Consider the following 576,716-nt stretch of genomic DNA (forward strand, 5'->3'; position numbering starts at 1 on the left):
TGTGCCAGCCCACACGAACGCTTAGGCAATCGACTGCCGAAGATTTATCGTCAAAATTTCCCGTTAGTAACGCTTACAGAGCACACTCCGCGTATCACTATTTCACAAATAAAAGAACCAGTCGCGATATCATCGTCGACTATAAATTATATGAAGCTCGTATGAAAAATACACGTTTCGATGTCCGCTTATTTATCGCTTAGCCTGAGTTATGTATACGTTATGTTAATCTCGCTTGTTATTAAATAGACGTTTCTATTAATATTAATTAGCTTCTGTCGATATTTTACTTGGATTCGAAAGATATCTATGAATATTGCGAGGTCTAGATTGAGATATCCATTGGGCGTCGTGTTGACGGAGTGGTATAGCGGAATTGGCGATATCGTGCTCGCTGATCTGCTATCGGTTCCATCGGGACGGTGGCTGTTCCACACTAGGAATAGGTTGAGTTCCCGCGTTGTTCCGCCGCGTGATATATCGTTCCGCATCTCCCTATATAAATCTTGAACGCCTGCTGAGGTACACGGGACATGGCCGTGCCGCAGCCTCGAGCTTCAAATGGAATTGTGTTTTTATTTATCGTGCGAATTGTGCCCCACTATCCCTCACCCGGTATCGCAGTTTATCTGCCAAAACGCGCAGTTGGATCGATGCAAATTTAGCTCTTAAGTTGCTCTGCTGTGTTCAAATGAAATACTGTTCATCTACTTTAACTTTGCATAACATAACATAAAAAAATTGTCTTGTAAAGTCAACCGTTTCTGAAGATGCTCACGTATTGGAATGGAACGTGCGTTGAGCTTATTTTGGAAGTTCATTTGTGTGGCGTATATAAAATATAAATTGCACCGTACAGATTTGACTGGTAGTTGTGGATTAGAGTAAATCAAGCTTATCTGATGATCATAATGACGTGAAGTCCAGCTATGTAACGCGCCTGCTTCGAACCAATCTGCAGTACTATTATGTTAACCCCAAAAATGCTACGGTCTCAAGAAAAAGGGGCATAAGTCTGATACACCTACAGTTCAAGTTTGCTAGTACAAAATTACTATCAAATCTACATTATATTTTCATTGGATGTATAGTTTTTTTCGTAAAGAGATTGTATGTTGTTTTGAAATTATATAGAGAAATGTAACTCATGCCCCTTTTCTTTAAAGGCACAAAATAGTTCGATATGGAACATTCTCATCAACTAATTTTATAACAAATCAGCGTTGTAGCTGTAGATAAACTGGAACAGAGTTTTGTAACAGTTAATAGGGTTAGAGGAAATAGTGAAAAATGTACAAATACTAATATTGATCTTACCTACTCATTACTTGCCACGGTGTAATTTCCTAAGTGGTTTCATTGATAAGTAGTGGGGGCAAAGTAAATAGGTGACACGTTAACTGCATTATATTAATTAAACGATAATATATTTTAAATTTAAGAGGTCTTAAAGGCCTTCGGCAGATTCTGACCTGTCTTTTTATCGTGTTTTAAATTTATAGGTGATTTTATCCAATTTAGCAGTGACGTGTTAACCAAGATTAAAATGTAAATATTTATAAAAAAAAACTAGTATGAATTAAAAACTGATGTACAACGTCTGTATACGTTCAGAAAAATATTAATGTCTAAATGGAAAAATAAAGAAGTGGACTGGCGTGACGTAGCGATACCAAAATAAACCTAACAAAATAAAATAACATTATGTTATCACTTACATCACATTTGAATCAAAAGGTATTGATAAACCATCTACTGTAACTCCATTCGTCCTCACAATAAAACGTTATGTTATACATATACTCGTATATAGTACCTTCCTTATTTGAAAAGGATTAACACAAAACCAATCCATACTATAGTAGGTAGGTAGTTACTAACGACAAATCAATCAATGATGAATGTTTACTACAGTAAATTAGACCTTACCTTTGCGATGAATAAGAAAATCTAACTATATACCGCTTAGTAAAAAAAAACAATGTGTGAGTTTGCTTACGTCACGTCAATAACCTATATACGTAATTTAAAAGGCTTTAGTATGAAAAATATTCCATGTTAGTCGATAGCTTAACTTATTCTTAGCTTACCTATAGTCACTTAAAAATGACAAGAATCAAAACTAGTTGTGCCCAGTATACGAATAGCTAATTAAATTAAGTAGTAATATAATTTATTTTAAGATACAGTAGTAGTAATATTTTTGGATTCCTATAAACATATACGTAATTCGTCTCCTGTAATTTAGTACTAATTGTCAAAAATTTGGTCGTGATTCTTTCTATTTTTTTTTTAATAATTATCGAATGAAAGTGCCAAATGCCAGTTTTGTATTTTTAATTAGTACAATTTTCAATTTATATTTAAACAGTTCCTTCAGTTTATATGCTGACGTTACAGTGTCATATTTTTTCCAAACCTATGTTTCTTCAACTTTTTATTTAAATCGTTATAAAGTAGCCTCAATGTCACTATGCAAATGAAATTGTTTGAAAACTGCTTCTTTGAATAGCGTTAACTTTCTGACTAAGTTTTACTTTTGTATCTACCTATGCGATTCAAAACATAGTCTCGGAGTAAATCTTTGTAAAATACAATAAGTTTTTATAATGGGCCTGATAAAATGTTTCACATGATAGTTATCTACTGCTACCTACGTACTTAGATGTTTTTGATAAACCAGTTTCTCTTTGGCTATTCTATATTTTCCTTATAAGAAAGAATCTACGTCTAAGTTTTAATTTAAAACTGTTATATATTATATTGTAAATATTAAAAACTTCTTATTTATGAAGCTTCTTTCATCGAAAGTGAATTTATTCGGAATTCAAAATCGTTTCACTTGTTTTTAAACTCACTATTTTCGATGGTTATACAAATTATTTTATTATATTTTGGGTTGATTTTCCAATCGTTAGGTAACCTAACTGAGTAATAAATTTGATAGGTAGGAAATCTACATCAAACGACTTTCAGTATACTCCTCAGATAAGGATTATTTAGCGATTAAAAATCAGCACTTTAAATTTCGTTATTTATTAATCGAAGCGTGCTCATGAAAATACGTAATTTTTGTCACCGGTCATACGTAAATAGGTAGGCCCAATTTATTGTAATATATCATAATAATTAATACTAATTAATAATAAATAAAAGAGAAATACTTAAAAACTCGAGGGAATCTAGTTAAATGATTTAAATGTTTGTGTTTTATGACTGTAACTGTGTGAAAAGTTGTGTAATATTATACAAGTATATATATTATTACCTATCATTATATGAATGGAAAGCGATATTATGAGTTTTTGTACAATATCGGCTATAGTGCGAGATGGATCTGCATTAAATAAAAATTCTGTTACTGTAAAACTGGCTGTATTTTTTTTAACCTCATCCGAAAATTATATTGTTAATGTCATAAAATCTAATCGGCCTACCTTGGCCCTAAGGTTGAACAAATATATCAATTATTATTAATAGGACAATTACCATTTTACTTTCTACGCAGTAGTTTTTATTAAAGTAAGTTATAATTACGATGTTCGCAAAAATATAATAGTGATAAGTAAAGTCAAACCATAGAAAGAATATTCCGTTCGTGAACGAATGGACGAACTTAGAAGTGGCGTTAATTTCACCATAGAAATAATTTTATTGATATAATTTTCTAAGTTTAATGTGAAATTAATCAGAATTATTATCATTGTCAACACATTACCGGCCTAATACAACGTACCGACGCACTAAATAGACAAGTGCAGATTGGACTTCACACGTCTTTGGTGGAAAACACTTCGACATAACGATTTCACGATATTTTCTGTTAAATCGAGTGATATTTTAATTGCTTTAATTAAAAACGGATTATAATATACGAACAGTGCGCGTTGCCAGTGATGACTCACAGTTCTGAAACGTGGTCTCTTACTATGGACCTCATAAAGAGGCTCTGGGCGACCAGAAATGAGGACATCCAAGTTGGGGTTCCAAGATGCTGGAATTGCGATCCCTCAGCGGAAACGCAGTGGACCTCCAACGAGGTGTCACTGAGAGCCGCGGCCCACGACCGGGTATTTGGGAACTCTCTACAAAAGGCCTATGTCCAGTAGGTAGTGGACGTCCATCAAGTAAAGTAATTGGTGAACGAGTTCTTTATTAGTTTTTCATCATCATGAAAGATTATTTATATTAGAAAGATTATCGTCATTAAAAACTCATTCGCCCGAAATTAATCACGACATTATTCTTTTTAAATCCATACTGCACGTTAACAAGATATAGTCAACGGTTTATCATTGTATTATTTGACCAAGCAATGTCATGAACCATATTCTTAAAGCGCAGCGATCGGACTTCAGATTTTGGTAGGTATAACGTCATTTCCATTTTTAATCAGCTTTTTATAAGGTTGCGCTAAGAATAGACATAAAATTATTACGACTTTGTAACGAGGTTCGGACGAGGTTGGAACCAGCACCGGTAGTATACGATTGGTATTTTCGAAACCTTTTCGAGTAACAAAATGCCGTACAAAATAATATGAGGCTTCGGCCGTGGCTAGTTACCACCGTAAGACGTGCCACTAAGCAATTTAGCGTTACGTGTATGATGAAATTAATAGTGAGTTTTATATTTTACCTTACTGCCATACCCGTAACAGGTTATCCCTTTACCAACTTTGACTCCATCTTATACATATATATTAATCAAAGGGAATAGGTGGCCTTAAACCTTAAGAGGTATATTAAAGAAGGTTAAGGAGGTAGGAGAAAACGATTTCATTACCAGGGGGCGATGTCAGGTTACGGGTGTATAGGTTGTAACCTATGGGAAAAAAATACCAAAAGTCGCACGTAGTCGCGGGGACTTGCTAGTGATATAATATAATAAACTAAAATATAAAGCTTGGCAGGTATAAAAGAGTAGCCATACTGTCGTGCCAAACAGGAAGTGTGCATGCGAGGCAGGGTGCGGGGTTCGAACCCTTGCCAAGCGAATCGCAACCCTATTTGCATACACTTTTTATACAAGCGTTTAAATGTTCTGAAAAATGTTGAACATGCCTATTTCAATTCTGTAGTTTCAGTAGAGTGATGTAAGGAATAAATTATTTTGTTACAAGTTGTAGGATTAATCCGATGGCCAGATTGAACCGGAAACTTTCGCAGTAGGTACTTTTTGATACTACCTTTTTAATATCTTCAACGATCTGTAAATGATTAAATGAGTTAAAAAAAAACAACATAGGTATATGTAAACATTTTGAGGAACATATTATCGTTAATGTGCACGAAAAATTACTCTAGAAGAGTAATTTTTGGGCACATTAACTTTAAAAAAAGACCTAACTCATGAGATATTGAACTATGACGCACGACGCTTTTTCTAATTCGATTGACTCAGACCGAATATCAGAAAGATATAAGGTATCAATAATGATAGTAAGCGGGAGCGAAAGCTTAACCGGCTCTCCCAAATCACGAAATTAAAAAAAACATTTATTTCATGTAGGCCTGGTATATCTGTTTTTAGTGACTACCACCGGTGAGAAAGGCTAGAGCCGGCAAGAAACTGAGCAGATTGCTCTTTTTCGAAGAAAAGGTTTTGCTTTTATACGCCAAAATAATTAAAGTAGGTATCCCGCATTCGGCAAAACCAATGGCAAAAGCTAGCTAAGAATTATTAAAAGTTATATAGGTATTCAGCCTAAAAACATAAGAAACACATTACGTCACAGAACTCATCTTCAGGGATCTTCCATTATTTACGAGCCGACTAAGCCCCATTTTTTATAAACCACGTAAATTTGTCTGCGGGCCCGCAATAAATCAGGGTGTATTCCCGGATTACCGTTAGAGTAATGACTCAAGTCCACCTGGTGAGGGACTGCAATTACTCAGCCATTCGCTCGACCGTTCAGATCCTATCCACTTTTGGGTCTTACGTGGAAACAGTCTCTCCTAGACAAAGATTAAAAGGATTTTTGAATGTATGCACTGAGATACAGTTGCTATGAATGTACACCTAAAGTTAACGTGACTTTGAATTTGATTTTATTTCTACAAAAGCAATTTATTCATTAAGAGAAAAAGTTGTTTACATAAACTAAATACCTACTTAGAGCAAAATAACAAAAATAAAAATGATAGGGCCTTTATCATTTACATTTCTGTAATTTTATTTGAAATTCATACAAAAATTACATATAAGTGAGAAGTATAATAAAGCTCAGTCACTCTGAAAATGATGAAGGGATGTTCAGAGTATATTTACATCAAGCAAAAGATCTGTAAAAGAAGTACAGTCAACGACACAGCTTAACGAAATGTAAAGCTGAAGTGCCAATGGGTGAAGCAAAAAGCTTGATTGGCCTGGTAACACAGTTTGATTAACCCTTCACCCGTTGTAAAAGTGATATAATAATCAAGTTTCATGAAGTACAATAAGTGCAGTTTAATATCTTGAAATATGAAATCCATTACAAAAGTCCAGCAACGTATGTCCATCTATAATGACGATGTGTCTGTTTAAAAGCGCTTATCTCAAAATGTAGATATATATTCGTGTGCCTTCATATATGCACAGACCATCAATGCACGTGTATAGTTAATTGAAATATTGAAAGAAGGCTTATATTCCCCTAATTGAAATAAAGCTGAATATTTAATTACAAAGAAACTAATAATTAACAGAACAGTATCCAAATACCATCAAGAAATACGCGTAACATGAAAATACTTAATTAAAGTACCAAAATCCGATATCAAAACATCAGAGCGTCACGAAACCCCACCTAATAAAGTAAGTCTCACGTTCCTAATTAGGCCGTTAATTATGAAGCTCTCATGGAAGCCTTAATTTCAACATAAAAGACTATCTAAGTCGCTGCTTTTGACCGGATTTTGTTACTGGGCGTAACGTAAAAGCTGTTTTATGGTTAGTATGATTAAAGAACCTCTTATCTTTTCTATATTTTATTAGGGGAAAATTTGGTGAAACTCACTTCTATTATAAATATGTAAATGTTCTTAGATATTTAAATATAATAGAAGTATTTAAGACAAATAACAAACTTGCTCTACGTCTCCGAGGCAACGTTTTAACTAATATGTTTTTGTAGAGTTATCATCCTACCTCTTCCCCCCGGACCTCGATTGCGAGTGAACGTGTCCACAGTGTGTTTTTGTACTTCTCATTAATTAATATAAAATAAATTTAGTGATAACTAATATTTCATAGTGTTCGTGTGCAACAAACGGATGCTAGGTGTAAGTGAGAAGCAAAGCGATAAGACATTTACATTTTTGTAAGCATATGAAACTGCCTATGGTAGTGTGCTGATTGGCATTGATTGCCACTTTGCAAACTTTATGCTACCCTAGTACATCTGAACAGAATATACGAAATAAAAATATCTATCTAAACGCAAAATAAGGAAGTTTTTATATGAAAAGAAGTTTAATGAAAACAATTCATCGGACTAATTAAATGATTATATAATTAAACTGATATCGCTCTTTAAATAAACTTGCTATGTGGTTATGTGATCCTGGTACTCGCAAGCAAAATAAATTAAATATTTGCATTCCTAAGCACCTTGCACGGATCGCTGAAAGATGGCTACTTACTTCTACTAACTTTATACTATCCTGGTACATATGAACAAACTGGAAGACTACGAACCTGTACTTACCATTGAAGATAAACGAATGAATTTGTTTTGTGCTCATATAATCCTGGTACTTTTACGTAAAATATTTGAAAACTCTGTTTATAATATAATTTTTATTAATACAAACTATAACCTAAAATAAACTATTTAAAAACTAAATAAAATCTAAAACGTCCTCGAAACCACCGCAGCGAGGCACAGTTCCTAAGATGCTGGCAGCATTGCCCCTTTGGATGGCCAAAATAATTCGTTGGCCAAGGTAACTGCCCGCTCTAGGATCACCTGTAGACTCGATAACCCTTTGAAAACTATAAATCTTTGATTAGGCTAAATTACTTGCGCACGTTAATATCTCAACTTATCTCTCTCTAAAGTCGCTGCTCCGAAGTATATGTTGATTGATTTAATCTTTTACATTTTACTCCTTTAAACCTCTGATACCCTAATACTATGGAAGCTAGCAAAATTGATAAATCCTTATCGGAGACGGATTTAAATCATTTTGTCTTATCATACTAAGACGCCACCAAACTTCGTTATTACACGGGCTAAAAGGAGGAGGGAAGAAGATGAAGGTTGTGATATTAAAAGCTTTATATGTAATCTTATGACGGAACAACAAAAGGTTTGCTGTGTTTATCAAATACCATAAACTGTAAGCTGGTGAAGAATGATATTAAAGATGTGTACCGAATAAAAGGCAAGAGGGAAGACACTAATACCCCTATAATAGTAGAAACTTCGTCTACTCTTATAAAAACTGATGTCTTAAAGATGTGTAAGAGTTTCAACATTGGACATAAAACTAAGCTTGCCGCCAAACATTTGGAATTTCGGACCAATACAGATACCCCCATTTTTGTGTCGGAGCAACTGACAGCGAGGAACTCCCGCTAAAGGCTAAGAAATTTAAATTCTGCTGGACAGCTTATGGCAAAGTCTACCTAAGAAAGGATGAAAGTTCTCAAATTATTACAGTGAAATCTGAGGAGCAAATACATCAACTTTCTCAAGGAGCATGACTAGATTTGTCAGAACAAAATGAACTTAAATTCACCTGTTGTAGCTTTATGCCTACGACCCTTTTTTTATCTTTTATTACAAATTATTTTAAGTTTCTTAACAAATGCACACATAATACATACCGCAAACAAAATTTACATTCACACTAACATTACATTACACACACTTTTATATACAGATTTTATCTCAAACTAACATAGACGCTTCTAATGCATGGTTGTAACTCCCACTTAACATCATTTGTTCTCCTTGAGACTGACATGAATGAGGTACATGATATACTCATGAACCTGAAGTCCAATAGCGCTACTGGCTGGGACAATATCCCAACCAGCTTTCTCAAGTTAGCTAAACAAGAAGTTGTCGCAATTATTGTCCACTTAGCGAATTTATGCTTTAATAAGGGAGTTTTTCCCTTACTTTTAAAGAAATCTGTTATAACTCCGGTGTATAAGGATGGGGATAAAGATGATGTCAATAATTATAGGTCTATATCAGTTTTACCTTCTTTATCAAAAATTTTAGAAAAACTCCTAAATATTCGGTTAATAAAATTCTTGAATAAATATCAAATATTATCAAATTCACAATTCGGATTCAGACAGGGAAGATCAACTGAAGATGCAGTAACTGCTATTACGTCTTTTATTGCAGAGCAAGTTGATTTAGGTAAAAAATGCGTCTCAGTTTTTCTTGATCTCAAAAAAGCCTTCGACACTGTCTCTATCCCGATTCTTGTGCGAAAATTGGAATTGATCGGAATAAGAGGAATAACGCTGGAGCTATTCAAAAATTATCTTTCAGATCATACTCGTTAAAATTGATCGACACGTTAGTAGGGATTTAAACATTACATACGGAGTCCCACAGGGAAGTGTCCTTGGCCCTACTTTGTTTCTAATATACATAAACGATCTGTGTGAATTGGAGAAAAGTGGAGCCCGTATTTTTTCATACGCCGATGACACAGCAGTCGTATTCACTGGCAATGACTGGGAATCTGTACGACGGGATTCGGAATTAGGAATATCGCGAATTGCTCTTTGGTTGAATAATAATTTGCTAACAATTAATACTCAGAAAACAAATTATATGTGCTATTCTTTAACCGAACAGAACCTAATATTAGCTTCTCTGTGAAAATTCATAAATACAGTTGTAGCGGTGATTGCGATTGCAGTTGTTCGGTTATCCAAAAAGTGGAAAAACTAAATATTTGGGTATAGTTTTAGATCAGCGACTCTCATGGCATAATCATATTGATTTAGTAAGTACGCGTATTAGAAAACTTATTTGGATTTTTAAGAAATTAAGGCACGTTGCTTCAACTAACATACTTAAGACAATTTATCTTAATCTATTATAACCTATTGCAACCCCGTTTGGGGTGGTGCTACTAAAGTAAAGTTTTTAAATGTAGAAAGGGCCCAACGTGCCTTACTTAAAACCATGTATTTTAAGCGTTATCATTTCTCCACTGATATTCTTTATAAGCTTTGTGACCTGTCAGAAAATTGTATATCTTAAACTCTATTTTGAAAATGCATAAAACAAGAAAGAATTTGATATATACCAAAAAACGTTTTTTGTATGTAACAAAACATTGACAGCCTGGCTGAAGACACTAACCTATGAAGAAACCGAGGCGCTTCTTCAGTTTATTTCTATTTAAAATGTAATGGATATAGACGCACTTAATAACATGTACACACACACTCACACACACGCGCGCACACACACAAATATAAACACACCATACACACTACTCAATCGTTTTATTTTTATTTTATCTTGTTTTTGCTATGGAAGAGTAAGGCCTCCTGACACAGGTATTTTGATGCTTACTAGGATGTCTTCACAACATGTATCATTTACAATGTAAGAAACGAAATAAACGATTTTTATTTTATTTTATTTTTTTTATATCATAACTGGAACTTCTTTTACGACTATGGAAAGGAAAATAAAATATTTTATTCAAATGCAGTGCATTTGCGTCATGAATGATCTTTAACAATTACAATTCCTGTCATACAATATTCAGTAAGCATAGCAAATAGAGCTATCTTGCGCGAGCGCATCCATATTTTGTAGTCGTCGGACATATTGAGTTATCTTAATTGGTACAAAACCCACCTCTAAGCAATCCGGTTACGACGTACACTTATTAGGTAAGGCCGCGGTAGCGCATTTACTTATTTGACTTTTTATTTAAAGTTAAAGAAACCTAGGTGCTCAAATCGCTCGTGCAAATGTATGATACGGTCAATATGTCCTGAACGTGCTCTAGTAAATACTATGCGGCTTATGAATAAACAAAAACCTATTTCTAGATTTACAAATCGAGCCATATTATGATTGATACCCTACTAGTTTAGTGGGTCGTAGGTGCTATTTAAGAATTTTGTTTTGATATTTGTATTCTTAATCAAAAATTACGAATTCTTAATCATTGATTTTTGAATTTTCCTCATCAGTTTTGCTAGTTCACGTCATTTGTGCCCAAGATAAGTAATCTGAATGTAGGAACTTGCTAGCTGTGGAACAATGTTCTATGAAAATTATGATTATGAGGCTAATCAAGGAACCGAAAAGAAATTCCAGAAAAATATGCAAGCGTCCTATTTTTACTCCCCTATATTTAAATTATTTTTTAACTATGTATACTTGCTGTATTACCTAGAAGTTGCTAGATTGATAAATAATCATACACACAGTTCTGAGAATTGAGTTTCACCAATAATTTAAGAGTTTTTTTTTTCAACCTTTAACATCGAGTCGAGTACACAGATTAAAAGAATTTACGTTGCATTTACAAATATTACCTTTTATATCGTGTATTGTGTAAGATTATCTAAAAAAAAAATTCTTTCTTTTATTTTGTTACTTTGTTTAACTGAAAGCGGTAATCTTTTTAAATATTCGACGACCTCCGTGGCGCAGCAGTGATCGCTGTGGATTTAAGTGGGAGATCCCGGGTTCGATCCCAGGCAGGGGAAATTTGAAAATTTGTTATTTTTGAAATTTATCTGGTCTGGTGGGAGGCTTCTGCCGTGGCTTGTGACCACCCTACCGACCAAGAGTAGTAACAAGTGCCGCTTAGCGATTCGGCGTTCCGGTACGATGTCGCATTGAAACCGATTAAGAGTATGGGTTTAATATAAATGCCATTCCCCAAAACATGACCTGTTACCATCCTAGACTGCATCATCACATACCAGCAGGTGAGATTGCAGTCGAGGACCAACTTACAGTGAAAAAAAAAAAAAAAAATTGATAATCTTTTTTGGCTATCTCGAGGAAGGTTACCTAACATTAGGCTACAACCTTTACATACAGTGCAAACAATATAATAGCGCTTCACTTTTTTGGACATTCTGATCGCGCATCTATATGTTCTTTAGTCTATGCAACATTCACGATATGTGAATGCATACGTGGCATTAAGCACTACGCATACCATTGCCTTAACGATAAATAAATAATCAACGACTGCAGATAGAGATCGCTGGCATCTGATAAGATGATCAGATGACCTAATTTGGGTCTTCCATAAATCATTCGCTTGTATAAATAGCAATTAAAATTATATGTTCATAAGAATAAATTATGTTCCTAAAAAAATAATTAAGAGTAAATAAGAGTAGATTCCAAATTAAATATAATATCATCCGACAAAGTGATTGCAGGCCGTGTCACGGCAGCGTTCTTTGGATCACCGAGGCGAAGATATCTTTAAACTGTGCCCGAAAAGGATAGTGACGTAAATTATTATGAATCATGGACAGACAGTTTTTACTGGTAGAAAATGAGTTGATATATATTTTAAAGGCCGATTGGCGCCGTGGGCAGATACCCTGCTTTCTAAGTCCAAGGCCGTGGGGTTCGATTCCCACAACTAGTTTGTGTGATGAACATGAATGTTTTTCGCTGTCTGGGTGTTTATGTTGGTATATTATTCATAAAATTATTCATCAGTTATCTTATCATCCATAACACAAGCTACGCTTATTTTGGGACTAGATGGCGATGTGTATATTGAAGAAGTGTATTTATTATTTATTTATTTATTTTATATATATTTAAGAGTGAACTTCCTTTTTAAATTTTCGTTAGGTTTAATGATTCTGTTATGATATGTGTAAGGATAAGAAGGCAACTTCGCTCGGCTCAAGGGGACTCGCTTTTCGAATTACGAAGGCTGTCCTAAAATAGTTTCCAATATATCTAACCGAATACTAAGTATAAATTGAGTCAAGGGAGTCATTACTATTGCCAGTAAGCTATACGCACGGTAAAGTCAGAGCTAATGTTCATAGACTCAATGCAACGACCCTTTTTTTTTCGTTTTGTTGTTGAGGGGGCTAATAAGACAGCTTTCACATCACAACCAAATGAGTTGATTATTCCAGTGGTAGTAGAGCTTTTTGTACTACCACCTACCACTACCACCTTGCTTATTTCTGCCGCTAAGCAGCATTGTTGCAATGTTGTGTTCCGGTCCAAAGGGCGTGGGTCATGGGTGTCGGTGTAATTACAGGAAGTGGCGTGCACAGGGTTTTTGACCAGGGTATGCATAAAGAAGGAAGATGGCATAAAATTGAAAAATCCTATCCCTTTATGAGTTATACAAAAATTGTAGGGTATGCAGTGCTTTTGTGCATGTATGAAGTGCACGCCACTGATTATAGGCATATGAGGCTTCACATCTACGCCTCAGGTTGATGGACACAGGGCAAAACAATGTGTTCCTTCCATGTCCTGTGAAGTATTGCTTTTGATTGTTTCCACTTACCATCAGGTGGGCGCTCTGCTTGGTCCATCAATTATTAACCATAAAAAAAAACATTCTCCTCTACACAAAATATAGGTTCATAGGTGAAGACGCCGCAAGAAGACGCAAGAAAGCAGTCAAGTCAAGTCAAATATTTCTTTATTCAAATAGGCACATAGATGGCACTTTTGATGCGTTATTATATACAAAATGTGTACATAGCAGTGAGTAGTGATGGCGATAACTACAATCGTAAACATAAAACTAAAGCTATGAGGGTTCCAATCGCGCCCTGGTCTGAGAAGAAGCCCACAACAAACTTAGCCGGGTGTTCTATTTGTTATCACCATCTCACATTGTCATTAGAAAATATTTTAGAAGCAACCTGGTTAGAGCAATTGTTCACACATAAGCTTTTTTATCGTTTACGTAATCCTTTATACTATAAAAGTAAGCAATATACTACTACAAATACTCCAGTCTACAGTATGTAGGTACTTGTATTAAGACATGGGTACAGTCGCGGACATGCGCTGCGAATCGTGCAAGCGCAGCGGATAAGATAAACGCAGCGCGTGCGAGGCTGGGCCCGTCGCGATCGCTAATTAAGTCCTTACCTTCACTACCTACTCAGTTCTCATGCAGCATGATGTTAAACTACACTTACCTACTTCACAGCACACAATAATTTAAGTGGTAGGTTACACAATTAATAGAATACAGAACCATCCATGGGCGTACCGAGGGATAGACAGACCTGTGTTGCAGAGTAGTTCCTTCCAAAAATTTGAGTACAGACTAGCTCAGTGCCTAACCAAATGCTTACAAACAAGCAGTATTGAATTGTAAAAACAAAACTACTAAAATTACAGTTTACAGACGGCCGATTGGCGCAGTTTGCAGCGACTCTGCTTCCCGAGTCCAAGGCTGTGGGGTCGATTCCCACAACTGGGAAATGTTTGTGTGATGAACATGAATGTTTTTCAGTGTCTGAGTGATTATATGTATATCATAAGTATATTATTCATAAAAATATTCAGTCAGTCATCTTAGTACCCATAACACAAGCTACGCTTACTTTGGGGCTAGAGTGCGATGTGTGTATTGGCGTAAAATATTTATTTATTATTTAAAATATTGTATGAGTGTAATGTACAATGCAAATAAATTAAAATTAAAAATTGAAATTGAGATTCGGAGACATATAGAGCGTAATTTAACTTTGCTCAGTAATGAGTATTTTAATGCTGCTGATAACAAATGGGATGGACGGCTTAACGTGCTCTCTGAGAAAATTCAGTATGCGTCAATTTTCTATTTCCAGATTGGTACTGTGAATTTTATGCCGTGTTGTGATGGCAGATCAGAATATGCTGGTCACCAACCTCCGCTACCCGCAGGTGTCGTACGAGGCGACTAAAGGAATATAACAGCGTGCAGCAGCATCCTCTGTACTGATACCATCTAATGCATTCTCCAACCCGTGTATCCAGCGTGGTGATTATGGGCAAACCCTCCCCTTGGGGGAGGCCTTTAGTCAGGCAGTGGACTATTGTCTATAGGCTATAGATGTTACTGTGAATTTGTTGACGAAATAACCCTATACGTAAAACTGTTTAACCCAACTTGGAAATTGACGCGACCTCCTATGTAACCTAAAATAAATAAATAAATAAAATATACTACGACAATACACACATCGCCATCTAGTCCCAAAGTAAGCGTAGCTTGTGTTATGGGTACTTAGATAACTGATGAATAATATTTATGAATAAAATACATAAATACTTATAATATATAGATAAACACCCAGACACTGAAAAACATTTATTGATCACACAAATATTGTCCAATCGAACCCACGGCCTTGGACTCAGAAAGCAGGGTCGCTGCCCACTGCGCCAATCGGCCGTCAAAAGTTTCTCCGAATAAAATAAATAAATATGATGGCCGATCGGCGCAGTAGGCAGCTAACCTGCTTTCTGAGTCTAAGGCGGTGAGTTCGATTCCCACAACTAAAAAATTGTTTGTGTGACGAACATGAATATATTTCAGTGTGTTTATATGTGTATTATAAGTATTTATGTATATTATTCACTAAAATATTCATCACACACCTTAGTACCCATAACACAAGCTACGCTTACTTTGGGGCTAGATGGCGTGAATGAATTGTCGTAATATATTTATTATCAAAAAAAACAATATAAGAATAACAGAAAACCTCAAGCTATAAAACTGTCAATCTTGCCCACATCAAAAATTTGCGATACCTAACAGTTTCATAAACGGTCTTTCAATAATCTGATTAATTTTGATATAAACATCAATAAAACTTATCTGTTTGAACAAACTCTTAACGCACTTTAACGTTACTTATTACTTTATGTGCGCCTATAGATCGCCGTGGCTGTAAGCGTAATCGGAAAATTGAAAGCCTTAACGATAATGTTGACGGCTTGTTGAGTGATTGTAGCGTAGGACGAGAGTTTGTAGGAATTATGTCTTTATATTTCACCCACTGATTGAATTTCTAAATTATGTATGAGATTTATCGCAAGTTTATTCAAACAAGATACAATTAAAATAAGAGACACAACTAAGTCATTATCTATATCTAGTGATTTAATTTTGTTTAGATTTCTTTGGCTATAACATTATACGTATGTTTTTTTTTCTTTTAACACATTTGTATAATTGAGATCAGTCTTGGACTATAGAGGTAATTTATGTACAGGTTTCGGTTAGGATGCATATCACAGCTATTGGAGAAGATTCCTATTTCACTTTAATACCACGAACGCCTGATAAAAAAATCCTTAAAACCCACAATCTCGCATAAGAGAAGCGTGATGGTTCTAGATACTCTGAAACCCTCTCTATTATAAGAGAAAAGGCCTGGGCCTAGCAGTTGGACAAAGATAGGCTGAGGATGATGATAAAAAATAGATTTAAAAAAAAATCTGAATATCAGTTATTACTTAATAATACGTTAGAGATAAGCCATCGGAGTACCTAGGTTGATCCCGCAATGTTAATTCGTATTCTTAAAAATTATGCACACTATAAGTAGATCCTTCTTGTAATGATAATGACAATACATTTAACAATGAGCACCGACATGGTACAAACAAAATACCTTTTTTAACAATATCCAGGTAAATTCTAAACAAAATATTTATTATATTTGTTATAACAATAACGAGTGCACGACCGCTGGAATGCCGTAGACAAAGCGCTCTTCGACCAACTCTGTCATAAATGCATGATTTACGCAATTACATTGCAAAGGAGACGATAAATTACTTTTCACTCCTCTATGGCAACCTACAGTGATACCTTTGGAGACAAGACATCATCTGCAAGTTATTTAAAACTTTATGTCATATGCATCAAAGTGTATTTTTCAAAAATCAAAAGGTAAATAAAGTTCTTGAGGTTTTAGTGTAAAACCCGATTATTCACAGATATTGTGCAAAGTTTACCACCCGCTAACACGAGGTAAAGCTAAAAGCTTAAAAATGTACGCTCGAAAATAATACAATAATATTTTTATGGTCGAATTTGCATTTACAGGTGATTTTAGATTGTTTATAGCGTGCAAACTCGTCAAACGATACGTTCCTATTTATGGAATTGCGGACGAAGCGCAAAATGCTGTTAACCCAAAAAAAGCGGGAGGTGTATCTAAATCAAAATAATAGTAGGTATGCAATTTATTTTCTACCATTTTCTGGTATAAATTAAATTTATTTTGATTCTTAACTGTATGGAAACCCTTTAACCTATAGGTAACTCTTGCATTCTTTTTCGACACTTCTACCTACGATTTTTTCGTACAAGAAGTGTCCAATTTTACGTGACATAATACATTATTGCGGTTAAGAGACTGTTTTACGCTTATGTTTTCTATGTTATCTTGGGTTGGGTTTCCCATATAAGAACATCGGAAAATACTGAATTAACCTGACTTTCGCAGTCATTTTCAAAATGGTAAATTCAACAATTTCCTTTTTTACCGGCGTAAACAATCATGTACAAATTAATTGGGCAGAATCTTAGATAGGTATCTACTTTATTTTTGATGATATGGAAAATGATAAGTTTTAATTCTAAATATTTATCTACTGTTGTTTTTGTTGCTACTTTTGCATATTGTAGGTAGTACCTGCATTTGCTCAAGGCACGTAGGTACTAAATACTTTTTACATAGTTTTCAGATGAGTTAATACTTACTTAATACGAGGATTCCGAACTCACTTAGATCTGAGAAATAGTTCAAAAATAATTTGTACCTATACTGTGCTATATATTTTTAGCTGGTAGTCTTACCATATGTTTATGATCACATTTATTTGACATCAACCTATTTATTTTATATCCCAAACAGTTATTTTTGAAATGTGTTCAGAGTTATTTTATGATTCCCGATTTAGATCGGGTAAAAGCCATACATTAACAACCTTACATGTGTCATAGTGGTCCATCACAAATATGATGCAATAATAATAAAAAAACGTGTGCGTCTTCGACGCCTGACAGAAGTGGTAAGTAACTATTTAATTTTAAATTTTTTAACTTGGTATTAGCGTTTCTTAAATTGTATGTATAATTAATACGATGATGTAAGGAAAGGTTATTTATTAATAAAATCTTTTGTTGATTAGAGAAAGTGCTGTGGGTTAAAGTAAGAAAAAAGGAGCCGGTCTACGTATGCGTGACAGAAAGAGAAGCCAGACAGACTGGCGCCGTAACGCGTTACGTAACGAAGCGGTATATCCACCAATAAGAAGTTATCACTTCAATAAAGTATCTGCGTTCGTATTTTGAATGCTTCAACTCAATTTGGCAATATGCTTAAACCGTTCATCATTATTCAACATACGAAAGTATCAACATGACAAGGCGAGCGGCATGCGTAATGTTTCTCCATACCTTCCTAATGTCCTGTCAATCATCGCTCTTCTACTGCCGTCTACGGAATACTAACACATTTTTTTGTTTGTAAGCGTTTCAATGCATACCAAGTTACTGATGCGTCACCTTTCATGGCTTAACATCTATGGCGCGAAAAAAGACTCAACAACGAGCTTTTTTATTACACAGGGTTCTGTAGCTGTTTTCATACAACAGTTAGAAAGTTTACAAAACTTTGTCATCATCATAATGACCAACCACGACTACGACTTCTTCCTCAGGTGCTTGCCCTCTCCTGGACACAGTTATTTTTTAGGGAATTCCAGATAGCACATTTTGATGCCGCTTAGGTTCAGAGGCTCGCTGCGACTTGTTTGATGTCAACCGTCCACCTCGTCGAGAACCTACCAACGCTGCGTTTACCGGTAAGAGTATAAGTTCTCCGAGCTATGTGTATTATTGCCACTTCACATTGAGGTATATGGGCATCACTGGTTCTCCTATGTAATTCAGAATTAAAATGCAATCACTATGCAAGTTTAGACTGCGCTGAATGATTCCGAAAATACGCACTGTATACTTACTTGCTGTTTGCCACCCGGCCAGGCTGAGCCTTTGTGTTCAAAATAAGAAATATCTCTAAAAACAAAATTGAAGTATCTAGCTCATATATTCTATACGGTAAATATTGGAGGTATATTTGAACTGCTAAGCGGAATCAGCAATGTCACCTGCGGCTCTCAGTTGTGGTTGTAAGTAGAAGGTATGCAATGATGTAGTCTAATATGACAGCGGGTTAACCTATTAGGGGTATAGTAGTTTATATTAAGCCATTAATATATAATAAAATAATAAATAATCCATTTCGACGCGGCAAAGTATCGATACGCTTAATGGCTTGGTGGCCACTTCTTTGTCTTGTTATAGGCCAGAGAAACTCAGTAATTATAAATTCCTAAATTAGTCGAACCTGGGACCATAGCGCTCAGTACTACGCTAGGGAGGTAAATCTTTAGAAAATTTAAAAATCACACAACAAATGTTTCCGGCCGTTTTTAATATTGTATTGTGTCGTATTCTTATCTTACCAAGGAATCCTAATAAAATCCTAATCCTATCATTTCTCAATTAATTACAAAGCACGATAAGTGTAGGAAATGACGGTGCCATAGCTAGCTACTTGTCCATAACGGGTGAGTATAAGAAAATTGACGCTTACATGTAAGTTGAAGGAAGTATCACCTGTAGGTGTTTTTGTGTCATGTGGAGAATGAAAAGGTACGCATGTCACTTTAGATTAAACAACAGGCGTGCAGGCAGGCGGGCAGACAGGCGACCAGGCAAGCTGGCAGGCAGGTGGGCAGTCAGCGGGTATGCAGGCGGGCAGACTGGCGGTCAGCCAGGCGGCCAGGCAGGCGGGCAGACAGGCGTGCATCTAGACGGGAAGACGGACAGACGTGGTGGACGGGTAGACTTGGGCAGTCAGTCAGTTGTTTACTCGTTTTGCAACTTTTCGTCAACAGCATCATCTAAAAGATTCAAGTTGAAACATTTTGGCTTTAAGCGTGCGGTATGTAAAAATTAACTTTTACGCAAGTAAAAACAGCAGTATGAGAATTTAAAAAAAAACAATGCCGTAAAAGTTCACTAGGTATAGACCAGACACACTCTTTTTAACCACGCTCTATCAGCAGAACTTAGATAAGCAGGAATGTTAAAATGATTTCCTATTAAAATACCTATAGATATTCTGAAAGCTAATTTTACGACAGCAAAGTAATGTGCTCACGGAATAAAAAATAAAAGTTGTAATATTTTTTATTTATAAATATTATTATAAATTACTATAAATATTATTTCAAACATTTTGATAAGTAACTAAACTTCATCATAATTATCATCACCAGCCTACCTAAGTTCAAAAGTGGACTTTCATGTCAGCCAATGAACGTCCACTGCTAGACATAGGTCTTTCGTAGGGAATTCTAAATACCACGGCCTTTTGTCGCTTGGGTCCATTGGGTCCTGCGACTCGTTTGTATTTTGTCCATTTCACCTTGGGACCCCAACGTAAATTCAAATTCAAATTCAAAATTTCTTTATTCATGTAGGCCTATCACAGGCACTTATGAAGCGTTCAAACATATTTGTTTTTTTTTTTTTTTTTTTTTTTTTTTTTTATTTTTATAGACGAGCGCTTGACTGCAATCACACCGGATGGTAAGCGATGATGCAGCCTAAGGTGGAGCGCGCTTGCCTAGAAGATGCCTATTCACTCTTGATTTGAAGCTACTAATGTTGTAAGAACTGGGGAAAATGGAAGCTGGAAGAGCATTCCAGATCCTAGCGGTGCGAATTAGAAACGAAGATGCGAAGCGCTTCGTACGCGTCCGCGGTATATCGACCACGTAGGGATGCAGATCCTTCCGGTGCCTCGCGGTTCGATGGTAAAAAGGCGAGGGGGGAACTAGATCAAATAGTTCTTGAGCACACTCTCCGAAATATATCCTATAGAATACCGAAAGGCAGGCAACCTTGCGACGATGTTCCAAACTCTTAAGTTTTTTATTGGCTAGGTCACCGATGAGCCTTCTAGCACGGCGATCAACCGAATCCAGGGCATCAAGCTGATACTTGGCAGAGCCATCCCATAAATGGGAACAGTACTCCATGCACGATCGAACTTGAGCTTGGTACAAGGTAAGAAGCTGTTCAGGCGTGAAGTACCGCTTGACCTTATTGAGGATGCCAAGTTTCTTGCCAGCTGTTTTTGCCCTGGATTCGATGTATTGTCCAAAGTTGAGGTTGGATGAAATATTGACACCTAGAAGCTCTAGACTGTCGGTAATAGGCAAAGATATACCTCGGAAAGTCGGAGTCAGGGGAAATGGACTCCGTTTGGTAGTAAATAAACACGCTTGCGTTTTGGTAGCATTAAATTTGACCAAATTGGCGTCTCCCCAATGTTTACATAATTGTAACGGGATGGTGATAACTTCGTTCGCCAACTTAAATCTAAAGCTACGAGGGTTCCAAACGCGCCCTGGTCTAAGAAGAGCCCACAACAAACTTAGACGGGTAAATTTATTTTTTTGTTATCACCATCTTCCAGAAAATTTATATTAAGCTATGAAGCTAGAGCAATTCACACCCAAGCTTTTTTATCGTTTAAATAATCCTTAATATTATAATAGGAGTACTCCGTGCTCCGAGCTATTTACCCCGCCCAATTCCTCTTTAGCTCCACAACTCGGTGAGCTATGACGTTAACTCTGGATTTTAAACAAACTATCATTCATAGCTCGCTCCATCTCCAGCTCAGTGACTCCGAGCTATCTTATGATATCCATAGTAAACGACCACTACTCAAACTTACTATTTTCAAAATAGTATTTATCGCAATACCTACCTAATTAATTATTTAACGACTAATTCCCAGTAACACTGCGGTAGGTTTCTGCCGGACTGGCAATTCAAATCGAAGTTTATATATTGATAAGTTAATTTGTTATCTTGAATTTGATCGTAAATATTACAAAGCAAGTCTGCGGTAGACAAGCCGATAGATTTATCTTGGGTTTGATAACTAACTGATCGGTCACGTCTACGGTGCACCTATCGACTGTTGATTAATTCTATTATTCTGGCGCCTTATGTGACGTCATCGTAGTATTGTTCGCAGACCGTGTGGCACATTGTAAGCAGCAAGTGAGATGGTGGTATTTAAATTTACATCATCAATAAATAGCCTATAACATGGGCCAGCTTGGTGGACTACGGCCTAAGCCTTTCTTATTGTCGGAGGAGACCTGTGACCTGTGAATATGATACTATTTATTGATTAAGAATTATCAAAAAAAATCATTGTGTTTCTCCAGAACACAATGGAGCAATGGAGCTGGACTAAATGCCTCTTCCAACGAGAGGGTTTACCCGTAATCACCACGTTGGTTTGATGATCGCAGTCGAAAGTAGTAGTAGCACAGAAGACTCCCTCTATCCTCCCTCCCTCTATCCCCGTCCTCCCTTATATTCCCTTAGTCGCCTCGTACGACCGCGGGAACAGAAGAGGTATCAACAGAAGAGGTATCAGAGGTATTCAGATCTGCCTATAATAATAGGTCCATTTCAAATTCATTAAAATTTTAATCATAAGAGTCCTATCTTGGCCTCATCTACACTTTCCATCAGGTGAGATTGTGGCAGTGTTTTTGACCCGGGTATGCATAAAGCATACCCGGGTCATATTTTCCATTTTATGCATGGCATAAAATGGAAAATATCCCCTGCAACTTTATATAAAATAATTTGGGTATGCAGTGCTTTTGTGCATGTATGAAGTGCACGCCACTGGATTGTGGTCAAGTTAATATAGTTTAAAAAAAAAGTTGTTTATGTTTCATTTACGTACATCAGATTTAGTACAATTCTGAGTGGAGTAACCACTAGCTCTTACTTCGTGTAACACCTATGAGCTACTGCACCGGATGCGATGTGTTCACGTACGCATTGAATATTTTTAGGCCAAAATCAGTACCGACACGTTCCGCCATTGAGAACATTGTCTAAGTTATCAGAATACCAATCGTCCTACGCCGAAGTGACAGTTAACTGTATTAATATGACGCGATGGTTTTAATAATACAACTAATAATACGAAAACTTATAATATCATTTACGCTACGCTAGGTTACGTTTGTTACTGTCAATTCTATTTAAAATCACAAAATTTTAGTGGATAAGTAATTAGTTGTTACGAGTCTTTATTTTGGTAGCAATACTGCAGAAAATACTAGTCTATACTTCTAATAAAACTGTAACTGGAAGATTTCTGTACATTTAATATATTTTGAAAATTTTAACCGGGGGATGCTTTATAATCGATACTGAGTCCAAAACAGATTTTTATTTCAGGCATCACGTGAAAACTACAGAACGAATTTAAATAAAATTTGGCATAGTTGTAGCTGGTATTCCAGGTCACAATATAGGATACTTTTTACCCGATAAACAATAAGTTTCCTTCGGGAAACGGGATGAAAATTTTTATCAATTTTACTTCATAGCTCCGTTAAAATGTAACCAATTTAAATAATTCTTTCTCAAATATCATACATTATTAGTATAGTGTATAGTGTGTATACACTTTCAAATATCAAGCATGTATTGTCTAATTTTAATGGAGATTTAATAAATATTGTCGAAGATAAAGGACATAACTCTTCACAGATACAGCAAGTCGCAAGGCATATGGGTCAGCGGTCGAATGCATGCGTACCATCTTAATAATATTATAAATGCTAAAGAGATACAATAATATAAATATTAAGTTTGAGTATATACCTGCGAATTTGTTTTTAATTATTCAAATTGAACCTATCGCTTAGATGATGCGACTGGTATAGAATAACTCGTACGGCGACGACGGTCCGCGAATAACATAGTTTGGAAATAAAACTGGTTCATGTAGGTAGCGCTGCAATTAGTTTATAGGTTTTTTTTAAGATATCAAAATGATTTGGTGCAGACGAAGTTGCGCGGGTCAGCTAGTATACAATACAATACAACACCGTACCGTATATAACATAATAGCTAAACCTGAGCCAGATATACCATTGCTAAGTTTTGTTTGAAATATTTTGTTGAATTACTTTTTTCCATACATCTGCGAATATTGAACCGAGCACCTGCACTAAAAGGTAGAACTGCTAACTGATATAATTCACACAGAGTATAATTTACTCCAACATTATATGTATGTGCTCCTCAATATAATTCACAGATTTAATTAAAATGTGTCAATAAACAGCACTAAAACACAACATTACGCCGACTTTTGCGCATAAGCCTTAATTAAATAAAATTGAAATGAAAATGCCAAATGGATTTTACGTGCTTTCATTAATGGTTCGCTTCGTATTATTTTCGAACATTTATTATTGTGTGCGTAATGCGAGGCCATTATTCATGTCTCGTTTAATAATCTGCTTAAAAACAACATGTTTTCATTAATGGCACGATAGGACTCCTAATAATATTCAATTGGCAGCGTCGGTTCAAAGCTCTTCAGTGCATGAACGAGAAGTGCTTTGCATTATTGTGTATTACAATTTTACTGAGAGGTTTAAATGCTTTTTTAATTATTTCTTAAATATCATTATCTATTACAGCATATAACTGGACTAGAATTATCTTCCAACAGAAAGGTTTCGACATAATCACCACACTAGACAGACGGGTTGGTGATCGCACTATATATGTAATATGCTGTCTGAGGAAGGGTCAAATGTATTATGTTCTGCCGTCAACACACAGCAATCAGCATCTACAAGCTATAAATGTCTCACAGCTGGGCACAGTAGTTTTTAATAGTAATAATTGACAGACCAAGCTTATGGCCCATTTGATTGAGAGGGGAAAACCGTCGACTATACGGCCGACTGGCGCAGTGGGCAGCGACCCTGCTTTCTGAGTCCTAGGCTGTGGGTTCGATTCCCACAACTGGAAAAATGTTTGTGTGATGAACATGATTGTTTTTTAGTGTCTGGGTATTTATCTGTATATTATAAGTATTTATATGTATTATATTCATAAAAATATTCAACAGCTATCTTAGTACCCATAACACGATGTGTGTATTGTGATGTGTGTATTTTCGTAGTATATTTATTATTTATTTATAAACAGAACAATTTGCAGAGCTAGTAAGAAACACGTCCTACAAACTGCCGCCTTTGACATCAACCTGAGGTGTAGGTGTGTTTAGTAATGTGCCTTCAATTACATTGGCAACCACCTTCCGACTGTTTCACAGTAATTATGCTTGGTGGTAGAAATAAGGAAAGCGGTTCTACTATTCAAAAAGCTTTACCTATTACATTACTACCTACTCTATCTCCTGTAGAGATAGGGATTTTTTTAGGTTGACTGTTAGGTTAGCTTAGAAGTTCCACGGTTGATTTTTGTCAATCAATATAAGGTAGGTTATCTCCATTATAACCGAAACTGGAGGAGATGGCCTTATAGATATAAACCTTATAATTAAATGAATTTAAGAATGTATGTATATTTATGTAAGGTTATCCATATTAATTTTTTATTATTAGATTGTTTATTAGTCTATTGCTTATAGTAATCATATCTTCTACAGTTTGGTTGCCTGGCAGATTTCACTTTTTAAAGAGACAACAAGTTTTTTTTGGTAAATATAGCATATATGTGTTTCTTAGTGTTCAAAAAGTATTATTTCTTCTTTCCCTATGCTCTCTGAGGTACGCGGGTCGAAATCCCTAGATTACTTAATCTAGGATGATACAAATATTTTTTCAACAGTAAACCCCAATACCTTACAACTATTAGCATAAATTTGCGAAATTCAACAAAGGACCAGCTGAAATTAATAGAAAAATTTAACTTAATATTTTAAATGCTATAAACAAATATGTGAAACAATTATTAAACAAATATTTAATTTATTCAACAAATATTTACTTCAGTCTGCGGTAAGACGCTTAATTACAATTGAAAAAAAAACATCTTTCAGGTACGCATCTTTGTGATATAAACGTAAAAAAACTTTTTACACTTATACTTAAGACTTTTGTGTGGTGGGAGGCTCCAAGTACGATGTCGTGTAAAAACTGATTACGGGAATGACATTAATATAACTGCCATTCCCCTGACAGGCTATCCCGCTACCACCTTAGACTGCATCACCACTTATCAGGGCTATCTTGTAGTTGTATAGAAAAAAGAAGAATATTTGTCACCTCTAGTAAGCTTAGAAAGGGTAAGATGATGTTATGTTTCTTTGGTAAAAAAACTATAGGCGAATGGCTTTTGTCCACCCAATTTTAAGTACTCGACAATTGTGGAGCATTTTTGTCAAATAACTTTACTGTTTAGTAGACAATGACTCCAGAACATTTGTTAGGGGACCCCGCAATTTTTTACGCGAAACACAGCAATGCGGTACGTTTCGCAGAAAAAAAGGAGAGATGAGAATAAACAGACGACGGCGAATTGCGAGAGAGAGCTCGAATTTTGAATACAAATGTAAATTAGTATCTCCACTAATTACCTCTGCAGACACGTTCAGGGCTATGTGTCTTACGGACTTACGGGGGACGTTTAATTTTTTACAGCGACTGGAAATCGGTCGCCCGTTTTCTCATTAGCTGCAAATCAATGAGTAATTTGTTGACTTTGGATGGAGACGTGACCATAATGTTTTTTTATGGCCACTTTAATGGTGATGTTATTGGGTCAACATTAAAATGTAATGTACCTTCAATTTATCTTGAAATTGAATTTGTTTTGCATTAAAATTATATAAGTAGTTTTATTAGGAAATATTCCCAAATATTCGAGAAGCAAACTTTGCCTTAAAGCGGTGATAGCCGGGTATTGCTTCGGCATTATTTTCGTGTACCGCGTCCGAGCTCCAGCTCCCACCACTGACTTTCCGGAGTTACGTGCGCTTTTAATTTAAGCCATTTAAATATCACTTGCTTAAAACGGTGAAGAAAAACAACGTGAGGAAACTTGCATGCCTGAGAGTTCTCCATAATCTTCTCAACGGTATGTGAAGTCTACCAATCCGCTCTTGGCCAACATGGTGGTACGGTCTAAACTCTTTCTAAGAGCATACGGGAGCCCTAAAGTCGGCCGGTAATGGGCTGATGACGACGAACCATCAGGTACTTTGCGGAAGTCCATGATGTACATAAAGTATTATGCTGAATGTGGTGCTTTTTTTTCTTTTAACACAAATCGCAATTTAATGTGCTTAATGCGCATCTTCTCAGGATGTTTTGAAATTGGTGCGAAACACACGCGTAGAGAGCATGTTTTTGAGGATATGTGTGTTGTTGCGCCATAAAAAAAAATTATATATGCACCAAACTTATTTGTCTCTCTTTTGCGAATTAAAGCAGATGTTTATTGGAAATCTTCAAAATTCCTGGATTATTAAATAAACAAGAAACTTTGCTCATAATTTTATACTGAAGTTATCGTCTTCTTTTTTGCTTTTCGGCTCTTAGGTCTGCCAATTACAGTGAAGCGTACCATATTCATGTTTAATTTTCAAACAAACAGGAGATGTGTCAACCCTCAAAGCCCCTCAAATCCCACATCATTCCCGCTTACATATTTAACGCATGGTCTGACGTCATCTGGCCCGTTACACTTTTCATCACCTAACAACTCACGCCGTTGTAAGTATGAAATTCACAAACGACTTTTAAACATTGCGACAATGTTAGGTCTTATTTACCAAGGCTTATAAATTATTTATAACCAAGTCATACAAAGTCAGTCAACCATTTATTTGGCTGTGCGCTGTTCTGTGGTTTTAGTATTAATTTCAGCTTTGGAACATCAGAGTATTTTTTCTTGTTAGTTTTTTCTATAACCCGTTTCAGTGAAATCAGTGAAACTGTGTGTGAGTAAGGTTTAACTTGTAAGGATATATAAGTGACACTATGGACTTTGGAAATATTAGCTGAGTTTATGGATACCAAACGGCGGATCCAAATGCGATTGTAAAATCAATTGTTGTAACCATACCTTCGTTTTTATTTATCTGTTACTTTTTTAGAATAAAACCTCCATTACAATCAGTAATTAGACTGTGTAGGTACCCTTCCAAAGTACAAACCCTGCTGAATGTTATTAATGCACTCGTTTAGTTAGAACAAATTAGTAATGCGTTAAGTTCTTGAAATTAACATTAAAATGCGGTACATCAAGACCTGTAACTTCTTACTGCTCACGACCGTAAACATAATACAAGCATTATAAGAATCCAAACGACACATTCTCATGTCAAGCTTCAGCAGCATTACCCATCATCATTCAATTAAAAGCCGCTGATTTGAATTCCTGGGACATTCTTAAATAAGAATTAGCGACCCAATTGGGCCGTGTAAACTAAATGGCATAAAATCACGTAACGGTAAACTCTCCGCTCAGCAAAAAGTGCAAGCTCAAGACTCCATTTGTTCCTCGTAAAATCGTAATTGCTGAGCATTTGAGGACACTTTGGTAGCCGATTGTTGTAAGACATCTAGTAGCATTTCACTCGCGGTTGTAATATGGCGATTCAAAGCGTACCTACCTCGAGTTGGTATTGTAATAATTAAATTAAAATCGTCAGGTGCAAAGCGGACGTGATAAAACGCTTCGGTCGTGCGTCGGTGTTTTTTTCATTTCTTTGATATTTTTAATGTAAGTGCGATATCATTTTATTGTGTTAATACTTAATTGTTTCTGTGCTGTTATTATCATATTCATTAATTAGGCCAAAGGGGCGCGTCTTAAGATGGTAATATGATAAAAAGCGGAATGTATATTCATATTTGTAATTGCTTAGAAGAATTTCGATTTAAATATAAAGTTTTTTAACGAAAAAACTTTATTATGTCTAGTTAATCAGTATTTAAGCTGGATACTTAGGATCAAATCTAAATAGTGTCGCGATACATGTCAATATTCTAGTTTACTAAAATAAACTTGCATAAATATAATCATCTCATTTGCCAAAAGCAATGATGGCCTAGTGCTTAGTATTTTGGCTCCTCGTTCTAGGAGACCAAGTTCGATCCCTGGCACACGTTTAGCATTTCAGAGTTATGTGCGTTTGAAGCAATTAAATATCACCTGCATTTACAATGAAGGAAAAATCATGAGAAAACCTGCGTGCCTCGCTCTCCATAATTTTCTTAAAGGCGTGTGAATTCTACCGATATAAACTTGGTTAGGGTAGCGTAGGGTAGTTAGTGGACTTTGCCAATAACGGCCGTGCAGTTTGCCGGTTATAGGTTTAGACTTGAGAATGATTTGCGACAATACTTTGTACATACCTTGGTAGGTAAGTAGGTACCTAGTTCTTGTAACTATGACAATATTGTTTTAACCAACAACTTCATAAAGATCGTAAGTTATTTCGCGTAAACCAATGACGGCAACCATGTTAACAGTAGGTACCGGAAAATAGCTCTATAGGTATTATTGAGCTGTTTTATTTTTTAAAGTAAATCCTTAATCATATGTCCTGAATGTAGCCGTTATACTCTGAACCCATGTAAAAGGTCTCGGAGAGCGCTGCCGACGGAAGTTTTTAAAACGTTATCATCTTTTAATTTTCTCTCACACAATTTCCATGTCCCGTTTACAGGCTTGATTTATTTAAAAATTATGCTCTAGGTAATTATTTAAAGGTATGCGATGTTAATAAAAAGTTCTTAATTTGGTTAAATGGTTTTTTTTTTAAATTAAAGTATAAAGCTTTTAATAAAACTTGGCGCAGTGATGACCGCTGTTGTCTTATAAACGGGAGGTCCTTGGTTCAATCCTCAGCATTGGGAATTTTGAGGATTTATAATTTCAGAATTTTGTCTGGTCTAGTCTGGGTCAGCCTTTACCAGTTACCATCGTACCGCCAAGAGATTTAGCGTTCTGGTATACGATGTTACTTAGAAACCGATCAGAGGTATGGGCTTATACCTCTAACAGGCTAGCCTGCTGAATTCTTTGACTAACATTATCACTTGCGACCAGACTAGAGACTACTTGCTGTGTAAACGGGTTACTTCGTATTAAAGTTATAAACAACCTCTTGCATCGCATAGTAACACCCGTATTTACAAACTTTACTCCTATCCTCCTAATGCGCATAACACAACAGCTAGGGAAGTTTTAACTTAAACAATTTCAATATCACTTGCTTTAAACGGTGAAGGAGAACATCGTGAGGAAACCTGCATTCCTGAGAGTTCTCTACCTGTCTACTAATTCGCACTGGGCCACCATGGTGGACTACAGCCTATGACCTTCTCATTCTGAGCGGAGACCCGTGCCGTATAGTGGGCCGGTAATGGGTTTAGATGATGAAGATCCATCCTATCTAAAAGTCTCTTAATCTCTCATCCATTAGGACTCAAAATCGAATCTCATGTACTTATTACCTATTTATTTATCTAAGCGCGGTCAAAGAACGCAACAGCTAGGTTGCGTTCTTTGACCGCGCTTATTGCGATTTTTCACAACCGTGATAACCGTATTCCAGGGATAAAAACTTTTATTTGAGTTTGATGACCTATGAAAACCATTTTTTTAAAAGTAATGTTTAATCATGTTTAGTTGTTTGAGTAGGCAGTATTTGCGGTCAAAACCATAGAACCGTCACATAATAAAACTTCACACTAAAAACGGAAAACCAGTTTTCATAAAGCGTATATGTTAATTTCGTAAATCACGGTATTGTTAAATAACATTCATGGCTACGAATAATAATTATAGAGTGCGTTGTGCTAATTATGTATAATTTAAGAGACAAATAATTAACGGTCTAGCTTCTAGCTAAGCTAGACTCTAGCTAAGCTAGACTAGCTAAGCTAGACTTTAGCTAAGCTATTCTCTAGCTAGAGTCTTAAGCTTTTTTAGAAGATTCCAAGCCACTCAAGATTAGATAAAGCTGCAGGTATAGCAGTTCATATACAATTCGATTTATTTCAGTTTAATGCTCACATCTTAACATTTTTTTTTTAATAATATTTGTTCATGTTTAGTTTGGATCATAATCTGTGTAGTAGCTACGGCGTATGCTGTAAGCTAAAAAATACTACTGAAGCCATTTTTAAGTTCAAATATTTGAATCTGCCAACTAGTTTGAATAGGCAGTATTTGCGGTCAAAACCATACAACGGTCACATAATTAAACTTCACACTAAAAACGGAAAACCAGTCTTCATAAAGCGTATATGTAAATTGCTTAAATCACGGTATTAATAAATAACATTCATGACTACGAATAATAATAATAGAGTGCATTGTTCCCATTGTGTCTAATGTAAGAGACAATTACAACGCGAGGGGCTCCGACACATAAATCAGGCGACGAAATTTAAAATTTATTTACAGCCAAATGTTAACTTAATTTTTAACGAATCACCGGTTGCCCATTTGCTTATTAAAAAAATCTAACCGCGGTTTTAAGGCTACGCTGTCCGCGTGATTCTGTATATTCTAATATCTATTGTTAAAAAACGCATGCAAAAAAGCGGTTATAGGCTGGTGGTTACGACTTCGAGGGGACAGAGGTCGCACGTACCTCTAACTTTTCGAAGTTGTAGAATAAAATAGAATAGAATAGAAAAACTTTATTGCAACAAAACACAATAGGAAAAACAGTAGGGTGCAAGGGGGCTAAAAGTGATCTTTTAAAGGCAACCTGAGCGTGCAAAGCCGATAAAAAAATGAAAAGTGGATGCTGCATAAAGTATGCAAAAAAAAAAATAACTTACATGAACATACATACCTACTAAATCTACGTAATAACTACAAAAATACCGATATAAATTTATATACCTATTCTAAACCTAATAGATATTTATGATATATATTTGCTATATTTGTGCTATTATAAACTTACATAAAACTCAATTTCATAGATAAGTTAAAATTTTTAAAGAGATGTTTTAACAGGTGAATATATTCGGAATGACGATGAATGAGTTATGTGAATTTTTAATTCAAGTCATAAAATATGCTTGCTTTTACTGTGAAGGAAAACATCGTTAGGAAAGTAACATGCCTGAGTATTCTCTGTAATATTTTCAAAAGCGTGTAAAATCTACCAATCCGCACTAGGCCATCTTGGTGGACTGCGGCCTAATGTAAGAACCTAATTCTGAGTATAAGTACGAAATATCGCAACATATCAATTAATCCCTCGACTTGTACTTTCAACAATGCCTACGTGTTCTCGACTTTGGTAGATCTAAATACGTATACTGATATCAGTAGGCAGTAACGTACCTAAAATAAAAACTACAGATATTTTTTGTCCGTTACGAGTAATCTCTTTTGCGTTTGAGTGGAAAGTTTATTTCTTTTACTAGGAATTTTCCACAAAAAACGTGCACATTACAATTACACGACGTACGTACGTATAAAATTCACAAATACGTAAATAGTAGGTCAACGTATGGTTGACAAACTTTTTTAAGAGTGATAGTCACGTAGATGCACGTAGTTTGAATTTTACCATAAACTAAACGGATTTAAAGGCCTGCTTTGTAGTTTAGACCTCGACTCCGTTAGTCGCTGTACTTTTTAGTAAATATACATGTCTTTATAAATTTAATGGTAATTTAGAGATATCGATTATAGAAAATGGAAACGTGTCCAATTTTAGCATGTTATTGTTCTCTAGTTGAAAGAGTTGTTCATGTGAGATCTTAATACGCTTAGCAAATTACAGCTTTATACCTTAGCACAACATGAGCTAGCTATGTTTGAAATCTGGCATTGACCTTCCTTTTAAACATCAGTAAAAGTTCAAAGATATTGATAATAAATTAATTCATTTTCTATTTTTTCAAATTGAGATTTTAGTTACTTTTTTAAGTGTTTCAGAACCCTGTCGCCCTTGTAAGTTGCTGTGCAGGTGCTGTTAAGCGTTTGCATAGGAAATTTAGCGAGTAAAACTACAAGTACCTAATTCGATGGAACTTTCCACAGTGAGTAGCGGCACAAATCAGCTGACCAGCACACCTATCATGGCATACGAGTAGTACGCTATTCATGACAATTATCTAAACTCCCACAATTTAATCTGAGTCAAACCGGCCTGAGCGCAGCGGGCCATAAATTATTACGTACTAAGAATCCTAATAAAGCGGCTCTGCCTTTTGTAATAAATGACGAAACAAAAATAAGGATGGAATGCTTAATGCACGAAAGAGCTCGGCATTATAAACAACGTGTCGCATTCACTTTGTCATTTGTGGCTACTTTGCATATTCTCGCTTGTAATGCAGAACGTTTCATCTCGAAAATTAGAAAAAAACACTGTATCATTACTACATTTATAGCTGTATTCTCAAAAAGTGCTGAATGAATATCCACAAATTTAAAAAAAAAGTGAAGCCCGGGACTAATGAACTTACTCGTAAAATATGAAGATGATAACCATTCCCGTATGAAGACAGAGGTTTCAATCATTGTGTACCTACTGCTTTAGCCTTGGATCGATGTTGGAGTCGAGAAAGTTAGAATAAGCAACAACCAGTACCTAGCTCAAAACCTTTTTATCAGGCGGCGTTACGCGTTCTTGTATATATTTTTTTTTGTATATTGTCGTAGTATATTTTTTATTTATTATTATTATTATAGGCTAAGTTGAAATAAATGAATTTTGAATTATGATTTTTTTTAACTAGAGGGCCACCAATCCACACTTGTCCTTAACCCCTTCTCATGGGAGGAGTGAATGTCTAGCAATTGGTTGAGTGGTAGGCTAAGGCCATGGCTAGTTACGCCCCTGCCGACAAAGACGGTACTGCGTAGAGTAGGTATAAACCGATTAGTTACTGGGTTTAATATACCAGGACAAGTCAGCCAACCACGCTGCCAAAACTTCCCATGTCCTCGGGAACATTGTGGAAAATTATCAAGCATGCAGGTTTCCCCACTGTTTCCTTCACCGTTGAAGCACTTACATAATATTTTATTGTTTAAAACGCTCATAACTGCGAAAAGTCATAGATGCGTTGGCAAGTAAAACAGAAGCCTGTAGTGTGTAGCTACGCTATCAGAGCTTAAAATCATAACTAGTGTGAAATTAAAGTAGTACTCACTCATTAATTCGATAACTACTATAATTACTACGAGTTAAGTAACACTTAGGTACAACATTTTGCTTTATGAGCGACACAAGCAATTAGTATTAGCAGTGTTTTGTCAAGTTGTTGTTCATTTATAAATAAATAACAAGACATTGATAATATGCTTTATCCTCAGTAGGTAACAACGTTAGGCTTAAAATCGCTTAGCTACCATTCCAATGGTAGTCTAAGATTAGACTTGGAAGATAGTTTTAGTTTTAACCAAGACATTAAAGTGTCGTAAGTAAAACCGCTTAAGTATCGGTACAAAACTTGCAATTAAATTCACTACTTCTCTTTGACGGTAAACATATTTGCTGTATCTTAAATGTGTATTTTAGTAGCGTCGTGTAAAAAGAGCTCTTACTTATCGACTTTAAATGGTTTTAATTAAGAATACTTTAGGGTAAGTAAATGTGTAATAAGAAATATGAAAATCAGTTCGAAACCTATGTACGGTCTAAAACCGATCTTGGGTACCTTTTTTTTAATTTGGACAAAACGCAGACTAAATCGTGGGAAACAGCCTATTAATATTCAAATTTTCATAGTTTAAATTCGCGTGAAAATTGCAAGCACTCTTATACTACCAGTTATCTTTTACCATGACACAAAAGTAGTTTTATCATATAAGCGCGTTTATCACGCGTTTATGTGAAAAGCATCATGCGATCTGTTTCCGATTTGACTACTAAAGAACAATTTACTACAGGGTAAATTTTGGTCTCTTATATTTTCTTTGCCCGTTCGTTTAAGATGTTTACCAATCTGTAGGAGACATATTTTATCATATCCACAGCGTAGTTGAGCGTACATAATTTGCGTTAAAGCTCCATAAAAATCCCGCATGAGAACAGCGGAATGGATAGAACAGGCCACATTCAGAATTGTGAAAAGAACTACTGAAAACGAATATAATACCCATCTGCGTATAAGAGAAATGCTTGAAATACAAAGACTGGTTTCTTGCGACACAATGTTTCTCTGGAAGCGCTTAAGTTACTGGCATTGAGTGAAGTTATTCTTTATGCTTTTCGATGATGCTGTGTCGTTAAAGGATCATTTTATTGTATTGTTTTGTTGTCTAGTAGGGGTATGACTACCATACTCCCTTATAGGTTAGCTCGCTACCATCTTAGACTGCATCATCACTTACCACCAGGTGAGATTGCAGTCAAGGGCCAACTAGTAGTGGAATTAAAAAAAAAATGTAATAACTATGATGTTATATTTATGTGAATCCTTCAAAAAGTTTATTAGAACTTAGTAAATAGTTTTCTAACTTAGGTAAGAGCTTTTAAGTTTGGTAGAAGCAATTGTAAACGACTCAGGGTATAAGGCATAAATCAGTGAATAAGATCGAGCCATCGAGAATTCGTAACAAAAAACAGGTAGGTACCTACTTGCCTAAGAATTGCCTCTTGTCTTCCTAAACCTGCTTAACAACTTGATCCTAATGCTAATGTTGATCTTTCTTCTCTATTCGTGGTACAGTTTACAGTGACTGCTTAGTAAAGCATTAGACTGTATAATGCTTCTTTACATTTTGTACGCGGAGACGTATTTCTAGCTAGATTTTGTATCTTTGCCAGCGCCGTGGAAGTATCTCGACGGAGAAATAGAAATATTGCAGTATCGAACGTAAACATGTTTACAGTTAGCTGGAGGATTAAAAAATACTGTTGGTAAACAATTATTCATTTCATGTAGTTTAAACTTATTTAAGAGCCGTCGGTATTTTCATACCTCGATCTTTTTTTGTTCTAAAGCTCATCAGACGAACGTTCACCATCATCATATCAAGCCGTAACAGTCCCAATGCAGGGCACGGGTTTGAGAAGAGCCGAAGTCCACCACGCTGGCCCAGTGCGGATTGGTGAACTAACATTACTATTTTACTATAAGTGGATTTAACTCATGATGTAAGGCTCATGTAAAAGAAAAGTAAAGGAAAAATATTTTTCTACTTAAATATAGGTGCCAGAGGGAGTTTAAGCTATACAATGGCGATACACAGAACTTGGTACTTAGATCTGTTTTAATTTAATATGCTTTGATGATTGATTCAGACACAAGGTAAGTTAATCTTTTAGTTTCTCTGAAATACGAGTTCACCTAAAGTAAAACCGGGGTTGGATTGTATTACATATACATTGTATGATAATCTTATGATTTTGAATATAGGGCGTTGTAGAGAACAGGATACAAGGGAAGCAGGACAAGTCTAAACAAATAAACTAAATAAAATTAATAATAAATAAATAAATATACTACGACAATACACACATCGCCATCTAGTCCCCAAAGTAAGCGTAGCTTGTGTTATGAATACTTAGATAACTGATGAATAATATACATAAATATACTTTTAATATACATTATACATATAAACACCCCGACACTGAAAACATTCATGTTCATCACACAAATATTTTTCAAATTTCAAAGTTCATTTATTACATGTAGGCCTAATATAAGCACTTTTGAACGTCAAGTCTGTCTGTTTGTCGAGGTAGAGTCACACCTCTCTATAGTTTCAGTTGTGGGAATCGAACCCACGAGCTTGGACTCAGAAAGCAGGGTGGCTGCCCACGACGCCAATCGGCCACAAATTATAGTTTACTCGAATAGTAGGCTACACGCAGACAAAACCGGCGCCAGTGCTAGTGTATTCATACCAACTACTCAAGAACCCACCTACTAAATAGTATAAAATAACTTTATCCTCTAAAAAACTAAAGAATAGTTGGGTTATGAATAGTGTGCAATGGTGGAAAATACGATCTAGGCACTTAAATCGACAAATGGCTACGTTGCAATTGACGGTGTATTAAACAGCTGCCTGCATGCCAAAATAGTACTGTATCCTCTATATAAGGAGGAGTTTTCATACACCGAGCTTTCGTATGCAACACATTGTTGTATCTACTTTAATTTAAACAAAAATGACGACTGTCCGTATACTTTCGATATAAATTTTATTTCAGATGGCTTTTACTTTAGGTCTCGTAAAAAAGGCTCTTTCACACTTTTATTATGTTTTATTTACTTTATTGATCATGCGCTCTGGAAAACGTATTGGTAAAAACGGTGAATGGAAGACTTAATAATTAACCGATTTAATTTGATTTTAGGTTAAGTTAACCTTACACAGCCTTCACAAAAAGATACAATTAATCATACTAAATATGTTTAAGTGAACGGATAATTTATGGCCTTTACGAAAAATGCCATTTAAAAAGTGTTGCGGTTAAGTTAGGTTATTTTTCTTTTAATTGTGGCTGGTTACCACCTTACCAACAAAGACATACGAGTACAGACCGCCAAGCGATCCCGCGGGTTCCTGTACGATGCTGTTTAGGAACTGATTACGGTTATGGATCTAATATGACTGGATACCCCTAACAGATGACACCGTAACTATCTTAGACTGCATCCACTAAGTGAAATTTCGGATTATGCTTGAATAAAAAAATATAAAAAAATTCAAATTTTTATTCAAGACTGTGTCAATGAATCAATATAAATTTTATAAAAGATCTCTAAAGACTATGTTTAATCTAAACCTATAATTCTACTAACTAACTAGAAATAGTTTTTTTTAGATGAAATAAACTATTGTGTAAGCTCACTAAAGTCGTCGGGTTGTCACGGCGCCTAGCGGGTTGCCAGCGCGAAACTTTTTCTTTGATAGAGTCCCAATAAATCTGCCCGAGACCGGCAATGCAGACTCCGGTGGACGTGCTCGCCGAATTTAGAAAATATTTGCACTTTTCTAAGAAAATCCAATTTTGTTTTCCACTTGCGATAAGTCAATCTGCAATATAAATGTTTTCTTGACTTCTATAGGATTTACCTATTGAATACTGAATCAGACGACCGTAACTTTTACCTGCTTGCTTCAGATTCAAAACATATTTTATTTTCAAAGACTTGTGGCAATGAGCGATTTGGCTGGCTACAAGAAAATATATCTTTCGATTTTCAGATAGGATAAATATTGGGAATTACCTAATAATTTCCATCCATCTTTTTAATAAATATTTAAGTTGCTTCGTGATCGAAGGACGAACAAATAAACACTAATTCACAATAATTATAACCTACACTGTCCCCTAGATAAGTCTGTAGGTATCTATATCTCCGAAGCGAATACTCTGTGTTAGGAAAAATATAATCCTTTTCTCTGACTAGATCCTTCTACTAGTAGATGTGTAGTATGGAAACACCAAAGCAGTTATTTTTGAAAACAGTAATATGAAAAAATTAAGATCAAACAAATAACTATTTATGTGATACCAAGCCCAAGGTACGGAACCCTCAAAACGAGTCTGACTCACATTTTGCTGGTTTTTTATTATTTGGCTTTAACCTGCTGCGAAATTCGTTAAACCTAGCGTGTAGCTATTTATCAAATTTATTTGAGTCTAATACATTCCCTAAATACAATATTTATGTATTTTCAGACAGTTTCATACTTTGTTCGCGATGTCCTCTCAAGCGCTATACACATCCATTTTACTTTGACCCGCGAAAATCTTTATATACCTCTCCTCGTTTCATTTTTATATACGCTAGGGATGCACGAGAGGTCTTGTTTGAGTGGTTGTAGAGATACGCGGAGTGGCGAATATGAATAATGCATTTTTGTTTTGGATTTTTATGAGTAAAGTTTTGATTATTTTCAGTTCGGTGGCAAGTAGGTAGAGGTATATCTCTATCTACCCTGATTCTCTATTATCCGGGAAGGCGTTACACTTCAATGTGCAGAACGAATAATTGGCAAAACTCTCGTTCCATAGGCAGCTGAAAGAATCGTTTTGTTTTTTATTTTGTAACTGTTTTCAATTGCGTACTGTACAAAACGACAGGTTTTCGTTTGAATCGAAAGCTCAAACGAAAACCTGTCGTTTTGTACGTCATGCATTAACAGAACTAATGTCGGTCAATTATACAATATACAATCGTTATTGCTATCGCCATTCTCCGGGACTGCCTTTGATATCCTGACTTTGTTATAAGGGCTAACTAACCTATCCTTAAAAATAAAACATGATCTCAAAAAAAAATCATATTATGTATTTGTCATGAAAACTTTTTGAAGTAATTTAAAGAATATCATGTGTTTATAGTTTAGTTTCCATGAAAATATTTTTTCACTTTTGTTTGGTATAAAATAATAAAAATAACTCAATTTCAATTCAATTTCAGTTTATACAGCACAATACATAATGTTACATATATAATACAATATCTAGAATTAATTTAATTATATAATGAAACGTAAGTACACTCTTTCTAGGATAGTTAATAAATTTAAGACCCACCTTTTTCCTAGGAGGCATGTTTTATTAACGTTTGTTTATAATTGTTTTCGTCGCGCCTACTGGGGGTATAAATCAACGGAATAGGGAGCGAACGGGATAATAAAAACTACAAAAATAAGTAAGCAATAAATCGATCCCGCTACATTTATCATGTTAGTTATTGTTCTGATAGTGTGTACGAGTGTGCTTTATTTTACCTCATTTGAGACTAAGTACTCGTATGTACAGTAGTAGTCTGGTATGTTTATTTTATGAATTATTGGCGAAACCTGCTGAAAAGGAAACGATCCTTGACAAGGACGACTTGGGAATCTATTCTTTCTTGGTTAGCGTTTGATTATGTTAGATAGAATCTTAACTTACCAAGGTAAAACACAAAAACAAACAGGCAGGGCAAACTTGAGTAGGTACCATGAGAAAATAATTTGCACAATTTCTATTATAAGACAAGAAAACGTGTCGACAAATTTTTCGTTAGTTTGTAAAAAAGCACTAACTAAGCGAAACAGATGTAAATATGTAAGTACATTCACATGTAAGCACATTTTTAAAATATTGTGAATCTGCAGCTACTTAAACACGCTGAGATTGAACGATTAAAGAAGTAATTAAGTATCGACGCTCATTCTGTCGTTTCGACTCTCAAATTTGCATGTTAAACGAAGTTTAAGTTTAGTTTTTATTTTGCACCCCGTATTGAGATGCTTGCGTGAGTCGCCTTCGGTTAGCATAAACAAATACAGGGGAAACATTACCGTAATACTTTAAAAATAAGGGTGATAATCGAATAATAACGATCCAAATAATACCAATCAATGATAGCCTTTTTAATTGTATTGTCAGCGTCAGGGTTAAGGCGTAGAGATTGCATGCTTTGATTTTGCAGTCACAATTTGAGTCCATTATCTTTGTCAAAACCGAAAGCAATGTATAAAAAGCGTCTTATTTTATTGATACATGTATATCAATCAAAGTCAATTTTTTTAAAGTAAATTAGTAGTTTACCCAAACTAGTTTTATAAAGCTGCTTAAAGAAAATATATTTTTGATTTATAAACTTACCAGCTTCTGCCCGTGACTTTGTCTGCGTGGACTTGTTTCTAAAGCTTCGTTCGTTAACAATTTTTAAACCTACCACGGGAACTATTGAAGAGATCGATATAAAAATAACATGTTCTTTTTCATAGCATAGGTGACATGCATACCAAATTTTAAAGCTGTCTGCCCTCGGCTTAGCTCGTAAGTACTTACTACTAAGTATAATGACTGCAAAAAATATAAAGATACCAAGAAAATTTAAGTTGACGAATTTTAATCAATTTACAGTAAGGTACTTTACTTTACTTTTTAGGGAAAAAATGCAATAAAGACAACCAATATCAAATCTTTTGCCAGATAAAAATTATTAGGTCACTGAAAATAAGTTCTTAAAGTTGCAATCTTGAGTTTACAAACTGATTATTAAGAACGATTGGATATACAAACGACACAGTACAATAATCTTTTTTAATTCTGTATTCATTATCATGTAGATTTGTTTTTACCAAAAAGGTAAAGGAACGTGAGAGTCGAATGTTCTTTAAAACTGAAAGACCACTACTGACAATTTTATTTACTTCCAACAAAAGCACATACAATACTTCAAAGAGTAAATAGAACAGTTTCATTTATTTTTAACTTTTTGTTCGTTGCAATTTAGCCTTGGTCACGTTAAGCGCTCTTACAGGGAAGGAAATAAATTACGTACTTACGTCGGTAAGCTATATTAAGCGACCCCAATTAGTCGAGATGTATGGTTATATAATATATATTTTGTTTTGAGGGGGAATCGATTCCACGTTTGCGGCCGTCGGTCAAGCATTAAAATATTAAGGGGCCTCCTAATCTACCATGATTGAATTTGCGTTTTCTACCCCCGATACGCGATACCCCTAACTCTTTGAACCGATTATACCTATTTGTTAAGATATGCATTCAAATTAATCCGACATAGATTAATGATTGGGTATTGCTGCCCCCCAACCTTCGATATACGAAAAATATCTACTACGCCGTAGTTAGCGTACTCGTTTGATCCTTTTTACCATTATTCGGGTAAAAGTTGCATATAGTTTTTACCTTTACTACGATAACAGTGCAGAGTTAACGTAGAAGTCAAGGAGTTACTTTTCTTCTGCTTTCAAAAGAAATCAGACTTATGTTGTAAAATTTCGGTATTGTTTATTTTAACTAAAATTAGTAGGTATAGGTATTGTATGTAAAGTGGTGACCATTTCAGTTACTAAACTAAACTAGATGGATTCTAAAGTCCAAAAATAGTGCTATCCTTGTCTGCAAAGAACATAATGGAAAGGATGGTAGATACTATTTTTAAATCTGCGCATATAAATAAGCTTATAGAAATTTGTGTACAAAACAATTGACTCCAGTGTATTCATCAGTTTGTCTTTCTTTCACGTAGCAACAGACCAACGGAATTTTGTAGATTTTTTACACAGAGATAGCTACAAATTTATTCCCAAAATTATACTGTGCCCAAGTAATAAATCGAAAGTGCAATTATGTTTTACTTAACCGAAAATTAAGCTTACTTTGCTATACTCCGCTAAAAGCAGGAAATTCTGTATGGTGTAATTTATAATTTCTTCAATCTTTATCCAAACAAATCTTAGGCAGTACCCTCACTTAATTTTCTTAATAGGTATGTCAAGGTTCTCCGCAAAGTAACGCATGCTTCTATCCAATATTGCACTTAACTTCTTCACATGGAACACTTAATACATACCTACAGGTTACTTTAAAGAAGATTTATTGTTTATGTTTCTTTAACGCAGCAACTGTCGCATTTATAGTATTTTACAATATTATATAGTTCGACGCCTTTGATTTCTTGGTAATCGTAAGACTTTCTCTTATATAGCGTAGTGACATTGTATCGGTACAAGGGAACCTTACTGGCATCTTTTATACGGGTCTTCGCACTACCCTGCACTTACCGGAAGATCTGTCTAGACGGCTTCACCGGGCCTCTGTATGATTATACTTACTCAATGGAAGTAGGAATATTCAGTCAGTCATCTGAAGATTTTGGATTAGATCGATTATTGACATCACTTTAGAACCACCTTTATAACTTACTAAGTTTATGAAAGTAATGTTCGAGTTACCACCGAGAACCCGTAGTATATTATAAGCATATGAAATAAATCTAAAGGCCCGTACACAAAGCGTGCGGGCGTCCAGATAGCGCATCCAGCGCCGCGGAGAATGAAAATTAGCATTTTAATAAATACACACCCTTTGCAACACACCGTCTATAAATCCAGCCTGATCTTTATAATCAAATTCAAACACATTACTCTTATTTTGTACGTGGAAAGCTGTGAAAATGGTTTGCTAGCTCTCCGGTTTTTGAAAGAAAATTTATACGCGCCGCCATTTACCGATATTTGGCCGATATATTCTGTTTAGGTTGTCGAACATTGTTATTTTGTGCGCTAAAAACTTTTAAGTAAGCTTACCTATTTATCAGAGAATATTTTAGTATCTCATAATAAAATAACAAAAGGTTACACGAATGTGTATGAACATTATTCATCGCTTACACTTAGCTAGATATGATTGATTACATATGTAATATACATATATACATATCATAATAGAATAAAATTACTTAAATGAGAGTTTGCAATTATGTTCACCAGAAATTTTGTTCACGAAAGCTTTGGGAAAATATATCAAATGTTTATTCTCCGATGTAAAGTCTCACGCCCAATTGACACTTTGATGTTTGGTTGTAGGAAACCTTGCTGAAATACTTTAAAATTCATTTCGAAGCCTTTCTTTTAAAATTTATCACTTTATCTTTGCCTATTCACATTTTTAAAGGCATAAAAAGTCAGTAGTCAGGTTCATTAGGAATATTTTCTAAAATTATAAAAGAATAAATGAAATTTATAACATAGCTGGTATTAAAAGTGTATTTGTTAATTCATCAATTGCGAATACCTTAATTATCACGAAATCTATATAAAAGAAGCATTGTATGGTGAGTAGATATAAGAAGGTAGGTACTTACCTATGTTTAAAGATACCCTAGAATCACAGCGATATTTCTCGACTTCCAGCCAATCGGAAGCTAATTACACTTTTACCATTGTCCTCTGCTGCACTAAATCGCTGTACGTTAATAAATTATAGTGATCGGGTGCAAGTTTCAGGAGGTCAGAGGTGTTCAGGGGCGGTCCGCAATTATAGAGCGCAGAGCGAGTCTCCCTGGAAGCGACCACGTGCTAGAATAATGTAGATACAAAGAATACTGAAAACTGAAAAAAAAACAACAAAGTTTAAAAATTATATTGTAAGTAGTTACGCGTATTTTGAGACGGGTGATCTATCTTTTATGCATTACGTTTTTAATTTTTTGGAGACTATTAAATGCGTCATCATAAAAAAAACTTTTTGATTTTTATGAATATCTTGCATCTGCATAAACATTCTCTACATTAGGCCTAATTTACAACATTTATTAAATAAAATATCGCTACCCCTATAAAACCTTAATTGTTCATAAATATTCTACTTTAACATATATTTAAAATACAAATAACTATGAGCTTAAAAGGAAAGAACCCGAAGCCGTTAATGAAGGAAAAAAATCACTTGACAATTTGACAAAGCTGCTACGAGTAGGAATGATATCATTTAGCTTAAATATTGGTAGCGGCATAAGTTAAATGAATGTACTGAGCCCTTACCCCTTACAACTTCAACTAAGTATAATGTTCTTTCTTATTTCATTATCCCATCAGATGTGGTGTGACATTTCAATCTAGATTTTACTCCGTTCCGTTATTATAATTTTATATAAAAAACCACAATTTTTAAATTTAAAACCACGTTACACACAAACATTTTTTACTCTGCGAAAATACATAAACTTAAGTAATTAAACCCAAGTTTCGATAACCTTGAACTAGGTACAATAAAGATAAGGATGTTAAATTCATGTCAATACATTGCAGAGAATCATTATACGAGTACTACAACTTTTAATTGAAAAAGATAATTATATTTCTCATAACTACTTCTTTGTTAAACTGAATTTAGGCGCTCTACATACGTAGACACTTTTGGTTATCGTCAAGGGGCTCTGCAACGGACATCAGGCTGTAAAAATTATGTTTCAGAAGATTTCTAGCTAATTTTACACGTTTCACAACGATCTTTCGATTGTAAGCAAGGATCAAGCTTTAGACCAAATATAATATGTAACGAGATAAATGAATTCATTTTAAGAGCCTAATGAGTACGTACTTTAATTTATCATGTGGGATCCAAGTACCGTATCGCAGATCTCAAAAAAAAATCGATAGTAGGTATTTTACACAGTGCCTACGTTCAAACCCGCATCTCATTACTGCTACTACGGTGTCCCAGTTTTCGTATTTTCGTTGCTTGTATCGCTAGAGAAAGTAGCTTGTTACAAGGGCCCCCTTTTTTTGTTTTGTGACTAATGGTTTACGTGTTAGTAAAAATTACTCAGTTGCTAGAATGACTCGTGCCATTAACAAATGGAATATACGTTTGTGCTGTGCCTAAAAAAATAATACAGTCACCAACATAGTAGAAAAGAAATACCCTTACACTTACAATAACAACCAAAGATACTGGTTTGATTGTTTATTTTGACTGGATTCAATCATAAAAAATACTGTTCACGTATAAGACTACGCATTTACATAAATAAACTTCATTCCTGATTCAATCTTATTATTTAAATGCTTACTTATTGTCTGCTGACTTTTGTGCATTTATTTTTTGTTAAGATTCATATACTTACCTATTTTGTACAATCAATCGTACATTTCGAACTCAGTCCCATCGAAGGGGTGGATGGATTGTTTAATCACTAAGTATCGGTAACATTTAGGAGTAACGTGCGATTTTAAGTTAAGCATTTATATATCTCTTGCGTTAACAGCGAAGGAAAATATCGTGAAGAAAAAAGTAATCTTCTCAAAGGCGTTTAAAGTCTACCGATCCGCTTATGGCCAGCATGGTGATCTATGGCCAAAACACTTATCATTCTTGGAGAAGACCCATGACCTCCTAGGACATAATGGGTCGATAATGATTACGATAAATTGTACATTTTATATTGTGCTACTAAGGTTTATTGACACTAATTATTATAATATATTCGACGGCCGATCAGCGCAGTTTGCAGCACCCCTGCTTTCTGAGTCCAAGGCCGTGGGTTCTATTCCCACTACTGGAAAATGTTTGTGTGATGAGCATGAATGTTTTTCAGTGTCTGGGTGTTTATATGTATATATATTGTAAGTATTTATGTATGGTATTAATAAAAATATTCATCAGTCATCTTAGTACCCATAACACAAGCTACGCTTACTTTGCGGCTAGATGGCGATGTGTGTATTGTCGTAGTATATTTATTTATTATTATATATAATAAGCAAACCCAAGTATCAATATTGCGGAAATAGTGGATTGCATTGTTGATGGCTGTAAACTATCTTTGCTCTAAACCCCTCCCTTCTATGAAAGATAAGGCTGGCAATTATGATTATGATGTTTTAATAAACACACTCCGCAGTAACGAACTTTTTCATTTTATTGCACATGAATTATATAAAATGCAGAGTTTTTGAAGCATTTTCTACTGTTTACCATGTACCAAATAACGTTACATCACTCAATATATACATATTGAATAGCCATATATATATTGAACCGAAGTACCTACTTTATCTGTAGGTACCAAGTTATATTCAGGTATCTTCGTATCGTCCGAGTCTCAAGCCTCAAAAGAACCCTTATTTATAACAAAATACCCACCGCCAGAATGCCATGAACAATGGCTGTTCAAATATCGTTAAAATTATTACTTGAAAACTGTTCATTAATTTAATAAGAATTATCAGCAAATTTGTTAAAAATGCTAATCGATTTAATAAATTATCTGTGACATATCAAGTTGAAGATACCAAAAGTTTAATTATTTACCCACTTTATAAAAGTACTGTAAAACAAGTATGGTAATTTAGTATGATGATATAGTTGAGTATTTTTTACTGTTTAATAAAAGTTCTTGTCCCTTCCAGAAGCCCTAGTCTACGTCGGGGCAGCGTCACCCGCAGTAGATAAAGTAAAGGCTCGAGGCGTCACCCCTTGATTTATGCAGCAGCCCTTATCCAAGATTACGATGACCGCGATCCACTTGCTTAACTTAATAGTACAATGTATATTGCTGTACGTGCTATATGTATAAGAAGGGTACTGTGTGTCTCTTGACTTTAGAAGTAAATGTTTACTAGCATATGTTACGTAGCTTTTTGCACAAATAAGTATCATTTTCGTCATCGTATCAACACATTACCAGACAAAGGCACGGGTCTCCTCCCACAATAAGAAGGGTTTAGGCCGTAGTCATCCACTGCAATATTATACAACCGTACTCCACCACCACAATATTATTCCATTTTTTTTTAAATAGACAACCATAAACATCTTAAAATTTTACTTTTTATATTGAGAAAATTTTATTAAAACGTATAACCGTCTAGAATTAAGTCAGAAATATGGTCAAAAATAACATATATTTCGGTATAAAAGAACTACTTACTTAGATTTTATAAGTAATTTATCTTCTTCCAACCTAATTTAGCAGCTTTAGCACCTTAAATAAATTGGAAAGCGATATTTATTTTTATTCATACTGCGCTTTTTACAAAATTATACATGTTTGTTATTGTTTTAATTGAAGTTAGAGATGTCAAGAAAGCATTCTTTCAGCCGCCGGATTATAGGTACAAAATAAGTTGAGTATTACGTGCTTAATAAATAGTCCTGCAACTGCAACACGGCCAGTGACCAGACGCAATTTTGCCGAAACATTGAACAAATTAAATGTCTGATTGCGAAATGTTTGATGCTAGTTCAAATCGCGAAAATTCAGACATTCCGGCATTTTTGTACGAACATTTTCAATTTTGTTCGCCTTTATAAAACAGCTCTACATACCTCCATACTGCACTAAAATAAACATAACTCTCTCTTAAAAACAAGCCACAAAAACGTATTTAAATAATAATCGTTACTAATACCTTTTCCCCAAGGCAGAAACATAAAAAAGACAACCATATGTGGGTAAACCATGCTTGTTACAGCATTTTATTTGCTCACATAGCTTAGGAGATAATGAAAAAAAATACGGGAAGTATTGGAGGGGTTTACGGCTAGGAATAAGGTATCCTAACCTTACGTGGCCTGATAATGCAACATAGGTCTTAATACGTACTTGATCCTGGAACAGACTGCTAAATAGCATTTAGGCCAGCAAGTAATTAATTTATTTATTTAAACACTTCATTCAACAACCAATAAAAACGGTTTACAAAGGATGGACTCAATGCTTAAGCATTTTCTACCAGCCAACCCATCGGACGTGCGAGAAAAACGAGCGAGTGTGTGGCCAAAAATTTTAGTTGGGCGTATAAGTACCATATGTAAGTAATACTATACAAATACTGTACACGATCTTCGTGCCAATAAATTAAAAAATCATAGGTCCAACTGTAAAGCATTTTTTCAATTACAATATTAACAGTACAAAAGTTTTCAGTCTGACATGATGATGATAGTGACCGGGATTGACGGCTTAAAGTGCTCTACGAGACCCGAAATTATAGTTAAGTTGAATATATTTAGACTTTAAAATTTTTACACAATAATTATTGAACCATGTTATTCAATGTTCGCGCCGTGCTATATTTCGCGTTCCACGAATGTCCATAATCGAATGTGTTTAAATCGTTAAATCTTCAACACACTTTTTACATGACGTGATTCATATCTTCTTCATAAAGCAGTCAACTATTTTTCTGCATTAAAAAAGACCGATCATCGGTTCGAAGTAAATAATTTGCCGATTTATATTTCACTACTACTATTACGGATTAGCTTTAAGGTTCAAAATTAAATATTATACCAATAAAAGGGATAATAATGGCTTCCCCACATCCGACCGTGCCGATAATTCCTCCGTTCGCTTCCCAATAAATATACCTCCGACATTTTGAAGTTGCGTAGAGCGGTATATTTCATAATAACCTTAGGCGAGACAGGAACCAGTTCGCCCTTCAAGCTCAAGCAATAAAGGGAATCCCTCTAAACGTGCCGGGCGTGTATGTCCCTTCTTATAAATATCAATTTATACGCCGTGTCAGTTACGTTAAAGCGTAGCCATTTTCAGGCTACGAATCGTCGGCAATACGTCTTGAAGCGCTCGCTAAATCACCATTATTTCCCTTGAAATTTTTACATAGAGCAGACCGCAGACTGCCCGTAATTACTGAGATAGATGTTTTATGGTTGGAAAGTCTCTATTTAAAACCCTGTTTTGCATTATTATTACTTTTTAACATCTCGCGTACATACGGATGTCAAGTTACTCTTTGACCGACTTACAGCCATTTAGAGAGGAAAATCTTTTTTATTAAATTAAAATTACAGACGTGCCGTGCTGTTCACCTATCTACTAGGCTGGCAATTTTTTTAATTGTTTACGAGGCAACCGTTTAAGTACCTACCTAATCGAATAAAGTATTTTTACAATAGAGTTAGGTACGAATTCAGAAGTTAGGAATTAATGATAACGTGTGAAATCGATTAATACAGGTAGGTCCACCGGGCCAAAAAAAGACAGGTAGGTAGTTACCACGGTCACTTGAAATACTTTCTATTTTTATTTTATAGTAATGACTAGCTTTTGCCCGCGACTTCATCTGCGTTGACTTTAGAATTGGGTATAAAGCTTCGCTCGTTAACAATTTTCAATTTTCCCTCGGGAACTACTTAAGGAATCTGGGTAAAAGGTAGCCTATGTTCTTTTCCATGTCAAAGGCTACATGTATGCCAAATTTCCGTTCCAACTCCGTTCCGTTTCCGTTCAAAATCCGATCAACCGTTTTTGCGTGATTGAGTAACAAACATCCAACCAGAAAAACCATCGGCTTCAAATAGAGAAAATACTTCCTTCAGCGGCACTGTATCCATCATGCTGATCGTTGATAGTGTTCCTGACTGTGTTCAGACCAGATGCTGCTTGGTAGCAGAAATAGCGACAAGCCCTGACACATAAAACTGTACTAATACCAAAGCCAATACTAATCTTCTGAAAAATATGCTCAAATATCCTTTACTCTCAGATCCGCAACAGAACACAAATTCCGCGCGGCGTTACACCAATTGCAAAACGCGAAACCAAGTTGACATTAAAATTCATTAAATACCGTTCCCGGCTTAAATTTACAGTCAACAGACAAAAATAGAGCAATATTTTAAAAGGATTTACGGTACAAATATATGTTAAGTTTGCCAGATATATTATATTTGGGGTTGGTCCCAAGATGGGTGGGGGTACGTGAAAACATTCGGCTACGTGCCTTAGCATAATGCCTTTGGAAGGGCGTTGAGGCTGCTAAGCTTCCGTAATTCGTCTTCCAGGAATCCCTAATTTGAAATGTGGATGAGTCGAAATACCAGGAGGTAAATAACGACGCCCTAACCCGCTTGCTATGAATTATATTAGGTAAGCTTTATATATTTAATTTGAAGACTTCAGATGTCGTAGCTATTACATTGGCATGCTTTCGAGTAACTATTACTAGCTAATAATTCTTTGATCGTATATGTTAAGAGCGTAATAGTACCGGATTCGATTTCAGTATGTGACGTTGTTATTCGCCATTTGTTTGTTTCAATTACATCAATAAGGGTATCAAGAGAAAGGGCTTGACTAGTGGAATACTATACACTATGATATATTCCAAATCCAAGATTGCCGCCACCACGAAACGGCGAATTAGATTTTTTTCCACAACATCAAATGCCCATATTGCAAAAATGTACCTACATTAAACTGAAAGTCGGGGGTTTTCAAATTATTATTTTTTAGAACGTGTAAATGAAAATCGAAATAATACTTCACAGGCTTTAGAGGTACTGTCTCTAAGACTTATCTGTGTAATCGTAAACCTAACAGTTGTTGAGTAGACCACTGCCACAGTTTTAGCTGAAAGAAATTAGATACACAACATCACAAGTAGGTACACATCGGGGAGCGTACTATGCGCGTGTCTGTCTTTTATCTTCAATAGGGTTGTCATAAGTAAACACTTATAACGTTCTGAATTCGTTTGTATGGAAAATTAATATGTCTCTTTTGATTTAATATTTTTACAGGGTGATTCCTTATGAAATATACTCGTACTTATGCATCCTTCAGCGTTATTTCGTAATTTGGTTACACGTTGTATATTATTAAAAATGTTGTTTCGCAATAAAGTTTCGCATATAAAATGGTTTAAATTTTAAATGGATCAAAATAACAACAGCGAAAAACTAAAAGCGGAGTCTAATGTTGAAAACGTAAGTTTTTCTTCATTAAAACCCCGGCAACGTCCGTGGCTTTAAAATTTTCGCCAAGTTGTTACAGGATTAGCTACAAAAGCGGGTGATATCTTAAATGTGAATCTGCTGTAAACAAATTCGTGCTGCCGCCCCGATTTATGAGTTTATTTATCATTAACAAATTATTATTAAAGCGGGTGAGTTTTCAGTTTTACTGTAGCCGCTTTTCACGGAATTATTTTCCGCTTACATTTTATTTTTTGGAAAATATATGTAAGATAGATAGATTTTTTTTTGTGTACGTGAATCATTTTTATATATTTCAAAACGCAAGCCTTGAGTTAGTTACCTACCTATACTTCTGAATTGTTTACTTTATTATCCTTATCATTCTCAGACTCATCCTCTTTCACTTCTGAGCACTAGCCTCCTCTTTATAGCAAACAGGGATTTTTAGCTAAAATCTTCCACGCTATGCGGTTACGGTGGGTTGGCGGGTTTTAACTGCTATCACCACATGGGTGTGATAAACATTACGACGAAGTAATAGCCGGGCTCGGGTATTTAAAATACTCTACGAGCACAAAGCAGGAATAAGACCGAATATCTAACAGTTTTTAATCTGACCCGGAAGTCAAACTCGTGATCCGTAATCCATCATGCTGGCCACTACTCTAACTAGGCAGTGTTGAAATATAATGGAATTGTGAAAATTATTTTGTTAATACCTTAATATATATTTAAAAAAATTATGGTCGAATTAAAATAAATTGTTTGGCATTAGCTTGGTCAAATTAACTAAACTATAAAATGGATAATTTAAAATCCACGATACCAAACAACCAAAACTGTTTCCATAAAATTTTTGAGAGTGCAAGTACATTTAGGTATACAATCTACCCATGATTCCTCTAAAAGGTAAATCACGAGATATACACGACCATTCCGTTAAGGATACAAAGGAGTCCCATCTGCTTCCGTCGCCAAGATTCAATTAATTTTTTACGGGAGATTATCACGCAGGCATAGAAAGAGAAGTGGACTTATTACGTGTCGAAAATGTTATAAAATGTTCTTTTGTTTTATTTATATTACGTAATAATTTAATATTGATAAATTTAATAAATAAATATATTACGACAATACACACATCGCCATCTAGCCCCAAAGTAAGCGTAGCTTGTGTTATGGGTACTAAGATGACTGTTGAATATTTTTATAAATAATATACATTAAATAATTACAATTACTTAGAATATACATATAAACACCCAGACACTGAAAAACATTCATGCTCATCACACGAACATTTTCCAGTTGTGGGAATCGAACCCACGGCCCAGACTCAGAAAGCAGGATCGCTGCAAACTGCGCCAATCGGCCGTCTAATTTAGCTATACTAGCGAGCGAAATCATCATCATCATCATTATTATCAACCCACTACCGGACCACTACACGGGTGTCCTCTCAGAATGAGAAGAGTTTAGGCCGTATACGCTGGCCAAGTGCGAATCGGATGGCTTCGCGGGTCTTTTTTAAACTGTATGGAGAGAACTTTCAGGCATGCAGGTTTCGCGATGTTTTATAGCTGTTTAAAGTTCGCCTCGAGTTGAGGATCTAACCAACATGATTTTACAACGAATGAAATTTTAATGAATTTAAACTTAGAGATAGATATTTATTACATCATCATCAACGACACCAAAAAACAAATACTTTTTTTTTTGCATATTAAAATTATAAACTTTAACTGTAATTTTTTAACACCATAATACGTCATTATCTAAATATTTCACTATATTTTCTGCAATAGCAGTCAGGTATTACTAGTAAATATCGATTAAAGTGACTGTGTGACGTAAAATTGAAAACATAATCGTAAAGCGACGTTTAACAATATTCAATATATAACCATGGCTGGATTAGGGGGTAAGATATTATTGTAATATTCCCCAAGAATAGATAAACGCTATTAAAAAATGCAATTCAGCTACAGAGTAAAAATTCAGATCGATTTAGCTGTTCAGCCGGTAACAAAAGTTATTTTTTCATCCGCATCAAAAGATGATAGAAGCTATTTCGTTGACAAATTTGATCAAGTACGATGCAGCGGTAGAGAAGAGAATAGGAAGAAGAAAAAAAAATATAATATTTTTCAGCCCTAACAAACAAATTATAAGTAATTATAAGATATCTTTTAAAAATTTATGAAATTTTGGAAACATTCAACCCGTTGTTGATTGGTATCTATCGCAATAACATTCCACTTGCTATCATGTTACGTAATACATAGTTCAGTACAGTTGTGTGCTTACCGCGGAGCTCGTAAATGAAAAATAAACATGCGTCGAGCTTTATGTGTTGCCGCTCGCGATGTTATACGAATTATCATTGTTTGCGAGTTTACACTTCCTTCATACTACTTAAACATAATATTATGAGGTGTTGCATTTGCAATATTCCTACAGAATAATGAGATTAAATGTCCAGGGTGTCAGGGGGTCCTCGTATGAGAGTCAAAGGAACGCTGGACATTGGATTCTTGGACCTTGGAATTTGACAAGCCCTACAAAAGAGCTATGCCTAGCAGTGGACAACCATCGGTTGATATAATGATGATGAGTTAAGTAATATCTCCAAATAAATCTTTTTTTTAATATAATAGTATTTTAATGGCATTGTTAAATAAAATAAAAAATACTGAGCTTCATTTTTTAGAGATACCACTAACAGATTTGTATGTTTTGTAAGAATGAGTGTGATGTAATGTAATGTGAAGGTGCTGAGAAAATTTAAATTACTTTAAAAGCTGCATGGTTCCATTTATTTTGTCTAGCTAATAACTTGCACATAATTATCATAATACGTGACAACTTATAAAAATTGGCCTTATTTCAAATTAATATTTTGCAATACTTCATTTGAAACAAGATTGAAATGCTAACGAGAGCATGGCCGAAGGTGAACTTCTTGGCTGAAATATCCTTTGAAATGGTTCAATATGAATACGAAGTCGCTGCTCAACTAGCTTATAAAACGCTGCCCGTTTCGTAAAATTTGTCGGGCGTAGAGTAGTTTCTTAACTACTAACAACAAATTCTACGACGGGTTTAAATTTAAAAATCTTTTCGGACACGATCACTAATTTGGAGCTATTTGGAAACTGTGCCATCTAGATCCAACTGACCACCATAGAAAAAGTTTATCTCTATTCGAACCACCTACGGGGCCACAAACGAGGAGAAGGTCAATTCTCATGATTGCGAACGTTTACGATCACTTCGGTTAACCCTAATGGTTACTAACCTCCGAGACTAGACGCTAGGTGGGATATATCTTTGCATTAAAAAAAAAAAAGATATCGCAGAGTTTTTAGTGGACTTCAATAATTAATGAGGTAATACTGGTTATAGAAGGAATAGTTTAACAAGTATGACAATTATTTAATGTCAAATACAACAAGATTTATTTTCGTGATTTATTAAGGCAATTATTTTGCATAAGTATGTTAGTTAATAATGACTATGGGCTAACTAGGAATGCTAATGCTGATGCTGTAATTATGACTACCTGTGCATTATATACATATGACGCATGGTCTTTAAAAGTCTTCCGTAATAAATTATAATCATCACGATCCTGTTGATGATCAACTGGGTACAGACCTCTATGGGACGGAGGGATTATGAGCTTAGACCCTCACGGTTCTCCAAGGGCCAACCTGCTTCTTTAGCGGCTTTTAAGTTTACTACCAATAACAAGACGTGCCATGAAGGCTTGTATAGATAGATTCACCATGATACTCTGTCATAATTTGGAATTTTATTTCATTATTTAGTAACATATTTGTCAACTTCGCCTTACGGTTAAGTTTTAGATTTTTTAATTTCTTTCGGTATTAAAGCTTATGTATGTGTGCTTTGAATTAAAAAAAAAATTCAAAATTCATTTATTTCAAGTAGGCCTAATTTATAAGCACTTATGAAACGTCAACCCTTTTTTTAGTGACTCTACCACCGGTTCGGAAGGCAGATTCCACTGAGAAGAGCCGGCAAGAAACTCAGCAGATTGCTCTTTTCCAACATCATTTTAAAGTTTAACAATCTTTAGAATTTTTCTGTTTTGTGAGAGATGGGAGCGGAGTGGCCTGCTTCCAAGCAGCCTTGTCGTTTAGGAATTCATCAATCGTGTAGTAACCACGATTTATTAAATGTGTTTTAATATATTGTTTAAACTTAGGTAAAGGTAAATCTAATATTACCTTCGGTATCATGTTATAAAAGCATATCCCCACAAAGGATTTCTGTACTTTTCTCAGACGATATGCAGATATCACTAATTTATGTCCGTTTCTAGTTAGTCCACTGTTTATATCGACTTTTTGTTTATAATTACTTATGTTTTGTTTAATAAAAATAATATTATTATAAATATATTGCGAGGCTACTGAATCCCAGTTATACTTTGCATTTAAAAAAAAAAATTCCCTGTTGGGGTGTCGAAGTATTTAAGCTTATATTATGAGGATTATTCTTTTATAAATAAAAAATTAAAAAACGCTAATATTTAATAATTGATAGTTTTTGGAGGAAGGTAATTTATAATGTTTGTTTATATAGTAACGCTAAGACGTGTTGAAAAAATTATATAGCAATTTTTTGTTAGGTACTTATTTTTACATTTTTTTCACTTCCCTAAGCTGTACAGTAATATTAGCTAAGAGAAGTCGCCCTCATCTGATCCATCCACCTCATACATATTCCACATTATTTATTCAATAACAAAACCCAGCAACTAATATCTTTATAAGCGCGCCCAAAACAAATTACCATAGGAAAGAGATTCAAAACTTTCCTACTCATACCCATTATAAGTTTCCCAAGAAAAACGCTTTTCGTACACACGTCGCTGGCAGTTTTTTCTCGGCGCACTTTTCTAAGTGCTATAAATCTTTCACGTAAATAATTGAAACGATATTTTATGCCAAAACATTCTGCGGGTAGGGAGATGTCGCGAACGCCACCTGCCGCCCTCTCTCCTAACTTGTACCACTTCCCACTTTAATTTGGTTGCGTAATGTATTTTCAATTACATTCAAAGTAGAGCCGTGATTTGTGGTTTCAGGTAAAGGAGATTGGAGGATAAATTCATTCTTTACCTAATTTAAAGATGCCTCTGACTGATAAACGCCGCGCGAAGATCGAAGGAAGAGCTATTGTTTGTAAACTTTTAATAGAATAGGTTTTAATTTTAATTGGATCAGGTATGAATAAAGAAAGCATACTTTATTGCAGACTAAAAAACATACAACAACAATATAAAAAGACACATTGAACTTAAGTTGTACAATTGGCAGCCTTATCGCGAAAATATAAGTTTACGATAAATTTTTTCCTTAAGTCAAATCGGTTAGGCAAAACACATAATTTAAAATGAAAGTTAAATGAAGATAACCCTTATCTAATACTATAAAATGTAGAGAAACAAGAACTAGATAAGTGTCTGTAAAAAAAATACTCAATAACATACATCGAATAGCATAAAAAATAAAAGCATTACGCATTTTAAGTGTATAATTTTTGAGATTCAGAAATTTTTTTTTCCAGCTCAGCCGATCTACGTAAGTCCACTGCTGGACAAAGGTATCTGGTAGAATCTACGGTCTCTCGCTGCTTGCGTCCAACAGCTACGTCCTGCAATTCACTTATGTTGGTTCACGAGTAGGGGTAAACCTATCAAGACTGTTATCCCGACGCAGGATCCCAACATGTCCTTTATACTATGTGAATATAAATATTGATATTAAAAATAAAGCTTTATACCAAAGCAATCAGATAAAACGACCAACTTAAAAACCACAATACACTCTGTATCATAAATTAAAGCTCAGTTTTCGTATTCGACGGTAAATTTATCATTTTGTTAACAATTTTTTTTTCCCATTTTGTGCATCTTGGATCACACTTTTGAACACCATTTATTTTGCCGTTCGACGCACCATAACGCTCCGCGCGCCTTGATGAAGGTATCGTTATGTGATATCTGATAATAAAACGCTCGACTTGCTTCGATTTGCATGTTTTGGGGTTGAATTTATTGCTTCATAATGTTTAAAGGACAGTCGGTAAATACTCAAGCATATGTATACACGGGCACGTTTTTTGCGATAACGCAATAGACTTCTTGTCGATTTATAGTTCTTGTAGATTTTTGACTACACTAAATTCAAGGGAAAGAAGTTCTGCAGAGGATCAGTGGCGTGCACTTCTTACATGCACAGAAGCACTGCCTACCCTAAATTTTTTTCACTTTCTGCAAATTTTCCCAAGTATTCATACCCTGGTCTGAAACCTTGTGCACGACACTGCAGAGGATTACTACTTTAATGGATAAGACGAAAGAGCTTTTACGAGCTCCCTTTGAGCTTCTAAGACAGCTTTGAGCATGACCGACAATCGGAAACAAAGACTTCCAGACTGCAATTTGCTAGCTAGCTCAATGGGCCAGTGCTTTGAGTCGATTGAAGAAGCTTGAAGGACAATAATAAGCTAGCAATCATATTTCAGACTGTCAGAGTGAAGAAATTGCAGTCTGGAAGTCTTTGTTTCCGATTGTTGGTCATGCACAAAGCTGTCTTGGAAGCTCAAAGAGAGCTCGTAAAAGCTCTTTCATCTTATCCATTAAAGTAGTAATCCTCTGCAGTGGCGTGCACAAGGTTTCAGACCAGGGAATGCATACTTGGGAAAATTTGCAGAAAGTGAAAAAATATTAGGGTAGGCAGTGCTTCTGTGATCTAAGAAGTGCACGCCACTGATCCTCTGCAGAACTTCTTTCCCTTGAATTTAGTGTAGTTACTCTCCTAAGATTCATTTTGAGCATTGAGCACGCTGCTCAAATGGGAATAAGCAGTCATAAGTGACTATTCATTACAGGAACATATTATAGTTACCTACATTACAGAACGATGAATGCGCATTTGGTAGAAGCTCGACTTCTCTTTCTGTGGGCCGAGTTCGAATACACCTCTAACTTTTCTAAGATATGTGAGTTTTAGGTAATTAAAATATCACTTGCTTCAACGGTGAAGGAAAACATCGTGAGGTAACCTGCATGCCTAGAATTTCTACATAATGTTCTCAAAGGTATGCGGAGTCCAACCGTTCCGCACTGGCCAGCGTGGTGGACTACGGCCTCAACCCCATCTCATTGGAGTAGACCCGTGCTCTGTAGTGGGCCGGTAATAGGTTGATGTGATGATGATGAAACAAATGACGCCAGCTTTATTATTATAATGACGATCATCTGATCTTATAGTGAAAATGAAAGAAACTGACGACTGAACGTGCTCCACGAGGTAGTACGCCTGGAACTACCAAAGAGTACCTACTTTTTACGTATTCAAACGTAATTCTGCACCTTTTCTCTATTTCCTATTAGTTGGCTTCCCTAGTCGAGGGAAGTCGAATATAAATTATGTCCGTAATAACTAATGGTTGCAATTCAGAACATCAAGAGATAAATGCCAAGTTTTTTGAGAACATAAATTAAGAAACAAACTGTTAACACTCCAAAATTATATTAACAAACCGTTAAACATTTTTAAAGCCTTTAATTTACTCACTCACCCGATGTGATGCGTGACTAATGAAGCGAATTTTTCTCTTTGTCGAGATTGTTTTTGTAGATGAACACTGGTTGAATGGAGGCGAATCTGTTCTATCCTTTTTATAAGTGCATTAAATTTTTACCCGGCAATAAGTCATACGTGTAATGAATAAGGGCGATTTGTTTTGGATCCAGTCTAATTTATGGACGATATCGGGGCTTTTTACAGGCGTTTTTCTCCTCATTCCGCCATTGTGACCGCCTTTTTCTGCCCCTTTATCCCGGGCTCCAAGTTTTTTTTATCGTCCTCAACAGTGACACTTTACGAGTTATTAATTGGTTGTCACGAGTTTATTTATTTCTCTATTTTGACAGTGGAACGTTTTTCGCCGTACATTATGGGGCCGGATTGAAAATCTATCATATTCAGGTTGTCGTAAATTCGCCGTGATATAGTGCGTTACACGACAATAACTCTGGGAATGCGTCGACTAGTGCGGACGGATGTGACGCGCGTTAAATAATGACGTTGGATATTAAAATGGCCGCCGAATATGGATTTTTGGTATTGCACATACCAGATCCACATAGCTGTGGTGACTGCGTTAACTATCGTAGGTACATACCTATCTATGTATGACATCTAGCGTTTCCTGAAGCTTGTTTTATGCTTCCACATAGAAATTTGCATTCAAACTTAATAGTTTATTTGTGATAGTATAAGTTTTATTGTAAATAATAAAACCTCATTCATACACCTACCTATAACCTACCTGTTGTACCTGAAACAAACCAAGCTTGCATATGGGTTTTAAGACGTAGCCCCGTTAATAGACTAAAGAACTCTAGGCTAAATTACATGCCTTCAATAATTATATTTTAATATATGCGACTGAGGCCATAAAGAAGAACAATGAATCGAGAAATACTCGTAGGTTGTAAAATTGGATTTTGTCTGTCCGTCCGTCCGTCCGTCAAAAGTTTTTATTGACTGACCAAGCAGATGGCCCACCTGATGGTAAGTGGTAATCCTTCGCCTATAAACAGAGCAAGGCTTTGCAGGGCATGCAACACATCCTACTACGTGCCGCCCCGTGCCCATCAACCTAAGGCGTAGATGTGAACCTTCATATGCCTTTAAATACATCGAAAACTACGCCATTAAACATCGCAACAATGCTGCTTAGCTGCAAATATAAACATGGTGGTATTAATTCCCCGTATGAGCTTTGCCACAAAAAGCTCTACTTTTGTGGCAAAGCTCATACGAGGTTATTCTGAATTTAATTAACTCAATATTTGTAATATTGAGTTAATTAACAGCTAAAATGCCAAATTTAATAAGAATATCTGTGGTCGAAAAACAAAATGTAATTTAATGTAACAATAAAATATATTTGAGTGGGCTAAAATACAAGCACAAAACCTATCCATCGATATTATACTAATACGAGTTAAACAATATAACTCCATAAATATAGAAGTAGTAATCGAAATTTAATAGTCGTGGACCAATAAGGTAAACTTTTTTCGAACAATTGTGATTACGTTTTGACGTCTTCACTGCAATTACACAAATGATAAAGATCAAAGCGCACAAATTCACGGTTGCTAATTGTAGTTAGTCGACATTTTTATTCGGTACTTAACTGAAAGTAAGTTTTTCTTGCTCGTTATAGGACCTGCACATGTCGATCCACCCTTTTAAAGGACGTACCCTAATTAAAAGGACGTATATAAGACAAGAGTAGTATATCTTGCGCTTCACATTAACTTAGTATTGTCAGATTGATCACATTTGTTTTGAATCATATTGATTTATATAACAATAGTTTTGAATATTTATAAGTGTAAAAGAACATTTTATTAACAATCAGGACAGCTTTAATTCATGTTAAATATTTGTTGACTTTTTTTATAGTGCATTTAAGGTTAAATCAAGTGCTGAAAGAACATTGACAATACCAGCGACATTTAATTTAATGGTAAGTGGTTTGAATTCTAAATTAAATTAATTAAATTTGCATTTCTAGAATTAAAAAATAGAATTCTAAATTAAAAATTCTGAAAAATGCTCATACAAATATAGTTTAATATCAATCGAAGTGAAGATACAATAAGGTAGGTTTTTTTTCGATAAACTGTGAACGGACGTATCTTTTAGTTTGTTTTGTACCGTCCCATCTTTGAGTGAAACTGCAAACGTGGAGTGAAATGCAAAACATACATTCTAATATCATAATCATTGAAATGTTTTATGGATATATACATTAGAACTAGCCAGGCAGTAAGATGATTCTGATAAAATCTTAAGCAACCAACTAAGTCTTTATTTGAACGGTTTAACTGGCTGGTTCTTGCCGTCTTTCACTTCAATTTTTTTTTAAATGGAAACGTTAATTAATACTTAATATATATAATACAAGTCGTATTTACTATGTTACCGGGTCTGATTCTGAACGGCAGGGGCAATTTGGGATTGTAATTTCTGAATTCCCTCTGGTCTAGTCTGGTGGGATGCTTCGGCCGTTGACAGTTACCACCCCAAACAACAACTAAGTGCCTCTAAGCGATTTAGCATTCCGGTACGTGGCGTAGAAACTGATTAGGAGTATGGGTTTAATATAACCACACTCCTAAGCAGGTTAGCCCGTTACCATCTTAGACTGCAGCATCTAATCTTTTTGTGGAAAAAAAAGTTGAGTTAAGTTTAGTGTTCAGCATCAGTTGTAGACTAAAATGGCAGAAATATTCAAAGACATTTTAAAACACCACGATACACAAAATTTTAGAAAAATGTTTAGTTTATTTATTGAGTTGGAAATATGATTCATATTATAATAGCAACGCTAAAAATAGTTCTCCAAAACATCTAAATCCGCGTAACAAACAAGCAAGCGGTGAGACGTTACGAACCATATCTCAAAGCTATCTCTTACGCAACACTAACATTCATAATGTATGTGCAAAGGTCTGTATGCTATTTCCCCGTCTTATGTAGCTTCTTTTTTTCCGCCATAAAGCATTGTTGGCTGCTTTATTCCTTGATTTATAAGAGACGTTGGAAAGACAAATAGCTGGATTGTGTTACAAATTTTTAAAGCCACATTTCGTTCCGCGTACTCGCGCCCCCGCTGTAATACGTTACAGGATTTGATTACTCTTGATCATTGTGACCACGCAAGATCTAAAACCGAGGTTATATAAAATACATAAAATTAAAATTTAGAAACCCTTAATTTTCCTCTCCTTTGGCCTTCGAATGACACAGACAGACAGACACACACATACCTACACAGATACGTCTAACTTGTAACACCCTCTCGTTTATGCGTCGGGGGTTAAAAACAGCTTAGTATTAAAATCATACTTATTCGGTCATTATCATAATTACCGGCCCACTACAAGGCACGGGTCTCGTCTTAAAAATGAGAAGAGATTAGGCCGTAGTCCATCACACTGGCAAAGTGGCGATTGGTAGACTTCACATGCCACGAGAAAATAATGGAGAACTCTCAGATTTCCTCACGATGTTTTCCTTCACCGTTGAACCAAGTGATAGTCGATTGCATGAATTTAAAACGCGCATAACTCTGAAATCTGAAATAAGAGTTGGGGTCCGTACTCGGTCCCCTCGAATGGGAGGTCAAAGTACTACTAAGCTACAGCACTAAAGATTCATAATATATATATGTTATAATGAATTGTTTCTATGTTTATGCAATAAAGTTTTCTAAATAAATAAAATAAAATAAATTTATTGCATACCCAACTTAACAGTAGATATTATTCTACAAGAACATGGTTCATATAAATACAAATATAAGAAATTTATGTTTTATATAGAGAAAGTATTAAAATCAGCGGTTTTGGTATAAAAGTGTTACTTAGAAGTCCTTATTAAAATGTGTTTTTCCAGTCTCCTCGGTTAGCCGATGCGCCACCTATCGGCCTGTTAGAAAGATTTAATGGGAAATTCTCTCATTTCTATCGGTCTTACGAAGAGATTTATTTCGGCTTCCTAACTTTTTTCCATACGATTCAGCCTTTACGAATTTATGAACGTACCTACTATGTTCGCATTTCTTATCTGAGCCCATCATGTAAGTTTTGAGTAAATAAACATGTTACACTTTACGCAAATACCTTTATTTGTGTAAAATTGTCATGCTAAGGCTCTAGGGCTAAGCTTATACCAAGTTCTCAAGGAGGTACGTAACAATCAATGTTTGCTAATCAGCCAACTTGGGAACCTTTTCGTTCTTAACTTGATCTCGTTTTATTAAAATACGGACATAAAAAAAAACCAAACAATATAATATTTGGACAAAAGCTACAAGACATTTGTGTAACACCACCTCATCATTTTGTAAACCTGAAAACTTACACTGGATGCTTCGGATCTAATAACCAAAATTACTAAGTAAAAGGAAACCTCCTGCAAAAACAAACATAAATGATTAGGCTCAAGTCACCGTCACTATCACTATCATTATTGCGACGGTATAAAGTGGGTGTAATTAATAATCTCAAAAATATCTGAAATCTTATATCCGGCGCGCTGTCACAGTTGACAGGACCTGTTGGATGTTTTGTTACCTTTTAGAAAAAAAAAATACCTTATAGTAATGGGTAGTTAATGAAATCTCTGGCCATTAATGATTTCGCCATAGACTTGCAAATCTAACCGGAAAACAAAACTAACCAATTGAATGCCAACACTTAACTGCTATCGCGACTTAATTTTTACCCCATAAACGCCCCCCACGAATCGCGATACGATATGGAAATTCGGCTCCCGTCGTCGTCGGCAATATTCGACAATATTCGGCCGAACGTGCGTCCCACGCTAAATTGCCTATTTATTCTTAACTTCATATATTACTTTACGCGCGTTGTCTGCGCAAAGCGATATTTATTGTTTGACCGTTATTGCGTCAAATGACGTATTGGTGGTACGTATGTGTGGGTTAAGGATGGCTTATGCGTGATGTGCAGGGTGGGCCAGGGTAAGAAAGCTCAATGCTTAGAAAAACACTGCGAAGTTTATCAGGTAGGACTTTGGACGTGGCAGAGACGTGCCGCCAAGCGATTAAGAGTTCTGCTACGATGCTGCGTGGAAACGATTACAGATATGGGATTCATATAGGTTAGCCCGTTACCACCTTAGACTTAATAATACCATACCACGACGTATGAGACTGCAGTGCCTAAGGGCTAACAAGTAACAAAAAATAAATAAAAGCAAACGCGTCAGGTCCAATACTCTTCTTGGACAGGGCCGCAATTGACAATGACTTCGTGAAGTAGGTACTAAGTGAAAAGAAATGAAAACTTATACCTTCTCAGTTATCATATTAATCTCAGTAAATGCCTTCCAAAGGCCTATCTAAGTGATGAAGATTCAAGATCAATTATAGCGAAGGCAAATCAGATAAAAAAAAACATTCAGATTAGTCTATCACATGCTCTACGTCATCATTATCGCCATGACAACTAATGGAAGTCCACCGCTGGGTACAGGTCTATTGTAGAGAGTTTCAAACTCCACAGTCTTATGTTGTTTGGGTCTAGCCGCTTGGCGATGGGAGCTACTTCGGTAACTGTTCCTCTACGCATCTACTAATTTCTAATTTTTATCGCAAATCAAAGGCTCTTGAATCGTTAGGACATAGTTTCGATCGCATTATTAGATGGTGACGAATGCTGTATTACTATTAATAATAAGACTATAGTGAATAATAGACACCCGTGCAGTCCAGGTCCCGTACGAAAATCTGAAATAACACACTTGTAGTAACAGAACTCACATATTTCATCCGGTAACCGAATGTAATGGCGATATGATATTGGGTGGGTCGCTATCTATCGTCTGCCAGTCTGCGGCTCGTAAATAACCAACATTCATTACTCCCCTACAGACAGAAAGTATTTAATACAAAAATCACTATTATACTCTTGTAAGTGGAAGTGACCATTATGCGAAGAAGCCAGGTTATTATACATTTTATGCTGAACGTTCTGTTCTCTTATTTATTTATTTTCGCAATTTTACGTTGTCAATTCTCTTGTGCTTCAATTTTTAAACTTAACTATTTAGTTAAGTTTAAAAAGTTAAAGGGTAACACCATTTCTAGACATTTGTCTAGAAATGGTGTTACCCTTTTCAACAGGATATTTGTATGTAGCACTAGAGGTCTTTTTGTGATTTCTGCCGCCAAACAGCATTGCTCTCTTCTGGTCAGAAGGGCGTGATTACCGGTGTAGTTAAACATGAGGGTTAACTCATACGTCTCTGATCGATGGACAAAAGGAGGTATACAACTTTTACAGAGATTTTCCTCTTACCGTCAGGGTGATTATCTCAAAATCAGAAATATATTATGAAAAGGATAGCACTACTTCGAAACCGGTTAATTTCGTTTGACTGCACTCTCACCTGGTGGTAAGTGATGATGCAGTCTAAGATGGTAGCGGGCTAACCCGTTATTATGGTAGTTATGGTAGTCATACCCCTATTCGGTTTCTACGCGACATCGTTCCGGAACACTAAATCACTTAGCGGCAGGTCTTTGTCGATAAGGTGGTAACCAGCCATGCCCAAAGACTCTCACCAGACAAAACGTCCATCAGCTTATTAATTCCTAGTCCCACTGCTATAGGCACAAGCCGCCTCTTGTTTAACGAAACACAAAGGCGTCGGCTACTATTCACATTAATAAAATACAATTAATGACTATGAGTATACTTAGTTAGACGAAGCTTTATAGTGGAAAGGGTTGGGTCCATACATAGCTGGGAGAACCGATGGACATTGGGGTCCCAAGTTAGCTGGAGTGGCAACTCCGCACTGTAGTGTTTATAAACTAGGTGGGCATAACAGCTGCAGCGAGTGGATACAAGGAGTATAAACAACAGCAACTGCTGAATTTCTTGCCGGCTTCTTCTCTGTAGAATCTGCCTTCCATGCCGGTGCAAGAGTCACTATACAACAACAAACAGACAGACTTGTCGTATCAAAAGTTACGACAAGTCTGTCTGTTTTCAGACAAAAGTCTGTCAAAATTCAAAATTCAAATGAATTTTGACTTTTAAAACGCTGGCGAGTGAAAATAACCTCAAAATACTTATGTCCGGCAGTGGACGTCCAGTGCTTAAGATGATGATGATGATTTAAGGTATGTGTGTGTGTTATGTGTGAGATCTTAGTGGTCTTATCAAAATCATCAGTAACCTTCTCGCGCTCCAGAAGTGCAATTGAGTTTGAAAGAGATACATTGATAAGAATATATAGGAGCAGACAAATCAAATGATAACGGCGTCACTATAGTGTTAAATATCTACTACTGTTGTTGCTAATACGAGTACTTGATAATTAACGTTAAAGCACGTGCACCCAAAGTACCATACTAAGACTAATATAAAATTAACATGGCATAATAACACTGTCAACGTTTGGAAATAGATGTATTTAGTAAAAATGAAGTCTGTAACTCCATCGATACAGTAAAAAAGAAAAACACCCATTTTACGCTTAGTCGAGAGAATAGGAATAAGTTGACAGGGACTTCGTCTCTGAATTATGTTTCTCAAGATAAACGACGAAATGAAGTCGCGACCCCCCACCCCCTCTTTTACCCCCCAGAAGGCGAAGGACATAAATTTTTAAGAAAAATCCGCGACGGTTTCGCTCCGAACGTGTGATTTGGATTATTAATTGAACTCGTTTCAGTTGAGCTTTTATTTTGTGTTTTGTTCTGTATGCACCTATTTAGTTTGGTGGCTAAACAAACTACACCAAGCAGTAAAATCTGAATTTATTTTAGGGTTTTGGGAAACCCATTCGTTGGCAGACATCGCGTCAATTTATGTGGAGATTTTCTCATCATTATTCACATTTGGAAGGGTCACTCAAAACATTCAGTTTTAATGTTTTCAATGTCCAGAAGGCTAAGTAATTCATCATATTAACCCATTACCGGCCCACAAGAGTGCAAAGGTCTCCTCCCACAATAAGGCCGTAGTCCACCACGCTGGCCCAGTGCGGATTGCTGGACTCCACACACTTTTGCGAACATTATCTAGAATACAGGTTTCCTCACTGTGTTCCTCACTCAAGTGATATTATAATTAGTTAAAAATTTTCTGCTGGGATTCAAACTCCCCTCCCCAAAAGTGATGTCGAGGTCCTAACCATTGGGCTATCACCGCTTATTTATATTTTGATATAATTTTAATAGGGAGCAAAGTAGACGACAAATTCTGGTAAGTACTGCCTTTCTCAGTTTGGGCTGATTACTGTATAGTCAATAGTTTTTTAAGAGTTAAAGAAACATAAAGGCATGTAAATAAACTAGAAGTAGTAGAGTCTAAGCAGCATTGATGTCGCAATTACGTTGTTGTTTTAACGATACGGGAGGCTTAACATCTACGCCTCAGATTGATGATCTTAGGACGGCATTTTGCTGGACGTTTCCCACATTACTCCAGGTGGGCATCTGCTTTGTCCTTCAGATATTACGATTCAGAAAAACCTACCACTATGAAACACTTTCCTACTGCAAAATGATGCCAATGCACGAAGAGATAAGACATTTCTAGCAAAGATTACAAGATCTGGAACTAGAAGTTTTTACCTATGAACTTTTTGATTTATGGTCAGGGTTAACGATAGTAATAATAAAAGAACTCAAATCACAAATTTATTGGAAAAACTATTAAAGAAATAAAAGTGCCATACCAATTCCAAAAATCATTCGCATAGAGACTATTATCTATGCTCAAACGGAAAGATATTTCACACATGAGTTTCATTAGGAAGACGCCAAACAACTCATAATCGCGTCGTTTTCGAAACTTCGTCAATCACTACACCCTTCCATCCATTCTTTTTTACTGTTTTTCTTACATTAATAACGGGCTTCTATCTCCTGAAAGAAATCTTCGCTGACCTGTATTATTGTCATAGGGTAATTTACAGCGCTCATTTATTTGCCGATGTCCCCTCTTATTTTCCGTTCGAGGCCAATCGGATAGACGCTACTGTTGAAAATTTTTCGTAAGCAGCTATACATCTTGTCGCGAGTCCTATCTTTGGGCGAACATTCGACGGCCGCCCCTATACTGCTGGCAAAGATTATGCGAGATATACGAACAGAAATGACAAACTAATCTTATGTTGTAAAAAACACATATAATAACGTCTACCTAATAAAGATATTACTAAGAGCTTTTGGGTGAGGTAGGTAAATTTGATTCAATAGTACCTTTATCTTTTGTATTTCCAACGTTATGTTCATCTATAGTACCTATGTATTTTTATTTTGTTATAGCGATTGTATGCGAATACAATTGTAAAATTTGTAATACATAATATTTTTCAACCCCCGTTTTATCCCTTTAAGGGTTTAAAAAAACTCTTTCTTAGCGGATACTCGCACCCAGCCTTCAAAATTCTAATATTCCTGACTTACAAAAACCAACAATTCCTCCTTTACATTTTAAATTTCCGACATCGAAAGTGTAATCTTTTTTTAAAGTCTTGTCACACTTTCTTTTAAAGTTTTAGTTATTAGCTTGAACAAGCTGTCCTTTATATATATTTCAATGTTTCGTATCTTATGCCTACTTGCATTCACTAAAAAGTTGTTGTTTTGACCTTATAAATTCCAATTTTGATTATTTTTAAAGGTAATAAAAATAAACGCCACCTCTGAGAAAATAGTAATAGGTATAGTAGTAGGTATCAATTAAAATTTCTTTTGATTGATATGTATTATAAGTATAATTTTTTTTTTTTGTAAAATGAAAGTTAATTTATAATTTACAGGAATTCATCCTTAGTAGTATGAACACTGTAAAGCTGATCATTATGGGTTGATAAATGAAATCTTATTGATTAAAAATATGTAATTAGGTAAATTGACAGCCTATTATAGATTTCAAACTATCAAACTATGATAAGTAGGCATAGTTTTATTTGTTATTAACTTGAGTTGAGCTGTATTTTAATAATTAGGCACAATATTGCATATTGCACAGACCTGTCTGCAAATTACATATCCTTAATTCACCCCCTTCCTCCCCGGTACACCCCCGATCTCTCGACGTAGCTAAAACCACTTGTGCCAATTTTCTCAGGGACTTCTTCCACTTTACTTGAGCTCTTTTATCTTCCAAATTTGATGACGTATCTTCACTTAGAAGGCAATTTAAAAAGAATTTATCGTTCATGACAATAAGATTCAATTTTCCTTGCTCTCACGGTATGATATTCGATTTTTTGCAACAGTGTATCGGTTACTTTTGTATAAGTTTGTTGGTCCAATCATTTTTTCCAATGTAGCCTGTAATGACATATTTTAGAGTTTTAACTGTCGTGATTGACTAAGGACTCAACATTTCAGATATTTTCTGCGAGGTAGGTGTCCAAATTGTTGTGGACACCACAGATATACTTAACTGTGTCTAATAGAAAAACTTTGCCACAGACCTTGTTAGATAGTAACCTACCTACATACCGGCAAAGACGCGATTTACCGGATCTTGGGAGGTGCCGGCTTAAAACCCCAGCTAGGGCAATTTGGGAATTGAAAACTTCTCAATTTCTCTATTAGTCTGGTGGGATGCTTCGGCCGTGGCTAGTTACCATCCAACCACAAAGACGTGGCGTGACTTGTACGACGTCGCGTAGAAATCGATTTAGGGGTATGATTTTATAAAATAACTGTCATGTCCATAAAGTTTAGTTCGTCACTATCTGAGACTGTATTATCACTTACCAACAGGTGAGTTTGCAGTTAAGGGCTAACTCGTAGTGAAATTAAAGAAAAATTAATAACCTTGCCGTAGAGTAACTCTTACACGACAGAAAAATTCATATCCCCTTAAATCGAACCCAAAGCCTCGTAATGTACTATTAAACACTAACAAAAATTTATTCAAGTTTTTATTTAATGTTGTTGTATCATCATCATATTAATTCACTTTTAATATATTAAATGAAAATTGTCTTCCTGTGAAGACCCAGAATTAGATATTAATATAAACAGGACATCCCACTATAAATTGTCAAAAAATCCGCTTCTAAGAAAGAAAAAAAAGCGTCAGAAAGTTTACAAAATATCTCGTAAATTGTGTTAAAACACCCTTTATGTATTTTTAAAACGTTGAATACATCACAATGAATCAACGTTCCGTATCACAACATTTGGTTGAGTCGTGATAACACAGTGAAAGTTCTGTATACATACTATACAGTGAAGAAACTTTCAGGTAGGTAGGTATATATTAATATTACTTTAATCTCTATATTTAAATCCAGACAAGGTGACTGCTTTTAAGACCGGTTAAATATAGTTTGTTAAACCGGTTAATTCCATTTTGCTCATTTAACTGATAGGCTTTAACTAGTTGACCAAGTTAAGGCAAAACTTTTTTCTTATAAACCTGTTAACTTAGGTTTATTGAACGTTAAGAATAATTTGGCTTCCTTAGAAACAATTTATTAATTTAAACGGCAAAGCAACGAGCAATATTTTATTCGGTTAGTTACCTCTATTACTGGTAGATTAGAATCGGTTCTGATAAACAAGTGAGAGACGATCTATGTTCGGTGTCCAAATAAAACACAAGTTTCGCGCATCTATTTCTTTAATTTTAGTTACTTTTGTTTTTATTTTCTCTATAATATGCGTGATTTAATTGGATAACACAAAGACAAGGTGATATGCCAGAAAGCGATAAGTTTAATTATTACTAGAGGTCTTGTGGAGTTATGCCTGTACGGAACCCCAAACAAGAGGAATCGGCTTGAGACGAAAAACTCAGCCAAAAAACTGAGTCATCTGATCATTATCCGTCCTACTTTTATTTCTTGTCACACGTAGGTAAATTATTTCCGAGCGTCATAACTCTGGGCCTCGACCTAAGGCCGCGGCCACACCGAGGCCAATAAATCTCGACTGTCAGGATCAGGTGACACCACCTTCTTTATGTTTTTTCCCAAGCCATTTTACGGAAAAGATAAAAATCTTTACATATTTTGACGCTGCTTTACGGGGCTTATTCTCAAATTACGCGCGTCCATTACATAATACTAAGAATGGACCACTTTTATAGGTGGTTACATGAGACTATCGTTAGACGAATATCATTTTTGTTAATTGTCCGTACCTGCGTAGGTAAGACATTAAGATTTCAGTAGCTATTTTACTAAGTTCTATTATTTTAATTTTTATAGAAAACAAATTAACTATATCAATTTATTATACAATTAATAAATCTAAGTACATAAAAGTCACGTTTACACTCGATACAGTGGATATAATAGGAGTAGACCAATTAGATAAGGTTATGTCCACCAATCCGCATTGCGCTAGCGTGGTGGGCATGTCCTAAACCATTTTCATTGTAGGAGGAGATCCGTGCCCTGTAGTGGACCACAATGGGATGATAAGATCATGATAAAGATTTTATTTATTGTCTATTTTTATCTAATTTGTTTATTCTAGCACTGAGCACAAGCTTCTTCTCTTGATAGGAATTTGGAACAACATATTGTCTTCTTAAAACATGAATACAACAAGACTGTGTTCAAGTTTGAAGAAGACAATATGTTGTTCCGACCACACATAATGAAGCATGGCATAAGTAAGGGCCACGAGAAGAAAAAGTGATTATAACTGGGACCGAAGCGACGGCATAACGTGCTCTAAGACGGCGATCCGATTATCCGATCCGATCCGATATCGGCACGGGGTTGGACAACTACTGTTTTAAGGGTTTCATACCTTTAAAAGAAAAAAAAAGTTATAAAATCACATTTCTGTTTGACCATCTATCTGTCTGTCTTTCAAAACCCTTTTTCCCACGAACGCATGGGAAGTATTATTGAAAATAAGTATAAAATACTCTGCAATCCCTTGTAGCTGTAAAAAAATCAAACTCATAAGTCATTCCAATCAAAAGTAACGCCTGTTTATGCCGCAAAATTGTAACACTCGCATATGGAAATATGCGAGTACCGATAGGTTACTGTTTTCCGACTTAGAATCATGAAATTTACAAGTTTATAGTAATTTAATACTTTTTTTTTTTTACATAAAAAATTCATTAAATTCAATCCTCGTGGTAAAGAAACTGTTTACATATATACCTAGGTGCATGTTTTAAACGGGAATGCGAGGGCATTTGGCCGTTTTTTTAATTATATCTGTATTTTAGCATGTTCTACCCAGCGGTGATTTGTCCTATCTAGATTCAAACACAATCTAATAATATGTTTGTTTCATAGATATCACTACTGCCAGCTTCCCTAGAGTTTCTCTAGCATAACGACTTATAACTGAGAAGTGTTGAAACAATGAAGTATTGTCAACAATTTGAAACACTGTCTTAATGGCGCTTACATTCATCCGTCCACATTTGCAACTTCGTCTACTACACAAGCGAATTGCGAATGTTTACAATCCGGAAAGGATTTATGTCACAATAGAATTTATGCTTAAATTGCAACCAAAAACTCGTAGAAATAAAGTTGATTATTCTTTATTCATATAAATTAAATAGAACCTAGTCCCTGTGACATACGCTCGCATCAATTGTGATGTTTACTTAAAACGGTCCTAAACGTAGCTGCATAGCTTTCTGAAAATGCGACGTAAACAGAGAAAAATTTGTGCTCTTTTTCATTGCGCCGGACCGACGACCGGCGTGAAAGAGTTACGGCGTCCACGAGCGATGTATAAAACATTAGTAGATACAGAAAAGTACCGAACTGACTGCCGTCTATGTACCGTACACCGCACTGGGCAAAACGAAAATATATTACTTTTCCGAAGATTTAGGAGTGTTTGGACCGAACAATAATGTCCGGCTTTTGTGGAAAAAGATAGATGGCGATGCATAGGTTACACGGAATGGTTTTTCTTTTGTGAGCGAATGTGACTTCAGCATTGCGATGTGAGCGGTACTAATAATATTTATGTAATGTAATAACTAATGCTCGCTTTATTGTACATACTCAATGGTGTATTTTATTTGTACTTAAGTGCAAATAATCATAGGATGTTAATTATCGGGAATTTTGTCACTTTTAATTTAATATGATTAAAAACTTTCCTCGGCATGTTTCCAACGCCTGCTCCCTCATTTCGGGCATATCATGCAACTCAGGAATGAGAGTTTGGAAAAACTTTTTATGACGGGAAACATCCAAGTCAAGAATTCCAGGGGCAGAACGTTTTGACAATCCACATATGATTAGATGCCTTCTCTTCCTCATCAGAAAAGTCAAAACCATGTAAATGTTTCTAAAGCACACCTTTAAGTCGTAGCAAAAATATTAATATATTCTTGTAAGATAAAAAGTAACTATATAAAATTTAATTTATTTTGAAATTATTTGCAAACGTTTCGAAAACCTGTAATAAGACAAACATGCACTTAGCTCACAACGTAGAAACTTTGACATACAAGAAAAAATGTATTAGCCATTGGATTTCCTAAATAAATAAATAAACTAGCAAAATAACTTAGCAACATAATGCAAAATCTTTTATGGAAGTAAAAATAAATAAAACGTTTCAAAAATTCTCGATGAATTTCTAATAGCAATAATTCTATCCCTTGATACGAAATTAATTGTTTTATCATCCGGCCTGAATGAACAGACACTGACATCCTCTGGGATTTTTTTTTTCTGTGGTGGGATTTTTAATAAGCACATCGCAAAAGATGCAAAATCTAAAAAAACAAAAATTCTAACTATAGATATATTAGAATAGTTTAGATACCTAAACTAGATTTTATGTCCATATGTTATGGTGTATATACTGGGTAGATACATATTGATTTTCGATCAAAACAAAAAATATCAAAAACATGTTACATAATGTGCTACTGTAATAATTTACTGTCAAATGTCATCCGGTTAATTTGAATAGTGTTGCGTAAAATCTTGCCTTAAAAGGGTACTTGAATCAGACGACATCCGTTATCAATAAATCCACACGATCTTATAGACCAGTTCACTTAGTGACATAACCATTAATACCTAAAGGTACAAATATTATTACGAGCTTCTATTATAGGTAGGTACTTCGATGAATTTCATTAATAATAAAGACTGGCCCCGGGCATTAAAGTATTAGTATCTATTTCTGATATAAGTAACTTCTAGATAAATTGATACAAAACATTTCAGTAAGTTAGTAATTGTTTCTTGTAAAATTTTAGTGTAACATCGACAGGGTGTATATATCACATTATAAAAAAAAACAAGCTAAAAAGTTGATAGCCTGCCGTGGCATTTCTGCCGCCAAGAATCATTGCTGTCTGAAGGAAGTGGTTTGCGTTTGTAATTAATGGCACATAAAGCTTAAAATCTCCTTACGCCTTAGGTTGATGGACCCAGGGCGGCTCTTGTAACTTGCATGCTCTGCGAAGTTATGCTCGGTTTTTAGGCGATGGTTTTGTGACATTTATTATCAGTATGGCCATCTGCTTGTTCCCTCAATCAATTATAATTGACATAAACCTTTGTAGAGCTTATACTCGAAACGGTTCTTAAATTATTACAAGTTGCCTGGAAACTTTTTCAAATTATATATATCAATTTATACTCAATTTCCCTGTCTTTTCAAAAACGAATCTCGTAGGCTTTGTCCGTGGCTAGTTACCAACCTACCGCTTTGGCAGATATTATGGTATCACGTTGCCAGTTTAGCACGCTACCGTCTTAGACTGCATCATCACTAAGGTACCTACTAGCAAGTGACAACAGTCTGTGGCTAAGAAACATCTGATGAATAAACAAAAACTATAGGAACAAACGTGAACAAAACTAAGTAATACTTCTGTAGATTGTTTTTTTGAAATGTACCCAAAGTTTCAGAATGCGATATACTTAACATTATTTACTTGATGTTATTTTAATTCTTAAAGAAAATACACAGACACGAGGTAAAAACAAATACGGTCTATTACACTTGGCTTTAGTAAATGCTATTCTACGGTTTTAACTCCATATACGAGCATGCAAAAAGGGTTAATATTAAGCAATAAGCAAAGTTATGAGAAAAATTCTTAAGCCCAGGTTGCATTTCTAACAGCAACAATAGAGCTAATCCCAAGATGTCTAGCACATGTCGTTCTCAGACCGATAATCGATTTCAAACGTACTTTGTTGATTCACACCTTTTTATATCGATATTGACACATGGTGATGAGATAATTATGCGGTTTATGTGAAGAAAAGTAATCGATTAAAACAAGTGGGTACATTCAATAGATCATAATTTTCATTATTATGAGTATTTTATCCCTAGGGTGGGGAGTGCAAAAACTTGCTCTTTGACTTTCTTGGATTCTTCATCTGTGGTAATTTGTTACCTACCGCAATAAAGATTTAGTACAAGTAAATAGAGTTTATTTCGTAGAAACTCTAACTTTGAGCTTCAGTATAAACTACTCGTTGTCCTATAGGTATGAGTACCATAATATCAGGGTTCCCGAAAAGATGTTTCCTTTAATTTGGTATCAACTTATCGATATTATAATTAAAGAGTGATACCAAGAACTTTGAATCATAACTGTAATTCCACTGTTGGTCGATTTCGAAACTTTTTTCGATTTTAGATATTGTTCCATAATACTTCGCCTTTCGGAGATAATTCCTAGAGTCAGTAGGTGCTTTTAGTGTACCCAATGAGCTTCCAATATTGTTTATTGACCTCTTCAGTCCCAGAGGAAGACAACAACAACAACAACAACCCAGTCAAGGGTATCCTGGACGTGGACTGGGTTGCTGTTGATTAACAAAGCTTTCTCGCTACCCACCATGGTTACAAGTTGGAACATCCCCTTTTAAAATATATGGTATAGAACCTACTCTATATTAGGTCGCCTGTTGGAGATAGCGCTTCGAGTTAGAAGGTGAACCCAGTATTTCCGGTGTGACTACAACGGTATACCGGTACATCTGTGTTCTTAAAGGAAGGTCCGCACCGCTGATTTGGTTGTGCATTAATGCGACAGCTTTACCATAATCCAGTCGCCAGACGTAACAGCTCCCTTTTTCCAATAGATATTGATATTGTTCTCTTATATTAAGTACTTCACCAATCGGTGATAACTCCTAGAGTTGGAAGAGGAAAAACTGTGTCTCAAAAAGGGGTCTTCCTCTGCCGTCTAGCAGACTGTGTTGCGGTTGTGCACGAAAGCTTGCCCTTTATCAACAACTGGTAACAAATTGAAACAGCTCCTACTTACAATGTAACAAAAACAACGTCGATGGACATAAGTCCTCGAGTTGGTACTTGCACCCAGTGTACCGAGCGTTACCAGTATGCCTTCGACAGTTTATAGGAAACTCTGTGGTCCTAAAGATTGGATTGCCATTGTCTGCGAAAGCTTTAGTGTGACTCAGCCAAGGGGCGACCAGTCGGAACACCCCAAAAATAAAAAATGTACATTATGATACTTTTTAATATAATGTCGGCGTAGGAAATATCGCTTCGAGATTGAAAGTGCAGCCAGTATCCCTGGTTAGCCTTTGACGGTGTTTATAAAGCAGCGTGGTACCAAAGCTGCATCGGTGAGCGCCCTGACTAGTTAGGTTTCCTAGGCGAGGAGTTTGATCAACTGCAAGTTTTTTTGGCCAATCGTGAAATAATATCCACCAAGAAAACATTTTCTGTTAGTGGGACTACAAGTAACTCGGTTTTAATTGTATTTCCTTGTATTTCAAATATACCTACTCGTTGCGATCTGGTTTCTTTGGCATACAGTATTGGTCTACGCGACAAATCAATCGTTAGCTTTCCATTGAGGGTGCGCGTACGCATCGTGACTTGAAGTGGAATAGTTGATTATTTCTACAGGGTCGTGCTGGGACACTTGTAGTATACTAATCTGCATATTAACTCCGTACTGTCTCTTTTGTTTTATGGTATGGTGTGGTATGGTATAGGTGCCTACATAGCTTGTAACTAAGTCAGAGGATTTAGGAGTATAGACGGGCAGGAATGCATATTGGTATTTAGTATTTATTGTATGAGGTGGCATTATCGCCTTAAGTATAGAATATCTAAAGGGTGTGTTAACTGTTATATAAACCAAGCTTCTACGTTGAAGATTCCGCCTAATTTGATATTAACCACGATAGAGAGAAATCTGCAAGGTGCCATTTATATTTTCTTCAATCTATACATAGGTACCACACCACACCAAACCTCATAGGTCTTACAAAACGCAGTCTCCATAAACGGTTGCATTCCGGCACTGGAGCATCCTATACACATGTTGTCTTTAAAATTCACATTGCTAAAAATTGTTACCTTACTTGAATCTTTGCTTACTTGATTGCTCATAATATTCATCTTATGATAGGTAGGTAAATGGCATATTCCGGGCTGCCACTCTATGGCAAGTAAATGATTTTATTAAATTATTTTTAAATAATACTTTGATTTTCAGTGTTACTATAAGTCCATGTATTAATAGATTGGTAAAAACAAAAATAAACTGGTCCTTCCAGCAGAAAATTCATTGGGTATCTGTGTTCATAAGTCATTGAACGAGAAACTGGATTTGTGTGAACTACGTCTTAATTTATTGGATTAAGGGTAAGTCTCGCCACCTGTGGATACGCCTCAATATAGATAGATACACTAATTATTTGTACCTACGTATCTCTACTTTTATAATGGACAAGCCATTGCTCTATACAAATCTGTTTCTCAATCATTTTTACCTATGAACAGCCCGGTAGATTTTGAAGTTGAAAGTATTCTAAACATAGGACCTATATGTACAACCCTATTGCTAATCCCTATGTCAGGCAACAATCAAGTAACACCTCTTTGTAAGTCCCATCAAAATTAGCTTAGCCATTTCAAAACCTTCTTTTGATTCGTGCTATCGCTTAAGTAAATATCTGAGCTATATAGTTATTTAAAAATCACAGACTGAGGCGAGATTACAATTTTATATATTTGTAGAAATAAAGATGAGATTTAGATTTACTGAACTAAAATTTAAAAATTTACTTTAAATAAGATTATTATGCCCACATATTTTGATCCATACAGAATGAACATAGAAATTGTGTGAAACGTAAACAAATATCTTTTACCCCCAAGTTATGTCCATTGAACTTGGTGTTGGGTTAAAAAATAAAAAAATAGAGTTTTTGAAATCCTATCCCCAAAGATGTTGAATAGGGGATGCAATTTAACAATAAATATCTGGCATAGACAGTCGTAATAGAAAAATCGTTCTTGCATTTGATGCTACATTAGTAAAAAAGAACAACGCCACTAAGCGCTATTCAACAACGTGAATGAAGGTTTGTGTAATAAAAATTTACTTAACAGAAGTTTTACGCGGACAAAGTCACAAAGAACCGCTAGTATTAACGCGACAAAAAAGCGAAATATTTACATCTCTAATATTTTATTACTTTAGATTTTAGATATGTGTGTGTTTAACTGACATACAAAACTAAACTTGCAAAAGGGTGGATATATGGTTATGTGAGCTAGGTTTTTGTTGATGTTATATTCTTTGGGTTAATCGTTTTAAATGAATGAGTATCCAAATGCGGTTCAGCGTGCCTTTAATAAATTGATCTCGTTGACATGGCTCAATGGTGATTTTATTCCTGGCAAAGAATCTATTAAATTGATGTTACTATTTAAATTACCCACCTGCAAATAACTGTAGTTATGCCTAGCTAGGTTGACAGATAACAACCAAGTCAGGAAGGTATATTATGCCAAAAAAATCATGTAAGAAGTGCCCACTACGGGAGTGATTACGTATATTACGACAGGCTTGCGACAAGAGTAGATTTGCAATTTTTGATATCTTATGTCATTTTAGTATTTTTATTGTATGCAAAGTGACGTTTGGCAGTACAGATCGCAAGATTTACGCCTGTCACAAGCCAGTTGTGAGATATGTAATCACCCTTCGGGTCTCCTCTCAGAATGAAAAGGGTTAAGGCCTTAGTCTGTCAGTCTAGCCAAGTGCGAGTTTGTAGACTTCACGCGCCCCTGAGAACATTATGGAGAACTCCAAGGAATGCAGATTTCCTCACGATGGTTTCGTTCACCGTTAAAGCAAGTGATATTTAATTATTGCTTTAATTAAAACGCTCATTAATCCGAAAAGTTAGAGGTGCCTGCCGGAGCTTGAACTCGGTCGTCCGGAAGGCAAACCGAAGCCTACCCACTAGGCTATAACCGCTTCTATATAAATTAGTTCTTTAAATTTAAAGAATTTGTTAAGAACTGCAAACGATGGAGTTTCTTTACAGGATATACTCGTAGGTCTTTTAAAGGGATTCGAAATTTTATCGAATTTTCGGATTTCGAAGCTCCACGTAACACCTTTTATACAGTATGTTCTCTTTGAGGGTTATATCTGGGTGATTAAAATTCCAGCTTGAGAGCTTTAGACAACATCCATCAAAAATTTTGCATATAAATAAAATACTAGAAGATCCATTATGCAAATTAATGCAAGATATATTCAGTTGTCGAAAGAGGCCGAAAAATTGGGATTTTAATATGTGAAAATTTGTATAGCAGTATGTTTGTATGGTATGTTTTCTCGAGTAATTAAAATCTGTTATTTTTCTACAGCAAATAACCATCAAACCCTAACATAATTACTATCACGTTTAAGCCTATTTATAGATACAAGTAGAATTATGTACGAACCATAATTTAATATAAGCAGAGATGTTTATAAATATATCCCTATTATTATTACTAATATTATAAATGTGAATGTAAGTTTGTTTGTTACGCTTTCACGCAAAAACTACTAAACCGATCATCATGAAACTTTGTACACATATTCCTGAAGGTATTAATAAGTAATATAGGATGCTTTTTATCCCGAAATTAAGTCAAGTTATTTTGGGAGAGGGGACGAAAGTGTTTGACGATTTGACACCATAACGCCGTCAAATGATAACCGATTTAAATAATTACTTTTGTATTTTAGAGTTTATAATGTCTGTTGAATTTTGCTCAAATTTCGTGCAGATCTGATGAATGTGATTGGAGATAGAGGACGGAACTCCTCAGCGGAGGGCAGCAAACCCGTCATTTAACGCTTACATAAAGTGCTGCCACATTTATGAGGCCCTCAGTGTTAGGACTAAATAAAAGTTGTCAGAAATGTTCTACGTTACCTTTAGCATATGAATCAACTAATAATGCGATTTCAATTCTTTCTCTTTGTAAGTGATAGGTGGAGCTAAGATTGATTAGACAGTTCTTTTTAGATATTGTTTATTATTTGAATATGTTTTATATAAGAATACACAACTTAAAAATTTCAGTAGAATTACACCTAAATTGAATGCCACATGTCTTTCGAAAAACAAACGCAGACGAAGTCGCGGGCAACAGCTAGTCTACAAATAAGTATGTACTTACCCCGTACCCGAATGTTCATGGTGTACCCGGTCTTAGCTCAATATTTATTATTAGGGTTAAGGGTAGGACACACGTAATGTGCCACCTGTAGAAACGCGTCAACGATCAAGACCATTAGTCAAGTATAGTGCAATTACAAGGCAATTGCTACTGTAAAATGGCCTGATAAGGACTCTATTATTGAATTTTTTGTCTGTTAATAGCTTTTGTAATTGCTTCCTTTTGGAGGCACGTTGATTTAGTGTCTGTTTGTACACGTTAGCAACTGCAACCGGGTTCGCTGATCATCATAATCACCTCAACCAATTGACGTCCACTGCTGGACATAGGTCTTTTGTAGGGAGTTCTACAAAACACGGTCCTGGGCCGCTTGCCTCCAGCGGCTCCCAGCGACTCGCCTGATGTCATCTGTCCACCTCGTTGGGGGGCGACCTACGCTGCGTTTACCGGTGCGGGGTCGCCATGCCAGCACCTTAAGACCCCAACGTGCATCGGTTCGCCGAGCTATGTGCCCCGCCCATTGCCACTTCAGCTTCGCGACTTGCTGAGCTATGTCGGTAACTCTAGTCCTTCTACGGATCTCCTCATTTCTGATTTGATCACGGAGAGATACTCCTAATATAGCTCTCGTCATCGTCCGTGACTCTGAGCCTTCTTATGAGGCCCATTGGGTTCGTTGTTACGCCTACATAATATATCACGCTAGGACCTATAACTTGATATATTAGGTATCAGAATAAAGTTTTCACCACCCATCTTCTTCCCGCGGGTGTCGTACGAGGCGACTTAGGGAATATAACGGAGAGCAGGCAGCAGCTTCGTCCGTGTAATAGTTTTAAATGACAATGTGAGATGGTGATAACAAAAAAATACACCCGGCTAAGTTTGTTGTGGGATTCTTCTTGGACCAGGACGAGTTTGGAACCCTGTAGCTTTAGTAGTAGAAGGTAGTAGGCTCGTTTCTTGGCTCAGATACCTATATAGATATATTAATGGGCGTTTATGATTTGTTTTTTGTCTTCGGCCGCTGCTAGTTGCTACGAGTATGTAGGTATAGGGCGACACGGCGTCTAGATACCTACTCATTAACTAAGAGTAAGAGTTCAACTAAAATCCCTACACCTTTATTCTTGCCTTTACATATTCGTACCTATAGACCTGATAATGATCCATATATGATGCTTAGTGGTAAGAGCTCCAGCATCCATTTCAAGGGGACCGAGTTCAATCCCCGAGATCGAGGTTCTAACTTTTCGAAATTATGTAAGTTTTTCAATTAAACAATTAAAATATCACTTGCTCTAAAGATTCATCATAATATCTTGAGGGTAGGTTTCCTCATGCCTATGAGTTCTCCATAATGTTCTCAAAGGTGTGTGAAATCAGACAAACCGCAACTGGCAAGTGTGGCTGGCAAGGAAGACCCAAGCCCTGTAGTGGGCCGGTAATGGGTTACAAATGATGATGATGATGACAGGGTAAGGATTTACAGGGTTTTTTACCACTATAACCGTAAAGTGAAAAGAAATCTTACGATAGGCAGTGCTTCTGTGCATGTATGAAATGCCTGCCACTGCCCGTGTTGCATTAGTATCAACCCTAACCACTATACTCATTATCCGTCAACAGGAAGAAAATTTCATTTGAAAATGATTTCTTTCCGATAGACGATAAGGTCTTAATTCCTAAAGCAACATGATAAGATTGTGATTATTGTGCCGTGTGTATCTTTGTTATAGAATATAATATCATCTCGTAGAGGCCAACCTAGTACCTACCTATCTGCTTGCATACAATTAGTAGGTAATTTAATTTTAATGTTTAATTTTTTTTAAGAGAGATTTTTTTTAAATCTTATTTAAAAAGATTAATAGTTGAAATATTTTAGATGATATATTTTTAAAAGAATGAATAAATTAAATTCCACGAATAAATAAGCGTTTAGAATTATATTCATATTTTTTCTTAAAATTTTGAATATGTATATTTTTAATTTATTAATTGACTTCTCTTACCCGAACGTTACGGCGCCATACTCTCGACTGCCGTACCCATTCTGACTGCACGCGCTATATTCCCCGCCCATAAACATGTCACTTCAGGCCGCATGCCGCGATTTACGACTTCTCACTCTAACCCGCCCATAACTCTGCCAAACAAAAGGGAAAGCTATACGATCAACACTCCCAAGCGGATAGTTTAATTTACACACACTAATGTAATGAAATGAGCTAGTATGCGACTTATAATGCAAGTACAAGAAAGTTTTTTAGATAAAACCTTATCCTGCATGCTACTTTAATTACTTTCAAACATAAGGCGTAAAACTACTTTTCTTTAAGCATAAGACAATGGTGTTATAATTGTAAAGCGTTTGGAAAATAAAGTTTAAACTTAGTTTTTAGTGAAATAGCTTCGATAAATTTAGCATATACTATGGAAACCTTGTCCTCAGAGCGTCAGCAGTAAAGTTAACCGTCGGCAAAGACTGTAATATTTTCATCTCTTTCCAACTCGCAATTCCCAGATAATAAATCTCGAAATGGCCGCATGTAGGTTACGCACGCCGTCCGCGATTGCAGAGGGAGCACATAAAGTATAGTTTTCTCTGTTTTATTGCGTGTTTTACTGCGCGATAAAGGAGACGCGAGTATATCGGTAAAATCAGCTGTTTGGGGTATGCTTCAAACGTGCTCAGGAATGTGGCGAACGAAATGTGATGTGCATCGACATGGAGTTTGCTCTACCTGAAAATAATTTTTATTGCAGATCGATAAAACCGGTGTGGGAATCCGTAGTGCAACAAGGTTAACTAATGTTAGCTATGAACTGCATTGTACGTGTGCCGCTCTATAGACCCGTTGTTATAGCGCTGCAAAGGTACTGCTAGAAGATTGTATCTTTTATATAATAGAAATTATATTTTACAGATACATATAAAGTGTTTATTTGAATGCAAAAAATATCCATTTGGAGTTAAAATCATTGTAGTTTGGTAGGTAGATTTTAAGTTTTTATAGAAGTTTTTAAGTAAAACTTCTTAAGGCGCGACTAGAGAGTAACTCAGATTTTTTTCTGACGAAAGTAACGCTTACGTCAGTCGTCTGTGTAGTTTCAGCTATTTAAAAAAAATAATTTGGATTGGTCGTAAGTAGATATGACGAATATGTCATATACTTACGACCACCCTTCTTGACTTATAAGCCAGCTAGTGGCAAATATCATAATCAATTAGGATTATTTATATCCAATATTTTCAAACGGATCAATTGTGAATAGCAAAGTAAATAAAAATTCATATATAAAATATATATATCATAATATACTAGTTTATTTATTTCTTTTCTAATAAATAAATTATCAATAACTTTTCAAACGATTGCGACAATCTATAACATTCAATGACAAGGTTTCATATTGACATGTGCTGATCTAACCTTCAATTTTCTACTCTCAATTATTCTACTATTTAAGAAATGAAAATATTTATAAAATTTGAAAGTGATATTAATGAATTTTAAGTAGAATATTAAATGTAATAGTGAATATTAAATGAAATGGCGGAGTCACAGGAACATTTTACTCTTTTTTCAATAAATAATTATAAAAGTTTTACTTCGAATGCACGTAAAGGTACACACACACACTTTTTTTAATAGTACATTATGTAACTAGTATGCATGGGATATTGTGTTTAACACTTAAGGTGGTATTAGAAACGTAGCAGAGTGTTTAATGACCGAACGCATTTCATACTTTAAACACACTTGAGAGGAAAAAAACTGGCTATAGTTTTAAATACTTTTAACAAAAATATTAACAAAATATTAATTACGGAATGCTATATTAAAAATATAATAAACGGATTTATTCGTATTTTAAACATTATGAATTTTGAATACTTTGTCAACGTTAATTCAACATAAATTTAAATTCAAGTTCAAATTGTTTTACTCATGTAGTTGTAAGTAGGTATCGTTCTTCGTCTGTATACCTACTACGGTTTATTACAAATCCCTTGGAAACCATTTGGTTTTTTAGGATGAAAAGTTGGTAACCTATGTTACTCTCCGTCTTTTTTTTCCTAACTCTATACCAAAATTAAGTTTATTGATTGCTTTGTTAGGAGGGTATAAAGGATAGACAAACAAACACTTCAGATTTATAATATTAGTAAAGATGTTGTAGTTTAAGAAGCACCAACTCTACCCATGTTCGGTTTTTGCATCCAGTTAATGCTTGCGATTTTTCGGTGGTGGTATTTTTCGGTATGGTGGTTCCCAGTTGGGGAACCTGCGAGGTAGGTAGGTACTACGTATGCCGAAACGTGGTCACTACTCGAAGACTTTTCGACTCATATTTCCATAGGTCCCCCGATAAACGTCAGAAGCCCATTACAACTAGGACATGCTCTGTCAGTTACTTCATATCTTTGGCGATCACTTTTTTTTTGGACTTTTTACCTCCAATGAATTATAAGCATAGCTCATTTTAAAACACACTGTGTTTCTTAAAACGATTTAATGAGCCACGTTATCAGTGGCCACGCTTTGGCACTATGAACCATGACTGGTAGGATGCAATTATAAAAAACTAAGTCATACTTGTAAAAAGATAAAAGTCTATAAAGCGTTGGGAAGTTTACCTCAAAATTATGCAATGGTTTAAAATCAAAGTTCTCAGTATTTAGAACTAGCTCTATAAAGCCACTATGCATGCCACTATGCACAAAGCCACATGGCACGTCCATAAAACCGTACCTTGTGCGTGCGTATTTGATTAAAAAATCTTTATAGCATAACGTAGGTTTTATACTATTAAATAGAATCCAGTTGGTACATTCTACCAGTTGGGTTATGAATATTTCACAATATCAAAAATGTTACAGTAGGTAATCAGAATAAATGAAGGAACTACTTAACAATTTATTATAATTCAATAGATTCATAATTTACTTTCGTTTTTATTTTTTAAATATATTAAATTAAATAAGCAATTATGAATTGTCTTATTATAAACGAAAAGATCATAATACAAACTAACGAAAAATAATAACAATAATAATAATATAATAATATCACATTAGTCATTAAAGTAAACTTAGCATATATGTCATTAGTCGTTACAAATAATAAATTCGATATTAACTGTTATTAGGTTTTTTTGTTTGTACGCAAAGGCTTTGTTTTTTTAGTATCGAAAAATAATAAAAAGATAAAAAACATCACTTTATGTCGCTATAATAAAACACAAAACCACTATCATAATAAACAGTGCACAGCCATTTTGTAAAAAGATACGCACAGCTTCGAGACGGAGACAGATGAGACTGGCGAGTGTCGAGGCCCGCGCAGTTTATCTTGGAGCTATGGTATTGGTGGGGATAATAAGATGGCTGCCAAAAAATGACTTCCTATTGGCTCACGCGTACCGTTTGCCTAAACTATTCAAATTTTGGGTGCTTTGTTACCATGGGTTGTCAGTTGTTTAATGTGTAGTTTTTTCGATATGAGTAATTCAACTAATTAATAGATTACGATGCTGTTTCATTGATTATATAGGTAAAACTCATCTTAAGGGTTCACTTAGAAATATATTAACGTGAAAGCCAGGTTTTAAAATTGTTCCGCCTTGTGTGTTTTTAAAATTGACATGTTATAAATACCTCTTCTATCTATTTTTATAATTCAAGTAGAAAAGTAGAAATGAGATCAATAAAGAAAGAAAATAGCAATAGGTACTAGTGAAATAATAAAATAAACTCACAGTGATCAGTAAAATTATTAGTTGGAATTCAAACAAAAATTAATAAATAATTCAAACGAAAGTGGTTTTTGGCGGGCAAATAGCCTGGAGAATCTACAAAGCTGGAGTTCCATTATGCTGGATTGGTGACCCTGCACAGATAAACCCAGCATTGGTAGATAAGTGGTCTACTAGATCGACATACGATATTAAATGAAGAACCAGCCCCTGGGCGCAAGCAGTAAAACACCTTGAAATTTAGAACCTCCAACAAAAAACTTAGGCAGGAATGTCCATCGGTTTTAAAAACATATTGATTAATATAGTGCACTCTTCTTTTGTAAAACTACACCTATAGCGACGCAGGTACATTAGGATCATTTATTCGATAGAAGAGGCATTTCCCAACTGTATGTCATAATTTAAAGATAGAAGATAAACAGGCTTGATACAAAGAACAGTAAATTTAACAACTTATTTTACAACAACAGTTACAACTCGGATCGATATTTTTCTTATTATTAAACCTTTGGTTATCACAGAATACATATCATGTTTTACAAAGTTAGGGACATTAAAAAGATAGAGCCTCTTAGGGTAGGTATTTTATCCACTAAGAAAGGATTTCATTGAATTTTATCCTCCTTTATGTTATGATGTTTCTTACTCCACACGCTTCGCCATAGTGACAGGACAGATATGCCAGAAATGTTTATTCGATATAAAATGCACTTTGTATAAAAACACATTGAGTAAGAACTTAGGCTACATTTTATATTCAAAGAAATCAGGATAACATCACCCACTTCTGTGTTTTTGATACTTCATACGTTTAATATTTCTTTTAGTGGCCAATACTGAAGTTCACGCAGATGAAGTCAAAGTTTGGTTAGTAAGTAGATATACCTACAGTAAGTAACCCTACAGTTTTACAAATAAAACTAAAGCAGTAGGACATGTGTAATTTTTATTTGTATGTAAAAAGTAAATAGATATTTAGAGTGCATTCTGAAATAACTTTACTTATGGATTTTGAACGGACGTTGGTTGCAAGTAATGTATGCTATGCAAGTAACAATTTAACTACAAACGCTTTGAAGTCAGCAGCCACCTCCCCTACTTACCTATCTGTATGCACCGTACCCGTTGCAATTGTCAAGGAAAGGTCTTGGAAAAATCTTAGTGTACAATGCGTACGGTGCGGAATAATGAGCTACTCGATTTAATCTACATTAGATTTAACTTTTGTGATCAAAATTCGAATGTACAAATAAAACCTTGCAAAAAGTAGAGCCACCTGCGCGTCGAGCATAGCGCTATCAACGTCTGGTGCATCGAACGATACACGAAGAAACTTTACGACGCCGCACTTGCTCGGACCGTGCTACGGTGAGTGGCGACCACGGCCGATACAATTCTATCGCGCGCTGCGAACGGACCGTTCAATTAATCGCTCCGATTAACGTTGTCTCTCGGACATCAATGGTGTCGGATTAACGGGGGGTGGTTTGGTCCTTTTCTGTTGGTCGCAGATTTAGTGCGGCGCCGCGGCGTGCGGCGTCGCCCGGCGGGGGGTGCGCGTCGCTCGTAAAGCATCGGTCGGCACACTCAACTGACGCGCGCCTTGGCGACTACGCGTTGCGTAACACCGCGCCATAAACAAGACGACGTGCGACGTGCTCGCTCCGCACCTGACGGGTCGCTTACCGCTCGCCGCTCTCCGCTTGCCCACGTGCGCCCGAGCCCCGCATTTCGTATTGCGCTCATGCCCTGTCTAAAACGCTGACACGTGACTTGACGGAGTGAAACCGAGAGAACTCTTTTATTCGGTACATCTGTGAGTTTTGTGAAGAAGTTTTTACCGGGCGGGATGCCGCGACCCCGTTTGCCGACGGCGAACGGCGGCCGCTCCGCATAAGGTGAGTTTATAGCCGATTTATAGCTCACAACTTTGCCCGCCCGGGACCAGAGGGTCCGATACAAGTTTTGTTTACCAAACAAACTTTTGCACGACTACTCTTCGATGTGCGATGACGTTTTGCGACTATTTTTATTGAAAGGTAATTGAAGAGCGCGGGCATAAAATAGCCCTAAACTGAGCGGGAGAAATTATAGCATCTATGACACTCGTATATTTCCAATTGTCTTCTAATGACATTATCGTATTGGAATACATAATCGAGAATGTAATTAAAATTAGTCCGAATACAAAATAACGATTTTTTTTTATAGCATCATAAATAATAGCATTATAACATACTTGGTACCTAGTTATGATCACGACTCAGTTACCCAAAACGTTTGAATTCGATTATATTGTTCTAGTCATTAATCATGACTACCTGAACTACCTACCAACTTCTGTAAAAAAAAATCTGATCGGAGACTTGCAAGGTAGGTAGTTTAAAGTAACCATCGCATAAATAGTTTATAACGCGCCTAGTGTTTACTACAAGGGGTTACTTAGTAATTCTTACCTACCACGTACAGAGTATTAAATTAAGTCTCCATAGGTACCTACCTTACCTTGTAACTTTATATAGATTGACAAATGTTCACTAAATTTATAACATACAATACTTTTATAGCCTTTATAGATTAAAAAGATTGCAACTTAAATATTTTAGTTCTATATCATTCATCGAGTCATTAAAGTAATTTTATTGACAAATTTGGCTCTACATACCCCAATATAAATCTCACTTATACGTGAGTTGAAAAATGTATTCTATTACTAAGGGATTAAGTATTAAAATACAATACTTTTTGTGAGATAAACATGCGATACTTTGTGACGACTTTTATTACCACCATCATTATTGGTGTCTTTATCATTTAATTACCTACCTGTGTGTTCGACAATAAGAACAATTTTATTTTATACTACGGAATAGAATCTAGGATCTTTTTTTAGACAGTTACATATGCTTAATTTCTACTTAGGTAGGTACTTACTTAACGTTTAACATGTCTCGAATGAAAACTTACGTAGCCAAGTCCTTCCAGCTTAGTTACTTAAAATGCTTTTAAAAAATTAATTGTCAAGAAGAAGTGGGTACATATCTATAAAACTAAAATTTGGAATAGAAATCGACTCTAGTCCTCAAAGATAAGGCTCAAATTAGTGTGACAAGTTTAGTTTTACAATTACCGTAATTATCGTACTTTAGGGAGTTTTTAATTTATTTCTAATTATCTACCCACATTGTTAAGTTCTATGTAGGTCTAACTATGAAGGTATCTGTTAACTTATGTACATACCTATGTAAAATGAAATTAACTGATAAGAAGCTTTTGATAAAAAAATAATTAAGAAACTACCTAGGTACCTACTGGTGTTTCGTTAACCGTCAAAGCCATAAACTTTAATTGCTTTTTTAAAATGCATTGCTTCTTTTATAATGACTGTTCGTCCTACCTACTAATAATCTACCTTCTTAATAATTTATTAGGTAAAGTCCGTACATAAAAGTTGCAAACATACATCAAGAAGATCCTAAATCATTTAAATCATATTTGCCTTATTGCGGTAATATTCTAATTTACTGCACCTGTACTTGTATTCCTTTTTATAACTTAATCTGCATTGAGTCCAATGAGTAGACAAACATAAATCTTAAGCTACAAAACTTGAGTGAATTGCTTACAAGGACCCTAATAAACGGCATGACATACACTCTCTGGTCCCAAGTCTGCCGTCTCTACACTTTATATCTAATCTTAACTAAATTAACAGGTCTTTAATAGAAATTTCGTCGCTTATAATTATAATTGGGTAGGTTAGCTTTAACAAAAAAAATGTCGAATTAGCAAAGATTTTTGGGAGACGGAACTCTCTTTTTAAAACATAAATCGCTAATAGGTAGGTAGGTAGGTACACCTATGAAGAAAAAATAAATGTGTTTAGTATCGTAGATCCTCATCACCATCGTGTCAACCAATGGACGGCCATTCCTGGACATAGGTCTTCTGTGGAGAGTTTCCATGGCCACGGTCTTGTGCCGCTTGGGTACAGCGGCTCCCTGCGCTTGATGTCACCGTCCACCATCATCTACGTTTACGATTGCTATTCCAGCGCCTTGGGACCCCAACGTCCACTGAGTCTCCCAGCTATGACCATTGCCGTTAGCTTGGCGAGTCGTTGTGCTATGTCTGTAACTCTGGTTCTTCTACGGTGTCCCCATTACGTACTTACTTGCTTTTTTTATCATGCTTACTAGTCACATTTCTATCTATCATCATTTATATTTTTTCGCAACAAACGGCCATATTTATTGTGAAAAGTTATTATATCAGACATGAAGACAAAAAAATTATCATCATCACTTTGTTAGTTCTTCCCACACACCGTTAAGAAAATTATCGCTAACATTGTGCCAACATCTTGAAAGTGTCAATCTAATTTAGTAGCAGCAATGAATCGTGTAAAGCAAGTTGAAGTGTAGTCACATCATTTTTGTAAGGCATATCACAGACGTCCTATTATAGAATCGGTGATATTAAAATAAAATGAGAAATGCATTATCGACCGACTCTAGCTCTATTTTAACATTGTAGGTAGCATATCCTCCAGCATTGTACCAGCATCTCTAAGAACCACCTCCTGTATTTGCATTGAAATCGTAATGAATCGTGTTTAACAAGTTGAAGTGTAGGTAATATAAAATCGGTCCGATAAAAATCGTTGAAAATAAAACGGGGTTTTTATACGAGTTAGGCTGGACAACTATCAGGGCTGATGGAAATCAATTAAATATGATCTCGCTTGGGGCGCTCTTATCTAGAAAATGCAGACAGGAAACATAGATCCCGGAAGGGCGTCGGCAATGAAACAAAAACATCGCTCATTTATTACCGCCAATGCCCTACAAAAAATTAGCTCTAGCTACTTAGCTCGAAGTCTGAATGCATGACCGAACATCGCCGACCTTATTTTGATATTGGATGTAGCTTTACCTGTGTTCACATATCAAAAGTTGAAAATATTTAGGTAGGTATGTAAATATAGATAAAAGCAATCCATTGCCGCCTCAGTTTCTTAATTGTACTAACTACTAAAAAGAGTGATTTCAATTTCGTATAAAAATCGGTTTATCGAAAATCAGTAAACAGTTTGTCAAATTGTGAGTAAAAGAATTCTGAAAATAGTAAAATTCTGCTCTTAGTTAGTGGCACTAAATTCACAATGAATTGTGTAAAGGAAGTTAAATTGTAGACACATAATTTTTATAAATGTAGACGTGAAACAAAAACACGTTATTGCCACGTTTTTTTAGTAGCCTGTCATACCTGAACTGCTCGCTTAACCTTTGCCTGTAAGAATGGGGTATTCTAGACCGTAATGTAATACAACATGTGAAACTGTATCTTTGTCAACCATTATTATAATAAATTAAAAATAGTTAATCTGTAAAAAAGTAAGTACCCATCCTTTTACTGTGCATTAACTAAGTATACTCCGTAAATCATAGAGGAAATAAATAATAAATATTAAAACGAACATCTTACTAGGTTAGCGATGTAAGAAGTTGACTTAATTATTAGTTTTATTACCTACTATTATATCATAATTCATAACACATAAAGTACGTACCTAATTAATGCGGGGTCATTCAAACCCCACGTGGTTGCGATGGGGTTTTTTTCACATGGAAACAAGACTAGTTAGGTATCTAAAAAGTGGTTCATGATGTGTAAATTGTTATGTGCATTGCTCTAGCGCGCGCAGTTCTCCGTTCGAAATTCCGTGCGCATGCGCCGCTAAATATATTGTTCTTATTTATTTTATTTTATGAATATGTAGAAGGTGAAAGGTCATTTAACAAGTGCTTGTGTAACTTTAAATATAAATAAATATAGATACTACGACAATACACACATCGCCATCTAGGCCAATGTAAGTGTAGGCGTGGAATATTTGTATGAATAATATACATAACTATTTTTAATATAATATTTTGGTCCAAAAATGTATGCAAGTAAATTGCAGATTTTTGGACTGGAAGTGTGAAAGGTTTAGCAGGCCAAAGGAAACGTGGAAGTTCTTGACGCGGATATTAAGGCATTGATAGGATAAATCTGCTTGGAAAAGTAGATCCTTTTTCCAGGGGTCAAAGGACGTCCTTAATGACCGCCTGTGAGTCATAATGTAATAGGCAGTGGATGATAATGAAAGGACGTAAAGAAGTAAATGGGTAATTTATACCCCACGTGGTTGACAGTAGGTTTATTCGCATGGTTCGTGAACTGAGTCTAGGTAGTGAGTTATAAAATTAGTTCACGATGTGTATTGCTGCTGCGCGCGCAGGTCACTGTTTGTAATTCAGTGCGTGCGCGCCTCCATATTTGTCTTATTTCACATCACCCTCTGTTAGATCTCAATCTTCGTTTATTATTCAGCGATGCAGCTCCTTGCTTTATTATGATTTCTACATGTTTCGGAGTTATTCTTATTTGGCTTTGTGACTTATCTCACTTCTGATATTACAGCTGTTAGTTTCAAAACATATTAACCAGTTGTAGTTATAGGTACGCATTCCTCGTATGAGCTCCGAATTGTAACCAAACCAAATGTGGTAATAATATAAGCTCAAATCCCCTACATAAGTTACCATGTCACGAATGTTGAACTTGTATTTGTTATTTCGTCTAGGTATGTTAAAACAACTGACGTCACTAGAAAGTCGAAAATAAAACAAATTTATATTCCGAGACTTTGTATGCATTAAAAAACTAAGGATGTGTCAGCTGGCTATCTACCTATTACCTATTTAATTATCTAGGCATTTTTTGAATGATGTGGTATTTAGCTAAGAATTGCGTGCGATTATGCCATTTATTGGTGCACTCCACTTGAGACATTTAAAATATACAACTTGTCTCCACAGACATAAAAGTCGAATTGATGATGAACGGTTATCATACCTACGGCATTTTTTTTTTTAAATTAATAACTAAGACATTCTGATTAGCATATTTATTGCAATAATGTTGACATTACCGCTATAAATATGCTTTTTATTACAATTTTTTTTTTTTATTAATACCATTTTAAAAGATGACCAATAACTTTTATAAGTTACGATACATTATACAGCGGCCGAGCGAAGAGTTTTCGGTCGTAGCTAAATACCTCTCTACCAACAAAGACTTGTCGCCAAGCGAGTAAGGGTTCTGGTACGAATTATGCCATGCTGCCCCAATATAGGTTAAGACACTGCAACCATTCATAAAAGTCATAAAAGTTGACGGTTGAGTGGCGCAGTGGGCAGCGACCCTGCTTTCAGAGTCCAAGGTCGTGGGCTCGATTCCCACAACTGGAAAAATATTTGTGTGGTGAACATAAATGTTTTTCAGTGTCTGGGTGTTTATCTGTATATATAAGTATTTATGTGTATTATATTCATAAAAAAATATTCATCAGCTGTCTGGTATGGGTACTACATAACACAAGCTACGCTTACTTTTGGGCTAGATGACGATGTGTGTATTATCGTAGTATAAAAAAAAAATTATTATAAGGCACAGAACCGTGTGCAAGACTATTTGACGAACAATAATTGAGACATCAAAAACCACTCCATTTTATTAGTGTTTCTCGATCAGGCGGCCAGGCAGTAAAAATTGACAGTCAATTTTTTTAAATGTTCTAAACTTTTACCTTAAATGGGGAAAATAGGAAAAGTTGGTGAGCTAGCAACATTCCGCGGGTGTGAAGTGAGAAGTGCGCGGGCCGTTTTCACTATTTTTGGGCACAATACATTGCATGCAATCATGGCTGATTGAGGGTTCTGTCCGTTCTTAATTCTGTGTTACAAGGTATTACCACAGACAAATGGTTCCTACATAGGACGGACGAAGCCGTTTAGGCATTACAATGCGGTAAAGTCGGAGCGAGGAGAGGATCCCTTACTGTACTTAGTGGAAAGGGACATAGCCTCTAAACATTAAAGCGTATCTCCCTAGACGATGTCGGCTTTTACCTGAAGACGAAAGGCGACCAACTATCTATCTTTAATAGTATAGAGAAGAGATACAGTTTGTGCCAGAGAGCTCTGCGAGATCCGAGATAAATGGTGAAGGCAAAACGTCAGAATTTGTACACCCAGTTATTGACTTGGATCAATTTTGCTTAACCAACGAGTCGAGACATTCGCAGTGCCGCAAATAGTTCTCTACCTACCCTCACTAATATAATAGCACTTATCGTATGTAAGTACTCTTAATTATAATTGTATAAATTGTGTGTAGATCGACCGTCAGCGCTCTTTTAACTTGACGTGACCTATTCAAGTACAAAACTTAGGTAGGTAATGAAGTAAATATAAATTGTTTTTATTTTTAAATTTTTTTTGCAGTATTTTTTTCGTTAACTAATGACAATAGGTATTATAAAAAATCGCATAAAAAAACTAATCACTAACAAATAAAAATGTTAACTTTCCAGCCCAGGAATGACGTGACCAACAATAGAATATGGTAGGTATGGTAGTAACAGAAATATCATTAAATCTATAGAGAATATTTTCTAGGTAATATCAAGCAGTGGTGCGAAGACACAAAGTAACGTAAATACAATAGCCCTAGCGATCTTGAAATTGACTGCGAGGCAATAAATTATCATCTTAATAAGTTAATGAGTGATTCCAACAATTCTTTACTTTTTATATGGTTTTTATGTGCCCATACGATGGTGGCGGTCAGTCGTTAACGCCGTATATGTGCGGCAACATCTGCCTATATCGAATTTGATTAAAATTCATGTTTATTTATCGCCAGTTTATTTAAAAGTACAAAGCCGTCGGTGCGGCGAATAATAAATAGTAGGTAGGTAGGTTATGTTATTGTTTTATTTTTTTTCTTAATTTATGCAATGCTAGAAACATTGCAAAAACATCCACAGACTTGGGTGCACGCTTTATTTTATTAATAAAAACGTGTCCACAGATGCATCAAAACCGATAGCCAGCGAGATGTTATTGACTCTAGAGTTAGCGCTGTTTGGCAGAGTTAGGTTGATCAGTTTCATCCAGTATTTGTAGGTACTTAAGATAGACGAAGTAAACGACGTGTAACTTATTGGAACAAAATTAACGTATACAATACAAGAAACATATTAAACATTTAAAAGTTTAATATGTTTCTTGTATTTAAAAGTTTTTATTACTATATTTCACTTGCATAATTAAATCACAGCGATGCTAGTTTGTATTGTATTTTAGCATAACCTTCACAAAATTCTTTCTTATCGATCTTGCGTTTTCCTTATTCATATTACTTGCTTAATTCTATATTGGATAGAACAACAAACAATTGTCTTACCAATTATTCATTTTAAAGTCAACATCTCCTGAGGATGCTCCGGTTTCGGAGCGAAACGTGCGTAGAGGGTACATTCCGAAGACCATAGATGTTTGGTGTGGATTACCTATAAGGATTGAAGAAATTATGAATTACACCATACAGATTCTCCTGTTTTTCGCGGAGTAGGTATAGCAAATTAAGCTTAATTTTCATAATTGCTTGCTTCTGCTGTACCTACCCTTATCTGTGCATTTTCGGAATGGACACCATTCCTAATAAAAAGGGGAGGATTGTTCAACTATTTAATATGAGAGAGGGATTAAAAGCTAAGAACCTTCACGCTGTTACGGTTCGGCGAGCTGATTATCATAATAACTATTATGTTAGTGATAATAACCAGGAAAGAATCCACGAGTTCAATGTGCATTATATAGTGTACAAACAATGATACTTAGTCTTCAAAATATATTTCCTAAGAAATATAGAAGTGGAATCAAAGTTTAGAACCAAGAGCTGGCGTTTATTTTGAATACACGTCTATAAGTGAACAGTTAAACTTTTTTTTTTTTTGGTAGTAGTCAGTGGCGTGCACTGGGATTCTTACCAGAGTATGCATACCGCAGGAAAATTGCATAAAAAGGCAAAAACCCTCCTCCTATACGAGTTATTTATCAATTTTAGGGTAGGATGGGCTTTCGTGCATGTATGAAGTGCACGCCACTGGTAGTAGTGCAGTATTTTTTGGCAATAGGAGCTCTATTATAATGCAATAAAGCCTCAAATATTCAAAGTAAAACTGCCTGAAATTTCGTACCACAGGTATTACGTACTTTTTACTAACTCATTATTTATAGTCACTGATCCAGAACTCAGTATTATTTGTGTAGTGAATAATGAAATTGATACAAACATGTGTTTTCAAAGGTATAAGAGGCCAATAAATAACACGCAAAACAGGTAGCACTATAAATAAAGCGAGTTTGAACTGTTAAATTGCGCGTCTTCGTATTCTGTTCACGTGCGGTCGATCATACGCTATCGAATTTTTAATTTAAGCAAAAAAATATTCGATTGCACAGACATTATAAAGAAGATGGACGGAGGCCTTGAGTTCCTAAGATTGCGCAAATATGTTTATAGCTGGTGCCCCGTTCTTCAAAAAAATATACAGATCAATGCAATTTTTATTCATATGTAGACAACATATTTTTCGGACACAAAAGAAGGCTTTTATAGGAAGGAAAAAATAGTTCTTCACTGAAATAAATACAAAAAATAATTTATTAAAGAAGATTTTAATGTTCGTTGGTCGACTGACTGGTGGGCCGCTTGTTTCCAGCGGCTCCCAATAATCAATCAGGACAGTGGTGTGCACTTTATACAAGCACAAAAGCACTGCCTACTCTAAAATTGTTGTATAACTCATAAAGGGAATGGATTTTTCCATTTTATGCCATCTTCCATCTTCCTCCTCCTTCCTCCATCAGAATCAGGACCATGAATGGTTTTCAATAAAGCGTTTGCGCAAGTTGGACCGATGTGAACCTGCTTACGCAATATGATGGGGATAATCTTTCATTAAAAAATGTTGTTTCTATACCCCAAATAATAAATACTTATGTAATTGGTTCTAAAGAGCTTTTCGAGTTCTTTAAATTACTGGAGTTTATGTCCATCCTTTTCCTTAAATCTGCGCCAGTAATGACAAAAATTACGACCAAGTGAACAGCTTACCTCCCGTACCTTCTCACAAAAAACCAACATCTGTTCTATAATGCACGTATTGCCCACGAGCGATCCTTTCTACACACTATGATGCACGTCGCAGAAAAAAAATTGCGAACTTCAAACTTAACAACCGACCGTCCAAGCTTTGCAGAATGAGTAAATACCTTCGTAAGAGCTACCTATAGACGTGCCATCAAGCTGGCGGATGATATCATCATCATCAGCAATAGCTTGTAACATTCCACTGCTCTACAGAACTCGTAAACTCTATTACATATTACGAGGCCTCAGGTCAGTGCCTTGTTAGATTACATTCCAATCTTCAAACGCAAATGGGATCTATTGGAACAGCTGGACGCCAATCTAAATCTGCACCCACTATGAAAAAAAGAATTTACCATCTCAACAGATTATTTTTTAGGACATAGGTTGTGGCGAATTAAAGTTTCCACAAACTTCGAAATCACCATCTTCACATAAGTGATAAGGAGGAGAAGGGACATTTTTGATTACTTCGTAGAGACTCTCCTAACGGAAAGATTTTCCCATAATCACCACGCTGTAGAGACGGGTTGGTGGTTGCAGGGGATGGTATCTAGTAGTACGACAGAAGGCGCTGCTTGTTCTCCTTTATATGCCCTTAGTCGCCTCGTACGACACTCGCCGGAAGAGGTTAAAAGAATTACTAACTTAATAATAAGACCTGTGATACCCAACATTATTCCTGGAAATCAAATCAACCTGGGTGGCCTACTATAATATAGCAGTAAGTAAAGCTGACGTGTGGATAAATTACCAGAAAGCAAAGGAGAGCCTGATATTTTTTTACTGCTTCTGGAGGCGAAGCTCATATTATAACAGAAGAATTGTGAGATTTATCCAGTACCTACATGCAGGCTATAATTTCATACTTAAATACCAGCTCTAACACAAGCGTGCCATTAACCCAGCCGTCGTTCAGCTACCGGTCAATTAATCAATAATAATTTTATGATGTCTTATCAGAGGAACTCCAAATAACTATTTTATATTATTTGCCAACATCGAGCATTGTCAGCTCTTGTCAACAACCAACAAGTTGGCACGTCTGTAGATATTTGAATATCGCAGCAATACAGCACAGAGAATACGTCCCACCGGTCTAGCAACAAAACGCAAATTGGCTTATCGCTAGGAACCGTGAGGAACCGTGAACCGGACCGTAAAGCACCGCACTTCAGCTTTAAATCCGCATAATTATCGTATAGGCAATAAATTGTACGGTGTGGGTGCACGCGTCGTTTGTATTCTCATTGGTGCCTTGCTTGTTACAACATCATTGACTCCGTTTAAATAAATTAAACTAGTTTTTCTTATTATTTACAGTTTTAACTTTAGCCTACTTTTTGATAACTTAACGAAAGAATTTTGAAGGCTATATACCTATTCAAATAGAAGTCAACGGAACATATATGATGTTTATAGTTTTATTTTGGAATCGTGAATTTGCTTGACTATATAAAAGTAAAAATCTATCGATTGATGAGATTAGTTTGATTAGTAGGTACCGTGACTGATTTACTGACAATACAAAGATCAAATCGGTGGACCTAAATAAAAAATATTAAGAAAGGATTGTTTGAATGTGGGTAAAAAGCTGGGGTCAAACTAATGAGGTATGTTCTGTTATTTTTAAATTTTAACCATGACATGTGGAAGACTGTACCTATTAATTCTTACTAAAAATATCGTACTGCTTTGGCCCCTTTGGAGTATCATGAACAAATCGGGAGCAAAGGTCTGTTTAGGTAGCGTACATTAGATAATGTACCAATACTACTTTTAGCCCATATAAAACCGGAAATTTTACTTGGACGTAGTAGCTGATGCCCACAACTATAAAAAACCTGATAAACAATTACATATGCTAAGGATAACAATAGTGTATTCTTAGAAGCGTCCTACTTTACGGAATAAGATTAAAAAAATATGTATTCTATATTTTCTTATAATACAAGATTTATATATGAATAATTAACCGTTAAAAAAAACTTAAGTCAACAGAGTAACAGTAAATAACGATCATATGAAGTAACTAGTTTGTTCTTAGAAGCGTCCTACTTTACGGAATAAGATTAAAAAAATATGTATTCTATATTTTCTTATAATACAAGATTTAGATATGAATAATTAAAAATACCGTTAAAAAAAAACTTAAGTCAACAGAGTAACAGTAAATAACGATCATATGAAGTAACTAACTAACGATAGAAAATCGATACCCATAAAGCTATCAATGATGAGAATAATATTCATAAACATTGAATACTAGATTCGATATCGTCACTCCACCGTCATCGACTCCATATTTTTGTGTATGATTTAAAGATGTTTTGACCCGAGTTCGGTAATGAATGAGACGGTCGTAAACGGTGGAGTCAAGAGAACATTAGTGTCAATAAAAAAGCCATAAACTCTATTAGCCGTCATAAAACCAACCGCATCTGTTCACTAACTTGTTTCGCGTACAAATAGTGTTAATTATTCGATTATATTGGGGTATACTTGGTGACATGCCGATATAATAATGGATCATTTATAAATCCACTATTGATAGTTTTCTCTTATTTTAACTTGTTTTTATTTAACTAAAAGAAGGAGGATAATGTTTTTGGGGTGTTTGACATATATTATGTACGTAATTATAAGTTGCATGTGCATATTCGTTAAAGCTCGCATTCGATCAGCATGTGGGTAAGGGTTGTATTATCTAATTTACTTATTCAGTTTGGACTTTTGCCCTGAGGGCATTGTAAAGATACATCGCTGTACGGAAGCAAGCCTAAAAATCCCTTAGGTTTAGGTGTTTTTTGTGTCGTATTTATGGAGAGTGTATATCTTATTATGTTGTTTTTGGCGTGCGCTTTGGTTGCATGATACTAATTTAAAAGATATTTACATTGTGTACTCTCTCTAAGACTTATCTGTGAAAGCGAAACGCTTATTTATAGTTCTTGAGTTAACCACTAGAATCGAATGCAAATTTAAAATAAAAAAAACTACTGTCACTTTATTAGGTACGCGCTGCGCAGCGTAGGAACTATGGACGTGCCGGTCTTTTATCTTCAATAGGGTTGTCATAAGTGAACACTTAGAAAAATTCGTTTGTATGGAAAAAATAAATGCATATGCTTCTTTTGTCTTAACATTTCTTCAGGGTGATTCCTTATTAAATATACTTATGTGTCCTTTAACAGTCTTTCGTAATTACGTTACACGTTGTATTTCTGTCTTCTAAGAGAAGGCCTGTATCCAGTAATGGGACATTAGGCTAAGGATGGTCGTGATACTGGGCTAAATTGCTGAAGGGTACATTAGTAAACTAAAAATTAAAGCTGCAAGGGTTCCAAACGCGCCCTGGAAGAAAAAAGAAGCGAGCAATAAACTAACCAACTAGCTTCTTTTTATTATCATAAAATGTCATTTAATAATTTTGAGATATTTTCTTTTTTATTAAAAAAAAATATATATCTTATGACATAACGAAACTATTAATTGGTTGTTAAACTTTTACTGATCACATAATGAATGAGATTTGTTGATTTATGAGGGCATAATATTATAATAACGTACAATTTATGCACGAGTCTAATCTAACCAAGCACTGGGAGAGCATGAACAATAGCCAAATGGTTGAAGGTTAACCGTTGGGCTATTGTCGTACCCACGCATGTTATTAAAATTAAAAATTAAAATTAAATTAAAAATATTTATTTCGTTTCGTACAGCAAAATAATACATTGAAATTGGGGTCATCCTAGTAAGTTACTAGTATTACTACTAGCACTTGTGGCAGGCGGCCCCGCTCTTCCATAACATCATATACAAATTGAAATAAATAAGTAGATCAAAGTTATATAAATCAAAATTAAGTATAATTCAAAATTATAAAGGTAAACCAAAGATAATTACAACATGTGTGTCTACTTGAGGTGCGTTAGTGTGTGTGTGTGTGTGTGTGTGTGTGTGTGTGTGTTTGTGTTTATGTGCGTATGTGTGTAAGTGAGTGTATGTGTAAACGAATGGATGTATAAGTTATAAACGTGTGCTTGTGTGTCTTTTCATGACAATGTATGGGATGCAAAATTCATACGTTCATTTGTTGCATCAAATCCTCCGTTTCATAATAGTTCAATTTATGCAACCACTCAGTAAGCACTTTTTTGCAATTATGAAGTGCTAATGGATAAATATTTAACTTACTGTTAGTTATGTTGTAGAGATAAGTCGATTTCCTGGTAAATTGTTGGGAAGCAAATTTAGTCCTACTTGGAATTGAGTGTAAAACCATATTTCTTCTCCTCGTTTTAAGTTTGCCAGTATTGTAAGGTAAATTTTTATGTACTCTTAGTAATGATGAAAGTAAATATAATTTTCTAACCGTTAGTAACTCACAATGGTTATATAGGTCTACAGTTGAAAATCTGTATGGTTTGAAAAACATAACTTTTAGTAAAGACCTTTGACCTCTTTCAACTTCTAGAAACTTTGTTTTTGAAGCAGCACCCCATGTTGAAATGCAATATCCCAAAATGGATTGACCCAATGTTACGTAAATCTGAGTCAATAATTTTTTTGTTGTTACGTGTCTCAGCGTTTTAAAAATCCAGACAAGCTTCCTTATTCTTCCATTCACAAATTCGACATGAGGGTGCCATGAGAGTCGCCAATCTAACATTACACCTAGATATTTGTTTGTTGTTACTTTGTTAATTACAGGACAATTACAATTACTAGAATTTAGATTACTACATTCATGAATTTTAACAAGGAAATTATTGTGAGGTTGTGTTTTTGAATTGATTGTAAAGCAAATATAGTTTGATTTTTCAGTATTTAGCGTTAAAAGATTAGACTTTAGCCAAAGAGAGATTTTTGATAGGCCTGATTCAGCCATCAATTTAACAGAGTTCCATGATGTGCTTGAAAAAACTAAAGCAGTGTCATCGGCATACGAGAACACATGGCCTCCGTCAAGTTTTAAATTGCATAGATCATTAATGTATATTAGAAATAAAGTTGGTCCCAATACACTTCCTTGAGGCACACCAAATGTTAGTTTAGAGTCCTCACTAATGTAATCTCCAATTTTGACACGCTGAGTTCTATCGTGTAGATAATCTTTGAGTAACAGCAGTGCTGTGCCTCTAATTCCAATTCTTTCAAGTTTTTGTATAAGCAGAGGTACGGAGACGGTATCAAACGCCTTTTTAATGTCTAAAAAGACAGTTAAACATTTTTTTCCTTTGTCTAACTGTTCTGAAATTAGTGACGTTAACGCTAATACGGCATCCTCTGTGGATTTTCCGTGTCTAAAACCGTATTGTGAGTTAGAGAGAATTTTAAATTTATCAAGGTAACTAACCAATCTAGAATTTATTAATTTTTCCAATACTTTCGCAATGGATGGTAAAACAGAAATCGGTCTGTAGTTATTAATATCTTCACTATTTCCACTTTTGAACACAGGTGTAACGATAGACTGTTTCAGTATAAAAGGAAAAACTCCTACTTTGAAACAGAGATTAGCTAGATGACAAATTATTGGTGCGACTATGTGTATGGCTAATTTAAGAAATTTGGTTGGAATATTGTCCCAGCCTGGCGCACTGTCAGATTTAAGATTCAAAATAACATTTTCAGTTTCATATAGATCAGTATCCAGGAGAACAAATGAAGATAATTGACTATCAACAAATAGTAAGGGATCTTCAGTTTTGGGGGCATTCAACATAATATCCTCTGCTAGTTTCCTTCCAACACTAGCAAAGTAGCCACTTACATAATTAACAGAGTAAACTGGAGAGGGATTTATATTTAAAAGATTCAAACTTTGAGTTCTAGTTTTATTTAAATTAGCTATAGATTTAATTTTACTCCAAAGTACTTTGCTATTATTTACAGAAAGAGCTAATTGTTGTCTATCATAATTCCGTTTTATCTTTTTAATCAGGCTGTTACAGTAGTTACGATACCGCTTAAAGCTGATTTTTAATATTTCATTATCAGGATCGGCCCTTAGCCTATTTTGCATATTATTCCTGTTTCTTATACATCGTAGGAGGCCAGATGTCATCCAAGGTTTGATATTGCGTTTATTTTTAGGGAGGTACATAACAATCGAGCTCTCTTTCAGTGAGTCAGTCAATTTCTTTACAAGTTCTTTAACTACCAACTTAGGATCTTCAGAGTAAAGCAATGTATCCAAATTTTGTTCCATAAGTATTCTTATAGCTTTGTCATAGTCTACGAAGAGCTTGGTTTTTGGGCACTTGTGGTTACTATGCAATTTAGCTATGCATAAAAATATCATGTAGTGATCGGTAATCGAAGTGTTGAGAACTGATATGAAAGGAGATACGTTCTTTTTCTCTAATTTTAATATGAAATGATCAAGGCAGTTACTACCTCGAGTTGGAAGGGAATGACCTGGGAGTAGGCCATACATAGAGAGCATGTTTAGGTAGTTGACCCTATTATTGGATTCATTATTAGATTCGTTATCTTTAGGTATAAGGTTTATATTTATATCTCCCGTAATTATAATATTTTTATGTGATTTGATAGAATCAAGATATCCACTAAGCGAGTTTATATAGTTATTTGCATTGGTATTTGATGGAGACCGGTAGATTCCTAAAATAATATAATCGTTAATTTCTAATTGCAAACACGATGCATGTTCTAATATTACCTCCTTAGCACTAGCCAAAAGAGTATTTCTAACATAGATAACTACACCATCGTTTTGATTAAGGTGGTGTTTAGTGTTGAATGAGTTGTAATTATTGAGGGATGGAATGATTTTTAGAGGATTTAGTCGACATTCTGTCAGGACTAAAACATCTATATGAAACTTTAGTTGAGATAATGAAATTTGAAGATCATCCAGATTTGAATAAATACTGCGTATATTCTGTGAAACTACTTTTAGATCATTTTTTTTAATAGTCTTTATTTGGTTAAGCTCCTCAATATCACATTGCTGTGATAATGGAGCCATAGACTGGTCTATTTCGTTTAAAGTGACAAGAGAATTAAAATTCATACTGAGGCCTGACTTATGAATACAAGGTGATAAATTAAGTTGATACCTGAGGGTATATCGATAAATAACCAGTAAGATTTAATGATATACACAGTGCAACATTTATAAGTTATTTGTATGCCTGACTTATATATGTGAGGAGTGATAACATTATTTAATGAGTATGAGTGTATGTACAAGTACCACGTTCAGTTAAAGCGGTTAGAGTTGAAAAGCCAGGTAGGTAGTAACTATAACGAATAGTTCATGTTTATTACCTAAACCTTGGTTTATAAATGTTACGTAAAAAATCCTACTAAAAAAGATTATTTTTCAAAATATCAATGGCTTGATTTAAAAAAAACCTAATTTATTAGGTTAATCATCTTCTCTTAACCGATGGACTTACACTGTTGGAGATAACTCTCATATTTCAACCAGTAACCAGGTTTCAATAGACGGTCACTTGTAACTCGCTTGATATTTTATCAATTCCGGCAACTAGGTATAGTATTTCCGACCTATGTGCCCCGCCCATTGCCTCTTAAGACCTGTAACGCGTTAAACTTTAACTTTGAATTCCCTACAGATATTTTTTTTATTAAATTACAATTTAGCCCTTGACTACTATCTCACCAGGTGGTTAGTGATGATGCAGTCTAAGATGGTAGCGGACTAACCTGTTAGGGAGTATGATTGTCATACGTAGGTTTACACGCAACTTCGTACCGGCACACTAAATCGCTTAGCGGCACGTCTTTGTCGGATACTGATGTCCTGAATTATTTCTTTCTTCTTTATCTGTTTTTAAATAGAGATACGTCACTTATTCTTCATCTCCAGCTGACTGACTCTTAGATTTTTTATCAGGTCTTTATAAAACGAACAATTTTTGCAGTATCTGCTTCGGGTATATTTGTCGACTTTGTCAACCGGCACCGGTGTAGTGGTTAACGCTTGTGTGAGAGGCAGGTACCGTATATGATTCCGGGTTCGTGTGTTAATACCCGGACCGCGATGGTGAATACAAATCCTGCCAGTGTGTAAATTTGTATGGACACGTTAGAAGTGTCTTCTGTGCCTACTGCGTCTCTATATTTTAATAAAAAAAAAAGGTAAATGATCAAGATGAGAGAATTAATTTATTTTTAGACAACATCGTCGGAAAATACACTTCGAATCGATAATCTTCACTTTGGAAGTTTCAAAGATATAACGATAAATAAGGAGATTGCAAAAAAATCCTAGCTTTGTATTAGAATCCCGAAAGGCAGTAAATTTTCGTGTCCAATGATAGTGTTTTTAGATAAAGAACACGGAAACGAACTTTTGTAATGAACCTCACAAATAGAGCCATAAATTACTGCAAGGTGTTATAATGCAAGTCTTTGGCCACAATTCTTCAAAATATTATCGCATATAAATTCATTGTTCCGAGTATTACCATAATAATCGGTTACCTGTTTAAAGCAGGTGAATTGTTTGAAACTGGGCTCTAAATCTTCATTGTCAATTTGCGCAATACATTTCGCTTACCCTCGGACGTTTCTATTGTTTCCCATTTATACGACCTTTACTTTTTTACGACTAAACGGACCTTTAAAAGAAATTTGTAAACATAACGGCTCTGTTACACCCCGCATTTGCATCTTTTCACTGTTTAACATTACAATAGGAAACAATGTGCCATTTTTTGTCGCTCCGCTGTGAGATGCAACGTTCCCAGTTTAGTAATTCGTTACTGTTACTTCATATTCATACACATGTTTTGAGTTGGCCTTGTTTTAAACTAAAAACATCTATTGTTTTATTATTTTTAATTGCTTCTGTCTGGCAAAAAATCATAAATGTCATGTTTTTATTTTTTTAATCGGACACTTTTTTTTACCGACCTTCGACTCGCTGCTCCATATTACTATCGTTATGGATATGATAAACGCCAATTTTCGATGGAATTAAGAATTGTTCATCTTAATATACCTATTTACGCTTTTTATAATATTATCGCTTAGGATGTGGGTTGGATCTGCGAGTTTGGAGTACCGTTTAATTAGGCCTAAACTCCAGAACCCTTTCTCTTGTGAAGAGAAGTTCCCTACCTAGGATTGGAATATAAATAGATCTAGGCCAATGAAGTTGGTACCGTGGATACTTACACGGAGTGTTGCTGTTTTAGGCGATAGTTTTCCATTAAGGTCGTTCATTTGCTCGGACAATTATTATTTAAAACAAAAATTTAGCATTGCGACCGACTCCACTTTTCAAATTTCAGATCGTGAAAAACACTGCATAATTATTCCGACGTCATGCCACGTTCATTAAAAAGGCCCTTATTATTTATACATAGGAAACTTGGGTCCGTCGAAGCGATGCGGCTGCGGCTCGAAAATTGTAATATTTCAAAATTACTCAAGAGTCGCGTTCGCTTGAATAATGCGATAACTTTGCGAGGGCCCCCTCCCTCGTGCGTGCCTCCCTGTTTTTGAACTTCTGTTTCCGAGTTTGATCAAAATATACTCCCGACGCTTGATTCGCTTAATTAGACGGGACGGCTTCGAATTTGAATCTTGATACATCACTACATTGTTTCGCAATTATGACTCTTCCGCGAATAAACTTTACCTCTTTACATCTAGATGCCAAACTACTTACATAAAGTAAGCAACTCTGAGCGCAATAACAATTGATGTTATGCCATATTGAATTCAAATATTGGTGGTACGAAGTTGCGAAAGGTTCGAAGGAAGCGTAAAGGAAGAAGAAGATCTGCCTTGGAGTTACCAAGGTAGATCTTCTTCTTCTTCTTTCCCTGGGCTTGTCTCCGTACTTGATCGGCCGGAACCTTCCGTTGTACGTAGTGCCACTGTTCCCCGCTGGGTCACTCCAGCCAGCCTAACTCAATCCAGAAGCTTAGCAGACCGCCCAGGTTACCAAGTGTCTCAGGGTCCCAGGGAGTGATAGAGTTGCTCTGCTACTCCTCTACATCGGAGCATTTCATCTGCCTCCATGCATACACAGGGGACTGTTGGTTATATACCTAGGTAGATATGAATACTTCAATTTTATGCTGTTGATGTTTATTCAAATAATTTTAATTGATGATATAGTTTTATCTTATTAATTATGTTGTACATCACTATCAACCCCATTAATAATACGAAGACATAATCTGATTTATGAGTTCATTTACAACAAAAAAATAATTAAGTATTTGAAAATATAATAAGTAGTTGAGATAGGTTCCTTACCTCCATCAGGTTTATTCACAAAGTACCTACCTAAACTGAGAACGTAAATAAAGATAGCACTTTTTCACACCTGACCAGCTCATGACGATTTAACAATAGTGCGCTTATCTTAGAAGCGCTGATTTATACGACCTCTACCCTCATCGGTGTCTACGTTTGTTTAGTTCATAAGCGGTGTGGGCACAAGTGAGCTCCTCGGTTCTTAGATCCTGGGTCAATCATAATGACTAAAGAAAACTTATTTGAATTTGAACTTTATCCTCACCATTTACTTCTATGTATATACTTTTTTATAATTTATATTACGATTATACAATTTTATTTCATTTAAAATGTTTCAACACTGTCTTACTCCCTAACTAAATATCTAATAGGTTAGGGACCCAATGTATTACTACAGCAAGTTTCTTTAATACTTCGATTAATCATAGAATGTAGTGTGAAAATCATAACTCATAGATTCAGCGACCAATATTATATGGTTACTTAAATTAGGATATATTTATTAATGACATCAAAACTGAGTTCAATGCTCTATATTAACATGTTCTTCCTAAAAGTAACCTAAAAGGTTACTGACCGAAAGCTTAATTAGGAGAAGATGGTTTTATACATAATATAAAACTTTAAACTCTCGCAGACAGTGCCGTTAAAATCCTAACTGATCCAGTCCAACAAACATATGGTTACATATATTGTATTCTGGAGGCCGCACGTGGCTCGAGCCATGTGACAAACCGGTCTCGAGCAAGCCTAGTAACCTCCAAACGACTTACGTGAGCCATAGTGATTCCTCAATTCACTTACGCCTTTTGTTACTCTTGGGAAACTTAAAAATCGTGTGAATTCTACCGTTTTGCGGGCTTAATCGTTCTTGAATAGAAGAAAATAAATGGTTTTATGATACTTTGAGTGTGTACGTTAAGCAGTAGACGTTAATTTGTAATTAAGTATTATAAAATGATAGTAGATCGAGTTGGCAGGTATAAAGTATAAAGGTATTATGCTACTTATGTAATTTATATTACAGTACGAATTAGAACCTTAAAGGCACAAATACTAGAAAAAAATATGTAACTAGGTCAGTAGGTGTAACCAGAAATATAAAATCCATACATGATATAAAATTGAAGTGCCAATCATAAATTCCAAAATAACTACATTTTATTAAGCTCATATGAATATTTTACCTATTTTAATTCGTCACCCGAACACACGGTCTGAATATCAGTTTATTATGGCTATGGCTACCAAGCGGGCTACTTTTTATTGTAGAAATCCAACCCAAAAATAATGGAACCAAAGCTAAGGACATTAAATAATTAAGTACTCATAATTATAGACTGACTTTAATTTTATAACTTTGTTTAGCTGTCAATTTTAATTGGTAGAGCTTTATGTAAGAGGAATTTATTAATATTTCTGAGGAAGTTAATTTAATATAATAAGATGCATGTGTGTATTTCAGTTATATATAGTATAGCAAGTTATTAATATTAATGGAATCTGTGCCACGAATTTGCGATAATCACAGAGCATTATGCAAATATTTGTTATAGTCAGCTGCATACATTCTTAGCCTACTTTTGCATCGGTTGTATTGTTGTAGCCTAGGAGCTTATAAACGAAGAGTTCACATGATATATACACAACTATGCGGCACGCACAAACACACACACTTAAACTACATATTCCACAACTTTTACAACTACAACTTTTTTTCCAATTCCTCGGTTTTGACACGACATTTGAAATGAAAATAAATATTCGAAAAGCATGAAACAACAACCTAAAATCATAGTTTCATTCAGAAATATGAATTAAGTTTTTTAAAAATCAAACATTTAGGAATGTTAGGTACCTCATGCTATTTTTATCTATATAGGCAAAATATATTTTAAAATCTTCATCATCTTCACCTTATGTCACACTGCAAGGCACGTGGTGCCTGATGAGCCTCTATGCAGCTATGGGCTATCGAATGCTTGTGATATCCATCGGGACTGATCGAGTTACCTACTCTCTGTAGTACGAGTATGGACTACTCTAGTTTTCTAAGGCTGGAGATTTTTTTACAGTAAAACTAATACTATCAACTAACGTCCCACCCAGAACCCAGGACTTTGTGATCCCTGATTGAACACGCTAACCATTAGACCAACGAGCCAACATTATAATAAACTAGCTGTCTTGGCAAACTTCGTACCGCGGATCATTTTTTTTTTATGAATATTATAATTTAATACTTATTATCCTATTCCGGTCTAAGAGAAATCCAAAATATCAAATATCTAAAATATTGGTCCAGCCGTTTTTGAGTTATAAATGGTGTAACTAACACAACTTTCTTTTATATAATATAGATAAGTTTAGTTTGGTAGATAATAACATGTTGTACTGAACGGTGTTTGGTGTTCTCGAGCTCTGGTCCTACTAAATAATAATATTACATTAGCATTTATGAAACAAGGCGATAGATCAAGACGAGAAATGTATTCTAGGCTCAGTAAATAAATTTTATGTCTAACATAAGACGTAAGTATAACGGTAATGATTCATCCAATCCACCAATTAGATTTTAATCGCTGGCCTAAAATCTTTTATTTTTACCAAAATAATAATGGTAAACGGCTAACAAATTGAAGCTATTTGAAGCAAAAAGTTAATTTAATTAACATGTACTAAGATATGTATACTAAACAGTGATTACCTAATTAAAATATGCCTATGAATTAGTGTAACAGAACTACAAAACAAAAATAATCTATTTATACCATCTTAATGGATGTTCTCGATGCATTATTTAAATCCCATCCCTGTTATTAAATACTACTGGTAGTTACCCGCTACTTTGTCTGCTTACAAATTTAGATTATAAACTGCAGAAAACTATTAAAGTTCTGAACATTTTTGCTTTACGGACACTACTATGAAATCGTAGGCTTTTCAATACAAACCCTACTTTACAACGAAACATTACCAACCCTAATTTTGCCCTTTTTAATGTAATCGTTTGAATTGGCAGAATGCAGATGGAGTCTTAGATTTAATTTTTATTCCAAAACATAGAACTTTTATACTTTCCAACTAGACGCCTGTCTGTTTTTGAAAACGATTTAGGTATGTACATTAAAACTGATTTTTTATTTAACCATTTTATATATTACAATAAGTAATAGTAGTTTTAAACCACTATCAATTTAACTTTGCAATACAAATTGAATCATTTATGTATCGCTTTCTGTAAATTCTGCGATACAGAAGTCTTCAGCTTTATCTAGAAAGAGAGCCGAAAAAAGCAAAAAAAATGAAAACTGAACAAGTTTTATGTATCACTTTTTGAAATGCTTCTCGATTACAGATCGACACTCCAATTTTATTTGTATGTATAGATGCATACTGTGTAATGGACTCAGACTTGTGTATGAAAGGAATTGGAGCGAGACTTGTACGCTGTCCTACTGAACAATTGCGATTGTCTAGAGATGATTCCTGAACACGCGAGTTATGTCACGATTACGGAACTATCGCAAAATGAAAAAAAAAAAACAACGCGTAATACAGTTGCAATTGGACACCTTCGTGTATTTTTCCCGTTTATATTCAAACGAAAAGTTTATTTCACGAGTTTACTCATAGTCTTTTTTTTCTTACCTGTCATATAAAGTAAACAATTTTTTAGTTACTTTTTATTGCTAAGTTTAATTTCAAATTGTTGGAAAAAATAATAAGAACGCACTTCCAAGAAAATATATTTTTAATTTGTTTTAATACATACTTTACACTTAAAAGTAATGAAAATATTGTTTACATGATAAGACTAATTAAAATTTGAATGTACAAACACAAACTACTACTACTTTATGCTCTCGTGCATAAAAATGTTTATAGGAAAACCGTAGGTAATTATTGGTCAGCTTAAGAAAAAATTTATTTGTATAGAACTTTCTGTAGTATCAAAACAAACCACCAAAATTTCAAACACAAACGCGGTGTTAATATGCCAGAAAAGAAAATTACATTAAACATACAAAAAAAAAAAATAGATACAATTTAACTTAACAATTTATTTAAGTTTAAACAACAATTCATTAACATTTACTAACTATATCACTGATTAACTTCTTCGCAACTAAAGGATAAACAGTGTACCTTGCATTAATATCAACCCTATATAATAGAACTTAACACATAAAGTCGGTCTGTATCTCTTTAAAACCCTATTTGTTTTACCTTAAAAGGAAAATAAAGAAAGGTCCCATAGAATGTAAGAATTTCCTAGAGCATGTTAAATCTAAATTAAAAAAATACTTGTTGATGCTACTTTCACTTAGTAACGAATACATTATACTTAATTCTTATTAAACCATTAAGTTAATAAAATACAATTAGACATTTACTATAGGTACTTAATACTGTATTTACTGTATTGATTAATAAATAATCATTCGAACAATCGCTATTTCAAAAAGACATTGTTATTTATATTGATATTTACATTTTCCACGTTAAACTTCGTCATATTAAGGTTTAATAATATCGTTATTATAACGTCTAATAAGTTCATGGAAACAATCTTGAATTTAAATGAGATTTCTTTTCCCATACCTTTTCTATAGATTTAACATACCTTTGTTAATCTATCTGTACCTGTAGCAGTTACCTTGAATGATAATTAATTAGTATTTTTATCATGCTTTAAAGATTTTAGATTTGATACCTAATTTTATGCAATACATTATCGGTAATGCAATACATTATTATGCAATACAGTATGCAATACATTATTTTCCATCTTGTTTCTATTTTTGTAGATATTACTCAAAATTTTACCAGATTACTTCAAAGTTTCAATAGGTAGGTACCTTTTAAAGGCTGGCATCTGATAGAGCCAAATTTTCGCAGTCATTATATAACACCATGGTCTGTTGGTATGATGATAGGAAAGATAGTCTCAGGAATTTCTCTACTGAACAATATACTTTGTGGCTTCTTGCTTGCTTGCTTTAAAAGAATTATGGAGTGGTACTGGTGCTTAGAATGTGATAATGGAGCCTCGAGGTTTCTATATAACTCTAAAATTGTCATACTAGGGCTCTTTGTCAAGACCTACAGAGAATCTCTTCAGGTCTTGTCAAGATAAATACAAGAATAAACCTCAAATTCACAAAAACAACTTTCAGCTCAGCTTCACCAGCTTTTAGGGCCTTTATATTGCCGCACAGACCCGTTTAGTTCTATTATCCTCTCACAAAGGTTGTCTAGGAAAGATTGCTTTAGTGATCAAACCACCTTCGCACACCTCAATAACTAGTTTCTTCTTTTTTTTAATATCCTCTATATATATTTTGTGATCACTGTTTGCTTCTGTCGTGGTTTCAGTTACATTCTTATTTATTTTTGTTACTTTTTAAACTGTTATGACTTTAGATATTATACCTATTTCAAAGTTAAGTGAATTCCCTTATCAAGTGTATCTCTAATTGAATATCCTCGTACCGTACGGCGGTGTAACCGCACCTTGCGAAACTTTGCTCCAAAACTTGAAGAATTCCCAAGTCTAAGAATTCCCGCTAGAACTTGCCTCGTCTCGACTCTCGTTAGGACGCCCGCCGCAAAACCTCCTCTTATTTATGCCTCTACTTTATTCCATTTGCGGCCAACTTCCCGTACAGTAGCTGAAATTTTTAAGTTTCCATATAATGTTGAGTCTTTTGATTTAATTTTGTGTTACATTTCAATATATAGTGGTACCCACATTTTGCACATGTTAAGGTAAAAAATATGAGTGCATAGAGTGTCTCTAACAATACCAACAAATAATTGGTGAAAACTGTTTTTAAACAAGTTTGTTTAACTTGATGAGTAAATAAGTTTAGGGCTTTAGTTTCTGTAAGTATATTTTAACAGCCCTATCATCAGACACCAGTAGACCCTACTCACTACGAAGCTACTTTGGTTGGTTGAGAAGATCTCTTGGGATGATCTGGTCTGGTATCAACTAAAGTAGCCTCGTCATTTTAGCTACTGTACGGCAAGGTACATACAAGCAAAGCATGGTAAAAAACTTATATAAAATAGAAGTTTTTTATCATGTTATCAATCGATGGATGTTCACTCCTGAACTAACTAGTAGGTCTTTTTTAGGAATTACAAGACTACTATAAAATTTTTTGATGTAGTTGCCAAGTAATTATGTCGCTAATTATCGATGGTCAATTAGGTAATAGAAAAGCAAGCAAGGAGGTTGTTTTAAATATTATTTCGTAATAGTTCCTTTCGTTTATTTATAGTAACTTATGCATTAACTGGGTGATGAGGGTTTTCCTTGTATGAGCGTAAATGGAGTTGATTGACCGCTAGTTTTCGATCTCTCAAGGCGAAGAGCCAGTGGACTATCCATACGTGCGTTCTCTTTAAGTTATTTTCTTTCTTTGACTGTGAACACGACAGGTACATAAGACCGGTTAAAGAGTATATTGATTGGTATAGAGTACCAACCGGTGTAACCTAATTAATGTAAAAATAAATTTCGGTTATTTCTAAACCGGTTTCAAATCGGGCGTATTAATTATTAATCATTTCATTACTTACAATTCCTTTTCTTACTGTACTCTAATATCTACTCGCCTAAGTTGAGTGAAGTAAACAAAACAAACAAAAAAGTGCAACGCACTCGTTACAAATGCTTAGACAAGAAATAAAGTGTGGATAAGTAATTGCAATTACGGAAACCAATAAATATGATTGCAACGGCGTAAATAATTGGGTTAGTTTTTTTTTAATCCGCTTGTCTTACGTCAATCATTGTTGTGGCTACTGGCTAGCATCTTCCGTTAACAGAATATTAAATAGAAATGGTGCTCCGTCTCTGAAATACCATATCCAATTAAAATAAAAAAAAACACACTTCGCTTTCTAGAATTCGATACACGCAATTGAAAGGTGTTGGAAAAACGTTGGCAATTCTATGAAAATGCATCGCCGCAAAGAAACCTGCTGCGGAATGCCATATGCCGTCTTATAATCAACGATATCGATAATAACATATTACAATGGAATTTAATCTTTGGCAGTATTGCTTTAATGTGCAATTTATATTGGCTGACAAATGGCTCTTGTGTTATTATATTATGTTCCCTTAATTGTTTCTCCTTTTTGTCCGAGCAAGGTGCGGATATAGTTACTTTAGCAAGCACGTATAAACGTTTCTTATCAACTTATTGGATATAGGTGGTCTAGCGTTCACAGGCGAATTTTTTGTCCGTGTGTATTCTTAACATTAATATTAATGCTTACAGTAGAATTTGATAAAAGTTTATAGAGAAAGCTTTAGAACTGGATGTAAAACAAGACACTTTTAAAGAAAGTAGATTATATTATGTGGGTATATCTGCTTACTTGTTTACGCTCTCCGTTGTAACAAAGGTTTACTGAACCGGAAAGTAATGCATTTATAATTTAAATGTTTTATAAAAATAGAGTAACAAAAAGCACCGACACGTCTTAAACACAACACTTACCCGTTACGATGTAATTGACTGTATTTTTTTGTAATTTCTAATTATAAACGATAATTAAATTTGTAGGAACGGTAGCTGTTAATTTTTTCAAAGTAACTTTTAAGGGTACGTCTAGCTAAAAATAATATTGAAATCTGCTTTTGATTTCATATTTCTAACAAAATATTGCTAATGTTTAAGTCACAGAAAATCCGTGGCTGAGGTAGGCAGTGGCGTGCATAGAGGGTATGCAGATGATATAAAATGAAGAAAATCTCCAGTACGAGTTATAAATACTTAAGGGTAGGCTTTTTATAACTCTTACAATGCCAATCCTTAAGTTTTCTTTAAGTCTTACTGGAGATTTTCTTCATTTTATATCATCTGCATACCCTGTGCATACCCTCTATGCACGCCAATGGTGGTAGGAATCTTTTAATTCCCGATTCGGTAAAAATTTACTTAATGATTCGGTAAGATACTTTAAGTGTATTTTTACCGAATATAGAAATGTAGCTACTTACTTATCGTCTTAAGTAGATCCTCCAATTTAATACAGAATTGTCAGAAAACAGTCACATAAACCTTTAGAACTAAAAATTTCTTGCTAAATGGCGAATCTCACTACATAGTTAAACTAGAAACACCTGCTAGTAATTCGCCCCGACCTAAGATCTCGCGCTCTAAAATACTTAAAACCGACAACTTTTAGCTTTTTAGACATCTATATCTATATTGGTTGACTCATTTCGAAAGAATTAACAAGTAAGAAATTTACTAACGAACAAAATATAAAAGGCTCAGATAAAATGCTAATGAAAAGAATAACAGTAAAGTGTTTGTTGAATCATTGGTTATGTAATTAAAGTATAAATGCAATTAAAGGATATCTTATTTCAAAATTTAATTCAACTCAATTAATTAACATAATTTGCTTATAAAAATCACATATATTAAACAATTAATGCACATGATAAACAAACCAGTCAAGTGCGAGTGAAATTTGCGAACCGAGGGTTCCGTACCTTGTAGAAAAAGGTATGGATACTTATTTTTAATTAATTTTGTTCAATGCTCAAAAAATATGGTTGTGTAATGCAACAAAACAATCTTATTTTTTTTAATTCCTGAAAGGACAAAATTAATCTCGCAAAATATCTAAATTATGGTTCTAAGAATCATTTTAGTTCCAACCCGCTAAAGAGAAAGACAGTGGGTAATAAAGCTTATTTGTTTTAGTAGCCGCTTACAAATTTTCATACTTATTTGTTATAAAAATCATATTTCTTACCTAACAAGTGTAGTTTTTGACAACTAATATAGAGACACTAATTCAATCCGCTTTATAATAAACCGTTTTGCCACTTGAAGGTACGGACCCCTAAAAGCTTGTATAAGTTTTAAGTTTTCATTATTTTTGTTGTCTAAAATATCCATAGATAATTGCTAGATCAAGTAATCTAAACTGCGCATAATATTATTTTACATACATAATTCTCAGTTAAACAGGTTTTTTAAAGTCGATTGAACGTATCGGGCATGCAACTGATAATAAAAACGTCATGCATTCGCCTTAACGCATGCGTCTGATTAATTTAATAGGTTTTTATTACGTCCTGACTCATTTCTTGAGCTATTTTAGACTGCTAATAATAATATTTACTTCTAAAATAGCCATTCTTATGTAGTTATTTTACCAAATCACTATGGATTTACACCGATATTTTTGGAGACCTTAGGTAAAAAGGCACTATATGAATACCACAGATTCGTCATGAGTTCTCGCAGTGGGGCGATAAGATTTAGTTCTAGGGTACATTCGGCCTAATCTACATAAATACAGCCTTTATGTTAATCAGTTAAAAGTTTTATTGTAACATTATAAATAAATTAGTAAAGTCATGGTTTACATATTATATCTACACGTAATAACTATGTTTATCATTCATAATAATGATTAGAATTATTGAGCTGAATATCTCGATATTGTATATTTTCTTAGCAATATATTATCGTGTTTTATGTGTTTCAACAAGGATTGTTGTCCGCTTCCTGAGACCAGCTGAAAACCCACCAGTCCGATCGAGTAGTCACGAAGATACTAATAATGTTTTTGAATAAAAGTTACCTTGACTGAGGAAGGTTACTGTCTATATTGTAACCCATGACATCATGTTACCATGACATGATGCTTACCGTTTCTCTTTAGCACCACCGGGTTTATTTACCGTGTTACTAAATTGGTGTCAATCTTAGTTCGTACTACGGACTATTACCGTGATCATTTGGGAAATTGTATTGTATTACATTTAAAAAATTATTGGAATTACAGCTTACCTGGCATTTAATAAAAAAAGTTATAAACACATTTAATTACTTATTTTAAAATCAAGTTTAAATATGCGTGTGCGTTATTAAGTCAAATGGACTGCAACATTGGGCATCCTCGAATATTTCGTATAAATTCCCTTGAACTCTACCTACGATCTACGCAATAAAGGTTGAAACTAGTTAACTTAGCGGACAATTATAAAGTTAGCAACGTTTTACGTTCAGCTACTATATAATAATAATTGTAATTGTTATATTATTATCGTTAAAGCTATTTCTATAAAGTCAGACATTTTAAAACGAGACGCGGACCACGGACGTGTTTTTTTAATTCAAGTCACGCTATTTGATCACGGCTTTTTATGCAAACCTAACCTAACTAGCAAACTCACGGGGCTTCCTCTGCTAAGCATTAAAATATTTTAATATTTTACAAAGGCTCTCTGCTCTGCAGTAGGTACTTAGTCACCTTGAACTAAAATAGGTGTGTTGTCTTCATATCTTTTTAAAACATTATCATCAAAATGTTTATAAAAGCGTATTTATTTAGTAAGTAGGTATATAATAAAATTAAACGAGCTTGTAAAATACAGACAAGCACACTTGCCTACAAGCGACGCTACTTCTACCTCTACATGCATTCCGAACCGGGAGAATTCATTGTATCATTATTAATATTTCACGCACTTTTGATAAAACATAAATGGTTAATTACTATGGTTGCAACTGATATATACAGATTTGGAAATTTCTAGAAGGAAAATCTCCCAACCATTTATACTCCAACATTTATCTCACTAATAAAATAGGTATGAGGTAGGAAAGAAAAAAAAAGTAAAGGGGCCATGGAGTCTATGTTCAAAAAAATCAAGAAATACATCTAGCGACACATAACACCGCGGTTGATTGCCTGGGCTGAGAGAATCAGACTAGCTGTTCAGCGCGGAAATACCACCAGAATTCTGGGCACCATTCTACGCGGGCATGACCTTTAAAGTAATTAGTTAAAAGTTTTATTGTAACATTAACAATAAATTAATAAAGTCATGGCTAACATATTATATCTACAAGTAATAATTATGTTTATCATTCATTTCATAATGCTTACAATTATTAAGCTGAATATCTCGATATTGTATATTTTCTTAGCAATAAATTATCCAATATTGTTGTTTACTTTAGTTAAATTATGCTCTACTATTTTATTAACTGTTTAATGTAATTACTCAATGGGAGGGCATTAAATTCACTTTGTGTAATGGTTTTATTGGCATTAACGATTGTGTATCTTTAGAATAATGGAAGTCTTTGAACAGTAGATACTGAAATAAGCATCTTGAACTTATACAAAAGTGCTTTATTATACCATTTTGGATAAGATTTTGTATATTTATGAGAAGTTATATCATATCCACACAATTTAAAATAAAAATTATTCATTTTGGGTGTATTTTTTTAATAAGAATGGTAATAGATGTCTACCATTTATTTTCATTGGTCCAGTCATATTATACTCAAAACTAACAAAAAATATGAAACATGTAGCAATACGAGACGTGATTGATTGTACATTAATTATGTCGTACGTAAACGTATGTCGATAACAAGGTTCAATCTATAAAATCGTTATAGAGTCTTTCCGTGTTAAAATAACTGCACATAAAGAAATAAATTGGTATAATTTGATTTGGTCACAACCTGCTTCTTTTGTAGAAATAGGGGTGTGGCACAATTTTCTAAGTTGTCTTGTCTAACGTTTGTCTATTTATACTATAAATAAACAAATGTTCGACATTAGTGATACGGGTAGTCGTCTAGCGGCTTCTGCGTAGTATCCCAGTAAGAGTAAATACTTCGCCTTATAAATCCTAAGTAGGTACTTAAATAATTATTATTAGAGAGAATGCAACCGGTTCGTACGGCCACGCTATCTATCTAGGTATCACAGGCAACAATTACTGAACTTGTCAAGTAGCTGGCAACAGAGCAATGAGACCTCGCTCCTTGCACTGATTAGTCGCAGACCTAAATTGGTGCTACATTTATACAGGACCTACTTTTATAGTCCTTTGATATGAAATAAGCTTAAATATTGAAGGGGTGATAGCCCAGTTTAGGAGATTAGGACTTCGACTTCACTTTCGGGGGGCCGAGTTTGAATCCCAGCCAACTTTTCATGTGCGCTTTAAGCAATTGAAAAATTACTTGCAGGAAACTAGGAAACCTTCATGCCTGAGAGTTCTCCATAATGTTCCTAAGGGTGTGTGGAGTCCTCCAATCCACACTAAGCCAGAGTGGTGGACTACGGCCTTGACCCCTTCTCAGAGTGGCAGGAGATCCGTGCCCGGTAGTAAGCCATTAATAGGTTGATATGATTATATGAAATATATATTTCACATTACACTTATGTGATTGAAATCTTCGCCAATTCCACTTCAGCGTGTATTGTACCCAATGTTCCGTCAGTTGATCGCCAATCTAATACGATTGTTCAAGGTTACTGCAAAATATAAGTCTCCCCTAGTGATCTTAAATACGCTTCAAACGTCTACTCTTTTCGCATTATTAGTATTAAAAATCGAATTGAATAGTTATACCTAAAATAAATTTTAGTAACTTAAACAAGAATAAAATTCGCATGGAGTCACTGGATACAACTTGCTCAATCCCATAGCGTACGAAAATCTCAACAAAGATACTTACTACTTGATGTCCAGCAATTCACCTCCAGTGGCTGAGATGATTATGATGCCGGTACAAAACTATTTGAATCCGCTTCTAGTGGTGGACGGGCTCACCAACCTGCATATAAACAGCGGGGTGGGATCGATATCTTTCATAAAAGAAAACAAAGGCTATGTCCAGCAACATTATGTGAGCTGATTACTATGAAAATTAGTCACTTAACAATTATTCATTGTAAAGTAAACATATCTTGAGGATGCTCCATTTTCGGAGCGATACGTGCGTAGAGGGTACATTGCCGAAGATCTGTTTGGTGTGGAGTAGAAGGATTGAAGAGATTATTAATAACACCATACAGATTCTCCTGCTTTTCGCGGAGTATAGCAAATTAAGCTTAATTTTCATAATATATCATGGATTTCCGGAACGTAACGCTTGCTCTATCCAATGATCTGATTATCACGATGGTGACGAAGAAGGTGGATGCCATATTGAATTGAAAATATCTTTTAAAAGCAACATTTAAATATTTTTCTTATTTGGTGTAGACAAAGTTAATTAATAGAATCCGAAATAGCTTAGATCCACGCTTTAATTTTCTTAATATGAAAGCATATTTGTAAACATTGATAGCATTTCTTTGGCTAAAGCCGTAAAGCCCTCGCACATAAATCTAACTATCACATAGGACCAGTTAATTAATTATACCGCTGCTAAAATTGTTCACGCTACTCTGCTTGCACATAAATAGGTACTTGTATGTAATGTAGGCTATTAATGGCTCATAAACTCTCTAGTATGATCGTATCTACTTAGCGGCTTTGAGTTCACATAATTTTGTAGAATCCCCGGCAATTGCGAGTAATTGATGATTTCACTTGCCCCGTCCTTCTGTTTTTCTCTTTTAAATCTTTTAAGGGTCTGAAAAAGGTGTTTATGTTGACAATCTTATTGAAACAATGGTGAATGATATTTAAATGGAGGAAAGATACTTTTAACCTCGGCGCACTGTAAACCCATATATAAACAGTTTTTGTTTGATTCAAATTTGTACTCAAATAAGCTCGTCTCGTGGCTTTTATTGATCCCCGCTGCTGGTAATAATGAGATGTATATAATAAAGTAAATAAAGATATAAGTATTTATTATTTAGATTAAAATACAGCTTTTTTTATTGGCTTGAATATTATATGATCGTTTCTACTTAAAAGCTTTGAGTTTACAAAATTTTGTAGAATTACCGGTAACTGTGCGTAATTGATGATTTCATTCAGCCCTGTCTTGCTGTTTTTTTTTTTTAATTTGAGAACGGCTGCCTTTAACCCATCAATCAAGTTTGTAGCGTGAGTTTAATGCCAGCGATCATTCGACTTTTGTAATGTCCATAGATTTTTTGTTCCAATTTAGTTGTTTAGTATTATTTACGTGCAGTTCTAACTATAATATTAGGGACCCGATGATCTATAAATGCAATAAAGTAAATTCAATCTAAATAACCTTTCGGATGGAACTTTTAATAAATTAACGTTTACTTGCAAATTATCATAATTATTGACCCAAACATATATATATATATATATATATATATATATATATATATATATATGGGTCAATAATATATATATAGGTATTATGAGTAAGTACCTACATAAAATATGACCATATAATTTGGGATTTGGGTTGTGGTATCCCTCAAAAGACACAATTTTATATTTGTGATACTACTTATATTTATTATTGAAAAAAAATAAATAAATCGAAATTCATTTATTTCAAGAAGCCCTAATATAAGGACTTTTGAAACGTCAAGTCTGTCTGTGTGTAGTGACTCTACCACCGGTTCCGGAAGCTTAAGATATATACTCTTGAGACAACTTTGATCGTTTATAATATAGCTTCCATCCGTTTTTCATGTTTTCCAAGATTTTGTCGTGTGTAGTATAAAGTAATACCTACGGGCTCGAAATTGATGGGCGCATGGGCGGTACGTTGCAGGACGTGTTCCATATATGCCATGTGAAGTGTTGCTCAGTTTATAAGCGATAGTTTTCAACTTACCATCTGGTGGGCCATCTTCTTTGACCGCCAATTATGAATGAATGAATGAATACACTTTTATTGTACACCAAAGAAACAAAAAGTAGTTACAAAGATATAAATACAATCAAGAGAGTACAATTTGGTGGCCTTATCGCTACATAGCGATTTCTTCCAGGCAACCAATGGCGTAAAAGGAAAAAAACGTAGAAAAGAGGTAGGTGGTGCAATAAATAAGATTTAAAAATTATTACTTATGACTATAAAAAAAAAGTTGAGCTCACAACAGAATTTGGTTAAAAATCTATATTAAATAAGTGCTAGTGATGCTTTATTACGTGTATGCTTACTACATTCAGCTAAACGATATTGCTGACATTGTAAGCAATTGTTAATAAAGGATATTAAATTGTCAACTTGATTACAGCCATTTGTGGCAGTTTGTTGAAATAACTGTTATAAAATCGATAAATCATTTAGAATGATTGATAAGTATTGAACAGATTTGTTATTGGTGTCATTAACCAGGCTGTAAAATTTACATTTCAATTATTAAAGTGACTTGAATGTTTACAAATGATGATATTACATGCTTTAACATATTGGTAAAAGCTTTAAAACAAGTCTACCAATCACTTGCACTTGGCCTTAAATCCTTTTCATTCTGTTAGGAGAACTAGAACTGCAGTGGGCCCCTAATGGTTTGTGGATGATGAAAACCTTTAATTTCGAAATGCATTTATTTCTAGTAGGCTTATTCTATAAGCAGTAACCACTATTGAAACGTCAAGTCTGTCTGCTCTAACACCGCGCCGGGTCGGAAGGCAGATTCTAAAGTGAAGAAGCCGGCACGAAAATCAACAGTTGCTCTTCTTCCAATTTCAAAGTTCTCTTATCCAATGTCAACGTTTTTATTATAAAATAAAGTTTTATATATAATGGCCGATTGGCGCAGTTCGATTTCCACTACTGGAAAATGCTTGTGTGATGACCATGAATGTTTTTCAGTGTCTGGGTGTTTATATTTATTTATGTATATCATTCATAAAAATATTCATCAGTCATATTAGTACCGATAACACAAGCTACGCTTACTGTGGGGCTAGATGGCAATGTGTGTATTGTCGAAGTATATTTATTTATTTATTTAAATATTACTTTAGGCTACTTTATAAACTTAAGTCCGTATACTGACTTATATAATACTATAATATATACATTGCTCAATCCAGTGTTGTGACATTCTGAAGAATCCAACAAAGTGGTCTATTGTTATTTGCACGATTTTGACATTTCGCTATTTTTAGTCCGGCTCGTATTGCAAAATATATAAACGCTGTATTTATATAGTGTCGTGAAATATGTGTCCATAAATCCACGAAGGAATGGTGTCAATCCATCTCTGAGATTTATGCATAGTCGAAATCAACGCAAAATAAGCGCAAGTGTGACGTCCATCATCGTCGGTAGTCACATGTGGACTGACATAAAGTCAGCGATGATTTGTGTTCAGAGTGCAGCGCTCTCTAATTAGGGGCAGGCGCATCTTATTCTATGTAAATTCGAGACGGCCTACTGAATGAATGATAGGTATTATTTTTATCGTTGCGATCTCTGGTTGTATGTTGATTTGAATTAACGAATTGCTGCGTTCGTTGCGCATTTTAATGTAATAAAAACACATTAAGTCAACAAGGTAGATGAGTAGGTAGGCACCTACTACCTATTCGATACACATATTATAATAAATGCGAAAGGATGTTTATTTGTTTTCGTATGTTTTCCTTCGTGTTTGAGTGCAACTTGCTCTTAGCCAATTTTTACGAAAAAGCATACAGGCATTCCTTTTTATTTATATAATTAATATTAATATTGTAGAATGCATATCACTGTAAATAGGTAGATATAACTAATCAAACAAAATCGTTCTAATCTATCTGTCCTTTTAGCCCTAGACGCAAAAAGTGTGTGTGTCTGTGGCATCGTATTTCCCTATAACTTTAAACCGATTTGGATGTTGTGTTTTTTGTTTGAAGGCGGAAGTGTTCTTAGCTATATTTGATGAATATCGGTCCAAGATGGCCTCCGCAACAACAGGGCGAATTATTTTTTCCCGTAATATAGCTATCAAATGAAAAGGCATTACTGGGGTTTTTTATGTAGTAATTTATGTTTATATGTACGTGGCTCGCAACATTGACTCGGCATATTTTATGTAACTTTATATGTTTTGCGAAAAAAATGTTGGTATTCCGTTAATAAATAGAAAAAGGAGATCAACATCATCATCGTCATCATCAACCCAATAACCGTCAACTACAGAACATGGGTATCCTCTCAGAATGAGAAGGGGTTAGGCTGTAGTCTACAGCGCTGGCGTTTCGGATTGGTGGACTTCACATGCCGTTGCGAACATTATGGAGAACTCTCATACATGCCGGTTTCCTCGCGATGTTTTCCTTCACCGTTAAAGCAAATGATATTTAAATTGCTTAAATTGATAACCCACATCACTCCGAAAAGTCAGTGGTGCGTGCAGGGGATCGAATTCGGTCTCCACGAAAAGAAAGCCGATAGCCTTACCCACTAGGCTATAACCGCATAAAGTAGGGAGTATAACAATACGTATAGTAGGCAGGTAATATTAACTAACAGTTACTAAACCAAAAATTTAGTCCAACATAGGAAAGGCGGTTTCTTTTTTAAATCCTATTACTTATAAGATCAGCGATTTCAAACACGCAGAGAGAGCGGGCTGTCTTTACTACGCAAAGTAAAGTAAGCAAGTAGTGATAGAATCTGCGGTGACTCAGTTCAACAGAACCTGATAAAAAAACTTTAAAAAAGCAGAACATTAATTCGCTCACGTAATTATGAATTACTGTTGAGAGGAGTTATAAATTCAGCAAAGTGTTAATAAAGATTTACGCCTGTTAAATTAAATCAGAGCAGCTAATTTTTGTACATACACAAGGTAAACAAACATCACGTTTGCAGTGAGAGAGCTCTCTCAAAAGCCCCGTATCACGAAATCCGTATTCGAGTGTGAACGAAAGCTTCGGCAGACTACAATAAACTCAACTCGTCATCAACTCCGTACCATCGACGTCTTCTCCTGTCGGGTCTATTAAGATCAACAATATTTTCTAAACCAGGAAGTTTAGAAAATATTGTTGCCTTAATAGCAGTTCCATTTATCGACTTGGTACACCGGCAGAGACATCGATGGCGATGGTGACATCGATGGCGATGGTGACTTTTTTTCGAAGTTAAACAAAAACCTAGTTAATCTGTAGATACAGTGTCTACTATTCAATGTTACATCAAAACTGTTAGGTGTATGAGAAGGATCCTACATCGAGTGTCAGCGGCGCGGTGCGGTGCGATGGTTGTATAAATTGAATCAATTACGGCCGTTTCATGGAGCGAAAAAAACAATTGGTACTTTAATCAGCTGCTTTAAAATTGGTAAATGCAGAAATAATTGTTAAAGTTATTTTAATAATTTTCTTAATTTTATGATAGCTGCAGTACAGCTTCACTTTAACTTCAACTTTAATTATTTTAATGTCTGCTTAGAGTAATTATACCTTAGGCGCCGTATAAACTTACGACTCCCATTTGGCGGTGTTAAATGTTTAGGGAATTCGTAATTTCATTTAAAAATAATTTTTTTTTTTTTAAATTAACCCATACAAAAAATGAAAATTATGATAAAACAAACACAAAATATGACAACTTGTGGCAAGAACCATAGACATGTTAGGTTAGATGACCTAGTGAAAATCAATTGGTGAAAGGTAACTTTAAGCCTAGGAATCTCCTCAGATTACGTGTTACTTACTAAGGCATTGCCGTGTTCATTGTTTGTGAAAACGGGAAAAAGTCCCACGACGGCCAGGTCCCAAGTGTGATTGCACGCTAAGTCACCTCGAAGTCACGTAGATTTGGCCAAATGTTTTCAGTGTAAATCGTCGCATGGTACGGGGTTGAGGACGAGTGATGTTATGAGCAAGCCATTATTGTCTCGCCTCATACCGTAAAACATTACGCAGTCGGCCCAACCTCGGCGATACTCGTAGAGTTGATATAACCACCAAACAATTATTTTAGGAACATTGGTGCCTGTTCAGTTGTACTAAAATCTCAATTTTAAACAACTTAAAGAGTCTGCTATCCTTTTCATAACTTTCCTCTAGCGTTATTTATGGATTTATTAATAAAATTTTGTTTATAACTAAAGTAGAGTTGTATTCTACTTTACTATATATCTACTCATAATCTTTAGTATCAGCTTTGCCTGAAAGCTGACATATTGGATACATAAATCAATTACAAAATTGGAAGAAAAATGTATCTATATTCTGACTATATACTATATAAATTAAAATAAATCATACAATTTAAAGCTTCCTATTTTTTAATTCACTGTTTATATCTTTCTTATATTCAAGTAATTTACTACTAGAATTACTTGAACTTATAAATAGACAATATTTAATAATCGATAAAAAAAGTTTTCGTTCGCACATTTAAACTTGGAAAAGATACAATGTTTACATGAACTCCTGAAAATATAGCTAATCGCAAACGCTAAACATAAATTAAACTACAGAGTTCTGTTAACTATGAATTATTATTTATGGTCTTCCTGCATCATTTAATTTATAGGCTTCCCAATAAAATTGTTATTGATTAAAAAAATTTAGTGTATACTAAATACATGTAGTAGGTATGTAATTACATAAAAATAATATATATTTTTCATTATGTTTCAACAGCTCTATGTTAATTCTTAAGTGAAACCGCTTAGGATCAACTAAAGGTTTTTGCCGAGCAGTAAAAGATGGTGAGATCTTATGGGAATAAAAGAGTTATCAATAAGTTTCAATCTGATATTCCAGTTCGTAACTTTGATATAGCAACTTTTACTACTTGGTCGTAGCTTTTAGAACGATATTTTATAAAATTAGAAGTCTGTATTAAATTATTTAAGTACCTGCCTACTTATTTTTTATGATATCCTTACTAAAATAATATATTATAAATACCAAAGTGTGCTTGTTTAGTTGTATGTTTGTTTGTTTGTCGTTTCTTTACGTCCTAAGTAAACAACCACAATTTGATTGGCATTGAGTTAGTTGATAGGACAGAGAGCAACATAGGCTAAATTTCATCTCTATCGGTGCAGTGGTTAAGCCGAACAAAGGTAACAAGAAAAGTGATAAATAAACAAATAGACACACCATCATATTTAAATATTAGTATCGAACTAATGTTTTTTTGACTTTGTTCCGCTCAACACTGCACCGGTTAATAACGATCTGTACGATAGACGTAATTATTTTCATTGTTAGTTTAATGTAGGTAAAAAAATATATCCAAAGTTAAAAGATCCTTTTTAAAGCAATGTGCGATTAAAAAAAATCTCGCAAATCGACCACTTGCCTTGTAAAAATCGGTTTAAGTAACTTATTATTATGAAACTTCGCTATTGTTGAAACTGGTAAAAAACATTCAGTCTGTCAGGATAGATGGGCGTGGACAAATTTATTTTATACGCGCTATGAAAATGCTGGATCGATAAGATATAAAAGCTGGAATTGTCACGTCTGTCCAGCGTGACAAGCACGAAATCGCCAAACACAAAGCGAGCGTCAACATAAACTAACATCCGGCGAACGGTGATGTATTGCAGCCGCAGAACTATGGAAACAAATCTCTCTCCGTAATAATTTACGAGCGCAATATGGCTCCGCAGTTTCAAAACAAACAAACAAAGCAAAAACAGAAGCGCGACCCGCGATAAAAGATGTCGCCACACTCTCGCTGGCCTCACTTTAAAGATAGACTAGCCGGTGCATAGATTAGGAAACAAACGAGACGCGCCGGCAAATAAAGGTAACAAAATTCGCGCCCGGCCCGGCCAATCGGTGCGCGGGGCGTCAGTAATTATAGCTTCTGCTCAAATTAGGAGCGACGTTTCTCGCGCTTACTAATTGTAAACAGAATTAACTCCAATCACCCTAAGCTGAAATGACTTCCTTTATCTTTATTGATTTCCACTCCAGACGGCAGACACTGTCACTGCTGACTTTAAATGAAACGCGTGCAAAGTTTAAAGTGCGATTGCGAAAGCAATTAATGCAATACTCCAAACAGTTGCTCAAATTTTGGGATCAAACATTATGAGTCACGAGGAAACAAATTAAATGGCCACTGTATGCGCTAGGGTTGTAGCCTTTGATAAAATGTTTCAAATTACTGGGTGCCTATCGTCATTCCAGGCTCAATTATTTAAAAAACGAACGCCTGTTGCGTGAGAGGGTCTCCTTGTCGCGCGTGATTTTTGTCGCTATTGCCGTCCTTGTCTAGCGGCCGACGGTGGTTGCGTCCACGCCGATAACCGTGGAATGCGCCGGCTGACTTCAGTCGAGCGGCGCTCATAGACAATTTAAATTGGAGAAATTGGTCGCTGAGTACTTCAAGGAACTGGTAATAACGGACAAATGTCGACGTATGTAGATAGTGCATTCACTTGATAACATTCTACTGACCACAGCATTGTTACTATTAATATTGAATTCCTAACAGAATGCATTGAATGTAAAATTCTCTTGCATTGTACTAAATAAAGAACACGTAAACTTGGGGTACTTAAATAATTACTTAAAGTAACTTTAAAACAGTAGGTTCCTTTGGTTAGCTTGATGGTTAAGAACAACAAATCAATGTATTCGAAGCTATCTTTAACTTATATATTTAAGATATACATAAATCCATAATATGACTGCAGTGAGTTGTGGTAGAAAACTCTAATGGGAATTTTCTTGGTACTTTTCTGTTGAAAGTAACATAAAAACTTTCCTGAATGTCCAAAGAAAAGAAATTCCAAACCGAAGCGTTTACTTTTGAGAAAATTTTCAAGTAGTCTTGAGCTCTGTATTAAGGGTGGCATAATAAGGCTTTCTGGATTAGGTGTAGCGCTCTTGAGTGAGAATAAACCCAGGGGAAATCCTGGCTCGCAGCTTTCCTTCTAATTTATTGCTCCTCCGGCCAGCGGCCTTTGTATCGGATATGCCGGGAACTGAAAATATATTTCTAGTCAGATTAACATATATAACACAACTACTAAGTAGTGAAAGTCATTTTGCTTCAGTTGATTGAGTTAACAACAACTAAGTATCTATATTACTAACAATTAAGTATTATTTAAATACAAATCTTTATTGTATTTTTGTAAATCAGTGATTTTTATTGTTTATCCTAACATGCGTATAGTCGATAACCTCTTACAAACCTTTGTCAACATCATCACCCAGCTAATTCAATTAGCCATATATGATTGATGCCTTGGCTGATGATTTAAGTTTATAATTTTACCCACAAAAATAAAATTATTTCAGTAATTGCTGTAATTACAGATTAAATAATCATTTACAACCTATTTGTTTAGCAACTGCTAAATCTCTTGCCAGTTTCCTTCTGTTTGCTTTGCATTTGCATAATAGGCTTATTACGAATAGATAGATAGACGATTCGAAGCCAAAAAAGCCTATAAAAAGTCAATTCGCAGTAAATTAATTTTAATTATTTACTCGGATAACGTTACTGCGTTCAGATTAGACTTAACGATACCGTTTGTAATTTTAGACCAGTTTGACGAATCCTCCAAAAAAGATGGGTGATTCCAGCTAATTTCCTCACTTCTGGGTCTTACAGTAGTCACCATACTATACTATAGCATGTTTGTGGGCTAAGGTAACAATCTTCGAGTCTAAAGTCTAGGTTAGATCATTTATAAAAGATTATAGCCAGACCGGCTTTATCCTGTTCTCCAGGGAAATTTATCGTGCTCATTATCGGTTAGTACCTAAATAATTAAAAAAAGACGAAATCCAAATATTAATCAACGTTTAACTGTTTAGCAAGCCTAGATTATTTTTCATTACAAGTTTTGCAAACTTTAATCCCACATGGAAAACAGAAATTACTGAAAAGTATCATGACCAAGGTCTAATAAACCAAACAGGTCATGAATCGTGTTTATCCTTTTACAAGCCATAATTTACTCTAAGGTAAACAGTTGGTGAACCGAACGTCTTAAGAATTCCTAACGGACTTTTTGGTGAGCGTAAACGAGATCAGAAATAACAAATAGTTTGGATTGTAGCCATTGAAAACAAAGACACAAGTGCTACTATATATTACTGTCCGAGAAATGAATTGATTTAATGAGATCTTAAACTAATTGGATTTGTACGGTTCGCTTGCATTTACTCTCCGCGTAAAGATAAACGCGGTGCTCCCATCTTAACTTATTCCCTGCCTGTTGAGACAGCCCTGTCGGAAAATAAATTAGGAATTATATACATTGTTTTGGCTTTGAACTTACGAGCTTTTGTTTATGCATCTTTTGCTAAATTGATGTAAGTCGTTCATTAAAATTATATCAAAATGCGAGGGTATATTTTGATTCATCTCATCATCATCAACGTGATCACCATCCTCATCATCATCATCATCCTATTAGTGATCACCATCCTCATCATCATCATCAGCCTATTAGCGCTCCACAGACCTTTAAGAGCAAAGAATTAAAAGCTTAGACCCCAAGAAGTTATATTTAGAAAACATATAACGTTAACATCTTTAAATTACGATTAGCAAAATTTTCAGCAATGAAAGTATATCTCAAAACTGGGAACAGACGATCTTAACAAAAGTAAATTTTCGTCTATCATTTGCTTAAAAGATATTGCTAAATTAAAAATAATCCTCATCATCATCAGTCTATTATTAACGTTCCACTGTTAATCACAGGTTAGCCCTCATTCCTCTCTCCTGAGCGAATAGAAGACAGGGAATTAGAGGTTTGCCATCATGTTGCTTCAATGCACTATTTTTTACAATTAAATATTAAAGATCTTCGTGATCCCTAGTTGTAATATGCTAAACACTTTACTGACAATAAGGAAATCTTAGTTTTCAAATCATCATTAACATCATTGACCAATCACTACTTGGCAAGGGTTTACACTCAGAATCTGAAAAGTTTTGGCCGTAGTCTACCAGACTAGCCAAGAGCAAAATATTAGAATTTCGGTCGATTGGCACAGTGGCCAGCGACCCAGCTGATCGATCGATTTCCACAGCTGGAAAATGTTCGTGTGATGAACAGAAATGTTTTTCAGTGTCTGGGTTTATCTGTATATTTATAAAGTAGGTATTTATGTATATTATCCATAAAAATGTTCATTAATCATCTTAGTACCCATTACAGAAACTACGCTTAATTTGGGGCTAGATGGTGATGTGTGTATTGGCGTCGTATACTTGTATTTATTTATTTTATTTATATAGAGGTATGAACTCTCAGTCATTCAGGTTTTCCCTCGACGTTTTCCTTTAAGTTAAAGTAAGTGACATTTAAATGTTTAAATTATACGTTTGAAATATGGGCAACAAATTAATAATTTGTTAATAAATTTTAATTAGTCACTCAAGAAGCAAACAAAGTTGCAAATACGCAGATATACCTATCTACCTACATCTATTTTCAGTGGATGCGGAATTTCCGGATCCCTCACAGCCGCCGTCTATCGGTAGTAGTGAATTAGTGCACACGCGCCGCTAGTATGGAGACACTTCATTATGGGGGCAGGACATAAATCAGGACTTCTAATATTAAACGTGCCTTCGTGAGGCAAATTGCGAGCCTGTCTGCGACCGTGCGGTTGGCTGGTTACCATCGCCGTGTTGATGAAGTGATAATATGTTTATGACCCGTAAAAATGTGTTAGGTGTGGATTGATCAATGAATTTGAAGCGCAATACTCTTGTACCGAATCAGTGATTTGTCACATGTATATTGAAATAAACGTATTCGTACTAAATATAGAAATTTGTTTTCAATATAGTAGGTACTTTTTTTTTTTTTTTTTTTTTGTTGACGGGGGGGAAATCTCCTGATTACGAGATACCCGAATTGTGAATAATTGGGTTATGTGGGATTTCTACCCACTAAAACCCCCTCGGTTGCCGGCCTCAGCACATGAAGGGAGGCTCCGGGATCTCCTAAGAACGCACCGGTGCCTCCCGTGTACGACGCCTTTTTGGGCACGTCCCGGGAAGAACACTTCCACACTTTACCAATTTTTTTTTTTTTTTTTTAGGTACCTAGGTATAAATAATAATTAATGGTTGTTAACATGACGTATTATCGTCAGCACGTGTTTAATACACCCATGCAATACGCACGTACCAACTCGTGTACCTATATATTAAATACTACGCATATGTTGATAAATAGGTACCTATATTTAATAAAGGTCAGGGCCCTGATTTTCCATCATTTTAAGATCAAAAGTTACATACCTACAAGTATTATTGTCAAATACGGAATACCTTAGTATTTACCTACGTAAATACCTACTTCGTAAACTTATTAATAAATAACACACTATTAGTAAAAAAAAACATTAATTTTATTTTTTTTTAAATTTCGTATGCAATTCCTTTTTATCGCAACTTCCATATAATTTAATTCACACGCCATCATCTTCTACCTAAATGAGATAACCAACGGAAGAAAAAAAATCGCTCCAAAATTTGTTTTAATTTATTTTTGTACCGCTAGAGATAAATCGCGGACCCCTTGGATGTCGCACTAATGTGATTTTAATGTACCCACTCAACGTCTTCGCCTATATTTCTTTAGGTTTCTTTTCGTGTACGTTTACAACTTCGGAGTTCGGGACAATAGTCAGTACCTACCTAGCCTTTTTTGACAAGCGCTTTTTCTTATTCAGAATAAATAAACATATAAAATGGTTGTTATTTCAATGATGACAGGATTTGCATGCCTCTTTGTGCACACCATATTTCAAGTGTTATATGTCCCTGATGTCATAAAAACAAAATATGTTGAGTACTCACTCAACTCGGGTTCTCAACATATAAATCTTAACCCTACATATTCTACATGTCTATTCCAAAGAAAATAATGTTATTTTACAAATACCTACGTAGGTAAATTTTTATGATATTTTTTAAACTATTTTATATTATATCATAGTATAGTGATGGTATAAGCTGTTTGTGCCCTGGCTTGAGTCCTATAAAATACTCTGCCAGTATTTTTCAAGTATCACTGTATAAGTGAAGTAAAAGAAATATAGGTAACACCTAATGTACCCACATCATAAACAGTTTAAATGCTGCAATTCAGAATATTCCGGCTTCATCATATATTTTATAGTTATAACACCGGTAGAATTGTAGTCACTATGAAAATACACACTTGACGTTTATAGAGTGCATGCTCCAAATAAACAAATTTCGAAATTTCGTTTGAATCAGATAAAGGCACAAAATAACAATTTCTTAAATTATTTAAATGATACTTCAAATAAACTTTACACCTCATGCTATTCTGCATGCATATAAGCAGGAATCTGATAGTAAAATAAATTGTGATCAAAATCCTGCGCCAGAAAAAGTCTTGTTGTTGTTTTGGGTCTTCTTCTACATTTTTCCGTTAACGTAAAAACGTTTGGTCTGCCTCTCTGCTTAACCTGTTTCTATATTCTATTTTTCTGATGCCTTACCCTCAGCGTTGATATTTAAATGACCCGCCAATTTCGGACTTTGTTGCTTACTATACCTGACCGTAAAATATTAATTTGAGCAATTAATAAAGATCATAAATATACATTAGACATAGAGCAAGTATTAATTAAATATTTATTATTAAATTCGCAATACGCAATATCAAATCACAATGTTGTATGGAAATTAACTTGATCCGTAAGACCATGTGTAATGGAGAACTAGATTAAAAATGCAGGTGGAATGTGTTCTTACTATGAAGTATGTGAGCTATTTAGGTAGGTATGTTACAACATTGTCCATAACTCTTAAGTTGTATTATAAGAATCTTTAAAAGAAAAACATTTTTTTCTGCGTGGTCAAGAGTTTCGAGAAATAGCTTTTGAAGAGTTAAAATAAAACAGAGAGTCTGAAAACTGTTTATATTTAGGTAAATAAAAATAAGAAATGCAAAGAGCATTCGTAGCAAGAGTAATTTATATTATTTTTATCTTTTTTTGACACTATCATCCCTCCCTGTTTGTCGTGTTTGAGACAGGGGTGGTTTTGAGGGTCATTTAGGCTTTGGTCCCCTTACAAAGCCCTTAAGATATTATGGGGATGAAAGGCATTAAAAATTGGTTTTAGATGCATACAGTTAAATGCTCATTCACTTTTTTATAACATCACTCCTATTCTAGCTGTTTTAAAGTCTATGTGGAGACATGTTTGTTTATAAAAGTAGATGTGGACACTTGAGCGACTTAACATGCTTTAAATGGATCGGGAATCTTGGGACTCATGAAATCATTTATGTCACAACTCATAGTAGTATGTACGTAGGTTTTAATTGAATCATAACACTTACTAGTGAATTACACGTTATTTCAAAAATAATAAGGACTTCTTTGAATAAAAGAGAATGTTATAATAGAGTATAACATATAGATACATAATTTTGGCTCTTCAAAACCTGAACCGATTTTTATATTTATTAATTAATTTATAAGGTTAGTTACTATCTAGTTTATCACTGAGGAATTTATCAAAATAATTAGAGATTATTGGTTGGTTCTTCCAAACGGAAAATATTTTTTACTACCTATTGCCTCTTCAAGTTGTATTTAAGTAAGTAGGTATTTATAAAGACTCAACGCTACTTCATTTGTTTTCTAATGGATTGATATAATGCGTGTTATCTTAGTCTTTAAAACGTTTCCTCTGGTGTACGTTGAGAACTCTTCCCCACCAAAAATGCTATTGAACCAGAAATAGCAGGCCGCATAGATTGCTGTGTGTCTGCAGCAGTGATGCTAGCTAACCCAGACAGTTCTTACGTTGGTCTGCCAAGCCTATTCACTCCAGCTAGTGCGTTGGTGTTTTATCCGATACATGCATGCTCTGCACAGTGAACTGTCGGTGACATCTAAAACGAAAAGTTGTTTAGTGGGCTTACCCTAATATTAATCCCACCACCTTACTGAGTTTCCCTGTGTCCACGTGGCATAGCTTGTTAGTCAAGTTTGTTTCAGATCAGGCAATGATTATTCTCTCATATATGGGAGAGATCAGAGCATATTGACACTTTTTCATTCGAGAGACATTGTCTAAGTCCATTACAGTAATCGAGCGGTTGAACGTGCTTCAAATGGATCGGAAAATGTTTGGATGTATGAAATTATTTCTGTCGCGACGCCTCCTGTGGCGTAGACTTTTATTTGCCAGTGAATCAACGCCCTATTGATATATTGCCGCGATGTCGACGCATGTTCTCTTTTACGTTTTTTGTGAGTGCATTAATAATATTTTTTTTGTTTCCCCATAGTAAATTGCTGCTGTTTCTTCCGAACATAAACACGCATGAAATGTACCTACTTGCAATATCCTGATTCCTAACTAGGACTTAAGAATTTAATAAAGTTTGGCTTTTGTACTTAACAAAAACTATCACAAAGAATCTTTTTTTCTCATAAGTTTATTGTTTATTTACCTCCATCTGAAATCGGCGTTTTCTAATTGGTACAACCTTTGAAAATAAGAGTGAGTTGGCATCTCTGTACTAAGCAAGCGCATTGCATCTACACTTTTTTTTGAGGTGAAATAGTGGTATAAATACGAATATTGACCAAGGTTAACTGAAAATTAGGCAGTCAAGGCCTTAAGTTAGTGATATTTATATAATTCGATTGAATTGTATTAAAGTTACGTTTGCCAAGTTACCATTAAATTATAACCCTTTCATGTTAACAGTAACAAGGCACTCGAAGAATTATGAGTCTTAACGATAAACGAGGCATGCTTTCTAGTTTCTAGGACTTAGTTAAGTATAGGTATGGAATTACGCATAAAAGTATCTACAAAAGACGCTCATTTCCTTCCTTAAGGCTGTGCAGTTAAAGGTTAACCATCTATTGCTCTATGAGAAATTGCGTCGATAAATTAGTTGGTTGTAGGTGAGTTCTTACTAAGCATAGAGTTGTAGGAATGTAGGATTATTAGATACTTGAAGTTGGCACGCAAATTTCTTAGGTGGTTTTGTGACTTATGACGCACATTAGTATAACAAGGACTATTTAATGTTTGTGATGTCCTTAGATTACTGCTCGAGACGTGTACGCTTGTGTTTTTACGTAACTACAATAATTTGTTTGTTTGTTACCCTACTGTCTTTTATAACATTTTACGTATATGAAAATATTTAATGGATAAAACTTTAATTATAATTATATTTGCACTATATCAAGAGATCGCTCTTATAAGATACTTACCTATTCTTGATCTGCTAAAAACACTAACCGAATGCGAATAAGTACACATTGGATATTATTATTATTATTATTATTATTAAACTCTTTATTTTTATACCACAACATTAACATTTTTTAAATATAACAAAAACAGAAACATCGAAAGAAGTAGTAATACAAAAGGCGGCCTTATCGCTTAATAGCGATCTCTGCCAGGCAACCTTAGAATTAAGGAAAAAAAAGAAGAGGAGAATAGACTGCTGGTGGTACAAATATTAAAATACATACATGCGAATAACTACATGCTAATACATAAACTAGTGTACACAAATAGATAAAAAGTAAATAATATAATAAATAAATAAATATAAAAATAAACTAATATATATAATAACAACACTTACATAATTAAATACTTTAACATACAATAAATTAGTAAGTATATACATACTATTAATATTGTTTATAATATCTAAATAATTTTACCGCCTTTACCTAATATGTACAGTATATATGTGCAGTAGTATACAGTATGGTACGTAGGTAAAAACAGTAATTCTTTAATTAAAACGTGATCATTACTAAGACTTTGTAAGTTCAAAAGGTATTATACCGACCTAGCTACATAGTTTGTTTCATTACATTTCCTCGTCCACTCAAATCACGTCCCCTCAAACCTCTTTTCGCTTATAAACAGTTTCTGTAATAAAAAATAAACACGTGTCCGGTACCTACGTGAGTAAATAACTGTAGGGTACATACATACACGTACGGTGTGTTTGTACGAAACATTAAAACTTTCGCGGGGTAAGTGAGAAGTTGAGCCTGACATGGTATCCGCATTATACAAAAATATGCACAATTAACTTTTTAATTTATTACCTTGGTACATAGGTAGTATGGGTGGCTTACGTTTTTGATAACTTTCTTAGGATATTGATACATGCCATTAAATTTTTTAAGCTTGATTCACATAGGTTCCGTTACATATGTCCGTCTGAGGCTTTCATCACCATCGTCATTATCAACCTATTAGCGGCCCTAAGCCTGTGCCTTAGGGCCTTGGCTCCTAGAATGAGAAAAGCTTAGTCGGCATGTTCACTACGCTGACCAAGTGCTGGTTGGTAGACTTCACATGCTTATGAACTCGGACAACTCATAGGTTTCCTCACGATGTTTTCCTACACCGTTAAAGGTGATATTGAATTACTGAAAACTTTTGAACTCCGAAGCGCTGGCTGATGATCGTACTCGGTACCCACGAAAGGTAAACAAAATCTTAACATATATCACGGCTATTTCACAATAATATGCATTTCAACATCAACAAATCTACAGATATCTCAAAAACGAATTAGGATTTAAATAATCGTGTTAAATTTTATTTAAGCCAACTTTAGCGAGTAAAACCTAGGTTCAACTATTTGCGTTCACCCTACAGGTTTGATATACGAGTATATGAAAATATAACCACAATAAAAGTATACGCGTAAGCAATAAATTAGCTGGTTAAATACCTACACAGGTAATCCTTCTTGTACCTACATATTTTTTCGCACATCAAATTTTAATAGTGCACATAAAAATTCCAAACGAAGTTTATAACGCCTTAAACACATTTTAGCAGTCCTTGGATATATTGATCCAAAACTTGTACCGCGTAATTCATGTGGTAACTTAAAACAGTGTCTAACATAACACATGGTGCAGACACATAGTTGTAGAAAGCAATAATTTATCCCTCCTCATCCCAACTATTCCCTTGACTCGAACATATATCTACGTATCGCATCCAACTATGCGAATTAAACGCTGGAAGGGCCTTGGGTGTAGAATGTTCACTTGTGGGAGCGTACTCTTTGAAAATGTTACATTATTAGAATGTTCAGTAATGGGGATTTTTGAATTTATTCCCCGTTTTTATCGAAAATATTGTAATAAAACGTTAATCGTTGTCCCAGATTGGGCCGTTAAACAGAGAGTAATATGACTTAAAAAATTGGCACTTAGATTCCATTGTTCCAGCGTCTCCACGCAAATAGGATTAATATGATTTAGCCATATTTCCATTCCTGATGTTGACGCCCTGACCAATCCTTGCTTCCAGAGGATTGTAGTGACACAATAGTTCGATGGTATCTTATACCATAATCACAACTTATAATTACTGGGAGCTCTTCAGTCAGAGTAGGAATTTACTATACAAATATAAAAAAAAAATCTTATCTGCTAAAGACTGCACCCGGGTAAAAAATATTAAAATATACCTTGTAGAAATTAGGTACCTATATTTATCTGCTGTCCAAAAAATACTTTTCTAATTTTTAACTCATTTATTGGTGTTATCACAGCACATAACTCTTTAAAAAGATTTAGTGACGTTAAAGTTTGATATAGTCTTTAAAGTTTATAGGACGTTATACACAATACTACTAAAAACTTTTCAGCTATTGTGTTGTAAAATACTTCTGCTGAACAACTCTTTTTGTTACATGTTGTCTTATCTAGTTCACCATAACTCTATAAAGCTACCAAATATGAAAGTTACTTGTGAACAGCACGCGCGCACTATAATATATCAAGTTTTGATTCGGCCGCGCAATAAACAATACAATATATCAATACGAGGCACACGGTGGCGAAATTTGAGAGTAGCGCGTGCGTAATACATATTTATGTACGGAACTTATAGGCCTTATGAAGTTGTTTCATTTGTTATTTTATTTCGAAGTGTAAACGCTGAGAGCCAATAAGATCATTATTAAAGATAGAGTCCGTTTCGACATGTCGAAGAATTACGGGCTTGTCGGTTGTGGTAATTTCTTACTTATGCGTTTGAAACGTATTTTCAAAAAAAGTAATTACTATTATCGATTAGCAATTTATGTTGATGATTTAAGAATGATCTTAATTATTTTTATTTTTCAGGGAAACTTTTTTATTAACACCAGCTTCTTGTGTCGGCTAGTGTGTTGCCAATCAGTGTTTTCAGATATAATGCAGCAACGATTGCTCATGTTTTTGTCCTTTCGTTTTAATAAAAGGTGGTGTGACTTTAAATTATTATCATTATCGTCATAAATTATAGTATGCAACATTGCTGCCATAATCATGATGGTCAAACATGACCATGATGTTGGTTGCTGATCGCTGTAGCCGGTAGTAGTAGCACAGAGGACGCTGCTGCCCTTTCTCCATTATATTCCCTTAGTTACCTCGAACGGCTACTTACTTTAAATTAAAATAAAATTGTTTACAATTCGGAACAAATTTCATTGCACAGATAAAAACAAGCTTTTGGAAATGCCAATCTAGGATAGCATGTAGAGTCACAACGAACATGGTAACTTATTAAATTTGTGAAGCACTACGAATATTTCATACATGATTTTTTAAATTAACTCACTATAACTTTATTTTTATAAACTTTATTAATTAAAATTATACTTGTTTTAAAAACTTAGTGGCTTCAACTTTTTGCGGGTTGTCTGAGATGGATGACGAGATTAGAGGATGTAGGTACCTAGGTATGTGAGGAGCGTAAGAATTCATTTCATAATTATGATAATAACTTATTTAGTCTAGTAATTAGCGTTTTAGCAGGTAAATTTAGTATTTTAGAAATTTTTAAATATAATATTATTTACTTAAATTTTAGAAATTGTTAACGTCTTGTTAGCAAAATTCTAAACTGGAATCTAGCATAAGCTAGCATATTAATTCCAACGGAATTAGTATGAAATACAAACGTATACGTACCGATGTTGTCATTGATTGTCATCATAGATATGCTTAGCAGAATTAAGAACATCTTCAATTGAACAGTTGATTAATTAAGTCTTTTGTTCCATCGTACTACATGAATGTACATATACTTGGTTGCGCTCACACCACTATACACGGGATTGTTTTAAACTTTGATTAATTCGTACCGGGTACCTTGTATCCAGTTGATTAGTTCGTTGTTGTTTACCCAACTGGAATACTTTACTTTCTTTATTTTGTTTGGGTTCAAACATTTTCCTTTATAGTTAGGTATGTACAAAATGCTTTACTTTTGGTAAGGTACATCAGAAAATTAACCACTAGACCATACTAAAAGCGGTGATAGCTAAATGTTAACGGCTTTAGCCTCTCTTTCGGTGTGACCGTATTCGATCCCTGGCACCTCTTAGTTTTCATAGTTATATGCGTTTTAGTACATGATGAAACTTGCTTAAACGTTGCAACGAAACCTACATGATTATGTTGTTGTTGTTTATAATGAGCCTATCTAAGCCTGAGTCCGCGTGAAGACTACCTATCTAAGAGCCTTTAGATAGGTATTCCCTTAATAGTTAACCCTTTTCTCTTCTCTTCTTCTTTCTGACAGGAGACTCGTGCTTAGAAGTGGGCCGATAATGGGTTATTTATGATGACGAAAGGATCATAAGCTTTCTTACATAAGACATCGTGGGTGTTGCAATGCAACCACTCAATATCTTACTAAGACTTTGACTTTGAAACGTCCAACCGATTGATTGATAATATAAAATGCATAAATATCTTCGCATGTCCGATACAAAGCCACCCGGCGTGACAAGTCTGAGGCGTCTTATCTCGCGAATTACATTAATTAGAGGTGTGGGGGTAATTAATATTAATTAAAATCACCTTTTAGCTCGCTACACTGAATGCGTATCACAGTTAATAAATTTACCCGCCGCATCGGCCACTGGCTACAGTACTGATAAAGACAAACTGACGTGCGTCGGCCCTTATGCACAAGAAAGTGGACTTTATTTCTTAGAAAATATGCCACAGTGGCACTGCAAATGAAAACGGAGCACGTCCGCGAAAATGTGACTACGCGAGGATACTTGGTGCTTTTAAAATTGCAGTACATTAAACTTTTTAGGGTTCCGTACGTGAAGGGTGTCAAAGGGAACCTATTAGATACTAATCCTGGGCCGTCCGTCTTTCTATCAGGGGGCATTTTTTATAGAATGTGTACTACATATTAGATACTATTATCGCTATAACAACAGTTAATGGAAGTTAAAAATTAAAGGGCCGTGTTTCATTTTTTCTGCTTATAGCTTGATCTTATTAAAATCAGTATGCAAACCTTTGTGTGCAAGTCTAACTTGAATTTAGCCGATTCTTAGAATGTTTTAGGTGTCAGTTTACTATTCGCATGTCATGTAGGTATTGACGTGACAGCAGTAACATGCGATGACGTCAACATCTAAGATAAAACGTGCTTATGAACTAGAATCCAATCAGCAAGAAAGTGAGCTCACTTGTTGAGAACACTCCTACAGTGTTCTTCCGCGGCTAGGTAAATATCGAAATACTAAAACTGAAATAACATCACAATTAAAATAATATCATAATGATAATGACGCATGTCTCTATGACTTTTGGAAGTTCTGGTAGAGATTAGTTATTAAACCGATATTAGCGACATTTACCCTAATAGCTAGAACTTAATATTTTTATTTTTATTTAATTTAGAACAACAATTAATTATTAATCAACAATTAAAATCAGCCTCGTTGAAGTCACGCTTGTAACAATCGCCTCGGGCCAATCGATTATTTTGCATTAATTACAGCTTTATTAATTTAATTACTGAATCATATTTAATAGCAACATAATTAGTTGCACAAGGACGTTATTTGGAAAATGGCTTTTCCTGCTGGTGTTGTGAAAAACGGCATCACGTATAAAAGGGGTTTCCGATGTCTAATTATAATTGAAAATAAACTAACGAGTAAATGTTACTTTAGATTAGTACTGACACGTCTCAGCCTAATCTGTAGTTACTAGATACTGCCGACCCCGAACCGATTAAAAGTACACAGACTTCTGAGTTACAACGAGTTGCAGAGAGCCGTTGGATAAACGTCATTCAAGCTTATGACGTTTATCCAACGTTGATATGGTGTTAATACTTTTTTTAAATAAGAGACGTGTCCTTAGTTACAACAAACGCCTAGATATAATATAAATGAATGCACCGCATTGGTAGGTCGAAAGCCAATTTAGAAATAGGAAAGGGGTAACTTATTATTCGTTCGCAGACGTATTAAATGCCCCCGTTTTATGAAAATTAAATACGGGGGCCATTACACCCTTTGTCTATGACCACATGTGCTGGGATATGCAAATGATGTATTGGATGTCGAGTACAATACTTGATTAGAGCCTCTTTTATATAGGCATATTTATTTATACAATTTGTTACCGCCGCAGTTAAGTTGTAACTTAATGCGGAAGTGGGTACTTTAAAATCGAAACAATATTATTTAAAAAATGTTTTAATTTAGTGAGAACAACCTACGCCTCATTTGGGTCGCATAAAAATAACTCGAATGTATTAATACCTAATGTACGATTTATACAAATTTCATAAGACTAACAGTGTAATTTTTTTTTGTAATAAAACGGTTTAAAGTATTTGAAACAATTGTATAGTTGTAATCATTATCGTCAACCCTTTTCCTGCAGGCATTACTGAAGGGAATGGGTCTTCTCTCATACTGACAAAAGTTCCAGCAGATCAACAATCCTGGAGTTGTCCAAGTGCAGATTGTTGAACTTCACATGCCTTCTAGAACATAATGGGGGATTCTCCTTCACATTTACAGTTTTCTTTTACCGTTAAAGCAAGTGTAATTTAATTAAAATTACCGGAGTTATGTGTGGTTTAATTAAAAACACACATAACTCCGGTAAGTTAGAAGTGTGTGCCGGGAATCGAATTCAGTTCCCTCGAAAGGGAGGGCGAAGTGTTAACGACTAGGCTATCACCATTATTATGGTCATACAAACGTTTAATATAGTCAGTATAGTATACTTATTAATAAACATTACTACATACCACATACTGCCCGTCCTAAGTATATAAGTATATAGCTCGTACATACAACTACCTACTAAAATTCAACATACAGCTAAAAGTTACTTATTCAGAGCCGCGACATAAAAACACAAGCTTCGAAAGAAGATGGCACTTTAAGAAGAAGAAGATTATACAAAAATTGCTTGTATGTTGGTTATAATGAACGCATCTTCAAATAAAAAGTAAAAGTGGGTAGTTAGTGTAGTAACCTATCTAATAATCAGATCTCCTCTTCGACTCCGATGAAAGCAGTTTGAATTTGGAGTAATAATAATAAAGGCTTATCTTATATTTACTCGTATAATTCGACCTAGATGAGAACCGCCTTTGTTAAAAATAACTAAATGATGACTTCAGAATGAACTCACTCGAAAAGAATCGCTATTTAAATGGGATTACAAAATGAAATCCTAAAGACGCCATAGATTACATAAAACTAGCACTAAACAAATAACTACATATTCAACAGTCGGCTGTCCCACTATTTCAAGCTTAATAATAGTGTTCTTTAAGTTTTTTTCATAATTTAAGAATCGTACGATGAGTCATTTATAAGATACCTCGCAGACTACATAATTTTAGTTTGAAGATAGTTTAGTCGGTTGTTTAACACCTCTTGATACAGCCATGATGCCGTTATTCAACATCGAGTCTTAACCGTTTTATGCTAGGTCAGTATCACGACTCCTACTCTCCATTTTTGCTGCAGAAAAGGTGGACGTAATTGCGACCCAAAAATCTGTAGGTACAGTCACCAAAGAAAATGCCTTCGTATCAAAGTTTTAATCATCTAGCACTAATGTCACGGTCCGAATGATATTTCAAACTCACGAAAACTGACTTACCTATATCTATCAACCCTTAAATTTGAAACATTTCATTATTATGCTAGGTTTATTGAAAAAGTAGTTTTATCTACAATGGCAAGATATAAAAATTGAAAGCTTGGAGTTGGAGTTGATTGATCTAAAAGTAGATAAATGATCGACAGGCGTGCCTCTGTCTGATAGTAAATTGAGGAAATGATGGAACCACTAATCAACCTCGTTAAAAATCTATGATGAGATCTATGGCCAGCTAAATGGTGGCCTATATTAAAAGAGATTATTAGAATCAACAAAGATTTAAAATGAATAATCAATCAAACCAAATGACAGGTAAGTCATTATGTTTGTTCAAAATGTTATTTGCCCAGGGATAGCTTGCATCCTGGATATAGATATAGGTTATTTTTCAGCCTGGGAACATAACCGGTAATCTTTAAAACACCTGGACAAACGCGGTCGAATACACATTCAACAACTAGTTTTATACACTTCAACTTTTTTATGCTACTGCCTTTTAGCATTTGACACCTTTCTACATTGTCTCTACAAAAATGGTTAATCAGGGCTCAGTTTGCTTAGCAATAATTTTTGATGTAGAATTTCTTGCGTAATATATAATATTATATATACTTGCGTAATATATATATTATGCAAGAATTAATAAAATAAGACCTAATTTATATGTAAGAAGAAGCGGTCTTAAAATTAAACAAATGAAACACAGGTAAGTATTTATTTAATAGGTATAAATTTTAAATTGTTTTATATAGCCTATACCTGCATAATACTATCTAAAAAATTGTAGCTATAATTTAGATACTAATTTTATTTTAGTAAGAAATCTGTTTTATCTTGACAAACTATTTAATTACTTTAGCCCATTAGCATTTAATGTTGTAGGCATTTTCACTGCGTTTAAGTTATTTCTAAGTAAATTTGCAAGTCTATGGCTGACTGTTAATTAATTCCTATTTAACAGTATCGATGTTCATACCCTGGTATCTACTTACGTATCTCAGGTTGTATTAAATAGATAACTTTCTATAAACGATAGCTTTTCGAAACCTATCTATACATTAGGAAACATACGAGAAAGTAACGCTTTATATGCATCTGTAATACATTATGGAATAGGGAACTCGAAACAACAATGCATTTTAAACACTTGGTTGGATCCTTTTCATCATCGGCATCATATCGTCTCATCCCACAATGAGAAGGGTTCAGGCCGTAGTCCACCACGCTAGCCCAGAGCGGATTGGTGGACTCCACACACCTTTGAGAAAATTATTCACGTTGTTTTTCTTCACTGTTGAAGCAAGTGATATTTTAATTGCTAAAAACGCACATAGTATAGGAAAGTTAGTGTTACGTGCTGAGAACTAACCACTGGGCTATCACCGCTTCACTGCTCTGTATTCTTTTAGTAAAATATTATTGTAGTTATACAAAAATTTTTGGTCGTATTTAATTTAATTCTTATTAAATTATTTTCATTATGATTATTTTATTGAATTTAAATTCGAGATAATTTATGTTCTTTTTCGTAGTAGGTTTTTGATGTTGTCTTTTGCCTAACTCGGTTCAAATCAAGGTTCCATATAATACAATAACAATCGACGTGTCGAATGTGTTAATTCGACTTAAAGTCATAACAATTTTATTTGCATAACTTAGTTGAAATTATAATAAATTCTATTTGGGGTGTGAGGTAGGTATGATAAAAAAGCCCTTTCCAACTTGTTCAATAAAACAAACAATAAGATGTAGAATACTATAAGTGTAAATTTCTTACAAAATTATAACTGTTTATTTCCGCTTACCGTGAAATCATTTTATTCAAAGTCGTTACAATCAAAATATATTACATTGAAGCATACCTACATATTGTTAACAATGTAGGGGTAAATTTGATCCACTACATAAACCGCAATAGACAATGTGGTATCAAATTTTTTATTCACTACCCCCGATCGTCTTAACCCCTCAACCCTTTCTATTCGGCTCATAAAGTTGGCGAAACGTACAAAAATACGAACATAATGCCATTTGCATAATGTTTCGAGCTTTGTTTTTTCATAGAGTCGGATTTCAAATGTCACCGCAGACTAAGGGTGCGAAAACTTCCATTAGGGGGTGCACAGTATATTAAAAATCGTTCTCATCCTTTGCATTCTTAAGGTTATGAGTTTATTGCGTGAAACTCGCAGTGCTATTGGGTGAAACAATAGGACTGGTTATCATTTGAGTAAGTACCAACTTATAGAGCCTAGATTTTTTTTTAATTCCACTACAAGGTGCCCTTGACTTATTCATTGGCACCAGTAACTGGTATGTGATGGTGCAGTCTAAGCTGGTAAAGGGCTAACCTGTTAGTGATATAGCAGTTAAATTAAACCTATACATTCTGCTATAGGTTTCATCTTAGCACAACGCATATATAGAATTTCGTTAATATTTATATATATTGCATATTTTGAGTAGTTATCATTTAGTATATTGTACCTTTATTTGACCTTTACCACAATTAAATCATTTTACTCACATCCTGGGGTAGCTGGAAGAGATCTCTTATAGAGATAAGCTTTCCTTTGTACACTGCATGTATCATAGGTTCAAATTCACAATTTATGGTACATAAATAATAAATAAATAAACGTCTGTCGGTAGGCTGGTTACTAGCCACGACCAAAGACTCTTTTTTAAAACCTTAGATCATTTTGGCAAATAATTAAAACGCAAAACTAGTTGTCAAGGCGCCATCATTATTATCATCATGAAATACTATAAATGATACCGCTTGAGTCCAGCGGTTCTCTGCGACTCGTTAAGCCTGTTCACCTAAACGGGGTCTACCAACGCTGCGCTGACTACTGCATGGCCGCCATTTCCACACCTTGGGACCACAATGTCCATTTGTTACTCCTAGCTATGAGCCTCACCCTTTGATGTAGGTAGTTACGTAAGTCGTTAGAATCATCATCATATCAACCCATTACCGGCCCACTACAAGGCACGGGTCTCCTCCCACAATGAGAAGGGGGTAGGTACGTAAGTACCAAGGCGTTATTGTGATACTTTTTTAAAGTAGGTAGGTACTTATGCCAGTTTTCACTAACGAAAGAAAATAAGTAACGCCTAATCAAAGAAGATTCCTAGGCATACTATATTTGCCTTTCACCAATCGATTTTCACTAGGCAACTCATATAACCTATGGTTTTTGCCAACCGGTGTATTTTGTATTATCATATTTTTCATTTCTTGTATGGATTTAAAGTTATTAAAAAAACAGAATTTATATTTTTTAATCTTTCGAGTGTCTGTTTACTAATCCCCTTAACTTTTACGATCCGCTGAATCGGTGTCACAACTTTAGAATGCGCCTAACGTCTTTAGATATCACATAAGTATCTGTACCTATATTATTCATAATAATATTCATCAAAATTCAAAATTCAAATTCAAAATTCATTTATTTCAAGTAGGCCTAATATAAGCACTTTTGAAACGTCAAGTCTGTCTGTTTGTAGTGATTCTACCACCGGTTCGGAAGGCAGATTCTACCGAGAAGAAGCCGGCAAGAAACTCAGCAGTTGCTCTTTTCCAACATCAACAATTTACATTTTGTATTTTAACATTCATTTTTCTATCTTGTGAGAGCTGAAAGCGGAGCCGGATGCTTCCAAGCAACCTTGTCATTAAAAAATTCATCAATTGTATAGTAACCTCGCTCTAATAAATGTGTTTTAACAAATTCTTTAAACTTGTGCATTGGCAGGTCCAAAATCACCTTAGGAATCATATTATAAAAGCGTATACTCAATCCCACAAATGATCCCTGTACCTTACGCAGACGATATGCAGATGACACTAATTTATGACCATTTCTTGTAAGTCGACTGTTTATGTCCACTTTTTGTTTATAAAGACTAATATGTTGTCTTACAAATACTATATTGTTATAAATATATTGTGAAGCTACAGTAAGTATACACTATGAAGACATAACACTATGAAAGTACGCAAAATAAACTAGCCTAGCTATTTCAACGTCAGTAATCTGTCTAATTTTTCTGACTGCGTAGGCAGCCGAGCTTAGTTTACCCGCTAGTGAATCTATATGGGCACCCCACTGTAGCTTAATATCCAAGGTCACGCCCAGAAAAACTGTGGAAGTCTCTATTTTTAGTGATTCACCATTTATCATTATATTTTTATCAATTTTTTTTTACATTTGGTAAGATAAATTCGACACACTTTGTTTTTTTTGCATTTAAAAGTAAGTTGTTAACTGTAAACCAGTGCGACACATGCGACATAACACGGTTTACTTCGTCAGAGTTATCTTTACTCCTATCAGTCTTAAAAATTAGAGATGTATCATCTGCAAACAATACAATGTCGCATGTTCCACTGACATGGTACGGTCAGTCATCTTAGTACCCATAAAACAGAGGAGAAACCATAACACAAGCTGCGTTTACTTTGTGGTTAGATGGCGATGTGTGTATTGTCGTAGTATATTTATTTATTTCGAGAAACATTTTTTTTTAATAATCTCAATATCTTGATAAGAATTTTCCACGATTGCAAATCTACTACTATGACTACCCATTTAAATTGTTTGATATTCATTTTTTATTACGCATGACAACTTGACTTCGAAATTAAATGTAATGAAGTTATATAGAAATAAAGTGAATATATATTTGTTTTGTTCGTGATTAATGTATGTATGTAGATGGCGAAATACCACACAACCGTCAATATTTAAATCTAAGATCAAGGTTTCGACAATCTAAATTGCGGCAAAAGCTTGTTTCAAAATCGATGATTTATTTTACGAAAATTACTTAAAGGAATTGGTTACTTAAAATTGATTCCGTATGAAATAAAAATACGAAGTAAAATCTACTATAACAGATGAAACTAATTATTTAATAAATTCTAGCTATGCACAATCTTAATATTTACCTACTTTTTCTTCTCCTTCTCCTTCGCGTAAGCCCTTCGCTTGTTGTACGTCGAACTTTCCCGCTGTTGTGATGTTGCTTGCACTCCAGCCTAACTTGTTCCGGAAGCTTAGCCTACTTATACCTACCTACCTACGTACGTACATACGTATCTACTTAATGATTTTTACTTACGAAAACAAAAATGTTTATTGTTTATGTTAAAGAAGGCTTCCATTGATGGGAAAGGCGGTTAATTTTAGTTGATTGAAAAATAATTCGAATGGGCAGTGACTTATATCATCGTAGGTATAGATATCGAATACGCATAAAATTATTTTCACCTATATTGAATAGGTAGTATTATTAGGTAGGTGTATGAGGTTTACAAGTTTATATAATGATATGAACACGATTTTTCCACTTTTGTTGAAGGATTAAGAGACACTGAAGTTTAGAATTAAGAGATATACACTGTTGGGACATGTTAAGTTAAGCGCTCAGTGTGACCTTAGAAGTAAAAGCGAAAGTCAGTCGAAACTAGGGAAGTCCGACAGCGACTAGAAAATTAAATAGGTCGTGATGTTTGCACGTGAAGCGCATTAAATGCCACGGTTCAGTTATGTGAGCAAAGCCCTTTGCTTCAATTGTGGGCCTTATTTTAATGATAGTAGAGATTATATTTATGTACCCTTAGAGATGTCCATTTTACATGACACTTTGGAGCTACGAATTGCCGTCTGTTCACATCCAAAATAATTTTCTTACGTACTTACAAGGTAATGTTTTTGAATAAATTAAGTAAAGATGTTTCTGTGTAACATAACATATTAAACATTATTCAAACAATGGATTTCCGCAAAGTAACGCCTGCTACTATCCAATATTATAAAAACAAATTTAGTGTCCACCAATTAAACTCTTTTTGAATCAAGGTGACAATAATGTATATCTTATTACTAGGTCTAGTGATAACGAAATGCGTAGCAGATTCATGTAACATACTAAAACTTTATTGAACGCAAAACATCAAAAAAAATTATAAGGAAACTACCATTTGGTAGGAAAGCAAAGGCCATCTTAATGCTGCAAACAATCTCTTAAATGTAACCTTTGTATGAAAGAACCTGCGACAATATAACTGGATAGTGTCATGAGTGTACCTACAAATAAATGAATAAATAGCTGAGATGTTATTGTAATATTACGATAGAAATGCACTTAAGACACATCGAAATCTATGAAATCAGAAGTCAGCTAAATGTCAGTAGACTTGAAGTCTACACTAGCGGATGTAGTAGTCGTTCCAGCAATAACAGTTCCGGTACCGACACTCGATTCGCTTCCGTCGTCGACGAGGAAACGGCTTCCTCCCGATTGTTTATGCCTTCGACAAATACCTTTGACAAGAGAAGAACATTAAACTTACTCTTACTTCCATAAAAGCAGCTTTTCAAATTAGTGACGTTTACTATGGTATAATTAGTCGTTTAATGTATTTCACTAACTGAAAATATTAAAGATTAATAAGTCAACATTCCTTATTTGTTTAACGTTATCTGCATAAATGTTTGAGGCTCGGCTCAAGCGAAGAATTATGACAAAACTTGGAACAGCTCGGATTAACCAACTATTATCTCTAGAGAAAACTTACAGATTCAACTACGTATTTTATATCCTCATTACGATTGCCATCAGATGGCAATGATAATTTATTGCTATTAGAATATGGAAATTGTGGCGCCTTCTGCAGTGAAAGGGCCTCGAGTGTTTTTAATCTGGCGCAAAATTAATGAAGATTCCTTTATTTAATTTTAGGAGAGTTGTGGTATGCTAAAAATTCCCAGTTTTTCGTACAATTTTGTTATTACGGTTTAATCTGCTTTCGTATCGCGTGCGTGAATGTAAATCAAGTGTTTGTTTTTACATACCTAAGGGTGAATCATGTGATTTATGAGCCGATTTTAAGCTCCTTTGAGCACGAATAAATTATATTCAAAGCCAAATGTAATGTTGCGTTCAACGGCGATCAATACGCAATATAGCACCCCATAATGGAACACTTTTACATACCACCCCCTAGAAAACCAATAAGAACAATAATAAATAACTCTTATCATATTTCGAGTATGCTCCTGGTCGCATCGCGAGAGATCCGAACCAATATATCACCAGGAATTTACGAGGCAAGATACGACAGGAAAATTGCAAGAATGGTGGCGCAATCTATCTTAGTTGGGTTGGCCGGGGGAGGCTGGGGTAGCTCAGGAGCTCCGTGCGCCGGGGCGAGGGGACGACGGGGAAACTTCGAGAGGTTATTAGTCCAAGCATCTGTTGTTGAGCGGGGGCGTGATGAAACTGCTCGGGTACAAGCTAACAAATCTAATTGCTCAGTAGGCGCCCGTGTATAGTCGTGGCTGACAAATGGCCCCTCATGTGGCAGCGCGGTACACGGCAGCAATTTGTTAAACGCGCAGGTCACCGTGGGTGATTTAAGATTTTATATCAAACAAGAATTTACTGCACACCATCGTCATAGTGTCCTTGAGTTGAACCAAACTTTTATCAACTCTCACGTTCAAAATCTTTTCACCTTTATGATTTTAGTAGACGGACATAAATACAGATAAAATAACTTTGACAACATAGATAAAATAATTTCATTTAACTAAGAAATCTAGGTTTCTCATTTTATGGTTTCTTCTTTATAGTACTCGTTTTTAAATGTGCCAGTAATTTTTTTTATTATTTCCATTTTCTGATTTAAGGTTTTACACAATTCACTAGACTGTCTACAATGTTTTGTTGCTGATGATTAATACGAAGATACAATGTTAATTGTTTCTATAGATGTTAAAAATGATTATATTTTCCAAGCATCGTATATTCAAACTTAGGTTATGTTTGTATTTAAAAATAAAACTAATCCGTTTTAGTTTTGTATTTTCACCTACCTAATTTTTGTGTTGTAACCTTATAGAAAAAGGATAACATAACGTTAGCTGAAATCATGACTCTAAAAATTTTCGATAAACGTATCTTTATACGGTGAAAATTTTCTCATCCTTAGTGCCGGGTAGACATGTCTATGTAGAGCTGTGGATGAATGTCTATTACGAAGAATTATTAGGCTTAATATTTTTTTGTATTGAAGCCCCGCCTGACGCAAGATAACGAAATACGAAAAGTTTAGTTCTACCGTGAAGGTACCTCATACAATCTTTTTATGCTTATCTTTCTGTGATTTATGACTTGTTCGGCGTCCAACAACGGGAAAGAAAGGAGGTATACAAAAGTAATTTATTTTTTACGTTTGTTTTTCTCATCTTTCCATCCGTGCGTGTACTGGCCAGGCAAACATGTTTTTGAAGTTGGCATTTTTGAGTTGTCGCGTATGATTTACGGGTGACCCCGGGTGTGGGCGTTGCCTTAACTCGATCGGTATTTCGGCTCATATATAAATCACGGTATATAAATCTTGTATAAAACGTCACCTCTTTATTGAGCATGACATGAAAAGTTGTAACAAATTGCTATATAATATAATGCGCTTAATTCATATTTCGAGGTTATTCGTTAATCGAATAAGGTCGAGGTATTTTTTTAAATCTATACAAGGTTTTACCCAAGTAAAACGACGACCCAATAAAGTATAATACTCAATACGCTAGTAAACAATTAAAAGCGGTTAAAGCATATTATTTAATTTCATAAAGATGAATTTCATAAGTATGAATTGTACCAGTTCGCTTCGCACTAGGCCACCGGGTGGACTACGGCCTGCACTCTTAGTATTCCGACAGAATTAATGTATGAATAGGAAATGAAAAAATAATAATTTAAAAAAATTACCAAAATTTCAGTTAACTAATTTAAAAAAATCTAAATAATGACAGCCTTTCCGAATAGCTAGCTAGCGATGTTCTGAACGTAGGTAAAGTAAAGGTACTCGTATGAATGTGTATAAGTCAGTCATAGTTGTTTTAATCCTACTAATATTATAAATGTGAAATTTTTGTGCGTTTGAAGCGGTCAAAGTTAGAGTTCTTCATAACAGTCGTGCGAAGTTTATCAATCCGCGCTTGGTTAGCGAGGTGGGCTACGGCCTTCTTATTCCGAGACCCGCGTTGTCTAGTGGACCTCTAATGGGTTAGTAATGATGAAAGTTTGTACGTAAAGTAAGTGCGTAAAGTTGTAAAGCACCTAGTCTTGTAGACTAGCGCTTGGATACATTAATAATAATAATAATAATAATAAAATTTTACATTGACTCCTATAAGTGATAATGCAGATAAATCAGCAAGTCAAACACTTGACGATGCCGGATCAAACCGGAAACCAGAACGTCATTCCAGATCTTTCGGTGCGTTAAGAAGAAGCAAAGTACTTCGTACCTCACCTTCGTAGTAGAAGTACGAAGTTAAGGTATGAAGTTAAGTAGCTTTTGTGACAGAGGTCGACTGGGGAACTAGATACTACTGCAATGCTTATATCTGCCGTTAAGCAGGATTGCTGTGTTTCGCAGCATTTCTGTGTCAGGAACGTGGTTGCCGGCAGGGAAGGGTGGAACCAGCAGGACGTGTTGCCATATGTAATTACAGGCTTAACATAACACGCCTCAGTTTAATAGACACAGGGCGTTTTGTAGGACGTGTTGGTTCCATGCTTTGTGAAGTGCTCTTTTTATAACCGATGATTTTTTACTTACCTACCATCAATTTGCTTGTTCCGTCAATAGTAACAGGTACTGTAAGAAAAAAAAACTTCGTGTCCCAGTTGGGTAACGGTCCTTAAAATGCCTCGCAGTATAATTTTTATGACGTATGCGGCGTTACCTCGCTCTGAGGCGTTCCATTCAAGGCTTGAAGTGCAAGCGAGAGCGCGGAACGAGCGACAAAGAGGCACAGTCGGCCTCCGCGTTCGACATTCCTCTCTCTCTTCATGTCTCTCTCCTACTTGAGTGAGCGATGCGTCCGCGTGGACAGCTTCTATACAATAATACATTTACATGTTTTCGGCAAGGATGAAGTGCAGTGAAAAGTGAATGTGGTGTCAATTGTTTATAGCAACGATAATATCTATCAAACAAATAAAATTAAAATTTTCTATTGAAAAATGCAACCATTCCATCAGTATTTTCTTACGACGTAGTCACGTTCAACTATCGTCAGTAAGCCTTTACAGACAACCAATTTTTTGTCAAAGCGAGGCGATTTTTATATTTAGTAAGTCTTACTATTTTGCATTCCATAAACTCTATATTGAATATTGGATACCTCCTGGTGTAGCTTGTCAAAACTGTCCCATCAGAATACCCAGGTTGAGCCAATTTGGAAAACATCGCTTCGTAAATTGCTTCGTTTGTTGGACGTGTTCGGTAGATAGAACGCAAAAAGTCAAAATAGTTTTGAATTACTTCAAAAATTGATATAAATACAATTAGGTATTTTGACTGATCTTCATTACCATCATCGACAATCAGCTGGGGACAGGTCTACTTCATTATAACGCTTTACAGCTTATATCCACCACCATGCTCTAATGAGTGATGGTGGGTTTTAACTTAAATTATTATTATAACGCGTTAGAGAATATAGTCGCAACTAATGTCTTAACTTGCTTTCCGAGCGAAAACAATTAAAAACCCTTATAATTGTCTAAATTTTTTTGTGTTTTATTAGTTTTTTTATTAGAGATTTGAAATCTCCTTCTATATACATACACGTAGTTAGTTAAACTGGACTAATGGTGCTATTAATTTAGTTATTATGTACTTTAACACCTACCAGTGCCTTGATGTTTAATATTAATACGTTACGTCTTATATTGTTATAGATTATCCTAGCTTAAAATATAATATTGTTTAGTTTTCAGCTATATTACTTTACCAACTTTTCTGAATCGAATAGCGTAGCAGAGAGATTTGCGCCCTCTCGGCAAATCACTGACGTGTTCTTCCTTAGTGACTCTAGTTGTAAGTTGTAGGTGAATCACTTATTATTCTAAACTATACAAGTGAACAGTCATCGGCAACCAGTCGATAGAAGACTTAAATAAATAGCTCTTAACCATCAAAATAGATATATCATACTCACATGTTAATAATTTATTTTGTTCACAGGTACGTACCAGATACAAGTAAACTGAAGAGAAAACTCTCTGTAGGTAATTAAACCCTAATTTTACATGTTCGGTTAGGTCAAAGATCTAAATTTAATATGGCTTGAGTATGAAATGTTTGCAACTGCCACACGTTATTTTTAAATAAATGTAAATACGTTTTTCAAAGTTAATTGTCTCTAATTTTTATTCCCAACGAGTAAGTAAATACTTCATATTGTATGAATTGCACCTTTTTTATCAAATATGTTTTGACGAACTCCCTAGCGCAACGTTGAGCGCTGTGAATTTCAGAAGGAGGTCCCGTGTTCGATTACCGGCAGCGACAATTTTCTTTAGTCGTGGCTATTTACCACCCCGAGGATAAAGACGTGCGAGCGATTTACTGTTTCGGTGCGATATCACGTAGAAACCGATTATGACTATCATACTCCTAAGTCCTAACAGGGCCCACTACGATCTTAGACTGCATCATCACTTACCACCAGATGAGATTGCAGTTAAGAGCTAACTTGTAGTGGAATAACAAAAAAGGTACTGTCTCAGCTTCTGGGGTTTTGTCCGCTTAAAACTTGAAAAATAGAGTCCACGAGACTTCAACATTGTTTTTTCAAATCTAAATGGCACCTCTTTTAACCCGGGCATAAAATCTATATACAAATAATAAAGCTAGTGAGTTTCTGGTAGTAAATTATAGATACTTAATATAACATTCCAATTATGAATGGCAAGTAAACTAATAATTTATGATAATTATCTACAAAACATTGCGCGGATCATTTGTCACACAAATGGTATTAATAAATTACGTGGAAGATATATAATTTCAAGATGTACCTAGACTATCATACTTCTTCTATCAAAATACTTAAAGTCACTGTGATGAAGAAGTAGTATCCGCGGACACGTATTACGGATAACAACAATCGCTGTTATTTGCGGCCTTTTTTTTCGTGGTGAAAATCTGGCAGTGAACAGCGACCCTGCTTTCTGAGTCCAAGGCTGTGGGTTCGATTCCCACAACTGAAAAATGTTTGTGTGTTTAAAATATAAAAGTTTTTCAGTGTCTGGGTGTTTATATGCATATGATAAGTATTTATGTGTCTTATTCATTAAAATATTCATCAGTCGTCTTAGTACCGATAACACTAGCTATGCTTACTTTGGGGCTAGATGGCGATATTTGTATTTATTTTTACCTACTCGAGCCTTTCAAACTATTGCTTTTAAAGTCAAAAGCTTTCAGATACCCAAATATTTAAAAGTCTTTTGCCTAGTCCTCTGTATAGTCCTAAAAACGTTTTTGCTCCAAACAGGCAAGGTAACGTTTCAGAAATATATATTAAAAAAAAAAATAACCTATAAGTACCCGTGTTAGCAGTATAGATCGTTATGCCTTGATATCACCTAGAAGTAGAACATCCTGATGGTATCTCTTCATGGAGGTAACTAAGGTCTTCGCATGGTCAGCTATTATAATTTTCTCGGAATGATTCTCCGATAAAAAACATCAAGTAATAATATTATATTTGGATGGAATGTACTGTCTTTAAAGGCCAAAAAAAAGGAATTAAAACGGGTGATAAGATAAATTTTACTGGACAACAAAAACACCTTTAAAAGTCAACTATTGTGTTATAATGTTTTTGTACACAATTCTCTACATCTAAAAGGCTATCCTTTTCACAATACTCCCTTTAGAAAAGGAAGGAAAATCTCCCAAATTTAAGACATGCCGTTTTCGTTAAATTTAGAGAGTCTACAACAGAATTTGCAGCAATAGTAGAGACGTAGAGAAAAATAAACCTATCTCTCTTATAATAATTTTGGTTGTAAAAAAATGAAGAAAATACATGCAATCAAACAAACAAAACATTATTTTTTATACCAACATTTGGATTGTCTGGTCCCAGTTATTTAAGCTGAAACTAAAGCGGCGTACACAGTGGACCCGTCACATCGGATATATCAAAAAACTGCCCGCAGGCAATGTTTGCAAAAGTGCATGCATTATGAAGATTGCAAATCTAGCCAGCCAAGCAGCGGGCTAACGCTCGTTGCCAAAAATCACACGATAAATAATACAGCCGGCTGCATGCATTATAGCCGTACCTTATCTTAGTGTATTTGAAGCCAAGAATTGTCCATTAAATATGCATTAAAATTACCTGTCTCGAATGAAAAATAGGCGAAATTTACAAAGGCGATTGTTAGTTACACGAAGAATGTGTAATTGTGACGTTAGCAAGCATACTTGAGTTACGTACTGCGATGGAAGGGGCAAAGTTTTCAAAATTCCAAATTGCAACATCAGTAATTTTTGTTAGCAATTTTTATTGAAAAATTAGTAGAAACAGATTTTTAAGAAAATTGCGTAATAACATAGAATATTAGTAAATGACCTTAAAGTTTTTACGTGACTCAATACTGGGAATCGTGAAGGAGATTGTGTATTTGTTATTATAATTTTCACATGTGAAAATAATTATAAAACCAGCATTATTTATACAGTTTATTCGTACACCACAAAAAGAAAAAAAAACAATGGACCCAATAACTTGAAACTTAGAAAGCAGGGTACAAAAGGCGGCCTTATCGCTTAGTAGCGATCTCTTCAGGGCAACGTTAGGATTAAGAAAACCAAGAGAAACTGAATAAAATTAATGCAGCGTTGGAGATATTAATCTTTAAATAAACTCTATGCTTTTAGAGAGAAGACATTTACCATGCGTGAGTCTTTAAAGGATGAGCATAAGAATGATTAATATTAAATAACATACCTAAAAAGCATTTACAGTTTGTAACGGCAAATTTCCATGGACACATTAGAACATTATTCGATCTTTGGAAACCAGCCTTACTTAAACAAAGCCATAAAAACGATTTATTATTTTCACAGTATACAGTAATAATAAGACAAAGAATTATTCATTCCAAGCGCGTGAATATAGCACAACCTCCTCAATTAGATGCGTCGCGGATAATATTGTATAACTGGGAATTCTTCCAAGTGACCGGCTACATGTTATATAACACGGGTTTTTCTGTAACGAGTTCTGAGTTCTAATAAGTTGAGATGCGGTGAGAAATATTGCATTAATTCGTATGTAGTACATGGAATACATTGTGTTACAAATCTTACTATAAAGAACACAGCTAAACTTATTATTGATGTATATTTGGAAAAGCATGGAAAAATTTTACAATTTGGGTGCTAATTTGGTTGTAAAAGAAATGTAGACTTAAACTCAATTGAAGTGTTCACTGTTCATAAGTGGGTAAAACCTCTGCCGAATTCCTATTTGGCAGAAATTTGTATGGATAGCAGCGCTACCAACTTTAGTCCTTCATCTTTTGTTACAATATGTTCAACAACCTTATGAAATAGAACTAATATCAAGGTATGTTAACATTTCTCATTTTTAGATTTAAAAAAAAAACATAAAAAACAGCTTTAATATCGTAACAATTAGGTACAAATACGTACAGGTTACAAAAATACTGTTTATTAAACTACGAATATACTGGTTATATATACCTACCTATCAATAATCGTGATTTATTGATTTTTGTCCTCTGAGAAAATTCGTTTTCTCTGAAGATCTTCTTCATCTAATTTAAATAGTTAAAGTATATTATTTCAATAACAAATAATATACACTTAACTAAAGTTTCAGAATTCAAGTATGTAGGTACCTGACAAGATCAATTAGAAAGATAGTTTAAAACTTTACTGACTTTATAGTCGGTTATAAAGTGCAATCTATTGCACAAAAGAAAATGCTGAATGTGATACAGAAATGTCAATGTGACTTCAAAGTTACGTATCAATACCATACTAATCCAGATCATATGATCCCAGCAATAAATAATATAGTTTCGCGTGTTCCCATGTCTCGTAAACCGGACATGCCTCTCAAAGTGTCAACATATCAGCCCACTCATTGTCAACATCATTGTCCATTGAAACTGCCAAGATTACTACAGTACATGCCACTACTATGGATACCTTCCCTTCACGTTCGACTCGAACTATATTTCATACGCATGTTGCATTGAAGTTAACCTACCATTTAATAGTATATATGGTTCCTCCATCATCATCATCATCCTCATAGCGTCTACTGGATCCTTTCGACAGCGCGGCACTGTAAACTGTACTTAGCTAATACAAATTTTTTATTTCATCTTATTTTGATGTTTTGAAAAGCATATTTAGGGCGACATTTTCAACTATAACATAGTTGACAGATTTTCTACATGGTAAAAATAAACTTTTTTATAATAATAAATTTTAAAGGAGCCATTATTTCTCGTTTCTTTATTTTAAATTCTTCCCGTGTTATCAACTCGATTATTTAAAAATTAAATATAATGTGATACCTATAAATTAGTAGTATTGATTTCAAATATCAATCAAGAGGTTTCTACTGAATTTACTATAAAGGATAAGCTAAGTGTTTTCAAATTTAATCAAGCATATTAATATATGTATTCTCATGTTGAACAAAGATGCTCTAAATCTATCTTCCGTGCCCCTTTCCGTGTAAGTCCGTTGGTCGTGGTTAGCTCTATGAATAGGCTCAGCAGTGAAACATTAATAGTATCATTATATTATGATTTCAAATGTCTGCGTTAGATCATAACCAACACCACCCTCAGTCCATGAATATCCCACTGCTGGGCACAGACCTCGTAGGATTTCGAGACTCGTTACGTCTTTCCAATCCGGATTTCGGGCTTTAAAATGCTGGTGAGGATAACCAAGACCGACTTCATAGCGAGTCTCTTTGGGACTAAGATGGACCTACTCAGAATATCGTGACAAAAATCCCTATAAGTTCTGAGTCATAAGTTCCCATTTTGATCCTTAGACGAATAAGCGTTGGATACCCAAATTTAACCTTTGATGCGAACTTACCGCAGATAAATAATGAAAACTTCATTTGAATAAACAAGAACCGGAATTTCTTTAGACGACTTCCTAGTCTTGTATGTTTGAACTTGGATCGTGAATCAATAGTAGCTCTCATTTCACGGCGCGCTGCCAAGCGTCTCGATTGTTATTCACCAACACCGCGGCGCGCATACAGCGAATACTGAATGTGGGGAATTTTCGCATACATGCCCTGTCACGGGCATTTCATCTGGGTGTATTGACGAGTTTTTGTTTTGTTACTGTCACGTAGGCATCACATACAGTTATCCGAAAATTTCGAAGAACGGTCTAGAAATAGATACAAACGAAATTAGTGGCAACTATGTCTGGAACTTTGTTTCCCGATATAGCTCAACAAGTCCTGAATCAGAAGTGGCAATGGACGGGTCATAAATCCCAAAGAAGCGATAGACGTTGGTTTGGTGACCTCACAAATATAAACGCAGCTTTAGTAGAAGGTTGACGAGTTAGTTGCACTGTGACGTCCATTGGTTGACATGATGATGAGGATGTTGATGATAAAACTGGTGCTATAATGGCAAGCTCTACGTGATCAAATGAGTTGATCTGTAGAACCGAACGACTAACAACAACTTGTTAAAGCTCGGAGTTCTATTGGGCATACGGTATTTATGGGACAATTTCTCACCAGAAATCACAGCATTTTGTGGGCATAAAACGTTAACTGAGTACCATACAGCTGTTGAACACAAGCGGCACAAGACCGTGGAATGTGAAAATTCTTACGAAAGTTTTATGTATGAACGTCGTTTATGGTAATGGAACTAATGCGAACAAAATCAAATTAATGTTTCACGAGAAATTATAACAATACCGGCAAATCCAACATGAACAAATGAAAAAGGAAATCGCAAAATATATTCGAACAAAAAAACCTCTCCCCATGTCGATGAACGAATAACGGTTTCTAGGAATTGTGAAATATATGGGCTCGTGGGTTTTGCCTAAATGTCTACAGTTTGATATCGTAGGAATGTTCCGTAGTATCCGGTCTTAGGAGATTTTGGACTTTGTGTGTAAGCTACACAATGGACTAATAAGAACGTAAGTATTTAACACATCATAAGGAATCTAGATTTCAGCTTTAGGTTTTTTACTAACAATGAAAATAAGTTTCTAGCTAATGTTATTAAAAGACTTAGACTCGACTGCCTAATGATTTAGGCGATGTCTATAGAAATAAAACATTTCACCAACTGTTAGATGATAACTATTGGTGAACGGTTGATGTACGCCTATGAATCTCCTAAGGCGTTACCTATTTAGGCAATGCCTTGCTCGTCGTTAACAAAAACGGGTATGAGTTACTCCGTTTGTTTAAAGAACAGTAATAAAATCTCGGAAATCTTTAAAAAAAAATTGACGAGACCAAATAAAATGTATATTGTCTATGATCCAAAGACCTTAATATTATCATAACCAGCTACCTACCATAAAAAAATACGTGTACGGCTATGTTTCTTGTGGGATTCTTCTCAGACTAAATCGAGTTTTAAAATTTAGTTGCAATATATTCAAGGTAACGTGTAAGTATACAATGATCTTAATCACATTTCAAAAATGGAACAAAAAATGTCCGATCGTTTAAAAATTATCTTAAAAATACCTATGTATATGAGCAGTTATAAAGGGCAGGGGCGTGCGGCGGTGGGTTACCAGGGTATGCATACAGAAGGAAAATTGCATAAAACAGCAAAATCCTCTTCCTATACGAGTTATATATCAATTTTAGTGTAAGCAGTGATTTTGTGCATGTATGAAGTGCACGCCACTGATAAAAGGTAGGTACACGAAAATGTTTTCCAAAATCTCGAGCAATTTGATAGAAGAAGGTAATTTATAACATTCAAAACCTTTTTACTTTTTCGCCTTTTTAAAAGTAGTTTCAAACATAAGCGTTTGTTTTATTTATGTACATGGCAACAGTTACGTAAAAGCCCCGTTAACAATTTTATTCACAATTGATAAATTTATTCCATACACACACAGTACAATCTAAAAGCAAGTCACAAGCTGTCCACCTATTAGCTTTGGATTTCAAGTATTCCCAAGTTGTCTCTAGCCCTTCGCCAGTACTTTAACACATGAATGAGAGCGCGCTATTGAGTACAGACAAACTGACAGACGCGCCCGTTCCCATGTTAGAAAACACAAGTGCCGAACCGTCACATGGCATGCACTTGAATAGGTACATCTTGATACAACAGCCTTTAAGATGAGCCGAAACGATCCACATAAATAAATCCTTACTTATAATGTACCAGATAGATCATGGTAATTAAGTGGTTTATATGAAGGAACCCATTAACGAATTAAAATCAAAACAATAACATTAAAGAGCCTTTATTCTCAGAGAGTCTCAGTAATGTGAAGCGATTTCATAAAAAGGTAGAGCAACATTTTTATTCTTATTCTCTGCTATTGACGCAGCCATTTTACTGGTATATGCCTTATATACAAAAATGACTGACTGCTATTAGATTAGTGCCCGTTTTAACTTAAACCAAGGCATCGCCTAAATTGAATGCCTATTGTTTTGGGGATCTATAGAAAAAAAACGTTTCACCAACTCTAAGGTGATAACTATTGGTGGAAGGTTGATGTATTGTATATATGGTATATAAATCTCATTCAATTATGCTTTATTTGCTTAAGACAAAATAGGACACGTATAAACTAAACCGGAATCGAGCTTAGTACTACCGATATATACTTCCTTAAGTATATAATTATTCTACCAATATTTAAACTTGTTCGCAGCTTTAAGTCATTTTTGTTTTAAAACAGCAACGTTAATAGTTCTCCAAACCGTAAAGATTTTAACAGTTTGTGCCTACTCTATCTAAAAAGGATTTTCCTGAAAGCATAGAAACTATCCTTTGTTACAATACAAAGTATATACTTTAGTCAGTCACCTTTTCCTTTTATATATATAGATATTTTAATTTTTACGAGTTCTATTACATTTTTTTCCAAAACCCGTGGGAACCGTTGATTTCCTGGGATAAAAAATAACCAATGTCAATCTACGTCCTTTGAACCTCGCCAAAAATAAAGTCGATTCGTTGCTTAGTTAGGGTTAAAAGTAAGAACAAACATACAAACACAATTTCGCCTTTACAATAGACATTATTAAGTATCGATTATTATGACTTCATTATGATCGGATAGGCAGACAGAAGGACTTATCAATTATGTACAGTTGAACTTAGATACAAAACATTTAATAAGCGATTGTAAAACTTTCTTTCACACAAAGTCACAGGCATCTGTTAGCAGGTACTGGGTACATCATACCGTATCTTTTAAAATTACAATCGTGACTTTCCTCTGTTGAAAGCTTACGGCGATGTTTTATTTAAAGCAAGGCGCGAGGATCATAAATCATTACCTGTCTTTCAGTCCGATTGTTCGATTATATTTTAAAGAATAAATCGTAACTGAATCGAACCTAATTGCGTTCCGTGTTGTCATCGTCAATAGTTGTAACTATTGAGCGCCCGGGACTTTGCGCGAATTATTGTTCGTTTTTTTTAATTTTAACATTTATCCTTCCGCCATCTCTTGGAAAGAAAGAACTTTAAGCCGTCTGCTACAGTGATTTTCACTAACACTTGATAAAATCACAGATAATAATTTGAGTTAATTATCAGATCCTGCTAACCCAAGTACCTACTTATGGTAAAAAATGTTCTTGAAACGCACATTATAAGAACGGGTAGATCAAGCCCACCTGTCCACATTGGTGTGTCTTCGTGGGCTAAGGGTCTTTCCTTTTAACAGGCTGTCAATTTAATGTGCTGGCTGTCATTTCTTAAAAGGTTTGAAATTACTAAATTAAAACATATACTTTTTTAGGAATGCATATTCAGTTAGTAAGAAAAATAAATAGGTATTCAACGATTTTTTGTTTAACAATCATGTTATTACATAAATGTATTTATTTATTTCATGATTTAACAAACATACACATTATCTCCCGTTTTATATGTGTAGTGAAAAACCTGTTCAATTTTCTTGTACCAAATTTACAGTTGCATTTTGTCTCGTAAAAAAAAATTGTAACACGATTTATAATTGAAATGTGAGAGAAACTTGAGGGCAGTAATTATAATAAGCACGAAATGGAACGCAATTAATCTCATTTGTTCTGCCGCAGTTATTACCATCGGAATTAGTTGAAACTCGTTTTTGAGACATAAGAAGTGGATTTCGGAGAGTCCAGTTCGGAATCAGATTCAGCGAAGTGCAAAATCAGACGCGAAAACAATCGCTTATTAATGTACCGTCAGCAAAACATTGTATGAATCGAAATGCTTATCAACGTTCCCGCATAAAAATATACACAGTTGAGAATTATCAACAGCCTCGGTCAGTAAGAATTATTATTGAACAGTTTATAAAAATTACTTGTAAAGCAAATTATGAATTTGTAATTTTGTTTACTTTAATAATACGCTGTGTGGAGAAGTGAGTCCAAGCTTAATGTCTTCATCAATAACTGATAATTTATGTACAGCACGATCGGTACAAGACAAAATTGCGGCCGCCGGCTCCCCTTTGTAATCAGTGCAGAATTATAAAGCCATTGCAACACCGCGGGCCCTGTTCCTTGAGTTATTAAGAAAGTTATATCTCAATGGAGTTATTCGACGAACGATTCCAACTCGCTCCGTATGCAGGATTCTGTGAAATGCACGTGCTTAAAGTTCAGTTGAGGGATGCGAAAATTTCAAAATTCTCTCACTTATTAAATTTTCTCAGCGTCCATATAATTATAAATAGCCGTGATAGCGTATCGGTTAGGACTTCAGCGTTTTTTTCTGGGGGACCGAGTTTGAACCCGTATTTATGTGCATTTTAAACAATTAAATATCATTCGCTTTTTCGATGTAGGAAAATATCATGTGGAAACCTGAACGCTTTAGAGTTCTCTTTAAGTTCTAAGACTCGTACCCTGTGGAGGGCCGGTAATGGGTTTTTAATGTCGATAATATAATTGCTCTCTTACTTTATTTTATTTACACACTACCAAAGAAATATAAGAAAAATAGATACAGATAGTTATAGAACTCGGGATGTCTACCAGGAAGCATTAGGATACAGACGAAACTAGCAATAATAAACTAGTAAGCATAGTGGTTAAAATATATTTATAATCTGTTATAGATACCTGTAATATTTTTTATTATCTGTAGCAGACCTTAATTAATGCACGTAAGAGTGTAGGATTAATGCGCCTGAAAATGCTCATCGCAGATACTACAATATATACAAATATTTTTTTTATGTTCATATCTCTGTTTATTCAGGAATGCTTTGCTAAAATAGTCTTAACGTTTATGTTTGTCACGACTGTGTGGAATATATAACACAGGGTAAAAAAGGTAACTCGGCAAGAAACTAAACCGATTTGCTCTTATACTCATAAGAGAAAAATCGAGAAAAATTTGTCTGGAACAACCATTTAAAATTAAGGAAAAGAAAATTAGAACGTTAGTAAAATTTTTAACTTTTTAACATCTCTGGTCACCTACTGCTGGACCATAGGTCTTTCGTAAGGGCTTACTCACATCACAATGTTATGCCGCATGTGTCCAACAACTCTCAAAGATTCAAGGGGGTCTACCGAAACTCCGCTTTCCAGTGCGAGGTCGCGACTCCGGCACCCTAGGAACCCAAAGTCCATCCGTAACCAAAGCCTTGAACTGTTTTATATTCAGCAGCTCTATTTGACGCTATATTATGTAATTCTAAGCTGATGTGTGTTAATTATAATTGGCACCTCTGCCAAAAATTTACGTTGTTCCCTATTCATAACACTAAAAGAAGACAATTATTAGAGGCTGCCTGTCACCATGCGGTGGATCGTCATTAAAGATCGTCTTATTATCGATTAGTTACATAACAATACACATAAAACACCTACTAATCCACTGAAAGACCGTTAAAACAGATGTGTTCACCGCTCAGTCAGAATATATTTATCCAGACGCAATAGATTGATGTATATCATTAACCAAAGCTATGCCTCTTATTTACAACGCCAGCACTTGAGATTTTCGGTGGCTATTTTTAACGACCTCTTTTATTAGTTTTAAAAAAGGCTGTTTAGATTAGAGCGGCGTTCGAGGGTTAGTAGCTTATTGGTATTTGAAATATTAGGTGGGAGGAATGGCACTCCTTCAGTATTAATAGCTTTATGGAGTATAGATATCTTGTTCGTATTATATTTTACGATTATTGGGTACCTTTATTGTGTATATATTTACAAATAGATAAAGTTTATTCAGAATAATATTTTTTTAAAGATAGTTATTAAAGAATATACCTTCTTTATTCGATATTTCGTCTTTTACGAAATAAACTTTTGCAAATGTAACTACTAAAAATTTGATCGCAACACTTTTTTAATCTACAATTATTAATATCTTTATTAAAATCGATTTCATTAATTACGGATATAAATCGATTAACAACTCGCGCATCGTATTCGCTAAATAAAACATCTAAACTGCTGATACAGAAATAACAAAACCCGTTCCCGTAATATCTTCATCAAGAAATGTATTGCATCGATTATTCCTCGGCGCGGTTTGTGTTCGATATCCTTACATAATTATGCTGGTATAAGCATTTTGGCTGCTGGAATGTATGTGGAAATTATTTATGTATTTAGTTGTAGCAAGATTTTCCTTAAAAACTAAGCACTTCACTTTTGTGAAGCAGTAAGGTACCGTAGCATATTTCATCTTCAAATAGGTTCAATTCTTATTTCGAAAAACATTAATATAAAATGAACTCTAATAATGGTCTATAATTTTTCTATATTATATGATGTTTTAAATATTTTGAGTTTTGAATGGATTTATGTGGGAAATGAAACTTTGCCTCGATAGAGAAGGCAAAGTATAATCTTTTCTACTTACACATAGTCCGTTTTAGAGATCTAGTATATTATAGTACCTACTAACATTGTTTTATATTTAAGCTATCATTTTTTGTATATTGTAGTGATACTTTTTTAATGTGGATTAGTGAAATAATAAATATATAAGTAGTTATTAGAATTATTTGCGTTGCTCTGAAAATAATATAGTTTATTTCCTATAGAGCTTTTATAAGTATTTAAAATTAAGAACGTTTTTATTACCTTAGCTATAAAGAGAAACATTTGAGGCTATTATTTATAAACATCACATAACTTCTGTGATTAGCTGATTTAATTATATTTATTATTTATCGTGTCCATCAAAACGATCAGTTTAATTATTTCAATTAAACTATTGGTTAAATATTCATTTTAACTGCGTATAAAGTTCATTATGCATTCATTTAAATTTTAATTATTTACTGTGTTGAGTTCTTTCTATCAACTGTACCAGCTGCGACTACATGTAGTTAATGTACAAGTCAAGATGCCTTATACTAAAACAAGTTGATTATTCGTGTCTCCGTGCATTCAATATCGAAAACAAAAAAGTTAAAACACATTTTAAAGCGTTTCTCTCAGCAACGCAGTTTGTCATTTAGCACCCTTATCGATACAGTGCCAGATAGCTCCGTGTTTATGTCTTTTAAATTAAATTGCTTGTGTTGATTATCGTGACACTCCTTTTTATATATTCTCAAAGGATGGAGGATATAAATATCCTCCGAAAAGTGGTCCTCCGATATTGCAAACAATACATCACACGTCTCTCATTTACCGTGTGACCATTTGTTTAGTTGTTTTGAACATTATTCACAAGTCTATCGTTGCGGAATAAAAACAGAAATATCGATTCGGACGAAACTAAGGCACATAGGCAATATGAAAATATTGAAGCATGTAACGCCCACGAAAACGGTACTAAGATTATCTATTTTAGTAGTAATATAAAGATGTAGAGTTTGTTTGTTCCTATGTTTAATGGCGTTATTCTCAGGAACTACAATTTCGATTTGAATTTTAAACAGACTATTTATTTAAAAGTTTACATGCTGTAAAACATTAAGCTACAATTGGTGGTTGGTACCGGTGGTAATACAAGTAGGTACATAATAGTTGATAACGTAGCAATAATCATCAAATAATCTAACAAACTTATACTAAAACAAGTTTATACTGACTAAGTATTAAAAAGCTAAAGATTTTAAACGTGATTACTCTTGATCATCCCGTTTTAAAAAAATCGTTATACTTTAAACAGGTTTTTTAAAATTATATTATCATTCCTCAAAAATCTGTTCCCCGATATTGTTATAAAAATAATATACAATAACGTTATACAATTCTAATACCGTCGCCACGATCTTAACATCTTCATTAGCCTCCTCACAACCTGCCGATTGCAAGACCTCGATGCAATTTTGAGTCCAACTGAGATGAAGTCGACTCGGTAATTTGCGTTGTTCAGGGCCCTATCTATTGGATGGGACCTGTATTCTGACAGGGTCGGAGAATTCTTATACCAATTCGCTAAGCAATTTTCGATCTTAGAAACTCTTAAACAATTTGTGTTTAAGTAATTGAGGTGCCAAGACTCTTTACTAAGATAATGAAGGCTTTGAAGTAGGTACTTTAAAATGTTTTAATGAAGAAGATACCTTAGTATTTAAATGCATAATATATAACTGTTCTTTTTAGCTAAAGTTATAAACGTAAGACTTTTTAGCACTAGTTTGTAAAAGATGAATTTAGTGAGATTATAAAAAAGAAGAGATTTTTTTTTTTTTAATTGTCCTATTTTATTTTAAGAAAAACACTAGGTTGCTAAAAACCGCAACACTTTAAACCGTGGTTTTTGTAGCTATTATGTCTATCATTTTTTTAAGGTACCTTTATATTCTATACTTCGGGGAAGATAATTGCGCAACCTGCGTCCGAAAGATAAGTATTCGTACAACAGAATGATTTATAGTTGGGGCTAGTTAATTGTATTTCCCTTCTAAAAAATGCTATGCATTATCTCCCGGCGGCGGACAGGTAACAAATCTTGCTTTTCAAATATTATTACTCATCGCATTCGATTTGGAAGCGAGCGCTACGAAAGCTATATCACCACCTACTCGGTATCCCGCGGTTCACAATATTCTATGGTCCCCCAAACTTTATTCAAATGCGACACGCATTCGTCTAGCCGTCTCTTTCATACGCACATAGTTTAGACGAGGTTAGAATATCGCCGTCTCATGCCCCACTAAAATAGACTTTGCCCAAGCGCACTACTCGTGTCAAAAGTTTTGTGTAGTAATGGCTTACGAAATTTTCCCCTACCTCGTGACTTTTTTGTACAGTCGAGTTTGTGTGTTGGGGTCGTAGAGTTGTGTTAAAAAAAAATAATAGGTCTCGATACATCGTAATAATGGAATAGGATTTTGTATACTTCTCGACAGATGCGGTATCCTCGCTAGGTGCGTTCCGAGCTCTGTTATTGTATGGACAACAGTGTCAGTTGTAAATAAGGATTTGTATAGACCAAACGTATTGAACAAGTGAATGAGTTTGCAGCTTTATTGCCTACATTAATTGATATTTGATATTAATTATATGAAACTAATTTAAAGTGGTCCAATAAGAAACCTAGATCATAGTATTGGTGCAGTCTGTGATAACGAAGATTATTAATTAGTGTTTTAGTGTCGTCATTAATTTATATAAGTGGTTTATATAGAGCTTTAAACGGATTTAATTTACACCGTAAGTATTTAAATCATTTATACCTTGTACTTATATTGGATATCATGAATCATAATATTTTTGTGGAATCTACCAGATATAATGTTTCTACTTTAATATAAATATAATACTGAATAATATAATATATTTTAATCTAACTTTATACGGTAAAAATCCTTACATAACTAGGTTTATCTATTTAATTTAGTACATATCTAGGTGTGATGATTTTGAATTAAGTAGGTATATTATTACATTGAGGTTTATGGTAATATATTTATATACATTATCGCCTATTTACTTTTATTAGAATGTTGGTATTTAAGGCCGGCCATGCATATTTTTTTACATATGTATATAATACAATAAAAACTACCTTCGCGGCTAAATTCAAGCTCTTTAAAGATCAAGTTGGAATGTATCGAGATAAAGGATGTCATCCAGAATCTTGGACCTTAAAGCAAAATCAAACTTACGTTGAGAAGGTGCACTGAAAACAGAACTCTAACACGATAAAATTGGAATTCAAATTACTATACCATGTTATAAAGGTCGATTTAAGTTTTTTCGACGAAGGATCGGGACCAAAGTTTTGACCTAGCTTTTGGAATTCATAAAACCAAAGCCGCGTTCAATATGTAGCGTCATTCCCCGAAAACGGGCTCACTTTTATTTTGATATAAGATGTATTAAAAGATTTTGAATTCTCCTGCTTCTCCTGGGTAGATACGTTCTTTATTTTTAAATAAAAAAAATATCGACTTATACATATGATGTGATGATACTATATGATATACTTAGAACATAATAATATATAATTATTACCCCTAGAAGCGGTGAACTGAAAAAGCAGTTGTCCAAATGGCGGATCAAACTAATGATAACTTAACATAACTTATACATAAGTCAATCGCTACGTAGAAGCGTTGTACCTAAGTAGGTAATCAAAGTAAGGAGTTACTTTATTCCATCAATTATGCGGATCTTAGGCATAACAAGTGCCTTAACTCTACGTAACATATTATTATTAATATGTAAGATGAGGCCTTTGACATTGATAAGGAAGTTGATGATGATGATGAATTATTTATAATACCTCTATAACTAATTTTGTTACTGTAATTCCTTAACGCATAAATTTGGCAATAGCTTATCACATTTTAGAGCACCTAATTGAAACAAAACAATGCAGACGTATTTAGCTCTACAATTTAGTTTTAAGCGTATAAACAAACCGACACTATAAAGCTTTCATGTATTTGCAACTTCTGTACGGAATTCCATGAAACAAAAAGCTGCGCAATATTCTCGTTGCCTGAACTGAATTCAGTGCTTTTATCACTTAGGTATTTTTGTCAGCGACTTCCTCAGATAGCGGGGGCTTTCTCAGCCGCGAGGAAATGAAATTCTTATCGTTCCTCCGTAGAAAGAAGCTCACTTCTTTCAGTTATCCGCAGGAAATATATAGGGGGAGCTGCCGCGGCACTCGCAATAACCAACATCTGATTGCTAAAAGGAATCACGGAAGAATATCTCGCTCAATCTAAATAATGTATCCTGGTAAACATTTTCGGGCTGCTTTTACAGATTTTGTTGTACTAAAATCGTCGTATGTGTGTTCTACGTGAACGACATATTTTATTGAATCGTTTACAAAGCAGTCTTATGAAGAGACATTAGGTTAGCAACAAGTATTTTAACCACGTGTGTTTTTGAAGCTGGTAAAACCGAGGCGATTTCTATTATCATTAAATATTATCGTTTGGCAGATCCTCGACGAGATAGATGACAAATAAGAAAGAGGATTATATTTAGAACTTCGACCCATAACGCTGTGCGAATGTGAATATGCCGGCAGGTTTTAAAATAAAATAAAAACTCCAAAATTGTACTACATCATGGTCACTTATTTAAATGAAGTACCTACCTATTATAAACACCTTTCTCAAAAACGCTATTTTTTCATCAGGAAATGAAACTTTTTACGCAGAATATTTTACTGTAGTCTCCTACAGTAAAATGTTCTGCGTAATAAAAGTTCTGGGTACTTCATATAGTAGTGCTCACCTACAGTAAAATATAAAATTCATCCCCAAGTAGTAAAACAGGGGTGAAATCTCTATCATAAGACCGTTGTAGAATGGGTTCTAATTATTAAGTATGGTTGTTTTAAAACGGCATTTGTATACAGTAGGACAAAGAAATAATAATAGGCTTTTTTACAAACAATCATAAAAAGAAGAGGAAAAAAAACAACACATAAACAATGAATATCTGCGTTGCGTCCTAGTTGTCGATGGATCACCTGCTCAGCTCTGTGTTGCAGCACGACGGTAGTAGGTACAGAATATTGCAACGATGATTTTCAGTACGGACCCAAGGATACCACCGACATGGTCAGGCGTAGTACTTGTATCATCACCATCATAGTCATATCAATTGAGACCCACTACAGGGCACGGGTCTCCTCCCACGCTGGCCCAGTGCCGATTGGTGGACTCAACACACCTTTGAGAACATTGTGTGGAACTCTCAGACATGCATGTTCCCTCACAGTTTACCTTCGCCGTTGAAGCAAGCATTATTTTAATTACTTAAACGCACGTAACTTAGAAAAGGAGTTGGAGTTGGAGGTGTTTGCTGGGATTCGAACTCGGTCGACGGAAAGTGAAGTCGAGCTCCTACTCACTGAGCTCATCCACACCACTTGTATCCACCTTGGGTAAACTATCGATAAACAAGAAAGATATAAGATATAGATACAAACACCACGTCCTTTATTGAAGAGATTCCTTTTTATTTTATTATGCATATCGCGATTATGCATATTCACGTTGCGGTTTAACGTCCGAAATCAGAGGACGCGTTTAAAAACTTCCAACAATGATGTCCCCCTTTTCATCCTGACGCTACACAAAATTTACGATCGCACCGCGCGAGTGAACTGCGTGCCTGATGTTTCTAAAAATGTGTCAAACTTTTTACAAAGTTCTTTCATTTAGCTGCGTCCGGCCTTCCAATGTAGCCTTGTGAGCTTTTTTTCACTATTGTTTATTTTTTAGACGCTATTGAAATGTCTTTGGGATAACAGATTTTGAGTAACGCAAAAACTGGGCACCGAGTTGGATAATGAAATTTCTCCATTCTCGGACTGTCCGATGTCTATTGTATATAAAGTACTTTTTTAAATCTCACAGCTTGAGTCTGTCCGCCTTACCTACTCTTTTGTCGAGAAAATAGTTTGATGAATAAGGTAAATTATTTTATTCGGAAAATTAAGAATACATGCTGGCATATTACATTCATTGAAAATACCTAGGTAACCATTGTATAAGCGGTGGTAAGTTGGTAACTCGTTCCTATAAAGATAATATTCAAATTGCCATTGAAATATTCACCCATTTTTATTTATCAGCGTGCACAAGGCCTATTTTGCATAATCGGTTTATTTTAAAATAAAATGTCCCTTCTGAATCGGCTAGGACGGAAGCACACTAAAGCCTTCTTTCCCGCCGACTGTTTAGTCTTACAGAACTATTTGAGAGAAGTGACATTTCACCCTAAATTACAACGTATATTATATCTAAACGAAAAACCTTAGACCCATGCAACTACTCTGAGATATATATTTTAAGCAATTTTACTTATTTATAACCTTTTTTGTGGAACACTTTTCTTCTCCAGAATCCTGAACATATAACGTAGCGTTATTCATGCAACATATTTTTTAAGATACATATATAGGATCTTCTTTTTCCTGAAATTCTATCTCGTCGTTCTACGTTGAGCTGAAATATGAGGAATCAAGCAACAGTAAAAATAATGACCGATTAGGTTCTAAAAATCAACTTTAAGAAACTAATTATTATATTTATAAAGCAAACGATACTGTTTCGTAAACTCTGCTCTTGTGTGCGTCATCTGCATTCAGCCTTAGGAACGGCGAGCCTAAACCGGTTGAATTAGGTTTGTCGGTTCTTCTTCAAGCTACGAGTTTATGCTCGATGGAAACGGGATATTATTAGGTTTCACTCTATCCTCGATATCTTTGAAGTTTATTTGACATAACAATGATAGTGGAATTAATAACCTGCATTTAATTCGTAATAATTATTTTTCACGATATAAAAACATACATTCAAAGTTAATGAGGTACCTATATTAATAATTCATAAATAAAATTATTCATGAAATAGCATCTATCTATTTGAATTCTAAAAAAAAGATAACAAAGTAGAAAATTCGTGCCTCGCTTATAAACTTCTTAACTTATTATGTTCTAATAATTGTACAAAACATTTCTTAGAACCTTCACGATTATTATTTTAGCGGAAGCATGTTTGTTTGTCTGTTTATTTGTTGCTTACGTCCGGCTAATAACTATCTATACATGTAGGATACTTGCGTAAGAAATGTGGGAATACCTACATAGAAAACTATTTATAGCGGACTTAATAAAATTATTCCTTGGTACATGCACGTTGATAACAATTATTGTTACAGGAGTTATACCTATAATATTATGATGTCCTAGTAATAGGTTGGTCACTTATCAATATTGATAACAATTCTATATTTGTATTGAGCAAGAACATAAATTTAATTAAAACATCTAACACTCACATAAATTATATTGCTGACAATAATTTAAAAATTTAAGCATATTTATTTTTATACCAATGTTTAAAAATGCAAGTATTTATAGCTATTTGATTTCACATTTGACATCGTAGACCCGTAGCAGACATGTTTATGTGCTTATATAACAATAAACTTGTCGAATATATGGCCAACCGAAACGAACAGCACACTACAAAACACATAAAGTAGAGACGTCGAATTAGAAACGCCAGAAATGGAAAATTGAGTTCCAACTAGCAACGTGTATGCTAATTGAGTGAGCTACACAAAACTTTGAAAGAAATTTGTTGTAGTCACATTACTAGGAGTTACCACATTTACGAAATTTATCAGGATTTGTCCTTGTTTGATAAGAAGAGACGTTAGTGTTAAAAGGACTAAAAAATTGATCTTAAATGTATCCGACATCCTGGCTAAATAGTCCGGCTGGATCAATATTTCTTATAAAAACGCGCAAGCAACATAGCTTTTTTATAGGTTGCAAAACGTTTGTATAGAGTTAGATTCTTCGTCACAAAAAGCTCTACTAGTAGTGGAGCTGAGAAACTGTGTCTGCGGAAGTTCACTTGTTTGTGTTGCTTATTTTGCTTATTTCCGCCGAAAAGCAGATTTTTTTTGCAATTCTATGTTCCAGTCTGAAGGTTGCCGGTGTTATATCAGGCACATGAGGCTTGCTTAACACTTACGCCTCAGGTTGACGGACACTGGACGCCAGTTGCACGCAGATGTGTTCCTTGCATGCCCTTCGAGGTTTTGCTCTGTTTATACTTATTGATCTTCTGTTAAACTCAAATTCGTCTGCACTTCAGTACGCAGTACTCAAGCGTGGAACAAGGCCAACTTAACATCAACGTGAGAGTGTTCCGATACTCGAAAGCGACTTCAAAAATAGAAACCTTCAAATCCTATAGTAAGGGTACCGATGTTAACTAAATAATAATTGGTATTTTTTAACCAATAGACTACTATACTAGATAATAAAATCTCTAAACCCTTTTTAAAGATAAATTATAAAAAGGTGGTGCCTTTTATGACTTTTCTTTTTTTTTTTTAATCTTTATTTATTTGGGACTTTTATCCAACACGGATATTGGCATATCCCATCCTCCCTTAAGAATCTAGGTAAGTAACAAAAAACTGTTTATCAAAATAAAATTAGTACCAAAGTTTATGGAGTAAAACAAGTTTTGCAAGAAGAGCAATCTGCTGAGTTTCTTGCCAACTCTTCTCAGTGGAATCTGCCTTCCGAACCGGTGGTAGAGTCACTACAAACAGACTGACTTGATGTTTCAGAAGTGCTTATAAATTAGACCTACTTGAAATAAATGAATTTAGAATTTTTTAAAACTTGTAATTTTCAATTTAATATTACCCGCCTCCAAAAAGGCTACGCTAGTCTAACACCGTGGGCATGCCATAAGTATGTATTGGTCTTGATCGTTATAGTCCTTGTTTTGCTCATTCACAGTTGGCGACCATATTATTACTTATTCGGATTTTAAATTTAGAGATGCGTAGGCGCACAAGAATTAGGTGATGTTTAAAAAGATTAAAATCGGTCGCGCGCTTGAGTAGGTAGGTGATTTATTGTCTTATCTATTATAAATTTCGCTCCCCATGTCGAATTTACCGGCTAATGAGATCCGAAACCGTTAATACATACTTTTGAAATCGGTGCCTAAATCAAAATGACACCGGCAGTTTGGTTAATTGGACTTCACGCGCTTTGATGGCGATGAGGTCTAATTTACAGCGTGGTTAAATGATGTCAATTAAGTAGATAATATGTCGTCACATTCATTTTACTACAACAATATTATTGTCAGTAGGTATATTTTCTGTTTAGACAATTTTAGTAGACCCATTTAATATAGCAATAATACATTTTTACCTTGGCTTGGAATATCCCACCAAAAGCCTACAATGCATGCCTTTCCAAGGATAACCTATAGATACTTTTATGAATTTTACTTTTTGTTCAAATTGTTTTATACATTAGTTAGTATAGTTGGTAGTAATGCCGTCACCTTATCTGTAAATAAAACGACGTATGGTATATTTCATGAGTGTTGTCAATTTAATAAAACATGTTATAAAAACATGCATGTAACTCGTAATTCTATTAAATAAAAATCGAGTTATGTCTAACATGCGTCATAATATTCTTAAAAAAAATAACAGCCTTCATTGGAAGCGGATATCAACTTAATAGTTGAAAAAAGTTAAAAAACTGGTAATGGAGATACCTGCGCTCCAGCCATTGTTGTTTAAAACATAAGGGTGCGTATACATAGACACAGCTGCCCGGTTGACTTACAGCTTTTAGATTAGTACCCTTCACAGGCCGCGCCCCAAATTGAGAGACGCGCCAGACTAAATTAGTAACGGTTACCAAATTGCTTTTTAATTTCCATTTTGTTATTATTAACATTATTTTTGTGATAATCGTAGCATTTAAAAGCAGCTGGCTATAAATAAATATCTAGTCCCAAGTTAGGAAATCAGCATATGTTAATGGCAACCCACATCGGAGCAGACTGAAAGATCTAAGCATTAAATCTCTCTCTTCTCTTAAGACAGGAGATTTGTACGAATTAGTAGGCTCTTAGCAATATACAATGAAAATTAAGCTAAATTTGCTATACTCCGCCGAAAACCAGATGAATCTATACGGTGTAAATGTTATATTATTGTACTCCACACCAAATAGATATAAGATCAAACAGATTGTATATCATGGAATTTTACAAAGTAACGCCTGCTTCTCTCCAATATTTTAGCAAATAAATAGCCTGTGGATGATAATAATGATGTTCGTAAAGGAAATTCAAATTAAAGAAAATTCAAAGTAACCTTAATCAAACAAATACCTACTTAAATACATACTTTAAACTATATTTGGTCACGCTTAGTTATTTAGTTTACACAAATTTTATCTAATTTTATATTTTTGTCTCATTTATATCCGTTGTAAAAAAAAAGAAGGTAGGTACCATCGTGCGGGAAGCAAACATCTCCCCAAACGGATGGTTTAGATGCATTGAAATAAAGGACAGATGAATTCCTAAAGCTCGACTCGAAGGTAGGTACAATACCGAAATGAAATCAAGTTTATTTTTCGATATTTGCTTTGGGAGCAATAAAACATATCGGTTCAATATTGAGTTACAAGTAACAAGAACATTCGGACGTTGAGAAATCTCTCATCTCGTCGGCATCGCCGCTGTTATTCATTGTTGTATAATTCTTTTCTTTTTTTTCATTCGTGAACAAGGCGCGCCGGCCCTGCCCTAGAGATTGGCCCAACCCTAATTTTAATGGCTGCTTGCCGTCACATCCGGGTAACTTAGTATGGAAAAGATTTCTTCAAAAATAATAGATAAGAATTTATAGAATCTACGTTATATACCATTTCACGATTATAACATTTTGTTAATCTTTATTAAAAGCATTGAATGCAAGTTTGGGCTTTTAGACAAAACTTAATTCGTTAGTCACCATTGCCGAAGAGTTAGTTGGATAGCAAAATAAAGACATAATGTTACTGGGGCATAGGTGGTGTCTTATGTCAAATCCAAAATTCAAGTAGAAAGAAAATCTTATGTAAAGAAATTGCAAGTCAGAAGTAGTGAAGTTGTACATTGGTAACTACTTGCACTTTAAGTATGTGTATAGGTACCTATTGGTTTTTAAATCTATGTCAAAATTTGTATAGTAAGTACCTTAAAAATCTTAAGCATATAAGTTTAAAAAAACAGCACCTTGAAAAGAAATGAGTCAATCAATAAATAAATATAGTACTAAAATACACACATCGCCATCTAGCCCCGAAGTAAGCGTAGTTTGTGTTATGGGTACTAAGATGACTGATGATTATTTTTTAATGAATAATATGCATATACACACCAAAGATTTCGACCCTTCGATCCCTTATTTTTTTCCCTTTTTGTAATAAAACTACGAATATTTTTAGTTATTTTTTTTGCAATCTACCGAAACATAGAACTAATAATGACCTTTACATAAGGTTGAACTGACGGACAAAGTCGCAACAGAAGTGTTCCATTTTGATAACAGAACCCTAAATACGTTGAGAAAGACGGTTATACATCTTTGCCGTCTACTTGAGCGTGGAGTTTGCAAGCAGTGTAAAAATGCCTGTCGATTAAAAAAACGTCACGTTAAGAAGCTTACACAAGTTAGATAGAGAATCTGTAATCCGAATGTTAACTTCTATAACATTTATTATCCAATAAACTAAACTCAATCGAACTAGTAGCAAAGTGTTAATCGATTATTTTTTGCCGAGCAATAATGATCAATCAACATGCGATGCCGGTGGTATCCAGTTTTTAGCAATTCCTAGGCACTCTGAGTAGGTACGTGTCAATGGGAATTATAGCACCGGAGGCGTAACTAATTGCTGTAATTAAAGCACTATAAATCACTCATTTATGGGCTAAGTATGCAGCCTATTCCTTGCTTTTTATCACCTGTGAACGGAGGGTTGATAGGAAAAATGACATTGAATTTTTTTCATTAGGATATTCCTTCTGAAAACCGTTAAGAAAATTGTTCACCTTTAGCGATATTAACAATATTGGGTTCATTGTATATTTATTATCTCAATTCCATTTGCCATACTAGCCTTGAGTATATTTTAACTTTGTTACTAATAAACGTTGAGTGAATGCAACGTAGGTACAAGCCACAGCCATTTGTAATTTGTTCATTAGAAGTATTTGCTTACATTTATCGAAAAATATATAGTCGTGCTTACTTATTTAGGTAAACGATCTGTTGTACACGCAATTTTTTTTCGTTCGTGCTACAGTCAACTAGTTTGTCTGTCGAATATCTCCTTTTCAATTAATAAAATATAGAAAAAAAAAAAATAGTTAATAATTTGGTGCATAAGAAGTGTTCTATATCGAGTGTAAGCGGCACGGTGCGGTAGCGGTATGGTATAAATTCAATCAATTGAGGTAGTTTTATGCAGCAGATAAAATAATAATATAGGTTGATACTTCATTTATTTTTGCCGCATTGTTGTAATGCTGTGTTCCGGTCTGAAGGGCAAGGTTGCCGGTGCGGTCACAGGAATACGAGGCTTAAGACTATGCCTTTTTTTATGGGCAAAGGACGGCACGTTGCAGGACGTGTTCTTTGCATGCCCTGCGTGTCGCTCTGTTTATGGATGTGGATGGTTTTCCACTTACTATCATGTGGACTATCTGCTTAGCCATCAAGTATTTACTCCAGCAATGGACGCCCAGAATTGGACGTCCATTGGTCGACATGATGATGATGAAATATTATGAAGAATTCGCGAATCTGAATAATCAAAGGTGAAGCTGTAATAAGGAACATATTAAGGTCCTGGTATCTTCAGTTTCAATTAGACAGGCAGTAAAACATGTGTGAGACTTAAATAAACCACTTTAATGTAGCGGGCATACATTCATATCTGTATCAAAGATAGCTCCTAAATTAATTAACCCTCTCAGATTGGACTACTATGCTGGAACGTATTCATACAAAGTATAACTAGTGATGCGACGGGTCGAGTAGATCCGCTATCGAAACCTTGTAATTCAAGTACCAATTCGTTTTATAATATTTAAAGGATTATAGTCATAATCATAGTGCGTGTTGCCAGTGATTTCTAACGGATCTGGAACTTGGTCGCTTAATATGGGACTCATAAGTAGGCTCAGAGTCAATAAGCGGGCGATGGAGAGAGCCATGCTAGGGGTATCTCTACGTGATCAAGTCAGAAAGAGGAGAACCGTAGAAGAACTAGTCTTACCGACATAGCTCAGCAAGTCGTGAAGCTGTAGTGTCAATGGGCCGGACATATAGCTTGGAGAACCGAGGGAAATTGAGGTCCTAAGGTGTTGGAATAGCGTCTCTGCACCGGTAAACCCAGCGTAGGTCGTCCCCCAACGAGGTGGAACAACGACAACAAACGAGTCAATGGAATCCGCTGGAAACAAGCGGCCCAGGACCGTGGATTTTATAGTAGACCTATGTCCAGCAGTGGACGCCAATCAGTCGAACTGATGATGAACTATTACCATAGCCTTTATTCTGACTTTCCATCAGCTTGTCCTACGGCATAAGCCTCCTCCAGAGACATCTACACTGTCCTCTTCTGTGCTGTTCTGTTCAATGTTGATCCCACTACCTCTGCAACATCGTCCCGCCTCTTTCAATTTGCTACCTTTCATCTTTTTCTCTTCCCTCGTATACCATTCTGTGACATCTCTTGTCCATTTTCCATTTCATCCCTCATCATAAATGTTCATTAAGTCTTGTGCAACTTCATTAATTCTCCCTTAGCCTTTTTTATGTGTAATGTAAAGTTATGTATTATTCTGTCAGTGAGTTAGTGTAACCCACTTTTATTTAAAAAAATAAATAATATTTTTAGTTTCATATACTATGGTATTTGTGTCACCATTGCGTCGATGCAAGTAAGGTCTGTTTGATTCAAAAACCCGTTGAGAAGTCATATCTATAAGTATAAGTCATCGACGCTGCACTCGTGGGCAACCCTTCCGCACAAGCTGATGCATGAATTACGAGTGTGTCGGACGGGCCTCAGCGACCCCGCCGCGCCATGTCGGATCGATAGAGGCTTTTTGTTATATTCAACCCGTAATTGCTGAAAAGTTTTCACGCCGTAGCGCCGGTCACGCGTATTTTATTACTATGAAATTGAATTATTTATGACGCCATGCACGACAGAGCGACCATTGTGCGCGGGACACGGCTGCTGCTGAATTTTAATATTGAAATTATGTATTTTGGCTGTGGTAAAATCGCGCGCGATTAGTACGGTAACACGCTCGTCACACAATGACATATCTGCGAGCGGCTTAATTGCGTTGGTCCCAAAGCCTTGCCCGAGATTTATGTATATCCAATCCCGGTCGCCTAATCCCGCTCCACCCGGGTCAATCCGACCCTGGAAAAGGTTTTCCCGGTTATTTTCCGTGGAACTTTTAATCCCGCCGAATACCGACATACATCATAGAGGATTAAGAGGTTTAAATTGGAAGTTACCGACGTCCGAAATAAATTTGAATCGGCCGGCAGTCTGTATTGTGATATCGGTGCCGATGCTAAATGGGAACCAATATTATCCTGCAAGTAAATCTTGTGGTAGACTAAGCTCAGAGCAGTCAATTCAGTATGTCTATCTGTATTCAAAATTGTGTATTGTTAATTTCTTTACTTCGTATTTTTATTATATATTTACAGAATGTAACGGGTTAAGTATTTTATCGGTAAAAACTTAGTCTTTATCCTATTCTACTTATATTATTTATTGGGTTAAATAATCCAAATGCTTATAATAATTTATCCAAAGAGTGAGGTATTTGTTTAAAGTTTATTTTTTACGTACCCAATATAATGTTATTCGTCGGTAGGTATATACTCGTCTACCCAGTATGGGCGCTAGGAAATGAAATTAAAAGGGTATCAATAAGGGTGCAGTAAATCATATAAAACCACTCGCTGGGCAGTCCCAACCCTCTGGAGTGGACACCCTTCGGTAACACCTGACCGATCGGAGATTCGGATTCTGCTACTATACTCTCGTACCTATAAATCATTTTGTACATAGGTACATGATATCTATACCTACTTCTAGACTAATATTATAAATGCAAAAGTTTGTATGGATAGTTGTTTGTTACTCAATAACGTCAGACGAGATCTGGATTAAATTTAGATAGTCTGGAATAGCACATAGGCTACTATATATTCTGGAAGAAAATACGATTTCCGTTGGATAAATATATCTTTGATTTTCATACAGCAATTAATCAACATGTTTATTTGCACCTAGTGGCAGTTCAGGGTTAGAGATAAAATAGAGCCGTACAAGAAGAAGTCATCTTTAAGAAGACTGCAATCCGGAGACGAATTTTTACTTTGAAAATTTTATTTACATTACGTATATATCTTTACAGGCTTAACTTAATGCAATAAACATTTCAGTGTTTAGGGCTGTTAGGGGTAGTAAATACGGTTATATTCAAGTCGATATGGGTGATCGGTTTCTACGAGACATCGTACTGGAACGCTTAATCGCTTGGCATGTCTTTGTCGGCAAAAAACCTTCCCTTATAAAACCAGAGGTCTCACTGATACGCCACGCAAAACATGCGAAAACATCGGTAAGACATAAAAACGAAAGCCGTTTAGTGTGTAGAAGTGGCCCTTATAAAGTCGCCCAGTTTACTATTAGTATTATTAGTACGAATTCCCATAATCCTTTGGGATAAAATGAGACTAAATCGGCATCATAATTCCAGCTAATTGCAGTAGCACTGAAGTAGCTTGATATATTCTGGAAACTAATAAAGCTAGATTATTTAGGACTTTTAGTTACCCTGAACTGAGTCCGTAAATCGTTTATCAGCTGGTGTGTTAGTTCATCCAGGTCAAAGTCAAACTTGCTGCGGATTCATTAAAAAATAAACGACACATCACCAACTTTTGATATGGTTTCTAAATAATGTACCTACATAAATATCAGTTATAAATAACAGATATACACCCAGACATTGAAAAACATCACACGAACATTTTTTAAGCTGTGGTTATCGAACCACGGCCTCGGACTCATAAAGCAGGGTAGCTGTCTACTGCGCCATTCGGCTTTCAAATTGGAATCGAAAGTATAGAAAGAATCATCAATTAAAAATATTGCTTCATCCATAACCGTATTATAAAAATGAAAATGTGTCTGCTTATTATTCGTTTGTTTTTTACCTATGATCGGGTTAACCGCTGCATCGATCGAGATGAATTGTTGTACTGGAGACAAAAAGATGATCCAAGTCGGCTAATATTTTTTATCACTACGCAGGTATGTAAGGTCATAATACGGGAAGCAATCCTGGGTCTATTACCATACCTTCCTACGTACTATAGCCTCTATCTACTGCAGTAGCCTGTACCTACCCATTTCTCTTGTGTCTACAGTGTTCGTACTGTAGCTCTATTATGTACTGCGAACACCCTGCACACGGAATTGGGTGCGTAAATCATTAATCAGCTGCTCATTTGTTCCCGCCAAAATTATTTATGTGTGCGTGCCGTGTTCGCGTTGCCTCTTTAAAATGCCGTTCTCGCCGTCTGCCGGCTAATCTATTGTTTAGATGTATGCTCATAGAAAATTGATTGCGTAAGAGCATAATTTAAGATTATTTGAGTTTCTGAAGTTTGATATTAATGAGTACTTTTCACTTTTATTGTACACCACAGAGATAATTCACAAAAATACAAATAGAGCGTTAAGGTAGAAGGTAAAATTTGGCTCCCTTATATAGGGATATCTTCCAGCAACCAAAGGCGTAGAAGAATATTCTAAAGATGCCAGGCATTATTATATAAATACATAGACTTAAAAATTAACAAATAATTTAGTAAGTACATATGGATAAACAATATACATATATGTAAAATGTAAATATAAAAATACACCACTACAAAGTTGCGGAAAGAAAAAAATATATAAACAGAATTAAAAACTTGCAGTGAAACTACTTAGTTATTATTTTTTCCGATTTTTACGCATATCAAAGTGTAGTAAAACTTCAATATTGCTTCTAATAGTACACACTAAATAGTTTGATATTATTTTTACCATAAACAACGTAGAGCTGTGGATTTCTATTGTCGTTTTAACACTTAAATGTCAAATGTTTTATTCAAAACAGTCTATAATCAAAGCGTTTACCTATTTTATCACGATTAAATTAATCATCCAAGTCATCGTAACTTCAAGTTCAAGGTCGTTCGTTCAAGTTAAATGGATGCCTATCTAGCTTGAAAAAGGGCTGTCACGGGCGCCTTGTGAATATGACTAATGTTTATTTGTTTAAAGATTAAAATTGGTGGAAGCACGAAAATGGATTTTTAACATAGCGTTATTTGTAAACATTTTCTTTCACACAATATTATTAATTACTGTAATTTGTAATAACAAATTTTCTAACACTCTCAAGTCATGCAGTGTTCCCAAAGTCAATGCACTGCACTAATAAATTTTAATATTTAAGGTCTTACTCGTTCCTATACCTAAGTTGTATTGAAAGGATCTTTTTTGTAACTGCTTAGGTACGTAGATCATAAAGCATATTATTTTCTATATGAATAAATTACTAGCCGATGAGGTGTAGTTATATATCTAGGAGGTTAAATTTTAGTAGTAGGTAATTCAACTTTCTAGTACCTAACAATATTTTAGCTTCCTTATTGTGAAAAACTACCGCAAAAAAATGTTTGTTGAAAACGCTCCATTGGTTTATGACTTTTACTTAACGATTCTTTTCTGGATGAAAATCTGTTTATGGTTTATAAACTTTTTTATACTTTTTGAAGTTGTTCTTAATTGCTTCCGAACATTTTCCAATAGAAATCTCATAAAATAAATACCTTCCTACTCGTATTTGAATCGATGGTTGTAACAAAAGTTTATTATAAAAGAATTCTTAGCTACAACTTTGAACGTAAATTTTATTTTTACCCTTAATAATTGTGGACATTCCTGAATTTCGACCCTTCGTTGTGTATAGTCTATCCGCAAAGAGTGCCTGAGTAATAATTACTCTGTAATTAACACTAATGTTGCCAACATTGTCTGTATGTTTAAATTATTTTATTTAGTAGGTATACTAACCTAACTAGGCCGTTTGTTTTAGGTTTGGAGGTATTTTGTTTAGGAATAGGCTGTAGGATGGCTTTACAACGTACCGACTATAAGCTTTAGCAATTTTGCTACTTTCTTAGCATACGATACTAATTCTTCTTATAAGTTAAGTGGCGAGGGAAATCTTTTTTTTTGTTTAATATTAATAGCGGGCAAACAAGCAAGTGGGTCACCTGATGGTAAGTGATCACCGCCGCCCATAAACATCTGCAGCACCAGAGGAGCCACCGATGCGTTGCCGGCTTTTAAGGAATTTGTTTATTCGCCCCTTGAATAACCCTAGATTGAATTTTTGAGGAAACATCAGATGGGAGATTGTTCCACAGTTTGCAAGTGCGCGGTAGAAATAATCTGGTATTTCGAACAATAGAAGAATACCAGGCATCCAGATGATAAGGGGGGGAATTTATTTCTACGACGTGAGGTGCGGTCAGAGAACAGGGAAGGAGGTATCAACGCAAACAACTCTTCGGAACACTCTCCATTATAGAGTCGATAGAACACACAAAGGGAGCTAACATCTCTTCGGTGCCCCAGGGACTCCAAACTGCAAGTCAGTCATGTCTATTGGATTTTAAAACGTTGCCAATCACTATGTTTGTTTTACTAGCTATTGCTATTTCATCTACTTCCCTGGCGCTACCGTGAGCGCTGTGAATTTAAGTAGGAGGTCCCAGGTTCGATTCCCGGCAGGCCATTTGGAAACTTATAATTTCTGAATTTTCTCTGGTCTGGTCTGGTGGGAGACTTTGGCCGTGGCTTGTTACCGTCCTAACGAAAAAGAAGTGCCGCTTAGTGATTTAGTGTTCCGGTGGGATGTCGCGTAGAAACCGAAAAGGGCATGTCTACCATACTTCCTAGCAGATTAGCCCGCCACCATCTTAGACTACAGAATAACTTACCACCAGGCGGGATTGCAGTCAAGTGTTAACTTGTATTGGAATTTAAAAAAAGGTATTATTTTAAGTGCCATGCTTACTTATATTATAGATGCCAAAGTTTGTCTGTTTGTTACCTTTTTTTGGGTTAACCACGGCATTGACCTCGATGAAAAAAGCACATTTATAGCTTGTTACCTCGAAATGGATATAGGTTACTTTTCATGCAGGATAAATAGCATAATTTTGTAGGATAATAAAAAAAACCTTCGTTACCTATGCATGCCTGTATAGTTGCAATGTAGAGACGACCGTAGGACACTTTTTACCGTGGGAAAACTTACGGTTCCCCACAGTATTTCAAAACTTTCGGGTGCTAAGAACCGAATAAAATGCGGACGAAGTCGCGGGCATCAGCTAGTTTTTAATACATAAGAAGTTAATGCACCTACATATTACTCAGTCTGAAATAAAAAGAAAGTCGTTGCTTTATACCTAAAATACCTACTGAACATACAGGAAATAGGGCCTTCTAAAATATAATATTTACTTATAAGCTTCATAAATAGCAACGATCTGTAAATGGTAGGTAAACTATGTTCCTAACTAATTACCTAAGTTTATATTTCGTTGACCATCTAACATAAATATTCTTTAACTTACAAAGATCTTTTACCCACGGTCGTTGAACTCACTTATTTAATTAAACATTAATATTCCTAAAAGTTGCGCGGAAACACGCGCCTATTATACGTTTATTTATCAAACCCACTAAGTAGGTATAATATGTATTATGTGGATAAATTGAATAGCCTATCTGTGCCCATGATCTGAGAACAAGGCCGACACCTATTGTCATCGTTCCGTTTAGTTTACCTTTAATTACATAGGCGGTTTAACCTCGGCTTCTCGATAAACGTGAAGAATGCACTTATCTCTTACCCTTAGTTGGGTAAAAGATAAATTAATAGAGTAACTTACCACAAAGTTCCGCGCCGGCTCCTTTTGATATCACCGTAGACCTTCACGTCTGTGGTGATATTATAAGCAGTGGGTAGGTAGGTAAAGGAGCCAGGATCAACATTTTACTAAGCATTTTTAGCTCTTTATAAATTGTTGTAGTTAAATACACTAAGACAATACATCGTCATCATCATCAATTCAACCAATTGACATGCACTGCTGGACATAGGTCTTTTAAAGGGCTCAGCGGCTCCCAGCGACTCGCCTGATGTCATCTGTCCACCTCGACCTACTAATAAGAAGTAGAATATTTTTATGAATAACTAGCGTACCCAGTCCGTTTCGCCGGGCTAGATTTTGTTTTATTTTATTTAAACAATAAACTTACATCATTAATTCATTTATTTCTTTTATTATTCATTCTCTTCTATTCTCTTCTCGAGCGGGTGAAGATAATTATCCACACCCATGTATTATACCCAACAATAGAATATCATCATAGTAAATAAAAGCTGTAGGTATTTGACAGTTTGACAGTTCAAAAATAGGAGTGCTCCGATCGTCACCAAACTTTACAGGTCAATCCGGAGATTCCCTGAAAGTTTCATTGAAATCGGTCAGTCAGTCCAAAATCAGTATCAGCAACATTTTATTAGTGAAGAGCAAAAATACATTGGCAGGTACCTAGTGCCAGTGGCGTTCACAAGGTCTTAGACCAGGGTAGGAATAATTCAGAAACTTGGCTGAAATCATATTGCTTTACGAGTGATATAATTTTTAGGGTAAGCAATGCTTCTAGCATGTATGAAGTGCACGCCACTGCTACCTACCTGGGCATGTAGCTACCTACGAATATTATGATTTAGAATGTAACTTTATCTACCTACCTATTTATGTTGCATTGTAGGTAATCACAAAACATCTGTATGTAATGCCTAGATACATACGTACTATACTTACCTACGTACCTAATTTTGCTTAGTTGTGGGTCTCTTTGGGTGGGCTTCAACTGTGCTAATTACGTCATCGCGTCAGTTATTGTTATGAATAATTATTATTAATGATTAATATTATTATGATTCGTAATGATAAAATGTTAACCTCACTATCAGAGCGATATTTTTATCTTTTAATATAGTAATAGTCCTAGGTATAAGGTGTCTATGTATATATATACTGATAAATAATATTGAACCCTAAATTACTTAGTTCGGTTAGTTACAATGGTTAAAAATTAGTAACTTCTATTATTTTTCTTAATTGTATGTAGTTCATCTATTCGACGCTAGATGTCACTGTCATAAAAATATCTAATCCAATTCTAAAATACCACCGTCAAAAAGGATTGAACTAGTAAATTAGTTTAAACACACAAGCACAATTTTTATTTGTTTTTTTTTAAATACACATGTTGGTAAGATGATCAAATCGTCGTTTGATGGTCATAAAATATCCGATGATTGAGATAGTAGCGACAAAACGTGCCGCAGTTCAATATAATGGCGATAGAGGGCGTGCTTTACGAGAGATTTGATTGCCTGTTCATTTGTTGAACGCTTTTTAATGACCATCGCTTACAAAACTGACATCAATTTAGTTGGTTATTCTGTTTTGTGTATAGGTAGGTAGGTGTGTTAACAAACATGGTGTTGCCCGTGACTTTGTGTGCGTCTTTCCAGTGTATCTAAATTATCATGTGGCAATCGTTTATACCTATTTTGGGGTTCAAATCAATTTAAAAGTATCCAATTTATTTCGATGCATAACTTTCTCAAGATCTATTTAGCTAAGAAGTACATAGATTAAATTATCCTGTCTTCAAGATTTTAGTTGTCTATGGTCTAAATTAAGAAACAAGCAGGCACTCTTAAGCATCTATAGTAGGTATATAAGTTACTATACCTATTTGTAGCTCGCCATCCCGCAAAGCTTTTTCGTATAATAAACGAAGCCTGTGGCCAGGCATAATGAGTAAACTAATATAGATTGACTAAAGCAGCAATCCAAATCAAAATTATAATGGCCTCGGTATACGTAGGCTGTTAATTTTCTATCTATTTATCTACATGATGTTTTGATTAACAGTTTGATAACTTGTATCCCTGTCTTATCATAATAAACTAACTATACCTACTTAGATTAAAGAGATACCTACATAACTAATTATATTTGCACGTAGGTAAATAGGATGTCAGGTAAGTTATATTATATTGTTACCTATTTATTCAATAGGTTTAAATGTTTGCTAATTTATATCCTCGTCTGATTATAATATAATATAGGATAAAGACAAGCTATCCAATTATTATATTTGCATGTAGGTAGATAGGAACGATTATAGGTAGGTACCTACCTACTTACGTTCTACTTAATATTCCTAAATGTTTGCTAATTACTCTCCCTGCCGGCCAATACCCATAATGGTTTCTTAATAATAATACTAGCTGGGGTAGCGTACCCCTTAAAATTAAAAATGGCCGCTGGAGGAGCACTCTCGATTGGTGGCAATAATTCATTCCGCCGCCAGCAGGGGCGCTGGCGGTGCGTCATTTGTCTATGTCACCCCCCCTCCCCCGGCGCTGGAATGCTCTGGCAAGATGTGGGGATGCTGATCTATTGTATAAGTACAAACACTTCACTTGACCGCAATATTGAGCGATTACTGTTAGTTAGGTAATGTTAATAAACGAAATGACTACCAAAAATTAAAAGGCTTGCTTTGCATTTTGTATTTAGGTAGGCTACAACTTATAACTACATGTATAAATTACTAAAGAATTTTATAGTGATTTTAATTTACTACGTTTTCTTGAGGGTAAAGTGATTACTTTTTATACTAGTAACGTAGTTGAAGTGTGTTGGTTTCAACGCGCTAATCTCTGGAAACTAGTAGGTACCAGTTCGATTTAAAAATATTTTTTTGCATTTAATAGCCCAATTCCTGATGATGGTTATAGGCTGTTTAGCATCATGATACGACCATTAAAAGTAGAGCGTCGGGCGGGTGATGCCACGCGGTGGGTTGTAGCGTGAAAGTTTATAATTACGGCTTAAATATACTTAACAGAATTTAGAGTTACTTATAAGGTTATATAAAGTTACTTAAAAAAATTATATTCGACTATTTAATATAATCATATTAATTAAATAGTCGAATATAATTTACTTACCTACTTCATTATTTTTGTGTTCGTAAGTCTATCGAGCTAAATTACAACCAAGTTAAATTACCAAAATTAATAACATACAAGTGTGTTCTGCTAGGTATATTATAAACATATCTAATAAAAAAAACTTTTATGCTTAGCTTTAAAGATAGTACTTATAAGAAAACTATTGTGCGATTTTTGTATGAAATTGTTAGCAAAGAATCGACCGATCCACGTATAAACGTAACGCGTAAATGTAGATACTTCGTATACCTACCTATTTTAGGTAGCTAATTTATCACTTAGGTCACAGACACATATTTAGATAATAAATCATTAGGCATATCTATCGGCTTATTGACATTCATTTGACATATTGTTGCCAGCTAGTTCGCCGTGCCGCTTAGGTACCTATACGATGTTATCATCATGACAATGCAAAATAGGCGCCTACTAACTAACTCTGAGTAGGTATGTGACTTAACTTTCGTATTTAGTTTTCCATGTCACCTAAACGTGAGTAATCTTAATCTATGCTTACGAAAACACCGAACCCATAATTCAGTGGGACTGGTAAACTGGTTTAACCTCTGATTACGTTTCTATTAGAAACTAAGTTAGGAATCTTTCACGAAAACACGAATGAACATTCTGTTTCAGTCTGTATTACAAAGCAGTAAGGTGTGTAAGCTAATTTATCACTTAGGTCACAGACACATATTTAGATAATAAATCATTAGGCATATCTATCGGCTTATTGACATTCATTTGACATATTGTTGCCAGCTAGTTCGCCGTGCCGCTTAGGTACCTATACGATGTTATCATCATGACAATGCAAAATAGGCGCCTACTAACTAACTCTGAGTAGGTATGTGACTTAACTTTCGTATTTAGTTTTCCATGTCACCTAAACGTGAGTAATCTTAATCTATGCTTACGAAAACACCGAACCCATAATTCAGTGGGACTGGTAAACTGGTTTAACCTCTGATTACGTTTCTATTAGAAACTAAGTTAGGAATCTTTCACGAAAACACGAATGAACATTCTGTTTCAGTCTGTATTACAAAGCAGTAAGGTGTGGAATAGATAACATTTTTTTCTATATAAATAGAAAAAGAAAACTTTGTGGTGCCTACTTTGCGTGACACAGGGCCGTATAAAACGCAGTGCACGCACTTTAACAAAATTATTTTAATAAACCAGGCTATGTGGATGTTTTGATTCCCTCCCCCCACAAAAACAGGAACAAAAAATAAAAGTTGAGCAAGTTTACCAATTCGATGTCCTCGTATTTTTTTTCTCCCAAATTCCAGTGGTTCTTTTAAAAATTTGAAAAGTATGTTTAATATTTCAAAGTTATTAGTATTGCTAGGGAATTGAAACATATGCCGAAGCGAGGATAAGCACACTACAAGTTGTGAAATGTCATGAATGATACTTATGCTAATTTAACTCTAAGCAACGTGGTCGGACTTTTACAAGTAAAAGATTTCCTTTCATGATAAGACACCATACCTAAAGCTCAGTAGAGTGCACAGAGTTTTCCTTCAGGGAAGGCATAAAGAAGGATGACGTCATAAAATGGAGAAATCCTCCTCCTATACGAGTTTCATAATTATTTTAAAGTAGGCTCTATTTTTTTACATGTTTGGAGTTTACCCTATTGCTAAGAAATGTGACGAGGTTAGTGTCGAGGTTCGTAGAAAAATCTTAAATGTTTAGGTAAGACTGCCTAATAGAAATCCTACCACGAATAATTCAGAGTGTGTGTACTTAGGGTTATTGTCAAATTTTTAATTGATTTTGCCACTTCTACGATGCGATGATAGCCTAGTTAGTGATTAGGGCTTCGGCGTCTCTTTCGGTGGGAACATGTTCGATTCCCTCCTACTGCCTAACCTCGCCTAACCTTGAAATAACTCCAAAATGTATATAATTAAATATCACTTTCTTAAACGGTGATGGAAAACATCGTGATTAAACCTGCACGCTTTAGACTTCTCCATAATGTTCTAAAACGCGTGTGAAGTCAACCAGTGGACTGCGGCATAAACCCTTATTCTTATTCTGAAAGGAGACCCGTGCCCTCTAGTGTAATGGCTACTGCTCCATAAAGCACTTATTTCCCGTTTATATCTAATAAGTATAATTTACATTGTACACAAAATTAAAAAGTCACGTCACTGACATTTCATTCAATTCCGAAAACTGCGTTAAAACAAATAGCTTCTGGTTAATGTGGCACTGTAGCTCGGAAGCCGTTAAGCGGCAAACTGGATTGCGGGTGAGGCGTTAAAAATTGTTATAAATTCAACAAAATATTGAATAAACTAGTTTTTAATGGCGGCCACGTACCTAACTACTAGGAACTGTGCCGTGGGAACTCACGGTGACCCGGGTTCCAACGAAGTCGGATTTTGGAAAGAATACAATCTCGAATTTCTAGTTTTAAAGATACTTAAACACTTTAGGAATGTATTTTTGGTGTGAAATATCTATACTGCCTTTTACCAACAGAAAAAATACTGCTAGGTACCTCCTTGAAAATGGATCTGATCTTTTATTTACCTACTAAATATATATGCTTTTCAAGCTGAAGTACTGACAGAGACGCTAAGGTGACGTCTCCGGTAGCGTATGATCGGTTACCTCAGACAAAGGAAGGTCACAACACAGAATCCCAATCACGTATCCCAAGACATAATTAGTCATTTATTAGTAAGCAGTGGCCTGCATTTAATACGCAAAAGCTTCTCGTTTATGATAACGATTTTTTCTATTTAATGTCATCTTTCTGCTTTGGCTCTTTTCTGGTTACCCTTTTGAAGGATATGTACCTATTCAATTCGACCATTGCTATATTTTATTGGCTAAGATGCCAGCGAGCCCGTTTCAAACCTCTAAAAAGAGTCTACATACCTCCATGGACTGCATTAGAACTGCACGCCAGCTTCAAATTTGCAGTTTTTAAAAACTGCAAACTGTCAAAAATGCAATTTTCAACTGCATTAGGGCTACAAAACAGTCATGCAGTTAGCGTGCAATCAACGTACAGTCATTTAAACACACACACACACACACCGACTGCGCAGTCGAGGAGCCGATATTCGCTACGCTTCCAAATTAGCGACGTAGCTAGTCTGTCGTCAAGTGAGTTTACCTCCAATATGAATTATTTAGCTACGTGGCCAGCGACGTCGCTAAGATGTACCGGTGCAAAACGGCTTTAACATTTAGGCTATGGTGTAACTGAAGGTCACAATTGAGGTTTAACCTAAAAACGATTTGAAGTAGGTACTGATTTTAGAATCTGAAAAAAAGAGTTGTTGCTGTTCATAGGTCATATTAAATGCCAGGATTTTTTCAAGAAAAATTATAAAAATAAAGAAGCTTAAAGACGGGCAATTAAATAATAATAAGAGAAAGCTAATTGGAAATAACAATCCAAACGCAGCTTCGTGGCGTCGAAAAGCATATCTAAAACCTGCTTTGAGATACCTAATTGATTTACGAAAAATCACAAACCATAAAAAAACTACTACAAATAACTAGTTGTGAAGAAAATGTGTTAATATTGAATGTTTGAAGAGCCTAGAAGTGATAAACCTACAAACGAAGGCACCTAAAACCTAATGCAAAAATCTGTATTATAATTATTGGCCAATCCATTTGAGCATAACTTTCACATGGGCACAAACAAACAGATAAAGTGATTGTACTTATAATTCCTTACTTTTTGCGTTCAGGTTTAAAAATGTTTATTTATAGAACGCCTCGTGCCTTCGCATAAAAGCGCATCGCTTTTATTTCTATTAAGTCCAACAAGAGTTGACCAAAAATAAATCACTGACGACAACTCTATCTTTGAAACAACAAAGCATTCGCATTCGCAACGATTATTATCTCTAAAACAAACTTAATGCATTTACGGCTAGTAGCGACACGGTCTAGAGACATTTTGCTAACTTTACAAATTCATAATGCATTCGCTATATCTCTTAGTGCTAAAGAATAGAGTTTATTTTCTCAAGCTTAATCCGCATCGTCATATATGAGAATAAACCAATATGTGTATACCGTTGAGTTGAACCTTACATTCATTATGTTAAAGCATATTTTTGCATCTTTTATGCTTGCTTAATGTGGGTTAATAAATAGTAGAGGGCTAGTCGTGATCAGGGATCGTGATTGCAACACCGCGCTGCATGCCCTTTGGACACTGGTTCCGTAGCTGTGAAAATTCACTTGAACATATGCAAGACGGCTGGCTCCCTTTGCGATGTTCTAATCTATCTAACTGACAGCAGGTGTTTATCTCTTTCTCATAATATATATTACTAATTATCGCGTAAACGTAGAGTTTCAAAGGTTATACAAGTTTTATAAGTGGGCTCTAGTTATCCTTTACGCACCTTGATTTTCTTTACTAAGTATTTAAGTAGATGTAATATCGACCTAACAATATTATTTTCCATAGGCTTAGAATAAGAAGTAAATAATAAATATACTACGATAATATACACATCGCCATCTAGCCCCAAAGTAAGCGTAACTTGTGTTATGGGTACTACGATAGCTGTTGAATATTTTTATGAATATAATAAACATAAATACTTATAGTATACAGATAAACACCTGAAAAATAATCATGTTCATCACACAAACATTTGTAGGAATCGAATCGGCCTAGGACTTATAAGGCAGAGTCGCTGCCTACTGCGCCAGTCGGCCGTCAAAATAAGAAGATGGCCGTTAGAATAAGAAAGGTTTTTAATAAGAAAATAATTAGATGCATAACGTTGTCCACGCATTTATTTAATTACAAGCGGTATCCCGCGAATGAGTCATTCATAAAAAATAGACGTATGATGTCGTACCTTTTTTTTTTTTTTAAACTACTAAAATTAGTATTCTTCGCATCCTGAAACTCACATGAGTTTATTTGGACGCTGCACATTCCTCTGAAATCTAATAAGTTAAAATATATACAATATCATATTTTAACCATTAAAAAGCAATACAGTATTCAGCAGGTAGTACACTAATATATAATACAGTGTAGGTAATTCTGTACTGCGAGCCATCGCGTCGCTCAGTACCTACGTATGGGAACCTCTTAAAAGGAATATTTTTTCTCGTTCTTGCTAAATTTCCCAAAGACGATTCGTTCTTATTTAGTTATAGCGTAATGTTATATAACCCATAGACTTCCTCGACAATTTCTTCCAATAAACGTTGTAGGTTAACGTATTTTGGCTAACTGGTTATCCTATCAGGGCATGTAAGGAACTCGTCCTACAAACTGTCGCGCTATGTCTATCAACCTGAGTCGGAGTATATAGTTGTCGCCTAATGTGTCTTTAATTATACAGGACATCATGCCCTTTAGGCCGGAACTCAGCAATGTTGCCTGACGTCAGAAATAAGCATGGCGGTAGTAGGTACATGCCCCGGACGGGCTCCGTCAGAAAAAGCAATACTAGTACTAAATTTAATTAAATAATATTTTATTTTTTAAATCATTTGCACACTGTCTGTGACAGTCGATTGTGAAGGGTCTGTTTAATTAAATGTTATGTACAGACAAATTAGCAAATAAATGAATACTATTATCATTAAATAGCACGACACTTCTACTACATAACACCAGAATAGCATATGATATCAATGCATAATACACAATACGACATTATAATTGACAAAATATAAATAATGTCAATAATATTGCGTATTGAACGATATTGATGAAAATTATTGTCAATACTAACCTATACTTATTGACAACGATATTGCGTAAGTGCGTCGTGCCATATATAACTTTAACTTATTGAATAACAAATTAAATATAGTTATATGCACTAAACAACCATAGATAAAGTTTACTAATTATAAACCAACTAAAAAGGCACTACGTAGGTGTATTAATTATAAATTAAAAAAAAATGAAAATAGAATTGAACACTAAAAAATATTATTTTAAGTCTGAGGCAGATGAAGAACTTAGATGCCTTAATGCCTGAAGTCTGATGCGTAGTTATGATTGTATCGATAATGCTGTTATGTCGATCGCTTATTTATTTAACATTCGAACACCGAAGCGACGAGTAAGGCGCACAAGGGGTCATAAAACATTATAGCTCTATTCTATTCGCTACGTGATAGCTCCTGGAGCAATTGTTCGGTGAATTTTAATGTAGGGCTTCGCTGGTGCCAGCGTGACACCGATTAGCTTCCGGGAAGTCTGGGGTATGGCGATTGCAGTGTCTTTATGGGTACGGATGTACTGATTATAGGGTTGTTTTATCCGACTGTGAACAAATTAAGTTGAAATGACGTGGCTAAGTAAACTGACAACCTCCCTGGCGAATCGGCGAGTGTCTTATAGTGCGAGGTCCCGGGTTCGATGCCCATCAGAAGAAATGTGGGAATTTCTAATTTCTGAATTTTCTCTGGTCTGGTCCTTCGGCCGCGGGTCGTTACCACCCTACCGTCAAATACGTGCCGCTATTACAAGAGAAGAAATGACAAGGTTGCTTGGAAGCATGCGGCTCCGCTTTCATCTCTCACAAGATAGAAAAATGAATGTTAAAATGTAAATGTAAATTGTTGATGTTGGAAAAGAGCAAGTGCTGAGTTTCTTGCCGGCTTCTTCTCGGTAGAATCTGCCTTCTGAACCGGTGGTAGTCACTACAAACAGACAGACTTGACGTTTCAAAAGTGTTTATACCACGCCTACTTGAAATAAATGAATTTTGAATTTATAAAACAAAAATAACGCACACCTCGCTGCTAATACGGGCTTAGGTGCGCGCATTCAAAATTAAGATGTGTGCGTTAATGTGCGTTATGCGTGCTTGCGTAATGTGTGTTAATCATAAGTAGTTATACGGTAAGAAAACTTAAATTAAATAATTTACAATTTTTAATGTTCGGAATTAACAAAAACGATCAAAAGATACTAAGTTTGTTGCGGGCTTCTTCTGAGACCAGGCACATTTGGAACCCTCGTAGCTTTAGTTTTAAGTTTATGAATAAGGTAATCGCCATCGACTCTACCGTGTACACATTTCTCATGTAATGTACGCATCAAAAGTCCCATCTATAAGTAGGCGTAGGCCCTACTTGAATAAAGATATTTTTCAGTTTGACTTTGACTTTGATTACTTAGAATAATGATGCGCATATTTAGTTAACCTTTTGCCTTTGATGTTCTCAGTCTATAATTCTTAACCTTAATAAATATACCATACGTAAAAATATTATAGTTGCAGTTTTTAAGGCTTCATATTTATGCAGTGTCGGAATGTTTAAGTAAGCAATTTGTCATCTTTATATGCACCTATTTCCAATTCAGATGTGGTGTATGAATAAGAGCAGAGTTTTTTTCCCAGTTGACTATTTATAGTGTGTTTTATGAGGTGTCGACGAGCAGTCTGACGAATACATAATTAATCATACAAAGTTATGGCTGAATAAACAAGTGCATCGGAAAAATGAAAATTCAATAGATACAGCCAGTAGAGAGCCCCCGGCTTCGCTCGCGTTGATTTAGACGTTTCACGATTAACTCTTTCTCCACATGGGATCAACACGTTAAGGCTTCGTAATATAATTATTCGGTTAGATGTGAAAAACAAGAGGATTTCAACTTCAGCATCAATTTTTACCGTAGGATATTTATTTCATTAATTATTAGAAATATAGCAGTGGTATCCTAGTGATCTGAGCTTTCTGAGGGACCGAATTCGATCCTCGGCACCTCCAACTTTTCGGACTTATGTGCGTTATTAATGAATTAAAATATTTTTGAATATGATTTGCTTTAACGGTGAAGAAAAACATCGTGAAGAAACCTACATGGCTGAGAGTTCTCCATAAAACGGATACCAATCCGCACTTGGCCAGCGTGGTGGACTACGGCTTGAACCCTTCACATTCTGTGTGGAGACCCGTGGCTTATAGTGGGCCATTAATGAGTTGATGATGTAAAGAAGTGAGGCACCGTATTTATCATAGCGACTACGCTCCTCCTCTTTTTTGAGCAAATATTCTGAGAACTCTCTTTTGTCTCTCTCAGATACTTGCGGTCCGGCTCAACACTGTGGAGAGACGTCCTTCATAACTTATATTTTTGTAGAAAGTAAGTTGGTATTTTAGCTATCATTACAGGTTTTATGAGATGCTCTATAGCAACGTGTACCTACCTATTAGTTTATTTAAATTTCATCCACCAAATATCAAAATTAACATAATGAAAGTTATTTATTTATTTACTTTATTACACAAAGTACTAAAATATTCTTCGCAGCCGGAAACTCACATGAATTTGTTTGGACATTCCGTAAATAAATTTAAATGCTAAAAGTAATAATAGTTCCTGATGTTTTATACAGACTATAGACCCTAACCTTGATTAAGGTCCTTGAGGCGTAAAGGCCCGTCTTGCTACCTGGTTCCTACTTAGCCACAAGAGGTAGAGGTATTTGTTTTTCTGGCCTTAAGCCTTTTTCGTCAAATTAGTTTCTCGAGCACGACTAAGTATGCCTACAAATTAGTTGGTAAATGCGTGTTTCAAAATATTAATATTTTAACAGCACGTCTCACCTCATTATTTATTAACTGTACATGTTCGTTTCTGAATATTTATTGTTGACAACTAATATAACCGCGGTATTCAAAATCTATTAATATTCACAATCATATTTGACTGACCGTACATGAATTGGTCTATATAAGTAAATACTGCCTTATTTGATTAGTGGTTAGTTTGTTCTATAACGCCCCACGAGGTTCTGGTTTCGTTTCCCGCGGCTGGCTAAAAATTGTTAGTTAATCAAGTCAAGTAATTCCAAGTAACATTAGGGAATTTGCGTTGTCTAGTTTGTCTACCATCTTGCTTTGGAGGACATTATATCGTTTATCACTGTTAATAAAAGTAGCATGTGATTAAAACGATTGAAGCTTGCAAAACAGCATTGGCGTCCAACCTTGAAGGAATCCTTCCACCTCCTGAACTTTATGCTTACCTGGTAGGAACATTGATTCTGAATATATTTATTTTAATATCATCATCATCTTCACGTAAATCGATGTGCGTCCAGTGTCCACTGCTGTGGAGCTTCTGTATGAGGTTCTAAATTTCACGGTATTATAGCGCTTGCGACCTGCGACTCGTTTGATGTTGTCTGTCCACCTAGTAGAGGTCGGCCATATCTACGCAAACCAGGGCGGGTAGCAATTCCAACACCTAAATCTATATAATAGTTTGGAAAAGAGCAACTGCTGAGTATCTTGCCTAGTTGTTCCCGGTATCTGCCTTCCGAACCGGTGGTAGGATCACTACAAATAGACGTTTCTGACGTTTCAAAAGTGTTTATAAAGTAGGCCTAATTGAAATAAATGAATTTTGAACATTGAATTTAATACAATTTCCCGCGACATTTAAATAAAAAAATATACCTAAAGAACGCGTCCGTTAGGTATATTTCTTGTTAAGCTTATAATCCTAAATAAAATATCATTTTATTTAGTCTCAACATACCAAAAACCAACACAAATATTCATTAAAAACTTAACATTGATGTCAAACATTCTAAATCAGGTAGCAATTATCAGTATCATTACTATAAAATGGTCCCGCAAATCAGATTGCTCCGTATGCATTAGTTCCATACATAGTTAATCATTCGGTAGCATACCAATCTGCATGTGTAACGCCAGTGATGGTTGACAGTCATTAATAATTTCACCACTGACTGATTAGCATTTAAATCAATGCGATTTTACAAGGTACGTGTCAGGTTGATTGACATATTTTTTTTTTGTAATCTTTAATTTTACATGTTTAGGCGACGTTTTGTTTTACTGAAATTCCAATGCATTTACATATTTAACGAAAGATTTTCCAATACAATTTAGTGAAATTGTCACGAATTATAGTCTATAATTTCGCGCACAACTTATTTAAGTAGGTACTTATAACACACCTAGCGTATTTTATTTGTAAATATTTTAATATTTTTCGCCTAATACTTTTCTAGCTTATGGAATAAACTAACTTCAAAGATATTCAGATTTATTAGAAAAAAGAAAAGAAAACACAGTTCAATTAAAAACGTTTAATCCACTCATGGTTGTCTATCTCATAAATATTTTGTCGTTTAATGTTTTAATAAATAAACCAACCAAAAATATATTTTTCTAGGGAATTACAAACTAAAACTAATATTTACAATAAATATAAGCTGTCTAATTAAATGTATTTGAATTCAATTTACATTAAATCCTCGATGCATAACTATGCAAGGTATTAATAATTCGAAATAGTACCGAAACTTTACCCGCCGATGATTTTATTTCCTTATATAACTAATAAAACTTTGTACACAAGAGCTATCAACTTAAATTTTAAATAGCAACACTAGAACATGGCACCTCGGCAGGGCTGCCATTGCTGAAAAAAGATAAACCGGTGTTGATATCACAAATAAATAGTGTCAGTAGATCTATGACATGTAAGCACACTTAATGTCAGCGTTTAATATAGCTACATATTATGTTCTTAGACTCTGCAATGTAGGTAAAGTTACGTTCACCTGCGTTCTGTGTGCAGTAAAAAATATAATAATACTATTTCAACTCTACAATAGGTATAAAAAGCATCAATAAAAATCAAAAATACGAATGATTGTCACCTGTTGTTATGGTAATACAAGTTGGATGACCGGATTATGTCTGTTTTAACAGGGTCGTTTCATACATCAAAAATGTTGCAATGGAATATTTTTTGCGGTTATTAGTCATTCTAAATGTATGTCAAGACCTTTATATTCAATTGGAGACGAGTTATTGCTTTCGCGGGTCGCAGCAATTGCCGCAAAAAATAGAGTTACGTATAAACACATAAGTGACCGTGCGTACCTACCTACTTAGGTACTTAATTATAAACAAAGGTGAGTTTTTTGCAAGGGTTAAGGAAATTGATCGCCTTATTAGTCGAATTCTTTATAGTTAGTCTAGTCTGGGAGCCCACCAACCCCTATTGGAGAAGCGTGGTGGGTCTAAGCTCTAAAACTGTATCACGAGAGAGACCTGTGCCCAGTGGTGGGCTGGCAATATGCTGCGGATGGTGATAATTAGTCTACTAAGTACCTACTTATTGTTAGCGTAAGTTAATTATGGCAGTAAGCTAATACGTTCGACTGCGAGACGTGTACTGAAGCTATCGTGATGTGCTCAAATGTAGCAATAGGAAAATCATCCTCAGAGCGGATGTTCGTCCTCGGTGATATATGTCCAACTAAGTATTCATTTCTGGAAGTTGTATATATTTTTATTTTTTTTATAACTTCGCTAGCGCGATGCAGGATCTTGTGGCGCCGTCTAGTTTGGTAAAGTTGAGACCGCCACAGGCATAACGTTCTGAGCTGTCACTAAAATAGCTTTTAGTGAGTATCGACTACCACCATGCTTATTTCCTCCGCTAAGTAGAATTGCTGTATCGTGGTCCGAAGGGCGTGGTTGCAGGTTTAATTCGTGACAGATGAGGCTTAACACCTATGCCTCAGAACACAGGGCGCCAGTTTGTAAGAGGTGTTCCTTGCATGCCCTGTGAAGGTTGGCTCTGTTTATAAGCGATTCCACTTAGATCAAGTTGGTCATCAGCTTTTTACGTCAATTATTACTGTAAAAAAGGGCCACGGGTTCGATTCCCCGAAAATGTTGGGAATTCTACGTCTATCGTGATATCCTCAGAATTAGCCCGTAGTTAGAGAATGGGAATTCTTGCAGCCAAGCCATGGATAGCACTGTAAACAGTGGGTTCCAGTTTCATTTCAAAGTTTTGTTGCAATAATAATTATTTTAAAGGCCTACCAATTCGCAATGCAAGAATGGAATACCTACTCGTATCTACTTCGAGTGGAGGAACTGAGTTGAACCTTAAGCCATTAACGCAACGAATGAATATACGGAAAATGATAGAAAATATCTCAAGCTATTGAATAACTATAATATTATTTTACAAAGCAAAGAAGCAGAGTAAATAGAAATAAATCATTGATCGACTTTTTTCCGACATAATATCATGGATCGAAAGTAGAACTGAAATGTTTTTATTTCCTCGATAATCGCTGTAAAATAAGCTGATGAGGAAGTCTATGGTACATTTAATTCTAGATTTTTACCTGCTTAACATAATTTAGTACTGAATGTACTCGTAACACCCCATAAACCCTTTGAAGAATACAACAATCAAGATAGTTCCATAATGTGTTAATGGATTTAACACCTTGTATGGCATAAGAAAGTGTGTGATAAGCATCGTTAAATTAACAAAAAATGCACTCTCACCATTAAGTATTATACCGTTGGAAATAACTTTGTGGTAAAGAAAAATCTATGCCTCATAGATACGTTGACCGTTTGTTGAATAAGTTTCAGCGTGCAGTCAAGGCGTATAAACTTATAAAAATACCTACTTAATCAAGTTTGATGGACATGGATATGGATATGATTTCCTAATTTTTATATGTTAAACATTTTGAAATATAAAAGCTCAATGACACGGCATCATCCGGCTAATCTGATTCACCAATTCCACGAGGCAAAATAATTTATGTAACATCGCAATTATTTCAAAACTCCCGGTCACACCTCCACATACGTGATCGACACGCGCGAGGCCTTTTTCATCAATTTGTCGAAGGCATTGATATGCGAAATGCGGTCGCGATTCGCACGTTGCATACATACGATTAAAAAATCGCCGCGGTAGGTGACCGGGGTGTACTCAGCTTTAATTGTATAGATTTAGCATCACAGGCCGACTCTTAATTGTCTAATTTGTAGCGAAAACAAGGCACGGTTTGGCGGACGAATATATTACTATGGTATGCAGAAGGACTTTCTTTTGGAGCGGGAAATAAACAAGTCTCGTAGAGCATAGCAAGTAGGATTACGTTTTTAGACCTTGTTGTTTTAGGTGACTTGCGGTTTTAGTCCACCGTCTAGCCATCAAGGTCACCTAATTTGCAGAGACTCAATAGCGATACCATTGTGCGATTGTGAATGGTAAGGTGAGAAGTAGAGGATATAAGTTGCAAATAAATACATCATTATTCCTTGACAGCTAACAATCGTGAGACAATGGTGCCAATTCTGCTGTACACGACTATCTAAAACTGACTAGGTTGTCAGTTCTAAAAATATTGTTCTGTTTCACAACATCATCATCGTCAGTATTAACACATTTAAGACCCACTACAGGTTTCCATTAAGTATGAGATGGTTTTATGAAATGCGGATTGGAAAACTTCTAACACCTTTGAGAGCAATTTGGAGAACTCTCAGGCGAGTATATTTGCTCACTTCGGATGTTTTATTACACCGCTAAGCAAGTGTATATATATACATATATGTAATTTTTTAAGACGCTTAACTCTGTGGAGCGTGCTTTAGATCGAACTTGGTATTTCGGAAAGGAAGGCGGAAGTCCTATGTTTAACCACTAGGATATCACCGCCTTTTCACATAGAACATAATGAAAATTATGACACTTTTAATTTGCCAATCACTTTACTAAATTAAGAATAAGATTTTTTTTGCAACGGGCCGCAGCGTCATCTTTGTTACTTTTACCACACTGCGATGACCAACTCGTGTGCTTTCGTGGTAATTATAGACAAGCTTTCCCGTTGGGAGATTCCTTTAGCCCCGAAGTGGACTGTTATTGGTTATAGAAGATGACGAAATCCTTATCATTACTAATATTATAAATGTGAATGTAAGTTTGTTTGTTACGCTTTCACGTAAAAACTACTTAACCGATCCTCATGAAACTTTATACACATATTTTTGAAGGTGTTAGAAGTAATATAGGATATTTTTTATCCCGATATTAAGCTGGGTTCCTTTGGGAGAGGGGATGAAAGTGTTTGATGATTTATACCATAACTCCGACAAATTATAACCGATTTAAATAATTATTTTTGTACTATAGAGGTTATAATATGTGTTTAATTTGTCCAAACTGTGGTTGGGGATAGAGGACAGAACTCCTCAGTGGACAGCAGGAAACCCCTCATTCAAGGCTTAGCGATACTGAGTACTTTAAATTTATTTAGAACTACAACTAAATTTAATGCCACATCAAAAAACAAAATCAAACGCAGATGAAGTCGCGGGCAACAGCTAGTGAAATATAAATAGATAATTGCTGAAATTTACATGTTTGATAAGTAGCTAACAAATAAGAATTCCTTTTTTCACGACTATGAAAATAGATTAATATTACAAACTCATATAAATACCTACATGCTAACAAATATAGTTCTGTAAGCTTTTTTATTCCACCATAACCTCTAAGTACCTACCTGACGATATTTTCAAGTATGAGGTATAGAATTTAGACGTCATTCCGAGTGGCACTGGGCATAATTAAAATAAAACAACATAGCGGCAGTCAAGACATGAAATGAGCCGCTGAAAACCAGCTGCCCAGGTCCGTGTTATTTGGAACTTCCTACAAAAGACCTATCTCCAACTGTGGACTTCAATTGGATGAAGTGATGGTGACGACAATTCAAACAGTGTTCAATAGACGTGTTTTTTATTTTATTCCAATTACATTCTTACTTGTTTGTGTTCACATAATCGTTAAAAGCCCGCGCTTCCTCTCCCTCTCGTATGAGACAGGAAGCATGTACCCAATAGTGGGACGATATAAGCCTAAAGATGATGATATCAAAGCAGGCTATTTAGGTAACGTATAAAGCAATCAAACGATACAATGTATTAAACTACCACCTGGGCGAAACATTGTTATTCTTCAGAGGTATGAGATACGGGTAGGTATTAGCGTCATACCTCGCGGGTGGCCTAGGTGCCCTGATGCCTACCATCGTAAAATTTGCAACTACGCTCTGCATACAAAACGCAGATAAATAAAATAACTACCTATGTAACTATGCAAACTAATTAAAGTTAATAATGAAATACATTAAGCACTTGGATAAATTTCGTGCGGGTTTTTCAAAAATTTATTTTATAATATCGCTAGCTGTTATCTATAATATAATAATTAGTAGTTCACTCCGAACTCCTCACTTTAAAAGTATGCAGATAATATCTACACGCCTAAAAAAATGTCTATAGAAATGTATTAGGTACAATTTGAAAAGCGATTCAAAATTTAATGCAAAAATTACAGACAGCTCTTTTTCGTATGCTAGTTTTGCTTTTGACATTATCGTTATTTGTTTTTTTTTTTTTAGTTTATAGATTAGGATTACTATAGACTGTTACACCTTTAAGAAATATTGTAGCCTAAGATGGAGAACGCTGCCAAGAAGACGCTTTACCTTCTTAATTTCAAGGTACTCTTAACATTATAGGTTGATAAAAACGGTAGCCAGAAGGTTTATTATTACAAATCTTTGCGATACTTATTAAAGAGCTTAGTTCTTGTCCAGTAGCGTGCACTTCATACATGCACAAAAGCACTGCATATTGATATATATCTCGTATAGCGGGAGGGTTTTTGCCGTTTTATGCCATTTTCCTGCTGTATGCATCTTGTCAATGGGATATCAAATAAGTAAGGGATCTTCACGTTTCCTCGCGCTTCGATGGTAACAAGGTTGAGGGTTCATTGCATCTTTAAATGTTTATTATTTTTGGTAAAATAGGGCTTGAGCAGATGTATTTAAGCGAAAAGTATAAATAGAATTGATCATTGTGTTAATTTTCCTTTAAAAAAAATACGTAAACGGAAATCAAATCCAGACTTATGCGACCATTGCAAAAATAAATAGTACCTACTCGTTAATATTGACTTAGATATGATGCATCCTAATTTATTTATCGCAAAGAACAAATTAAACTTGACTCGGATTTTAATTTATTAAATACCTGCTCAACGAGCTTTTAAATTAATTACAATATTTAAACATATCAATAAACAAAGAAAAATATTTATTTTCTTATTAATTATGAATTCATTTCAATTATTGGCTGGAAAATTAAATTAAAATTGTTAATGAGGGACTTTATGTAAATCAGATTAAGCGCCAAATGTATTAATGAATTTAAAAATGTGTAACTTGAAAGAATGTTTAAGTCGTAAACAATGCTGATTAATACGAGCAAGTGTCATCTGATAAAACTTATTACAATTACAATTTTAAAAGGACATTGACCACTTCCGTTGTTCCTATTTTATCAACGTTCGTCCACCTTTATAGGAAGGCACTGCTAAATGATAAAAAGAAAAAAAAGCTCGAACAGAACGAGTTTCATTAGGGGTTCTGTGTCAGAATACCTCCTTTTTTAATAAGTTTCTAATGTTACTTTTAAGCCATTTTACTTTTTTTTAACTTTTGTTTGACATTCACACAGTGTATCACATAATAAAAAAGATTGTAAAATTGTGTGTATATTTGATAAACATAACAATACTTTAGTGGTTTGAGACCAGTTTTAATTATGCGCAAAACAAAATCTCTTTTCTGTTTCTGGATTATTCTGCTTATAACTAAAGCTGTAAAATCTATCTAATTCACTGTCCCGTATAAAGTCCCGTCATAGCTTTAGTTTTAAGTCAATGGAAGTAGATATCATCACCATCTCAGTATATAATGGAAACCTTTTGGCAAACTCCCTGGCACAGTGGTGCGTGCTGTCTTATAAGTAACCGGGTTCGATTTCCGCCAAGGGCAATTCCGAAAATTATATTTACTAAATTTTCTCTGACCTGGTCTGGTGGGGAGCCTCCCACGGCCGTGTTACCAACCTACCGACAAGGATTTACGCCAAGCTTTTGGTACCAACTACCATGTCACGGTAAAAACTATAGGGTTTAACATAGCTATCATACCTTTTACAGGTTAACGTGCTACCATGTCAGACAGCATCATCACGTTGGTATCATAAGATGGGTACAATGAGATGAGATTGCAGTCAAGGTCTAACTTGTAGTGAAAGGCTACGCAACAAAATAGCAGTGCCTTCAAACTTGGCTTGAATAAAGAGCTGATTTTAACTTTGGTCAAAAACAGTCTCGGCTCGATGAAGTCCCGTTTGCGACATTCGTAACGAACCACTAAAACATCAGCACACCACATGAATACTAATAAACTTAAGAGACTTCATTTTATAGCCAGTGTAAACATAATCAAGATAGCATCCGCCATAAGAGCCGATGTACGTGGCTGTCACATATAATGCCCATCGTTAAGTGATTTATTGCTTTTAAATAATATTATGCATGTATAACTGTGAAAGATAGAAAATGGTTTGACACTTCTCTGTTGGAGAAGAGGAAGCAAGGTCCGCTTTCTTCGGACCTAGCCACTTAAGGTGACCTCCTGGTGGAGGCAGCAGCTATTCTGATGTCAAAGAGACCAATATGTACCAATATAAAATCCCATATAACCATTGGTGGATAAATCCTCTGTCGTTGGATATCAGCATTAAGAGCTAAGTTGCACTATCAGGTTCCAATTTCGATAGGCGATTTGTATCACATGCAGTGGCGTGCATAGAGAGTACGCACAGGGTTCGCAGATGATATGAAATGAAGAAAATCTCCAGTACGATTTATAAAAACTTAGGCATTGTAAGAGTTATAAATAGCCTACCTTTAAGTATTTATAACTAGTACTGGAGATTTTCTTCATTTTATACGATCTGCATGCCCTGTGCACATATGCCTCTATGCACGCCACTGATCACATGTTATTATAAAATAACAACAACGCCGGCTACGCTAGTTCTAATTCGGACTCCAGAAGCCCCCAATAACTAATAATCACCCGGGAATTTGAGCCTAAAGTAATCGACCTCTTGATCTGTGGTCAAACAAGTTAGCTATATGACCTCTTAGACACCACGATGTCAGTTACATTTTGGTGCCTCCCAAAGACAGGAGCGCTTTTTTAAAAACTATCAAAAAGGATCTTCGAGCCTTTAGGTAATGTTAGAACTGCTAGTTACCCTATTTATAATTAAGTTTAGCTATTAAAAGCGGAAAAGCCTGCCAATACTCGGGCCCGGATGTATTTAACGATTTTATTTTAAAATTTAGAACCTCTTTTATAATTTAAAAAAAGACGCTGTGATAGCCCAGGGGGTAGGAGCTCGACATCACTTTCGGGAGGCCAAGTTCTAATCCAAGCACGCACCTAACCCCTTCTCATTGCGAGGCCGCGCCCTGTAGGAAGCCGGTAATGGGTTGCTATGATGATGAAGATATAATTTAAACTATGAACCATAAAATGACCGCCATGATACCAAAGTTTATGAAAACTAAAGTTGTGTACTTTGAAATGAAATTAGTAATATAGTGTGAATAAATAAATAAATATACTACGACAATACACACATCGCAATCTAGTCCCAAAGTAAGCGTAGCTTGTGTTATGGGTACTAAGATAACTGATGAATAATTTTTATGAATAATATACATAAATACTCATAATATATAGATAAACACCCAGACACTGAAGAACATTCGTGTTCATCACACAAATATTGTCCAGTTGTGGGGATCGAAACCCACGGCCTTGGACTCAGAAAGCAGGGTCTCTGTCCACTGCGCCAATCGGCCGTCATGTGAATATCTTTCTATCCATGTACTTATCTAATGCATAAAATTGCATCTGAATTTCTTGTCGAAATTGCGATTCGCCGATTTATTACGCTCTATAAACATCCCCGAAACTAAAACAAGCATGGTCGCAGCGGTAAAATAAAGACAAAAGACGACACCCATAAATCGCCGCTGAAAAGTAACCCAAAGCATTATACAGTTGCATAACAGTACAGTTACAGTAAATAAAAAGAGGCAAAAGGAGCAAAACTGCACGAAACTGTGCGCTTTTAAATACGGACGATGTTGAGCGCGGGTAAGGCAAAGACATTTATGTTCACTAAACAAGTAGTAAAAGTCACTACTTGAGCGTTTTTATGGCACTCATAAATGTCAGATTGTGCGCCGAGGCTTAGCGCACGCTCCGAACTACCCGAACGGTAGAGGCGCCCCTTAATTGATACGACGCGTTTTTCATTTTGTGTCAGGGCTGTCGATTTTTATAGCTTATCGATTATTATGAATAATCGATTACTTAGGAATCTGAAAAATATTTACTATTTGTTGACTTAAATCACTTTTTATCTAAGGTGCTGAGCGCTGCTAAATAAGGTTGAAAAGTTCAACGGGTAGGTACATACCACGATAATATTTTGAATTGGTCGATATTTCGACCCAGTTGCATGGATCGTGGTCACGACGGGACTTTTCTCTTCTTCTTCTTGAGTCCCGTCGTGCCTACAATCCATGCGACTGGGTCGAAATATCGACAAATTTTTATTATCGTGGTATGTACCCGTTGAACTATATTTATATCGTATTTTTGTTCTTTTATCATATTTTGTAAGTACTTAGGCATTTTATTATAGTAGCAATCGTAAGTCATTTAACACCTGCTTTTGTTTTCAGGTAAATTTTGGTGGTACCACGTTTTAAAGTCGTTAAAGTGTTATCGGTAAGTTGAAACTAATTAAAATAGTTACTTTTATTCTTCGAGTATTTGTAAAGAGTTCAAATTAATTAAGAATATAATATGGCATCGCCATCACAAGCTCGTAAACTTATTAATTAGATATAAGTATACATAGAACTTGTATTTCGCGCTTAGCATCATAAAAATAACCATTAAGATTTTACTATGCAAAAACTGTTTGAATGAGATAAAACAAAATTTACTTCACTGGAAAAGATTAGACATTCCAATTTGTTTTAACCGATCTTAAAAACAAATGTTCCATATTTCCTCCACATTCTATCTGTGTGGACACGATTGTTTTAATAACAAACTACTTATTTATATGTCTATTTTCAGAGATAGGTTCTCAAATATTGTTAAGCTGAATCATTTGAGTATGATAATAATATGATTATACTAGAATGATTTACCGTAGTATTCAGCGTAGGTACATATTATGTAGGTACCTACCTACCTACCATATTCTTTATTTAAACTTATGTGTATGATTCTAGGGGTCAATTATATTTAGGTATAATAATTACCGTTCTGCTGCTGCTTTATCTTCGAAACAGCTAATTTACTTTTGACAGGGCATTCACAAGCAGGTGTAGAATCTTAAAAAGGAGCAACTTATTCTGGATTATTAGTAAAAACTTGCGATTAACTGCTAAAAAAAACTGCTGAAACAAAGTAAAAAAATTGGTTGCCTGTAAAGTCGGTATACGGGCGAAAGTTTTACGTGACAACGACTTTGAGTGGTAAAATAATTTTAATGTGAATATTCATTCGTATAGTAGGAAGAAGGATGAAATAATAGTAACAATTTAAAACATTTATTTATACAAAGAATTATATTTAAAACATTAATTTATACAAACAATCTCGCACTGAATTTCATATTAACAAAATTTTATTTTTACCTTTACACATACATACGTATTTATATACAAATATACATACAATAACTTGCAATACATTTGCGTACAATGAAACAGCGTTTACTACAAAGGGACGCGTGCCTTTCACTTTTTATGTCTGTCTCTCTCGCTCTTAGGCGGGCTAACCATGCCCGAGTGGAAGGGACGCGTGCCTCTCACTCGCTCTCATTGTGAGCGCATAACGTGAGCGGAGCGTAACGCAGTTTCTTGAAGTGTCACCCGGCAAACCAATTTATAAGACGTTGTCACGTCAAAAGCCTCATATACGTTCAGACTTTAAACTTGAATATAAAGCACGGAAATGGCGTTGAAAATCGCGATTTAACTGTGGCATCTGTAAAAGGAAGGTCCGAGTGACGCGGACGTGCGAATGGCGGGTGTTTCTAGCACGTCCAGTATGCAAATTATCATTTCATTAAACACGGGCTTTCACGTTAGATTGACGTTTGGGAACCGTCCGCATTACCTTGCAAACATTCCGCTATAAGCTTCGCTACTTAATAGAAAACTTACACTATATGTCGCATGTTTCTTGTATAATATGTTCAAAATTTATTCTTCTTTTTAAATTTTCATTTCATCGTTACATTGATCACAGGCTTACGATAGGTTGACGTTTTTGGACCGTCCTGTCGGTATGACCGTGCATACATTCCACTTTTAGACTAGACCATGTTCCATAGCTAACTAGCTGTATAGACACAGGTTTGATCCCGCAGATTTGTTTCACATTTGTGTATTCTTCATCTATTATTCCACTTTTAGAATAGTCTACGAGAATTGAATATTGAAAACTAAGTTTATAATTAGTTTTCAATATTCAATTCTACATTTATTCACAATTTCATAATTATCATACTACACCCCATTTTTTCTAACTTGTCCTATAGTGAAAAAAATATTTTCATGAGGTACTTCTAAATGTAGAGTTTGTAACTGGGTTTTTACAATTAAAATTAAAGTTTCTTCTAAAAAGTAACGAAAAGACTGTAAACATTAGGTACATGACGGGTAAGAAAACATAGACTTTAGGTATGGCTTCATTAAACACGAGCTTTCACGTATGGTGGACGTTTGGAAACCGTCTGCATAACCGTGTTCACATTCCGCTACTAGAATAGTCCATGTTCTATAAGCTTAACTAGCGGAATAGATACGTACTAGTTTTTGGTTGCAGATTCGTTTTCATAGTGTTTTCGATTTAGTATTTTTTTCATAAGTTTTATATTATCGTTTTATAAATTACGGGCTTCCACTTTACCCGCAATTGGTTTCACGTTCCACTTCTAACCCAGTCTGTTCTACAGCAATTCTCGATAAGCTTAGCTAAATTAATAAATTATTTAGTGGTACATAATCGTACTCATTACTTTAAACACATTGCACTTCTAAAAAGTCCATAGTTTATAAGCTATTAATCATCTAAATTTAGTCTGCTTTGAAATTTCATCGATTAACCCATAGAAACGAAAGTTGAAGTTAAAATAAAAAATACCGCTTGTTAAAGCATAAGATCCCGTACAAGGAAACTCCTTGCGAAAGACGTGCGAAACGCAGTGTTTTCATCGCGTCAACTATGCAAATTATCGCTTCATTACACACCCCGACGAGCTTTCGCGTTAGATTGACATTGTTACGTCACTCACCTTGACTTTGGTGAAGCAGCGCAAACATACGCTAAGACTGTCTGATTTTGATTATGAAAATCGTGTTTATTTGTCGTCGAATTCGTAGAAAAAACCGATTGTAGCAACATTGTTTAATGCGTCGCGTAGCGAAATTAGGTAGGTACACCTACTATTTTATCTGCTCTGCCTATGAACTGCCAATGAACTGGGCTCAACTCAAAGAACTTATGGACGTTCGGTTCTTAAGCCACATTCTTAATATAAACGATCCCACACAGAAAAGCGCAACGACGCACCCACACAGTCGGTGGACCGACGATATCAAGAAGTTCGCTGGGACCGGCTGGACACAAGCGTCACATGACTGTTGAGTGGGGAAACCCCACGTCAGATATTCGTCGAGCAGAGGAAGTCAGTCAATAGCAATTATATCATTATATCATCAACTGTCCCTAGCAATATACTGCTAGACTTAAGATCTCTCTCAAATAGAGGGGAGGGTTTGCCCATAACCACCTCGATACGGACGCAAACAGACGGGTAGGTGATCGCAGTAGATGGTAGTAGTAGCACAGAGGACGCTGCTGTCCATTCTCCGTTTTATCCCCTTAGTGGCCACGTCAACACTCGTGGGGAGACGAGGGTTGGTGACAACTTATTCTGATCTGCCGTCGCCACGCGGCTCTGCAATGTTATTCTATAATAATAAATCATTTTTAAGTAGGTAATAATTCGAAAACAAAAAATAAATCAACATACTATGACAATACAAACATCGCCATCTCGCCCTTAAGTAAGCGTACCATGTGACTTGTGTTATGACTGCCAAAATGACTAACAAATATTTGCATGAATATTTATAATGTACAGATAAACACCCAGACACTAACAACATTCACGTTCATCACACAAACATTTTCCAGTGGTCGGAATCGAACCCACAGCTTTAAAATAATAAAGAAGTTTTTCCCGAAGTTCCTTAGTTTTTTTTTATATTTTGCATAACGTCTGGTCTAATGTCTGCAGAACCGTCATCTCGTTCATCTCTCTCAAGGATTTGTTACACCGGATGCGTTTGATTGGCGTCCGTTCAATTTATTTTAAAAGGTGATTGCTGTCTTCTATACGAGTACAAGAATTGGAATTGAAAGGACTGGCAACTGGACATGAATGAAAGCTGCTGGTGCTGAAAGATGCTTCTTATAAGTACCTAGGTGCTTATTGGGTACTTTTAACCCGCCAACCCTTAACAGCATGGAGGGCTTTAGCTCGAAATGATCTATGAGAGAGGAACTGCTCTCTCTTCTGTAATTTCATACAGTGCTAGAGAGAGAGAGATAGATAAAGAAAGAAAGATATGGCTTGATAATTGTAAACCTAAATGCTCCAATATTGATTACAGCAATGTGTAAGAATATACGTCCCAATATTTTATATCGTCAACATGCAGTTTATACTAAGCATATGAAATAAACGAACCATTTATTAAATAAAGAATTTGAATACAAACTTTAAGGGATAGTTATAGGTAGGTTGTTAAGGCTCTGCTAATATTCTAACAAACATATATATACTTAAAAGAGATTAACTTCCCAATCTTTTTAGTCTACTTTTTTGAATAAACTCTATTGTCAAAATTTTTAATATGCTGACTACTTTCACCTAGACTGGTATTATTTTTTCTATTTTTTGTTTTCTCGTGATAATTAAGCGTTTATTTCTAATATAAATGCTAATTTAAAATATAACCTTAATAACTTCCAAAAATAGTTGCTTTTTATGTTCGTGTTTTAAGTTTCTGTAGTCAGATTAGCCCGTTATAGTCTAAACTTCTTGGTTCTGAATGAATCCAGTGATAGTGTTATCGTATCTTCCGTTAATCACCCGCAAGACATATTTTGTGTAAATAGTCAAATAGTCTTTGGCTATTTTTTGAACTCAACCATACGACTCGAGTGTAAATCTTCAACAGACAAATAGAAACACCTTTATTTTATTTCATTTAGATTCGCCTTCGTAACGAAATGCGGAATTCTAGTCTAGGTATCAGAGAAAAGTCATCTTTAACAAACACTTGATGTAAAAGTATGGCGGTCAAGACTTGACGATAGTATTGGAACTACTACGGACGTAATCGAAAATCTCATGAAGGACTCTTTCCTTAAGTGACAATTTCTACCAGTTAACTACTTTCGCTAGCCCAGTTAGGGAACTTCTTTTTTAAACCTAGCACTCGTTGTTGTGACTTGTAATTGAATAGTGGTAAAAGGCAATCCCATATTGTTTGTGAGTCTCTATAAATAGATTCGCATTCGCAACTTAAACCCATAACTTGGTCAATAAAACATAAACTATTCCTAGCCATAAAATCTACCACGTTATGGTCTGAAGCACAAGTGGACTTCTAATCCTTTGACGCTACTTAATATTCGCATGCCCATAGTCGTTAAAATTTTACTACTTACTCTTCGCAAGTTTAAAATTTAGATCGCATGCTGATTTTACGATTAAAACACCTTTAATCCTTTGATTAATTATTTCAGATGTAACTAAATTATACATAAGAAATGCTTCATCATAACTATACGAACAGAATTCAGAGATTTGACACTTAATTTATTATAGGTCGAACGTAAAAATCTTCTTTTTAACTGTAGAGCCTGCGCCTGAAACAGAATCAGACCAGTCTTGCCCCTAGCGTTACCCAATTCAGAAGCACAGAATCTATGAATAGCTTGATAATGGCAGCATATTATTAAGAAGTAACTAAATTTCTAATTAACGAAAATCTTTTTTTTTTATTATAAGTACCTAAGTGGAAAACCATCGCCTACACTTCATATTTAATGGGAAAATATATGTATGAAGGGCTTCGTTTATGCCTGTGATAGGCAAACTTTAATAAAGAGGTTTGAATTAATTTTAGCTGTAGCCCACGTTCTTCGTCCGCGTATTTTACGGTTTTCGCCTACATCGCGTGGGATAGATACGAGTTGGTATATAGGAGCATATTTTAGGAGGTACCTACTCTCCGCCCTTTAAATTAACTCTAAGCCAAAAATCAAGTTGATCTGTTTAGTTAGGCTAAGGAAGGACACAAACAAACACACTTTCACATTTACAATATTATAAGGTTTTGAAGACGCAAGATTAAGATTAAAATGTAACTTTAAGTGTGATGAGCATCATTCATAAAGATAACATTTTATTCCTATTGTGTTGTTTTGTTACATAAGAACAATTCAAATACCGATTGGTGACTATAAATGTTATGCTTATGCTATGAAACCCGTGCCCTTTAAAGGTATGCGCGTTCCACCTTCGAGTTTCGACTGCACGTGTCGTCTGTCCGGAAGTTTGGCATCAGTTCAATCCGTATTCGTTATCAGAATAACATCAGATTAATCCTGTACGGCGTTGACTGATAAACGGATGATCTGAAATTAAAATGACGACAAATACTTTGTCACTTGATTGATGTGGATTATTTGGTAGGTATGTATTAAATAATTTATCACAGTAATGTCGACAGGATACCATTTTTAACGCTCGTTTTATTTTAACAAGTTGAAATTCAATACCTGCTAAAATAGATTTTTGAATAGGTAAGTATTAGTTTGGAACTAATACTTACCTATTCAAAAATCAATTTTGAAGCTTTTCAGGAAATGCTAACGAAGTTAAAATTGTATCACGATTAAAGCTAGTGGATTAAATTATTGCTGTAAAAAAATTACGTACAAATTCAAAATTCATTTATTTCAAGTAGGCTTCCATTTTTGAAACATCAAGTCTGATATTTGTAGTAAGAAGGTGATTTTACCACCGCTTCGGAGGGCAAGAAACTCAGCAGTTATTCACAACTCCTATTTATACAAATGCGAACCAGTGTTTAATTTTAACTCAATATTTAAACTCCCTACGTGCGTACTACCACGTAGCTACCCAACTACGTGCGTACTAGCACGTAGGGAGCTACTTTGCAAATACGTGTAGAATCGCAAGGAGTAGAAAGTTTTGGCACATACTATACCGATTACCCAGTGGTAATGTAAGTAGGAAGGCAATCTTGTTTAATCGGAATTTGTATTACAACGATATGCAAAGCTGAGTGAGTAATGCATCTTCAATTGCTAAGAATCCATTTTGTTAAGAGTAAAAGCGAAATGATTAGGCGAAAGTAAATTTTTGAGACCAATTTGCTTTCGATATTATTTCGGGATCATATGTTAAAAAAGCTTTGATGTTTCATAATGATTTAAGTTCCTTTGATATGCAAAGATAATTATTGTTTATTGCTTATTATTTATGTGGATTCCAAAGTACTTCTACCACATTCTTTGTTAGTCAATGGATTGCAGTCAAGGGCTAACTTATAGTGGTATATAAAGGCCATGTATATTCTCCACCACCAAGATCCTAGATGACATATAGAAGAGATAGAAAAGAAAGGTAAGAATTTTTTTTTCCAATACAGAAAATTTGGCTCTGTAAATATTTTCGTCGTTGTCTGACATACTTGACTGGACAATGGATATAGTATCTTTAAGGGGATTATGACACTCAGTATATTGCTGCTTGGGTGTACAGCGATTCGCTGTGCGTTTGTACCAACAATGCTTTCTAGTAAAGCACCACTTACATTTCGAGAAACAACATCCTCTAGTCCTCAGAACTGTTTTGCTCTTCCCATTGGCACTTCAGCTTCGCTTTGCCACGTATTCGGATGGTTACCCGTGCACTTCCTTTATTTGACTTAATACTCTGAGCATACTTGTAGGTCTCCATCGCCCTATAATCGTCGTTGGACAGTAGTTCTCGTTGGTTAACTCCTTTCAATCCAAACACGATGGTTCTATCTTTTATAGTTGAGCTGATCCTTCACCAACTTACCAGCTTAGCCATCAGCTATGATGCGATATTATTACCCTGAAGTTACATATGTATTCTAAATTGAAAGCCAAAATTGGTTGCAACTGAACCAGAAAGACTTAAAAATGAAGCAAGTAACGTAACAAAATACAAAAAAAATGTCGCAATAAAACGTACAAAATAAAAGATTAAAGTCCATTAAAATACTATCGATTATCTTATCCAAGTCATGTCGTGTCGACGGTGCGAGATAGCGGACTCGCCAGTATAGTTAGTCTTTATAAGAGTTGAAGGAACAATATTGAAAATAGCTAATCACCGGTGCATAGGCGCGTCGGGGAACCAATCGTAATGGCGCGAGAGTGCATGTCCGAGATCGCTTCTACGATAGTATTGTGCGGCGTGCGCAAGCGCCGATCGCGTCGGCGATTGGGGCGCGCTGTCGCTTACGTGTCGCCTCTCGCCCCTATCACACCCGACATCGCACGCAAATTATAATCGATACCATTATTGTAATATCCGACTAACATTTGCAACACTATTGTTCCTTTTCACCTCTTCTTTTACTCGGGCGGATGGTTGTGCTTTAATTGCTGTTCTTATCAATATTATTTTGTTTGTTTGTGTTTATGGCAATCCTTTTAAATGCGAAAAAATAAAAATGATGTGATGTCGTTACGATAAATTACATTGCAACATTATTGCACATGCATAAATTTACGTTTACATGCACCATGCACAAGCACCAATCTGTTTTTTTCTACAAGACTTGCCCCACTTAGCAAAAAAGGGGTCACTTCCTCTACATGCTCATTTCTCGTTTCGTTAGTGCCCCCATTTTGAACGTGGAATTATCGCTTCAATTAAAGCTCTACCTGCTGAAAATACTTATTACATACAACTTACACAATACAAATATTACCTATACTATAAATAGTATAAGAAAAATAGTGAAATGAGAATATTATACCTACATATAAGATAAATAGTGAAACTAAAACTCGAGTGCAAGGTATCGATAGATTCAACTTTTTAAACTCAAATACAGAAATCCATTGAATGGTACCTGGGCGTTTATCGCTGTAGATGTGACCTCATGTTCTATCGCATTACTTTAAGTGCAATTCCACTGCATAATTATTTGGTTAAACTACTTATTACAAACTGTAATGTTGGTAAAATGCGATGCCTCAGCTGCAATCCCTCAGTGTTGGCATCTCTGGAAAAATAACGTTACGTTGATAAAAGTGTAGAAATATTTAAATAATAAATTGTAATTTTTCAATTAAATACAATTTAGCGACAAAAAAATAAATAAATACGGATTATCGCAGTTCATTAGTGAGCGATCCTGACAAACAGTTCGTATCGCCGACGTCCAATTTAAGAAACTGTCGCGTCAACACGTACTACTTGACAGGTGACTTGAGAGCAAAAAAATTAATTTCTTGCGACGCATATACAATATCCAAGTAGCCTTTTTAGTACTGTCCGTCGTTTTTGGCGCGGCGCGTACACGCATGGCCGAGAATTATGATTTAATAGCAATAAGATGCCAGCTCTTATAGTCATTACGCTTAAAATATTGTAATTGGGTAATTTGTCCGATTTGTATCTTTTCAATTACGTACGAGTACGCCGTTTCATTTTATTAAATAGCCGTCAGACATTATTGTGTGCTTGAGTACCTACTTACTTACATTTATATTTTTATTCACACCGTTTGCAGTGATTTTATTATAATCGTAGTATGAATATTATTTATCGAAGATATAACGAATTTCTTAAAACACACATCACTTAGAAACTTTGTGTGTGCTTAGAAAAGTGCATTTCTTCGATCCTCAGTGCGCTTACCTTTTACTTGAAATATAAACTAAGTAGTTACTTTGTACTAAAGACAATGTCTTTATGCAGCTAAGTTTACTGTAGACTCATAGACTAGTCTCCGAAATCATAAAAAAATCTATCTATATACATCTAACATAAAAAATGTCGACCATTATAAATGTGACATTTTTCACAATTATGCTTGCTTACTGTTGTATAAGGATTATGCAAAAATATATGTAATGTTCCGAAAGTCTATCTGTTTAGATATTGGTTAATAATAACACAATATTCATCTATACAGAGTTGAGAAGTTATATTAACTAAGATTCATATATTTTAAATGAAAACATTTTCTGCCTGATATTCTTCCGCAAACGCCATTATTATTTATTATAAACTGAAAACTTAATCGTTGTGGCCATGATTAATTTCTTTCTGTTCTCAATAAGTACGAGAAATGGGCGTGTACAGGCTGCCTGTCTTCATAAATCGTGCCACTTGCAAATATATTGTTCCATCTCATAAATATAGTTAAGGTGCGCTTGTAACAGGCAAGTAAGCCTTTAAACTTGTCGCTCAGTGTCGCAAGGTTAATATAATTTCATTGGAGATATTTTTTTAAGTGTACAAATCCATCAATCTAGGCTTACATCCATATACATTTCGTTCTATATAAGAACAAGAAGAAAATTAAAGAAATTATTGAACAAGAGGGAAATTATTTCTAATTAATAACAAATAAAGTTATTAGTTGAATACTACAAATACGATGAGCAGAAAGAAAAGAGACAAAGAAATGCAATATATTATAATACACTTTTTATGGGTGACATATAAATAAATACGTTTTTGGACAACTGTCAATAACACACATATGTATACATGATACATCACTGCAAATCACATGGCATGCAAAAACGGCTTCTTAGCTGAAACTGACCAGTATAACATATATATATATATATATATATATATATATATATTTTTTTTTTTAAACTATAAATAAATATTTGTGTTATGGGCACTAAGATGACTGAATAATATTTTAATTGATAATATACCTTTATAAATACTTATAATATACCGATAAACATCCAGACACCGAAAAACATTCATGTAAATCATACAAACATTTTCCAGTTGTGGAAATCGAACCCACGGCCTTAGACTCAGAAAGCAGGGTTGCTGCCCACTGCCCCAATCGGCCGTCTGGTTCGTTAAACAGACATACTTAGTCGAACAAAAGTAAGCACTTTTAGATCTGCGCCAAAATGAAGTGGCCTTGGTATTTTGAACTATAAGAGGAAGCTGTTAAGAATGATAATATAATGGTTTTTTCTTCTTCCCTCAAAGTCCTAACGCCATTTCCGATTTCAGCCTGCGAAGAAGCATACCTAATAATGACGACGTTCGCGATTCTGAATAAATAGGCTGTAGAACTACACCTTAACTTTACAAGCATTTATTCAGATACTTAATGCAGTCTCAATCTGTGCTTACCATAATTATAACTAGAATGCGAGCGGAGAGATTTAATCATTAAAAGTATGACATTATGTTTTGACACGGATTTCGATGTTTTCGGAACAATTACAATGCTTTTTGTCAGAATTGAATTTCCTTCATGGCTTTTCGAAAGTAATATAGTGCATACAAAATAATAAAGTATGCATGTAAGTAGGTATATGTTTTATCAACATTTCAGGTATAACGATGTTTATAGGTAAAAGATAAGGTACCTACATTTTTTTTTGCTTTATATCCCAATAGACATTTCGAGCCACTTTGTTGCTTTATTAACGAAATCTTAATAGGTTAACGCATACTTAATAGTTTAGACCATAGAAGGTATTGAAAGTAAGGTCGTAAATATCTAACGCTGGAGTAAGGTTAACCAATTCCTAATCGCAAGGAATAAATATTAGAACGTGTGATCAACTTTCTAATATTACCAATTAGAGAAGTCTAGGCAATTAATTAAATTTCCAAACAAACAGGTGAAAGTTCCTGCAAACAAGGTCACGGTGCTAGGGCATCACGCGAGACACAACAGCTGTTACGTAAAAGAGCGTTAAACGGCTTCAAGCTATAAATTGACACGATATAAGGTCAGGGTCCCCATATAAACGTTCAGTGTTCGATGCACTACACCGCAAAGTGGTCATTCGTTTCAAATAAATTACCATGTAATGGCACGTTAATTTGCATACTCTGTTCAGCGTAACCGCAATCTCGGCAATGGAAAAACGACTTTATCTTTTCAGAATTAAAATATCTTTCTCACGGATTGCTCGGCTTCATTCAAAAGCTCTAACTGCGGCGCTGCATGCGCGGATATTTCGGGAACTACGAGCTTTTTGAAAGTTCCCGCACCATCCCCGAGATGGCGTTAGTAGCTCGTAACGAAATGGTTCGGTTTTAGCAATGAGAGAGGGTGACTTTTAGGGCGGAATGGTTCTCATTCGATGTAGCAAGGGTTGGTTTTAAATTTGCCAAATGTTTTGTTCATGTTCACAGAGATGGCGCTACTTCCAAGTTTGAACAATATTTAGGAAATTTAACTGGATTATAGGTATTTGTGTTCATAATTATTGGAACTTGGTAGTAGATATATTTTGTTTGGCAAGCTACAAGACTGCAGTCCTACCTGATGATTTTTAATAATGTAGTCTAAGATGTTGTCATACTAGACATACTTTAGATATTTACCTATGTATGCTAAAGCAGATCCGCGTTGGTAATCGAGTCCTTCTAAGTTTATTACATTCATCACTACGTCAGAAAGTTTTCGGCGTTGCTCTACAAAACAAAAAAAGTTTTTTAGAAAAGTTGCGTTTGTATTATCATTAAAACGATAGCAGTTCACACTAGCCGGCGATTTCTCAATACCAGGATCTTTTGCTGCCGATTCCAGCTACTCGTTTCGTATCGTGCTAATGTTTAATTTTTGGGGTCTTCTTTGACATTTAAAATGCAGTTAGGACAAAAACGTTCTTGATGTGTGTCACCTTCTATGACTTTTCCGAATCTTATCCCTATTATATTATTCTTATTTTTTTAGTATTAGTCAAATTATATAAATATACCCACATTATTTTTATTAAAGCCACGTTATGCTATTTTTTTTTCTTTTACATATATTTAGTAGGATTCATTTTAAATATTGTCTAACTGGCAAAGGCCTTGGTCAAATTATATACGCACATTTTATAACATCAATCGTAAGAAACTGCGTGATTTGAACTCTTAGATATATAGGTACGTACTCCGAGCAGAACTCTCTAAAAGCCTCGCTGTTGTTTTGGACTTTCAGATCCGTAAGTTATAACCTTAGTGACTCGCACTGTTCGAAGACTTTGGCCTTGAGGGCTTTTGAACGAGAAGATAATTGTTACTGTAATTTCATAAAGTGGGTAAATAATTAATGTTTTGATACCTATAGATTTTTACAAATACGTTTATAAATATTATTTAATTAATAAATAGTTTCCAAAAACAATAAAAAATATTTTTGATTAACAACTAATGACATTGAGTTGGTGGGTATTTTCATATAAATACGAGTGCATTTTCGATACACTTCAGTCCTACATGGACTCGAACGAAGCAAAGATACCTCCCAGTGTATTATAATAATATATAATTTGGCGCTTTGCCTGTACCAGTCTTTATAAAGAACAAGAAATTATCGCATTGATCAATATGACCATCACGTAAGGCTAATAAAACTGTACCGACAATTTGTCAGTACCAGTTTATCAGTACTCACAACACCGACTTCAAACTATGCGCCCGCTACTGTTGCCGTTTAGAAACGGTCCCATTATTCTAATTCCGATAATAAAAGTGAAAGCTTCAAACTTCATGCAAATTGCAGATTTCTGTAAACATACCTGACTTCCCACTTCGCTTGTTTTTGTTACATGATCTGCGACAATGCGTCGTAAATTTTAAATCCCGCGGGAGTCGACCCGATTCCCTTTTGTTACGTTTTAATATTGTTTGACAATTGTTTTTGACTTACCTGTGGATCTGTGAATGTAAATGAAAGGATTTTTTTATCAATACCGGTAGCAGTTGCGTAGGATATTTATATCCTGAATAGGATCACGTATTTTGTAATGAAAGCTAAATCAGATTGTTATGAACCAACGTTTGGTATGTGTAATACGAGTAAATCGGTTACTTCAGATCCTTTATAGACTTATCTGGTGCACTCGTGCCACCAATAAATAGATAGTTCGGGTTCAATTTAAAATTTATTAATGCTGAATTAAGTCAGGAATGTCTGACTTCAGCTGCAGTAAGTTACCACCGTAACGTAGATCCGTTTTCTGTTACGATGCCGATTGAATCGGGGCCACCAAAATGTTGAAACTCTTAATAAAATTGATCTATCAATAAAGTTTAAGGATGAATTACTAATAGAAAATTAATAATAACGTTGGTCTACCCAGATTGACTTCTTCTCTCTAAAGTAACATTAATTCTATCTTCTATATCTATGTTATATTCATATGAATTAAATTGATGTGCGTTTTTAGTTATTCTTGGAGTAAGTGGATCTATTTGTAGTGGTGATTTTAAAAATTGAAGGAAATACCCAAGTAAATAACCAAAATTTAAAATGTTATTTTGGCATCGAAGTTTTGGGGTTACTTTCATTTATTCACATGAACAAAACTTTAACAAATTTTAAAGAAAGTATGGGCGGTCATTATTTATACATATTAAGCAGTTATACCTACTAATGGTTATAGTGACCTGCATTATTTCGATTTAACATTTAGTAGATAACTTCAATGCAAACTAAATTGTACCCTCTTTGCATAAAGGCCAAAATACGTTTCGCTAATGTTTTGTTTGACTTCCATCATTGCCATTCACATACCATCGGGAACCCATCTATGAATTATCAGTTCCAGAGGTTATTTCCTTCTAATATGTATAAGAGATAATTCTGATGTAGAAGTTATATCTAACGAGGTATCTATCTACGTAACCACCAAAACAATGCCGAACGAACAAGCGCCTCAAACAATTACACCCCAACCATAAATACGAAGACAATTCAAGCATACATCCGAGAAATTTAGACGTCGTGCGCTAAGCAAACATATGATTTATCCCCGAACATGCCCGTTGACGTTTCCACGCCATAAATCGCGCCCTCAACTTGAACGGACATCGGGGCTTTATGAAGAGGACTTGTCTCTCCACTCGAGGCTAATACCAAGGGTACCTACATGAAAGTCGTGCGCCGAGCGATTATGTTAGACACTGTTCACAATGATGCCTAAGAATGTCTGAGTTGTGGTTTATATGGTGTGAAGACGTGGCGTGAAAATAATAAATCCGCTGTAGACTTTGTCATTGTTAAAGGCATGTTTCTGCAAGACCTATTAAAAACTTTAAAGGCGGATTTTAAACGGGATTGAAAGCTAGACCTTGCTAGGTTCGAGACGAAAAAGTTATTGGTGTACTGTCTGGATTTCCAGTAGGACGGTGACTTGGTGTGTCCCACAAATTATAACATGAGGTCGGGAAACCGTTTTCTTCTCCGAAACAAGGCGTCGTGTTTTGGAGGCACCGATGAGTGCTTATTAGATTCTGGCCTCTCTCAATACGTGCTGAGCATAGACAACGAGAGAGTTTAAGTAGCAATCCTAAATATCCTGATTACCCCCCTGAAGTTGAATATCTTTCAGGAGATTTGATTCTGATGGTGCCCGTGTCACGTGACCTGCCAACACTAAACGCTATGCCTGTCCTTAGCAGGGACAACAGAGCGACACTGCCACGTTTTAAATCAATGAACACCATTCCTAGTTTATGATGGAGAAATATGTTTATCGTCATCGTCATTATCAATCCAATACCAGTCATTACAGGCCTATCAAAATGGGAAGGGTTAAGGCCATGGTCCACCACGCTGGACAAATGCGAATTGGCAGACTTCACACGCCTTCAAGAAAATTATAGAGAACTCTCAGGAATGAAGTTTTACACTTGATGTTTTTTATCACCGTTAAAGCAAGTGATGCTTGAATTGTTGAACTGCATAAATTAAAAAGCGCGCCACATCAAAGCCACGTTTCAGTCACTTGGCTTCGATGTGGCGCAGACATTTTTTTTTACCCTTAAGTTTATATCTAGTTCATAGAGTTATTCATTTATATATTTTCGAGAATACAATAAAGTTAAACCTCTCTTAAACCTTGACTTCTTTGATCAAAGGTCACCTGTTTGTATCAACAAGGTTGAATCCTCACTCCCTTTGTTTACATCACGACTAGGTATTTCTAAGAATTTACTGTTAGGTAATAACTTACAACAGAGGTGTAACTTTTGGACTATTCGAAAATTTTTGCAGTAAATAGTTTACATTATCTGATAAACTAATATAATTGTGTAGAAGTGTAATTAATACCTAGGAATATCTTAAGCACTCTCTTAACTACAATTTGTTACACAAATTTGACAGTTCTTAAGAAAGTCAGTGTCAAAATTAATGTCACTAAATGCATTTCTTGCGCATTTAAGGAATAAGGAGCCGAATGAGCCTTATAAAATTGTAGGTTGGAATCTCACCCGCTTGTCTGAAATAGTCCTTACTTGAAGTTACAAATTATCTGGAGTTGGTAGGTAGTTCTTTTTTTAAAGACTGATTATTTATTGAAGTTGCGAACTTTCGATGTCGATAGAGCTAGTCTTTTCTACTACTTATCGTTAAAGATTCATATATAGTTACGTTAAAACTATGTTACATCGGCTATGAAATTTAAGGATTTAAAAAACCTTACATCTTGGTAGGCCAATTAATCGACCTGTAGCGTGCACAAAAACCTTAAGAGGTAGCGTGTATAAACGCCTTAAGAGTAGTTATGAGCAGGTACATCGGTCGTTGGTCACATACCGGCACAGGCCGGTCCACCCGGGCGCCCGGGTATAAATCTGGAGTATCCGGATGATGGTGTAACCACACCGGTAGTGGCGTCGATTATTCACCCATATCGAATTTCTGTAACTCTAGCTTCCAATCTTTGACTTCGGAAACGAGATTTATCAATTTTGCATACCTATTAAAAACTTATGTAAGCCATTATTTGATATGGTTAAAATGTCAACAGAAAGAAATCTGTTCAGAATTGTACCATGTTTGTCTTTTTTGAAGGCAATGCCTAAGCGATTTAGCATTCATAAGCATAGATTTATTGAGTAACCGAAAATAGGTATCCCCAACAAGTAAATAAGCGTAGTTACATCCCCTTAACAAAGGAAACCCAAATAGGTAGGTATTTAGTTCTATAATTATTGTTTTAGTAGTAGAAGTGTCGTTTTGTACCTATGTAAAGAAGTATTGCTGACTTCTCAAAAGCTGTTTATTTTTCGGCCAAAATTTAGGTATGTACCTATCTTTTACACCCTACAAAAGTTACGCAATTCTCCTATGCAAGCACCATTTTAAATTCACATAGATAACGTTTGGTTTAAAAGTCTTATAAATCTGAAATGTTGATCATCGGTAGAAACCATATGGTGTAGAAATTGTCCTAAAAATTTATAAGAATATTAATACTTTGTATAGAGAAAAGAGCTTATCCAAAATGTATGTTAAAACACCCAATCCCAAATAACCGAGGCTAATACGGCGGGCCTATAATAAATCAGGTTGCCATTTTTGTTTTCAACGCACCGATAACTCTTTTGTCATAGGGTGATGTAGGAGGCAATGGAGTTATTTATACTGTCGTATTTTCTTTGGAAGAAAATTTCCTTTCTGTTCGGTTCATGGGTCAGTGATCAGATTCGGCGCTGCCACCGTAGGTTACATCATAGCGTAGATGCAGAAGGAGGTAAATCAAATTTATTTGTTTGGCACACAAAGCTGGTATGAAAAAAAAACAATACTTAATAAGTAATTAAGTATTGTTTCAATTGATTAGATTGGTATAATTATAAATTAAATTTATAGGGGGTCGAAAGATTATTTGCTGCGCTCTGACAGGTCTATGTGCATCAGTGAAAATTATAAGAAATAAATATATAATTGAAACAAATTTAAGTTATTCTTCACTTCAAAAACCGGCTATGAGACCAACTTGCACAAAGCCGGTTTTATGTAGGTATTACTAGCGTAAAATCCATATTTTTAATTTTCAGTTTTCAGATGATTGTCATCGTACAGGGTTTAGATAATAATGCATTTTTTGCATAAATTATAGCACCTCTATATATATATATTGGAAGATCGTCCTAAAAATTACAGTTAAGATCGAGATACGATTTAAATATCTGAGAGAATTATTGAAGCGAAGCTCTTGACTATTACAATAGATACTTCTTTCGTTCATAACCCAAAGCTTAATTAATAGAGTAATTGTACGAGAGCGAATATATTATCTGAGATTAAGCGAATGGTAAAAGATTTGTTAAACAACGTGGCATGCAATGCATGCTCCTACTTGCACAGTATAGAATTCGTGATCTTGGCTATCCACGATAACACGATTCGTGCTGGACTACATCATTAAGTACTTATAATTAGAGAAGTAGTGAACGGTAAAGATACAATACATATGGGTGCATTATCAAATCTCTTTTCATTATGTTCAAGCTTGATTTCATGTCTTCATCATAAGGTTTAGTCAAGTCTGCTTCTTAATTTCATACCTATTTTATAGGAAAGAGTTATAAACAGTTGATCAATCTAGCTGCGCCTATACGTTTCCGGGCTTAGATATCGTACTCATGTCAACATTTTTACTAAAGTGCAATGATGCTCCTTATTACTAAAGTGCAATGATTCGGGACCGATGTGTTCCCCAAGGCACGATAGTTTAAAGACTATGAAGGTTCGAATATAGCCATTGAACCTCCAATGTTGAATAGAATTTCTGTTACAGACTGAGGTCAAAGTTTTGTAATTGACGCAATCGATTGATTTGTGTTGTAGCAACCCTAAAAATATTGACTTCAGTATGTCTAGGTATTGTTCCACAGATGGCAGCACTGGCAGATTGACAAATATAACGATATGCCATGCTACCGTTGATGCGGTTTGTTTTTATCAAACTGTTGAGTTGAGACGCGAGGATATATCAATTATAGAGATTAATCATAATTAGAAAATCAATACCCCATAATTAAAATGAGTAAAGAAAGTTGGACCTATCTCAACCTTGTATTAAAGTTAAAGTGGTTAAATATTATAACATCTACTGATAAACGACCCTTTTAGATGAAAAATATATATATACAGTATATGGGTGTGTTTTTTTTGGATAGTTATATTCATGAATATTCCTCAATACAGATGCATCCTTCTCCTACTTATACGCACAGGGCACCCTACGGTTACTTCGCGACCGTGTTCCCGGCGTTCACCCTAGCTGAGGAAATAATTGTTTATTTTCAACGGCCACGCACTTAGTACATTGTCCCTACACTGAACAATAATTATTATTTACATCTCTACTAGTTAAGATGCCATAGCTTTAAGGTTACATTTCCCATATGGGAAGTTAAGAAATGCGCCGCAATTTTCGTAGTTCAGATGCAAATTCGCAGAAAATTACGTTGAATATCAATAACAATTAACCGCTCCATTACGTCGTACATAGGTGAATACTTGATGGATTGTGTTTTACTTTCCATAACACCTGTAAATTCAGAAAATACTGAATGTTGAAATGTGATTAAACGAAAATGTCATCGGAACATTTTCAAACTTTAACTCAACTTGGTTAGTAAACCGTCATATATCTCTAAATTTTCTTTAAAATAAATGACTAATATTATATTTAAATTTAAGACATTTCTGTCAACCTGCCATCTCAGAAAAATTATCGAATCTTATCATTTATCTGGCCTAGCGTTTCACGCATTTTAGCTCGCACGGAATTCGTATATCCTGCGGAATCTTACAAATTCCTACATATATTTCCTATACGCTTGTTTGCAAACTAAAATTCACTTGTGGAATTATTTAAAACTCTTAGCAATTTGTCTTAAAATTTTAATAGAAACATTAGGTAATAATTTAGGTACACTGCATAAATGTTTAGTTACAAGAGCTTTCAAAAATTTTAGCAACATCAAACTACATAAATCATATTCGTCGCATTGTGTTAACACAGAATTCGTAATGATTGCATGACTAACCGTTCCTCAGTTGTATTTCGTTTAGCAATTTAGGTTCCACAATGATGTAAACATCGCAGGCCGTGCCTTATAAAGCCGGCCACACAAGCAGCGACTTAGCGATAAGTTCCAAGATTAAATTCTTACAACATAAGGTCAGAAGCAAGTAATTTAGAAATACCTTACAAGGAAAAATGTATTTGCCACATTATAATTGTTTACATAACTTTTTTGTTTTGTTGCTTTGTTTTTGCAACAGTCATTTGTTGTAGAGCTTTATTTAATTATAAACTATTGTATTTTTATTTACCGGGGAAGGAACTATGGAGAATTATTTAACTGTGGAGAACCTGCATACCTGAAAGTTCATAATACTGTTCCAAAAGGCGGACGGAGTCTACCAATCCACGCTTGACTAGAGTGCTGGACTACGGCCTAAGACCTTCTCAATCTATAAGAAGATGGCGGGCCCTGTAGTGAGCCGTAATGGTTTGATGATAATGTTGATGGAGAAGAAATTTCTTAATTTTGTTATGTTTATTTTAATCTAAACAGGAATAGCTTTTTAATTAGATGAGTTTTTATCAGGATTTTGAAGACTTTCAGAATTAGTTGTTTAGGAAGTAATTGTTACTTCTTAGTACTACAGGCACAAATAATATCGTACATACCTACTTGGTATAATACTAAGCTTTCTATACCTTAAACAAAAAAAATGCTATTAAAATAAAAAAATGATTTGTTAATGAAACATATTCTAAAAAACCTACATTATTAATAAATATGTAATAAATAAGAAAGGCACATAGAGGAAAGCGGGGCATAGACAACAACAATAGCAAACGTCGGGGCTCACTCGCGAGCATTGTAGCGTGGCGCGGGAGGCGTTACGAATCAATGGAGGGAATTATCGGCACTGTAACTGTATAGAGACTTCATTTACTATGAAAACACCTATTCTCAATTAAGTACCTACATATATTTTTTTTTTCAAGTTTATAATTTAATGTTTCATAAAAAGTTGTAACGCTTATTAAACTTTAATTAAAATACACACACGCACATATACGCATACGTGTAATTGATAATATTACTAAAAATGAAATAAAATATAAATTAAAATTATTATGACTGGTATTGTGATGAATATAGTCTTTCGAATTTGCTCACTTTTAAATGCTTACAGAAATAACTGTGACATTTTTAGTACTACTTTGACCTCATTCAAAAAACATGTCAAACATTTACTTACATAACTTAAATTAATTTATTTTCCGTTTTAATTTTATATCATCACTATTCATTGTATAGTATTGCAGGTTTTCAGTTTTAAATTTTGCTTTATTTGATTAGCTTTTAGATTATCTAAATTAAGCATGCTGTGGTCATTTCTAGAAGGTTTCAATCTCTGTCTTTCTCTTGTATTTATGTTATTCTCATGATAACGTCATTGGTTGTTACCAGTTTAATGATCCAATAAAAAAAAAATATATATATATATAGGTAGAGCATAATTTTTTCCTAATAATTGTAATGATCAAGTGAGAACTTTAGAAAGATATGTGCCGTATTTTTTGCAAATAAGGTGAGGACTGCTATCCGGCCACAGTTCTGAGCCCTTTTTTCCCGAAACAAGAAAGCCTTTATTAAATCACTCTTTAACATTTTCCAAACATCAACAGCCTATCACAGACTACCGCTAAACTAAAGGCCTCTCCCAATGGGCAGCGGTTTGCCCATTGAGACTACGTTGGGCAGACGGATTGGTGATCGTAGTAGATGGAAGTAATTGCTGCGTCCCGTTATGCATTATATCTCTTTGTCGTGTCGTACGCTATAACGTACCTACCTACGAAACGCTACAAATAAATTTATTTTTGAAATTACACAATTGATGAATCTCTTAATATTTCTCTGTGCCAGATTAGTCCGTCCCACGCAGCGTATCGGTTGAAGAGGTAAATGAAATGCTATCCGGAGGGGAAAACTTAAATTACTGAATTTGAGGGTCAAAGGAATAAGTCTCCCGAAGACACATACGACACGCCGCATTGAGCCGATTGATTTAAAAATGTGCTTGTAAATTATAAAGTGCAATAAAATGTTAAACGTAGAGCTGTAGCTCTACGTATAACTATTCGTTAAAAAATAACCATAGAAAAACCTTAGTTTTTTTAAAGTTTAACATGCTTTACAAATAAAGATTGTAATTGATTGGTTTCACCCAACGTTATCATCCTTTCATGCTATGAATAGACAGGAATTTAAAGCTTAAACCCACCATGCAACGTAAATGCGTATTAGCGGACTTTTAACGACTATCACATTTTATTACTTCTATTAACGATAGATGGACCAAACCAACGTAAGAGTAGTTAATCGAGGCTAATATTACACCAATACTGCTACAATAATGTTCAAAAACATAAGCACCAATGTACAAAACATTGTGCTCATTATTTAAAATGAGTAGGTATACTCAACATTTTTATTTTACTCCGTACACAGTATAAAAGGCAAATAAGAATGATTTTTATGTTCCCTAAATTAAGTTATTAACACACGGGAAACAATAAAATATACCTACGAAACAATATTTAATAACCCCATGCTATAAAGTGCTTGATAAATGCATCGCATCGCATCGGTCTGTTTGAAATTAGGAAGGGTCGTAATGACCCGTTTACTGTTATCTCCGACCATCGCTACCATAGGACCTAAACGCCGGCAAATTTTATATTTCTATGTCATAATCTTGTTTTTTTCGTTAAAAAATAACCATAGAAAAACCTTAGTTTTTTTATAGTTTAACATTTTATACTTTACTGCTTTCAAAATAAAGATTTTAATTGATCAAACCGTAGTTTATATTATGGTAAAAGAACATCTGCCGTTACGACTTATATCGACTCACGCGCATTCGAAATTTCGAAAAAAGAACCGACAGCAACAGATGCGACATGTCGGATTCCTACAAGCAGATGTTTATAAAACTCCCTCATCATAGATTAACTCTTGGATTCCTTTGTTTTTGCTTTTATTAAAAGTAGCGCCTTTAAACGTTGGCTCCGGGTACATATGTACGTGATGCGGGCAAGATAATAGCGGTAATTGGTTCGTCGCATTTCATTTATTAGCGATCCGTTGATGTACGCAGTAGTACGATTTTCAAAACCTCGCAACCGACGTTGGTTTTAAAATAGTCGAAAACTAAAATACCCCAGTAAAATGGACCCTACCGTGCTTCTTTCCATGTTTCCAGTAAGGGCATTGGGTGTTGATACATGAAAAAGGTTTTAAAAGAAGAAGAAAAATTACACGTTTAATTTCGCTCTTGTCGTTGGTCATAGTCAACATTTTCTTTGTTGGAAAACATCTACAGTAGGCAATTTTAGTGAGTACATGCATATTTTAGAAGTATAACCGTCCCCTCAGTAAGTAGAAGATTTTTTATATATTTAAATCATAGAGTTCGAAACGCGGCCGGATATAAAAAGAAACGTAGCTGGGTTTTCTTTGGTTATCACTATCACACAATACTATTTAATTTCTGAACTATTTAAAAATACTTCAGAAAGAGTTGGTCCTACTAGGTACCTATTGTATCTAGTAGGATCAACTTTTTCTGAAGTATGTCTATTATTTACCTAATTCATTATGATAAAAAGGATATTACGAATCACTTATGATTTGGTAGGTTCTTGTAAAGCACGTTTACAAATTATTATGACGAAATGAATAGCCTATTCGATTGAATCTAGTAGTGTTCACTACGTTATAGTAATTCGATCCTCGATCTGCAGACGAAATGTGCAGATTCGTACTGAGGGTAGGTACCTACTAACTGGACACAAAATTGTTTATAATTCGCGTATTTTATTATAATTACGGACATGATAGCTTTATGACTCCGCTGAAAAAGTGTTTTGAAAGGTAATAACAGAGAACATGCTTAGCGGTACATATATAATAAATTAGATGTGTAATACGATGCGTGTGTACTTTTTTACTATTGATAAATTATTGTATGGATGCTCCAAGTAGAAGTTTTCTAGTTATATGATGTTGCGAACATTTCAATCATCCTCACTTACAGCTGCGTCAAGCTGGTGACACCGGTCACCGGGATACTTTATAGAAACCTTCTGGTGGGAACCTTTCTTTACTGGTGGAAGGCTTTGGCGGTTGCTAGTTCCAATGCGATGTCGCGTAGAAATCGATTAGAGGTATGACTACCATACTCCCTGACAGGTTAGCCCGCTACCATCTTAGACTACATCATCACTTACCATCAGGTGAGATTGCAGTCAAGAGATAACTTGTAGAAAAATAAAAAATAAATAAAGAAAAACGATTGGAGGGGTTTCAGAACTGCTATGTGCTAATGTGGATATTTTGAATAGATACCTTATATGAACCGTCGAAACGTCAAGACTGTAAACTTTTTGGGACTCTACCACCAGTTAAGAAGGCAGATACTACCGAGAAGAAAAGGAATTTTAACATCCTATTCCGGCCTTGCCAAAGAATTTCTTAAGTCCCGAAAACTACAGCCATGTCTAGTTTAGGTACCACAAAATTACGCTAAAACTTTCTTACAGTAGTTTCACTTAAACGTTCCGAAGATATTTGGTAATAGAAAACGCAGTAAACACTACTGATATCCAAAACTAATTAAAAATTCGTTATGTCGATAAAAACTTCTAACGAATTTTCGTAATTGTGGAACGTTGTACCAACGTTAAGTTAAAATTTCACGGTCAATTTTTATGTTTCATGGAGGTTGGCACCGGTTTAATCTGAATCGCTCTTAACTGAGGTTAGACATGCAACCTCCGTGCACTGAAATTAGATCAAGAGAGGGAAACAATTTTAGTGTATTAGGAAATAGTTCGCCCTCGAATGAAATATAGCTCTCAATTAAAATCATACGTCCGTTGCAAATCACAGTCACAACTTCAAGCGTATTTTTTTCGAATTAAATACTCAGTGGTGGTATTTTGGAAGATCTTCTTCTACATCACGCTTCACTCTGCGGTGATCTACCCGCAATTGGTCGCTTATTCCTTTTAGACTACTGCATCAGTACATAACGAAGGTTCTCTATTTAAAAATGAAATCACACAGTCTACTAAATTTATATACCATAAACGTTATTTTGAAAAATTTGTAGTCCTATTAAATTGAAAGAAAGTAGCCATATATATATCAACATAAGATTAAGTTAGGTTCTCTCACAGGATTGAACAAACAACTTAGAAACAAGGTAAAATTCAAACCTTTAATTTTTATGAAATCCTAGGTTTGGAGATACGAGGGAAAATCAACTAACGTATTCACAAACAGACACAGCTTTAATCATACCTCTTCCATTGATGGGTAGATAAGCTTGAATATTATACCTAATACATCAGAACTATTATAATCTATGACAGTAGGTACAAGACAGTTAGGCTCTACTTGATATTTCGTGCATGATTTCGTTCATCGTGTGATCCAAATGATATACTGGCTGACGCTTCCTGTATTTTTGTACTGATGACGTCACCGATCAGTGCTATGGTGAATAGCTTTGTACAATGGCCACGGGCGAGTCCGGCCACACCCGGGAGCTATAGGAATATATTATTTATGAGGGGTACATTTTCACTCTATAATTACGTGCATTGTGCATCGCTTCGGGTACCCTGTGCTGCCCAAAATCTAATTCATTTTATGAATTTTGTATGAATACATACATACCAGTAACATAAGCTAGTTTTTGTTAGTGGTGGATAGTATAGTGGTGCCAACAGTTGTCTTGATTTAAAAAAAAAAAAGGAAAATAAATGAATTATAGGAAAATATTCTCGGAACTATTTGTGGGGAATCCAACTCAACCGGTAACTAGGCATAACGAAATCCCGTTATTAACATAATTAGGTGGTATTAAGGTAAAAAAGGGATAGTGGCGGGATGTTTTATATATTTGTGTGTGAGGTTTATAACCTATTAAATGTAAGTATACCTACTAGATAATATTAAACGTATTGTAAACATACATAAGTACATAAAATATTATAGTCTATCATAATTTATCAATAATAGAAACATAAAAATAGTAAAAGTTGCTCTACCAGACATTTGTATAATTGTAGAGTCATTACATGACTTTTTCCGATACACACTTAAATAGACAAACGCGACCTTTTCACGTATGTTTATAGCGAACGTAAATGGTAGTGAATATTCGTGAACATAAAATTATACAATACGCAAAGATAATGAACGAGAGGGAAAGTGGATATACCACGTGATTGCGGAGTCCCGTTGGCAGTACCTGTTGCAGTCTTATTTACGACCCAAAACAATCGCTTTATCTCACCCGGCCATATAATGCGGCCGTAAAACCCGATTCTTTACACGACAACATTTATAGCCTCTTGCATAACAACTTTTGTTTATAAACAATAGTTTTCAAGGACTCTCGCTACCTTACGTATTATTATTTTCTCCCGATTCTTCCTTTTCGCTTAGTTACGGATTTGCGCGCGTGGCGTTAAGGTACCTAATACCGGCTCCCGAAACGTTGATAATAATTGGCTTATTAAAATTCAGCAGTCGTTCGCGATATAACAAACTATGAGTGCAATTTATTGCTATATTTGGTTGCGGAGGTGATAAACAATTCGTTATAAATTTAAAATTACTTGCGCATGAGTGTGAGTGATGTTGATGAGTGAAGTGTTTGACATGAAGTTACTATGTGGAAAATTTCTTAACTGAATATTATCTGGCTCCTAGTTGTTGAATTTGTGGTTAATTGGGTGGGTAGGTCTATATTCAATTTGTTTTATTATTCATTTTATTTTATTAAACTATAGAAATTATAATTACAAACTAAAATTAATATTTATAATAAATATAAGCCGTCTAACTGTTCATTTATGGGCATGGTACCCAAAATGCTGGCGCTATTGCCCCTTTGTAGGCCTATATGTATTTCTTTTTAAATTAAGACTCAGAAACCGTCAACTTACAATACGAAAATTAAGAGTCTTAAACATGCTATGAAATTTCAAAAAACTTGTCCGGTATGTAAGTATACACATACTAATATTATAAATACGAAAATATGTCTGTTTGTTATTTTATTAGATAGCTGTTTTCGGCTCAACCACTGCAACGTTCCTCAACCACTCAACTTACCAGCTTTTTTTTATTAAAAATACCCGGGGTGTTTTTAATAAAAAAAAGCTGGTATTACACCCGTTAGTCCATACTTTATAAATTATATCAACTAAAATAGCAATATTAATATTATTATTCTAAAACAACAGTTTCCCAAAATCTGTTGTCAATCGCTTAGCAAAAACGCAAGTCTCATTTCTACAAAAAATGAACAAAAACTGCTTCTAACGCGAATGGCGGCCGCAATGGAGGGTGGGGGGAGAGTGGGGACAAAAAACTAATAATAACAGTGTGTCACCCCATCACCGTGTCCCATTTTGCCGCACCTACCCGTCAGTCGTGTGAACATTGCTAGCCATGTTTGATCTACTGATTTCGTATGTACCTACAATACCCCATAGTAGGTATTTGCTAATTTGCATAAGTTATAGTTAAAATTCGGCCTTAGTTGAAATGTTGCTATTAAAATCACGATTGCGATAAGATAAACAGTAATTAATTGTTTCTAATAGAACTCTTTTTTTTGTTTGTAAACTAGAAATAATGTATCATTTATATAACTCTATCGGTTTGTATCGCTATCCGAGTTATTCTTATTTTTGTGTTCTTCTAGTGTATTGTCTATGAGTAGATACTTAACTAATTAAAATTTATATTAAGTTTTTGATAAAAGTGGATTATTTGTTATACGTAGATAAGTAGGAAGGTACGTACGTTCTTAAAACCGTTTTGAAGTCAAAGATAAAGTAAGATGTTATTCGTATAGGTATCTCCGGGGATTATTATTCCGTTCAAATATACTACAAACCAAAACAAAGCTACTCAGCTTCACCATTAGTAGGTACGGAGATTAATTCTAATTACAAATGTTCTTCATTAGACACTTCTCCTAACTTATATACTAGAGGGCATGGTCATAAGGTTTTTCAGTAAAGCAACCAAATCATAATTTCTACATGCATTGTAGAAATGCAAAGAAAAGTTTAGGAACTCCAGCAAAATCACAGAACTCTGCTTGTTTAAATGCAAGTTCGTGTAATAGGTATCAACGAACAAAATAAAATGTGTGAAAAAAAACAAACTGTAAAAAGTAGATACCTATTTGATTTACGCCTCGCATTTAGCGGCTATTATCGAAATAGCTCAAGTAAGTAATCGCTTTGTGTAATCTAACGTAATTATAACATACCTCTCCTAGTGTAAGTCACGATTTAAACTATCTGGCGTGGCGAGAGTTTAAAAAGTAAAGTCCTTGTTAAGCTGTATGTACATAGCAAAGTTGAGATAGGTATAGATAGTGGAGCGGGAATGATTATGATCGCGGCCAACGTTAAAGCTGTGGGCACAATAGTATTCTTTTAAATAATGCTGTGATAAAAAGTCGCTGGTGTTTACCTTTCACTTAAATTGTAATTTCGTACATTATTACACATTATCCTCAGAAAATCTCAGAAATCAGAAAAATTGGCGATGTCCACCCCAGTCCCTTGGAGAGCCGTCAATCTATCCTTGCCGGTTATAATTCCTAAAATGTGATAATAATCGTTCAAGTCTTTTTACATGATTAGAGCAGCGAGGTGAGTTTTTGCTCTCCCGTCTCTCCTACGAGAAAGGAGGCCTGCAACCAGATGAAGAGCATTAATTATACCTATTGCGTATGATGTTAAAATACAGTCAAAGCGATGACTTATGTCATTTTCTTATACTGAAATTTTATTCATGCACACGATTACCACTGAACTCTATTATTAACAATTTGCTGCCCCAAAGCAAATAACAGCTTTAATTCAATCAACACTTAAAACGCCACAAGTAACATGCCAGTATATCTGTAACTAGTATAGGTACAACGTATTATACCTAGTGATTTTTAGTAATTCAAATAGGTGCTTTGTTGGATAATTGTTTTTTAAAGCGTCACGCTTGCAGAGCCAAAATGGCGACAATGAATTTAATACGAAAACATTGTGAAATCAGCCCGTCCAGTTATATTAATAGAGGTTCATGACCGTTAAAAAAACTTGGAAAAGAGCAACTGCCGGTTTCTTCTCGGTAAATCTGCTTTACAACCTGATTTAGAGTCAATTAAAACAGACATAAAAGTGAGTAAGAAAGAGCTTATAAAGTAAGCTTACCTGAAAGAAATTAATTCTGAATTTCGAGTTGCACTTTAAAGATTGCAGATAAGTGTACCCTCAACCTAATGCAGAGACCGTGAGTTAAAGCGGCCGATAATCCTGGATGTAAACACGCGAAACACGATCACCTCCCAGACCGCCTTCCATCGTTCGCGCCCTCACTATATACGAGTACAAATCTGCAAAGATGGCTGAACTTTGCAGCTTTCAAATCAGATACATTCAATCTTTAACAACCAGGTCTGTTAAAGTATCTACTTAACTTGGTCCAGGTACCTGACGTATAGTTAATTCTAGTTTACTAGCTATTGCCGGCGATTCATCTGCCATTTCTTCAGTTATTTGAATATTTTTTGTACTGCAAAAACTGTTTTTGCAGTACAAAAAATACGGTAAATACTGGTAAGTATGATTAAGTCATACCTCCCAGTATTTCCCGTATTTTTTGTGTTATTGAAAGCAATCTCTATGCATCATTTCTTTGGATATTCAACTGTTGAGCTATTTTCGGTGCTTTTCCGAGATAAAATATATCCTATGCTCCTTTCTCTTTAGATTACAAGCTAAATATTTACTAAATTTCTACAAAAAATTATTGGTGTATTGATTAAGCTTAACATAGCAAACAAACAAACATGCACCTTTTGGCATTTATAATATAATAATTGTCCTGTAGATCAGCTTTGCCTGCTACTGCGCCAGCAGTAATCTTTTTGTCTGGCAGAAAAGGCGCCTACTTTGACTCTATTTAAGTACTATAATATAATTCTACAGTTACGTGTATGCAGTCAAGCATTTCTATGAAAGCTTGGAAAATTAAGTAGGTACCTACAATGATTTGGGTATTTGGATGAATCTTCTTTATGCACAAGAATAGTATAAATATTCAGTTATGCAAGTCTACTTCGTAATTTAAAAATCGTTTTAATATAAACTTTAATCAGGCTACAAGCATTTTGAATGTCGAAGGGACAACACGAACGCTAAATTAAATTCAAATATCGAACGAGGAAGTCGCCACCGCCCCTCGCGTCTCAACGAGATTTATTATATTTGTCCTTCGTTTATTTCATTTCTGCATGACGCGTTGATCCGAACTCAGGGCCCGTTACAGTTTTTAATAACCGAATAAGTGTGCATCGCACATAGACCCTCTGAGACCTGATCATACTAATCTCGTTTATTCAAATTGTCTCCATGCTACTGTGGAACAAACACTCATCTTTTACTCTTCGCCTTGATCACAGAAAGCAGAGAACTTTTTTTGGTTATTTTTTTATATTCTAAAATTATTAAAAAATAATGAACATTTTATTAATTTATATATTTCTTAGACCCCTGCGATGACATAGGCACATTATTTTTTTTAACAATTTCTTCATTCAAACATGCCTAAAGAAGGCTCTTTTTATGTAAACTACGTACTTACATACTTTTCTATTGAAGTGAGAGAATGGTGATCATAATTTCTATCCTTTTTCTTTTCTATCCCTTGGCACGCATGTTAGCCCTTCTGCTCTGAGAAGAAGCCCCAACAAGATAAGCTGAGTATTCTTTTTGTTACTACTATCGAGCATAATATATTTATGAGTGGAACTACATGAATATTATCTATCTCGGTCACACTTGAGTACAACGTTATCAATCTAACGCGAATCGAACAATAGCGTCGCGTTTGAGTTATACTAGCGTTTAGTAGAAACATTACGGATAATTATAGTTCGACTGCGCAGCTTTAATGCTTTTACGAGATTTTAATTAATTAATCCATATAAATTTTATTTTTACACACGAACGGTAATCTATTAAAATGCATGAAAAATGTAATGTGTCACTTGTTTTATTGCGCGAATTACTTTAATTGGTGTTACTGTAGGTGTTTTTTTTACTTAATTTGAGCTTTGGATCATTAATTTCTATTTATTTTTAATTCCTAGAGACGTTTCAACATTATTAAGCAAATCTATCAAAAATAGTTAGGTTTTCTTTAAATAAAAACAATGTAATGTTATATTCAGCTCCATCAATGCATATCTTTAAAGAAGTAACTGTCCATCTAGTTGAATTTTTTTTTACTTTTTTCTTATTGAAGAAGTTATATATTTGATGTTTATGTGGTACGGTATTAGGAACCTTAGGGCATTGTTCTAATTTTTATTTAGTTCGGTAAAATTCCACGTATGTAGAATGTGTCAGTAAGTGGGGCATAAAGTCAAAGTCAAATATTTCTTTATTCAAATAGGCACTATATATATGGTAAAATATAACATAGAAGTGAGTTGATGGCGATAACTAAATTCGTCAACTTAAAACTAAAGCTACGAGGGTTCCAAACGCGGCCTGGTCTAAGAAGAAGCCCACAACAAACTTAGCCGGTGGTTTTTTGTTATCACCATCTCACATTGTCACTTAAAACTATTAAAGAAGCAACCTGAGTAGAGCAAAAATTTACACCCAAGCATTTTTATCGTTGATGTAGTCCTTAGTACTATATATATTCCATAAGCTCTGGTTTGAATTTCCATTTCAATACAATTAACAATGCAATCTTACCGACATAGCACATTTAGCTGTAGACATGTACAAATAAACTTTTTTTTAGATCGGTTACACTAACTCGGCGGATTACCGCCGAGTTTGTATATCAAGCCTAATGGCTTGAAAAACCATACTAGTGTAATAATGCCTTGTGGCACGACGTAACCCAAATTGCGAACTGTCAATCGCGGGACAAATCCCAAGACGTTTCGCCCGTGCTACACCTCCACAAAGCCGAACAGAAGTAGGAGCTCAGCTACGAGGTTTTCAAGGGTGGTGCTTTCGGCGGGAAAGCGGCTCGAAGTGGGGTGGGGGGAGGGGGGCGTGATGGCTCGTATTGATTTAGTGCCGTCGTCGACGAAGCTATGTACTGGAGGTAAAAGTATCGCTTTGTCGCTTCATGCGCTTTCTTAGCCGATCGGTGTTATTTTGAAGGATTCGTTATCAACTGTGCTACAAAAACAAGATTTATGATTTTATAGGCACGGGATTGCATAGAAATTATGTAAATTAGTACTTATTTTAAAAAGGAAATGAATGAAGAAAATTTGACCAGCTCTTTTCGTACGCGATTATTACCGTTTTATTACTAATAGGTACTGCGGGAACAGTTTGTTTTCCTACGATAAAAAACCTATGTTACTCTGCGTCATTTTAACTAACTCTATGCCAGAAATCAAGTTGATTGGTTGCTTAGTTTGGGCGTAAAGGAATGACAAACAAACAGACAAAGAAACAAACACACTTTAGCATTAATATTTATTAGAAAGTGGACAACGGCCTTAACCCTTCTGACGACACCCGTACCCTGTAGTGGGCCGGTAATGGGTTTGAAATGATGTTTATGATGAGAGTCACTGTTTTACTTATGTAATGTTGATAGCAAAGTTAAGTTGCAATTTATTAGTGTTAGAATTAATTTTATAACCATATTTGTTTGAAAACCTTCCCCTAGAAACCGTTAGATCTACGTTTCTACGTACTACAAAATCTAATAAGAGATAGATCCCGGTAAAGCACTCGGGAACCGTTCTTGCATCCTTAAGAATAAACCTACGACAGCACAAACACGAATATCTTGCATCCTGGAGAATTATACTTAGTTCTCAGCACACGAAAATAAAAGATTTCCGCGGGGTTAACTAAAAAATCGAAATAAAAGCGGTCAAAATCGCTGGCATCGGCTAGTTATACAACGAAACAACGTATATTGATGGATACAAAATCTAGTTTGAACTTTGTAAAATACAAAATTAACAACAGTTCGGTCTGTGTTTTCGTAAAGCGCTTTTGTGAGCTGCATCGCTGTATTCCCGAAGGGCATCCCGGCGTCGAAGATTTAAATGGATATTTAACTTTAGTCTCAAGGAACCTAAAGTCTATTGCTTTTAACGTCCTCCGTCTCAGAGAGGTTTTTTCTTTGAAACTCGCGAAGCTTTTAGCAAATGTTTCTAAAATGCCTGTGTTGGAAAAAAACTCAAAACTTTTCGTTTTCTCGATTTTAATCCCTTGTGATTGTTCAAGGACGTTTTAAAGTGAGGGTATTGCTGGGGTTTTTAAGCAAATCTTGAGTTTTAAAGGAAAACGTTTATTTTTTATGTTATGTAGGCTTTTGTTCTCGTGTAAATGTAAAACAAATTATATTGTTGATACATCTTTATAGATCATCATAAGCATTATCAGCCCTTAGTCGGTTTTTCGAATGAGGATTGTGTATGGCCATTCTTATTGGCCATAGTCCATCACGCTGGACAAGTGCTGATAGGTGGACTTCACACGCAATTTACGACATTATGAAGAACACAGGTTTCCTCACGATGTTTTCCTTCACCGTTAAACCAAGTGATTATTTTAAAAAATACATAACTTAGAGCCCTAATACTGAAAGGGAGGCTGAAGTTCTAACTACTTTGCTATCACCGCTTGGTTACAGACACTTATACGCAAATAAACGATTCAAAATTCAGATGAGATGTCTCAACCTTTTCATTAAAGATCTGAAATGTTGACGTCATAAATTAGTAAATTGTAGATCATGCTTTGTTATATTTTACTGTCACAGAGAATCACCGCCCTGGCAAGTAATTCAAATGTCCAAACATTGCCCTATCATATTAAAAACTACTATCAGCAGGTATATAAATTACCTACTTTTAATTTTTTTACCATCATTCAACTGGCGTACAATTTTAAAACAGGTTAGGTAATTACAATTCAAATTATGGGTTGTAAAATAATTTTAGTATCATTAGGTTAATTTGAAATTATGTAGATTTCATACAGAAGATTATGTATTTTTTCACCTACATACTTAAATTAGACTGATTTTAGTGTGGTCGTGATGCTGAATTGAAATATCTAGGTTATACGTAAATTAATGTGAGTTGATTTTTAGTGCAGTGAAAGACGTCGAAGTAATTAATCATTGGTTAAAATTAATTAAAGTTAAAAATTTAATTTAAATAACGAGTAGGCGAAATTAAACTTTGTAAGAAAATAATAACTAACTATTGCTAGTTGACATAAGGCATTTAGAGCCTGCGCACACTGCGCGTTTTTTACGCGCAGATGACTTATAAAAACAATATTTGGTGAATGGTGACAAGAACAATATTCAGTCTGAACTACTCAATTTGAGCAGACTTCATCACCACGACAAGTTTACACAACATTAATATCAGTAAAAATGCACTGATACGTCGACACGTAGATACGCGTGGTCGAGTGTTTGTAATTCCATGGCTCAGGCTGGAAACGTTCATCCGTATCCGGCCGCACGTGCATTTGTGTCGATACAAATACAACATTCTGTTTTTTGGATGTCTGCGGTACTACTGTAAACGAGCTTTTGAGAAACGCGCATCGGTTGACACGCGGCATTAATCGCGTGAAGTCGGTACGTAATACGTATGTATGTAAACTGCAAAATAATTGCAACAAATTCATAATTTTCTTCTAGTAGTTCAATCAATCTGACTGTACTCACCCTTTACATACAACAAACATTACGAAGACAGCGAGGCCACGTGTCGTAGTGAACAGAATTGTATCTATCGGAAGATTATCCTATAGTATTATTTTCGCTGCGGTTTACTGCGGTGTCGTGTGCAAAGTGCTCTCAATTTTTTTTTTGTACAACAATTTTAGTATTCCAATGTTTTGCGTCCCAGCCTACTTGTCCGTACAGTACCTGCCTAATTACAGTTTATAGGTATACCTTTAAACTATGTAATATATTAAATTACACTCAATGAATCAAAAATATATAATTTAATGCACACAAGAAAAAAACAGAAATAAATAAAAGAGAACAAAGGTACAAGTCAATTAAATTTGTGTAACAAAGGCGGCCTTATCACTTAGGTATAGTAATTTCTTCCTGGCAATCATTATGAGGAATCATATATGAATCCTAATAGCGGTGCGCAAAGCCCTAAGTATATACTACATATTAATAATTATTACTATGCAGTTAATATTCTATCATTTAGAGATAATATTAAATACCAGCTGACTACCATCACTTAAAGAAAAAGTATTTTAATAATCTTCAATCTTAAAAAAATCTTGTATTTTAATAACATTGCTTGCGATGGTAGTCAGCCCAGGTCTATGAATGGATTCGAAATGCCAGTATTGAAAAGAGTATATAGCCAAAGTAAGTCTTGGATATATGAGCACGTGGATTCATCATCTTCATTATCAATGCAATATGGCCAACTGCAAGGCTGCACTGGTCTTTGTAGACTTCACATGACTTTGAGAACATTGTGGATAGCTCTCAGGCATTCATGTTTCCTCACGTTTTTTTTTCCTTTAATGTTAGAACAAGTGCTATTTCATTGCTTTAAACGCACATAACTCAAAAATTCTATTTTTGATATTTCATATTTTAAAACGCACATTAACTCAAAATGCAAACAAGAACTTAGATATTATATAGAATATATAATAAGAACTGCGTAGATATTATATACTAATAAAACATTTTAGTTGACGCGGCTCCAGTTCCACGTTTAAAATATAGAACATCAATCTTTATGTTTACGTTATAATTGAGACACGTCTTTTTTTAACAAAACCCGCCTGGTCATTGAACTATGAAATATATTCCAAACGTCTAAAAAATACCCGATTTCGTAAGCTAACCTGTGCGGGCGTAAAAAAATTTATGACCGAGGCGAAGCGCCTACGTACGGCCAGCTTCGGGGTCGCTTCCTACTGGTTATAATTATCATTTTAATTAGCCGAGATAAAATCGTACCGAAACTATTGTTTAGAATCGCTCACAGAGAAAAAACATCGCGTAAAAATTCTACCGAAAAATGTTTACTATTCACAAAAGTTCAAGTTCGCAACTGATAAGCTGGCAACACTTTTTTATGTTCGGGCACTTTATCATGGGTAATTCTATTTTAGACAGTTGATATTTGCAATTCACAAAAGTCACCCGCCAGGTAGGACTTTGGAGTGATCTTTTATTTATAACTAAGGACCTGTGGCCCCTACCAGTGATTCTAGAAACATTGAAATTAGCCAACTGTTTTATATCAGATCGTATATCAGGTCGAAAGGTACCAAAATCACTTAATCGTCATAGACAATAATATTGATTTAATATTTATATTTATATTATATATAGATTTAATATTGATTAAAAGATACCAAAAGAAGAGATGTGGGGATTGTGTGAAACAGGATTTGCGTGTAAAATTAGTGGAAGACGGTTAATACAAGTGAGTAAAATAGAGGAATAGAAGTTGTAAAATTATTTTTTAACCGTTTTTCCGTAAAAAAAACACGTAGCCTGCAAAAATGTTAAACCGCTTGGCTGTCTGTAATCTTCATTTTATGAATTTAGTAGCTCCAAATAATATCTATATCATAATAAAATAACTAGGATAACTTTTTCCTGTAATGACAAAAATGTAAGATGGGAATAAATAAATAAATAACTGTTCTTTCAACATACAATTTTGAACAATAGTGGAATCAGTACATATATTCTTATCATACTACATAGATAGTACTTAATAGATGAATGTATGTAAGTATAATATATACTATATTTAATTACGAAAACAGATCGAGTTATGACGGTAATATTTACAATAGTAGAGCATGTATAAGGCCGGAAACCAGCGGGTGTTCTCTCCCATAATTATATTCACGGCTGATATTTTTGAACTTCCATGTGAGTTCTTTATTTTATCGTTTTTTTTTCTAAACTTTGTGATTTACGCCGCGAGTCGGATTCTGTGAATGTCGGTGAGTGTCGAAAGCTTTATACGACTTCCAAATTTATTTTGTTTTAAACGATCCTTTGGTATTGTCTCACACATTTTTAGAATCCCCTAGTTCTAATGCGAGAACTGTGTTCTGATAAATTTTACTTTACCACATGGTTATCATATAATAAAGGTACTTAACCGAAAAGATAGACCTGGACTTTTGTAATGCTGACAAATATTGCTAATTGTTTAAATATTGCCCACATAATCAAAGGATTTAGCGTACTAGTACGATGAAGCGTAAAATGCCTTACTGCAAGTGTTTAGGTCAGCGTTCTTTCATTTTAGGCTGCATTCTTATAACTTAAAACCGGCCACTGAACTTTTTTATTGAGTTATGAAACAAGACAATGTAAAATTCTGTACTACTAACTGATTTGTATTTTATCAATGTTCCGCTTAAAGCGTTCTGTGTAAAGGTATAGACGAATTTGAGCTTTTAAACAAATGGAGTCCATTTTACTTTGATATATATTTTTTAATTAAATATACTACGACAATGCACACATCTATCCATTTAGCCCAAAGTAAGCGTAGCTTGTGTTATGGGTACTAGGTGGACTGATGATAAATACCTATAAAATGTATATATAAACATACACACACTGAAAAATATTCGTGCTCATCACACAAACACTTTCCAGATGCTGGAATCCAGCCTGGACTCAGAAAGCAGGGTCACTGCCCACTGTGCCAATTGGCCGTCGGTTTTAGTGATTCGATACTCGAAATCGAATTTGATATACAAATCGTATGATTTAGTGTATACTAAGAGTTATTTTAAGGTCGAACTGCGCAAAAGTTTTTTAAGCGCTAACTTATCATTGATTTAATGAAATAAGGTAAGTACCTATTTAGTAGGTATAGGCTAACGATCGTATATAAAATCCACTAGCGAGGTCCAGACACGGCTGACGTAAATCTTATTCCTTTCGGGTCCGGAAGAAGTGCAAGGGAGCGAAAACTAACAGAAAAGAAATGGGTTCACTTCTGGTAGCACTCGAGTGAACTAATTGTTTTAGTTGGGAAAAATGTGTATATGTACAAGATATATGAGCTATCTGCAACGTGTGATATGTTTAGATACTAACATAATGAAAACATTTTTGTGAATATGGAATTTTTAATGTAGTGAAGCTTAGTATTTTGCGCTAAGTACTTTTGCAAATTTGAAATATATTATTTAGTTACTGAGTTTGAAATTTAAATGAAACTTAAACAATGTACGTTTTTATTACTAAAATATTGCTGTTTTTATGATTGTTACTAGGTTAATAATGTCATTTGTTGTCCGTCGAGGGTTGAAGACTCAAACTTAAATAGGCTAACTATCTATACAATCTGGTCTCGATACTTATATTATTAATGTTAATGAATCATCATCACCATTAACGCCCAAATACAAGCCACAGGTGATGCTGAGAGCAGCATGAAAAGGGTTTATTTACCTGGTTGATATGTTAGATTACAAGCACCGTTGCTTGTAATATAACATATCAACTAGGTCTTGATACTAGTGTTCACAATGTTTATTCATCAATATCAACTCATTAACGGCCCACTACAAGCCACAGGTCTCTCAGCAAGAAAAGGGTTTATTTACTGGTTGATATGTTAGATTACAAGCGCCGTGGCTTGTAATATAACATATCAACTAGGTCTTGATACTAGTGTTCACAATGTTAATTCATTAATATCAACTCATTAACGGCCCACTATAAGCCACAGGTCTCTCAGAATGAGAAGGATTTAGGTCGTAGTCCACAAAGTGCTGATTGGTAAACTTGAAAAGCCCTTGAGAACATTATGGAGAACTCTCAGGCATGCAGGTTTTCTCACGATGTTTTCCTTGATATTAGAATTTCATAAAATTTAATAACGCACATAACCTCGAATATCCAGAGATGCGTGCCGGGATTCGAACTTCAATAATGTTAACTGTTGGTAATATTTGATTAAGTTTTAGTCACAATCACTAGCGGTAATCAGAGATGACGATAGTCTAGAATAAGTTAATAATCCAATTAAAATTTCCTTCGACTTCTGTCGTGGGTTGTGTTACAAATTCGTATAAATCTCTTCGAACTCGTCCGACGGAAATAGCACTTCGTCCGTTCATAAATCACGGTCTATTTAAGCAATCCGAAACGAATAATCAAAAATAAGCCGCTTACATGTCGGTTTACGCATAAATACCACATAAAAAATCAATTATCAGTAGAGTCAATGATATTATAATTTTAATGAAGTCCTTCTTTCGATAGAGAAATGACGTTCCTTTAATCATGCATACCTTTTTTTTGTTACGTACAAAATGAACTGCTTTACTGAAACAACTGGGCTGGTTTGCGTGATTATTTTTAGAGTTTTTATAGATTATATAAAATATAACTATTTATATTTTACACTCTAACTAGGAACCCCAATACTAAAGGGGTTTTTATTGCAAACATGTAGGTTGTATTTTGCTTAAAGACGATATAATAACGATCAAATATAATACATGGACTACCTTGTTGGTAGAACGCATTTAGAAGTAGGGCGGCCTTTCTATGTTTTTTCCTAAAAAAATATTTATAGTAACAAGATATAACTAATTTTTACCTTATTGTATCAAATACATATTATAGGTATCTATTATATTTTGATGATATAGCAAACTGAAGTGATGACAAAAATTGTTGCTAATATTTGAAATACGCAGATTCCCAGCAGTAGCGTGCACAAGGTTTTCGACAGATGGCATGAAATGGAAAAATTCTTCTCCTTAATGAGACACTCAAAAAATTTAGGGTAGGCAGTGCTTTTGTGCTTGTCTGAAGTGCACGCCACTAATTCCCAGAGATAATTATATTGAACACGTTGCTTTGTCCGAGATATTTCGTTTTATAGGTCTTCTTCACTGTTAGAACGTCTTTCGACTCCATGCGTTTCGATGAGCAAGCGTGGGAATGGTACCAAACTGAATGCCAGAGGAAATACAAATCAGTTAAACCAGTTTAAATGGTGAAATCTGCGCCACAAAATTAATTTAAAAGAAAAATTTACCGATGTCTCGATTTTATCTGGGATTTTGCGCGCTTTATCGCACCAATAAATGTCAGCAACCGATCTTTCTGACATAATTATCGTGAGTGATAAATTCCGGGCGTTTTGATTTGTTTTACATTTACGTAAATTATATTAATATTGAATAAACAAGTAATTAAAAGAAGTCAATATGATTTTATTAATTTAGCAGTTCCTCCGTCAGAATAATTATAATAAACAAATAGACTTAGATTAATGATAACCAAGTAAATAAGTCTATGCTTTGCTCTTTACTCGAGTTAGTAGGTTTTAATGTAGCTGTATATGTTGTCTACTTTACATTCTTACAGTATTTTTTTACTTCAACAGTATTTTTTAAAATCTTAATTTTTTTTTTTTCAAAGCATCAGTAGAATGTATGTTCTAACTGGTGATACATGTAATTTATGTATCACCAGTTTTGTCAGCATAGTTCCAAATATTTACTTTAAACAAAGTCCCACGATAGATTCTGTTGAAATAAAAACGAAGTACTTTTTAATCCAGTTACCTATTAGGTATAAAGAAAAAAAATATAGTACACTAAATATTATGCGTTTATTATTTTAAGACAATATTAATTTCAAAAGACTTTGTTTAGATAGTGAAGTTTTTATGTACGAATATCGTTAAAGATGTTGCCATTAAATAATATCTTCAACTGGATACAAAACTGCACGATGTAATTACCAACGTTTACAACCTTCGATAAGGTTTAATTAATACCTTTCTTTACTAAAAAATGATCACGATAACTTTATACCAATGTTTTTATACCAATAAAAGTGTTGACCCTTAGGTATTTATGTAGATGTAATACTTTAAAAAAAACTAAAACTACACTAAACTACTTTAAAGTTGTTAAAATTACTTTAGGTCATTTTGGCCTCAGATTAAAGGATAAACTAGAAAAAGGACAGTATGCCCAGAGAGATTTACACTCTTACTGCAATAATTGCATTATATAACCGTTTAAAAAAACACCTTGTTTTTTTTATCGTTGACCGCCAACAGCCATTTTAATATTTCCGTTGAACAGTGACTGTAAGCCATTTTCAAAATAATCTAAGCTATTTTGACCCCAGTCATAAAAAAATAAACTATTAATTTCTGTACAAGGCCCATAAAATACTATACATTTTGTATAGTATTTTATAAGGAAAACAATACATACAATAAATAACAATCTTGAAATATGTTACTACCTACCTAGGTACTAAAAATAAATAGCATAGTAGCAATTTAGACATTTGGAAGCAGCTGTTCAAATTAAGTATCCATTAGAATGTTTTTTTCTGCTGCAATAAAACCGCACTAGATCCAATTTATACCGCCGTCGCACCGCGCTGCTCACATTCGATATAAGATGCTTCTTAACCAAAATTTAATTTTCTTTTTACCAAAGAATTGAACTAATTAACCGGGTTAAGACAATACGACAACAAAACTTCACTGTGTATAAACAAACATAGTGTTCACGCCGCAATGAATGGTGACGAAGCTACACGGTCACCATGAATTATGATTTGGAAGGGCCGATGCTCGCATTCCTAGGGTAAGGTTCGGCAACATTGGTTCACGTACGACCAGCTGATGATCTCCTTTCACTTTTTGTTTTTCTATTGTACCTACATAAAATAAGAATAGAGCAGTGATGCGCATTTTACTCATTTCTATTATGGGTACCTAAATAAAAGCTTCGAACCGTATAACAGTTTTATGTACTTAACTTTAAGACCAAGCTAGAAGCTAGTTTAGAGAAATAAACCATTTCGATGAATAAGGTATTCTATTCGTTTCTTATTATATAGAAGTATAATAAATATTTAGATAAAATGTATTAACAATATAAAATAATTACCTAAATAAAATCTTAAAAATCTTTGATTCAGCTAATAAACTACAAAAATAATCTCTTCCAAATCTTCCCAAAATTATTTCGAATTAATTGTTTCTCTGCATTTATAAGCTATTTATATCTTATTATTAGATATTATAGTATTTGCTACAGGTGGATGATTAATATTTTATTGACTCTATGAAATAAATTTTATCTGTGGCTTACGCTTGACGTCACTGGATGAAAAGGAATTCCGGAGTGTAAAATATTGCCGATCGGCACCGCAGTGTAGGTATTGACACAATGCCCATTTGGTTACATGCAGTTTATCAGCTGCAATCAGCTTAGGTTTTTGTCCTTGTTTCATTTTTGTTTGTTTGCTATTTTCATTGGAATCATCATACCTTTAATATTACTTCATTAAGATAAACGTATTATTGTTTGAACACTTTGGCATGTTAAATATAAAATTGTCGTCGTGATTACGGTTTTATAATATCATGATTTCATAAGAGCCTATACCAATGCGGTAGGTAGGTAGAAATTTGTTGAAATATATATCATAAAAATGATAAAACTTAATGCTACTAAATGATATATTATGACTGTGTTTGTTTTTTGAAGTAGATAAAACCCTATTAAAATACTAAAAGTAATTATCAAAACATAAAAAATCGTAAAATACCTAGTTAATATGGTTTATGGTGTAAAAAGAATTAATTAGTATTATGCCATATTTTCATATAAATGGTTATTTTACAGTTACTATGGTACCGTTTCCCCTGTGAAGCGTTAGACAAGTTCCGTAATTAATTGTAAGAGCCGATTGTACCGACGACAGGGGAATGATCCATTAGATTTATTGGCTCTTATGCTCTGATTCAAGATTGTTAGCTATTTGCAATTTGTATCGAGCCACACAATGTGTTGAACGGAAAAGATATTATACCTATGAATGGGGAAAATGCACACAATGTTCATAAAAAAATTATTAAACTTTTCGAGAAACTAATGTGTTATTGATATTTACACACGAATTGCCTCGTTGTTCTCTCTAGTGGTTTGCTTGTTCAACTACGGATCATGTGTGTACTGTCGTAGTATATTTATTTATTATTTATTTATTTATAAGGTCCTGGGTTCTAGTACGAAGTAAAAAGCATATTCAGTACCAGCCCGGAGTTGAAAAAATGTCGGTGACAGCCTCCGTGCCTGAGAAGTGCACGTTAAGCTGTCGGTCCCAGTTATTATTATCACTTATTTGTGGTAATCGTTGTTTAAGCCCGCGAACCCACATTAGAGCAGCGTGGTGGATCTATGCTCGAAAATAGTCGTTTCCCTGTCGACCCTGTGCCTATTAATGGGAGTTTAATAGGCTGTGGATGATGATGAAATAGACATGATTGATGGGTGAGATACCTATATCAAAATCATAATTAATATTTGTTTGTTCGTCAGCCAATCAAGTTGTTTTTTGGTATAGAGTTAGTTAAAAGGAAGGAAAGACAAGGATAGCTAGTGTTTCAATAAAATTTAAAACAAACCCTCAGCAAAATTAATTGATAATATGTAACTAACATTTTTTTTAAGCAACTGTGCAAGATGCAGTCTGTTATGTACAGTCTGATAAAGGGTAGATGGATAAAGAGGAAGACTATATTGAAAGGGGTAGGTATATTAAAAAATGGTACGTTTCCAGGCATTTAGCCGTGATTATTATTTTTTAAATATTTAAAAAATATTGTAGGTGTAATACAATATTATTTAACTTATTATTGTTTAAACTTGTATACAATAAATAGCAAGGGTCCGAAGCGCCTCAGTAAAGATGATTAGCTCGAATATTATTTATTTTTTAGCCAAAACAGGAAGCAAATTAACTAATAATCACTATCGATAAGCATATCGTGCACATATTATATCGATAAGCTATCGATGTTCGCCACAAAAATCGTTGGTGGTACACACTTAATCATGTCTCTACACCTGCCGTATACATATTCATTAGGTAGGTCGCCCAGACAATGTCGATGATATTTTCGCGACTGTAATGCATTCGTGCAAATAAAATATGTATAAATAGAATACAATATGCATACAATATATGTAACTGGATATGACATAATACGTTGGATGATCTGTAAAGTATTTAACAACAATTTATTTAGGTCGTATTAATAGGGCTGGCTTAATTTAAAAAGGAAAATTCTGTTAAGTACCTACATAAATAACCATTCCTACACCACATGGTTAATTTTTTGATTAACAGCAATATTCAACATTATAGAAGTTAACTACATCAGTGCAATAAAAAATTAAAACATTAACTTCTACATTTAGAAATTTTGAATCGGCTCGAAAAATTAAATACTGCTTTGAATTTTTTTTTTCTGCATGAAAGGAATCCAGTTAATTTAATGAATGCCGCCATCGCACCTCGCCTTTAACACTCGATATAGGATGTTTCTAATGCACCAAAAAATTTATATATATTTTGTATATTATTTTTCACCAATGAATCTGAAGATATTGATCACTGTTAATGTTGTGAGACGAAACCCGTAGTTTAACAGCTTGGTGTGTCTAAGCTCTATATTCATATCCAGTAGTGAGGGATTAATAAAACTGATTCTTTTGTTTATGTGTAGAATAACTAGTCATAATATGATAGTTAGACATCAATCACATAATACATTATTATAGGTAAGTAATCATTAGGTAACTATAAATTTTCGTTTTATATAATTTTGGCAATAATAAGTTTTAAATTTAGTTATAATACTAACCCAAGTAGCTAGCAAAGTTTTCGAATATACAATAAATAATAAACCACACTAGACAGTTGTATCAAGACAACCGTTATACGACTGACATTTCAAAATTTGTTAAAAAGAACAATAGCGGGTAATATGCAAATATTACCAATTAGAATTGTTACATAGGAACGATAAAGAAAAATGCAAAGGAGACTGATTCAATTTAAAATGAGTCCCGTCTCCGTTCCGCCTGAGCCTGCGTCGATCGGGACGAAATTGAAAAGAGAGAAAAAATACGTAGAGTGGAATAAATAAAAATAGAGATCCCGCTACAGCGCAAGTCGCCGTTGAAATGAAAATAAAACAGCAAAACGCTTTTTGTGGACGAAATAAATTAAAAAGTGTGTCGCGATTTTGCGAGGGACAAACCGTGGACAGTTTTGCAGCTTGAACTCTATGTTATTCCGCTAATGGCATTCGGATAGGTTTTGCATAGCTCTACCTCGCTGTTTGATTTACTATCTATTATTGTACATACCCAGCACGTATTTATTTTTTTACGATCAATTACATACTGTTTTGCGTCTCAATCAGCGAAGTATCGTGATAGCGTTAGAACGTTGTTGCATGTATTTATTTGTGACTTATTAATTTAGTATACCCATACCCGTGGGTACCCATAGCTAGTAGGTTTTACATAACTTTACTTCAAATTTTTAGCCTTCTCTCTGTTAGGAGCTAAATTTGACAGCGTTGACAGAGCGGTTGATTTAGATTAACCTTACTCAACTGTTCTATGGTGATAACTTACCTACCAACCCTTCCGTCTATCAACCAGCATTTATGCTTTTAAAACGCTTTCCCCCAAAAATAAGGAGGCCGGTGTACATTGGGATGTACTCGTACATACATGGGACAATAATAATGAATAGTAACCTAACCTAACCTAACCAAGGCCGAGTTTCATGACAGAAAAACGCAATACCCAACAATATGACAGCCGATTGGCGCAGTGGGCAGCGACCCTGCTTTCTGAGTCCAAGGCCGTGGGTTCGATTCCCACAATAAGAAAATGTATGTGTGATGATATGTCATGTATGTTTGTCAGTGTCTGGGTGTTTATATGTATATAATAAGTTTTTATTTACTATTTTTGAAAATATTCATCATTCATATTATAAGTACCCATAGCACAAGCTACGCTTGCTTTGGGGCAAGATGGCGATGGGTGTATTGTCGCAGTATATTTATTTTTATTTATTCGGGCCAACCCGTTTATTGAATCTAGGACCTCGTAGTGAAATATTAAACCACTGGACTGACGAGGCAGTTAGCGAGACAAAACTAACATAAGGATCACAAATATTCTAAAATAGCGTTAAAAGCTTTTGTTTCTTGTTAGTAATTCAAAATTCTATTTCCATTTCACTAATTGATGTTTCATGTAAAATATGTTTATAAAAGGAAATCATAGTTAATGCAGTGAAAAACAGTAGACATTTATAACGGGGAGAAAGTTTTACCTAAATTATATTTGTGGGTCGTCACGCATTTCGTGGAGGGGGCGATTGGAGGGGTCCTTTGAGCCCGTTGCGGGGCGTATTCATAGATAAGTATTGAATATTGATTGACGTTCTTATCTCTATATGCCAAGAGCAAACCCCGTTGTTTCTAAATTAAACTTACCTTAAGAAATATAAAACTGTTTGTCAATAATGATCAACGTTGAAACTATTCACCACGATATGACCGACATTTTGTGGAGGGTATTGTCGTACATTTACAATCTGAATAAAGATAAAGTGTCTTTTAGCATCTTCACATATTTATATCTCAATGATTTAAATAAATATACTACGACAATACACACATCGCCACCTAGCCCCAAAGCAAGCGTAGCTTGTGTTATGGGTACTAAGATAGCTGTTGAATATTTTTATGAATATAATACATAAATACTTATAATATACATATAAACACCCAGACACTGAAAAACATTCATGCTCATCACACAAACATTTTCCAGTTGTGGGAATCGAACCCACGGCCTTGGACTCAGAAAGCAGGGTCGCTGCAAACTGCGCCAATCGGCCGTCATTTTTCAGATTCAGATTCATCAGATTACAAAACTTATCATATAAGAGCAGATCCTATTAATTTTCTAACCCAGCGCTGGACAATAATCACAGGCTTCCTCTCTTAAAAACATGTTAGCTAGGATGTAAAAATACACATAGGTAAGTATAATTAAATTTTTAGGGTCTTCTGCTTGTCCTTCTTTAAAACATGTTATATTTTCATAATTTATGAATATAATGTAATAGATATATTATATATATTCAGTTGAGATACATCTAACTTTGTTCAAAATAGCTCAACCGAAAGCGCTTGAAATGATGAGACACATACGAACTTTCTGTTTATAAAACTATAAGGTTTGAAAATCACGAACTATAGACATTCTAAAAAGAAGACACAAAAAATGCAACTCAAAGTTATGGTTCGAACTACACATAGGGGCCGCTTGTAATCCGACCGCCACTTAGTTGTGGGGGCAATCGCTCTATATACCCGCCTAACACTTACGTTGTTTTCTCTCGCAGTTGTATCGCATTTAGCTACTGTATCAATGGCAAAGTTTGTAAAGCAGTCTAGAAATACCTAACAAACTGATTATAACTAATTTGTACAAAGTTAGAGGTAACTTTATCTTTAAATTGTATTAGTAAATTATCTTTGAATTATTCGTAAATCACTTTAAAAATAGGTAAAATTCTTCAGCATTACAATATTATGTTTATGACACTAAAATAGAATTGAACTGAATATATAGAGGCTGAAATAAGAGTTGGACAGCACCAAAAATAAAGCGCTTAAGACGTGAAAAGATGCTATTCTGGCAACAAAGTTTACATGTAAATTTAACCGGGCTCATTAAAATATATAAACAATGAAAACAGCGCCTAAGACCAATTAAATAAGTTCAAACTCGCTCTACTCTAAATACAGTTTTAATCTATTAGCTGCGATAGTGGAAGAAGACTTTAAAAGCAAAGACCAAACTAACAGTAGGTATGAAGAATGAGCTGTAGCAAAAATAACGCGTTTATGGGGTGAAAAGATTCTATGCGAAATGGCAAGGCAAGGAAGTTTTATAAGGAATTTAAGACAGGCTTGAATACTAGAGATGTAGAAATATAAAGAATGTCAAGGTGCTACAATAATGGAAGGAGACTGAAAATGTAAAAAAAACTCAACCTAGCAGAGCAGTAGTTACGAAGATTGTTTGGAATGGGCTGTAGAGGTAACTATATAAGCGTTATTAGGCGTGAGAAGATTCTATCCCAGCAAGAAAGTTTGATAAGAAATGTTAAATACGCTTAAAGGAGCCTAGATATTAAGCTTTTAGGGGCCTACCTTGGCCCAGGGCCATCTCTTGTAATGACAGGACATAGAGACCCTAAATTAATGACAAGAGATGAAGAACCTTAAATAAAATAACATGGCTCTACTGCTACGATAATGGAAGGAGGCTTAAAACGTAAAGTAGACCAAAGTAGCAAAACAGTAGGTATGAAGAAAGTTTGGAATGGGCTGTAGCAAAAAGAAAGCGTTTAAGGCGTGAGAAGATGCTATCCCGGCAAGAAAGTTTGGTAAGAATTTTTAATCAGGCGTCGTCGGCGTGCGGGGCGGCGGGGCGGCGTCGCGGCGGCGGCCGGCAGTGCGCCGCGCGCGGCCGACGCGCCGCCCGCCCAGAGTCGTAGCGCTCGCTGGGTACGGTACGCGCCAGTCCCGCCCGACGCCCGCCGCCGCGATGCCGTCACGCGCCCGTCCCGCCGCGCCGCTGACGCTCGCGCTCTGAGCCGCGCGGTACCGTACGAAACTGAATAAGTTCGACAAATCCTCCTCCTACCTGGACCACTATATAGACCGAGTGATTCTCGACACCGGCTACGGCACCGGCCGCGGTGATAGTTCTATACGACTTTTTAATTTTCTAGTACAAAATTGTATATCCTCGGTAGAGAGATGAGATTAGTATTTTTTAAAGTACAAAATATTTGAAATATTGTAACATAACGCTGTAGCGTCTATAGATTACCTTCTAATAAATACAGGGTCAGTTTTGTATGAATTCATTGTGATTGTAGTTTAAGTCGCCGAAACAATATACCTAGCTATTCATACCGTTTAGACATAACTGGAATCATTTTAGGTAAGTTCTTGAGTGAGAGTACCAGCATCTTAAAACTATAAAATACTACTGGAAAATAAATAACAGGTAGAAAAACTAAATCAACAAACAATATAAGTCTGATGTGTACATACCTACTTTTGATGACGTTGGACACCGTCGAAAGATGATTGTAGTCGAGACTCGACAATGGACGAATGATTTAGGTACTATACGAGTCTCCTAAATCACTTTTCGAGTGCCGGGCGACAAGACTTTGCTGCTCGCAATCCACAAATTGTTTGTCTCGTCCCTAACAATGTAAATTTAGAACGAACGAATGCCGAACGTAAATTGAACGCCTCGCGATTGTTTTGAATATACCAATGAAATGTAACAGTGCCTAAGACCTGATGAATGCAACGCTCCTTAATCCATTTGTTTATATACATTACATAAATACATACGGACGCTCATACTTATTGTATCTACCTTCTATATGCATTTATAATACATTCATTTCAAATGCAATACAACGACACTTAACGATGTCTGTTAAGCTTCTTATTCAAACTTTATTGCAGTAAAAATGCTTTATGTTTCCTTCAGCAGTTGGTCATGTAATTATATACTTACCTATAAGACACCGAAGTCTATAAATTTCCTAATTTCTTTTCAGCGTAACTATATTTTCACTGCAGTTCCCGAGGTATATGATAATCTGTAGGTACATGGATACAAAAGCAAATACAGTTTCATTAGTGTGGTCATAAATAACTTAACAATCTCCGTAAACAAAAAACTAACAACGTCAGTGTAAACATTCTCACATATACATTACCTAATTTGCAGCTTAATGTTGCATTAGGGACGCTTCTAAGCGCATGGGAATTTTCAATACAAGGGAAAATCTTATCTAAGATAAAAAAATAAGTTAAAATATTTATTATACAACAGATTCCCGCTACCTCACCTCTGTTATACAGCCCATGTCATTTTAAGGTTATTTTGTAACGACGACCAAACTTCATGTTTGATAACTCCCTATACTATTATGATCTAAATTTGGAAGGTATTAAGTTAAGAAACCTCGGAAGAAACGTAACGGCACTGTCTGGGTTTTCTCTGAGGTCAGAAATATGTCTGTTAAGAAAACATTAAAATTTCATGGACTCGATACATAAGGAAGGTCCTTGGAAGATAAGACATCGCCTATGCATCAAAATCTCTGAGAACAAATTATGTAACTAATGTTATTACTAGTTAGGTAACTAGTTACAAAGTTTTTTGTACTAAAAAGTTTGGTATGTTTTTGAAGATACATAGCGAGTACGTCAAAAGCTCCTAAGAAGTTTCCTTCAATAATTAAATAGCAAAAAAATAGCTAAGCACTTATTATGTTAAAATATTTTTGACGTACCGTAAGAATAACGCTCTGTGGGTGTTCTTGTATGAAAACGCTACAAGAACACCAACTGAGATAATTAAAAAAGAACATGCATTACAATTTTTGTTAAAGCCATTTCTTTTTTAGCCCACAAAGTGACCAAAGCGTGCTTATTGCATCGTTTTGACGCGCTAAAAAACCAAGAGACGGAACGTTTTGCATGAGGAACAAAAAGGCACTAAATCATATTCGGTCATTGTTCAGGAAATCACAAAGGAAATGAAGCTAGCCTAGTTTTTATTGAAGACGCGAGAGACACCGTTAGTGCGAGGCATTGTTACGAAATGTCCCTAAAAAGGTAACAATGAGATTACCGTGAATGAGCTTGCGCAAGGCTTTTTTCTTATTACCATTTTTTTTTAATACGGTAAGATGTTGTGTTGATGTTTGCAGTATTGTCATCGGGGTGGCAAGTGAAAGCGAGGAGTATTGTTAAGTTGATAGGCACAACCACCCGCTAGCATTTAAAGCCTATTGAAATTAACATTTGTTGGACGCTAAAATTATGCAAATTGCGGGAGAATCGTTGAACGTTGCGTGGTTTCCGTAATTATAATTTTTCCAATTCATTAAGTATGGTATGAGCGTTTTTTTATAAAACTATTTTATTAGTATGCTTAGCTTTAATATCAACAGAATGAATGTAGAAAGCGGCGTGAACTTCGTACGTGCGTAAAAACACTTACTCTTTATGGGGATAACAAGTATACGTCAGGGATTTTTTCCAAATAATGCCAAATAGTTCCAACCTCTAAAAAAATGAGAAGGATGTTTAACTCCCTCATAACTTCGATTAATTAATAAGTGTATCTACTTGTGTCACAAAAATAAAAGTTTGTAGGAGGCGATAGGTATATCACATCATAACATAGGTACGAATGATTCAGACACTACGCCTGTCGTTTTATTTTATACCTAATATACACTAAATAAATATTAATAAATTATAATTTCACTTATTATCATGTAAATAGTCTTTATGTGTCACTTTATTTTAAGTATCAATAAACAATAAAATGCGTTCCTCTTTATAACGGAATTCTTACTTAAATGTTTTCTGTTATAAAAATTAGAATAGGTAGGTAGGTATAGGAGGAAAAAAGTCTCATAAAAGATTTGATCTATATTTAATTTATTATTATATTCAATTAAAATTTAATCCGATATAAAAATATAAGCATGGTCATTAAATTCAATAAGCAGTCAAGTAAATTTGAATAGTAGTTTAACTGGTATATAATTCTGGTAGATACGTTTGTACACAACACCATAAATTATAGCCGGCAAGATTATATTTTCTATAAAACCGTATAAAAAACATAGATACAAGATTTATGTATGTACAGTAATTGGAAAAAACGCAAAACTAAAGTCCGCTTTTACGAAGTTCAGCAGTTCTTAAAGCTGTTCAATAAAGTTAAAAACTTGGTAAGTAACAATCGAAATTGATGAAGATTTTTCTGGCCGGTAAGTATCGCTGTTTGGGAAGTCAATGCCATATAGCAGTGTATAAGAAGTGTGTATGTGTGCGCGAGCTGTGGTTATATGTGATCATACATACGTTTTTATTTGTGTTTGAGCGCGCTTTGGTATGCGTAGGAACGAACAACGGTACCTATACGTATTCACCTAATTTTCGTAACTAGAGAACGCTATAATCCACTTCAACCAGACTCCGTCATAATCTTGGTGGTGTTTCTTAAACCGTAAAGTGTATGTAATAGGTATGTGTATCGCTCCGATACGAGTATTCTCAAGATATGTTGACTTTGCTATGCACAAATGTTAAGTAATAATATCCTAACATAAAAATAAATATACATGTATATATATAAACATTTACTACATATAACACCATAATTAAAGCACATTTGCTTTGCCCACGGCTTTGCTAAAGTTATGCTCGATTTTTTTGGCAAGTTGATTGAAGAAGTTACATACAAATTTGAAATTCCTATTTTGCCCACTTAAGATGTATTTTCAAAATTCCTTGTTAAGCTGAAGCTTATGTTATAAAATTTATAGCTTATTACAGCCTGATCTGTCCAGTAGTTTTTTTCTTTATTACATACAGATTTAGCTTAGTGATCATGGTCGTCCCCAAAGTAATGCCAGCTACTTTCCAATATTATTTTATTAGAGACAAGTCGTAGGCATCTACAAGTAACTCGGCTCCATACAAGTTATGTAGCAACCGTTGACAAGTCGAGCCGTGACCTAGTTCTTGAGTCTTGTTCGTACCATCTAATTTTATTTCCCGTTCAGTTTCCGCTCTGGCGTTACCAAATTGTGCATTTATTAAGTTTCATGAGAATGTTGAAATTATATTCGAGCGGATTTTTAATTTCGAGCGAACGATAAGTAGGCAGCTTCCCGAAAGCCCCTAGAGTATTAATTAGACGCGCTCGAAGGATCCCAGTAGGCCAAATATGCTGGTAGGTATCTACCAATGCTTTCAACTGTAACATAACGTATTCTGCTATACCTATTGGTAAATCGAACAACGTAGACGTGATAACTGGGTTCAAGTAGGCCTATATTTAATTCAAATCTAGGTTGATATTTGTCATAAATTAAATACGTATCTATAAATTGAAAATAAAGAAATGCAGTGGGTTTTTGTTTGGTGGCTCATTACGGTAATTCATTTTATAAACGTGTGAATAGTTTATGGTGAGATAGTGTTAATCTTGGACCAGAACGCGTTTGGAACTCCGGTAGCTTTAGTTTTATGTTAACTTATCTCACTTCAGTGTATAGTTATGTGTGAACGCATCAAAAGTGTCTGCTATTTGAATAAAGGAAGTTTTGACTCTTCTACTGCGGTAGGTGCTCGTAGGATTTAATAACAGGCATTTGAGGTGTACCTTCGCCTCAGGTGTATGGACACAGAGCAACAGTTTGCAGGAAGTTTTCTTTGCATGACCTTTGGGAAGTGTGGCTTGTGAGGCCATGGTTAAAACCAAATGGGCTTGGTTCATCAATTAATAATTATAAAACAAGATATATAATATGTATTTATAAGTAAAAAAAACATAACGATTAAACATTACCTCCCTCTTTTGCATTAACTGTTTAAAAGCTACGAAAACATTGATATCACCAACAGCTAGTGCCATTTGCGTCTGAGTGTGTAATAAATCATTCCCAAAACGAGTAATTAAAATACTGGTGGACGCCAGAATCAGGCATTTTGAATTTACGCACGGCAGTGAGCGATGCAAAAGCATAAAAGTGATATTGCACGACCGGCGCAAATATGAACACTGGCGGAAAATTGCAATTGAAAAAAGTGTACCTACTACGCTTTAGGAGTGGACTTTTGTCAGACTTCAGCTTTTGTGGACTGTAATAATTTAGGTATTTTGTGTAGGAAAAGAACATTATTTTAAATAATTAACTGGTATTGAAAACGGTGGATCTTCTATTTAGGTATACTTTTATGCCTGATTTCCGATTTTAAAAATTATTTTAATGTTCCAAGTCCAACTGTGCTATTAGGGGATTTCATGAAAATCGAAACAATTCCCATTTAAGGTGTGTGTGATAATCTCTCTTAAGTCAAATTAAAACTATAAATCATTCAGGTGTTTGATAGTGATTTTAATGACTACTCTCAGACACCGATTCAAAAACGGTTGATTAATAATAAAGTTTTATTATACCTACTTTATTCAGAAGTATTTAGTGACAAAGATGCGTTAGGTATTGTTTGTGTTTACAGTGTAAAAACCCGGCTAAGTTTGTTGTGGGCTTCTTTTTAGACCCTTAGCTTTAGTTTTAAGTTTACGAACTATTAATTAGTTACGTTAACTAATCCAAAATAATCAGATGACTTATATGTTGTATTTATATATTTGTATAATTTTTTAAATCTTATTTATTGCACCACCTACCTCTTTTCTATGTTTTTTCCTTTTACGCATTTGGTTGCCTGGAAGAAACCGCTATGTAGCGATAAGGTCACCAATTTGTACTCTCTTGCTTTGTATTTATATCCCTGTAAATACTTTTTTTCTTTGGTGTACAAAAAAAGTGTATTCATTCATTCATGACATTTTTTATTTAGTAGTGCTACCTTTTCCTACTATTTCTTGTAGATTGGGATAGCACTAGATACTAAATTCAATCTACAATCTGAAGATTTTGGCTTAAATTGATTATGTAATAATTTACTTCGAGTGTAGGTACCACATGGATTTTTTAAGGTTTTGACTATACTTACTTTCAAAAAAAAGTTCATAAGAATATACCAAGAAAGGGCCTTTTGCCGGGTTTTCTATAAAACAGGTTTTTTCTCTGATTAAAACCTTATACGCTTATGCAAATGTATCTTAAAGTAAATAAATAACATATTGAAGTGACGCAAACAACATTAATAACTAGAAAGGTGTATCCATACTAATATTAAAAATACGAAAGTGTGTCTGTTTGTTTATTTGTTTGTTGCATATATATTTTTGCCCAAACGGCTTCACCGATCTTAATATAATATGGCACAAGCTAGCTGGCATCCTAGAGAAAGTCATGTAATACTTTTTATCCCAGAAATGCATTTGGTATCGTTCTCGTTTCAAATACATTTGCCACCTGTGCAAACAATCTAGACGTATTAGACAGCGATCGATAGTTAGCGACCAGGAGTCATATGATACTTTTTTCCTGGGAAAACTTAAGAATGAAAAAAAAAATCGCAGGCGAAGCCGCGTGCATTTCCTGTATTACTTCTTTCGATAGGAGAAGCCTAAGCCATAAATCGGTAATTAAAAATTGTGGCGTCAAAACCGGAAAGTTTCGATACAACAAAAAGTGTAGTAAAACAGCTGACAAAGTGACGTTATCTTGCAGCGATTATAAATCTATCGAATGTAGAAGGAGAGTGTTGGTCACCTTTAGAGCAATGCTTTCAAAGCATGGTTAAGCTGCCCTAAAACAATTTGGTATTTATTAATCAACTTGGTTTAGAAAAATAACGGATATATTTCATAACTCTAAAATTTTCTAACAGATTTTTATCTTCAATTGCAAACATTAAGGCCTGATGGGAGATTAACAGTTTTTAATTAAATACCTACGTATAAACGCTTACAGGTGTAGAAGGGGATACACGTTTGTAAGGGGGGATCACAACTATTTATCCGAAATTTTAGGCAGCACAAATCGTGGGCTACAGCTGAATATTTTCCGCTCGCTGGTGCAGCGGTGAGCGCTGTGGTTTTAATCTTGAAGTCCTAATTTGGAGGGTTCTATTCCCGGCAAGGGCAATTTTGGAATTTATGATTTCCTCTGGTTTGGTTTGGTGAGAGGCTTCGGCTGTGGCTAGCTACTATCCTACCGACAAAGACGTGTCAGTAAGCGATTTAGCGCTCCGGCACGAAGGCGCGTGGAAACTGATTAGGAGTTTAATATTATGTCAGGCTACAATCTGAGACTGCCTCATCTCTTACCACCAGGTGAGATTGCAGTCAAGGGCTACAAGCTAAGCTATCTTTATTCCACTAGTTTAAAAAAACTAAAACTATTGTACAAGAAACAATTTTTACGGTCACCAGCTCTCAGTTTATTGCTACTATAATTTCATTATACCAATTAGGTTAGTAGTACGGGTTACGAGAATTGGTTGTTCGGCTCGTAAGTGAGTCGTAAAGACGAATTTTACGACCGCCTCGTAACAAACTCTAAGGGAATCGCGGTATTCCTTTTCAACAGTGATTTAGGCGCTTCGCGGACGTAGACACTTTTTATTCTCACAACAAGACAGCAACCGGCTACCGGCAGTAGGTGTTTTATTTTTCGAAGTCCAAGTGATGATACTTCTTCTTCTTTTTCTTCTAAATCTTACTAGCTTCCTTTTACACGCATAAGGAAGACCAAGGTTGCTATGGAATGTGTCATTGGTCCCTTGGTCTTCCTCTACCGATGTCTCCTTCAACAAAAAGATTTAAGATTTACTGGTAACATAATTTTCTTCCGTTAGCATTACATGACAATAAATACCTCCGTATATGCGTTTCGAGGTGTACATAGAAGGGGATACACTTTTGGATTCTGTCATAGGCGGATTGGTGAAACCCTCTCGCCTATGACAGAGGAGAGTCAGTGGATGGGTGGAGTGATTGAGCCGGTGCGGCACTGGTAGTGCCCAGATGTGAGATGTTTCATACAGTGATAATGAATAGGTAGCTACTTCTTCTAACGTATTGTATCAATGATATCTATGAAATAAAAATTATAATTAGGTATTTTATTTTCTATATAAGTATATAAAAGAGAAACTGTGTGGGTATGTTCCGTATAGGCTCCGAAACGGCTAGACCGATTTCAATGAAACTTTCAGGGAATCTCCGGATTGACCTGGCAAGTAATCCTGTAAAGTTCGATGACGATCGGAGCACTCCTATTTTTGAACTGTCAAACTGTCAAATTCATCTTTTATTTACTATGATGATATTCTATTGTTGGGTGTACATGGGTGTCGATAATGATCTTCACCCGCTCGAGAAGAGAATAGAAGATAATGAATACGGAGAGAAATAAATGAGACTTAAATTAAAAATTTAATGATGTAAGTTTATTGTTTAAATAAAATAAAGCAAAATCTAGCCCGGCGAAGCTGGTAATTTATAAAAATAACTACAATATTATTAAATTAAAATACGTCGATGACTAAGAAATATAATAAACGTAGAACCAATCTTTATTATAAGGTAAAACAGTTTCGTTTTCGCATTTGTTCAAGGCTTCACCTCAAACGACGGAAAAATAGAATAAAAGTTTAAGTGAATCAATGAGTCATTCGACCAGGCTTATAATATCCTCAATCAAAACTGTTAATAAAAATACGTTTGGCAATTGGTGAATGGAAAATTCTAAAGGATTTCCTACTAAACTATTTGTCAAGAGAGGAATTTGAATCTATTTGAAAAAATATTATATATATACAAAACATACTATTTGTATTAGGTACATATAAATCAATGATTGTGATATTTAGAACTTTAACAGAAATAAACAAAATGTTAAAGGTATATTTTGTATATTTGTTCTGTCCACCTATTTCTCAGAAACTATTCAAGTTTCAATTCAAGCAAGTTTAATCAAAATCGCTTTGTAATTTTTCACTCTACTTATTTATGTACACCTAAGCAATACTGAAAAGGTTTTTTTTAATTAAAAATTGTATAAAATATGCGCATGTCTAGTCTTTTAATGAAATAGTTTTTTTTTTATTCGACCATACCTTTCAAAGTGTTGAATGTAAGTACTTAGTACCTAAGTTGTATAATAGTACAGAGAATGTACCAATATACTGTAACGCGAGGTAACATCGAATTCCATCTGTCATAGATAGGTACATAGGTAGTATAGGAGCCAATTAAGCAAAGCCAACTCGTATCAAGCACATCTTTGTAGACAACAGTTTCGTGTCTTCCTACATCGCGTGACTGCAACTACAGAGATTCCTGTTGTAGGGCACGCCGACTATTTTAAGGCTCCTATCACACTGGAGTATGCGGAGCGTAGGTGCTTATCAGCTAAGGCTGATAAGCACCTACGCTCCATCTACCTGTACGCTGCATCTACGTATATGGTAATGGATCTGTGTTATTGACTATATAATATGCCTACTACACCTAGTATCAGTTTCACTGAACACCTAGTAGGCATAGATACCTAGTACCTTGCGGATACTTTACTCATAGACGTAAACTCCTAACTCAATTTTAATTTTTCTTTATGTCTTAATCCATCCAAATAACATGCTGATTTATGTTCATAAAATTGTTTAAATACACTTGCTCATTTGTCTAAATAAACGCTCTTAATTTAAGAAATATGATAAAAAGGACGTAAGTTACTACTCTACCCACAAAGACTAGCCGACAAGCGATTTCGCGATTCGGTACAATGTGTTGAAACTGATTCGGTATATGTCGGGGTATGAGTTAAATATAACTACTATGGGGATGACACGTTAGCCGGCTACCATCATAGACTACATAATAAATAATAATAACTAACCCCTGGTAAGATTGCAGTCAAGGACCTATTTGTAGTGTAGATATACAAAATATATGTAGGTACAATGCAGTATCTGATCAATGTATTCTATTGGTCTCTAACAGTAACGCCGTCCTAAGCTTTTTACGAGACTTTTCTATCTCAGAGATATCTGCCTTAGCTTCAATGTAGTGCGAAGTAAAAGCCAAATTCTGAGTATTATTTACGTCATTTATATCCAAACTGCTCTAGTGTGTTTATACCCTTAATATTAAATAATCTACACGGTATCTGAAGTATGGATGTTATGTACCGATCAAGACGTTTATGATGATATTTATGAAGCTCATCCGGTTAATGTCTTTATAAATTATCTTTTAACTGAAATCATAACGCCTGCGTTTATTTCAATGAGTCTGTTTGTAGATTATATAATTTTATAAGTAGGTATCTCTTAAAATTTTAACAGCGTGGGAAAAATTTTTAGGTATGTGTAGGTACTCGTAAAACTATGACTTTCTCACTTTCGATACGGAAAAATACCTCAGAATTTAATCCTGATGTCGGGTTAGTTATGTCGAATTACGATGATAATTCCTTTTTTTTTCTCAGTGTTCTTTATGTATGTAGTGTCATTTGGCGAGAACGGTGTGGTACTCATTCACATTTATCTGGTGGAAGGCTGATGCCGTGGCTAGTTGACACCCTACTTATAAAGTCATGTCACCAAGTGCTTTGCTATTCCGGTAGCTACGTCCAACGCTTTTGTTAAATGGTGCAAGTAGCGTCGTACCGTTCGGTGGCTAGAATAAAAAGCAGCACGCCTAAGAGCAAATTATATCTTACTCCCATACTAAGGCAATCTTCTGTACCGAAACATCATTGTTACCAATAGTGATAACTCACTCGAATCGGTTATAGTGTACGCTGCAGCTATTATATCGCTCTTATAAAATTTTAAATGTAATTTTTAAGTCTTGGTACAAGCAGGAAATTAAATAAGATTTTAATTTTTAGTAACAATGTATCTCCAAAAGCAGTACATAGTAAGTTAAACCCCTATCGCAAAAAAGATAGCGTAGTAACTAGTCAAGTGAGTTATAAAAGGAAAACCCTGTCTCTATAAAAAAAGTTTCACGTTACATTGTTCCAACAATTATCTAGGTACCTATGGTAGAATGCAATACGAATGGTAGTGATCCTCTTAAAGTTGGTAAGTATGAGCCGCGTCACGTAAAATGAGCATTGAAGGTATTCATTATCGGTACATTAGATGCATAAGATTGGTGCATATTTTGCTGTTCGCTTTCCATTTTAATACTTCATAATGTCCATAATGGGCACAGATCTCCTTTATCAGAGGAAAAAGCGATATAGAGTTATGAGCAAACGCTCTGCCTTTTCGCGGTTATTTTGGGTAGGACCGAGTTTTACCTATAATAGGTAGTTTACAGATGCCACACTAAACTGATATTTTTCTATTCTCTAACAATCTATATCTTCTCTTTATTCGATTTTCACTTATCGTCTTTATCTGCTTTTTATTGTTTAAATTGCGCGCCAACCGTCAGCGCTGTTTTCACAGAACACGAGCTACACTTATGCTTCGTTTCAAAATACCGTCGTAAGTTTTTGCTCGACGCATGACCACCTTCGGACCGGATTTCAAAGCCTTATAAGTAATCAGCGACGCGTTAATGTAACTTTTTGCAGCTATTAATATCACCCCCGCTGATAGTAATCAATATCACGAGTTAGTTATCAACAGAATATAAATCGTAATTTGTTAGCGTTTTATAGAGTTACATCTAGTTAGATTTTCGCACCGTAATATTATTATATTTTGTGCATAAAAAGAAAATAAAGGAAATTTTTGGTCATCCAAATGTTTCATTTTGGACTGTGCTGTGCTGTGTTGCTGTTAAAAAGAGAAGAGGTCGTAGAGTCATTGGGATGACGTGGATTGGGCTAGCGAAGCTCTAAAAGAGATTTAGCCTTAGGGCTTCTTAAAATCAGGGGAACGACATCCTCTGAAAGTCTCTTCTGTGCTTGGGAGACCACAGCTTAGAGTGATTTTAGGGCTTATGGGGTGGACTGAGATAATTTTGTAGGTAAGACACCTACTATTTTTTACCTTTTATCTAGCTAAGAAGATCACGTAGACCGTATAATACAAATAATTAATTTCGTTATCTCTAATATATGATATCTATTTCATATTTAAAAATTATAGTTTTAGCTTACAAAGCAAGCAAAAGGTGAGCAAAATTTGCTCTCTCTATAAAATCTTGCCTGCTTACTATGCGGGGCGGTAGTTCGCTCTGATTTTTGCGCAATGTCGACACCGAGGCCGAAATGTATTAGCCGATTTAACGCCTACGGATTAGACCTTTGAATCGAATGGTTTGTGAGGAGAATCCGCTATTAGAAAATGTTTAGTACTGATTTGAGCTATCAACATTACTTGGTTATATTATATGTTAATAGGCAACTATTGGTAGGTACCTATAACGTTTATAATCAACCTGAATATTGAATTGTCATTATCATCATCATGACTAAGATTCTCAGCTTATTATTGTCACAGCTGGATTTTTGTTCAGAAGTTACACTAAGACGTAAACTAATTCACCGTTAATATTATTTTGTTTTAATGTCCTGTTGGTGCATTCATATAAAACAAATTTCCGCATCTAGTGTCGTTTCCGCTCACCGCTTTCTACACTAAAAAGCTCTTTTTTACTCTACAAAAAGAAAGTTAATGTAATAAGGAAATGTAAATAGAAGATAATAATTTATTTTCATTTGTTTTCTAAATATAATAAAAATAAAGTTTAGCGCACATTTTCACCACACAATGCGGGGTGCATTGTGTGGAGACTTATAAAAAAAGTCTCAATACCAAGGCTAGATATAGATTCGCATCTCAATCACTATTATCTAGATACTAGCTATCTAATGTATATACCTTTCTTATTTGGATATAATTAAATCTGGGATTCATCTAAATCGCCATTTAGGGCCTAGACTCGATTTCAATATTTATAACTTATGTTATAAAATAATACATGTTTATGTATTTGTATTGAGCCAATTAACAAAACTTTTTCTTTCTTTCTCTGTTACTTTCCTGGGTCAGGTATATAATTGTATTCCATCACGATTGACGATATCGGAATTCAACTTGCTACTGCATCGCCAGTTTAGCATTGCGTGCGGAAATCAGATGAGCATTCATCTTTAACGAGTGGAACCTTTAACCTTAGAAGCGTAAATATATGTGATTCAGTTTGCAGAAGTTTGATTATAAACAGGTGCTCGCGGCTTACTTATGCCAGCGATAAGAAGGGGGCGGTCAAGAAACATATCATTTTAACGATAACAAACTTTTGATACCCATCACGTTAGCAATTTAATTACTCTACCACAACTTAAGACTGCGCGCATAAAATTAAGTAGTCCGAATACGTACAAATATGCACGTTTTTTGTGTTCTAGGGGAGCTTGCAGCCAAAGAGTTAGTTGTGTATGTGCCTTCAATACAATCCTGTTGTAATATTATCATTAATCTTTTGGGTCCTACTATGACAGCGATGCTGCTGTCGATTTAATTTTGAGACAAGAGTATATAGATTAATGCCCGTAAAACAAGTAGGTACCTAATAAATAGTTACATTGGATGTAAACTAATTTACAGTATACATGTTTCGCGACTCACCGCACGGCATCGTACGTATAAATACAAAGCACGCTCGTCCTTAGCCTTATCTCTTGCCGTCTGAGTATCGGACATTTAATTTTGCTACTGGCTACGTCTTTGCTTAATGCCTTTTATATATGACTTTTATCTTTATATCACTTACATCGCCATTATAAGTAACGGATACGCGTGAAGATCATGATAATATAGTCGTATCCTCATATGCATAAATCTAAGGTGTCATAAATTCAATAAATTCTAAAGAACTTATCTTGACCGGAATAGTATAACGGTTTAAACTATCACAGAAATTGATGCATTTTTAAAGGGAAAGAGGGAATATTTTTATATGAATATGGACCATATTTACAAATATTTAAACGGCTCACGTAGATTTTCGTCAGAGTGTGCTCCTTCTTCTTCTGTTCCTGGGAAGTTTCCGCACTTGGTTAGTCTGGAACCGTCCGTTGTATGTCAGTAGTGTGCTCCTTATCTATAGAATTATCTTATCCTTATCTTATCCTTATCTACCTATAATATAAGGTCATGCACAAAGCGCACTAGTCGGTCTAACTCCAAAAAAACTTCAACTTTTTATATATTGCATTAGAACAAAATATAATTAATAATGAGTGAGTATTGTGCTTTGAAAGAAATAATAAAACGCGAATAGGTAATTTAGAAAGTGACACTACTACTAATGTTTGGCGAACTCTCTTGTTCAGTGGTTTGTTATAAGAATATTCAGGATATCAAGGTTCGATTTCTGGTTAGGTAAATTTTGGAACTCACAATTACTGAAGGTTTGGCATAAAGGTACGGCGTCGTTTACAAACCGTCTGGCAGAGACGTATTTTCGTCGAAACGATTTCTTGTTTCGGAACGGTGCCACTAAGAAGCCGACCACGTGTATTTCTGGGGCTAATAAACTGCCATATCCCATTCAAACGCGTTTCCATTATAGGCTGCATAAATATGCTACGCGTACGTAAGGATCAGAGACAAGCTGCTTTGATTATAGTGAAGAGTAGGTTTCCAGCAACAAGATACGCGTACAAAGTTTATACTTGTGTTGAAGATTGGTTTTCTATAGATTATTGATGAATTAACTTGATATTTCTTCCATCTAATATACCGGAGTATACTGAAGATACCTAACCTATCGAATCTATAAAAAACTACTAAGTATTAACTACAAAAACTTTCGAATGTCTTGTTCCAATTCTTTGGCATCAAAATGTAGGCTCAAATAATTAAAAAGAATAATGGAGTAATAAAACCCTAAGAGAATAAATCATATTTAAGCAGTTGCATTAAAACTTCCGTTGCAATCTTCTCAAAGAGCAAGAAGAGTTCTCACACATGAGGTCTCCATTAATAAAATTATAATAAACTGAGTAAATATAAGGCGGCAATTATATTTTGTTTAATTTTCTCTCTTGTAAACGTACAATTAGTTTGGATAATTAGCGTTTTTATATCACTTAAGTTTAATCATAATAAGTATTATCTTGATCAAAATGTATTCACCACCTTCGTATGAACTGTCTGAAATGCCTGATCAATTGACAAGATATAAAATTCCTGATCACGAATTACTTGTTCATACAATTTTTCATGTATATAATTTACGCGTTTCCTGTGAGATTATATTCTCCTGCACATAGCCGGGACGCAACGCTATTTTTGCCATCCTGTGGCTTTTTTTTTGCTTATATTACCAATCATGTATTTTTTACTTATATATGTATTTTCTAAATTTGAGTCGCTACTAAAATTAATTTATATTCTTTATTACGACTCCAAAAGTGACTGAGTTAGGTCTTTCTTTAGGTAGCGAAGGCATATTCGTTATTGTTTATTAAATTCAGGTGTCATCGTAGTTTTCCTTCGTATCTTAGTATTGTTACCTGATTTTCTATGGCACTTCAATTCCAACCACGCGCGATTTTCATTTTGTGGCATCAATTATGAACCGTGCCTCCCATACAAGAACTGTCAACGTGGTTAAGCTGGTCAGAAATAATGGTTACATTTATTATAAATCATTAATGTAAATAAAAGTTAGTTTTAGAACGAAACTTTCACCGTACAATATGGGAAATACCTACCTAATATGGGAAAACCTGAAACAGAAATCCTTATCAAACCTTTACAAAACTAGAGATACATAAATGAGATTTAAAGTAAGTCAGTTTTACAGAGATACAACTACATAAGTGCTTTCAAAGTCCCACTGCCAATATGACGAATACCAGTAGCGGTCGGTATTTTTTTCCTGGGGCCCCTAATGCGATCTTATCAGAAGAACGAAGGGTCCGCGTCGGCGCGCTTTGCCACTTAAAGTGAGCCTATTTATATCTACTACTCAGACGACAGATTCACTGCACTAAACATCTGCTTGATTAATTTGGGAAAATATTTTATGTAAAGACTCTTTTGCAAACAATATGCTATTACATAAGCATTGATCTAATTATTAGTGTCCCATTGCTGAGCAAACGCCACCTTTCTCACAGTAAAAGAGATATAGACTGACCGCACAGTCAATATTATTAACAATATTCCATTAAACTGCAGAGGAGTGATAATAGTATTGCCAGTATTATTATTATATACTAGACACGCTAAGTTGCATCATGATAATGTTAGAAAATAAAAGGTGTCAAATAAAGGTATGCTTATCTTGCTTAAAAAGATAAAATGCTGCCATTTTTTTTCTTTTTAAGCAAGAAAATATTCTTCTCAAGAAAATATTCTTCTCAAGAAAATATTAGGTAAATTTCATGTAACCAGGCATTAAATGCGTAGGCAAATAACATATACTTATGCCCGTTTTCACAAAACCCATGCATCGCCTTAATCGAATACCTAGGTGATAACTATTTATGAACGGTTGATGTTTGCTTAGGAATCTTCTTAGACAAGGCGGTACTTAAATAGGCCTTGCCTTGTTCTTTGTTAGTGAAAACGGCCATTACAGCCATATAGATCCTTAACTGTTTTACTTTACCTTTAGTACCTACTATTTTGCTTTTTACTAATAACTAGTTACATAGAATAAATAAGCAAGCATAAAGCAAATATTCATAGACACTCATTCATTAAAACCAGATGTTAAATAGCAATTAAGTACTGTAATGTACTCGTATGATACATTTGGATGTTTATCATAAGCTTGGCCTATAATTACTATTACAACTTTATTAACAATGGCGTCTTCTAATGACTTAAAACGTAAAAGTGTCTTTATTAGGCCGTTTGAATATCACCCAGTAAAAATAAAAATATATCTATGAATAAAGTGAGCAAAGTTAAAAAAAAAAACAAAGTAGATATATAACTACATAACATAGTATCAGGTATATATAAGTATTAATTTACTTGTTGATATTGTACCTACTAATTTTTTATTTTTGTTTCAGGTACTTATTTTATAATTATTTAAATAATAAAATAATGGGATCTCCTCCAAAGCATATATTTTGGTTCGTAACTATGCATAATAAATAACTAGATATAGTATTTAAATTTAAGTAATTCTTTTGCATTGCTCAGCTTCCCTTTTTTGTAACTTTTCCGTCAGGTTACAAACCAGTGGTGTGTATAAGTTGTAGTTGCGCGTCAATCAAAATTTAAGAATGAAAACAACAGGTCGCCACCGGTTAGCAACCGTCAGAAATGTTGCGAAATAGGACTGCAGTTATGTGTCTGTGGTTTGGTACGCAGGTACTAAAAGACGATCGCAATCAATGATTTTCTGCGTTACTGGAGTGCGTTCGATTGTATAGTATCAATTTCTAATATAAGTCAACCCAACTCACCCAAAAAATTCCTCCATGGAAGTAAAAATATTAGAAAGTTGGTAGTATGGTGCAATACAATAGCGCAAAATCCCTTGTGCAATGCTCTCCTCACAAAATCCTTTTAGAAACAAACTGCAACAGTAAAAAGCGTTCAACTTTTACACAAAAGCTCTCAGGTAAGTAGTATGCCATGTAATAGTAGTGCCGTTTATAGAATGGGATAGTCTTAACCTATGTGCGAAATGGAGATATGCAGCTATTAGGAGTGCGAGCAGGACCGGTGTATGGAGCTCGCTCGCGTCCCACGGCTTAGAGCTCAGCTGTCTGCCCCGAGCGGTGATGTTTGAAACACGGGACAGGCGGAGCTTAGCTACAAATCACTCAATGTCACATTTTGACATTTGAGATATTAGGTCTTTTTTCTATAACTCCACCACCTCTAGTTTCTAGATACACTTTATTACATTCACTCTTTGCGAGTACGTCAGCTGTAATTATAGTAACATTTTCACATACACATTGCGGGTATCTAATAAAGCCACCAATTTAATAAATAAATTGTTAAATGTCTGTATATGTATGTGCTCTGTGGTCGGTCATTAACGATTCTCACGCCTCATCACCGCAGTCATAAAATTTACGATGTCAGTTAACATTGTTGTCGCGTCTTTTCTGAGGGCCAAGCCGAGCTGAGCTGAACAGATTTTGACAAATTTAATTAGACCTCTCTGTGTTCATTTGATGTTACCTTTACTATAAAGCATGGAACAGTTCAGCTTACTTGATCGGTTCTTGTTCAGGGAAGTGCCCTCAAACTATTCAAATGAGTGAGTTGCATCTGTAATAGATACTTATTAATGACTCGATTGTTTTAAATAAAACTAATTTTGAACCAAAATATTGAAATATATACCAACATATTTAGCAGATAGCACAAAATTAAAAGCAACATGAAGATAAAATTGAACTTTGCAGTTCCCCTTTGATCATTGTTCAATAAATTAGCAGAAGAATTTGAACAAAGAGCACAAATTCATTTTAAAAACTTAAATCCCAAAACTCCACATGCCAGAACAACATTGTTCGAAGTTACGCAAAATGTCCAAACAGTCCCAAGCTTTGTCAAAAACAATAGTATTATATTATGAGCATAATTATTTCTTGCTTTAAAATTCGGAATGTTCAACCGCATCATCTTTCCGTTATACTTCTAAAAGCAGCGGGGATTAAAGAATTGTGAAACCAAAGTTACAATTTCCATTATAATCGACTCTATTATATGGGTATTAAGATACTTTGTCACCCGAATGAAGTGCAGCAAACTTTAGGTGAAAATTTTGCTTCACGCAGTCTAAGTCCACATTTTAAGTTTTTACCCATACACAAAACAAAACTCATAATGAATAAGATAATGAGCAATTACGACCGAATTGTTGTACAATTCCGTTTTGTTACTTTAACGCAATTCTCAAATTATTTACGACGCAGTAAACCACGGAACACGATTCTTTTTAAAAATTTCGAAGACAAAGAATTTTTTACCGCTCTTTTAATTACGTGACGTGAGAGCATATTTTAGACTACCTAGTTCAATTTATAAAAATACTCTTTCGGTCAGTTTTATTACTGATGTTTTAACGATACCTATTTAAAGCTTGATATGGTAGATTGTTGGAATAAATAATTTCTCAGTCAAGAAAATCGGACATGCTTCAAATAAAAAATTACAAAAGCACAATACTAAAGGCATTTCGAACAAAATAGTTAAACGAATATTCAAACTAAGCTTAACAGGTTAATAATAATTAATTGATAAGCTTAACAGATTAATATTAATTAATAATTAATTAATTGATGGACCAATCAGAATAAAGCAGAAAGGAAGGTATCCAGAAAAATAATGATGTCAACGTTAAACCGTTCAATGATCAGGCTGTTATGCTGGCCAGGTTCTACCAAATTGGTCACCTGTGGAATCAGACACGAGAAACGCGTAAACCGGCCTAAATTGACTTACGAGTATGTAAAAAAAATGTTTCCCATAAAAAAGTTGCGTCTAACAAACAAATGACGCAAGTACCTGTAGATTCTGTCCTCCAAATATCTAATACAGGATGTATTTTCGAATGTTTATCGCTCAACTTGTCGATGGCAATAAATTTTACACCTACAACTTGTATTCATTACGCAACCTTGCCCAATTTTTAATTGGCTATAAAAGGTCAGATTAAAGTGGAAGTTCTCGCGTAGTAGTTTTAATTGTGGCCCCATAAGTATAATTAGATATTAATTAGACAAAACTTTTCTCATTCAATTATTTCTATGAAACCTTTTAGAAATCTCTTCTATCCTCTATTTTTTTAAGATTAGGAGTTACCATTAAGTTAAGTTAAGAATATTAAGATTGAATCTTAGTCGGTTCTCCCTCATAGAATTTTTGGTAAATAATCTGCTTTTCCGTTGACTGTTAATGTAACATTGTAAAGTTATAAAATAAGTTAAGTTAAGAACATTGCTATATTAAAAAGCTAAAGTTTTACTTTGCGTCCGTTTGAGTTTTTGCGTGCGTTTATTTATGTATTTGTGCTGGTAATTCATTTCAGTTAGTATTAATTGTAAATATTGATATTAAGATCCTAATGTATTAATATGTTGGTACAGATTTATTATCGCACCTGTAATTGGTACATATACCTACGTCCGGATAATGCCTAGCTAAGGCGCAAACACGTCTAATATAGTCGCCCCCCGTCGAGCTAAGACGGTGTGATGGATCGCTTGTATATTGAAAACCAATAGGTATTGCATGGTGTGTGGTCACGCGAGTAATACCGTCACTTAATTTGATTACATACCATTTATTGTTTAGTAATAAATTGAAAATTACTGCTATGCTACTTTGAACCATAACTTTATCAACACTTTGGACGTAGGTACAAGATAAATTGTTTGAGTATTTCAAACTGTTATACCTAATATTTTCCTGCAATTTCGTCCGCGCTTATTTTGGCCCTTTCCAAATCTCGCGAGAAAGTTTTCTGTGAGCTTTTACGGTATAAATAATATCTTATGTACATCTTTAGCACACAAATTACCTATACTTATATCAAAAACCATCAAAATCGTCGCAGTAGTTGAATTAAGTAAGATTTTTATTCCTCCGTATGACTACTTTCTAAAATGATAAATTGTAGGGGTAACTAAATATGCTGAATTTTACTGCTATTTTGGAATTGTAATTAACGATCTATTTATTTCTGAAGTTTCTTACATTTTCCTTTTTCATCTAGTGTCATATTATTAACATGGATTCATTTAATTTTATGTTACTTGCCTTTTGATACTTTATCATTATTCGTCTTGCCCAACAAGCATAAACAGTTAACGATATGAGTTAAAACCTATTAAAGCTCTATTATGGCTTGTATATAGCTTGTAGTACTTGTCCTGTTTATAATACAGTTCTTATATCGCTTTAACTCTTATTTTAACTTTTCCTGCTTGTTTTTTAATCCCCTTTTCTTCTTAATTTGCTTGCTATTATGGAATTGAATTCACTTTTATTTATAACCGCTTCATAACCTCATACATAGGTCTTGTAAGAGCAAGATTGATAAATAAAGAAGCTGTTATCAATAAACTTTCTTCATTTTAGTTGCTTATCGAGCTTGGATACCTAATTATTACTATAGGTACTTATCGGTTTTGACGACGGTCTGGTTTAAGCGTTACTCTGTGCAGAATACTGCTACACGATGCAGGTTGGTTAAAATATACACTAGTGTCTTATTTATTACATAACAACTATTTTTAATTTGAAAAATAACACTTTTATACTACACGATGCAGGTTGGTTTTAATATACACTAGTGTCTTATTTATTTCATTACAACTATTTTTAATTTGAAAAGTAACACTTTTATAATTTTTATTAGAAAATATAGTGATGTGTTTGTAGTACCCAAGAAGGTAGGTAACCGCATTGATTTCTTGATGTAGTTTATTTTCAACCTTAATTTTAGTGACAGATTTGTAGGGTCTACATGTTTGTTGGCCACGTTTTATACGTAAAACGAACTTTCCAATTAGATTGATATCGTTAATTAGTGAAAAAACGTTATGGATTAAAAATAATCACCGCCAATAAATATGTTTCCTAACAGCAATATCATAAAATACCTTCCTACTTTATGATCGCTGGAAATTATTTAGTAGTGCGTGTTGCGGTAAGGTTAGGCCTGCTTAGTCTCGGTATGTTAACTTTATGATGCCTCAATTATTGTAACAGGCGATGGATAGATTACTTCATATAAATTTACGTACGACCTATATTGGACTGTATTTGGGGGAACAAGGGTTTATATTGCCATCATGGAATAAGCCTTTTCAGTAACTTGCATATAAGGTTCCAGAGCTTACAAAGAAAAAAGCCTTAGGAAATGAAAGTGAGTGCCAATATCGTAATATAGTTTGTTTTCATTGCTCTTTAGAAGAAGAAGAAGATACCTATATATCTACTATTTATTATTATTTATTAGTATCGACTATTTATCTTTGATTGCCTGTGCCAACACACATTGCAGTATCGCGGAGGGTACTTACAAGCTCCTTTTCTTTCTTATAAAAATTAGCCTTGACTCAGAAGTGGGATTTAATAGGCTTTATCCTCATATGATATAGAAATATAGAAAAAAATATTATCTGCAATGGACACATGGAGCTTAGACTTTTCATTTTGCTCAAAGCGCTCAAGTTGGCGTTTAGCGTGCGACCTACACAAGACTATTGGCCGAAAGCACGATTTCTGTGATCTTTCCTATTGCCACGCTTCACCGCTACATAGACAGGAAATAAAAATTATATCCCCAGATTATATCCCCTTACAAGGGATAATATTAACGTGTCCACACCTGCTATAGCTTGGCTACAGGGAATAAGAGAAGTTTACCCTCGTTTATTATACACGTATTACACGTATATTATTTCCACATGCTCGAAGAGTTGATAAAACTGTGAGAGAAGATAGCATTTAATTTCCGGGGAGATAAACGTCGCCTGTCTTTGCTAGCCAAGCTGGCCGTAGACTTGAACCCGGATTCCGCAGTTTAACCCTCCGAGTAATAAACCCTGACTTTAACGATTATGATCACGTATTAGTGGCAGTGCCAAAGATTGACGATTAAACTTGCTTTCCGAGGCGCGGAGACAAAGTAAAATCTGAATTTCGATCTGAAATATGTGCTGTACCTATACTCAACATCTGCTAAACTCGTATGTCTATGCAAAATTTGATTAAGGTCATCCGAGAAGTCGAGACAACTAATCTCGTTCTTGTAACTGTAAATGCAAACTAGGTTATAACTGAATAGTGGCATGTGTGAATTTGAATATTAAATAGACGCCATAAAGATAACATTACATTACCAAACATTTAGAGCTTCCTTTGTGACATTTTCCCAGCTACAAAAGTGTTATTTTATGATCCAAATTAATAAAATACCACTTCCATTCATTACAATCATGCTAATTTACCTGAACTCATAATATTTTAGGTACTTATTGGATACGCGTAGGTAAAGGAACGTGTAGACCTTGATGAATTCAAATTTAGATGTACGGAAATAATTATATAGGTACGAATAGGTCCATTTGCAGTTGTGGACGAAGCCACATTAATTACAGTTATTTTGTATACTTTATAATAATCATTTTATTTACCCTGTTCTAGTATAACTTCTTCTACTAAGAACTAGGTATAAGAGTGACGGAATAAAAGATTTAGTTTGCTATTATGCTTTTGGTAGCCTTTAATCTTAACCTACTTTAGGTAGGATAAATGTACTAAAGCTGTATTGATATTTGTATAGTCTGTAATTTCTAGCTTCTTTTAAATGTATTAATTGTTTTAAGGGTTTTTTGCTAATGTAGGTAGTTTATCTATATTCAATAGATATACTAACTACGGATTAATTATAATTGATAGTAGTTTTTATCTCGCTATTTTACGTTACAGAATATCTACCTACCTATAAATTACATTGCGAATAATATGAATTCAACTTTCAAAGGCTTTGTATAGAAAACAAACCGATAATCGAACGCGACCCAGTCCAATGTTCTTAGAAAAACAAAAGAGATTACTCATTCCGCTGCTCAAACTCTATCTGAGAATTTCTCGAAACGCCCCGTAGCGATAGCACAAAAATAATAGCGAGGTTTTTGCATTTTAATTGACTTCCTTGCAGCAGTGTGCGTCTTTTGGTATGAGATCTGGGGTTAGATTCCCGGCTCGTGTCATAAAATTATATAGATATTTAAAAAAATCTCGGTCTGGACTGGTGAGACAAGGTAAGACCTAAGCACCGTCCTGTTCTGCTTTTACAAGGTGATGGCGCTACAATTACTTCCATTATAAAATGGAACCCTCACTAACCATCAGCAAAGAACGTTAGGTTGAAAAGTTTCCATCAAATAGGTAAGTACCTATTGTACCACAACTGTCAAACAATTGATTTACATTTTATAAACAGAAAACTTTACTGACCAAAAGTCTGACTTCTTTATTTGCTTTGCCTTGATCTTCACAGGAGGTGGCCTATATTGCGGAGGCCAATGGGCTGCCTGAGAAACGATATCCGAGCGACTAGACGATAAACATAATAAATAAGAGTTTGTGTTATAAAAAATAGTGTGTGAGCTTGCAATTAAACATATTAAGATGATGTATTCTTCTCTGTCAATCTCTGTTGGAAAGTAAAACTAAATATTGAAAAATTAAAGTTTAACCAGTTATTAAGGCCGACCATCCGACCATCTACCAAAATTTAATAACTTCTGGGACTTATAATAGGTTTGTATGTGTGGTTCTAGCACACGATAGCATTTCAAATGTTTCTTTTAAATCATTCACAAACACAAGAGCGTTAAGTTCGAGATTGAAATGAAATTGAAATGAAATGAAATGAAAGAGAGATTGTTTAACTATTAAGACAAATCTTGTCTCTAACAATATCATGGTAGTATCCAAAGTCCAAATACCGTTTTGATTCAGATAAATTTGCAACGTAAAGAAATATAACTTTAAAGGTTCAATCGCACACACCTCTCACGTCTCCGTTACGTGACTGATCAGTTAAATTTGTATGAGCAGCGCCAGCTGTTGCCTGGCTGACGTATGTCAATGTCAATCAATATTTGACCGACCGGTGACGTGACGGACACGTAACTGATGTTAGTGAATGAAGCCTAATTCCTACGAAAAACTATAAATCAAAAATATAAGCTTATTTATTTTAACTTAGAACATCGTTCAAATTAAACCTTAAACATTTCTGTAAGGGGTCTTAATGTTTAGCTAACTAATGTTAGTAACCTGCACAATATAATTAGCTTAATTTCAAATTAAAATACTGTTGTAACATTTAAGTTTCTATCCTTACCAACCCCAAGTCCGTAAGACGAGAGAGCGCAAGACGGAGTACAGAGAAAGTTTGAGTGACGTACCCCCTCTACCGCCACCTCGTCCCCTTCGAGGATTTATGGCGCCATATTGGATTGGGACAAGATGACACGATGCCCGGATAATTTGGGCAATGCTATCACGTGACAGGGCCAAACTGTGTAACGGCACTTTAATTATCATATTCGGGACTGAAAGCTTTGCTAAATTAATATCCTAGTTTACTTAGGCTAATCTTTAAACTGTAATACAAGTTTGTTGTAATCGTCGAAGCTGTATTTTTCCTTTGATTTCTTAAGTCATTAAGACTTATAGACGAGTGTAGTGTCTTAAGTTATCTACGTATTATTATACCTTTGCTTTTTAAAAGTAAATTTTATGTTTTTTTCTGCTATTCTCTTTAAATTGTGTATCTCAAACTCGGATTAGGAAAAGAGATTCAGTTCTAATATATGAAAAGACTTTTATCTTGACAAATTAAGCCGCAAAAGCTTTATTTGAATTAATTTTAGGATTTACCTATGTTTAATTAGATTTAATTATTCTAAAGAGATTATTTATTATGAAGGTATTCAGTATAGGTCTGCCATAATCTCGAAGATATGCAAAGTCTTACAATTAAACCTAAAGTCAATAGAGATATGGAAGAAGAAAGGTGTTACACGATTTAAGTGCCTAACTGCTGACATTCGCAGAGCGGAAGTAATTCCAAGTGGCATACAAAACAATTTCATTGCTCAACTATAAAAATAAAATTTCTTTAGATTACTAAAGATACATATTTTTATGCTAAATAGTGTATAATTAAAATTCAAGGAGCTGCAATACTTTAATTTCTATGGACTTTACATAGTGCGCGAGTGAAAGATGTTATAAACAAAGTGAATTCACGGGTGTGGCAATAAATAACAGGCGGGTGCACGCACTCACGCGCAGCGTCCGATGTCTTGACACGCATGCGCCGGTTTTGCGCGTGCTAAAACACCTCGTCTATGCAGGCAATTCCAAATAAGACTATTTCGTTATTTGAAATGAGATTGTTTTTGCGATGAATAAAATATTACTCAGTTGAGAGACTGCAATTCTATTGTCTGCTAAAAGTTATGCGTGTTTTCCATATTTGGTGGCAAATTTAATATTGCGTATTGAATCATAACCATGCTTAACGATTTATCTTCAATCAAAATGCTTGCAATTCATGGCTTAGATGATATATTAATAGATTGATATATGAGATTAGAGATAATGAAAATAAATTGTTGTTTCAATTTATAAACGTAAGAAACCGAGTTTTAACGCATAATTTATCAATAGAAATCCGATGAGCTGCAATAATATACTCACAGAGTTGTTACTTAGTTCTCGAATGAAAGATGTTATAAACAAAGCCAATTCACGGGTGTGTCAATAAATAACTGGCGGACGCACGCACTCGCGACGTCCGATGTCTTGACACGCGTGCGACTGATCTGCGTGCCAAAACATTGCATCTATGCAGGCGATTCCAAATACACATACTGTCAAAATCTTTTGTAATTGGACATTTAAGTGAAAAGGACTCAATCCACATTAAGCTACTTCTAAGACGACCCTACAAGTAAATTCGATATTTTTCACGCTTTTTTAAATCTAATATTTAAAAGTGCGATCGGTTAAAGTCTGACAGCGAAAACTGCATAACTATTCTGACGTTATTTAGGTCAATACGAATTAATGTGGCAACATTAATTTGTATTGACCTAAATAATTCTAGACCCATCAAATTGTTGTATTTCTGTTAATTAGTGCTAGAGTTTTCTATAGTTAGCCTATAAAGTATAATGGTTTACAAGCATTATATTATTTTGGTATCGTGATACGGGTTTTTTAACGCCTCATTTAGGTACATTGGAACAACACATCATATCTTAGTTCAACGGTTTTTGTAATATAATTTACAAGGCAGGGCTCGATATGTTGCCAGAGGGCAAGTTTTATTTTCACTTTCTTACCATTGTTTTACTCACACAGATGCTGACGCAATAATTCCCGAGTAACAGGGACATCATCTAACAGCTAGTCAGCCGGCTAAGGGTGTGAATGTTGCAAAAACGGAAATCTTGTTAAGATGACAATTTATGGGTTGTTTTTGCTAAATGAAAATAGTCGCGAGCCGAGAACTGAGCAGACCTTTTTTGATTTCCTTAATGGAATCTTTTCGCAGGGGATTTGTGTCGAGCGATACGTTTAAGCTCCACAGTTTGTTAGTATGGACAAAAGTTTGATTTGTATGACCCCATTTCGTCCTTTTTCTTTTCACATTATTTTTCATCGCTTTACTTCACGACAATAAACGTGAAACAAAAACAATGAGAAGGACTATAATTAAATGCAGAATAATTTTTATTAAGTATATTTTTATTTATTCATTTTTAAGGGTATGTCTAGGTCTAACATAATTCTTATTAAAATTGGAGCCCTTTTTCTCTCTCTCCTATTATAGAGGATACTTGTTTCCACCAGTGATGATGCAGATGACTGCTGATTTAGTTGGTTCCTTTAGAATTTTGTGTAGATCTGATCAAAAACTTCAGATAATGCGGACGGCTGTCCTCCAATTAGGTACCTAAGCAAATTATTCGCAACCTTTGCAGTAGTTTCCTCATTATCATCATTAGCTGCAGCAACAACAGACTAACAAATTGGTTTATTAAACAGTCCAACAATTAAAAGAAACAGAGCACAATAATTTTTAGTCTTTTAAATCTAATAATTTCAACACGAATTTCCGGCAGAAAGATTTCGTAACCATTGGTCGTGATGCGCCATGTTTTTATTAAAGATAAGATTTACTTTATCATACAGTTGTCTTTGTCATTACTAAACGAGTCGTGAGTTATGCGTTTATGATGATAAAGGGAATGTGGTGTAGATTATGTAAGATACCCGATGTACGCCTCACTTATGACAAAAACGTTTAAAACTGTAAACATATCATATCCACAATGACGTTAAGTCATGTTTATACTTCGTTCTAACCAAGACATCGTTGGTCATGCGTACTTGCGCATAACAACGTCCTGGATTTAATTCCTGATTTCTGCGAAATTTCTGATACCATCCTGAGGTTAGCAAATTGGCACTATCCACTTATTTGCCTCGGAGAGCACGCTTATCGCTCGGCTCCTTTTATATCATGTTTAAAGCTTGCATAATATACAATATGAAGTAGTGTGATGGTTTATAAGTAATCAATTCCTCTCACCTATGAGAGACCCTGTGCCAGGCAGTGGTATTTGAATAGGTTGAGGATGACACCGGGTACCATTCTATCTGCAATTCATAGGTACGGTATTATTTTTTGAAGAATATAACAGTAATTCCTATGTAGACACAAACTTTCTTTGTAATAAGGGAAACGGAAACATTTCGCGATTTATGACGAAGCAAATTTTTGCTTCCGGCGCTTTTGTCTCATTGTTTTTTTTATTATTTACCATAGCTCCTCGGTTTCTACTATGAACAATGCGAAAAGCTTTTGCTTAGTACAAACGGAAAACTGAAAAGAATAATGTAGGCATATTCTTTGCATGATCAAAGCAAAACTGTTTATTTATTACAACACATCTGTAGGGCTTAGATACGCGGCGCAGGGGGATAACGTCGACCCATCATCACCTATTTTCATGGAAATAGGTGGAGAAATCTAAGTACCTACTTCTAGTTTTTAGATGAACCCATTAGTAAGATTTTAATTTTTGGCAACCACTGCTCCGTTGCGCGTTTTAACATCCACTTACCCAAGCTGCTTGAGGAACAGAGTTCCTTATACCGTCTCCAACTCTTTTAATCTTGCCTAACTTAACGCGCTCAACCTTAACGTTACCTTAAAATAGGTCTATTTTAGTAAGAAAATTATATATTATTAATATTATGTAAATATAATACTTAATATATTAGGTATTAATTGGAAAACATTATGATAACTACGCGTTCAATTAAGAATATGTGCGGCCGCTGTCGAGATTTTATATGGTAAATTAATTTTTATTGCTATCTACTAAATTATTTCAACACAGAAGCTTTAAATAAAATATTTGCGTATCACACACACAGAGTAGGCGTTTTCGTAAATACGTGATTCTTCTTTATTACGTTGTAATTTATTTAATTTCATATAGTACTAATTAACTGCGGCTAAATATCTTCCTTCCGATTGGACATAAATGTTTTTTCGGTGCCAATTCATATCCAAACAATTTGACAAACTTTCGCATATATCGAAATATTATCTTGTTATAGATTTCTGTAGTAATAGGTAAGTTACTCAATAATAACCTATTATACCTACGTGTATTTCTTTCTTCCTTCCGGATTTCTGAAAAATAGATAATCATTGTACAGTGAAGCATCCAAAAGGTTTTGTTCACCTCCACAGTCCAACCAGAATCACCAAGGTCAAAGTTTCATCTTTGACCTTGATACAGATTTCATTCATTCGTCCAAATTCTTTTCCGTTTTAAAATTGAGGAAAAATATCTTTGCATAGCACCAGGCTTATGAGATATTGTCGTTTGAATTTGAAAATCGAATATGAATGAAGACTGACGGTACGGTAGACCGTTTATAATACACGTCGTCTACCCTCAAACCTCAACCCGGGTGGTTGCACGTTACGGAGGCGACTACAAGCCACCCTTTTTGTCCCGTTTTCCTGACACGCTTTCCTTTTCGGATGTTACTGTCTCGCTCGCACGTCATTCAGAAACCATAGAGACGCATAAACATTATCTGTATTTTTTAATTTAGTATACCACTTTTGTCCATGATATAACGAACATAAAATTTAATCTGCTATAATCCGTAAAATCTATATTTCTTGGTTTAGAGCAAACGAAGCTTTACGTTCATCGTAAAGAATGTTCCATACTAATATGATGTATTATAAAGTTTCTATAAATTTTATGTAAATAAGACGAGTTAAATATATTTTTATGACTTACACATCTTGCTATTAAGTTTTGAGTCTTGAATAACTCATTTATCTCACCTGAAGATCGTTGAAGTCATTTACATTATCTAAATCACTAATAAAAAATAATAGCACTTAGCAGATTTTCTATGCAATTTATTTCGGTTTAAAGTGCAATGGAAAAATTTATTTTAAATTAAGCAACAATGTATTTAAATAGTCTATATTTTCGTGGTTACGACGCAAGTACAAATAGGTTCACTTTATTTCTACAGCATTTACGTCCAGCGATTCAATCTAATTCGCAGTGCTCTATTGCCCCACATATAATGTGAACATCAGCGTTTTGATTGCAGTAGCTTAATGAAACCAGTGAGTAATCCAGCCTTTACTAAACTTGATTACGCTCTCTACTCATCTGGAGTAATTATGACGAATGTAAATTTGAAGAATGTGAACAGAGTATCATTGCAGTAAAATCTACCTACACTAAACTTATTTATACTAGATTAACAAACAAAACATGTGTATTACTTTATCTCCATACAAGTTTTTTTTAATTTAATAAGGTGTTCCTACTCCATAGTTTCCTATGTCCCAGCGGCGTCACACGTCGTTCTATTTTCTTTTACTCCACTTTATTTTCTTGCTTTGCCTCCCGCTGCTTCCGTACCGCGGACACTTCTGGTTAGTTTGCTCTGTTTTAAGGTTTTCCCTGTAATAAATAATAAAACCCATATATATCCTACCTACCTATTAGTGAAAAAGCATACGACTGCAGCTCAGTTATTAACCTACTCTTACAAATGATTACTCTTATTGTGTTAGTAATCATAAATTTTTAGTCGCTCTTCGTATTTTTTATTTAATGGTCAGGAATTGCTACAATGTCATTTTGATAATCTAGCTATTGGGATTATCTCTAAAAAAATATTCTTATACTACCCAGTGCCTCAAAGAGCATAGATAAAATAATCGATGAAACGTTATGGTGGTGGCTAATGTATAGATGGTAGGTACTTAGGTCGGAGTACCTGCCTCTCTGATGCGCAAGGGCGTCTGTGACTATGAGATTAAAAGCCTATTAATGGCAGATAACTATTTCACCTGGTTTTTGTAGTAGGCTTATAAAAGCATGAAAACTACTAAAACAAATCGCACGCTACAAAACGAATAGTTTCATTCTGAAAAAGGGTCTCCCCCTTTTTCCGAATGAAACTATTCGTTTCTAAATTTGAATCAAATTTTCTTCTTCACAAGAGTCAAAAAAAACTAATTATAATTTATTGGATGAAATAAGATATTTCGTCACTTTAAGCGAACGTTTAGAACGAGTACACTTCTTACAATCTACTAAGTATGTTTAAGATCGAAGACAATCGTTAAAAGTATACGCCACAGAACACCCAACAAAATAGCTACATCACTGAAGTAAATTTTGAATTTTATTTAAATCCCATTATTTATTCCGTACGCGTCTGTTAGCCACTTATGTTTTTATAGAAAACTCGTAATAACAGAAATAGACCGCCTTGAAATCGAAACCAACACTCCCTTGGTATAAGTCCAAGTGACCTCCACGACTCTACTTACTGTATATTTCCTCTATATCTACTGAATAAAGCTGCAACTATGACTGACTGACAATCACACACACAGCTTACCTGGGTGATACTAGGGGTAACATTTTATTTTTCCCGTTAATGTTATTATTAAAAGAAATATAATTTATTATCATTCAATAACCATATTATTGTAAACCCCATAATGTAGAGCTATATCTAATAAATAGCCACAAAGTCATCATATGCAGATATAATGTGAATATATTTTGCGAAACAAATAGCTTTTTAATATTCTATTATCCGATTATCGAGCGCATATTAAATCAGATAACAGTATTTATAGTCAAAGAGCTGGTGTAATAGTTCAACTACAGAAACATTTTACTTTATTTTACGAAATCGTAGCTGTTATCTCAGAATGGTGGATCAAAATATATCATTATAATTTTTAGAACCCTAACCTGAAGAATAGAGCATATATTTGTCCGCCCGTCCATTTGTCCTACGAGTGGTTGAAACTCGAACCTAGCCACTTTTTTTTTCATCAAATCGAAATCAACATGCAAAACGTTAAAGGAACAACGTTATCTAGTATTGCGGATTAGTGGATACCTTATGAAAAACTCTCAAGCATGCAAATGATATCTAAAATAATTAAAACGCGCATAATTTAGATAGAGAGAAAAGAGAAAAAGTTAATAAAAAAAAAGTATTTAAATATATATGCGGCGGCTTTATTGCTGGAAGCGATATTCTGCAGACAACATTAACTGAAGAAACATGTTAGGTACGAAAAACGGGATAGTGATACAGATAATTTAAAAATGATTACCACGAAAGTCAAACCGAAATCCTAATCGTAAATAAGTAATTGGCTATCACCGCAGAATACTTTGCTTGCATTACATCAATATGGAATAATCAGCTCTTAGTTCACGATGGTCTAAATAATTGAAAACAATATTTTGTATACAATAATAATATATCATTTCACAAAGGGTAATTGTCATTGGTAGATTTTTCACTTATCAATATTTGGCACGCGTGAGCTCTAATGCGTTTCTGATAAATAGGCATCGTGTTAAAGGGGGTATTGGCATCTATAGTTGATTTATGTCAAAGCTGCAACACGTATACAAAACATTTTTAACCGTTCATTTGATCGGATCGCTTTCAGTGGAAAGCAGCTTTCGTGTCCACAATGATAAAAATTAATTCGTTTCGTCGGTGAAAATGTATTGCATTTTTTGATATCCATTCTTGTAAAGGTCACTTTTACCCGTTTAGTAATTTATTATATTGAAAAAAAAAAGTTAAATATATATGACACTCGGAATATACTATGAACTTTTTAACATAAATAGTAATAGTTTCGCTTTATATTATAATAAATATTATATAGTGGACTTCCGTGATGTTACATCTTTTTGCCGCAACTATTTTTGATCACTTTTTTTCTTCACTTCACTTTGATTCCCATAGTAACATAAAAGTTTATTAATCTATACAAGGACAAAGTAAATAATATTAAATTACGTCTTTATGTCGGTTTGTACAAGTGAACCCTCGACTGCCATCTCACCTGGTGGTACGTAATAAAGCAGATTAACATGGTAGCGGGCTATCTTATGACGTTTTATATGCGGAATCGTACTGGAATGCAAAAACGTTTGGCGGCATGTCTTTGCCGGTAGGGTAGTAACTAGCCACGGCCGAAGCCTATTATCAGAAAAGTTTGATATTTTGTAAATCGCAATCCCAAGTTTCGCAAGTCGCTGGAAGCCGCTAGACATAAGCTGTATTAGATCGTGGAAAGTGGAAATTGGTAAATACCCATAGAAATCCATCGGTTGACACGAATACTGTTTATTGACATATTACATTTATTTTCACGTTTTTTTTATTGATTGTGCTACTGAAAAACTTAGAACTAGACTCATGAATATCATGCTCACATTGAGTGGTGGCTGCATTTCCAAGGTCAAGAGCCAGACTGGTTCTTAACGCAAATAATGAGCCTGCCCTTCTGTCACCAGATAATCCAATCAACCGTGATTTGCATTTAGGCTCCCCAGGGTCTCCAAGGCAAAAATAACAAATGAGGCATACTTACGCTTATTCTTGAAGTGAAAACTTCTTTAGGCTCGTTGAGCACTGTTTGAGTGAATAAAAATCATGGAACTCGCATCATTGTCACCGAACGCTTTCCATAACTATGTGTGTACTATATGTATACTATGTATATATGTGTAGTTTTTGGGTGAATTAAACGCTTGAACCTCGTGTGACATATGTCTGTATACATGTATATATATAGATTTAAATTTCACTTCCATCGACAGGCTTCAAAGACGGCTCCGCATGTTTTTTATATACATTATTAACAGACAACCTAAACAATAGGACACGTTTCAAACTATAAACGCAATTTCAGATAAACTTAGATAAAATAACGTATAGTTTGTAGCCGTGCGCTCTGTACGCCTGTGATCCAAAAGAATCAATTTTATTGGTAAAACAAGCGCTGTTGATTTATGCCCTGCGAGCGTGCCCGATAGCGTGTCACCGGCAAGCCGCCTCTCGCCCGCCGCGTTCGCGCCTCGCTCTAGAATTCACTAGAATTTCCTTTGTGTTTACTAGTAAAACATTTCAGCGGTATTAAAAATTTACTCGGCAGATTTGCTCATTTTCGTTTCGGTGTTAACAAACTCCATTATTATTGTTTAGAATTTCTTTACACATTTCATTAATGGTCTTGGTAATACCATCATCATCATCATCATCATCATAACCCATTACCAGCCCACTACAGAGCACACAACTATGGGCCTCATAAGAAGGCTCAGAGTCACTCAGCGGGCGATGGAGAGAGCTATGCTAGGAGTATCTATCTCTACGTGATCAAATCAGAAATAAGGAAATCAATAGAAGAACTAGAGTTACCGACAAAGCTCAGCGAGTCGCAAAGCTGAAGTGGCAATGGGCACATAGCTCAAAGAACCGATGGACGTTGGGGTCTTAAGGTGCTGGAATGGCGACCTCGCACCGGTAAGTGTACCGTAGGACGGCCCCCAACGAACAGTGTGCCGCTGGAGGCAAGCGGCCTAGGACCTTGTATTGTGGAACTCCCTTCAATAGACCTATGTCCATCAGTGGACCTCAATTGGTTGAAATGATTATGATGATGATGACAAAGCATAAAGATAGGTTTAGGCCGTAGTCCACAACACTGGCCAAGTGCAGATTGGTAGGCAAGCGTGTGTACTTTTGAGGACATAATAGAGAACTCACAAGCCTGTGATATTTAATTGCCTTCTATTTAGCCCGGAAAAATGTACGGGTTCTGTGGGACTTATTTGTTTTTCTTTTAAACAAAGCAAGAGGTCGACATGTTGGTTTGCGTAGTGGTACAGAGGTCAGAGAATAAAATAATAATTATAGCGTTTATTTTGGATAAAATTAATAACTTGTGTTCATAAGATTATAAAATCATTTATTGTTAGTAACAATTATCTTAATATTAACTATTTTACTAATTGACAAAGGCGTAAACATCACAATTCCACGCAAACGAACTCGTACCTACTTACCTATTATTCATTAGTTAAAAGTTTTGCATTTTACAGTAAGGTATTATTAATTCTTTGTTTGATTATGAGTTTTAGTATGACATATTTTAGAATAGCTTCGCATAGTCATAAAGATTTTTTTATGTAAAATGTTGTAGTGAATAGTTGAATTAAAATAAAATTTGCTCACAGTCGTTGACAGAAGATAATGTAGGAAGGATTTTAATAATAGTAAAACAACGACCCACAATTGTAGCAAATAAGTTATTCTTAATTTTATTCTTATTAGTCATATTAATTACGTACAAGTTTTATACGATTGATGGTATTTCTTCAGTAACGTTGCGGTCAATATATATGTTTTTATATTCAGTTGCCGGTCGCTTTCAAGTATTGTAATTAGGTAGAGCTGTATTTAGTTGGAGCGCAGCTGATACCTATCGTTAAAATAAGATGCGAATATTTATAATATTGCATCATTAAGATTATGCGAAATATGTTTACATGCCATAGTAGATAAGTAATGGTTTTATTATGGGTAAGTGTAAATTTACAGCCTAGGTATCCAGATATATCGATGTGTTGGATGAATAACCGTCAGGAATGGAGAAAAAATTGCTAGTATTAATTTTACTCGTTAACACTTAGGTAATAAAGTGAGGGAGTTTTAACGTTCAGTATATTAGATCGTACGGTGACCCTGCAGATAATCAAGTGTACACTCTTTTATTTTATTTTTAATAATTAGGTTTTATTCACGATCCAAGGTAGCTTAAAAAATACTTTACATACCTCAACCCTGGTGTAAATACTCTTCTTGGTCTTCTCTTCAATAATTATGTTGTTTTTAAAAATGAAGGCTGCGTATGAATCCTTAAAATGCTAATTTAAAATAAAACGTTTCAAAGCTAGTTAGATTAGATTGTAGCTCTTGCAATAAAGTAGGTTTGAAATATGAACATAATATTTGACGGCCGATTGGCGCAGTGGGCAGCGACCCTGCTTCCTGAGTCCAAGGCCGTGGGTTCGACTCCACAACTGGACAATATTTGTTCGATGAACACGAATGTTTTTCAGTGTTTGGGGTTTATCTATATATTATAAGTATTTATGTATATTATTCATAAAAAATATTCATCAGTTATCTTACCAACCCGTAACACAAGCTACGCTTACTTTGAGACTAGATGGCGATGTGTGTATTGTCGTAGTATATTTATTATTATTTAATATTTATTGCAAAGATCTACTCTATCATCTTGCATGATTTTTTTTAGCTTTACGTAATAAAAGATTGCTAATTGAGAGTATTAAATATCTATATGTTAATAAGAAACAATTTATCAATTCAATAGCTCTATTCATACGCATACCATCAAAGCTATTGTCGGTTTTAATTTACTAGCGTTGCAGAGTTCAAGAGCAGGTGAACCGTAATCATAAACAGTGCAGTAATCTACAGCCTAACATCCATTCGCAGCCCGTTTGTCACAATCGACGACTACTCCTATTAATTTACACGTTTAGTTGCCAATTTGCTGCATTTTTAAGCCATTTGTCATCGTTAACTCCTCCGGAATTACTCATCATCCGCATAGTGTCTGTCGTACGCTCTTCGAAAGGACGTAAATTACACCCTTAGTTTTTTTCGTGCCGCAGACGTTGAGCAATTGAATTTTTTCATCCCTTTCCAAACCCGCAGCAGCTATACAGCAAATAGCAGCTACGCGTCATAAATTGTAACAATGTCGTGGCTAATGTGTTTATTTAGTTCTATGACAAGTTTTTAATGATCTAAAGACTATAAACGGCCTTTAAATAATTATTAATTGAGTTAAAAAAAGGTGCTTATATTTTGAATTTGCTACGTAACTGCTTAATTTCATTAACGGTCTTATTAAAGAGTGCATTGTCTAAAGCGGCTTTTCTATACTGTGTAAAATACTATTATTGAGGAAACAGTAAAGTTGCGCAAGTGCTTATATTCAGTAGAGATATCTCGAGCGAAAGCTACCAGATCCAAAAGGATTAAGGTCACGTATGTTGGATAATATTAGTGGACGTAGACATGCCGTTTTCGTGACTTAGATATAAAAACAATAGTAACACATATCATCTCTAAATGCAGGCCGAATTTGCTCTTTTCTGATATATATTTTTTTCTACAGCCCCGTACTTGACTAGAATTAGAATTATTAAAATGGAAATAGTTGCTTGTTGCTTGCATCTATATAATATAAAATGGTTAGAATAAAAATAGTTTTTCTTATCGGAAGAATTAATGAAAAGGATAGCAACATTAAACTTAAGCTTCGATCTGAAGATTAAGATTTTTAACGTATGAGAAAAAGACTAAATTAAGAAAATAAATCGATCATGTTAAAAACCTCTTCCAAACTTAATTAAATTGAATTATGTTCGGCTAGAATATATATTTAAGCAATTTGTAATTTATAAGGAGTGTACAGGACTCTGCCGTATGCCTGCTATGTCTCTTTAATTGGTGTTTGAAATAATATATAACCACAATGATACACTTCCTCGCTACAAATCCCAGTTTGGCTTCAATTTCCAACGGTCTGAGCCGGGAACTGTTTAAATCATGCGCCTGCGCCGAAAATAAACTGCGCTCGCTCACTCCGCTCTACTGTAAATTCATTGCTAATTTACAACCCCTCTATATTATAAATAAGTAAATATTGTTCGCCACATATTACACTCCTGACAAAATGTGCCACCAATCGTATGGCGCTGTCATAACAGTGCCTTCGGTGTGGGTACTCGTAAGTGATTTACTGTAACCGCTGCCGGTGTTCACCTCAACCAAAGAATCGATGGTGGACTTCCAGTACCACCAATATTTTCTTTTGGAAAAACCAAAAGGAAATTTTTATAGTTAATTTTGTTTCGTGCGGAGGAAAGGTAACGTCGTTAAGAAACCTGCATGCCTGAGAGTTCTCCATAATGTTCTCATGGGCATGTGATGTCCACCAATCCGCACTGGGCCACAGTGGTGGACTACGGCCTAAACCCTTTTTATTGTGGTAGGAGATCGGTGCCCTATAGTCGGCCGGCCATGAGTTTGTGAAAATTTTCACATCATTATAAACAGTGCTTGCTACTTTTACTTACTGCCATAATTAACAAAAAAATGCCATAGTGTTTTTCTAAAAAGTATCCATTGAAACAGATGTGGCTCATAAAATATGCCTTCGAAAAATACTGTGACTTTGATACATCTTTTATGACAAATAATTTCGCATGTTTTGTACCTGCTTATTTAAATAAGTAATCAAAAACTCTAGGCCTTATTTTTTTGATTTTATTTTTCATTGTTTTACATGCTTTTTAGATTAAAATTCGAGTAGGCAGCAAAAATTCAATTGGTCTTACTGGAGCCATTTGGTTGTTTAGTTTAGGTACAGTGAACTTTTAAAGTAGACTGACCTTAATTCATGAATATACATTTTTATATTTATCAATATTTTTATATTATAAAATGCATAGCCTTGTGAAGTAGGTAGGTACAGTACAGGAGCAAAACAACATTAGGTCACGAAATTTGATCATTATCAAGAAATAGCAATGAAGAATTAAAAACTATGCGGGTGACAGGAAACAAATTGTTGCCTTGTAATTGTAAGTACAATGTCCATGTTCAAATTAATCTTTTTGATATTTAAGGCACAGAATGACGGATCCAATAAGTAGTTGTTTTAAACAATACGACTTTGCGAAAATTTAATACGACTTTGTTTGGTTTTATAAAGTAGTTCAATTAATTTTAAACGTAATGGGTAGCTACAAATTATTCCGCCACTCTCGATGGCAGAGAAATTATTGAGTGCCAAATAGATTGAAGTAAAAGAACAGCCGGCTAGTATACGTGCCAGGGATCATAGGTAGAAGCAGAAGTTGTAATACAGATTCCCAGCCGCTGTTATTATCTATCTTCCGAATTCGAAACTACTAAAAAAACAATAATAGAAAGAACATCGATATGATTGAAATGCCCCTACCCACCAATACATACCTATGTGTGCGGGAAGAGACGATTCTGAATCACGGCTATCGATGAAGAACATCCTAGTATAACTTTATCTAAACTATATATAAAATATGTTACGTAATATTCTAATGTTGAGAATAATAAAAAATCTAACATTAAAAAACACGAAGCTATCAATCCGAAAATAAGTAGATAATGCTTACTCAAATATTTTTTTCTGGTTATTCGTGTTTTAATATTGAACGCGACTTCACTTCAATTTATTGTTATTGCAGAGCCTTAAAGCTTTAAATAAATATTGTGTTCGCTTATTTTTACATACACGCTTAAGGCTATATTCTAAATGAATCGACAGCTGCTCCTTTTTACTTGTGTTCATTCCAATTTGTTAGCTTGACAACATTTCTGTTTCCTGTCACTAAAACAAAACACTAAGGTATCAATAAAATTTAAAATAATTACTCAGATAAGTAGAGTTAATTTATTAAGAGCATTTTATAAGATAGCATTTGCATGGTAATGTAAAAACCTATCGAGTATATTATTTTTATCTTTATCTTAATGTGTATACGTCCTCGTCTTATCTTAGGAAAGGCTAATAATTTCACCATATGCTTATAAAAATGAAAAGATAATCGTAGTAATTTTATGACTGGTTGATAGGTTACGTGAAGTTTTAAGCATTTTGCTATTTGGCAGCAAACATATAAATTGCTTAAACGACTCAGTTGTTTTTCTATAATTATTAGAATAAAGTGAAATAATGTGAAACACTTGAATGGATCTTACAAGTCTCATTTAATTTGCTGATTTACATTTTGATCTTGGACTTGTATTATATCTTGTTACATAATAATAAGATCGGTGTTTCTATACCTTCACACGATGCATCCCTCATCGCAAATTTATGCAAGCCATGTAAAAATAATACAAACATTATTGTATTTGGATAGCTAGTCAAATAAAATAGAATAAATATTATTTATGCACTGCATTTATTCCAAAACCATTAATTGTGTCCCTGTATTAAATACATTTAAGAAATTGGTTTTGTTTGTTTGTTTGATTGGGTTTGAAAAGAGTTAGGCAATCTCCAGGAAAACTCACGTGAGTGCTGAATTCAATTACATAGTAGAAAGCACCATTGATTTTGTTCTACATAAACAATCATCGTTAACAATATTTAAGGTGATAGGCACTAACTTATACTTGTACCTACGTGAGTCCCATATCGATATTATGACGTCCATCTCTATTGATATCTCGCGAGTGGCTGCCAGCGGGCGGAGCTAGCGCGGTGCCAAGTATGGCGGGCGCGTTAATGTAGCGCTTCGTCACATGTTTTTATTGTGGCTTGCACAGGCGTCAGTGCTATTAGGCAATCTATGCATCGCCACACACAGTGAGGAGCGAAATGTCAGACACCACAGCACACATAGTTTTAATACCTACGTAAAAATCATTCGCGTTTCAGTGTTTAATCTTAATTCTTAATAATAATAATCGTTTATTTTACGCAATATGCAAAATCCATTGCAATACAACACAATATGAGATGATGTATCTGTAATGATATTAATAAAATAAAAAATGAATATTTAATTTAATTTTTAAACCCTAAAAGGGGTTTCTGAATAAAACTGACAGTATCTGCTTTTTATATCACTATGCATGGCAAGTCACTTACTGCAATAACGAATTCATGGCATTCTGAGTCAATTCGTTACCTGGAAGAATATCTCCCGCATAGGGTTTTATGTTATAAGCAGCTGATATTCACCCCATTGGGTACGACAGTATTCAAAATAATAAAAAAAATACCTGATATTAATACCTTCAGAGAAATAACTGTACGAATTTGTCATGCAAATACGCAGTGACAACCATACATCACATTTATATTGTAGATAAATAGGCTCATCAACTACTATGGCACCAGAAAACAGGTTATGGGTCCAGATAATATTAAAACAATAATTCATAAACACGTTCACACAAACACACAAATACGCACTCGCACAATTTCATCGCAAAGTTTATTGAAAATGGGCTAGCCTTCGCTCACCCACTACAGGGCACGGGTCTCCTCGCACAATGAGAAGGGGGTTAAGGCCGTTGTCCACCACGCTGGCCCATTGCGGATTGGTGGACTCCACACACCTTTGAGAACATTATGGAAAACTCTCAGGCATGCAATTTTCCTCACGATGTTTTCCTTCACCGTTGAAGCAAGTTAGTTTTATTTGCTAAATTTAATTGCTAAAAAAACTTAAAATATACGATACACGAACACGATACACGATAACCAAATTACAAGACACCGCGATCTGTAATTGTCATTTGTGACTCGAAGAAAATAATTAATTCAACAAACTGACGTAGTGATCAAGACTAATTGCGTACTTCATTGAATTATTTAATTAAGATTGATTGATTAAAAGTCAAAGATACATCAAAGCTGCTTTTAATCAAAGTCTTGGGGGATGATCACACAGTATAGTAGGTACGTGCCTTTAAACAAACACCTGCCTTCTTTTGTTTAATGTCATTCAGACCTTTCTAATTTTATTGTATCGATACGTGTATGCAATTTTAATTTTTTGAGAACACCCACGACGTTTCCTGAACGTTTTGCGATCACTCCATACGGAATTCGCGACCGGATTATGCTATCGCGGACCATTTGCTTTCCATTTGGAATCACATTCAGTTTAACCCCAAATTCTAAATATAGGTATGTAGTATGTCTAACAAAAATTTATGTAATTAGTAATAAGTTTAGATGCAGAATTTTGCTTAACGTGTTAAAAGGCAGTTAATTTACAATTTTAGGGCAGGAGCAGTAGGTTCAGTACTTTAGATTCGACAGCGTGGAGTTTCATTATACCGGCGATATCAATACAGTGTATAAACGATTTTCTTCAAAAAGGGTAAAAACATATCTACATGTTTCGGATTTGCAAAATTCATTTATTGTTCGAAAGGTCTTATGTTGAATGGTACCGTTTCCATTTCATACACATTGAAGCTCGATTTATACAAAAAAATTATTAAAATTTTAGTTGTTATTATATTTATTTCAGATGTAGGTTTTATTTTGTTATACGAATTCTATCCTGTTGGTATCATTGATCCTATGTGCTTACTTAGTCTAATTTGGTCGGTACAAAATTCCTTTAAAATGCGTTCAGCGTTGGTTAAATAATGAATTATATAAATATAAAGAATGCATATTTTTTATAATATTACTGATATATAATATTATATCGAAAGCTCTACGTTGAACTCTACGTACTTAAGTGAAATTGATATAAATGAAATAAATCACTGAAGCTGAATATTAAATTTAATACATACATACTTAATAACAACTTCCTGCGCCATTCCTTTAAGGGAGTGTATAAATATTGCAAATCTTTGGATACCTAATAATTATTTGTTACATCGTGAAAAAACATAGCGAATCAAATCAGAATCTGAAACAAGATCGAGTAACAACCTCGGATATAACACGATGTACAGTTAGCGGCGACGTTGGTTATAGGATCACTACGGATTCCAGTCTTTACGTTTATTGAAATAAAGGTTTAGGGATTAATGCGTGGCCTTGTATACATATTATGTACGTGGAAGGGCCCGTCATGTTTTATTTATTCGCGGCGGAGTTCGTAATAGAGTCGTGCCGTGAGAGCGGCCGGCACGTTTTTTGCCGACCGTAGGCCCCTGTATTGAGACGTCTCTGGATGCTGGTGTCTTGTTGCCTGTCCATACAACATCCGACATGGAGTAGACACTTATTTTTCAACGTCCATGTTTCAACGAGTGTAAAAAAATTGTGTTCATGCGACATTTTACATTAGCACTCATTTGTAGGATGGCGTTATTTTAAACGAAATGAAAAGGTGATCTTACACGAGGCGTCGCGAAGAAATCCACGTCGTCAAGATAGCATTCATCAAGCGAAATACGTATCCAGGCAGCTGCAGGAGGATATTAAAAATCCATTCATCACTGTGACAGCAAAAAATAAGAATTCAGATTCACACTCGAACACCGCGACTGCGAAATCTGGAGAAACGAGGAGGTATTTCCGACCCCCCTCGCCCGATCCGTCAGGGTGGCGGGGGACGCCTCCCTTTTGACAGGAAATGATTGTCTAATATTAGCTTTGTTATAAGGTTCGTCTTTAGGGATTCCAACGTACCTTTACAGACATTTCGAAATGGCCTTATATTCGATTCGATTTTCAAATGGGTATTGTATGTTATCGTTCATTTACAAAAAGTAGTGATAGCGTAGTGGGTAAGGCTTCGGCTTTCCTTACTAGAAGACCGAGTACGGCACGAAACACTAACTTTTCGGAGAAATGTGCGTTTTAAATTTAAGCAATTTAAATAACACTAGCTTTAAACTGTGAAGGATAACATCGTGAAACGCTAAAAGGCGAAAACTTAAAGGCTTGCGAAGTATACCTATCCCTATCACTTGGCCAGAGTGTTAAATCACGGCCTAAACCGATTCTCATTCTGAGAGGAGACCCGTGCCCTGTAGTGGGTTGGTAATGTGTTGATGATGATGATGATAATGATGATATTCATTTACTATGTGATATAACTAATAGTATTTTATTGAGTAAGAAGCTTGTTAGATCTTTTAGAACTTAGCCGATTTCGTAAAACAAATGAAATAAAAAAAAGGAATAATTAATCTAAGGTCTTGGTAACTTACCGCCCGAATCGGTAACGTTTTTATCGAGTTGCCAACTGGTTTTCAGAATACAAAACGCATAATTTAACACCGACTTATCAAAAGTTTGGAATACATGGAGTTGAAGGATCACCGCCGTTTGGTGCTGTTGCTTATATCTTACGACGTAGGTACATATTAGCCGATGCAGTAAATATATCATAGATAATTAATTATATAGAGGACTGATAAGTTTATGGTTAGTGAAAACAATGTAGACAGCACTAAATTACGAAAGAATTTCGGGTCAACGGCCGCGTCTAGCCGACTGCGACTCGAAAAAATTTTTGGACACCCTCAAATTACTAGAACAAAAACTCGACGCATTTCTTCGAAGTAAACCGTGGTGTGTTATTTTGAATAAAATTTATCGGTGAGACATCTATTTCGGCTCAGCTTCGTCAACACCGGTAAACTATTACGAACGAATAGATACTATGAATAGTGTCGAGCGATAGTGTGGGCTCGTACGCAGACAGATTTGTGAAATACACGACGAATTCAACAAGATTTCGTTAGATTTTTAATCCTACGGATAAAATATGTTTTTATTTCTCGTGTAGGTAGCATCTTTAGTTCGTGACGACGTTCACAAAAACTAATATATTCTTCTGGAACATGACTAATTGTGTTTTAAAGTTTTTTATTGGATCACTAATCTTAAGTTTTATCGGCACTGTCTCGTTTAGTTTAGTTACAAAAAATCGAAATCATATAATTTCAGAGAAATAACCAAAACAATGGTGTGGGATTGTTGAGAATATTCATGTAAAATAAGTATACATATCTATTTTTTATTTACCTATTTATGAAGTGGAAATACCGACCTACGTAGTTAGATCAGGTTTCATACAAAGAGCGGTACCTAACTACCACATCAATAACAACACCAACTGCCTTCGTAGATAGGATGAAAAAGATGCTTGAGGTGATCAACGTTTTTTGAAATTCGTCGTCTAACTGCCCTGCTGGTCTAGTTGCTGGCATGTTCAACTATGGAATATGAGGCCCTGGTTTTTTATTCTCTAGCAGGGCCAAAATGTACCTATAGTTTATTGGATTTCTCTGTCGAGAAATTCCCAGTAACAGCCTGTCCTTAGAAAGCTGGCGATGTCTAACGACGATCAACGGCTTATGGTGCTCTTCCAGAAGGAGTAGGGTTGTGTGTCATTATCCTGAATCCTTCCCTAAAAGAGACTTACTTACCTTTGCCCAACAATGGGACATTAATAATATAGGATGATGAGTGTTACCCGTTAAAACACAATTTTTCATCAGATACCAATAACGGCATTATTTAACAATACTTATTTAGTTCAACCCTGACGGCTATCAAGTCAAAAACGTTTAAGCGAAATCAATAACAGTTTTCAGTATTTCATAGCGTTTACCGCAAAATATTTTTGTTGAAGCGGCAATAATACGAAACTCGCATATTGCGCGATTTCGGCTGTAGATAACAGAAATAATGGGGTTCAAAAATGAAATTAATTCCACGTTGATGATTTCAAATTGAAAAGTCACATCGGCTCGCGCCATAATTCATGATCCTGAAACGTGTCCGGGCGGCTGTGTTGGACGCGATCGTAATAGGGTTGTCGACATCTTATTTCACTTGTTTAAACGCCACATAATATTTTATACGGACTGCACGATCTTATTTGGTCGGCCTGAAGTTGAGTCTCTGAGATGTCCACGTCATGTACTATGTCACCATTGAATTCTTTTATCTCCGCAACCACTCATCGATATATAAACTTTAGCTGGGTAATCCCTAAAGTAGGTACCCCGACGTAAATGCAGGCAAATTCAGCAGTTATTGCATTGACATTTAATTTAATTGATTATAAAAAATATATGTACTTTCTTTTCAGTCAAAATTAGTTCAGAATAGTTCAATTACTTAATAACTTTAATAATTTTATTAATAAATAACAAAAGTTTAACTTCAATAGAAACTCCAAATTGAATATGACTAGAGTTTATTAGCATTTCTTCTATTGGATAACCCCTCTTTCTATACACCACGGTGATAAATTAAAATTATGTAAATATTTGCATGTCAACTCTACCGATTCATTGTCACAAACCTTTGTCAAAGGTCTTTCAGTTCCACTATGTTTAATATTATCTACAAAAAGAAAAAGTTACATCAAAATAATCACCTTTATTTATACATAGTACTTATACATAGTATATACTTTCAGTATTTCAGAATCGCCGAATTCTATGTAAAAGTGATAGTATGAAAAGCGAAAACTAACGTGGTCACCTGGATTGATGGTAGAATATAAATTTTAGAAAAGTTTATAATTGAAGTAGTTATAATAACTTTGTGATAGCCCTAATCTATTCATCATATCCACAGACTTTTGTAAAAGGTTTTTTTCACATTCACTATGCGATAGCTTTAATACAGATTATTATAATAGTCTTGCTTGTAATATTATAAACTCTCAAGAATATATACCTACAAATCGTAGACGAAACCCAAATGAAGGAAGTATCTTCAGAATTTCATCTTGCAAGGGCAAATATCGGAAAAACGTTATGAAATCCAATGAGCTTTCCACAACCCTATGTACTGTTAAATGTAGGTAACTTTGATCTTTCAACTTCACTGAACTTTGTTTTTAGTACCTACCTGAACTTATTATCACACTCAGCCTATTAGTGTTCCACTGTTGAGCACACTACTCTTTCTTCAAAGGAGAGAGTTCCCTCTAATACACATTCGTAATGCACACTTTGGTTCCTACTGCACTCGAACGCGCACACGATGCACTTGTGGCCTTTAGAGCCTCCATGCTGCTCAAACATGAGTTGGCATTTTGGTAGTGATAATTACCTACTGACATGGCAGAGTATATTTTCTTTACCTAACGGTATCTAAGGAAAATCCTTAGGTCACTGGAATCGATATCTTGTTACCAGTAGTAACGTGTTAATTTGCGTTGGGTAAGGATAAAAATTTTTTACCCTGCGACCCCGGGTGTGCCTTAGACCTTAAACGTACTCTCCAAGTTATCTATCATAGATATTGTACATAATAAATAGCCGAAAGTAGCAAATTGTTGAATGTATCTTTTTGTCAGATAGGTACAATTTTTGAACAGGAATATTAAATTCGGCTGCGGTTAGTTGCCACCGGCAAAAACGTACGTACCTATAGCGACAAAGAAACCTATTAGGGATATGGGCTCGATAGAATTGTGTTTTCTAACCTTCAAGGTGTTTTGTGAGAGATGAGAGCGGAGTAATCGTTAACACATTGCCAGTAATACAAGAATCAAAAATAGAATAAAAAAGAACAGTGATCTTTACAGACGTCCATGGTAATTTGTACAACCTACAAACCTTAAACCTTTGATACAAATGCAGAAAAAGCTTGACACACGTTCTATGGTTCATAAATTTGTATTTTAGACTTTAAAAACGCTACTCACTCGCATCTGCATCATGCTGTACGCCCTATACACGAATGCAAAGGCAGCACTACATTTCAGACTTTTACATAAAAGCGCTTTAATAGGTAGTAAATAGGTCATCTCTACACGTATAAAATACAATTTGTGTATATTAATAAACGTGGCATAACGCCGTAATAGACCAGACCTTTTAAATGACCAAGTGTGACACTGCATAAGTATTCCGACGTTATGTGATGTTTATAAATAAGGCCCTTACAGCACACTCTCTTACCCAGTTGCAACTTGCAACAAAACCAAGCCAAGTCTGAAGCCTTAACGGTATCAAATAAACAAAGGTTATGTAATGTCATGTAAATAATATAATGAAATAAAAATATTGTACACCAAACGCATAACAAAAAAATAACAGCATAGGCACCTATTTATTCTAAGATATTATGTAAATATATATCGGTAAAAAGGTTGCTAATATGAATTTTAGCAACATGCCAGCGAAGTAACGTAAAACAAAGTTTATATGTAAATATCGGTAGCAGCTCTCATGTTTAATGCAGCGGCTTGTCATGAACATTTGTCGGTCTCACTATTTCAAACCTTTCTACAAACTCTGGCTTAGCTCGCCGCAATGTGTTTTCAAGTCTAACTTTTAAACTATAATTATTTCGCTTTTTGTTGGTTGTTTTTAATTACTAACTAGTGGTTCGCCCGGATCTGAGATCTCCCGATTGAAGTTTTTTTTTAGGAGTCCACTTATACTTATATATATATATATATGTTAGAAATTGCTTGTTACTTTCGTTTCTACTAAAACATATTTTATTGTTTGCTAAAAAATCAATACTTAAAAGTAACATTAACAATACCCTCTTCCTTATTAACTTCAAATATTTTTTATTCTTTGCTATAAAAAAGTATCACTGTACAATCCACGAACATTTTTATAGATTTTGGTTTGAATTTCATTTTCATAAAATATGTGCTGGTACCTACTTAATTGCTGTAGAGTTTTTTATACATAAAATTATTTATTTTGAAGATATAACGTTGCTGAATATATCTGTATTTTCCTTAATTATTCTTTATCTTTATATTATAACTAAGTTGTAGAAACTTCATTGGTTTATGTGATATAAAAATACGGCACTACTCTTATGTTTGTTTCCCTTGAAAAGCTAATAAATAAATAAATAAATTATTAGGATTATGTTACGTGGACGCACGGACGTATACCTAGAGACGAAGTTCATCTAATCGAAGTAAAGTCGAATATTTTGCGTTTGCGTTTTGCTAGTCTATTAAATACTATTATAATTAAAAACTATAGGAGTAGGTATTGGGTTTTTAAAAATGAAATTATACCAAAAATACTGAGCTCCACAAACTTGTAATTAGTTTGGCTCTACAGTATACCAAAATATGTGTTATTAAATTTGAGCTCAGCAAACCTGGCATCTATCTCAAAATTCTTCACATTTCAAGAAACTGCAATTTGGTTACTCATTAGATAATTACACTTCAGATATTTTGTACACATGATACCTACCTGCCATTGTTTCCCAGCGCTACCGAATCAAATAAACTTCAAAGACGTTGAAAAATATGAATCGCGTTACATGTTAATCCAACTAATTATTTTTGTTCATACGAGTTAATTAGAAAAAGCCTCGTAAATCATTTCATCCACAAGTCTAAGCCATGTAACGCCGCGAGCCTTCCGAGGAAATACAATAGAAATATTTGCGTCCTTATCTAAAGTTATGTTTTAAAGAATGACGGAAAGAGAAAGCACCATTCGCACACACTGACGAAAAACAAGCCCATAATTTGCCTGCACGAAAATGTGATAATAAATCATAATAGTTTAGACAGACTGGGGTAAAAAAAATGAACCAAATTGGAAAGTGAATTGTAAGGCACGGCGAGGTTAGTCTGTTATTAGAGCAATTATGTTATTATGTTTGCCGTATCTAATCCAAAAAACTAAATTGGAGTCGACCGCTGCCGGCGAATGCCCGATAGGTTCAATCATTTTCTACTTGTGGGTCGCACGAAATTCGTTGCGGAAGCAATAAGAAACACGAAAATTCCGGCCAAATTGTACAATAATATGCGACTAGGTAATGTAAAAGCAAAGTTTTCGATCGATCGACAAAAACTAGGGTACGATTATTTCGAGACCCCCAATTCGCCACGGTCCATAGTTGGCACAAATTAAAAAAGGGTGCCCGGCTACAAGTATATATTACGAAGTTCACGTTTTAAAACCCCTTGCCCTTTAATATCCCTCACTTAACTCATATTTCATTCGATATGACCATAATTGAAGTGATGGGTAAGAGCTCATTACAATAAATATGTTTATTCCCGGAGCAAAAAAGTCCACATTAGTTCGCTGTCGTGAGGGCTGATAAGAAATATTGCATGAATGACTGCCTCTTTCACAATTTGTATCTTTAGCACACATTGCTTGAAAACAGGTTTTTTCGTGTAAGTTACGAGCACGTTTTGTGTATTCATTTCAAAACTCGCCCTATTGTATTATCAAAATATCAAATATGAATACCAAATAAGGGTTGGGACAAAAGAAAAGTGGCATCTTTTTAATTTATGCGTAAACGAGTACATGAAAACGTAATAATAGGAGCGTGTTTGGTAAAAATATTATTGTAATAACTCTCTCAGGGTATACCAAAGTAACGGGGGGCCATTTTCTAAAATTTCACGGTAGATACATCACACTCGCCTGGTGGAAAATTGTTAACATCTTCATTACGATTTTGAAGTGGTTACGATTGTAAAGTGGATACGCTTTAAAAAGTGGATGTCAGTCGTAGTTATTTATTAGAGGATCACTGTGTCCAGTTGTCAATTACTGCGTAGTTTGACCACTGTCAATTAAGATGATCCATTATTCATTTTTGTAGGTTGCATCTGGTTCAGAATTACTGCGGCTTTAGTTATTTGATATGGCCTTAGATTTGTAGTTGAAATCTTTCAATGAAATGTTGCAATGCTGTTATTTTTAAATACTCATTTAATATTATACGGTCTTTATTTACGAACAGTTATCAGAAGTCAATGTTTTCAACACAGTTGATAAGAGCCGCAAGATATTAATTTTTATTAATTCCATTCAACTTTTGTTTACAAATAGGTACAGCGTATTCACCTTTCCCCGGTTGTGCTATCATTTTAATTAATGTTTTGATAGTTTTAATATGTACGTATAGCTAATATATTTCAACATTTATTTTTATTGGCGCCAATACGTTTAGGCTGTCAGTTTGATAAATATTTTGATTGCAGACAATTACTTACATTGTTGCGAATGTGTTCTTAGAATATACCTTCCCCTTCGGGTGAACATAACACTATGATTTGCACTCATCAGTCAACGAACTCGCCGCATATACCTAGATAGTGAATTATACAGTTTAGGAATTTATTCATAGGATGTATGAAAAGAAAGCATCGGTAACTTGCAAAATATTGTATAGCGTATTGTATACCAGGTCTTAGCGTTTGTAAATTTAAGAAGCGGTCTATGCACGTCCCGTTAAACCCTAACGATCAGATCACTACTTGACAACCACCTCTCAAGACATATGGATTAACGCACGTTCAACCTAAAATAGGTACCGTCTTTGCCAGTAAATAAATAAAAAAAGGACTTTGTCCTTTTCTTACCTCATCTGGATGTAGGTTTACTGATCGGCTTCGGAGGTCGCCTAAGCTAGTAGTCGAGCTTTTCGAGACAGAGCTCGTACGGGGAAGTTCTAGCGTATACGTTTATTTCTGCTACCATTGCTGCGTTCCGGTCTGAAGGGCTTGGTGACCAGTACAATTACAGACGCAAGAGGCTTAACACTTACGCCTCAGGCTCATGGACACAGCGCGGCACTTTGAAGCTCATGTACCATGTATGCTTTGTAAAGCGTTTCACTGTTTATAGGCCTAGGTTTTCAACTTGCCGTCAGATCGACCGTCTACTTGGTCCGTCATTTATTAGGTATGTATTATAAAAAAAGTTGTGGTTCAGCTTCACATGCGACAACCTTAGGCCCACGATCTCTCGCAACTTGAAACCCCCAGGGCTCGCTACCTGGCGGAACTATCCGAAGCTCGCCAACCCACTCGGTTACGCTGTCTCAACCAAAAGTATTAAAAGTAACACACAGTCCTAAAAGCTTTAATTCCGTCATCTAACATTGGAATATTTTGCTAACTCTTATGTTAAGAAGCACGTGCTCTTCCTATTTTTTTTTCTATTCGACGCATCACAAACAACCATCGTTAACAAAGTATCATTTTATGTTTTGTCAAGTATTTTCTCGTGCAAATGATCGAAGCACAATTTTCATGATTAAGCCTTAATCTCAGGCTCGGCTCAGATCAGGTTAATGCATGTTTGTTTATCAACTTAAATAAGTAACTCCATTCACAGCGACTTATAGAAAGAAGACAGTTTGAATGCGTTCAGTCTTTATGAATGTTATCCATTGTAGTTATGCGATTGTGATAACTACGATGGTTAACTGAAATTAAAGTAATGATGTTTCCAAAATAAATACTCTGGTCTGGGAAGAATCTCACAACACACTCACCCGGTCATAATTTCTACTATCATTATATCTAGTAGTATCTATCTAGGAAATAATAAATTTATTTTAGTTCTTAATACTAGATACAAAAACTTTATTTATAATAATGAATCTGTGTATTAATAAGTTTTGTGTCGAGAGATAAATAATAACCGCGCCTCGTCAAAGATATCTTGACATAGGTAGGTATCAATTCTGCGTCACACTTTACGACTCCAATGAACTTGACCATAAAATAGGCATGTTCCTCACTGCACTGACCCACTTATCAGCTGGTACTCTTGACCCCGTCATATCAGAGTTAATGACCCGACCAATATCAATAATATCATTTGATAACAAGAAACACAGCTCATTGGTGTAATGACACGACTTCCAGGTCCGACTAAGAAATGGCACTGGGTTTTTCTGTTAAAAGTTCTCAATAGCTTAGCGTTAGGAGAGAACATTACGCCTGGTTATTGTCACCAACTAGTCAGCATTGGAGCATGGTGTGTAATGCTGATGATGCAAAAATCACAAACAACCAACAAACACCCATTCGCATTTATAATCTATAGCATAGCAAATATAGCTAACTATTTATTTTAATTTCTTTCTGATCGGAAGTGTTATGGACAAGGGATCGTTGAGAGCCGCTTAATAATAATTTATGTTAGAAAGAGTAAGAAAAGGGCTAATAAATAATTATGTAGCGTACACTATAGTAATACAAGTGCTTAGCTTCTGCCACTACCTCACTAGCACAAAAAGTTAATCATGCTATAGCAGCTGTAGGTATAATACCTATAACTCATGGGTTATTTAAGACTCCGTCGTACTTACAACACAGCCAAGTCGCGTTGGCTGTTTATAGTGTTTTATAATACATAAATAAAAATGCGGAGTTCAATGTTAGTCTGCTTCCTCCCTTATGTTTTATTTTTTTATTTCGTAGGTATGTGATAAGCATTTTGTGACATATTTTTTTCTTTTATTTCAGGTAAGTTCCACCAACTATTCGCAAATCAACGGTCAGCTGACGGAAATGAATTCGAAATTTAAATTGCCATTTACTCCAGTGATCGTTCGCTCTGGCACGCACCCGCCACGCGATAAAGAGTTCAAACTTCATTTGCATAAAGTCGTATTTCAAATTGGCACGGTCACATTACCGAGCTTTGGATATGCACGTGTTAGCGGCAAGCTGAAATCAAAGGGAAGTCCTATTTACTATATAAGTTTAAGTAAACATCTTGTGTGTATAAATAATAGTAACTATACGATAGCTAGAGGCATTCTTAATCAAAAATTTCCATTGTCTAATTTTTGTTTAAAAATTTTTAGTTTAGCCTTTTTATTCGTTCATGAAAAGAAGATCCTATATTTTCTAATTTTTTATCAAATAATGCCAACCGATAGGTAACTTTTTCTGATAACGTTCCTCAGATACAGTTTTTACTAATGAAGCTCTTATGAATATTAAGTAAGAAATCATTCATTTGATAGCAATCACGTATAAGCAAAAACGTATCTTATACCGTTTCCCGCCCATCCGTAGCGCAACGCTGCATGCGTTCACACGCATTCGGATAATCTTTCATGTGATCGGCCACATAGGCGCGTGTACCGTCACTTATAACCAGCCATTTTGTAAAACCGATACAGTTCAAATTCCCTTTTGCATTTAAGCATCATTTCGTCTGGCCGCGTTAAAAGCACGCTGCATGTTCGCACTCCCACCCGCCACAACACAAACGCCTAGCGTGTATGAATCATGAAACTCCGCATGTGTGGGTGCCCGTACGTTTGCGCTCGGCTGGAGATTGTCAGTGTGTTGGTGGCCAGCGTAGCACGCGCGCGTGTGTGGGTACCCACTCATGGCAGCGGACTATGACGGCTCGTAGATTTGACACCTAGCTCAATGCTGGTTCAGACGTTCATTAAACACAGGCCGATATAATTTCGTGAAATTGTTGACAGTTTGTTTACGTGCGAAAAGGACAACCCTTCAGTGCTAGCGTTCGGCTTCGAAAAGTGTTATTTTTTTTTATTTGCAAGTTTTCGCGCGTCGCACTTGAACTTGACTTCCGGCAAGTCCAGTTTCCCGATTGATTTGTGACATGTTTCGAGTATTTATTTATCATGTTCGCAATTAGATGCGCTTCGTTGAAAATCGGTCTGAGGGGCACCGGCATGAATAAAATATCGCCCGCGGTTTGGTGGTCCCGACTAGACGGAATGGTAACTCTATTTGACGAGTGGAAAAAATAAATTGGACGTTAATGGACCAAGTTGGAATATATCATTTAATAATGGCAAGAATGAGGTGATATTAAATTCGTGTATTTGGAACTTTTGGTGATGTGAGGATTATATTAACCATAAATCATTTGAACAAGTGGAAGTTTTTGTTGACATTACTTTTGTGTTCTAACTTTATTTATTTTATTTGATGGATGGTTTATTCTTCAAATTTGGATTACATAATATATTTTGTGGTGAGTTTTTAATGTAAGTTTAAAGGATTTCAAAGTATTTCTAGAAAAGTTTTAAACTTTGTAGAGCATTGAGAATGTCTACTTATAATTCTAAATAAAAATTATTTAACTTTGAATGGAATGGAAAAAATTCGTTAAGCAAATAAGACGCTAATCATGTCTATGAGAAGATTAAAATTTATTGTCGAACTAGAATCAAAATAGACGTAAACAGCACACTAAAATAAGTAAGGAGGCATAGAAATTAACTATAAAATTTATAATAAAGTTTTTCGTTAGTGAATATAAAAAAATGCAAATGACTAAAAACAGCTGTATCGACCTAGTCGGTGTAGGATCAAATTACTACGATTGATAGAGACATTAACACAAATAGGCATAAATTTCGTTGATTTCTTTATACCCCCGTTCACCTTTTCGAACACGGCAGGTACTTTTAAGGGTAGAGGTCATTAATCAACCTACTGATGTGTTTAAAAGAAGCCAAATAGACTTGTATCTATAAAGGTTTTAGCACCGCCCTAAAATGGTAGTTTATCATTTTTTTACCGTCGCTGTCGAAAATCATGTAACATGAGCTTTTATATACTGATTGACATATTATAGCTATGAATCATCGTAAAATAGTAGGTATTGTTATTTATATGGGTGCTATTTTCGGTTATCTTATAAGATAAGAAAACATTAAATGTTCATATTAAAATGATGTGGGAATATTTGCTGATATTATCAGCCTATTGTTTTTAAACAGATAGTTAGGTTTACCTAGGTTTTAACCTAAGACGACTAGTGAAAAAATATTAATAATAATAAGAATATATTTGTGTTAAGTTATGATAAAGTTATTGATTTGATAATATGATTGGGTGTTTTTGATAATGTCTCATAAAAACCGACTATGTAAGTAAGGTTAACTTATGTTCAGTGCTTTTGTATGCGATTCAAGTATTACCTATCTTCGGGCTTTACAGTAAAATACAATGTATGTAAAAGTTATCTTCAATTAAAGCCACTTTAATAATATAAGACATACTATTCAGTTGCCACAATTATGGGAATAAATAGCCCATCTCTATAAAAGGTCAGCGATAAAATTAACATATCGTTTAAAACGGTTGTCGCGTCGTCTGTCGAACTAAATCGAAAACGTTAGTTTTATTTTTTGATTGCTTATGCACTTTTTGGTCGGATTTTTTTAAAAATAATATTTGAATGTTTAAATTATTACACTATATATATATATAATTATATTTTTGTACCCATTATATATATATATATAATGGGTACAAAAATATAATTATTATTTTTAAGAATTAGTATAGGTATTATTTTCTACTTCTCTTCTTTTTTCTATTTTCTTTTGAAAAATAATGTTAAGTACATTATTTTAAGATATACAAAAATTGTATACCTGATTGTTCTTGGATTTTTTTAGTGAGTGGAAAGAGAGTCATCATCTACGTAATAAAACTCACAAACAACGTAAAGCTTAAATCAATTCGTCTAACAGCAAAACATTTTCAGTACTTACTTACGTTAGTACCTAAGTTCATTGAGTAATAGGGAATTTTCGATATCCATACGTCGAGTCGAGTCGAGACATTTGATCATCATCATTATGATCCCTTTACGGACACTGGTTGCCTCTCAGAATGAGTAAGGCTTTTTCCACCTCGCTGGCCAAGGAATTGGTAGACTTTCCACACCTTTGAGAACACTGGAAAAATCTTAGGGATGCAGGTTTCCTTGCGGTGTTTTCTTTCACCTTTGAAACAATTGATATTTAATTGCTTAAAACACATAAAGCACTATATGTTATAGAGATACATGTCTGGGGTCGAACTAAGTCGCCCCGAAAGGTGACTGAGCTATAACTGCTTTTGTAAAGATTTAAAATACCTTACCCAGGACAAGAATAATTCTGAACGAATACAGCAGCGCCATCTAGTTACGACTAAAGAATATAAAAGTTTATGTTGTTCCATGCATTCCATACACCATTTCCATATTCCAATGCGCTACTTAAAGCAAATTAGACCTACTGAAATAGTTTTGAAGCGCCTTTTGATTAAACACGCACCAGCTCTCAGACTATAAGTTTTGTGGATTTAATAAACGAGCGTGACAACGAAAATCGCTGAATAAACACGGTCCACGTTTTATTCCTGTCCATTATGCTCATTGTTCTATTTGCCTATCATTTGTATGACAATGTGACTGTCATGGCTAAAAATATTTTTTTGTAGCTATTTATATGGTGATCTCTATTTGACGCTAATAAAATTGTGACCCACCATTGTTCCGTCAATTTGTGAATAATTAATCAACCGTGAATATTTAACGTTGATTGTAAGATCTAAAGTGACTTCCTTTTTGCCTTTGTAAGTCTTTTGAATCGGCAGTTGCGAATGTAGAGACTCTATTTTTCATAATTTAATAAACAAGCCCAACTATAAAAGTGATCTTTAGATGATAATAAGTGTGACCCACTATTGCCCCTTCAACTTATAAATATTGAATATTCTATGAAATATGTAAAATAACTTCCCCTTTGCCAATTTAAGCCGTTTTACTCGGCAGTGCCGGATTAAAAATAGTGTCTCTGACAGCATTTTTTATACTGAAAGTCACAACTATCAAGATAATCTTTTGACTATAATATTTTTTTATTTCATAATTGTAATTTACTATTGCTTACGAATAGTTAAAATTGATTGAAAGATAAGGCTAAGCTGAAAAGTAGCTAAATAAGTATTTTAGCTCGGCTCTACCAAACAGGAGGAAATGATGAGGCTGGAATAATTAAAGTGACCCCAACGTTTCGGTAATAATTAATGCAATATAGCTATTTTTCAATACTACTAAATAGCATTTTAATCTTCATTTATATAGTAATCTATATATATAAAAATGTTATGTTGGTTGGTGTACGCTTCAAAAACTCAAAAAGTTCTGCACCGATCGAGCTGAAATTTTAGCATGATACGAATCAAGGATTGTTTTTATTATTTTTCTCAACCATTCAATCAAAATGTGCCACAGCGAAGCGGGGCAGGGTACATACAGCTAGTTATTTATAAATGTATCCATTTAGGGTTCCTTGTTAAAATAAAATAAAAACATTTAAAGCTTTTTCATACCTACTTGTCTTGTTAACCTTCTTATTTAACAACCATGCTATTAATATATTTATAAAGCTGAAATTCAATAGTTATGGAAAATTATTCCAGATTTAAAGTTTCTTTGGTACCAGCGCGTGTTTTGAATTCTGGCGGGCATAACATAATCTATTGCAGACTTGAAATATCAATTTTTAAGCGCGAAGCTATATCTTTGCTCATAAATAAAGTAAAAATTTCATTTTGTCCAAAGAAATCGATATTATTATTTTTAAATAAATTATTACAAACTACTCTAAGCTGAGCATAAAATAACCACATTAATCTACTGAATATAAGACAAACATTATTATCTCTTCCTCTCTCTATCGTAAAGGCGTAGTGATGTCCAATCCGACAATATACCTGGTACATATTTCATGTAATTCAAAGTATCTAGGTGGTTTTCAAGTGGCTATTATAGTAACGGTGCCTTTCACCGCTATCTTCTGACCATCGTATGAACTGCTTTTTTAAAAACTGCCTTAATAAAGAACAGCATGTAACATTTTAATGTTCATACTGAGATTTGGTTTATGTGATAATGCGCCGTGACCGCGCACGACTTTCTATGAAACTAAAAACACTAGAGAAATCATGGCGGTATTTTCTAGGACGGATTTTTGTATGCCCTTTACAATTTCTTGCGCAATCGGTGAAAGTACAGGCTTGATTTAGGACTGATTGTGGTTTTATTTACATAACCGACATTGGGAAATTAAAATGCTTTGTTCCTTACATCGTGCTATCGATACTATCTAAGGCATATAGATATTGTGTATATGCAAAGTATATCTGATAATTTACTGCGAAATAAATTCATTTTATTCATAATAAATTTATGAAATTAAACTAAATATATTGTTTAAGATTTAAAGGTACCTATTTTTCCGATTTCAAAATATCGTAACCATCACAACGACGGTGGATATAGCGTCGAAAAAATTCAAACTTTTTAATTTCAAAATTAAATATCAGGTAGGTACAATAGTGATTTTTCAGGAGGACACCTAAAATATTAGTCGAGTAGAGAATTTTATACTTACTTAATAGAAGCTAACCTCAATAACTTTGCTTATTAAGTTTGATAAATTATTAAAAATACTTAACATTTGAATCATTTAATTTAATCCACTCTAAATATAATTTATAGCAATAAACTGTAACTTGTATATTATAAAAAAAAGGAAATTAAATGCTATTAATATAAAACAGTCATAATATACAAATACCTAGCGGTTATATCCAGTTATAATGATAAATCTTATTCATCGCTATTCTAAATGTCACTAATTTCCTTTGAAGACGTCAATTTGTTTCGTATATCGAATGCCTGTCGAAGCTCTTCTATCGAGGTCCGATGTTATCGCTCCTACAATGCTTTGAATTATCTTAACGTATTCCAGGAATAAATGAGTTTTAATTTAACTTTCTGTTGGAACGGGAGGTGATCCTGAATAACACAAAAATCAAATACTCAATAACATTAATATCCGGTACAGTTGATATTATTAAATACGTTTAAAAATACGTAAAATTGTAGAGCTAAGGACGTCCAAGGTTGATTGATATCCAAATGCCCTACCCAGGAATAGTGTAGGAAAATTTAAAACAATTAAGATTTCTTATATTAGATTAGGAAGTTAAAGAAAATAATACAATTTCAATTCATGCAATTGCAAAACGTGCTGTTTAGTGTTTGTGTTGTGTTGATTATTTTGAATAAAGTCAGTAGTTGAAGTCAAAAAAAATATTTTTGAATATAGCTACTTCATTTAAATATTCACTGTAACATATTCTATTAATGAAAAGTGTGCTCAAATTTAATTCGAGGTTAATACCTGCTCGCTAACCAATCTTCATTTTTACATTTAACGACAATTAATCGTCACTGAACTCAACGTAAATAATATGTTGTGATTTTATGGACCTGATTTTCTTACACTCTTCCACTTCATTGACTTAAATACGCATCTGATTATGTAAAAATAACTAAAAGCAAAGGGTCACTCACATGGGTTTATACAAACTGATTCAACACTCTCAGAAACCATAGCACGTACCTATCTTTATCTAAAAATTATATTTGGCAAGTAGGTAAAAAACTAAATATAGTAACTATTTCTATAGTTGGGAGCTGTCAGGTAGGAAAGATGTTTGAAAATTTTAAACTTAAAGGGGTAAATAGGACACTAATATATGAGGTGTGATAACATTTAAATTGAAAAATATGGATCAGGTTACTTTCCCGAAAAAAAAAACAAAAAGACTAGGTATCAATCAGGCCCCGAGGGTTATGTACTACTCTATTTTAATAATTCTGTGGTACTATATTCGTTTTCAGTGTGATCTTTATTGTATCTGCAAGCAACAGCCGGTTGGCGCAGTGGGCAGCGACCCTGCTTTGAGCGCCCAAGGCCGTTGGTTCGATTCCCACAACTGGAATAATAAGTGATGAATAATAAGTATTTATGTGTATTATATTCATAAAAAATATTCATCAGCTATCTTAGTACCCATAACACAAGCTACGCTTACTTTGGGGCTAAATGGCGATGTGTGTATTGTCGTAGTATATTTAATAATGTGTTTTTTATTTAATTTAATTTTATGAAGTTCTTACACAAAAAAAATATGATGTGTCGATGCCGTATCGTCATCGTTAAGCATAAAACGTTCGCAACCGCAGCTAAATGTTCGTACAGATATGATTACGCCCACCTCGAATCGTTAATTTAATATCATTTGTTCGTGTCATCGGCTCCCACTAACAAAACGGGCTTTCATTAAATATTTTAATTAACTTTTCGTATTCATGTTGAATGTCAAATTTAGAAATATCTACGGACCTATCGAGATTTATCATTGCTCTCTAAATATTTGTTTGCGAGTTTTATTTTTAGTTGAACTTGCTTAGATTCCAGTAGTTATAGTTATTATGACGGAAGATTTTCTTATAAACGTGCTGTTACCTACAGTAGGTACCTATGCTAAAAATCTTTATGAATTAAAAATTATCATTATCGACCTAATACAATACAGGGCATGGGTATTCTCCCAGAATGAGAAGATATAATGCCACAGAACTTAAAAACCGCACCAAATTGTCATTCTTTCGAAATTGGAAAGTGTTTAAAGCAATATTTTAATAAATTTAAAAATAATTAATAATTTAAGATAAATAACAAAATATGTAGTCAACTAACTCACTAGTTTTAAGCAGCCAGATCAAAATATACGTAATCAATAGTATCTATGTAAATACATTTGACATTCAACGGCATTAAATCAAAAAAAGAGAATATTGTTTAATTATAGTATTCTAACTAATTTAATAATTTTTTAATCAAAAAAAATAATCCCGTTTTTGGCTTGTGACTGTGACGATCCACCTTAACATACATTGTTATGATATCCATTCAAAAAGAAAACAGAATCGATTTAGATGAATGTCGAAATAAAGTTAATTGGTTGATATCAAGTTTGACATGAGAAGTTGATGAAATTAATGTGTATTATGGAGTACAAAACGCCAGCTCGTTGGCTGCGAATTTGTAAAATTATCGTTGAAGCGAGTATCAATTTTGCTTCTTCGATACATCGATATTTTTATTTTTATTAATAGCGTTTGAATCACGTTGCGGTATTTTTTTGTTTTTATTATAATTTTTTGTGTTTGCTTTTATTCCATAACAAGTTATCGTTTGACTTTGATTTTATCTGATAGTTTAGGTATGATGCTTCATCATACAAAAATCTGTCCTAGATTAAAGCCGGATGGATGCTTGGTGGCTAATAAATTTAATGCAATAATGATTCTGAGGTTAAAATAACCTTTTTTAGGCAATTGCACCCTACTTGCCTAGAAAAAGCCTATTAACTCTTGCCCTCTTACTCTCTTGAAGGTAAGTTATACGTAGCTGGAAATATAGATGGTTTATCTTTAAATTATTTATATTTTTATATTTATAATGTACTAGCTATTGCCCGCGACTTCGTCTGCGTTTGATTTTGTTTTTAGATGTGGCATTCGATTTTTTTGTAGATCTGAAAAAATTTTAAAGTATTCAGTATCGCTAAGCCTTAAATGAGGGGTTTGCTGTCCGCTGAGGAGTTCTGTCCTCTATCTCCAACCACATTCATCAGATCTACACAAAGTTTGGGCAATATTAAACACATATTATAACCTCTATAGTACACAAATAATTATTTAAATCGGTTATAATTTGTCGGAGTTGTGGTGTAAAATCGTCGAACACGCAGACGGACTGCGTACTATGTCTGTTGATATTGAAATTAAGTTTTTAAAAATTCTAAACTCAACTGCTCAGTCTTAAGGCTACAAACTGCTGTTTTTGTTGATCAGTTGGATCCTCCGGTTTGTTTAGATGTAAAATGTCTGAAACTGCTTCGGATCAAAACATGTCGGCCAATTCGTCAGTGTCGGGATGTTGATCGCTTCACTTAGCGATACTGAGGCGTGATTTGATGCTTACAAATAGTTCTTCAGTCTATTTTTCCTTATCTTGTTACAAACAAATCGCAGGATTTTTCTCGAAGAACTGCATAAGAGTAATTATGCTTAACATTGCTTATGATGTTCTTTCCACGTTGAAGTAATATAACATGTAGGTGAATATTTAAGAAAAGAAATTAAGTAAATAAGATAAGTAAGTAGATATTATTTCAAAGACTAAAGGAAAAATATAAACGGAGCATTCATGAACAATTGCACTCTCGTAAAGTTTCACGCAGTGAGGTCAAGTATCCCACGAAATCAGCTTCTTTTCTTGGGCTTCATGTTCTGTCTCCCCTTTTTTCATGCGAGTCTCTAACGTTTAGTAATCAGAACAGTGTCAAAAGTGTAAGCAATTATAAACAAGAGGTGAAAGACCTTAATTAATTATTATTTAAAAAACAAAACATTTAGCTTGTCTTTGTATACAAATTTGTTTAATAAATGATTACCAATAGTTTAAACAACACACTTCTTTAGAAACTATGTGAAAATGAATAAATCGGTACATTTTGTACCTATTTAAAATCTGAATTATTAAATGACACCACTGAAATTCAAAATACTACGATTAGTCATTTGAATCTTTTGAATTACATGAACAAATATACACTGTGTCTATAGTACGTGCCGTGTCTTTGAAGTTGCCCGCTTCTGAAAGCGCGAAAACTATTCGAGCGAACAAATAAACTATACTGTTTTTTTTTTTAAATTTAAACGCATCCTAGTGCTCGAGCTACTCAGATATAATGTATAGGAAAAAAAGAAAAAAAATATATCAGATGTGTCGCCTGTCGCTAACATGGTTGCGGATGCCGCGTAATTCCGTTCCATTCAAATTATATGGAAATAAGACACATTTTAAAACACATGAATTCGCGCGGTGAAACATCTACCCGCTCCAGACCACAAATCTATAATTGTCGTGTTTTAAAATGTGACTTATTTCCATATATTTTGTAAAAAAATAAAATTTAAACGAACGATAGTGTCCGCGCCTTGTCAGGTTCAGAGGGCATGTGTGTGGCTTGCGCCTTATAAACTGCGGTTCTATAGCCTCACGTTATAAGGCGCCAGCCATACACATGCATATAACTTAGGCTACATTAAACCACTCAAGTTATATGAATTTATATGAATCATTCAATGTAACCTTGTTATAGGCCTCTTTAATTAATTATTGTTTTTTTTTCTCTTTATTTATTTATTTTTAAAATCGGTCTTATATTTATTTTGTGTTTATTTTTAAAATCTGTCTTATATGTATATTTATTTTGTGTTAAATTTTGTATATGGGTCCCCGATCTGAAATAAAATGATTTTATTTTATTTTATTTTATTTATTTTTACAACTTGATTATATCTGTATTACTATCAGATGCAGGTGTTAGAAGGCCTTAATGGCATCTTTCTATTGTTCTTTAATTTTCTGAATAAGCACGTACATTTGGGACAAGAAAGGAAAGAAATAGTTGTGCAATAATTGAAGGTACCTACCAAAATATATTTTGACTTAGAATAATTAGTCAGATTTTGATGATGTAAATTTTTAATATATTCAAAGAGAACTAAAACAATTGGTTGGTTTGAGCGAGAGCCACCTACAAAAAGCGTAGGTATGGAGAACAATGGATTGGCAAGTAGGTACCTACATATACGGTTATCTAATTAGAAACAGTGTCCAAATGTCCTGGGAATTTGAGTTGGGTGAGACTGCTCGGACCGGATAGGGAAGAGCACACACGTCTTTAGGGATGTATCGATTGGATACATTGTTTAACTTTTATGATGTATCCCTATTAAATTATGGATGACGCTAATCAATAGATTGTTTAGTCTTATTCTGTCTCTTGGAATGACTGAAATGATTTAGGTATTGATTGAAAGATAGAGTAAATAGATCTAGATTTTTGTATTAGTTAGTCAAAATGGAGGCTCGAAATTGAACTAATCATAATCAAAATTATATCAACTGTTTACGTTCACTGCTGGACAAAAGACTTTGTAGGGAGTTCCAAAGACCACGGTCAGGTTACGAGGAAAAAATTAAAATAAAATTCTTCTAATGCAACATGGGATGAGTAGGTACCTACGTAATAAGTGAAATAAAAACTTTATTTTGTTTAGTGCTTCATTACTTAAAACCGTTTTAACAAAAAAATTTAAATACCTCGATATAAAAATAAAAGTCAAAGTCAAATATTTGTTTATAGGCACATAGATGACCCTTTTGATGCATACAATATAACTGCAAAAAATATGTACATAGCAGTGATATGATGACAATTAACTTCTAGTACATTCGTAAACTTCAAACTAAAGCTAAGAGAGTTCCAAACGCACATTGGTCTAAAAAGAAGCCCACAACAAACTTAGCTGAGTGTTCTTTTTGTTATAACCATCTCATATTGTCATTTAAAACTATTTAAGAAGCAACCTGGTTGGAGCGATAATTCACACTCACACTTTTTTATCGATTACGTTAATTATGTAATCATTACTAATAAGAAAAAATACTTTTGACTTTTCCATTGGCTAGTTATTACCTACTAATAACTATTTTATCCACGTAGTTACAATGATATCTTATTCACATTTACCCGCATGAAGCAAATAGTCACTAATGGAATCTAGTCAACTGGCACAGCTGTTTAATGTTTTGTTTTCTGACGTAGGTAGGTACTCGTAGAGCTACGTCAAAATATAACGATTGAGGTTAGCCAAAATGTGCAGAACTGTTGAAATGCACTGAGATAATAGATATAATTTGCTGGGTTCGATTTGACCGATACTCAATTAATTTAAGATCGATAAAGTTAAGATATTTATAATAAGAACGCGGGCATAACGTTAACTAATAAATCCCGTAGGAACCGTTTGTTTGCTGGTATAAAAAGTCTCTCTGTTTTTCAACTAACGGTATGCCAAATATAAATTCGATTGGTTGATAAGTTAGCACGTAAAATAGGGACAAATAAACGAATACACTTTCGCATTTATAATCTTATAATTGATCGACTTGCCTTACATTGGGTACTTTATAATGCTATCTTGTTTAATAGGTGAGGTGGCATTGACCTTAACCTATTGTCTTTATTAGGTTATACAGTTAATAACAGTTTTATATCTTGAGCCCAATTTATTACATTAACATGTCTGTAACGTTCGACTTCGAACTAAGTGTTTTTATTTGATTTTTTAAAGAAACTCAAAATAAGCTGGAAGTCCAATACAAATAGAACTCAGAGCCAATATTTAAACATCTTGTTCACCTTTAGTCACGGTAGCGAAACCAAAATCCAGGATCTAATAATTGGAAAGCAATCAAAAACAATTATATTACAAATAAAAACAAAATTCTACCTATTTTTATTAAGTTATTATAATGCAGTACCAATAGCTTGTTTACAATTGACACATAGAATAGGAAATGTAAATTTTTCTTGTAACTTTAAAGCCACAAGTATGAAAAACTGGTGAATCGCGCAGCATTGGATGGTGCTGTCGTGTGGTGTGGCGACTCCACACCACACGACAGCACCTACATAACACAAGGAAAAACAAAACGCAAATGAAAACATCAATCTAATGAACGTAATGAAAAAACAAGATTTTAATACAGATAACTTAAAAATTAGCACCGGTGTAAAACGATCTTACGGGCCGCATACAAAGTTGCATAATGGTCAGATTACACATCATTTACGGCGCCCACCAGCACGCATCATTATCGTTATTAGAAGCCCCGTGCTCGGCCTTAACTGGTTGATTCGTTCCACTTTGCACTGACACTTTTTAGCTAACTCCCAAAAAAAGACGGAGGTTTTAATTTCGGTGCTTTGTAGACTTCTCCAGCGTTCTTGGCCGATTTGCGTGATTTGTTTGGCTCTTTTTTACTGTCGGCGTTTTTTTAAGCCTGCTATCTCTCACTGGAACATTCTAAGTTCGAATCAATTATCTTATGAGTGACGGATTTTCAAGTTGCACCTTCTTGTGCTAATTGTTTCTAGTTTATCTCTGTCAATGTCGCTGCGACGCGTTTAATGTTGCCTGTTCACTTGGTACCCTGGGGGTCTAACAATATTTTGTTTTTCCGTGCGAGGTCGCGTTGGAAAACCTCGGGACTCCAACTTTCAACAGACCTCCAAGCTATGTGGCATTTCAGGTTTTCAACTCGGTGAGTCTCACATACATAATGTACCTATCACTGGTTCTGTTCCAGATATAATCGATATATAATAAAGATATATAGGTTGGTATATCCATGGTCCAATATCTGACTTACATAATTATTCAAATATTAAGAAACTAGGTTTTTGAGTATAATAAGTCATTGAGTGGCAACACACACTGTACGAAGAATTTGTTTTACAATTTATACCGTAAACCTAATAATAATATCATCTCCATCATGATCATCAACACATTAGAATCAGAAGGGTTTAGGCCATAGTTTACCAAGATGGCCAAGTGCGGATTGGTAGTCTTCACACGCTGTTGTTGTAGAACATTATGGAATATTCTTTTGCTACACTTGCTACGTTACCTTAAGCGGCAGTAGCGCGGCATTTTTGCGTCTTTTGAAACGCAATGATATAATTAACGTTACATTTATAAGAAATTATTCACACTTTTACTGAAGGTGCTTATTACGACATTATTCGTCGTTCCGGCCGTCGGCTCTATTACCGGTCGCACCTGAGCAAATAACGCCTTAAAATAAGTCTGCCTTAAATTGTTTAATTTGTTTGCTTTCGTTATTTGAACACCCATTACGTGTCTAATCATTAATACAATTTAATGCCATGTGGTATAAATAAAGATAAATATTATTGGGTTCTGAATAGTTTTAAATCAATCAGTTTAGATTCCCTTCCTTACGCAGTAGGTCAGATCACTTTTTTTTTACATACCCTTTCTTTACTTGCCCGATAGTAGCCTAATTGAAGAAAAAAAAAACGTCACCTCAATCCGCTCTTTCGGCACTCCAGCATTTCTACCACGAAGTAGATAAGCGAGATATACTTTAGTTTTCCTCAAGAGCCCAGAAATCCCTGTGCTGTTTAATATAAGGTTTGTCTGAATATAACCTTTTTTGCTAAAGTTACTATACTTCGACAATTTAATTTCAAATCAACAAAAAATTTACCTAAACTCTCATATTAAGTATTAAATGAATTTCATCAAATAGTCAAAATATTATGAAGGTTAAATATAAATTCATAAATAACTAAAATACTTTACGCAAATACTTGGCAATGACAACGTTTTAAATTTATTTAAAAAAATAACATATTTGTTTGACTATTAAATATATTTTATAGTTAGAATTTTCTCCATTACATTTATAAAATACTAATGAATTCAGCTTAAATAAAAGAAAAACATAAAATGTTTATGTATCGTGCTGCGATATCTGAAATATTTAATTTTGAATATTATATTTTTCTTAAATTAACGGTTTTGCTTATAATTTTAGAATTGCTATATATATATAAGAGGTGATTAATTAAATAAGATTTTACAAATTGATCAGTGCATTAAATAATTTAAAATTTGAAATTCATTTATTATAGGTAGGTAGGCTTAGCTAAAGTTCTATGCACTTTTGAAACATCAATTCTGTTTGTATGTAGTGACTCTACCATCGGTTCGGAAAGCAGATTCTACCGAAAAGAAGCCGGCAAGAAACTCTGCAGTTGGTATTTTCCAACATCAATTATTAACATTTTGACATTCATTTATATGTCTTGTGAGAGATGAAACCGTACCCGGATGCTTCCAAAAAACCTTGTCACTAAGAATATCTTTGGGACTCCATTTTCGGAAACCGGAATGGTAAAGACGTTGTTAGAGTTCCTTTGCATATGCAGGCCAAGTCTGAAACACAGTTGTAGCACAATGTCATTAAGTTGTCTTTTATCATTCCATTAATATTTACATAGGAAATTTAAGTTCCCGATAACCTTCCATTTTATTTGGTTTACAGCGAAGTTTTTAATTCTTAAAAACACTATTTGAGTTAATAAGGTCGCCTCTATGATAGTATCTATGGAAAATGAGTAGGCCCATATTGGAACGTACCCATCTTGTTTATGGTATTATGTACTAAGTAACTAATAAGGTTTGTGTCTATTTTCAATGTGGGTATACGCTAGTGTTTATCTATGAGTATGGGTAAAGTGAGAGGTAATGGCCAAAGATGATAGAAACACTGCGAACAGCTTTGAAGACTGGACAATAGATTGTTAGGCATTGAGGTGCTAACAAGTGGTTAAAGTCGGTTATTAAATGTTTAGTAGGTACTTAGAGATGATTAAGAACTTGCTACATTTTACACTATAATGGCAATTCCATGGGAGAGTTTAATATATATAATTAAGGAACAGCTTACAATATAACAAATGCGAAAGATAGAGTGTGTTTGTTTATTTGTTACCAAGACCAGTATTAAACTCTGAATATAAATTGACCTAATTTGCCTTTTAAACCGGAAAATTAAAGAGTCCCTTCGGGTTTTAAAAAAGCTATCCAGGCCGACTGATATACTTATAGTTAATACTGACCCTACATATGATTTAGATAGCAATATTGATGTTAAGCCATTAATCTAGTTATTATCACTGCATGTTATAAAAAAAGTCTTTTAAAGTCCGCCTGACCACATTGGAACGGCTTGGTGGGTCATCGCTCTAGTTCCCTATATCATATGTGAGATAAGACACAGGGCTTATAAACTGGCCACAGGCCCAGCCTGTATATACTGAGGATGATGATGAAAGCTGATGAATACCCCACTTGTTGGCATACACGTTCCGATGCCAACAACTAGCAGGAAAACCCCACTTTCAACAGCCCTCCTACCTACCCCCACCTACTACAGCTTTATAACCGGTTGAACCTGTCTCCTCCAGCTCTTATATAATTTCGCCACACTCAAACCCGAATAAATCTCTCCATCGCTCGCAAAATGACTTTGAGTTTTCCTATCAGGTTACATTACTTCGATGTTGTTAGTCACAACGGTTGACACGTTCTGTTCTAATATTTGGACAAGATATTTTTATTTTGCGTTTATTTAAAGTTTGAACCATTGCCTAAAACCAAATTGTGATCAGGTCATTCTGACTTTTAAACATTTAACCTTAGACTGACCTGAAACCGTAGAAAATCAGATAAGTACGATGTAGATCTCGGTGCTATTATCCATTCTAGGTAGATTATAATGTTTTTATGATTTAGTTCCTTCGTCAGTTATAGATCCACTTTTGCTCTCAGGCTAATAAATTTGAACGGAAGAAGGTTTAAATATAACGGACAGGGGCTCTAATGTAGCTTATTTTGTTCTCTCTTAATTTGTTTGTTTAATTGCGATTTTTTGTTTAAGTTTTGAGACCAGTTCAAGTTTTTACTTCTGGATGATGTTTAATAGTAGGTATTTCTTCTTATTAGTTACTAATACTTATGCAGTAATTAGATGTGATACTCCAGTCTACATCCGATAATTAGACGTAGCCAGTCAGTCTTTAAATTGAGAAAGGAAATTTATTTATGCGTTTTACGTCGTGAGTTTGGATTATTACCAAATATTATGCTTAAATTACATTATAATCCAGGCAGCCAATGAATTAGCTAGCATTGTGAAACTTTGCATGGATTTAGTTATTCATATGTTTTGTAAGTTTTTAGGTCAGAGCTTCTCTTTGCGTACTGATTTTAATCATTTTAACCAACTATTATGCATTATCTAGAAACCCAGTCCAATGAGCTATAACCGTAAGTAGTTTATAGTGATGTGTCCCTTTACATTAATGTATAATACTTTTTGTTCGGTTAAGTTCTCAGGTCAGAGCTTCTCATTGCGTTGTGATTTTAACCAATTATTATGCAATTATGAGAGGCCCAGTCCAATGAGCTATAGCCGTTCGTAGCTTATAGTGATGTGTCCCTTTAAATTAATTAATGATATTTTTTGTTCGTTTAAGTTTTTAGGTCAGAGCTTCACTTTGGATTATGATTATTATCAATGCTTATGCATAAATTAGAGGTAAGCTCCAGTCAGCAATAGGCGTAGCTAGTGATGTGCCGTGCGGCGAGGTGTTCCCACGATAACTGCGCGCTGTCACGCGACGCTCCGCCCATCCTCACGCACCTTGACTTTGTTTTGCTTTTATGAGCCATGCCTGAGTGAGATTAACAAACTTATTATTGTGTTATTTTTTTTAACATTGGACCTAGTTTTCCAAACGTTTCGCCAAGTGCCTACATAATGGACGAAAATACAAATTATACAGAATCCTACAAACCTATTTACTTACTAGACATTTTTAAGAAAGAAATAGTGTAATTTTGAAAAATTTGATCTAGTTATATTTTTGTTACCACTCACAGTACTTTGATAGGTAACAAAAAATAGGTAGGTAGGTACACAGTGTTATATACAAAATACCATAATCTGTCTACTTTAAAGATGCTAAATTACTTAAAATCTTAACTCTTTGTTAAGAATGCATGAAACTTAATTAAGATATAACTAGGTACCTAATCTTAGTATACTAATTACTTCATTTGGTTACTTACCTACCTAGATTATTTAAATTCACAAGTTTTTAGTTGGTTATAAAGTGGTTTTTCTTAATGCTATGAAAAATGTGCAATATAATTAGGAAATATTTAAAAAATTTTGCTTATTATTAGCAAATTCTTAATTTAATCAACATAAATTTGCACCAATAAATAACAGTAGGTATATATTTAAATAGAAACGTACCGATTGTGTGGACAGTTTTGGAAGCATAAAGATAATATATTAGCGACTTGAGATGAAGACCAATATTGGGTTTGTGACGTGTTATCAAATGCGCGTCTAATAAAACTCCAAGTGCAGACTAACACTCATTCTTGATAAACGGCGGCCATCACTGAGCGGCACGGCCTATTATGAGAACGTGACGTCACCGCCCCGCCCCCTCCCGCTTCAATCAAACCGGGAACCCTCGTCAGTCCCCCACCCCACGTTCCGCTTTACTGACTCCGCATTTTTTCTCATAATAATAACGTCGAAAAAATCGCGCAAAAAATCTCGACAGACGCGGCGATTCTCATTCCGTCCCATCCCTACCTTTCTTTTTGTTGTACGGTTTGGAATTCCAAAATTGAATTTAGATTTTTAAATTATTCTATTCAGAGAGTATTAAAAGTTCTGCGTTAAGCTTTGCAAAATTGCGGATAGTATTGTGATGAAATCTGATATATGTAGCTACTAGCTAGGTATGTAATTGATACCCACCGACTAAAATGGTTTGGCCAATAAGTAACTACAATCCTAAATAAAAACGTTTAGGTCGGCTTGTTAACTATTGATTTATAAAACATATTTTATCCCATAGGTACATCAATTGAGACCCACTTATGTGTACCTAAATAACCCCGTGGCCTTCGCAAGCAACATAGTTATCATCATCGTCATATCAACCCATTACAGTGCGTATTGATGTACTTCACACGACTTTGAGAACATTTTGGAGAACTCTCAGGCATGCCAGTTTCCTCGCTATGTTTTCCTTCACCGTTGAAGCAAGTTAAATTGATTAAAACGCATCTAGAAAAGATTCGAACTCGGTCCCCAAAAGTAAGCTGAATTCTTACTAGGCTATCACCGCTTATGGCAACGTTATCTATCTACCATCTAAATGTTCATCATCACCATCATCAAATTAACCCATTACCGACCCACTATAGAGAAAGGGTATCCTCCCACAAAGAGAAGGTGTTAAGGCCGTAGTCCACCATGTTGACCCTTGAGAACGTAATGTAGAACTCTCAGGCATGCAGGTTTCCTCACGGTGTTTTACTTTACCAAGTGTAGAGTGGAAGCAAGTGGTTTTAATTACTTAAAACGCACATAACTTAGAAAAGTTTGAGGTGGGATTCGAACTGCGCCCCCCGAAAGTGAGGTCGAGCTCCTACCCAATGCGTTTTCACCGCTTCAAACGTTCATAATAAAACCTTAATATTCCTATAAACAGCTTGCAGTCATTTGAAACTAGGTAGGTTTGATACCAATACAGGTAACAAAATAACGAGTGGCGTCTTTGCATAAACCACCTGCTTTATAAGAACCTTAATATAATACTTATAAAATAAAAAAAAGTATCTACGTAAGTAATATCCTGATTCACTCACTACCTTTGCTGTCATCTCAGTCAAGACATCCTATTAGTTTGCTTTGTTGGTTAGTTAGGTGCTCGTTAATATACCTATTTAAATGTAGCATGAATTAGTAGTTGAAATGTAGTAGTGATATTAATTTTGATAAGTAGATACTTACTGGAATTAATTTGCAGCGAGCAACAAAAAAATGCTGAGGTGTTGCCGCCTTCTTCTTCGTAGAATCTAATTTCCGAACCGTTGGTAGAGTTGCTACAAACAGACAGACTTCACGTTTCAAAAGTGCTTATGTGAGACTTTCTGCAACTACTACCATCTTCTTCTATCAACAACCAATTTGCCCATGCTGGTGTTTATGGACAATCCCTACGGTTTCGAGACGCATTTAGTGCAGCAGTGGCCAGTATCGTTATTCGACTGCGATTGATTGATTTAATGGAGTATTTTATGGCAGATTAACCTATCACTATTATGCAAATGATAAGCCTCTGATTCTTTAATTATTTAAGTTAATCACAAGTTTTTGCTTTGTAACTCCATAATTATTTACTAGTTTACTTGCCATATGTAAGAAAAATCCAATAGGTACGGCTTTGTTTATCTAGTAGGAGGTAAAAACATACTTATTAGAAAATTAATTTTGTTAATGGAGTTTCGAATAGGTACAATAAAGGCAAACAAATAATCTTATTGGATTTGAATTCTATATTACCATAATAAAATAGGTTTATCTGAAAGTATTACTACTATTAGTAGTATGTTCGTAAGTAGGTTAATTAATTAATTTATAGTTTGCAACATAATAATTTAGTAATCATTTAGCACTAAAAATTGATAATTTAATCGGACAATAGGGCAGCGCCATCTACTAACGAAAAGATTTTTTAGTATATCACTCAAAGTTGTGCTACTCGACTATAGATGTCGCTATTACACATCAAGTAAGTGATAATTTTTGACCGTATAATATTAAAAAAAACCTAACTTAGGGTTTCTTCTGCAATAGTTAAACCATTTAAAATGTAACAAAAAGTTTTAATCGTTTGCATATGTCAAAAAAATATTGTTTAAAGAAGTTTGGAAAGCTGTTACTCAAAGCAATTTATCCTTACTTTAAATACCTAAGTGTTAAAACTTAATAACTAAAATAAGCATTTTTTATTTTATTTGGATATTAAAGGACTAAAACTATCCGTGCACTAAATATTTACTATTTCGTTTAAGGCATGTTAAGGAACAAATTTATATTTTTACTTTACACTTCTTTAAAATAGATGGAAGTTTTCGTTCAACAAAGTTGTTGAACGCAGTTTTATCAAAAGTTTGACCGCATGGCCCACCTTTCGTAGTAGTACATACAGAGACGCATAGATGTCGCTCCAAGACAGAATTCACTTAAAGTGTGATAGATGGCGTTGATTTAAAATTTTTGAATGCTTCTTTTAGTAGTTTTCTATAATAAAAATTAAAACTCCCAAAAAGGAGAAAAGAACTGCTTCGGCCAAAATAATCAGTTTTAATTCAAGTAGACGTATGTAAAATTCTCTTGTTGTTGGTAGGGCAGATTATGAATTTCGGAAGGTACAAAAATTGTGGAAGATGGATTTTATCTGTCAAAAAGTTCTCAGTGCGAGCCTGGAGTTTCAACTACCTATTTGGGTTATCAACGCCCGCGCCCGGATAGCACGGTAGCCTTCTGACCCGTTTATTACCAATATAGCTGACAGGTGTTTACCTAATATTACTACTAGGTATCATGAATGCGAAACTTTGGATGGATGTTTGTTTCTCAATTACGTCAAAACGGCTAAACGAAACTGGATGAATTTGGTACAGGGATAGATTATAATCTGGAATAGCACATAGACTATTTTTTGTACCGAATAAATCAAGTTTGCTGTTGTGATTTGTTTTTGTTTTTCCTGGACATGATTTTTTGCAATGTTAGGAGTATGAAGTTAAAAAAATAAATATACAATATAGCTACGACAATCCATACATTGCCATTTAGCCCAAATTAAGCATAGCTTATGTTTGGGGTTCTAAGATAGCTAATATCTATTTTTATGAATAATGTATATAAATATGTACTTACACTTCAGATAAACACCCAGACAATGAAGAACATTAATGTTCATTACACAAACATTTTCCAGTTGTGGGAATCGAACCCACGGCCTTTAACTCAGGAAGCAGGATCGCTGCGCACTGCGCCAATCGGCTGTCAAAATCATATAATATGTCTTATGAAACTTATGACCCTTATCGGTCTCATTCTGACATCGTAACGTTAAATCGCTAAGCGGTAGATACGTCTTTGACGGCGAAAATGATTGTTTGATGAACATGAATGTTTTTCAGTTTCTGGGTGTTTATCTGTATATTATAATTATTTATGTATATTATTCATAAAAAATAAAAATATTCATCACTAAGATGAGTTTCCCTAACACAAGCTACGCTTACTTTGGGGCTAGATGGCAATGTGTGTATTGTCGTAGTATAATTTTTTTTTATTTATTTGTCGGTAGGGTGGTAACTAACCACGACCGATAGCTCCCACTAGACCTGATGATAACGCTGAACGTAGGTTGCCTAGATAAATTAACAGCCTATTTCTTGCGGCTAAACAACGTTTCCATTGTCCCGCGCACGCCCACAAAGTTCACAGCATGCAATTACAGAGGTAACGCAATAAATCAGCCTGCGCGATATAACAATTAGTCGGCACGAGAGCTATGTTAATTAAACACCAATAATAACTAAGTACGGCGACAGCGCGATCGTTCCAACTGCAAACACCTCCAACTATGCCTACGAATATTTACCTATTGTTGTTAGTTGTAGACTGCCGTTGTTTAAATGGTGACCATTTCAGTTCAGTTGGTAGGATTCCATTTCATGGGACCGAGTTAGATACCCAGGACGCACTTCAAAGTTGGCGTGCACTTCATACATGCACAAAAGCACTGCCTACCATTTTTTTTTTGTGGCGTGGTGGGAAAGCTTTATTGCTGCCTCCGACCCTTGGGCAGGATGGAGGCTATGTAGGACTCCCCCTCTAAAGGGCGTATACCCAAACTAAAAACCACCACGGCAGGTCCCTCTTGTTGGCTTTGTCAGACGCCCGAGGAACGAGCACTGCCTACCCTAAAATTTCTGTATAACTCATAAATGCGAAGGATTTTTCGATTATATGGCAACTTACTTCCTTTATCCACATCCTGGTCAAAACGCCAGTGGCTGTGAACAATTAAAATAACACTTGCTGTAACGGTGAAGGGTAACATCGTGAGGAAACCTGCATGGCTGAGAATCCTTTATAACATTCTCAAAAGGCGTGTAAAGTCTACTAATCCGCACTTGGCCAGCGTGATGGACTGCTTAAACCCTTCGTAATCTGTTAAGAGACCATGCTCTGTACGTGTCGGTAATGGTTTCATAATGGTGAATATTATAGGAGCCACTGCTACGACACCAACGAAAAAATAAACAAGACGTATATTTTTTAGTTGTTTACGCCTTTGTCCGCGTTTGCTACGGTGTCTTACAAATCCCGTAAAAACCTTTATCTTCCTGGGATAGAAAGTAGCCTAAGTTACTCTTTTTTTTTTTTTTTTTTTTTTATATTTATAGACGAGCGCTTGACTGCAATCACACCTGATGGTAAGCGATGATGCAGCCTAAGGTGGAGCGCGCTTGCCTAGAAGATGCCTATTCACTCTTGATTTGAAGGTACTAATGTTGTAAGAACTGGGGAAAATGGAAGCTGGAAGAGCATTCCAGATCCTAGCGGTGCGAATTAGAAACGAAGATGCGAAGCGCTTCGTACGCGTCCGCGGTATATCGACCACGTAGGGATGCAGATCCTTCCGGTGCCTCGCGGTTCGATGGTAAAAAGGCGAGGGGGGAACTAGATCAAATAGTTCTTGAGCACACTCTCCGAAATATATCCTATAGAATACCGAAAGGCAGGCAACCTTGCGACGATGTTCCAAACTCTTAAGTTTTTTATTGGCTAGGTCACCGATGAGCCTTCTAGCACGGCGATCAACCGAATCCAGGGCATCAAGCTGATACTTGGCAGAGCCATCCCATAAATGGGAACAGTACTCCATGCACGATCGAACTTGAGCCTGGTACAAGGTAAGAAGCTGTTCAGGCGTGAAGTACCGCTTGACCTTATTGAGGATGCCAAGTTTCTTGCCAGCTGTTTTTGCCCTGGATTCGATGTATTGTCCAAAGTTGAGGTTGGATGAAATATTGACACCTAGAAGCTCTAAACTGTCGGTAATAGGCAAAGATATACCTCGGAAAGTCGGAGTCAGGGGAAATGGACTCCGTTTGGTAGTAAATAAACACGCTTGCGTTTTGGTAGCATTAAATTTGACCAAATTGGCGTCTCCCCAATCAGACACCTCATTTAAGGTCAGATTAATGCGTTCCACCAAAGCCTCTCTGTGTCCTAAAATTTCAGCACCACTAGCACGGGGACCGGGCATATATCTCTCCGTTACAGTGCTATCATCTGCGTACCCAAAGATACCGGGTTTCAACAGATCATTAATGTGAAGCAGAAAAAGTGTAGCGGAGAGAACAGACCCCTGAGGGACACCGGCATTGATTGCCATTTGATCTGACGAGGAGCCATCTAAGACAACTCGAAAAGATCGACCACTCAGGAAATCAGATATCCAGTTGATGAGACTAGTGGGTATCCCGTAGCTAGGTAACCTATTTAAAAGGCCTTCATGCCAGACCCGGTCAAAAGCCTTTGACACGTCAAGGGAAACGGCTAGCGCTTCACCATGTTTGTCAATGTCAATCTTAGAACTTTCAACTAACTCTATGCCAAAAATTAAGAAGATTTCTTGATTAGTAAGGGCATAAAATAGGGACAAACAGACGAACGAACACACATGGGATATGGGATTATAGGAGTAGACAAGTGTTAGTTTTAGTATTTTATAAATGACTTACTATATTTATATGATACTTTAATAATAATTTGCAAATGCCTATACGTACTTATCTTGGAATAGTGCGAATGGAATGGAATCTGTTAATCAAACCGAACACAATCAGTTCGGAAACGCTATCAAAATACCAGTGCGCCTCACTGGCCGTGTAGCATGGTATCTTCAATGGCGTTTGTCTATTCAATTTGTTCGTACAATTCAGCTCTGATATAAAATTAGGTACGTTTAATTGATGGATATTATTAAAAGTGTTACTATTTATTTAAGATTTTACGTTTTAAAATTATTACGTTGATATTGGATTGATTTTCGAATTTATAATAAGGATGATAAAAAACAACTTTAAACAACTAAACAACTTTAAAAACTAAAAATTTAAATTACTTTTTTTTTTATATCACTCAAAGTTAGCCCATGATTTTAATCTCACCTGTTGGTAGGTGATCATTAAGTAACCCTTATCGGTTTCTACGCAACATCGTTGCGAAATGCTTAATCGCTTAGTGGCACTTCTTTGTCGGTGTGCAAACCGGATAAAATCCAGAAATCCCTAAATCGCTCCTGCCGGAAATCGAACCCGAAACCCGTCAAAAAGAAACCAAGAGCCAAAATAAGTGTTCATAACTGCCATTTTTAAAATAGAAACTTTAAATGATTTAGAAATTGATAGATACTTAGGTAATGTTATCTTGAATTAAACTACTCCGTCCTAGCTCTGGCACTCGCATTGTTGTGGAAACAGGCAATACGTATTGGTCATAATTAAATTATACTTCATATACAAATTATACCTACGTTTGGAAATTAAACATGTCACCACAACTTTTTACTAAGTTATATCTTAGTTACTGAAATACGCGGCCTGTAATCTCTTAAACCTAATGGAAAATGTGCATACTTACCTACTTACAAGTTGGCATTCAATGGTGTGAGACGACAATGACGTTGCTTTTGTAAAAAATATGATTTTGTGTCCTACCAAAATAAGCACCTGTGAATTTATATTAGCAACGCTTTTACGCACTTTATGTAAAGTTTACCCTTTTATAAAGGCACACTCCCCTAAATGATGTAAGGTGGGTAAACGTAAACAATGTCACGTGTAGTAGGTAGCTATGTACATAATTATTTTCATGAAAAATTATGGAACCGCGGTGGAATATACCAACTTGTATGATTAAATTTAGAAGTTAGGTTCCGTAATTAGCGGGTACATCGCATTTCACTCAAGCTCAGTTACCCCCGGATTTACTCTTGGGGGCAGTTAATAATCGCTGACTTTTTGACAGCGAAAAATCCGGGTTTTTATCCTGTGCCACCTGCACGGGTTTTAAAATGTCGTACCTTCGTACTCGTGCCTACAACATTTTTTTTATTCATTTGGTTGATGATAGAGGATTTTGTAGTAGGCAAAGATAATGTTTTTAATTTTCTGTAGCTAGACATTTTGTTGATCTGTTTGTTTGCCCGAGCCGGCCTATCGCAACGGCTCAACCAATTTGGAGAGTTACGAGTATGTAGTACTTACTGTTAATTGCAAAAATTAATATAGATATGCGCAATGTGGGTTGGAAGGTCATACGGCAGAGCTTTCAAATGTAAGAACTTCAAAAAATCTACTTATAGTCTATCGACTGATTGTAGATGACAAAAAAAAAATATGTTAGAGACATTAAAGTTAGCAGTTAGATTAATATTGTTAAATTTAAATATTGAGTTTGAAAATACTAGCGGTACCTCGCGACTTCGTCCGTGCATTAGATAACGGTAAAAGAACGTTTTTTTAGAACTTTTAAAGGGGAACCACTTTGATCAAGTTCTTTTATCTAAACTTTAATTTACTAATATTTAGTTTACACAGCGCACACAGCGAAAGCTCTCAAAAGGAAAAGAACCCCCGATTTTGAAACATACTTCATTGGTACTATGCTCTTAATTGTCTTAGCGTGATATAGAGCCTATAGCTTTCTCGATCAATGGGCTATCCAACGCTGAAAGAATTTATCAAATCGGACCAGTAGTTCTTGAGATCATCGCGTTCAAGTAAACAAACAATCAAACAAACTCTTCAGCTTTATATATTAGTATATATAAGATTTAACTTAGAATATATATCTATTCGTCAGAAATTGTACGTGAACCAGGCAAACTCTAGCCAATGATAGGTTTTCCTACGAAATTGTAATTAATCAATTTGGCCATTTGATAACTTAGCTATTTTTGTATCCCAATTCTCCTCGCGAGCTTTAAGGTAAATAAAGCATTGAAATATAGTTTATTTAGGTATTAACTTATAATTACTGGTAGGTAGGTAGGTATCCATACTTACTTACCTAAGACTAGAAAAAACTTAAATACATAATAAAATCGAAATAGTTTATATAACTACCACTAGGTTTCACTCTTATTTCGAACTTACTAATATTTCGCGCCATCTATTAAAATTGAAATAATTCAAGACCTAAGGTAATAACAACCGAATTATATTTTTATAGAGTTATAGCAGATCTTTAAATAAATACGTGTAAGAAATTAGTAACAGATCTAAAGAAACAACATTGAGATTAATAAGGACCCGAATACTAATTAATGAACGTCTCATGGTTACGCCTATGTTCCGCTCAGCTTCTGGACTTCCATGGAAAGTACAGTTAGCATCAAATGTTTAACATTTTAATTTTAGGAAAGTGTAGGCGGGATTCTCCATACAAATTCCCATTCCCCTATTCCCATTCAAGATAATGCCTCTAGAATAATTATTTATTTTTCGTAAAATAAAAGTTTCTTGAATACTTTAGAAAATATAACCCTCTGAAATTAACAATAATATACCTTTTTTAACCGCCATGTTCAAAGACAAATATAAGAAAGAGAAACCTAGAGATAATCTTCCATGAACATTCATGCTAATAATAATTGAATCAGCTAAGTTTTGGATGAGAAAACAGGGGAATTAGTAACGTAAATCTCGTAAAATTTTCTAAGGTAAGTAAAACCGATCTGAGCTATATGTGTACCTATTGCACTCTACGGGGGACAGGCTCAGAGCAACGTCGATGATATTTTCAAGTACTTACCTAGTTATCAAATTTGTCCTGGCTATACAATAGTCATCAGTTAATTTAGCAAACAAATTAAGTGCGAAAAAGTACAAAATTACCTAATATTCAATATCTTCATGAGCCCAATCAATAGGCACAAGCCCCCTTTATTATAGAAAAGAAGGAAACAATGCCAGTCTGAAAAGGAGCTGGCTACAAAACCTTTTTTCTGTTGCCATATCATCCGTGATATCATTTGATCTCAAAAGAACTGCTGATTTTATCGTTATCACTAAGTATTTTTAATGACAATAATTGTAATAAGCGATAAGGCCGCCTTTGTGCATATGTTTTGTATCATCGTTTAACCTTGCTTTCTATTTGTATGTGCAATAAAGGCTTCTTCTATAATTATGTATAAAGTTATGTAGAATTTTTTCCCTTTAAGTAATGATCAGGTCAAGTCAGGAATAATGTTTGTTCCATGCTTATTACTGTACCAAGTAACTAACTACCTTCAAATACATATAAATAATCATGGCGGTAGAACTCCGGATGAGCTCCGTCACAAAAAGATCTACTACTCGTTCTGCTGTTTGGGATCAATAGACCCACCTTACTTTACTTACCCACCACTTTAGGTATAATTCGGTTGGTATGCGTATTTCATCGAAACGTGATCGAGTCAACCTTGTAGTAATTTGAGCCCCTTCGGATATTGGATACGATAACGGTATTAAATATATTATGCTAAATTAGTTTTAGGTACCTAATTAGGAATGACATTATTTAAATGAAGTCAATTTTTATTGACTGGCCCGCAGGAAATGGTGCCTAAGATTTAACGGAAAAGGCATAAAAACAAGCGTCTGCGTCGTTATTTCGAAAAAATATCGCTTCGTATTTATTGTATTAACCTTAAAAAAATGACAAATTAGCTTTTTTGGTAAATATATGCAGTCGTAAAACTGAATTAATAAATTGTGACATTTCAAATTTACGTTTTCCCTGTAGGTTTTTACCAGGGTCTGTCTACTATAACACAGACTTACAAGGTTACTTTAGTTGATATATTACCTGCCTAGTATTTTTGACACCTGGTGTTAGCAATAAGAAGATGGAAGGAGTTTTTAATTTAAATTTTAGATTTTTAATGACTTCCAAACTTCTTAAACTTACCTAGTTATGTTGGGAATTTCTCTGACAACAGACTCTGCAATTCGAATCGCGTGGTCGTGAATTATCCAATATGTTATGATAAAAACATATCCTTATGATATCCTAGCATTTGATGTATCATCGTCCCAACCAATTGACTTCAACTGCTAGGCGTATTTTGCAGAAAATATGCCATACTCTACAAGTCTTTTTATCAAACCACTTTGCGAAATGCTTATGGCCTCAAGAAATAGTCAATAATCCAATATGCCTTATTAGATACCTGCATGTAACTCTGTTGCCCTGGTATTTATCTAGGGCAACATAATTACATGCAAGTAAAAATGGACTAGGAAAGTTACAAACAGAACAGAGTTGAAAAGAATGTAGGAGACCTTGGCCAACTATGGGCAAACAGACTAAGTTGTTGGTGTCTTTAGACTCACCAGAGTCGTTAATATTAGTATAAATTGTAAAATATTCTTTATTATTATTTTTATAATAAATCGAGGTTCACTGCTGGATATCTTTTGCGAGAACTACGCGGCTTCCTGAGACTCGTTGGTCTCCGTACAAAAATTGGTTTTACAAATTCCCTTGTTTCCGCTGTAGTGTCTGTACTTCGATACGTTTAAAATAAATCAAAAACACTTAACGCTCCCACAATAGTGCTCTAATTGACAAATAGTGGAAATGATAAATACAAGCGCTGAGAATTTCCGAAAATACACCCTTTGATCGTTATTTGATTAACAACTACCGACCGCCGCTAGCGAAATGACATTAATATTATTTTTAATTCGGTCCCCACTCTATTAGACAGTTTATTTTAATATGATTTATTTAATATGTACTAGCTGACGCCCGTGACTTCGGTCGTGTGTTTCTAGTTTCCCGGGGGAATTAAGACCTTTTCCGTAGCTTAAACGTAGCCTACATCCGTCCCTAACGAAATGTCACTCTGAATTCAAATTTTAACCCATAAGCGTGAATTTTCAGAAGAGTTAAAACTTTTCTTGCTTCTCTACGGCTTTTTACCGATTTTGACAATTGTTGGCACATTTGCTTGCTAAACTCTTAATGTAATAATAAAATATTATTACATTAAGAATCCGATCCGAGGTTATTTTCCGAAGGAAAACCAGAGAGCATTAAATATGGGAAAAAAGAGCTTCACAGCTTTTGTTGACAACATTTTTCATATCATCATATCACCGAAAAGTATGCAAGCTACATTGTAGCTTAGAATAGAAGGATTTAGGAAAACTACTTTTTTTGTAATAATTGGCGGACCAAGCAGACGGAACACCTGATGGTAAGTAACACCATTACCTATAAACAGAGCAACACTTCGCAGGGCATGCAAGGATTACATCCTGCAACGTGCCACCCTGTGCTCATCCGCCTGCAACAACCCTTCAAACCTCAGCTGTCTACCTAACGCGGCAAAACTAACGGTACCTGGGGTTTTAAAAATGGAATCAAACGCTGGTTTAGTTTTTATCAACAGCTGGTATTTAATAAAGGATTGTACCGCAGCGAAATACATTCATTTTCAAATTGACTTTCGCTGGAAAACCAACCCAGAATCTCGCACTTATAAGCATACTCCACTTTGCCATAGAGTAGTTTTCAATTAGAACGATTCGCGCTTTATTTCGGTAATCGCAAACGATGGTGGCCATCTACCATTAATTCAACGTCGGACGCGACATCTATTATGTGATGTTAACACTTCATTTGATGTTCCTCATTAAAGTCAATGTGCTTTTTTGTTTTAATAAATAGGCTACATTAATCTTAAAACAAGCGAGTGTTCATATATTTTTGATCCGTTCGCTGCAATATATTAATTATGTAATACGTAGATAGTAAAGCTGATCGCATATTGCTCCTATAACGAAGAAGAGATACAGAGATTTTTTTTTTAATTTCAGGAAATGAAAATCTGAGGATCGCTTGGCGTCTGTTGAGTTTATTAGAAATGTCAAAAAGTGCATCTATTTTGTTTCATAAATTTTATTTTTTAATTGTATAGAAGACTCTGTTAACTATTCATTTGGTTTTAACTATTTATAAGCGAATATCAATCCTAAACCACTCTAAAAAGGGGCCGAATAAATCAAATTGAATATATGTTGAAATTGGTCGAGCTGTTTTCGAGACTTGCCGATTGTAGTTAGCATAGGTTTAAGCTCTCATACGGAAGCTTATATATATTTATATATATAATGGTCTCTCTGGTTACGTACGTGTATGATTCACTGGCATTTCCATATATTTATTTTCTCATACGTATAAATTATATATATCTACTGTAAAATTTAATGACCAACCATTCTCACTAACAGAAGTAACGAAGTGTGTCCTTTTTTATTTGCAAGAAAATGCCTTACGTCACGTCCAACTAACCTTTGACACCTTCCAAGAATCATAATTTTTCCGGCAACCTAGTAGCGAACTAATTATAACGTAAACGCATTTGAAATTCAAACTTTGCGCGCAATTATAGTCTTAACACTTGCGTGATAAAGGTGATAATCCTAAACAGCAGCATAGGTCAGTAGACTCACGAAAGGGCATGAGAACACCGTTCTTCGTCTGACTCAGAGCCAGTCGTGAAATAAATCAAAGTGGCGTACTCGGTTATCAAATTATCAAAAGCACGTGAGACTGTTAATTTCCTCGTCGGTCAGCTTAAAGACATGTTCCATGAACCGGGCCCCGCTCCGAGATTGTATCTCAAACTCGTAATTGCAGACTAGAAACATTAGTCCATGTACCTCATAGATTAAAAAATAGATTAGAATCCTCTAGTAGGTACTTAGAGCTTCGCCTACATAACGAAGCGATTTTTTTAGAAAATTCAGCAGCTTTTATTATTTATTCAGATGTTTTAACATATAGAGTCCATAATATTCCAGAAGATTGGTCCAACCACTGCCAAAAGCATGATTCACGGAATCATGCTTTTGCTTTTTGCTGGAAAAGGATTTTTCCATTCCACATCATCCGTCGAGAATCCCATGGATAACATTCAGGTTTAATGAATACATAAAATAATATTTTTTTTTACACTCCAAAATTTATATGAAAATGTTGATTGATCGAAGAATGAGCTTGCTTTGCGACTTAAGACGGTCATTTTATCCCGGTAAAACAAAGAGCTCCTGCGGGATTTTTAAAAACCCAAAATAAACGCGCACAAACGTATACTTTACATTATAAAGAATATTGGAAGCATACCTACATTTAAATGCCAAAGATAACTCTAAATTTCATCACTACTCTGGGTCAATTTAATAAGCACGTCTCAGATTCACCGCCTATGGAAGTTTCGGGAATATAAATTACGCTTTATAATAATTCTAATGATATTCCTGTGCGGCGGAAAACATACTTAGTAGATATTTTTGTACCTAGTTGATAATGATTTAATTTATTCACTTCAGGTTTAATATCTCAACGTAAATATTTACATCAAAATTTAAGAGATTGAATACTGTAGGTATAAATATTTTTTTTTTTCAGTAAATCGTTGCAACTACCCCAAAACAATAAATCTTGATGAAGAAAATTTTAATGAAACAAGATATTTTTATATGTAGGTGGGTACTTTGGTACATTGGGCTCAACTAGTCTGTGGAATGTAAATGGAAATTGAAAATTAAAAAAGTGCGAGGGTCGTCCCGCTTGGGGGTGGCTAAATCGTAAATTTAAATTGTCCATCCCTCAACATGCAAATTTTCCGAATAGGCATACCTTTCAATTGTATCTTCACCCTCTAAAAGATTGCTTCACGGTGAAACTATAGCTTTTTACTTTAAAATTACTTCATTTGATATCCTTTAATGAAGTACCTACTAGTTTAAATGTCAAACTGTCGTTAAAACTTTTAAGAACAACTGAACTCGAAAAAGTTTTTAAGGAATATGTTAGATGTAGTTTACAAATATTTATTTTGTCGTAAATTTAACAATATTATAATGGAAATACATATACACAGGAGATGTTTATTTCGAGATTATTTTCACAAGATCTACATAACAAATAGCCTCTGTGCACGACATATTGTCTTGAGAGACGCCGCCATCATTAACTGTCGCTAATGAAGCTTGAGCTTTTGGGTTTTAAATAACTGAGTCAGCCTCAAGGGGCGGGTACCAATCTCCTGTACTGCTGCCGTACAATTTTTTTACTTCAAATAGTTTTAATAAAGCATATCAAAAACAACAATGTGACTTTGGAACGATGTTCCGAATTTCTTTTCATTAGCGAAGTTGTCAAGAACGCTCGTATAAAAGATATTCTTCGGACACGTCGCTCGTTGCTGATATTGTCTGAAATTAGATTTTTTCTTGAGATATTCTATAATAGTTCTACTTTATTAGTCACACAACTTTGTAAATTCTAGTAGCTATCTTATTAAGTACATCATAAATTGTACTCTTTGAAACCAGTAGTGTGAGACTGAGATCTGACGATAACGTAAAGTTTTGGTGACACTTGTCCCTCGTCGCCATTCAAATTAACGTCAGTGTAAAGTTATGTCGTCGGACGGTAGTACTGGGTTGTCACTCATGCTCCATCAACTGCTCGGAAATGTCGGGAATCTGACAGCAGGTCAGCCACGTGTCGGGCGAGACGTGACACTATTTCATATTACTGTCTCATTTTTGGGGAACTACTTCTTTTGGCCTGACAAAGATGAACTCCGTACTGCAGATGCGTTTTATAATTTGCCGCTCAGTTATCTGAAATGTGGGGGCCCAAATCATACACAGGTTGTCGCTAATAGGCGTTTACATAAAACTAATGAGATTTTAGAACTCCATGTGTGTTCCTGCCGCAGTAAGCAAATAATTTTGTAGCGATCAGTCAGGTCGGCAATGCGCGATGTCTAAGGTAAAGCTCGCCAACAATAATACTGAGCCGATAGCCGACTTTTACCTGACTAATTAAAAATGATTTATTTATAGCAATACTAAATGCAAATATCTGTTCTTTTCAGATTCGCCGAGTTTCTGATGAGGATACACCGTCCCCAAGCACATCGTGAGCCAACAGTGGGATCAATAGCCGCTGTGTAGTGAATGGAATCCGAAGTGTTTGTGTAGTGACTGATACGGTGATAGTGTCGGCCTTTGCGGCCGAAACCTGCAACGGAAGCTACGGACGCGAGCCACGCGGGCTGCGGGCCCGCGATGAGCGCTAACAACTGCGACAGCATGACATATTTCTCCAACGCCTACATGCCAGACATGAGGAACGGTGGCGGCCATGACCACGCGCAGGCGCACGCCCACTACGGCGCCGTGCCACAACAGGGGCATGAGATGGAAGGTTGCGACCAGCAGCTCAGGCCTGGCCAGCACCATTACCCCGCGCAACCTGCGCCCGGCATGCCATACCCAAGGTTTCCACCCTACGATCGATTGGGTTACTATCAACAAATGGAACAGAACGGGTATCGACCTGACAGTCCGACTCAAATGGGACATATGGGTCCAAAGTCCGACGGCTACGGGCCCAACGGTCACCAGCCCCCGACGCCAGCAGTTTATCCCTCGTGTAAACTACAAGCGGTAGCAGCGACGGCGGGAGGAGTCCCGGGTAGCCCTCCCTTGGAGCAAGCGCAGCAGATGCCCCACCATATGCACCCTCAGCAGCACATGGGCCAGCACGGGATGCCGCCACATCAGCAGCATGTCATGTACCCAGTAGATGACATGCAGCATCAGACGCAAATGCCTCCTATGCACCAGCAGTCCATGCACCCGCAGCAGGCACCGCCCCAACAACCCCCGCCGAACACGAATGCGTCGCTTCCTAGTCCACTGTACCCCTGGATGCGGAGTCAATTTGGTAAGTGAAGAAACCACACATTTTTATACCTGAATACCCATATCATCACCATCATCACTATAAAGTCATTGCACTACATGGCTCGGATCTCCTCTCAGAATGAGGAGGGTTAAGACGGTAGTCCACCACGCTGACCAAGTGCGGTTTGTTAGACTTCACACGTCTTTGGTAACATTATGGAGAACTCTTAGGCATGCAGGTTTCCTCACGCTTTTTACCTTCATTGTAGTGAACTCCGAATTGTTTGGATCGAATGCGGGTACCCCCGAAACATTAGGCTATCACCGCTTCTAACCATATAGTATACGCGCAATCTATATTGTCAGAAAAAAATAAGTCTTGACACAGAGACAGCTAGGTACTTTGTAGAAATTCAATAGTGTTATTTTATATGGTAGCTACATGCCCACTTGCCTCGGAGATTTAGCTTCAGGCTTCAACTTCTCCAAGATCATGTGATTTTCACTTTTACCTTGGATTGGATCTTTAGATAAAAAAATCTCTTTCAATTCCGTATTCCCATTATACCAAAAATGAAAGTGAACATTGCTAGTTTTGCACAATCCATTGACAGGTAGCAAAAGTGTAACGCTGTAATTTGCAAATGCGATTGCGGGCTCTGAGGAACAAAAGTGCCAAAAACAATGCCTTCCTCTAATCCCGGTTTATTTATGGCCCGAAGAGGCATTCAAAAGGAATTTCACTTTTCATAAAATTTACAACTCCGGACACAAAGGCCTCACCTTCTGTTTTGCTGATGCCGATCGCGAACAAAGCGGTATGAAGTTACGCTGCCGTCTCCTACTGTTTCCGAAATTGTCTTCAGTTTTAATTTATGAGATGGCCACTGATTTTGCGTTCCTATTGTAATTGGTATCATCCGAAATACGCTTCTGTAATGCATTGCGATTTTAGTTCAGTCTGTACAATCGCGCCGCGTAGCTACTTATGCTAATAGCGGTATGGTTAACAATCCTTGAAGCTCGCGAGTGATTTTTAAGTGCAGTAATGATTGTAGAGTAGCAAGTAAATATATTATCTAGTGCAGTGAGATTATAGTTCTTCTTAGATTCTGGTGAATAGATAGTTTTAATACAATTTCTTTATGTGCTCCTAGTAAGCGTAAGAGTTTTATACAACTTTCCTGATTAAGTTTTCTTTGTAATTAGTGATATTATGAAGTAATAAGATTAACCATCTTGGTAGGAAACTCATCATGTATTGCTACAAGCGGAACTGAGTAAGAATTCCATTACTTTTCACACAGAGTTTTATTAAATTTTCGAATAGAAAAGGTAAAATAGGTAATATAAAACATGTTGATAATTAATTATTCCTTATTTATTATAACTTACCAACCTCAGTAATTATGTCAGCTCATAAATAAACATATTACGCAAATAAATTACAGATTTATAGACTGATAGAGACTGAATGATAACCACTCTTAATTTATTTTAATTGCGTTACGTAGAAGTTAGAAAATCGAATGGACTAAATGTCCAATGCGATTTTCTGACGTTATGTAAATTTTATAAAATATTGTAATTAAATATTTTTTTTGTGAAATTTGCTTAGTTGCATGACTCCACGTGTAATTGAATTGTTGATTAAGCACCACTGGTCTGTATTGCTACCTAACTGGACGGCGTAGATTTCTACTCAAAGCGTAATTTAGCTATTATTCGTGGTCTTCATTATCGACATCACCATCATTATCAAAGAGCCAAGTGCGTATTGGAAGACTTCACACGCTTTTGAGAACACTGACATTTAAGAGCAGGTGATATTTGACGGACGCTTGGCGCACCCTGCTTTCTGAGTCCAGCGCTGTAGGTTCTTCCCACAACTGAAAAATTGTTTCTGTGATGGTCATGAATGTGTTTATCTTCAAATTATACTATTCATAAAAATATTCATCAGTTATCTTAGTAAAAATAACTACGTTTACGTTGGGACTAAGTAGATGGCGATGTTGATTTTTATTGTTTAATATATATAACTACGATATGTCTCACTGCTTATCATCTCACCTTGGGGAGGGAATCAGAGCAGTATCGTTTCTCTATCGTTACTACACGTTAGTAATATTAACCGAGACTGGCTTAATGGACGTTCTCTCCGAGAAATGGGGTCCGATAATCCAAAAAAACCAATTTCCTAACTCCGAATTGGTATTGATAATTTCTTTGTTGAGATACTCAATAATATTCACTGGCCCGAACCGGGAATCGAATTTAAGATCTCGCAATTTATAGTGTACACACGCAGAGCAATAGCCCGTCATTTCGGTTTTTTCTATGCTATGATTCTTTTTAGGTAATTCTCACTAGCATTTACTAATAATGGTTACCTAAGATTCCGAGTCCACTACATAAGCCCACCAATCAGCACTGGATAAGCTCGGTGAACAAAAGTTCCATATCTTCTAGAAACAAAATAGGTCTGCGTTTGCCCAATTGAGAAATTATTAGGCTAATGACTACGGAATGGTACCCAATAGAAGTAGGCAATGTCTGTCTGGATTCTTGTCTAAGAATGTGATTGAGGTCTGTAGATCTAGATACGAGTAAACGAGCGAAAATTGTTTGGCCGAGTATGATCGCTTAAGGACTCTTTATTAAGTTCAATCACTGATAACGGCTAACTGACAAGAAGCCATAAATAGTACCGCCAACAAAAACATCCCAGAATGTTTTGCTAGAAACTTTCATGTTTGGTAGGTATGTCAAATATTTTAATTATAAATCGTGGGGCCGAAATCGAATCACAGCACGCTGTTCTAACTTTTCAAAGTTACGTGCGTTTTAAGTAATTAAAATATCACTTGCTGCAACGGAAACGGAAAACATCGTGAGGAAACCTGCATGCCGGAAATTTCTACATAATGTTCAAATGTGTGTGAAGTCCGCCAATCCGCACTGGGCCAGCGTGGTGGACCACGGCCTTAGCCCCTTCTCATTGTAGGAGGAGACCCTTGCTCAGTAGTGGGCCGGTAATGGTTTCATGTGATGATGATAATGCCAAATAAGCCCCTCGCATTTGAGTGATCTCTTTCGAAGTTGCGAAGTGGATAAGAGAATGAGAATGATTTCTAGATTTAAAAAAATACGTTCTATATCATCATCATCAGTAGCCTATATATTATAGCAGTACTACTGGACTAAAGGCCTCTCTCAACTGGAGAAACGAAGTTGGTAGTAGTAGTACAGAGGACGCTGCGGACGCTATCCGTTCTCCGGTATATTCCCTTATTACTAAGGTATTATAAATGCTAAAGAGGATATTTGACCAACCAGCTAGTTACATAAAGGACAAGGAAAATTTATCTCTTAAGAGATTTTTAGCATATCACTTCTGCTTCGATTCGCTTTCTGCAAATCGATTTGATTAAATTTTTTTTTGCTTACGCTACAATATACAGCGTAGGATGTTGCCTTTATATAGTACATGGATATCTGAATACTGGATCAACATCAAACTATCTTGTTGAATTCATTGTCAGATAAGGTGAGCCAATTTTGATTAAACTCTAATAGCCATTTCAAATGAAGTTTATACTTTAAGGAGTTCAAAGAGTTGGAATGACAGAGATTTATTATTATTGAGAGTGGCCTGAACATAACCATATGTAAAACCCACATTATAATAGGGATATATCTACCTTATATAACCTTTATAGTTTAGGCTGAGTCCAATTTGTTAATATTTTTGTCGATTAGCTGTAATTATAACATCACTAGCTGCGCCCCGTTGTTTAATGTTAATTACGAATTTTCCTGTAAACGACCCTTAGGTTGATGTTTTTCACGGACCAAAAGTACCTGCCGTAAGTTACTCTCCGTTCTTTCAAATATCTACACTATGCCAAAAATCAATTCGAATTGTAATGCTCATATTGTAGTTTGAACAATTATTTTTTTGCAGAACTTCAACACTATTATATACATACATTAGATTGACTAGTAATAGTATAAAGATTTAAGAGAATCAAATAAAGCACCGACAACCAAAAAGTATTCATTATCTCACGAACAGATAATGATAAACGCATGGGTGTCCTACAAAAAGCGTTCTTAAACACAAGTATTAGACGACAGTGTATTTACCGTAAGAAAAATACCCACTACAGTAGCATCACTTAAGACTAAAGTTCTCATATCTACCCGAAACCGCTTCATCATTAATTATCTTCAAAATTCGAACCAAAAAAATGGACCAATGGGAACGCGGCTTACGTTGTTTTAAAATAGAACGCTTCGGTCGAAGCAGACAAGTCGTTAATCATCGGGGAGCAGTACACCTACCCACTAATATGTAATAATATTCATCTGCACCGTTATGTAGTCCGTGTATATGTAGAGTGGATATCCTATGACCAATTAAAAAAGATCCATTACCTGGATCGATTTTTTTAAAACGAACTACATTAAAATGTAATCTGAACAATTGTTAACTCTTTTAATACGTTCATGTTATACTGTTTATTTTTTAACAATTTTATGAATTTAAACACAACAAAGTTTAAGGTATCTACTAGGTTCATATCGAAATATATTTTTTATTCACTTTAAGAAGGCATCGTCTCTCATAGGAGAGATGGTTTGATGTACTAACATAGACCTACCATGCTGTTCGAATGCGGATTGGTGTACTTCAACGAATATTTTTATCTCAAGCAAGTGATAGTAACAAACTAATTGCCTGATTCCGGGCGGGTATCGCAAATTCTTTAACAAAAAATATACACAATACAATTTTGGTCCGACCCGCGGTGTTCGACCACTGGACCTAGTTACCCGAAGTTGAACACGTAGTTGACCAACAATGCAGATTTCCTCTCCTTAGGTGAGACGTAATCAGAGCATAAGTCCCACTGCTGGGACTGGCCTCTCTTTTAATTTATTCTCCGAAGCACGGAAGCCTGACTCGGGAATGCGACCCGGTACCTCGTCAACCACTAGACCAACCAGGGCAGTAAACCCGCACCCTCCAACACAGATAGGTAAAAAATAATTTCGGTTTATTTGATGCAAAGCTTTATTGACTAACGATATAGAAAGATAGATTTACCTAGTCCAAGAGGAGAGAAGGTAGACCGCGATAAGTCGGCGCGAATCGCGGTGGAAATGGAAATATAATGGAAATTCCCCCTATCCCCCTAAATTCCCCCCACCGCCTCCCGGCATACAATGCGGAATGGACGACTTGTTACATTTCATTGTTCAGTTATCAGCGTAGAGGCCTTTGTGAAGGCCCGATGATTGAATACAAGAATTTGTTTTGGGGCCTGCTTCTGATTTTCCACGTTTGCGAGTGAAAGCCCGAATCGTTTGGTATTAAACAAAACGAGTGTTGGTATTTTGTTGGCAAGTTAGCTCGAACTATAATATTTCTGGAGCAAAATACTATAATATTGACGTAGTACTCATGCGAGTTTCAGATATTTTGTTAATATTCTCAAAAATCCATTCTATCGTATTCTTTAAGCTTAAAGAACTTATTTTTTAGGTATCAAAATACCGCTGACTATTTAAGTTGTAGGTAGGGCGTAATGGTAGTATCATAGATTTTCAGTAGGTATATCTGAATACTTATTCCTATTCTATTATTCAGTAATAGAATGAATATGCAATCCATTACTGCTACCTCAATTTGTGATAAACGATGATGCAATCTAAGATTGTAGCGGTCTAACCTACCAGGCCTTTGGCAGTTATGTAAAACTATTTCCCCCAATCGGTTTCTTCACGAAATCGTACCGGAACACTAAATCGCTTAGCGGTACTTCTTCGTCGGTAGGATGGTCTAAGATACCTAAGCCTCGGCCTATGGTCTATGGGTTTAGTTTAACTGATATGTACCTCTAACAGGTTAGCCCGCTCGCATCTCATCGATTAGATATCCCTAGATAAGATTGCAGTCAAGGACTAACATGTATTTGAATAAAAAAATGTTTTTTTGTATCTATTTACGTACGAGTAAATACGTACTAAAGATACTAGAATAAATCCTTTGTTAACTAAGTGACGTTCGAAGCAAAACAGATTTCTCTCGCACCTTTGAATAATTCGTTTAGTTTATTGTTTGAAACACCTACAATAACTTTTAGTTGTATTCAAAATCTTTACTCACATTCGGATCTTTCATCCGTTTCTCCATGCAGCTGTAAAATAATGGTATTTTCCGCATTCGGAAAGATTTTTATTTACAGGTCATTGATTATTACGCGAATCTTGTTTTTTTTCTCCAATATACCTACCTACCTACCTACTAAACTTTTGGTGGACCTTTAAGCCCCACTTTACTCGACATCTTTTATTAAACACAAGTAACTTACTTATATAAAGTAATTTTTGGTAAACAACCAAAACTTCTTCGCGATCCAAAGGCTGTATTACCGAATCCGTATCCCCATGCTCACGGCTGATAAGAACCATTGTGAGTTTCGTTCATTTCATTCATTTCGATCACCATTGATCGATTGCATTGTCGCGGTAACAATGACGGTGAATGGCTGTTCAGATTGGAGTTCCGATTCTTTAGTATCGAGGCTCCCCCTTCAATTGATAGACCTGAAAGCTTTTCTCCGAGGCGTGCGTGAAATTACTTCACCGCTGCTCCTTGGTATTTTGTTTTTTTAACATGGTTATATTTTAGAGATTTATTATATAACACAGGGATGTCCTCCCACAATGACAAGGGTGTAGACCGTCCACCATGGCTCCGTCCACCAGTGCGTATTGTTGGACTCCATTCGCCTTTGAGAAAATAAAGGAGAACTGTCAGGCATTTTATTCATCGCGTTTTCATCATCATGTTTTCCTGCACCGTTGAAGCAAGTGATATTTTAATTATCTAAAAAGCAAATAACTTAGAGGTGCGTGCTGGGATTCAAACTCGGCCTACCGGAAATGAAACCGAAGTCCTAACTATTGGGCTATCACCGCTTCAAGTTACAGTTAAGAAGTAAAAATCGACCTGGATTTCCACAAAGCCCAAAAGCTTCCATGGAGCTTTCGGCTCCCTTTTAAAATATTTATTTCCGATGATTGTTGATTTCAGACATTCTTTGGCTACCCCAACCCCCGGTTTACACGTGCTGTTATTTGCATAAATATTTTTATTAGGAGGGGTGTAAAAATACAGATCTAATTCCGACTCGTCTTTCCGGTTAGAACGGCGTCCGGACGTTGAAGGATCGTCTCGCTCTTCTTATATTATTTTAGTTAGCGCCGGTGTCTTTGAACTAGTAAACAGAAAATAGACACACCGACAGTGCCATACAATCTATAATAATCGAACGCTCTGATCTTACCTGGTGGTTCCAATTGCATTAAATATCATTAACTAGCTGTTGCCCGTGGTACCGTTTTGTTTCCTGGTATATTAAGAAGCTTTTATTTCATTCTCCGTCCATTCAACTACCTCTATGCCAAGAATCAAGTTGATTAGTTGCTAAGTTATGGTGTGAAGGAAAAACAAACAAACAAACAAACACACTTTTGCATTAATAATTTCCATTTGTCAACATTCTCAACCTATACCATTTCTTTTATACTTTATATATTTTGACGACCTCCGAGGCTTTAGCCGTGGTTAGTTACCTCCCTACCGACAAAGCGATTTAGTGTTTCGGTGCGATGTCACGTAGGTATGACCATACCATACTCTCTAACCGATTTACCACGATTGCATTCAAGGCCTAACTTGTGGTGGAATAAAAAAAAACACAGTATAAGTATAGTTGAACTCTGTTCATCCTGGATGGCTAACCTAGTTAACTACTAAATTAAATAATATAAAAAGTAGCAACGAATATAAAATAAAATAAAAATTTGCTAATTGAGAAGTGAGTTAGCTATCAACGTCAAACTTAGAACTGGAAAGTGAAACATTCCTAACTAGGTTCCAAAAACTTCGCTCTTTGCAATGCTTTCATGCTTTCGTAGAAGTATTGCCGTTTGTTAATAGATGGCGCTGATTCGTGATCTTCATGAAAAATATACATAATGCATTAAAGTTATTCTATAAAATGCATTAAGACAAAAAAAACGGAGAGATGAAAGAAAATATATAAAGTAACTGTAAAATATCAAATTTAAACTGAGTAGATACATAAATTTAGGTACTAGTATTATCATACTCAGGCCGAATCTAATATATATATAAGATTTTGAAAACCGAACTTAGGAACTTATTAAAAATCCATTACGGGATATAATTACTATTCCACTTCGAAGGACGCCAATCCCATTAATTCATGTCCGCCGACTCACACACACAAACTATGAAAAGGGTGCACGCACATTCGAAAAAGTTTGATAAGTGTATGGTGTTGAAAATGTTGCCTTACGCATTTTTTCCCCAATATTTAGGTAATTTTTATATAATTTTTTTTTGGGTTTTTAAAATTAGGTTAATATGAAAGATAGTTAACGGTCACAATTGCTTTTGTCTAACTCTTTCCAATTTGGATTATACATACTGGTTATATAGCCTAGTTGGGACTACGGCCTTTGATTACCACCGCTGATTTATCGGAGTTACGTTGGTTTAACGGTAAAAGGATACATCGTGAGGAAACCTGGAAACCAGGAAACATGACTGAGATTTTTCCATAATATTTGCAAAAGCTAGTGAAGTTTGCCTATTCTGTGTGGTATATGTCTTGTGGCCTAAATTCTTGTCATTTCTAGAGAAGACCAATGCCTTTAAATGCGGGCTTGTAATAGGTTAATAATGATGATGATGATGATGATGAGTGATGAGACCAATCCATTTTGAAATTGGATTGGCCTCATCACTCTGGTATAGTGATCGATCTTTTAATAAAACCACTTTTCACTTGGTATATCCAAGTTTAAAAGCGATTATTAAAAAGTCGTAGATTTATTACAACACAGTTTAGGCTTACTGATTAAAAAGCATTGCCACAGTCCACACACGCAAGCAAATTATACCTAGCTACTTTTTGATTTTCTGTATAACTAACTGCGATAGGTTATAAAGTGCGGTCTATGGTATTTATATCATTATATTTTGTTCTGTGCCATAACACTAGAACTTTTGAACTTCCTATTCTTAATTATAATATACTCACCAGGAAATTTTCTTAATAATTTCCTATATGCCTTTTACATTACACAATAAGCCCCTTATTAGGAAAGTAATGTCAGAGTAGTTACGCAGTGTCAGATTTCAAATGACAGTACCTTTCAAATGTCAGAACGTGACGAAACTCCAACGCTACCCCACGTTTATTAATATAAAGTTAACTAATTTCACTGACCTAAATCTTTCGTTTTTAAATGTTATATAGGTCATTGTATACCTTACAATGTAAGTATAGGTTGTTGAAAAGTTTTTTTTAAACAAAGTTACTAAATAATCTAAATATGTATTAAAATCAAAATACTTATGCTAGTCATGTCATCCACTTTCTCGTTACTTAGCATGTCGACCCGGAACTTCAACCGACCCGAAATTGACTAAACTGCTAACTTCGAGAGAAACTTTTGTTCTATTATCTGGCAACATTCTGAGAAACTACCTCACTCTTTCTGTCTCATGTTCGCCTTCTCCCTCCGACACGAAGTTAGGATAGCTTGCCCTACATTAATTAAACGTCGGGTTTGAACGCCAATCAAACTTTGACCGCTGCTAAGCCGATGAAGCCGAACTTATTATGTGGTATTAAAATTCAATTTTCGAACCCGAAGCATTCCGAATTGAATTGGATATTATAACATGGAACCATAATTAGGATATTAGGCGCAATAAACTTTATGACGTAAACGATCCATAACTAGTATCTACTATACAATCAGTGATTACCCTTAATCGCAATAAATATTAAATTACAAATAGTATCATGATGATCATTATTGATGCGATAAAAGATGGTTTCATTAGTGGGATTACAAAAAGAGCCGCATCACATGTGCAAGTCAACGGGGGCGCATAAATCATAACGTATCATACTTATACTTGTAGGTAGCGATATAGACGGAGGCGCGGAAAAAACCCCTCGTTTCCTGCCCGGGGATCACACATGACCGGGCTGTCTATCTGCCAGACCCGTGTCAAATATTCTCTGGAGCGGAGACCGCCCCTGGGCGTTCGAGGGAAGCCTCCTGGGGCCAGCCGTCCCGCGGCGAACCTCATCTTAGACCCCTAATGCTTTGCCGAGATGAATTTTTCGTATGCGTTGCTACTTCCCTCCAAATTGGATAGCTCGAAATAAATATAAAATTATAGTATAGACTACTAGTTGTGGCACGCGACTACGTTCGCATAGAATTTTAATTTCCCCTTATTAAAAAAAAAAAAAGGAAACTTGTCCATTGGTCCCTGTGATAGACCACCATACACCATGACATATCTATCCGACAGGATAAAAAGGCGTACATGTTCTAGTCCAGAATATAATATATTCCGTGCTTAATTTAATTCAGATCGCGATTGGAGTCTTATCTTGGCGTGATCTGGCTTGATTGAGTAACAAACAACCATCTAAACTTTCGCATTTATCTTTACTAGCGTTATAAAACGATTGGTAAGTCACAGCTCTTTATCGTCAAATCTCGTAAGCAACGTTCTTACTACAATGAAACCTTTACAAAAATAAATAAATATATTACGATAATAAACACATCGCCATCTAGCCCCGTAAAAACTTAACCCGAAACGTAGCTTGTGTTATTGGTACTGAGATAATTAGTGAATATTTTTATGAATAATCAATTAATACTTAAATTATATATAAAAGCACCGAGAAACATTCATGTTCATCACCCAAACATTTTCCAGTCGTGGGAATTGAACTCACAGCCTATGGCTGAAAGCAGGGCAACTGCCCACTGCACCAATCGGCCGTCATAAATGAATATTCAAGGAAGAGCAAAACTATACTTATTATATCTTGATATAAAGGGAAATCATACCGGAGTGGTTAGTGATTGAATACTTTCTTTTTCATTAAGATTTTCGCGTTCATGACGGGCGATGAAAAATCACCTTCGCCAACACCTTTCATAACTTTTCGCTTCGTGATCCGAAGCAATTACTCAAATTCTATCGCCTTCTCAAATATTCATTCTTGTTTTCCAGCAAATTATCGTAATGGCTCCGACATGCGGTAATTACGAAGGGAGCTACGTCGATTTTAATACAAGAAATCCTATTAGTTTATTGTTGCTACTCTAATAATATTTGTGAAATGGAGTTGGTCCTTTGAATAGATTTAGGCAAACACCTGTTCTACAAATACCGTAAGAACACTTGATGGCATTCGCCGTTGAACCTAGTTCTATAGATTGCATTATAGAATAAAAAACAAAATAATAAATAAACATCAAGCTGTGCCCGCGGAAGTCTGCGCTTTATTATATTTTCGGCTTGTACCTTATGTAATTCTACTTACCTACACGTCTAAGTATATCTATATGTATTGAAACCAGACATCCTAAGTGTTTGTTTTTAATTACACGCTAATCTCTAGCACTATAAGTCGGAACTGAAAATACATTTTTTCATTTTTTAGGAAAGGCTTGAAGGCTATTCTTTTATTACATTTAATACTACATTCCTAAGGGTTTCGTAGAACAAATCAAAAAAAGTTACTTTGATTTACTTTTGGTATTCGCTCTATTCTTCAGACTTAATCGCTCTATTCCCGTGCCATGTAGAAGCATCCGCCACGCTAATATTTCGTTTGCTCTTTAGGCCCTCTAAGTGCGTAGCCGTAGCGTGATGTGGCATAGCCAGTTCCCCAAGAATCGTACTATAAAATGGGATCCTTTTATGATAGATAGATGAGCTGATTTGAAAAAAATAATCGGCATATAAATCGATTGCCCCGTTGCTGCTTGAAACCAACAAAAGTAACGAGCATATTCAAGCATTTATAATATTAGTAGGGAAGTAGGGATAGATTGAGTCGCATTAATGTGGGTTTAAAATTAATTATCGGCGTAGGTAGAGTGGGTGGCGACGTGAATGGCCGGCGGGGTACAGACGGGGTAGGATGTCGCGCGACGACAGGCGGAGTAGCGCGGCGAACAAAGCTAGAGCCTAACAAAGACGTCACCGGCCGTGGCTGCGACGCGGAGTTATGGCATCCATTGTACGCAACAATACCCAACAAACGAGTTTGTATAAGCTATTAGGTACGCGCATTAATATATATTTTTTGTTCGCCTGAAAATTTAGCATTCCATTACGAGGGAGAGAAATGAAACGCCCGCCGCATGAATTATATTAAAATATATTTGAATATTTCATTTGACACCTTTTTTGCGGGCGGAATTTCGTTCAATCCCCGGCCTCAGTCGCGTAATTTTTAGCGTACGCCGAAGCGAAAATTTCGGTGAATAACATTCCATTTCGGATGCGAAACACGACGGGAATCAGCGTCGACACAACACTGACTGATGGCTCTGTATTCGCGATATAAATTCTTTCCGAGGTCCAACCGAATATTTTTTATTATGATTTCTGATTTCACCCGTTCTTACGTACACATTTCAAACGGCATTGACAGCGTTTTCATTTTAATCTTGTTAAGTTTCTCGTTAACATTACTCATCAGTAATCAATCTAGACTAACATCATTATATACACGATGATGAATAATATCCCAAAATCTGGTAATGGAACACCTTTATTAGATACTTGCAGGCTTGTATGTTCATAGGAGGGAGGGATATTAAGCTTAACCCTTCAGTGCTCCGAAGTTGGTAGAAGACTTTATAGATTATTTCGAGACTACGATATACAAAACGCCACTTTAGTTAATCCAATACCTTACCCTTTATTCCAAATTTTATCAAAATCCCCTCAGCCTAAAAATAATGAATTCATTCATTATTTTTAGGCTGAGTTAATGAATGAATGAATGAATGAAAGAATTAATACACTTTTATTGCACACCAAACTAAAGTACAGAAAAAAAAACAACACTGCTTAATTAATTTGGTGGCCTTATCACTACGTAGCATGAGGACGTAATAGTTCGGGGATAAAAGTAATCCTTGCCGTTCTCTCGCCCACAAATACATCTAAGCAACAAATCCAATCCTGTTATCGCTTAACAGGTTCAAAGAAAGACAAAAACTAACAAACTTTCGTATTTACTGTGGGCACTCCTGAAAACCTTGAGCTGCACTCTACATTATATATGCAACATCGTTGGTAAGCTAGGCAGTTATTTTAAAATCCCTTGTTACACTTGGGATAGATCCCCACGCCCGTAACCTAATACATTGCAATACCAACATGATGAACAAACCTATTATTATATAAGTTGATACTTCATCCACAACATCCATTAGTCCCTACGTATATATGCACATAGCTGTGAAAGTAGATAACGTCTACGCCCGCCCAGCTCCGGCAATGATTAATGAATATCAAAGGCCTCCATGTTTCTGCCTTTTAATTTGGCTGTTTTAATCAATTCAATGGACATTATTTTGAATATGAAAACAATCGTTCTTATTTACTGAGCGTAGCAAGATTTAGAATCACACAAACCAACATGAGACGTAACTTATTAACAGATGAATCAATTATATCATTATCTGAAAGGTGGAATCTGTGTGTATAGTTATACTATGTGACTGTATATGTGCTTACGTATTTAAATCGGTCATGATCGTCATTATCGACCCATTAGCGGCCCACTACCGGGCATAAGTCTTCTCTCAGAATGAAAAAGGTTTAGGCCGTAGTCCATAACGCTGACCATGTTTAGATTGGTAGTCTTCACACGCCTTTGAGAACGTTATGACGAAATCACAAGCATGCAGGTTTACTCATGATGTTTTTCCTTCACCTAAAAAGCACATAGCTCCGATAAGTTAGTAATTGTAAGCATTGGCTTATACTACTGTTAGATTCCTAATCTAACAGTATCATAAGCCAATGCTTACAATAATTATTACTGACCGTTTCGTTTCTTAAAATGCATACGAAGCAAAATCCTGTTTCATATATTTATTTTCCGAAGGAGAGTGTTAATTAAATGTATTAAAGCAAAGTTTGACCTTCAGTTCTCAGACCTTCGGAACCAGTAATTTTATTTATGACGTGTAAGCGTTTAAGAGAAATTGCATTAATATGAATACACGTTTGATATCATGTACCGTGTTGCAATACACTGAGTGGCGCCTTTATTCCAAAACGATGCAAACAAAGTGTACGATCAGATGAATTTCAACTCTGGTGTTTCAAGAATAAAGGCAGAATTTGGTCGTACACGAAATATGTTTTATTGCTATTCAATTGCATGCGAACGTATGAAATTGTAGGACATGAATTATGGATTGTCGATATCGCTTCAAGCTGTTGCTGTATTTTTTTTCATATTCCTCCGGCGCGATACCGCAACGAATTAAATTAAAAGCTCTTTTCACTTGTCATCCCTTGATGAATTTGGTAGGTATTTAGGCTTACGTTGCTATAAATACATTTTATTTTTATTTAAACCACGGTTGTGCTATTGTGCCTACCGGTTTTAATATGATGGGAACGTAAGTATTATTTTTTCGGATCGGAAATTAAAAATTCAAAAGTTACGGTTTCCTTCTTAATTTTAAAATGTCTCCTACCTCCTTAAGAAATCTACATTCGAGAAATTAATTGCCCTGACACATTAACGTTCAGCACAATCTCTTGGACTCAAAATTTAAGTTATAGAAAGAGATTCCCTTTATAATGTGGATATTCTAGTTCACACAAGTCCATATATTTTAAATTTCCCAAACGATGGGGGAGCAGAAAGCACTTACCTATAGGTTGACTTTAAAATCTTTACATTTTTATTCCACAGAAAATCCGGGCCGAATAGCCGGTTTCTAACGGCATGGTACCTAAAATTCAAATAAGTGTCAATGTATTTCGAAATAAATCCATCGAACGAAACATGTCAAGGAACGTATTTTTGACCCTTTACTTTGCCCCGCACCCTATCTGTGACGTTATCAGTATAAAGTGGACGGAAGACTAGGTACCTACGAGGCTGGTCAATAAACGCTTTTTTATTCGGATAAGCTCGGACTCGATTTTTTTCGGACTCCACTCCCTTTTTAGCCAGTATGGATTTGTTTAGTACTGCAGCTATGCAACTTCGATTTGAAACTGGAAATTCATGTGTTGTAGCTTCTTAATAGAAATATATCTGCATTAAGATCATCACCTTGAGCCCGTATATGATTTTTAGTCAGCTGGTTTTAGACCACGATGCTTATGGAACCCTCGTGCTATTCTATTATTTCGAGCACCTTGGGGCTATCTACTCTATAACGTACCTACCTAAATGGTAAAAATGTGCCGTAAATCTATCTCCCGATAACTCATAAATGGCTAGATCGAATTGTTTATCGAGATTTGAATATGCTTTTTGTTTTGTTCGCCTCAATACTGAGGAGTAGGGAGTATATAAAAATAAAATAAGGAAAAACCTTTTTTTTCCTCGTGGGGAAATCATCATGGATAAGTACACGTTGGCACGTTGGTTATGTTGGACTCGTACTGACTAAAACCCCACGGTGTTCATGTATATGACGTGTTTTCTGGAGTACTTTAGTTGTAGTATTAAAAGTAAAGAAGGTTTAAGTTTCAGTTTAATAACTAAACACACCTACCGCTATTCTCACGTTTGCTATAAAATGTAGAGCAAGTACATTTATTTCGAAATACTTAATCGTCTATTGCAAGTTTTCTCAATCTCACGCGTGTCCACGCTCTTCGTGAAAGTAATCCGGGGCCGACTTTGTTCCCCTGCGATGATTTATGTGCCCCGGCGACACATGCAGCGTGCGCTCGGAGCCCCTAAACACGCGGGCTCATAAGTGCGTACACGAGCGGTCCAACCGCTGCACGCCGCGCCGCTGGGCATAACCTAACTTCCAGATATAGTCTGGCCATTTTTTATTGACTGTGGAAATAAGTAATCGCCATGCCGAGATTTTGTATCATCTTTTATACCCATGTAGGCCGTTTCAACTGGAACTTCTGTAACCCAAAGAAAATGCCTTTTTGATTTATACATTGATAGCTTACATTCATCATAATCAACATCATTATCTTTAAATTTTTATTAATACATAACTATAACCTAAAATAAACTATTTAAAAACTAAATAAAATCTAAAACGTCCTCGAAACCACCGCAGCGAGGCACAGTTCCTAAGATGCTGGCAGCATTGCCCCTTTGGATGGCCAAACTAATTCCTTGGCCAAGGTAACTACCCGCTCTATCTTTAATCTACATATCCTTCTAAGTTATTGTCCTACTCTCTCATCTTTCATACGAGAGTGGAATTCAAAGCTTAGATCCTCTACTGTGCTCCAGTAACGGTTTGTACGCGTGATTATTGTCTTTTCACTTATTTGTAGATAAGCAGGATTGACGATTTGCCGTTCTCTCTGAGGCACGGGGGTGGAAAATGACAATTTACTAAATCTAGGGTAGTAGAGTAGGTACATATTCTTGTTAGCACAACTTAAACTTTTCATATCTTTGTTTGTTTATAGGTAAATATGGATTGAAAGCTTAACATGCCAAAAAAAAAAATGCCAAAGTGATTAAGTAGATGGAAGTCAAAATAAAGCCAAAAAGCCGTAACCATCACGAGCTTACTTTGAAAGAGACTTAGTTGTAAAGATTTGGTTTTGGACAACAATCTACGAGGCGAAGCTCAGATAAATAGCTACATTAGATAAATGATACAATACTTTTTATGTATTTTTATCACATACCTAAAACCTACTACTTGCAAATACAAAGGTACAGGAACTGGGTCGCTATGGCCGCTATTTGTCGTGGAACGGACGTCTTGTCCGCTCACACTTTCTTTCATGCTCATGTTTTATTCATCTCATTCCAATGCCACTGATTGAAGGTTGCACTAGCTGATTTCTCTATTAGCTAAAGCTCAATTATTAATTTATATTTACCATTTTGTCACTAATAATATTATAAATTCAACGTTTTTGGTGTGTACGAAGCAACATATAGGTGTGTTTTTTCCGCAGAATGACATAGACAAATATATATATATATATATATATATATATATATATATACATATCTATATAGGCATAGGTTTTCAGCGAGATTTTATGCGAGAGACCAAACGCGAGATTTTCTTCTGAAGTTTGAAATATCACTGAATATTTTTTATGTCGAAAAACCTTCGAATATTATAGATACTTGTAGGTACGTGAAAAAAGTGAGTTTGTTTGTTAGACTTTCCTTCATGAAGAAACTTTCACGTCAAACACGACCAAACAAAACCGCTGGTAGAGCAAGTTAAAGTACATCAATATCCCGAAGCAGGCGTTTTGTCCGCTTAAACGTTCACATAAATGTCCAAGGGCACGAAAAGAACGAATAGAATCCAGCGAGGGACCTTACAAAACATACATCATCACCAGTCGCAAACTATTTCAACTATTAACCAATTAACCTTTTATAAAATGTATCGAACAATATTCGCTTCTAAATTAAGATGTAAGTGTCGTGCCGCGAGCGTCTCTCCCGCTCAGACGCGTCCTTTAATGCTCTTATTACGTACGGTTTAAATCTGACGGCGAGATCATGTTTTATGCATCTGAGTGCGCGATGAAACCGCCAGTGTAATATATAAAGCCCGCTGGGAAGGGGATTTCATGAGCTATATCGTATATGATTTTGTTTAGCGTCTTCTGGACGTAAAATTTAGTTTTCGTTGCGGTAGATGCTGCTAAAGCTTCTCTTCTTTACTTTAAGCTTTGCTGTATTAAATGCATTATTGAGATTCATGATATCGTTTCACTAAACTTTTTTATTAAAAAAACAGTCATAATACTGTATCGAATTGTCGTCTTACCTAACCTAACCCTTTTTTATTTTGATGGTTAACTGTGGAGACGGCCGATTGGCGCAGTTGGCAGCGACCCTGCTTTCTGAGCCCGAGGCCGTGGGTTCGATTCCCATTACTGGAGAATGTTTGTGTGATGAGCATGAAGGTTTTTCAGTGTCCGGTGTTTATATGTATTTTGTAAGTATTTATGTATATTCATAAAAATATTCATCAGGCATCTTAGTACTTATAACACAAGCTACGCTTACTTTGGGGCTAGATGGCGATGTGTGTATTGTCGTAGTATATTTATTTATTTATTTTAAAAGAAAAAAAAAACTTCGACTTAGAAAGTATATTTATAAAATAATAATGACAATCGCTCATAATATAATAAATTGATCCCACAAATTCGAAGCAAGATAAGGATCCGATAAGGTTTTCATTACCAATGCATATTAATGCACATCAATAGCCAATATTCACTGGCCAATAGCATTTGCATTCTTGAATGCGTCCCAAAATTCGGTAGCTGGGGCCACGATGAGGCTGTTATCAATTTCCTGCGCAACAAGTGGCCGATAATTTTGAATCCGTTTCTGCTGCAATCCTTCTGCTTGGAGCATTGAATCTTTTATATTTACTACTTTGACCATATTTTCAAGCAGCTGATTAAATTTCCTTTGACTCAGAGCTTTGGTAAATCACATCGTATCTACTTGAAACGTAAAACTTTTTCTATCTACATTTAATATACGTTTTTAATGTTTTGTTCGGTTGGTTATTCAAATAAATAATAATGAGTGGCAAGACAAATACTTAAGTTAAAAAATATTTAAGTTTTCAAGTACTAAATTCACTTGACACATGTTGCAGTTAGCAGAAATGACAATCTTGTCTATACACTTCGCAGATTTATCAACACCAGCTAAAAGCTTACAAAACGTCGCGTTAGTCATCAGGACATTTCTCTTTGTTTTTTCAAAGTTATGAATATTGTCTTTCTGGGAAACAGTGGGCAGGACGTTATTTGCAATGTAATCCAAGTTCGTGTCAAAGTTTCCTCGAAGTTTGCGTGTTTATCTTGTATTGCAAGTTGTTTTGCGTGCTTCCGTTGAAACGAAAATAATCAACCGTGTTCGAAATTATAGACAACGTTGTGAAATTTCATTTTTGGCTGCCTTGACTCAATTTGAAATAGATTGCCTTATTATTTGAAATGTCTGTTGCGCTTTGTTTCACTTTCAACATAAATGAAAATATACTGACCAATCGTAATCCAAAGCGATGCAGATACTATGAAATTTTAGTCTTATCGAAAATTAGTTACATTATTTTGTGCTGTCAATGCTCTGATAAATAGTTATATGGTAGATACTTCATTAGTTACTTATATAGAATTTCGTATATAATATTTCTTTACATATCTTTAAATTATAAAGCTTGATTGCTGTCAGACGAATCGTGTTTTCAATTTACGGCCTAAATTACAGTTCAAAGCAAACTCTAAAACATTTTGGTTTGGATATTCTCGAAGAATAATGGATACAAAATGAAAAAGGCAACATGCGTCTTAAATTATTTTAATTGGCATCGGTAGCGCAGCGGTTTCAATTCTTAACATAAAGATGCGTACCTACAGATGTACGTTTTATGACACATTAACAGAATATCTTATCAAAGAAACATCAAGATGTAGACCACCATGACATTTTTAGTAATACAATTCGAATAAAGACTTATTATATGCGATGACTATGACTACAATTAACATCTACTAGTGTTTTGCAGTAGGTTGGTAACTATTAGTAGCCAAAATTGCCAGCAGTAATCTTCTATAGCAAAAGTCTTTGCCGCAAAATCTTTTAAACGATAACAACAGTAAAGTATAAGAAAACTTCATTCTTTAGATAGTAATATAACCATGATAGCTTAATAAGTATCAAATAATGAAACTTATGTTAAACTCTGTATGATCCATTAAACTTAGTTACCCGCGACAGCCGAGAGAAATGCCGAACAAGCAAAAACAATTAACAAATTGATAAGCTCAGAACAATTTTCAATTAACTTCGCCGGCAGTGTTCGCTGTTTACAAATAACCACCATTTGTCAGAAATGCCTATGCAGTTTTTAGTGTCTAAGTAATGGACCTGCCAGACTGACTTCACACGTTTTTTTGGTGCATGCTAATTTTTATTATTCTCTGTTTTCAGAACGAAAGCGGGGACGGCAAACATACACCCGATACCAGACACTTGAGCTCGAAAAAGAGTTCCATTTCAACCGATACCTGACGCGGAGGAGACGGATCGAGATCGCGCACGCGCTCTGCCTCACCGAGCGCCAAATCAAGATCTGGTTCCAGAACCGGCGCATGAAGTGGAAGAAAGAAAACAAGACCAAAGGCGAGCCTGGCTCCGGAGACGAACCGGACAACATGAGTCCGCCCACATCGCCACAGTAAAAGCCTTTAGCTTAGTTCATGCGGTCCAAGTGACAGATCGATTTGTTTCAGATTTAGCCTCACGACACCGACTGTTTGTGTCCATTTATTTTCATATAACATTGAATTTTGTGCTCCGGAATGATGAATCTGAAACTATCGATCCGGTGGCCGAAGTTTCTAGAACGGTTTAATTTGTATAAATTGTATGTTGGACTTTTCATGATAATATTATGATTATAACTAATGCGTAATTAGTGACTTGGCATAAAGAGTAATGATAGTGTGATGAAGAGATTTTTACAGTTGTTAAGTATAAATTAATTTATAGAACAATCTCAATACCAATAATTACCAAAAAAGCAGTGTATATGATTAGTGAAGCTGCATCAGTACCGATGTGATTGAATACATTAAACGTACCTAGTTTGGTTATTGTTTTGAATATTTGCAGTAATTGTGGAGACTATCCTGATTTACTGTTTATAATTTATCAATTAACAAAGTGCTTGTAATTCTGTTTGTTTTTGTTTTTAATTTAGTTGTATCAATCAATTAAAAAGTACTTATATTATTATATGTCATATTCAAAATCAATTTAAATCTTATATCTTAATTAGATCGGTCCAAGCACTTTGTAACAAAAATGATAAACCTTTTGATTAGTATTGAATTACAAAACCATAAGGACCTCTTATAATTAACCATTGATAAGAAGGCAATTAGTAACGATATTGTTATTATTTAATATATTTGATGTTTTATTTCTAATTAAGCTATCGAAATGCTATTTTGTACATATAAAAATGATAATTTTAGATTTTATGATTATGTACAATTGTTTTAGTGTGAATAATATTACTGATATTTTGAAATTCAACGATCGGTTCTTGACTTGATCTTACAGGAACTAGGGTATTTTATTTTGTGAATCTTCTCTGATTTTAACTCTCAACTTCGTAGTTGGAAAGGCCAGTTCAACAAGTGCAATGTATACGATTTTTCGATGACACATATACGTAATTAATGATACTGATAATAAATTCATAGGAAATCTATTTAATATTATTGTAAAATGTTGCAAGGGTGAAGCTTAAGAATCTTAATGTACTTTTCTAATTCTATTGAAAGCGGGCGAAGTTTGTAGCGGTTTGGTAAAAGTTATCGAAGCAAATTGGATTTGACTAGACAGAGAAATTCACTCATGATTGTAATTATAGTGGAACAAAAGTTACCTTCAGTTTTGTGGGTGCGGTGGAATTTACTTATTTAATTCATAATTTGAGACCTTTATGAGATGAATCTAAGTAGTTGCGAGGACGTGTACACAGTATACCAAAGTTAGGAAATAAACTGGTTGTTCAGTGTTATAGGCGCCTTCTAAGCGCATTGAAGGTGCATGTTATTCGGCCATTTCATATTATACGAGTCTCACGGAGACAAACAAAGGTATTTTTATAAAATCATTGCCTATCGAAACCAATATACGTAAAAATCGAACATTAATTATTTACTTACTTGTATCTTGATAGTCTTACGAATAAGTACTGTTATAGAAGAGTGAAGAGGTGTTTGTGTGGTGAAAAGTCGGGATTCGCGTTATACGTTTTTTCGATTTAATGTAAACTATTTATTGTAAATTGTTTTTTTCGCATACTTAGATCTTAATTAGAGAATGTTTTATTAAGAACTCGATGAGCCCGTTCATCTTACACATTTTTTTTATTTGTGCTGTGTTCGTTAAGTAATGTAAATTGTATTAACTGTATATTGTCGATATTTTACACGATATTTATTTATTGATTCGCTTTAGGTTCGCTATCACATTTTGTTTTTATTATTTTCCAATTGGACTGGGAGTTGATAGTGGTCTGGCTGGGATGCATTTTTCTTTATATAATTTATAAAATTTGCTCAAATATTTCATTTTATATCGTTTCATAGTAGCCTTAAGGTGAATCGTTACGGTAGCTGACCAATATTAATTGTCAAATACATAGAAGAAACGATTAATTTTTAGTACCTTGTTCTTTTATAGAGTAGGTATTAAGTACATGTTAGATAGGTATATCATGAAATAATACCTCGCAACGCAATATTCAAATAGGTATAAAATCTTTGCGCAGACACATAAAAGTAATCCAGCATAATCATAATATTTGTTTATTGCCCCTTAATTAAAAATACTGAGGATATAAATAAAGAAGAATTATTAGACTGTTTTGTTTCAATATAATAAGTTTATATTGATTGCCAGGTCAAAAAAGCGAAAATGTTTGGAAAACCTTAAAAAAAGGAGAAGGACTTTATAAGGCATTGTAATCCGTAGTTCAGTTTTAGAAAATGTCATTCTAGTATCCACTTTAGACAATATATGTTTAGGTATAAAAATTAAATGTTCATGTATTTTACATTTAATATGTGCTAAAGTAGAAGAAAAAGCTACTGTGACAATTTACTTTAGGTTATAGTAACATGCGTGTAGGTACCTAATGTTTTCTTAAACCATGGGCTAAGGTGAATATTAAGCCAAGTTAGAAAGTTAAATAGGTAATTTCTTCTATGTGCAATCTAAGTAAATCCCGCGCCAGATGCAGGAGATTTGGTTTGTAAAATTAAAAATGAAAGAAATATTAGTTTTATAAAATTACAATTAAGTTTCGATCGTTAGGTCTACTGACAGTTTTTGAATTAAAAAAATATTAGGTCCGTAGAAAAGATTACTGGAGCCTAATTTGGGGGATTTTATTTACCATTATTTCTTATCGATTCAAAATTTATGAAATATAACTATAATTAGTATCATAATAAGGTTAGGCGAGACGATATTGTCATAAATATATAAATACATGAAATTAATAAAGCATAATGATTGTAAATGCCAGATTTTTATTGTACCACCACCTAACTGGAATTAGAATAATGGATTTAAGAGCAAAATACTTTATAATATCTAAGATTATTCTAATGTCCGTAATGGCTAATCACTATAATTATTTTTAGAGGCAACGTGATTATTACAGACGAAGCTTCTTGAGTAGATAACTATGCAAAACATAAGGACACGAATCAACGCTTATAATCTTATATATACTAAACTACTAATAAAAGGTCCTGATGTTTTACTTCTGCGATAAGTAAAATAATTATGAAAGTTTGTAAACACGCAATGGACTTACTTAAAAAATGACTTAGTCATCATTAAATAGTTTGGTTGTACCGTCTTATCGCCTTGTTCCGTAGGAATAGGTAGAATATAGAAAAAGAAAACCAATACATTTTTTAGAAATACCAAAAAGAATTTATCTGTAAACAGAAAAAATCAAGCTTTCATTATTTGTTCATTCAACTTCATCTTACTACCTACTGGCATATAATATAGATAGGTGCATGGGATGAAAAAATATATAAGCCATCTATAAGTTAACATTTGAACTTAACACCTGTAAATCGAGCGCAAATCGTCGATATGAAAGTAAGAATATCACTAAATCACCCATAGATGGCGCTGTAACAAGAAAACAAATATCAAAAATGTAGTCACAGTTTCTATTCTATTCTCAAAGGGCTAACTTACCATTAACTAATTTTTCTTTTTAAATTCTTATTTATTAGGTAATAACTTACTCTCACTGAATTCAAGAGTAGGTAAGTACAACAAGCAACTAAGTTAAGTAGGTATATTGTGAGTATTTTTATGAAATTTCTACCTGCATTTGCAAATGATTTTGTTGAAATCTGTAAGTATCAATGTGAGTGTACGTACGTAAATAATGGCTTTCATGTACAATCAATTAAATAATCAATTGTTTCAAGTAAATAATCAATTCTTTCGGTAGTCCACTTTACTCTAGCTAAAGTAAACGAGTAAGAATAAAAATTTGAAGCAAAAATAAACGACGCGCTTTACATAACTAATCTATAGAGAACAAGCAATAAACCGTAACTGGCTTTCACAAGTGAAATATGAAGAAAATCTAACTTTAAGTAGCATTGAAGAAAAATCTAATCGCATCATGAATGTTTCATAAAAAAGTTTCGTAGCCAAAACATAACGTAGGTAAAAGTGCCCACATTTCGAAACACATAATATCAGGCTAACGACAAAATAATGATTTGCGTGGAGGCCCGGTTCCTTCCGTGTCAGTCACGGTTGATTGACCCCACCCCCCGGGCCCGGCACAAATCTCAAAATTACTTTTTTGTTTCAACACGAACATTATATATCGCTGGCTAGGTGTGGCGGACGCTAATGACTATTTAATAATCCCCCTTCCAGCTAAAGGCAAACCATTATGGGAGGTGAACTAATGTGATTTTGACAAGTTCGAAATCGAGGCAATTACGGTTTTGCAAGGTTTTAAATGGCCGTGTATTTGTCTGTCCGACGTTTCATGACTGATTTGACGGAAGTAATTATTGAGATTGGATTTTTAAACTTTGCCTCTTGAAATTATTATTTATAAGTATAACACTTGAAAATGCAGTCTGTGGTGTCAATTTTCCAGTTACTTTATTAGAATGTGTAAAAAGACATCGAACACCGTAGTGTGGAAACTATGGATGTGGATTCTTATTAAAACTCTAAGTCTATTTAATTATACCTTATCTTACTAAATAGGTATTTGGTTACTTACTTATTTGGTTTCCAACGAACGAACGAGCACGCACTTTTTAGTGGGTAAATTACATCCAATGTCGTTTAATTTTAAAAAACGTAATTATCTAAGTAAATTTATTAAAACTATATAATCATGTCATTTACGCTTTTGTTTTAAAATCAACATCAGAAGAGCCTTGAAAAAAAGTACTTACTTGTTATTATCTATTGTATTAACTCATGTTTATTAACGATTAAAATTGTATAGGAGTTTTTTTATATTTAAAATTGTGTACGTAGACCTGTCTATATTTAGTCTGAATTGACTCGAGTCTTCGACACAAAATAAATAAATATGAAGGCACAGATTTTGTTTATTTAGGAGCACATGTGTCGTCTCGGCCGTATCTGTGAGTTGAAAGGTCAAAGTAAATTGGTCAGTCAGTCATCTCACAATGATAGCAAGTGTGATTGATGAGCCCCCCTTGTGCCATTGCACTTGTACAGATTGGGTTCACGGCCGTACCTACTGTGATAGCGGGCGTATTATATTTATGTGTGGTCAACTAGATTGTCATTGTATGCAGAGCTGTATAAGCGCATAATATACCAACAGAAACCTGAGTCTAGTTAGGCAATGCTAACGAGAAAAGCGAAAATTTGGAAAATCCAAAAGTGCACGCCTCACAGCGGTCATTCAACAAAACAAAAACTCAAGTTTTTTAAAATGAAATAAAATTAATATCTTTATGTCTCACGCGATTTTATGAGACGAAATTTACATAGCGCATGCGCGAATCTTGATTTTCCACATACTCGTGCATATTGAAAAAAAACACATGAGTCGTGCAAAATAAAAAGAAAAAAATAAATAAATTTAAAACAGCTGTACTAGGAAAGTGATGCACAGGCGCCCCTGGTGGTATAAAATGTACATAATATCTATAGATATAGATATATCACCATCCATGTTAATTTTACATGGATATATATAGATATACAGTCTTGCAGTTTTCGTTTTTTATTAATTGCAATTAAACTACACTGAATTAATTAATCATTCGCATTCAGTGACCTACAATCGTAGATTAGAATTTTTTTTTTTAAATTTAACTCAAATAATGGATTTTTTCACAAGTAAGAGTGTTTTCGGGTTTCACACATGACGGAAATTTTTTTGACCTATTTTGGTGTTTTTTCCAATTCTATTGCAGTAAATCAATTTTTTAAAAGTATGGAATTAATCTCCATTAAATTATCTCGACAATAGTATGCAAAATATCTTGATTCCGTGAAATAACAAGGCTATAATAATAAAAATAGCCGCCGAAATGAGGCGAAAAAAATTTTTGATCGTAAAGCACTCTCTGATGCTTCGCATCATGAGTCGTGCAATACATTTTGCTAAAACTGAGCTTCAGAGTAATGTATCTGCCAAAGGTAGAGCACTTTTAGTTACGTAGAAAATAACGTGTACGATACTAAGAGCTCCTTTTGCCATATGGACAAATCCGAAACCCACTTTTACCAAAATGTGTCGTCTTTTTATTACGGCTGTTATACCTGAGGCTGTTTGAAAGATTTGGTAATAAATATCTTACTGGTTTACATATACTTACTCAGTTTTAAAACAATAAATATGTATTTAGTACAGTTATAAAGGTAAGTAGATATTGGATACGTCCTGTTTAAGATAATTTTATTGAGTAAAAAAGTGGAAGAGAACGTAAAAAAGTGTTACGATCCTACTGCTGAAACAAAACTATCGCAAGTTCAAGCAAGTTTAATATTAGGTCAGGAATCCGCAAAACGGGGTTAAGTAAAAGGTTAAAAAAAGATTAAGTACCTATTTATCTTAGAATTTTAGTTTTCGGTTAGGTTAAGGTTGAGAACGATTTTAAATCATTTTGATTTTCAATATTCATTTTAACCAACTATCGCCTTATGATAGGTAGTATCATCCAATTGTTTAGGTTTGATACTGTTTTAGATATCTTACAAAATAAGGCCAATACTTGGCCAAAGCCATACAAAGATAAAATTTTTGTATCATCCCAAGAGAAGCTTCTGGCTCTACATTATCTTAAAAACTAAACAACTGGTCCCAAAACACCGTATTAAACGTAGTTTCGAGATGAAGACATAAATCACAATCTTTCACGGGCGACCTTGCCTCATAACATTCAATTTTATTGACTGCAATAAACCAAAGCAATGCTTGAATCAACGCCGCTGTATCGATATAAACACCTCGTAAATATCGTCTCTTCTTTTCACACTTATGAGTTATAGCTCAGGTCAAAAAAGGACAGATGCGTCGGCTCTTCATTTTTCCCGTACAGAAAATAGTTTATGAGAACTAAGGCTCTTGTATTCAATAAGCGAGTTTCTACCATCAGACTCATTGGTATAAGGTTTCTTTTGCATTACTTCCCTCGATTTATAGCTTTTAAATAGGTCCTTAAATCGCAATAACGATTTGTTTATAGATGCTCGTGTGAAGTCGGCAGTCTTTGCATGTTTAATTTATGATACGTAATGTTACAACATTTATTACGGTGGTGTGAACACGAGACAATCAAAACGGTTTTTTGTTGATATAATGTAATTTTATCGCCTATAAAGTTATTACATAATAAGTAATATGAGTCTTTACCTATATTATTTTAGGCACGTACCTGTGTAGTTGATTAGATAACTATTTCAGTTATTTTCAAATATCTAGGTACTTAACTATAAAATTAACTACTACGCCGATAATTTAAAATAATATTACCTACTATGAAACATTAAATCAAAAATTTAATTAAGTAAACTGTATTTTCTTGCTTGTTGATTAATATTGTTCTAAAATCAAAAAACATCTCACTCTGTATAGGTTCGGAAGTTCCTAATTCAAAAATTGGCGCGTTTGCCAGCCATTTTGTTTTGGGCGGTTACCCCGCACGCCCCGCCCCCCCCAGCCACTCCCAGGCGTTGGCAACTCGGACGCAGCCCAACTCATTTGTTATATTGTACACTAGGCGAAGCAAGTTTTGCTACTAAAAATACTAGACTCCCATTTGGTTGAACATTTTTATTTAATTCATCACTCACTCAATTTGGTATAAATTAGTAAGTAGATGAGATACACCTAATGATATTGAATTAGTATATTTCTCTTTGCACCTAAATTGATCCATAAATAGAGAATTTTATTAAATTGCACTAATTTTCTAATCCTGTACCACACATATTACTTATAAGGTATATTCTCTCTGGCTAGGACTAACATGATTTTAACCATTTACGTATGAGGTAGTTTTTTTTTTTTAATTTGATTAAAATTATATCATCTATAGAGATAAGAATAATCTAGATATCATATCTAACTTACCTACCTCCCTGCCTATCTGGATAATTAAAATACCTAACCAGAGACGACTAATTTTTGTCTTCTCTTTCTTTTTGAATTTCTTGTACCTTCTAAGATGTTATGTAGTACCTTGACCTTCATTATTGGGCAATTTGACCAAAATTCTCGTTATAGGCGGCTTAGGTATGCTCCCAGGCATTCAATAAAAACGACCGGCTATCTATTAATCTGCAAAAGATAAAATACTATTTAAAAAATAACACGATAATAACAGTGTTCACCGTACCAAATTAGTTATAGACCGTAAAACAATTGAACATTTAATAGCTAAAACTATTTATAAATGGCTTTGCATCTTAGTATAGACATGTCACTATAATGATATGATACCTCTGTCTTAGTATCATAATAACTTTATACATTGCTTACCACATTGACTCGAATAGAATAATAAAGGCCTTTATTACTGAAAAACTTTATTTTGAACCATACATTTTCAAAGTGAATTTTAGACTGAACATGCCTTTTAACTAATTTTCTTTACCTAATATTTATAATATCATTTTCTTTTATGTTTAACAGCTAGTAAAACAAAATGGTGTATATAATATACCTACACTTGTTTTTGTTTCTAGGTAGGTGAATTACAGTAGAGTGCGTCCGTATCTTTAATACGGACACACAGGTCATCTTATCTAAATTAGCCAGCAGTTTAAGGTACGAGCAGTTTTGGATAATAGGTACTAAATCAGGTAAAATCTGCACATTTTTCTCACTAACCTTATAAAAACAACCAAATTTTAAAAATAGAACGTAATTCAGTCTACAAACAAGTTAATTTTTGTTCTGTTAGGTTTTGGTATTGAAGGTAGTACTCAAACTCAGCTAGAGGTATTAACATAATGGGAAAAACATACATAATAAGCATACCTTACCTGGTAAATTTAGGTGTAAACAATTGCGTACCTATCTACCCACTGTTCTGACTTATGAATACCTTTAGAAGCCGCCTCCAATACCTGGACGTTTACGTATATACTGTATTAGAGCAATTGAAGGTACGTCACCTCCAATTTCTAGATAAGTACGCTATATTTTATTCCATAAAATATGCAACGAAATAATGATCATTGTATATTTTTATTCTTTATCACAATAATAAAATATTTATCATAAAGTAATTGGAAGTCAAACTTACCATCACTGGATACTTAGCCATCGAACGCATTTGAAGATGACATCGGCTGACGTTGGCCATCTCTTTCCATATATGGTAAGTTATATATTTCTGTCCTCGTCCACCGTTTTTTATAAGTTCCAACTTGAAGTGGAACGGTAGGGAATTACGTCAGTAACGAGGGATGTATGAGGTAGCGACCTACCTAGGTATCAGTGGAGTAGGTGCCTACATATTCACTTACGCAGATTTAAATATAGATAGAGTCTGCAGTTGTCTGCGATATTCTGAAAAAAATCTTTACCAGGTAAGTTACCCCTGGTGTAGACCTGACGGCCGAATGTTAGATGAAGTTGGTTTTGAACATCATTGTTTTTTTTTTTAAACAATTTTTGCTGCAAAGCAGAATGTTTGCAATGCTGTGTTCTCGTCTGAAGGGCGTGGTCGCCGGTGTAATTTAAGGCAAATGTGGCTTAACAACTACCTCAAATTGATGGAGGTGGGATGTGTCAGGACGTGCTCCTTGCATGCCCTGCAAAGTGGTACTCTTTTAGGCGATGGTTTTCCACTTACCATCAGGTGGGCCATCTGCTGAGTCTATCAAAATTATTACTATAAAAAAATAAAAAATATAGAGCTTTTTTTTAAGTGAGGTATATAGAACCGCTCTACAATCTGATGGTAAATTATATGTATATAATTTGTAGGTTGAGTAGATAACCAATATGAAATGTGTAAGTTTAACACTTAATAACTTGTTAAATGTAAAATTTTCGGTCAAAGAGCTTCTTCTCGAAAAAAATAGCTGTTCTAATAGTAAGTGTTTTTGTCTACGAAACATGTCCTGGGTGTTGGATTTCCAAGTTAGCCCAAACACTGTGAGCTATCGGTATTTCCACGGAAATTCACGTGGCGATAGAACCTATTTCCCGAGAAAAGCTCTACTACTTAAAATAATATCTGCAACATAGTATAGCAGGCAATTATATTCACGCATATACAATCGTATAATCGCATTACAAAGCCCAATAAAACAAACTTTATTTTTAAACCGTTTAGAAGATACCACATACGAAGGCAGCTGCAATTAAATCGTCATCAAGTGAGGTAATGATCCCGATTAATGATGTTTTAATGATCATGGCACACTTTACTCGAGCCTAATCCAATGCCGACAAAGTGCAAAAATGAGATCGTTACGTTTGAAAAATGATATCGACGTCATGTTGGACTGATGGTAGCCCTCAGAATAATGGTGTTAAAGTGTCATGATTGTCATGCAATTATTTATAGTCTTAAAGATGTCATGACACAGTATGAAATGGACGTTATATAGAAAGGATCAGACCCACATTGGGGTAGTTTTGAGACCTTTAGTTCCTAACAAATATATGTGGTATAACATCACAACACTTGGTTATATAACGTTTTTCACACTTCAACTGGTTGTATTTTCCAATAATTAAAAACAAACAACGCTATGAAAAAGAGCATAGCTATTCCGACGTTATGTCTGGTTTATTTTTAAGGCCTTGTTGTTTAAGTGCGTCCAAATGTATGGACCTGGAAAGAGAGCCTGGAAAATATTATACTGCTGGACACAGGCCTCCTCTAATAGGAGCTTTTAGAGCATTTATCCACCAGGCTGCTGTTATGAGGTTTTGATGACCAATAAACTGCACTGCTATCTCTATCATAAAGACCATGATAGAGATTATGTATAAGATACACATAAATTTGGCTTTTATCTGCCAATCGACAAACGGGGTTAACCTGCATACTATTACTGTACTTCTTTGCCTAGCAAAGCCTTTTTTAATGGCACGTCCAACATATATATGTATGAAGATATAATATATACCGAATCAAGTAGGTACCTAGTCTTATTTCAAAATTTCTTTATTCATATAGGCCTATCACAGGCACTTATGAAACGTTCATACATATATGTTTTCATAATTATAAGAGGACGGTGATAATTTCGTTCGCCAACTTAAAACTAAAGCTACGAGTGTTCCAAACGCGCCCTGGTTTAAGAAGAGCCCACAATAAACTTAGCTGGGTATTTTTTTTTGTTATCACCACCTCACTGTAAATTAATATTAAGCCATGATGTTAGAGAAACTCAAACCCAGGCTTTTTTATCGTTTAAGTAATCCTTAATATTATCATAGGAGTTTTCTGTAGGCTTACGTTTTCTGCATGTAGCAATGAATTTCTACACATTAATACCATGTTAACATATTAGTTGTACCCATAACACGACTGACAGCGCATCATAATCATGATGCGCTGTCAATAGCTGAAAAAACCATTATCATCGTCCACTGCTGAACATAGTAGGTACCTATTTCGTGGAATTCCTTAGGGATGCCACAATGCTACGTGTTACGTCCATATGTGGTTCAGAACATATTTAAGCGCAAATCAATCATTAAAATCTTCTTCTAACATTGCTCCATACGAAGACCGTAAAAAAACTCTCAGTTCAAAGTGCATTAATCGGCGAAACTCTTACATTTTTCTATTCTAATGATATGAATCTATTGTGTCGAAGGTGCTTGACATTTAGCCGTCGGAAGTCCCCAAATAGACAGCGCCGACGGGAATAGACGAGACCGTCGCTGAAAGAACACCGCTACCTTGTTGGTTATTTATGTGCGTACAATTTCGTAGCGGTCTAATTGTTCTGCGGTCTTAGGTTGAGACATGCATCTCTCTCGTGATGGCAATATCTGATTGGGGTATAGGTAATCAATGAAATTGCCGTTGCGGTGATAGCCTAGTATGTAGTAATGAGTTTATGTTGATGCATGAACTGGATTACCTACTCGTACTACATTCTTGACTGTAGTATTTGGATGCGAATGTTATCCGATCAAACAAATTTGCGTTAGAGTTCAGACACTCAAGCAAATTCCATCCTCACCATCTTTGTGCCTGCTATTCTTTTACGCAATAACAGATCAATTCTACCGTGCACTTGCAAAGTATGGAACAATCTCCTATCTGTTGTGTTTCCTCAAAACTTCAATTTAGGATTATTCTAAGGGGGAAAAAAAAATCTTAAAAGCCAGCAACGCATTGGTGGCTCCTCTGGTACTGCAGATGTTAACAGGCGGCGGTGATTACTTAACATCAGATGAACCTCTCGTTTGCCCACTATTAGGCTCTTTACACAGATACCAGGTGCCCAAATGGAATAATGTTGTACAGAATATTAAACAGATTTAGCAAATTACTAGATAAACCTACCTAAGGAATACAGACGACTGTGGTAAATCTTTCAAAAAAAATCCTCGCCATATTGTAAATCTGAAACTCTGACATTTCTTAACCGGTGGAGAACTATTATTCTAAACAGAAAATAAATTAAGTTTTGCATGAAGATGACCCCAAAAACATGAACTTAATTATTAATCACTAAATCATTGGTAACCTACCTTTTTAATCAACAGACGCTATGTCATTGCGAAGCCTTTCTGTGGTTAGATTTTATGAATTTTTTAAATTCGAAATGCGTACCTATAGAAATTTTCAGAACCGACAGGATTTGAACTTGCGACTCTCTGGCAATCGCGATAAATTGATAATACCTCCAAGTGTTGGCAAAAACACTAATAAAATTATAAAATTATATATATTTTTTTTTTATTTATTAGGTTTACTTACAAACACGTACATTAATACAACCGTTTTTTTTTTTTGAATATACTTTTAACGTGCATTATTTTCTTAAAAGTAAACACTGCATAAGAAAATATATAATAAGTTACAGTTACATTAAAAACAATACAAATATAGATGAGAACAATATATTATAACACCAAATAATGAAAAGAAAAGATGAGATTACTATTAAAGATTGGTTTCCAAAGTCTACGATGCTATGTAAGTTTATATCTTATCTGGTGGATAATCTTTATTAAATTGCCACACGCTGGTCGCAGCAGGCTCGCTTGCGAAGGTATTATTTACTTACAATCTCACTTCAACACGGAGGTAAGAAGGAATTTACTTAGTATAAGTAACTATTAGACGGCCGACTGGCGCAGTGGGCAGTGACCCTGCTTTGTGAGTCAAAGGCCGTGGGTTCGATGCCCACAACTGGAAAATGTATCTATATATTATAAGTATTTATGAATATATTATTCATGAAAATATTCATCAGTCATCATATTACCCATAACACAAGCTATGCTTACTTTGGGACTAGATAGCGATGTGTGTATTGTCGTAGTATATTTATATTTATTATCTATACAATTATTATATTGATAATTTTGAATTATGTCACGTTAACTTTTATCTTTTACAAACTAAAGCAATCTTGGTTATCTCATTAAAAATACTTACGGTGCTTATGAAAAACAAAACCTATAAAGAAGAACTGTTCATACAATATCCTTAGTGTAATTGGTGTGGTTACCGTGTAGAGCTATTATCCTGTTCACGGAATTAGTTTTGATGGGTATAAAGGTGAAAAAATAAATAGACGTTCAATTATGAAACTTTAATTGCATACACATTCCCTATGTTTGACACTCTTATATAACACAAATGAATGAATTACCGTTTTCCGTATTCCGTTTTTATTGTACACCAAATTAAAAATAAACAAGCATTAAAAAAACACAATTAAAATAAAGGAGAAAAGGTACAATAGGCGGCCTTATCGCTTAAAAGCAATCTCTACCAGGCAAATCAAATTGAGTAGGTACGTGAAGTTAACATATACTCGTATAATGGCATATAACATGGCAGATAATGTAAAAGTACTGCTACTATAAGTGTTATATCAAAAAATTAGGGTAGGCAGTGCTTTAACGAATGTATGAAGTGCACGCCACTGAGCGGTCTTAATGACTGAGACCCGTAGGTGAAACTCTATTTATTTATTTATAGATGTGATGTCTAACTTAGTACACTGTTGTACACTACACTAAAAAACTTATACATTTGTTTCATCTTGTGACATAAGGGCTAACGCATTTTTCAGTCGATCAGTTGCTATTCAGCGCTAAACTAAATTTAGCCATCGTTGCAACCAAAAGCTAATAAGTGTTATATCTCGTTAGGATTTTTTTCCGTCCACGGAAAACGGTAACTCCTAACATAATTATGGCTATTAAGGATATTAACTAGGTGTGGATTATATTTAAGCAAACTATATATTATGCTGTGGATTAATGTGATCTTCATGCTTCGAGTAGGTGTGGGCTTAAGAAAGAAGTTATGCAGTTTTGGGCAATTAAACATCTCTCGTTATAACGGGTAAGAAAACGTCGTGAAGAAACCTGTATGCCTGAGAGTTCTTCACAATTCTTCACAACAAGTCTTCTTAAAGACGTGTCTACCAATCCGCACGTGGCCAGCTTGGTGACCAGCGGCATGTAGTGATGGGTTAAAATAATTTTCCTGTTAACTTTTATCCTTTCAACAAAATATAAACTTTGGTTTTGCGGCGTAACACATTGTTTCGCCAGTAGCGCAGATAGGTTTTAAAAGTAGGTTCGCAGGTAATACAAAATTGAAAATTATAACCAATACGGTTTAAAAGATATTTCTTTGTTTATTGTTCATTTCCACTCTCGCACGCCACTCTATATCGTAGGGCAACGTAATAAGTGCGAGTGAAGCGAAGTTGGAATACAGAATGCGAGAATCCGGACCGGATATTAAACGGAAAGGCTTCGACACCCGCCTATATGAATCTTGCTTCTATTCTGTAGCTACTGTGGGATTTATATCAAATACAACTCTTTTAGTCTCCGATCAATAACAACTGGAAAATAAATACAAGATAATTTAAAAACGAATACACTTATATTGTACCTACACGACCAATACGTATTTCAGTGCTTAATTTAATTAGCAGAACACGATAAACCGTTGTAGCCATATGTAGGTATACTACACCATTGTGGTGGTACCAAGGTATTTGACAAGTGTTTATATCTTCAAATATTTTCCAGTACACCAATACCTACTTGAAACTATGTAAAAATAAATCCATGCTCTTAATAAACTTTACCTTAAAATCTACAGTTCACCTGTCAAATATTTTCCAGTATATAATATTTAAAGACATGTGAAAAATAAATTAATGGGTTCATTATTTAATCATTTAATACCGAATTTATTTAAATTTTACATTAATCGCAATAATATAACATTAGAAAATCGGAAATCTAATTACCCATTAATCATCTGAAATCTGTGAATCTCAACCCACTAATATACACTCTATTATACACAGTGTGTGTGTGTGCAGTGTCTTTGAAGTAGCCGATGCCTGTTGGCATGAGCTTTCAAAGTACGAACTAAGTATTCTCATGCGAAATATCTATTGAACACAACGATTGTTTGAACGGAAACCCTTTCCACCTCTAAAACATCTCTCACCAGAGGCTGCAACAATAAAAAAATATACAATACCTGTAATATACCAAATATAATATCAGCAACAAAGCCCTATAATTAAGATTTAATATTTATCATTCACTATGGTTAATGGCACCAAAAATATTTACATTTGTATGAACAGCCATTAGAAATACATAATAATCAACTATTGCGATTCGAAAGTGAGACATTAAGGCTCGAGTGACACGAGTAAATAAACGTGACTGCAATCACGACACTATGCAAATGATGAGAACCGACCTTCGGGCGCGCGCAGGAAAGCACTGTATTGTAAAGAATGAGTTTCTTCACGGCTTTTAAATATCTATTACATAGTATACCTACGAAGTGCCGCCAAGAGAATACTAAACGTATCAATCCTGGATCACTTGAAATCGGTGCAGGAAAGGGGGAACTATGCCGTAGGGGTAGTTATTCCTGATACTACAGAGAAATAACTATACAAAGTTGTTGTAGAAAATACGCAGTGACAACCACAACATCAGCTTTATACAATAATAAATACATATATTACGACAATCTAGCCCCAAAGTGAGCGTAGCTTGAACAATGGTTAGTAACTGATGAATAAAGTTTTATGAATAATTTACATGAATACATATAATATATAGATAAATACCCAGGCACTGAAAAACATCATGTTCATCAAACAAACATTTTGGACTCAGAAAGCAGGGTCACTGCCCACTGCACCAATCGGCCATCAAGTGCTGTTAAGGATTAGTATCTCTATCGCTTTACTGTCCCACAACACGGCACGGGTCTCCTCTCAGACTGAGAAGTCAGTGTTTCTATGTTTCCTTCGTTATAACAATAATATTGTAAGCTTGCGAACCCGCACTTGTGTTTTTTTTTTCAGTTTTTTGTTTTCAGTACTTGGGTTTACACTACAACTTTATGTTTCTCAATTTTGTAGTTCCTAAGCTTGTTTCAGTGTATAATCTGTTGGTGAACCTAATAAATAAATAAGAAGGGACGCCTAAGGTTGTAGTTTATCATGCTAGTGATGTGCGGATTAATACGAAACTAGTTTTATTATATGTTAAAAATAATCGCATAACTCATATTTTAAAGGTTTAATTAGTTATCATTATAATAATTTCTTTAAATGTATGGTATTAGTGATAACTTTTACCTAACAATATACCCCTAGGTACTTATTAAGCTCTTCTGTGATGACTTGACCCATAAAAAGTATCACTAAATTTTATTTATTTATTTATTAAAAAAATAGAAATATAAACTTATGTTGGTTTTAACGTACACCCGTACGTAGAGTACTTAAACTTATTAAATAAAAACAATAATATACTTACCAATATATAGAAATAACAGAAAGGAAAATTCTCAAGAAATAAACAAAACACAGTTTACAATTATACAAGAACATAGGCGACTAGTAAGGAGGTTTTAATTCAATCAATTTTTAAAGTGAAAATAACGATACCTGAAATTTGAAGTTAATGGCTGCGTAAGGTAAAAGTTGATGAGAAACGACTAAAAATTATGAATTTTACAGTTAAATTGACTTAAAATTGGTGTGAACTTTAATTGTGGTAGGTATTAATACCTATCCTTAGCAGTATACACGAGCCCTTACGTAAGGGCTTTGACATGTTTGTAGACAAAGGGATGTATGATTAATGGGGTTTCCCCGCAAAATCTTGCTATGCATGCTATGGATTTCTCGACTAATTAAATTGTTTGCCGTAGAAAAGATTTAGGAGGGTCATGATTAAACGGCGCTGTGAAATGACGAGGAAATTAATTTCGCTCGTGATCTTAGATAAGGTATATTATAAAATTTTAACATCTCAATAATTATTATTACAACTGTCTCGTTGGTAACATCTAGATGTTAGCGTTTTGCACTACTTGTCGTGTGAGAAGCTATAGTGTCGAGCTTTTGTGACGACGATTTTCATTAAATGAGTTGGGAAATTGACGTTGAAGAACACGTTATCGGTGCCAGTAATTATAACTTACTGATATTGTAACCATTATTAGTAGCCTATAAGGAGGCGGCCTCTGCCCAGCAGTGGGACATCAATAGGCCGCGGATGATGATGATGATGAAAAAAACTATATACTTTCGATGGTAAATAAAAAGATATAATTATTAGAGATCCATGCTTTTGTTTTTTGACGAAGTTCTTGCCGCTGCGGTGTGCACTGCTCCTTTAAGTTGAAGGCCCTGGATACGATACATACGATACGAATGTGGTAATTTATTATTTCTAAATTTTATCAAGGAATGAAGGGTCGATTGAATCATTGGTGGTGCAAGGACAGTTTGAAGGAAAAAGGGCAAAAGGGCGGTCACCTACTCGTTGGACAGATACGGTGAAATCGCTGACCCAGACAACTGTGGTGGAATGTTTTCGACATGCTACCAACCGCTAAATGTGGAATAGACTCGCGCGGGAAGCCATGCAATCCAATTATGCCTAGCGCCATGAAATTCATCTCAGCAGCCACGACCACTCTGCCAAGTGTGCACGACTAAGAAGAAGAGATTTTCTCTAGTCTGGCTAGCTACCATCCTACTGACAAATGCGTAACACTAAGCAATTTAGCTTTGTTGCTAGAAACCGATTAGGGGTAGGTATGTGTTTAATATCACTGCTATACAGGGAGTATAACATGCTAGCCCGCTATCATCTTAGACTGCATGAACTCTTACCACCATTTAAGATTGCAGTCAAGGGCTAAGTTATAGTGAAATAAAAAAATACGTGTGTTCTAGATAAACATCTATAAGTATAATAATTCGATGAGTTGGTGATCACATTCTAAGCTTCTAGATCCGTCCTTAAATCATGTAACCACGTGGGTAGAGTCGAATTGTCGCCACAATAACCGTTATCCACCTTAGTGTAGTTAAGCTTATTATGTAGATGACTTTGTCCAATATACGATATATAACCACCAATTTTACTTGACCTACTCCTCCCCCCTAGTGATGTACAATTCGAGGTTAAGATGAGGAATCTAATCATAGTGAAGGGGTCTTGCGATTTTGGATGGGGTATCAAAGTTTGAGGTGAGCGGCTCCATTGTCGCTGGGAATTGATTAATGTCGTAGTTTATCTACCGATATGACAACAATGGCGTCTTACCCGAATGCCTTAATGCGGTCTATAGGTTTTATTTACCAACCCTTTTATACATGACGTTTTATTTGGTTGCTTTAATTTATTTCTGCTGCTCAAAATAAGATTATACAGATATAATAAAATTAAAACTTTTGTCCATATTGGTAATTGCTCCAAGCTAACAGACAGGAATTTAAATTTTATTGATGCTCTTTTTCTTCTTTTCAGATGCTGAGGAAAACGCTGGAAATATCCTTACCGACTGCATCATTTATTAAACAACTTGGTTCAAAAGCACTGTTAATTTAGTAGTATTAGTTTAAAAAGAATCGTGTGTTACGTAAACACAAGTAAAGTTGCCAAAGTGTTTCTTTTTATTACACAAGTGCTAAAGCAGTCCATTTTGTGAAGAATCAATCTGAAATTAAAAATAAATCATCATTAGTAAAGTAGTTATCTAAGCCTTAGTAAGAAATTTGCACGATTGGCCATCTTTCGTCGTCAAATATGAGTATAGAAACACTATAAAATGGAAGAAAAATGGATCAAAATGTTGCCTGTATGTGTTTGCAGAAATTCCCTTTCATTAATAATTATTTTACAAACACACAGCCAATAGTGGTAACTGTCGAAGTGTGCAAAAAATTTTGATTTAAAATATAACTGATGAGTTCCATTTTTGAGTTCCTCCGACTCTACAGTTTTAGGTACATGTGTTTTTTCATGTTATTTTCAATGAAATAAAGAAGAAAACTCTACTACTGCTTGTACTGAGTGTACAAATCTCAGAAAGGAAAAAAAGAAAGAGAGTCACATACAGTGGCGTGCACTCCGTACATTCACAAAAGCACTGCCTACCTTTTAATTGATATATAACTCGTATAGTAGGAGGATTTTTTTTGGCAATCGTCCCACTGTAAGATGCCCAGTGCACGCCACTGGTCACTTACAATATTAACATAAAGTAAACTACGTATTGAATGACAGTTCTGTAATTGGTGGCCTTAATGCAAAAAAGTGTTCTTTTCCAGGCAATCAAGACGAGTATATGATGAGTGACCAGCCAGTTATGGGTTTACAGACTTAACAAGAAATGTTAACAAAGAAATGACTTTTGAAATAAATGTTATACCAACTAAAAAGTATATGTTCTTTTTTAAAAAACAAGCTTAAATACTAGGAGTTACTAGCTTCCAGTCACGAAAGAATAGTATGAAAATTCTACTTTGATAGAAAATATGGGTGTCGCCCAATTCTGAATAAATCTGCATAACCTTGTCGAGGGTACATGCGTGATGTTATGCTGTTTGATTGAGTAGAAAATGCATATTTGTACGACGGATGCAATCTCAGTTGACATGGTGTCATTTTCTGAGGAGTACCGCTTTGTCTCCGAAACTCTTTATCAGATTATTTTCAAATTTAAATACGATCATTTCAGAATAAACATCTTTCGAAAAAAAAATTTTTGCAAATCCATCTGTTAAGTCGGACGGAGTTAAGCCATAGAAAAACATCAGCATTGATAACCTCCTCTTTTTAATGGACGTCGGTTAATATAAGCAGAAAGCTGCAATACTAACTACAAGTAATAATACACTTATAATAATAAAATACTTTATAAGTGTGTTACAGCATTTAAAATAAAGATGCAACCAACTTAACACAATACACCCTGTATACTGTATAAACCAGTGAACGTCACTCATACGCATGAAAAATGACACTGCAGCTTCATCCCATTCTATGCAAATGTTCGCTCTCATGTTCCTAATATTTTGATGGCTAACATTGATTGATAGAACTTAAGAGTGTTGTATATTTTGTAAACTCTTATGTGCCACCTTGTTGTGTATGACCACAGATCAATCAGTTATAATTTTCCTGCGTGCGTGATATATTATGTATGAGATAGTAACTGTCTTTTAAATTATAACACATCAACTAACTACATAATGATGATTCACCAAATTTAAAATAACTATACTTTTTTAACTGTTTGGCTATACAAATTTATTTCGGAAAACTGTAACATGTAACAATTTACCGGCTACAGTATATTTTTAAATAAAATTACGGTGATGTAAACTTTTAACCCCTTCATTTTTTTGTACGGAAATACTTACAAAAATGTATCAAGATAAAATTCAGAACATAGATAAATAGTATGCTGGTTTCTAGAGATCATGATTCAGCCCGAGAAAATATTATGACAGTATAACGGGATACTGCAACAGGTCAAGTTCTGAACATTGAAGATATTATGAATGTTTTTTTGGAGCACAATGTATAATCGATGCTGAAGAAAAAACTGTTTTTTTTTCATTTTGTCTGTTTGTTTTTCTGTTGGTCTGGCTGTACCTTGGCCGCGCATAAAGCCGAAACCAATGAATGAATTTAAATGATACTTCGCACGGTTTAATCCATAGGTAGGTACTACAAGGTACAATATATGATACTTTTTATTTCGATATTTAGTAAAGTTTCCTTGGGAGAGGGGATGAAAAAAGGATTTCATTCGGTGTCAAATGTGAACTAATAATAATAATAGATACTTTTTGAACTGGAAAGGTTAGATACGTATAAATAATTGGAGATAACATAGCTCCTCAGCATACGGCAGCAAACAACTTACTTAAGGTAGATACAGGAAGAGATGCCACTTCGTATTATGACTGGAGAGGACTACTGAGTAAAAAATGTTAGAAATGTTTACAGTCAGCTAACAATGCGATTTCGACTCTAACATTAACGATTACTTTTCTTTGTGGTAGGAGCTTAGACTGAGAAATGCTAAAATCCCATTCGAAATTCCAAAGTCATCCCCAAACACACACAAAGTAGCACATTGAGTGTTGTGTGGTGCTACTACTAGACGACATCTTATTTCCACTGAAGTGGAACTAGAACAGGTCCACAGGACGCTTATTTCAAAAATGGCATCGCTCATTTGAAATAGTGGGTGTTTGAAGGTACAAGAGCAAATTATATAAAAAAAATACGGTAGTTACCTACTCTCCTACTCTTACGGTAGGTCGACTATGTAGCATTACGTTGCGGGCGCAACTAAAAACTAGTCCACTAGGACTTACTTAACACTTTTCTATTTCCACCTAAAAAATTAAAATTACCAGGTGGTTAGTAAGGTAGGTATCTTAACTGGACTTAACTTGATAAGAGGAGAATTTAATTTATAGCTATTTGTAAGTAAAAAATATCAGCACAGCAATATCTCTTTTTCTAATTACTAAAACGCCTTCCAATGCTTAATGGTAAATTGTATTGAATATTTATATACCCACTTAAATGTGTGGATGACACCTCTCATCGCTCGTATGGGAAGGAGAACAAACAGGGCTGTTCTGTGTCAGGTGGGCGAAGGGCGGATGTCTGTGGAGATAATAAAAACGTTAGCAACACGTTCAAAACACAAGATGGAAGGTATCGGAATCTTTAAATTATATAAGCAAATAGAGTATGTATACTTAAGATTGTTTTAATTGTATTAATTTTCATATTATTTATATTATATTTATGTTAGTGTGCGGTTGCTTTGGGGTTCCAATAAGATAACCATTCTTGTACACAAGACTTGTATTAGGTTAGGTAAGTTATAAGTTTTATTGTAACTATAACAAGAAAAAATATAAACATAAAATCTAATAAATAATAACTTCTTTCGTTGTGTGAGTTTCAAAGATTTATTTTTAATTCATTGTCGAAAATTGAGTTTAAAATTGAATTTGCAATGAGCCTGAAAGAAATATACCTGCGTTACGTTTATCTTTTGTTTTTCAGACAAAATCAACAGCATCACTTAGTTGGTAGGTTGTCATGGTAGATGTCCCGTATAAATCAGTATAGGTATAAGCAGAAATCTACCATATGAAGGCGTCTTTGAATCATTAAGGTGAGTACATCCAAAAGAAACTAATGACTACGAGATAATGCGTAAGAAATAGACGAAGGAGCAAACGCAAGAAACGTTTCTGAAAAAGTGAAAAAACGTTTCGTGATGGAGTAAAGGAAAAAAGACCGAATTTCGTCTCAGGAGAGTAAGACTGCAAAGCCTGAGTATTTAATCCAATCCAAAGTAGCCTAAAAACCAGAAATGTATAAATAAAAGAGGCTTCTAAAGCGTTTACTGTACAGTGTATTTTGTAGTAAACGATTTGTAGGTTGTATTAAATGTATTCTGTATACATAACAGCGACATATTCGTGACTGGTGCGAGAGAGAGGATAATTTATAAAGAAAGAGAGGTCTATATGGCATTTTGATTAATACACAGTCATTGCTCAGAGCGGGCTGTGTACCATTGCTAAGTAATGACCACTCCATAAAGACATGGTTAAGGTTAAAAGAAAATTACTTTATCAACGCCTTGTTTTAAATAAATATCCTGTTTCAGGAAATATTATTGTTGTTTCCAATACAAGAGATTGAGATGTTCCGATGTTAAAGATTCTACCGCTTTATTTATTGCTACACAGGTGATGTATTATTGAGTTCATTTATTTTTTAAGTAGAGTGTGATAAGGTGGTGATTTCTCGTTTGAATAATGAAGTCATTATTAGATACGAATGGATAAATAATTAAATTAAATTACTATAACCGGTATAAGATATACAAATGATGGTAATATGTGGACTGTGTATTGATTTAAATGCAGTATGTAGGTATCTCCGATAACATGATATTAATGTGATTATAATTCAAAATTGATTATCATTTTGCGATATCTTCATTCTTTATAAGCATTTTTTATAAATAAAATGTTAGAAGCGTAAGATCGGAATCTTTTAATACTTTTTCCGAAATAGATGGCTTATGAAGTTCTCATACTTAAATACAGCAACTACGAGTACATTTAGACTTTCAAATGTATTGAAAGTCTTAGATACTCGTATGTAGAAGTTGATATTTATATGTGGGGGCAACGAACGATTTGTAATTGCCTGGTACATAAAAATTCGCGATCATCTACAAGGGTTTATATATACTTATAGTTCGTAATGAAACTATTAATAGATTTTAAAAAGGATTGAGCTTCGTAGGAAAGCTCATTAATATTCATTAAATTATTTATGTAAAACTATTCTTAATACCCATATAGAAATACGCATGCATGCAATCGATAGATACCCATGTTAATTGAGGACCGGGTATATGAAAGTAGTATAAAAACGTTAAAAAAATAAAAACAAAAAGGCCCCGCGTTCCGAACCATGAGCCTTATTGGCTAAAAAGGGTTAAGCTGCAAGACTGTCGTCTACCAAAGGAATGACTAATGACTAAAGATAATCTGTGACAGATTCGTCTTACTAAAAAAGCCGACGCTTGACAAAGATAAATATGATTATTCAGGTATATGCAACCTTGGATTTTCGGTTCGTGTTTTAATTACCTGAATTCTCACAACGTGTGTCGTATGATGGATTTTTATTAGGATTTTTTTGGTTTAAATATTTTGTACCGATGTGAATCATGCATTAACATAAATCTACCTAGTACTAAATGGGGAAGCTGGTATCATTAATTAATGTGCTATGACAAAGCGTCGTTTTACCAATGTGACATTTTAGGTTTGCTTAGCAAAATCTTAAGCGAGAATAAAAAAAATTGCAGTGGCTTTGAAGAAATTCAATTATTTACCTTTCCCACTAAAGTAACTGCTGACTTTTAATTACCTAAGAATACTACCTAAAGGTGATGAAAAGGTAGTATGATTAAACTTGTGAAGTCCTATACCTGTCTTTATTATTATTTTATTTTAATGCACGTCTCTGTGTCTATCTGAACTCATATAGCAATCTTTTGGTGAACAGCATTGTGCTTTGCATTTTATTTAATTACACGTCAAGAAAACCACATTCATAAAAAAATAGTTTGTTTTTCTAGGTATACTACAGTAACAATGCCGATATACTTACCTATGGATACACAGGTAGGATCTAAAAATCTAAAAATGATTAATAGACACATTATTCAATTGTAGACACATTGTGAATTCCTATTTGTATTTTAATTTTAATTAATGGTGACAAAAAAGACGAAGACAATATCAGAAGTGTCTGTAATCAATAATGTTTGGCTAGGTAAGACCGGCCGGCAGTTAGCTGGAATGGTCTCGCCATTACGGCATAATTCCTTGCCATTTGCTTGCGGCTGGAGGGTTGCTGATGGTCAACCGATTGTAAACTGAGGATATTTTGTGTTGTGATTGCGTATCTTCATTCAAGAAGCAAGATTTTTAGCGACACTTTTTAGGATTTAACAAATCAACATTTTTGCAGGTAATTATTGTTATGCTGAGAAATAAATTAACAGAGTTTGAATGGTTCGGAGTACAATTACTAGCACGCACCTCTTTTCAGAGTTATGTGTGTTTTTAATTTCGGCACTTAAAATATCACTAAAACGGTGAAGGAAAAACATCGTGAGGAAACCCGCATTCTCCATAATATTCTCAAGGGCGTTAGAAGTCTACTAATCCGTACTTGGCTTACGTGGTGGACTACGGCCTTAATCCTTTTTTTTATAAACTTTTATAAAAAAAGGATATCTACTAAAAAATATCTACGATATACACTACTACTTAGTACATAGGTAGGTAATAAAATAAATAAATAAAACTTTACAGTCAGCGTGCGGTATCCTCGCATTGAACTTTAATGGTTTTACCATTACCGTCTTTACTTTATAGGTAATTATTTTTACTTTGCCCGCGGCGAAAGGAAGCTGTAGTCGGATAATTATTAAGTAATTTCTTGCTGACGCTTATAGATAAGTTAAATAATTGATATTTTTAGTTAAAAAATCGTAATCGAAACCAGTTTGCTATTTATTACCAATCAAAATCCTGCTAACGTGAGATTGTGTGCGGGACTCAATTAGTATGTAATAGAGCCTCACACACAATCAGTGGCGTGCACTGGGTTTCTTACCAGGGTATGCATACAGCAGGAAAATGGCATAAAACGGCAAAAATCCTCCTTTTATACGAGTTATATATCAATTTTAGGGTATGCAGTGCTTTTGTGCATGAATGAAGCGCACGCCACTGCACACAATCTATCACAAACTCTCATAAACTAAGCAGTTTTATTCAGCATTGTCTGCATGCAAGTTTCATAGTGGCCTTCGCACGACTCAACACAGATTCGACTAAACTTAAAAAGTTGAATTGAGGAATTGCAATACGACTCAGCACCGATCGGACTCAACTGAAACCATAATAAGTTGTTTACAAATTTATTTTGTAAATAATTAGTGTTCGACTACTGAACCCACTCAAACAGCAAAGATCATTTTATGTTACTTATGATGTAAAAAATTAAGTCGTTGCAACTTTACCTTCCTTTATTCTGTAGTCTCCTATGCGCCACTTGATAAAAACGTATTTTGTACTTTTAAATTTGAATTACAATAATTATTGTGGCTCAACTTTATTAAACTTATTGACAATCAAGTTTTCTTAACCCTCACCTTACATTAGTGCCTACCTACCAAATATTTTAGAATGCAAAGATTGTTTTTAATACTATGTGCTATTCCTCTGCCTTTAAGAAGAAAGTTTCACATCCTATAACATATTCAGTAGGAATTTCCGTGTATTCGACTCCTTAGATTTTCCCGGTATCAGATTGAAGGTACCGTATTTGTAGATAAAATTGTAATCAACAACAGTTTTGTCTGTTTTTTGCTGATTATAGGAAACTCAGACTTAATTTTTGTCCATTGCGTAATGCATTAGTAAGTATTATTTTGTTTTTTTTTGTTGTTTTACAGTACCTAGAGATCTTTTTTATAGAAATACTCAGCGGAGCAATCATATGGCCGACCTCATTGTCAGTGGAAAACTATTGCCTATAACCAGCAACGCTTCGAAGGCATACAAGGAGCATGTCCTACAAAGTTCCGCCATGTTTCCATCACCCTAACGCGTAGGTGTTAAGCCTCATTTGTCTATAATAACAAGGGTTTAATAAGCACGGCAAAAGTACTTCCCCGAACGTGCTTTGTCACAAAAAGCTACCACTAACATTTCGTATATATACTCCTGCTCTAATCAACAGATGCTGTTTTATATAGTTGTGGTATCAATACACCTGTATGGTGCGACTGAAGGTCGGTTAAGCGGAATGGTCTCGCCATTTCCGACTAATTTCTTGCAATTTGCCTGCGGCGAGCTGAAGCGATGGACAAACGATTGTTTTCTACTACGGAATAAGTATAAATAAATAAAAAAGCTTTTTATTACAAATTTTTCTATGCGAAAGTGTATTCGTTTGTTTGTCCTTCATGACCTAATTATTATATTTTTGACTTATATACTCGTACATACTTTCGGTCCATGATAATTAAAAAATAAAATTTAAAGGTAGATATGGCATGCGCGAGCGTGTTTTTTTAGCATTTGTGCTTTTTATCATTGATCGATAACTGAGATAGAATTTTAATAGCATATTCAGGGATCAGGTTGAATGTGCGTTAGTTGAACAGTTACTTGTACGCCATTTCCTTTAACTTGTACTCAAATATGTTGAATCCAAACATTTACATAACATTATCAAGATCATACACAGACAATTAAGTAGGTACAAGCATTTACTAATTAGTCAGCTAACCTTAAACTTAAGTAAAAAACTGTAGGTGCAATAAATTACGATAGTAATTATTATTTTGTACTAATGTTTCATTTATAATTGGTAAGCTGTACAAGGGTATATTCTAAAATTTTATAGGTTGTTTGTACGTTCCAACAAGTTAATCCCAGGAACAACCAGGGGTTTCAATTCTATAAAGAAAAAAATCTATTGGTAATGTTAAACTTGTCAATTCTTAAACGACACTTGGTCGAAACCGACATCATAGAAAAATATTTTTTACCAAGATTTAAAAAAAAAAAAAAACCTCTGGTATACATAAAGCTTGAACACTTTGTGTAAGTACAACTAGTTTTGCAGCAAAAAAACTTACTATTAACTTAATAGGTTACATATGAAATTTAAATGAGACCATTTCGGAATGAATTAATGTTTTTTATTCCACTACATCCTACACTACCTATGTATAAATAATCTGCATCTCGGAAAAGGTTTTCAATAATATTTGAAGGATACAGTAGGTTTCGTGGGCCTTCAATTAATAGAAAACGTTCTTTTCTTCGTGTTTGCAGGCAATGTAAAACTGCTACATTATCATTAGAATACGAAGTTAAATTTAGCCACTGTCTAAAAGTTTATAGACAGTGGCTAAATTGAACTATTCGAGTCCAGATAATTTTTTTTTCTCGTTTTTTCAAGAAACCATAGGATTTAAGATTTATCATCCAGGTACTGTTCAGTGGCGTGCATATAGTTTATGACCAGAAGGAAGAAGAAGGAAGTACTGTAAAAGTAATATTAAAAAATTATGGTACGTAGTGCTTTTAATAAAGTATGAAGTGCACTGTGCACGCAACTTTTACGGCTAATTACAAGCCAATCGAAATCTTAGCTTACAAACATCCAAATATACAAAATTTTATATTTATAATATTAAAAAGGATAGCATATTGTACCAGAGCTAAATGCAAACCATCCAACTTATGCCTGTATGAGGTTTCGTGCAGGGGCACTTAATTATTATGCACAGTAGGTCACGCTGTACGCAGTAGGTACGACTGGAATGGTTGCGCCATTACTACATAATCTAGCGCCATTTGTAGCTTCTGGTCGCTTGTAGTTTGATTGTTGCGCGCTATGTTAATTTATGTTAGCGCCTTGAAGTTTACGCAATGTAGAAACAGAGATTTTAAGCGCAAGAAATAGAGTTGAAGCCATTACCAACGTTCCCTCTCAACCTTTTAAAGTCCCAGTACAGTTGCCATCTAACTGTGAGTCTAAAAGATCATGGAAATTAAGCTCCGGTTTCGGAGCGAAACGTGCGTAGAGGGTACATTGCCGAGGATCTGTTTGGTGAGGAGTATACGGATTGAAGTAATTATAAATTACACCATACAGATTCTCCTGCTGTTCGCGGAGTATAGCAAATTAAGCTTAATTTTCATAAAATATTATGGATTTCCGTAAAGTAACGCCTGCTTCTATCCAATATTTAAAAGATCAGTGAAAAGTATCAGTGTCCTGCAGCGGGAGGATATCTTCAGAAGAAGAAGAAGAAAGAAAGAAGTAAAGTAAGGCTAGGCGGGCATGCGTCAAACGAGTTTTAGGAATCCCCAGATGCAAAGGTCATGTTACAGTGGTAGTAAGGAAGAAGGTCAAAATCTACTTTTGGTTTGGTTATATTGGTTTGCATGAGTGCGTGTCTAGTAAAAAGTATCTAGCTTTTAATATTTAAATGGAATGGAAATGATAGAGAATAATAACAGCCCTTTTAAGATATCAAAAACCTATATTCAAATCTTTATTTAAATCGTTTCTGGAATAATGATTTAATTCTGTTGTGAGCTGACGCCATACTAAAATACTTCTATGTACTTTACTAAGATGTCATACAGTACCAACAGTCACCATCATCATCATATCAATCCATTATCGGCGAAATACAAAGCACGTTTCTGCTCTCACAATGAGAAGTGGCTAAGGCCGTAGTCCACCAAGCTAGCTTAGTGCGGATTGGTGGATTTCACACGCCTTTGAGAACATTATGGAGAACTCTCAGGCATGCAGGTTTCCTCACCATGTTTTCCTTAACCGTTGAAGAAAGTTTTATTTTAATTTCTTGAAAGGTACATAACTTAGAAAAGTTAAATGTAGGTACGTGCTGGGACTCAAACTCGGCCCCCCGAAAGTAAATTAAAAGTCTTACCCTATGGTATAACCGCTTCAAAATTAATAACATTAAATAATTCGCCATTGGTTGCCTGGAAGAAATCGCTATGTAGCGATAAGGCCACCAAATTGTACTCTCTTGATTGTATTTATATCTTTGTAACTACTTTTTGTTTCTTTGGTGTACAATAAAAGTGTATTCATTCATTCATTCATTCATGCTAATGAATCTTGAGCTTTCTAAGTTTATAGACTTTGGTTTCTAAATCCCACTCCTATGAAAAGTTATACTTATACGAGTATGTAAGCGGAAAAAACGGTCTATTTAAACAAAACAAAAACTCATATCTTCAAACACAATATATTGTAAAGTACACTGCGTTAAAGTTTCGACTAGTTACGTGTAGGTATAAACAGCTACTTATAATGTAAGTTTTCATAAAAAGGGATGAAAAAAGTTGAATGAAAGCAAACTCTTTGTATAACTTTGAACTTGAAACCTATGAAAGTTAGCATTCATCTTTACTTTCCCCGAAGATCAACAAGAAACTAAAAACAAAAGCAAACATGGCATGCAGTTCCTCTGCGTACCGCCATCAATCACCACCAATATTTGCTATTGCTCGTAATCTGTGGCCCCAAACTTCGCCCTAAAGGGCCGCTGTCCTGTATGGGACAAAAATCGACTCGCACGGAAATTATATTGATATTCAATACACAATAAATGGCCGCTGTCAAAAACTTGCTGTTCGCTCCTACGGTCATCCCTAAGCTATCTATGTCATTTGCCATTGAAAACGCAACTCTGCCCGTCCCTTTCCTTCGCAATATAAAGCTTAAGAAGGAAAGAGATAACGATATGTAGTGGGTTTAGCGCGCTTTTGTCACGAGGACTGAACTAATTTTTCATCATACGGCCCACGACAGTAACAAATGCGCCCGAACTGTCTCCTTCTTTAATAATACTTTTTATTTTTTTCAAGGGTAGTTCGCCCTCCGACGAATGAAGATTTTCATCCGCGGGGAAAAATTGGAAGAAGCTTAAAATGCTATTTGTTTCCAAAGCTCTTTAATACTGTTCTAATTAAACAACACAGCCATATAAAATTTTTCACAAAATATTAAGAAATACGCCGTTATTATATGAAATTCTTTATTAACATTTCTAACACGAACAGCGGTTTTCTTCCGGTATGTCATCTGCCACATATAATTACTCAAGGTAATAGGCGTTACATACGCACGCTTTTTCCAACCTAAACCTTTATTTTCCACCAGACATGACAAAAGTCATATTTGAAATAATACAGCCTCCTATATGAAATGAAATATTTACAATTTTGTGAGACGAAAAAAAATATTATTATTGTAACAATTTTGTCAAAATTTTGTGAAAAATCCGTATTCTCATCTATTTATCGAACTTGTTACAGTAAATTTATAAAGTGGGTAAATAATTAAACTTTTGATAACTCTAAATCCATATTTACCAGATATTTATGTTCATCACATTGACTTGGTGGGTGTTTTGATATAAATACGACTGCATTATAGATGCACCGCAGTCCTACTTGGACTCGAACGATGCAGAGATATCTCCCGGCGATGTCTTAGTCGTTTATCAGTCAGAAGTGGGATTCGAACCCACACCCACAAGTTTGCAAAACTCCAAACATTACTCTAATATCATCTTTTTACCTGCCTTTGCTTTAATGTCCCAATACATGGGCATAAGCATAAAATTAAAATAGTTAGAATAATAAAATAAATTTGCAGATGCCTACTTTTCCTGGTTGTATTTTTATTCTAAGTGTGTCCATGAACATTTTTCGTCAGTATTTTTTCTTTAATACCTACCCACAAACACCCTCCGCATTATAATTCGGCACCCCAGATCAGCTCTGTGCCGATCAATCTCTGTACGAATCTGTCATGTTCGGTTTATGAGAAAAATTGTTAGAATGCGCCTTGCCCCGGCCTCCCCTTCGCTACTTTTGGTAAACACTTGGGTTACTTTATATAGATGATATACGACTTTTAAATAAATAATTTGAATGTAATAAAAAGTAGGCTCTTAACTAAAATTGTATTCAAATTATTAGTCCTTAGTAGTATCGAAAAACGATTTTATAATAACCTGATAAACAATCTATAGGTAGGTATGGCTAATATTCAAGAAGCAATGGAAGAACGTTAAGGAATTCCTAAATCGGTATAAACAGCATTATATAAGGCTGCTATAGATGTACATCTATAAAAAAAACTTTCTGATAAGCTTTAAATTTTAATCATTAATATTTAAAATAAGCTTTTTGCTATTCCTATATAAAATGTTACGTAAGAAACTTATTACCGATAATTTTCTGAATTAGAGAAAAGTAAATGGTAATACTTCGAAAATGGGCGAAAATCCTTAAAGCATTACCTACTGAGGAAACACTTTTCTGGTATCATTTGTCTAAGTATTTGGTCAATGCGACGCGGCGGTTCCCACGAAAACCTTCTTAGACATGCCACTTTTATTTTGCAATCGGTGAACCCACTTACATACAAAAATAGCTTTTATTACCTAGCCTGTAACTGGTAGTTTTAAATTTACAACCGTTTTGAAAGTACATCTGGATCAGTGTAATGCTATAGGTATTTTGAGATGGAGCGCTAATCGACTAGAAAAAATATTTGCCGATTCAGCCCCCGCTTTTTTGCCACTGATAAATGTGCTCGGAATATGTATCTTGTAATTTGGAAGTAGTTTTCCTTTCTTTCATTAAGTATCTACCGAGAAATTTCTTTTATTCCGAGAATAGGCGTAATTTTTGCGAGAGAAAAGCTCTCGTAAACAAAGACTTCGTTGAGTAAAAAAGTTTTTGATAAGTGCTATATCTTTGCTCCACCATTACGTACCTACTACTCTGCATACAAAATGATTAACATTTTCATGCTATATAAAGATGCTATAAAAAGCTTATGGCATTGTCATATGTGATTAAGTTTTTAAAGTAAAGAGCTGTATAATAAATAGACTTGACTGAGCAAGCAGAAAGAGCCGAATCCAACTCGGATGGGCAGCGTTCGGGAAACTTTGTGACATCTTTTCGTCCAGAAACCCTCAGTGCATGAAGACCAAAGTCTTCGAACAGTGCGTGTTGCCAGTGACTTACGGATCTGAAACGTTTGTGCTTTACTATGGGCCTCATAAGAAGGCTCAAAGTCACTCCACGGGCGATGGAGAGAGCTATGTTGAATAATCCAAAAAACTGATAGGTATTAAATATTAAGCTAAGGCAAATTGTCAAAAGGCAAAGCCAATGTATAATGTACATACCTAACCTTCATGATGAATCTATTCCAACATGTTAGAAAATACGCATTAGGCTAGAGGCAAATGGCGGGTAGATATTGAAATTCAAATGGCCGCCCGTGATTTAGTATTCATTTGCCGTGGAGGCTTCACCCCAGTTTAGGTTTCGCCAGGCGTCGTCTTCTCGTACATCATAGCCTGGCACGCTTCAGATCAATGGGCTGGTGATACAACGAGCGCGGACATGTTATGTAACTTTAAATTATTTTTTTCAATGTTTATATATTCTATCCATTTATATAAAATGCAATTGACAACGTGCGTCTCAGAAAAATACAACCGAATTGAGAACCTCCTCCTTTTTTCTAAGTCGGTAGTAAAGCTCGAAAATCGCACGACAGATTTTAATATTTGTTTGATATGTTCGGGTCAACACTGGTTTAGGAAAAAATAAATTTAGGAAAATAACAAAGAACGGTCGAAAAATCAAATACACGAAATTGGTAATTCTATTAAGGAATTTTTCAGACATTTCGGATTAATTTCAGATAATCTAGTCTATACTAATACATAAATCTATAGAGTTTTTTACGGTTGTTCCGTTAAAACTATTAAACTATACATCCGATTGAATTGAAATTTTGCATCCATGTAGAGGATACATTGACTTAATGAATAGGCTAACTTTTTTATAAGTGTTAAATCTCCGAAGTGTATAGCGGGGGCGTTAATGATAAGAAAAAATCATAAAAACTAAATTTTGAATTTTAACTCTTTTAGACATGAAATTTGGACAGAATTTTTTTGGGCTATGTTACGAGCAAACAAGAATGTATTGAATGAATCAATACATTCTTGGTTCGGTTTTCGGAACAAAATCGGTTACGGGGTTGCTGATGAAAAAAAATTAAACTTTTATTCTAAAAATCCCACAGACTTAAAATTTAATAAAAGTTTCATGTTTGTTAAATTAACGTCACTTACTATCAGATTTCGCAAAATTTTTACTTTAGAGGAGATTGTGGGGGCGTTAAAATTATTTACATCATTATAATTGTTGATAACATCCTAAAGGTTTTTTATAGTAATAAATGATAGACCAAGCTGTGGTAACCTAATGGTTAGTGAAAAACCATAATTTTTTAAATAAACATAGGACCACTTTGAATGCCATGCAAGGAACACATCCTATGAAATGACACTCTTCGGACTGGAACGCAGCTTAGCAGCTTAAATAGGCATGGGGGTAGTAGGGACTTCCCTGGATAAGCTTGGCCACAAAATGCTTTAATAGGTACTACTACTAAAACTTTAAGTGCGGAAGAGTCTATGTAAGATTTGCAGTCAATGATTGCAACTATCTATAATTTCCAAATAATACTGGTTGCCTCTGTAAGTAGGAGGGACATCTTTAGTGCTAAAACACATATCTATATACATATATAAAAATGTTATGTTGGTTTGTGTACGCTTCAAAAACTCAAACAGTTCTGCAATGATCGGGCTGAAATTTTAGCATGATATATAATACGCATCAAGGATTGTTTTTATCTATTTTTCTCAACCATTCAATCACAATGTGCCACAGCGAAGCGTGGCAGGGTACAACTAGTTTACTTATAAAACTTTATTATTAAAAAATATTTTAATACCGTAAAATTATTTTTTATTGTAATTATATTGTAAACACGCAAAATTATAACACCCTATTACTGTCATCAAGAAAAGCCTAAGAATATCAACATTTATTTCATTGCGCGCGATTGCAATTAACTATTTGATAATCATAATTTTTCTTTATTTTTATTACTCAACTTATTTCATTGATAACATTTATCAATGAAATAAGTTGAGTTTCTTATAGTATTTGGTAGAAATTCTAACCAAACCCTTGCTCTATTCTTCTTCATCTTCTTCCTATACTGGATTATGCCGACTCATGTTATCCTGACCTTACCGAAGAACTTCTTAATAAGATCGAGCGCCTTCAAAATTTATGAATCCGGTTTGTGCTTGGATTGCGTAAATTTGATCACATACCGGAGTACCGAGCTAGACTAAAGTGGTTGTCTATCTATTTACGTGGTGAACGTCATCTACTTTCCTTCTTTTATTCTATTCTTAATAGTCATTTATCTCCCTCTTATTTAAGGGATCGTTTTCGCTTTATTTCTGACTAATCTTCTCATTCCAACCTTACCTTCCGATATTTAAGAGTCGTCTGAAGGACTACTACCTCTCTTTGAGTGATGGAATTTGAAGTAGAATCTTTATATTCTTTCTTTTAAATTGTGTTTATTAAATTCTTTTAAATTAATTTAGTTTGATATATATTTATATATTATGTATATTTTATATTTAGATGTACATTACGTATATCTTCACATTTTTGGTATTTATGTATCAACACTCTTGGCACTATCCCCTTCTCTTGCTGTAAGTCCTATCTACAAAGGTTGCCTGTAAGAGATTGCTTGCAGCAATAAGGCCTCCTTTGCATGTCTACATTGTGTACTGTATACTCCTTACTATTTCTTTTCCTGTATGTTATATGTGCAATAAAGTGTTTCTTCTTCAAACCTCACCTAGGATAATTGATGTTCTAAATTCTGTATAAATCTGCTATAAACTTGCAAAATATAACACACAATACGACACAACACTATATTGTCATATTTTTTAGGCCAAGATATTGTTACAGAAATTAAATAAGAAATCTAAAATTTCACAACCTCTAGTGTGCCCATGGCGCGGGCGAGTTGACGGCATCGTAATCCCAAAAGATTTCCACTTTGAGCGCGCATCGAGTCCCGTCTCTGCCGTTACACATTCTAAATAATAAACAGGTTTACCTATGCTTTTTGCGGATTGTATGACTGGCCAGACATATAATATACTTACCTAATGGACACGTTATATTATGTCCTTATAAAATTATAAGGACTTTAAATACTCTGAGATCATGTTCTTCGCGCAAGTACCTACCCATGTTTATGTAGTTTTCCTAGAACTGGGCTATTCTATTTTAACTAGTCTAGTTAGTCAAAATGGTAGAGGTAAAAAGAACCCTCATTATTTTGTCCTATGTAGAAGGCATTTTACTTTGATATGAAATTTGAGAAGAACTCGTTCTCTATAGTGTATTGAAATTTAAAAGGATAAAAAAACTTGAGCGCTGTATGTATTTATGCTTGAATATGAGACTGATTTTATAATCAGTTGTAGTTGTTGTTTAGATAACGTATGCAATAAGTACCTTCAACAATATTAAAATATGGGTAAAGTTTTAACCTAATATTATTTACCTATCTTATTGCTTTCAAATCAATATAGAAATATAATATGGATAACTATCAACGTAGGTGTCCAGAGACTTGTTTGCAACCGCTAAGCTTAGTACATAACAAATGATCCGAGAAAGAAACTGCATATCCTTTCCTGACCTTAGAATACAAATGCCGACGCCAACCTTTACCAACTACTCCGAGTATAATAACAAATTTAGCATACATTGCTTTCCATTACAGAGATGTTTAAAAATATTTCTAAACTAAAGTGCGATGGATGTTAAAGACGGGTTTGTCTGGTGCCGTCCATACAAGTCATTCTCTTAGCAATAGTTCAGCGCAACTTGATACATTTGCAGTGCGCCATTGGGCCGTCGATTGATGTTCTCACGACGGTGGACGTATGGCAGTCGTTATGTACCTAATGTCAATGTGACTGTTCGCCACTGTTCGTCTATTTCTACTCATTGAAGGAGGTATATTTCTGTGTCGCTGCTGAAAAAAGCAAACCAAGTTGTGCTAACATTTGGAACTGTTGCTGTTATTTATCGATGCTGTTACAGAAAGTGGAGATCTTTATCACTATTGTTCCACAGGGTATACTATTAAAAAGTATGGAATTACATAATGTTACGAATTAATCAAAATCATTCTTTAGTTTAGTTTCAAGATAGTGCTGCAGCCATTTCTTTCAGCTTTTATAATTCATATTTTACTGGCTGCTTTTGGTCCTCTGTTCCTAATCTTTCAAAATATTACCATCTAGTAAGTTTGGTCAAAAATTTTAGCATCAAAACTGAATTCACAGATAAATGTGTTATGATTTTAAATACATTATTATTTATTTATTTATTTATACCCTTTATTTGCAAACAAAAAAATACAGGAGAAGAATAAAAAAACACAGATAAAAGCAGTATACAAAAGGCGGCCTTATCGCTTAGTAGCGATCTCTTCCTGGCAACTTTAGGATAAGGAAAATTAAAAGTAAATATTATGTAGAATTTAAAACCTATATACAATAACGACAGTCATTTAAAAGACTTCATCGTGTCCCACGGTTTATGCCTCCTCTTTCATAGGAGAGAGGTACAAGTTCGAGGAATGGCTAAAGCGGAGGGCCTAAGAGGTAAAGGAGACTCTTTAAACTACCTGGACTAAAACCGTGTCTAAAGATATGACGAATCTTGCCCTGAAAACAGGAATTAAGTTAAAGGAAGGCCACATTAAGTTTAGGACTAGGATTAGAAGGGATTCTCCGATTAGGGAAAGCGTCAGGATAATGATGATGAGAGAATTTTATTGTATGTTATAATAAATGGACTGATTATAAGTGGAAACCCTAACGCCTATAAACAGAACATCACTTCGCAGGGTATGAGAGAGACACGTCCTGCAAAGTACCACCCTGTTCATCAATGTAAGGAGCAGTTGTCAAGCCTCAATCGCACCGGCAACCACGCTCTTCAGACCGGAACACAGCAATGCTGCTTTGCGTCAGAAATAAGCACGAGCACGAGCTCTGTCACGAAATCGTCTACTACTACTAACCGTAATGCAATATCCACCAAAACAAGATTTAAATTCAAATACAAATTTAAAAAACCAAAAATGTTTTTTCATGTAGCTGTAGACCTTATCACAGACACTTATGAAAGGTTCCGGTGGAAGCACGGAGACAAGCCCGGGGAAAGAAGAAGAAGAAGAAAAAGAGACACTTATGAAGCGTTAATACATTTAACATGTTAACAGTAATGTTAAGTGAAGGTAGCGTTAACTTAAAACTAAAGCTAGGAGGGTTCCAAACGCGCCCTGGTCCAAGAAGAGCCCACAAAAAACTTAGCCAGGGTTTTTTGTTATCACCATCTGACAGTCGATTAAATGTGTAGCTATTATTTAGGGCCATTCATACCCAAGCTTTTTTATCATACATGTAATCCTAAATTTTATAATGGGATTTTTCTATAAGCTTACGTTTTATATAAACTAAATAAAACGTAAGCTTAGAATACAATACAATTTGTAGTTATATTAATATCAGTGCCGTTTTAAAGCAATCTATGTGAGAGCGCTTAAAAATATCTATCCATCTAATGAACCCTCGTGATATATTGCTATCTACTTCACCTATTTACTCATCCCGAAGTTCAACCCTTTTACTAACTGATTTGGGAACACTACGTAGGTTCAAGCGTGGTTAAACCATAAATCTAGCTCGGCGGCTCGGTCGCGCGGAAACTTTTTGAATTATTAGTTTTAATTTCCGCCTAAGATCCGCCGCCCGTATCTGTCAGGCGACATATATACATCGATGTAGGCACGGCTGTTTATGTAGATATGGGTTACTCGTATTACGGAATATATACTCGTGAAAGATATAGGTACAAATATGTACACATAATTGTAACTATATCTGGTGGTGGTTACAGATCATATTACTCTGAGATAAATAACACTATTTTTTTTTTTAATATATTGTAACTTTTTTACAAAACTGTGTGTACAATGGCAGCTAATTTGTGCCGTATTAATTTTTGGAGGGAACATAGTTGCGACAGCGCAAATCAATCGTAATATTCCGTTGGTTACGCAAGATTAATCAAAGTCTGTAAATTAGTAAGTATAATACTTTAAAGATTTGTAAGGAGCTTTAGTATTTTGCGTTTGTTTTATATTTATATCATTTATTATCAATAGCCTATAACACTCCACTGCTGACTAAAGGTCTTTTCAAACGGCAGATTGCGCATAATCACCCGGGTCGGTGATTGAAGTAGAGGATTGGAGCACAGTGTAGACTGCTGTTTGACACATTCGCGTGTGACATATATATTCTGATCTGTTATACCAAATGGCACGTATATATGTATATTCAGCCTTAAGCTTTCCTATAGGTTTTGAAGAGTACGTTTTGCCATCGGTGTCTGTAATAATAATACTATCATACATAATAAAAGTTTCAATAAGTACCTTAACTAAGCCCCCGAACCGAGAGCCACATTTCAGCAATGTGATAGAGCCTAAATCCTTTTTCTTTAAGATATCCAATAGATAATGATGTGTGATATTAAAATATTAGGCAGGCGTTATATCTCCGTCGATAAGGCACTGTCTCTGTACGTGTGTTTCTGCGCGCACGTTATATTGAATAGTTAGAAGGACTTAAAACAGACCATGAACTGTGAAAAGTCGTACAAATGTCTAGAAGTGGACGTACATCGTTTAAGGATAAGACATTTAAAAAGTGTGTGTGTAACCTTTACGCGCGATTGAAGTAAAACTTTCATTATTATTTATTGATAGAAGAGTAAAATGTTCCTCAGTAAAATGGGACTCCGCCATTTCATTTAATATTCTATTCAAAATTCATTAATATCACTTTCACATTTATAAATATTTTTATTTATTAAATATAGTAATTGAGAGTAGAAAATTGAAGGTTACACATGTCAATATAACGTTGTCATTGAATATTATAGAATGTCGCAATCGTCAGAAAATTTATTAATAATTTATTTATTACAAAAGTAATAATTAAATTAATAATATTTTTTTGTAAAAATGTTGAATTTTTATTCACTTTGCTATTCACAATTGATCCGTTTGAACATATTGGAAATAAATCATTACTAAGAGTATAAGTCAAGAAGCGTGGAGTATATGACATATACTTACGACCAATCAAATTATTATTTTTAAATAGCGGAAACTACACAGACGTCTGACGTAAGCGTTACTTCCGACAGAAAAACTTTCAGAGACGAAAGAGTTACTCCCTAGTCGCGCCTAAAGAAGTTTTACTTCAATAAAATAAGAAGTTGGTCTAGTTTGACAAGTACGTTACTAGTGCACACAACCATACAACTATACCTACACATAATAAATCTTATATCGTAGTATCAAATCACTAGGTTTTTAACACTCCATTAAAATTGGGGGCTTATTATAGAATGCGTTCGTGATTACGTGAAGGCGGGATCGCCACCGGGCGACTGGATGCTGACTTTATTACCGCTGCAGATCGAATTCGAGATACGTGAGCAAATAACGCGTGCGAGTTAATTTGTACGTTTTTCAGAATAGTGGTATTAAGTATCGAATTAAAAATGGTGGGTCGAACCTTATTTAACTTTCTGAGTGAAGACGAAAAGGGTAAGATTAGAGATTGCCTTTTAATTAAGATATAAGACATCGTTTATTCACTTGCGTTTTGTTTAGTAATTCTTATCATATGGTTATGAGAATAACCTATTCCTATTATTTAAAACAATATACTGGAATTAGCATTAAAATTGCAGCAGTTTAGCAAAATTTTTAAAATTTAAACAAAAATAGGCATACAGGGTGCTCCGTATTTCAAAACAGAATTGTAAATAGTAGCCTGAATTGCAAATAAAGCTTGAAATATAAGAATCAATCATGTGAAATGAGTTCGGCGTAACTTTACAACTATTGTAGCCACGATACAAAAAACCAAAAACAGAATCAACAGGGTCTCGTTTAATAAATTTGTCCCGTGGAAACTCTGCGTTTTCATCGTCCGCCATATCCGCGCGTGTTTCCACATTTTTCACGCAATAAATCATATTTTTTCACCGGTGCCGCTTTTTGCGCCGTCCTTTCGGTTTGTTCGAGCGTACTGTCATTTTTTTCACTCGGACATGGGAGTTTGCACTTGGCCGTTTCGCTTTTGTTTTGTACAGTGAATTTATGATTAATAACAACCGCGACGGCGAAGTGAGGTTGAGTAACCCGGACGTCGCTTTCTAAAGTCTTACTTACCATCAGAGTAGGAATGGTTTACTTTCTAAATTAGAATATGCGTATAGTTACATTTTAGCTTCGAGCTTCCATCAACTTAGCAGCTAAGGTGAAACGAAAAGAACCTACTCTTCATGATCTCTGTATATTTATTTGCTTCTCTTACATTTTCTAACATTCTTCATCACCAAAGTGCGCAGGTCTCCTATCCACTTAGATGTGAGGGAATGCATAGAACCCTATAATAGTTCTATGCGGATCCCAGGGACTAATGTTAAAATATTTAACAATATAGTTAGATTAATATTATTGCAATAAATACAAAGATAAAACAAAACGTAACCTGCGAACGAACTTGTACCAACTAAGTTACTTACAACTGGTAGGGTTGATATTGCAACTTACATAATAAAAAAAAAATTGTTTTTAAAATCATTAATCATTAATCTATACCTTGTCACATAAACTCTGTGTGGTTTGAGATGAGGTGAGTGACCTAGTTGTCGTAAATTGTTTTACTTTTAAGTTGACCAATAAAAAAAATAAAAAAACTTATTACTATTAGATAATACATATAGGAAGGGTAAAATAAAATTACATAAACAAGCAATCTTAAATGTCCAATCAAATGTAACCTAGGTGCCAGATAAATAAGCGATAAGACATTTTCATTAAGGTCATCCAAATCTGTAAATTTAACAAAGTATGACAAAGCTTGCAATAATTAAAAATATATTTCTCATAATCTTTCAAAACTTGTACAGCTAAGAAAAATCACTATAACATCGCGTCATAACAAATGTTATTCGGACGGCGATGAAATACGACACCACGCTGCCGTACATTTTAATTTAGCTACCTCATTGCGAACAATTTAATTTAATTGCCAAATCATTAAGTTAAGCACAAAATATTAGCGGCACTAGCGCAACCAAATTAATAACAAACAAATCAATGACGTGTCGTACGGGAAAAATGGCGGACACTCTTAATACATGGCCATAAATTAAAGCGTGGTTCAAAATTAAGACAACAAGCCTCTTTAATCTACAATAAATGGTCGTCGCTCCGAGACCGGTTCCGGAGATGGAGGCGTAAAAGAAAAAGAATAATCCGGTCCGAAGCAGGTCCAAAATATGATAGGCATCTATAATATAATACAACATGGCCGCTAAGCTGGTATATCCCTCTCTGTCCCACGCGCGGACCCCGCATAAGCCTATTACACTTTATTAGGCTGACCACATGTGGAGTATCCGCTAAGCCTAACCTTGATATCATACTCTCGATTATACAGCATGTTCTCAAAAAAATGTTGTCATACCCAGCATAAAAAGATATAAATTCAAATTAATCAGCAGATCAATTGGGCACCGTAATTACGAAACTAAATTACACATACGTATTGGGTTCGTGTGTTTCCTTCGGTTTACTGATAGTAAAACTAAAATGAAAAAGTATAAAGATAAACTTTTATTATAAAATTAACCTGGGGAAACAGTTAAAACACTAAAAATAGGAGGAGACTGGGTGTCTTCCACAAGTAAAGAAAATAATGAGATATGCAGGTTAAACATCACCATCAACGATGAACTGGATGTATGTCCACTGCTAGTGCTCTAGTTCTTGTGTTGGAGTAGCAGATATATCTAATTAAAAAACTATTGAGATACAACCACGAACGTTTCTAATGTACTTAAGTCAGACCAACACCCTGTATATATTAAGGCAATCCCTCCTTGCCGTCCGGCCAACCGTCGGGCCGCGGCGGCAACATTCCACATTATTACGAGCACCACCTTACAAAAATAAAACCGCTTACGTTCCTACCTGGCCACAAATCTCGGGGAAAATAACACAAGTGTGTACCAACCTTATTGACATCTGTCCGATATGTTGATACATAGATTTATCGGGGCCATTATATATTACGCGAGTGATATACGTTAATGCCATCACATACTTTCTTATTTTGAAAACAACATTAGTAGGGAGCTATAAATACTTTAACAATCTTCATAATGTTTTTTATTACGAACACTACTTTACAAAAAACAAACGAACTACCCACCTGGACACAATTTAATATAATGTATCCAAAGTTGTATACAAATCTTATGGATATCTTTCGATATGCTGATACATAGAGTTATCAGTACCTATTTATGCGAATGTTATTCGTTATAATAACCATACTTTCTTATTTTTCAAAAAACTATAATTACGTGCAGTTAATGCTTTAGTATTATTTAATAATGATTAAGATAGTTCACCATGAAAAAACAGATGGCTTACCTATCTAGTGAAAAATCTTAGAGAGAATAACACAAGTGTAAACATACCTTATTGATATTTCTCCGATATGCTGATACATAGATTTATGGGGACCATTTTATATTACGCGAGTGATATACGTTAATGCCATCACATACTTTCTTATTTTTTCATAAAGTGCTGTAAATACTTTAACATAATTTAATCTTGATTAAGGTTTGATGTTTTATCACTTTATAAAATTTATATGGACGCGTTTTTAAATACACTGTATGACCTGTTTTGATCAAGATTGTCGAAGTACTGAGCTTTAGAAGTTAAATAAAGTGAAAATGAAACTATTGGGCTATTGTTATTTGCGAATAATATTCAAATGGTCCAGTTATCCACAGGTGGTCGATTGTTCATATGCCTTTGTCTTTTGTTTCTTTTGAAACTATTCAAGTGTTTTTGCACTACGGTGGTCACTTTCGCTAGCATTCTTGCAAATTTTGTCACACCTTCTATACTTACTTGTTTTGTGAGAAAAAAAATTGCATTGGATGTTTTGTTTTCATGTTTGTGGCCAGTGAACCCTTAAAGTGTTTGTAATGGGTTGTAAATCAGCGAACACTTTCTTTTTGCATAAACAGGAAAGGGCTTACAGAAAGTACCTGATACAATTTAACACAGTATTGTACATTGAATTTGGTACGGTTCTTATATTGTGCCAACGTTGGAAACCATCAAAGTTGTGTGGACTCTAAAGCGGACTTAAGGTTAGAAAACACGTTCATCATTTATCATCATCATTACCACTTTGTTTTATTAATAGCGGGCAAACGAGCTTTTAAGAGCGAGAGATTTTAAGTGATCACCGCCGCTCATAAATATCTGCAGTACCAGAGGAGCCACTGATACGTTGCCGGCTTTTAAGGAGTTTGTTTATCCGCCCCTTGAATAACACTAGATTGTATTTTGAAGGAAACACATCAGATGGGAGATTGTTCCACAATTTGCAAGTGCGCGGTAGAAATGCCGCGCACTACAACCGATTGACGCTAGGACTAGACTAAGGTTTTTTTATAAGGAGAATCCACGATCCCATACCCATCTGAGAGGCAAGCAGAGGGCCCCTCCGAATAGGAGGAAGTACATGATAGTGATAAAAACTAGGTACGTTGGATTAAAGTGCTCTGAGAGTAACGTAGGACAATGATGCTTTCCTAATTCGGAGCTGAGGTAGAGATTTTTCTAACAGAAAAACCGAACACTGAATTTTTTTTTGATCACTCAAAAACCGAACCTAGTACTTCCAAAACATTTAAAAACTACATGCGGCCTCTAGATCAACGAGGCAGTTGAATTTTGTACGCTCAAAAGTAGGAATAATAGGATCTAAAGAGCAATATTTCCGTACTCTATTTAATTTCATTATCATCCGCAGCCTTTTAACGTCCCATTTCTGGGCACAGGCTCATCTATATAGGAGAGTCGATTTAAGAGCGTATTCTCACCACCGTGTTCCTATGCAGGTTGGTGAGCGGGTACTCTATTTATGTTTTAGTACATAAATTATTCAAATGTCAAGATATCTAAAAAAATCAGGTTAAATATATTCTTTTAATCAATCGTAAGTAAGTAATAAAAGTGTATCCGGATAACACGAGGATATCACGGTGAAGGATAATATTCATAACAGATGTTTCTCTAACATTATTAATCACTTGTCGTATAACAAATTAAATTGATATTTTTAGAAATATCGCATGCTTCCGTTACTAATAATTTAACTAAAACATTTCGGAACGAAAATTATTTTGTTTATTACGTTCTTTTTCACTAGTAGGTACATGAACTATGACTTTAACCAAATTTTTTCATTGTGGTTGTTTATCATTTTTATATGTTATACTACAGATATTAAACACTTATTCTACTGAAAAACAACTATGCTCAGAAAGCCATGCGAAATCGCCGTAAGTCTACCTCCAAGGAGGTAGAGGTCAATTTGCTAGTGGAGGCGTAGGCTGTTAATTTTAAAAGTAATCTCGTTAAATTATTAATCTGTGCTTTCGGTTACTTTCTGACCCTATAGGTTAGCATGCAAGCGGTGGCGTGCATAGAGGGTATGCAGATCATATAAAATGAAGAAAATCTCCAGTACGAGTTATAAATACTTAATTGTTCTTATAACTCTTACAATGCCTATCCTTAAGTTTTTTATTACTCGTACTGGAGATTTTCTTCATTTTATATGATCTGCATACCTTGTGCATACCCTCTAAGCACGCCACTGCCTGCAAGTAGTACTTCAAGAACGAATCGAAGACACGCATGACCGCGAGGGCAGCAAGAACAAAGAGCCTAATTCCATTGAGCCACCATTATCTAATAACTGGGCACACCATCCATCATGGCGTCGAACGTCCCCTCCTTACTTCCATATCATTAATCAGTATCTATAAACGCAGTGCCGACACTTGTGTGTCGAATTTTATACTTTTTTGTAAGCAAGTTTGTGATAGTAGTGAATGATGTTAGCGATATCGCAAGCAAAATTATAAATGTTAAAAAGGTCAGTTTTAAAAATATTGGGCCATTTGGTACTGATATATCCTCTCGTATGAGAGATGAGTTCAAGGAGGCTCCTAACATAGCTTTTACTTAGCAGAAATCTTGTTGAATAGAATATAACTTTTAGAGTGTTTCGCAGCCAGCTTTCAGCTTCTTCATAAAATTATATTCAGTTCTTTGGGTTCCATAGAGGTGTCATACTTGGCTAAGGCAGGAAATAGTTGTTCTTATCTTAGTCCCAGTATTTTGCCGGTTTCTTTTGTTAAACAGAGACAGTGGGACGACATTACAATGTAAAAAAACCTTTGACACACTTTTATACATCCAAAAGATACCGTACTCGTCTTCTCGCTGTCTCTGCTAAAGTGTCCGGTTACTTATTACATACTCTCCCTTCTACTTCTCCACCTGGGCACTATATTAGACCACACAACTCTTTCGTAATGATTGATCTTAGCCTGTTACAGGTGCCAAGCCCTAGCTTCAATTCATGGTTTTAGTTGGCTGGACACCCTGCCTGGATTTTATATATGCCTTTGTACAAAAGAACGTATGTTTTGCGCTGTTCATGTAACGACAAGGCTGCTTGGAAGCATTCTCCGCTCTCATCTCTCACAAGATAGAAAATGTTAAAGATTGTAAATTGTAAAATTATGTTGAAAAAGAGCAGTCTACTGCGTTTCTCGCCGGCTCTTCTTGATGGATTCTGCCTTCCGAACCGGTGGTAGAGCCACTACAAACAGACTGACTTGACGTTTCAAAAGTCCTTGTAAACTGGGTCTATTTGGAATAAATGAATTTTTAATTTTAGAGCTACATGCATGTGGGAAACATACTTTAAAAGAAACTGGCTATCTAATCGTATTATCTATATAAGTATGCAGGTAGTAGTATTAGAGCGTTTGAAACACTTCAATTGGGCGTGAGTTTGTAAAGTACATTGTTCTATGGCCTAAGACAAGGCTTAGGTTAGGTAAGAAAGACCTACGATGTGTCACCCTTCGTCGTAGTAACATGCGCTACGACTTCCCCCCTCGTCACTTCTATCTGCTTCTATGTGCAAGCAGCTTAACAATCCCAAAATCACTCCCAGGAAGTTAGATTAGCATCTCCCATCACTTGGCAGCATGACGTGAATAATTCCGTCCAATAATACAGGGGGCTACAGTCTACATGCGGGCATTCGAACATTTCCAACAATCTACTATGGCACGCAATCGTTTTGCTATTGCATGCTCTGATCGCACTGTTGCCGTGTTATACTATCGCATATTAGACTAAGAGCTAACCGGAAAAAATATTTGATAGTTTATACAAAGTGCCTCATGACCAAAGTGTTCAAACTGTAGGTATAAGTAGAATAAGAAGATAAGGTTTCTTTTTAATAATTTGATTTGAAGTTAATTACCGGGTTTCTTAATTCAAAAGTTTTAAAAGATTCTATTTTCATTTTCATTTTAGTAAACTCTGATTTATAAGTTAAATACTTAATTTTACTACTTATTACGCAAATGCTGTGTTTTGTTTATGTGTATTTTATACTGTTATATATATATACTGCTATATATATTGTGTTTTGTTTATGTGTATTATTAAACAAAACACAATCCACAATGAACATTAAGCTTTATTTGTCCTACTCCGCGTCAATCGCTAAGAGATCTTACTAAATTACTTTATTGCTTTGTAAGTTTTTGCCGTCATCTCTTTTGCTCTACCGCGTAGCTCCTGCCAGATCGCCGCGTGGCAGCCGAACGCATGTCGCATACCAACGCCTGGTACGTGTTCTCGTGTGTCGACAGCCATTTGTCAGCATCGATCGCGTTTGCTATCACTCTACTCGGTTGTCCAAAATGTCCCTATGTTTACCAGTTAATTATTTCATGCTACAACAGATTGTATAATATCGATGATTTTAGATAAAAATATGAGAATTCAACAAATACCTAAAGGCATTGTTAGAAATGTGTGGCCAATATGAGTGTTTGTCCATTATCAACACGATGGGGCAGACTGACGGGACGGGACATAATATTATAAATGTGATTCGGAGTTTTCTGTTACGCTTTCACACCTTAACTAATCTAAACCGATCATCATAAAATTTTGCATAAATGCTGTGGTTTGCAGGAAAGTGTATAAGTATAAGGAATATATATATATAAGTATATGTGTATAAGTATATATATATATATATATATATATATACGGTGATCGCAGTAGATGGAAGTAGTAGTAGAGACGACGCTGCTTCCTGTTCTCCGTTATATACCCTTAGTGGTCTCCTAGGAAATCCGCGGAATGAGAAGGAGTGGTGAGAACTGTATCCTGATAATAAAATTATTTTCAAACGATGATAGTTTTACGATGATTTTAATTACAAACGTGAGTATTATTTGTATTTACAATCATCGCCTATATATGTTCTAACGTATATCACAATCTTTCATCTACTTTGTTCCCTTTAATTACGATTAGGGGTTTGCCAAGGTGCGAACAAACAATAGTACAAACGAACAAGGCAACCAAAGTTGCTTTCCTTTGAGGAGCTTGTTTATTCGACTGTGTAAACAATGTGTGGGATGTGACTACACTCAGCTTAAATTTTTAGCGATAAGCGATTTTTATCACATCATATCAACCCAGTTAATGTTGTACAGCTGGGACGAGGTGTTTCCCAGTGTACAGAGGACAAAGGGATATAAAGCTTAAACCCGCCACGCAATAGCTGGTTTGTCAGGTTATAAGATAGAAATCTACAACTCTCACATAACGGGTATAATATATATATGGTATAAGTCTTCTCTGCAGTTTTCAAATGTTTACACTTTGTCTGGCTATCCATAACGTTTTAAATTCAAGAACAAATAAGCTTGAAAGTTACAGAGCCTTACGTCAAGCCTTGAATTCTCTATAAAGTCACAAATGGAAAAATTAAATGCAGTTCTCATCACCCGGTGCATTATATTTTTTAACGGAAACCTACCTCACAGCGAAATTACTCACTTAAGGACTTTAATTATTAACAAAGAATCGCGCTACGTTATAATTGCAGTTCCTACAGACAAGTTATTCGCAAACTTAAAGTAGATCAATTTGTCTCGCTTCTTTTTTCCTCAAGTGATTAAGTTTGCAATTAAAAGTACCCAACGACTTACGGTTTCTCGATCGGTCAAGGATGTTCGCTTAAGAACAAGTAGAATTGACTAAGATAATTAAGTGTAGGTAGAGACGAATGCGTTTGTGGGAACCGTATACCGTTGGTTACTTTCTTAGGATCTTTTGATTTTACCATATAAAGTAATATAAATGTGTTTATGTGGTAAAATCAAAGGATGTTCTCTTCAAAAAAAAATTATCTTCAACCAATGGACGTCTACTGTTGGAATTAAGTCTTTTGTAGAGATTTTGAACCCCCATGATCTTGAGCTAATAAAGTCGAGCCGTTTGGTCATTCCTGCGCCAACAAGAAATGGAGTGGCAACTTGCGGTTCTTAACTCATTTATCTCGGAAAATAACTTATTATTTCACTGATGATGATGAAATCAGTAGGTTTTAGATTCGGTCACTCATACTCCGAAGTCTCGCGCTGAGTGAGGCTATAGAATGTTTTGCCTAATCAAGCTAACAACACCTAAACAAGTTGGGCACACCCAAGGTTGTCCAAGTGTGTTGAGTAGTTGTCCAAAATAGCAAACCAAAATATTTCCTCAGCGTTATTTCACATACTTAGTTATGTGGACGTCCATTGGTTGAAATGATAATGATGATTTCAAATACGAAAAATTTATTATATACACAATAATAGTATATAAAATTTTACTTAGAATAAAATAAAATTAAGTTCTTAGTAGGAAGCATTCGAAGCAAAATAAACATCAGCAAATACATTACATATCAGCGTATCTTAATTAGTAACGATATTTTGAATGGAAGGTTTAGAGGCAATTGTTAATAATGAGATCGGTTGCAATGCGCATTTAATAGGAGTGGGCGGGATCGCATGCCGTGATTGCGTGCAAATTATACGTTAATGACGTTGATCGTTTACCGTGCTATGATTATGATTAATTATATTATTGAATATCACTTAGGGATTACATTTTTTCGATCGAATTCTCGGTGCCGATTTTTTATCAGTGAGGAATATTAAAGCGTGTTTCTTTCTCTTTACCATTAAGGATTTGCTTTGGTGGTAAATATTTATTTATATACCTCAAATGTTTTTTATTTTGCATTAATCAGACTGAGAATTATAAAATATAAGTAACTGCTTACGCACCAGGCACCTGGGAGTTACTTCTTCAAGTTCTACAACAGAAGACACTACAAAGATAGACACATTTCTCTATTTTAAGCTCATTTAGACCAAAGGTAACGAGTTAAGAGTTAAGCCAGAACAAAATATCGAGTGGGCGGGAATTCCGCTGCCGCTCGGGCTGGCTGATTTCTTAAATAATGTCGGTTTGTGTAGGTAGGGCAGAGGCATACGACCGCGCCGCGCAATCACTCTTATTCCGCGCGGACGCGTCTCGATTAGTCAACGCCCGCTGCAGAGACAACCTCCCCCAACCTCCTCTACGGAGTATCGATTATTCTTAATCGATTTTGGTCCATGTGAAACTAGCTATGCCTCGGTAAGCGTACAAAGCCAAAATCATAGTCAAATATTTCCTATTCAAATAGACCTCTAAGGGCAAATAGATAAGTCATACTTGCGTGTAATCTGAATGCTGACTGATCCTTTGCGCAAAAAAATAACTAGTCGTTCAGTCAGCAGTTGAGACAATTAATTGCTGTGTAATACCTCTTAAAAACTTATTGGCACTAAGGCTCTTCTTTTTGGAAGCTGATTTATGGTTATGCAATAAAGAGCAAAAAATGCCTCAAACAACGTCTCGGCAAACATGACTCTTTATGATATATCCACACTGATACTTACACCATATATACAAACTAGCTTTTGCCCGCGGCTTCGCTCACGTTAAGTTCAATTTTCGTAAATTTTGTCTTGCTGCTAATAGAAAAATATGAACGTAAATTTAATATTTCAGAAACTTTCATATAAATTTTCATCCTCTGTTTGTAAAACACGTATTTCTTTATTTTTAATCGAAATTCTAAAATCAAAGTTTCATGGATGTAACTTGAAAAATAAATTGATAAATGAAAGATTTTATACAAACTTTCATCCCCCATTTAACCCTGTTAGGGTTAGAATTTTCAAAAATCCTTTCTTAGCGGATGCCTACGTTGTAATACCTATCTGTGTGCAAATTTTCAGCCCGATTCTTCAAGTGGTTAAAGCTGTGCGTTGATAGATCAGTCAGTCAGTCAACTTTGCCTTTTATAATATGTAGAAGATATGTACTGTAGTGAGTGAGGTGTATTTTCTTTATCATTACTTATCTACTTCTGTTGTAAATACTATATAATAAGGTTGGTAAGGCTTAAGGTTGTATAAGGTTGCTCCATTAAAGAGGTCTATATCATATCAACTGCTTGCTTAGTTCCTTCCCTAAACAACAGATCGGTACGAGTTATAAGTAAAACTAGATGGACCTATCTATTTGAATTATAAATTACTTTTTTAGGTATATTATGTAGGTAGGAAGTGGTAAAATAATTCTTGAATATTTATTTACCGAGTAATTTGTATTCCTCACAAAAAGGTGCTTCATTAGTTACACTGTAGTGATAAATATACTGAACAATAGTTTCTTAGATGGCTGCAACAAAAACTTAAAGCCAATGTAACACTTTTTAGTACTACGTATAAATACTACCTAGGTATTGTACATGTCGTAGGTATGGTGACTAACTTAAATACTCTAGGTTTCGAACTCTTGACAAAGACACTATTAATAATAATAATAAAATTCCTACTTCCATGAATAAGAGATAAAATTATCGACTGTGGATACATCTTTTAGGTTAATGCATATATACACATGTTATTTTTTATCCGGTAACTAGCTTCATAAGCCGTCAATAAATTATATGATTATCAGCTGGCCTCATCTGAGACCCTGTCAACGTGGTCATTATTGGCGTTTCCATCAAAACAAGTTTCACCATTATTATTTATCTATTCTTCAACAAACAACGCAGCTTTATCAAAAATCATTAAGTACCTGTATTTTATCCACGCGTGTGTTATCGCGACTTTTCTCACTGCTACGATATAATGAAGAGTTTAAATTTAGGCGTAGGTAATCGTTGACCAAAAAGATAAAAGCGAGAGAGCTACGATTGCAAATACTAAACTACACACTTAACCTCCTTATTTCCTTCAACAGAAGATTCAAAACATTAAAACCAGCTGGAATATTAAAGTGGTAGGGATCGTAACGACGAACGCATGGACCGCGGCATACAAAGCAGTCGGCTACCAGAATAAAGTTATCTCGCGATATATCCCTGAATTAATGACCAACTCGTTACTTGTGTATTGAGATGTTCGAACATAATAATTTCGAAGCCGTCGAACTTAAAAACGGGTGAGCCTTTGGATTGGTTTTCGAGGAATTTCATGTTGAAAGGCAGAAGTATGAAAATACAATTCTTAATTGCTTTTTGTATTCATTCGTTTATTAAAGAGATTATAGTCGTACTGTATCAAGATAAAAAATAAGTAGGTACTTACCTTATTACAAAAACTAACTTAATCAGAAAAGGCCGGCTTCAAAAATAGGGTAAAGTAAGTTAATTATTTGCAGTATGTTCTGTAAAATTTGGCAACATAAAGTAATCTTATACTTAAGGAATTCGTAAAGACTCTTATAAAGACTTTGACTCATCTCTATCCCTACAATAATTGCATAATATAATCACAAAACCTAATATGGTCAGAATAGACCAAACTACAAACTACAAGATCGACTATATTGTCTTGATGTTGTGTCTTGTGCCGGCAACCACGGCCCTTCAGACCGGAACACAGCATTGCAACAATGCTGCTGCTTAACAGCAGAAATAAGCATGGCGATAGTACTTCTCCGGATGAGCTCTGTCACAAAAGCTCTACCTTCTACTACTAGATTAGATAAGTAAATAATGAAATATCGTCATAAACATTTAAATACATTTGTAATAATTATAATAGGTATGCAGTCTAAAATAGGAAGTAATTATGGATTCCATACATCAGTTTCAGACGTCAATTGTATTAGTGAGGAAGCTACTAAAGCATGCGATCCAGGTAGGACAAACTAGTTTCAGCTAAACTACAATTTTCTACCCAGCAGGTATGTTATTTTATACAACTTGAACACTTTATTTTATGCTCTTCTTGCTCTATAATCTTGGAAATCATCCATAATTTTTGCGATTTTCTCTAGATAGCTAAATTGTAGAGATAACCTATTAGTTTATAATATGCAAGCAAAGTTTTTCATATCTCATTAAATAAAGTCGTTTCTTATTCAGTTTAAGTTGTTTACTCACGTACAGCTCTTCATAGAAATCTAATCTGGTAACCAAATGTTTATTCAAATGCTAAGAAGTCTTACCATTGCGCAGTCAGCTTGAAAAAATAAGTATGGGCGTTAAAATGTGCAAAGCACAAGTGGAGGTATGGAAATGAGGCGTGCGTCATAAAATGTCAAGAAATGTCACATAAATCATATAGGCCATTGAGACAAGGCTCCTGGCGTCAATTGTCTATTCGCCTTTGATAGTAGTTTGAGGAATCAGGTCAGGATCACATGTGGTTCTGGCGCTTTGTTTTTAGCCATTGTGCAATCTTCCGGGTTCTTTTTCTATTGTGAAGACGCCGGCGTGCAATTTTTTTTTGCTGTTTTTACATCAGATAAAAGCTTATATTTCGTTTTTAGTGATTGTCAAATTTCAAAGTGCGAATCTTTCAATATAGAACTAACTTTTCTCGACTATTAATTATCAATATATTTGCACATTCCTGGTATATATTTTTTATTAGTGTTAATTGAAGTGCTCCAAGCACTTCATTTCTTATCGATTATTTCAAACAGTCAGTATGCAAATCAAAAACTACGTGAGAATTCGAAGGTGGCAAACAATATAAATTACCGTGTCATTTCACCCATTTACTTGCAAATTTCGTGCAAAATCCGAAAAAAAGAATCGAGATAAAGGCACAAAAGTCTTCTATTCTAGTCGCCAAATGAATAATTACCTTTCACGTTGCTCCTTTCAATCTACGCCCGGTGATCGATCTCCGTCGCGAACTCTTTCAGCATCACCCTCTCAGCCGCCGTCTCAGGTAAAATGCAATTAATCTAAAACATCCCAAATCAGTATTACATTAAAATCTAAATAAAAACCTCGCTGCCTGCCGTTTTTTCGCCGCTGCGTTTTCTTTTCCATTCAGATTTTTTGACACCACGAAAAATGAGACTCATTTATTTGACTCGTACACAATGTAGAACTGTTTGAGTACGAGTATTTGCTATAAATACGCATTTTTCTTTACATCTCCTTTCTCGATGTGGGGTGAGCATTAGCCTCGGATACGAAGGGAATCTCACGTGTTCCCTTTGTTCGATTTCGGGATTTCGGGGGAGTGCTGATGCTTATATTCTCATGGAATCCATCAAATTAATACTCGCACTCTCATTTTTAATAGATAGGGATGTCAGCAAACTTATTCAAGATTTGCTGCTATCACACATTTTTTATTGCACAAACAAATGTACATTAGTTTAAAGTTATTGTATTATTTTAATAGGTATGCTATACTAGTATGCGTAGCTTCACGGCTATAGCCTTTGAAAAATGGGAACGAAAGGAGTACACTATTAATTACTTACCTTTAATACCCAACAATCACATTATTGTCCAAATTAAAAAGCAGCTAAAATTAACGGATACTAATTAAATCAAAACAACACGTAAGGAATAACAAAAACAAGCAAGAATTAATTTCGTTATGAATATTAAAGCGCAGTTACAAAATGAACTCATTAGCACACTCATAAAAGGCATTTGTTTCTTTGAATTTTACCTTTTGTCTCTTTAAGATGCGTGTGCGCACGTCTCGTATTTGTGTCGTTTGACATTAGTCAATGTACTAATAGCTTTTCTAAGATTTTTAAGGTTGTTCACTACATCGCCACGCTCAGTGTTAGCCAGTTGGCCGAAACATCGCTCCATTGTGTGATAAATGGCTGAACATAAATACTTTATTGTCTTTGCTCATTCGGTCGAAATTAGGTAGCACAATTTGCTCTTGTGAATCGTTAATGAGACGGTTGGCCGGCTTCGTAACAATAATGCGGTAAATCAATTATGTTTTGCTTTCGAGTTACTAGCGAATTAGTTTTAGAATTAAACTAAATTTATTAGATTTCAGAGTTTATGTTTAAGTGTTAAATATTTTAAAATATAGGTTGTCAGCATATCAATATTAAATTCCTGCTCTCTTTCTGTTCTTTGTATTTTAATGTTTAACTTTTGCCTCTGTTTCTTAACATGGTGTGAAAAAGAAGAATATGGCAGATGTTCTAGCTTATATGGGACCAAATATATGATTGATTAATTAACTATGTTCCTATGTAAATATTTACCTTGTTGATAAACAATATTATAATCATTTCGTTAATGAACTTTACTTTATTTAACGGCATTATCAATAAATAAATAACGAGTGTAATAAAGTAAAAAATAATTAGGTAGGTATGCATTATTTTAATCTTTATTCATATGTTATTACGGAGACGCCAGATGTTGATACTTACTACGAAAATTCTTATTCATGCCCAGATATCAATCAAGCTTCCAAACATTTGTACCAACCACTCGGCGATTTGTCCGAATGAAAAATTAATTTTGCCGATGATTAATATAATGGATGGTAATAAAACGTAATCGCTGTTTTGAAGTTTTTACATCTTCTTCTTGTCTAAATTAATTTATTAGAGCGAGCGTGCAGCCCAGTGAAATTAATTTTGCTAAATAAATAAATATAACTTTCTTGATGCGTCTTTGCAAAAGCTATTTGTAATTAATAAGTAATTGTTAAGTAGGTTTTTATGAGGTTGGAATATTAATTAACTTCATTTGGATGTTAGTACTTTACTGCTTTATTTGACTTCTTTATAGGTAGGTCATAACTATGGAACCTTCACAAATATGTAGAATGTTTTCTGTCTGTCTGACTGGTATTTTTATGGGGTACCAGCTTAAGGTATCAAATTGAATCTTATCTTGAAGAATAAACTTAATAATAAATAAAATAAAATTTAATACTTTTAAGTTTCTTGTTAAACATTTCAGTCTTTAAAAACTTAACATTCTCAATATTATTTTCAAAGTAATACCGATGAGTTATTCCACATCAACTTCAATTTTAGAAGCTGTTAAAACCCCTTTCTCTTCCTTAATACCTATTGAGATAGGTTTATAAATATTAGAGAAGAAATAGAGATAGGACGTCGCTACTTAGTACAGTTTTGTATAAAAATAGAAATCAGCAAACAATGCAATACTTGACAATCGAATTAAACTACTTTATGCCAAGCAAAATGAACTTTTTTTTTTTAATAAGTACCGTTTGTTTTTACATATATACATACATTTTTGTATAAATAAGGCTAGTTCAAAAAAAAATATAATAAATCCCAAAATATCCTCATCGGAAGCTAAACAAGAAATAATCAGGTGACAGGATAAGATATGACATTTCGTAAAACAATGAGTCCCGCTTTAATAATGGAATGAAATATCTGCGGTAACAATTTATATTCTAACACTGGATTCAACTTGACAATTTATTAATCAAACCGATTACCTCCCCTGCAAAACCCTCGGCCTATTGTGAAAATATTGTCAAGCAAAACAATCCTATGAATAATTAAGGATTTAAATTTTCATACAACAAAGGCATAAAACAATAAGCGCTCTTCAAAGTGGACAAAAGCATTCTGTGAGTGGCATTTTGGGTGCTCCCTCGTAGAAATTTTAATACGTGGACGGGATCGGACCCGATGGCGGGTGATACATGACTGCGATTTAGTTACTTCCAACTTACACGATAAGTAGTTCAAAAATAGGAAGGTTGAATCCATTAAAAAAGTTAAAATTTTGTGTTTTCCTTTAATGATATCATACTTAATCCTACTAAAATATAGAGTTACTTGCTTCAGAATATATGTAATTAATAATTACCTCCGAAGTAGTAAAGCATTTTGTGCAAAAAAACCAATGATGGATTTATCGTTGTGGTAACTGGACCAGTTTATAGGTTTATATTACAACATAATGATTCCTTGCCTCGGATAGCACATTACGGCATAATGTTTCCGTTCATATCACTATTATAATAATCGTTAACTTAGTGATTGAACCCACTGATCGGCATTGGCACAGTGTGGTGGTCAAACCTCTTTACATCTCTAACTGTGTTGTGAGGCCTCTGTCCAAAAGTAGAACATTAATCAGGCTACTGATGATGAGAAAAGTATCGATGTATGGCATAGGTAGCCATAAATAAAACTTTTAATATTAGTTTGTAAATACATATTTATATTGTCAACAAATAATATTATAATTTTATAATTATTATCAGCAGCAGCGAAGTCCGAAGTCTTTTATTAATTAAAAATTTATAGACCAGTTAGAGGCTTTATCAATAAGTCATAAATCGAAAATTTTATTAATTTTATTTCGAAGTCATACAAAAATCAATTAAAGGCACCATTGGTTTGCCCGTGTCTCACACATGTCGCCCCCACTTCCCTCAGCTTTTTCCATAACGACCTGTGAGCCCCTCCCTTCTTTAGAGAGAAAAGCATAATCCATCACCGCACGTCACCCCTATTTTGGTTCACTCTGTCCCCTTCCCACACGAGCATTAATACTATATCTTTCTTTATCTGGCCTCGCTAGGGGTAGTTTCTCTCAGTCGCCGCTTGACGGGTGATCATTTTTCTTGTGGCGCGTTCAATCATCGCGTCACTATCGCCTTCCCTTTCGTTTATGGGCTCTTTTTATTGACCTCTCACTCACACAGGCCCTTCCTGTCTTTCTGTGTGTCCCTTATTTTCTGTTAGCGGTGCGTTCATTCTGTGCCTGCTGGCCAAATATGGCGTCCTTTGTGTTTGATTTTGACGTTTTAATTTTTCTTAATGAAGAGGTCATTTTTTAATTGCATAGCCATTCTTCTTGCGAGACTTTTTATAAATAGATTGAACTTTTAAGGATAACGTCTTTTGCACATTTATATTGTTTTTCTTACTCTTTTTAAGTTAAGTTTAATATTAAACAAATACCTAAGTAATAAAAAAAAAATTATACATGGTACTTAAACGTAAATAGAGAACTAATAATTCAGTAATTTAATGTCGCCGTGTATGCTATCGGAGAAAGATATTTAAAGCTTAGACCCACTGCGCTACCCCAATGCAGGATGGTGGGCTGCCACCTAAGATACGGGCAACGTTGATTTCCAGGCTGGAAGACCTTACCTACTGCGAACTTTCTTGATCAACAGTCAAGCATGCTAGTCATAATATCAACGATCAATCAAAAAATATTTTAAATTATTGAAGTAAAGAAAATAACACTATTAAGTAGCGTTAATTTTTAAAATATTTAAAAATAATAAAATGAAACGAAACAATACACGTCAGCATTTGATACGTTTGGGAGGAGGACCGTATAACGTCCGTGTGGGGACGCGAGCGTCCACCCGGGATCTCAGTAGATTGACTTGTCAGAATATTTGAATTTTAATCACGACCTCAAATTATATAAGCTTTTGTTTATTTATTCATGAATCTAATCGACGATACGTGTGAAAAAGCGAGTAGGTAGGTGCATTTTTAAATAAGGGTCCGTCGCTGGAGACATATTATGTCATAATACAAAACTGTCTTCGTCCTCTTTTCCTTGTTTTGTCTTTGTTCTTAACCGATCTTGTCGTCTGACAACAAGTGAACGACAGCAGCAGAAATAAATTGGTTAATATTGGGCCACTGATTACGATAATCTTTATTAAAAATACAGTTTCCTTGTTTTATTGTATTGGCAATATGGTGACGGCAGATCAGACAGCACCCATTCTTTGCCCGCGGGTTTTGTACGAGGAGACTAAGGGAATATAACGGAAAACGAGCAACAGCATCCTCTGTGCCACTACTGCGATCACCAACTCATCTGCCCTGGGTGGTGATTAGGGGCAAACCCTCCCATTCGGAGAGAACATTAGTCCAGCAGTGGACTGTAATAGACTTATGGATTATTTATTAATGAATTGATGGATGATTATGTAAAGCATTTTACTCTTTTCTATAGTCTATGAGATATTATGTGTGGTAGTTTCTCGATTTTTTTCTTGGGCTTTTGGTCTATAGTATTTTTGTCGAACTTATATTACTGTCAAATTACTTTTCCCATTCCTAAATTAATAGCAAAGGATAGTTCTTAGTATCGACATAAAAATTTGATTTCTAGAGAGGAGACTGACATATTTAATAGGTAAACAATTGTAATAATAATATGACAAAATTAAACAGCTTTTTACGCTTCTGTAAAGTTTGTCAAGTTTTAAAGAGGCCGATCATATTAGGACAATTCGCAGTCCCAGTAATTTTAGGTATGCGTAAAACACGAAACATGAACTTAAACAATAAAATCGTCATCACCATTATCAAAGCAACGTCCTCGAGTTAGCCTTGCCTTGGTAAAGCAATTTTCTCCATGTTAAGTGAAGAACATCCTTCTTTTCAATAAACAATCATTGAGTTCATAATGTACTATTGTAAAATATGGTACGTTTAAATTGTTTTTTTAAAATATCTAGGTCGAGAAACAACACGACCACAGCCAGTTATTCTCATTTTGCCAGGATCGAAGTGATAGTAGTCATTAATGATACAAGGTTGAGTAAACGCCGACACCAGTTGTAGGGGCAACGTATACATATTCAATAGGGCACCAAATATGTTAATACAACGTCTTCCCATTGGCTTGTAGATTGCTCCGTCGTTTTTATCTTATACGACATTTAACTCCGGTGATTCAATTTAGTTTATTTGCATAATGTCGTCTCGTTTCTAAAGTAGGTGAGTATGGAAATCGCTTTGGACCGCTGTTTTATCTTCTGTATCGAATTAATAATTCCTTGCAAGGATGTATAATCTATAATAAATGGCTTTGTTTTAATGGACTGCGCTTAATTTAGCACGAAAGAATGTTTTTGTTTATTTTGCCATTTATACCATACACAGCAACAGCTGACATCGAGGTTCTTTTATCTATTAGAGTTGATTCCTTTCCAAAAAGTTTGAATTGTTTATTAATTAAACAATTCAAACAATTTTTCTACTTACTTCATTATTATTTACTAGCAATATTAGGGAGGCAGCCTTATTTTACTTCTAATTACACGAGACATTATTCACCTAAATGCATATAATACCCATGTAGGTTAACATAGCATAAAACCCCATTGTCTCCTACGCATTAACACACTGAATCAAAAAAGGTTTCATCACGCTATCGTACAGGGAATGGAGATATCTAGAATTAATCGCAGGCGGGCACACAAAGCCGTGAAATATGGTTTGCTCGTCGTTCACAATGGCTACGTCTTCATCACGAGCCTATTGTTTTTTTCTTAGGCTCTACACGCGGGTCTCGCAGTTAGAGAGGCGAACGTGTTTTGCTGTCTCTTTACCTATTTGTCAAACGGGGTATTTTGAAGGGACCGCTGTCTAAGTGGAATATAAGGATATCCTTAGTCATTTTCGTGTACCAAAGCTAACAAAAAAAAAACTATTCTAGGAATAGCAATAATGTGTATATAGATACACAATGAAATTTTTTCCATCTTACATCGGCAGCACGAATAATTTATGTGACCTAGAATATCTTTAGACAATTATATATTTAATTATCTATAAATATAACAATTTATATACTTACATTTTTTTTACAATTTACTTACTAAAAAAATAAAACAGTTAAAACGGAGTTGGCGCCAGGTTACAAGAAACAATTCTTGTAAATGTTTTTTTAATCAATTTTGGATTGATCAGAAATGTATATGTTAATGCTATGTAGTGTTTAATATTGCACGGTGGTAGAAAACTCTTCGTGTGTAAATCAAATTCGTACTTAACCATTTTTATTTGACTTAGCCGTGCGATTTAGCTTAGCTTTTAAGGCCTTATTTTATCAGAAATACCTCGGGAGCTCATCAAATCTGAATTGAATCTTTTCCAGAAATTTTACGCCTAACAGAAAAGCAAGAAACCAACAAGTCATCTACCATTTAGGTTTAGGTCATACTGAGAGTTTCTATGTTTTGAGATAAATATTTATGATACATTTAAATTTTTTTTAAGTAAATGGTCACTTTTTACATTAATTGGAAACAAAAAGTAGCATGTTCAAAGAGAGAATTTTCATATTCTGCAACTTCTTTTTGTATTGCATGAGGCCAGTTAACATTTTAACACTTTAATCGTCATGTATTTGCTTTGGTTTTTTAAAGTGCATTTTTTTTAATGTATATACTAGCGCTTGACTGTAATCACACTTGATGGTAAGGATAATGCAGCCTAAGATGGTGCGCGCTTGCCTAAAAGATGCCCATTCCCTCTTGATTTGAAGGTACCCGATTATAGGTATCACGAGAGACGGAAGATGAAAGGGCATTTCGGACCTTTACGGTGCGTATTAAAATAGAAGAAGCAAAGTATTTCGTACGTGTAGATGGTATTTCAACTACCTGACGGAGTAGATTCTTTCGGTGCCTTGAAGTTCGATAGTAGAAAGGAGACGGTTTTACCGAATCGAATAGCTCTTGAGCACACTCTCCAAAATGTACTCGTATCTGGTAGAATACCGCTAACCTTGCGACGGTGTTCAAGAGTTTGAATTCTATTGCCAATGAGTCTGCACCGAATCTAAAGCATCGAGCTGGTACTTGGCAGAGCAATCCCAAAAATGGCTGCAGGACCCCGTGCACGACCGAACTTAAGCTTGGTACAAGGTTAGAAAATGTCCGGCATGAAGTAGCGATTAACTTTGTTGAGAATGCCAAGTTTTTTTGCCAGTTTTTGCCATATAATAAAATATGTGTTTATATTTATTTGAAGATTGGCGAGCATTCTGACGCCCAGAATTATGGAGATATTTTTAAAAACCTCTGGTGTATATTTTGTATTTTCTCTTTTGCTTTGTGTCTTCTTGCCCTGGACGATCAACTGCAGACGGTCGTACTTGCAACTAGGAAGTATCATTATAATTATTTTCAGCCTATTAATATCCCACAGCTGGGCATATACCTAGTCCATTTCCTTTAGGAGAGGGATTTAGAGCTTAGACGTTTTTCCAACGCGGGTTGGTGTACTTTAACAATTATTGACACATGTTAGTGATTCTAATCATTATATTAATATAACCAAGATCGTCGTATCTTCTTTATTTGATCTGTTTTTCCTAACAGTAAAAATAATCTTTTGTTTCTTTTCTATTCGCTACTTTGAAGCTTAAAAAACAAAGTTACATTATAGGTACCTGATACACAAGAAGTCGCGACACAAAAGAAAGGTTCGCTCTTCATTCCGCGTTATCAATCTACCACGATGCCATCTGTGACGCCGCTATTACTCAATTTCCTTTCCCGTACAGAAAAGACCGCCTAAAAAGAATTCAAAGGAAATGTAAGAAACATTTGGAAACTGATGTAAAGTTCCGTTCACTCTTAATAGATTTAAATAGAAACGAGAACTTTTAATAAAAATCATTTTTTGATTGGCTTAACCGCGAAATAGAAACAATAGGATTCTAGAGTAATAGCTATGAAACAAATAGTATTTTCAATGACAACAAATAGTATTTTCAGTGACAAGTTGGTTTTAAAGCCGTTAAGTAAACTAGCCCTTTAACTTGGGGAATCCTCAATGACCTAGAAAGAAGAAATAGTTATATTATAGTTTATTATCTATGTGCCATTGGCTTAACAAACATAAACTTCCGCAGATTGGTTTTGAGCTTTCTAATCAGGCCATCATTTATCAAACACATTACAGATTCCGACCATATAATAGTTTTAAGATAAAATAGAGATAACAACAGTATTTTGGAGATCGGGCTTTATAACAAGCTATGTCATACATAATACATATAGGTACTTTTCATACGTATTTCAAGAAATTTTTAGATTTAATGATATTAAAACCAGAGGAACCCCTACTTAATACCTACTTATTTCAAACGTGTTTGTTTGATAGTTGACTGCACATTTTTTATTTCTATTTACCTATTAAAAGAATTTTATCGGAGCACCCACGTAAACCTGATTTTGGGCACCGTTGCAGTATGTTTGTACCACTGAATGATAATTTAAATTCATTCTCTCCGCCGCCCGCGCCATCATTTGGACAAATGTTACGTCATTTGTCTAAGAGGCTGAGGCAAGTAGGGGGGGACGGGATACCTATTGTAGCATCAAAGGAAAAACAGCTTTCCGGAATATAACATAGATTGCTTTTTCCAATAAAGTTTTCCAAACAGATTCCAAAAACATCTACGAACTTAAAGACATGGAATATTAGTCCGTAATACGTAGAACAGAAAGCTCAGTTAGGCCCGCACTGGCTGAATTCCATTTCGTAAGCTTCCGAAAATATTTCCTCAATGAAAAATGGCGCTTAAAAAGTATGAGAGTTGGTTGATTTTTGATAGACAAAGTTCATTCAATGGGTATTGAATTAAAACTTACTGTATTTGTGCTACGTTACTAATTAATTTAATTATATATCTCATTGTGCCCATGTTTATTCAATACACACATAACTTAAATGAATGGGGTGGACGACATGAAGGCTTTCGGTAGTGTTTGCTTATTTGACATTTTAACTAATTAATGTTATGAATGTAGAGAACCTCGATGTCATTTGCATACTTGCCTATATCATGCATTTAGCCTAATTACAAACGAAAAAGAAATTTCCTTTTAAATTTTTAAATCTCGCAACAATGTGGTACATTTGGAAACATACTTTAGGTTTGTATACTTTTATAAGGAACACCTACGATTATGAAACTGTACCTATCCTTAAGTGACTTCTACATTGATTTCGTTGTGAAATCATTTGATTGAGTTTATGTAGACATAAATATAAACACACAAATAGCAATGTAATGGAAATAAAAAAAATAGTTTCCAAATAGCATATGGAAGAATAAGTTACGAAGTTATTTTTATCCGTGAAAATGTCAAATATCATAAAGGTTTATACAGGGTTTATATTACAAAAATTGACTGGTCTTGGAATTAGTCGAGTTTTTTTCTTAATTGTGCCAGAGGAATGCCCCAGAGATAGGTACGTGTCGCGAAGTATCTGCCCCGGTGCCCCGCGGAAAACCAATTTCAAGAGACCCAGAAAATAAACAGAGACGGACAGGAGAAGTTTATTGATTAGCATGACTTACTTAGATTTTAATATTTTTTATTTATTTAAATTTGTCCATGTTTCTGTTTTGAGAAACATGGTCGCTAACTAAAGGCCTCATAAGAAGGCTCAGAGTCACTTAGCGGGCGATGGAGAGAGCTCGGAGTATCTTTACGTGAATTCGTAGAAGAGAGTTACCGACATAGCTCAACGAGTCGCTAAGCTGAAGTGGCAATGGGCGGGGCACATAGTTCGGAGAAAGGATGGACGTTGGAGTCCCAAGTTGCTGGAATGGCAGCCCCGCACTGGTAAGCGTAGCGTAGGTCGACCCCCAGAGGTGGACTGAGGACGTTAAGAGCATCGCAGGTAGCCGCTAGATCCAAATCTATCGCTTAATATGATCATGCAATTTATCCTTGAAAGGGGTTTTCATGAAATCTACAGTCTGCTTCTGAGCTTCACTTGATGTCATCGGTCCAAAAAGTGGAAGATCCAGCAACGCAACGTTTTCTGGTAGGTATTTACTAGAATTTAGTTTCAATTTAAGTATGTTGATACTTCAACTTCTATCAGTTCTCCAAGCTATGTGCGCCGTCCATTGCCAATTCAGTTTTGCGACTCATTGCAAGAGGGAAGCGAAATGCTTGTTTCTTCTTCTTCTCTTATCTTTTCTTATCAAAGGTTGCCAAATATGAGGAAGAATAGATGAAGAGACATACGATATCCGAAATATACTTCTTTTGAATTTGACTCTGATAACGTGTGAGTTTGAAAAGAAATTGCTTTCGGCCAGATTTTTTGGCCTTTAGTAATGAGTCTGTACCTAGCGGCGATAACACCCTAAAACCCTGAATACGCCATAGCATCAATTTCTATGACTAAGTACTCGTATTTTATTAACATATTTTTATTGTCAAGCGATAAGGGCAGTTGTTTTGTTATAAGGTGCTCATTTCTCAATTGAGTCAATAGTAGACAATCATAAAATAAATCGTTGATACCTATTTTGTCTAAATAAGTAAAAATTTAAAACAAACGTCGTAATATTTGACTCTACTCCCCTTTTTGCATTCCTTAAAAATTCTTACACAATTTGTTTTTAACGTCAGTTCGGGAATGCGATCAGATTGTCAGACTACAAAAATCCATAATTTACATATAGATACGTATCTTTGAATAGAGAAAATGTTATTCTGAAAGGATATACCAGCTCCGGCTCTGGTCGAGAGTGGCGCCCCCTCCCGCGAGTGACATTGACGGATCGGGGCACATTAGTCATAGTCGAGACCCACTCCGCTCCCCCCCACCCCATACGTACCCTGTTTATTTACTTTTTGTAACGCTATTGATGTTTAATTATAGAGAACGACCCTACGCAAGAAGTTTTTGGCGCAATGTTTTCGTAGTCGACAATTTTTACTACTATATTAAATATGCGAAAGCATGTTTGTTTGTTTGTCTTTCCTTCACGCCCTTTCCAACTTAACCAAAAAATTACAAATTTAGCCATAGATTTAGTTGAAAGGACATATAGTAACATACGCTACTTTTTATCCCAAGAAAACATAGGTTCCCAAGGATTTTAAAAAACATCCCTACTAATATACATATTATAAATGTGAATGAAAGTTTGTTTGTTACGCTTTCACGCGAAAACTACTGAACCGATCTTTATGAAACTATTTATACATAATATTGGAGGTATTAGAAATAATATAGTATACTTTTTATTGAAAAAATAATTAAGTAAGAAAAAAAAAATTGTTAAAAAATCTCAAAATCTCATATATGACTATAGGTGTAGACTATGTAGCAGTACGCTGCCTCCCAAAATTACGCGGGCGAAGCCGCAGGGCACATCTAGTATTTAATAAACGCGACCGAAGAACGCGCTTAGCAGCTAGTCAGTATATATGTTTTCTTTTGACAAAACTATTTTTGGTTCGTCCTTCACACCCCTCAAGTATTATTTTAAGCCATATTGACAATTGGAATGATGAGCTGATTCCAGACACTGTCAGGTTAGAAATACAATCATTAGACTTAGTGCATGTAAATATTGGCACACTTGCTTTTTCCCGAGGCATCGCTCGCGGTAATGTACATTTTGCTAATCAATTCGGGTTTTCCTTTTCTAAAAGTTATTTTCCCATCCCTCAGGAACAGTACTTTTATTTTCGATGGAAGATACCTCATGAACCCCGTACGTGTATGCAACGTTGAATGATGTTCGGGTGAGATGTGCAGGCTTGAAACCGTAACAGACAGTCAAGCAAAACCCATGATATGTTATTACAGTACAGACTTACTTTATTGACATCAAAAATGTCAGTTGTTGGAAAGATAGGTTGTAATTTTTTTTTACAAAAAATAGACGGACTGAGTGGAGGGCCGACCTGATGGTATGATGGTATTGTGTATAGCCCCAGAGCAACACTTCGCAGGATGTTTTTTTTTTTTTTTTAAATATATAGACAAGTGCTTGACTGCAATCACACCTGATGGTAAGTGATGATGCAGCCTAAGATGAAGCGCGCTTGCCTAGAAGATGCCTATTCACTCTTGATTTGAAGGTTTATAGGTATCGGGGAATACGGAAGATGGGAGGGCATTCCAGGCCTATGCTGTGCGGATCAGAAAGGAAGATGCAAAACGCTTAACGTGTTAAGCCTAGTGTGCCTGCAATGAATTGTAACTGTCAAAAAAAATATACACGCATAAAATTTTTTTGTGATGCATGGTTAAGTAATTACTTAGGTAGTTCAACAATAATGTGTTACATTCTAAATTGGATGAAAGATGAAAGGGTGCATTTAACTTATTTTATTTTCCATCAATCACCCTAACGCAGAACGTAAACAAATCAAAAGATTTGTGGAGTCGGTAATGGAAAAATAAATACCCGTAGACGGCTACTGAAGGAATGCAAACGAATCTAAATAATAATAATCAATCATTATATTCCCATCATCGCTTCAATATCGTTACCTGGCGGGGGCGTACTCCCCTTATCACAAAGCTAAGATAAATGACTCGACTGCTATCTGTTAATTAAGATTTTCGCGAGCTTCTCACCTACGAGTGATGTTTGTAATTTAACTTAGATTATATGTTGACATCACGCGTTTTGCTGATTACTGATTTCATATCACCTACACTTATACGAATGTAACCATTCTCTTTTTATTTCACAACAAATAATAATTAAACTGTAAATGATTTTTTAAATGACATGAAATTTATTTAATTGCTCACATACAATTTCGTATCAGGTGGTTATTTATTATAATTATGATAAGTAAATAAATACATATAAAAGAAAACTATAAATTGACCATCAATATTTTTTTATTAACAATTTACCCGCGATATACCTATAGAAAATAAAAATTATAGTATTATAATTTATAATAATTACTATCTCATCGCTTACTCTCTTATTATGTCTTTAAGATCTAAGATCCACCATGCTGCTTTATTAGAGGTTGGCGGGCTTCAGCATATCATTGAAAATGAAATACCGATAGTAGTCCCTAAAACAGCTTTTCAACGTGCTCAAAAATTATAAAAAAATATAAAAACGTGGAGCGACAAAAAAGGTATTTAAAAAGTTTTCATATATTTTTTACGTGATTTCACAATTCCCATTAAGATCGCCTGTTACAAAGTGCTGTAAGAAAAACTTGATAGTTCGCTGATCACCGATAGAGGGCGGGCCGTGAGGCGATTTGTCAAGAGAGTCCCATTAAGGGTCTCTCGGATCTCTAGGGATTAAGGGCTTTAAATACGGCTCTGGACACTCTGGGAAGTTAGACTTTATCTGTGTGCTTTTTAATTAGTTTTGAAAATGTACAGATGGTATAAGCAAAAGGATTTTTTTTCAATAAGTTTTTTTTTAATTTATGTAACAATATTTATTTATATAGTAGTTAAGTTAAGGTCTAAATTTGATTTCATGTCAATGTCTTATAACTAGTAGAAGTTGCTTGCAATTTTGTCGGCGTAGAATTTCTTATTTCCCGCGAGATTAAGAAATTTATCCGCGGTAACATAATATACCCATCTTCAAAGCGCAAAATGCGAAATTTGGTTCAAACCATTTCAGTGGTTTATTTGTAATAAAATCACAGACAGAAAGACACTTTTTGACACACGTTGACTTATTAATGTAGATGTAAATGCTGGATTCAAAGTCAAAAAAGTCATTGAGTGATATTTTGCTTTTATATATCTTTACAAATAATTCAAATTGTACTTAGCATCTGATTTTAATGAGGATTACTGAGAGGCTATTTTTGATTTCGGAAATCTACCCGGGGGGTGAAAGTGGGTGAAACTAAGTTTGGAATATTGTGTTTATATTTGGCATTATATTGAGCAATGTATATTATATTTCAGGAGGTAAGTAGGTAATTATTAGGGTCATCGGGTATCAGTTACGAAGGAGTTTTACTAAAATCTTGTATGTGTGGAACGAGGCTTCAAAGATTGTATGAAAGTCGTTCTTTTTTGTAGTTAAGTTATCAATATTGGCATAATTTTCACAAAAACACGTACACCTTTTTTTATAAGTCCTTAAGAGTGAAGAATATGAAATCTTTAAAAATTTTACGCAGAAAGAGTCACGGGCAACAGGTTGATAAAATGTGTGATACTACAGAACAATACGATGATACGACGAAATCATTTTTTACCACATTCTCTTTTTGAAGACCTTCCTAGCACACCGGTTAGCGCTCTGTTTCTTACTAGAAGGTCCCGGATTCGATCCCTAGCAGTGGCAAATTTTGATGGAAGGCTTTAGCCGTGGCTAGTTAAAAACCCAACCGACAAAGACGTGCTGTTAAGCGATTAAGCATTCCGGTACGATGTCGCGTAGAAACCGGGTATGTCGAGTATTGGTGTAATATAACTGCCATACCCCTAACAGGTTAGCCCGGAATTTAAAACGTCCTGTATATAACAAGGAAATCTACTTCAACCACATGAAGTTAGCTCTACAAACGCCAGGAAGACTCTACGAGATTTGAAAATTACCGTAAACCTGAACACCGCGATTATAACTACATTATCCGATGGAAACAAACTTATCGCGGCCGCCAATCAGAAACGGGAACTCAAAATAAATCGATGTTACGTCCAATCATTACTCCACGTCAGGATCGACTCAATTAAAATATCGTTAATGCATTACAACTGCACCAAAATGGACCTTAAATGAAAATATATAAGTCGAATTTTCCATTGTATAATATTTTACCTTGTGACGGTCATTATGGTGAACTGTAGTATAGTAAAACCACGAAATCGGCGTGTCGGAATCAGAATAAAGGCAAAATAAACAGTTGGTAAAACCACTGTAGGTACGTTACGTTTAAAATGAAAAAAAAGCGTCCATTACAAAAAAAAATACATTAAGCCTTTAAATTAAATTATTTTCCGTTGCGCAGAATACAAATGCAAAGTGCTTTAAATTATTTAAAAGAAAATTAACAAATAAAAGGTTTTTCTGTGGACTTTTCACATTTTAAGACCTGTCTAATAGCTGCGTACCCCCAATACATTTATAAAACAAATCTTCGTAAATCTAAATGGTTGCTGTCGCAGAACTTGTATATAATAATAATATTTAAACTGGATTTCTTTGTTTTATATATGAGATACTTATATACTCGTACGTGAAAATCTGAAAGTCGAAGTATTGACGTAGCTTAAACAATATGTACTCTACAACAACTATTGGTTCAAAACTATTTGAAAATGAAAATAAATAAACCTAGGTTCTTCTTTTCAAATTTCAGTGACCTCTCATTTATTCATCAGGAATTGAGAGACATTAACTTAAGTGAAGACCTTCTAAATCTTATATTTTACACATAAAAATGTATAAGCTTTAAGACTGAAAAAATTTCTTCTGAGCTGTCAGGTATAATTATATAAATTGTTATAATATGGAATTCCAACAAAATATGCTAACTTGATGCTAACAACGTAAAAATATGTCTACGATAAATAATAAAACACCTATTTTTTACATCTATAAATTTCAGCATTATTATCTATCCGCGTGTTCCTAATACCGTGAATAATAGCTTCAATAAAAACTGATTGTTGAAGAGGATTAACAACATTGACAAAATTATAGAAAGTTTCTGATTACGAAATTGACAAAATGCTTGCGAATTTGCCATTTCATTCAAAAAACTCAGAAGCCTGACTGAGTATATTTTTGTCTAGATAATGACATTCGGTTTAGGGATTCACCCTCAGATATATATCTGAGGATTCACCAGCATTGACAAGAAATTATCAAGGCGTTATATTTTGTAATAGCAATCCTTACCTGTTCTATTTAAAGTTCAATCAAGCAAACTTTAATATGGATCCTTCCTGTTACGTGAGTAAGATTGCTCGTCAAAGTTATCGTCGAACCTGCGTGGTTCACCTTGGTGGCCTTAACATTATCTAATATAGCTAAATTGAAAGAAGTAAAGATATTTTTATAAACGTACTAATATCAAAACTTTTTCTATTGTTGTCATGAACAACTTTATTTCAAAACTAGACGTAGTGCACGTTTTTTTTCCACGTTTATTTACGTTTTCAAGTGGGAATCGTTTGCTTTCATGGGATAAAAATAATCCTGTGTTACTCTCCGTCCTTTAAAATAAACTCTACGCAATAATCAAGTTGATTGGCTCCTTATTTAGAGCGCAAAGGAACGATAAACAAACAAACATATTTATATTATTAGTAATTTACACTATTTATCTATATAATCCTTCGTTAATAAGAAGTATGGAATACACCATAATTCGCATACATGAATACCTACTTATTCTATTAGTCATCATCGTCAGCCTAATTAATGATTAACTGGATAGAGAAGTCCTTCATAGCTCAAAAGATAAACGTATTACTATATAGAACTTAGACCCATCACGCTGCTACATTTTATTTAAATCAATCAATGAACCACGTGGCTAAAGAAAGACATAAAAATACTAGTTTATTATAAAAATATCCACAAGAAACATAAAAATATTTTATAAAATATCTTGGAGCCGTTTTTGCATCGTGTACGATAAATTACTCGTAATTCCGTTCTCGGGTGATACCTGAGCCCAGTGAAAAAACACGAGACATAGACGTCTTGGTGCGTCGCAAATTACGGTCATCATCTTCTCATCAGAGGCGTGGGTAACGTTGATGTATAAGAGGCTGGAGGGTACGCGGCATTACAATGAATAAAATGGTAGATGGTGTACATCAAATTTGTGTAAAAACATTGTTATTACCGGATAATAAATTGAAATTTTATGTTAAAACCGAAACTTTTTCGACAGTTCATTGTTTGTATGGCGCTGAGAACTTGGGTAGGAAATTATTTTTGTATTTCTTTTATTTCGAGATCAGCCTGTGTTCTCGTTTGAATGTAACTGATATTCTATTATTCTTAAAAATATCAATTAATCTACCCAAAGTTATTACTTAGGGAATAGAATATACTAAATTCCATTCTAAGAGTAACAACTCCAAAATAGTTTATGTATTTCGTAAAAAAAGAACAAAACTACAAGATTATGTCTTATTTTAAATCTGATATGAGTTACTAGAATAGCTAACAAGGCCATAAGTGATCTGGTAATTCGAATTTAATAATCGAGAACTAATAAGAATAAAGTTGCAAGGAATTTTAGTCTTATTGGTTTATGTATTAGATACTTTCAATTATATAATCTAACAAGCGGATGCCAGCCATTGCATAGAGATTGTCTTATAGTAAAAAAAAATTGCATTACCTGACTTCAGAAAACAAGTTATAGGTTAAGCTTAAACGGATTAAAGGCAAAATACGAAATTTATTGATATTACTTTAAAAAAAATTGTTCATATGAAAGTTATATAAAACATTTCCATTTGAGGCATTACTTTCAAGAACTGAAATACATGTTTCTTATATTTTAACCAAAAGTCCATTTAACAACTTTTAAGGATAGATGTATAAAAATGTCAGACTTAAATACAAATTGTCTTCCCCTGTTTGCCTCTTAGTAAGTACGAAGCCTTTGTGTAATAAGTATTATTAATCGGTAAGAAGAAGCTGTCCAAGATAGGGTACTGTACCATCACAAACGATTCCTGCCCAAAAATGTATGTATGCGTAAAAAAAATTGATGTTAGCACTCGTAGTAAAAAGCATGAAATTGCGCACACCAGCTGAAGTCACCACGTTTTATATTCTTTGACAAAATTTTAGTGAAGCAGCGCGGCAGAGTTTACTTGACAGCAAATGGGTGTTCAGTGTAAGGTTTTAAACTGTAAAGTTCAAGCCATGCAAGAAACAAATTACAAGGAAATGAAATCTCTCTACTTTAATGCCATGATACGTTATGTAGACACGATAATAATGGTTTTTGCCATCTGTATGAATTTTATGATTTACTGTTATATGTGTAAAGATATGAGGGTTCCAAACGCGTCCTGGTCTAAGAAGAAGCCCACAACAAACTGTCGGGTGTTTTTTTTTTGTTATCGCCATCTCACATTGAGCCTTTGCCATCCTTTGCCACTTCAGCTTTGGAACTCGTTAAATACGTCGGTAACTCTGATTCTTCTAATATGGATCTCTTCATTTCTAATTTGATCACATAGATATACTCCAGGCGTAGTTCTCCCCATCGCCCGCTAAGTGACCCAGAAACTTCTTATGAGGCCTATAGTTAGCGAACACGTTTTGGAACCATAAGACATCACTGGCAACACGCACTGTCTGGTGGTTTCGTCTTCAGGCAATGAAATATTTCAGATGAAAAGATCTGAACGTTGCTCACCCGAATTGAGTATTTACGTAATAATGTTTTTGATTCTCGTGTTTGCTTTACCTGAGCAATTTCACGGGTGTCCATTAGAAAGGCAGTGGCCGCACGGGTGACGGTGAGTAATCGAAGTGCACGCGCATCGAATCTGTCCGACTTATAAGCAATTGCCTCTGTTATGGTATTTAGTGGTAGCAATGGGTGTCCGATTTGAACTGGCGTATACATTTTTGTAAACGGAAAAAATATTTTTATAAATGTAAATATTTCTTAAAAGTGACCTGCTTGTTAAATTTATAATAAATAAATAAAAATAATAATACTACGGCAACACACACAACGCCATCTAGCCCCAAAGTAAGCTTAGCTTGTGTAGGTGGTGAATATTTTTATGGATAATACACATAAACACTTATACTATACAGAAAAACACCCAGACACTGAGAAACATTCAAGTTTATCACACAAACATTTTCCAGTTGTGGGAATCGAACCCACGGGTTTGGCATTAGAAAGCAGGGTACACGGAGCCAATCGGCCGCCTCAAGTAGGATTATTAGTATTGGCCTCTTTTAAAATTCGCGTAGGTATTCTTAAATTGGATTTACGACTGCTTAGACTCGACTTTCTTACTATCTTTAGCCAAAATAACAAGCTAATTAGTTTGTTTAGTGCGTTTACATTAGTTATTTCTTTAAATAGTTGTTTGGAATTCCTTCCTTTTTTCTGTGTTGAGTTGTTTTTTGTTGTCAATTTGTCAAAATTATATTATCAAATTCATACCTATTTAGCAGAATCGCATTACCACACAATTATTAATGTGAAATATTCAAAATTGTTTGGTTGACTTCTACTCTGTCCCTTATATCTTTTCGTTAGCTCTCTACCATCTTAGCCTGTTTCATCACTTATCACTAGGAGAGATTGCAGTGAAAAAAAATCTGCCATTTTTTGATGATACTGTACCTAAATCTTTCGTCAATAGATAATATCAGTTGTTACATGCGTCGCGCGGTAGTGGCGTAGAAAAAGAAAATTACCAAAACGGATTTAAGGTAAAAAGTGGGCTGGGCCAGCACATCATTAGTAAAAGAGCCAATGGTCGTTACCAAAAAGTCATTAGCCTCAACTTTTACCGTAAATTGAGGTTGTATGGTGGTCCCACCATAAACATATACCAACGAATATGCGTGTGGAAATGAGATGGGTTTTTTATTAATATAATTATGTAAAGGACCAATTTTCTGATATTAAGGACACATGATGATCTTAAATGGATTGCAAAATTGTATCAAGTACATGAGGTTACAATATATTATGACCGCAACTTCTTTGCGGTGCGTCTAGTGACCAAGACTAGACTAAAACTAGACTTATGTTTTAGTTGTTATAAACTCGAAAACAAGTTTATTTTGACTACTTTATAAACCCAATACCTACTTAGGCAAATTAAAAACAGAATTATATTATACAAAAAAAGGAAAAAGGTTATCTGGACAAGATAGCTTCAAGCGATAAGGCCGCCTTCGCAGTTAATTACCCCTATCGAGGTAGGTAGGTACTAGTGTTTTCGATGTTATGTGCATTTTAATTTATAACAAGTTAATATAGCTCGATTTAACAGTAAAGGAACACATCGTAAGGAAATCTGCCTGAGAATTGCACACCTACCACTACCACATAACACTTTTTATACAGAGGAGACCAAAGCCCTGTAGCAGTACGGTATATAATGCGTACCTAATGATAAATTTGAATTTCATAGCATGTTATAGTTATATATATACTAGTTTTTATCCGCTCTTATAATGTTTATGTCCTCAATATTATGAATAGAATTTTTCTATAAGCAATTCATCATCATCGTTCTCTGCTGGACATAGGTCTTTGGTTCCAAATTCAACGGTTCTGTGCAGCTTGGATCCAGCGGCTACCTGTGACGTGCTTAATGTCGTCTGGCTACCTCGTTGGGAGTCGACCAACGCTGCGCTTACCAGTGCGGGGCTGCCATACCATCAGCAATCAATGCAATTATAAACTCGAAAACGAGCTTATAGGAGTTCTACTTCACTATCGGGGAGCAGAGTTCAAATCCTAGAAAACACCCAAATTTTCTAAGTGTTTAGTATTTAAAACATCCCTTGCTTTAACGGTGAAGGAAAACATCTTGAGGAAACCTGCATGCCTGAGATTTCTTTATAATGTTCTCAAGGGTGTGTGGAGTCCACTGATCCGCACTTAACCCCTTCTCACTGTGGAGGAGACCCGTGCTCTGTAGTGGGCCGTTAATGGGTTGATGTGATGATGATGATCAACTTTGTAAACTTATTTTATTTATTTTTATTTAAACATCTTTATTGCGTAGTAAAGGAGAAATTAAAAAAAACTTTAAAAAAAAAAAATTATACTTATGTCAAATTAAAAATAAAATCAAATTATCCAATAAATAAGAAAAATGTTGTCTGGAAAATATAGCTTCAAGCGATTTAAAGATTAAAGTTTTGATTTACAAAATACAATTATAACCAAAATTTGATTAATATTACGAAGGTAATATCACTGTATAATTCCATAATTTTTTTTTCTAATGGAAAGTAATATATTTATTTATATGTGAGCGGTGGGTCTTGCCATTTTTATAGGTATTCCAATTTTAAACTATAAATTTTACTGTAATGTATTTACCGATTTTTGAATCTGTAATGTGAATGTTTGACCCATTTTAAGTAGGTACGTGCTGAAACCGGATCGGGTTAACACCACTTTAATTAAGATTGCATTGTCACTCAATAGCCCAAGGTGAAGTAAAAGATCGTACAAAGGCGTTTCTTTATCACGGAATAAATAATATGTTATATGATAAATAAAATGGAATAAAATAGTTAGTTTTAATATTAAACAGTTAATATTAAAACTAATCATTTTATTCCGTTTAGGTGCGAAAAATATGTGTTAAAATATTACAACCACTGGACTCTTTTTTCTCTACAAGTAGCCCTTGACTGCAATCTCACCTGATGGTAGTGGAACCTGCAGTTACATTTTACCCATATCTCTTATCGGTTTCTACGCGACATCGTACTGTAACGCTAAATCGCTTAGCTTACGTTCACGGTAGGGTGGATACTACCATGCCTGAGCCGCGCACCAGACCAGACCAGAGAAAATTTAGAAATAGAATACATGAACTTGTTCATAGAGTATTAATTTCGAACTTTGCAGCGCCTGATTAGAAAAGATATAATGTCTTGTATCGTAACGAAAGGTACCGAAATTGCTCTTTTTACGTGACGTGACCTACATCGAGCTTTATTCGTCTTACAGATTAAACACACATGTTTTCGTTGATATAATATGTGAAAAAAATAGATATACCTACATCCACAGACGGTACTGTACATTATCTACGCTACCTTTGTCATGCATAACGTTTTTACAAGCTGTGCAGCGGGCGATTATAATCAAGATAATGACTTGTAATCATACATAATTTGTATCAACGAGTTGCCTCGCGGTGAGGTGTGGAAACGTCACTTTGTGATAAGTAGTTTTAAGGAGAACTTATTGTTCATGTAGATACCTAGTTCATCAGCCTAATAAATATCCACTGCTGAAATTACCTCTTATTTTATTGGTAAGAGACATAAAACACTGAGACATACCAAACATGATTAGGAGATGAAGGCATCATCATCTTCGTCATAATAATAAGAAACTTTATTTAGCTTCCCCACATAAGTAAACTAAAGAAAACTTATTACTTTAAAACACTTACAATTATACACTATAGTACAAACTAAATGTCTTATCGAAAGGTGCTTAAGCTGAAAAAGATGCTATCTCAGCATTTCAGGTATAGTCTTGATTGGCGTCACGGATTGACTGGCTCAATTAGATATCTGACGGCCGTCTGGCGCAGTGGACAGCGACCCGGCTTTCTGAGTCCAAGGCCGTGGGTTCGATTCCTGCAACTGGAAAATGTTTGTGTGATAAACATGAATGTTGTTAGTGTCTAGGTGTTTATCTTTATATTATAAGTATTTATGTACCTATATTATTAAAAAACTTAGTTTGTGCTCAGAATATTTCCTCGGTAATCTTTTTTTTGTTGTGATAGTTGACAGACCAAGCGGATGGCTCACCTGACGGTAAGATGAAAACGAGCGCCTATAAATATACATAAATAAATATAAATAAGGAAAAACTAAGCAAGGCATGCAAGGAACTCGTCCTGCAACGTGCCGCCCTCTGTCCACCAACCTGCGACTTAGTTATTAAGACTTATGTGCCTGTAATTACACCGGCAAAACTGCCCTTCAGACTGGAACATAGCAATTTCAACAATGCTACTTTGCCGCAGAAATAAGCATTGTGGTATTACCTACTTATAGTATGTACATATATATATGTATATATATATATATATATATATATATATTTATTTTATATGTATGTCTATTCATTTCTATATTTTATGTATATTTCGATGTTTGTGTGCAATAAAGTATTTCTTCTTCTTCTTCTACTTCTTGGGACGAGCTCTGTCACAAAAAACTCTAGTACCACTAAAGACTTTGCTTATTTTTTATCAATAGATAGAGTCTTTAGCTAAAACTGGCTCACCCTGAATATCCACTTAGTGGCTGGCCAAAAACTGTACCACCGCTATTTTCAAAGGAAGTGTATTTCATATCCTAATTTCGTATTAGATTTTAGATGATCTATTCTGAAAATTCATATTAGTTTTTGTAAAGGTATACTTATTTTGATTTTTAAACAAGCGGATTCAAGCAACTTCGTCTCAGTAGAATTTCTTGCTTCCAGTAAGATTAAGAATTTTTCCTGCTATGCCTTTCCAGAAAACAAGCTATGGAAAAAGCTTAAAGAAAATGAAAGATGAAATACCGAAGCTTGTTAAACTTTAAAATACACGTTTAAATATCAAGTTGGATATAACTTGAAAAATAATAGACTTCCATATTAACTTTCTTGTCCTACATAACTATCTTAGGGGTAGGTATGGTATTAAAAAACTTTTCTTAGTTCCTGCACCTGAGTGCTCAAAGAAGGGATAAGGTACATAACCATACATTCACAAAATAAGAATATCATTCGCTAACCAACATTTTATCTCAGAAACAAAAGCATCATTTTCCCTGCAATACTTAAACAAGTGAATTACAAAAGAATCAAAATCGCATTTCCCATTTTAACAGCCCCCGATCGGCGTTCGGATCGTTGGCGCGACATCAAAATGTTAATTGAGCAAACTACGGCGGACCTCGAATAAACTACATTATGCTCAGATGCTCAGATGTTCAGTTTTACAGCTTGAACAATCCTCGCCTAGGGAGCGAGCGCGCAAACTTTTAATTGCCGTGCCATTAGGACGGGCGGGAAGCACTAAGCGATTTGTGGTGTACCGGCCTGCTCTCCCGAGCTTTTAATTCCTCTCTCACCTCTAGATAGGGGTATGTAGATGACGTACGCTCTGGCCCAACGTGATCTCCGTTTTATTGATATTAATAACTCTAGGATGCGTGCGTCATCATATCCTGTCCCTCTAATTTTTGATGACACAAAAATCGTCGCTTACATTCAGGAAGTCAGTTAATTTATTATACCTTAACAAATACGGTACGTTAATAAATAAAATTATTATGCTATAATATTATGTATTTAGGAATTAAGTAATTTCCTTGATATATCTAAATTTTTTCGGATTTCTTAGAGAGTAAGAACCTCCCGCTCACGTAAGTTTATACGAGTTGTACAAAACATGGAAGAGAATTCAGCGTACTATTTTTAGCGGATATAAAAGATATAGTAAACAAAAGATCTTTTGTATGTTCCCAACAATGATCCGTCGATTCCATTTCTAAATAAGGCAATTATTTTTAACGTTCAAACCGTAAGTTTTTCTAAAACAATCCAGCGAGGGCATGTCTCCACCTAACGACACCTCGTTACCGCCACAAATCTCCAACATTACTGCGTATTAAAACTCTAAAACTTCACTCGTTTTGCCATTTAGCTAAAACAAAAACTTTCTTACATCACTACGATTATTAAAATTCATGTCTCGTACTGCGGGAAGTCATGAAAATATTTGACGCAAGGACGTCGCTACTCAAAATTTCGCAAAATAAACAAATACGTATACATATGCTACTTTAACATTAAGGTTTTTAAAAGCATTGAAAAGCGCAAATTTATTTATAATATGCCTTAGTAAATGATAATATATAATGTACTCATAGTACAAAAAAATTTCGAACTGTGTCCACACCGTTTAGACTAGTATGAATCATATAGAGATAAGTCAATGAAAAATTAAAAAAAAAATTACAAGAACAATAACTAATAATAAATCCTTGGATCCATCTATACACCGTAAAACAAGGTATATACCAAGGTAGCCTTCCTGTAGTATGGGTGCCACTCGGTTTTCACAAAAAAAAAAAAATTAAAAATAAATTAAATGTTGCATGTATTTCTCATTTTAAGGATATCAATCACAATTTCAGTGGCCAAGCCAGCAGCTATCAGGCGATAAGTTGGAATGCCGTGGGATTTTATTTTATAGAAGTCTAACATTTCCTCCGTTTTCCCAGTGGCGAGAGGTATCCATCCTTAAATAAAGCAGTTTAGATAGCCACCCACATTAAAATTCTTTTTATAAAATAACGACGGTCTACATAGCATTTAATAATTTAATTTCTCATAATTCCCGCCATAGTGTATTTTTTTAATTTTCGAAGTGGCGCTTTTCGCAGAATTTTCACCGCAACCCTTAGCAAAACAGGGATGAATTTAGTTCTAGCTTATTAGCACAGATGGCGTTACTTTGACAACCCTCGTCCTGTTATCCAGAAAATAGCATAGATGGCGGCAGTGGTTCGTAAATTTTATATTTTTTTTCGCACATTTTGATTTTAGTTATAATCTTATTGTTACTAACTTGAGGTTAGTTAGGTATGTAGTTGGTAGATTTTTTTTTTTCAATCTTCATTTTGCCATATTATGTTCTACAAGAAACTTTTATGCTGGGAAGTATTGGTTGTCATTTCATTTAAATATACAGATTTTATGAGAATAGATAGAAAAAAAAATCATTATATATCTAATCACCAGACAAACAAGCTTTATTATTATTAATAAGGCCCTGAATATTTAATTATTTTGTCGCAATCATAGTAGGACGTTTATAGGTTTTTTATTTTGTTTACTGAACGTTTAAGCAATAGGTACTCAAATGGCAACTTTATTGCGAATTAAAAAGCGTTCCATTTTTAAAACCTCCTTCCACATTCGAAAACATCGGAGCGAACGCGTGAGCACCGGCTGTTGGAGATTAGACACGCTAGCCGGAACAATTTTTTAATATCCCCAAACAAGGAAGGCGAGACACTCTTTCGTTTGAATATTGTGGATAAGCAATTCCTAAGACGTTAACTCTCAGCCATGCAGATTTCCTCACTATGTTTTCCTTCACCGTTAAAACATGACGTCACTTCACAATCACTTGAAACGAACTTAATTATGAAAATGGAGATATCTTGCTTATAGACCTTGTATACCTTCAAGATAAAAAAAAACTGAAAAAAACGCGGAAGATGTTGCAGACAATTTGAAATTAAGGGTGCATTTCATTTAACCTCCATTATCGAGACAGCTTTGCGGCTTTTGTCAAATAATGTATGACAATTTCAAACAAATAACATAAACATACAACATTGCTGCTCGCAGGTAACAGTGAGTGAGTTCGAAACAGGTTCGAAAGCATTATCGTGTAGCGGCTAGTACTTGTCAGGCTAGCTAATATTGCCTCTCCACTGGAACTTTTGAAAACTGGAAAATGTATGGCGCCCAAGATACAGACAAACAGAAAAAAATGAAAAAAAAATTGCAAGTTTTGGCTTCAGTATTGACTATACTAGGCCCTCTTAAAAAACTTTCACGAAACAACGACGAACGGTCGGACCTAAAAAATCTCACTTACCCCCCCTAGACTAGAAGCTGGATACGCCCATTGGAGTAGCAATACAAAGCATTAGAGTATAATCTAACCCTAGTCTTAATTTTTTTTTTCCCTTTCCTTTGTTGAGTTGCCTTGCAAAGATCGTTTTTTAGCGATAAGGCCGCCGCATTGTACCTGTGTTTTATCGTTTATAATTACATTGTGTTAGTTACATTAAAGTGTATTTTTATTTCATTTCATTTCATTTCAATATCATACATAGCCTAAATAAGTTACGGACTTGTCCATACAACATAGTCCCTAGTAGGACATTAACAGTGAGCGAGTTTGACAGCACAATTCGTGTCGCGGCTAAATTACCATACACACTTGACGCTTGCACTTGTCAGGCTCGCTAATAACACCTCGAATGGTGCTTTTTCCTTTCAGCTGTGACATTATTATTTTATACATTATTTTTAACATTAATGGTAATCGCGTACTATCGCCACGATGTATCGCATCCCGCATCACTATAATCCAATATAGTGTAAGTATATCAACTATATAGTCAATGTCAACTTTAGTATATGTCAATGCCAACTATAGCAAACGAGACTTAAGGTATATTAAAATGTACCTGTACTATTTACATCTTCATCCTCAGCTTATTAATGTTGTACTGCTGGGCACACGCGTCCAGTCTCATAAAAGAGAAGTACCCACCACGCTGATTCAGTGTGGATCAGCGGGCATTAAGAATTATTATTACATGTGAAAATATACAGACCCAATCGCTGAGCGTAGGTGCTTACTGAGTGTTGGAGGTAAAGGCTTAGGTACCGGTGTAATTACAGGCACATGAGGTTTAACACCTTTGCCTCACGTTGATGGACATAGGACGGCATGTTGCAGGGCGTGTTCATTGTATGCCATGCAAAGAGTTTCTCTCGATATAGTTGTCTCACTCTCCATTAGTTGGGCCATCTGCTTAGTCCGCCAACTATTATAATAAAAAAAACAAAAAAATTGTCAACCGGCTTAAAAAAATTTGATATATCCTGGAACATTCGTGGGAACTCAAATATTATAGGATCACCTATAGAATATATAACATGGCAGACATATAACTTAGCTACTAGTATAATTGCAATCCTACCCGCTAAATAGCGTGAAAGAAAAATATTGTCAAAAAGAACGGACTGCATAAAACAACTAAAAAGCAAGAAATAAATATTGTCTGGAACATTTTTCTCAAGTAAAATGTAGTAAGGAAAGTATCTAGTAATTTTCTACAAAATGTTGCAGAAAATTTGAGATTTTTTTTTTATTCCGATGTAGTAGGTATTGTGAATTTCTTAACAGGAAACCCTTGTAAACTCTACGTCAAACTCAGGACCACGCGATGAGTGTAGTGTATATTTAATGCAAGACAAATTAGGTGATTTCAAATTAATATTAAATAAACATTTCTTTTTATTGCTGGCAACATTACAAATTGGCACAAGTCACGATACGCTGGGAATCCTAGTCTGGAAATCACTATTCACTATTTTCAGAAGCTTATATAATAAAACCAATCAACTAATAAGCATAATATTTCCTGATACCCAAACGTGGGATGTAAAATAATAAAAGATGTAATATTATTTTTCATCACTGATGTACCTAGCACTGACGGTGCCTTGACAAAGATATGTATGGAGAGACCATTGTTCTAAGGTTTTTTTTATTCCTCTACAAGTTAACCCTTGCCTTACCTGGTGGTAAGTGATGATGCAGTCTAAGATGGTAGAGGGCTAACCTTTTAGGGGGTACTGTGGTTATATTTAACCAATACCCATAATCGGTTACTACGCGACATTGTACTGGAACTAGTAAGGGTGGTAGCTAGCCGCGGCCAAAGCCTCCCACCAGATCAGACAAGAGAAAATTTCATCATCATCATCATATAAACCCATTACCGGCCCACTTCAGAGCACGGGTCTCCTCCTACAATGAGAGGGGTTTAAGGCAGTTGTCCACCCCGCTGGCCCAGTGCGAATTGGTGGACTTCACACACCTTTGAGAACGTTATGGAGAACTCTCAGGTATGCAGGTTTCCTCACTATGTTTTCCTTCACCGTTAAAGCAAGTGATATTATAATTGCTTCATTATCATCATCATCACCACAACCAATTGACGTCCACTGCTGGACATAGGTCTTTTGTAGGGAGTTCCACAATACACGGTCCTGGGCCGCTTGCCTCCAGCGGCTCCCAGCTACTCGCCTGATATCGTCGGGCCACCTCGTTGGGGGCCAACCTACGCTGCGTTTTCCAGCACCTTACGACCCCAACGTCCATCGGTTTTCCGAGCTATGTGCCGCGCCCATTGCCTATTCAGCTTCGTGACTCGCTGAGCTATGGCGGTAACTCTAGTTCTTCTACGGATCTTCTCATTTCTGATTTGATCATGTAGAGATACTCCTAACATAGCTCTCTCCATCACCGGCTGAGTGACTCTGAGCCTTCTAATGAGGCCCATAGTTAGCGACCATGTCTCTGAGCCTTCTTATGATGCCCATAGTAAGCGACCATGTCTCTGAGCCTTCTTATGAGGCCCATAGTTAGCGACCATGTTTCTGATCCGTAAGGCAACTGCTTCGGCACTGGGGATTTTAGACGAGAAGATGTCACGAAGTTTCGCGAACGCGACCTCTTTTAATTGCTTAAAACGTTTTTATTTTTTGAATATTTGGAAATTTTCAATTTAAAAATTACCTCTTCCAGGTATCTCAGGACCTTCAACCCAAAACCACAGAGCTCACCGATACGCCAGGGAGGTCGTCTAAATAATATATAAGTGTTCTTAGTTTATGCATAGCTTTATCAAACGCCAAAGCAAGTGAATAGGTAATCTTGGCAGCGGCGTTCCTTAGTATCAGTGTTCAATAAGCAAAGTAACGAGTGGGAGCCACATTCAGCTCAACGTTGACTAACGACCTGCCAATCAGCCGCTAGCTTAATTGGAAATCCGTGTTTGTGAAACCACTCCCAGTCGAAGGCTTTTGTGCGAAAAATTTAAGTTTACACTGTTTTGTTTTGAATAATGATTAGGTACGTTTTATAGATTTTACCGTATGATAATTATTATTCATCATCATCACGCCTTTTGTGGGGATTTAACCATTCTACTGCTTGTGATTTATTCATATATATACTCAGAGAGACATTGCAGTTTACTAGTTTTTAATTCGTCTTCCCAAGATACGACCCTGCTTTCTGAGTCCAAGGCCGTGGGTTCGATTCCCACAATTGAACTATGTTTGTGTGATGTCAGAGATTTTTCAGTGTCTGGCTGTTTATCTATATGTTATAAGTATTTATGCTTTATTTATTTTGCTTAAATCATGCAAAAATAATTAAGTAATTATTACTAAAATGAACGAGATGAATAAACTAAATAAAAATTAAACGTCCTCGAAATCACCGAAGCGAGGCACAGTTCCTAAGATGCTGGCAGCATTGCCCCTTTGGATGGCCAAACTAATTCGTTGAGTATTTATGTAAATTATTCATCTTAGTACCCTTAACACAACCTACCCTTTGGGGCTAGATGGCGATGTGTTTATTATCGTTTATTTATTTTATTTATTTATTACCAATAAGGAAACAAAAAAAAAATACGTTTTGTTTCAGGTCGAGAATCCATATTTAAAGAATTATTAAAACAATCAAGAGATCAAAAATATAAATAAATATGTATTAACAAAAATTTTAAACTATAATAATATGAAATTAAAATAACAGTTAAAAATAAATCTATTTTACATTACTTTAGGTTCAGAATCTTGTGCACTTTTTGCGAATGTTTAAAAAAATACACACATATGATACTATAAAAATGATTAGTTGAGACTCATTGACAATATCGATATCGTTTTCAATCAATTCAAATCAATTTTTCAAAGTGAGATCGTTGCAAAAGCGTATCGGTTTTCCAACTCGGGACCCCAACTCCATATTCATGCATGGAAAAAAACAGAAATTCCTAATTGTGATAATTTTTATTTTTGTCTTTCCCTAAAATTAAACAAAAGCGATAGAAGAAATATAACCACTATTACTTTTAATGTTAATTACTCATTGGGATACCAGTATAAAGAAATGTCTCCATATAAAACATGATTGATTACTTCTTCGTAACGTAACGTAGTGAAGATATCGCGAATAGAAGAGAAACATTAAGTGTATTCCTATGTCGGCCCTGATATCATTTTCATAGGCCCCCGTCAGGGTTTCTGCAACCCCCATTCACGATAGTGTAAAGAAAAAGCTGTAGAGTCGAAATAGCGCTTTAATTATATATTCCAAAGCTTTATATTAATTTCAATACAACTAAAATTTTTAAGTAGATAGACGGCATATTCTAGCGAGGTTTGCTGTTGATGATTTGTGGATTTAATTTTTTATTTGAGCCCAAATATCTCTCCTTGCGCTAAAAGTACAAATATCAAAGTGCCTTAAATAGGTTTAGATGCGTCATTATTACTTATGTACAAAAAAGACTAAGCTTTTAACCGACTTAAAAAAAGGTTTGAGGCTCTCAATTATTTTAATAAGTTTTTTATTGTTAGCTATCTCAGAACACCGTTATCAACCGATTAAAAAAAACTTTTGTTTGAACTTTTGTTTGGGACAATCCTGGAAGTATATTCCAGAATTGTCCCATTGTTATCAGGTTACGATCTAATTAATAAGTATTGTTGCTAACCCAACAAGATGCATCGAGAAAACGTTTCAAATATTATAGACAAATCTATGACGATTGTGGTTTTTTTTTTTACGGTGACTTGTGCATTTTCTCTCGATAAGAACCGTCTGCTCATTAATTTCATTACTTTACTAAGATTTGCCAAGCCATTTATGCTTGTGCTAAGTAAGAAGCTGAAATACCTACCAGGTGAACACCTCACCTATTAATATTTCTGCATTAGCAAAAGCTTTGCATTAATGCTTTAACTATTTCTATCCATCCCACTAAAAAGCGTGACAAAAAACAACTTTGATATTTAGTATAAGACAATTAAATAGTAGGTAAGAAATAAACATTAAACATCACTTAAAAAATTTATATATGAAGCATTTTCGTAATCTACGCTCGTAAATAATAATACCAACTAAATAAGGCAAAATAAAACTTATCTCAAACGAAATTACTTCCAGAAGTCCTCAATTCTGTTCTCGTTTTGAGCTTTTTCCTATAACTTAACTTTAAATTTTATGAGAAACTGATAAACTTCTTCTGTTACAAAGGCGGGAAGGTAAACAGTAGGTATACTTTTGACTATTAGGTCATAACAAAATATGGAAGTTGAATATTATTAGTTAATATTATTATCATAGGTTCTTTAAGTCTTTTAATCGCAACTTTTTTATCTTCAGTCGACTCTATACCATCCTTGTTTCCAATATATGAAACAGCCATGATATGGATACGGAAAAAACAGGACGATTCAATCGAGCACTCAATTCGTCTTCGTCAGTGCTTGCTCGCCGCTTGCAGGTCCAGTTCCATATTTATTGCTCAGGAAACGTGCAGGTGGCGCTATGGCGTTTAAAAAGAATAATTACTTACTTGAAATCCATAAATTGTATGTTTTTAATATATTCGAGCGAAAAATGCTTGTTGTTTAAGTGATTTAATGTCGCTAATTTATGTCAAACGGTGGAGATGATAAATACACATCATAAACTTACTTCACACTGTATACACGATGTTATGTTTTGTATTACAACAGTGTGTCCAAAGCCATTGGTTAATAAATTTGAAAAGTACCATACTACTTTTCAACTAGAGGTTCGGTGCATTATAATACCCCACTGCGAGTGCAAGTGCCATGGCGCGGGGGTGTTTAAACTTCCAGTCATTGACTGTTTTCAAGTTGTATACACACATTTTTATACTGCCTAGAGAAACGAGCTCTTTATGGTACCGATGGAATGAAGGCTCTGATGATTTAACTACGAATCGCGAGGTCCTATTGGGTTCGATCCTTTGTTCGGGCCAAGAATTATTCAATAAAGTTCTAAATTCATTTATATCAATAAAGAAATGCATATATATTCAAAATACGCATTAGGTAATCTGTATAAAAATTCTGATTTCCAGCAAAGTATGTCAAAATAGACGGTGTCCAAAGCCGTGTTTTGGATAGCACATTGAGCAGTTGCCACTTGCATGTTAGAATAATCGTTAAAGTCCGTCAACTCCCACTGGAGTAGTGCAGTGGGTCCATTCTTTAAAACCTCTTTCCTATGAGAGAGGAACCCTGCGCCCAGCAGTGGGATATTATTGGGCTAGTAATTAATGAACTCAGAATTTCTTGACGGAAAACCTCGATATTAAACGATTAAGCAATTACATCCACTGTGCATTTGTCTACTCTAGCTGCATTAAAAATCGCCATCAGGTCACAATATTGATAGGTACGGGTGTACCAACCGAATAGTGTGAAAAATACCACGTAGGTAAGCTCCCAAATAAACATATCTTTCACAACATATCCGGAGTTTCGAATGCAAATCTGTGTTAATCTCATATTTTCGTGATTAATTTTATTCTTAGCTACATTTCTCAAATAATATTGTCTCGTAAATCAGTCGACCAGTGTTTTTCTTGGAGCGCGCTCGTCCGCCATGTTTTGTTTAGAATCACGCACAGCCTGTCTCTACTTCAGCAATTCTGATTTACTGCTCTTGAATTGTTTCACCACTGTTTTAGATATTTATTTTGGCGGCGAGAACAATATCTGATACACTCTTCCACACTACTCACACCGCTATTTATTTAGTACAATAATATTATTGTCGGCATACAAGATTCCCTGATTTTCAATTGCTAAATACGAATTTGCTAATTTTAATGGTGTGATTTTGGCAACTGCAAAGAGCGTGCATTTTGTTAGTATCTAATCTTATTATAATCTACATACATTAGGAAATTATTCCCAGAAACTTCGTTTTGATCATTTACACCAAAGAGCTCATATATTGCTATTGCAGAAATACTACTTTGCTGTTGCCATGACATAAAGAAAGGTGAGGCATTTTTACCAAATAACCGTCATTGAGGCTTCTCTTTGGTTCTGCTTTTGCATAATATAGATCTATAAAAACAGATTCTGTATATGACAAACAAGATAAACTCGTAAAGCTCTATAAATATGTATTTTTCTTGTGTGCGTGTGTATGTCACTGAACTCCTCCTAAACGGCTGGATCGATTTGAATGAATTTTTTGGTATGCGTTTGGGTGGCACCCTGTATAGATTCACAAATCAGCCCGACAGATGGCGCTGGGGTCCACTAGTTTTATATAAAAGTGTTTGTATTCGTACTTATTGCAAGAAATGTAGCTAATCTTATACTTTCTGTTCCATGAGACTTTTGCACATTAGAGGATTGATCGTTAATTTGGGACTTTAATCTTTCATTTTGAGCATATTCTTTATGATGTTCCAAATGGAAGAGTAATTATTGTTATTCTAATGGATCGCACGCGGCATTCTGAACATTCCCCATTGTAAGTCCAGAATCGAAGTTCTGATTAATGATTGTGCAGTGAGGGGCAACTAAAGAAAGGCGGGTAGTGCGCTACATTTATAATATTTTAACTTATGAGAGACTGTTTTCACGAAACGATTTATGCATGTTTTTAAAAACACAATTGAACTGGCTAGCCTTGAGGCCTTCCCTTTACGTTACCTACGAGTAAGTATTATGAAGTTCGTTTCAAAAATAGCATAGGTACCACAGCGGAACAGTTGAAATATCTTCTTTGCGTTTACTACGGACAATATAAGGAATAATTAAAAGATATTAAGTTGTAAGATAATAGAAGAGACTGGGAAGGTTGTGAAATTTGGTATGTTTGCTCGTCTTATTCAACATAGGTTCTTTTGACTTGGTAATCAATTAATCAAGGTTTAAAATAAAACATAGTTTCATGAACTTAACGAATCATAATGCTGTATAGAAACCCATTCAGGAGCTATATCGAAAATAAGTCAGCCCGCTAAAATCTTAGACTTCAGAGATCAGTCGTCAGATTCAAAAAGTCGATATAAACAGTCGACTAACTAGAAATGGACATAAATTAGTGATATCTGCATATGGTCTGAGAAAAGTAGCTAAGGTAATATTAGATCTACCTTTACCTATATTTAGTAAGTAACTTTTTAATATATTAAAACACATTAAACAAATCGTGGTTACTACACGATTACTGAATTCCTTAACGACAAGGCTGCTTGGAAGCAGGTCACTCCACTCTCATAAAACAGAAAAATTCTAGTTTGTCAACTTTAAAATGCTGTTGAAATAGAGTAATTTGCTGAGTTTCTTGCCGGCTCTTCTCAGTGGAATCTGCCTTCCGAACCGGTGGTAGGGTCACTACAAAAAGACTGACTTGACGTTTCAAAAGTGCTTATTTATTAATCTACTTGAAATAAATGAATTTTGAATTTGAATTTGAATTTTGATTGCATTCAAGGGCTATTTGTATTTAAGTCAATTTCAGTGTACGCTGAGCTTTACGATGTTATCACAGCATAATGCCGCAGCGAGAGATTATAGCAGTGACCGGCTATGTTTGTTTGCTTAAAACCAGGTTTAGTCACTTAAGGCACGCGGTGGACACGTACGTTTGTATGTTGGAATAACAACTGACGTTTTCACATAGTTTATACTGAGGAGAAGACAGAGAATTTCATATATGGTAGCGAACTTTAGGTAAGGCTTAGGTTATTTTTAAAAGCGTTTCAGTACTTTTGAGTTGATCTTTAACTTACAAAAAATTAATTCTTCTTTTAGTAGCTATAAATACCTACCTCGTTCGAAGAGGTTTATAGGTCAATAAATATTTGTTGCTTCGATTTATATGATAAGAGTAAATAAAAAATAGTGAAACGTATCTTCACTGAGATGATAAAAAAAGCCAAGCTTGTTTCTGTTTCTAAATACAACAAAGACACCACGCCGTGTAAAAATATGAACAATTATTGCTCTTATTATTGTCATAGTATCAAAAACAATAGCTTAAAAAGGACTCCTTATCTTGTTTTGTACTTATCTTAAAAAAATCACACAGGAAGGTACAATTCTCTTGCATTTTCCAAAGATGCCGCGTCAATTCTCTTTTTCGGATTGCCTCTGTTCTTTAGGAAGTTTATTGCCTCGTTTTGAATTTTTTTGTATAGGTATGTTTATTACATTGCCAAAATAAAACAAAGTGCAAAAACTTAGCTTTCACAAAAACAATTGCGAAATATCTTCTACCAATAGAAAGGAACGGGGTGTGTTTTTACATTTTTTTTAAATTTTATTTGTCCTGGTTTCAATATTTTGAACCGACTTTGAAAAAAGAGAAGTTTTTGTATTCAATCCATTGGTATTTCCATATTTTTAGAGAAATAATTGGGCACAGTTTATTTTAAACCTATTGTGGGTCAAATGCATTGAAATTTATTTAAAACCAGCACAGAAGGACTTCCTTGCTTAATTTACAACTTCATGAACCCATTCCCAGCCACTAAAGGACACTGAACTACTCTCAAAATATAAAGAAGACCACCACGCTGGCCAAGTGCGGATCGGTAGGCTAAACACGCCTTTGAGACAATTATTGTTTCTTGCTTCAACGTGAAAGGAAGTAATACTAAAGACCGTACCTCTGTTTTAAGCTCCCTTCATATACCCAACGATCTTCAGTAAGGCTATAAGATGCGCGCTACGAGACAATTACGTCTACCATTTTATCATGCTATTTGTAAGATATAAAACGGGATAATGTGTAGACATAATTGACTCTCGTGGCGCAAACCAAAGCCCTACAGGACGATCAACTACAGACTTTTCACTTAGGTAAGTAGGTGTTTGTCGGACACATATTATTATCCTAATAAACACTGAAAGTGGGACGCAATAATGCATGATTTCTGCTTTTCTTATATAGATTATTTAATCACTTTAGGTATCTACTCAGACATCATAAATAACAAAGTCCAATAAAATACCGGACACGTCTTGTTTAAGACATAATATATTACCGAGTGAGACAACTGTAAAGCATATAACTATCTTGTAGCTACTACCTACAAGATTATAAAAATATATTCTTTAGTCGGTTTGTATAACTGAAAAAAAAAATCATGTTGATAGGTGTTTATTAGGTGCGTAACCAGTGTCTTTGCCATTAATAAGATATTTATTAATATGTTTTATTTGAATAGGCTTAACAGAATTTTGTAATTTTTCAGTTTTCGTCAACTGTTGATAAGGCAGAAGATAAATTTATGTTACTTGTGGTTCTACGCGACTTTACCGGCGCATATATAATAAACAATTCCTTAAGAACCTTTCTTCCACTATAATACATGATTTGCTACGACCCACCGCGGTACATCGCTTCCTGCTCTAATAGTACCTATAGTAGTAAGAAGGCTAGGCTACTAGATGTTAACCTTCCTCGAGAATCCGAGCTTAAAAATGCAAATTTTTTATGTTTTAAAACTTTTGTTCCATATTTAATATTAATTCTACACCTGTGAGGTATTTCACACTACCCTTATTTTATTTATTTATTTAAATATCTTTATTGCGTAGTAAAGGAGAAATTACAAATATAATATATATATATATATAATGTTTGTGTGTAGTTTGTTGTTTGTATATTATATTTATAACCTTATTCAACAATTGGGTTGACCATTTATACTATATATATACTACGACATTACTCGTAAATAAAAATTCTTAAATCCGACTGAACGTAGCTCTATATTAGCGCGTACAAACAAAAAAAAAAACTCTTCAGGTTTATTATTTAAAGCTGAAGTATTATGATAGTTAGATAAGAAATTCCCATGACAAACATCTGCTTAGAAAGTTCCTAAACACTAAAGAAACTTGAATGTTTCCATCTAGTCACCGTTTACAAGTCGATAAAGATACCGTTCCTTGAAACGTATGGTCCATAAATCTTCGAATTTACCACTCTAACTGTCGACAGTCGTTCAGTTGACAAAATAATGGAGTTAAACAATATCCCCAGATAATTATTCAATTCTTAGCGTGAAGCGCGTGAAATTCACTTTGGATGTTTAGGTACATGACCGGCGGCGTCTGATGTTTTACGTAGGTTTAGAATGTAAGTAGGACCTTAGACCTCAAGAAGGATATACAGTTATTGTTAAACTAACTACCTATCTAATTATCTATACTTACCTATAATAAAACTGTAACTGGAAAATTTCTGTACATTTAATGTATTTCGAAAATGTTGACCGGGGAAAAAATCATAATCGACACTGAGTCCAAAACAGATTTTTTTAAATTGTTGTCTGTCTGTCCAGGCATCACGCAAAAACTACTAAACGGATTTAAATAAAATTTGGTACGGTGGTAGCTGATATCCCGGGTCAACATATAGGATACTTTTTATACCGATAAACAATAAGATTCCTCCGGGAAATAGGATGATATTCTTTCAATTTTACTTCATAGCTCCGTAAAATTGGAACCAATTTTAATAATTCTTTTTTTATTTGAAAGCGTATACTATCAAGCATGTAGTGTTTAATTTTTATGAAGATCTGATAAATATTGTCGGAGATAGAGATCCATAACTCTTCACAAATAACAGCAAGTAGCAAGGCATATGGGTCATGAGTATGGATGGGAGGAGTATGGATGTATGGATGTATGGAAGGATGTATGTATGTATGAACTAAAATAATGACAACTTACTAACTCAGTATACCACGTAAAATAATAGTAGTATGTACCTACTATTATTTTACGTGGTATACTATCTAGCTAGCCACGATGATTATGATGTTAGCATCAGATCTATTCTAGCTTCTCGATCGACTCATACGCGGACGAAGTCGCGAGGGTCAGCTAGTATTTACATAAAAATACCTGAGCTTTTTTATTCTAATAAATTTTTAAAATAATTGATGGACACAGCAGATGGTCCACCTAACGGGAAGTAGAATGCTTATAAAACAGAGCAACATTTCGCAGTTCATGGTGTGAACACCTTCTTTAAATTGACGCCCTGTGTCCATCAACCTAAAGCCATCAACCTAAAGGTGTTAAGCCTCATGTGCCATATTTTCACGGCAACCACACTCTTCCCTGCGGAATGCAGCAATGCTGCATGGCGGCCGAAATAAGCATGGCGTTAGTAGGCACGTCCCTGGAAAAGCTCTGTGACAAAAGCTCTATTACTAAAACTGTTTTTCTAGATATTGTTATAATATTATGAAAAAATAGTCCTATTATAGTAGTATAAAGGATAACGTAAATGATAGTAAACCTTGTGTAAGAAATATTGCTGTCACCAGATTGCTTGTAAATTTCTTTTTAAGGAAAATCTGAGATGATGATTACAGTATGTTTTTGTGGGCTTCTTCTTAGACCAGTAGGGCTACCATATACCCTTGGCGAGAGTGCGGTAAATACGCAAGTGAACCCCGTGTGGTATGCAGTGGTATGCGCCAGGCATTTTCTCTGTTGAAAAAAAAAGGCCATCTCTACCATATACACAATTAAATAATTATGTCTACCATTTTTTATTATTCAAATACCGTTACGTGTTGATGTAGTTTTTAGATGTTAAGGGGTTATAAATCGCTACCTTGCACCAAATTGCTCCTGCCAGGTAGGTATTGAACCCGGGACCTCTCACTTAATATCACAAGGCTAGCCACTGCGCCAGGTGGGTCATCATGTTCTTGTCCTAGTACTATCTCATAGTAAGTAAGACGAGAAAATGGGTAAATATAATAGCCCTACAGGAAGCGTTTAGAGCCCTTGCAGCTTTGTAGTTTACTTTGGAACGTAAAGTGAATGGCTTTTTAAATATGGTTTACTACTCAAATATCTATGATACCGATATCAGCTTTATGGAGATCAAAAACGGGAAAATAATTAAAACTGCGAAGTTTGAAGTATCGCTGTTTGAAATTGCTTCTCAGTTCAGCTTTGCAATACCGCTGTAATTGGTCACAGAGCTCTACGCAGGTAAACTTTGCTCAGTTTGCTCGGTCAATAATAATAATAACACATCTTCGTAAATTCGCAAGCAGGTAGGGCGGAATATCACAACACGGGTTGCGAGCAGATGGGCGGCATATTCAAAGGAGTTGCCGGGAGCTACTTCTAACAAGAACGTATTGTTTTAGGGCCCCCAATAAAGCAGTAACTTGTTTGTGCTGTTCAATAAGCCGACTTCTGTTTAGTGATTTGGGAACCATAGAAACGCCTGATAACACAGGTAACTGAGAGTAGATAGATCCTGCCCACCTATTACGTATTTCAGTAAAAAAAATGCACCTAGGTACTATATATAGGTACCGACCTAAATCCATAAAATTATGTCTTAATCAACATAACTTAAGTATGTAGGTACAATCTACTTGATTTTTCTTTAATTGATTAATTTTATTTATCTATCTGTTAGGTAACATTTTCCGTTATTCTTTTATATATATAAGTGTAGATTATTTCAGATGCGAGTGGGCTAAGTGGGCTATAGAGGATTTTTTTATATTTGTTTGTACCGGATAGGCTCCGAAAAAACTGAACCGAATTTAAAACCATTTCTTATCCAAGAGAATTCTAAACTATCAGGAAGTATATAATTTCAGAAAATAAACTTGCATAAATGACACTGCTTCCTGTATACGATAGGTACGTACTACTCATGCATAAACGACATTTGCTTTATTTATAGGAAACATACTTAACTCGCATAAATAACACTTGCTTCCTGTATACAAAACGAACTAAACTTACATAAAAGATACTTTCTTCCTATATAAGGGAAGTACTAAACTTGCATAAAATATACCTACTCGCTTCCTGTATCCGATACGTACTAAACATGCATAAACGACACTTGCTTCCTGTACACGATACCTACTAAACTTGCATGAACGACATTATACAAAATGTACTAAAATGCTTTAAAGATACTAGTGACTTTTAGTCACTAGTGTCTTTTAGTACGTCTAGTATACAGGTTGCAAGTGTATTTTACGCAAGTTTACTACGTCTCGTACGCATATTAAAAGTGTTGTTATAAAGTTTACGACTCGTATATTGGTCACAAGTCTCGTTAATGCAAGTTTCGTACGGCTCGTAAGCAAGGTTGCAAGTGCATTATACGCAAGTTCAGTACTTGTCTTATATAGGAAATAAGTGTCTTTTATGTAAGTTTAGTACGTCTTTTATACAAGTCACTAGTGTCTTTTATGTATGTTCAGTACGTTTGGTATACAAAAATCAAGTGTCGTTTATGTAAGTTTATTACATCTTGTATAAAGGAAGCTAGTGTCGTTAATGCAAATTTCGTATCAGTCATATATACTCGTAGGTCACAAGTGTCGTTAATGCAAGTTTCGTACGTCTCGTATACAGGTCGCAAGTATCTTTTATACATGTTTAGTACCTACGTATCTTATACAGAAAGCAAGTGTATTTGATTTTGATATATTGGATTTTTGTTTTATACTAAATGGAAGTTTACTACTTCTATTATATAGGAAGTAAGTGGCTTTTTTGTAAGTTAAGGTCTTTTTATGTATGCTCAGTACGTACGTTGTATATTAAAATCAAGTGTCGTTCATGTAAGTTTAGTACGTCTCGTATACAGAAAGAAAGTGTATTTTATGCAAGTTTAGTACTTCTCTAATTTATGAAGTAAGTGTCTTTTATTAAAAAAAGTCGTGCTAAACTTACGTTTAGCACGACTTTTTGACATTTATGCATGTTCCGTACGTTTCGTATACAGGAAGCATGTGTCGATTTGCAAATGTAATACGTATCGTATATAGAAAGCAAGTGTATTTTATGCATGCTTAGTACGTTTTGTATAAAAAAGCAAGAGTCGTTTGTGCTAGTTTAGTACGTAGCGTTTATTCAAATCAAATTGAGGATGTCTCGTACACAAGTCGCTTGTGTCTTTTATGCAAGTCTAGTGTGCCTCGTATGGGGTTTCAACAGTTTTGTCCATACTATACAGAACTATTTAGCCTATAGCTATTTAATAAGCTACGAGTACCTTTAAAACTAATCCCATTATGGCAGCTGAATACGAGTAACTAAAAACCCGCCCAGTATACCGAGCACCGAGTAACAAACGAGTACTCGGTCCATCATTAGTACCTACCTACATATTTATTAATATTAGTATTTTAATATTATTTTGATGATTTTGAACTTTATCATCATGATAAATTTTAGGGGATCATAACTATAAAGGTTCATGTTTCCAGTAAATATATTTCAACCCTTCCTATTTAAATAGTAGTTTATATAAAATGCGATATCCATTTATCATCATATTGACAAACGATTTCTTTTAAATCAAACCAATTACAAAAATTAATTGAGTAAACATAACTTAGTAAAATCAAATAAATAGTCATTGATATTTATAGCGATCCACCTTATGTCGTGTAGTACAAATAGAAATTTTATTTAATTTCACACTGGATTCCATTCTATTGAATTAAAAGATTTATTTTCTTCCGTAAAGTCCTATAATATTCGATATTCCATGCGATATTAAACTTTACTTCTGTATTATAATGAATAATGTTCTTTGAATTGGAAAATAAAAACAGCAAACACCATTCATTGCTCTGTCAGCTCAAAAAGGTTTCAAAAAATGAATTTATTGACTCTTATGAGCTAAGATATAAAATATATTTTGGTGTAGCATATTTGCCTTACATTTACGTTATACTGTGTCGCTGACAATATGTTACCATTAATCTTGCGAAATCAATCGATGGCTTATTCAGAATATTGTATTCGGTTTTACCGCGGGCCTTTCAGTTCATGTTTGCTTTGGACCTTTTTCTCCAGTTAGGGATCTTTGTGAAAAAAGAGACATCTGTCTCAATGTGATTTTTGTACAAATCCGCTAAAATATATTTATATCTTATTTTGCTTTTGTTGTGTTCTCCAATAACCGACTTCCAAAGGAACTTAATAATTATAAGAATGCGCAAATATATAAGCACTAGTAATAAACGAAATATTATGTCACCAAAAATTCTATTAAAAATTCAAAAGTTCTTTATTCCTGTCGTAATATCACAGACACTAACGAAGCTTTCATAGGTACATAGGTATACCTATGTTTCCATCATTGTGAGTTGACGATGATAATCGCGTTAGTTAACTTAAAACTAAAGCTAGGAGGCTTCTAAACAACGCCTTATTCTAAATGCGCTCTGGTCGAAGAAGAGCCCACAGCAAACTTAGCCGGGTATTTTATCTGTTATCACCATCTCACAGTCAATTAATAATAAGCTATGAAGTTAGAACAATTCGTATCAACTTTGAACTAAAATGAATGAATTATTTTTATACAAATATAGGTCGGTATGATGCCTAAATTTCGTATCGTGTCAAAGCTAAAGGAAAGCTACATAAATGATTTATGTGCCTTATAAAGCTGAATTCACAATGCACATATTGTTAGTGGGTGTGCGCATGTCCAACAGATGTGCGATTGGGAGGTGTATACCTCGGACAAAGAATGCACATGTCACTCGTGTGCACCCCGGCTTACTATTGGGCACCCAATAGTGCAGAGTTGGCGTGACTTGCTCTTTGAATTTAGGTACCGAGTTCGAACTAAACTTGAGTAGGTATTGACAGTGTACAAATAAAAACTAAATAATTTAAACATTTCCAACTACGAAAGTAGTACGTTTTTGTAATATAGTAAACCAATGCTTAAAATAAAATTTGTCGAACTATCCTTGCAATCAGTTCGTCGATACTTACTCATACTAATATAATTTTAGTGCTTTTTTGAAAAAGTGCTTCATTACTTTCCAGCTAATTTATATGAAACCACTACTGAAGTATAGTAGTACCTACTTTACAAAAAATGTACAGTCAAAATATTTTTGTGGCAAATGACATAAATATATTACGGTTGAAGGAACTGATACTATGTTTTTATAAAATCTTTTCAATTCTTTACAGCTAAGAGAGGTAATTTAATTCTTGACCATAGTTCCGAATAAATGTAAAATTTTCTTGCTTGAAATGATTCCAAAGTTACCTCTAACGGAAATATTAAGCTCTTTTTTGTTATTAAAATTTTGGAATAAAATTGAAAAAAGTAACATAGTTATTATGTAGATATTCATTTCTTGTTTTCATCATTTTATTTCTTTCTAATTTATACTGATATTTCGTCCAAGTGAAGCAAAAATAAAATAAAAAAATTAATTAAGATAAGCACGACGAATATATCAAAGAATGTGAAAAAAAAATTAGCAAAAATAATAATTGCAAATTGTAATGTTGCATACTTAAATCGAATTTAGTAATCTAAGATTTCTTATTACATATTAAATGTCACAAATGTAAAGTTATGTAAATCTAGGTATTATTTGTTCGATATTTTTATTTGATTTTTTTTTAAGTATTGCCTTAGAAGCTTTAGGTAGAAGAAGTAATCTCAATCTACAAAATTCGTTAATCACAATCCGGAGTCAGTTCGAACAAGGCGCACGGTGTGTGTCGCACGCGCATGCACGCTGCGCTTTTGTCGCGGCCCCCGTTTCATCTGCAACATGAGTTATGTGCCTTTCGATGCAAGAATTATACGGGGTGCTCCATCAAAAAAATAAATATATTATCCATCCGTACTAATATTATTATAAGAGCCGGTGCACCCCGGCACTCACCTCTAACTATTCTGAGTAACTTGCGTTTTTTTGATTTATATATATACAATTAAAATGTTACTCGTTTTAAGGTACTCAAAGGCGAGTGAACCTACGGCATAAGCCTTATTTTTTCTGAGAGGAGACCAATGCCCGGTTATAGACTGTTGGGGACCCAAGGTACTGGAATGGCTTTGTCCGGTAAGCGCAGAATTGGTAGAGCCCCAATGAAGTAGACAGATGGCTTTAAACGAGTCACTGGACAGCACAGGATTTTTTAGAACCCCTTAAAAATACTTAAAACTAAGTTAAGTGAACATCCAACGATGAAGACTAATATTACAAATGAGATACTATATATGCTGAAGAGTAGTGGTGATAGCCCAGTGGGTAGGACTTTGACTTCACCCTCGTGGGGGTGAGTTCGAATCCCAGTACGCGCCTCTAAACATTCTTAGTTATGTGCGTTTTTAGCAATTTAAATATGACTTGCTTCAACGGAAAACATTGTGAGGAAACCTGCGTGCCTGAGAGTTTTCCATATTGTTCTAAACAAGTGTGTGGAGTCCACCTATCTATACTGGGCCATTTTGGTGGACTATGGCCTTAACCCAAAGGCGTGTATAGAGGTTATGCACAGGATATCCTCTTAAAATTGTGGGAGGAAACCCGTGAAAAACCAGAAGTTATATTTAAAAAGGAGGTACCTATCGTCTCAATATAAACTTTTTGTCGGTATATGAGGCGACTGTTTTGTTTCAATTCAAATATTTATGCCGATCTTTCTTTTCGCCAAACCCTTGGAGCATAAGTAAACTTTTTTTTTAACCATCCTGTTGAATAGGCTGGTTGTTTACAATATTAGCCTGTTATTTTTCATCCAACTCGAGAATCAAACTCAGGTCCTCGTTATGCGTAATTAACCATAGATGTACCTACCGAAAAACATGTCCAACATCATCCTGTATAAAAGCAATAGCTAATTCAGCACAGTGACACACATACGCGGCTTTACACTGAACCAATAATGGAATAAAATCAATCTATTCCACCCTCTAACACTCACACTATCGAGATTCAATCAATGATTTTCTCATATCTACAAGCACACACACAGTCAAAGCATATTGGAAATATTGGCATTGTAAACATTCATAGGACATTTGCAAAATATTCCCCTAAATTAAGAAGTATCTCTATCTCTTTCTGTTTTAATACAACCATCCAGTCATGGAAGCGCTAGAGCAGGACGCAAAATCTAGTTTTACAACTTTGTAGAGGGACAATGGCGACGCTATTGTTGTGAGTACCCCAAATTTTTTTAGGTCACATAAAAGTATTACATTTGTTAGGGTCGCTTTCTGGCACTTACTGCATTCGATTCGCAGTCAACCTAGCAGACGGATCATCGTCGCCCACGCAGCTCAATGTTAGTGCTTCCTGAATGTTGACAGTGTAAATATAGTTACAAATATGACTTCCGCGGCTACAACTAACCGTGCTAGTGACATGTGGAACAATGGTGCCCCCGTAAATAGTCAAAGTGCAAGGCCAATGCCTTTAGGTTATCAATACCCAGTGAACCCGAACTTTTATAACTACCATAGTAACTTTTATTCGCAAAATTGTGATTACTCTAGTGAATATTATAACAATAGGTCTCATGGATCTAGTGCTGCTAGTAAAATTGTGAAAACGGAGCCTGTTAATTGGCAAAACTATCCCTGTAATTACCCGGATGGTGATCAAACCAACATGGAAATGATAAATAAGTGGCGAGAAATGAATGTTTACGCCCAGCATCACTATGAAAACTACAATTTTGAACAAGGTATCAATCCAACCATAAATGGTTCCGGGTCAGATGTCAAAGGTGAGGATGTGCGATCAATTAACTCTCCTAGCCAATGCAGTATACCAGATACTAACTACGGATCACCACAAAGTGCTTCAAGTGCTATAAAATCTGCAACATTAGAAGAAGATGATTCCCCTAATTTAAGAGCCCTTTTGACTAAAGCTAATATGAAAAGATTGCAATATGGAAAACATGATAAATCCTACACACAAGAAATGATGCAACGCATGATGTATCGTGCTAATGATACGGAAGATTGGATAAAAACTGGTGGCAATGCGATTGAGACTGAAAGCAATTTATCGCAATTTCATGGTGAATATGAGAGCGGTTTAGATGGACACACGCGAACTAAGGACCAGCAAGCTATGGGTGGAGTGACAAACGCAAGCGAAGGCGCTAAGTCATCGGAGGTCTCTGAGAACTGTCAAGCAATGACGAGGGTCGATGCAGGCGGGGACAATGAGGATTACGCTGAGAACAAAATGGCCGCTGTACCAGAAGTACAAGGATTTTATCCGTGGATGAAAAATATTGGAGGTGTGTATATAATTATTTGAGCAGTAATTTTGCTATGTAATTTGAATATGAATAATTAATAATTGTTATTTTATTGTTGTTTTCAGGTGAAGACAAAAAAGAAGGATCTAAGAGAACTCGGCAGACTTACACAAGGTTTCAAACACTTGAATTGGAAAAGGAGTTCCATTTTAACAAGTACTTATCCAGAAGGCGTAGAATAGAAGTTTCTCACGCCCTTGGACTAACCGAAAGGCAAATCAAAATATGGTTCCAGAACCGAAGAATGAAAGCAAAGAAAGATGGAAAACTTTCAACTTCTCCTGATCCGTATGGAGCAGAAGACTTGACCGCTACTAAATTACAAAATATTCCTGAGTTTTTAGACCCTAGGCAGCAAATGCCTGGACTGGCTGATTATCCGAGCACAAATTACCATATGAATAATGGACCCATAGCTAATATGGCCCATTTAACAGGAAATATAAATCAAAATTGCGTTATGCCCACGTATGGAGGCATGATGCCGAAAATGTGACGTCAGACCAGTAGCAGGTAAAAATGAATATTTAGTAATGGCAATGTTGTTTGTATGCGTACTTGTAAATATCAAAACAAAATAAGAGACAACTTGTACTTATGTAATATGTTAAAGGCGAAACATTGTATAAATGTTTAATATTAACATAAAAAAATATATTTTACATATCTTAGAAGTAAAAAAAAGTAAGTTTTATAATTGGATGCATAGAAGTTTCACAATGATATTTTTGTAGAATTAATACTTTCTTACTTATAATTAATTGCTGTTTATTAGTAAATATTAAAAAGCAAATATTATACATAGGTAGGTAATAGTAGATTGTAAAATAATTTATGTAAATAATATTGGATAGCTAAATATAAACCTTACCAGTTCCTATAGTTTTTAGTTAAAATTATGTAAAAATAAAGCCTCTAAATAAATGTCTTTGATAGGTACCTGCAAATGATTAAGGCTTTGGCTTGTCATTACTAAGACCATGGTCTTCTGAATATTCGAAATCAGCTATATTTTGTTATTAATTAATTATTATTATTAAGGTTTATTATTTATTTTTGTACTTCTCTAGTCAAGTAAAAAGGCGCTAATAACAATTAATAAAGGGCTGCATTGGATAACTGTGTTTCTTATTTCAAAATTACCTTAACTAATGCTATATATTTACACGTCGAGAGATATATTTTAAAGCCTATAATGCAACAAAAGCGACTTAATCTGAAAGCTTGTGACTTTTGTACATTTTTTTCACACCCTGTGATTGAACAACATATGCAAATATCAGTCGCTTTTAAGGTAGAAATCGTTAATACAATTGGGTGATTATATAATTGGTAAAGTGTGTGAACATCATATACCATCATCAGTCGCTTATGAGAATTAATTATATAAATTTTGTCCATTTGCACTGCTCAATTTTATACACTACATAAGTCCATAGATAGTGATTAGGGCCAGACGACTAATTGTATTTTATTATTACTATAAAGTTATATTTTATCAATAGTATAAGGTATGTAAAAAGCTAACTACGGGCCCCACAAGAAGGCTCAAGGTCACTCAACGAGCGATGGAAAGAGCCATGTTAGGAGTGTCTCTACGTAATCTAATGAAATGAGGAAATCCGTACTAGAGTTACTACGAGTCGCAAAGCTGAAGTGGCAATGTGGTGGACGTTGGGATTCTAAGGTATTGGAGACCCCCCCAACCAGGTGGACAGACGATATCAAACGTTCAAAGTCAGCGTCTGTGTAGGATATAGATTAATACTATTTCGTCCGCAATATTATAAAACTTTGCGCTATTCGCACTGCCTTGTGGGCATTTTGTTTCTAGTCTGCATCCGCCATAATATATAATTCTTATATATCTAATTAGTATGCAGCCATAAATATTTTAATATCATTTTTATGAATAAAACTTTTCCTACTTAAACACACGTTTTTTATGGATTGTTACATATATTATGTTATTTTAAAATAATCACTAATTATATTAGCTAAATAACCATTAAATCCCCTCTCTCATATAATCTTTCCAACTCTATTTCACCAACTAAGTATGCAATGTATTGCTAAATAATAAATACTGTTGTTCATCTCTCCCCGTTTAAGTATTCCTCTACCTTCATGTGAAAGTCTTGTGAAAATCGGTTCAGCTGTTGCAAACCCTTAGCCTGCACAAGCAGAGTAAATAAAAAGCCTATCAATCAAATTCGGTTACAAACAAGCGTTACTATAATTTAATTTTACAACATTTTACGAAATTCCATGATATACTCGTAAGTACAATGAACAAGCTTATTTGATGGGTATAATAAATAAAGACAAGTCTGCACTCTGCAAGTGCTTTTAGGTTATATCAGGGGTACCCAACCTTACTAAGCCCGTGGCGCACTTACAAATCAAGAAATTTGTCGTTAGATCGCGGCGCTTACGCCGTTATCTAACTAGTTAAAATATAGTTACTTATTATTTGTCAGGAAGATAGATAAAACATCCTGTTTATGAAACTAATAAAACTATTATAAATAATACATTTTATCAAAGAATAACCCAAAATTAAAACTACTCAAACAATGAGATGGCTGAGCTCGGTGATCTGCACACAATTTTATCACTATGAGCTTTATAAGAGGCAGATACACACTGAACACAGAATTACACTGTAATTTAATTTTTTGATGATGATTTATAGTGGCTATTTTTGTTGGTCTATCTATCTATCTATCGAAATAGGTAAGTTAATCCCCTTTGCAATCCCTTATGTTAACGGAGTTTCTGAAGTCAAATCTCTCTAAAAGAGTGAATCTGAACTTATTTCTTGATGATTGGTTAAAGAATATGCAAACGAAAAGTGAAGTTTAAGCTATGTTTAAATAACATCACGCTTGCGTTACTATATATAATTGTGCTGCGGTAAGAGTTTGCGTGGTTAAAAAAACTTCAGTTGTTTGCCGGTTTGCACGATGCCCGTAACAATAGCTTTATTTGCACGTCCACAACCCTTTCTTTGGCGTTTAAATAGGCTTAGGAGTTAAATACAGTGAGCCAACACTTACTAACTATCGGTCTCTAGGGATTCATTGTGTAGTGCGAATATTGAGGCTAGTTTTGACATATTTTGACTGGTTATTGGATTTAGGTGGTTAATACAAAATTTGCTTAGTAATCCTGTTAAGGGTTTTGCTACCTGACTTTAAAAAGCTACTGGTGTAAACAAAGCAATTGTAGTAAAGATAATAACAAGAGTTTCAAATTGTTAAATCGATTTTTAAAGTTATTCGAACTACGAAGGATACGTAACAGAATACTGAAGCGAAAAGCTAAGTAAATAATAATTTAATCCGAGGATCACGTCCTACTATTTTTGTCTTGTGTTCCTGAGGATATTAAACCTCATTTGCCTGTTACTACACCGACAACCAACCTTCAGCACGAAATATAGCAATGCCGCTGAAATGTTAGTAGTTATGAACCTTATACCCATAAGGTTAACAACAGTTCAACAGCGTCACCAGTGGGTCGGGGCGAGCGCGAAGCGACGCCTGATAAGAGGGTTTGAGCCCTAGGGCTCGAGGCTCGAGGAATACCGGGTTGACGTCTACCTAGGGGCGTCTCCTACGAGACTCGGACCTCGGCGGATGTCGGAGTTTGGTGGACTGATCGGACGGTGATTAGACCGCACGTCCCCGTGGCCGTGGATTGAGCCCACGTCCGGGTGATGTAAGATATCTGGCGGGCGGGGCGGCAGATATTTGCTTGCCGGTAGTAGTTACTTTAGGACGAGTTCTGCAAAAAGCTCTACTATTACTAAATAGTAACCTGAGTATCACAGGGAAGACATGCTTATTATGTTAACTCTGTAATAATATCATGACAAAAAATTTAACTCTTAGCAGTAATTTATTCCGTCTTGTACGTAGTTAGGTACTTAATTTGATGTTTTTACATACGTAAAAACATCTGTTTTTAAACATGCAGAAACCAGTAAAATTTTTGATATGCCTTTCTATGATTTAGGTAAATAAGTACGTTATTTATTTTTTTGTACCTAATTCTTGTATTAGGTCTTTGCATATGATTTCGCAGTTCGGTTATTCTCGTCACTTTTAGCAATCTGTGGAATCCTATAGAATTCTAAATTTAATTCTATTTTCCTGGTTCATTTGTTTTTATTTCATTTAGATAAACCTCAGATTTCTTCAAATTTGCATCTCCCAGTAAACTTTCTTTTTTTTTGAATACGAGTCATGACGTAAATAAGTCAATAAGTCGTCAATAAGTAGTATCTAACTCTACAAAAATTAAAACTAGTGTATTAATTGTTCAACAGGTTTTTATTTCATTTGACATTTGAACCTTAAAGAAAGTGGTCAATAATGACGATAATTTTCAGCTATAGACGCGTATTCGGCTTATACGGCTTCTATGGTCGAGCTTTAAAGCACTGTGTCCTAATGTTGTGTCAAAAATATACGCTCAAAGACTTAGCGACAGTCTAAGGTACGCTAGCACGCTAAGTCCATCGCAGTAGTAAAATGGCCATTACTGATAAGACTTGATTGATTTCCATGCAATAGACTTTTCGAAAGCAGCTATAACAAGACATCAGTAAACTTGGCTTGGCATCAATAAAATGGAACGAATGTATGAAAGTAGTATCAAATATGTTGGTTTTTAGTTTGATACATAAAATAATATTCGATAGAAGCAGGCGTTACTTTGCGGAAAATAAATTACCTGTGTTCCTAACTATTAGTCATTTCAAAGTCAACATGTCCTGAGGATGTTCCGGTTTCGGAGCGTCACGTGCGTAGAGGGTACATTGTCATAGACCTGTGTGGTGTGGAGTATAAAGATTGAAGAAATTATAAATAACACCATACACATTCTCCTACTTTCCACGGAGAGTAGCTAAATAAGCTTAATTTTCATAACATAAAATAATATTAAAAATATTGATTTAAATTATTCCATAAACAAACGGCAGTTATAGGTAAAGACCTAATATTTTGATGTTTGGTGAAAGGAGCAGCTAACTTCACGTCCTAACTAACAAAAGCTTGCTGTTCGACCCTTACGCGTTTTGACAATAGAACATGAAAAAGAGATGCTTGTATGTTTTTTCTGTAGTTGGAAAGAGACAAAAACTATCATCCCCAAGTTTGTTCGTTGACGCATAAGGGCGCATGCGTGCCTGGCTACCATTCAATCAAGATGGCTGCTTGTGTGAACCCCGTATTTTGTTTAATTTTGGTGACTTATTATGTAAATATTATTATACCACTATCTTTAATGCAGGTCAAATGATTAAAGTAAAATATTATTGTAATAAATTTAAAATGAAAATAAATGGGTAAGTGCAAACACATAATAGGTATGTCAAACCTTAAGTTGTCTTATCTTTATTGTCATTTGTTGTAAGCACTGAATTCTATACTTCAGTGGCTGCAAATTAAAAAGTTCAATTTGTTTTACTGTCGTTCATAGCTATTTGCGATGTTGGATATGGTGTTACTAAAAATTCTATATTTAAAATTAAGTAATAGATTCAGAATAATAAGCCCAATATCACGTATATATTACAATTTATTATTTTAGTTTATTAGCAAAAAAAAATTGCCATGGGCGTCAGCTGTGGCTATGTACTTACTTCCATTCCGAAAAAGTTGTGCCGCCGAGCGATTAACCGTTCCGGTACGATGCCACGATAGACACCGATAAGATAACCGAATTTATAATCCAATTTTCCTATCTCTAAGTACGAAGTGAGAGTTTTAGAGTATAGTAGTATACTTCATAATTTCCGATATAATAGGTGGTCACACGATAGGAATAACTAGCGAATTTCACATAGCTGCGGCATACAAGACCATATAATTTGAAACTCTCTACAGAATACCTAAATAAGTGGGTAGATAGACCAACTAGCAGTAGATGTCAATCAGCTGCTAGGATTCGATGATGCTAATAATGCTTAGAAAATGATATGATTTTATTATAATAGAAATGATTTTATTTTGTTTTATATTTAATTTATTATATTATTTTTATGTAAATATAATTTTTATATATTACATTTTTATTGGTTTATATAATATTTATTTGTCTTTCGGTACAAATATTGATTTATACACCTTGTCAAGAAAAATTCATTCAAATCGGTCCGGCCGTTTAGGAGGAGTTCAGTGACATACACACGCACACAACAAATATATATATAAAGATAAGATATATATTTATTTAAGTAATGATATATTTATTTTATGGGTATATGTATATGTGCACCACCAACCCATTTTCCGTATTTTTTTTCTTCGCCATTTGTTGCCTGGAAGAAATCGCTATGAAGCGATAAGGCCGCCGAATTGTATACGTTGTTTTGTTATACTTTTCTTTTTTTTTTATGTACTTGTTGTGGTGTGCAGTAAAAGTATATTTATTCATTCATTCAAAATGATAATAATGATAATTAATGATAATTAATGTGATATTAATTTGAGAACCATTTCAAATGATACCTTATACTTACCCAGTGGCGTGCATTTTAACATGCTCATTTTAGACGGAGGACGGAGGATTTTTTACCTTTTCAAAAACCCTGTATACGACTCTTTCTGTACCTTCCTACTACATAGTAAATCGGCTCAAATTAATAATTTGCTTAGTCTATTTGGAAACTATTTGACGGCCGAGTGGCGCAGTGGGCAGCGACCCTGCTTTCTGAGTTCAAGGTCGTGGGTTCGATTCCCACAACTGGAAAATGTTTGTGTGATGAACATGAATGTTTTTCAGTGTCTGGGTGTTTATCTGTATATTATAAGTATTTATATGTATTATATTCATTAAAAAAACCCATAACACAAGCTACGCTTACTTTGGGGCTAGACGGCGATGTGTGTATTGTCGTAGTATATTTATTTAGTTACAAAAAATATATAGGTTAGGTTTTCACTTTGCACCATGTTTATTAGGATATTTACGCATACAGTATTAGGGCGATGTAACAGTACATCATCATACCAAGAAAGAAACCCATGCCCTGCAGTGTTCTTCCCACAATTCGAACGTAGATATGTTGAAGTTCGAAAGTGCTAAAAAAGACGTTTTTAAAGCACTGTATTTTTAAAATGGCGTTATATTTACACTCGAAAACAATAACAGTCAATCTCAAATACAAATCTTTTCTTACGATTTTCGATAAACAACAAATAAATTATTTTATGGAATCGAATCCAAGATCTCTCAATATGAATCAACGTGATTTAGCTACTAGTCTCCATGGACATACGCGTACTTAATTCATATCAGAGCATTGCCCTGTAATGTAATATAGATTAGGGATTTAAAAATTCTTGCTTTATTCATAATAAGCTATCCGGTGAGTAGTCATTTTGAATGGCAGCTCTAATTAATCCGAACGTCGAACGAGGTGCTGTTGGAACTCGATCAAAAGAAACCTTCTAATGGTTATTTGAATACGGTGTACCTACCTTAGACCGGGTCCTGTTTTAAAGCATTGAATTTCTGAACCTACGTACTAAAGTAAAAGTTTGTATGGATAAGACGTATGTATATTACATATTGACTTAGGGATCTACTCAAATCTACACTACACTGTACAATGTACACTAGTAATTAAGATAGTCAACTTTCCAGCTAGGGATAATATTTAAGACAATAAAGCGAAGGCCACACCATCGCGTCCTTAGCAAAGTTTGCGACAAATTACAAGCTGCTATTCGAACTCGCTTTGTTGAAATAAGTCGCACAATAGACGCAAAATTAAACGCTAAGGATTTTTTTACTTTCCCTTGAGCCTTGACTGCAATCTCGTCTGGTGGTAAGTGATAATGCCTTCTAAGATGGTTGCAAATTAACCTGTTAGATGTGTAGCAGTAATATTCTAAACCTATACTCTAATAGGTTTCTACGCGGCATTAAGAACGCTAAATCGTTTGTCCGTTGCATACAGATTGGGAGTTTGAGAACTAGGGAATAAGTAAATCTCTTCGTTTTAAGGATTATTATCTTGCGCATATACCTACTGGGACTTTTGGTATAAAAGTGTAAATAAAGTAAGTAAAGTGTTATGGGGTGGTATGGTGGTAAAACTGGCAAAGTATATTTGAAATTTCGTTAGTCGTTATTTGTGTTTGTATCACAACCTGATATAACGTACTAAATTAGATACCTATATCACATAGACTTTTCTAAGCCGCTATACGGATGCAGTTTTGACGCACTGTTCGTTCCTTATCTTTACCTTGGCAAATATTATTATGATATTAAAAACACTCAACTGAAGAGCTAAGTTAGTAAAGTTTTATACTAATTTTGAAACGTTTGATTGTGTCAATTGCTACAGGTAGCTGGTCGGTTCTCAATCATTTCCTAGGTAGATATGTGACCACAGGTTTTTTGCGAGGTAGGCTAAGTTAAGCTCACAGATCTGAAAGTAGAAGCATTCTTCTCTCATTGTTCTCAGTTGAAATGGATCTTTTTAGTGCTATTAGTTTTATTCAGCTTAGTTTTCACGTGATAGCCTAGTGGAGCTGCTTCCTTTGTGGAGACCGAGTTAGATCCTCGGCACGCACCTTTTACTCTTTAATGAATGAATGAATACAATTTAATTGTACAACACGCAACCATATAGAAAAATTGTAAATAAAAATTCAACGAAAAGTATACAATTTGGCGGCTTTATCGCTACATAGCGATCTCTTTCAGGCAACCAATAGCGTAAAACACAGCTCACGAAAGAGAGGTAGGTGGTTCATGAAATAAACATATACATTTGCATATATACCTATATATACATAAATACTATAAACATACTTTTCAGAGTTATGTGCGTTTTTAATTTATGCAATTAAATATCTCTTTCTTGTATTTCAAGGAACAAAATTTGAGGAAGCCTGCACGCCTAAGTGTTCGTCATAATGTTCTCAAAGGCGTGTGAAGTTTATAAATCCGCACCCGGCCAGCGTGGTGGACTACGGCCTTAAACCTCCTCATTCTAAAAGAAGAACCGCACCCTGTAGTGGGCCGGCAATGATAATTTTTTTAGTAAAGTGATTTTTACTACAACCGTATGTCCAAAATGACATCACTTAAAGTCTCTAGCACTACAGTTATCAATAGCGGTATATTAATTTATTTCTTTCTTTTTTTGCGAATTTAAGTTAGTATACCGGTCTTAAATATACAGCAACGGAGTCGTGATGTAATAACGTAGCTATCTTTATCATTTATAGCTTTTTAATTGGGTGTGTCAAGTATTTAATACGCAGACAAAAGGTAAGCGAGTGGGTACCTAGCAGTGCTATAAAAAACATCTCCTTATTAGTATTATCTGTATAAGGCGAACAGATGTTCGGTCATAGTGCTTTGAGCAGAGTGCGATCAAAGCGCTGCTATCGGTAGCAATAAATTTCGTAATAATTACGATAAGTAACGAGGTATTTAGCTTAAAAGTGCTAGAATGTAATTTAGTTACATACATTGAAATTATCTTAGTGGCAATTAAGTTGATTAAATTTAATGGATAATGAAATTAATTTTCTGTTGCCGTGGGACGTGTTTAACTTTTTACGTTTACGTATACCAGTTACCCTCAGACATAAAGCATAATTTACACTACGTATTTATTTGCTAATAATAGTTAGTGTTGCATATTTTTTTTAGGTTTGTAGTGAAAAGGTATTAGGCTCTTTATGGGCGGTGTCCTTTCCGTCTAGCTTGTTTACAACTTAGGGTTCATAATATGTAATTTTTTTAACTTATTACGTATTGGTAGCTATCAGACGAAATTTAAATAGAATTATAAAATTTCGATAGTGCAACGAGTGGTAGTTCTCTTAATTTACAAATATTCCAAATTTAATCTATCCCTGAACCATATGACTTATAGTATCATTAACGTTATGTTCAAATAGAGAGTTCTCTTGAGAAGAGAAGCCAATATTTTACTACGTCACAAATTTTATTCGTGAGCAATTAATTCCATAGATAATTCTGGTGGATTACTACCATCGCTTAAAGCAGTACCTACTTCTAATTTTTTTGACGATCATTTTTCAGAATTGTAATCGTTATATTAAGGAACTGTCTTTTCTGAAATTTAGTTGAAAATATGCACTCATAAAAATGTAGATAATAAAGAATTTTTGGGTAGGTAGGTTGGTACGGCACGTTACAGAAACATCAGTGTCCATACAAAAAGGGTCCGACAAAAGAATCTGCAGGACGCATTGTGCGTCGATCATTTATCAGGAACGCTCCACTGCTCGTTCGAAAGCAGATAGCCTGATCAATAACAAACCAAGAGAGATTGGATAACAGGAGTAATTAAAAAGTTTTCGTGCCACTAATATTATCTTATTACACGTTACTATTTTTTTTAAAACCAACCTCGAAAGCCACTATATGCGAAGTAAAAAATAAATTACTAATACTTACGTATTTTAAAATCGGTTAAGCATTAACAGAATGAATGACCCGATTTTTAAATACGTGCTAGTAAAAAAATATTTATAATATAATTTAAAAAAAAAACACAAAATGTATATTCGTACCTAACTTAATACCTAAATATATGTCCTGTTAAAATAAGAAGTACCTAATCGCTGATATTTCATGATCGAGAAAAATAAGTACCTACCTATTTCTCGATTATCGATTTATGTAACAGAATTAAAAACTATAAATTATTTTATTGTTAAATATTAGCAAATTCTATTAAGGCACACATAAATTTTTAGCTTTCTTTTTTTTACAAAGTACCTACATACTCGTAATATGGTAGGTAGGTTACCTAATAGGTAGATATTCCTATTTACTCAACTTAATCAACTAACTACTAGATATAGGCAGATTATAGGCAGGTTATAGGTGTTTACTAAGTGATAATGTGATGGGAAAATAGAAGGTACCTTACCTACTTATTTATTTCTAGTGTGTTCTCTGTTCTAGGTAATTAAACGTAAATCGGTAATTCAGTAGACGGCTCTCTCATAAAAATTAAAGTTCTACAAAAATAGTCTCAGGTCAAGTTACTATCGATTTAGAAGCATTACGGAACCTGTCAGTCACAGTACAAATCAAAGCATAACGTCATTTACCTGGGCATAACGTGACACGACGTAGGTAGCCCAAGAAGCAGGTCCCAAGTTCGCCAGTTTAATGAGAACTATACAGCCATTTGAAATGTGTTATTTTGGTTTATGATTTTGTGTGAACGAAGTTGAGATGGAGGTCAAGTTGTGGTGGTGCTGGAAGCGTCAATGTCACTTATGTGTTTAACCCGGCGAATGGATGGAGGAAATGATGAATGGAACAGCTCCCGGGCCGTTGCTGAAACGCGGTCGATCTATGAAGAACTACATCTAGCTGCTGCAACCAATTCAAATTTTATATTATGCTTTAAGATAATTGTTTTTATATTTTCAAGTCTGTACTTTTTTGAATAGATTTCACAAACACTTTCACCAGTTCAATTATAAATAAGAAGTATAGTACAATTGATTATGTAAGACTTTTTATATGATTCATAATTAAATTTCGTAGTTACAAAGGTATTGAAAAATTTTATCCCTCGGAATCTTTTATTTTGCTGCATAAAATGTAACCTTTGTGCTATTCCGGTTTGTAATCCTTATTTGTGCTTAATTTTATATAGATCCGTTAAGACCTTCTGGCGTGATTAATTAACAAACATCCAACCATCCAATTTTTCACATTTATAAAATTAAGTATACATTTTTTACAGATTTAAGTATACAGATTTACGCAGGGTTGTATAATCAGCCCTATAGATTCCATGTCTTTAGTCTCGACCCTCCGCGCGCACCAAATTCCAAATTGTTTTTGACTGACAGCTAAATGTAAGTTAGCATTGTTTGAGCGACGCACCACAGCCTCGCTTACCCGCTCTTTCTATAATTATTTCTTTTTTAACTTCCTCTTATATTACTAAGCTAGTAGGATATTTTCAACTAGGTAGATTAAAACAATAATTGGGCTACAATTAAAACAGGAAAACTGGAGTTTTTATTTAAATATAAGCATATAAACATATCGGTAAAAGGAAACGTCGTGAGGAAACCTGCATGCCTGAGAGCTGGACAGCGTGGTGAACTACGGCCTAAACTATTTTCATTCTAAAAAGAGGTGCAAGCTCTGTTGTGGGCAGTCAATATGTTGATATTGATGATTATATTGTTTATTAAATGCGCATTCGACGCACCAAAGAGGAGTTAAAGAAGTAAGTTTGTATGAAAGTACCTACACAATTTTTCAAGTTATTAATAAATCTTGACTTTAGGCTTTTGGTGAGAAACAAAGATATTGGTATTAGATTGAGAAATAGGGGATGAATGTCTTTTATTTTTCATGTTATATCTTGCGAGAATCTAGAATCAAGAATGCGTTAAACTCTGTAACTACCACTCACATCTTACATCTACTTAAAAGAAATTGTAGTTGCGCAGATTATTTTGCGGGTGACTGCCAGTTCAATTAAAATAATATCCATAATATTAGTAATTGTTTATTCAACCCAATAAAAGAAAGACATTAAAGCTTAAAAAACTAAATAAGTAGGTATAGGTAACGAATAACCTACTAGCCCTACTAGTAGGTAGGTACCTAAATATCTTCTTACTAAGTTAGTGACTAATTTCAATTTATTTCAGATCGCGTGCTTTTCAATAACTACTCTTATCAACATGACGACATCCTCTCAGTTTTAAGTAAAAACGATATAATATTGAGAATATCTTTTACCTTACTTTGGCAAATTAATATACATATAAAAGTTACGGAAATCTACAAAACTATTAGAACGTAACAAATTACAGCCAAATATACCAGTTCAACACGATAGAAGTTTTTTTTTTTGTTTATAAACTATAAAGTAGTAACAATAATGACACTTATATAGCTAGGTATATAGCTGTTAACCGTGTTTATGTAATTCAAAGAAAGTGTTAAAATTTTCATGCTGGGTGTGGGTCGGCTGAATATTTCACCGTAGGAAACGATTCAGTTTTATCGATAATCGGTTAATGCGTTGACTTAAAACTAAAAAGTACTGATATTATCTACCTAGTCGGCAGTGGCGGGCATAGAGGGTATGCAAGGGCTTCTATCCAATAATTATACAATAAAAAAAAGAAAAATGTAATGGTTGGTACAGTTTTATTAACATAACATGCTGTCTAGGTATGTTCAGTATTAGACGGGTGTCGAAAGGGCAAGTTCAGTTTGACAAGGGGCGACAGGTTGACTAATGATCCAAGCGCGCTAGTACTTTTGATGTGACATTGTTTGGAATTAGGAAACCGGTGGAATTTAATTTGACAAAACAAAGCCACCGGTTGTTATTGACGCATTATAAGCCTTGCTGTAATAATGCGCCCCGAACTTAGCAGCAGTCTTTGCCTCCAACCTTCGAATCCAACTTTGACATATCCATGGCCATATCGCGATCTAGATATTAAAGTCAACAAAATAAGAAAGTAAGAATCCTATCCTTTCCTTAGGGAATATTGTACCTTTATTTTTGTGCATACTCCTACTAACATATTTCTTGGTTTTATTTATTTTTATTCTTTACTTGTACACACTACCGAGTAAGGGAAATAAAAGATGAATAGAAATACGAAGATGGAAGTAGAATGCTAAAGTCGGTCTTATCACTTTAAAATTATTGTCTCTCTGCGTATTGCGTAGAATTATGTGTTTTTAATCAATAAAGTGTATTTCAATATATTTTTCTAATGGAATCTCTTACTGGACGCAAACTCGGTCCGAATTCAAACCCCGCACACACTTCTTGCACATTACTTGCTTTAACGTTGAAAGAAAACATCGTGGGGACACATTTGAGTTCTCCATAATGTTCTCAAAGGCTTGTGAAATCTACCAATTCACGCTTTGCCAGTGGACGCAGAGTGACGCTCCAGTGTACAAGAGGCATTTGTTCGTGGATTTTTTTTAATTTCTACCAAAAACCTATTCCTATCCAGCATTCGACGTCCAGTTAGTCCAGTTGTCCAGCTAAGATGTTCAATAGAGTTGCTAGACTGTGCCTTCCAGTACCGGAACCGGTGGTAGAGTCACTACAGACTTGACGTTTCAAAAATGCTTATCTTACATACATACATATATACATGCATACATACATAAATAAGTTCTTTGACATTAAACGAATGAGTCGGAGGCATTCTCTGGGTATTAGATAAATACATTTATATATCCAGCGTGAAACACCCATAGGTTCATATGATGAAGAACGAATGAGATGTAAGTACCTGGCAGTTTATCCTTGCAGCAGAATATACCGTGGCTAGATCCCACTCTTTCGACAAAAGCGTGCCACAAACGTAACTGCTATATACCCCTATCTGGATATCCTATATAAGTATTGTATTTATATTATATTATATTACTTATCATTACATAACACCAGGGAAGATTGCAATCAGGGGCTAACTTTTATAGTCACATAAAATAATAACCTAGGTATTCCACATAAGGTACATCCCCAGCACATTAGCATGCATGCGTACTCGCTTGACATGTATCCAACACGTAACAGCTTTGTGAGATGAGATGAACTCAGACTTAGGGCGCATATCATAAAATATTGTATCTACATAATAGAAAAAGCAATCCCATCTAGAATTACTTTATTTATAGCCTGATTTTGCTCTACATATATAGATATATCTGCAAATTTAGTTACATTATATATTAGGTAGGTTTTATACAACATACAATACCTTTCTAAAATAGTTATAAGCGCCATCTGTGGAGCGGAATGACATCAGCAAGTTTTCGGAGTATCAACCTAGTTATTCAATTGAACACCGGGTTTGGGGTGGCGCTACGCGCGCCTTTTTAGGATCGCGGTGGCTCTACTAAAACACGTAGATTAGTAGTTATAACCTTTGTATTATAGATTTATTAAAGAAACTATAAGCTCTCGGGGTTCCTTAATTATCTAACAAAACTTCTAGGTAATTTAACATTTGTTAGATATTTTGACTGAAAAAACGGACGTACGTAGCCATGAAAATTCCTTGCAACTCCCTTTTATTATATTTGTAACTGAAAAAAAAATCACATGGGTCGATAAAATGGAATCTAGATTATTATGATGCAAAATGTTTTACCAGCCTGTAAAAACATGTTATAGACAGCGCAGCAGTTCAGAAGATTAGACCAATTAAAGACTGGAAATTTAGGACTGCACGTGCAGTTTTCAGTAGAGATATCTCCGCCATATACCTACCGCAGTAGGAACTATTACTTACTGATAAAAAAACATCTTTAAATTGACATCAAATTGCAGTCGCAATTAATTTTTTATTAACCTAATTTTCCAAAGTCACATCCTAGTGTAGATGCAGGTACCTTCTAATCCAATATTATCTTGAGCTTCGTTAGTTTTGACCGTTATTTATTTTTCCAAAATCTACATTACAAGTGTACGTAGAAAATATTTTATTTATTGTGATCCGGTTTTCATAATATTATTAGGTAATATTATATACGTAAATACCTAGAGCTTCTTGAAAGCTGAATTTTTACTATATAAACAAGCATACTCTTGAACTATTTGACCATGACTCCAAAATATTACGAGAGCTGACCAAGTTAGGATCAATGATCTGATGCACTGAAAAACATCATAGTAGGTACAATAGCTTGCTTGCGTACTCGCTTGACATGGGTCCAACACGTGAAAGCTTTCTGAGATGAGATGAACACAGAGATGGAGCACATATCATAAAATCATGTATCTACATAATAGATTAAGTTATCCCACCTAGCATTTAAAGCCTGTTGTTGCTCTACATATGCATATTTGCAAATTCAGTAGCATAATTTATGAGTAGGTAAAATATCATAGTACCTAATGTCACTGATTAAGGAAGTAGGAATGAGTCTAGCCAATTCCGGGCTCTTGTTAATATACCAACATCGAGCTAAGGTCCCAATGTTTGGTCTCTTCCTTGAGAACCTGTCCTTAACTAGATGTCGGTTTATTAATATAGCTACTAGTAAGTAGGTTATGTAAAGTGAAATGTCAGTGAAAGTAAAGGTTTGATTTTTGAGAATTATCTATAATTAGGGCGTATATGAATAGTGATGATAAAGTCAGATCAACTAAAAACTTGGACGAAAATACATCAAATCTTTTAACCGGCTGGCAGTGGCGTGTACAGGATCTTCGGCCAGGGTATGCATAAAGGAGATACAAGGCATAAAATGGAAAAATTCACCTCCATTACGAGATATATAAAATAATTTTGGTAGGCAGTGCTTTTGATCATATGAAGTGCACGCCACTAGCGGCTGTTTCCTATCCTCTGTTAGGTTGACATGTACATACTTTAATTCCAATGTTAATAATATATAGATTTCAATGAGATTCAGATGAAGAGATCGACCCCATTTAAAGGCGACCTTACCGGGGTTTGCCTCAACAGGGGCAATTTGGAAACTTACAATTTCTGAATGTTGTCAGATAGTTTGGTTTGGTGATAAGTTTTGGCCGTGTATAGTGACCACCCAGTCGTCATATGTTATACGAAGCGTTATACAAAGCTGCGTAGAACCCAATAAGACGTACCTACGGATATACATAATATATGCATGTTGTGACGCCAGGTCAGAGTAAACTTGACACTAACCGTCCTCTTTCCGCGGGTTTTGTATGAGGCGACTAAGGGAATGTAACGGAGAACGAGCAGTAGCGTCCTCTGTGCTACTACTAATAGTTACCATATCTACATATCGTTTGCGAAAGGTGTAGAAGTAATTTGAGGGATTGAGTATATGCTTATATAATATGATTCATAAGGTAGTTTTGGACCTGCCAATGCATAAGTTTAAACAATGTGTTAAAACATATTTAATAAATCGTGGTTACCGTATAGTAATCACCATTGATGAATTTCTTAACGACAAGGCTTCTTGGAAGCAGGCTCCGCTCTCATCTCTCACAAGATAGAAAATATAATATTATTTCATTGTAAACTGTAAAATGATGTTGAAAAAGAGCAATCTGCTGAGTTCTTGCCGGCTCTTCTCGGTGGAATCTGCCTTCCGAACCGGTGGTAGAGTCACTACAAACCGACTGACTTGACGTTTCAAAAGTGATTATAAACTGGCCTACTTCAAATAAATGAATTTTGAATTTGAATACTGCGATCAACAACCAGTCTGCCCAGCCTGGTGAATATGGGCGAACCCTCCCGGAGGGAGAGTCCAGCAGTGGACAGTTATAGACCATTGATGCTGATGACGGTGTTTTGCAAGCCAGTAGGTACCTCGTTCACAATTTTGAACAATATAAACTGAGTATATAATAGGTACGCTATCATAAAATTATCTTGTTATTTTTAAACCCACTGATTAAATTTTATTCAAACAAGTGAGTACAAAGTGGTAAATCATAACATAGTAATAGGTACGTACTTACACAGTAATGTATTGTACGTACTATATCATCTTAAGTAGTTCTAGGTAGCCCAGGATCAGAAATATCAACCTATATTATCTATATTTCTATAGTATTAAATTAGTTAGGAATCAACATAATCAATACATTACTGGCCCACTCAGTGAGAAGGGGTTTAGGCCACCATACTGGCCCAGTACAGATTAGTTGACTTCACACGCCCTTGAGAACGTTATGAGAACAGGAATGCAGATTTCCTCACGATGTTTTCCTTCACCGTTAAACAAAGTGTTAAATTAAAACGCACATAACTCCGTTAAGTTAGAGGTGCGTGCGATCGAACTCGATCCCCCAAAAGGGAAGCCGATGCCATACTCACTATGCTATCACCGCTTTTTAGGCATGGCTACCTTGAATTCTGTTATTCTCTCACTTATAACGTAATGCAATAATCCTGCATTTCTAGTATGAGACATAAAGCCTATGCATAAATCAAGGGCATTTAAAGGCTTTGTATGATGATAGTGTACCACCAAAACTTTAATTCTTTTATTTTTATTCATTAGGTAGTTTCGTACCTAAGTTGAGAAATTATATCACGTACCTACCTATTAAAAAATAATCCATGTCGAAAATTGTTATTATTCTCAAAGTTTTCCGCTATTAAAGTCGCAAACTTCAAACATTCGCACCCCCCTTTCCCCAGCTAGCTCCGTCCAATCACGTGGCCGCGATTCACGCAAAGGGACGCCTCTACAGCCGCTGCAATACGCATGCTTCCGTTGCAGCGCAACGACAGTGCACCACCCGTCCTACTCACTCCTATGACATTCTGAAGTGTGCGACAAGAACAGAAACTATATTTTCCACCGCAATCGCATGCAAATTTTTTTTACAATTGCAAATTAAGTGTTGATTTAAGTAATTATGTGTTAGTGTGTATAATTGAGAATGAATCGCAGGGGTCACGATTGTTTTTTGGAAATATATAATAATTATTCTAAGATTTAGATTATTACTTCAATCGGTAATTACTTGTATTATATATATCTAACTAATTTCTGCAAAAAAACTCACAGAATAATTATTTAAAAAATACAACCTACATTGGAGTACCAGCGTTAGATATACCTATAGCAATGGCAAAGCCATGGACATTCATTACACTAATGATCAAGTAACATTTACTTAAAAATAGTTTAATAAATTCAACCAACCTGCATTGGTGGCAGAGTACGAATCCTAGCACGCACCTCTTACTATTCTAAGTTATGTGCGTTTTAAGTAATTGAAATATCTCTAGCTTCAACGGTGAAGGAAAACATCGTGAGGAAACCTGCATGCTTGAGAGTTCTACATAATGTTCTCAAAGGGACGTGGAGTCCACTAATCCGCACTGGGCCAGCGTGGCGGACTACGGCCTTAACCCCTCCTAAATGTGGTAGGAGACCCGTGTCCTGTAGTAGGAAGGTAATAGGTTAATATGATGATAATGATCGACCTGCATTGGAGTACAATGGTGAGTCTAAACTGCGTCATATGATACAGTAGATCTGAGCTGAGCTATGGGAGATACATTAGCCTAATGTTGATGAAAAAAAAATACTTACAAAATACGATAAACAATGCAACCAACTGGCATTGTAGTACCATGCCATGTACAAAGCTCTTAGCTCACCTCCGTAGTATGATAGAGCAGATTAGAGCCTCGCTATATATATCTATAGTATAGCTATGTATTTAAGTCGTTCATTAGGCTGGTGATGATAATGATGAATAGAATGAAGTAGAATGTTTTGACGTGGAAGTTGTATGGCCGACCATACAACTTCCACGTCATAACATTCTACTTTCTATTCTATTTTATTCTTGACAGTTTACTTGAAAGTCTCTTGCTCTACCTATACCTAGGTGATAGCATACATATCTACTATATATCTCTACCTATTTAAAGGTCAGTTCGTCTGTTATCTTTGAAAAGTAAATTAAAACCTGGTTTGATATCATGGCTACTACTTGGTCTAGATTTGGCAGGTTGTATACCTTATATCAATTATTCATATAGCCCGTGGTGCTTTGGAGTTATAATTTGGTACATTTGACTTTGCGTTGGTATAATGCTATACGTACTCAAGTAAATGAATTACCTCGATAAGGGTATTAATATCAGATATCTACATAAGTAGAGAACTTGTAAAGATAATGGAAAATTTACTAGTTTTAGTTAGTAAACCGTGTGGAGACGGCAGATCAGAATACAGTTGTCACCAACCCTCTTCTTCCCGCGAGATCGTACGAGGCGACTAAGGGAATATAACGAAGAGTGGGCAGCAGCGTCCTCTGTGCTACTACTACCATCTACTGCGAGCACTAACCCGCCTGCCCAGCGTGGTGATTATGGGCAAATCCTCCAGCTGGGAGAGGCCTTTAGTCCAGCAGTGGACTGTAATAGGCTGTTAATGACGATGATGATGATTAAGCAAAACCTTTGGCACTTGGTGAATCTTACAAGAATATTTACCCATTATAAAAAGCTATCCAATAGTACTCGTACCGACTAGTCCACCTACCTTTTCAAGTAATTAGAATTCCCAGTTCGAAAAAAAAACCCATTAGAATCTTTAAATTCATCTCGACTCCTATACGACAAAAACCGCGGGCGTTGCTATGAAAAAAAAACACATAACTATCGTAATTAAATACCAATAAACGATAGTAAAATCAACAAACAACTTCTCTTTCTAACACATTGGATTGGAAAAGGAGGTGTTTACAACCCTAGGTCATAAATTTCAACATTCAAGCCAAGTCGCCGTTTGAGTTATGTGTAGAAACATGTGCGTGTTTGTCGTGAGGTTTATTAAGTTGTAATAAATTTTATGCCCACGGGACTGAGGTGTCTAGGGGCTGAGGTGAGATATAACTTTATGTTTTCTTGCATGGACAGTTATTTATAGAGTTTTTTTTTCCTTCGATCATGTCTTAATAAGATAGGCATCTTAGTTCTTATGGGGGTAAATTCTTTAACTGTTGCTCAAGGAATGTTATATATGAAGGCTTCCATAGACATCGCAAGATCAGTCCATTTTTTTTATGAGCAGCTTAAGCATATAAGTTGCTGCAGTAGTAAATGCCTTGGCATTACTTGCATATATGAATAAAATCCGAAGCTGGTACTTGTAGATCCAAGAATGATGAGTAAAAGACAAATTATTACTACTACAAAACAAAAAATCTAATGATAGTAGTGTTGTGACAAATACTTAGGCCAAAGTAGACTCTTTTCAATAAGATCTGTTGTAACTCATCTCGTAACGAATGAGAAATAATCACACAGATAATTTAATCAGATATCTTTTTCAGGTATCACGATGGTTATAAACTAAGCTTTATTAGATTCGAATACAAACTGTTTGTACTTTAAAAGGATTTTCTATCACCATATTTCAGCAGACTACTCTCATCAAAATTCACCTACTTAACGAACAAAAACTCTGTAGGTATACACAGTGGCGTGCATAGAGGGTATGCACTGGGTATGCAGAAGATAAAAAATGAAGAAAATGTCCAGTACTAGTTATAAAAACTTAAGGGTAGGTTTTTTATAACTCTTACAAAGCCTATCCTTACGTTTTTCATAACTTTGCCTGGAGATTTTTTTCATATTATATCATCTGGATACCCTGTGCATACCCTCTATGCACGCCACTGGGTATACTTAATAGCTCTACGGAGTTCTATGACCACGTTCCGGACTCAGATAAACTAAGACACCATAAACAATATAATATTCTAAAGTTAGTAAGTTACACATGTCAACCATTTCCAACCACTAGAACAGCTTCAATGCCAGACCAAACACACATACATATAAATTTTAAATAGATCTAAATACCAGTTTGGATTAGTTATTATAGTGCTTATTACATATTTTTGAGTCAATGAAACTAAAAACGTACCTATTTTTAAAAAATTGACAAAAATTTTACTTGACAGCTAATAAGAAACGTAAAAGTAAAACATTCAAACATAAATATAATTCGGCATTAAGTGGATCATACTGTTACTAGTTAGAAGTTACTCCCAAATTAGATTCACAAAACAGAAAAATATTATTACGGTAATTTAAATAAAATCGAAATGAGTAATCAGGCCTTTGACTCCTGCTGTTTTGTTATTGAATTTCGGTACAAGAATAAAACATTATTTTAATGTAGCTTTTACCTTATCGAGCTTACGGCTCTTGGAGAGCTAATAACTCAGAAGCTTGTTATTAATTTAAATCATCAGTCAGTAGTGTAGAATGGTAATTAACACATAATTATGATCATTTTCAACTGTATGAGATGAACGTTTGTCATTAGATGCTCGGAGTGGCACAGTGAAACGAGTTTGTAATATTGAATATGTATGTGTCATACATATACCATCGCTAAGCAGTTTCATAAAATACTCGGTTTTCTCATTTATTTTCCTTTAAATTAAACGCAAAATTAAATGCGCAAACATACAAAATAAAAACTATCTTAAAGCAAGAGCACAAAAGATCCTGGAGGGTCGAAGTGCATCCGCTGAAGGCCTCTTTACAAGATAGATAGATCTTAAAGCAAGGCCATTTACAAGTTACACTTTCTATTGAATTTTTGTATTTGCACACGAAGAGTTACAACCAATAAACAACAAACACTACATAGTTTTATAATTAACAACACATTCATTCAATACACATTCTTTGAAAATTTCAATGCCCTACCTATATAGTGCATCAGACACAGACCGCTGAGAGAGAGACGAACGGACGTAGAGGTGGGCTACGTAGGCTTAGAAATATGTTCTCGTTAGCACCTTGGTTGTATCTTCAACATGGCATATTCGCACGGGAGTGTATGAGACGTGATGAGTGATCTGTCACCAGTGCATCTTCCAGTGCAAGATCCTATCACCATTCCAGCATCTTGGGACCTAATCGTCCAACGGTCTTTCGCATTATGTTCATCAGTTCTGATTAGATCTGATGTAGAGTAAACGTCGAATGAAGTAAGTTAGCTTTTATTGAAAATGTTCGTTACTTGTTCTTTACTAACAAAACACTCAGCGTTAGGTCTCTTAAACAATATTTTACAAAGTTTTTGAAATAATCAAGTTACTACTAAATATTTAAGTATTTAAATTTTAAAAAAGTAGTCAGTAAGTCGCATGTAATGTAGAGCAATAATTATTATTCTGCATTTACTATGTACACGTTTTAGTTTATAATCGTGTTTTAAACTCTTCGCTTTATGTACTTTAATTCCAAGGCTTTCAAGATACTATAAGATTCTTGTTATATACTTATTGATAAGGTAACTTCGAATTCATTAAACATTATAGCTAATCTCGGTAGTTAATACTTAAGAGACAATAAATTAAGCCTTGCATTCTTCCTGTCTGTTTAAATAGCTAGTCTCAGAGATAAACTATTTAGGATCTAAACATGAATGATGATGACAAAATGAGTGAAAACAATTTTTGCTGCATAGTGGCGATATTTGGTAGTATAAATAAATGGATAATAAGATTTTCTTTTTTATCATCCACCACCATGCACCAAAAATGACATATGTTTTTTTTTACAGTTTAACAATAGTTTTGTACCAGACCTGGTTTTCAAAGACCAACTTACAAAAAATTATCATTTATTAATTATCAATTAATATTATATGTAACAAATATACTCTTTTCATTTAAGGTTCTGTAAGTACCTAATTTTTTTTTGTCACTAAACTTAACCGGTTATATACCATTACATATATTGTAAATAAGCGAGTTTAAATTACAGTGAACATTAAAAATTGTACGTGATTGATATTTTAAAATCCTCAACGTAAAGTGTTATTCATCACATAACAATTTATTGTGTTACATTTATTTCTAACGGGTATATTCGTTCCATCTTAGGGGTTTCAAAACGTTTCTAAATTTAGTAAATCATATCACACATTAAAGGTATATTCATATCTTTTATTATTATTACGAGTAGAGTAAACAAGGAACATCTGATTGTAGAGCTATTTTTAATACAAATGCATAATCCTTCATATTGTCTTTAGGGTGCATAAAAATAGAAATTTATTCGTGTTATTTATTATCAGTATGGCAGTTGGCAATTTTTATGCTTCACTCCTGTCATGTCCCGTCACTGATGCATGGAGTGTGTCCGTCCGTCCGGACTTAGATTAAACACTGGTAGGACGTTTTAATACAGTTTTTAATGGATTTGCCTTTTAAATTATTATGCAAACGTGTGTATGTGTCCTTTATATTTACCGCAGTTCTGAATACCTTGAAGTGACATAGTTATTAATATATAAAATAGATTATATTATGTCCGTGTATAATGTCAGTCAAAGTTTTTAATACTGTTTAATGTAATGTAAGCTAATTTTAAGACGAATTCAATACAAGTTTATTTTAAATATACCTTGACTTTAGAGATTTCAGAATTAAAATTTGCTTACTCGAGTAAAAAAACGCTACCGCATAGTAAATCTTCTTATTTAACATTCGAAAGTGCATATGCAGTTTAGATCTGTATAGTGCTAAAGTAGCTCTGGGTGGGATTCTTACATCAAAGAACAGATGTACGGTGAGGTCTTGATGTGCTGTAAGTAAAGTGCTCTGCTTAACAACAGAAAATATAGCGCTGGTTTAGATTTTATTTTTCCGTGGAATGTAGAGTTCTGAATTTTCTACAAAAACCTATGTTTGATATAGCCACTGATTTTAATATGACGATGATATACCAGAGCTCCTTTTAAATAAAGTCGGTTCATTAAATAACACAGCAACTGTAGCAGATAATAGAGGCGGAAATAAAATATCTAGCTTTTGACGTTTGGTACGACTGTTTTTTTTTGTTATAATATGTGATACATACTGAAGTGATGGCCCTTCAGTTTGTATCACCTATTCGACCTTAGATCGTGACCTACGGGAGCTCATTATTTTGCACATCTACAGTAGCTCGATGATACCGACTAAGATTTTATTATAGCCCGAGGTAAATGCATGTTTCTGTCAATTGCACATAATATATGATAAAACATTGGTGTTATTAGCAGGGATATCTACGTAGTTGAGGTTCACCTATCGAATTTTATATTTTTATATAAATCACCATAATCATCATCAATTTCACCAAAATATAAAAAATAACAAACACTTATTAGAATATTCCTACCCATTTAATTATAAGTGTAATATAGTCCGAGCTAAAGGCATATTTCTGTCAATTGCCCATAACATATGATATATCATAGCTGTTAATAGCATGGATATCTTCAGAGTTGAGGTACCTACCTAGTTTTATAAAAACGTCATCATCATCGTAATCATCTTGAATTTTACAAAAATATAAAATATAGCCAGGCAGTTATTAAAACGTTCCTATGTATTTGATTGATAGCTACTAAAAGGACCAATTATAATACAAGTGATAAAAATAAAAATAACTCACCAATACCGCCAGAGTGCATCGCAAAAGAACGATTACAGGATTACAGAACCCATCAACATGAAACAAAAACAATAAAAATCAAAGCAATAACACTCATCTAAACCGCTACCAAACTATACTAGCCGACTATTCACTACGAAACGCTTTAATTACGCCGCCCATGAGCGGAGCGGGAGCGGAAGCGGGCGCGAGGCCAGGTGCGCCCCGCCCCACCCCGCCCGCTTCGCTTGCCTCACCTCGAAACGCTGCACTCAACTCCCGATCGCCGGGAAATCATCAACGGTTTTCCGCCGCGAGAGCACGTACGTCGCCCAAGTTTGGGAGCGACGTTGTTCTCGCACGCCCGTCTTGCGTCTTCGAATACGATTTTTAAAAAGTTTCCTTATCTATGTGAAGTGAACAATACGAATTTATTTGTTTTGTGGGATGTTTGTGATTTTATTGTGCTTTTTCGAAAGTTTTATTGACACTGCTCTGATACTTATTGGAGTAAGTATTTTCTCTTTGCATTAAATTATGTTTCTTTATGTATTTATCTACACCTATATTTTTATTATAAGTTAGATATAAAATTAATTGTTAACAATAAAATCTGTTAGGTAGTGAAATACCTTTACGAAGTATTTATTTTTGTTTTCGCACTCGCGAATAATTACTTACATGCTGTAGCTATTTAGGTACGTTAAAAAATAATTGATAAGAAATTTTATCATTCACTCATTATAACTTGGTTCTCATATTTAGATGATAACTTGCGGAAGTAACTCGCTGAGTAATTTTCTTTTAGCGGTATCAGGTACCTACCTCCCTACTGACTTATACTTACGATTTAAAAGTTAAAAACCAATTCCATGCACTTATTTATTATTAGACTGTATAATGGACCGTTCTAATAGAATCAATGCGTGACGGCGTTAATCTTTTGAGATGCAGTGGATTTGAATGTCCATTTCGAGAGCTTAAAAGTTTATTATAATCACAGAGCTTTTCATATCAAAGATAGGTGTCCGCGGGATACTTTAATTAATTAGACTATTCAGTTTAATAATCCAATTAACTAGAACTTACATTCCACTGATACAATTGCAAAAATAAAATAGGGTAGCCAGCTTTGCTAACAGTTTAATTGAGCTTTACGCTTAAACCTAAATATATATTTTTTTTACACCGACTGGAGGCAATGAATAGATAAAAAACTTATTAAATAGACAACTTTTATTATAAGTCAGTTGGTAGAGACAAAAATGTATCTAATATCGAATTGAATAATTTTATTAAATATCTATAGGTAACAATTGAAAGGTACCTCTTTACTTTAATGTAGGTACCGTGTTATAAACGTAAATTGCCTGTAATAGAATAGGCCACATATATTATATGTAAAAATAGGTTTTAAGTAAAGGTAAATTTAATGATCTTATTTTGTTTTATGATAAGTAATAAACTTACCTGGGTTCATTGCATTAACTCGCTTTTAAATCTTTTGGAAAAAGGTGCCCAGGTCTTAGTGAGTTGGAGATTTATAATATAAGTAGGATCTACATTTCCTCCCATTCTACATCCATTTCATCAGCGTATGAGAGCTTAAATTTAATATTTTAAATTTTACTGATTTAACTTATAAAGACCGAATTATATTTATAATAATTTTATTTTTTATATATATATTGTTATGGCAATATTTAACGATCATCAAGTACGTAGGTACAGTACGAATCATTTGCTAAATAAATAATTTACGTACTAAACAGAATTTAATATGTCTCTTGCCTTATCTTGCTTCAATACTTTTTAATAGGACTGTATATACGTATATACTGTATTACGTAGAGTAAGTATCATACCTATGATATATCATATATCATAGGTATGATACTTACAATTATACTACTAAGGCTAAGGCTAGGTACTACTAAGGCAATGTTACTATTGACTTTAGAAGTAAAATATTACCGTCCAAAGTTTCAGTAAAGGATATTGAGGTTAAAGCACGGGGAAAAAATAAATATAATAGAAAAAAAACGTTGAAATCGTTCGGGCCATTTAATGTGGACCGGACGGGAGTGACAAAAATTCTATACTGAAATAAACTAACCACATGTTGTCTGGATGTCACAAGAACAAGGGGATTAGCTTCATATGCTTTAAAATGATTTTTAAATGAATTTATAATCTTCTACTGAGGTATAAGATAACGTGTTTATGTTCAATGCTTTATTTATTGATGATTAGAAATAATAACAGCCGTGTTCTTGACTGAGGTAAATACATAAGCAGATACATATTTAGTTAAATGTATGAAACACGAATTGCTGCTTTAAGTGGTATTATCGCCTTAGGTTCCTAAGGAAGTGTAACTTTCTAGGTAGGAATTGGTACCTACCTATTGCGTTCTTAACTATTGCTGTTAAATAGATACCTTTGAAATGGTTTACAAAATAAGCCCCTACACCAGTATCCACAAATATCATCTGAAACTTTGCGTTCAGATTCACTGTGTATCTTCACAGGAATGTTTGTATTAGGTTAATTGAGTTATTATTTTAATCACCACATCAAATTAATTTTAAATTAAACAAATATTGAACAATCTAACTAGATGTTCTATCTATTACATTATGTAGATATGTGTGCAGTTTACTGTATGAAAAATGATACACCGAACCGAATAAATCCGCAACAAAAATAAAATTTCACTGCGAAAACAGAAATTATGCAGCGTGTAAAATTATTCGAATGCATATACGACAGAATTGCGGCAAAATTCACACATTTGTCATTCGTTTCGCTTACGACAAATAAATCGAATACACAATGACTGCTAATTTGCTCATAAAGATGTATGCACCGAGCCACGTACATAAATCCGGCGAAGTCAGATTCGGCCTACCGCTTACACCCATAAACCTCTGTGGACACTTTTATAGCCCGACCACGTGTACGCTGAGATTTTTTCCTCACTTGACATGTGCACTCCGGTTTAGAATGGCGTGTATTAATTTATTGTTTAGTAATAGACCCCCTGTAGAAACAATTGTGACTAATAGCGCAAAATTTTTGATAATGCACTTCTTTGGCTTCTGTTTAAAATTTAATTTGCCGACGCATTAATATTGCGAAAGAAAACCCCGCTCGTGACCTTTTTAAATATTAAAATAATAGCTTATATTATTTACGCATAATTTTCATACTGAAATCCAAATTTATGATAATTTTGGAAATATAATATTAGGTATGTTCAGTTGTTTAATATAGTCTAAAGTATGTTACACGATACGTATAAAACGCATTCGTCACCAGTAACAAGGCGTCCTACTTGACCAACTAATGTGTTTCATTCTATCACAGGTCCATCAATCAAGCCCCACTCTACGAGGACAATTGAGACAGACCGCGAACATCTGTAGCACTTAACATGTCCAACTAGACTATTCAGTGTCCATCTAAGAATGACAAATCCGGAGTAAATTTTAGAAAAGAGGCAGAAATAAATCTGTTATCAATGAACGACCTAAATTACAACGCAGGGATGAGTTCCTACCAGTTTGTGAACTCGCTGGCGTCTTGCTATGGGAATCAAGTTCCAGGTCGAACGGGTACACCCGTGGAGCAATCAGGACACCCTGGCTTACCGACGCCCGGAGCGGACTATTACAACCCAAATGCCGCTGCGACGTATCCTAATACCTGTTATTCACCACCGCAAGTTGGTCACCATTACCCTCAACACCCATACGCAACACCGGCGGCCGGAGCTCATATGCAGCCGCAAACTATGATTGATTACACTCAACTACACCCACAAAGATTGGGTGGTACAGCGGGACATGTGCACCAACACTCCAATCCGAGCCCTGGAGCACTATCTCCGAACCTAATGTCGACCCCACCCAGTCAAGCTACCAGCGCTAGTTGTAAATTCGCCGATTCGACTTCCACAACAGGGATAGCTTCGCCACAAGACCTATCTACATCTTCAGGTCCAGGAAGAACGTCACCCGGTTTTGGAACTGTTGGCAATGCTAGTGGCACAACAAGTACTAAGCTTGGTTTGACTACCCCAATCGCTTCCCCAGTGGAGCACAAAGCGAATATAAATCAAAACATCTCGAGTCCTGCTTCCAGTACGTCTAGCAACGAAAGCAATGAAGCAAACAATTCTAGTTCGAGTAATACGAAGAACGCAAAATCATCCGGCAGCACACAAGCGAATCCTCCACAGATTTATCCGTGGATGAAACGAGTTCACCTAGGCCAAAGTAAGTACAACTTTCTAAAAATTCAAATTAGTTTTTATCAACTTGAACAGCAATGAACCGATACAAGTTATCGTGAATAAGGATTGTGATTCTAAGTCAGGTTCACACTTTTTTATCAGTGGCGTGAATTCCTTAATGACTCTGGTTCCTTCTTGACTCAACGTGACCACGCCTTCATACAAATCAACATTTCCTTCTAACAAGAAACTATTCATCAATTTGATGCCAAAGTGGAGACAAAATAAAATATATATCTGTTTATAAAACATTAGTATGCATTAATGTTGGATCAATATGGAGGCCTGATGGATGATGTCCATAATAAGGCATAATGGCTTTGTTGGCGGGAGCTTACAACTGAACAGCCGAAGATTTTTTCTTTTTAGTTTCTAATGATGGGGAAAGCGCATCGTCACTATGACGTGTTATTTGACGGCTCATATTAAGCCTGAATTAGATTGTTTGATTTAAGTATAATTTCAATAAAATCTGCCTTATTTTATATTATGCACAAAGGTAAAAGGGATACTTGAAACCATCTGCAGCAGCCCCAGCAGCATTACGCAGCCCAAAAAAAGTTTTTTTTTTTTTAACACTTTAACAGCCGTAAAAACAAACAGTTTGGATTAATGTAGTTTGAACGACATTGCGAAATACGCTTTTAGGTCACGCGACGGAATTAATGGCTTTATTCACATTTCTAAATATACTAACTAAGTAAACTGATATTAGGTTTAATTAATTATTATTTATTATTACCTTCGTAATAAATGTGATAGTTACTGAAATAATAAAAGGCAATGCTTGTCTTGTGAATGTCGAGTAGTGGTTAAAGCATTTTTAATCTTTTTGAAGATTTAGACAAAATTGGGATTGAACGGATGTAACCTTGTTTAGGTAATGAATTATTATTATGAGCCATTTTATTAATAAAACTTTGGCTTAAGTATAGGAAAACGAATTAGTTAAAATAACTAAAAAATACACTAAACTGTATTCAGTGAATCCCTCTGGTATTGAAAGAAAGGTAAACCTCAGTATATAATTTTTTTGTATAGCTATAGTATCTAGCACTTAGTGTAAAAATATTCAATTTTTGTCGTCCTGATGTTGTTTTATGATAAAGACAAGCGCAAAGGTAAGGGTTAGCGTTATTTTAGTCTCCCTGGCGCAATGGTCAGCGCTGAGAATTTTAGTAGGAGGTCCCGGGTTTGATTTTTCGGCAGGGCCAATTTGGGAATTTATAATTTCTGAATTTTCACTGTTCTGGTATGGTGGGAGGCTTTGGCCGTGGCTACTTACCGCTCTAGATAGAGACCTACAAAGACGTGCCGCTAAGCGATTTAGTGTTCCGGTACGATGTCGCGTAGAAACCGATTGGGGTAATGACCACCATACTCTCTAACATGTTAGCTCGCTAACATCTTAGACTTCGTCGTCACCAGGTGATATTGCAGTAAAGGGCTAACTTGTCGTTGTTTTTTTCTTAATTTAAAAAGTTCTGATATGCGTGTCATTTAAAGTGAATTACCGACTGCTTCTTCGTATCAGATTATACAAAAATAGGTTTATGAGCTTTAAAAGTCAAGTCAATTTATTCTAAAAATACATTTTTACTGAAGAATTTAATTTATACAAAAGTAGCTCTGAAATTGTCAACCTCTATCAAAATAGTTATATATGTACATAAAAATTCTAGATATTAAGTTATTAAGATTCACTTTCGAATTGTTTTGTTTTGAATTATGAGTTATTTTGACTATAACTTAATTCAGAAGTTATAAGTATTGGGATTATACGTAGACAAGTTTGGATATAATTGGTCATAGTGCAATGTCATTGAAGTAAACTCTAAGATCTCACTTCGCTGGGTCAATTAACTGTAATTATGTAAACATATATGCGTGATGAAAAAAATGAAATATTAGGCTTACAAAGTCCCATAAAGATTAGTATCTAATACCCGCTCCTTCATAAGAATGACTTCTCTCTGACATTTACTCTCCAAGGTTAAGTTTACAGCTTTTAGATAAAACGATAAAAAATAAGCATTTTGTGTTTTGTTTATATTCAAATTTTAATATGATTTTATTAGGAGTGTCAGTAAACAAATAATTAAGAAATAAAATATTTTTAGGACAAGAAATATCTAGGGCACTCAATGCATCTCGAAACGTTAAATTTGGCGACTTTTAATATTTATCTTTCATATTTATAATGCAGAACCTTTGCAGCAAAGTGTTATTTGTGTTAGGTTTGAATGTCCTAACGAAACTAATACTTGTACAACTTACAGAGAGATGGGATGGGAGAGCTATATCAGAAGTTATTTAATTGAAAGTGGGTATTCTGATATAAGTGTTGATAAGATATTTTAGTATGCAAATAAGGTTATAGGTCGCAGTTTCATGTTTGAGGGCCATAACTCAGTTTGGAGCAGCAGTATGCGTGCTGACTGGAGACTTCTTGGATTTCAATAGCTTAGGATTATATTTTGAAATTAATATTGTACGAAATAATATTGCGGTTTAGCAAGTTAGGTTAGGTGGTCGTCCCGAAGCTTGGTATTAAATAATGAATAATTTCCGTTTGGTTATGTTTAAACAATAACATTATGTAATGTTTAAGTTCAGAAGCCAATAAAATTTACGCGTCAGCAAAATCGTCAGTTTGTTTGACTTTCCTGTATGCCATAACTAAGCAAACAATAGACTTGATTTTAGGAATAGAGAGTAATTTGTAAGGACGGAGAGTAACATACACTTTAACAGAAAAATGGAAAGACACACTTCATGGTTTTTACATGCATCCTAAAAACCTCCGCCTGCCTTCCGAATTGGTTGTAGAGTCACTACAAACAGACTGACTTGTCTTTTGAAAAGTGCTTATATTAGGCCTACTTGAAATAAATGAATTTTGAAGTTTTAACTTTGAATAGTGTACTGTTCTGTAATTATATTCAGAGTCTTATTTCTAATAGCAAGTTTTTCAAATTTACATATATTATATATGGGAAGGGGTTAAGGCCGTAGTCCACCACGCAGGCCCAGTGCGGATTGGTGGACGCCTCACACCTTTGGGATATTATGGAGAACTCTCAGGTATGCAGGTTTCCTCACCTTCATGTTTTCCTTCACCGTTGAAGCAAGTGATATTTTAATTGCTTGAAACGCACATAACTTAGAAAAGTTGGAGTTGCAATCTGGGATTCGAACTAACCCCCCGAAAGAGAAGTCGAAGTCCTACCCACTGGGCTATAATCAATTTTATGTCTAACTATGGGCATCTTCAGTCTATTTATGGAGAGTATTAAATTATAATTACTACTATACAATCGGGGACAAGGTCTATGCTCAAATGTGTGCCTTCAAAAGGCTGAGTTTTTCGAATAAATGCATAAAATTTAACTTTATGATTTAATCAAATAACTATAGTTTAGCGGACAGCATCCTAATGTATTCTATTACATAATATTTAAAATAGCATTTAGAAACAAGCAACAAAAAGAAATAATAACTGGTGCAACAAAATTAACTGCTCACTTACGAGTAGTACTGGCTAATTATAAAGTGCACTCTGTAAAGGTAAACAAAAAATGTGACTGCAATAATTTAAACATTAGAAGTAAGAATAAACTTACAGTGCAATATACTAGGTTACATAAAATTCATAATTCGTTTAAAGGAAATTGCATACAATTCTACAATAAACTACCAATGGTCATCTTGGAGATGTCTCTTAAAAAGTTCAAAGTTTGTATTAAACGTAAGCTTATAGAAAAGTCCTATTATAGTATAAAGGACTACGTAAACGATAAAAAAGCTTGGGTGTAAATTATTGCTCTAACCAGGTTGCTCTTCTAATAATTTAAAATGACATTGTGAGATGGTGATAACAAAAAAAAAAAAACACCCGGTAAGTTTGTTGTGGGCTTCTTCTTAGACCAGGACGCGTTTGGAACCCTCGTAGCTTTAGTTTTAAGTTTACGAATGTGGTTATCGCCATCATCTCACTACCGTGTGGTTCTTATGTACGCATCAAAAGTGCCACCTGTGGGCCTACTTGAATAAAGATATTTTTGACTTTGACTTTGACAAAGATTCCGTGGAACTGAATACATAGATCTGCAGATAATGAGACCACACATCAAGCAGCTATGTATAGTTAGTGCACGTAGTAAAACCTACGTAACATAACCTTGTTATTATCTAAAAAAAATAAAAGCATAAAAAATACTGATAGTTCTTTCGATATCATATTAATAAGAAGCATAATGTGGAAAACACAAAAACAGGCGATCTAGATATACCTATGTAACTTGACGGAATACATTATCTCGGTAAGTGTATCGATTACTATACGTACGTATTTTGCATAGTTATTGAAATTATAGTCACGAAATTATAGTCCATCATAAATGATTCGATTATAATCGATGCAAATTGCGAACGCCATTTTGAAATGGCGAGACTGGTGCGGAAAATTACAGTTATAGAGAAGGAGTGGAATTAATATTCCGCACTAAACTATGCTACCTAATATTGGTAATTTTATTGCCCGCAATTTATCAAAGTGTGCTTAATAGGCATAGAAAACGTTTCGAAAGAATAAATTACAATGATAAGTAGTACGCTCAAGTAAACATTGCTGTACACAATATAATGTTTAAATTAATTGATAATAAATAACTATATTACTAATTACTATTCGTTTTTATATTTTTCTTAAATGCATATAAAAATTACGGCCAGGACTGAACCTGTGACTCTCTGGCAATAGCCGTCTGAGTTCATTAGTTAAGATACAATTCAAAGTAAGATAGATACTGTGTGTTAGAATAGTGCTAAATTAATTACTTCTGATACTGCAGACTTTGAATTATCCTTTTCAGAAATATTTTATGCTGTACTTTGAATTGTATCTTAACTAATGAACTCAGACGGCTATTGCCAGAGAGTCACAGGTTCAAATCCTGGCCGTAATTTTACATACAGAGATTAGCGTTTAGTTAGCTGTTGAGATTATCCGTCAGTTGTTTTCGAAAAAATAACTGTTAATACATATAAAACTAGAGCAAAAATAGTAATAGATATAAAAGCTTATAAAAAAAAAAAAAAAAAATGTCGAGAAATTACCCAACAATTTGTAGGAGTAAAAAATCTTCGGATGTTTTTCCCTTAGATGTCAATAACAACTAGGATCCATTACGTATGGCCTCCATCTGGGCGGTAATTTATGAAATCGTGATCTACAAGATGATTCTCTCACACAGCATAAAATATTTCTGAAAAGGATAATTCAAAGTCTGCATGTAAACTTATTTTAATCTGCGGTAGGTACTTTGATAATTTTCTTTGAAATTAAATTTTATAAATTAATAAATGACAAGCTTTTACTACATATCGTCATAGTCATGATAATTATACGAATACGAGAAATTATCAAGTTAATTATTTCTCTCAATCATTCATATTAACTAGTGAATCATACGTTATAAGCTAAAGAAATTGTTGGTGAATTAAAAATGCATCACAATGTAGGTATGCAAAATAATCTTTAAGAGCAGACTGGTTAAAATGCTCGAAGGGTTTAAATAAAATACTAAAAGTTGAATGGTTAGAAATAAAAAAACGACTTGAGGGATTAGTGAGACGGCCGCGTCTGGTTGGCTCGGATGGTTAGAATGGCGGCCGTAACGATGCAAAATTGCTGCGAAACTGGTACCCTGGCATATATTTGATGTTATGTGATAATATGTACCTGGCCATCTATATACACGCATTGCGGTGGGCCAAGTTGTGATGTTGTTATCTCTTCTATGAGAGAGTATGAAGTTCTGTAATTCGGTTAGACTAATTTTGATGATGACGTGTATAGTATTTAAAACATATATATATATTTTTTAAATCTGCTACTCACATAGTTTTAAGTGATGATGCAGTCTTAGATGGTAGCGGGCTTACCTGTTAAAGAGTATGATAGTCATAATCCCTAATCGTTTTCTACATGACATCGAACCGGAACACTATATCGCCTAGCGGCACGTCTTTGTCAGTAGGGTGGTAACTAGCCACGTCCAAAGCCTCCCACCAGGCGAGATCAGAGAAAATAGATTCCTAAATTGCCCCTGCGGAGAACCGAACATCGAACCGATTCACAGCGCTCATCGTTGCGCCAGGGAGGTCTCAAATTTTTTTTTGTCGCGTGGAAAATAAGAGTAAAAGTATATTAATGTTACGCCATGGACCGTTTATGTGGGAAAAGAGCAACTGCTGAGATTCTTGTCGGCATCTTTTTTACAGAGTCCGGCTACAGAACCGGGAATGCAATAACTACGAAAGACAGACAGTTGACTGTCGTCAAATCTAATAAAAATAGGCAATTGAAACATTCTGAAAAATTATCTAAATAGCTTAACACAGCAAATATATACAAATCATAACCCTCTTTTGGAGCTATTGGTTAGATATAAGAAAGAAAGATATAAGGATGATGGAAAAAAAAGTAGGTTATGTACCTACCTATTTTGTCCTACCTTTATAATACGAGTTCCTACCTTTCTTTCTTTCATAAATCTACCTTATTGCAAAACAAGAGAGTTATGATTTTTGAAAATTCCAACCTATTTATAAAGTGGTTTAGTATAAAGACACATAATTCATTTACGTTATGTGTCTTTAAACTAATGGATATACCAAAATAAAAATCCCGGGACTATAAAAGATCTTCAAGTGTAGATGCAATGTACTATGTTTCTATATATTTTGCTTTTACATTTTTTTTTTTGCGAATAAAAACTTGAACTTTTGTAGGTATACCGAAGTGACTTTGATCATTAAAATGCATTGCAGTCGTGAAATGTCAAATTTATCAATATTTGCGAGTAGTTCTATCGATCTATTAAAGGCATTTAATAAAAGGATTGTAATTTAACGGTACTCGTGCACGTCTCCATGATTATACCTCCTTCACATCCTGACATAATATACCTTTAATATACTTCGTTAAATATAATATAAACATCGAACACTCTTTCACTTTGAAAATTATACCTGCAGCACTTATGCAGAATTACCGACAAATTACGAGATTAGTTTTAAGGACAATCTAATAATAAACCATTTGGGTACTTATTTCAATAGCATTAAGGTGCATATTTAAATGGACTGAAAAGGTACAGTCGGATCAAAATTCGAGTAAGCCCTTTCACTCCTCAGGGACTTTGCGACTTCAATTATTGATGGCAAGTTTAGCCGCAATAAAATATAAGGGGAAAACCGCTATTTTTCATGGTGTTTACTTTTAAATAGCACGTAGCCTCAGCATCGACTGTATTTTATCGAAAACGTGCAATTTATTAGGTTTTTTTTTAATTATCCACGTTTAAATGTAGGTGGTACGTGCAGTTTAAATGCAGTTGAATTTATAATGAGGTTTTATTAAGGCTGGGCCGTGTATGAATTTTTAAACAGCAGGTGTTATGGATTTGATATTTAAGCACCTTCCTACGTTTTGTAATGAGCCTTTATTCAAACAGCTAGATAACAAAAGGTTACTTGTCCAGGCCCACCTACAGTCTGGTAGGGCTAAGAGTCTATAATAAGAGCAAAAATAACTTCATTCTATCATCATCATTACCATATCCACTGATAGAATTCCACTTCTGTCTTTTGTAAGGACTCCAAAACTCCAGGGACAGGAAATCCATGCGACTCGCTTGAAATCGCCTTTCCACCTAAGTACTAACACTGCGCTTTGTATTGAAGGGTCGCCGCGCTTGCAACGTCCATTGGTCCTCTGTGTTAAGAAGCTTTAAGAGCTTTTTAATAGCTATAGCGCTTTTTACAGCTTGTAGAACCTACCTACGCCATGTTCAACAATTGCAGATTGTTGAACAAGCTTATAAGAGATCTCTTCCAAACATGGAAGAGATCTCTTATAGATATAAGCTTTCCTTTGTACACTTCATGTATCTTATGTTCACAATCACAATTTATGGTACATAAATAAAAAATAAATAAATAAAATTCAACCTTTAAGCGTCTCAATGCATAGGCACAAGCTCTCGCGACGGTACTTTGTACTTTCAGAGGCGGATGAAATATATCGCAAATATTGGCCTTAATATTTTTTTAACAAATCCCAACCAACACCCATCCGTTGTCGCCCTTTCAGGATGTTTAACACATGAACTCGTCCAATCTTTCTTACTACTTTTTATTAGTCGTTTTTCTCAATCAATATACACGTGTAGAGATTTTACTGTTATTAGAAACTCTACTCATCCAAGTTAGGACTTATCGGTGACTTATTTCTTATTCTTCCTTATATAGGTATATACTTACTTGAAGAGTGTATGGTTGTGCATGTTATTTTTGTCTGTGTGTTTATGACTTTAGCTGAAAAGTATCAAACAGATTTTTATTAAGTATACCTTTTGTAATAATAGGTTTAGGAGACACTTACCTAACTATCCTACCCTACCGTTAAAACGACGCTACCGTTGAAAATCAGTTGTTCATACATATATACAGACATACGTAAAAATATGCTGTTAAATACATTACCATTCCATTGCAGTCAGATATAAGTAAAATTCCCTATAGTAATTAATGGTTAGTAACTTGAGACATACATTCACGTTAGATAAACCAAAGCTCAGATCTTAATCTCTCAAAGGCATCTTATCGCAACAACCTACTCAGGCATTGTGGTTACAATAACATCAGTCATACATTAAAATAAGTAATTGTTTACTCAGTTAATCGATGTAAGGCTCTGAACGAGTCTTCAAACATCTGTTTAAGGTCAGGGATTTATTTAACTTCGTCTCATATGATATCTATAAATTGCTATTATTAGCGTTCAAAAGTCCATTATTTGAAGTTATATTTTATACATTAAGAGGGGATTTTACGACTCATTAGTCGTATTTGTCGTGAGTTTTACAACTGTCACCACCTCTCCTCTTCTCGCAGGTGTTATACGAGGCGACTTACGGAATATAGCTGAGAACGGGCATCATCTATTCGATCACCAACCCGTCTGACCAGCATGGTTCAGATTATGTACAACCCCTTCCTGTTCAATCGAGGTAGTTCGATTAGCCCTTAGTCCAGCATAGATTATGATATTTTTATTTTGGACTGTAATTTATTTAATATTTATTTATTCACTTTATAGCACAGCCGTAAAAACGGTTTACGAAAGGCAAACTTAATATTTAAAGCATTCCTACCAGCCAACTTTCGTATGTGCGAGAAAAACAAGGGTGAGGTGAGGATGTGGCCAAAAATTTTAGGTTGTAACAAAAAAGAAAAATATTCGTTCAGTAAGGTACATGTAAAATCCATTAATAAATTTATATTAATCCCAGTCTCTAGAACGACGGTCTAGAAGGCGCTCTTTTTATCGACTCCGGCAACTCGTTCCACAACCGAACTGCTTCTAAAGTAAACGAGTCTGACATAAATCCAGACTTGTAAGCAGGCACTGCGCTCCTTTCGTAGCAAACTATTAAGGGAGCGCAGGCTGGGATTACAGACTGCAGCATTACATTTAAATTTGCTCCTAAGGTATAGGTATAGGTGTTAGAGGCTCATTTAGAACCGCGAACAAGGGCATAAAGTCTTTTGTGGTCCTGTATCGGGATTATATAATATTAGTCGAGTTTTGTCCTCGTTGTCATGACTGTCATCAGCATCACCCTCAATCTATTAGTTTCCCACTGCTGGGCTTACTCCTTATAGATTATTGTAAGGATTGTAAGGATCGAGCTCCAAAATCGCTGACTATAGGTCTCATATCTAGGCTCAGATTCACACAGCGAGCGATGGAGAGAGCTATGCTTGGAGTATCTCTAGGTAATCAAATCAGGAATAAGGAGATCCGTAGAAGTTACTGAAATAGCTCAACGAGTCGCAAAGTGGTAATGGGCGGGGCACATAGCTCGGAGAACCAATGGACGTTGGGGTCCCAAGGAGCTGGAATGGCAAACTAGCACCGGTAAACGCAGCGATGTTAGACCTATGTCTAACAGTAAAAGTCAAGCGGTTGATATGATGATTGATAAAAGCAGAGATCGATGGCTTACAGCAGTTTATAGAGAGAAAGACAGATAGAGAAATAAACATAATATAGACAGAGAGAAACCATTTCGCAAGCAGTATCGTAGTTCAGTAATTAACAAGAGATATAATACATAGTTTATACAGATACAGTAGTAGTTCAATTACGACTTTAATCTTGTCGTTAATACCGACATCGTCTAGACAGCGTCGTGTCAGTTTATTGAGGTTATTTAGAAACCTTAATACTGAGTTACATTTCCTTGCTGTGCACCACCCCGTACTATCACCCCAACCCTTAACGTATTACCAATGTAAAACCCTTACTCTTCTGTACTGTCCTTACTCTGTAGATATAGAAAAGTTCTAATAGCCTAGTTAGTGCGTACGACTTTAACTTCCCTACTTAAAAAGCCTCCCTTTGAAATTTTCTGAGTAACGTGAGTAAATTTCATTTGCCTCAGCGGTGAAGGAAAACATTGTGAGAAAACCAGCCGGCCTGAAATTTCTCCATATTTATTTCAAACTTATAATGGTCGATAATGCTGAAAATCATCATCATCATCCCTTTAACGGCCCACTATAGGGCACGGGTCTCTTCTTAGAATGAGAACGGTTCAGGCCGTAGTCTACAATGGAGATTGTTGGACTTCGATGCCCTTGAGAACATTATAGAGAATTCTCAGGCATGCAGGTTTCATCACCATGTATTCCTTCACCGCTACAGCAAGTGATATTTTTTTTAAACTTAGAGGCGAGTGCTGGAGCTCGAACTCGGTCCCCCGAATGTGAAGCCGAAGCCTTACTCACTAGTCTATTGTCGCTTCACGATGAAGATGATATGGTTAGGTTCTACACATACTGAGAGAAATAAAACAAAATCCAGCAAGACTAAGTCGTGGATTATTCATAGTGGGAATATTATATAGCGTATTCAATTAACGTATACAAGAAGTATAATGGCCGCCGCATTCGCGTTTTAATTTCGTTTCAATAACCCATGTCGCCGTACAGCTACAGACACTGATTAAGTTCCCCACAAGGGTTCATACACGGTACCCACACACATAAATGTGAACATACAAATGTACATATGTGCAAATGCTCTTGGAATTAGCATATTCATTCTGTCGTTTCTTTGGAACCGTTTCGCCTGCAAGTTATGAGTTTTGATTATTTTGTAATTAGAAAAGAAATGCGTAGCCGTTTACGAACTACGTATTTCTTGCTCATTTTGTTTTTCAAGACTCATAAGAAATGGGTTCGTTTAAAAATAGTCCGACTTACTTTACTTTGTAGATTAAAGATATTTTGAGCTAGTTCGGAATTTACATAATACCTATTTGCATTGAATATACATTAAAATATAATTTTTTACATTATTCACCATATAAAATAAAACGCATTAATAAAAAATATTATTTGTTTAGCTTCATTAATGATATTATTTTTATACTAGGTTTTGCCCGTGATTTAGTCTGCGTTTTCAGTTTTAAAAATACCGTGGGAAACGTTTTCAAGGAATACAAAGCATTTTTGGCCCCTGAAATCGGTTTCTATGCTGCATTGTACTGGAATGCTAGATCAGCACGTCTTTGTTAGTAGGGTTGTAGCCATGGTTGAAGCTTCCCACTAGACCAAACCAGAGAAAATTTTTAATTCCAAAATTTCCTCGCTGGGAACGTGGGTTCTCCACTTATAGGTAAGACCAAAGCACTCTCAACTATGCCAGGCAAGTCATGAAAAAATCGGTGTAGTATTTGGTTCAAAATAAACACTCTCTCAAATATATTATATATGTATGGTCATATGGATCTTAATATATATTTATGTAAGAGAAGCTTGTGATATTGATCACAAGCTTCGCTTTCTCCTTAAAATGCAACTTAATTCTTGGAGGTACTCATTCAACATATATATACGCGGCTAGAAATAGTTACAGATGTCATGACTAAATAACTCTACATACACCCAAATCTGCATATATGTAGAGTTTATGCAGATGTGTGTTTGCAGAATATTTAAATAAATATATATTATTTTGAATACTTTTTGATTAGGCGGTAAAAGCTCCATGTACTTTAAATCATTCCAAAAATATAGGCATAATAATTCAAAACAGGATCAAAACTGTTGACCATCTCTAAAGATATCCATACGTTCGGATACGACACATTGACATCGTACATTAGCCGTAACAACGCAATGCGATGAAGTCTACAATGCGCAAGTCTCGAGATACGATGCAAAGGTCATGCTAGTATTTTTAACACCAAAGCAGGTACTATATCTATTAAAAGATAGTCAAAAATAGAGACGACTATTGGATTTGTATTTAAACGTGCTATAAGACGTAATCGTTGACATCGTCGTAATTTATAAATATAATAAAGTTAAGTTAAAAGTTTATAGAGTCATTGCCATTGCGTTCAGTTTGAAAAAGTTCAACTTTGGAACAACAAATGACGCAGACAACTAATTTCTCCCAAAATCATGTCAACAACAGTAATACTTCAAAATTAAATCTATTAACCATTTTGATGCGCAACAGTTGCTTGCGTTAAAATAAATACCAATTAAATATTATAAATAACGATCGCTGAAGAAAGCATAGCGTTGTAATAATTTAAAACTAAGACAGATCTTATGACAATCTCCATCTATAAACAAATCGCGGTGATTACAAGTCAACAAAGTACATTTCTCAAGATGCGTTGCAAGGGTCGTGAAAGTATTAATAGTTTAAACTACTTACAGCCATTTAAATACAACGAAAAAGACTTGTTATACTAAATTGACTAATATCAGTATCAACGTGGCATCGTTTCGGAACGCTGAACCGCCTCACAGGTTGTAACTAGTCACGGCCGAAATTGCCCTCTAGACCAGACTAGTTCGAATATTTCCATATAGCCCCCGCCGGGATCAAACCCTGAGCCCATTTTAAAGAACTTAGATAGCGCTCTGCGCCAGGTAGGCTGCGCCATTTTGCATGATACTGAAAACTTTTGATGACGCCCCAGTCAAACGCGTTAAGTATTTGTAGAGTTTTATACTCTGTAATCGATAGCGATTACAAGAACTCGAATCGACTAACTGCAACCCATCGTGTCGTATATATTATAGCGATACAATATATTTTGCCAGTCCATGAGTAGCCTATAAAAGCTGTGTGCTGGACTAAAGGCCTCTACGAACGGGACGGTTTGCGCAAAATCAACACGGTTGGCTGACAGATTGGTGATCGGAGTAGCTGGTAGTAGTAGCGGAGAGAACGCTGCTACCTATTCTCCGTCATCATTATCATCATCATCATCAACAGCCCACAAGCGTCCACTGCTGAACATATGCCTTTCCAAGAGCGCGCCACCACACATCCAGCCTTTCACATCCAGCCGCATCCAGCTACCTTTTTAAGGTCATCTGTCCAGTGGGCTGGAGGTCGTCCCACACTGCGCTTACCAATTCGTTGTATCCACTCCAGAAACCTTCTGCCCCAACGGCCATCGGTCCTACGACAGACATGACCCGTCCACTGCCACTTCAACTTACTTAATTGTTCTTGTTCTCCGTTATAATCTCTGATTCGCCTCTCACGATACCCGTTGGAAGAGGAAGGGTGAAGACAACTGTATTCTGATCAGCCGTCACCACCGGTAATTTGAAATTAGAGAATAGCAATATCTTGCAATTCGTAAATAAGTTGCGGACATGTCCATAGGTACAACATTGTCCCTTGAGTGCATATTTTGCCGGTATTCTGTAAAGTAAAGTCAAACTAAGTTTCAAACGTACCCGTATACCAAACACCTGAACATTTACCTCCTTTCTGTTTTATAATTAAAAGTAAAAAGTTTTAAATATTAAAATACTGAAAAAAAACACACGGGAAAAACATCCCGAGAGTCGCTAAGACAGCCCATACATCAAGATCCGGCACATTGATATCGTAAATTAGCCAGAACAGCGCAATGCTTACAAGAATCCAATGCACAAGCCTCGGGACGCGCTTCAAAGGTCATGATAGTAATTTTAACACTGACATGTACCTACTACCTACTGCTTTAAAAAACGATTAATAACTAGGTAGGTACCTACTCTTGTAATTGTACGTTGTAGTTTTTCCTCTGAACTACAGGTGTGTGCATTCTATCAAAGCATTAACAAGGCTTTGTTTTTCTCCTCGACTTAATCTATTCGACTACAAGTTAGGGTTTGCCTAAAGACAATGTGGATGCGGTCCAAGATGGTGGCTAATCTGTCAGAAGGTTATAAAAGAACCCTACCTCTAATCGGTTTTTTCGCGGTATAGTAACAAAACGCTAAATTTTTTGGCGGTGCCTCTGCGTAGGAAGGGCGGTAACTAGCCACGGCTGAGGTCTCCGACAAGACCTGACTAGAGCAACGTTTAGAATATAATAAATTCCCGCCGGTGATCAAACTCAGGACTTTCCACTTGGTGCGCACAGCAGCACACCCCTTAGCCAGGGAGGTCCTCATTAAAAATATATCTTAAGAATTACGGTTAACCAGGCACTCTAATACTGTTTGGCGAGCTAACCTACCCATATTTAAACTGATATATAACTACTCGTAATATCCTTTTCTCAGTAAATGCAATCCGTATTCCAATATATCCATTTCAGGTGAAACGCTATATAAACTGCTGTTGTTGTATTTGCTTATGCTAATAAAAAATAAAGAAAGGAAAGTTTTAAGAGAAATTGAAAAAGATTTTTTTTCTAAAAATCTACTTTTACACACAAAGTAATAAGTCCATTGAAGTTAACATCTTCATTTCGAACCACAAAAAAACTCAATAATACAGTTATTGCTGTCACACATTGATATAATAGTAACAGTGCAATTGTTTTCAACTCCATAAATATCTCTTAACAAAGGATTTGCGGTTTACTCAAAAGCTGAACTGTCTGATAAACATTTTTTTTCATCTCAAGACCGCCTTTCCTGCGGCGATTCGATAGCTATAAATATTAATACAATCAAATGTTTTGACGTGGACCTTTTTTAAGCTTTTATCTTCTTTCGCTTATTTTTTTGTGAGGATCGATTTCGTTTTTATTTCGTGTTAATTTGGGCAGCGAAGTTGTTCTTTTAACAGATCGTAAAGTAGAGTCCGTAAGGGGCTTGGCGCCAGGTGCGTATCGGGGTTTTTGGCAAATCGTTCTTGGGTATTGAATACAGATACGACTTAACTGGTAATTTCATTAAAACTGTTTAATATTCGTAGCTTTTTATAATAATTTTATATAACTGAATTTAGCACTCTGATAAATTAGTAAGTATTATTTTGAACTATTGAAAAACCTTTTATTTACTTTAAATACAAACCACAATTAAATTATAGATAACAGTAAATAGTAAACAATTACTGCCTCGTTAGACTTGTCCTGGATACGAATTAATGATATAGCTGTTATATAGACGGCCGATTGGCGCAGTGGGCAGCGACCCTGCTTTCTGAGTCCAAGGCCATGGGTTCGATTCCCACAACTGCAAAATGATTGTGTCATGAATGTTTTTCAGTGTCTGGGTGTATCAATTATAGTTATTACTCTTTATTTGTACACCACATGAAGTAAAAGATTTATACGAGAAAAAAAAAGAAATATAAAAATAGAAGCAGAATACGAAAGGCGGCCTTATCGCTTAGTAGCGATCTCTGCCAGGCAACCTTAATATCTGTATTTTATCTGGTATGGTATCTGTATATGATAAGTATTTATGTATATTATTCATAAAAATATTCATCAGTCATCTTAGTACCCATAACACAAGCGCAGCTTATTTTGGGGCTAGATGGGGAAGTGTGTATTGTCAAAGTATATTTATATAATACCTTATTATACATATAATATACATATGTATGTATATCTTAATTTATACCATTATTGTATATAATACCTAATGATAAATAATAATGTTTATTATTAGGTTTATTTATAATTATTTTGAATATTGTTGTATTGAGTATTAATGTCAAAATATTCTTAGTACACACATCGGCTTAAAAGAAGATCCATCGTCTAATCCTGTTTTTCGGATAACACTTTCAACCGTCTGTATCTTTTATAGTCACTTACGAGTACAACTGTTAATAATCTTAAAAGCTTGTCAACCCGTATTGGAGCAGCGTAGTGGATTTGAGCTATTTTCTACCTATGATAGAGGGGAGACCAAGGGGAAGCAGTGGGGCAGTAAAAGGATGGGGATGATGATAACGATGAACTACAAATGCTGCCTAAATATTACCACGAGTTAGTAATAAAAATTAAAATCCTAGTAGAGCTATACATTGTGCAATATCTGTAAAAATCTATTGCCTTTGCAAGAGCTCTAGCTGTCATAAAGCTCTTTATATGCTGCTTTAATAACTCTTACGATCTTGTATTTCTCTCTTTTTGCTACTTGGTAGTGGCCTATAGCACTATAATATTATATTTCTATCTAGACGCATGTTCAGATTACTTTTACAATATTTGAATAGATAGGTTGCCTTGTTAAATATTTTTATTGATTTTAATGTATTTGTGAAAAACGATGTGCAGCCCTACACCAGATTCTACCTTATTCATATTTACGAGCTCAGATTATTCCAAATTAGCATAACGGCGATTACTCACACTATATCATTAATTCTTAAATAAAAACATAAATCTCTACCACGACTCTAAAGACTGTAGAACAAACACCCACAATTTTGAGACAAACACAATCAAAATTGAACTTTAATTCATTAATAATAGATATTAGATGAGCTTATTTCTGTCTCTGTAGGTTCGGTTTCGACAAGATCTGATCAAAGTATCTAAAATGGTCACAGTTAGTGGGTTAACCACTTTAAATTGTCATCTGTCTGATTTATTTCTGTATCTTTTGCGGTCAACATATTTTTGTGTGCGTCCTGTCTTTAATTTCGAATTTCTTTTTTCGTTGTTTTGTTTTAGTATAGACTTCGTTTTTTCAAGGTAGGTACCATAACGAGTTGTAGACCTATTTGGTTCATGTACAATCATGTTTCGCAATAAAAAGAAATAAGCACGATTACTATCTTTCTTCTTCTTCCTTCGGGCATGTTTTCGCACTTGCACGATTCGCTGGCCGTTGTGCGTAGATCATATCTTTTTAATAATAACAACTTTCGTACCTAGTTGTTAATAAAAAGATGGCGTAAACTGTAATGCAATGTGTTTTCGTGTTGTAATACTTAGGCACATGATGTATCAGCTGGTATTAATTATAAGAAATAATGTTCTCACATAATAAGACTGAGGTACCGGGGCTACATAAAATTTTGCGAGACGAGACATTTTTTGGGCGAACTATTATTGCCAGGGGCGGATCCAGTCAAATGCTCGTAAACTATAATCATTTGCGGACCATAAATAATTGCTCGGTCCGGACCAGCTTTTTGTCGGCCGCGATGCGCGCACGCAGGTAATATAGTCATAAATTTCCATAACCGCCACTCGATCTTATCAAACACGATTTTAATTTGATTTTGGAACCACACGTGTTGAGGTCGCTTTACGAGCTACAACGGTAGGTATAAAATAAACATTCACTTTAGTAGCACATAATAAATTTGGGAAAATATCACATAAAACATCGTGATGGTTGTTGTATAATAATTTAACGGCTGCTTTATTGTTTTTAAAATGTCATTTAGGTTTTAATTCTTTATTTTAAGAACTTACTACTATATAAGTACGTCCTTTTTTATTGATTTCTATAATAAATTGGTTTAACCTTTGTTCGGTTGCAATAAATTGATGCCTGTTGGCTATTTCTTACCTTGATTGTGTTCCGTGTTACTATATCTAGATCCCTGTAAAATAATGTACCAATACAGTGGTTTATAATTAAGTTGGATTAAATAATTCTATATTTTAAGTTGACCTAAAACCTATCAAAAACATTTCGAATTTTGAATGATTTAAGGACTGAGGAATGGTTTATGGTATATCAGAGAAGACAGAAGTAGCCTAGTGGTTGCGGCTTTGGCTTCACTTTCGGGGGGCCGAGTTCGAATCCCAGCACGCACTTTTGACTTTTCTAAGTTATGCGTTTTAAGCAATTAAGATATCACTTGCTTCAACGGTGAAGGAAAACATCGTGAGGAAACCTGCATGCCTGAAAGTTATCCATAATGTTCTCAAAGGCCTGTGGAGTCCACCAATCCGCACTAAGCCAGCGTGGTGGACTACGGCCTAAACTCTTCTCATTGTAAGAGGAGACCAATGCCTTGTAGTGCGTCGGTAATGCATTGATATGATAATGATGATTACCTTACTAAGGTGTCTTTCTAATAATCTGATTTTAAGCCAAGTTTCCTAAACGTAGTCGTATAACTCTTATTCAACAGGTTATGAAAGAGCCATGATAAAAATATCACAACGTAGTCAAATCCAAGTGTGAGAAGATGATATAGAAGATTTGAGATCAGTGTAGATATATTTAACATGCATATTATATGCATCATCATCATCAATTCCTCACTGCGCTGCTTGAAAGAGGGCATTATGACATACTGAGGTATTGGACACCCGTGTACCTTTTCATAATGTCCTTACGGTGAAAATATAAGTTAAATAATTAGTTAGTATAGCAAAGAGACTGAGATGGCGCGAAATTTTAAGTACCTACTATGTCATACTATTGAGATTCATTGTTAATAATCCTCGTGGACTAACATAAACACAAGTATATCTTGATCTTCAAGAATAATACTTACTGCAAAGATTAAAGGTGAAAGTTGAAGATCATACCATTAGCCTGGTTCACACGGTATCGCGAGTGAACTAAAATTTATTGTCAAACGTAATCAATAATAACGTGAAATCGGTTTGTAATGATGTGTCGTAACAAACTACATCACGCCTAAATGTGTCCAGCAGACAATATATCATTTGAATGATAACACTTGATATTAAATTAAAAACGGTTTAAAGCTATTTTTTTTGGATTCGCTGAGTAATTGCTACCATACTCATACTTGGAGTCAGCATTAATCCGCGTTTGCCCGGATTTGTCCTTTTTAAATAGAACAATTGTTGAGTCACAATGATAAAAACTTTACTTGTTTGTATAAAATAAATTAATCACAATAATGTCATGCGGCAGATATAATTTCTAGTTATTAGACAGTAAGTGAAAAAAGTGAACATATTGTCAGAATGAATGGTCAAATTATAAACATCAAAGGTCAGGACACAAAGACTAATTATTTTTAAATGTTTAAATAAAGTCCCTTATTGCATTAAATTTCAAAAATACAAGCATAAATATGAGGACCCTTTTTTAATTTATTTTCTTCCTAATAAATAAGTTTACGATGCGTTCTAGCGGAGATTTCTTTTGGCTGTATTAAACATTCTTAAAAACACCATTTCACGAAGATTCTTAAAAATAGAGTGTTGTTACTTAGAATAAGAGCAATAGTAAGTCGATGACCTTTTTGGAAATGAAACAGTTTTGATTGGTATGGCATAATAAGAAATTAAGCCAAAATACACCAAAGCATAAGTTGCTAACTTGTCTTGGGAACTGATACTAACAAATGGCTACCGCGTGCTGTAGATGGATACTTTTATTCATGCGCTACACAATCTTTTATTTGTTTTTTTCAGTCCACATGTTTTAATATATTTTCATATTCTGTTGAATACTATACAATTTTTTAAAGTAACTATTTTTTATTCGGCTCTTTGGATTTATGAACGTCTTTTTTGTAGGTATACCTTTTAAGGCAGTAGACGTATAGGTACATAGTAAGCACATTGCAGGTATAGCCACAGACAGTTCTCTTTTTTTTCTCTTTACGGACATTCTTTAGTTCTACAGTTGTAGTTAGTAACAAAGTGTAAAGAAGTATAATGACTGCTAGCATCAAACCACAACAAGTAATAGTAGAAAAATGTACGCAGTTATTATTATGTACCTAAATAGACTAGATTTGTAGACTAAAACAAAAAAGAAATTATGGGATATTTTTTGTCATAGATTTGTTTTGAAAGCAATTCCATGATAGCACCAGAAAACGAAGTAATAAATTCAAAATTCCAAATACGGTTACTTCCAGAAGCCTAACTCTATAAACACTTTTTCAAAGTCACTTTTCAGTATTAGGATCAAGCAGAAACCCAAAAAAAACTTTTCAAGAATATATTCCGTTCTATTTTTCAAGATTTCTTGTTAAAATAAATAAAATAAAAGTAAATTAAATTAAATATAGTATGTTTCAATAAGAAGCAAAGTTGGATTAACATATCGCTAGAACCCTCTTTTAAGAGTAATATTACTACCCCTGTGTTCTTTAATTACAATTAAAATAATCCTAATAAATTACGTTAAAAGGTAAGTAGGTGTAGAAACAAAACATAATATGCGCGTTTATACTAAATAATAGACGTTTAATACAGAAGAGAGACACCTTATAAAATACACAACGTAGGTATGCATGCGTGAGTGTGTGTGTTTGTGTTTCGATTTCAAAGGTTTATTCGATGCACCCGCTGAAGGACGGACGAAAGGACAGGTAATCACGGAACTCTAAAAAGGAGGAAACTTGATTTTTTATAGGTGTTTTGTGAATGTTTGTTCCGTCATTAATTCAGCAATAGGTATATTTACTCGTACACAACCTCTTACTCAATCCTAATGACAAGCGTAACCTTGGTTATCAGCGTATGTTACATGTCAAGTGTTGTGGGTGTTCATATAATTAATATTGCTCAGCTAGTTAACCGAAGGCGAAGTAAACAAATTAATATAATATATATTTTATTAAATCAATGTGGTAGGAGAATCTCAATTTATCTCATACCTTTAAACGAACAATTCGTGTTATTTTTTATGTATTTATATAATCAGAATCTCGGAGACGGCTTCAACTAGACGATTTTCATGAAATTTAGTACCTGGTAGGTATTTTCGGGGACGATATATCTAACTAGATAAGTTTCATTTTAAGAAAACGTCGTTTTATCATCTACAAAGTTATAATAGCTTAGGTTGAAAATCGAGCGGTCCGGAAACCTGAAGACCCCGGTTCAAGTTAAGATGACTATTTCATTCCCCTATTTTGCATTTATCAGGTATTTTTATTGATTTACCAAAAAAAAACCCATTTAATAATATATACAAGTAATTTGCAAATCGCTACAAAGTCAACAAGACATAATGTAGGTTCCATAAAATATACCTACTGAGTTAACTTTCGCTTATTTGCAATAATTCTAATTTGATAAAGAGTGTAGATAGATTGAAGATAAGCGGTCATAGCCTAGTTGGTAGTCCGGGGTGTCTGAGGTCTTTCCTCAGCAGCACACCTCTTACATTTCGGAGTTATGTGAGTTTTAAGCTTAACTTAACTATCACTTGATTAAAAAGACAGCATCGTGAGGAAACCTACATACCTAAAAGTTTTACTTAATGATCTCAAAGGTGTGCGATGCCTACTTAGACGAATAATTGCAAAAACAAAACGCAGCAAGGTATTTGGGTTCACATAATTTTATTATTTTTATAAATAAAGAAAGTAGGCTAAACTATTTTTCACTTAATAACCTATTTAGTACTACCAGGTCAGCCTGATTTGCTAATCGTTATTAATTCTGACTGAAAATTCCGGCCACTAAAATTCCTGACAACAAACTAACTAGGTACCTGCCTACTATTTCGATACGAATCGGTCGCTAGCCGAAAATAAAGCACGTATCTACTGACCGCTTACGAAACGACGATTTACAACCCACAGTGCCTATTATCTAGTATCAGACTATAATCCATTTATCACCGCTTTTGTTTACGATCCTCGCGTATCATCGACTATTAATTATAATGCGTTCTTCACTTTCGAACTTTGACGTTCTCGCTGTGTGACAGACCTCAGATAAGAATGTTAATGTTATTTGATACAGACTGTACTTCTTTCAATAACACTACAATTGAAAGTATGACTTAACTTTCTGCGTTACAGTTCATTTTCTTGTAGCGCAAGAAACCATAAGGCCCTTTCTGATTATGAATTGTAATCGCATACATATAGAGTTTATTGTTGAATGGTGGAGTATTAATTTTGAACACCTTCAACGCGCGGTAGAATTGAGAATTTTGATGGATGTGGTTATAATTGTTTCTGTATCGATTATGCCATTGATAAATATTCCTACTATTGCTCTTTTTATTAATGACGTGGAAACGGAAGAGCTGGGCGATGCCCTAACGACACAAACGTCACAATTAATATTGGAGCTGTCAAAACAGCTGTCAGCGATCATGGTGCGTCTGCTTTGCGGCTTGCTGTAATTAAATTTACTAATTCAGTTCTCTCCTCTTGGTTTTAAATTTGTTAATCATTAGCAGCTATTGTCTGTTTTTCTTAAATTACATAGAAGATACCAGACTTCATATTATATTTCTTGTAAAAACGCGTTAAAGACTTAAACTCTGCAGGAATTCCTTGCTTTTAAAACGCACAATGAAAATATTCAAATGAGACACATTCATCAAGAAAGAAAAAAAACTTTCCGCAACTTTTAATGAAGACTCAAGAGCTTCAACACACTTCATAACAGTTATGAATATTGCAAGAAAAAATGCTCGATATCTCAATAAGGTCCATTTGTTATAATTTTGTTTTATTTCGGATGCTGCAAACAGTTTGTGAGTCCCAAGTGACTTTGGACATAATATAAGTTTCAGTAGTTCACGCCATATCATAAAAAACTTAATTCAATAAACGCTTCAGACAGAAAAAACTAAGTTTTTCAACACAGACCGCTAAGATGGGCAACAAAGAAAATCAATAGCGACCCCTAATTCAATCTCTCTGAAATTAACGGCACCGTATAAACCATCAAAGCAACGAACCGAACTGGAATTTAAATAGTCTGAAGACGACTTCAGCGCCTCAGAGTTGATCAGCTGGAATCCTTCTTTACTCGAAAATAACTAAAATCAAATTAAAACTGTGTGTAAAACTCTTTTTGGAGTACAAATACTATTATTTCTGTAATATACATTTTACTGATTCAAAATAAAGCTTAGGTATAGGCTGTGGCACTAGGTTGGGTCCCGAGTTAGAATCCTAGCACGTACCTCTAACTTTTGTAAGTTATGTACGTTTTAACTAATTAAAATAACACTTGCTCAACGGTAAAGGAAAACATAGTAAGATTCTGCATGCCTGAGAGTTCTGGATAATGTTTTCAAAGGCTTGTGGAGTCCACCAATCCGCAGTGGGCCAGTGTGGTGGTCTAGGGCCTAAGCCCTTTTCATTATGCGAGGTGACCCGTGCCCTATAATGGGCCGGTAAAGGTTTGATATGATGATGATGATGATGATATTAAGATTGAGAATATAACTTTTTATTGGGGAAAGAATTTGAATTAGTATTTTTAAAATGAATTATTACACATACAATTCGTTTAACAAAAGCGAATTGAAATATAAACTTTCAAGTCAATCTCGTATTGTCAATCATTTAAGATATGACTTTTCTACTTTTTATATACTATTTTTCTCGTTTAGTTTAATAGTTTGTTTAAAGTCATGACACTAGTTTATATTTTTCAAAAAGTTATTATTTTTAGTTGTTAGGTACAGTGCTTCAGAGCACTTAGTGACTTGTGCGGATTTGTCAAACTTTGTTCATCCTTATACAACAACAGATTCACGCAAAAGCCAATATTACCGTTGAATTACTAACTTACTCTAAAAGCTCTTAACTGAAACCCATAAGCATCCATGTAGGAAGGCGCATTTGTTAAATTAAATGCGTAAACGTTTGAGCATGTAGGCGCCGAACACTGCCAAGTTGGTTCTAAAATGGCAATATTAGAAAAGCCCACACGTTTCGCAGACATTCCTACGAAAGGTCATGAAGTCAGTCGACAGCATGTGACGGAGGTCGACATGGCCACTTCATTAATTCTTAAACGTTCAATACGTATTATTTTGGGTATCGATTATCGAAGAAAACAAATTATAGGCCCTTTTTAAACACAAGTTACCAATATCTGTTACATTAACACGTAAGGCCTACTGAAATTGGGAGAAGTACTTATAGTATATTTTTATAATCTATGGACAATTTGCGGAAATGAGAAGGAGAAGAAAGTGAAGTCGATGCCCTACCCACTGGGATAGCCCTTCGTATGTGTCTTCGATTTCACTTTTGGAGGGCCGAGTTCGAATCCCAGCACGCCTCTAACTTCTATAAGTTATGTGCGTTTTAAGCAATTAAAACTCGCTTCAAAGGTGAAGGAAAACATTGTGAGGAAACCTGCATGCCTGAGAGTCAAAGTCATGTCAAGTATTTCTTTATTCTAATAAGTACAGAACACTTTTGATGTATTAATCACATAGGTACAAAATGTGCATATAGTAGTGAGTAGTGATAGCGATTACATTCGAAAACTAAAGCTACGAGGGTTTAAAACGCGTCCTCGTCTAAGAAGAAGCCCACAACAAATTAAACCGGGTGTTCTTTTTGTTATCACCATCTCACATTGTCATTTGAAAATATTTAAGTAGCAACTTGTTTATAGCAATAATTCACACCCAATTTTACGTAATTCTTAATACTATAAAAGGACTTTTCTCAAAGAATAATGTTTTCAAAGGTTGGAGAAGTCCACCAATCCGCACTGGGCCAGCGTGGTGGACTACGGCCTTAACCTTCTCATTGTGGGATTAAAACCGTGCCCTGTAGTGGACTGGTAATGAGTTGATATGATGATGGTGATAATAACTCGATGGTAACTGCTGGCCACGCAATTATTCAATAAAATTGTAATTTCATTAACAAAGGTTATATTAAAACAGGATGTGCTGTATGAATTGAAAAACTTCAGGTATTATAGAAATATCAACCAAAATGCTGTCACATATCTATTGTGATTAATCCCTTCAAAAATATCTAGATGTTTCTAACAGTGAACAAAGCCTACAGCTCTACACTTTATTACGTACTCACTCTCTGAGACGTCAACCGCATAAACATGAACCCTGATGTTCATCAAAAACGTAAATACAAAATAGGGTTATTAGTTTATTTTGGAAAAAAGCAATTGCTGCGTTCCTTGCCAGCTTCTGCTCACTACTCTTCCTTTTATTCTCAACCGAATTTGCCAAACCAATGGTAGATTCACTACTAACATACAGATTCGAAGTCCAACGTTTTATAAAGTAAGTCTACTTAAAGTATTTGGATTTTAATGCGAAATAAGCAAAATTAGACTTAAATATGCATTTGTAATAACACGTTACAAAATTATATTCAAAATGTTAATTTTTAACCTGAAAAGAGATAGACAGGGCATTTCTATTACAAGTTACAACTACCCGAACCGCACAGTGGGGCGAAAGTCATTCGACGTAACAAAACGACAGTTATTAATGGTTATATGGAAAAAATATCGTTGCGTTTTGTTTCCCTCGCCTTTAAAGCGCAATAAACAATGTGCAATTAAAACGCCAATTTCAGATTGATGGTTTTGATTAATAGTTTACTTAGTTTGTGGTCAGAATGAGGGTGTCGTGAAAGACTATTAACGTGGAAAGTGATAGAAATATGTTACTATCGTTGTAGAAATCAATACTGTATTTATCACCGGCAGAAATGTGACGACCTTCTCGGCGCAACGGTGAGCGCTTTTAATCTAAGTAGGAGGTCCCGGGATCCCGGAATCCCGGATTCCCGGCTTGAACCATTTGAAAAATTATCGCATTGCAAGTGTTATGAATCAAATGCGGTCATTATATGCCGCAGAAAAAAAAGTGGATTGGTGGACTTGCGGATTAGACTTCACTTGTTACGCCTGTGCTTTTAATAACACCGGCAACGACGCCCTTCAGACCGGAAACAACATTGCAACAATGCTGCTTTGCAGCACAAATAAGCATGGCAATTCTCCGGACGAGCTCTCAAAAAGATTTGTAACCAAATTAATCTTTATAATTATATATTATAGACCTTGGTAGGATATATTATAAGTAATATAATAATATATAGATAAGAAAAGATAAGAGAGATATAGAAACGATAGCTCATTTCTCATTTTTCATGTTACTTGTATGGATAACGGTAGTAATGAAACCACGCCAATAAAGAGCAAAATAGATAGTATAGACAACTCCTTCATTAAATAAATACTAGGTATATTATGTAGGTATTGATATTAACAGGCAATGCGCGTGGTAAAGCAATTAAAATGGCGGAGATAGCTTAACATTTTGTAATTGGTTGATTATAATCTCCCTATAGGCGGGCCAAGTCGTGTTTTGTCTAGCTCTAGATAATGTAACTGTTTTTTACTTGACTTTAAATAAAGTCTCTGATCTCTCACAAAAAACTCTACGTCTAGGTACTGTAATATAGCATTTTGTGCACGAACTCGTCCGGGGATGCTGCGTCAGCGCAACATGCCTATTTCTGTCGCCAAGCAGCATTTTTGCAATGCTGTTTATCGGACTTAAGGGCTTAAAGTTACTAGGCGAACATAAGTTGCCAATGTAATTACAGGCACATGAGATTTAACTACGCCTCAGGTTGATGGACACAGGGCGGCACGTTACAGGCCGTGGTCCTTGCATACCCTACGAAGTGTTCCTCTAGCATGTCCAATGGTTTTCCACTTACCATCAGGTGGACCGTCTGCTTGCCCATCAATTACTGCAAGAACAAAAAAATTATACTTATCAAAAGATTTTTCATCATGGACTGACTGACACCACATAAGCCTTGAGACAGTTGGAAGGCAAGCTATAGGAACGTGCCAAATTACCTCAATCCTTAATTAGTTAAAAAAAAGGTTGCAAAGCGTGACAAACTTCAGAATAATGAACTCTCTTTTGAAGTTGTAATACTGGTGTGGATTTCTATAAGCATATTTAGAAAAAAAATTATCTTACTTCACATGCCTTTATTTTATGTTGCTTTTTTAATGCACTTGGCACTCCTTATCTTAAGTTTTTGTAATATAAACTTAGGAAATATTTCCCCTACTATTCAAATAACATAGTCTCAGCCTGTATCAATGCCAGGCTTTTTCTCAGCAAAGACTTAGAACTACCTCCCATCACAATATTTAAGCACATTGCGCCCCAATACCAGAGTATCTTCAGACATCAGAATGCAAAATTACTGAGTGAAACGAATCATATTGTAATCATCACCATTAATGGGTTGATTTGATGAATCAAAATTTTACAGATCGCAGATTGAACTTAGTAGCGTTATCCATCCATGACTTCAGGAAAGAGTAAAAAACGGTAGCTCTACGAAATTCAATTTGTCATCTAATATTTTTTTGTGTAGACTGATGTTAATTTTGAGTGTAAATACCTACACATCTTTTGGTTTAGGGTTGATAATAATATAATAGCCTTTATCAAAACGTACAATAAATATAAATGTCATGGAACGTATTTTCGGAACTGGTAGGACATTCTCGCGATAGTTGGACGAAAACGAGTATGTGTAAAGGTATTTTATTAACGTAGAACTATTTATTGAAGAATACTCTACTAACTTGTTGCCAAGCTTCTATGAACTTGTAATTATTAAACCGCTGAGTATATTCAATGCATAGTTTATCTACCGAATTAGCTAGTCAAAACATGTTCAAACAGAGTGAAAATCTGCGAGAAACATGTCTTAATACTGACGGCCGAAGATCTGTTTGTTTTGAAATGTCGTGAGCGACGATTGCAGGCCGCTCGCTCCATGTCACGTTGAAACGCCCTCGGTTTTACGAAATTACTCGCTGCTGTATGCGACTAATGTTGGAGATACTCGTAATTTAGATCGCTTTCACAGAACTAAGTCAACCGTGCGATTTCACCAGCTTTTATTAATATTTTCAACTTTAAGCTTGTATACGGTTGGTAAAGAAAAGCTGGTTTTAGTAGCTGGAAATTGTTTGATACATTTTTTATGACTTTAGTTTTCAGCGAAATATCTATTAGTTAGGTATACATTTCTACGAGCTACTTTCGTTTAGGATATAGGGAACAATTGCAATTCGTTGCTTTCGCTAAAGCATTACCTAAATTGCATTTACGCGATCGAATGAGGTTGCAGTTTCTCCAATTACGTGAGTCTTCAGAAATTATTACCCGCTGATAAAAAAAGCTCATTTACGTGAATACATTTTAATTGATACACACTTCTTCTTCTACTTTCTAACAGTTTGCTATGCAGATGCTAAGTGTTGAATTAGTAAATGTTAAATTATTATTTTTGTTTGCTTTGCGCTGCGTGTAACCTTGGAACACAATACGCAGAAAAGTACATGATCTAATATAATAGTTAAATCTAATAATGAAGAAGGTACTTAGAAACGATTGTTTAAAGAACGAAAACATTTGATCAAGAATCACGGAATTAAACGAAATACACGTGTCAACGAAAAACTTCGCTCTGAACCACGCGGCCTCCAAATAATGATAATAAATTATTATTAAAAGATTTGACTCATATTGACGGAGTAACTTGCGTACTTAGTATCTACATTGTTAGTCCCGTGTTTAGCATTCATGACTGCGGATCTAGAGTCCTGTGTTCAATGCAAGGGCACTTAAAAAAAGAGTTGGCAAACCTGTAATCAAGCGAGAAGCGTGGAGGACAAAACTCTTATGAAAAAGAGGCGAGTGTCACCAAGTAGTTAAAAACCTATATAATTTTAATCAATATTTAATCTATAAAATAAATGTAAAATATTAGTAGTTGTACCAACTGTATAATGTTAGCATGTATGGTAGTCACTACAAGCAGACATACTTGACGTTTCAAAAGTGCTTATATAAAGTACGAGTACCTAGGCATTTTTGAAAGAAATCAATTTTGAATTTTAACTTTATGCTCAGGGTATCAATTAATTACTTAAATAGTAATAAGAAAAAGAATTATGACGTAGCAATAGCCATAAAAGGTAAATCTATGTCGAAGAGGAACTGAGCAATAAAGGATACGGTATAATCCTGGTGGGATAGGATATTCAGTGAAATGTATATCACTAATGTGAACCTATTGCAAAATAAAAAAATAGATTATCCGCAAACTAACTTTATATAAGTATCCATTACTTGTTACGAAAAAAATTACCTCGAAAGCCTAAGCTTTCGAGGTAATTTTTTTTGTTACCACACAAGAAACTTTTGTATCATTATTGCGATGCCTTAAAGTTCAGTATTAAGTTTCTTGTGATATAAATTTATTTTCTAACTAAGGGGTATTGAAATAAATATAAACCTTTTACAGGTATTTAAGGCATCCCTGGTTATACGATCCTTATTCGGGTCTGAGTGATATAAGTATTTCTCTTAGACGAAATTCCGAATTTCAACATTTCCCTGCGACATATTCGCCGTCTATATTAAAATGTATTTCATGAAGCTGAATTCAATGTATTCTCAGAAATGTATCCAGTCGTTTTTATTGTAACGGTACATGTTCTGTCTACGTCTGAAAATGAAACGCGGGTGCGTCGCGTCACTCGCGATGTCTGCGTGCGCTTTCAAACGCTTCGGATTAAATAAACCCACTGATCCACTCATAGATATAACGCCGGTGGTGCGCTTACATCTTAGATCTCTCGTGATAAGGGAAATATTTGAATCGTAACGATCTAACTCTAACTCAGATGCAAAGTCAATTATTCCTTTAGTTAAATAGGCCGAGTACAGGGCATGGATCTCTTCCCATAATGAGAAGGAGTTAAGGCCGACAACCACGCTGGCCCAGCGCGGATTGGTAGACTTCACACACCTTTAAGGATATTGTTCAGAACCATCGGGCATGCTGGTTTCCTCACATGTTTTCTTTCACCGTTAAAGCAAGTGATATTTTGATTGCTTAAAACACACATAACTTACAAAATCTAGGTAATTTGGATTTGAGTTCGGCCCCCCGAAAGGGAAGTTGAAGTCTCACCGATTGGGCCATCACCGCTACACAGTGTTACTAAATAATCCCAGTATTAATACTATGTTCTAAAAGATCAGAAGACCAAGATCTCTATAATAGTATGGTAATAACTCCAAATAATCCAAATACATGCAGGTTATAAAATGGACATTGTAACAGTTAATCGATGAAAAATATTATATAAAGATAATGTAGGATAGCATACCCGCCATCCCCATAAAAGTAGTTAGTTCACTTTGCAGTAGGGAATATATTGCATAGTTAGAGTATAAGATTAAATAAAATAAAAAATACTCAACATTGATTGAAATAATATTTGAATACTCACTTCCAGGACTTGCTTCTAGTTAATCGTTCCTATACTTGATGAAATGTTACTTGCTAGCAGCTACTCTTAAATACATCGATACAAAAATATGAAGACACTATCGGTTGCGCTCCTTCATTCGCGACCGCCTCTATGCGCTCTGAAGCGGTGCAGATTAAATATTAATGCACTAGGCTGAGATGATAGTCCTTTAAGAGCCATAACACAACGCTTAATTAATCGATTTTGTGATTCAATTTTAATATAGCAATACAGCGAAGCATAGAATCGTTTATAACTTTTGTAGAGACATATAACCTTCATCGTTAATAGTCCCATAGCGCGTAAATAGCACGTAGATTCCATTAAACCAACTGTATGATTTTAACATATATGGCAGTCTCTAAAAACAGACATACTTGACGTTTTAAAAGTGCTTATAAAATACCTAGGCCTTTTTGAAATAAATAAATTTTGAATTTGATTTTGTATGTAAAAACGCTGCGTTAAAGATTTCGAACTATTGGGAATTTTAACTTTATGATCAGTGTATCTATTAGCTACAGGAATAGATGTTACTAGTATTTTATTTGAATCAAATACAATAATCTAGGGTTTAACTCATTTCGTTTATATTTACTATATCAAGGGCTGTTAACCATGATTTCATCCGCTTTTTTTCAGTGTAAATCCCGGTATTACGAGTATAAGTAGCTTATGTGCTATTCCAAAATATATTATCTGTGTACCAAATTTCATCCTGACCCGTTTAGCCGTTTTGCAACTTCAACATCCATCCAAACTTTCGTATTTATGATAGTAGTATGATATTTAATCATATCCGTAGTTGATAAGACTAAGAATTCAAAGTAACCTTTGAATTCATTGATATGCTTTCTGTCTATACAAAATTATTATGAAGACAGGCGCGGGCGCTCTCCATCACTCGCGACCGCCTCTTTGCGCTCTGAAGCGGCGCAGATTAAATATTAATGCACTAGGCTGAGATGATAGTCCTTTTAGAGCCGACATTATACACTGTGAATGCTTAATTAATCGATTTTGTGATTCAATTTAAATCTTGCGTTATTGTTTAACATAGAATAGTCTCTATCTATTGTAGAGACAGATCTATTCTTGTAAGTCATTTACCGTGTAACTAACATTCTTATGTAATCGTCGATATTAATTGGCACATGAATGCATTGGAGATGATGAAATAAAGCATTGGGTCACCTTATCCGTTACAGGTTGGCGGGTTTTTAAGAATTATATCACGTGTTACTTAGGTAATATAATAACAGTCAACAAACGGCAAGCATAATACCACCAATTTGTTAAAAAATCATTAGTAACTCACCTAACCTAACCCGTTCTCGAGCTGAAAATAAAAACAATTAGATATTCTTAACAGGACAGAGTAGAGTATTAGTTTACTGTGATTATAATATTATCAAATACGTAGGTACTTACTAACTTGGTGCGTTTAAAATTCAACCACAAAACCGAAGTTATTGAATTTGGCTCATATTATATTATAGGTATAGCTTGTATTCTAGAGATAGGATACTTCTACTTTTTATATGATAAACTGACTGTGATGTAATTCATATTATATTTTGTCTTACCCATGTTCCTTAGGCTGTTTAGTATTTTATCATGGACGTGTAATAATTTATATACCTAGTTATTAATACACAAAAAATATATACGAAATTAAAGAATGTTGTTATGTAGGTGTTAATATAAACTTGGCTTCCTCCTTTCTGCTAGTTAATATACGTGATCTCCGAACATAAACCATCTCTTTCCCCGCAGTTGCCTCATCAGTCGGCCAACAAATTAGTCGGTGTCACTACAATAATATACAATAAGCGTTGCTGTACACCGTAAGCCGGAGCGCGTCGTATAAATCGCTCAACACTGACGACTAATGTTTTGTATGGAGATTTCTTTCGACGAAACCGCAGCCGCGATACCAGTGGCCTTTATCTAGCGGTAAATTAATCCATGAAATTGATAAACGCGAGCAGTTTCTTTCTTTCTCCAGCTGCCGACATATCGACATAATTATTCTATTTGAATTTATGGGTACACAAGTGCTAAAGCCAGAGATAAACTATTATTTATTCTAAATTGACAAGCCCGGCTTTTCGTTTTTTTTTTTTTTTTAATTCCCGATAGTTAGTTTACTATCTTAAATAGTAACTGGCTGATCTGCTAGGGGATGTGCGGGTATAAATTAAGCCAATACTCCTAATCGCTTTCCATGCGAGGTAGTACCGGAGCTAAATCGCTGTGGTCAAAAGAGTGGTCACTAACCACGGAGGAAACTTATACATCAGAGTAGATGCAGACCAGAAATTATATTTTCCCCAAATTGCCCCTGGAATCGACCCTTAGATCTCCTACTTATAAGACCGCAGTCTCTCTATGCCAAGGACGTCGTTAAGAAATCCTTCAAAAAGGTTTGGAAGGCTGTATTATTTGAATTTTGTTCATTCTTACTGTTAATTCCGTACTAACCCGTTTGCTAACATGTAACCAGTTTACTTTGTCTGATCAAGATCATAAGATAGGTATGTACCAACTCAACCGTAAGACTGTCCTTTGAATCGTACGTTTTTTACGTGTCTATACCTTCGAACAAGGTGCATACTTTGTTCATACAAAATCTTAGGAAGTAAATTAATCGTACGATATATTAACCTAGATATAATTTTTTTACTTGAACTTTAGGGACACGGGAAATTATGCAAGTACAAGCAAACTTTTTTAATTGGACTGTAAGATACTTGAGTGCAGCTAAAAACTTTTTGATAGGTGCTATCGAGTAACAATGTTAAAGGCTGTTTTTTCTAATCTTCTAAAATATTTTAAACATAGAAATGGTATTTATTTACAACAAATAATTCAGTACGTAATAAACATTAATTCAAAGCTTAATATGTTAGGATTTATAACTTTACGGACACATGTATCCAAGATAGTAAATAACGTATTTTATCCTTTAAACTACTTTCATATTATCTTACGCAAACATTAAACTAAATAAATTTGACAAGTTCCAATTAATCTAGTAACATGTCTCCAAAGTTCAGTCTAGTTTCATGGTTTATTATGATATCATGTTCTATTCTCGGCCTATTGTGGCGTACGTGTGGTTTTATATTTGTTACTTCGAGGTCTTTAAGCTACCCGAATTTATAATCGTTTGATCAAAAAAAGCTGTTGAAAAAAACTAAAGTAAAGAAATAAATAAAAAATATAAAGGAAAAATAAATAAAGGAAAGGAAAATAAAGGAAATATTAAATAAATTTCTACATATAATAAAAAAATAAAATTGTATTATTTGTATAGTACGAATCAGTATATTATATATTTAAATAATGTTCAAGTTTTTTGCTCAAGTCCTAAATCTATTTAGAATGGTAATATGTCAGACGTTTAGATTTGCAGAAATACTTTTACGTTTCAACCCTGTTACAAATTCACCACAAGTGGTATTTTAAAACAACACCGTATTGTTCGAAGCTACAGAATGTTTTCTGTGTCGGCTATAAATCACATTAAAGAGAATTAGCAAATGTTGCAAAACCATGACGCCTCATGCCTACAAGGTCAACGCATTTGCAAAGAGTTTGGCGAATTCCATTTGAAAAAGACCTTTCTTGCATTGTCAAAGTAATCGATCTACTAATAGCCATTGAAAAGTGCCTATTATACTCTCACTTTCTTTGAAAGGAAATAATAATGAGATGAAAAATTTAAAGATTTGCATGGACCCACCAGGCAGGTAGTGTTCTTTAATCGGTCGATTTGTCTTATTGTCGGAGATGTCGTTTGTTTGTGCCCAGTGACCGCGACTGTGTTCGAGATAAAAGTAATAAATTACAAGGAACGGAAGGTGTTTGTAATGGCCGCCAGAGGTGTAGCACAGCATTAGCCGATGCACTTTTAGTCTTTCACTTAAACAATCGCCGGGTAAACTTAAAATTCCAGCGGCGTATTGAATAATCTAGAGCTGGCAACATTGTTAAGTGATCATTTCAGGTAGACGAAAGTATAACCTACCAGCATAGCCCGTTGTGTTTTTTTACGGCTCTTCTCGATGGACTATGCCTTCCGAACCGGTGGTGGAGTCACTACAAACAGACTAACTTGACGTTTAAAATTCTTATAAACTGGGCCTACTTGAAATAAATGAATTCTGAAATTTTAATTAAGAATTTTGATGAGTGCAGATATCTTGAGAAGGGAACCTGCAATGTAACAACTATCTTACCTAAAATAAGGCAACTCTACTAGCTCCCGCGTGAATACCTGCAAAAATTTTAATAGTAATTTTTGAATTTAGAATTTTGTAAAACTTAAACTTTATTTATTTATAGCTTTATTCGGGCAACTAGACATCCGTTTGTTGCACGGGGAGATTTTCTTTGTAGGTATTATACATACGCATTAAAGGTGCCTTTTTTAACTTTTTAGTAGGGGGTAGCAGACTGCAACATAATTTTATCTATCAGGGATGTTATAAATACCTATAGTAATTCTGAACTACACTCAATTAGCATATCTTCTTCCTTGTATACTTGTTAAAGTTAAGTTATAAATTATAGGCGATACGAAACTTGTTCAGCTAGATTTATTATAAAATTAATATTCAATTAGCTTTCCGCACATGCACGCTGGCTGGGCGTATATTATTATATTTAATTTATGACATCATTTACCGCCGATATTTTTTAAATTATGACCGGTTTACCGGTTTCACGTTCATGGTGGGTAATTGTGAACGTGATCAATTTAGGAAGCTTTCGAATATCTCTTAGGTGTTTTAATTAAACTTTTAAATGTAGAGTTTACAGAATTTTAAATGCATTGAGGTTGTTTTAGTTTGATTGATTATTATTTTAACGACCCTTTTGTGTATTTTTACTAAACCTCTTCAACAGTATTTCATGAGCTTCATTGGATGTAAAATATATATTTTAAAATCGTTATGTTAAATTACCCATGTTTCAACATCAAATGGGAAATAATTACATACGAATATACAAATATGTGCATTGGTTTAAAAATTTAAATTATAAACATTATGAATTCAAGTCAAACTAAGGCAGTTGTGTTTTTATTTTTTATTCAAAAATAGGAACGAAAAAAGTTAGAAATTCAAATCCCACGCAATGGCTATTTTGTGATATTTCGCGTATATTTAAAAGTACCTACTGTTGATCATAGTAAGGTGATCTTCTAAAACTCTTCATCTGAATTAAGTTAAATTGGGATTAGCAAAGCTATAATATACCTATCTATCCTTTGATACATAAGAAGATATGTAATAGTTTGGCTAATCATTATTAGTTAACTGGACATATAAAATCTGCATAAACCCTAGAACGACTGCATTCCTTTCTTCTCAAACAAATAATAATGTTTACAGCAAATAAAATTTTGAGTTTGTTAATAAAATCTAAAGTTAGGTCAGATTAGTCGTAAACATAAATATTCTGAATATATTTTCTTATTTTTTATGCACTTGGTTTTTATTGCGTAAAATTATGATCCAGGTTTTATTATATAATTTTTGCTTAAATAATAATGGTCTTAAACTATCAAACTGTCCTGTCCTTTACGATTATGAAGTTTTTCACAAAAATCGATGTGTCCATGTATGCTGCTACATACATACCTACCTTATAAGTTATAAGTAATAATAATATTAGTCCTTCCAAAAAACGAACACACCACGGGTTATCCAAGATTCATATCTACGTATTATTTTATAATTAATACCGCCTCATACATTATACGCACTGTATAGTATACAATATATTGTGTGTGTAACATTTATATTATATCTTATAATATAATCATATCTTATAATTGCCAACCCACTACAGGGCACAATGATTATAGATTTAGTCCACGACGTTGGCCCAGTGCGGAATGGTGGACTTCACACGCCTTTGAGAATATTATTGAGAATGGTACCGTTTATTAAAATACTTAATTTCGAGATTATACGTCTAATCATAATTATTTGTATAACAGTAAGAGTAATAGTAAGAACATTCCTAAGGATCTAATTTGGAGTCTCCTCTTTTACTGAAATCTATAGAATTATATAGAACTACAATGAGCACATAGTTATATTTTTGTCGATCATAAATATTATATGCGAGATATAGTCGCCACTCGCTATGGCTTGGAAATAGACTATCGAAAAGCACCAATAGGAATTTATCACCGGCGCCGTCTCCCGCGCACTAATTTATTGCGCGCTATGTAAATGTTTACAAGATATTAGTGTCCATAATATTTCTACGTCGTGATTAGCTCACGAAATGAAAAATTCGCTCTTAATGCCGTGTTTTGTACCGAGCCCCAATCAGATATCGGGAACCCTTTTATGTAGCCTGTAGGTATTACCTGGTCGTAAATTTTATCAGTTGTTACCTAAAAAAAATTATATACTTAACTAGCTGTTGCCCGCGACTTCGTCTGCGTTGGATTTTTTTTTTGGTATGGCATTAAATTTAAATGTAGTTGTAAAAATAAATAAAGTATTCAGTATCGCTAAGCCTTAAAGGGGTTTGCTGCTGTCCGCTGAGGAGTTCTGTCCTCTATCTCAAACCACAGTTTGGGCAAAATTAAACACATATTATATAACACATATATAGTACAAAATAATTATTTAAATCGGTTATAATTTGTCGGAGTTATGGTGTAAAATCGATAAACACTTTCATCCCCTCTCCCAAAGGAAGCTTAATGTCTGAATAAAAAAGTATCCTATATTACTTGTCTTTCACTCACTTCCAAGAATATGTGTACAAAGTTTCATGTTGATCGGTTAAGTAGTTTTTGCATGAAAGCGTAACAAACAAACTTACATTGACATTTATAATATTACGCTGCCAAGAACGCGGGCTTTATTGATGTATCTAGCTGATATTTTTCGGAAAAAATGAGACAGAACCTCTATAATCAGAAGAGGCAATTTAAAGTGATGAAAATAACACCTTATAGGTGCCTGCGCTTTTACCAAATTTTGCCGAACTAAATAAACACAAAGCAGAAGATTTTGGATCCATCACATATTCATCGTAAATAAAAAGTTGGAAGACCTCTTACTAAGTGGCCAGACTATACCCAGTGAGTCGCTAGTTTACGCTAGAATCGCGCAGTACAAAGAAAGCTATGGAGAGTGGAAATACCTCCAAAAGTTAAGCTGTCGACGTTGATTGGTTAAAAATATTCATAACCCACACCGAACATATATAATTTTAAAACCCTACGAATCTATTTAAAATATACGATGCGATGAACTTTATTTAAGTATGAAAATTGAAATAATGTATGACGTAGTTCCGAAAAACGAAACGTTCTACGGGATGATTACAATATTTGGGGGCCTCATGTTTTTAATTAAAAATTTATTTCATTCATTTATTTATTATTTAAGTTAACTCGTTAGTCTAGTAGTTACCAAGCCAATATCGTTTACAGAACCATGATAGGTAGTTTACTACAAAAAAGACATATTTCCCAATAAAAACGGACCGTTAAAAATTTCAAAAATTAAAGCCCATGATCTCGCGGTGGAACAGCTTGGTGGGTCTATGCTCTAATAACCTCTCTCCTATGAGAGCGCTTGTTCGTAGCAGTGAGGCGTTAATAGGCGTATGCTGATAAACAGAAGGAGATACGACGTATAAAGTATTTGAATTGGGACTTTATAAGTATAAACTTCTATTTAGGAACCCGTATATTAGAACGCCGATAAAACAGTGTCCAATCGCATATTCCAACCAACAAATAAAAGAAAAAGATTGGACGAATAATACTTGAAGCACGATGTGGGTAGCGTTTTAAGTAGACTCCTGATAGGTAGGCGACAAGTAAAAATAATTAGTAGTGGTCAAACCGCGATAAAACAGCACCATTTGAAATTAAACTTTATTTTAAATTCAGTAAATTCCACTATGAGTTCAGCCAATGGATTATATCTTTGCGATTATTCACAGGAGGGATTAGTAGCTTGACGGCATGACCTTTAAGGAATTAGTGAGGACTATGATTAATAAATGTACCCACCTACCTTCTTAGCGCTAAGATGCCGCCTTTTAAATTCTCGTATGGAAGACTAAATATCATATGAATTGCATTGGATTCCCATCCATATAATAAACTGAGTTTACCAGAAGTGAAAAATATGTTAATCAACATATAGTTTTCGTTTCGTAAAACGGGGTAATAACCCAGTGGTTAGAGCTTCGGCTTCCCTTCAGGGCCACTAGACTATTTCGGACTCCATTGCGGACTAGCACGCTCTAACTTTCGTAGTTATGCGCGTTTTTAATTTAAGCAATTAAAATATCACTTGCTTTAACGGTAAAGGAAACATCGTGAGAAACCTGCATGATTGAGAGTTTTTTATAATGTTCTTAAAGATGTGAGAATTCTACTAATCCGTAGTTCACCAGTGTGGTGGACTTCGGTCATAAGCCTTCTCAATCTGAGAGATGTGTGTCCTGTAGTGGTTCGGTAATAGGTCGTTAATGATGATGAAAGTAAAGTATTTATTTCATGTTGAAAAACACATACCTAACTATTCAAAAATCCATACATCACATCTCCGTCGGTAGGGTTTGAACAAGCCATGTCCTAAGCCTCCCTCAAGACAATAAGTTATATTACAATAAGTTATTATTATATTACGAAAGGTAGATTTCTATGTATAAAAAATACTTCAAAAAATATCTACAAAATGATCTAGGCTCCAAATAAAGTCTAAATATTTGAAACTAGGAACCAAACTCCAGCTCAGAATTCAGAATATAGTCTAGATCTAAATTTAAATAACTGGTCAAGTACGCATCGAGGTGTAAGGTAGTGTTCTGTAGAAAAATAAACACTACATGGTGGTGGTAATTTAAGTTTACAATTGTGCACATATTTCAGTATGCAAGGTAAAAAAAAAAACAGAAAATCACAGTTGAAGATAATATTATTTAGAAATTGGTACTAAATTATGAAAATTAAGCTTAATTTGATATACTCCGCGAAAAGGAGGAAGGAGTAGTCTTTTCGCGGAGTATAGCAAATTTACTTCTATCCAAAATTTGTACCATCCTAGTAAGTTACTAGTATAACTTTGGCACGCAGCTACGCTCTTCAATAATATCACATACAAATTTGAATAAATATATATTATTATAATATTAATTTAAAGTTAAATAAGTTTACCAAGTTAAATGCAATTTTAACTTTTGTAGACTATGAATAAAATGATTGCTTTAAATCTGACAGATAGACAAACAAAAACCTAGCAAACTAAGTTAGTAAATAATCAATAGAATCAAAAATGTTAAGATCAGATAATAAAGTTAGTTGAGTGATCCTATCGAAGAATAGGAAATGAATAGCACCATTAAATTAAATAATATTTCTGAAAATTTTGTATAAGATTGATTACCTAGGTACTATGTTATATGTATTATGTTCTATGTTTATTTTATGTTAATTTAGTTTAAAATCGTAATATTTCACTAATGTTTACTGTACCACCTACTAATTTCGTATAGCATTTTCTAGTACGCCGTTGGTTGCCTGGAAGAGATCGCTATTTAGCGATAAGGCCGCCAAATTGTACGTTCTACCTTATTGTGCTGTTGTATTTGTATCTCTGTAAATTTTCTCTGTGGTGTACAATAAAAGTGTATTCATTCATTCATACCTAGGTATATTATAAGCTAATTTAAGGCTAAAATGTATGTACATATTTCCAACTTAGTCTTTGACCACCTAGGGAACTCTAATAAAAACTCATCCGCTATTCATGATTTATGTGGCTGTTTATATTGAATATTATCTATAGGATGACCTGTTTGACGATGCACCGACTACTTGTAATGGGCAGATGGTATTCATTTGCTCCTAGCAACCAGTTTTTTTATGACGTACGTACCCAGCGCCTAGATTTCAGGTGTACATACGATCGGAATATTTAAGATTATACTAAGTATTCCATCCAGTATCGAACAGGGCTTCAGTTTGAATTTTTGAAGTAAAGATGGCCCTGCGTTTCCGAAGTTAGTGAGAACTAACGTGTTCTTGATGTGAGGTAAATTAAAGCGCTATTTTAGTAATTAGTTATGTGGGTACATGGATATATTTTTCAGTCTGTGTTTATGAGATGACTAGATGTGCTTTGCGGCTTCACCATCATTAACTACGAGACGAGCATACCCGCTATGTAGTTTACAATCATTAATGAGCTACTTAACGTAAAGCTTTTTATAAACAAACTGTTCAGATGATTTTAAGCACAGATTAAAAGGATAGCGATGTAACTTCTTACAACATATTTTAACAAAAGAACGAGGTGTGCGCGTACAATACATCTATTTTTGTTCATTAGATAATACGTACACCTTATTAAGGTATTTTTTTAAGATGATATATTATAATATACCAAGTTGTTTTACCATTTATGTCAGGAAAATCTTAGTCACTCTTATTTATGCATGTGTTGATGTTTGAGAAATGAACCATTAAAAAAAACGGAAAAATATTAGAACTATTACAATAAAGCGATATTTATCAATTTAAATAATAAATTTTTGTTAACGAAGGTGTTTTGTAATGATTATTGGGTTTGCCTGTTTGAAAATTTCAAATAAAAAAAAATCAGTATAAAGTATCATTAGCATGCGTACGTGCGCACAAACATGACATTTCGCCACTCTTTGCTTTTTGGACGGGAATGGTTACCCCAAACAGGAGGGGGTAGCATAGTGTTGTGCCCCTAATAATAGAGAGAAGCGTGTACACAATGGGCAAGCAAGTTGGTCATCGGATTGCTAGACCAGTTTTTACCGGTGCCGCTTCTTCCCGACACTCACTCTAGCCTCCTTTGCTTATCAGTCCAATCATCACATAGAATTGACCACATTAAAATACACATGACACTTTTATTACATGTATTCTGTTTTCATCTTGATGTCATTAGTCATACCCTCTTTGATGTTTTATAGCTAAACATTTTTATGTTGGCATATCTAGGCCGTTATTAAGTATCCACGTTGATGGAAAGATGTAAGAAAAATATTTCGTATAGCCTGTGATCATTTTTCTTATAGATCCAGTTTGAGTGGAATAAGCGATTAAATTATACATTAAACAAGCGGCCCAAATAAATGAAAATCACGAATACCGTTTATAAATACGTCCGTAGATTATTTTTCTTATATTCCTTATTTTTACGTCGAAAATATTACTATGTTTAAAATATGTTGTTTATGCTAGAGGTTTGAGTACTTACTAATAAAATGATAAATAATACTTACTTACTCGTACTATCTAATAAAATGCTCTAGATTCAAGCGGTCATATATGCATAAAAATTGGAAGAAGCTATATCTATATAAGCGGAAGGGCTTGTAGTGGTCAGGGCTTTGACTTCAGTTTCGGGGAGGCGAGTTCAAACCCCGGCACATACCTCTAACTTTCCAAGTTACTCGTATGTGCTTTCAATGCAATTAAATAGAACTTGCTTTAACGATGGAGGGTGTTTTCTTCCATCGTTAAAGCAAGTTTGATTTTATAGGAATATTGAAAATCCTTAAAGGCGTTGCTGCGTGTCGTTGTCGACTACTGCCTAACCCCTTCTCATTCTGGGAATCCGTGTCCCATAGTGGGCTGCTGATGGCTGGTGAATATCATGATGATACCAATAAAATAACAGTCCAACTGACTAACTTATCAATTCCTAGCCCAAACCCTGGGGCGTAAAAAAGAAGAACTCCTATTTTTTAGGAGGACATAAAACAATTTACGCGCGTTTTGGGTTTTAACATTCTCTATGGAGATTTCAAAAGGAATATATTTGTTTGCAAATATCTATCCACAGTTTAAATTAGGAAATATTCTAAAAAAATCTAAGTACTTATCATCGAAATCGTCCCCAGACACAGGCAGTTTTAAATTTCAAATTTTAGACTCATCCATAGGTATTACTAGAAGTCATTCGTTTAAAATTCGACCATGCAATATGTCTAGACTCAGACGGAATATCAAATGGTCTGTGACCTAGAATTACCTACTTTAGATAAAAGAGAATTTCTTTTTTTTAAAGTGATAAAAATCTTTAGGTACTTAAAACTCTTATTGGGTTTAATTATAGCAAGTGAAAGAGGTATTGAGATACTAATTAATCATTTGAAAACTTAGTTGCAAATATCTCTGAATAATCAAAGGTGTGTAGTCTCCATAAGCTACAGTTATTTCATATAAACGTTTACTTGACCCAATGTTTTATCACTATTTTGTAATGATCTATTTACGAGACATTAATTGCTACCCACGTCACGAAATGCGATGATAATAAATTAACACTCAACACTATTATCTTATTAAAACCTTAAGATTAAAAATAGCAGCTACCTCGATATCCCGTCCAGTGGAAGCGAAGCTTTCGGATCATGAATATCTAGTGACAACACCACGAATCTTGATATATTGCAAAATAATGTAACAGGCACCTATTTTGTCACCGTGACATATCGCCTATACCTGTTCTGATGGTTTTTTTTATGCTACAGTCATCTGCACTTCCTAATCATGGGCAGCTACTTCAAATCAGAATTTTGATTTAAGCATTTTATCAAAATCACCATATATGTGAATTCACATTGAAATTCATAATATGCCCTCGTATTGTGTCCATTCGTTTCGTCTCTGTACAAGGATTATGTTAAAATAATGCTGCCAGGCAGTTGTTTGTGCATCGGCCTGTCACTAACATTTCAATCTCATAGGGTTTTTGCTGCAACATCACTTGTAGTACTTCGGAGGACATCAATATTTATAGTTTTTAAACATCTTTATCGACGCGGGTTTGACATGTCGGACGGAATAAGGGAGAATATCGAACGCTTGTGCTGTATTTATTACCGTCGCATTTCTTTTATGTGTTGATCGTTCTGTTTGTATTAATAATTTCAGTTGCTTTAGTTTATAAGCTGCACTTATGATTCATCATTCCGAGGAGACCGAAGTTGTCAATAAAGTTGATAAACAAACGATAATAGTCGGTTATTTCGAAAGCGATTCATTAGTGGTCGAGGCTGCTTAAAGAAATGTAACAAATGACACAGTTTAATTTGGAAGACAGAGTCGGACAGGTCGCATATCGATCACATGTGGACTGGCGAGCGTCCAAGCCGACCAAGTGGTGGGCTGCACCGGCGACGTGCCGTGACAGGTGCGCGCGAGGCATGCAACCCATGACTCTCTGCTCGCCAGTCGCCAGTCGTCTGAATGTTCACACCACGCTCAAGACAATCTTTCAACTACCTACTAAATTTTTACCTGCCCACAACGTATTTTATAAATATTACAATTTACTAATTTTATCAAAAATAAGTAAATTAAGATAATTATATTTATCCTTCTTAATTACATTACCCTCAAATAATTCATAACTTTGTTACAAATCAATCAACATTTAGACAAAGTACTATCCAATAAATCATTTCGGAGACGTTTAAGATAATAAATTGAAGTGCGCTTTATAAATTCTTAACAGAAATCTCGTCTTGAATCGTGCGCATTGCCGCAAGCTGTACATCACAATCGAGCAAGCGTGGCAAGGCACGAAGACGATCGAGCCAACTATTCATTGGCGCTCAAACGGGCATTCAGTTCTAAATATTAACGTGCCTCTCTTATAACTAGTATAGTGCATAATTAACGTCTGTCGTGAACGTACTAAAATTGTCACATTATATGCAACGTTATTAATCGTCTCCTCTTACCATTTCAGGTACAGTGAACGCGAATGGAGAGACAAAACGCCAGAGGACGTCATACACCCGGTACCAGACGCTAGAACTCGAGAAAGAGTTCCACTTCAACCGGTACCTGACGCGGAGGAGACGGATCGAGATCGCGCACGCGCTCTGCCTCACCGAGCGCCAAATCAAAATCTGGTTCCAGAATCGGCGCATGAAGTGGAAGAAAGAGCATAAAATGGCATCGATGAATATCGTTCCGTATCATATGAATCCTTATGGCCATCCTTACCAATTTGACCTTCACCCGAGTCAATTTGCTCACTTGTCAGCATAGGATCAGTGGAATTTTTCGAATAGTGGATAACTGATTTACTAACTTTATTAGTCGGCCGTTGTTAAGACGGAGTTGCATGTAACATCATTGCGGCGTATGTGATGTTACAGCAACTAGACTAGATCAGTTATTCGCTGTTCGAAAAATTTCTTTACACTGATTTGTTGAAAGGTTTCGTTGTGACATTCAGTGACGTTTGAAAAACAAAGTGTGTTTGTGTCGAAATGCTAAAATGAAACAGAAGAAGAAGAAGAATAACAGCAAACAGTGCATCATTCTTATTTCCTTATTTTAAGTCTACAATATGTAAATAATCTTTATCTTTTTTAAACTCTTAAGTTGCAGCTATGTTATTATACAAATAACTAAGGCACTTCCACTAGCGAGTATACGGTGTCGATAGAGTCGCCGTACCATCAAATTCAATTTTACCTAATACGGACAATAAACACGCGGCCAATCCGCACTGGACTAGCGAGGTGGTTTACGGCCTTAACCCCTTCTCATTGTGGGAGGAGGCCCGTGCCCTGTAGTGGCCCAGCTATGGGTTGATATGACGATGATTATAATAACATGCGTTAGGACGAATCATACTTATGTCGCAATATCTCACGATTCTCTCGCTCGCGGAAGTGCACCTTTAAAAATCAACATAAATGTGTCAAATTGTTGATGTAGAAAGATTTTTGCCTAGTCATAAGCTATAAATTTGATCTGCAATATAATCTTTAAATTGTATTATATAAACAAATTACGAATAATAGTGTAAATTGTGATGGCTAGTTAGAAAATAGGATAGGAGTGTTTGTTAGATTTCAAATATTAAAAATATCAAACAACATACAAACTTAATGTCATAGTAAATGGTAATTTTGTATAGAGTAGCCGTCACGCAAAGTAACAAATTCGGAAATGTACAGGGATAAGGTAAATTTTTGGCGAATTCAAAACAAAATATGATTATCGGGAATACGAATCATTTTTACTGAAATCACTTAATTAGTAAAGAATATAATAATGTTATAGATTAGCAAGGGCTTGTAAGCATGCTGTGAACTTGATTACAGAATATAAGCTCAGTTAATTTAGAAATCTGTGAATACGTAGTAATTTCTTCTTAACGTGTAAATATTAACTAAATTGTCAATAGTAAGTATCTGAAAAAGTTTAATATATTCACTATAGTTTAAACTTTTTCGACGAACTGTTTTATGTTCCTGTTCTTAGCTGTAAATAACAAATAATATGAATATGATTATAAAATCATGGTTAATAGCATTATCGTTTAGAATATCTATAAATAGTTTTAAATGTCCACCAACGATACCAACTTATTAATTCATATGACTAATGCGTACTTTAAAATCTTTAATGTCGTATTTGTAAAATGTACTTAAAATATAATTAGTGTGTAAAGATTTTTTTAATTTCTTCTTTAAAGTATTCTAATGTTACCTCTATTTCACTCTTATTATCCTTCCGTTAGTTCTGCAGTTTCATTTAAAATTTGTTTTGTTATAACTTCGTAAAATGTCGTGGTCAGCTGTGATATTTTGTTAAATTTTATTCTTAAGTGAAATATCTTTTTGAGTTTCATATTTAAAAACTGGTTGTGTGGTTGTATCATTTTCTAATTAATTTCAACTTTTTATCTTACTGGTTTTATTTATTGTTTGTAAATAGTAGGTTTGGTCACATAGAGTTATTAAATAATATTCAAATCTTAATTAATAGGATGCTCATGTTATTGCTTAAATAACGTTTTCTCTTTTGTAAATTATGTTGTGCAATAGGACGTGGCCTATTATTCAAACTGTCTCTATTATTTCCTATTTTGTATAATATTGTTTATTTACTTGTGTTATTTCTTTCTAAATAATAAATATAAATATCTTTATCGTTCATTCCAGTTAAATGAGAGCTCTAGTGAAGTATGCTACATGATCATTTAAATTATTGTATTGTATGAATAAAGTGTATTATTAAATTTGAGAAAATTGGTGAAAATGATAAAATAAATTATGAATAAAGACATGTTTTTTTTTTCAAGCAAGTTTAAAATAGGAAAATTCATGAGCCGATATTGTTTAGTGTGAAGTTTGATTATCACGAGAGTATTAGATTGAATATCTATCAATGCAAAATATATTTTCCATAATCCAATACGTAGGTACTTCCTTTACCTACAATGTATGTTCCATCAATCCGATCATAAAAAAAATAGAGATGAGACGGAGACGATTTGGATGCACATAAACTACACACGTAACCTTTTCAGACTTTTTAAGTATTTTTTTGAACAATTTGAATTTTAAGCTAAATGTTTTTTATTATTTAGGAGCTAAAACAGAAAACTATTAATAAATACTAAAAAATATCTCGCAGAGGAAAATTGTTAACAGTGTTCATTTCAAACATTTGCTGCAACCGCCAGCTCGACGCCTCCATTCGTATTGAGTGATGATAAATGATAGTACCAATGACAACCTGCGAGGGGGCGCCGGGGTACCACGTGCCAACAAAGAGTCGAAAAATGTGAAGGTTGCTTTAGTTTGTAGGTCGCGGGCGCGTATTGGAGCCTGAACATATAAATCATTCTGTCGGAATATTTTGCTTTATACTTTTCTGCGGCTGTATCCGGTGTAACCTATAGATGAATAACTATCTAGTTTTACGTACGATTTTGGAAATAATTTATAAATATTTATACGAGGTTGCGCTGTCCACCTCCATGCACCATGGAACACGTTAAGCATTGGATCCCGGTGTATATGTGATAATAATCACAAAAGCTCATCATTTGACGACCACCCTGGCGCAACGGTGAGCGCTTGGAATTTAAGTAGGAGTTCGATTCCCGGCGGGGGAAAATTGGAAATTTATAATTTCTGCATTTCTGGTCTGGTGGTTCCCGATAAAGACGTGTCGCTTAGCGATTCAGTGTTCCGGTGCGATGTTGGACAGGTTAACCCGCTACCATCTTAGACTGCATGATCTTCCACCAGGTTAGATTGCAGACAAGGGCTAACTTGTAGTGGAATAAAAAATAATCATTATAAAAACCCATTACACGTCCACTACAGGTCACGGCCCTCCCACAAAGATAAGGGGCTAAAGCCGTAGTACACTCTGGCCCTGTGGATTACTGGACTCCACCTTTGAGAACATTATGGAGAACTCTAAGGCATGCAGGTTTCCTCACGATGTTTTCCTACACCGTTGAAGCAAGTGATACTTTAATTGCTTAAAACGCACATAACTTTGAAAAGAAAGAGGTGCGGATTCGAGGTCAGCCCCACCAAACTGAAATTGAAGTCCTACCCACTGGCCTATGCGTATGCATCTTAAACAGACGATGCTTATTCACTCTTGATTTGAAGGTACCCATATATATCTAGCTATCAGGGAAGACAGAAGCTGGGATGGCATTCCAGACCTTTGCGGTCCTTATTAGAAAGGAGGGAGCAAAGCGCTTCGTACGTGTTTATGGTATTTCAACTACGTGACGGTTCAGACTCTTCTGGTGGCTTCCAGTTTGATGGTCACGTCGTACAAAGTGCCGCCTTCATAAACCACTGTCAGCACTGTTAGGCTTCATGGGTCTGTAATTACACCAACGAGCTCTTCAGGTCGAAACACAGCAATACTTCAGAAATAAGCATGGATGTAGTCTTTATCGGATGAGCTATGTCACAATAACCCCTACTAATACTTCTATAACTCATTATATTAAAGAGCCTGTTAGACCCTCCCAAGCTCCAAATCCCTACTATTGCACAGCGTGCTAGACCCTGCAAGTTCTAAATTCCTCTCTTCTTTAGACTGAACGTCTTCTTGCTTGACTACGCGATTGCAAAGCTACTTTTCTATCGCTCAGGAGACAGAAAGTGAGATAAATAATGTATAAATTTAGAATTCCCGACTTTCAATATACTGTACATCATTCTACTACTCAAGCTCTTTCGTTTGATACCCGTACTGAGGGAGTGGTGAAAAAAATGTAATTCACCATTTTGTGGTGGCGGCCATCTTGCATTTTAAATCTATCATAGTGCATTTGACTAGTCAATTTGATACTCATCAACAATATTTAATCCGCTATTTCGTGAATGCGGCCATCTTGGACCGACTTTCATCGAACATAAGAAAACTAAGAGAACTCCGAACGAATTCAATTTTCAAACAAAAAACCCAATCAAATCCGGTTATCCGTTTGGGAAATAACATGCCCCTGATACACACACAAACACACACAAACACACACACACACGCACTCACAAACGCACGCACGCTCGCACGCACATGCACACGGGCATGAACATTGCTCAAGCAACTTTTTAGACGCGAACGCGACTACTTTCCCAAACCGAGCACAGCGAGTAGTGTAACAAACGATACTGAGCACCCGTAGGCACATAACATTAGAATGCCATGCGATTCTAGATTGTTCTTTTACAAAGCCGATACCAAACATGCCTCAGGTCCAGATACACATCGTACTGCGTGTCACATTATGACTAATATTATTAATGTTGTCCTGTCGGGCCGATCGCGGCTGGATTCCGAGATACCTTACATTAAGGTGTGCTCTGGGTCGCGAATCATTTTTCATCCCATGCCCACTGTGTCGCGTGTGTCTTGTACGACATTGGTTTGACGACTGATAAGATACCGTTTAAGGCGTGGACTACACGGATAGCGGTGCGGGTGTTTTCCGGATCGGTTCTGACATACTCAGTACTCAGTTTTATCGTGGTGTTAATTCAGCAATCCGTAAGGGACCGTTCATAAAATATGTGAGTTTTTTAAGGGAAGGAGGGGGTCGAGTCAAATCTCATCTAATCTTTCGTTGGAGAGAGGGGGGATCTCGGCAGATATCACGCAATTTTTTTTCTGATTTAAACAAAAAAAAAATTATTCTATTTTGGTCCATTAAATCTAGATTGTACATGCTTAAGATTTAATTTTAAATGCAATCGTAACACCTCTTAACGTTTTGTAACGGTAATAATTTGATATGATAATGATGAAGCTTTGTAAAGTTGGAATATGTACATGTGAGGTGCACACTTCATCCCCACCGAAAGAGGCTGAAGCCTAACCACCATCTAGCTATCACCGACAAAAAAATCTTACAGCTGACTTAATAAATTAAATAATTACTTTTATTGGTGTTAACTATTGAAAATTTCTCCAAACTAGAAAAAAGTTACTACTAGAAAATTATTTTATTAAACACAATCAAAATGCACCAACAGCATCTTTGTATGAATTCCATATTTATATTAGTCTGTATATGTGTATTAATATTGCATCATGCTATAAATCCATAAAAATACAGCTTATAAGTTCTAAAGCAATGAGCTATAATATAATATACCTGTGTAAGACTCTATGAGAATGCAAATAGTATAATGCAGATACTAAATCCCATGTAATTTTTTTAACATTTTCTTCATTCAAACATCCCTTCTTAGCCAATATGCTATGTAATTCTTTCTCAGCATCCTCTGTTACAACAACTAATTCAGATTCTGTATCAAAACTGTCAATCATGCGAATAACATTTGGATGGTTCAACTCTCTTTGAATATCACATTCTTGTCTCAAGTTTTTCAAGTCTTTTGATGATCGCCCTTTCTGAAATCATAAAATTATTTCTATACTGTAGGTGTCCCTCTACTGGTTTTTTTCTTTAATATCTAGAGCTTCACACCCTGTGGAGGCTGGTAGGCTCCACTCTAACTATAAGAGAACAACTACTACTGGGACTAACAACATAACCGTTAAGTACCTCGTAACTTAACCTTAAAATATCGTTAGAAAGAAAATAATGTCATTCATACTTCGACGTTATACATGGACTGACTGTCAAACCACCATATCTGTTTTATACCATTTGTTTTTTTTCTTTTTACAATAACAATCCAAAGCGTTTACTTAAGAAACCCACATTTTAAAAATTCCACGTGAGATTGGGGGATGGGGGAGGGGTTGAATAAAATCTCACGACATCTCACCAGGGGGGATGGGGGGGTGTGGAAAATAAAAAAAAATACCTCACCTAGTTTATGGACGCCCCCTAACCGAATAGTGGAAGCTTAAGATATAGGAGTCAAATAGCATTCGACTGAATACTAGGTATTTTACGCTCGTTTAATTAATTACTTTGTACACTAAATTAAAATCTAAGGCATGGGCTAAATAGATATACTAAGCCGAGCGGTTGTGCTCCGGGCCAGATTTGACATAATACTCGTAGGTTAACGAGAAGCAAGAGGAAGTATAAAGCTAGGAAAACGTTTTCATGGTTTCGATTGAGACAGTAAACAGGACCCAAATAATGAAAGCCTGAAAGACAGCAATTTGATTTAATGATGTGGAATGAATACTCCGGACCGAATGGAGCGAGTGAGCAAACAGCATGTGTTTACTTATTTCCGATATGAAATCGAAAGAACTCCATCTAGAACTAGCTGTCCCGGCGAACTTCGTACCGCGGATAATTTTTTTTATGAATTTTATATTTTAATACTTATGATCCTATTCCTAGTCTAAGAGGAATCCAAAAAATCAAATATCATAAAAATTGGTCCAGCCGTTCTTGAGTTATAAATGGTATAACTAACCCAACTTTCTTTTATATATATAGATACTATATTATATATATTTATTAAAGTAATGATATATTTATTTTAAAGGGTATATGTATATGTGCACCACCAAACTATTTTCTGTATTTCTTTTGTCCGCCATTGGTTGCCTGGAAGAAATCGCTATGAAGCGATAAGGCCGCCAAATTGTAAGTATACGTTGTGTTGTTATAGGTTCTTTTCATTTTTTATGTACTCTTTGTGGTGTGCAATAAATGTACATTCATTAATTCATTCAATGTGGCTTCACTTTTCATTCATTCATTCATTCATTCAATGATGTTCATTATCGTAATAAATTTAATCTTTTTTTAATTAGGTTACGTTACAAAATGGCTGAAGTTTTTACTAAACTAGAGCAGGGTTATCTCAGCTATATACGGTTCCCTCTACCTAAGTGACAAAGAAATGATTATTATGAAGATTATGAATGATTATGTCCTTGTTTGCTTACAATTTGATTACTGTATCGGTTACCTTAATACAAATGCAACTGAAACCCGTCTGGCACTGCAAAAGTGTATCTAGTCCAAGCCTTAAGTCTGTTTGGAACCAACCGGGAACCTTGCACAGAACTCACAGCCTTAGTTGGAATAAACTGATTTTGTATTATTTGGTATAAGATTTTTCTTGTCATAACAAGTTAAGTTATGATATTATGATATAAATTATAACTGGTACCTACCTATATTCTTCTTGTCATTACTTAACCTACATAATGTTTATTAAAGTTATGACAAGAAGTTACCAAGATAGGTTGTTGCATTACCTCAAGTTTTAAATGGTATCTAAGTACATTGCAATCTAAACATTATTTCCCTTAAAAAGCAATTAAAAAAACTCCAAGACCGGCGAGGAGGGCTATTAAAACACTCAAATTTTGACAGATCTAATTTTAATAATATTAAGTCTAGGCTACTTTAGAAAATACACAGGGTTTAATAAAAAATACCAGAACGCTCTGGACCTGTAGATGCTTACATTAAAACTAACATTTTTTTTTAATGACTTATTTAACTCGACAGTTTGTGAAATTTTCAGTATTCAATATTTTACATATATATTCTACTTTCTACTACTCTGTTATGTGACATCGCAACTATTATTCACACTGAGGGGTTATGAAAGAAAATAATTTGTCGCAAGAAGGTGTCAAATTCAAAATATCGAAAAGAAAAAAGAAAATCGAAGGAAATAATAATTGACCACGATCTCACCGGCTTGGTGGTGTAAGTTATAATGCAGTCTAAGATGGTAACGGGCAAACCTGTAAGGGGTACGGCATTTATATAAAATCCATACCTCTAATCGGTTTAAGCGCGACATCGTACCGAAACGCAAAATCGCTTTGCCGCACGTCTTTGTTTGCAGGGCAACCAGCCACGGCCGATGCCTGCGAAGAACAGTTACTTGTTTGGATTTAAGGATATAAGATTGCTTCTAGATTATAGTTCAACTATACCTATCTAATACATAGTAATATACCTAATAGTGTACCAACGCTATTATTACGAAAAGAGTTTTTGACGATTGATCTTCTCTTTATAAAAGAGCGTAGGTATTCAAGAAACCAGTACCTACCTAAGTTCCAGTTCGAATTAATGTTTACGAATCGAAAGTGCGACATCTATCTTGTTTTAGGAAAACTTTAACGAGAAAAGGTGTCCTAGGTGTCAGGAGTACGAAAAGCTGTCAGAAAACCAGGAGGCGTGAAAAAAGTAAAGCTTTGTAAAACTTCCGAGAGATGGCGTTAGTGGTAAATTTTCTTTTCTTATAGCATACACAGGAATTTCAAAATCTAATAAGATTTCCATGATACAAGGTTATTTATAGGTCTTATTAGGTTTTAGTATTACAGTATTAAACAGTAACCTTTTTCATAGTGGTTAAAATATAATCGTATTGTGGTCAAGGATCGAGACTTAATGAAAAATAAATAAACCATGCATGAATAAATCATGCTACGGATTGAATTAAAATTAATAGTAAGTATGCTAAAAATAATCAACCGACATAGGAAAGAACTTCTATTTTAGAAAGGCACTATAACTATTCCGGGTAATGATATTACCCGTGGAAATCTGCATGAGCATGCAAGGGGAGTTTGATTCTCGGTCAGTGCTGACAACGACGCTCGGAGTTTTGAGGACTTTTCATAAAGTTGTAACTATTCAACGTAAGATGGCGTTGTAAAATGTCGGTAAAACAGTCCGTATAGGATTTTAATGACATTGACTAAGCTTTGGGTCTTTGAGAAAGCTTCGTAAAAGCTCTGCAAGTAGACGCGTTTCACAAGTGCTTACTGTCGATTTTAACAATTTTCTCGGTATAAAACCTAACAGCAGCGGTGACGAGTTTGAAAAAGGTAAGAAAATTTATTTTTCATTATATTTTATCAATTTTCTTCGCTAAAAAGCATTTTCTGAGCGCTGAACAGAAAAATCATTAATTCTGTGAACGAGACGTGAATTCGAAATTAGATGCCACAGAATCAATATGCATCTAGGTTTTGCTTTGTGCAGAATACTAGTCCCATTTATTATAGGGAGATTTTAGTACGTAGGTAATCGGTAGGGTTTCTCAGACAAAATTGTACCTTCAAAATCAATTTAATTGATAGTGCCTACTCGGAAAATTAACGTAACAAATGTCAAGTGTCACTCGTTGACAGGCGCAGACTTTTGCGTGTTCTTTTTTCAAATATCGATTTTATTAATGAAAAAAAAATATATTATCTTTATCTAAATATAAACTAGGTAATTAGCTTAGAAGTTATTAACCATTATCAAGTGCTTATTAATAAAAATGTAGATATACTTATAAATTGATATAACATTTATATCAAATATTTCACTAATAGGATAGAATATAATTTCGAATAATCCTTTTAAAATGGGATTTGAGAGAATTAGTGCAAACAATATCTTTACAAAACTCCACGTCAAAGCTAATCGCAAGTAGCGGCCTATGTTAAATGCCTAAGCATAAAAAAGGTTGACGTGAAATTTATACCTGACTTCCATGAATGGCGATATTTTTGTTTAAAGGTTGCCCAAAAAAAGGCAATAAAATATGGCCGCCACAAAGGCACCTCTGGTGCGCCTGCGCCGACTTGGGACTTGCGCAGTTTGATTGCACGGGATCGATATCGTTACTTCGTGTTCTAGAATGGTTCTTGTTCGACTTTACTAGTAATAGACATTATTGTAGTGTGAGAGATTACTGTAGTCTAATCGAAATTATGCGTTTTACTATAATCATTTATTCACATTTTGGGGTTCTGTAGGTATACCCAATTTTTTTGCACTTAACTTGGAAAAAGAAGCAGGGTTAGTAATATAAGTATAGTTTTACCATATTCTTATTTATTTTTCTACCGATCCCCAGCTAATTATAGTTAGTTATTAACCTCCTTCCTTGGATCACCACCAATCCGACTGGAGCAGTGTGTTGGGTCTATGCTCTAAAAGCCTCTCTCCCATCTGAGTGGAGGCCTGTCCCAGCAGTGGGTATGGACCCACTAGTAGGCTCTGAAAATCATAAGATAACAGGGATTTAACAAATTTACAAAATTGCTAAAAGGTCTGTTAATTATTTATTTCCGTGAATACAAATCGCGCTGCGTTTAACGAAGTCACTAAAATTACAATCGAGAACCTATAGCAGGGGCTTTTTGACATCCAAAATGTCGCAGTGTGAGACATCAATACTCTCATCGCCATAATCGTTCAATAGCTGTTTTAACTACGCTTTGTCCTATAGAAGTTTACACCTTTATGAACTATTAGATTACCAATCATTTCTTCAGTATAAGTTCGTATTGTGCAGCAAATTATATAGGTAGTCTAGTAGGTAGGCATTTTATGGTGCCCTGGTAGATTTTATATCTATATGGCTAAACCAATTTTCACAAAAGTAACTTTTGAAGGATGTGATTCTTATAAATAACTTTTTCTTAATATGTATTCACTATCGAATATTAGTGATTGACCTGATTATGATAAAACAAATGTACCTATGCTAATAATTGCATGTAGTTTTTAAAGTAACTTCTATAGGTTGAATAAAACGCAGTCAGCGAACACGGAACAGTAAATAATAAAAGAATACAGACATTTTAAAATAATTTATAAAGAAACCGTTTGAAAAAAGAACACTCAATTGTTCGGCAACACGGCTTAGCTTAAACAACCGCCTGTCAGCTTATGCGGAGGGGAGCGGATTAAATTGAAATTCTTTTTTTAAATTCACCAATAGGGGGAGCAGTTACGTGGGATTGGCCCCGCGCGTCCAAGCAGAATAATTTTTAGTTTGGTTGATTGACAAGGGCTTTGCATTCTGTACCCAAAATTATTAAAAAAAAACTCTATAGCTTCGTTTTCGTAACATTTTCATTCAAAGACTTTAATGAAGTGTGTTAAATTAGCGGTTATATTCTATAGTTAAATAAATAGGGTAGGTGGACCAGTTTTCGACGTTCATTGAAGATACCAAGGTGGAGGGGCTTAAAATACAGGTACGTTTTTGTAATTCACATTTGCATTAGAGTAGTGTGTAGCATGTTTAGTATTTATCTATTAAAATTTACTAGAGCTTTTAGAATTATGTTCACACTTGCTCCTTTTACAGTGGTATAACACAAGGAAATAAATTGTAAATTTTAAAGAACCCATGACATACATCATCGTATGATCACCATCATCTTAATCAACCGATGGACGCCCTCTGTTGAACACAGGTATCCTGTGGGGAGTTCCAATTTGTGCCCGTCGAGGTTATGGGTCTTTTGCTATCACTAAATATATATCAATAGAAAAACTTAGTATTTGAGCATTACCTAAGGCCGCAGCCTAAACGGGTGTACATATTTTAATAAAACAAATACCAATAATTAATATAAATGAATAGATATGGTCCTGTGAACGAATATTTTACACTTATTCGAACCAAAAATAAATCAGCGCCATCTATTGGAGCACTCATGAACTACTACGCACAACGGTTACGACGAAAGGTTCTAGGATCGCTTGTTGTATTCAGTCTAACCGTATCTACTGTTAGCTTCGCAATGCAAGTTTATCTACTGCGTCCGCATTGGTGTTCTTTTAAAGATGTCCTTTCAGTTCGAAATTTGAAATACTCAGATGATTTTAAAAAGAAATGGGAAGATATTTATTCATGAGGCGATAAAAGGGTTTAAGATATCTTTATTTAAAATGTTTTCTAGGAAATACTGAGTACTTTTTTTTGGAGGACGCTACAATTTTAGATTTCACTATTTCTATTTTTAGTAATGCTAATTATGTCTGTGAAATATAAAAATAAATAAAAACAAAGGTGAATTTTAGGTTCTCCGGCATAGAAAGAATCCTATGTAAATCTCTTTGTCCATTACGTTATGTGCCAAATTTCACCCAGGCGCAGTGATTAAGCCGTACCTACTTTAGCATCGGTTACAAACAAATAAACAAACAGACACAGTTTAACTTTTAAAATATTAAATAAATTTCTTTTGTCTATTTTGACGTCTTTTCTGGAGCAGCGGTGTATGCTGTCTGTGGCCTTAAAGGGTGAGTCCCAGCTAGCTTAGATTCTATAATGAATTGTATACGCCAGAGTTCTGGTAATTTGGCGGTGACTAACAGCTAATCGTAAACGCAAAATTTTTTTTTCGTGATTTTATTTATATTCCACCAAATATTGTCCTAATTATATAAATGCTGCTCCGAATATCAAGATGGGAATACGAAATGGATAGGAGTTCTATCGTCAATTACTCTCTTTATGCTATTTTAAATGATTCACTTAGATGTGTGTGTGATTTCTAAGCGATAATATGTTAGGTTTGTTCGATACCATTAGCCTGAAAATATACTGGGCAGATTTTTTTGCAGTACTTTGCATGACACTGGTATTTAACTTAAGGGGGATTCTTGGATATGTATGATGGTTTAAAAAAATGCAACTTCAATCCATTGCTCCGTTGTTGCGTAATGGAAGGAGAAACTAACTTCATTCAGGTTATAATAAATTAATTAAATTTTAGAATAAATTAATTAAATTTTAAATTTTAGAATATTTTATTCTAACATTAAAAAGGTATATTTTGTTTCTTTGTTTGATATGTCCAGTTGAACTGCTGCGCCGATCTTGATGCAATTTTACCCAAATATAACTTTTATCGCCATGGATGGACAAAGGATACTTTTTATCCCGGTAGAGAGGTGGAAAAATATTTATGGGATTGGACTAAAAATAGCCTTTACAGCTAAACCGATCTCGACGAAACATTAGATAGAGGTAGTTTGTTAACTTGCATTCTGGAGGATACTTAACTTGCATTCGGAGCTCCCGTGGGATTTAAAAATAAAAGAAACAAACACCGACATAGATGCGGGCAGCAGCTACTTTATTTTATTAAGTAGATATTCAAGGATATGATGCTCAATATGGTATTAGACTTCTAAAGCTTGGCAGCAGTTTAATTTTTATTACACATTATTCGTCTTTTGCCATAATTCCTAAGCCAAGCTATTGCCAAGCTTTTAGCATAATAATAAGTAATTGGCAAGAAAACCACTGCCAATATCAAATGAGGTCAAGTGGGTTCAAATAATATGAAAAAACGGAATGGCCTTTTCTGAAACAGGCTTTCTTTCTGAATATAATATTTTAGGCTCAATTTTTTTTTTTTTTAATTATTTATTAATTAGAAATCTTTTTTTTTATTTTTTTTGTTATTCCACTACAAGTTAGCCCTTGACTGCAATCTCACCTGGTGGTAAGTGATGATGCAGTCTAAGATGGTAGCGGGCTAACCTGTTAGGGAGTATGTTAGTCATACTAATCCCTTGTCGGTTTCTACGCGACATCGCACCGGAAAACTAAATCGCTTAGCGGCACGTCTTTGACGGTAGGGTGGTAAAACGGTAGGGTCCAAAGCCTGCCACCAGGCAACAAAAATCAATAATAACCCTATAAGATATAACGTAGTCATGTCGTTATATTTAAAAGGGATACAACAAATTATAGTCTTTTTATGGTGGCTGACAATTTTATAGTTCAACGAAACCATCTTAATTGCCTTACAATAATCAGTACAATATTGATAACATAATCTCGTAATAATTAGCGGAAATAAAATCTAGTTTCATTGACAGGATATTATACTTGTAATTACAAATTGAGGAATAAACTATCTTACGAATTTCAATATGAGAGTATTTAAGGGTCGGATAAATGTCTCCAAGGCCTGCAACACACTGGCGGTTCCACAGGTAGATCTTCATGCGTGGTGGTGTCACATCAGGTGACCCGCTTGCTCGTTTGCTTACCTATTCATTGACTACCAGTCAAACTAACAGCTTAAGATCCATTTGAGTGCGCGACATTACAGTTTGCAATTAATTTATTTTGCAATTATTAATTCATTCTAGGAGTCTTCGCAGTAAAGGAAATTTTTAAGATTTATCAATTGGAGGAAATATCAGTATTATTAATAATTATTTGTAGGTAATTAAAAAAAAATAACTTAACGAAAATACTTAGTCGGTGCTATCTAAATATATCATTATCATCATGTCAAACAATGGACGTCCACTGCTGGACATACTGCACTTAAGTAATTTTTAGGGTGTCCCAAATAACACGGTCTTGTACAGCTTTAGTCCTACGGCTCCTTGAGACTCGGTTAACGTCATCTGTCCCTCATTATTTAACTCTCTACATATATAGTATTTCTATTTTATACCAAAATTTATGTTAGACTTAAGTTGTCTTGTAAATTACGCTGATTCGTGGGACAATAATTTATTCGGAAATATGGTCAAGAATAACAATTAATAATTTTGCTTTGTGAAGAACTATTTAGATTATTTATAGTTTAATTTCTTTTTATTTATTCATTTAGCAACACACCTCAGCACCTTCATAGCTTTATTTTTTATATTAGACACCTTATCTTATACTTATGGATTGATAAACTAATTGGCTATAAAGTTAAAGCAAAACTTTGTGAAACGTTATCATAAAATACGCATGAGATAGATATGTATCACAACAGTTAGTTTATACAGGCAAGGTGCTGCGCAAATATATCGTTAACTTAAATGTTTTTAAGTTTTTGTTTTACCTACTATATTAGCGTAGACGAACCTAGCGATAGCAAAAATCTGTTGCTAGATTTTGAGAGGTCCAATGAGGCATTAGCTTCTTTCAATTACTTTCGTCCCTCGCAGAACTCGTTAAAGCATAGGTCCCGTTAAAAAAAAAATTATATTCTAAGCTTTTAGATATTATTTTCTCTCTCGCCTATGAGAGATGAGTAGCAGGGAGTAGAGCTTTTGTGACAGAGGTCACCCGAAGAAGTACTAGCTACATTGCTGTTTTCCAGTCTGAATGACGTGGGTGCCGATGTACTTAATTACAGGCAAATGAAGCTTAACATATACGTTTTTGATTGATGGACACAGGGCTGCAATTTGTAGGACGTGTTCTTCGCATGACCTCCGAAGTGATGCTTTTCCTCATGAGCCTGTAACTAAACCGGCAGCGCTCTTCAGCCCTGAACGCAGCAATGCTGCCTAGTGGCCGAAACAAGCATGGGGACTGAGATGGTGATAACAAAAAAAACACCCGACTAAATTTGTTTTGGGGTTCTTAGACGAGGCTGTGTTTGTAACCCTCATAGCTTTAGTTTAATGGTTATCGCCATTAACTCAGTACCATGTACATATTTTCATTTAATGTACGCATAAGTGCCATCTATGAATTAAAATATTTTTGACTTTGACTTTGATTCCAGAGACTAGCTTTACCACAAAAAGTACTACTCGTACGACTTAAATTGAGACTACTAAGTTGTTTCTAAGCCTTTTCTGATATAAACTTAGTATGAGCGAGACTCTAGGTTCTGTTATTCATATAGGTACTTTTACTGGTAACGGTTGTCATACGTAAATCTTGTTCTATATACAAGTAGGAACGCAAGTAGTTTGCTATTGATTAGATCAGTCTGGCGGTGGTTTTAACAGGTATAACCTTCAACAGAATAAGACCTACGATACATATTTATTAGCCGTATGGATGTTGCATATAAATTCATATGAATAATATCTTATGCAATGACTTATTGAATCTTGAATACCCATGGCTGATATTAAAATGAGAAATTATAAGTCAAGTTACAGATTTTTGAAGTTATACTTCGTTTGGCGCGTCAAGGAAAAATTGTGAGAGTAAATTTTTACGATGTCACAAAAGACCAACACCCTAAAATTTTTCAAAAAAATGGGTTTACAGTGTACACTTTCAATTGTCAATGTCTGCGGGCTTATTCCGGTGATTTAATTGATCAAATTGTACAAAAATCTCAAATTTTAATGTTGAGTGAAACTTGGTTGTCTGATAATGAGATTTATAATGCGTTATAGTAAAACCTTCAATGTATTAAAATCTTTTTTGTATTGTTAGTGTGGTTTTTTCTACAAACGTGAAATAAGGCGAAAGATAAAATTTTGAAACGATTTTTATCTTGTTACGCCAAAGAAGTATACCTTCTAACGCGTGTATAATGAATGAATGAATATACTTTTATTGTACACCTCAGAGAAAATTTACAGAGATAAAAATACAACATCACAATAAGGTAGAACGTACAATTTGGCGGCCTTATCGCTAAATAGCGATCTCTTCCAGGCAACCAAAGGCATAAAAGAAAATGCTTTACTAATTTAGTAGGTGGTACAACAAACTTTAGTGAAATATTAGGATTTTAACTAAATTAACATAAAATAAACATATAACATAGTACATATTAAACATTAGATATTAAAGGTATGTACAAAAATATAATATATATTCCATACATATAGGTAAACATACAAATACTCTACTATTAATACATAATTAAAAAAAATAAAAGCACCCTCAAAAATATATATATAATACGAAATAAACAAAATAGAATACAGTGATCATTCCCATCAATGCCAATTAGTGATCCTAATAAGTGAACATAAGATACACTTTTTTTTTTATAGCCACGGATAGGTACTTAATTCTGATTTGAGAAAGCCTCCAATTAACTATTTAACAACACTAACAAAACATTTCGTGTTTTTTTGTATTGTTTTACAGATGGGAGAGAGCGATGGGGGATAGCTTAGGTCAGAACTTGAATATTTATGTTTACCCGCATTAGCTTCTATTGGATATCAAAATAATAACGAAAAAAAAATATAGTGGATATCAAAGGATTTTTGAAGTTATACTTCTTTTGGCGCGTTAGGCAAAAATGATGTTGGTAAATTTTTGCAATGCGCACACCGTCACAAACTGAAGTTAGCTGTAGTCAACATTTTAGTTTTCAAAAAAAGTTTTGACAGTGTACTTTTAATTTTCAAAGTCTGCGGGCTCATTCCAAAATCTCAAATTTACATGTGAGTCAAACTTGGTTGTACGATAATGACAGTGGCGTGCACTTCATACATGCACAAAAGCACTGCATACCCAAATTATTTTATATAAGTCATATTGGAGGAGAAAATTTCCATTTTATGCCATGTACCTGCTTTATGCATACCCTGGTCAAAAACCCTGTGCACGCCACTGGATAATGAGATAACTAGATAATGCGTTATAATAAAACTTTCAATGTATTAAATACCTTTTTTTTCTATTGTTAGTGTGTTTTTTTCATTTAGACATGGCTGACTCGGTAATTCAGAGGACAATGTAATTAATTTTTTGACGAATAATGCTCAAAATAGAAGTCTAATTAATTAGCACACTAATCAATCATATTCGGTGCATGTTGTACTTATACTGTAGTAAAACATGTAATAGCAAGTAACACTGTTTTTACTTCACTAGATAATTATAATATAATGCGCATTAACATATGTCTTGTTAACACATATCTGTATAATTAATAAGTCTATCTTATAGCATTGTACAAAATAGACTTACATTTTACACTTACAACTTAAAAGATCTTAGATAGGCATTACTCAAAACATGCTTTGATAAAAACACGTTTCGTCCTGACTGGCTGTCGATGCTTAAATACGAAATTGAACAGTGGACCACCCAGAACATAAGTCTCTATGTATGCTATTATAATCCTTATAACAATAAGTTTAAGAATATATATGGTATGCATTCATATATTGTGTTGTAAGTAACATATTGAGTTAACTGTATCACACACGGCACCATATGGCATCTCGTTATAGGACATAGGCACCGGACGGACGTGTCGCAGCGCTAAGGCATCGTTTTGACTGGTTAGATTCGCAACTTAATGTAATATATATTATTTTATTTAATATTTTTGAAAATTTGATTCTTTAAAGGGCAACTAATAACTATCGAGAAGTCATCTGTTGACTATAACAAGATATTGGCTAAATATATTTTAGAAATAAAGTGCATTCATAATTTCAGCTTATGAAAATAGCATATTTATAATTATTTATTATTTAATTTGAAGTTACTCCAATAACGTTCTTTTTGCAATTCACCCTTTTGCCTTTTTATTTATCTACTAAATAATTTTATCTAGCTATATACAAGTATGTTATTAATCTATACTAGATACAAACATATCGTTGTAAAGTTTTTTTTCTATAATGATAAATTAAACAATCATATAATGTATCGAAAATTTTTATATGCATTTTAAATTTATAAAAAAAATGTAACGAAAAGTGAAAATGTTTTAAAAATCGGAAAAAGCATTTGTGATGTGTTTTCACAATTTAAATTTAAATTCAACATTTTCAAGTAGGCAAGTCATGTCTTTAAAAAGTTGGTGGGCATTATGAACGTGTCTTTAAGTTTAGCCAGTTACGTCAGATGCCTTGAGTTGAACTATGAGTACGTTAACGCTTACACTGTTAATTCCCACTTTTGTTTTTAACAATTTGAACATACTTGCTATATTTGCGTAATTTAAAAATATTTGCTTTATGGCAGTAGCATCATGTTTTTAACTGTTGAAGGATTTTTACCTATAAAACAACAAGTAAATTTTCTTAAAAGGTATTTTTGCATTCTTTTTGATTATTTTTGTCTCCATATCTGCGGCAAATCCAAACTTAAGGAACGAAAGTTTAAAGGACCTTTATTGACTTCAGTACTAGATTACACATTCGTGACGTTGTCTAGACCGATGTCGGCGTTTTCCACGACATCAATGGTTTTGTACCGATCAATATAGATACAATATGAGATCACGCGAATCCCTCCGAGAGAAATTAAAAGAAGTAGTTACAGTAGCATCGCAATGTATTTATAACTAGCGTAATCAGCCCACTTCGCCGGGCTAGATTTTGCTTTATTTTATTTAAACAGTTTACTTACATCATTAAATTTTTAATTTAAGTTTCATAATATATGAAATGATGTATTTCTCTCCGTATTCATTCTCTTCTATTCTCTTCCCGAGCGGGTGAAGATCATTATCTACACCCATGTACACCCAACAATAGAATATCATCATAGTAAATAAAAGCTGTATTTGACAGTTTGACAGTTCAAAAATAGTAGTGCTCCGATCGTCACCAAACTTTACAGGATTACTCGCCAGGTCAATCCGGAGATTCCCTGGAAGTTTCATTGAAATCGGTCCAGCCGTTTCGGAGCCTATGCGGAACATACCCACACACTTTCTCTTTTATATATATAGATAATACAATGTTTGGAAAACAAAACATTAGTCTTTATAAAAAAAGTGGGTTTAAACGATCGACTTTCTAGAAACGGACATTGGTGATAACAGCAAATCGCAGTAGTAGTGGAACTTCTTGTGACAGAGCCCGTCCGGAGAAGCACTGCTGCTTATTTCTGCCGCTAAGCAGCATTGTTGTAATGCTGTGTTCCGGTCTGAAGGGCGTGGTTGCCGGTGTAATCACAGGCTCAACACCTAAACCTCAAATTGATGGACACTTGGCGGTAGGTTGCAGGACGTGCTCCTTGCATGCCCCTTTGCAGGTTGCTCTGTTTATAGGCGATGGTTTTACAGCACCACTTACCATCAGGTGGGTCATTTATTACGTCCGTCAATTATTACTATAAACAAAAAAACGTCTTAGAAAGTCCAGAAAACCTTTGTAGGGCTTTGTAGTGGTAACCTTTTTCTTATATTTGGAAGGTCCAGTTCGGTACACGGCAGGGCATTTTTGAATTTATTATTTCCTACCTTTTCTTGCCTGGTCTTGGAAGCTTCAGCCGCGGCTGTTGACCAACCTACCGACAAACAAGTGCCGCCAAGCAATTTAGGGTTCCGTCACGATGTCACGATGTCGAACGGTATATAGAGAAATTCTTATAGATAAGACTGGTTACTATCTTAGACTGCATCATCGCTTACCACATGGTAAGATTGCGGTTAAGGTATTATTTGTATAGGATTAAATCAAAAAGTAACTCATAACAATTCACATTTCATAACATTCTTAGTTAGTTAGTTAGTCTGAACGAATAGTTACTTGATTTAGTCCGTGATTTGGCTTATGTAATAGGCATGCCCAATAATGAGTCAACACCTTGAAGTTTCACATTTCCAGCGCGCCTCAAGGTTTTCTCATATATAAATTTCCATTATTATATACTGCATGCATTACTGTATTTATACAATTTTGTTAAAAACTAGTTTATTTTTTTTAACAAAAAGAAGTATATATTTTTGGGACTTTCATTTGATAGTCCAATTCTTGAGGAAGGGTATATGCACCCATTTGACATCACGCTACTACTGTTAAGAGCCGAGAAAGAACGCTACTAAAAATTGAAGTAGGTACCTAGGTAATACTGGCCGGGCGATGTATGAAAATCGTTTATCAGAAATTTGCCTATCAGAAATTGTACACAGAAAAAGTCGCGACGAACCGCTAGGTCTCCTTAACATCCTCGATATGAGTTCAACCCTTTTTTTGTAAATTACATACGCCAGCTGGTTTTCGTGTTTCCTAGACCCTTATTATGTACGTATTTTTTCAAACAGATACCTACTTTTATAGGCGATGTTATAAAGAACTCCGACTGCAATAGTAAGGATAACTTACACAGGATTTATCATATAGGGTCGATATGTTTTTTTTTTAAACCAATTTAGCGTTTTAATTATTTTTAAAAAAACAATAATTGTTGAGGAACCTTTAACATCGTAGAGTCGAGATGATTTCTTGAAAGACCAAAGTGCTCTAATAATTTGCCAAAGAACTAAAAACGGTAGGTATATTTTTGCATTAAAAAAAACTCACTTTGTTTACTCTATTGCCTCCAAAATACCGAAACGTAAACAAAATTTCAGCTACCTGCTCTACATATCCCATAAAAAGAGATCCAGAGGCATCCCGTGGCCGTAACATTAAAACAAACAGCAATATCTAGCCCCCGTGGATCCCAAGTTAAAGGGTAGCGTAAGGCAGAGTAGGGTGGAGCGGGGTGAAGGGCGAAGGGCGTCACATAGTCCGTACCTCTCGCACTCGGCACTCTGCGCGCAGCTGCCCCACGCCTCTCTTTGGTAAGCGTCCCATTTTCAATTTGAATTTGCTTCGTTCGGATATTTTTTGGCTGCCATATTTTGTTGTAGGTATTTTATTTGTCGGGGTGATTACTACTATCGCTTATAGCAGTATAATTTTAAAATAGCTGTTTATACGGCACACCTGGACGTATTAAATGTAAGACGTTAACAATATCAAAATAGTATTGCTTTAAGCGATAGCAGTAAGGCCCTAGGTAGGTATTTGTCAACCCCGTTATTGTAGTTGATTTTTTTTTAATTCTAATATGTTGGGTATTATATCTGTCCGTCACACGTTTTATGCTCTGCGGTATAGGCAATTAGTACCGTCACATGAAAATTGATGCGATTATATTTGTTAATGGTAATTCAAATCCTTGCGCAGTAGGTACACTAGGTTTCGACAAATCAATACAATGAAATAAAATAGCGACTCCAACTTCGTCGGCATAGTTTCCGATGTCCCCTGTTAAGAAATCTTAGGGATACCGGTCTCTCCATAAGCCTTCTCTATCACATAACAGTAAAATTCTAAAGATTGTTAAACTATTAAATGATTTTGAAAAGAGCAATCTGCTGAGTTTCTTGCCGGCTCTTCTCAGTGGAATCTGCCTTCCGAATCGGTGGTAGAGTCACAACAAAAAGACTGACTTGACGTTTCAAAGGTGCTTATAAACTAGGCCTACTTGAATTAAATGAATTTTGAATTCGAATTTTCAGAAATAAATGAAAAATATCTTGAAAATTCTGGACTTAACATAAAATATTTTAGGCACTAGTTTCAAAAACTGCAGAAGATATTTCTTACTTTTTAACCAAAAGCCTAAATACTAAATATGATGTATATAACTTGAATATAAAACCTTTCTATAATGAAAAAAAGCAACATTATCAATACACCTCTAGGGTTCTCAAATAATATTCTTTTATATTTCCAATTTCTACATTTAGCTACAGATTATTTGTCAGTAGAAGTAGTAGTAGTAGAGTTTTTGTGATAGAGTTTATCCGGGGAAGTACTAACAACATACTTATTGCCAATGCGGCATTGTAGCAATGCTGTGTTCCGGTCTAGAGGGCGTGGTTTCCGGTCCGCCTTACGTTGACACAGGGCGGAACGTTGCGGGACGTGTTTCTTGCATGGCCTGGTTTTCCACTTACCATCAGGTCAGGCCATCTGCTTCGTCCGTCATTTATTATTATAAAAAAAAGTCATGCAGGACCAAGCCTCTTACGGTTCTTTATAATGAATTTTATTACTATATGCATATGATACTATCATGTATGGAATGCATGAAATGATATAACCTTAACTCCACTCACTCCTAGTTTAAGCAAGTCTTAAGAGTCATTCATTTTTAATTTCATAAATATTCAATTGTGAATAACGTATCAATAATAATATAAATAAATAAAATGAATAAACATACTTATAAGACAGTAAATATTTGCCATTTTTGACTTCGAATCCGAGCGTCGGTTTTTTTCAATGGTCTGCCCAAAAATATTTTAGATAAGGTGATGTTAACCTATTGGATTTTTATAAATAATTTTTATTTATAATTATTATGTTTTTTACCATCGACCCGTGGTTGATATTCCATGGACGCGTACAAAGGGCTTTGCATCTTCGTTTCTCATTCACACTGCAAGGATCTGGAATGCTCTTCTAGCTTCCATTTTCCCCAGTACCTACAATATGAGTACCTTCAAATCAAGAGTAAATAGGCATTTTCTAGGCAAGCGCGCTCCACCTTAGACTGCATCATTACTTAGGTGTGTTTACAGTCAAGCGTTTGACTATATACATAAAAAAAACCTACCTGCTTCGAAGAGCATGTTGAACCCTCAGTCCAGGTTTCTCTATCTATCTCTATAACGGCATAATAATATCGTTAAAGCCCGCCTTGAAGCAGCATAGCCCATCTCACTCTCAATCCTTTATTTCTATGAAGGTTATGTGCCCAGCACTTTATTAGTCTGAAGATAATAATAGGTATGATGATGTAATTTGATGGGAGATCAATGGAGCTTCTAAATGGACAGTAGCAAATCAATAGCAATCACTGTAAAACTAATAGAAATCTGACATAAGACAAACAGACCGACTTGTCGTTGAGAGTGCTTATAACAATAAGGCCTAAGGCCGACTTAGAATACGGGAATTTAGTTTTTTTTTTTAAGTCGAGTCACGGTTGGTCAACTATACCTACTCAAAATATACCACAAATTTCAGTTTAAAGATATATACCTACCTATTTACTTTAATTCGTTATTTTTAACTATGTTAAATGTTTATGTATGATATACCAACTAGCCTATTTAACTTCCTTTAAAGTATCTAATGCTAATACTTCTCTACATAACTACACATAAGTAAATAGTAGATAAAACATATTCTTTCGCAATTTCATACATAAAATAATTATTTGACTTGAAGTGATATTTACTTATTCATATTATGTTGACGATGTGATGGATATGCCTATACATAGAAAACGTATTCGTTGAGTTGTCACACCATAAAAGGAGACTGCGTCTAGGCGCCTTGATACTAGTTTGATTATAATACCTGTAACGTAGGACTCAAAAGATTTATTCTAAATTAAATCAATATTATGGTTTATTATAGCACGTGCGACATATAAATGTCTTAATTATCGGAAGTTAATAATCATATTGAATTTATAATTTAATATATTATAATGATTAGGTATGTAGCAATATAGGGGCTTATATAAGTATTTAATCACACATTTATTAACGTGAAACTAAAGAATACATTGGTGTTTCAAAATATAGAATATTTTTGTGTTTCAAAGTATTTATTTTTATTACAATTCAAAATTCATATTTAAAAATGTTTTTTTTTCATGTAGACCTTTATCACAGGCACTTATGAATCGTTCATACATAAAACATGTTACCTCTAATGTAAGGTGATGGTGATAACTGCATTTGAAGGAGGATTTCAAACGCGCCCTGGTCTAAGAAGAGCCGACAGCAAATTTAGCCAAGTTTTCTTTTTTGTTATCACCATCTCAGTCTTATTAATATTTGGCTATGAAGTTAGAGCAATTCACACCCAAGCTTTTTTATCATCCATGTATTATAATACTTAGGATTGTTTTCTATAGGTTTTATGCGTGGCCGCTATTTTGGAATAAATAAAATGGCTGTCAGTTGGTAAGCCAGGCTCTTATAGTAGGTAAAATAATCAAATCCCTTTATAAAATTAGATAACATCATCGTATGTTCCGCAACTTCCGCAAACCACCCAACATGTGATAATAAAAATAGACCAACTGTAAAAATGATAACATCTACACAAAATACGACTTTACGTGACACGGGTTGAAATTTAAATAACAATAAAACCAGCTAGGTCGGAGTCAGTACGTATCTGTAAGAAATATCATATTCTCTCTGTAACATTGATTAAGATACGATTGTAAAATTACAGCTATACCTAACCTTCTTTATATATTGAATGATAATATATAACTGTAGTTTAAGCTTGTTTTTTATGTTTAAGCAGTTGAGTATTTGGTGAAAGAATTAAGGTTGGTTGAACTGGTGATATGATTTGGCCGCGGCCATTATTAATATAATTAATGCAAAAATACATAACTATTACGCTCTGTTAAAAAAAAATCAAAATTAGGTAGGTAACTGAAGCCACTATTTGTCGGTTTCATAATTTATTTAAGGTATCTTTCAAAATGGCCGCTATGAAATCCAAGATAAGAGACTGAGTAACGGGTTTCTAAAAAATTTTTGCTAACTACGTAAGAAGGTACCTACCTAATTAGAACTTATCTGAAAGAAAAATAAAATCCTTTCTATTATTATAATTTTTACTTTTACCTATTACGTTCAAATAAACTTCGAGAATTTTAATTCGAATTGAATATGGATCGTCAGGTGAAATATATAATTTAATGTCACATCGTAAACTACCTACTCGTAAGTTAATTCGAAAGTTGATTCTTAGGAACCCCAGGAGAGTTTATTGTGTTAATTAAGCCATTATGTGGTAATTTTTGACAAACAACATCTGTTTATATTACGATAGTCATAAACACGTAGTTCTGCGAACAATATTTTAGCTTGTGTAATACGTAGCAACCCTAAATTGTCATAGAATTTACCTACTTGCCTTAATAATATCTAACGATGTAAAAATACTCCCTTTCATATTCTGTATTCTACTTCAGTGCTCGTTCATTTAATAAACATATCTCACAATAAAATAGTCCCGTCATTTAAGCGTTTTTGCGTTCGCCATATTGAATTAATTCAGGATGACGCCTCCACGCCCTTTCTCGGGTTCCAAGGTTCGCTGCAAAATCTCTATAGAACTGGATCGATAAAATACCTACCGTTAAAGCTTTTTTGTTATCTACTTACTATTTAGATAGGTACTTAAGTTTATACATTTCCATTAGCTTATTCCTCTTATTTGATAACTTCACACTTATTATATAATCGTTTAGATAAATCAATAAAATATATTAAAAAATAACCACCAAAAACAAACAAGCGATTGCGATTACGAAATAATTAAGTAGGTAGGTATATGATTTCATGCTATCCTTAGGCTATTGACATCCCACTGCTGGACACAGGTTTCCGCTTTGTTATAAGACAGATTTTAAGAGCAGACGTAGGTAACTGCTTAAAAATTGGAATATCCCTATTAATACAATATATCGATAACTACAAATTATTTTATTGATTAGACAACCTATACTCCGGCGTGTACTAACAACGGTATTGTGAAAATTTGTAGATTATATAGTAAGCTATGTTATAACAATTTTAAAAATACAAACCTAAAATTATAAATGCTCTTCAATATATTATGCACAAACTGCTTTGCAGAAATGTGTTAAATTATGATACCTTTATGACATGAAAGGAGTTATGGTTTATCGTTAAAAATAACTACAAAGCCCAAATTAAAAAAATATCTTGCCAATATTTGTACAAACTGCTTAGTCCAAGGTCAACAGCGCCCATCAATTCGGTCGTATCGTAAAAAAATATATAGCGACTCGCTCGTTTAACTATAGCAAGCCTATGCGTACCAAATGTGGAGGGCATTCAAATCGAATGGAATTGTAGATATTATTTTTATTGTATTATTTACTGACAGAGGTTGGAGTCTGCGCGACGAGGGCTGAGGGCCCGAACTCATCGATATTGATGCCGGCTGTACGCATGTGCGGAAAGCTTGTCGCTTGATAATTTTCTGATTTCTCATTTTATGAATGTTAATGCGAGGTTTCGAAAAATGCTCCGACCTTTCCGTCCCCTAGCGGTTAGACTGCTTTTTGTTGACTAATTGACTACTATTAGCACATTAGGCCTTGTCGTAATAATTATATTCATTACACGCCACTTTATAACATAGCTCGCCTTCGAGACCAATACATACAGCAGTGATATTACGTTACCTACTTACAATAACGTTATTCTCTATTAAGTGCATCCTGTAATCTTATCTAAAGGCATATTTCCGTCAGATCATCTTTCTCAAATAGATAGGTAATTTACAACTTTAATTAAACATATAATCGGTATTGCATTATGTAAACTCAATATCGGGGATACTTACAAGGTACCTGTTGGTGGCAAGAATTTTTTGTCCCATTTTCTCTACTAGAAATGAATAAATATTTTGTCCAATCCAGCGCCCCGAAAAAAAAAATATTCTTCTTTTTGAATTATGTTGGTAATTAGGTAGGCGCCTGTAGATATAACGAAAAGCTAAAAATGTCTAACTACGGTAAGTCCATCATTGTTCCGAGCAGTAAGGTACAAATTGCGTGACAAAGCTGTATCAAAATTAATGTAGGTATTTTATTACTCAGCAAGTTATTTTCGTTGTCATTAAACTTCCAAAGTTCATAAACAAACCTGTAAATAAATAATAATACTTGGGATTGCGTGTCTTCAATGGAGACGTCTTCTTTGGGGGCGTCTTTTTACGACTCTAATTTTGAGAGTAGGCATTATATTTGTAAAAGTTACTTTTTATGAACAGGTAGCGAGTGCTCCTTTTGATTATAATCACAAGTGCTGTTATTTATTTTACGATTTTTGAAATTGGAAAATAATATTTTTATCATGGGAACATTGGATGCATTGTTTTTTTTTTCGGTTTTTTTAGCGTTGCCATTTTTCTTATGTTACGTCTTCATGGCTACAAATATGACTTAATATCTACACCTTTGGTGCAAATTCAAAATTTTCTTATTGTATATAATCAAACTATGTTGTCATAGTAACTCTATGTATGTATATAGTAAAATGGTTCTTTATTCAATCCATTTTATAATAATGCAGATGTCTTGCTATGCGTAAAGACTCGAGAGTTATGACAATCATGATTACCGCACCATATGTTTGTACTGACTCAGCATAGTTACCGTCGCACTAAAATAAGACGGTCAGTCTGAATCCGACCAAGATGTTTAGAACAAATTTAGACGTGGCGGAAGCTTTACTTCGAATAAGTTTCTTTTAGTAGTAGAGCTCTTTGTGTCACAGCTCGTCCGAGTCCGAAGTACTTCTACTAACTTCACGCTTATATCATTAAGAAGCATTGCTTTGTTCCGGTCTTAAGGGTGGTTGTAATTACAGATTCATGAGGCCTAATCCTCATGTTGATGAACATAGGGCGAGACTTGGTAGGATGTGTTTTTTGCATGCCCTGAAAGGAGTTACTCTGTTTGTGTGCAATGGTTTCAATTTTGCATCAGGTGAGCCATCCCCTAGGTCCGTCAATTATTCCAATGAAAAAAGATACGGTAAACAATTTTGTGTATAGAACCTAAATAGGAAATTTGGATGACAATTTTAATGGTACGAGTAGATGTAGGTAGAGTAGAAGTCTTAGGAGAGAAGGATCTAGAGCATAGAACCACAACACTGTTTAATTGCGGGTTGTCTGGCTTATGTAATTTTCCATCACAAGAAAAAAGTAAGTTTTACTCAGTTATCATCATATTTTAATAAAACAGAACAACACATAAATCTTTACTTGCCTTAGAAACCCACCTTCATAACTCTTCGATGATAATCCCATTTATCTAAGTCAAATATCTGTTTATCAGCTACCTGTTCTGTTGACAAACACGCAGCCTTAATCTGCCGTGATACGATACAAACGCAAACATTAGATATGGCAGCTTCCTTTACCTTAATCTTTTATCTTTAACGCTACTTTATAAGATAATTTAAGTCAAATTAGGTTGATGCGATAACCTTATCAGTTTTGGAAAATTTAGATTTTAATAGATTTGTCTCTAGTGTCCTAATAGTCGTTTAGAAAGTATAATTGAAAACCGCATGCAATTCAACATTCCAGTATTACGTTTGTTTTCCTTTGTCACTGGTCTCTTCCATTCTCGAATTCAATCGCGTTCTCAGAATCACAGCCTCAATTGAAACCTACCACTTGTATTAAAATATTATCCTTTCTCTGAGTATGTTATAAATTCAAGAAGGTAATAGTTTTGATGTTAGGATATTTAATATAAATTTTAATAACACGACAGGAAGCATACAATAAATCGTATGTCAGTGACCGCGTGACTTGAATACTCATAATTCCGTTATGCGAAACGTGTTTTATTAGAATAAAAATAGCACCCGGCAAACCTATCAACAAATTTAGAACGATTAGTCACAGTTCTCCATAGGCTTGAGTTAAAATACAGAAATTATTCATCCTCATAATCATCATGTCAACCAATCGACGTCCACTGCTGGACATAGGTCTTTTGTTGGGAAATGGTCTTTTGGACAGAAATTATTACAATGCAGAAATGTTCTCGTTTGACCAAGCATACCTATTCTTAACTTAATCCTAGTTTAAAAATATAAAACTTTGCCATATGACCGTAATTAACAAATTGCAATCCTTATTAACGGATGAAATAGTGGCACGAACGGCATCTAGATTTAAAAAAGACGTCTGATCTGATGTTGATGAAATATCCTACCTAAATACACTGCTTTTTGTATCATCTACTTTGGAGTACGGAATAATAAAATTAACTTTTATTAGTCGTTTATCTGGTAACAGTTTTTCAGGGCATTTAAACTTATAGCAAAGGATTCCATCAATAAGATTATTGAGGGATTAGGTACGTGATATCCTCATCCTTCGTAACGCTTTATAGTTTTGAATATCAGTAAATTATAACAAGCTTAAGTTCTTCTACCTATTATTATTTTTGGTAAAATCATTATCGTTCAAATTTTCCATATAAATGTATAAATTAAATTTTACTTGGAATTATTAGAATGTTTAAGCTATTTTTGGAAACGAAAGGGCTTCGTAACAATGTGGCAAAAATGTCGTTCAATTTATGCCCAAATTTTAGCCCTGACTGGTCCCTTTTTGTTGCCATCTGCGCTCCGAAAGTCCAGACAGCTCCACCCTAAAAACCGTTTAGACGAGATTCTTATCCTTTCACTCGCTTATCAAATCCTATATCGTTATCTCTTTCTAAGCGGCCAGGGTCCTGTCTTCTGTCCCTTTTTTGCACATGCGCTTGAATTGTTCTATCCTTCTGGCTCGTACTAATTCGTGTATTTCCGCTTCCCACACGAGCGTCGGCCATGTTTGGCCGCTTTGGCGGGACTGTCAAGTCAACGCCAGTTTGGCGCGTATGTAGCGGGATGAAGAAGGTCGGTTTCCATCGATGGAAGCTAATAATGCTCATTACAATTTGTGTAGTGCTCTATAAATTCAAATCTGTTATTTTTCTAAGGTTATGTCATCATAATTTTCAGGTGCTGCTTACGATCTTTGTGCAGGACATCTGAGGGTTGAAGAAGCTTCGATTTGTAAGTACAGTCTAATCCTTTTTTTATTAGAACATATTCTATATAGAAGTGTTATTAAAAAGCCAAGGTTAGGTATCGATAGTAATAAAAAACACAGCTCAAAATTCTCAAATAAAGTACCTACCTACCGAAGCAGTTTACCTACTGCTAATTATTTGAACAATCTCTACACATTAGTCACCTTATCAAGCCGAAGATAGTTCACTTGCAATTTAATAAGTGTTTGCAGGGTTACCTAACATCTGAATTATTTACGTACATATCAGTCGCGTGGTTTTTATATAAATAAATGTAAATCTGGTTGATATCCAGAGTCACTGACGGAACAGTAAAAATTAAATATGAAAAATCACAGCGTCTAAAATATATTTGTCTTTCATTCACACCATTTAATTCTGCTTCAAACAAAGGTACCTATTTCAATGTGAATGGCCATCATAAAGCACAGACAATGGACTCTATATTCGGTATTTAACAACGGCTTGCCGATAATTGCTTTACGAATTGAACTGAAAAACTTTCTAGGTCAGTATTTATTAGCAGTTCCACTATAGAAGGTTTTAATGGCACAACTTTGCTACATGTTAAAAAACATATATTTTAATTATGAAAAGTTGGTTAAAAATGAAAAACAGTGGTATGAGAGACACTCAATTTGTATAACAAATATGACAAATATCATTTATATATAAATATTTTCTTTGCAGAACAATTGACGAATTTAAAACCTTTCTAATTGTTATTCTGCCTTATGGTACCGTACCTACATCTTTTACAATTATCGTTCATTGAACGGAAGTTCCAACTGAATCTATTGTGTGCCAATATTTTAGATTTCAGGTTTTGCAAACGAAAGTAACTGTAATCTTTAAATTCTAGCATTTTCTGAATAATAATAAATAATTTGTAGTATCACCTACAATATTATGTAAAAACTCAGTAACCTTCGTTTGTAATCATATTGTGCTACCTATGCAAAGGAAATACATTGACTTTCTATGACAAATCAGCAATCACCAATCTTCACTCATATTATTATATTCCTAGCCGATCTTAGCTTTGGTTTCTGCATGCCTGTTGCATATTTAAAGGGTCTAAGTTCGTGTGCCCTAATATGACTGATGCACCCTATCTTTGCAAAAAAATATCAAGCGCAGTAAGGACTAGTTAAGATACCATCTACATAAATACATCTTCATGTTGTGAAGTAGTCTTGTTTCAAGATGATCGCGTTTAAAATACAATTGACCCCTCTCTAGTTTGCAAAATTATCAGTGCAGTGTTACACATATCGAATTCTGTCCTCTGAGCAAAATGTTCCCAACATGACTGCGCAATTTGCAACTATTCTTATGTCTTTTTAACGCATCTTTAAGTCCGAAGAACTGACTGCTCTGGTTGAGCTTGTCGTCCTTGAGTTATGTATAGAATATCTTCTATCATGTTCAAGTCCACACTAACGCAGTTGACGCTGGATTAGATAAGCTTCGAGACAGCTTTGAGACAGTGGCATCACTGTCTCATTACTAATAAGCCTTCCGTCCCTTATATTATAGCTAGTAAGAACATCCTTCCAACACATATTAAATTAGTCTTACTTTTCAAATAGTTACTATAATGCAGGAATGAAACGCATTTTAAATAACCTACATCAAACATGAGTCATCGATTATCGCGGGCTCATAAGAACCATCAGCCTCATAAAATTTATAAACGAGCCCATTAACACCACCAGTATCATCAGATGCTACTCCAGTTTCTAGTGTAGGAATAATTTCAAATATTGTCTTACTCGTGGTTGGCACATTCATATCTCCCGTGTAAACAGTCTACAATTATGCAGGGCCAACTAACAAAACGTGTAAATGGAGCAATTACCGCTACCTATGTAGGCTGCCATACAATTAGTAGGTTGCTAATGGTTTTCATCACCAGTAGTTTCATGCGATGCGCTGCGTCGGAGCACTTCAGAGTGAGATCGGCTGTCGGTGTGGCCACATCCGTTTTTGGTGTTTTTTAATTATTTTCAAATAGGGATAGGTTAAAAGTTTGTGGTTAATAGTAACATCGAAAATATTTAGAATTTGCAATGTTCGGTGAGTTATTTCTTTAATAATATTATCATCATAAATAATATAATAATAGGATATTCGGTTTTAAAATCACAACTTTTAAATAGTTTTAGCCCTCAATTTTTATTACTTTTTGGATAAAATAAAAACATAGTAGGCATAGAATTGTAGTTTTGAATTTAAGTGTAGGTATATAGGAAAACCAAAAATGAAAGTTTTCTCCTTTCTTCTAAGTTTCCTTTTAACAAGCATTATATACAAAAAGGATAATACATTTTCTCAATAGCACGGAATAAATATTAGTTATATATTAATATTCCTTATCAGGTTATAGCCTTCCCATAATTTAACATTTAAAATCATAATGAGAGTCATTGAACCTTAATTTATTCAAACATTCAAAAGTGCTTTTACAGAGGAACCCCTGGCTGGATCAATAGTCTAGTCGCAGACGGTTATTACATGCTTTGTTGCTAACAGTAACGAAATACGAGTAGGTAGCTTGTCTGCGACGTCTAATCAAACACCCTCAACTCAGTTTTGCAACTAGTGGGCTGAACTCGAAAGATTTGCCCAACAGCTGCTCGATTACCCGCCCAATGTACAAGAGCTTTTAAATGGGCGGTAGCCGGTTGTTCCCTCAACGAGAGGTTAATAAGAAGGGGGGGCCATTTTATGTTGGCTGTGATGTCTGGGCCATTCATCGGCCCTAGGCCGGGGGCGGCGCTCATTGCCCGCGTCCGGAGCACGCATGCGCCTGTCCTGTGACCCAGTTGAGCCGCTCTGCCGCCGGGCGGATGGTGCCCTCGATTTGCCAAGGTTGGCGAATCAACGAATTTCTACCGCTCAGACATAGTGACGCGCCACCATTAGGCTGCCCGTGTAAACCGGAGTCGCTCCTATTAATTAATATAGGATTGCTATATTTCCAGTTGTTCTTCTTTACCGTGTTTATTATATAAATAAAACTATTTCATTCTTGTTCGTTAGTATAAATCTGCATTGAAAACTATGTGTCGGAAAGAGTGTAATAGTGATGGTTTGAATATAAAACAAAAATTCCTTTGCGAATATGACTTATTGTGTGAGTCACAGTGATGCAACACTTGCGAAATATCACATTTATTACGTGTCCACACGCACATCGTTGTACATATTCATTAGCATACAGCGTCTAAAATACATACTTGATGCTTGACAAAGAAAATATAAACAGTTTCCTTCCGCTGTCTGTTCCTAAAATAGACGTTGAAAACCAGCTTGCTTTTGAAGAATCATTACTAACTTTCTAACCTTGTCCGCGATTAGCAATTACTCATCTGGGTATCATGTTAGTTTTATTAATATTGATGTCCTCACTTGTCTCCGATTATTTTTAGTCTATCATAAGCCATACCTACGTAGACTCGTTAAATTACGATGATCGATCGTAATAGGGCGGCCACCGTCGCCAGTTACCTAGACGCTTTAATGGAGTCACTCTGTGCAGACGTGCGCATAGTCGACTATGCGCACGTCTGCACAGAGTGATATGTCTTCACAACGATCGATAAAAAGTTCCATTGCGTGTTGACATCAATTACTATAATAGTGATTAAAGAATTTAGTTTTGTTTTTTATTGTCACACAATAAATTAGTTTTATATTTTATTTTATATTCTCTTTTTCTTTATTTCAGATGCAGTCGGGTTAGCTGAAAGGCGTTGTTCTTTGGACTTAGCTGCTAGCCTACTTTTATTTATAATGTAGTAATCATTCTTTTACATTTCGGTCGTAAAATTCCAGTCCTTGGATAAATTTACATCACACAATGATTTGAATGAGCACAATTATACTGAATTCCTATTGTTATTTGTTAGAATCTTAATATTTATTGTATGTTAGGTATATCTGTAGAAAATTATTGAAAGATAATTATTAAGTGTTAGTTACAAATTATACTCAAACTGGTGTTTGGTAACTTTATTAAGGTTACAAATTAAAATAATATAGTTAAAACGACTAAAATAGTTGAAACAGTTCAGCAGAGCTTGCTGTTCATTATTTTAAGCTATTATCTAACCTTAAAAAAGGCTTGGGATAAAAATCATTCTTTTCAATCCACAGTTTTTATTCAAATTATTTAATTGACTTGTGTGTGTGTACTTATCACACAGATAAACTTAATAAACTACACTTTAGACATATAAATTATGTAAATTCGTATTTCCTTAATTTTCTACGCCTGTATATTGTGGATTTATTATGTATTCTTCTACTTTAGCTTTACATCAATAACTATCAAGAAACTTTTTCTAGATTTATCTACAAGCATTACAGAAGAGCGAACATGTTGGAGTGTTCTGAAGGAGAATGTCATCAAAATTAGTGCCCTACATCTACCCTGTAGATCCGAATTTGTTTGAAGTGAGGCGACAAATTCGGTTCTAGAGAGGTTTGTGTGGTGCATGCACGGCGACCATCAAGACCTTTGAAGATCAGCAGAAGAAGAATGAATTAATCATACATTCTCTTTTTATACTTTTGTGTATTTATTCAAACTATCATAGATTGTATTACTTATCATCATCATCATCATCAAGTCAACCGATTGCCGTCCACTGCTGGACATATAGATTTTATGTAAAGAATTCCAAAGTTCAAGGTCCTCGGCCAACTGTATCCAGTGGGTTCCAGCAACTCGTTTGATGTCGTCTATCCACCTCGATGGAGGTCGACGTGTTTAACAGTGCTTGGTCGCGATTCCAGCACCTTCAGGCTCCAAAGTCCATTGATTCTCCGAGCTATAAGCTCAGAGTTACTCAGCGGGTGATGGAGAGAGTTTGAGCGTCACTACTAATGAGTATCATACGTGATCAAACGGAGATAGCAAGGTCACTAAATACTTAATTCTTTAGGAAATAAGAATTTGCTACATTAGTATCTAAGATTAAATACTTCTTTACAATAAAAGTGGCCATAGGTATAGTTTTTAGCGCAGTGGACCAATCATTTATTTGGCATAGGTGGTAGTGTCTTGTCGTATCTTTCTATCCTTAATACGATACGTATTTTAGTAGGCAGGATAGGATAGGATCGGAAGACGAACATCGACCACTATCATGAACTTAGTGAGTTCGAATATGTAGTTATCTTCATTATATAGATATGTTATGAAAATAATGTCTGTATTTCTAGTTGGGTAGATTTATAAAGGCCACTTAACCACACAACTTTAGAAGAATAATTCACTGCCTGATTTTGTGATAGTGCCTAACTGATTTTCATTACATAAGTGATTTCTATTGTACTCGTAGATCAACCTTGCTCGAAACACTAACACTTTTTTAGAATATCTAGTCGTGTATGTATCTAATGTGAAATTCCAATTTCGCTCCAATAAATTTTAGATTTACTTGCTTATTTGTCATGGAAGATAATAATTTAGTGGGAAATTGTAATTTAATAAAATTGTATTTAAAATTGTATCACAATTATATTATAAAGAAGATTTGTACAACTCAAGATATTCTAGGCTTTTCACAATAAAGATTTTTGATTACAATTTTTTTTTATTCCCATAGGTGCTATATTTATTCAAATAGGCCTACATAACCTAAACCCCTCGTTCTACCCCTAAACTTAAAACTAAAGCTACGAGGGATCCAAATCGCCCTAAGGCTTACTGCAATATATACCTTGATATTCATTTTGTGTCGTAAGGCGCCTGGTCTTAGTGGGGGCCCACTAACAAACTATTTGGGTATTTTTGATATATTTAAAGAGTAACAGTAAATAATTAAAAAATGTTAATAGTTCTGATATAGCTAGAGCAATAATAAATCAGTATTTATGCCCAAGTTTTTCTATGGTTTCATTAAAATAGGACTTTACTTTGTGCTGAATTAATTACGTTATAATTTCAGGTTAGTAGGTATATTTGAAGTAGGTTTCCTTTATAAGGACTTTTGAAATGTCAAGTATTTATGTTTGTAGTCGTTCTACCAAAGATTCGGATAACAGATTCTACCAATAGGAAACCGGGGAGAGAAACTCAGCAATCGCATTTCTAGCATTAACATTTTACAAATCCGATTTGACCAAAATCCTCGAAAAATTACAAAACATTTACAAGCCAACAATAATTATTTTATCTTGTGAGCGATACAACTTACTAATCAATCTTTCATACAGTAATATTGTCATTACGAAATTAATCAAATGTATAGTTACCTTGTTGTGACGGCAGATCAGAATACAGTTGCCGCTACCAATAAATTTTAAGGCGCTACAACGGAGAACATGCATAAGCGCCCTCTTGTGCTACTACTTTCATCTACTGCGATTACTAACTGTCAGACTAATATGGGCAAACCCTCCTTTTGTGTGAGCCTTAAGTCTAGCATTCGACTGTTAAAAGCTTTTTTTTTTTATTAACGTAGGCCAGCGCTTGACGACAATCATTCCCGTTAGAAGGCAATGAGGAGGTTGGAGCACGCTTGCCTAGAAAAAGCCCATTCACTGTAGCCTTGAAGGTACTCAAATTATAGGTACGTGGCAGGAAACACAGTTGTCGGGAGGGCGTTCCACATCTTAGCGGCACGTATCAAAACGTTTCGTGCGTTTTGATGGAATATCAAGCACATAAGGATACCACCGCTCACGGTGTCTCGCTGTTCTGTGGTAGAACGGAGAAGGAGGAACAAGATTGTGAAGTTCCTGAGCACACTCACCGAAGTATATCCGTCTATTTATAATGTATATGTTTAAACTTATGTCCTACCTATCGGTATTACATGATTCCGAAGACTGTTTGTAAAATAGGCTTTGGAATTAAAAAAGGCATACTCATCCTCAAAAATAACTTCTGTAACTATTTACGTTGGTGTCTAGAAAGTAGATAATTTATAAAGCCTTACATCACAAAGCTTACTTATAAATATACTTATTGCAAAGTATAAGTAGGTAGGTAACCTATTTCTTACGGAGGAATTCACATGATCTATGTGTATATTATTTCCATCCTACAACAATATTGGGTAATATTAATATATTTTCGATATTTGCAGCTCTACCTTAGGATATTTAACTAAGATTTTATAGGATATTAAATTATAATAGTACCTTCCAACGCAAAATATACAAGCTGTGTCAACGTCGTTTAGTTGTTGATTTTTTTATAATTAAATTGCTGCTGATTTTAGTTTATCGCACGTCTCTTTATGGGAAGAACATAGGTACTTACAGTCAATGGTAATTTTTAGGTAAACTGTAAAATTCTCCATTTTATGTGCTTATCTATCTAATGTAAAAAACATGAGGTAAAGTAAATTCTAAACATGTTATGACATTCAGATGAAGTATTTAACTACTAAACAGTAGGTACTAAACCTAAGAGTTCGATACTAATATCCTCATATTATTATGACATAATATAGAATATGTCCGACAGAGACTTTCTCGTCCTCTTCGTTTAAAA

General features: G+C 34.8%; 3 protein-coding genes and 1 long non-coding RNA gene across 5 annotated transcripts; all 4 read left to right on the forward strand.

The window, feature by feature from the left end:
• The first annotated feature begins 87,247 nt into the window (after nt 1–87,247).
• LOC120626912 (homeotic protein antennapedia-like) lies at nt 87,248–365,012 on the forward strand. 2 transcript variants are annotated; one of them, XM_039894704.1, is made up of 3 exons: nt 87,248–87,542; nt 343,365–344,218; nt 364,284–365,012. In XM_039894704.1, exons 2-3 carry the CDS (start codon nt 343,558–343,560, stop codon nt 364,532–364,534), a joined length of 912 nt encoding a protein of 303 aa, XP_039750638.1. In that variant the 5' UTR covers nt 87,248–87,542; nt 343,365–343,557; the 3' UTR covers nt 364,535–365,012. The 2 variants fall into 2 exon arrangements, with proteins under 2 accessions (XP_039750638.1, XP_039750637.1); XM_039894703.1 differs by lacking the exon at nt 87,248–87,542 and adding an exon at nt 310,686–311,331.
• Nucleotides 365,013–464,503: 99,491 nt separating this feature from the next.
• On the forward strand, nt 464,504–465,945 carry LOC120626813 (segmentation protein fushi tarazu-like). The gene is made up of 2 exons (XM_039894566.1): nt 464,504–465,428; nt 465,515–465,945. The coding sequence occupies exons 1-2, from the start codon at nt 464,504–464,506 to the stop codon at nt 465,943–465,945; spliced, it is 1,356 nt and encodes a 451-aa protein (XP_039750500.1).
• A 4,752-nt stretch (nt 465,946–470,697) lies between these two features.
• LOC120627086 lies at nt 470,698–477,145 on the forward strand. Its single transcript, XR_005658885.1, has 2 exons — nt 470,698–470,805; nt 476,498–477,145. It is a non-coding gene; the product is annotated as an uncharacterized LOC120627086 (long non-coding RNA).
• A 13,559-nt stretch (nt 477,146–490,704) lies between these two features.
• Nucleotides 490,705–539,168, forward strand: LOC120627113 (homeotic protein Sex combs reduced-like). The gene is made up of 3 exons (XM_039894969.1): nt 490,705–490,906; nt 493,766–494,676; nt 538,837–539,168. The coding sequence occupies exons 2-3, from the start codon at nt 493,920–493,922 to the stop codon at nt 539,139–539,141; spliced, it is 1,062 nt and encodes a 353-aa protein (XP_039750903.1). The 5' UTR covers nt 490,705–490,906; nt 493,766–493,919; the 3' UTR covers nt 539,142–539,168.
• The last annotated feature ends 37,548 nt before the right edge of the window (nt 539,169–576,716 follow it).

The sequence above is a fragment of the Pararge aegeria genome, chromosome 10 (assembly GCF_905163445.1).
Source record: "Pararge aegeria chromosome 10, ilParAegt1.1, whole genome shotgun sequence".
In the NCBI taxonomy this organism is placed as follows: Eukaryota; Metazoa; Arthropoda; class Insecta; order Lepidoptera; family Nymphalidae; genus Pararge; species Pararge aegeria.

Bases quoted from the DNA above. Each gene is read 5' to 3' on its own strand.
- LOC120626912 (XM_039894704.1), top strand. From the start codon at position 343,558: ATGAGCGCTAACAACTGCGACAGCATGACATATTTCTCCAACGCCTAC. The intron at 344,219-364,283 runs GTAAGTGAAGAA...CTCTGTTTTCAG, and splicing joins CTGGATGCGGAGTCAATTTG to AACGAAAGCGGGGACGGCAA.
- LOC120626813 (XM_039894566.1), top strand. From the start codon at position 464,504: ATGACTTCCGCGGCTACAACTAACCGTGCTAGTGACATGTGGAACAAT. The intron at 465,429-465,514 runs GTGTGTATATAA...TGTTGTTTTCAG, and splicing joins GTGGATGAAAAATATTGGAG to GTGAAGACAAAAAAGAAGGA.
- LOC120627113 (XM_039894969.1), top strand. From the start codon at position 493,920: ATGAACGACCTAAATTACAACGCAGGGATGAGTTCCTACCAGTTTGTG. The intron at 494,677-538,836 runs GTAAGTACAACT...TTACCATTTCAG, and splicing joins ACGAGTTCACCTAGGCCAAA to GTACAGTGAACGCGAATGGA.